The sequence below is a fragment of the Leptinotarsa decemlineata genome, unplaced genomic scaffold, assembly GCF_025532065.1.
Source record: "Leptinotarsa decemlineata unplaced genomic scaffold, Ldec_3_MD MMD2_tig00026340_RagTag_RagTag, whole genome shotgun sequence".
Taxonomy (NCBI): domain Eukaryota; kingdom Metazoa; phylum Arthropoda; class Insecta; order Coleoptera; family Chrysomelidae; genus Leptinotarsa; species Leptinotarsa decemlineata.
In genome coordinates, this window is record NW_027412694.1 from 11,597,921 (window position 1) to 12,174,636 (window position 576,716).

The following is a 576,716-nucleotide window of genomic DNA, read 5'->3' on the forward strand; positions in this document are numbered from 1 at the left end:
TACCTATCATTTCCATTTTCCTTAAAACCTAATATTTTCGAATAATAGTAGACATCTCAGGATAAATGTTGTTGAATTAACGTTATCATTATTATTTCTGCTTTGATAATTATTCATTTCAAATAATGGTGGACGAGCGGGTTTGATGTCGTCGAGTGAAACTACATTTTTATCAAGACTCGTTGCTCCGATCGACTTTCCACACGAGTACTTTTATTCATAAAATTGTCCAAGTAACCTTAATTTGTTGAAAAATATTGAAAAATATCTGTCATTTCAAAGTTTTGGGGTGTGGACCATCGGTGGTAGTCCGTTCCTGACTTTGTAGCAAAACAACTGACTCCTGCATGGAAGCTCATCGAAGGAATTCATTTGTTTAGTCAGTTACCAAAATTTGGATAATTTTGATTATTCACTTGAAAAGTTATCAAAGAAAAACATTTTTCATTTTGTAACTTCGAGGGCCCGTTACTTGGTAACGAAGGATTTTAGGAAAAAAAGTTATATGAAGTACTGGTGATATTTTGACCCCATCTATACATTCCCGAGAGGAAAAGAGGAAGTCCAGGGACACCCTGTATATATATGTGTGTATGTGTGTATTTGTATATTAATACTCAAATGTATTATATATCTTTATACTTACATTTATTATAAGTTATATTTATTGTAAAATAGGTATGTTGACTATTTAATTTTTTGTAAATTAGAATTGTCCAACTTAAATGAATGAATCAAATCAAAATATCAAAATAAGATCCCTCTGAGACAGCGAAGAAGAAATTTAAATGTCTTTTAACAATATTTCTGAATAAAGTTATATTAAACGTAAATATATTTTGAATTTATTTTGTTTAATACCAACCTCATTATGGTGTAAGTAATTTTCTTAAATACAAGGTGGTGTAAGTCTGTATTTTTCTATATTTTTATATAGGATTATATAGATTTTTATATAGTGTTGAACGCAAAACCTTCATTATTAAAAAACTAGTTATTTTGACTTACACCCACTATGTTTCTCAGCCATTGAATTGGTAGTACAGCGGGGTTTCTAGTACACAACTGATTTGCGTGTTTCTCATGCAGTTTTTTTAAATGAATTTAAAATAAGACAATTTCAGCAGGCAGCGGGCAAAATGACTGAAAACAACAAAAAACGGGAACCATTGTTCCGAACCAGCAAACTGTACACACCTCAGCAACTTTTGATGCTTCACAAAGCTCACATCAGACCTTCTTAGGAGAATTGTTCTCATGTATGGAAATCTGCCCTCAAGCATACCCTGAAGTTGCTGGATTCCATCCAGAAAAGAGCCATCCGCCTGATTGGAGACGCGAACATCACTTGCAACCTTGATAGTCTGGAACATCGAAGAAAGGTTGGAGATTTATCTTTCTCCTGTAGATACTTTCACAGAAAGTGTTCAAGTGACTTGGCACATTTGATTCCACCAAGAGCGGTACATTTCAGAAATACGCGACGGACTGTGGCTCCTCATCGTTTTGAGGTTGTTCAACTCAGTACACCTCGAACTTGGCTGTTTAAGAACTCTTTCAATTAGAAAACTGCGTTTATGTGGAATAAATTTCCTGAGAACATTTTTCCAAATGGATTTAATCTCTAGCGATTCAAATCCAATGTGAATCGCTACTTTCGCAAAGGCACCGCTCTGAGAGCGCCTTAAGAATTTACCAGTAGTGTTTGTGTTTTACCCTTGAAAAAAAATGAAGGCAACAATAACATTTTTCTCTAAGTTTTTTAATGAAGTTCAAAGTAAGACAGATATTTCTGAGTTGGATATTATACAGCTCAAGGAAAGATTAGACAGAACGCAACAAGTTATGATTAATCTGTTAAAATCTGTTTTTCCGTTATCTAGCCGTCGCTCCCCTACGAACGACAACCCTCAAAAGTCGAAACTTGTGTGAGCTAAGGACTAACGAGGTCTTACCTTTCAACGTGTGATTCCTAGCACGGGTTGGACGATAGGAAGTGAAAATAGATCGTCTGATAGGAAGTGAAAATCGATCATCTGGCCTTGCGGTTCGATCCACCAGTTCACACAGCGGTCGATTGAGTGAGTGGAGCAAACCACTCACGTCAACCTGTCAGGCTACCGTCGATGATATTCAAAATATCATTGAATGGTCAGCCAATGAAGAAGATACTGAACACGTTGAAAGAGAAACTTTTGAGATTACGTTTTTCTCGACAACTGTAGCTAAGAAAATCATGTCTGATTATGAAAAGAAACAGGAAATGAAGAAAATCACATCTCACGATTTGTCTATTTCAAGCTCTTCCGGTTCAAATGTTGTTTTGTGTCAAAATATCAATAATTAAGCTCTGTTACGCCAGCAACGCAAAGTACGGAAATCGCATTTAGAAAATGCCAAAATTAGGTACTTTTTAGGTACCGAAGTCAAAAATTAGATGCTCTGTAACTTACACCGCAACTCAGTACCTACTCAAAGTTGCGTTGCTAACAGTATGTGATGCTAGCAACGCAATGAAATTAATAATAAAATAATGAATGTTAAGGGAACACTATTAGGTGCTAATCAAGTGCTAAACGGTGAGGATCGTAAAATTTTCTAATTAATAAACAAAAGCTTCCAATTTCGCTAAACAATAGATCTAAGAATCAGGTCCCTCGAAAACGAGGACGAACGCTCTATCAGGTATAAACTAAGCGTGGTAATAAAGTGCTAATTAGGTGCTTGCAAGAAATTAAGATGAAAACGACCGCGAATAAGTGAAAAAAAATTCGAGATACCTGATTTGAGAAAATTAACAATATGCAATAAAGTCTTGAGATGCTCGTAAACTAAAACATAGACAATCAAAATAAAGTGCTAATCAATTGCTCAAGTGCTCATTCATTATTTTATTATTATTTTCATTGCGTTGCTAGCATCACATACTGCTAGCAACGCAACTTTGAGTACTGAGTTGCGGTGTAAGTTACAGAGCACCTAATTTTTGACTTCGGTACCTAGAAAGCACCTAAAAAGTACCTAATTTTGGCATTTTCTAAATGCGATTACCGTAATTTACGTTGCTGGCGTAACAGAGCTCAATAATTAAACTACATACAAGTCACCCAAGTTTAATGGCGAATATCCAAATTGGTTGGTGCTTCGCGATACATATGAATCGCTCATTCACAGTAATAAAGGTATTTATGGTATAATGACAGTAGACTACTTGTTCACGTTGAATTTTCATTCAATATGGAAATATTAATAAAGGAATCAACAGACGGTTTGAGAAAAATTATTGACTCGGTTTCAAAGAATTTACGGGTGTTAGAACAGTTGGACGAGCCCACTGACTAGTAGACACTTTAATTGTTCATTTTATATCCACCGAATTGAACACTTTGTTTCTGAGAGTGGGAAAAATTCAAGGCAGACAATGGCGTGCCGTCATAGGATGATCTTTGCTGAAATCACGAGCTGAATTAGAAAAAATTCGAAATCACTTGCAACGATATAGTGTTCGGAGATTTACTGTTACAGAAAAAATAACGTGTATGACGCAAAATGTAAATTATGTAAACAACAAAACTGTGCCGAATTCCTCAAATTGTGTCTAAATTGTCTTAGATTTAGCCATAATCATAAAGCTTGTCGAAGAGGAACTTGTAGAAAGTGCGATTCCAGGTAATTGTTAATTTGCTTTGTTCTAAAAAGTCGCTCTTTTAAAAACAGTAACTTCGCTTCGTTTGGATACAGGTAGTGCAGATTTTTAGCAAGGCTAGCAAGGCTCACCAAAACATTACGTCTTCGTCTTGACGCCAGAATTTTTTAGTCGCATTCCACAATCGTACTGGGCTGGTTGCAAATACCAAATAAATGCAAGACATTCGTTAGCAATAGGGTTGCTGGGATTGAGGAGATAACAAGTTTCCATTCCGAATCTCCAGCAGACAATCCAGCAAATATACTTTCTCGGGGCTTAAAAACCTCATAAGATTGAAAGTTCCCAGCTATTGTGGCATGGGCCATCCTGGCTGATAAAAGACTCTTCAAACTCGCCAAATAAATTGGAAAAGCAGAAAGTAAATAATCTTCCAGATCTGAAAACGGAAACACATTCATTCATAGTGAAAAATGTTGAATCATTTCCTATATAAAATTTCTCACTTTTGATATTCAAGTGCAACAGTCAAATGAAATAGGAAAAACGAATCCTTATGACTGAAAATACCAATAATGCTTTTAATCTCCTAATAGGTTGAGTGAGAATCACTTATTCGGCAACGAAATAAAAAATATTGTTGATGAAAAATCTCTGTAGTATGATAGTAAAATATGCAGCCTCAGTGCATCCTTGGATGAAAATGGTATCTTAAAGGTTGATGGCCGTCTGTAAAATTCCTCATTTTGTACTGACAAAAACCTCCCATAATTCTCACTGATGATCATTATTTAAGTGAATTGATCTTCCAAAGAGAGCATATTGCTAGGCCACAACAACTGCTAGCATCTTTGAAAGAAAGATTTCGGCCCTTAGGAGGTAGAAATATTGTAGAAAAAGTAGTGCGACATTACATAATTTGCTTCCGAAATAAACCGAAATCCATACAGGCACAAATGGGACAATGGTCTGAACCTCGCCTTTAACCAGATTACCCACATTGTCACAGCTAAAGAAAATTCAGTTACTCAGTTAAGAATTGTTTGTTATTACCTACAATGGTGTATAGATATATAAGGGTTAATATTGTTAATTATTTTAGTTTATTGTAATCGTTTGAAAATGTCCTTATAGGACAAAACTACAGTAACGTTAGTTACAAGTTTATAATATGTCCCATAACTTCAGATAATATAGCCACGCATTCTTTGATTATTCTTGTGATAACTTTAATAGTTTAACGAGGCTTTAATTTTTTGACTGACTCTAAAAACATAGTTGCATCAACATTGTGTTAACAATGTGTTAGTAATCACACGTTAAAAGGTAAGACCTCGTTAGTCCTTAGCTCGCACAAGTTTCTCAACTTCTGAGAGTTGTCGTTCGTATGGGGGCGGCAGCTGAGTAACGGAAAAACAGATTTTTTTAACAGATTTGTCATAGTAGTGCAACTTTATGAATCTTTTCCTGGGAAATGTGTTCTGATTTTCTCGTCAATTATTGTTGAGGAATACTCCCTGAATGTTTCTACGACTTCTTCGCTACTGATTAGTCTTAGTAATACATTTGTTTTCATAATTTTTTGTGGGTTGTTCTATGATAATCCAGAAAGTTTTGGTTTCATTAGTAGAAAGAATACTGAACCATTTTTATGAAATATTTCATTTTCAGCACTCTTGGCTTTTATAAGTGATGTTACTATTTTCACTATTTTTACTTCTATTATTTTTTGTTGCCTCAGGTCAAGTGCTTGACATCATCAATGTATCTCTCTAGCAAAGTGGAAAGGGTGATTTCATTATTTTACTCTTTGGTAAATGGTGTTTTTTTTTTATTTATTGTGGATTCAGCATATGCTGCCTCAAAACACTGATGAAAATATTCCCAAAAAACACTAAAAGCTTCATTGGAATTGGTAAAGGTTGTGGTAGCAAAGTTTTTAAGGAATTCTATGTCTAAATTCAGTTTCTTCATAATTCTTTGTATTTGGATGAATATTTTTCATTTCATTGTTCCAACTAATTATTTGAGAATGGCGATCCGATAAGGCAATATCAATGTAACTTATAGTTAGGCTGTCTCTGTTGGTTAAAACATAATCAATGCTACTGATTATTTCACGATCACCCCAATGTCCAATTCCTGTTAGTCCATATTCCTTGTTAGACCGTCAATGTTGAATTCCCCTCATATAAATACATTTTTGAATGTTTCAAAAACCTTTGCCAGTAGAAAGGGAAGTTGCATAAGGAACAAGTTTACATTGATATTCGGTGATCTGTAACGACAGATCAGGACTGTATATTTTTCAAATGAAATGACAGAACATTCCAATGAAATGGCAAAACATTCAAATTAAATGGCAGAACATTCAAATGATAACTCAATAGATAGTTTACAAATGAATTCCAAAATTCCGAATTAATTGAAAAAACTTTACAAAAATAATTGATGGCCACCAGTTTTGAGGTAGAATCTTTGGCGTCTGCTTTTTGTGGTGTCTTCCTGTAGGTCTAGTGCACAATCGACGATAAAAGATATAGATTTAATGTTTTTTTCTCCAAGTCATCAAAGAATAAAGAAGTGTGTAAAAAAACAAAGGAATAAAATAAATGATTTTAATGTTTTTTGAACAGTTGTTCCCTTCCTTTATAAATATAAATATATTATGATCTACATGTGAGTAAATAAAAAAGTTAATAAACACATATGAAAAATTCCACTGTGTGCATATTTATCTCTAGCCAGTACCAATAATCAAAGCCCTGCCGCTTACCTTATTGTTGCACATCCACATGATTTGTATGTAAAATTTTATAAAAAATTGTTAAATGACATTTTATTCCAAAATACTCATTTACACACAAGATGAAATATGTACTTCTAATGCAATATTTGAAATCATTCAAAATTTCACATCCCCCACATCCAAAAAACAAAATAAAATTTCAATTAGCTAACTTCATTGAAAATAAGTTGTAGCAAAAATTTGAGAATGTTCAATTCTCTAAAACAAGCAATTTCTGGAAAATGGCATATACGATCTCAAGTACCCTGTTTCTTAGCCAGTCTGAGTACATGTAAAATAACCTCATCTACTGTCTGATTATTCAATAGTTCTTTTACGGCCTCATCGTCGATAACAACCGTGAACAACAACTTGGCGTTTTCCCTAATTCGGCCTAGGTAGTCGAAATCATCCTCAGACGCTGGTTTATATCCACACCTGAAATAGAATCTTGTATTAAACACATTTAAAATGGAAGATATAAATGGATAAAACTCTGTTTAGGAACAGGTTGCTTACTTTCTTCAGATAGCAACTGCAAACAACAAATACAATCAAAGATTCAGGAATCCCTTTTGTCCCAAAAATGTTATTCAAACCCCATATTGCAAATGTTACTTCTAGAACACCAAAAATGTTACGTTTCACTCATAGATCTATAGAGAAATTATCTCTCTCTCTCTCTTCCTTAAAAATCATGTACTGCTCAATTGTTTGATCAATAATCGAATACAACTCCACAATTTGGTGCCCTTCATATAATGTGATGTCCTACCTATTTCTAGGTCCTACCTATTTCTACAATATTTGTTTTAGTGACGAATGTACATTTTTTCAAACGGCAATGTTCAGAGACAAAATTGCCGTTATTGGAGTGACACCAACCCTCACGTTTTCCAGGAAGCACATACCCAATATCCAGAAAAAATTAAGGTTTAGGCAGGAATATTGGGAAACCATAGTGTAGGACCTCTATTTATTGATCAAAATTCAACAGGGAAACTGTAGTTGAATATGCTAGAAACAAGTATTGACCCTCTCATCACTGAAATAGTCGAAGTGAATCCTAATGAATTCGATATGGATATTGTATTCCAACAAGATGGAGCACCACCACATTACTTCAGACAAGTAAGAAACTATTTGGATACTAGTTTTCCCGGTCGTTGGATTTGCAGTCGAGGTCCTACAGAATGGCCAATCCGCTCGCCAGATTTGACACCTTTGGACTTTTTTTATGGGGCTATTTGAAACAAAAGGAGTACGAAATTGAACCTGTTTCACTATTGGATATACGGCAGAGAATAATAAATATTTATAGAGATATTGACGTTTCTGTGTTCGAAAATGTTCGGCGTGAAATATCGGAATAGGTTGTTCATATGTCAATGTCAAGAAGTTCAAGGCAACCATTTCAAGCATCTTCTGAACTGACCTCAAGCTTATTACCTCATATTATGTAGTTAAATGTCAATGTATTCAGGCAATGTGTTAGGAATCACACGTTAAAAGACCTCGTTAGTCCTTAGCTCGCATAAGTTTCTCAACTTCTGAGAGTTGTCGTTCGTATGGGGGCGACAGCTGATTAACGGAAAAACAGATTTTAAACAAACAGACAGACAGAATTATTAAAAGTTCCACCAATTTGTAGTAGTTGATATTGACATTATATTGTAGGGTTGTGAAGTATTCGTCAGGAGCTTCAAAATGATGTGTCACAAGACCCCCTTTCCATTTAATTTTTTTTCGCAGATGGCCCCCAGTCGCCATTTTGAAAGTTTCATTAGTCAATTTCACTTCAAAATAAAGTATTCATGCATTAATTTCATTATCCCAAATTTCAATTTTTTGAGTTGACCCGTTAAAAAAATAAAAAAAGGGGGCATTAAAGACATGCACTGTATCTGTGAATTTGTTAATTATTTTGTAATAATAGGCAATGCCGTAAATAAATAAATATATGAATAAAATAATTCTATCATCAAGTATCTAGGTGGTTTCATCTTGATGTGCTTGAATTTATTGATCAAGGTCTTTATAAATTCTAAAAAGTATAATTAGAGAAATATGTGTTTGATGATTTTTCATACGAAACAAAAAAAATTGATTAATATAAAGATTACCTCCTGATAACACAATCCAACACTCTATCTACAGGTGACTCAGGATACCCAAATTCCATCAAACACTCCTCATCAACAAGCAACGTCAGCAGTTCTTTGATAGACTCGGTCAATGTAAGTTCATTCCAGATTATGCTCTCGGTGACATTGCTCAATGATGCAGCATCTGTAGCGGCAGCAAGAAGTTGCTGCTGCAGTCTCTTCTTCTCGGCATTAGCCAATATGTCTTCGAGGACGTCCCTGTGCCTGGCGCGGATATGTCTCATGAGGCAATCCTTGCGAATGAAGGCTCTGCCACAAGTTTCACAAACGCAGGGTGGTTCTTTTTTGTGAGTCAGCTGGTGGATTTTCAGGGATGACTTAACAGAGAATCTTTTCTGGCATACATCACAGGCGAACGCTGGAAAATGATGAAATGAAATGAAAAATTAAAATTCCAATCATAATTATTTGTATATAACAGTTGTAGGAATTTCCAAACTAGCTTTATCACACTGTCTAACTAAAATCACCTTGGAAAAGATGAAATCACTTTGATCGTGGAAAATATAAAATAAACGCAATTGTATATGAAATTCAGGACTCACGTTTATCACCAGTGTGACACAATATGTGCCTAGCTACGTCTTCCTTCCTGAAGAATGTTTTGTCACAATGTGGACAGGGCAAAGGATCTGCGCCCTCGTGCATGAATTTAATGTGTGTGGTAAGCCGAAGCCGGCGATTAAAGGCCCGCCCACAGTATTGGCACGTGTAGGCATTTTCGCCCGTATGGTGAAAGATATGCGCACGCAACTGAGATGGCTGAATGAAAGATTTGCCGCAAAACTGGCACTGGTGTGGTTTCTCTCCGGTATGAGTCCGCCAATGACGATTCAAAGTTTCCTTGGCGGCGAATTTTTTGTCACACTGTAGGGAAAAACAAAATTATGAAGCAGTTTGTTAATCAGCTAATAAGAAGTCAGGGGGAGGAATCTGTGGATTTGATTCCATAATAGAAAACATAAATTTCTTTCTAGCTACTCCATCAAAGTCTTGGGGTCCTATTCTTCAATCACTAATTGTTCTGCGTATACATAATTCTGAAAATTATTCGTAAGCGAAGGATTCCTTCAATATATTATATTCTTGGGTTTATGCTACAAACAGCGCATGCATTGCAAACACCGAGTGATTCAAGAATAGCCGCCCTATTGGCAGTACATATCTACATATACTCCGGCAATTACTTTAAACAGTGTTGCTTCTGCTCTAGTTTGAACCTCAGACATTTGAAAAACCCATCACAATCAGCAGGTAGTTGTTATCAGATATGCCCCCACAATGTAGTCGTTGATACTATTCTAGGACAGTGGGAGTCACGTCTCACGGTGAAGGAGCGATAACGAGCGATGTCACGAAGAATGAGCGATAACAAGTCTTGATAATGCCATCTGAGATGATGGCGAAACGTCGACCTTTGAAGAATGTACAATAGATGAACACACGGAAAAGCAACTTCACAGTTTGGAAGAACAGTTTAGCAGTTATTTGCATAGCTGCAAAAATTGAACTTCGCCTTTTGCTACAACTTTATATATGCAATTAAAACTCAATACTGTAAAAAAGGTGGTGGTAGTAATAAAGACGTTTATTATTATTACACACAAATGAAATGCTCTTTCTCTTCTTTCTGACGTTAGAAATTGAAATATATAACCTATATCACGCCCACGTGTATGTATTATAGTATAATTGTTTCATTGAAAAGTAAAGGAAGAAAAAGGAAACAAGCGGTTATATTGGAAAGCAGATATCACGTCACAAAATGTTAGGTTATGGGTGCAAATTCCAGTGTACAACATGCAAGGCAAAATCAAGTTATAAAAACCTTTTTTCTGTTCGAAATGGCTCAGAATGAGAATTATACTATTGAATTAATTGAAGGAAAAAAGGTACCACCTGTGGATATTTATAATGCAGATAAACTTAGGGAACAATAGTTGTTTCAAAAACATGCAACAAGAAAAAGATGTCAATACTTTTGATGAAAGGAATCAGACTGCTAATATGAAATTAGAAAACAGAGTGAAATCTCTAATAGCACAATGCGTTGAAGAAAGTCAAATATATTGGCTTTGAAACAAAACAACTGCTTATGACATATGGGAAATTCTCGAGGAAAAATGAAAAACGAGAATTTTAGCGGCTATATTTAAAAAGGAATATATTATCATCCTTAAAAATGAAGCATGGGGATTCCTTAGAGAAGCGCATATATCTTATTATTTCCCTTCAAATAAATCTTAATATATATATAAATTATGTGTCACGTTGTTTGTCCGCGATGGACTCCTAAACTACTTAACCAATTTTAATCAAATTTGCACACCGTGTGCAGTTTGATGCAACTTGAAAGATAGGACAGCTTACATCTTAATTTATAGTCGCAATATTATTTTATTACAAATTATGCAACGGTACGCGTTTAGTCATCAAAAAGATCACCGTAAATATTCATGAAGCAACCATTTTAACTGGGAAGTTTGAAGGGAAAGTGATCCTGTTGCCACATATTCCAATGATACCGTCAGATTCTACCATACCCTTCAGAAGGCTACAGTTTCCAATTCGTTTAGATTTTGCCATGTCTATAAATAAGTCTCAAGGCTAAACAATGTCCATTTGTGGTTTAGATTTGGAAAAATCCATATTTTTCTCATTGGCAAATATATGTTGTATGTTCACGTGTAGGGAAACCGTCGAATCTATTTGTCTTAGCTAAAGGCAGATTAACCAAAAATATTGTGCACCGATTAGTGCTAAAATAAATTGAAATTAAAAGTATTTATAATTCAAAATAATAAATATTATTGTTAAATATTTAACACTATCTGCCCTACCTACCTCATTCATAAGTTTAAGTGTCACATGTTATTCACTAACAACTTTGTAATATACTCATTTGTTACAAAATTGAATAAAAATAAATTTTAAAGTTAATTTTCTTGTATTGATTTCTGCTTAATATCAACTGTTCGAAAATTTTAATCAATCGTGTTCAAAGTCCTTCCCCTTGAAATACCAATCCAGTGGATTTTTATACCAGCTTTATCGTTTCTGTCTTCGTTCGTAAATAATAATTTCATTATACTAAGGGGTTACGGTAGTAGAAAATCTGTCATGGAGGTTGCCAAATTTTTTTACAAATAGCATCTATGTAAAAAAGCATGGTGGTCCCCGTGACTGATGTTCTCCTACCGTTCCTCTTAAATACTTTACTACAATATACAAAGGAAAAAACGATCTTTCAGGAGAAATGTGGGACAGTCAGAAGAAGAAGATAAATTTCAAGGAGGAAAGCAGAGAGTATGGATGTACCTTTATAAAATATCGCAAAACGTAAATGAGTCTGATATATTAACATTTCTGGGAAAAAAACCAAGGAACCCGAGGGGGAGTTCATTGTCAAGGATTTGAAAGAAGAAAGAAGACTGAAAACTTTCTTGGTAGCTGGAGACTTTAAGTTCAAAGATCTTTTCTATAAACCAACATTCTGGCCAAAAGGAGTGAATTTTAGAAGGTTTAATTTTAGTAAGTACCACGAAAAGTATCAGACAAGAAATGTTATTGGAACGGAAGATGAAAAAAGACCAAGCTCTTTTTTAGACCAAGTGAAATCATCAACCATCAAGGAATAGAAGTCAAAAAAGGAGAACCTTTCATATCAAACAATAAGAAAGTTTCTCAGAATATTATCACTCTCCTGAACTTCAATATCCAAGGTATATCGGAGAAAAAATATCAGTTGGAGGTTCTTATGGATGCACATAACATAGATATTGCTTGCTTTAGTGAGCACTGGTTAGCATTATCTGAAATGAAGAGTCTTACATTTACTGACTACAATCTTGTAAATTTTTACTGTCGAAAAGATCAAAATCATGGAGGAGTCTGTATTGTAGCCAAAACTAAGTACATTGCAAAACCTTTTAAGTATGAAAAATGTGTTGAAAAACACTTTGAAATAACTATAACTACAATAGAGAACCAAAGTGAAAAAACTAAGTTATACATAGTTGCAGCCTACAGAACACCAGATAGTAATATTGACATTTTTGTTGATGAAATGTATGAACTGATGTGTCATATATATGAAAAAAATTATTATTATATTGTATGTGGTGATATAAATGTTAATTTTTTAACTGACGGTAAGGATGTGAAAAAAATAGTGAATTTATTTCAAGAATTTGACATGAAAAATTGCATTAATAAACCAACACGTATCACAAGAACAACATCAACAAGTATCGATGTCATATTCTCGAATATTACAATAAATTCAGTCGATATTATAGACACACATTTGTCAGATCACACATTTCAAACATGTACATTCTCAATACCAGTGAATAAGGAGAATATAAAAAAACAATATTCTCACGTGATTACTCAGGTGCTAATATGATAACATTTAGAAATCTGTTATTGTCAGAAGAGTGGTACGATACTTATAACTCTAGTACGGTTGATGAAGCTTTCAATAACTTCTATGCCACTTACGAATATAATTTCCAAATGGCTTTTCCTCTAAAACGTAAATTCCTTAAAACCGTAAGAAGCCTTGGTTTACTTCAGAAATAAAAGAGCTCCATCAAACTTTATGTGAAATGGCTAAAGTTGCAAAAATTACTAATATTGATGTTATTCGAGAACGGTACAGAAATTTAAAAGTTATTTATAGACATAAGGTACGGCAAGCTAAATTGGAATATAATGAGGCAAGACTTGTTGAGACCAGTAATATATCTAAAGAAAGCTGGCAAATAATTAATGAAGCAAAAGACAACACAATATCTGTTACACCATTGCAAATAAATATAGAAGATAAACTTGAAAATGATAAATTCAAAATAGGTAATTACTTCAATGAGTTTTTCATGAATGTGGTAAATACAAAACCAGATGAACAACCATAAATTCTCCCCCTTTTCTTATAACACAATGTTTCTGTATCCTACAAGTCCACCTGAAATTGAAGACATTATAAAAAAAACAACTAAGAAACCTTCTGCAGGAATTGATGATATTTCTGGGGTTACTCTTATTTGTCAGTGATATAATATGTAATGCACTATCTTTCATAATTAATAAATCCTATGAAAAAGGAAAATATCCAGAAGTTCTCAAAACCTCAAAGTCTGTGCCAATATTTAAGGGTAAGGGATCTAGAAATGACGTAGGAAGTTATAGAAACGTGTGTATACAATCTCAATTCGCGAAAGTCCTCGAAAGCAGTTACAATACACGGTTAAGCAATTTTATAGAACAAAATAATCTTATTCTAAATTGTCAGCATGGCTTCAGGCATAAAAAATCTACAGAAACTGCTATAAAAGAATTATGTAACCATATTTATTACTGCTTGAATGAAAAACAAAATCCAATAGCCGTTTATTATGACCTTAGTAGGGCTTTTGATACTATAGATCACAGATTATTAATAGAGAAACTTTATAGGATAGGTATTCGAGGAGTGGCCAACACTTGGATAGAATCCTATTTAAAGGATAGGTCACAGATAGTGGTTGTAGACAAAGTGAAATCTAACCGATTAAAAGTAACAACTGGTGTACCTCAAGGCTCTATTTTAGGTCCTTCACTATTTATTGCTTTCATTAATGATATTATATATTCATGTATATCTCATAACAAAATGATTATCTATGCAGATGATACAAACCAGCTGGTGGCTGAAAAATCTCTAGCAGGCACTGTTACAACTAGCAATACATGTGCGCGCGAATTCCAACAATGGTGCGAGAATAATGGATTATCAGTCAACATCAATAAAACTTGTTTTATGGTATTTCAACAACAAAATATCAGCCTTGACCATAGTCTATTAATAAGAATGAATCATAGGTCCATAGAGCAAGTAAAATATTGTAAATTCCTTGGAGTATACATAGATCAGAAGCTCACATGGAATGTTCATACAGATCATATTGTATCCAAACTAAGCAGTGTTTGCTTTGTTATTCGACAACTACAAGGAACAGTATCTCTGGAAACTCTTAAGCTAGCTTATTATGGTCTTGTTCAGTCCACACTGAGTTATGGTCTTATTGTTTGGGGCAATTCTGCTCATATTCAAAAGGTGTTTATAATACAGAAAAGAATTTTAAGATGTATGGTGAGAGCCAACCCTCGAGAGAGCTGTAGAGAAATCTTTGTTCGTTTGAGAATTCTAACTCTTTCATGCTTATATATATATATTTAATAACTCTTGAGGTAAAAAAACGGCACTTCAGCCATGAGAGGGGTTTTATGATCCACAATTATAGTACACGCAACGCTAATTGTATACGTTTGCCATTCTCTCGCTTGTCACTGGGACAGAATTCATATATGTATCAGGGAATTATTTGCTATAATCACACAGTCACACTAATGGGTGAAATTGAGAGCTTTAAATTATTTAAATCAAAATTGTTTGATCTTTTATGTTCAAATGCCTTTTATTCAATGGACGAGTTCTTAGCATTCTGTTCATAGTATATATAAATTGGTATAGGGTAGGTTATGCTTTTATTTTTGTTGTATGTCTGACTAGTCCGATAAGTTTTAGGGAGCAAGTTTATATGCTGTATCTTGTAAAACTTCAGTGATGAATAAACATATCTATCTATCTATCTATCTATCTAATATAACAAAAACCTCAGCCACAGCAACGTGTGGCCGGGTCTGCCAGTTATATATATATAACGCATATTTCAAATATCATTCTTATAGAGCCATGTTGAAAGTTATATGAATTTGTACAATTATTATATAGTGAGATCTTACTGCTGCTGGAGCAGCGTTGATTAATTCATTTGTTACACTATATACATAATTTTTATTAAAAACTATAACTGCTATCGCATCTATATCATTTTTGAAGACTTGTCTGAAGTAACCATTGAATAATTTTCTAGCAAAATCAAGTGGCACCCCATCCAAAAAAAGTTATTCCCAAATTTTGAATGCCTTTAGCAACTTATTACCTTTTTCTGAAGTCTTAGTCTGAAGTAACGATTGAATAATTTTCTAGCAAAATCAAGTGGCACCCCATCCAAAAAAAATTATTCCACAAAATTTAAAACCCACGACCACAGCCCCAAATTTTGAATGCCTTTAGCAACTTATTACCGTTTTCTGAAATGCCCTTTTTCTGAAATCCTCTCCAAGAAGTTGAAGTTGATAAAACACTAGTCCACTCTCTTGGGCGGACCGCCATATCAGATTTAGAGTGACAATAAGACAATATATTATTTTTGGTATTTTTTTCAGCAAACTGTTTCTTTTGATATCCGTATCGTGTGTTTGCTTTGAAAAAACTAGTCCGCCATCTTACGCTGTCCATCATTTTGTATGTAGAATGCTTCATTTGGCTAACCATGCTTCAAAATTCAGACAAAGAATCTGACCCGAACATTTGTAAGTACATACTATACATATCCATACACACTTACCTACAAACATTGCAAATTAAATACAAGGTTGCAAAAATATGTTTAGTATGGAAAACAAATATGAAGTCAATATCAATGATCAGCAATTGAGTATAGTACGAACCTTATCACATTTATAAGGCTTTTCTCCTGTATGCATGCGGCGATGCTTCTTCATTGCCCCACCGGATGGAAATTTTTTAGGACAGAAATCACATGAGTATGGCTTCTCACCTGAAATTTTAGAAATACTTGTTTTTAGTATCTCAATAAACATCTTGAAAAAATTTTCAATTGTTGAAACAAAACAAGTTAACAATGAAAATGTATATTTTAATAGAAAAAGTTCTCTTAGTTATTCTTGGTACAAATTTCAACTTTTAAAGTTTATTATACTACTTTTTCCAAAGAATATATATATATATATATATATATATATATATATATATATATATATATATATATATATATATATATATATATATATATATATATATATATATAGATATTATCATTATTAATGTATTTCACTATTAATGTAAGTTACAAAAAGGATTTAAAGCTCTATAACTTCTGTTTAATTATCTGCGAGCGCTTTCGACAGCTGGTCGTGCTGTCATCCTCTAGGTCCCACTCTATCTGAATGTTGTGTGTCATTTTATACGGTCCGAACGCCTCAATACAGGTACTTCAAGTACTTTAGGTAAACTTGCCTGTATTTGGATTACATCAGGTATTATTCTTTGTGTTGGTATATATCGGATATAACCACAACAAAACACAATTTCAAATGGCAATATACAGGAAACCTACACAAACAAGCTTCACCATACCCCCAAATTCAAACCATCCACAATCACAAAAAATGGCTGCCTATAACGCATTCATATATAGAATGTTAAGGATACCACTCAGCAATGAAGCCCGAAACAAAGAACGGAAAATCATATACCAAATAGCGAACGAAAACGCATACACCCAAAAGACAATAGACAAATTAGAAAACAGAATCAAACAAAAAATATAGAACAAGGATCAAGCCACCCCAACAGACAAAACAACACAATGATGGACAGCATTTACGTACTTAGGACACCAGACCAAAAAACTAACAAACATCTTCAAGCCATTGAACATAGCCAAACACGAAAATAACACAAAAAATAAACAGCTATGAAAAAGAAGAAGACAAAAATCAAAACGGGATATACAGTATACAATGCTCGGACTGCAATAAAATCTATATCGGCCAAACCAAGAAATGACTGATCCAAAGGTACAATGAGCACAAAAAGGCATACATATGTATGCATATATATACATATGTATGCCTTTTTGTGCATGTATGCATATGTATACATATATATGCCTTTTTGTGCTCATTGTGCCATAGTATATAAATCAAACCTCGCAACACACGCCATACAAAACAAACATAATTTTCCCCCACCAGAAAACATAAAACTCATAAAACAAGTCAATAAGAGAAACCTTATGGACATTTGGTAAAACTTAAACATCCATAAATTTAACAGTCAAAAATCACTTATCGAGGAACAAGTACAAATCAAAACACAAAAAGACCTAACTTTCAATATATTAAACAAATCAAAACAGACTCCTAGAAACAATAAACCTAGAGAAGATCCAACACAAAGAATAGTACCTGATGTGATCCAAGTACAGGCAAGTTTGTCTTGGAGGGTGAGGATAGGGAAGTTAGTGGTTTCCAGGTAGTTCGAAGTCTCAGACCCTCATCACGTTTGTTCAGGCCAGGAAGGTTGCTTTTCGATTACGATGGCCTCGCGTGGCAATGGTCTTAGTGTTCACAAAGTCTATGTTGTGTCCCGTCTCTTGATGATGTTTGGGCAGAGCTAAGGATGAGTCTGACTTTCGGACAGCAAGTTGATGTTTGTATACTCTACTTGTCACACGTCTGTTGATCTGGGCTACATATGGCCTACACACGCGCACGCGCATGCAGGCGCGAACACACATACCCACACACTCGCATGCACGCGCGCTCGCACACACACGAGGTTTTTGAAACAAAATTTTTGGAAGGTTTATGAATATATCAGTAACAAAGTTTTAGCTCTTTTTTTTAAAAGCTAAAGCATTTTGAGATAAGTGCTGCAGCTTTTGTAAAAGTTTTGTCCGTTTTTATAAGTCTACTTCAAACTGTGATATCTCGGTGAATACTCATGCAATTTAATTGGAATAAGTGCCATTTGAATCAGTACACCTTTGCCAACATAACATAAGTCGATTAATTTCGTCAGCATAAAAAATATATGCTAGGAATTCGAGGAAGTCGACGAATGCCGTGCCTGGTCCTGATTGGCGAAGGTTCTACCGGCGAGAAATCACTTATCGAAGTGCTTGAAAAGATGCCAACAAGGGAGTCTAGTGAGTATGGTAGGTGAGACAGAACTTCGACGCTCAGTTCGTTCAACTTTCGGACGGTGATTTGCGAAACGTACGGACGGGCGTTGTCATGAAGCAGGATCGGACCTCTTTTGTTGACCAGTGCCATCTGCGGCTGGCGTATGTTTCGGTACAGTTCACAATAGGATTCTGCTGTGATGGTTTGGCCCGGTTGCAGAAAGTTATAATGAATCACACAAGCCGCTGACCATCATACAGTGACAATGGTTTTTTTTGGTGGTTTTTCGTCTTTGGGAAGTGTCTAGGTAGCTCATCAGTGTCGAACTACTGTCCTGATTATCTCTTGTAATGCTAGAGGAATAACTTTTCATCACACGTGATGATCCAATCCAAAAAAGGATAATTTTGGTTGCAAAGAACATACCTCGAAATGTGATCATTCAAATCACGTGGCACCCACTTCTCAAGCTTCATGACCTTTCCAATCCATTTTAAACCATCAAAAACCACATAAGAGCCATCCCATGCACCGTTTGTGATGGGTCCACCAATTTTCGTCTTGGATTACCACTTTGGGGCTCATCTTCGAGACTAAAACGTCAGGAACAAAATTCCGCAAACTAACGTCGAGCAGTGCGTTCATTACACTATATTACAAAATACCGGTTAATTTTTCAGAAAGTTTCTTCCGCGCTTTGGTTAAATTTGAATTTGTATAGAAAAATTGGTTGAAAATCGCATAACAACGCTATATAATATTTCAGTGCCTGCAGTTTCCTCACAGCCCCTTACGACTTGAGAAATGATCCCTCACAGCCCCCTACCGACTGAAAAGAGCCATAAAAGTTTAAATTTGGAAAAATGAACGTCATCAATGTATAGAGTACAAAATTCTCTATCAATCAGTATATACCACAACACAGTAGAATAAATATTTATTGAGATATCTCAAATTATTTCAACAATGGCAAACATACTTGTAATATTTTTTACAAACTTAACCTACCTGTATGGGTACGAATATGAACATTCAACAAAGCAAAACCTTGGAATTCTTTATCACAAAATTCACATTGATACTTCTTTTTCTTCTTAGCTTGACCTGCATGAGCTCTTAAATGTTCCGCTAAATTATCCTTACGAGTGAAGAACCTTTTACATACCTGGAAAAAACAACAAAACAAGGTAAAATACTCTACATAGCTTTTATTGCAATTTTTTATCGAATCAATATATTGGTTTTATAAATTTGACTATCTTAGCTAATTACGTTTATTTGTATTCAAACATGATATATCTTTCGGGATTCTGTTGTGTCACAATCTGGAAAGTTCAATAATTAATTTGTCTAACTACAAAAATAGAAATCTCGCCGTCAAATTACACATTTCTCAGTGAATCGTCACCCGAGGAATAGGCAGATTTAGTATACTAAGCATTATAGCAACTTTTTTTTCTGATTGATTCTGCCGTTACTTTATGAAACCACTTTTTTCTTTTTCTAGGTCTTCAAAATGTTAACAATTACTTTATTTTCTAGTAAACTTATGATGTTGAAGAAGGGTTAATGAAGAATTTATCAATCAATAAAATAAAATGACTTACAATATAAATATAACCTAAATGCTGGCAATGAATGGTATTGTGGAAAAACAATGACTGACTTTTGCATCACGATAATGAACCTGCTCATTGGTCATTGGGACAATTGAGGAGATTAAAACCGAATCGCTGAGAGAGCTCAAGAACATACCAAAAAGTGTATATCAGAACTGTTTCAAGGATTGAAAAAAACGCTGGCACAAAAATGTTGTTGATAGGTACTAACGGAGTTCCAGTGTGATTCACTATACTTTTATTTCGGCTACAGTTATAAATTTGAAATTACCAAAATTGTTATTGTCAACATTCTTTTCCGCCCCGTATCTTCGAAACAAAACGCTTCAAAGGACAAGATATCTTTAGAATAGTCCAAGGAATAGTCCCTTAATTTTCTGCCGCACGTTTAATGAACACCCTGTATAGTTTTTCAGTATTTTAAACATTGTAGAAGTAATCACATTGTTATCTTGCGTACTATAAATAAATAGAATGATTAATTCATTGTATATTACCCTACAATCATATGCTTTTCTTTGATACCCCATACATCCTGTCTGTCCTATGTGCCTGTCAAGATGGTATTTTCTTGTGAATTCCCTATTGCAATCTAGGCACTTTACTGTTTTGATAGGGTGCACTTTCATATGGTCAATCAATCCCTCTTTTGTTTTGAAAACTTTTTTACATTCAACACAAGTAAATTCATCGCCTTCAGGATGTTCAATGCTCAAGTGACGTTGAAGACAACTCATTTGAACAAAAAGTTTTCCGCACTGCTCGCAGTTGATGTCACCAATCTGAAAAAAAACATGTTCAATAATTTTTTTGTCTCGAATGAAAATTACCTGACTAAGTAGCTCATTACTTCCGAATTTCCTACTGAATTTTAACTTATATTCAAACCAGAACCTGAAGTCAGTAATTATGAAATCAGTAATTATAAAAAATATGCGAGAGAAAGGCAGATGTAGCACTAGTGTGTGAGAGAGCATTTACTCCATTGTTACCGTTATTTGAAAATAAAAGAGGTGATCCAATATACATTTTTAAATAATATGAAATGATAATCTAGGGAAAATGTCACAGATATGGTAAACTGAAATGAGTATTTTCATTAGTTCAACAGAATGTGTCACGATATTATCTTTTAGGAGATACTTGAAGGTAATTCTGGTCAAAAAGGCTTACTATACATTAGATGATTTTTTTGAGGATAACCTCAAATTTGATTAAAATTGGTAAAGTAGTTTAGGAGTCCATCGCGGACAAACAACGTGATACATAATTTATATATATATATATATATATATATATATATATATATATATATATATATATATATATAGAAACAGAAGTTAATATCGGACTTAGCACTCATGAAAGTGGCAAACCATAGACACGTGTTTCGGGCTTTTGGCCCATCATCAGTATGGTGCAGCCAAGTGTAAGGATGGGCAACACTTGGTTACCAAAAGATAGAAATACAAATGCACGGAGCCACCAACAGGAGCCAACCGCACATTTGTGGTTTCAGTTGATAGATCTCGTGTTCACAAGAAAACTATCAAAATCACCACGGAGGCAGCTATAGCTACCTGCGTGACATCCGGGTCCAGGAAATTATACAAATATGAAAGTTATTGAGTGTCTTGATATAGAAACAGAAGTTAATATCGGACTTAGCACTCATGAAAGTGGCAAACCATAGACACGTGTTTCGGGCTTTTGGCCCATCATCAGTATGGTGTAGCCAAGTGTAAGGATGGGCAACACTTGGTTACCAAAAGATAGAAATACAAATGCACGGAGCCACCAACAGGAGCCAACCGCACATTTGTGGTTTCAGTTGATAGATCTCGTGTTCACAAGAAAACTATCAAAATCACCACGGAGGCAGCTATAGCTACCTGCGTGATTTTGATAGTTTTCTTGTGAACACGAGATCTATCAACTGAAACCACAAATGTGCGGTTGGCTCCTGTTGGTGGCTCCGTGCATTTGTATTTCTATCTTTTGGTAACCAAGTGTTGCCCATCCTTACACTTGGCTGCACCATACTGATGATGGGCCAAAAGCCCGAAACACGTGTCTATGGTTTGCCACTTTCATGAGTGCTAAGTCCGATATTAACTTCTGTTTCTATATCAAGACACTCAATAACTTTCATATTTGTATATATATATATATATATATATATATATATATATATATATATATATATATATATTGTGGCATATATGAAATCAATAAAATAGACTGTTAGATCTTTATTACCTCATTAATCCTCAATAACTCAATTCTAAAGAATAAAAAACAAATGTTATCAAAAGTGTGAACAAAGCTATAACTATCTTAGATTAATAATTCGGTTATTGTTAATGAAAAAAACTGAAATTCAGTTCAGAGTCTTAATAAGATGTTCAAATAGTTTTGTATATTCTTTGTGGATTTATATTAATGCTTCAAAAAATGAAAAAACTAGTTGAGACAAAATTCGTCTCTCTTTAGACGAGAGAAGGCAATCTTCACTTATTTTGTCTCTACTTCTTTCACAGAGAAAATATTGGTGTTCAGAATAGCAGTGGATACATTTCTTAAGCAGTGATGGCAGTTGTAAATTAATAACTGAATACCTTCAAGACACTACTCAGTGAAAACTTGCTGCTGAAACTGTCAATTATTCATTCAAAACAGGGAGATAAACGAGTTCTGTTGTTTATGAACATACTTGATGCCATATGCGGGGTGCTATTTATATTTTGGGAACACCAAATGATATTTTATAATGAAAAAGGCTTTACTGTTGTTTCGAAATATTCTCCTTGATGATCAATACACATTTGCATTCGTTCACACTATTTGTCAAAGCAGTTCTTCGGCGCTTGTAAATCGTTGACCACGCAGTTTATCTTTGATTAACAAAAAGAAGTCATTTGGTGCCAAATCAGGACTATACGGAGGATGAGTCACCAATTCGATGTTTTGATTGCTCAAAATTTCACCTGTTTGACGAGATGTGTGAGAGCTCGCATTGTCATGACCGTCTTCAGCGGTTAGTTTTACCAATTTCTCCAAAAACTTCCGGAAAACAAATGGTCGTGTACCATTCAGAATTGACTATTCTAGGTTGCTCAAGTGGAAGAGTGGCCACATGACCCATTCGCCCGAAGAAACAGGTGACCATCTGCTTCGCTGTGCTTCTTCAACGAACAACATTTGTTGAATTTAGCTCGCCTTGGAATACCCACACGGTAGATTGCTGTTTTGTTTTCAGCTCATAATCATATATCCATGATTCGTCATCTTGTCACGATTTTATACTTTTTTTTTGAAGCACCACAATCGCGAGTCTTTTTTTCAGCGACTGATAAATTATGGGGTATCCAACAAGAACAAGTTTTTTTACAACTAACTGTTCATGCAAAATCGAATGTATCAAAGTGGAACTAATGTGCAAGAGTGCCTTTATCTCACAATATGTCACATGACGATCTTCCATTATCAGTGCATGCACTGCATCGATGTTTTGTGGCACAACAACCAATTTTGGACGAACTTCACGGAATTTGTCGGCGACCAAAATACGACCACGATTGAATTCAGTATACCAGCGATATACTGCGGCTTTTGATGGTACTTTATCGCCATACAAAGAACTGAGTTCATCGACACATTCTGGTTGAGATAATTAATTAAAATAATAGTTGATAATTTTTTTTGTTCTCTCGTCGCTAAAGGATTATTTCGATTTGTTTTGTCTTGTCCAAAATTACCCAATCTCTTGTCTTGCCGACACAATTTTTCAAGACAAATCTTGAATAAACGTCTTGTTCGAGACAAGAAACGAAAATCTCTTGGTAAAAACACTACAAAATTGTGACTGAAACTCTATTTCATTTGATCTCCTTCAAATAAAATACTTACTGTATGTGCTGAATCTGATGGTTCGCCGCAGCAAGGACATAACTGTAAAGTAAGAGGATCGCTTCCATCCATATCACTTTTGGCACAATGATTGACTGTGATGTGCCTTTTGAGACCCTGATAATAAAATAATAATATTTTGTAACATAATTTTGTTGATTAATTTCTATCTTACTGCTGAAGTCCTAAAAACTTTCTGACAAATATCGCATTCCACATGTTCCTCTTTGATTTGATCCATTTCGATTTTACTTTCCTGTTCTTCTATTTGGGATTCAACTACCTCCGCTGTTTCCTGCTTGTCTGCCTCTGCAAGTTGATAATTGTTCTTTTTAATAACATTTATGCACATTCAATAACTTATTACAAAATGAGCCTTGGACTGAAGTGAAACTCGCTAAAACAGTAAATAAAAAAAAACTGAATCTTTATGAACCTTTTTAACATTGTGTTCCCAATAGTTTTGAAGGATGAAGACTTAAAGTAGACTAGGAAAACCTATCACTTGGACTCTGAAAAAATCAACAAAAATAAAGAAACTCTAAACTTTTTATATGATATATTTAAATTAAATCCTAGTGAATATAATAAATCCCTATATCTCGAGCAAAAAAATAAATTCAAACATATTCTTAAAGAAAGTAAAGAAAACAATATTAGGAACCAAATAAATCATTCTGAAAACAAGGCTAAAACAGTTTGGAAAATAGTTAATTGTGAAATTGGTAGAGATAAAAAATAACAAACAAATGATATTGACATAAATCTATTTAACCATTGTTTTCTTAATTATTCCTCCGATATAGTTAGCAACATCGACACTGGTTTATGCACATCATCAAAAAATCACATATATGGCAATAAAGGATCACATTGCATATTCCTTCAGCCTGTAGATGAATATGAAACAAGTACTATTATTTCCAACATTAAATCTAAAAAAACTCATGATATATATAAAATAAGTTTTTATCTGATAAGCATTCGAAAATAAAGAGCAATGCATACAATCTTTACCGATCTTTCTAAGGCTTTTGACTGTGTAAGTCATACCAAGCTCATAGAAAAACTTCACAGGTATGGAATAAGAGCCCTAGCCAACAAATTAATATGTTTTTACTTAGAAAGCAGATATCAAGCTGTGTACAGGGATAATAAATTCAGTGAGAAACTGACTTCAAAAAGAGGAGTTCCTCAGGGGTCCATATTGGGACCTCTTCTATTTTTTATCTATATAAATGATTTACCTGATTTTATGACCAATATATATGACAAATTAACTACAATACTGAATGCAGATGATACAAACATCACATATTCTAATAACAAAAATGAAAACCTTATTATTCCTACAAATATTATGTCAACGGCAAAAGAATGGTTTGATCTCAACGAATTGTATCTAAATCACAATGAAACTCAAACTTGTATTTTTACAACTGATTATACATCTGTTGAAACTAAATGTGTCAAATTCCTTGGTGTATATTTAGATAATCACATGTCTTGGATACCTCAAATTGACTATTTGTGTAGCAAATTGTCAAAAACAGTATTTGCTATACGCAGCATATCACGTCTCATCAATTAAGATATTGCTATTACAGTTTACTATGCACTTTTTCATTCGGTCATGACATATGGAATATTAAGTTGGGGAAATGCAGCTGATACTCACTTGTAAAGAATATTCATGGTGCAAAAGGCAGCTGTGCGTTCAATTGTAAAAGCCAAATTTGATGACTCTTGCAAACCAATTTTTGAAAAACTAGGTATTATGACTCTCTACTCCAGCATTGTGTACGAAAACCTTATAATTTTAGAACACACATATATAATTTTTCAAATTACAGAATGAATCACACATATAACACTAGGGGGAAAAATCATATTTTACAACCTCGCCATAGAATTTACAAAACCCAAATAGTAGAAATAAGCTATTTCAACCAGCTTCCAGACCATATACAAAACATTGACTAGTTTCAGAAATAAAATTAAAGAAATCTTGAAGGATATGTGTTTATACAGTACATATGATTATTATGACGGGATAAAGCATGTGTTCTCATAATTGGTAACCTTTTATTTATTTCAAGTATATTTAGTAAGTTTTTGTCTGTGTGCATATATGTTATATTAGTTAAACTAACATTTTAAGATATTTATTCTGACTCATGTAACTAACCATTGGTTTATAATCTGATGACATTCATTTATGTAACTGACGACTGTAAGCACTTTTGTGTATCAATTGAGAATAAATCAATCTATCTATCTATCTATCTATCTATCTTTGTGTATACATGTCAGAAACATATGCCATCATAAAATTTCCTAAAAAGAGCCTTGCTATACATGTGATTAAAAAATAAATAAATTATATATATATATATATATATATATATATATATATATATATATATATATATATATATATATATGTAGATAGATCAATTTCAAAATGCATTGACTAAATACACGAAGCTAACGGTAACAGCTAAAGTGGCATTCTTAAGACTTCATAAGTTGAGCAATACTTATTCAATTGAATATAGAAAGAAACTCGAACACAAAAAAGAAGTGATTAGAGTTTTAAATCAATTTATACTAGGTGTTTCATTAGGATTGATTTCTTCAAAAACTTTCCCAGCGAACTACATCACAATTGTTAATAAAACTACATATCACCTTTACAAGGAAATTTTTCCACGATTTTTTCCAAGCATCTCTTGGCAAAATTGAACCGGAAATGAGTCATGCTACATTGTCAAATTTAGTAGTTTGGGTAGTGTTTCATTCAAAATAATTCTGAATTGACAAGTTGTGTTCATTTGCATAAATAAACAAACCATGTTCTTCTGAGTCAATTTTTAAACAGTTTTGACTTTGGAGTAGTTGAAAATCCAAATTTTATACGAGATTTGTGATCAGCAGACAAAAATAAGTCTAATAAAAAAAACTTGATTACCTGCAAGCTCCACATTACCATCAATCTCCTCTACTTGATATGTATATCGCATTGCTTCATCGTTAAATTGTGTCATTTGTCCCTGTATTTCAAATTCACCCCCATCCTCAATAACATACTGTACAGCATTTTCATCATCGCCTATGTCTTCATAAACTATTTCATGTCCTTCAACAGCATTGAATTCTGTATTACTAAAATCATAACAATACTTAATTACCACTTCCAACAAAATGTCAAATGATAATTTAAATTTAGGTAATACAAAAAAATCATTCTTACTCGATAATGTATGTGTGAATAACATTTTGATCCATCGTATCTATATGCAAATTTCCATCAGAATTATTTGAGGGAAACTGATTAAGAATAATGGGAAATTGCTGTCCACCTTGAGCAATTTGAATATTCTGGAGAACAACAGTATGAACTTCTTGCCCTCTAACATTTTCCTCATATTCATCTGATCCTTCATTATCTTCTCTATTTTCTGTTACCTCTTGATATTCAGTTTTGACATCTGTTGATTCATTTTTCACTTGTTCATCTATGGCAAAGTTTTCCATTTCCTGAAAAATTATTATTCCAGTAACCAAGTATTGTCAAGTTTTGCCAGAAAAATATTTGAATATTTCATCTATATTAAATTCTGGCAATCTGATTTCCATGATGACAATGAGTTTACATGAACTCATTTCTAAAATTGATTTGATAGAAATATATTTCAATTTAAATCTGAAAACTATGCAACAACTAAGGAGGTCGACAGGATGAAGGTTACTGTGACAGTGAAATTCAGAAATTGCCATATCACAAAACAAATTAGAAGCAATTTCTAATGATTTCAAATATGCCACTAGCAATGCAAAAATTTGTAAAGATGAGTGCATGGGAAATATTTTACTTTATAGTTCAGTTACCTAAACATGGTCTTACCAGAATTAAATTATTCAACAAAATCGTTGCACAACATAAATGATTATTAACAGTTATTTTTTAAAAAGTTTCCAAAACTTCCGAACTTCCACTAATTAAACTTCTGTTATCTGAACTTTCACCCCTGAAAAGTGGACAACCTTTCAAACATCGTAGCTCGTAGCACATAAAATGGTGGCTACCTATTATCCAGGCGTGGCGTTTATGTTAATGCGCCTGTCTGCCTCTATGTCAAAAATGTCGAAACCGAGTGATAGTTCATGTCAAAATCGAGTGATAGTTCCGTGATCAATGTCATATGACAATGTCACATTTTCAATAATAGTTGGCACTTATATTGAGTTATTCCTTTTGTTACTCTGAGATTATTCCAGATAAGAGTTATCTCTGCCTTATCTATTATGATCGAGCAAAGAGCGCGAATAATTTTTGACGAGAATGGGGGATGGCCATCGACATAAGTCGGTGTGGATGGCTCTTTATGCGCCTCAATGGAAGCAAAAGCCATTAACATAGAGAGAGAGAGAACAGATATGTGATAAAATTAGAGGGAACAAAACACTTATTCAAGCAGCACTTGAGATTTTCACTGTTCAATGAAAATTATTACTTGAATACGTTATGAATTTTCATCAAGATTTTGACCAATTCCTTCACATAAAATCCACCAAATCTGTTCCAGTTTTAGTTACCATGGAAACTCGAAAATAACTTTGTCAACATTTACTATCCTAATTTTCAAATCCAAAATTATCCATTAAAAATAAAAAATGATAGCAAACATATATTGGGGATAAAATATATTAGAAATTGAGAAAGAAATCAGTATGTCTGAAGAAATCACTACTGAAACGATTAAAAAGACACAAAAAAGTTTGGGAAAATATGTGAAGAAACCATCATTAACAGAAAAATTATTAAGAAAACCTCCCTTTAGGTTTTTACACGATATTATTCACACGGTAGTTAAAGAAACGGGTTATTTGGTCGGCCTTTTTACAGAAGAGGAACTTTCATCAGAAAATGTTAAAGATAAAGATTCCAAAATAAACTTTTTGGATAAACTTATCGATGCAGTTAGTAAGAAACATAACATTCAAATGAGGTCACCAAGTGAATATTTTTTTTTAGGAACTACTACACAAACCAAATTAACTGTACGATCTAGTAAAATTGTTGCTGGTCTGGAGCCAACGAATACAAATCTATTATTACAAGCTATCGCTAAAGCAATAGATAATAAAATTGACACCTCTAGTTATGTAAACCAACTGAAATCTGCGAAGGAAAATAAAAAATCAGATGCATTAAAGGAAGGAAAATCTAAAACTGGTTCAAAAGAAAAAAATGTTAAAAATAAGGAAACTGATTCCAAATCTTCAAAACGTGGTAAAAGTGGTGATGAGATTCCAAAACAGAAAAAAACGATTGATGAGACTTTGAAGTCAAAAAAAACTGGAAGTGAGAGCTTAAAAAATAAAAAAGTTTCAAGTTCTCGAGATTCCTCTAGAAATAAAGTATCTTCAAGAACTAAAATAGGGACAGAATCACCACAAAAGGTCGTTGAATCAGAGAATGTTGCAATGAATGAAATTCTTCAAAATGGTCAAAATAACAAAAAAGTCGATAATGAAGAACTAACTGAAAGCAATATTTATGATACGACAAAAGAGGGTGACATTCTTGTACAACCTCAACCTCAGGAAAGTTCGAATGAAAATGCTGGTGAGAGGAGCACAACTGAAATTATTGAAAATGATAAAACTTCCCTCAGAACTGAGGAGAATCTCAAGAATATAAGACCAAAGTCAGCAAGACCAAAAAGTGGCGAGAAAAAATCAATATCTGTCATAAAAACAGATTCGATTGATAAAGATCATAACCAAAATGTTGATACTATAGGTAACTTTATATTATGGTTCGTCACAATGATCTTTCATTCAAACTTTTTGAAAACGGTATAATTTTCAATGTTATCAGTAATGTGGTTTGCGAATGAAATCATATTCAAAGAAAAAATCTGAAAGCATTAACAGTGAATATTGCCTGTATCTGGTTAATAATAGTGTTCTTACAGTCGAACATTTTTTAAGTAATGCTGCTTGAGTAATGAACTGATAGTACCTAGATATACAAGTAGATAAAATTCTCACCAAAATTTTCTAATGAAATCTAAATCGATTTTCAATTTTCGGTTCGACTATAAGATTCGTGCTAGGTTCATCTTGCTTTCAACAAAAAAAAGTATTTTATTTAATATATTTTTACTCTGGGATTGTGTTTATTTGTGAAATTGCTTATGTATCTGAAAAAGAAAGGTTCTGATTGAAGGTTCACAACAAATGATACTCTAAATATACTAAGTAAATATAAATATGAAATTTTGTTAAGGAGGGCTATACATTATTATTGATGCTACAAAATAATACATTTAATGTAAATAGAATATCTATGCAGTATAAAATTTCGGTTCTTCATACCAACTCAATTTCAGTAGTATTCTGCTGGTAGAATGGAAAACATTTTACTCTGCATCATCTCAAACTTAAATCTGAGAAAGTTGTTCAGATTGACATTATTTACTCGAATATGAATTCATGGCCTTAAGTTTTAAATAAACTCATAATAACTTGAAAAGTGAAACTTGTGCCAAGGTAAGTCATAAAAAAGAATACATCTTTATAAATACAATTTCACATATATTCATATATAAAGTATATGAACACATGAGAAGAAAAGAAAATAACGAAATGTGCTTAATAACCATATATGAATTAAATAAAATTATTCAGAAACTTAGTTGATGAAATGTAGGTATATCATGATTTATTGAAATTCATTATATTATGAAAAACAAATTCGTAAAGTCGCTATTAACCATTTTTTAATTTTATTTTTATATGAAAAAAAAGATTGAATTTTTTATACAATGAGGCAGTTTATCAAATATATAAGGAATTATATACATGTAATTTTTTCAAGATATTGTTTTCTTCACTCTATTTTTTGAAGATTAGGTTAATTTATTTTTTGTATCATACTCATGGTTATTATATTAAACGTTTGATTTATTTGTATACATATAAATCAAATTATATTTGATTTATTTGTATACATATAAATCAAATTATATTTGATTTATATGTATACATATACAATTGACCTATACCCATTTTTTTTACTAATTTTCAAAAGATGTTTACTTGAAAAATCATATTTTTTCTTATAGATTATTTTTTGAAAGTATCTTTGAATAATTTCAAGTTTAGTCTACTCAATCCGCCAGCCTAATATTCCATATTGTAGTTGTGATTGAACCAGAGCAAAATATAGTAAATTCAGATGGTGTATACTCAAGATTTTTCTTAATATTTAAATTTTGGCAGGAGTATCCTTAATTTTTTCAGCAAATCATTGATTTATTGATATCCCAAATGTTTGTCAATCTTTATGCCCAAGTACTTGATACAGTCAGTCTCGAAGATTTCGATACTCTCACTAATTTTGAGTGGACCTAATTTTGGTGAAAAATTTTGGCAAGAAGTAAAAGTCAAATATTTGGTTTTTTCAAAATTTATTGTTAATAAATTACTATCAAACCATTTCTTGATAATTTTGAAATCTGCTTCCACACTTGCTTTTAAATTATACCAACTATTAGCGGTATATGAAATCACCGTATTACAAGAACTTTTTTTGTGAATAATTCAATGTTTATACGAAAGTAGTTGTTTAGAGAGGGCTTTTTCCTCCAGTTTGTGTCTGAAAGTTACTTCTTTGCATGATCTACACATCTTTGTAAAGAGTTCATTTTGAAATTAAATATACCTCTTTCAATTCATAACATTTTTCAGCTGGTAATATAATACGTCCCAAAAGCTCTTTGAGACCTCCAAGCGTTCGACCATCAAGCTCTAGACCCGGTGCCCCTCGTCTTAGACCAGAATCAGTTTTACCTCTACAGGAAACAGTTACAATGGGCAACATAAATGTCATTGTAGAGAAAGTAGATTTAATGGATGATGAAGAAACTGTTGTTATAGAAACAACCACAGAGATGCCCAGGGAAACTTTAAGAAATCTTGACATATCAGGGGACAATAAGGGGCAGCTGGTTGAGCAAATATTAGAGCAAATTCAAGAGGAAGAGGGCTCAAAGAAGAAAGTTGACATCGATTGGGATGCAGATGGTATGTACCTCTTATCCTGAAAATTTGATAGGTACTAAAACATGTATAAACTTCAAAATTGAAAAGTAAAATATTGAAAAATTGTTAAAATGAAATTTTGAATTGAGAAATTTTCAGGCACAGATATTGAAATATATTGCAGTTCTATTGAAAACACTTTCCCAACACCAGAACAAAATTATAATATATTTATTTCAAATAGGCATCCTAATATACAAAAACATTTCAAAATTGGATAGACAAAAGTCACAGTCCAACTTCATAATACTAAAATATGTATGCTCGGAATTATCCAAGCATTCAATAAATAGAAAAAAATAACAATGTAAATTACAAATACTAGGTATATATGTTATTATAATATCAATGTTAATGTGAATGTTGTATCTTCAAATGACTAGTAAGTCTTTTTTAGAATGTCATAAAAGATTCACTTTGTTTTATCTCAAGCGGGAGGTTATTGTAGTCCGATAGTCCTTTATGGAATAAGGGGTTCATGGATCGTGTAAAGTTCAAACATGGTATATATAAATTAGAATTCCCCCTAGTGGGGCAATTATGAATTTGGTGATGGAAAACAATAAATTGGTCTAAATATAATGGTGCATTACCGGACAGTATTTTGAAGATGAATACCATGGTGAGATAGAACAGACGGTCTTTCACAGAAAGCAAATCCAGAACTTCCAACATTGTTGTAGTTGGCGTATATCTATTACATCTTAAAATTAGGCGCATGCCTCTATTCTGTAGTTTTACGGTCTCTCGACACGCGTTTCGCCAACCAAGTTAGCGTCCTCAGGAGATTATTATGATCATATTGCAGTTGTATATAACAAAATGAAATAAAATGAAAAGCTGAAAATGAACAATCAAAAGAATTTCAATATACTTCACCCCGTTTAGATTTTGTTTATATCCACAATAGTCATATTCATGAAAGTTTTATTTTTTAGATTCGTATTTTTTTTTAACCCATCAATGTTCTTATACATATTAGTCTTTCTTTCTTTTTTAACATTTTCACTATACCATCTAAATATGTTGATTCAACAATTTATTTCTTCAGATATCAAGTCTTTTATGTTTTTGATAAACGTAAATCCAAACACCCACTTGTCAAAAGTCAACATTTACAACCACATTATATTGTTTTTTTATGATTCTGTTATTACAGCATTGCATAGTGAAGATTCAGCATACAAAGAAGTTAATCAACTTCGGACCTATATTCAAAATCTAACAAAAACTGCCAATCCCTTAGGAAAACTGTTGAATTATCTGCATGAAGATATAGATGCTATGCATGGTGAGTTACAGATGTGGCTGAATTCCAAGAAGCAGTTATCAGAGGAAATACAGAAACAAAAAAAGTAAGTGTGATTGCTCAATACATACCTACTTTACCTTGTCGTCTCGCAGGAATAAAATAGTTAGGTTAGGTCAAAAGTGAGTGGGGAGTAAAATAGTAAAAAACACTTGAAACTTTTGGAAATTAGAAATGGATGCAACAGTTTGCTGCAAAGTAATTCCATGAATCTAATGGCCAAATAAAAAATGATTCTTTGTGTACAGTTGTTTGAGAGGTCTGAACTCAAGAGTAAAACGATGATTCTCTCAGTTTTGTACGCCTTTCTGAGTCATAAGGATATTTTCAAAGATATATTCCACCAGGGAGTCTTGACACATTGAGTTTTATAGATCAGTAGTAATGCTAGGGAACTGTTGTATTGCACTTTGATATTCAATTGAACAATTTTAGAGATGATTGAATTAATAACATTGTAAAGCAACCAACGACATGAAACATCACGATTTTATGAGATCTATACATTTTTATTATGGGGTTAGCGAAACTATATATATATATATATATATATATATATATATATATATATATATATATATATATATATATATATATGTTATAATAATACTCTAATCAAATATAATTCATTACACTTAAATACATACTATTATGTAGCATCATTTTCTTCTACAAGTAAAAATAAATATAGTTTAAAAAAGCTAAAAAACACGCTTTTAATGAACATCGAACTAAAAAGTTAAATAAAAGCTTAAAACAATAACGAACGAAAAATACTAATATTATTGTGAAAAAAGCGACGGGTGCTTGATATACAAAAAATATGGCACAAAGCGCCCACGCTTTTTTAAAGCTTTATTAAAAAAAAGCTTATTTAAAAAAAATATTTTCAACTTTTTAGTTCGATATTCTTTAAAGGCGTGTTAATTAGTTTGTTTCAACTATATTTATTTTATTTAAACTTTGAGATCAATCAGCCGTATATTGTTTAGAAAAATGACCATTGATATTTTCCGATTCCGGAGAGGGAGCCTGAAAATCAGCTACCAAGCTCAAGGCAACAGGCGCTCAAAGGATGGTTACAAATTAGGCAGCAGGCGCGCGTGTTATTAAAAAAAAATAATTTTTTCAAATGAAGCAATACATGTAAAGTGAGTTCGAATTATATCATGGAGGTTACCTACAGCGACATCTTCCCGCAAATAGATCAGGCAATAATGTCGATAATTATGTCAAATACAGATCCCAAGCTTAAGAGTTACAAACAAACAAACATAAGTGAAGCTAATATAAAGCGTGTAAAAAGAAGAAAGTCAAAATAGTCAACTTCTACTATTAATCAGAGAGAGAGCATTTGCCTGAGCTTGCACTTAGTACATCGAAGTGTTGTAGGCAATTTCTTAGATTTTGAGATCAATTGATAATTCACGTACACTATTGTTTTTATAATTTAAATTGTTTATGTTTATTGAAAAGTTTGTATGATTTCAATTCTTTTATGCTCCACAACTAGTTGTTTTCAAAAAATAATAAACCGCAACCATTTCATATTTCACAGTAAGTAAATTTTCTATCACAATTATAAATTTTGTTTGAAATCAAAGATGGCTCTATCTGATTTTCTCCATACTGGAATAATAAAATTGACAGATATAGGAGTTGAAAAATGGTATATGAAATACTTTTTCACAGATTAATTAATGAAGTGCTTACGAATTTTATAAAATTGGCCCATTGGGTTTTCACAATCAGTGAAAGCAACATCGCTTTGTTTACATCAGTTTGTTGTCTCATTTCAGATGCACAAATTGATGGCGCTCTGTATTCTCTTGTCGAATCAACTGTAAATGATCGAGATCATTTTCAAAAAATAGTGATAAGAAAATCATAGAAAATCATAAAGCAACTATAGATTGTAATTATAAAGTTTGGAAAAGTAAAACTCTTGGGTAAAGCCAAGTACAATTTATACTTTGACAAAAACATTAATTTCTTTTATTGAAATGAATAACAAAGATAGATATGTTTAAATTTATTGTAAAAGATAACTCTTAAAGCTAGATTTTTTCACCGTATTTATAGATTTTTGTTTTTAGGATAAATGTGGAGGCTAATAAACCCCTATTGATCCATCTCGACCAGCTTCGACAAGAAATTAATAAAGTTAAGCAAGAAATAATAACGGCACAGAGCAATATTTCAAGGAATGATATAAGAATTCAAGAATTGTTAAGTAAATGATGCACTTGTTAATTCATTTAAGTTAGGCATATTATTGATGTTTTCTTCAGGTTTTTATTAGTAATAGAAGTAGGCCAAAATACATTTTTATATTAGTCTTTGCATTTGGGTACTTTTTTGTTAACACAGAGAAAATATATATTGCAACTATGAAGGCATTTTGATTCCTTGTTTCTTATTGATATATATGCAACGATAGTAAATCATCTACTTCTGGTTGAAATTCAATTCCGAAATTAGAAAAATAATCGTGATATTCGATTTCACGATTGAACAAATTTGTTCAGTAAAAGCAATGCGACTGTGACTGTCATCTATCACTTTTTAAACAACCATATTATGTACAAAGATATTCTGATGTAAGCGAATAATTTACATGATTTGAAAATTGCAAGCCCATAATCTCAAGACAAAAGAAAAATACTCTCAACAAAATTATTTGAAAATATACAATTTTTTGTGCTGTCACAAGCACCAAATTAAATTGTCTTTCAATTATAATGAATAAAGAGATGTTTTTAAATTAGTTCCTTGTTGATTTGCCTCACTGGTGCTTTAGTCTTTTATTATCAATTTCATGTGATATTTTTGCCCCCCTTTCCTAATTTTTATATATTTTTTTCTTTGTGAATGTTAAATGATGTTGGGTGAATGGAGAAAGTACAAATAAGCGGGTTACGATTATTTTCATAATCCAAGTTGTCAGAATTTACTTTCTTTTCAGCAAATGTTATGAGGAAAAAATCTCCTTTGTAAGATAAAACATTTATCAATTCATTAGTTCGGACTTCCATTCTTTAATATGATATAAATTGATTGTGATGGTGGAAAAGGCTTTAGCTAGAAGACAGCAAGAGCTCCACAAGGAAGAGAAGCTGCCACAACCAGTACTTGTACTTCCCTATAATATCAGAGGATTGTCGGAAAGGATTGGGTCCAAGTATAACGTCAGAATCTATTTCAGATCTGGGAACACTATTCGTAGCAGCCTCACAAAAACTAGGCCACCCAACGCGGACATATCAAGAATTGCATTTACCGGATACCCTGCGAGTGAGGAGAATCATACATTGGTGAAACTAAGAAGCCATTGAAAGTTCGCATTGCAGAGCACAAGAAACACACACAGCGAGGAGAAACCAGTAAATCAAGAATAGCAGAGCATGTTTGGGCTCATCAACATAACATCAAGTGGTCTCAAGCTGAAATCATCCACAAGGGGGAACACTGGTTTAAGAGAAAATTCAAAGAAGCCGCATATATGATATCGAACAACGCATTTAGCAAAGTTAGTATAGATATACGCAACATATGGAAACCTAATCAAGCGGAACACGATCAACTCCCGCCAAACAGTCAGCTTCCATTAAATCCGATGAAGTGGAGAAAAGGAAGAGGGGATAGGTGAATGCACTCGAATGACCTATAAATAGTCAGATCTCGGAGGAATAAGTCCAGTTATCACCCGAAGACGATTGTGGATACTAACAATCGAAACGTTCTGTAGTAACTTGGGTTGGAATCTTTTAATTTTTTGTTAATAATTTTCAATTTCATCTCGTGTTAATAGTTCTTTTTTTTTATTTTTTTTTGTTGTTGCTTGTATTTTATTTCATTGTAATTTCAGTTTTTTTGCTTGATATAATTGTTATTTTTCAGCTAAACCTTTTAATTTTTTTAGATTCTTTCAGGGATTTCAAATCAATTTATATCATATTAGACAATGGAAGTCCGAACTAATGAAATGCACCACGTAACATTGTCAACCACCTTCAAAAAAAACATTTATTATGTGAAATATATTTTAATGATAATGTTTAGGCTATTTAAGATAGATTTGGTGTCTCGATTAGACTTATTTTTCCATTAGATATATGATGGATTTGGCCAATACTTGATGAAAATCCATAACGAATTTAAAAAACACTTTATTGTGAAGTAGAAAGCCAGAACCTCTCCCAAAAAGTATTCTGTATATTTTAAGGGTTCGATAAACTACTATTATTCTTCTAAATAAAAAAACCTGTGTGTCTTGGGACGTCCGACAGAAGTGATAACTTAAACTAAGGTGAACTATTTAATATTGAAATTGTTCAACTTGAGAAATGCTTAGGTTATTACTTAAATTTTATGTATATTGATATTATGTAAGGAAAGGTTATTTATTAGTAAAATCTTTCAAGTATTTTGTGTTTGTACATATATTACAGCTACCATAAGCCAATTGTTACTTTTGTAGGATTGAATAATGATAGTAATAATGTACATACACGGAATTAGTATCATTTTAAACCATGTTTCATATAATAATCACTCTTATTGAAAGCATTTTGGAGTATGCTTCCATTATATGGTGTCCTCAATATAAGTATAGCATTGAAAGAGTTCAAAACAAATTCCTGAGATATATTGACTTCAAAGAAACAGGTAACTATGATCTTGATATTTCCAAATTAGTGCTACTTGAAAAGTACAACAGTACAAACTCTCGAGAAAAACAAATATTTGCATACTTAATATACTTGTAAAAGATGATACCTAGTGAAGTACAAATTATTATCAAAATGCTCCATTAGATGCTATGTGCAATGTCTATAATAATGTACAAAATGAGTGTGATATCTTCTTCCAAAATCTTACTAGTTTTAGAAATAGGTTGTATGAAATTGTACAACTCTTGTTGATTATTTTTTTAATAACTTTTTTGTCATTTTGTTGTATATACAAATCTATTTGTTATATTTACCTTTCCTACTCTGTAACTGGGCTATGGTCTGTAGAGTTCGTGAATAAAATAAATAAATAAATGTTAAAAGAATATTATGTGCTTGCTGGTTAGATTTTTATAATACTGTCAACAGTACATGTCTTAACGCACACTAAACACTGATAGTCTGTCCGACGAGAGAGGAGGAGCCTGCCTTCCGCTGACGTATGCATGAGAGAAAGGGAGGCCAGACAAACTAGCGCCGTTACACACGCGTTAGGTAATGAAGCAGTTTACCCTTCCAAAAATTATCACTTCAAAAAATCATTTATTCAATGGTGAGCATGCTTTCTGAATCAGAGCCATTGGCTATAAGTTGAGCTGAGAATTATAACATTCATTATAAAGGGTACTGAAAAAATAATTTATAATTCTATAATATTCCCAGTACACTCATTATCAGTGATTTTAATTTGTAGTCACTTGAATAAAACACATTTTAACAGAATATTTCTTGAAATGATTTTTACTTCATTTATATAATTCAAATAACAAAATATTTACAATGTAGTGCACCATTATACAAGACCACACTATAACATTCGTACATAATTTGATTTATATTACATTTCAACATCTGGGGTAGAGTTCTCGAAACGCGAATCGAATATGTTGTATATGGTAAAATTCTCTATCTTTCAAATTCAAGAGTGACAAAATGACACCCTGATTTTGTCATATGCGACATATTCCAGATGTTTTCAAGAATTCTACCAACAAACATAAAGAAAAATATATTTCTACTTATTGCGAAAAAAAAATCTCAGGATGACTTGTTTTGCAGGCTTGTTTATCTGGGATTAGTACACATACAGTTTACAAAAATCTTGTTTCCCAATTTCAGATTAATCAATTATAGTTAAGTTAGGCACATCTTGTTTACACTGAAAATTTCAATGACAATAACAGACTTTATGAAATAATTATTTTAAATTGAAATATTGAGCTGACAAGTATAAGTACATTCCATCTCAGATGAATATAAATTTTCAAATCCAGAATATATGATTATTCCAGAAATGTCTCAACTAGCACAGAAAAACAAAAGGATATTTCATTTTACATATTTTAACATAACTCCAATGTCATGAAATTTCATTCTACACTCAGTACACAAAGAGAGATTCAGGAGAGAGAGTTTAAAGTGACAGAAGTCTCAATCATTTTTAACAAAAAGGGGTCACTCAGTTGGCAAAGGATTGCCTTTTCAGATTATGAAACTAGTAACTACGTAGAATAGGAGCTACTACCAGTTACTAGATTTCTCACGTTACAATTACCTCCTAAAATGTAAAGTTACTTCTCATTGTGATGCTCAACAATTATTCAAAATTACTTGAACTTTTGAATGAACTAAACAGAACTCCTGTTTCCATGAAGATGAGGTCTCAATTCAGGCACCCTGTAACTATTTTATAACTCAAACGATCCAATTTCTAAAATTTAAAATAAAAATTCATACAACTACAACTGAAACAGCTCGTCTTGTTGCTCTTCATGATGCCTCAAAGAAGTCCGTACTTTTTTTCCTTGCTGAACAACTATTGCGTGGGGCTGGTGAAAATTGTCATCACCTAAATTATTTACTGCCTGCTTCATTCTAGAGACTGCAGGTTGACGTCGTTCACTACTTGACTCCGAATTTATAGAAAATCTATAAAAAATAAAGAATTTTGCGAACAAGTGTTAGATATGAGGCTGAAATGAACTGTTGAATCTTCATTTCAAAGGATCGTGCTAGTTCTTGAACGACTTTTAATTAGACATACATATTTTTGTCCCCTGATCATGAATCTAAGTCAAAACTTGTCATTTTGCTCAACTTTTGAACATACTTTAAAGTTTAAAATGTCTAAAAACTGACAATTTCAGGTAGACACTTCTGATAATACAAACTCATAAATTTACACATCCTTATCATGATTACAAGCTGCAGACCCTTATGCAACTATTGAAAATGTTTTCACAGAATGAAAAACAGATTATTTTTATTATTCAAATGTCTTCTGAAAGGAATTTAAAAATTAATTATACACCAAATTCTAAATGTATTCACTAATTACTTATATGTATCCTTTATATTATACTCGCCACTAATCTTTGTATTTTAAATTGTATAATCTATTGATCTTAGTGCTTTTGCTCATCTTCATGTGCTTGAGTTTACTTCTTTTGTTTAATTTTTAAATTGTACATCGATATTTATGTTTCTTGTACTATTATTAAAGGGGTGATACTATGCAATAAATAAATAAATAAAAATATAATTTAATAGATTCAAACTGAAGCCTGAATTTTTCTTAATTTATGAAAAGTATAATCTTATTTTTGAATGAGAACTTAAAAGTAAACTTCCTTAAGGAAATTCTCACATTTGATCATGCTGGATAATGCCATTCACTGATCAGTTGACAAAAATACATGACTATAATTGAAAATATTACAAAAACTCACACAATCTGTTGAAATGATAATTTACCAAATTTGATCTCTAATATGCATATTGCAGTTATTACTTGCTATTGCGAGTTGTTTTTTTAACTTCTTCTTTGGTGGTTGCAATGGCAGCATCTATTTTGTTTAAAAAGTTATCTATATTATCATCATCATCATCATTATTAACACTTGAGGTGCTAGGGGATACAACATCAGGTTCTGGGTTCGATGGAGCTTTTTCTTCAGAACCTGGCTCTTTGCTGGGAATCAGAAGGAACTCTCGTAGAAATAAACTATCTGAGGCCCATAATTTGTTTGATCGACGTATTTGTTCTATCTACAAAAATTTGATTATTTTCGATATCCTAGAGTATTAAATAATGTTTACTAACTTACTGTTACATTATATTTCAAAGCTATTCCTTGCAGTGTATCTGTATTCTCAACATAATGTTTACGAAAATATTCATTGCGTGATATGTGCCTACTTGTGCTGCCATATTTTTTGAGAGATGCGGCAGATTCTCTGATACTTAATTTTTCATAAGAACTTCTATCCATATTTTTTTATGGTAGAATCACATAAAGTGAAAAGGTTCCTACATCTATTATCCATAGATTTTTAATTATGTAGTTTTTAACGTTTATCACTCATAAATACATATTCATTGCAGCAAATCTTGATATAAAAGATTAATAATCCTTATTACCATTTACATATAACTTGAGATCTAGTCACTGATTGTGATTATTAGCAAACTTCCATGGCTAATCAGTCTCACTTGTCAGTCACTTCACTCCGTCACTGCTCATTTTAGACGTGGTCTTAAATACGTTCGGTAAGTCCACCAATTATCGATTGATCCGATGGGATTCACCATTTGGTTGTGCGTTTCTATTGATTGTCAAGAGGCGAGTTCTTAAATTCAACAGAACATATCCGATGGATTCAATCAATAGAAACGCCCTAACGTTTCGAATGAACCCATAGACGAAATCCATAGGATAGGATTCATCAGTGATTTTGAGAACTCGACTAATATGTCAAGTGTCAAGGCAAGCCAAGAATAAATTGCTTTCGAGTTGACGCCCGAAGAGATTCTGCCAGACGTCCGATTTGACGTCTGGCAGAATCTTCAAGGATTGGCTCAATACAAGGTGTTTATTCACCCTTCGAAGCTTGATACCAAACAGTTGTTGGACTACAGTAGGGATAAACTACGATGTTTAACAGGCCTTCTTACAGGTCACTGTCATTTGAATCATCATATGCAGAGACTCTGACTGTCGGAAGACAGTGTGTGTCGTCTCTGTTTAGAAAATGATGAAACAGCGGAGCACATACTTTGTGCCTACACCGCTGGGGATCGAATTGGGTTTTTAGAGTTCAACAGAGCCGTACTCATACCATCTGACCTGAAAGACTACTCACCATATAAACTAATCGGCTTCGTTAGGAAGCTGGATTTATTTGGTGGAGTGTGGATACCCTTGCGAGTGTCGGTGGAGGGTCGAATATAGACCCACTATTCACTTTGGACCTAACCTAAGCTAACAAAACCCTCACGCGAATACAGGTATATCAAATTTCTTTTGGAAGTTTGAGATGAAGGAATGAAGTTATTATCAAATAAAGTTACATATAAAAGCATTGGACTCAACAGTAATATTCTTCCATATACAGGATCATCAGTAGGAGTGTGATGTATCAAAGTATGATTTTTTTAAATGAATGACATAACATAATGTTTTCCATATTCAAATTCCGCTAGAAACGCAATTTTAGTATCATTCGCCCCATTTTCAATGAAAATTCATTTGAAAAGTCTGTTTTCTTGTGGAATTGTTTTTAAAATGTTTTTTTTTTCGAATAATTTGACCAAAACCTATTTTTGAATATTGAGTGATTTATAACTCAAAAACAATTTTTCCGTTGTTTGTTTTTAACGGAACACCCTATATTTTATTTTATATGTGGTTTCACCGTAAAAAACGTGCTCAAAAATATGGAATTACCTGAATATATACCTAGCGTTTTTATTGACAAAATTATTCTTCTCAGAAGATTCAGAATGATAAATGGTTTTTCATTGTTGAAAAATAATTTGATTGAGACACTGATGAGAGATTCAATATTTGAAAACAATCTCTCATTTCGTATTATGGTATCCGTGGACTGTCCCTTAAATTTTTTGAATCCTATTTACACGATAGATCACAGTGTGTATCATTACCTGGGATTAAATCGAATGTGAAATCTGTGTAACATGGTGTGCCCCAAGGTTCTGTACTGGGACCAATTTTGTTCATTCTATATATAAATGACCTACATTACCATATACTTCCTAAAATATTTTCTATTTGCGGACGATGCCACTTTGGTGGAGTATCACAGTAATGTGAATTATTTGACTGTTTCTGCTAACGCCACCATGAAGTCTGCAAGTAACTGGTTTCTTAAAAAATAGGCTTCTCCTCAACGAGGGTGAAAATCAAAATCTTGAAATTTCCACAAATACAAATTTAACCTCGGCGGGTAAACATGTTGAGCTTCTTGAGATCCATATATATAGACGACAGATTCAACAGGTCAATGTCATTTTAACAAACCGGCCAAGAAATTATCAAGTGTGATATTTATGACTCGTAGACTAAAGGAATTCGCCGGTATCAGAGCGGTCAAATATTCTTACTTCGAACTCTTCCATAATCACATGGTATACGGCATAGTATGAGGGGATTCTTGTCGTTCCAAAAACTGTTAGTATTGCAAAACAGAGTTATACGTCTGATATCTAATGCAAACTTTAAAAATCATTGTCGCTGACTTTTTAATCTTCAAATTATGCCACTTCCTTCAGCTTTTATATATGAAACATTGATTGAAATTCATAAAAATAGATCAAACTACATTTCAAAATCGCAACATGAATATCCAACGAGATGAGGAAACCTGCTAAGAACTGAGAGATTCAGGCTATATAAGCACCTCACAGAAAAAATTCATTGAATTTGAAATTCTTTAATAAATTACCATGGCACATAAAACAACTCAATTTCTGTTTCAAACAAAAACTGAAGTCATTTTTTTAATCACTGTTTTTATTCCACAGATAAATATATGTTGTACAACATAGATAATTCGTGTGACTTCAAGTAATGATTGTTCTCATTTTTAACATTAGTTGTTTGATAGTATTTGTTATTGTGTACATTATCCTGTTATTCAAGCATCTTGATATTTGTATATTATTTGAATGTATAACGATATAGAAGAATATTTTATAATTTTCGGATATGCAGTCAACAAGGGGATGGTAAAATAAGTGAACTCTTTTTTCTGTTCTAGCTTTCGAGTTTTTATTGGCTCTTCATTAGGAACTCTACAATGAATTGATAATTGATTTTAATATTTGTTTTGACTTGCTACAGATATTTATTCAAATGAATCACGTAGTCAATAAGCTATTCTATTCTATTTCGTAACTATTTCTGTCATAAATTACGAATAATTGGGTATATACAACAACCCCATATTTCTGAAAGATGATTTTCAAGGACAAATGATAACATCTTGAAATTCAGCGTTACCTTTGAAAGAATCAAGAAAAAATTGTTCTCGAGTTTCGATTCATACATTTTTGGAAAAATAATTGTAGTCAAATTAATATTCGATAATTAAGAATCTACAATTTTTGAATATTTGCAATAAAAATAGGTACGGTCGAAGAGAAAAACTTTTCAACATTATTTTTGGTATAACTTCTGGTATCCTTTTTTTATTATATATTAATAATGATTTGACAAGATACAGATTAATTTAATCTCCAACGATTGAAATCCAACGTGAATCACTACTATCGCACAGGCACCGGATGTTCCTGTAGTGCTTGTGTTCTGTCTCGTGAAAAAAAAATATTCGTCTCTCCAGAATTTAAATAAAATAGTAAATGAAAATATATCCAAAATTTCAAAATGTTGTGAGTTTTACACTTGAATTTACGCTTGATATCAATCTTGAATGTAAATAATACACTAAATGCTTAGGACTATACATCGATAGTAAGTTAAAATTTGATAAACATATTTCAGCATCAAAGAAAAAAAATCTTCTGGATGTTTTGTTGTTAAATTAGTAGCCAATGAATTAGATTTGTAATCTGCAGAAATGATATACTATTCTTTGATCGACCCCCCCACTTGCTCTACGGCATTGCATTCTGCAACTAGAATATTAATTTCCTCAACAGTATTCTGCTCTTCAGAAATGTTCTATCTATATATGTGCAAAGCTAATAATTATCTCAACTCTTGCAGACCTTTATTCAAAGAATTTAAAATTCTAACAGTAATGGTAACATATATTTTAGAATCTGTCACAATAATAAAAATCATATGGAGGGGGTTTGGGTCACATCAAGTGCCATACCCCACTATACAAAAACAAAATATCAAACTTCCGAGTCCTACTTGTGCTCTATTTGAAGATTCCTTCATACTAATGGATGTAAATATTTAATCATTCACCTGACGAAATCAAAGTATGTGTTGTCAAAATGATTTCTTTCAGAGGTTTTCAGTGTCACTATTTTTCGGGTTAGAAGGCCGTCAATTTTTTGATTCCTTTTCTGACGTTTCGCTAGCACGAAATTTATGAATAATTATATCTCAAAAATCATCATAAATGAAAAGTTTAATCGTTTAGTATCTGTAGTATCATGTTTCATAGGTTTTGAATTCAATTGTTAGCGAACGATGTCAACTGATACAGAATACTTAAAAAATTTGGTGATTTATTCAATGGACGAATTGGATCAGTTCGTTAAAACTTAGTTAGTTAAAACTAAGTTAATTCTGAAAACAGAACAGGTGAGGGTTGAACTGAATGTGTTAGAATCCATCAACACAACAATTAGACCTATTGAATGGAAGCATTTGCATTTGTGGGGATTTTTCAGTAACAATAAATTCATATGTGAAAAAAATGATGAACGCATATCTTTAGTTGCAAGTTCATTCTGAAAATATATCAACAATCCGAGGTTATTATCATTATAAACAACTTCCTTTCTGAGTAAATTTTGCACCATCTTCATTCCAAAAGTGAATGGACCAATTTTTAGCAAAAAATGACGAAATAGTATGCTTTTGGATGATATTCTGATAACTGCAACCAATTTACATATGGTACAACTCAAAAAGATTACAGTTAGCAGGGGTTCGAACACATCAATTGAAGTGTAGATGGCTACAAAGCGGTGCGATACTTTTGGGTCACAAAATTGATGCAGAATGATTACATTCTACATCATAATGCATTGAAGCTATAAGTGCTATGCCAAGTCATACAAATATAAGTGAACTAAGATTTTTTTTGGGATAGATAACTTGTTGTGGAGGTTTTATACTAAATATACATGTTATTTGATTTCCATTGTACAGACATGTGAAAAACAACTCTACATTCAAGTGGACAGTTGATCACACCAATTGCTTATGATTCATGCACTTTGGGTGATGAGGAAACCCGATATTCTACTAAAGATAAGGAATCTTTAGAAACCAAGATTGCAATTACAAAATTCCTCCATTATATATATGGAAGACATTTTACACTGTCAACAGATCACAAGTCTCTACAACGATTATTCGGTAAATACCATGAAACACCTAATATTGCTAGTAATAGAGTTTTCAGATGGTCCATGACATTATATAGCTACCATTTTGACACAGCATACTAGCCAAGTAAAGACAATGCACCTCAAACTACCACTTCCTGATACAAAAGCATCACCTCTGGAAAAAGCTGGACTACCTAAAAGAAAATGTCTACATCTTAGACTACACTACTTTCCTACCACAAAGTTTTGCAGTCAAAAAAATCAAGTGATGCTATTCTCAGAGATATAAGATATTGGCCTGATAAAGGACAACTACCTAACAAAATTCTTTCATACTTAATTCAAGATCATTTTGCAAATGATGACTTACCTGACATATATAATTGAAAAGGAATTTTCATTTAATTTAGGAGGTCTAAAACAAATTAAATAGCTCATAATTCTAGAAGTGTATTTTTGAAAGTTTTATCAATCTATTTACATGCAGCCAATAATAGTCAATTATTCATATTATTTTTTTGAACTTCCTTCTTCATTGACATCTGAAAAAATAGAATATTAATTTATGTAACTAGGGGAAAAGAAAAACTTACTTTTGCCATCACACGCAACAATTTTAACCTTGTCAATTTTTGTAATCTCTTGAACCTCTCGGAACTCCACATCATTGAGCATAAATGTCCATACATTGTCACAAAATCGATAGGTATTCAATTTACCAGCTTTGAATGTCAATCTTGCCTTAACTCGAGTTGCTAGTGTTTGATTTATGGATTTGTCGAACTGCAATAGTACTTTGCAAGCTAACTGTGGAGTTATTTGTCCATACTTGAAAATAATTTCAACATGAAATCAGTATTTAAATCGCTTCCGCAACAACAATGATAATAAATATTCAACAAAAGATTTAAAAAAATGACCAACCTGTATCAATTCGTCCAAACTCTCTTGCAATGTGTGCCCCAAAGTTGTATTTCTATATAGTTGATATGACATGGTTTTAGTTTGTATAATTTTAAATATCACCTTTTTCTCAAGTCTCTATAAATTTTGTTTATTGTATATTATATCTTGAAACATTATAAGTACCTTTCCAGTAATTTACAACAATCTCAACTGGCTGAACTGGCTTGTGGTTTTGTTATCTAAACAACAAGAAAATTCTGTTAATTGTAGCATCGAACGAAAGTCAAAATCAGTGCTACTATTCTGTGTCAGTGCCCAGTTTTGCCAACCAATGTGTTTCCAACCAGTGGCGTTTTTTCACCAAATTATCGGGATAAATTAAATCACTAGTATAGGAATATGTATTATTATGAAATGTGACAACTGATTCTTCATCGAGAAAACCTGCTATAGTAGGTATATAAAATACGAAATGAAATATTCGATTTCTAGTTGGAATTGAATAATCAGAAGTCTTACTTATGTGGATATAGTACTTTTTGCTGCGAAGGCCAAAAGAATCGTCGGAAAACTGGTGATATAGTTCCATTGAATTATTGGAACTGCAAATTTGGAAAAAAATAATTTTAAACAAACTTTCCAGGCTGTCCCTGCGAAATATCTTTGAGGATGAAGAAAAAATATGAACTTCCATATTTCCTAATGAAACTTCATGTAGAAATGGCCTGACCCCATTTAAGATAATTATTGTAACTCAAAATTCGAAAAACAAATATTTTGGTCAAACCTTCTAGACTGTCACTATAAAATATCTTCGAAAATAAATAAAAAAATATAAACTATTGATATTTCTCAATGAAACTTCGTGCAAAATGGTCTAACTCCGTTTAAGAAAATTATTAAAACTAGTTTTATATGTAAGACGGAAGTACCGGTAGTTAAACGGAACAGGGTGCCAACTTTAACTACGTTAAACTACTTGTCCTTACAGCTTACGTAAAAACTCCCTATATAACCGACTTTTCAAATTTCACATTTTAGTTTTATACTTGATAATGGGGTTAAACCCGAAACCGGTCGTATAGAAGCAAATAACTAGTGGTAATTAGACATTATTTTTGTTCATTTTATTAAAGTCATACACAATAAAAAAAATGATAATCGACCCATAATTGCTTGTTAATAGTGATCATAAACTAAAACTGAAATGTTATCCATATTCTTGGAATCATGGTAATATAATTCCTAAGTGTTCTTGCAAAAATGGTCTGACACCGTTTGAGAAAATTATAAAACTAGAAATTCGAAAAAAAAAGTTCTGCAAAAATAGCCCCACAACGTTATTTAAAAAAAATCAGGACTTACCTCTTTGACTTTTTTTGAAAATCCATCACTCAACGATGAAGTAGGAGAAGAAAGTTCTCCTGTCTGTTTTAAAGCTAATATTTGAATTAAATCTAAATGAATAACGAATATCAATTATATTCGAACGTGGATTGTCTATAATTATATTCACAAGTATTGTATTTCTGAAAAACATTATATAATTCACCATGGTCATTACATGTAGCCTATAGCAAAGATAGCTTAATCCTATCTATCTTGAAAAAAAATGAAAAATTAGTTGCAATGAAGTGGGCAACTTGATTATGGAAAGAAAAAAAGCTGTGGCCACATGCTATAGAGATCTCAAGCTTAATACTAGATTGAATACAAGTATAATATCGTTGTGTAAGTCTTATACTCCTTCTTGTATCTTTGCTCAATAGTATAATGCAAATGGCCTGCAAAATACTTTTATAATGTTACTTCGTGAGATACGAACAATTTCAAGAGGTGATCTTTATAATTAGCCGTAATAACTGATACAAAAAGTTATTATTTTGAAATATTAAACTCCGACTATAAAATGTTATCTGTATTTTCATTGCAGTTAATAATACACCACATATTCAAGTAACACTATGTGAGATTTCTACTAAACAATGTACAATAGCTTCTTCAGCTTGTATGATAATATAACAGTTTCAAATTTGGTATTTAGTCATCCTGATTCAGTATTATTATAGACTTATTAAGACCGGTTTTTCAATCACCAGGTAGATTTTGATTTGATGCTGAGATTACATTCGAATACTTGATTAAGACATTCTATTAGCTATTGAAGACTTATCTTAGTTGAAAAGTCTATTGAAAAGCCGTTCCAACAATTCGCTTAACTTACAAAAGAAATTAGGTCACTAGATCTATGAAGGGATTATTTATTTCCCTCTTACATACAAATGTTACAAGCAGTTGAGATGACACATTTCATTTCTGCAGAGTCGGTATTTTTATTATAGTAGGTGTTGATTGATGCTGAAATCACATTCTATTAGTTTTTGAAGACTTAGCTGACAGTTCAACATGTATATTGAAAAACCGTCCTAACAATTCGCCTTACAGAACATTCTTTTCGAATAAAATGTATCTAAAACTGGAGAATATATTTAGTGAAGTTGTTCATGACAATTTTTGGAATTGAAATATGTCAAACAATTTTTTTCTTCATTATTCGAAATGAAACTATGAGTTTCATACATTCAGGCAAGCTTTTCTTGATTTATCTTCCATATTTTTCATCCTTCACAATGGTAGTAATCGAAGTGTTTAAATACTATATAAATTATCAACAATAAAAAAGTAATGATTTTAAACTTTTCACAAATCCACGAAAAAAAATCACAGATCTAATAATAAGAAAGGCAGTCAAAGTAGAATTAATTCATTTTAATGGAGCTAATAGACGTTTGGATTGGATTAAAAAATCTTTAGATTTCTTCAAGTCCAAACATGTTCAACTATAATTACTCAGGTTGTCTATTTCTTTTCAATACTAGGACAGATGGCAAAAATGCAATTGGGTTTTTATAAAAATTTCAAAACGAGAAATTCAGAACACAATGTCATTGCTAAAACTTCGAGATATATAATGAATCGAAGGTTATATTTCGAAGTCTTAGTAACGAAGTTAGCTGTTGCTAGCAGTCAACGCATATATGATACCATTCATAATGTCTGCCGCAGTAGCAGGCAAAACGTTTTGTACTACAAGTTCCATTTGATCTCTAATAGTGACTCCGGCCGTGAAAGCCTATATTCTCTTATTAAACGAATAGACACAAATTTTTTAGAGAATATTGAATAATCAATACTGTCAACTGTCTCATTATGCAGCGTTGGAAGATTCAACGAAAAAAAAAAGCTTTAATTTTATCCAGCGGCTGGAATCAGCAATTATCTAGATCACATTCTGCGATAAAGCGGCTTTAACCGTTGAAAGCTGTTGGACGCAAGCGTCGGTTCAAGTCTGTCGATTGTGTCACAGCATATGCTGTGATCTTAGACAAGAGAAGGCTGTCTAAGGCTGTGATTGTGTTTTGTGGTCAATGTGTCAAGTCTGAATGTCTGATTATTCTGATTCTCAATCTGTCTAATAAAAATAAAATATTGCCCGACGTCAATGTGTGAGGTTTTCATTAGTAATGAAGAAAAAATATTAATTTTCCTTGAAAATTTACCAAATACACGGTATCTTTCAACGAATTATCATCATTCTGAAACGTAAATGATCTAATCCTTACTTCCTTGGTGGTGAGATACGTTTATATTGATTATAATTGGTTATCAGGTGGTTTTATAACGGTACTCTCAAATGTAGAATTGAATTCATGAAATATTTTCAGAATTTTATTTAGATGTAAAATTTGAGAAAAACCCATCAGAAATCTGGTAATCAATGGATGTTGAAATGAATAATGCATTGTCCTCAACAATTCTGTACACTGTAATTATTCTTTTTTTGTAGATTTTTAACAATAACAAATTAGATATGGATGAACAAAGCCCCGAAGTTACATTTTTGTTTCAATTTGGTCTTATGAGAGATGCTGTAACAGTACCACAGTCTTCCCTAAATCTAAGAACTATCAAACATCTTGCATATAACTTCCTGAATTCTAAGGTAAACAAATCAATATTTTCCACTGATGCACCAAGTAGAATCATTGAATGTGAATTTTCAGATACCCGACCATGGAGTTAATAAACTAGAGGACAGGCTATTGTTATTTCGCCACGTTTATAATTCTAATAACATATTGCAATTAATCAATTCTGCTTCAGACATTACTGATGAAACTCTAATCGAGATTGTATTAACTGGAAAAGGTGAGAATTAGTATTAGATGTAGATGATTGTATTTACACAGATTCAGGTTGAAATGCCTAGACGCTAAAAAAACCTTATGGCATTACTTTGTAACAATATTTAAGAAAAGAATTTGTTGAATTGTAATTCACTTTTAATTCAAGATCTCAGAGTAAAGCAAATACTTTAGAGAATGTATCTAATCTAATTCAGGTTGACTTGAGTTTTGATTTGGCAGAGTCTTTCAATAACTTTGCCACATCTTTTGTCGGTCAAGAAGCTTTTCAGAAGATGTACACAGAGTACTAGACTGATGACACAGTAGTTGATGTCATTAACAACAAACTAAATTTCAATAGTATCTTCAGCTGAAATTATTTATTTTCTTAAGTAAAATCAAAGGAACATGAAACATTCAAAGCTGGACTGACTAATGTCAAAAAGCTATAATGATTTCTTCATTGTTGAGTTACTAAATAGTAACCCAACAAAATGTTATCCTATTCAATAACCTTAAATGTGTTGTTTTATCTGTCATTTTATTTTTTTCAGTGTTGACCGATTCTTTGGTTTCTGAAATAACGGTAGTAAGACCTCATGCTCTTTCTGTTCATTCATACAAAACTCCAACATTTTGTGATTTCTGTGGGGAGATGCTCTTTGGGCTAGTTAGACAAGGACTTAAATGTGATGGTAAGTACATCGTTTTCATTATTAATTGTATTTCATTAATTGTATTTCATTTCATTGGTGGCAATTACAATATTGTCTTGTTAACAATATACATAGTTAAAAACTATTTAAGATTTGGGTATTTTAACTATAGCCTCAAGCTACCTTTATTACAATGTGGTAAAACAAACTTGAATCCATTTACAACACTAAATTAGAGTAATTATGATATATATGATTATGACGTAATACCCTTTCACATACTAACAACTTCTGAGTAAAGTACTAAATTAATGGGAATAAGGTGTTCAATAAATTGACAAAAACATTAGAACTGTAACAAAGAACTGTAAAATGACTGAGCCTAATTCACTGTTGATAAATATTTCTCTTCAAGTTTCAACCCAAATAAAATTTGATGTCTTCTGTTATACTTTGTTTTTCCTATTGTCAGTTGTGAATATTTTTTGAAGCCTGATATACTATATTTATTTATTGTATATTATTGTAATACTGTACCCTTATACAGCGCAGACATAAAAAAGTCCTCCCCTCTTTTAACTTTCGAACAGGACAAGACAAATCATAGTTGGAAAAAGTTATGTAAAAACATCATTTTTAGTACTTTTTGATAAGAAATATAATATTGTAGCATCACTTTTCGCCAAGAGGGAGCTAATTACTTTTTTTTCAAATAGAAATGGAGTTTTGTGACACCTTGTTTGATAGATCTATCAAACACTGTTCATCTTTGGAAATCGGATCGGCCATTCTTGAGTAATCCTAGTTTGTCCAAATAATTTTTTTAAATGTTCACCAGTTATGTAACATATACTTTAGATTTATAAAATCACATCAAAAAATTTGAGGGCGTCATATCAGGTGATCTAGCTAGCCATTCTAAGGTACCACGTTGGCCTATCCACCTATCAGACTGCAGTAATGAGGTGTCTCATCTTGCCGAAACATATTGTCTGTTAAAAACTCAAATTGGTTTGGTTCCTCAGAGTAACCCACTAGATTACCTGATTTGATACCTCTAAATAAATGTTTTCAAGGAGGTGTGTGGCATCTGATATGTACTAAACACAAATACAGTTCATTTCAGAATTCGTGGATAGGAAAAAAAAAGGATTTGAAATAAAATTACCCCAGAAACATTTCATAGTGTGAGAAATAAATTATTAAACAGACTTCATTATTGTCAGGAAGTAATAAGAAACATTTCGAACATTTATTGGCATGAAGTGGAATGAGTTCGAATACATTTTTTTTAAACTATGATATCAATTGTTTGGTTGCTAACTACTCATTAACTGTCTATCTAATTTTAAAACATGAACCAGTGTTGGAAGAGAGTCAAAATACCTGTCCAACAATGTATCATAAGATACTTTTTTTTTGCTGAAAACAAGAATTTAAGGTGTCGTCTTGGAAACAAGTGATGCAACACTTGTTCTTACCAAAAAGTAAATAAAAATTATGCTTTTTTTCATAAATTTTATTCAACCTTGTCATCCTATTTCATTCAATAGTTAAAAGGCAGAGACTTTTTACGTCTGCAGTGAATATTTTCTATGCTTGAAGTTTTATATCTTGACTTTTTTATTATATATTACTTTGTATGATCCACATGAGAAACAATAAAAACCACATATTTTTCTTGATATAATAGGAAATATCATTCATTTTGCATAAAGAAAAACTGCTATCAGTGACATTTTATTCATTTTTCAGTTCACGGTTTTTATAAAAATGGTGAGAGAGAAATATTTTTTGTCTGAAGAACAACAGTTAATTCTTATCGATGAAGCTCATCTAATGTTGAATAATGTAAAAAGTAGACATATAACAAAACACGCATTAGTCATAGAAAATAATAAATGAAGGTATAAATTCAGACCAGATTACACAAACACAAAATGCATGTAAAAGACTTAGTATTAGAATCAAACCAGATTTCAAATCTTTTATTGAAAAAGTTGGCAATGTAAAATAGCGTGACCTCTTATTGAGTGATGGTCAGAATTCTCTTTTTAAAAAATGAAGTATCAACTGCTATGTCCTGCTCAAATATATCACTGAAATATATATTGAAAAGGTTAGGTCCTAAGACTGTTCCCTGTGCTACTCCAATTCCTATTGATTCTGGATCACACATACATACACATATAGATAGTCTTGTCAAAATATCAAAAAAGAATACAAATTACAGTAAAATATCAACACGTTAAAATATATAAATTTGCTAATAGGGGTCTGACACTTTTTCAATGTTTTAAAGTCGAATCAATTTTCAAGCTGGATCTTTCAATTTGAAGAGTTTCATCCTTTCACCCTTTTCTGATTAGTTCTAAAATTTGTGAAAGGTATCAAGGAGATTCAGTTACACTTTGAATGGATCTTGAAGGTTTATTAGGTTATGTATTTTTGTTATGTATTTTTGGTAATCCGTATTTTTTTTTTGAGATTTACCAAAATGAGAAACAGTTGAGTGTGTTAGTTAAAAAAAATATGATTAGACAAAGTTCTATAAATTTTCTGTTGGATTTTGTTGGATCATTATTAAGTTTTTTTATAAAAGTTTTTTGCTATATTATGTGTTTGGTATGTTGTATTCGAAATAAACGAAATAAACTGACATAATTTATTTTCATAGCAACAGTAACCATTTCACTGTCACATTATCTTTATCAGCTAGAAATATTTTTAATATCAGTATCTCTACAATAAAAAAATATAATTTCCTTCACAATAAATGACATTTTTTCATCTAATTTATATATCAGAAATTTTTGTGACATTCACTAATAGCTGGTAGCAGTGAAACAATCAAACTCTAGGATTTTTTTTACATTATATGTTATGAAAATAACAGGTTTCAAAAAAATTGATTTTGTTTATTTCGAATTCAGAAAACTCTCACAGAAATTACTTAATAATATCCATTGATAACTGAAACATAGTATCCTGAAATACAACAAACAACTATGAGTATAGAGAATGGTAATTGTAAGAAAAATGAAAGACCAGAATGGAGGCAAGTGGATACGTTAATAAGTGGTGCACTTAACAAAAACAAACAATCAACTTTCAAATATTGAAAAAATCCAACCTAAAACACACTTCAATATCACTTCATAATTGAGGTTGAGACTGGGGAAAAAAATTGCTTTGGACATATCCAATTGGCATAGAAGATACTTAATAATCACTTTGCTTGTTTGTTTACTTTGCTTGCTAGGTTTACCATTGTTCACTATACTAAACTGATTGCTCTTCGTCATAACTACCCCATAATGCAGCAATAGTTGCTTTGCAAATAGTCTTCAACAAGTTCCCAGTCATAAATTCAAACGTTCTGGAAATACGCTACACAAACTCATATAATTGTGAGGCAGGGTAACTGAAGTTACTTTCCTTTGTGACCTCTTTCAATTATTTCATGTTAAAATGAATCCAGTTGATTTATTACTTCTCCTTTCTCAGATAAATCAAAATGGAGGCCTACCTCTTCTTCCCATGAGTAAAATAACATTTGTTTGAAGGTGATTGACAATGTTTCATGATGAATTTCACTAGTTCGGACTTCCATTGTCTACTATATAAAATGATTTGAAATCCCTGAAACAACTAAAAAAGAAGAATTAAAAATGAATAACAATTATATTAAGCAAAATAAACCTGAAATGAAATAATAGTGAAATAAAATACAAGTAAAATAGAACAATTGAACAAAAATAAATAAAAATAAAGAAATGAAAAAAGAAAATATAAATAAAAAGTTGAGAGATTCCAGGTCACGTTAGTTCACGACGTTTCGATTGTTAGTATCTACAATCGTCTTCGGGTGATGACTGGACTGATTCCTCCGAGAGATGACTATTTATAGGTTGTTTCGAGTACTTTCACTTATCCCCGCTTTCCATTTTCCGCTTCACTGGTTCCGTGGGAGATGATCGTTTGGCGGGAGTTGGCCATTTTTCGCTTGATGATGGGTTTCCATATGTTGCGTATTTCTACGCTGGCTTGGCTGAATACGTTGTTGGACAACATGTAAGCGGCTTCCTTGAATTTTCTCCTAAACCAATGTTCCTCTCTGTGCAAGATCTCAGCTTTTTAGTTGTTTCAGGAATTTCAAATCATTTTATATAGTAGACAATGGAAGTCCGAACTAGTGAAATTCAGTAAAATAACAACAAATTTCATTATTCTAGGATCACAAAGCTGTATTTACAACTGGTTTTGTAATGATTGCTTTATGTCATAGAAACTCTATATTACAGGTTGCGATCAAAATTACCACAAGCGTTGTGTCGGAAAAGTTCCCAATAACTGTTCTTATACATTGCCAGAAGAAAAACAGCGACGAAAGTCGGCCAATCTTCAAGTACCTCGTAGTCCGTCAGGTGGTTCAAACACATCCCTCGCTTCAGCCAATTCCACTCAAACTGAGGATAGCGGCTTGGTAAGACTTGCAAATTTTTTCACTGGTGTCACACTTGATTGAGTTGTTGGATTCAGGACTTGGATATAGTACTAATACTCAGTACTTGATATTTTTAAACCAACAGGCTGTATATTTTGAGAGTTGATATTAACAAATTCCGTCCAGTTAGTGTAATGTTACATATACAAATATTTTTGGTGAAGGTCTTTGAATCATATTTTTTAGTTGTTTTTTAATTTTTTACATTGTATTTACTTATAATATGATTAAAGCCAATTTTATTAAAAGATTTATTTGTTTTATTTTCAAAACCTTTTCAAGTAGATTAGTTTTTTTCAATTTCAATTTTTTATTTTATTTTATTTTTTCAATAGTAATTATTATTTTAAAACTTTTTTATTTCATTAATTCAACATAAAGCGTTTGAGTAGTGTAGTTTCAATTAAAACTTTTGTAATTTATAAGTATTGTTCATATAGGACCCTGTTGGTTGTGAAGATATGATTGGTTTCAAATTCAAAATAAAGTCGTTGTCAATAGGTTCACAACTATGATGAGAGTGTCACCAAAATGCTTATATTACTAATATTGTAACAAAAAAATGATGATAAGATGTAATTACTGAAAAGAGGTTCTAGCATTGACGATAATGTGTTATTTCTTTCACGCGTTATATGATTTTGAATTTAAAGGGGTATATTATTTAGGAGAGATTAATTCTCGAAAAAAAGCTTGTTGTTTCTGAAGTACATTTTCTTTTGTGTAATTCAATGTTCATGTGAAAGTAGTTGTTTCGCAAGATCTTTTTCTATCAGATCAAGATCTTTTTCTATATCAGCCAGTAGTGTTCTATTGTGAGAATTAATTACATCTCATTTTAGCTGTATATTCGCGAATAACCATCCATTATTGATGCCTGTATTGTTCACTCATTTCACTCCGAATCAGTAAAAATTCCATATTACAAGAGCAGCAGTCTGATTTTCCCTGACCACCTATGAAAAACCATGAGAAAAAAACCTATTCCTTTACAACTTTAATGTCTGAATATTCACTAGGAAATGTATAGGAATTTAGCTGTATTTTTTCAAATAATATAACACTACTGTCTACTAGGATTACTAAAATCATTACAAAATCAACATAGTACGTGCGATGTATAGATAATTTGTTTACGCCAATGTGTTTAGTAATTTTGAGAAAAAAAAGTGAAATATTTTTTCAATCTGAGAAATACCTATTGAGATGCAATGGATGAAATGTTTCAGAAAACCGCAAAGGTAAGTCAATGAATCTAGGAGTCAAGTGTATGTGGTATAATCATGAAATTTGAGAGAATAAAAGGTATCATTTTAACAAAACTAAAATTATATTAATAAGGGAGTGTCACTTTTAACTCATTGTGATTTCTTGAGTCACACAGTTATTAAAACCATTGGTCACTTTAAAGATCTTCTGATACTAAATGATCTTTAGGATTTTAACATCGCCGCTTAGTATCACAGTGTTGATAAAAGGTTTCGACTAAAAACTCTCTTAGGAAAAACAGTTTTCATTTTAAATTACTTTCTTAATTTTGTAATAAACAATTCATAAAAAAGCATTTCAATTAAAGGGGTTTGACTGAAAACTGTTTTTAATTTAAATAATTTCTTAACTTTGTAGTAAACAATTCATGAAAAAAGCGTTTCAATAAACCTCTGAGATTCCAGAATATTAGGTATGTCATTCGTCGATATGTGTGACTTGTTTACCTGGAGTTGGCAACAAGATATACATAGAGCACAAGACTTCTAAAGAGTACTGGCTAAAATATTCGATGCAATTGATACAAAATGAATAGATTGAGTCGAAGTTTTTTATTATTCCAAAGAAAATACACTTTTCCCGTATCACGAGACCTGTAATAGAACAGAAATGCTTGAAAATTCTCTAGCAGATATAAACACATGAATCTATCTTTGGTCGGTCGGTAGCCAGGCGGTTTGACGTGGGTGCTTTGTTCACTCACTCGAATTGACTGCCGTGTTGGTCAGTGGTTCAAGCCCCAGTCTGAACGATCGATTTTCATTTGCTGTCGTCCAACCCGTGTTAGGAATCACACGTTAAAAGGTAAGACTTCGTTAATCCCTAGCTCGCACAAGTTTCGACTTCTGAGGGTTGTCGTTCGTAGGGGTGCGACAGCTGGTTAACGGAAAAACAGATTTTTAACAATTTTTTTTTGAACAGAATTTAAAATTTATACTAGTTAATCAGTCTGGAACGATATCTATACCGGGATAGGGCATGAAATGAGTTAGTGGATACATTACAGGAATTATTTTTTCCTGTTTTCAAAGAATTAAATATAGAAAATATTCTCAAAATCTAAACATACAGGAAACTGTTAATCTACCAGGCTGGTATGCCGTGGTCGAATGGAACCTGAAGTACGAAACGTTTCGTCTGTATGTGGTATGTGCGTTGACTGCGAGGACAGAAGTTGGATCTCGAAAGTCTCAGCAATCTCTGATTGATAAAGTACAGTTAGACATTTCAAAAATAATTTTGTGAGAAAAAATTATTTTTAAAAATCTTACTGAGATATATTTTTATCTTGATTTGATTAATTTTTTACCTATAGTAATAATTTTGCCTAGAATTGACGGTTTGGTCGTTTAAAAACAGATTGATACAATCATTTTCAATTTATGACATATTAACTATGTAACTCATTTGTACGTGTACGAAATCTGTTAAAAAAATAAGGTTAATTTTCATGTTCCTCAAAAAATATTCATTTATTCATCAATTTCTATTTTGTCCCTTTCAAAGTAGTCATATAAGTTGAGTAAATCGTGATAAGGTCGCATTTAAAGAGCTTATAGAGAAAAAAAATTATTGTACAAAAGATGAAAGGCTAATTAAAGGATTGACTAAGAAAGGATTGAAGTTCCATGGCCCAGAAATATTACAATAGATTTTAAACGTTGAAATAGATGATTAATGTAGTAAATAATTGAAATAAAATAAATTGCAAAATCACAGGACCAAAGAGTTTATAAACAAGGCAACATGAAATGCAAAAAAATAAATGAGTATATTTGATCCATTTGAAAGATATCGACTTTACAAAAGTGACAGAATCGTGGAATAAGGATTATTTTACAAGTGAATAGGTATACCAGTCTATCAAACATGTTGAATATATTGCAGTGGCTGTCTGTTTCCTAAAAACTGTACGAGTTAACAAGGATTTTCATTTTCAAACTAGAACATAACTTGCTTCCAACTTATTTTGAAGAATTCTGTATATATATATATATATATATATATATATATATATATAGATATCAGATCCATAACCACTCAACAAGAGCGAGTAGGTCCCAAAAATTTCACCTCCGACGAACTAATTTGACTAGTGCGACGAAGTCTTTATTTTATAAAGGTATGAATGTGTATAATAAACTCCCAAATTTGTTGAAAGATTCAATAAATCTTTTCCAATTCAAGAAAGAACACAACTAAATAAAATCTCAACCCTGATTTTTTTTCTGTTCTAATATATTTGTAATGTGTATCTACGTTTGAACTAACTAGGAATCATTGTAATTTTTTTTTCTAGTATTATTTCATCTTTTTTGTTGTTACTTTGTCATCAATTACTTGTACAAACTAATGGTTGTGTGAAATGAATATTTCATAATAATGTATGTATATTAGGATTTCCTGAAGAAATTATTAAATATTATTGTCATATATCTATCTTTGCTTAATCTAATAGTCATAATATGAAATTTCAATTATTTTTTCAAGGAAAACGAATCTGGTGGCATAAACGTTAACATTTATGTTCAACGGAAAACATATTTTGACGTTCAAAACAAGAGGCGTCAACTATCATAATAATTTGAATCAAAATTTGAATAAAAGTTTGATTAATAGTTTTCATTATTTTCTTCAAACTACGTAAGCAATTTCTATCGGTGAAATATTTATGTTAGTATATATCTCGAACGATTTTTGGTGGACTACTAGAATTTTATATGATAAAATGCATGTATATATGACTAGTTACTAAGGTAACAATTGTAATAAATTCTTTTTTATGCCTCAATTTGAAGACTTATGTGCATTTTTTTCAATGTTATACTTGTTACTAGTTCAACTGTAAGTTCTTCATTTTCTTTTCAGATTATATTCATTTTATTCCAATAAAAATCTGAATTTCCCGAACTGATAGGAATTGGAAAATAGAACTGGAATCTCTAGCATTGAATAAATACGAAACAAGAACTTCTCCCAAACACAAAAATTAGAAATTAGACAGTTTACTTCATTTCCTGAAGAATGTTCAAGTTCTGGTGTTTGAGAAAAGTACAGAAGAATCTCACTAATATATTGGAAACCAGAGGGTGCCAGTGCCGGATTATTGAAATGTTCGGATTACTGGATTATAGAGAAAAAATCATAATAAATAAAATAGTGTCTTGTGTTTTCGTTCACTTGACATTTTGGTATCTGTAGAGTAGGGAGGGTGAGTGTAGAGTCACAGCACTTAGTCCACATGTTACCCATTGTACATCCTCTCGAGGAATCGTCCTCCTAGGTCATCGTCTATCCTGCCCTTTCCAGGAAGGTGAACAGGTCACTAGGAGGTATCTCCTTTATATTGGCAGGTGTAGGCCAAGACTCGCCGAAGACACATTCTTTTTGGCAACCTTAAGGTGTCTCACAGTGGCCTCCGCGAAAGTTTTGGAAGGTTCAGCGATATTACTGTCGTTGCTCGGCTTCTTCAACCAGCCGGTTCCTTGCCTTTATTCAAGGCGGAGCTCTTGGCGCCCGCCGCAGGAAGTGCCCTTGCTGTTGGAGGTGATCAGCTATGTTCAGCCTCATTCCAAGCGGTAGATTGGGGTGGTTATTTCTGTTCATCCTCAGCCACCGCCTTAGATTGAGGTGAGCACTTCTGTTCAGCCTCCAGATTGGTTTTTGTTTTTGTTGTTTCTGTTGTTTCATTCATGTGTGTTCCCACGAGTAGCAAGGGAGGATTGGTCACTTCTGGCAGAGCCCCGCATTACCAGAGGAAGGCTGATCACAATGAAGTTTCGGCCAGTTCTCCAAGGGGATCGTTCGTGACCGCATATCACCCTGCGGCCATTCAGCTGTCGGCACGATTCCTTACACCTTAGCTTGGGTAGGCTGGTCCACGGTTGCATGTTTTGCAAAGGCTTTTGATGGGTTTTAATTCACGTCACCCTACTTATTTTTGCCACCCCGTCCGCCGGCGACCCCGTCCGTAAGGCCACATTGGCTTCCCGGGCAGGGCCTTCAGTTCCCTGGCCGTTCCCCTATCCGCCACCTGGGGATGCCCCCGATAGGTAGCCAAACCCACGGGTCACTTGACATTTTTAACTACTCACTATTCTTACTTCAAAGCAGCAGGTAAATATATACACAAGAGTACGTAATAAGTTTTGAGGTTAGACTGCTAGAAGGCGACGGGACGAATAGATGTAGAGGAGCGATGGAGGCGCGTGCGGAGGGTGGCGGATTATTAGACGTATCAGTCTATTGAAGTACTGGATTAGTGAGATTCTATTATACTTGTTTTGGATGATATGAATTGCTACAATAAAAGTCGAGTATGGTCTTGTACAGTATGAATGTGAGTAATGCTTTACTAATACAAGGAGCACGCGTCCTAATTGTTTCACAAGATACTGTTATAATAATTACTGTTTGAGATTTTACTTCATCCACATGTTACCTCAAATCAAATTCTAATTAACTGGTTATATAGACACACTCAATTATTATTTACTGAGCAAATGACTTGAGTGTATATCTAATTAATAAAATCCCTAATTAATTATAATAAGTATTTTGCAGGTTTACATTGTATTTTGTCTAAAGTCCAATATATCTACTTGTATATATTCTACAAATGTGGTTTTGAATCATTCGAGCAAGTAGAATTCTATACTTTATCTATGACTTTCTCAAATGGGTTATTCACCTAATATCAAATAATTTTCTCTTTGATTCAACTCATATACATTTTATGCTTTTATTTTGTATCCCTTGTAAAGGTTTCAAATGAGAGAAATTAGCAAAACAGGTATTGAATATTTGAGTCAGTTGAAGAAAAATAATTTTTTTCCAGTATTCAAAATGGAATAATATTTCTTATTTCATAAAATATACCTACAAGAGGGGAAAATTGAAAAAAAAACCTCTTGTAATCTGAATATGTTCTGGGTATAATTGTATAGCAAGATTTATCGAAATTCAAATGTAACTCATGAGATCCCAACCAGAAATATATTAGTTTTAAATCTTCTAAAAGTGATTTTTCAATGATATACCTATGTATTTTAAAAAAGTAAATGAGGTATTCCAAAAACACTTTATTGTGTGATTTTCATATAGTTTCAATATTGAGCGATTAAAAAAGTGAAAAAATCCATTGTAGATGACATTTGAACCCAAGTCCAATGTCCCAAGAACTACTTCAAGAAGAAAATTACAAGTTTATGTGACACAGAGTTATTTAAGGGAAAGAAAGTTTTTGGCCTTCTACTTCCCCATCTTTATAATGTGGGAATCTTCCAAAGAAAGGAAGGAAGCAATCAATTTCAAAAATTAACTCTATACAGATGTGTAGATCATACAAAGAAGTAACTTTCAGACACAAACTGGAAAAAAGCCCTCTCAAAAGTTATTTTCATATAAACATTGAATTACACGAAAGAAAAATACTTGTGGAACAAATACTTTTTTTTGAACGCTGAATTATACGAAAAAACACCTTTCTCTATTCTGTTTGTATTCCAAACATTCGTATGGAATCGAATCAGATATCATTCACAGGATTCCTACACAATATAATTAACGAAGGAAGTAAAATTTCACTTAAATGGAACACTGTCATCCTCACTGCTGAACGTCCCATGTTGCGCCGTAAGACACTTGCCTTCTCGGCTCTTCCTTTGCAAATGCGGATAACATTATAAGAAAAAACACTCAATTTGTTCATAAAATTACGACTTTTTGGTCACGGAATGGGTTGAATCCACCCATGTCATTGATGACAGTACGTAAATAACATTTAGTCACTTATTTTATTAAATCCCAGCCAAAGGAATCTTGTTAAAATTGAAAGGGTGTAATTCAATATAAACATTGAATTAGACATGTAATTCAATGTTTATATGAAAATATCTGTTTCGAGAGGGTTTATTCTTCCAGTTTGTGTCTGAAAGTTTGCATGATCTACACATCTTTGTATAGAGTTAATTTTTGAAATTGATTGCTTACTTCCTTTCTCTGGAAAATTGCCACATTTGTTGTATCAAGATGGAGAAGTAGACGGCCAAAAACTTTATTTCCCAAAAATTAATCTCTCATAAAAATATTCCCTTTCAATTTAAGAGTTAAGTTTCTAATTACTCTCATTGTATTATTGAGTGATTAACTTTCGCAAAATATCAATTTTTTCGTCACCTTATTAATTTCTGGTGGAATATACTGGGTTTCACTTCCCATGTTTTTACTCCAGTTTTTCGTTAGAAACTATATATTTCAATATGTGCCTCAATATTCGATTTTTTGTTATCGAATATCGCGAAAATATCATTTTCATACCTTATCCATATCCTCTTTTCAATAATTACCAATTGTTAAAACCATACACTGAAAAATTGTCCTTTAATCTTCAACTCAACCCATTGTCAAAACTATCCACTGAAAAAATTCTTCTTCAATTTCAGAGTAACAACAGATCACCTACTCTGGGAGGTCGGCCGGTTTGGGTTGAAAAGGAACTGTCGTCCAGAGTGAAAATCCCGCACACATTCGTCCTACACAGTTATACCAGACCGACTATTTGTCAGTACTGTAAAAAATTACTCAAAGGGTTGTTTAAGCAAGGCTTACAATGTAAGGATTGCAATTATAATGCTCACAAAAAATGTGTCCCGAAGATTCCTAAAGACTGCACTGGTGAACTTCCAAGAGATGCCTCAGGTAATTATAGGTCTAACATGCAGATATTCTTCTGGTTGAAAAATAATCCTTTATGCTTGATTATCACGAATGCAAAATATTTTACAAATAAAGTGACATCAGAAGTCTCTGAGTTGATGATGGCGGCCTTTTGCCAAGTTTACACTTTTGATAGGAAGGACTGTCAAAACCTGAAGTGGTTAGATAGTGGTGTAGGTTTTGTTTACAATATTCTTAACATAGATTCCAAAGAATACATGTGTCTCCATCACTGTAAGACTCTGTATTCATGAAACTATAACCAGGTAGCTTTTTGTGACCAAAAAGCCTAGTTTCACATATAATCCAAGAGTGGTAATGTTTTTACACATATTTTCGTACATACGAGGTTTGTTCAAAAAATAAGGTGAACTTCCATTTTTCTCAAAAAAATGTTCATGCAATCATTTCTATTTTGTCCCCTCCAAAGTAGTCCCCTTTAGATGACGTCATTCAACGATTCCTTAGCGATGTTCATGCACGGTTTTTTTGGTAAAAATTCAGCAATATTGGAACAAACTTTGCTGCCACACACTTCATGCCCAAAATTTCCGAAAAATTGCAAGGCATGTGCCAACCAGTATGCTGACATCCTCAGCAACTTCTCTAATAGTAATTCGCCAATTCTCCATAACAATTTTCTTCATTATCTCAACATTTTCATTCGTATTTCATTAGTTCGGACTTCCATTGTCTGATATTATATAAAATGGTTTGAAATCCCTGAAAGAACTAATAAAAAACAAGAATTAAAAAAGGATAGCTGAAAGTAACAATTATATTAAGCAAAAAAACCTGAAATGGAATAACAGTGAAATAAAATACAAGTAGAAATACAATTGAACAAAAATTAAAAGTTAAGTGATTCCAAACCAAGTTACTCACGACGTTTCGATTGTTAGTATCCACAATCGTCTTCGGGTGATGACTGGACTAATTCCTCCGAGAGATGACTTTTTATGGGTCATTTCACCAATTCTTCTATTCTTTCCGATAATCCTCTGATGTAGAGAAGTGCAAGCACTGGTTGTGACAGCTTCTCTTCCTTGCGAGGCCCCTGCTGTCTTTTAGCCAAAGTCTGTTCCGCCATCGCTTTGGAGTAGCTGTTCCGTAGAAGATCATTTTTGATGATGTCTAGTTCCTTATCGAGACCTTCCTTTGTATTACAGAGCCCGAAAGCATGGTCTAATAGATTCTTGATGATTCCTCTTTTAGTCGATTCGTGGTTCAGATACTGTCCCGTGTGAGTGGTTTTTCGGTATAGAGATGTTTCCCACTTAAGTGTCGGTGCTTTTCACCAGTACGTCTAAGAATAGCAACTTTTTGTGAACTTCCTTCTCCATTGTGAAAGTGATGGAAGATCTTACGCTGTATTCCCATGGTTCCATATCATGAAGGTGTCGTCAACGTATCTCAACAACACACGAGGTTTCTTGTGGGCTTCTTCAAGGCCAGAGTTTTCATTCGTTGTTGATGTTCTGGGGCGTCCCGGAGTGAGCCTCGCCATTCACATCTTCTCGACCTTCTGTGAAAAGCTTATACTAGGTACTTGTAAACATTTTTTTGACTCAGGGTACCACCACTGTATGCCACTGTTAGAAAGTTTTTGAGCACTTCATTCCATTTTTCACACAAAATTTGATGCAAATTCTTTGATTCATTTTTTTCGATAGCAGAAAATCGCCGAACACGCAAAATATTTCTAAATTTTATGCCTCTCACCAACAAACTAAACGTGCTACACCACTGAAACTGTAAACATATGCTCGAGACACGTCTACCAACAAAAAAAAATCGCTAATCGAATGTACGTAGCCCGAGAAATTTTAATATTCATCTCATTTTTTAACAGACCTCGTATTACTTGGATTAGTTCTAAATTCTTTCCCCTACGATTCAACTCTAATTAGTTCTCAAAGTTCGTTTTGACTGATGAAAAAGTAATATTTCATCAACGAATATGTAACCTTCCATCATAAAATTTTCACTTGAATCGATTTGAAATGAGTTCTTTAAAATTAAACTATACAATGTAAATTGTCAGTGAGTAGAGTAAACAAAAAAAAACAGAAAAAAAATATCCTCAGTAACAAGGACTGAATCAAAACACTAATTGATCACAAAAAAAATATAAAAGGACATAAAGAAGCTTTTTTATGATTTTATAATGAAAGATACCAATCTTAGTTTATGTTGCATGATTTTTAGGAAATTTCGAATATGTTGACAGTTGTGTTAGCAGTGATAGCCATTATAATTCAACGTTAGAGGAAGATGATCAGGAGACCTTAAAAGATTCATTGTCATCGGAAAATGGTAACAATAAATATATTGAAGTCATTCCTGTGCGTGATGATGATGCTGATTTCACTCCATCAACGTAAGTTTCATGATTATGTAATTGATGAATTTTAGATTTTGAAATGAAGGTGCATTATTGAAGCAAATCATTTATTCAAAAAAAAAAAAACTTTACTCTAACCAAAACAAAAATGATTTCTCTCGACACGCTTTGCTTACCAAGTTACCATCATCAGGTTACCATGTCAGTATTTTTATTTTGTTGAGGGGAAAGTTTTCATGCCAGTTGTTCCAAATTCTCCTTGCTGTTTTGTCAGATATCACCTATACTAAAATAAACATTCTCGAAAGATAGAAAATGGAAATTGAACACCCTGAAGTGTAAGAAATTATAGTTTATTTGAGAGTGTTATAGACCTTCACGAAATTAAAGGAAAGTTATAAGACAATTGAAAAATTGTCACATTTTATAACAAATATAAGAGGGCTGTCCCGTGATATTTGCGACTTGGCATACTGCGAGGCTAGGTATAGTGTAATCTTACCATCAAAAAGAAAGTTCAGGAGATTTTTCACTGATTAGGGGAAATATTCATGACTGTATTATTCTTTACTCAGATTTCTGACTATGTAGTATCATTACTGATTGATCTTAGATTTAAAATGGAAGAGAGAAATATCTACTTAAAAAAAAATATATTCATATTACTCACACACGCACGTGCACACACACATACACATACACACACTTTTAGTGTCCTAGATGCCCTGTAGCACTATTGATTTCTAAGACCTGAAAGATATAAAATTAGTGAGTTGTTCAATTTTCTTGTATGCTATAAATGAATAAGAAAAGAGAAAATGATGTATTAAGAAAATAAATATTTCAAAATGAAGATTCAAAACATTCATATTTGTCAGGGTTCTTAAATATAAAGGTCTTGTTAATGCCTGCCAGAAAACTACTTTTCCGGCTAATAGTATAATGAACATTGAATTATATCTGACAAACATGTATGAAAGTTTGCGAATACTTCCCAGTCATCCAGCAACAGTTTATTTTGTTAATACATATGAATGTTTAATGTTTGACTAATCTAATTAAAACAACATATTTTTCTAGCACAGGCAGTAGCAATAACATTTATTATTAATTCAGACAAATCTAGCTCTGTATAATTTTTGTGTTATTTTGCAGTTCCTCTTCTCCAAGTGCCAACATTCCACTACAACGAATAGTCCAATCTGTAAAACATACTAAACGAAGAGGTTCAAAAGTTATCAAAGAAGGTTGGTTAGTCCACTTCACCAACAAAGATAAAATGGTAAGGTAATTTCCATACTCACACACCAACGATGGTTATGGTATATGTGCCTCCTCAAAAATTTGAACAAAATGACAGATGAAATTCTTCATGAAATAAGTAGTTTTGAAGAATGTGTTGCTGTTGCTCAGCGGATCCTCTTCGCGTACACCAGACTTTTTTCAAAAATAAACAATCGCTTGTCAAGTCACTAGCGGTTCTGAAAGAATAAGGATTTATGATATTTTTTTATTCAGTAACTCTTAGTAGTAATGACCCTTATACACCTTACAGAGAATCTTGACAAACTACACTCAAGTTGTCTCTGGGTTTAACTAAATGTATCACATATTACAATTATAGTTATTGTTTTATATGACTGCATACTGAAAATAAAAGTGAAGTATATATTATTATTATAAATATTTTATTACGAACTTCCATCTTTAGACGTAATTTGAAAGGTAGGCTGAATATATCAAAACAGGTGAAGGCTTTGACTGGTAATCACATTTTTGGAAATAGTAATACCGACAATCTACAAATTGGTTCACTCCGTATCATATATGAAAGAATTGGGGAAAGAGTTTTGACTTCAAGTTAATTAAAATCAGTCGCTTTTACTTTTCCTCTTCTTGCTTTATCAAGTGAAGATTTCACAGATTTTTTAATGGCTCTTCCCATGGTGCTTTGCCAATGCAGTCCATACTATCTTTTTTCTTTTTCTTTCACATGCAAACATATTTCTGCCCAGAAGAAGTAATATTGTTTTCCTGGATAATACAACTTTGAGATTATGTGAAAAGATTTTTTCAGCTTGGATGTCAATCCCTATATCGTTGAGTGAAAATAGTGACTATTTTATTGAAAAAAATTCTGGTATTGTTAATGTGTGCATATAGTGATTGTTCTAAATTCTTGATATGACGTGGCTTAGTAGCTATGTTGATAGTTATTATTGTAGGTACGAAGACATTTTTGGCGACTAGATACAAAATCAATTGTGCTATTTCAAAGTGAACAAAGTTCCAAATACTACAAAGAAATACCACTCTCTGAGATTTTGACAATAGATACAGCAAGACTCAAGCAAGGAGGTAGGTACTGATCTATTAAAATACTTCTTGTCTCTTTCAACACTTCCAAAATGGCATTCTAATGCTCCAATTGTCAAATCGCAGAATATACCACTTTTTTCTTGAATACCAGCATAATTAGTTTATTTACTATCAACTGAGGTCTGTTCGAAGTTGTAGTATTATTGTTACTATTAATTATATCTATTCATTAAATTGATATAAATTCTCAATTTTTAATATTAATTAAAGGCATTTGTGATTTTTTCATAACAGATTCACCCATTTAAATAAATTATTTTTGATAAAAAATCTATGGAGCTGGATTATGTTCCTATGATAAAAAATACTCTCTTGTGTCAAGAGTTTATGGAATTGTTTGTAGTTTTGGATTTTTAGGTCGTCGTCTGTTTTGTAGGCACGAATGGTTGGAATCTTCAGAGGTACACGGTGGGGTGTTAGGCTAGAAGGATTTGTTTAGTTGGATGACTAAAAAAACCACACATGACTAGTCAGAAATGGCCTCCACCTCCTGACCGCCCAAACATTAATATAGCTTGCGTCCACAATCAGTGCTGCCGTTAAGGTACTATTGTACCACATTCGGTACTATTCCATGATTTTGATACGAAGATACTACCCGGGTCAATATGTAGACTATTCGGTACTATTTACTGTAATCCCAATTTTTTACATTTTCACGTTGACTCCCATCGAGTACAGTAAAAAATAACAACAATATGTGTGGCAACAATGCAATTCCGTGTTTCAAGTTCCAGATCAGCAAATACCGTACTTGTGTCAAAATTGCGAGCTATCATCATAAATCTGCATTATTTAAGCCTGTGCTCTGTATTGTGCCTGTGAACTGTGGTTCTGTCATCTGTCAGTCAGTCAGCAGAACAGCAGTTTCAACTTCTAACCTTAAACCTCACCTTGATAAATTGGTTTTATTGTTTTGTCAAAATAAATAGGAATATGGACAGGTAAAAATGAATTCTCGAATCTAGCTACTTGAAAACGTCTTTAGTATTGTTCATTCTATTGTGACAGAAACCTAATTAAAACAAAACACATTTGCAATCATGAAAGAGCAATTCGAAGAAGGAAAAAGACACCTTTTTATCAAATGTTCTGATTATGATCTTTCTCTTAAGGAACATTTCTTAGTTTCCAGCAAATTTTTTACTCCATATATTTTCCGAATTTAAATGGATAACATTATTATACGTTTGGCATTACTGGCATTTGGTCTGAAATGACTTATGCGCATGTGCCATGCCTAGTCTTGCGCAGTACATTTTGGGTACTATTTTCTTGTAAATTTCGGTACTTTTTGAATTGACGTTGCGGCAGCACTGTCCACAATCCCGCCAGTGTACCTCCAAACTTGAAAATGTTAACACAAACCTGTAAACAAGACAGCCACTCGCGACGGAAAAATGTCAGAAAGAAATTTCAACAAAGGCTTAAAAACTCAAAAATACAAACACTTTCAAAAGTAGCTACGAAAGCTTAACTTTCTATAGTTTATCTTGCATTTATATTATTATTAGATAAACCAGAAAATATATTGTCATACTTTCCATCTTAATACAAAAAATATGGGAATCTTCCAAAGAAAGGAAGGAAGCAATTGATTTTAGAATAAATTCTTCGCAAAGATGTGTAAAGGGTATTCTGAAATTAATTGTATAGAGTAAAACATGCCTGAAGAAGCCATTGTAAAGCGAAACACGTGTTTAGTGAAAATCGCATAAAAAATTGTTTTTTGAATGTAATTGCTTTTTTCCTTTCTTTAGAAGATTCCTACATTTGTATAAAGATGTGGAAGTAGAAAGTCAAAACCTTTCCCAAAAATTGATCCCTCCTAATAATATACCCTTTTCAATTTATTATTTAAGGTCTCATTACATTTCAGAATATATGCATTGTTTCGAGATAAGAACTGCCAACATAGACTACTTTGTTGGGCAGGATCCTTTGTACGATCTGCAAGATGGAACTTTAGTTAATCTTCCACCTCCTGATAGTGGTGTTGGGGCTTATCTTGCTAAAAGTTGGGAATCTACCATTCGACAAGCAATAGTACCTGTACAAGCCAATGCAAGTGAGTAAATTCTCAATTAATTCCAGATTGGTCATTGAACCAGATGATGGTGTAAGGTGGCTCAAAGTTAACGTTTGTAGTTATCTTATATACTTTTCCCATTTTCAGAACATGAAGAAACAAGTGCTAGTGAAGAAAATATAACGGATATGAGTCAGATTTATCAGATTTACCCGGATGAAGTTCTTGGATCAGGACAGTTTGGTATTGTATATGGTGGGGTACATAGAAAAACTGTGAGACCTGTTGCAATCAAAGTACTACCAAGAATACCACAAAAAGTTCTTTTTTTTTCACTTTAACTTCGTAGGTCATTGATAAATTAAGGTTTCCAACAAAACAAGAAGCTCAACTCAAAAACGAAGTAGCCATTCTTCAGAACTTGTCCCACCCAGGAGTTGTTAATTTAGAGCGTATGTTTGAAACACCCGAAAGGATATTTGTTGTTATGGAGAAACTCAAAGGTGATATGCTGGAAATGATATTATCACATGATAAAGGCAGGCTGACTGAAAGGGTCACAAAGTTTATAATTACTCAAGTGAGTTTCTTTGTAACTGTTCCTTTTCAGAAATACATCTTTATTGATTCAACTTTAATTGATTATATCAACTGTGCTTTTTACTGATAATCGTTTGGAAAGATTTTCAAAACAATTTGTTGAAGGATAACAAAAAATTTCACAATGTAACCAAAGATGTTGAAGTATTGTGGAGTTTTAATATATTTCAGTTATTTAATGTTTATCAGCATTCGAAGTAATTTGTTTACCATGCTCCAAATAACAGCCTTATGAAGCTGTTGAAACCAAAAAATAAAAGACTGATTTGACTTGAATCTTTTACTCCTATGTTATATTGTATCTTATTGTAGATAAATTAAAGACATACATTTGGAAAACATCGTTAATGTATTTAATTGTGAATTTCATGAAATATTAGTTGAAGATAGTTTAAAATCCAATGACCTGTGAAACCAAGTCTCTATTGGATGTTATGAAATACGTGGCTTATTACAAATACATTGCTTATTACTCATTACTCATTTTGTTTGATTGTACGAGGTCTGTTCAAAAACAAAGGTGTCTGTTTCAATTTATGTTGGTATACTCGTCTCGAACATATGTTCACAGCTATTTAGCATGTTTAGTTTGTTGGTGCGAGGCATAAAAGCGTGTTCGGCGATTTTCTGCTATAAAAAAATTGATCAAACAATTTGCATCAAAAAATGGAATTGAGTGCTCAAAAACACTTGAAATGTTGAGAAAGTGAAGAAATTTGTTATGGAGAATCCTCTAATCATTATTAAAGAAGGATGCTGAGGATGTCAGCATATCGGCTGGCATATCCCAAGCAATTTTTTCGAAAAAGTGCATATCAGAATTGTTTTGAGGGGACTGCTTTGAAGGAGAAAAAATGAATATTGAAGAATAAAAGAATATTTTTTGAGAAAAATAAAAATTTACCTTATTTTTTGAACATGTCTCGTATGCCGTCATTTCAAACAACTAATGATTTAACAGTATGGTGTATACATAAAACAAAGCGTGGGAGCCCTTGGAAACTTTTCTTATCTGTAACAGAATTTCGACAGGGATCGGTTGTTTATATTGAAAAACAAAATGAGAAATTTGACTAATTGTTCTGATCCTGTAACTTATTCGCTAAACAGTATTACAAAAACGCAACACGTGTTCCGCCATACAATGGCTTCTTCGGTCATGTCTTTACTACTAGTAAACTTACTTACTACTAGTAAACTTACTTTACTATTAAAGACACGCCTGAAGAAGCCATTGTATGGCGAAACACGTGTTGCATTTCTGTAGAACTGTTTAGTGAAAATCTCACAAGAAAGTGTTTTTTGAGTACTTTATTTATGGATTTTCATCAAGTATCGGCCAGTTCTATCATACATGTGCTAACCCTGATAAATATCAAATTATGTATTACTGACCTAATGTTTAGATATATTTTATTCAACATAAGGAGCATAAATAACCATAACAATAAAAGAGAGCTGAAATAATTTCTCCATGAGAACTCATAATAGCTTAATAGAGTTCAGTGATGAAAGTTCAACCAAGAAACAGCACTAACTCTAATAGTTGCAGTCTTTATTTTCCAAACTACTCCACAACAGCAGTCTTGGTCTTAGGAAACAACAATAGGCTTTGATATTGTCTTCTTGAAAAGTCGGGGATTCACAACACTTGACATTTCTTAATTTACTTATCAACTATGTTTGAAGAATATCCATCGCTTTCAGCTATGTCCCTGTTAACATTTTTGTCAATATTGCTTTACTTAAGTGGAATGTAACGAGTCTTTAGACAAGAAAGTTTAGTGGATGATGGTGGTCATTTTTCAATGCACATCAAATTGTAGCCTCTTGCAGGCATTTTTTATCACCAGTATATCTTGGAATAGTCCCTCATCTTTGTTATCCGGGGATTTTTTCTAAATGGATAGTATTTAATGAATAATTCACTATTGCTTTTATTACTCAATTTTTTGCACTTCACCTATATAATTTTTTCAGCCTATGGTTTGAAATCATTTGAGCCCCTTATTGAGTAGATAGAAATGGAAGTTGAGAGATTATCAAACTTGCTCATTACTACTCACGTTGTAACTTTTCGTAAACATACACATTGATAAAAGCATAAATGTCACTTGTTCTGACAACCAGATAGGCTACACTATTGTTAGAACTGCAGAACTCATTGCCTTTTTTGTATGTTTTATTTTTCAGAAATTGAGAAACAATTCTGGAGATCAAAACAACATTATTTACCATTTCCATCCTGCTCTGATATCTGACAACACCGCTTTGTTTACATACAAAACTGCAACTGATGTTGGTCTACTTTATACACACACCTTTCTTTTCAACACATTTCATTTTGCAGCACCACACATCCCTGATTTACTCAATTCAACTCCTTTGCCATCATTCATAGTTTGCTCATCTTCAAACACAGATCCATAGAGAATATGCTTTCTAGTCTTGATACATACTCTATAGGTTTACGAGTTCTGTGGTGAATGTGTGAAAGGCAGTCAAATATGGATTTATTTGAAAAAATTTAATCATTTTAATTTAATCAAGCGAGAGTCTTACAATATCATAAATTGTTAGGGCTTATACTGTATTAACAATTATATTTTTTCATAATCATTAATTATCGTCACTGTTATATTCACAGATATTAGTAGCTCTAAAGCATTTACATAGCAAGAATATTGTCCATTGTGATTTGAAACCTGAAAACGTACTACTCAGTTCAGATGCCGAATACCCTCAAGTAAAGCTTTGCGATTTTGGATTTGCCAGAATCATAGGAGAAAAATCATTTCGAAGATCAGTTGTAGGAACACCAGCTTATTTAGGTGAGCGTTTTAGACAAAACCAAAGTCATTATGTGTCTACAGGCACAACTGAAATCTTGTTATTTACAAAATGTTTTCTAACTTCAAGTTATGAATGTTATGGTTATTTTCAGCACCAGAAGTTCTTCGAAACAAAGGCTATAATAGATCTCTTGACATGTGGAGTGTGGGTGTTATAGTTTATGTTAGCCTCAGTGGCACCTTTCCCTTTAATGAAGATGAAGATATCAACGAACAAATTCAGAATGCCGCTTTTATGTATCCGCCAAATCCTTGGAAGGAAATTTCTTCAGATGGTAATAGTCATATTCGTTAGAAATTCTAAGAAACATACAGCATGTATAATTATAGTTCACTTAAACTTTTACAGTTATGTTCATCGATTTCGTATTTATAACTTATTTGTGAATGTATTACAAGTTAGACCTTTTATATAATTTAATTCCTTTTTTTCAGCAATCAATCTCATCAATAATTTACTTCAAGTGAAGCAGAGAAAAAGGTACACAGTTGATAAATCATTGGTGCACATCTGGTTACAGGTAAATCAATTCAGTACATACTTCATAGACAAAAAATCATTGTGCATTATTGAAAGCTATGCTTAGGCAGAGTAGTAGGCATAAATAAAAAGGCATTAAAAATGCTCTGATGAGTTATAATAATGTAACGATTAATATGGCATTAAATAATTTTTTATTTTGATTATTGTTCAACTCCACACTGTACAACAAAATTAACACCAACAAAAATGTTTCTTGGGAGATAGTTACACAATCATTTTAATAATAATGATAATAACAATTTATTTTCCCAAGAAACATACAATGTTTATAGCAGGGAAAAAACAATAATTCAAAAAACTAACTACAATATCAAATGATCAATCAGATTTGAAAACGTCTATCTCAGAAGCTCAAAATATGCTCAAATTCTACTATAAAGATAACAGATTTGTTCTTTTTAAAACTGATGAAACAGTGACAGGCGGTTATTTTGAAACGCATAAGAAAAGCAGTATACGTGGACTTAAAAAAATAAGGCAATATCGAAGTTTTTCACAGAAATTCGAGAAGATGTGAATGAGAACGCTGGTCCTGAATGTCCCAGCACATCAGCAATCGATGAAAATGTTGATAAAATGAACAAAATTGTTATGTAGAATCGTCGAGTCACTATTAGAGAAGTTGCTGAGGATGTCAGCATACCAAGAGCATATTAACAGAAAATTCACAAATTTTTACGAAATATTCAATGGAAACGTTATTCGAAAAAAAAAATCATCTTGTGAAATCAAAATTAGCTGCGCAATGGAATTTACATGATATGTCTCGAAATGAAGCAAATTATGTTTCACAAGTCAAAGAAGTCCTATGAAGAATGTGTTGAATAAAGCTGATAAAATGAAGCAATCAAACTTCAAATCAACATTTATTTTTAAACCTCAAGTCAAAACAATATTTATTTTTAAACTTTGATTAAATCAACATTTATTTTTAAACTTGAATTCAACTTTTTTTTTTAACCTCAATCAAATCCACATTTCTTTTTTAAACTGATATCAACATTTATTTTTAAACCTCAAATCAATATTTAAACCGAATGATTCGGCTGAATATCCGGTTCGGTAAAGGTTAAACCGAATAGTATTTGGTGAAACCACTATTCGGCGCATCTCTACTTTCAATCATATGATATTGTTACAAATCATGGAACATCGAAAAGTTTTGTTGAGAAAAAAAATACTAGACTCTAGCGAATGCTAAAACTTCCAGAGTGTTTAGTATAATATTAGATTTTATATGTATATATTTTTACAGATAAGTGAAGATTTTTTGAGGAGAAGATGTAATGTGTATGTTTAAAATTGTAGCACTTTGTAAAAAGCAGCGTACTTGTATGGATACGAGGTTACGTTTTATATGTCAACGTTTTTTTAGGGTTTTTAGTAGTCAGTAGAAATGAAGGCATGAACTGTTCACTTGGGCTATTATTTTTATATGTTGTGATTTCCTCCAAATTAAGGAAAAATTCCCAACTTCAATTAAGTGATACTATGAATAAATATAGTTAAAAAAAACTAAAAAACACGCTAGATATTGATAATCATTTTTGAGACTCTCGTATATTCATCAATTTTTTAGACTGTCGTATATTCATCATCAATTTTTTTTTCAAGTTTCAGTTTTGATTAATCACTTTTTTATTCTGTTCATACTTAGTTATGGTATTGATTTGAATGCAGTATTTTCAGTGTTTGAGTAGAGCATTTGATGCTACTTCCCAAATGCTGCAGTTTTGAATGAACTAAAAAAAATGATTGAAAAATATTATCGACATTTTTATTGTGATTCCTGAAAACTCAATAAATTGTGGGAAGTACAGTTGGATACATTTTTTACAGATTGATTATCAATCAGTAGAAAATATTAGTATTTCCATAAGGCAAATAAAACAATGAATTAATCAACATAACTCTACATTTATTTCAGTTTTACTATTAGCATGAGACCAGTGATCTTCGTTCGCTTTAACGTCGAATTTGGCTGCGATTCTGGAGATAACACACGGAACGATGAACGGGTACTCGTACTTGATGACGACGCTGTATTTTCGGGTCCTTTTTTGCTTAAATTTTCTTAATTATGCTCAGATTACAATATCTGTGTAATTGTTGGTCACTGTATTGCACTGAACTAGACATTTTTATTTTTTTTATATAGTAGACTGTACCAATAAACTCCACGGAAATATGAAACAGTCAAATCTTGAGTTAGTAAGAATATTTCACGCAGATGAACTATGTTTGTTTTTGTTCTCTTTGAAACTGATAGACAAATGATGTAAACTTTCACGGCCGGAGATAACTGTGTGAAACCTATTTTCCGGGTTTTTTGGCCGTGGTCTGTAGGTTTTTATGACTTTTTTATTGAATTTATCCCTGTTTTTTGACTTTCTATTGCCTTCTATATACTCTTGGATAGTAATTCAAAACCACAGGGATAATTTCTATAGAAAAGAAGAGGCAATGAAAATCGTAACAACGGGAGAACCTTCACCACATCGTCTTTGATAATGTCTACCGCAGGTTGCTATGCCTGACGAAACGTCAGGCATAGCAACCTGCAGACCACGGCCAATAAACCCGGAAAATGGCTTCCACACTGATTCTTGCTTGCTTCACATACCACTCCCCGCTAAGAGCCGCGCAACACCGGGCGATCGTTTGCATGTCTCTTTCCGGTCCCGCTAATCCTACGGATCCCGCAACACGCGGGATTGGAAAATGATACGAGATCCCGCAATACTGAGATGTCGCTATTCCGTGCACTTAATAAATTCCATCGGCCTGTCAAATTTCAATGACAACTTTTTTGTACTCAAACTTCTAAAAATTTTTGCAAGTTGTCTGTCATTCCTCTAAAAAAAAATTAATTGAACTCAACCAAAAGCAGAGTATCATCAATAAGATCAAAAGCTCTACTAAGAGTAGGTAGAATAGACCTTTCTTTTTTGTTGAATATAAGTTGAATTTAAATCTGTATAAATTAAACGTCTACAACATATTTGGATATATGATCCACAAAAAATTATAAATCTTGATCATTAGTTGAGAATAATTTTTTTTTTCAGGACTACGAAACATGGTGTGATCTGAGGACCTTGGAAAACCAAGTGGGTGTGCGATATTTAACACACGAATCGGATGATGCGAGATGGGAGCAACATAGATCTTCCCAATGACCTGAAAAGAGTTGGCTTCACAGTGTCAAAAAGTGCCTTCGTGGTCTTAGGACATGAGAAACCAAAATTCGAATATGAATTACTAGCACAAGGAATTGGACTACCTTAGTGAAGCATTTAGAACTGACGGTTACTGGAAGTATTTCAAAAAGTTTATCTAAGAGTAGCATTTTACAGAAAACCTCATGATTAGTATGCGAAAAACAAGGTAGAGGGTATTTCATTATGAAATGCGAATCCGTTATGGGTAGATAAGGGACACCCGGTTAGTTCTAAATAACCTATATTTAATGGAACACAGATTCTTCATAACCAAGATACAGGATAGTTGATCAATTTTGATCAGTTCATTCGTTGTTCAACTGCTATAACAAATCACAGTTCAACTTTTTTTTTCATATTTGATACATATATTCTTCTTCCAATCTAGTGTCGAGTACTATATAAAAAAGGAACCCATATCTATATCATTAAAATTTTAAAACTTTATTTGAATTTTAAAAAAGAGCAGGAACAATTAAGGTAATTTTAATATATTCAGTATTTCTGCACAAAATTTTAATATTTATTAATTTGACTCAGATGTAAATATTTTGGTAATAGGGTGTACCAAATGATATTTCTTCCTAAGTGACTATATTCAATAAGCATTAGTTGAGGCCAGGTTTTATATTTCATTCTCAGAAATCATTTATGTTTCATTGTTGGTGATCATGATTGTCGTCACAACTGTCTTTCTGTTCTGTCTGTTTAAAATCTGTATTCCGTTAATAAGCTGTCGCCCCCATACAAACGACAACTCTCAGAAGTTGAGAAATTTGTGCGAGCTAAGCACTAACGAGATCTTTTAACGTGTGATTCCTAACTGTCAATGTCATTAGACAAATGAATTAAGATATTTAGCATATTTTAACCATTTTATAGAAAGCAGTGTCTCCAATCAAAAGGTAAAACCCAGCTACCACTTAAATCCTTATTGAATCTCATTCAAGTGACTGCATACAAAAAGTAAAAATCGTCACAGATAATATTGGTGTTGAGTCAGATACGAAGAAAAACAATAAAGGAATTCTAAAGGGAAGCATAACCGAGCTTATTTCATTATTGGTGTTTATGAATGATATTTTGGAAATTTTCAAGGATAAAAATAATGATCCTTATCAGATAACAAAATATGCTGATGATTAGAATCTATTAATATCCGACAACTATTTTCCAGATTTGATAATTCAATCAAACAAGTTGATAAATAACGGACCCTTTTTTTCAACACAACAATGAAAAATCCAAACCGCAAATGAAATAAAATTAAAAAACTATACAATATTCATAGGTTAGGTCCAAAGTGAGTGGGTCTACTCGACCGTCCACCGCAACCCGCAAGGGTTTATTGTGGCTCACATCTATTCACACTCGACCAAATAAACCCAGCTTCTTAACGAAGCCGATTAGTTTGTATGGTGAGTGGTCTTTCAGGTCAGATGGTAAGAGTACGTCTCTGCCGAACTCTAAAAAGCTGATTCGGTCCCCAGCGGGGCAGGTACAAAGTATGTGCTCTGCTGTTTTATCATTTTACAAACAGAGGCGACACACGCTGTCTTCCGACAGTCCGAATCTCTGCATTTGATGATTCAAATGATAGTGACCTGTAAGAAGGTCTGTTAGACATCGTAGTTCATTCCTACTGTAGTCCAACAACTGCACGCTTCGAAGGGTGAATAAACGCCTTGGAGTGAGCCAATTCTGGAAGATTCTGCCAGAAGTCCATAAATATTCTTGCCATTCAGGTGTTCAAAGCGATGCGAATGACAGGCTATGATCCGATGAAGCTGCTTGCAGCATCCTCCTTTGCAAGGGAGTCAACAGCCTCATTGCCTTCCAGGCCAAAATTCATATATTCATGAGCACTTCCATTGGCATACACATCTAAATAACTTGATAAAACATGTAATAGTACTAAAGTTGTAGTTTAGGTCTAAAGACCTAACCTACATTTGTAAGTAAATATTTGAATGAGAAATTATTAAGAATAATTAATTTTGCCATTAGAAGTATTTTTAAATTGAATTCTTGGAACCAGAAAATCTAGTTCACAATGAAGAAAAAAGACGAAGGGAGAATTGCTTTTCTGGATGTATTAGCGAAAAGACGAGAGAGTGGCAGACTGGAGCATGAAGTATACAGAAAGCCAACCCATACGAACCAATATTTGAACAAACACTTCGATCATCATTCGCAACAGAAAAGAGAGATTATCAAGACTCTGGTAGATATGTCTACAAAAAAACAGAAAGCAAAGCAATTCCCTGTAGTTTTTAATGTTTAATGGATTTTTTTTCAAAAAGGGGAATACCACAGACGTTTTTCAATACTTTTGTAAAAACTTCGAGTATAGAGATATTTTTTCAATTGCTTGAAAGATTCCCACATTTTTTTATAAAGATGGAAAAGCAAAAAACCAATACATTTCTTTTCATATCCATATTATGGAGATATTCATTACTGCTTTTATGACTTGGGAACGAACTTGTTGGATTCGCAGTGTTAATAAAAAATTGCCAAGTACTCAAGACGGATGCTTTTATTTTCAGGTCTTTTTCTTAGAAGTGATTGATGTTTCAGGTGATTATTAAAGACATAAGTACAATATCTCCCACCATTATCTGTTCTCAACTTCCTGATATTGAAATGAATCTGATTTTCCACCATTGCTTTTGAATTTATGAAAGAGTTTATTTTTGTTTCTCAGTAAATATCCGAAGCTCTTTCTTGAAAACTTATCAGTAAATGTCAGAAGATATGTGTTCCGTCTCATGTTTTTCAAACATTGGTCCAAAAAAATTCAGGGTGAATGACATCTAAAAAGTTAACTCTGTTTACTACACTTTTGGGAAAATGTTTCATCTTCTGCCTTCCCGCAATGCATGGTACGCATCCTGTAGCCAATCTATTCTTAAGAGCACACATACCACCATAGCTTAAGTGACCAAGAAGCCTGTGCCACGTATTTGATGATACAGCAATGAATCCCGATGATTCTGAAATAGCATCTGCGATTTCTTGATCAGAAACATATTTTTCCACTGTTTGCAATGCAATTTCATTCGAAATCTAATCTAACTTATATAATCCTTCAATGTTTGTAACCGTAACATCCGAATTTATATTATGGAACAATTTTCATAAATTCGGCATATGTCATTGTCAAATGTTTAATCTTTTTTTGGCAATTTTACTGACAGAAAGTAAATTGGTAGCTATATCAGGAACGCACATTACATCAATGATTATTGGGGCAATCATTAATTGTAAAATCAACCTTGACATTTCCTGAACCAACACTGTATAGTTTGGTTATTTGCTAAAGTGACATCGTTTTTACTATTATAAATGTCGCTAAGCCCTAATGTTCACACATATGAGAAATACTTCCTGAATCTATAATCAAGTTCTAATCATTATATGGAGAAGTTTTCAAAGCAAATACAAATAACAATTTCTCAGTAGTTGTATTTTTTTGTTTGCTATCTATCTTTGAGTCACCTTTTCCTTCATTTCTCAATTCATTTCATGATATTTAGGTTTGATGTGTCTTTTCCCACAGTAGTGACAAACCAAATATGATTTTTCCGATTATTTCAAAGTTGAATTCGTGTTTGTGAATGCTACTTCAGTGGACACACTTTAAACTTTATTTGTGTGATATTCTTCTTGAAGTGAACATGCTCAAACCATCTAACTTGAAATCGTAGTTTTCATATTTGTAGTTTTTAAGTTACAAACTAGTATATCATATTCTTAAGGTAAACCAAGCAATAACATTATTATTGAAAAAATTTATTTGAGTCATTTGAAATCTTCTCAAACAAGTTCATCTCGAATATTATCCAAATCAAAACTAATATGCAGAATGTATCACAAACTTTAACCACCCCTACATCCTTTTTTTTATAGAAAACGTGGTCAAAAGCTGTGTTTTCATTATTTATAGTTTTCAAACTTCTACTTGTTTACAAACAACTACATCACTTTTGAACAAATCGCAGCTTACTGAATACTTAAAATCAAAAAGATTGAAAGAGTATGAGTTATTTTTCATCAGAAAATCATATTTGATCGAACAAGCTGTTTCAAATCTTCTCAAATAATCATTCCTTCAAATTTAATCTCAATTCTGTAAATTTCGAGAGTTTTATAAATGGTGTGTATGAAAAATTAACCTAATTCCATAAATGAAGGAAAAGATATACACAAGTCAAAGTCTATTTTTCAAATATAATATACATTCAAACAGAAGACAAAAAAACATTTCAGCAATTATTACAAGCTAATTTTCTTTCTCATAATATCTGTCAGAATAATTTTACTACTGATATTTACCTACATAATTATATTCTATGCAACGACATTTTCTCAGTAATGCTCAGTAACAAATTTCTGAATATAAATGTCAACTTGTAAGTAAGTGTGATTGAAATAGGAATGAAGCAATTTTGAAGCCCTTCATTTGTTTGGCTGCAACCCTGTTATTTTTATAATGATATTTATATTGATATTAATGTTTTTTTTCTAAATCAACCGTCTGAGTGCCCCTCATCTCCCCATAACATATGCGCATTTTCCAATAAAACACATGTATCACATCTTTCAAAAATCATTATAGATATCTCATCAATGAAAATGTCTTGTAGTATTCAACTGAATACTAATGTAACCTCAGATTAGAAAGTTTTTTCAAGAAAGGATTCTGAGAGATTTCAGTAATGTGTCTACTTTTTGGTAAATGACATAAATCCTAATACTCCAAAAAATATAATTTTTATTCAGTTTTCTATCAAGACTACTGGCTGAACAAATTTTATCATTCCTGAATTCTTATTTATTTTTTTATTTATGTTATTTAATATGTGTATTATTTTTGTGTTTTATTTATACAACTTAGTAATTGAATAAAATTTACGAATTTTACATAGTATTTATTTTTCTCTTACCTTATATCAGTACAAAATTTCACTTCAATTCAGAATACAACACTTATATTCATAACAGTATTAATTTTTTTAAAAACTCAAATAGTATAAACGAATCATCACACATCAGCTGTTACAAGTTGGTATCGATTTTGACCTTTATTCAACAAGAAACCTTGAATATTGAGATTCTGTAGAACTGTGAAAAATTTGTTTTTACCGATTCCTACCATTTCGCCCATTTCTTTCAGTTCATTGGTGGAAAATAAAGCTTTTGATTCTGTATCAGACTTTCGCTGAATTAACCTCAGTAACTTCGTAATCTAAAAATTATTGAAATTTTACTAATCATAAAATTTACTAATCATAAAAAATAAAACTCCAATACCTACCTGACTCTTTGTGCTAGTTCCGGTACCGTTTTGCGATCTAGTTTTGTCTAATATTCCAGAACTGTCTGTAAAAATATCTATTAGGCTGAATTTCATTATTTCAATCACGTCTTCGGCGTCTTCCTTGGTAGCTTCTTCTCTTAATTCAGCTTTGGCTCTTGCCTGAAATTATGTAGATATTAGAAGTAATAATTATCAATAAGATAAAGAAGACTTTTTCAGGTCATTCAAATATACAGTCAATAATTCATATTTCTATCTCCAGACTTTTGGATAGTCGTTATATAACGTGATTCCCATATAGAGGGAGTTCTCCAAAACTGAGTGAAGCTGAAGAAAAAATTAAAAAATAGTGATCTTCATGAGATTCCATTCTGTCCTGGATCCAATTGAGACAGTTTATTGAAAATAATTTCTGAACTGATTATACAACTATTCAACTCTTATATCATCACCAAAAGTGTTTAATGTTTGTTATTGTGTTTGTTTCACTAATAATAATCTTCAACAGATTAATTGTAAACTAATCAGTGACGTCATTTGACAGCTTTTGCAATAAATCAGTGTAGTTAATCTGATAAAAAAAAGGAACAGGAATTATATTTATATAAATATAAGCCTGAATAATTCAAAGAGTATATCAGCATTATTTTATCTGATCGTAAACAAAATGTAACCAAATACTTATATTACTGACGTTAAAACAAGAGCAACAAACAGTATAGTGAATGAATCAAGGAAAAATAATTTAAATAGAGTTGAATGTAGCATACGAATTTTAAAGACGTAATTTCCGAATTTGCTGCTACTAAAGCTAGAAATGAGAGGTTTTACATATTTTACAAGAGGAGCTACTGTTTCCATGTTCTATATAAAATTATAATCGACCTCTTTAAAGTGTTTTTTCTTGGCTGGAGTGACGCCATCAATACCACCTATCCTAGTTATGCCATTGTATTCATTAAAAAAAATTACATTCTGGACTTAATGAGAAATGAGTCTTAAACCATTCAAATTTGCTAGATTTACCTGTGTCAATCTGATCAGGGAATTCAGCTGTCTTGTGGTAACTGGTGTGCAGTCCCCAGTCTGGAATTGTTTTCTCAATGTTAAATAAAACGCCTTCAAGAGAGTTTTAGCTTCATCCGATAAGTGAGACTTAACATATTTTTGAGAATACGCTATAAATTTTCTGAACAGATTATGGGGTATTAGATCCAATTTTTCTCCATTTGTTTGAAGGCGTTCTCTGAAATAAGTGCAACATGATTGATGATCAAGCTATGAGAAACATAGCTTAGTTCAATGTACATTCAATTTAATGAAGAATATGTCAATACAATTCGATACATATATAAAATACCATCGCATTTGATATAAGTTGAAAATATTTCAAAAGTATATATAGAATAAAATGATTAGATAAAAGTCAGTAGTAGTAGGATCTGAAACACAAGTAAAAATAACCTGTTTTAACACAAAAATCAATATCAAGATAGGTCAATTAAAAAATTATGCATATCTTCAAAAATGTTGCCAATGGTTTAGAAGGCTTTGGATATCAGAAGCTATTATAGTCTCTACTTTTTCAGTGTGCATTGCTCTGAAATACTCTGGTAGTTTATTATATACACTTATGATAAAACACAGTATATTTTTGAACTTGAAACTCGGACTTCAAAAGATATGTTAGGGTGTTGTAACTGGGCTTTTGAACTTAGCACATTTCTATTATAGTGAAAGAACCGAATCAGAAACGTCCTTCACCCATCATTGAGAAGTATTTTTTATGATATTTAGTATTATAAAAAATAATTCATGATTTACACAGTATGATATACTGTGCTATATTCATAGCATGTTATGCAATATATCGTTTGAATCCAAGAGTGGCATGAGGGTTTGCTGGCCAACTTTGATGCTATGGCTTGTCGGATCATTTTTGTGTATGGCCCCTCCAGCTTCCTGAAAGAACGTTCCCTGCAAGTGGCCGTCGATGGATATCACCATCAATGCTGGTGTTCCCTAGGGAACCATATTGTCTCCAACCCTTCTTTTTATTGTATATCAACGATTTATTTAAAGAAAACAAGAATCCAATATGTAGCTTTGCTGACGACAGGACCCTTGTCTCGTCATTCCATTTGGCTTCAAAAAACCACCAAAATTGATACGAGACTCTATAACAACTTACCATCTCAATTTCGAGATTTACCTCCAAAAATATTTAAATCCAAATTGAAATGTATTTTATCTAGTAACTGTATTTACAACTTCCAAGAATTTACTCAGTTGATCGCTGAAAATCGGCATTTGTTCATGGATAATCACAGTGATTGAATATAACTTCCCATTTTATTGTTACGGTATATATCCATATATTATCTATATTTCATTCATTTGACATTCTATACATTAACATTATATATTTTTTTACATTTTATACATCATATTTCATATATTTTAAACATTTACGTTTTATATATAATTCATACATTTTATATATTCATATTTAGTCATCCCTTAAAATGTATTTTATCTTGTATATAGATCATATATGTTTTTTTATTCTTCAATATCCCATATCACAATCATTGTCAACCTCGATTATATTCCCAGGACTACAAATTATTCTATCATCTATCTTTAGTTATTTGGGTAAGGTTTGGACGTGTCTATAAAATGTAAAATTTTTTTGAGGCAAATAAAAATGAAATGAAATTCCAGGACATTGACTGCGGATGCACATCTTCACCGGCAGCACGAGGTTGCATACCTTAATGAGGATCAGGAGGTGATTTCGAGTTGGAGTGAAATTAACCATGTTCAATTCAATGCCAAAAAAACCCAGGCATCGGTTTTCCTAAAAAAGATAAATGTTTCCGAACCGGATATAATAATATCAGGACAAACAATAATTTTCTGTCCGCTTTGTGCTTCGATAAGTTTGTTGTGGGTTAAATTGGACACAATCATGTCGCTGGAATTGCAGAGGCTGCTACTCAAAAGCTTAGAACACTGTTCCAACCGGAAAATTGTACACTCCTCAGCAACTTTTGATGCTTTATAGAGCTCAGATTAGACCTCCTTTGGAGTATTATTCTCATGTATGGAGCTCCGCCCCTATATATACTCTGAAGCTGCTGGATTCCATCCAGAAAAGAGCCATCCGCCTGATTGGAGACGCGAACATCACTTGCAACCTTGATAGTCTGGAACATCGAAGAAAGGTTGAGGATTTATCTTTCTTCTATAGATACTTTCACAGGAAGTGTTCAAGTGACTTGGCACATTTGATTCCACCAAGAGCGGTACATATCAGAAATACGCGTCGGACTGTGGCTGCTCATCGTTTTGAGGTTGTTCAACTCAGTACACCTCGAACTTTGCTATTTAAGAACTCTTTCATTTGGAGAACGGCGTTTATGTGGAATAAACTTCCTGAGAACGTTTTTCCAAATGGATTTGATCTCCGGCAATTCAATTAAAAATTCTGATAACTCTTCCTGAAAGGGCTTTGAGTGTGTTGGCGGAGACAATAAATTTCTCATTCTCTAAAGGTATGTTCCCATCGTGTCTGAAAATTGCCACAATCATTCCTCTACATAAAGTAGGTGATCTTGACAACCCAGCTAATTTTAGGCCAATTGCTTTGCTACCCGTCTTGTCTAAAATTATAGAAAAACTGGTAAAAAAACGAGTAATATCCTTCCTCGAGAAAAACAAGGTGATAAATTTATTCCAATTTGGCTTTCAGTCTTCAAAAGGTACACAAGACGCCATATTTTCACTCATGGAAAACCTGTACACCAATCTGAATGACAGAGAATCAGCGGCGGCCATGTTTTGTGACCTAACCAAAGCCTTCGATTGTGTAGACCACATGCTGCTTCTTAGCAAACTGGAAGTTTACGAGTTAGAGGATCGGCATTACTTTGGTTTGAGACGTACCTTTCTCATCGGCGGCAGAATGTTCTATTAGATGGAATTTCATCAAAGGAACGCTTCATTGACAGTGGGGTTCCACAAGGTTCCGTTTTGGGACCGGTGTTGTTTCTCATTTATGTCAATGACTTGGTCCATGTTAACATAAGTGGTAAATTCACATGTTTCGCTGACGACACCACTATCCTCTTTCATAGCAGTACATCCTCCAATTTACTTGATCAAATCATCGTCGACATAAGAACGGTTAAAGAGTGGTGTGATTCCAATCTCTTATCATTGAACATCGATAAAACAAAGGTGATCACGTTTAGATGTAACATAGGGGAAGTACACTTGGAAAATGTAAAAATTGAAAATTTGGAGAAAAACAAATTTTTAGGCCTCTTCATTGATGAAAATCTAAAATTTGATTTCCATGTCGACTACTTATGTAAAAAACTAGCAGCAGGATGTCATGCAGTGAGAGTTGTTGCAAGAGAGTTGGACACTACTATCACAAGATCAGTTTATTTTGCACAAATTGAATCCTATTTACGTTATGGAATTTGTTTCTGGGGAAATTGTGCAAAATTTCGTTTCAATTTGGTATTCTCTCTACAAAAAAGAGCCATCAGATATTTATGCAAGGCTAGGTACAGGGATTCATGCCGCCCATTATTTGTGAAGCAAAAAATTCTGACCTTAGTATGTCTTTTTATTTTGGAAACAGTGTGTCATCCACAAAAAATATAAAAATCAATTTTGGAACACCACAACTTATAGTACACGTCAGTCTTACTCCGTTTCCTTTCCCACACCTTCTCTAGCCCTTACACAAAATTCTATTATTTTCAATAGCAAGAAGTTATTTAACCACCTTCCCATTAATTTAAGGCGAATATATAATGTAAAGAAATTCAGAAAGAAAGTGAAAGAATACCTTGTTGGGAGGCCCTATTATAGTGTGGACGAATTCTACCAAGGCTCTATCGAATAATTGACATGTAGCTTTGTGTAAACAAGTTATTGAAACCAACACAAAATGGCTATCAATGTTCAATGTGTAGAATTATATATTTACGTTTACTTAATATTCATAAATTCATGTACTTATATTTGTAGCTGTTCAGCTGGACTTAATATTGTTCTGTCCATATACTCTGCTCCGGTGTTTAAGCATTATTTTATAGTTTATATTTGTTAATTGTCCCTTATACATGTTTTACTTTACTAGACTTTGCCAATAAGATGTTTATATCTTGGGTAATAAAGCATATTTTGATTTGATTTGATTTGAATCACTACTTTCGCACAGGCACCGCTCTTAGAGCGTCTCATGGATTTTCCTATAGTGTTTGTGTTTTATCTTTGAAAAAATATTAATTATTTCTTTGAGTATTTACCTCAAACTCTCTCGTCCAGTTGTAGATAATTCCAATCCAGAAGATGTATCATTAAGTCCATTGCTCGTCTCATTTCCCATATGCATTCCCAATATATGTCTGGAGAGTAAAATATCCAATTGCTGAAATTGTAAAAATGATACTTTTTCTATGTAAAATACATTTTCAATATTCCGTATTTATTGAGCCATTACATAAGACACAAAAATGCTACCAGCATACTGAAGAACAGAGACACCGTTATTCATTGGATATGATTTGTTTCACAACAATTCATTTCCTATAATTCGATTTCGAAATAACCATATGCATGATACTTTTTTCAGCATCTGCTGTATGAAAGAAAACCCACCTCATTGGCTTGGTCAAGCAAAATGAATATCAGGTCGAATCTAGACAACATAGGGGAACCCATCCTTAGATTTTCTGAAATTGTTTTGGATTTGTTGTAATGCCCCCCGGCAGGATTAGCGGCAGCTAGAATAGTTGCCCGCGTAGGCAAAGTACAAACGATGGCAGCTTTTGCTATGCTGATACTCTGTTGCTCCATCGCTTCCAAGAGGCTCTGAAAAACATATAATACTGAACAAACAACTTTCTTACATCATTTTAGTAGAGCTTATATTATGGTGATAGAGTAAGTAATATGCACTGAAAAATGTAAGCCTAGTTGCTAGCTTAAAAAGACCATCCTGTAGTATTCCATAATTATTTTACTGATATCTAGAGATCCACTCTCCACATCCTAACCTCAAATCATGCTAGTGAAAAACAAGATTGTTTTTTAATGTGACAATAACACAAGGTTTTTAATACGAAATGAAACATACGACACCTAAGTGTAATTTACTGTCGACCATTCACACTGAATCATTCTCAATGTTACATTCTAAGGAAAATGTCGTTTATTAATGGCAATTACTCAGAATCAGAATATTGAAATTAGAGCTTCAAAAATAGATTCTCTGTTATCTGTAGAAGTGCTCTGCGTTCAACATATTCAATTATATTGTCAAAATATTAGCTTTGCTAAAAAGAAGTAGGCCTGGCAACTCTGGTATCATGTTGTACAGAAATAATATAAAAAAATTCTTTTATATAGAAAGTTCTCTAACTAAAACACTTCTTCAACCCAACAGAACTATAACTTTTTTATTAACGCGAACTTGATTAAATGATTTGAGTTATATTGTTTTATGGAACGGTGACTGGATGAAATACGTGATGGTAAGAATGTTGATTTTGATGATGAGCGGAAAAAGTTATTGTTGTCATCATCTATAAAGTGTTTGAACTTTGTGGTTTTTCCTTTTTTATTTTGTCTGTTGAAAGATACTATGAAGTTTTCACAAATTGATTCCTATCTAAGAATTAATCCACTCGTGAGTAACTTCACATTTCACAAGTGTCATAATAATAATAATAATATTTTATTATTACCCAACAGCTGAAAACTATTTAAAGGGTTAACTGAGTAAGTTCAAAAAGTAATATACTTGCTTTATAACTACAAAGATGCAATTTGAGAAAATGAAAAATATAATATAATAAAATAAAATAATAAAACTAGACAAGAAAATTAAAAATTCTCCATGAAGAACTGAGATGCAGTTTCAACAATATATTTTGGGGAATCAAAATTGATATCACACAAAGATAGGTGACTTGAGGTAAAAATTAGTTCTGGCCAGTCGGCTGTAAAAAGTTTTTGTACTTATAGTTCTGAAATGAGGCACACATAAATTTATAAGAGATAACACCTCTATAGCATTGCTGTGCAGTAATTGAAATAGAAAAATTATTCCAGCAAGTTTTCTGCGTAATTCAAGACTTTCAATATTGAATGTTATGGTAAGAGATTCATATGGAATACCTCTATCAGGATAGATACCATAAGATATGAAGTAAATAAATTTTAGGAAACGACGTTGAACTTTTTCAATTATTGTATTATAACAATTTTAGAATGGAGGCCATAGAGAGCCATATTCTAATTTTGACCTTACGTAATCTACATGAAGAGTAATTAGAGCAGATGTTTGAAAAATATCTACAATTGCGAACTATAAACCCATAAACTTTCAATGCTTTACTTACTTTCGATCTGATGTGTTTGAAAAAAGACAAATTTTGATCAAAATTTACACCAAGATCTTTAATTGAGGTACTACATGACAGTGAAATGGTATCTACTCATTAATTGTACTCAATGACTGACATTTTCCTACTATAAGACACTACTTTACATTTGGATGCATTGAGATATAGTTTGTTAACTTCACAGCAAGTCTGTATGTTTTCTAACTGTTGTAATATATCACAATCTTCGACAGGATATATTTTTGAATCATCTGCAATTGATATAATTACTGAGATAATTAATAAATAATAACAATAGAAGTGGTCCGTGTTTCTATCCCTGAGGTACTTCAGATAAAAGAATGTAATAAAAAGAATCATAGCTGTTATAAGATATAAACTGTTCGTGTGGAAGTAGGATTTAATGAAAAGTTCTGCTGAATTATGGAAACCGAATTGATGGAGTTTTTGTAGAAGGATTTTGTAGAAAGAAGGATTTTGCTTTAACAAAATTTAAAATTAAGATGACAATGTTGATATAAAGAGATGATACTCGGATATTATCAATTACTTACTGCATGTTGTGTGGGCATTTTATCAAATTCATCAATACAACAGCACCCTTGGTCTGCTAACATCAGTGCTCCTGCCTCAAGCGCATATTCTCCTTCATCTCTGGTCATAGTTACAGTTAAACCTGAACTTGTACTAGTATTTCCACAAACATATACACCTAAAGATAAGAGTTGTGTTGACAATATAAAAGTATACATCCTTCAAAGGAGTTTAATGAGTCATCCCGCTGTCAACAGCATTTCTCAAAAATTGAAACTTTTGCGAGATAAGGTTTGAGAAGGTCTTACATATTAATGTGCGATTCCTTGAATGGCGAAGTTTAGAGCTTAGTATAAAGTGAGGCAGATTTTTTTTCGTGAATGAACCTGAAAGTTTACTGAGCAAGATAATTATATTGTATTTATTGTATTGTTTCGAAAATCCGCTCAAGGATCAGTCGCTCATCCAAATAATTGCGACTGGGTTTCATTTTATTCATTGCTATCTCAAAGACAATAATGTTTGTTTGTGTTTTTTTTTTAATGTATGCAATAATTGTGCTAAATCAGATCATCTGAGGGCAGTTCATTCAGTTAACTATGACTGGCAAATAATGGAACTTTAGGTTTGAACATTCATGGAATATTAATCGATACAAACAACCTTTGATTCATTGAAATAAATTCAGACTCGATATTATAATGAACAGCATATAAAATCAGCAGAGTAATAGAGTAGTATATTATACAAACAGTGATACATTCATGTAATAATAAAAAAACATATACTGTAGAATTTTAATAGAATTGACAGTGTGCAGAGAGTTGAAATAGTATTTCACTTATGGGTTGTAATTAAATTGTAGTTCGACTTGCATAAAAAATAGTTTGTTACGAATTATACACTTGAAGTGTCCAAATGGAACAACAAAAGTATCACATTCTGAATAGAAACTATTATAAATTTTACATATGTTATAAACTGAGGATTTTATTAACACGTTGATCCTAGGCAAAGGCAAATAGACAAATATTTCGTTTCTACTACTTCGTCTCGGTACGTGAAAATCTAGTTGAGATAACAAATCTGGGCAGTCAACCAGATTATGAATCAATTTATATATAAAGATACAGGTATAATATGTTCTTCTGTTTTCTAAGGATAACAGGGGAAATCTATTTAGCAACACTCTTTTATCAATTCCTTGGGATGGGTAAGCTCCATCCAGTTTGTAAGCCATGTATTTCATAAAGATTCTTTGACAAGATTCGAGTTGTTGTATATGCACATTGTATATAGGTGACCAGATTAGGGAGCCATATTCTAAACGAGATCGTTCATATGCATTAAAAAGTGTTATGAAACATTCTTGGTTTTGAAAGTCTCTACACGTCTGAAGATAAGGCCAAGCATTTTTTTTTTCAGAAGATGTGATTTGAATGATTTGTGACTTGAAGCTAAGTTTCTTATCAAATATGATGCCCAGATCTTTAGTTTCTGTGCATTGTTCTAATATGACGTCATTTATTGCATAGGCGAACTATATATTGTTGTGCTTGAGGGTGTATTTCATAAATTTACATTTTTGAATATTCAGTGGAAGCTTGTTTAGTATGCACCATTCACGGGTCTGAAAATATCCAAGTCATCAGCAAAGAGTAATATGTTACTAGAGATATTTGAAACAATAAAAGCAGACATTCAGTTATGAGGCGTACGCCTTATCCTGACAATATTAAGGAACTAAGAACAAGACTGACTTTTGAAGACTGGTTGCCTGTATATCATCTACTTCTTAAGGAAGCTTTCCAATATTTCATTCAGACATTACTATGGTATTATGATATATCATGTCCAAGTAAACATGTACATATAAGAAACAATGGTAATAACACAAAACGTTGGGTAACAAATGAAATAACTGAAGAAAGTAAAGAGTTGAAGGATATGTTTTGGATTTTATCATACTCTCATGAAACCAATTCCATTCTAAAGGACGGATACAAGGCAAAAGTTAAAGAACACAAAGAAAAAGTTAAAAAGGCAAAAAGAGACCATTATTCGTCGAAAATAAATAAATCCGCAAATAAAACTAAAGAAACCTGGAAAATTATTAATAGTGTATTAGGTATAAAAAAGAAAGATGGAAAAGAAAAAATCATTCTTCAGCAGATGGATACCGTTATCTCTGACCCACACAAAGTTGCATTAACTTTTGCTGAGCATTTCGCTAATGCATCAGATTCCGCAATGTTAAATCATTTTGGTCAGAATATGTCTCTTCCCTGTACTAGGGTAGAAAATGTCACCATCAATTATCCATACCCATCTTACCCTATCACAGAATATGAACTAGTTGATTGTCTTAACAGAATGAAAAATAAGACATCTTCAGGATATGATGAATTATCGATTATAATTATAAAAAATATTATTGACTCAATACTAAAACCATTTATATACCTAATAAATCAATCACTTATACAAGGGTTCTTTCCAGATGAATTTAAAAAAGCATTGGTAACTCCTCTGCACAAAAAAGGTGACCTAAAAGTAGTTGACTACAGGCAAATTTCTCTTCTCAGTTCTTTATCGAAATTGTTTGAAAAAATAGCGTCTACTAGAGTGATTTATCACTTAGAAAAAAACAAATTAGTAAGTACTTCTCAGCATGGTTTCAGGCAAAACAGGTCGATTGAAACAGCCACGTGTCACTTGCTTAATTATATATATATATATATATATATATATATATATATATATATATATATATATATATATATATATATATATATATATATATATATATATATATATATATATATATATATATATATAATATATATATATATATATATAAAGAAATTGACAACAACAAATATGTCTTATCATTATTTTTCGACTTGTCAAAAGCCTTTGATACAGTGTGTATTGAAACTTTAATAGATAAGTTGGCGCCTCTAGGACTTCCAGCCAGTATAATAAAGTGGATACAATCATATATGACAGATAGAACCATGATAGTGAGATGCAATAATTCAATTTCACACAGTCAGGCTGTGAAACTTGGGGTACCACAGGGTTCAGTTTTTTTTGCTGTTTCTTCTCTATGTAAATGATCTTCCACAATATTTAGAAAACGTTCATGTTACCATGTTTGCCGACGACACAACGATAACAATATCCTATCAGGATGCAGAACAGCTTGCAGTTAAACTGGAAATGGTTGTAAATCAATTTTCATCCTGGTGTCAGAGAAATAAGTTAATTCTAAACACGTCCAAATCGGTAATAGTCAAATTTTTTCACCAAAAATTGTTACCCAACGAACTTTTTGTAGTTGACGACATCCAACTCTCTATGGAAACTAAATTTTTAGGCACTCATTTAGATGAGAGTATAAATTGGGGTAGACACATTGAAAGTGTATGTTCAAAACTAAGTAAAGCCTATTTCGCTATTAAACAAATGAAATCAACCATGAATACAGCAGGCTTGTTAAGCATTTACTATGCTATGGCATATGCACATATTAATCTGAATATATTGGCATGGGGTCGAGCAAGAGAATTCTCGAGAGTCTTTGTTTCCCAAAAGCGTTTAGTAAGACTGATTTTTAACTTGAATTATTAAGACAGTTGTCGATCTATCTTTAAAGAAAATAAAATTCTTACGGTGCCTGCTGTGTACATTTTTCGATGTATTATCTTTGCCAAACAGAATATAGATAATTATCCGTGTAATTCTGAGAAACATGAATATAACACCAGACACGGCAACTTATTGAAAATTCCTAAACATAGAACATAGACATTCTATGAGAGGTCTCCGGATTACAATGCAATCATATATTACAATAAACTACCAGAATCACTCAAACGGACTGGAAGTAACATCATATTTCAAAAGAAAGTTAAAGACTTGCCATTAGAGAAATGCTACTATAGTTTCCAAGAATTTTTAGACGATAATTTCTGAAAAATAAAATATGAACTAGATCTGTATACGTTTTTATATATTTTAATTGTGTATGTGTTTATATGTATGTATAAATTTATTTATTTTTTTTTCTTTTTAGTGGCGTCTTGTATAAATATTAACATTTTTAAATTTACACCTAGTATTAATTCTGATTATTGATTGACTTACCATATATACACTATGTATAGTGAATGGTGAATAAAATATTATTATTATTATCAATATCATTTATAAACAAAGAAAATAGAAGAGGAGCTAGATTACTTCCTTGAGGAGCACCACTAGTTGAGAGTGAATTCTGTTGATTTGTGTCCTTTGTATTCTACAAATAGCGTATGATTCTGAAGATAAGACTGTAGAAAATTCAACAGTTGACTATCGAAACCAACAGAAAAAAGTTTATTCCGTAGAATTTGATGGTTCAATTTATCAAAGGCCTTTGAGAAGTCTGTATACAGTGTGTAACGACGAAAACTTAACAGAGCCGTTTTTGAATATAAAAAGTAAGATTTCTAAAAAAAGCTCGGACACTCGATTTCTAATTAAACGGGGACACCTTTCAGAATAATCAGATTTTGTGTAGTACACACCCCCTCGGAAGGGTGCGTCTGACGACCCTTATTTGGATAGGGAAAGTAGGTCGAGTGGCACCTTGTTTTAAAGGTCTTTCGAATACCTTCACAACTCTGTTAAAATTAAATTTTTGTAACGATTAGTTTTCGAGATAATTTGAAGTTAAAATTTCCATGTTACTAATACATTAGACAGACCACTCGGTAACTTGTATGCCTAAATAAAATTTTTTTTCGAGCAGTTCTCATCAGTTTTTTGTTAAATAAAATCCCTTTTTTAAAATCAATACCCACTCTTCTTCTTCCAGTTTTCATTAGTACATCTTTCGATTGTTTTGTTTAAACGGGTCGTGTATTGTTATTTGTTTAAAAATGCCTGACACTACTGCTGAAAGGGTTTCAGTTATTGCTTTGGCAACGACCAAAATGCTAATAGAACACCAATTTTATTTAACGAGCAAAACCCTGGTAAACACCTAACCAGAAATCAAGTTCTGGATTTGGTCACAAAATTCAGGGAGACAGGTTCGGTTTTAAATAAGAAAAAAAATGTTCAGAGAAGGGTAGTGAATGACGATAATGCGATTGGAGAGATTGGTCAAGTCATCGCCAATCCCAGGTTAAGTACCAGAGGTTTATCAGCAATGGCCGGAATAAGCCATATGAGCGCATGGAGAATCCTTAAAAACCACAAATTCCATCCTTACAAAATGAAACTTGTTCATGAACTCAACAGCAGCTTTTGAGCTGCTTTATTACATATGTTTTTCGAACGAAAGCTCATTTTATTTAAATGGTTGAGTGAACCGTCACAATTGCCGTTATTGGTCGGATGAAAACCTAAGACAATACGCAGAAATACATACCCGACATCCCCAAAAGTTGAATGTCTGGGCCGGAATATTAGGCAATCATATTATAGGTCCATTTTCCATTGATGGAAATTTAACCGGTGATTCTTATTTACAACTTCTTGAAGAGGCAATACAACCTCGTATAGTTGAAATAATTGAACAGGATCCAAGATGTCAAGATGAATTTATCCATTTTCAACAAGACGGTGCACCACCCCATTATGCCCAGCAGGTTCGAAATTTTTTTAATAATCATTTTGAAGGACAATGGATTGGCAGAAGAGGTCCAATTGAATGGCCAGCACAATCACCAGATTTAACACCACTGGACTACTTTTTGTGGGGATATTTAAAATCTAAAGTTTATGCTACACAGCCAGCCAATTTGGATGAATTACGTCGTAGAATTATTGATGAATGCCGAGCTAAAACTCCTGAGATGTTGAATAATGTGAGAGCAAAATTCGAACAAAATCTTTATTGTTGCATGAAGCAAAATGGCGCACATTTTGAACATTTACTCTAAATTTCCTATGCGAGTTACCCTTATTAGGTGTTACTCTTTTGTGTGTGCTTTAAAAACAATTATTAGGATTTATTAACCCTAAAACAGTTTTTTAAACTTTTCTGTGTCATCAGCATTCAAGGAAATCATCAGGTTGTATTCGTTGTGTAGGTAAGTTTTTAGTATGATTCACTTTTTTATCAAAAGCATAAAATATCCACGTGAAAAGGCAACCTTCATAAGGAGGTGCCACTCAATTTACCTAAAATGTAAGGGTGGTAACCAACCCCATCCCCGAAAAAATCTCCTTGTAATAAACAAATAATTCTTACTTTTTTACGAAATCAAATGGACACGTATCAGCAGGTTGTCATAAAAAGCAAAATTATTTTTTTTATGAAAGTTCTGAACGTAAATTGTACCTTAAAAACAATTTGATTTATTTTAAAAAGAGTTGAAATCAATAAAAATACCTTTAAATCTTCAAATTATCTCGAAAACTAGTCGTTACAAAAATTTTCTTTTAACAGAGATGTAAAGGTATTCGAAAGACCTTTAAAACAAGGTGCCACTCGAACTACTTTCCCTATCTAAATAAAGGGTCGTCGGATGTACCCCTCCGAGGGGGTGCGTACTACAAAAAATCTGATTAGTCTGAAAGGTGTCCCCCTTTAATTAGAAATCGACGTGTCCGAGCTTTTTTTAAAAATCTTACATATTTTAGATACTTTCCATCTATCGGGAAAACACGCAATCTTTAAGGCCATGTTAAAAATTAATTGAAGTGGCTTTGCAAAAATGTATGCACAGCTTTTACTAGAAAGCTCGGAATTTTGTCATCTCCTGCTGTGAATTTTGGTTACAATTTTCTGAGAGTTTGCAAAATCTCTTCTTCGGAGAATGCCTTTATTGTTATTATGGGAAAATTTGTTGGTTTTCTTGAGGGGTTATTATTATTACTATTATTCTCCTAAATTATTATTATTATTACCCTAAATTGAAAAGGGGTATAATTTTTGGAAAAGAAAGGTTTTTGGTTTTCTACTTCTCCATCTTTATACAAAAAAATGTGGTTAACTTCCAACGGAAGAAAAAAATGAACCCTTCACGAAGATGTGTAGATCATGCATGGATGTTACATTCAGACACAAACTGGAAGAAAAAGCCCTCTCGAAACAACTGCTTCCATATAACTATTGAATAACACTTTAGTAGTTTAGAAACAACTACTTTTATATGAACATTTGATTGTAACTAAAAGAATTTTTTCTATTCAGTTTGTACTCCAAACATTCGTTACGGAATTGAATCAGATATCATTTTACTTACACGGAACACTGTCAACCTCAATGGCGGACATCGATGTTTCGTAATAAAACACTTGTCTTATTTCCTCTTCAGCACCAATCTGACAGTGTTCCATGTAAGTGACATTTCATCTCTTTCATATACTATATTGTGTAGAAATCTTATGATATAATACCATAGTGTTATGAATAAATTGAGTGATTTATCCTATAATGTTATTCAGATTGCTGCTAAAGAGGCAATAAGACAAGTGTCTTATTCCGAAACATCGATGTTCCATCATTGAGGATGACAGTGTGTCATGTAAGTGAAATTCTATCTCTTCCATATACTATAATATGTGGATGATATCTAACTGACGGTAAGGATGTGAAAAAAATAGTGAATTTATTTCAAGAATTTGACATGAAAAATTGCATTAATAAACCGACACGTATCACAAGAACAACATCAACAAGTATCGATGTCATATTCTCGAACATTACAATAAATTCAGTCGATATTATAGACACACATTTGTCAGATCACACATTTCAAACATGTACATTCTCAATACCAGTGAATAAGGAGAATATAAAAAAAACAATATTCTCACGTGATTACTCAGGTGCTAATATGATAACATTTAGAAATCTGTTATTGTCAGAAGAGTGGTACGATACTTATAACTCTAGTACGGTTGATGAAGCTTTCAATAACTTCTATGCCACTTACGAATATAATTTCCAAATGGCTTTTCCTCTAAAACGTAAATTCCTTTAAAACCGTAAGAAGCCTTGGTTTACTTCAGAAATAAAAGAGCTCCATCAAATTTTATGTGAAATGGCTAAAGTTGCAAAAATTACTAATATTGATGTTATTCGAGAACGGTACAGAAATTTAAAAGTTATTTATAGACATAAGGTACGGCAAGCTAAATTGGAATATTATGATGCAAGACTTGTTGAGACCAGTAATATATCTAAAGAAAGCTGGCAAATAATTAATGAAGCAAAAGACAACACAATATCTGTTACACCATTGCAAATAAATATAGAAGATAAACTTGAAAATGATAAATTCAAAATAGGTAATTACTTCAATGAGTTTTTCATGAATGTGGTAAATACAAAACCAGATCTGAACAACCATAAATTCTCCCCCTTTTCTTATAACACAATGTTTCTGTATCCGACAAGTCCACCTGAAATCGAAGACATTATAAAAAAAACAACTAAGAAACCTTCTGCAGGAATTGATGATATTTAATAATAATAATAATAATAAATCGGCTTTATTGATAATACAAAAAAAAAACAATACAAAGATATATTTGAAAATGAAAATAGTTTACAGGAGATTCTGGTACTCCTTGGCGAAGTCTAGCTCAAAGCTACTCTAACTCAACCAACAAGCACCACTCCATAATGCACGCAAACATACAAAAATAAAAGCAATTAACAGTGATGGTACCACGAAATGAGAACCGTAAATAAAATAATAATTTGTGATTACCTTCTAAAGATAGTTGATAAATAATTTAATTGAATTGATCTGTTGTCTAAAAAGTAAAAGTTGACATTACTGACTATCATAGATATAATTTTTATATTTGTATTTGAATTTCCTGATATTGAATCTCTTCAATTGCTCAGGCAATGAATTATAGAGTTTTACAGCACCAAAAAGAAATGATCTCTGAAACTGTGCAGTGCGATGTTGTGGCATAGTTAATTTGTTTTTATGTCTGATGTTTCTTGAGTGAATATTTTCACGCAGAGTTAGTTTTTGTATTAAAAGAGAAGAATGGGGAAGGGTGATCAATTTATGGACAAAACAACCCAAATGATGAATCATACGGTTTTTCATATTGAGCCAGCGGGAGTTTTAAAGGCTTCAGAAATTGAATCATACTTACGAAGTCCATGAATTATGCGGCAACAAGAATTTTGCACTTTTTGTATTCTTTTTTTATCTGAATCATATAAGTATGGCCCATATATGAAGTCACAGTAGTTGAAATGGCTTAGCACCAAACTATCACAGAGCATTCTTTTTAGAGGTTGGCTCAAAATAAAACGATTACAGTATAACAGTTTCAATGACATATAAGCTTTTTTCATTAAATTTTTAACATGACAAGTAAATCTAAGATCAGTGTCAAGCATGACCCCTAAGTTTTTAGCTGTATTGACAGGAGTCAACATAGTATAACCTAGTTCTAAACGGAAATTGTTTTCTGCAAATTTACGATTCTTCTGCGATCCAAAGTGCATCATCATTGTTTTATTAGGATTAATTTTCAAATCATGTTCACTTGATAGCCCATTAATCAAATCAAGATCAGTGTTGAAGAGATTTTGTGCCTCAGCACACTCATCTATTTTAAAGTGCATGTATAATTGTATGTCATCAGCATACGCCTGTATTTTACATTTCTTGATGGACGAGATAATGTCAGTAGTATAAATGATGAACAATAAAGGTCCCAAAATGGAACCCTGTGGTACTCCTGATAGAATATCAAGAGGTAAGGACTGATGACCATCAACAACAACTTTTTGAGATCGACCAAGTAAATAAGACCAGATGAGAAATAAGGCAGTACTATCAAAACCATAATATTTGAGTTTCATGCAAATCAGCTCATGATTGATGGTATCGAATGCTTTCGAAAAATCTAGTAGTACCAGAGTGCTAATCATTCCCTTATCAAATCCCTCAACAATCTCTTGTGTAACAGTAGCAAGAGCTGTAGCCGTGCTAAAACCCTGCCTAAAACCACATTGCGATGGTGATGATAGATTATTGTTATCGAAATATTCATTAATTTGTAAATAAATAACTCTTTCAAAAATTTTACTCATGGTTGGAAGTATACTGATAATTCTGAGATCAGAATAACTAGCTGGATCATTATTCTTGGGAATGGGTTTCCCAATGGCCATTTTCCACAAGTCTGGAAAATATGAACGTTCAAAACAACAATTGATGATATGCGTAATATATTTATCTATAAACGGGCTACAAAGTTTCAACATTCTGATTGAAATATTATCAACCCCTGAAGCTTGACTTTTAATATCATTCAGGATTTTATGAATAGCTTCTTCAGTAGCGAATCGAAATGAGAAGTTATCTTGCCTGACTAAATAATTATTGCTATAAAATTCAATATTTTCATCACAATTATTAGAAACGTTTTGTACGAATTGGGCAAAATAGTTGTTTATTTCATCGGGATTCGAGAGGTGATTGGGTAATGAATATTGTTTTTTTGAACGAACATTGAGGTTAGAAAGAGCATTCCAGGTTTTGCGTGCTATTTTTTCAGAGCAGACAGACTTGAGATATGTCCTTTTTTCAGTTCTAACTATTGACAAGGTATAATTTCTCAATTCTTTATACCTCATACGATCATTAACAGATTTAGTTTTTTTGAATTTTTGAAAGGCTTTATCACGTTCTTTCATAAGAAGTCTGAGATTTTGAGTGAGCCAAGGAGCGGGTGGTTTGGTAATTCTAACTTTTTTAAGAGGGGCATGTCTGTCAAAAGTAGATATTAAAAATGAATTGAAATTGTACAATTTATTATCAATATCATTTTCACGGCAACTGGTATAAATCTGATAAAAAAGTATGCAAAGTGAAATTGTCGAAACAGCGGTATGTTACAAGTTTGGGTTCTATTTTGAATTTCTTTGTTAAATATTCAACGTAAACTAGCCTGTGATCTGAAATGCCTTGGGATGATAAAGTACCAGATCTTACAACATGATTATTATTACTAACGAAAATCGGGTCAATGAGCGTGCTAGAAACGTTGGTGATTCTAGTAGGCTCATTAAGAATTTGTTCCAAATTATAACATTCAAAGCAGTTGAGTAGGGAATTGGGTAGTTTGAAAAGGTCAACGTTGAAGTCTCCCATGCATATCACATCATCAGAAACAGGACAAACAGCGGATAAAATATTATCAAGGTCACCAATCATTCTCAAAAAATTAGTATTTGGAGGCCTATAAAATACGCCTAAGGCCAGACTCCTACATCCAAGTTTCACTTCAATAAAGATGAATTCAAGAGATTCTTCAACCACAAAATCAAAAGTTATTTTGTTGTACTTCAAATCATTTCTAAGATAAATTCCGACACCCCCACCTCTCCCTTTTCTATCCTCATGTATGAACTTGTAACCATAAATTTGAATCATGTTAGAATCAAACTGATCGGTCAGCCACGTTTCAGAGACCATTACAATGTCAAATTTGTTCTCATGTATAAGTACAACGAGGTCATTAAAGCCTGTAAAAATTGACCTGAGATTCAGATGAGCAATTTTCATAACGGAAATGTTAAATTTCAGATACAGGAAAAGCAGATTGTTTACTCATTAATTATATCCATGATATAAGTGTTGAAAATAAAGAAATACGGCAAATATTTTTTTTAATACAATTGTTTGAGAGGAAAAACGGATGAAATAGATCGGTAATGTACAAAGATTCTTGAAATGTAAGCGATATTATAATTTATTATTAGTAACAGATCAAACAAAGAATCAATTATCTATCAAAAGTAAATAACAGAAAGAGGAAGAATACCGAAAACACTTTTCAGTTATTTTTCCTTAACCTACAAAAAAACCAATGCGCTCCGAAAAATAAAGTAGATAAGTATAAATCAATGCCATAGAATGTCAGCAGACTAAAAAAAAAGTATGAAAAATTCGAATTGCAGAGGGCTAACAAAAAATAAAAAAAAAAAGATGTTACAAAGTTACCAATAAAAGATTTCATGATTCTATAAGGAGTTTATCAAGATCGGATTCACATTTCAAAAGTTTTTTCTGACCTTTGAAGTTCACATAAACAAGCCCATTAAAAGTCCAGGATGATTTATTGAAATGAGCACGAACTTTCTTGAACAAATTGAAGTTCTCAACGGTAAGCAGCTCTGTAATCATAATAGATGTTCCTTTAAGATTCTTCTTGTTGTTAAATATTAAATTCCTCGTCCAACGGCGGCAAAACTGAATTACTAGTGGCATTGGTTTTTTGGCTTGAGCAGTTTTTTTCCCTAGTCTATATATCTGACTGATATCGTGTTTAGTGATATCGGTTCCCATTTTAGCTGACAAAAAATTCGAGATAATATCAAATTGATTTGAATCTCCTTCATCAAGGCCATGAAAGACAAGATAATTGAAGTTTTTTTGGATTTCAAATCTATTTACTTTTGAAGTCACTTCTAATACGTCTTTACGTAAAGACTCCAGGTCATTTTTTAAATCCGTGAGGGAACTATTCATATTTTTTTCAAAGGAATTTAGCCTTTCAAGAAAAACTTCGATATCAAGATTAGTTGTACTTGCTGTTTGTTTTGTTGGAATATTATTCCTGATCTCTTGAAGTCCTTTCTGGAATTGTTCACTAAGCTTATCAACACGGCAGTTAAGTTCTTTTACAGTAATAGAACCTCCAGGCATTTCGAGAAGTTATAACACAGTTACTAAACGGTTATAAATGACAGTTCTGTATATATGGATGAGGAACAATTCAACCTAGCACTGACAAACAAATTTGTTAAATGTATCGGAGCGAACACAAAACGTCTACTCAGTACGGCGGACCATCACAGAATCTTTCTGGGGTTACTCTTAAATTTGTCAGTGATATAATATGTGATGCACTATCTTTCATAATTAATAAATCCTATGAAAAAGGAAAATATCCAGAAGTTCTCAAAACCTCAAAGTCTGTGCCAATATTTAAGGGTAAGGGATCTAGAAATGACGTCGGAAGTTATAGAAACGTGTGTATACAATCTCAATTCGCGAAAGTCCTCGAAAGCAGTTACAATACACGGTTAAGCAATTTTATAGAACAAAATAATCTTATTCTAAATTGTCAGCATGGCTTCAGGCATAAAAAATCTACAGAAACTGCTATAAAAGAATTATGTAACCATGTTTATTACTGCTTGAATGAAAAACAAAATCCAATAGCCGTTTATTATGACCTTAGTAGGGCTTTTGATACTATAGATCACAGATTATTAATAGAGAAACTTTATAGGATAGGTATTCGAGGAGTGGCCAACACTTGGATAGAATCCTATTTAAAGGATAGGTCACAGATAGTGGTTGTAGACAAAGTGAAATCTAACCGATTAAAAGTAACAACTGGTGTACCTCAAGGCTCTATTTTAGGTCCTTCACTATTTATTGCTTTCATTAATGATATTATATATTCATGTATATCTCATAACAAAATGATTATCTATGCAGATGATACAAACCAGCTGGTGGCTGAAAAATCTCTAACAGGCACTGTTACAACTAGCAATACATGTGCGCGCGAATTCCAACAATGGTGCGAGAATAATGGATTATCAGTCAACATCAATAAAACTTGTTTTATGGTATTTCAACAACAAAATATCAGCCTTGACCATAGTCTATTAATAAGAATGAATCATAGGTCCATAGAGCAAGTAAAATATTGTAAATTCCTTGGAGTATACATAGATCAGAAGCTCACATGGAATGTTCATACAGATCATATTGTATCCAAACTAAGCAGTGTTTGCTTTGTTATTCGACAACTACAAGGAACAGTATCTCTGGAAACTCTTAAGCTAGCTTATTATGGTCTTGTTCAGTCCACACTGAGTTATGGTCTTATTGTTTGGGGCAATTCTGCTCATATTCAAAAGGTGTTTATATACAGAAAAGAATTTTAAGATGTATGGTGAGAGCCAATCCTCGAGAGAGCTGTAGAGAAATATTTGTTCGTTTGAGAATTCTAACTCTTTCATGCTTATATATATATTTAATAACTCTTGAGGTAAAAAAACGGCACTTCAGCCATGAGAGGGGTTTTATGATCCACAATTATAGTACACGCAACACTAATTGTATACGTTTGCCATTCTCTCGCTTATCACTGGGACAGAATTCATATATGTATCAGGGAATTATTTGCTATAATCACACAGTCACACTAATGGGTGAAATTGAGAGCTTTAAATTATTTAAATCAAAATTGTTTGATCTTTTATGTTCAAATGCCTTTTATTCAATGGACGAGTTCTTAGCATTCTGTTCATAGTATATATAAATTGGTATAGGGTAGCTTATGCTTTTATTTTTATACTAATTGTATTTGTTGTATGTCTGACTAGTCCGATAAGTTTTAGGGAGGCAAGTTTATATGCTGTACTTGTAAAACTTCAGTGATGAATAAACATATCTATCTATCTATCTATTGAATTCTTTAACGAATGTCGGCAGAACAAACTGAAAAGGAAAAAATTTTTTCATATAATTCAACATTTATAGAGAAATAGTTCTTTCGAAAGTAACCTTTTTTACGTGTTACTCGATGTTTATATGAAAGTAGTTGTTTCGAGAGAATTTTTATTCCAGTTTGTGTATCAAAATAATTTCCATGCATTATCTGATCTACACATGTATGTAAAGTGTTTATTTTAAAATTCAATTCTTTCTTCCTTCAGAAGTTTCCCACATTTTTCTGTATAAAGATGAAGCAGTAGAAAGCAACAACTTTTCTTTCCCAAAAATTGACCTCTCCTAAAAATATATCCTTTTCAATTTAAATAAGATCCCGTTCTGGGATTGAATCAAATAAGCGAATGAATGTCATTACGTACTGTTGTTGTGACATGTGTAGATTCAACTCATCCGTGACATGAAGTCGTAATGTTATGAAGGAATTGAGTGCTTCCTCTTGTAATGTTATCCACAAGAGGCAATAAGTGTCTTATTCCGAAACATCGATGTCCGCTATTGAGGATGACATATACTATACTGTGTAGCAATTCCACAACGAAAGTTTGGAGAACAAGCTGAATACGAAACAGTATTTTTTGTATAATTCAATGTTCTTATAAAAGTAGTTGTTTCAAAAGTACTGTTCCTTTCATGTCATTAATTCTTTATATGAAAGTAGTTGTTTGGATGGAACTTTTTCTTACAGTTTGTGCCTGAAAGTTACTTCTATGCATGATCTACACATTTATTTTGAAAGTCATTGCTTTTCCTTCCTTCGGAAGTTTTACCCCTTTTTTTGAATAAAGATGGAGAAGTAGGAAGCCAAAAACTTTTCTTCCCAATTCATTTTCATTGTGAAAAAGGGAACGTATAACAATTTCAGCAATAAATCTCATCCGAAAAACATTACCGCTTATTTCTCCCTATATTGGAATGAATCTATATCAGTCCTTCTGCTGCCAAATTCCATTTGGATAGACAATAAATGAAGGTGCAGCTTGAATGTTGATAAATCTGATAACATAGCAAGAGTCAATTTTTAAACAAGTTTCAAAATCTTTGCTGTTTCACTTTTCTCTTTTTTTTTATTTTTGTATGGAATAATTTAGTTACCTCTTGGTGCAACATTAGCACAAGCTTGCAACATTTGACTTTTTCCTAATCCTGGGTCACCAACCATAAGCACATGGGATTCTGCCCTGAAAGTGTCAGATTTAGTTCCACCTATTAGAGCAAGTAAAAGTCCTGCTTTCACAATTTCATGGCCATAAATGTTTGGACATAGTGATTGGACCAGAAGCCTGAATAAATTGGGTTCTGAATGGATTTTCTGAAACAATCCGTGGAAAAATTATATATCTAGAATGCCTAAAGAATTTTAAGTATACTTTTGACACCAACATGGTAACTCGAAGGGCAACTGAAAATCAGTAATAGAGAACTGAAACATAAAGCAACCAAGTTGAAGTTTATTTTGCATTATTTAAAAATTGTTCTTTGTAACTCTCAGTCACACACAATCGAGAGAAAAAACTGAGGAGTCTTGTTACAAGTTTTTAGTAATGTAATGGAGCATCCAACTCCATTCCTAAATAATTGTGTTGACTAGTGTAATGCAGCATTTAGCTACATTCCTAAATAGTGTTAATCAGTATATACACGCTAGCTCCGAAAACGGACCGTCTCAAGTGCTGTCTTGGCGACGGGATAAGATTATACCCGATATCACTCGACGAGTGTCTTCAGCGTGCAGAACTGGACTACCGTTACATGTTATCGAGTGGAGGTACTCTCAGGGACTTAAATCACTCCATTGCGTTCTGCCTTTAGAGGGCTGAGCTGTAAGAAGACGTCTCCTAGTGGCTCTGGCATTGAATTGGCTGTAACCATACCAGCGACCCTCTGGGTAGGCGATTGTTGCCGTTTATAAGCGCCTTTGAAGTTTGTTGAGCTTAAGGCCCTTTAAAGGGAGTGCAGAACCACCCGACTGTCCTGGAAAATCATAGTATGTGAAGCCCACCAAGTCTACGTTGAGACAATCGTCGTTCTGAGAACCAACGAATCCGACTACTCTCCAGTTTCTTCCCGGAACTTGACCTGAGACACTTGTAAATAGAGTTAACAATTTGTGTAAGTTTTATTTTATTCCACCTGAAGTGTCTTTCTACTTGTCAAACCCCAGACATATTTTCTCCAACTGAGCTACCTGAATTAAGAAAAGCAACGTCAAGGGAAACCACATTACAGTAGTAATAAATAGTATTACGTATTACTTTGTTGCCCAAAAGCATTGCATCCATGATTCAATACCAAAGAGTGTGGTTTCGATCTGATAAAGAATCTCACAAACTACACCTAAACGATTTGATCAAGTGATTAATGTGATTAATCACTTGAAAAAGCTAATGTTTAGCGAAACATGTTGTGATATATTTTTTCAATAAAGTTTGTGGAGATCAAACCGTTTAGGTGTAGTTTGTAAAATTACTATGGATCTTCATCAAGTAACGGCCGAATTAATCAGAAAAAAAATGATAAAGAATCATTAGTTGTATTAGACCAGATGAAGGATGCAACATTTGAAATATTCTGTAAGTAGTAGTGATAAACGATTTCCTTCATAAAGACGCTATTCATTTACTTAACAGAAAACTCAAACCACAAATGCCAAAGATAAATGAGGGTTTCAAAGGTTGTTCATTGCAAAGCAATGCTTCGGTATCGGCCGCTTTCTGTCTGTTTGTCTCTCTCTCTCTACACCTCTTTATATAAGAAACTTACCTTAATAAGATAGTAGTCATTAGTATTGAAAGTTATTCCCTCTGTGGACTCGCTTTTGTTATGCCTTTTGTTGTTGTAAACAGAAATTGCTTCTAAGTATAAACTGAAGACAGTGTTTTGTTTATTTTTTCCATGATTACTCAAATGATCTCTCACCTGAAATAAATATACGTCAATTTGATATTTTTCTTTGCTGAAAAAAAATTATCCAATTGAAATATTACTGAAAGAAAGTGTGTTGGATTAAATTTGACTTTTAGAGAATTCTCGTGGTTTTGTCGATAAATAGACTCATTTCATTTTTCAAATCAAATATTTCACGTTATTGAAGATTTCGACTTTTTAATTTACAATCGATTGCCACTAATAACACTCGTTTTATCTATTGGTATCTCTGGTCAAGAAATGTATGGTTCTCCGTTGTTTTTTGTGTTCAACATTTTCCCATGCTTGTTTCTTTAGAAATATTGGATTTATGATGACTTTACTCAATTTATTGTGTTTGAAAAGGAATTTTCTGTTCTAGATAAGATATGTCAGAGAGTAGTAATCGTGAAATGGTGGTTATTTTAGATCATTTGTAAAAATGAAATGATTTGCAGTTACCTTCCAGGCAATCATAAATGTCTATCTTTTTCTTTTTCTAATATCTTGGCAATGAATACAGTACACTTCTGTATTCATTAAAATGATATATTTTCTGAAATCAATTAACATTTGAATATTTAAGCAAGCTATCCAATTTTAGTTTACACCTGCTTAAATTGTGAATAAGTTGAATGAAATAAATTAAATATCTAAACTCGATTCTTTATAGTATGATTTCATTACAGAACTATAAGGTAGGTCAGATTTGAAATTACTGTAGTTTTTTCCCAACACCAAACCGTTATTTTAACACCTCGACACGTGTTTCGATCACCAAGTGATCATCTTCGAGAGGAAGTAACTCTAGTAATATTCATTACTACACCAAAGGTTCCAAACAGTGCATCACAAGGTCAGATTTATTCGTGGATTGCAATGAATTATAAAGCTTTTCAGCCTCTCTTTTGTCTATAATCCCAAAACTATTTGGACTGAGACTAAGTTAATTTATCAAAATATTCTTGATTTTCCAAAGAACATTTTTTATTGACAAAGTATAAAACGATATGCAATAATGTTATTTTTTGAGGATTTCACAATGTTACATGGATTTTTTGATAAAAAATAAATGGAAGGCTTTTTCAAATTCAACATTAAAATATTTTGAATTTTATTTTAAGAAAGTTCAGTAAACTGGGAGATAATGAATATATAATACAGGATATTACAAATAACATAAATTAATTAACTATCTATATTTCATTCTGAAAATCTCTATATTTCTACTTTTCGACTTACTTTAATGACTCCAGTAACAGTAATATCATCTCCCGGTATGCAGGTTTTTACCAAATCTTCCAATAATTCACATTCAAGCATTCGAGGTATTCTAGCATGGTCAAACTAAAAAAAAAAAAATTTGTAAAAACAAACCAGAGCAGGCAGTATAAAGTTACTTGTTCTGAACCAAGTAGTTCTTGAATTTTAATAGATTGCCAACTCATTGTCCTATTGAAGTTAGACATGGGTTCAGCATTGAAATTAGATTGGGCTCTGCAACCTACAGTTTGGCATTTTGTGGGGGGAGTGTAGGTTCCATCCACTTGTTTCACTATCTGAGTTCCAGAACAAATACTGCAAGAGAAAGTCATATACTGGCACATAAGTTTGACATGTCCAGCTTTTATAACTGTTCCTTTTACTGTAACTAATTTTCCTAAAAAAAAAAAAAAGAAAATAAATTAATCACCCTGTTCAGTCATAATATCTGATTCATGAAGGAAGGTTTCCTTTACAATTTTCATTTTTTCACAGTGTTTGAGGTGAGAATTCCCAGAAAAATGCATAGAAAAAAAGACTTTTGTTCAATAACATTGTAGTTTTTCAGATAATATATTTGGCAAATTACCTGACCTGGTTTAGGTAAATTGTCAATAACATTCGTCGACCCTTTCTTACCTGTCATTATGCTATTTGACTGCTCGACAACAGGTAGAAAAGGATTGACGAATGTTATTGATAATTTACTCAATCCAGGTAGAAGAAGAACTTTATTTCCAGAAAGGCAAGCCTATTTTATCAACACATAATACAAACAAATGAAAATAATTATTCTACTTTCAACGAAATATCAGAAAATCACAAAAAAATCAGAAAAAACTATATAGCACATATTCTATGTAGGATACACTTTTACATATTCATTCAGAACAAAGTCTTACAGTTATCATAAAATGAAAATTTTCTTTAGACAAATAAAAATGAAATGAAATTAATATATTTTAAATATAAATAAGCTTTAATTCAAATTGTCCTTGTTAATGTTATCAAGTCTCTCTTGAATAGATGGATAGAAGAAGAATTTATTATATTATTTGGCAGTTTATCAGAACTACCCAGATATTATCACACCAGAGTACCTGAGTAAATATATACAGGGTTTACGCAATTTACCTAGAAGTTCAAAAATAGCAAACAGCACGACGGCAGATAGAAAAGGGTCGACGAAAAAGCCTTAACCATTCTGTCAATGCATAGTTGAGTTAAAATCAAAGTAAATGCAATCAAAAGTATCTTCTCGATATAGAATATGGAATATCATGAATAATGTTCTTTGATCGTTAAAATATATATTTGTCTATAAAATACACACAAGAGCTTGCCATATGCAAAGAACAATTTGCTCCTTTAGTAAATTGCCTGTCTGCTGCAGAAATGTGAACCAAAAGAACCACAATTCATGAACAAAGAACAGAGGTCTCCAAACAAATCACATCAAAACGTCTATGACCTGAAAATGAAGAATGGCTCCAAAATTGCATCTTTCCTAAGTCCTAAGTTGTTAATCAATTAGAAGACATGGACGAGAAAATTTTACATATAGCCAAAATAATAAAGATTATAAACAGTCTTCCTTCCCAGTATAGTAGTAGTAGTAGTAGTAGTTTATTTGACCAGATTATGTAGTTTATACATTTATGGCAAGTCACAGTAAATTCACAGTCATATTAGTCAAATCAAAATTAAAAAATATATAAAAATATAATTAAAAGAACAATTAACGTCTAGTAACAGATTATCAATATATAGTATAAGATTTAAAATTTAGACATGAGCAATATATTTTAAAATACAATAAAAGATCATGGTTAACCATACTTATGATAGCTCATAAGGCTTAAAGTACCTAACTGAGTCCATATACTCATCGGTACTGTAAAAGCAATTTTCTAGTAGGTAATTTTTTAGGACTAATTTAAATTTTTTGAATTCCAATATTTTGATAGAGTGGTGGAGAATGTTATACAGATTCAGATTTAGGGAGTTTCTGCGGCTTACAGATAACCTGTGATAACGAGTATTTAGTAAGTCAGCTGATCTGGTATTGTGGTTATGGATGTCGGAGTTTTTTAGTAAAGTATCTTTATTGCGATGTATTTCTAGCAGAACAGTATAAATATATAAAGTAGGCAGAAGCATAATACCCAGACGAATAAAAAATTGATGGCAGTGGTCTCTGTATCCCAGGTTAGCCAAGATGCGTATGGCTTTTTTCTGGCATCTGAAAGCAGCAATTGCGTTAGTAGAGTTTCCCCAAAGGAGAATACCGTACGAAAGTACAGAATGAAAAAGGGAAAAGTAAGATATTCTCATAATATAAGGGTTCGTTACATGTTTTAACCTTCTCAGAACGAAGAGAGCACAAGATAATTTGCGAACAGCAAGGTCAAGATGATTTTTCCAGCTTAATTTGTCATCAATCGTAATGCCTAAAAACGATACATTTGCCCCCTCACGATAATTAGTGTTTGTGGAGACAATCAAATTTTGGGTTTTTCTTTCATTCAATTTGAGTTTATTCTTCGTGAACCAAAGCTTAGCTGAGTTTTGTACTGTGATGACAGAGTCTTTCAAGTTAGTGTAAGACTTGCTTGAGCAAATAATTGTTGTGTCGTCAGCGAATAGAAAACATTTAGTAGGTGCAATGGCGTGGCATAAGTCATTTATATACACAATAAATAAGAAAGGTCCCAAGATTGAACCTTGAGGGACGCCATGCTCGATTTTTTTCAAATCAGATTTTACATTGTTCAGCTCAACACACTGAAATCTGTTTGTAAGATATGAACGAAGGAGTTCCAGGGTAGTGCCCCTTATGCCATAATAACTTAGTTTTTCAATAAGTAGGGAATGTGAAACGCAATCGAAGGCCTTGGTCAAGTCGCATAATGTCAGAGAAGTATGCCTGCCCTGATCAAGGCCTTCCACTATCTCGGCAACAACCTTGAAAGCAGCGTGGGTAGTATTTTTGTTTTTCCGGAAACCAAACTGTGATTCGCTGAAATAAAGTTTGTTTTCAAAAAAAGAGTAAAGCCTATCTTTTAGGATAATTTCAATTATTTTGCCAATCAATGGAATGATACTAATTGGACGATAATTGTCCATTTGGGATTTATCGCCCTTTTTAAAGAGTGGAATCACCTTAGATATTTTCAAAGTATCAGGAAAGATGCCACTGGAAAAAATTATATTAATTAAGTAAGTCAAAGGATTTAAAATAAATTCAGCAGAGGTCTTAAACAACTTGCTATTTAGGTCATGAACGTCTCGAGAGCTAGAGTTGCTCAATTTATTTATTGCAGTTAGTACTTCTTGAGGACAAACTGGATCTAAAAAGAAAGAATTTACAGGAGAAGGAAAATTTCTAAAATTATAAGAGTTTTCTGGGTCAATACTTGGGAGAGACCTGATAGTATTCTCAGCAACGGTACAGAAAAAGGTGTTAAAATCATTTTCAGAAAAGTCAGTAGTCAGTTTTTTGCGTGATATCTTATTTCTTTCAGAGTTTATTATATTCCAACATGCCCGTGATGTATTCTGAGAGTTTATCATATATGCATCATGGGCATATTTTTTTTGTCGCAATAATTCAGCACTGTATTGTTTCTTCATGAGTTTATAGGCTCTAACATCGACAGGACTTCTAGTTGCCTCGGAGACAATTCTGACAGCTTCTCTCATAGATTTTAAAGTGTCATTGAACCATTTAATTTGGAAGAGATTCTCACTAGGTGAATTTCTCTTCAGGGGAAAAGATTCTCTAATATAAGTTTGAAGAGTCTCTATGAGAAAATCGCAATAGTAGTTTACATCGACACCATTGGGTGAAATCACATCCCAATTTGTCTTAGATAACTTGCTTTTGAAACGGTCCATCCCAGATTTTGTAAAACGAACTGTCTGCATAATATCATTTGCGTGACACACACTCTGATTTAAGACTATGAATTGGCCGTTATGATCAGAAAGACAGGGATCAAGTGTACCTACCTCTAGAATTTGATCGTTCAGGTCAGTGATTATATTATCTATGCAAGATGAGGATAAAGTTGTAATTCTGGTATAATTCAAAATTTTTATAGATAAGCCATATGATTCTATTAAATTATTCAAAAGTTGTAGTGATGGTGTATTGGACAGGAAATTTATGTTAAAGTCACCTAATAAAATAATTTTCATTTTTGGTTTGGAGTATTTAAATAATAAACCTTCGAGATTGCTCAGGAATAAGTTAATGTCCCCTGTACAGGGTCTGTATACGCAAAATAACAGAAGATTCTGAGGTTTTAAAAGTATGCCACAAAACTCCGAATGGCATTCCACGCTGAAGTCGCCCAAGTTCAAAATATTGAAATCCAAATCATTTTTACAATATATTGCAACCCTACCATGTTGGTGAACATTTCTAGTGAAATAGGCAGCAAGTTGATAGTTTTGAATATTGATAGTTTGCAAGTGGTCACTGTGTAGCCAGTGCTCTGACAAACAAATGACGTCGAAAGTGAAGTCATATTGAGAGACATTGTGTGTTTATATGGAAAATACTGAAATTATTGTTGATAATGTTAGTATTATTAACCTTATTAGTGTCATGATATGCATTTAACTTGTCAAGTTCGGACCCGTCCCTCCTTGTGTCTTGGACGTCGTGACGTATGTGAAATATGCTCACTGCGTCATTACCATTAATCAGTTCATTGAAGTTTGTAATGGTTTTGGAATAAGATTCACTTCCATTTATAAAAAATTGTCTGGCCTTTGATTGTTTACCCTTCGCTTTTGAAAGTCTCTATACTTTTGAAAGTCGAATCGTTTAAACCCTACTCCCCTTGGCCACAGTTCAGGCTGGTAAATATTTTCTTTATGTATTAAATTAACTCCAACCATGAAGCATCTCAGTTTATTTGTTTCACTGCTTATGTCCTTCACTGTACAATCCTCGTTTCCTCCAAGTTTTCCTTTTAAATATTTAGTGATATCTTCCTCTGTCACTTTTTGTTGAACCCTGTATACATACATCCAGATTTTTGACTCTTCTCCAACAAAGACATCATCCTTGGCTTTACCTAGTTTTGATCTTTGCTTCCAGTCATTTTGCTTCTGGTGTTTTTTTCGCTGTACTACCGTATATCCTTGATCATTTGTTGCAATCTGGTATTCACCTGGAGTTTTATTCAGATTTAAAATATCGTTCATCACTTCTTGTTGTTTATTTAGTATTGCTTCACCATTAGTCATCTTTTCCTTTAATGGTATGTTTTTGTATGTTCATATGTTCATCACGGCATGGAATTTGGTAGATCTCTCTAAATAAACCTTCAGCAAACTGATACCATGCCTGATGAAAGAGAAAGAGAAACTTTGTAACAGACAGGACAATGAAGATTCATTGGTATTCCAAATACAGTCTATAAGTTCGCACTAACTTAAGCACATAGGAACAAAGGATTTCAAAAATTCAATGTCTCGAATGTTTAGGAATTTTCCATCCTGCTAGTTTATATAGACAAAGCTATTACCTCAATATAGGTAGCACACTGAATATATTACTCTGAACAGTATGAAAAAGAATCTGGAAATAAAGAATATAAAATAGAAGAACTCAATAAAAAAATTCAAGCATTGTGGAGCCTGGTTAATGCCTTCATATAAAATAATTAAAAAAGTCGAAGCAAGATTTTGAATATGATGTGCTAGACTGCAAAAAATTATATGAAATGAAATAAGTAATAGAAATATCCTCAATTAAAAAAAATATAGTGGAAATGAAATCTGAGAACAATGAACTTATGAAAACAATTCAGAAAAAAAATCAACTTTATAGATATGAGAAGGACAGAAGAGATAGAATGAATTAACCAATTTATGCCAACCTCTATCAAAACTCTGACCCCCAAAAAAAATCTGTAATTGAATGAACTTAGAAACTTGAAAGAATATGATGATATAAGTATCAAAACTAGCCATCAAGAAATAGAAAACAAAAACAGCATTGGGATGATAATACTTATGAACTCCAATGTAATCATATGTGGAAAAATAATGATAAAAAATATATTTGTAGTCTCTGGATATCATAGCAGAGATATTACTGACTTGCTGATTAGGCAAACAGAGGAACTCACTGTTTGATCTATTGTGTTGGTAAATCATGTATGCCAATTTGTTAAGAATTTCACCAAAAATGATTTTATAATATTATGGTCAAACAGTTCAACTTCGCTGTCAGTGAATAATTTATTTGGTAAACTCAAACATACATGTGTTACTAATATCTCAGAACCATATATATAAATGCAAAGCAGATCATTTATGAAAAAACTCAAAATCCTCGCAAAATCCATAAAGTAAATAGCAAACAAATTTCCTATATTGACTGCAATATTCTTAGCAGGAAAAATTACTTAAAAGACAACTACAGCCTGAGCAGAACCAGAAAATATTTCATAACAAAGTCTATTTTAGTATTACTGAAAGGGTTCAATAAAGACAAAAGAATGCAAGAGAGTGTGTAAAATGTGTTGAAAACAAATCCAAATACCATTGGAGTTCATGCTGGAAGGCAGGAAATTCCAAAGGAATACTATCTCGCAAAAGGGCTCCAATAATCACTATACTTTTTTAGAAAAGAACTTACCCAAACTATCAATATCTTCAATGCTTTTGAACATACAATCAATAATAAATTAATATATGTTTTTAGAAAATATTATATTTTCTGACAGGTATTAGTAACAGAGCACTGGCTACAAACCAGTGAAATGAGCTATGCGGAAAACTATATTGTAGTATTCAGTGATAACAGAAAAATATCACCTCACGGATGTAACCAAATACTGGTCAAGAACTTCTCTGCGCAAAACTTTTGCTTCAAAAAATTCAGTTACATACTGGAAGAAAAACAATTTGAATTATCTCTTATTCATAGCACAAGTCAGTTTATATTGTATATGTATATATGAATCTCCCTTCAGTGATATAAGTGTATTTTTGAACAAACTAGAAAAACTTCTTAATGAATAACTACAAGATCATTTATTATTCTGACTGGAGACTTCAATAACAACTATGATGAGAAATCAGCTCAAACCAGGTTATTGAGAAATTTACGGCAGTGTTTTGACTTGAATATGCATGTTACACGCCATTCTTTATATTCTACATCCACAATTGACTGTTTGTAGTAATATGCAAGATAATCTTGATTTTTGTTTAGTAATTAGTGCAGGTTTATTGAATCATAATGTAGTGTTAAGTAGTTTCAGTCAACTAGTCAACTATTTAAAAGTTTTTTGAAGTCCAAGTAGTCGTTTCTCCTAAAGTAGAAGGGAGTGCTAAGTTTTAAGTTCAATCTGTAAGTCTAACAAAAAACTTTTTCAAAAACTATTTATTGTGAATATTTATCATAGGATGATGCGTCTTTTACTTAAAAAAAATTCTGAACTCACCGTAACAATTCACTCGGAGGTCTTTTAATTGCAAGATAGGTTCGACATTAGATATTCGGGCTTGAATCATGGGCACTTCCACCAACTTTACTACATTTTCACGATTTTCTTGGGCTTCATTTTCATAACTATCTATGATGAACTGGTGCATTGCCAAACCTATGCATTTGAGAGAATATTCACAGTTGTCAATTAAGTCATCTTTGAAATTAATCCACTTGGACAATATTTCATTGTGATCAACTATGAATTTATAGTCAATCGTAAACGATCTAGCATTGACAATGTCTGCAATGGAGTAAATTGACGAATTTTCTTTGAAAAATGTTTTAAAACATGATACATGTTTCAGTATCTCTGTACAATCCAAATTAGCTAAAAATAAAAATTATTCCATGAAAATCCTTCAAATATCGACTGAAGGTCTAGGTTCATATTGAAACTAACTTTCATCAGGAAAGTATAATCTGAATCCACTGAAACCATGGTTGGGTAAGTTGGTTATAAAACTCGGTTCATTTTTATTGTCATACGTTTTGTTTTTTCTTGGAAATTTTTTATTGAACCAGGGTTTCGACATAGCTAATATTAACTTATATTTACATCACAAATGTATACGAACTTCTTTTGAGTATTGTCATATGTTTTGACTTCTTGTAATTGAACCTCAAAATCACATTTTAAAATTTCAAACAAAACAAATCGTTTTTTTTCACACAGAACAACAGAATACAGTTGCTCATAGAACCAAACAACAGTGCTTATTTTGTCACAGACGTCTAATAAAAGTCGCATTTAAGTTGACACCCGAACGATCTCTGGATATGTACCGGTTTTTTGAGCACAACTGGTAATGAACAGTATGTAAAATATATTTCGGATTTGTGTTGTTTTGTGTAAGAAGCATCTCTTTGTATCAAAATGTGCCCGTTCACAGATATTAAATTAAGGAGGCGCCACTGTAGTAAGAGTGTAAATTTTAAATGAAGCGTTAAAAGTTAAAGAAAAACAAGAGTTAGGTAAAACGGAAGTTGGAACCCCCGCTCGTAGAAGCTTTTTAAATTTCACAATAACTCATTGACTGTCAACGTTATGTCAAAGTAACTTTGTTGGGTATATATCAACCAAATAATATTCGACTACGTGATTAGTTACATTTATATCATTAACAACGTGAGTCATTAAAAATATTAAATATTTGAACTAAGTATACCTCAGGTTGAGTACATATCATACCACTCTTGATATTAGCGCCATTTTGATCGAATTTTTAGTAGTGGACACTTTTTTAGCTAAATCATCACTTGACATGGTTTTCCTTACCTCTACCCACCATAATTCAAATATTTCAACTTATTTGTGGCTACCATTTCATTCGAAAGATGTCTCTATGCATCCAATAAACCTGCCCTAAGTTTACTGTCCTTGACAGTATACCATAAGCACAGAACCCCTAAACTTTGCATAACAACTGAAAACTGCACTTTCCTGTTGGTAATTCGAGTTTCTGTAAATTTTCGGTTATGGGTTGTGTAAGACATTTTTTAGCGAGGCACTCAAATTGGTTGTGGAAAAATTCGTATTAAATATTATATATAATGTAAATTGTAGGGAAACTAGTCATGAATTCCTCTCAAAAGTTTATTAAGCCAAAATTCAAATCAATTTGTACATAATTCTCGAAGTTCAAATCTCTTTTCTCGCTGAAATGAATTTCCAACATATATTATGAACTATAAACATCCCAACATTTCAATTATCTTTATGATACAAAAAATCCGTTTGTATATGGATAAATTATGGACCTATCAGTATGTCTTTTCTATCAATATCAAACAAATAACAAGAGATACAGATACCGCGAGCTATCACAGTGCTGACACAGTGCGCACGTTATAGTCCCTCCCTCTTTTAACTTTTGAATGGGACAAAATTTAGGTGAAAGGGTAAAGGCAGTGGCGGCACAAGACTTAAATTTAATGTGGGCAAGGTACACTTCGCAAGGCCCTATGATGGTGCAAGAAGAAGGGTTTATAAAATAAAAAAAACATTTGAAATTAAAATTTTTTTTTTATTAAGAAACACATACCAACATTTTTCCTTGTACTTTTTTGGAAAATCAAACAGAAAACTAAAAAATTAAAAAACCAACTCGAAAGTAATGAAAAAAATCATGCCCAGTGAAAGTCACTGACACTGCGACTATTCACTCACTTTACTAAAATTAAAGAAACAAACATTTTCTTTTTCTTTGTGCTGAATCGGATTCCCATTTTATCCCTTTAAGTCTATCTTTCTTAGTGCCTAAGCCTGATATGATTTATAAATTGTGAAGAATGCACCAAAATATCCGTAATCCATAAAAAAATAATAACATTAGTATAATTAACTGTAATATATGATAATACCTATTACTTTTTCAAATTTATTTTTGGCTTTGAGGCTGGAGGCCCTTTGCACCGTGAGTCCGTGGCCGGTGGCCCACATCACCTTTCTTTGGGAGATTCTCACATTTTTTGTATAGAGATGGAGAAGTAGAAAGCCAAACCCTTTCTTTCTTGAAAATCAATCTCTCCTAAAAATGTATAGGTATATATAGAAATGTATATATAAAAAAATACTTTTTTTATTTTTGGGAGTCGGATTACTCTTTCCGAGTTATAGGTACGCAGTTTTACATTCTTTTTAAAAACTTGCAAACAAACGATAAATATCATAATTTCAAGAAAAAATATATTCTAAGTTCACTCCAGTTCATTTAAAATAAATATTCAAAATGTTTACCACTCGATCTCTGAGGAAATAATGAAATTCAAATGAATTTTGTACATTTTGAAATTTTTGTGGGGTAATTTCGTTGCAAGCACCTCTTTTTCTAACCACAAGTTCTGAAAATAAAGTGCGGTTTTGAATCGTACACTTCAGATGTCATGTATCCCCTCAAAAATATGTAGAGGCGTCATATTACTCATCAGGTGATCTATAGTGGGCTCTTCTGAAGCATCACGTTTGCATGTCTACCGGTATGGATAATTGACAAATTCAATTGAATTTTCAACTGATGTATTTCAGCAAGAGAAGGCTGGTTTGAAAGTGACTATATGACAGTTCAATTCATTTATTACTATTCAGGAACATAAAGTTTTTTGACAAGTCATAAAACTATTCTAAAAATATGTAGGTATAGTAAAATCAGTCGCATATTGAGACATATCTAGAGGTATGTCAAATAATTGGAAATATCTATAAGAAAATAACATATAGGTACATTATGAAAGAGAGGACAATGGCAGATCAATATCTTCAGATGACGTGGTGCAGCAGATTTTTCCTGGTTTTCCTGCAGCTGAAAAAGCAAATGCCCCACTGGAATCAATGATGTCGCCCCGGAGCGCCAATTAATTTTTGTTGTTTCTTAATTTCATTATTTGTATTACTTTCTTCTTTAGTATATATCAAAATTGTCGTATAAAGTTGAAATATGTAAGTACTTCGCATAATCTAATGTTATCTTCAACTGTAGGTATATATACACACGTATCGATACCAAGGGAAAGTGAAGAAATTCCGTCGTCAAAAGTAGATAAAATACAAATATAGAAATGAAGTTGTATGTATTAGTTTGAAGCAGTTGTGAGAGGGTCATTTCAGACCTACTAAATATAGTAGTAGTCTTAGCTAATCTTTCACCGTGTTTTGGAATGCTATGTCGCTAATAATCTGCTTAATTTCTTGTGACAATTCGTCGTAACGGAGAATTGTATTATATCGTGGAGAATCTCAAAAGTGAATTAATCTATGCTGCAAGAATCGCAATACACTTCGTTTATTGTAATTATGATTTGAGGCATTTGTCGAGAATGATGACAAGTTACGTCTAGCAAACAAAATGCATTTAATGATGAAAATGGAAGATCCAGTCGGATCTTCATTCAAAATTAAATATAAGACGAACTATTCTCTTATGTGCAATAAAAACGCGAATGAAATCTGCCTAAACCCTAATAATGCTAATATTGAGGTTGGAGGTAATCCATCGCATAATATAGGTTCATTAGTCCCGCCTCGACCAAGCTCAACTGTAACTGTTTTAGAACAGTTACAGAACAGAACAGGTATGTCATTTAGATTGGAACAAACACTATCCCAGGTAGTGCCTAGGAATTTATCTAACTATTCAATGTTTGGATATCGTCAATTTCGCATTTTTTCCAAAGTGAAAATTCACAGATGCTGATTCAGAGACATTCAGTATTAGCTTGTTTCTCTGCACCAGGTACTGAATTCATTTAGAACACTATCTAGTTTGATAGTAAGTTGCTCTGCAGTATGGTAAGATATAGTTATGGTGACTTCCGCGAACATTTGTTATATACTCATCTTCCATTTGAAAAAAAATTTCATTACCATGTATGAGGAACAGTAATGGCCTAAGGAGTGAGCCTTAAGGCACACCGAGATTCACACTACTGGCGTTAGAAGTTGATCCATTACACATGCTCATATCATCGAAATAAGATTCAATTTGATCATGTTTCTGGAGAGATCCAAATTTGAAAGTTTAATTAAAGGACATACAGAGCTTTGGTCTGATTAAAACATTAAAAATTACTCACATAATAGATAGAGGATGTCTCGATACATTTATTACTTCCAAAAGAATGTTGATTAAGACAAAAAAGTTATTGATTTATTCAAACAGGTGGATATCCAAATGTTATGAAGGCAAATTCATTTCTACCGAGGATGCTACAGTGCCTAGAAGTTAAAATGTTTCAAATATTGTGTAACTATATTATCATGAAAAATGTTCTCTCATAGAATGACCTGCTAGATTACCTAATATTAAGTTTTTATATTTTTGTGCGGATTCGTGAAATCGAAAGTGTATGTTACACCATCGCAGTTTATTCCGAAGCTTATAATTAGAATAGGAGGTCCTTCTAACGAAAATACTCCAGAAACATTTTGTAATGTAAGAAATGAATTTGTATACAAAATTCTTTATTGTCAGAAAGTGAATGATAACAATTTTTAAAATTCACCTATCAAACGAGGTATTACAAGATCTACAATAAGACACCCTTTCTATTTGAAAAGTGGCGTCCTCTCGGCGACGAATGATGAAATACTATTGTCATTCTTATCAAAAAGTACTAAAATATACTTTGTCCGACCTCGATATCTTGTCCCTTTCAAAAATTGAGGGGGGAAATATTTATTTATGTCCGCACTGTATATAAACATTCACTTAAGACACCATTTAAAAAAATAGCTATACGTATTGAAGAGAGCCAAATGTGTATTAATATTTACGAATTATTGAAGCAAGTAATTGATAGATACATAGAGTTATATAGCTGACTCAGCATAAGTTTATAAACTTTTCATTGGCATCAGATGTCCCAATTAATAATAATAACAATAATAATAACAAGTAACATACAATGTTTATAATAGGGAAAAAAACAATAATTCAAAAAGCTAACTATAACATAATAAAATTTTCTTTTCAAATAACAGAATTGCTGAATGAAACTGGAAGATTCAAACTTATTCTCGATGCATTAGTGTTGAAACATGTCAGAATAAGTTAATAATGTACCTACTTGATACAATTTGAAGTTCATAAAAACTGGTAGATTGTTGGTTGTTTGAGTTTAGAACTTGTATGCGTTTTCCGTTAGTGAAAACTGGTGCATATTCATTGTATCTCTGCCCTCTATTCCATTATAAATTAATGAAGGAAAGAAAAACTTGGAATTTGCACTGGTTTTACCAACAGAAAACACTATTACTCTTCGTTAAACCGCTCGTTCATTTGCGGTTCGGTTGATGATACTCGTTTCTCACATACAACAGGGGTGGTGCATTGTATATTCTATTGGTGAAGATGTGCATATTTTGAATTAATTTTTCACACCTGAATGGAAATTTGAACTTCATACTTTGATATGCTAACAGTTTTCATTCCGGGTTTGTTTTCTAAATTTTGACTTTTTGTCCTTATAACATGTGGAGTAATGATATATTAGGAAAAAAGTAATGATGTTACTGTTTGATTGGCCGGTAGAATAGTATTTATATTTCAATACTTATTTTTAAGCCTATCATGCCCTATTTTTAAATACGATCCATTTAGGAAATTTCAAGGAATTAACAGCAATTAATAAATATTCCCAACACCGTGAAATAAGTGATAATTGGTGTTGTTGCTTCAAATTAATTTTTTTCACTTAGTATGTTAAAATAATTGATCATGGTTTGTCTATAAAAGAAGACGATTCTGACATTGACAATAATTTTGAAAAGTTATAAAATAAAAATATTGACTTGAAAAGTTTGATTCTTGGTTTATTTGGACTTTAAATCAAAGAAATGCACAGACTAGTCCGAACAAAATTAGAATCGAGAAGAAACATATTCCCCGACTGAACCAGGAATAACACAATCTTGTGCATTTTGCATTTATCCAGACAAGTTTTTTAACCTTTATATGTTCGAGAGTGAAAAAAGCTTCATTCCGCCAAGGATAATCCTCAGTAGCAATCATTTTTACCGAATGATATTGGTGGAGTCTGGAATGTTCAGAGTTCAATAAAAGTAGTCCGAAGTCTACAATCTCATACCGAATATCGGGTATATCGTCATGCAGTAGTCAGACGGTGCAAGTCTGGCAATATGATTTTTTTTAACAGATCTGCTAACCACCCATCACAAAACTACGGCAGATTCGATTTAGAATGAAAACGTTTTTTTCGGTTTTCACATTCCAGCTATTCCTGCGTATCTTTTGGCTTCCCGCTTTTTCGCCGGGTAGCAATAAGTAGCATTACCGTGTATGATGTGTTTCTATGTGTATCTTCTGTGCATGCTCTAGACATTTTTGTGAATGATATTGATAGGTATATTTAATTTGTTTCTTCCTCATCAGTGAGCTTTCTTGTAGCAGTTCCCATGACACAGCTATGCCTGTAATCTCTATAATTTTTCCTCAATAATAATTTTCACTGTACAATTTGAAGGCAAATTTTTCGCATACCTATAGGTTTATAAGTCATGACTTAACGAATGAGTATAACTTCAATGAAGGAAATTTACATTAAGCTGAAAATTGACATTTTTTTTGTTGTTTTATTAATTTTTTTTCATAAATAATTGAATTAATAAAATAAGTGATTGTTTCCAAAACCGAAGGAGATGTTTATTCTTCTCAAATATAATGCTTTTTTGGATGTCGGCCTCATCGACTACATTAATAGTTAGCCTCGTGTTTTGGGTAGTTTATTGTATACGTTTGAGAATGTCTATATAGGACGAGACTGCAGTAACGTTAGTTACAAATAAAAGTGGTAAAAAACATAGAAATTTTCATTTCTCTTTTCATAATATGTTACGCTTACTAATTAATAATCGAGTTATGGCTCTTATACATCTGATAAATGGGTCCTTAGTTTGTATCATTATTCCTTGGAGTGCCGTATTGTTTGAACAAACAGTACATCATGGAAAAAATTCAAACCCAAGCTGGCCACAACCACAAAATGGCGGATTAATATTTGTTTCAATTCTTCCAAAATAGGGCTTGAAAAGTACTTTAGAGTAAAAAATCCTAATCTTAGACAATCAATACATTAAAACTGAAATTTAGGTAACAAGCTATTTTGTCAAAGTAGAATATAGTTATTCAATCATCATGAATCAACACATCACTGTACATAATATAATAAAAGGCAAGACGCAATTGTATATTTATAAATGTACAATTTTGAGCTTAATTAGGCTCCTGTTATTCTAATACTATGGCAGTTCACAAAAAAAGCAAAATAACCTCTGAGTAGATACATATCATCAGAAGGTTATTTATTTAAAAATTGATAAACTATTTGAAGGAATGGGGAAATGGCAATGTGGAATAATATTCCACACAGTTTAGTGCATGTGTGCGGAGTTTACAACTTTCTGGTGTGACGGACTAGACTAGAGCAACGGTGGCAACAGGCGGACCGCGGTCCGTTTGCGGACCGTGAAAGGACGAATCTCGGACCGCCGAATATTGTAATGTGTTGTATACCAAGTATAAATCAATACATAGATAAGATATACTTTACCTTCAATTATTGAAATAATATTTTTAAGCCACATAGAACATGACAGAACTTATTTTATTTTAAGTTACCTAAGTAACTTATTTTACAAGAACCTACAATAACTGATATGGTTTGATCAGTTTCCTATCTAGCCTGTGTGCGTGTATTTGCGCGTGTATTTGTGCGAGTTAGTAATAATTTTAAATCTTTATTACGCACACGAAACATCCATAGGTTGAACTACATACCATTTTTATGGAAATATGGAAAAAGGTGTAGTAAAGAGAATCAGGGATAAAAACCCAGGTCTAATATCTCGCATCAGTGCATAATTCACCAGGTAGCCTTTTTTAGTAAACTTAGTGCTACACTGAAAAAAGTGATGAACAGCTTGGTCAAGTTGAATAATTTTATGAGATCTCATTCTGCTCTTCAGTATCGATATTTCAGCGTATTCTGACTCACTGCAACATAACAGACAACGTATAACCTTAGGGCTAGTACTAGAGTGTCACCAAGATTTAGCCAAAGTCTCGGTAGATAATAACATTATCCTGAGGTGAGTTAAAGGGCACAACAGGAGTAAAGGTAATCGCATTGCCGACTCTTTAGCCAAGGAAGCCACTGGACTAAGAATTTTAGGACCCAGTGGCACCTAAGGCCTGATGACTTCGACAATTGTGGAACTAGTCAAATGTTACACCCATGCTCAATCCTTAAAGAGACTAGACGAAACCAAAGGATGTAATCTTGCCTGGTAATGACCAGGAAAAATCTACGCCTAACAGAAGGATTTCTGACTGGCAACTGTCAACTAAGGAAACACCTCCATAATATGGGGCTAGTGAACACACCTCTATGCAGGATGTGTGAACAGGAAGATGAGACTGTCAGGCATGTCCTGTGCGAGTGCCCGGAGTTATCGTCAATAAGAGAGTGTGTGTTCGGCGAGTCTTGGCCTACACCTGCCGATATAAGGGAGATGTCTCCCAGTGACCTGTCCACCTTTCTGGAAAGGACAGGATGGACGATGACCTAGGAAGACAACTCCTCGGGAGGATGTACAATGGGTCACATGTGGCCTAAGTACTGTGGGCTTACACTCACCCTCCCTACTCTACAGATACAGACAGAGAACATAACAATGTTCCTAGGCTAAGTAAAGGTCAAGTTATTGAACGTTTATGGCTAAATTTGGAAATATACCTTGTAATAATAAGGCACTGAATGAGCTAACTAGACTAGCCATGAAAATAAAATAAGTGATAAAATGTTTTTAAGTTGAACGGTTTCAGCTATAGTTTCACTTAATATTTCTACTGATTTGATTTTAATTTTGTCAAATTAAAAGCGCATCTTGATCCCTAGAAATAATTTCCAACGACGCCATTGCGAATGAGAAGCTGTTCCCTTCGATGACGAGATGGTGATCATCGAAAGGATCACACGATACGGGTTTATGAACAAGCCGAAGAGAGACAACGATATAGCTTTTGCAAATGAATATGAATGGTCAATGCGATGATGGGTCAATGTGCGTTGTGCGGTATGCATTGTTGTTCCAAGCTTTCAGTGGAAGTGGAAGTTTGTAGTGCGGTGGTTTTCAATAATACGGACTAGGGGGTTGAGAGTTATATGATGTTTGTTGTTGTTGTTTATTGTTAGCAGTTCCCAAATAGTGTTTGTTAAACTCGTCTTGTATTTTGTAGTTTTCATTATCGTCAACTGTTGTTTACAAACGGAAAATTACTAAATATATCCCCGTTCAATATTTGAGTGATTTTAATAAAAAATGTCTGGACCAAAAATATTCACTTGGTGTACCTAATATTCCATTTGTGCAAAATGCTCGTATATATATTAATATTTTGCATCCTCGCAAAGTTTTCAGACTGCACTGATTCCAATACTGAAACGACAAAGCTGTTTACTAAAGCAGGTATTGTATTAAAAAAATCTGTCACGATTCCTTCAATTAATATTTTATTTTATTCAGACAAAGCTGGCCATGAGACAAAGTCATGATCCCTAACAAAAAAATAAAATAATTTAGTAATAAACAATTGATAATGAATAATTTGAGGGTCAGAATACAAACAATAATCAAGCGTGACAGTGGCGTAGCAATTCATTTTTTCTGTGGGGAGTGTAGAGTACTTCAAGTGAAAAAGTGTTATTGTCATTCTGAAAAAATATAAAGTTATTAAGAAATCCAACAAATTTAGAAAGGTCAGAGAACTGAGGTCATTTGAAAAATATTATTCCTCAAAATAAGGAAAACACGAAAATGATTTATATGTTGATAACTCCAACCTTCTTGGAAATATAATTGACATATTGAAGTTATGAATGGACTGATCTGTTACTAGATGAAAAGTAAAATGATCATAATTAAACAGTTTTCACAATTTTTTTTAATCTAAACACGTTCTAGCATTGTAGCTTCATTGGTGGTAATAGTTCATACTGTGTGGCACTTATGTGTGCCACCAAAAGGTGGCACACATAAGTGTTCAAAACTTTTATGTTTGTAGATTCTCACTTTGAAATTTCTTGAAGTTATTCCTGTATAAAATTTTTGGCATGATTAGCATATTAGTGTGTAGATACCTGACCTCTCATCCTTGTCTATGTGAGACTTGTTGTTTTTATTTCATCTGAGGTTTTTCCCATATATATGTGAATGAAAACTAATTGAGATACGATGAAAAAACTAAAGCTTATTTATCCTCTATTAATTAAAGAACAAATTTAGCCTTAAATTAAAACTCTTACCCAATTATTAATTCCATATATAGCACTTGTTTATGAAAATAATCAGATGCTATGAATAACAATTTGAATGATATAAAGCATGTCAGATTTTAATTTAAAAAATCCTTAAGTGGCCATTGATAATTACTCCTAGACATGTTGCTCAATTACAGACTAATGACGTCTCTAAATGATAATGAAGAATCTATTATCTCAGTTACTTTTTCGAAACACCCTTTGGGTCATCAAAAACTTATTATTGACATAATCTAGACAAATCCAGAAAATTTTAACTACAATGATTGTTACACACAATAATTAATTGTTCAGATAATAATATTGTAAGACTAAAATTGATGAGCTGAAATTACTGATGAATATACGTCAGATATAAATTTATGTAATATAAACATATAAATAAAAAAAAAACTCATTTTTTTTATAAACAGATGCTATGAATGTATTAATTAATTGAGTAAAAGTTTGAATTATGGGCTAAATTTGTTCTTTAATAAAGAATAAATAAATCCTGAGTTATTTCATCGTATCTCAATTAGTTTATAAGTTATAATAAGTTTAAACATAAAAAACCAGATGAGAATGATGGAGTAGAGAACAGAATTTTTAAAATCCTATATAAAATATAAATATATCTTTTTTTCTCAAGAAATAATACATGGTTGTTTTTGTTACATTGTTACAATTTGTTTTTCAATTGTTTATGACAAATTGTTTGGTAAATAAACAAAAAAATAATTAAATAAGAAATTTTTTTTAGTTATCAAAGAGCAAGGAAAATTGTGAATAAAAAAAGGTTCCCAAATATCAATTACAAGTGGTAAAAAAAATTATCAAATTTGTTTTTAAACAATTTTTTTTATGATTTTTTTTCCAATCACAATATGCATCACAATATGTTTCCAAAAAAATGTTTAAATTATCTTATGAAAAACGCATTAGTTTATTACAATTTTTTAGATAATAGCAGATAAAAAAAATTATTTTTATGTATCTGTCTGTTTAAAATCTGTTTTTTCGTTAATCAGCTGTCGCCCCCATACGAACGGCAACTCTCAGAAGTTAAGAAACTTGTGCGAGCTAAGGACTAGCGAGGCCTTACCTTTTAACGTGTGATTCCTAACATGGTTGCAGAATCATCTCAGCTTCAACCAGATAAATTCTCTCGAGAAAAATATCTGGTCGAGGCGGGAATCGAACCCACGGCCTTCCGATCGTGAGCCTCAGATCATAAAAAAAGGGATCGGTAGTAATATTGAAAAAAATATATTTTCAATGATAAATGAAGCTTTTGATTTTTTATTCCAAGTCACACATATACAAGGATAACAGATCAGGTGTCTATAACATGCGGAACATGCCCAAAAGTTTATGTGGGAAGGACTTATTGATTGATAGTATGTTTATTGTTTAAGAATAAAATTCTTGTTACAAACACAATGTCATAAATAAATATTGATATAAACGTGAAGTATAAGATATGAAGTATAAATGTATGAAATGTAAATGATTAAAATAAAATATAAACTATATATATACATACATATGCAAAGGATACATAACAAGAACTAGGACAACGAATAAAAATATGTTTTTCATACACAGTACAATCGCAATTTTCACTCATTCTAAATTACATGGCATCTTCATAATATTCTTGTAGGTCATAGTAAGCCTTATCACTTGATAGTTTTGTACATTTCTTTCTGAATATGATAAAGGGAGTCTCTTTGATTTCATTGGGAAGTTTATTGTATATCCTGATTCTATTATATATCGACGAGTTTTGAACTAAACATGTTTTTGGAATTGATAGATTCAGTTCATTTTACCGCTTTGTGTGGTTTGTGGCTGAGGTAATTATTACTGTAGTATATAAAAATTGTATTCCAGTGTGCACTATTACGAAAGCAAAACATGAAAACTCAAATCTAGACTCAATCTCATCATCAACCATTTCCTTTTTCAATATAGAAATACTCCAAATACCTTTACAAAGGCATCTACAAAATGTATTGATGTCCTCTACAATAGAATTTGTTCTATCGTGGCAACAATATCAAATGGATCATAATTCACAAGAAAATGATGTATTTCCGAACTAGGTTATAGTATCTGGTCATTCTGAAAAATGGTGTTCTGTATCTGTATCTGGAGGGTCAAAGAACCTATTCGGCAACGGTTTCAGTTTCGGCCGAAACTGAAACTTCCTTACAAGAATTATGTTTTGGAGGAAAAATAAAGAAAACGTTATCAGTCAGTATTTATTATTTTATTTTTAAATCACAACTTTATCAGTCTTCGACATTTTTACTTATTGATAATTAATATAACAAACCCTTATTTAAGAAAAAATATTAATTGCATCTTAAAAATACTTAAAATAGGTGAGGTGTTTATTTGAGAAGGTGTAGATCCTTCTTTTGAATATTATTGATGGTTTTTCAAAAATATTAAACATGAAATTACTTATTTAAATTGTTACCTAATATCACAATAGGTACTTAATATTTATGCAATAAACAAAATAAATCACAAAGTAAGTCTCAAGTCACGAACATGATTAGGTAAGTGGACGCGGCAAAATGACTTTGTCGCTTGTATCAAATTCAACGCGCCGAACATGACCGATCACAGGGAGGAAATTTCCGAATGCAGTTTCGGTCGTAGTTTCGGCAGGTTTGCCACCGAAACCCGTTTTTTGCCGAAACTCGACCGAAACCGAAGTTTCGTTCGAACACTAGTTGAAACTAAATGAACAAATGTTGATTCTAGGTTATCTAGGCGTAGATGCCACTTAAAACCTTGTTTTATAAAAGGTTTAGTTATTCCTGTAAATATTTTGTTGGGGAATATTATTAAAGGGAAAGGTGTTATATATAGTGGATTGAAATTGGAAAAAACTGTATGCTTTGTATCGTCCTGATTGTTGAAAACCGATAGTTTTATATTGAGCTGGGAAATAAATTGTTCTTGTGTATCTCAGTACTTCAGTTATTCATATTGAAATTTGATACTTACTGCACTGTAGGTCTCAATACATAACAATCATAACTAAGTGAGTAGATATTACTGGAGTTTTATTCCAACACCAAACCATTATTTCAACACCTCGACATGTGTTTTGATCACCAAGTGATCATCTTCAAGAGGAAGATCAAACTAAATATACTTACAATGTTATCCTTATTTATACTATAGATACCTCTTCTAAGTGTCTGTGTCTTAAATTAATTTTACAATGTGTCTTCCTGTAATAGTCAGGTACATCTAATAAATAAAATATTTTAACAAGCAATATAGTACTATTAGGTATTAGCCCACCATCGTTATTCATAATATAATTATAATAGCTTATTTCTACACTCTCATAGGCATCTAGATGCCTGTTGTTAACTTGTCTAACTAATCTTAATGAACTAAAGTCAATAGTCCATGATATTTTGTCCTTACATTTAATTTCGTAAATTCCAGACTTTTCTGAACACTGCATCACAAGTGAATATGTGCTCATTATAACAATAGATTTTGGAAATCAAATTGACCTGCTTTACAACTGCACAAACAACACACAATTTATCCACATCTTCATTGAAGACACCAGAGTTAATCTCACTTTGTGAGGAGAGATTTTATAACCCCAATCCATAAGGAAAACTTCAATATTCTCATCTCTACAAAGTGTTCAGCAACACCATCATATGTATATTGACAGTTCAAGGAATTGTCAGCTGTATTGGGAATGTAATTTCCAAATAATTTGTTATTATCTTGATAAATTTACCAAGGGTGCTGATGACCGGCTACGGTTGACTTTCAGCACATTTATCATAATTAGTGCATAATTTTTAACATATACCCGTTATATCAGTATACCGTTTTTATTTAATTGTTTTTCGATAATATCACACTTGGTGTTTTTGCAACAAATAATGATTGAGTAGGCGGGGTTGTATCTTGACCACAATCTTGAGGCATGATTTTTTTATTCATTCGTATACTTCTTGCAGTAACTTGTGCCAGCAATCAGTTTCGGTGCTCTAGTGGTCACTGCATTCCAGCAAGCTGGCACTGTGACTCCCATCCTGACTGTGATGATGGAAGTGATGAAACGATGGAATGTCAAAACAAAAACTGCCGTCCAGATCAATTTCAGTGTACTTTGACAAAGAAATGCATTCCCACAGGTATGGTTTAAAATTATTTCAATCACATACAAGTAGATAGCCTTCACATATCTTTTATCTTTGGCAGGATAGCAGAAGAGTTTTGTAATTCATTGTTCAATTTTAGATCATAATTTCAGAGTAGTTTTTGGCTAAACTGAACTGAACTCCAACACTCTTCTCGGCACACTGCACCAACCAAGTTGACATCATCTTGTGATGAACTATATTAATTTCTAACCCTACATCATACATCAGTAAATTTATCAGTAAATTTATCGTGACATTTTTTGCTGGTTTTACCATGGTGATTCTTATAAAAGTAAATAGAGAGCTGTTTGGAATAGGAACTTCATCACTATTCATACGTTTCATGCCACACACATATTTCCAGACTTTTGAAAGCATCCAAAAGTCTAGTGTTATTGGTTTCAAAAGTTTTGCAAAAGTAAATAGAGAGCTGTTTGGAATAGGAACTTCATCACTATTCATAATTTTCATGCCACACTTTGCTATTTCCAGATTTTCGAAAGCATCCAAAAGTCTAGTGTTATTGATTTCAAAAGTTTTGTCCGTTTCTGTGAGTCTACAATAAACTGTAATATTTCGAAGTGTTTGAAAAAATTGGCGAGAGTTGCCATACAAAATATCTAATAATTTCAGATATAAAGATGAAGTCATTTCTTATGACCAAGATATTTCTAATATTTTTGCTGAATATTTTCAATCAGTTTATAGTAATGATTCTCCAGGTGGCACCAATCTCTCTCTAGAGATCAACCTGCGAGAACTATGTATATCATCAATTTCCAAACAAGATATCTGGAAAGCAGTTAGATCCCTGAAACCCAAAACATCAACTGGAGTTGACGGTATTCCATCTTACTTTTACAAACGTTATATGGAAAACCTAATAAGATCTCTGAATATAATCTTCAATAGCGTTGTTGAAAATTGTGTGTTTCCAAAACAACTCAAAATGGGATGTATAATTCCTATCTATAAATCTGCCAATCAAAATCGCATAACAAACTCTATAGTTTATTAACAATACTCTCCTCATTATAAAAAATCTTAGAGAGAGTCTTATATAACAGACTGTATGCCCATGTTGAAGACACTATCTGCAGAGAACAGCATGGTTTTGTTAATGAAAAATCAACTGTAACAAATCTCATGGTGTTCAGCAATAACTTAGCCCTCTTGATAAATACTGGAAAACAAGTTGATGTAATCTACATCCATCTAGCGAAAGCATTCGACAAAGTGAACCATGGAGTTCTCATCGCCAAATTAAGGAAATTCTCAATGAATCAATCAATGATAACATTAGTGAAGTCATATTTATCAGATAGAGAGCAATTTGTTGCTTTCAATAGAAAAAGGTCGACACTATTTAGACCAACCTCTGGCATTCCTCAGGGATCAATTCTAGGCCCACTTTTAACTTTTATTTAGAATAGAATAGTTCATTGGTGCTGTTTAACATAAAGTTTTACACAAGTCAAAATGAATATAAATAAAATAAACTAAAATTACAATGTATAAAACACACTTATATAATTTACACGTTAAAATTTTTTGCGTTTCTAGACTCTGTACATCTCGAAAATTTGATGCATTATTATAGTTATTTCTGAATTTTTTGTTGTACATTTCTTTTTTGAAATCGTATCTATACACAGTAACACTTCTGGGCTAGAATGCGTTTGTATAAGCCATTTCTTTTACACTGTAGTCCATACCGATTTTAAAGCACCTGTTATATTTAATTTTTTTATGGATATCAATTTCTGTAACAGTAACACGATTTTTTTTGTTAGTCTTTACATTCAAATATTCCACTATCATATTTTCGGTAACATGGTCTTTAACCCTGGATACAAACAACCAGTTTTTTTTGTCCTGATCTCTTCCTGCAAATCCTTTACTTTCCCCCTCTTCATTGATTTTTGCCTCTCTGATATAAACTTTATTTTGGTTCTTTTTGTGGAGTTTATAAGTAATATTTTTAAAATCATGGTCTACTTCTGTTTGTGTCTGTGATGATATATTTTGCTGAGGGGAATCATCCTGTAAGTGTATTAGCTGATTCATTACATTTATTTGCTTGTTTTGGATTTCCTCAAAGGTAGTCGTTTGTTTTTTTTTTGTACCTGGGTCGGTTTTTGTTTCATGTGGTTTATCTGCCACTTCAATTGTTTTTGTGGGAATCTTCAATTGTTTACCATTTTTATGCTGAACTCCACGATTTGCATTTTCAAATTTTGTTTCCAGAGCATCTATTTTATCTTCAAGCATTTTAATGACAGTTTCCTTATCATTAATTATTGTATTTTTATCAGCGATAATTTGTTTCAGAAGTTCATTTTCCTCTTTCAGAAATTCGTTGGGCTGAATGGGCTCCAGCTCTATTAGATTAATAATTGACACATCACAGCAAATTTTCACTTTTGCTGCACAGCTATTATGATATACAGACTCACATATATCACATTTGAGACCTGTGTTTGTATTTTTTTTACAATAATTGCACGTTTTTCGGGACCGATCTGAATAGTGTACTTCACTGTCGGCCATATTTGAGAAAAAAATTTATAATGTTCATTAACAATATAGGTAATTATATAAGACATTCCAAATTCCTACTCTATGCAGATGATCTCAAACTATACCAAACCATCAACGATGAAAGGGACAGTGAAAACCTTCAGAAAGACTTAGATTCTATCACTATCTTTTGTGAGACGAACAGCTTGATGCTGAATGAGGATGAATGCAAAGTTATGTCTTTTTCATGGAAAAATGTTATTACTCTAACGGAATATTCAATAAATGGCACCAGACCAAAGATCTAGGAGTCATATTTAATAGTAACTTCAACTTCAGAAATCACATAGAATATATTGTACGTGATGCAAACAGTTTGGTTTCGTGTTAAAAAACGCCAGGGATTTCAAATGGAAACTAGGAACTCTTCTATTCAATGTCTTTGTCAGATCAAAGCCCGAATACGCTTCAACAATCTGGAATCCGCAAACAACATTTCATTCAGAAATGATAGAAAAAATACAGAAGAATTTTCTTAGGTACACCTACTTCAAAAAAATAAATAGTCTCCCTCTATGATCTCCTATAGGACTCATCTAGAACATTTTGACATACCTAACCCTGTCGGATCGTCGAAACTTGAATGATGTACTATTTATATTCAACATATTTAATCAGATAATAAATGTACCTGAACTCCTCAGTGTGATCAATCTTCATGTTCCTAGTGCTAGTCTAAGAAATTGCAATAGGGTTTTCTATGCAGTCACCTGATCAGAGTCTCCACTCAATCGCTGCCTTAGGCAAGTCAATGATCTAGTCGTAAGTCATGAAAGTCTTGATTTTTTTTGCTGTAATGAATTAGAAATAAGACAGTCGTTTATAAAAAATGTGCCATATATACCTGTTTTTAATAATGTTTCTCTTGTATGTAATTTTAGGTGTTTATTTACTCTGTGTATTGTAAAATCATATATTTTATGTACCATGACATTGACTGTATACATATAATCAGGTGTAAACCTGCAGTTTAAATAAAATCCATCTATCTAAATCAGGGTGAATTTAACCGATGGCATGGTTTATGTGGTTTGTGGCTTATTCCCATACACCTGCGACTTAAGAATAACCCACAAGAAAAAGTCTAACGGAGTCAAATTGCACGATCTCGGGGGCCAGTTCACATCAGTTCCACGTGAGATGACTACGCCCTCAAATCGCTCTTGCAGAATATCCAATGTGGCATGAGCTGGGTGGCACGTAGCACCGTCCTGTTGAACCCACATGTCGTTGGTGTCCGAATCATCCATTTCAGGCATAGTGTGCTCGCCGTTCACATTGATGGCCTGGCCAACGTCGTTCTCAAAGAAATATGGATCGATGAGGTCCCCAGCCCAAAATTCACATCAAACATCTTAGAAAGAGTCTTATAATAGACTATATGCCCATGTTGAAGACACTATCTGCAGAGAACAGCACGGTTTTGTTAATAAAAAATCAACTGTAACAAATCTCATGGTTTCAGCAATAACTTAGCACTCTCGATAAATACTGGAAAACAAGTTGATGTAATCTACACAGACCTTCGAGATGCATTAGACGTTCTTGGATCTCATGTGGATTGGTATCATCCCAAATTCGACAACTTTGTTTGTTCATGTACCCATTCATCCAGAAATGGCCCTCATTGATGAAGATGATTTTTCGATGAAAATTAATGTCAGTTGTCAACTACTTCAGAGCCTATTCAGCCAACACATGTCTGTTGTCTATGGTCGTTCACCTTCAGTTCCTGAGTAAGTTGAATTTTGTATGGGTACAAGCCCAAGTCACGACGCAAAATTCTACAAAATCTACTGCCTCGGATTCTCCCGCACACTCTCACAGACAGCGGCGATGTTTTCAGCAGATCTTGCATTTCGTCGATGTATGGGTGTTGTTCGATCGTTTACTGAACCAGTCGACTCAAATTTATCCGTCACAATGCGAATAGTCCTCTCTATAGGACGATTATGGAGACTGTAAAATGGGCGAAGCGTGTGGTACGATTTCCAAACAGAACACCCATTTTGATAATACAATTTTACTAGTTGCACGTATTGTTGAATGATTTGGCAAAACGGACTAATATGACAGATGTAGCTTCAACAAGATGGCCGTTATCGATTGTCAAAGTTCCAATGTTTATATAGGGAAGACCCTATATAAACATTGTTCAATTATTTTTTCAATTGAACATTGCTGTCAGCAATATTCAATATTTATCTCTATCCAGATACTCTACTTGACATAGATCTTGCCATTTAAAGGCATTAAAAACTTATTTCTACTCTCTCCAGGTTTACCTGATATTCAATGTCTTATTAAAAAAGGTAACACTCTTCCAAACACTCAAATTGAATGACGATGTTACTAAGATTCTGGCATCAAAGGAAATAATTGGATCTTCTCATCTATATAATATTCAATCTGTGGTTCCATCAAATCGAATCAATACGTTTCATACTCTTCTAATATTTGAACAACTATAAAATGTATTACCTGAACTATTAAATTGACAAATTATTACTAAAACAACCATTTTGATACAAAAACTGTACTAATTTTAATGTTTTTTCAAGTACTTCAATCCATATTAGAATTAAATATATTTTGTTAGATATACTGGTTATGAATATTGGGAGAAAACGTTTAAAAAACTGTTTTTTCAATCTTACACAACATTAACCGCAAAGGGCTTAACATATATTAAAATAGTTTTTCATCATTTTCTTCTGAAATATTGAAAATATCTTTTTTTTATGTTCGTTAGAAAGTTGACAACCTCACTAGCTCATTACAAACATTTATATTCAGGTTGGGTGTGTGATGAGGAAAAAGACTGTGGAGTATCTCCTGAATTGGGACCAGATTTCTCTGATGAGGACCCACATAACTGCACCAAAGGGTGGCAGTGTAAGTGGAATGAAGCAGCTTGTGGAGTAGGCTTGGAATGCATACCAGTCAAGAAGTTTTGTGATGGCCATCGAGACTGTGAGGGAAATAGTGATGAGTGGGATTTCTGCCGGAATTACTCTGCAGCTTGTGACAGGTTGGTAAAATTCATACAACATATATTATATCTATCAGCAAACATGATAAAAGTATATCTTTCAAATTCAAAAATGCCTCTACCTTCACAAACCATAAGATCTTTTGCTTTTAATTTGGTTTAAAGGTTCAATTAATAATGAAGTGTACACAAGTATTTACACTTGGCAAAACGCCAACCGACGTATTAAGAGTCCTTCTGACAGGTTTTTGACATATGTGGTTGTCTATTTGAATTCATATAATTCCTATCACTTTATGAATTGTCTCATTCGGAAAGAATTTGTATTATGCAGTTATCTAGTACAAAGGGTTATTTTTGGCCCATTGAAAATATCTGCATGTGGCCTATTTTCTTTTTGTATTCGAATTGTTCAATGTTGCCTAATATTTGAGTTGAAATCTAAACTCTGTTTAAATTCGACTGCAAAATCAACCAGACACTCGCATTTTTTCAAAAAATTTGCATTCATTTAATTGAATCAATGAGAATTATTATGAATTCTTGAAAAACATACAATTATTGACAAGTGATATGAATACAAAAGTTTTCAAGAAAAAAGAACGAACATTTTACCTAATATCAATTAATTAACAAGATATTTCTTCTATTTCAAATTGAATTTTGTAAACGATAGATGTATCACTGGTTGTTTTTAAAATATTCACCAAAATCTAGAATTGTTGAATTTTATTTATTGGTTCTACCACCTCTATTTCACATTTTGCACATTCGATGTGCAAAAATTCAATTAGATATGCGAAAAATATATCTATTTACAACGCCTATTGGAGTGTTCAAAAGGGAAATTAGACATATTCTTTCCAAATGATGTATGTGAAAATTTATTCCTCTCTATTCATACATGTTATTCATTTATACATGTTATTATGTTTTCTTGCCATTGATTGTTTTTTTTTTGTTATTATGATTTAACATTTTCTACCAATTATTGAATGATTTAATTTAGTTCTTGTTCACAAATACATGTATAGTTTGTAAAAGCTGTCCTTTAACTGGGTCTTATGCCTGTTTGGGCAATAAATGTTTTTTTTTTTTGTTTTCAAATGATACAAATCTGATACAAACCAATTTGCAATGCGACGTTTTATTCATTATATTTTATCAACAACTTCATGTGTTTCCCAACGTTTTTTTCATCATCACTCTATGGTCATACAATTCTCGGTCAGTGCTACCTCAAAAAAAACAAGGAAACCAATATTTTATGGGTCTAGAACTCAAAGCTGTAGATAAACTTCACATATTGGCCATCCATCGTTCCTTGAACACATATTCATTCTTGCAATAGTATTTTTATGTCAATTTTCCAACATCTGTGGAGATATACAAGACGTCAATATTGGCAAAAGTTGAGCCGAATACCTTGTATTCAATGAAGACCTACAATGAGAAGTCCAGAAGGGTTAGGTCAGTTGAACGTGGTGGCCATTTAATAGGACCATTGTTTCCTATCCATTTTCCTGTCATAGTCGTATCGAGAAAATCTCTGCAAATAGTTCTGCGATGTGGTGGAGCTCCATTATGTTGAAAATACTGATATTTTCTCCAAACATTCAAATCAAATCTTCCAACATCTCAACTAGAGCTTCAGACAAGAATTCCAAATATAATTCCCTTGTCAAAGATGTCTAAAATAAGTATAGCGGACATATAATTTTGCTGTCTAGCACACCAAACCAAACATTAACTCAAAATCTCTTCTGGAAATTTGTAGCTCTATGTAGAAAATAATATTCTTGTCGCAAGTGATAATGATCATTTCTTTTGAACCATCCCTTATTTGTGAATCTATTCTCATTGCATAATAAAATTTTATTACAGACTTCATTATCTTGATGATGTCTGAGTAGTCATCTTCAAAATATTTTTCGCTTATCATAGTCTGTTGAACGCAAATGGTGGATTTTTCTGACTTTGTAAGTTCTAAATTTATTTCTTCTCAAACTTTTCGAACTGACATAGTTGATATAGCCCTATGATGTTCAATCTCTTTCAATGATACTGCTTTGTTCCCCATTTTTCAGTATTTCACAAACTTTGAATCGAATAAATATCACTTCATTATTACTGAGAATGCCCTCTGAACTTAGAACTCACACAAAACGCCAATTTCAGTATCACCAAACTCTTCTACTTACTGTACAACTCTTACTCGAGGTTTTTCAAATTAACCATGATTCCGTAAACTCCTCTCAATGCGTTAAAAATATCTTTTAGAGATATATTCTAGTTCCTCAAAATGAAAAACCAATTTAACCGACCTTATAGGTATTATTACTGTTAGTAACGCAGCTTATGTCATCGCTGTCAAAATATTATTTGTTTATAAAAAAAAATCAAATCGCTGTTGTATTTTTCTCAAAGAATTTTGCATTGTATCAAACTAACTTAAGAATTCTGTGTATAAGAATTCGGTTTAACCTTTTTTTTTTAAATTTATTGACAACATTTGTGTTTAGTTTTTAGCATTTTACTTCTTTGACTAGTTCAATAAGTTTTCTCATGTATTTAATCTTGTAATTGTGTATGTGTGAAAATTATAATGATGAATAAAACTATTTCAATTTTAGCCAAATTTTTGAGCTGGCGATAAATATCTCTCAACTCATTTGATATGTTAATTTGTATTGGGAATTTATCGCTCTCCTTCATATACATATAGAGAATAAAACTGTTTGATGCTGCAAATAATAGTTCCAAAACCGTCTAATTTACATTACTTTACAGCAATTGAATATATAAGTTGCAATTGACGAAGGCTGATATATTACACGCTTGAGTAACAAATAGCATGTGCTAGCGCCGCAAAACTTGTACTGTGCTGTTGAACAAATTCTCTGGGATTAGTGTCATAGAAAGTCTCTGTCGGCTCTTTTTTGTATAATAGATCTACAAGTTTTCCTATCTAATAATCAAATAAGAAATACAAAATATTTGTCCTTTGAACATCATTGTATGATTTCATGTTTATCTTTTATATTTGTGGTAGGTTACAATGTACATTTGGATGTAAACCAACCCCCAAGGGTCCTCAGTGCTATTGCCCAGATGGAAAAAGGCCTGATGGCAATAAATGTGTTAATGTTGATGAATGTGAGTTTGATGATACTTGCGCCCAGCTATGTACAAACACAATAGGATCTTTTGAATGCTCATGCGTATCTGGTTACCAAGTGAACGGAACCGACTGCATTGCTATAAATGGTGAGTACGTAAAGAAAATATATACCTGATACATAATTCAAATTTGTAACAAAAAACCTAAAAATTATGATGTTCAAAAAATAAGGTGAATGTTCAAATTTTGCGGGCTACATACATTTGATTAGCGATTTTTAAAATTTTTTTATGTTGGTACACATCTCTTACATACGTTCACATTTTTAGATGTTTAGCATGTTTAGTTTGTTGGTGAGAGGCATAAAAGTTAGAAGTCATGAAAAATGAGAATTGAAACTTTCTATGTTTTTTACCACTCCTATTTGTAACTAAAGTTACTTTAGTTTCGTCCTATATTCAATCTACATATATCAACGGCTAGCCATGAAAATGCTAGGATTTATCAAATGGCTAACCCAAGAATTCACTGGCACAACTGCTATTAAAGCCCTTTATTGTTCACTGGTCCGTCCACACCTGGAGTATTGTTCTTCTGTCTGGTCCCCTCATTGTGTAACTTATATTAGGAACATCGAAAATGTCCAACACAACTTCCTCAGATACATAGTATATAAATCGGGTGTTCGTTGCAAGTATAAGTTGCTACTGCAATCTCTGAGTATGTCCTCCCTGGAAACTAGGAGGAAATAGAGAGATCTGACACTACTTTTCAATATTATTAACGGCAAATTCAGTTGTCCTGAACTCCTAAAAAAAATGTATCTACATGTTCAAAACCGCTCAACTCGACAGCAACAAACATTTCACGTACCATTTTATTGTTTGAACCACACATTCAATAGCTGCATTCCAAGAATCTTACGATTAGCCAATAGTAATGTTAATGTTGAGATGTTTAACATCTTGCATCATTTTTAAACTCAATTATGGAATACTGTGCTTTAATGTTTTAGTGTATAGTTTATGGTAGTATATGTGGTATGTTTTATTGTCGCTCACTGTTTTTTGTCGTTTAATACTCTAAAATTAACCTCTTTTTAGACTTTAAATTTACCGCTTTCAAGCTATTCTTAGTTGGAATTTGTCATTCAGTACCTTATCTGATTTTATTTTAATTATATTTTAACATTGTAATTTATACTTTAAACGGGCTTTCCCGTAAATAAATAAATAAATGTCTTATAAGACGAAACTGCAATAACTTTAGTCAAAAATAAAAGTGGTAAAAAACATAGTAGTAACCGCTACATCCATCAATTTATTGAAAGTTATGTGTTTTGCGTGTTCGTCCCAGTACATCAACAACCAATGAAAATGTTGAGAAAATGAAGAAAATTGTTAAATAGAATTGTTGAATTACTATTAGAGAAATTGCTGAGGATGTCGGCATATCGGTTAGTTAATGCAATGCTAGTTTTTCGTAAATTTCGGGCACGAAGCGTGTGGCAGCGAAGTTTGTTTCAAAATTGCTGAATTTAGACGTCAAAAAACCGTCCCATGAACATCGCTCTGGAATCGTTGAATGAGGTCAACGGCGATCCAGATTTTCTCAAAAGGGTCATAACTGGTGACGAATCATAGGTATATGTTTATTGCGGCAGTTGTATCGCCAACCTGTTGGATATAATCCAACGCCCTTCGTGGTATTAGCCAGGGGAGTAGTTGTTTTCTGATAGGTGTCAGTCCATTAACCTACTGTGTAGGGAGATGAGACTGGCCTGAATGAATTGTTCTTAGATAATTTGATTTATAGCCAGTCTACAAGTATGCCCACTGACTATATGTGAAAATATTACTTTGAAACCAAAGTCCAATCAATCCAATGGAAGAGCCCAGGAGAGCCAAGACCAAGAAGAGCACGCCAATTTCGATCAAATGTCAAGGTTATGCTCACTGTTTTCTTCAATTACTGTGGCATAGTGCATCAGGAGTTTTTGCCACATGGTTGTATGGTCAATAACGAGTATTATCTTGAAGTTATGCGGCGCTTGTGAGAAGCAATACGAAGAAAACGTCCGGTATTCTGCTTAAAAAGTGCATGGCTTTTGCATCACGATAATGCACTTGCTCACTCGTCATTGCTTGTTCGTAATTTTTTTGTTTGAAAACACCTTAATCGTGCCTTAGCCACCGTATTCACCAGATTGTACCCCTGTGATTTTTCATGTTCTCAAGATTGAAGAGTCCATGAAAGGACAGTGTTTTACGACGATGAAGGAGATAAATAGCAATCGTTGAGAAGATCTTAAGGACCAAAAAGTGCATATCAGAACAGCTTCGAGAATTGGAAAAAACGCTGCCACAAGTGTATTAAATATGAGGGAGATTATTATGGGGCGTACAAAATATTAATTGATGAATGAATGAATAATTTTTTGTGAAAAATAAAAATTCACCTTATTTTTTGAACAGACAGCGTATTCTGAATATGTAATAAACACTTTAGATCTTTGACATTGGGTCTTATTTAGAAGAATATTGTACTATTTTGTTTTTGTTTTTACTGTTTTAATATAATTAGGTGTAATTGATTTTTTTGTTTGAAATATTTCAATGCCAATATTTGAATTCATTTTCAATTATTTCTGTCTCTCTACATTTTTTACTGCAAGCAGGTAGATAGGTCAAACTGCCATAGATCTTAAAATGACAGCTAAACTTAAATGTTACATTCTTGACCACGTTAAACGCCAGCAAACAGCACTGTCTTGTGTTAGATCACAAATACTAGCTATGGTGTCGTCTACTATTGATATTGTTGAAATTAATATACTATTAAATGAAACTAGAAGAAATCCGTCAGTATTTTGATTCTGAATTTTTCATTAGTTGGTTAATGTTAAAATCCACCCATGAAAGAAACAATATGGTTAAGGGGTTTAAATTATTTACAACAAATGATTGCCTTATTGTCTTCACGAACGATAATAACTTGCTCCTTAAAACAATATCTTACAGTTCCAGCTTCAGAACCCCCATCTCTGATCTTCTCAACCCAAACGGAAATAAAAAGGGTTACCTTAGATGGAAAGGCTTTTCCTGGAAACTCTACTCTCCATCTTTTGAACAGCAATGCTTTGGAATTCATTCATCGTAATCACACAGTATGCTATGTCCATCACAATCTCACTAAAGCATCATTAGTTTGTGCCAATATTAACGATCTCAACAACCGCTGGGTCATGAGTTCTGATTCACCTCTATTGGAAATTGAGGCAATTCAACAGATGGTATTCGATTGGATAACAGGGAATTGGTACTTCATGGATGACCAAAGAGAGGTGATTATATATTATGTTTCTGTTGTTGAACAAAAATTTCATTCATTATTACTATTGAAAATTGTTGAAATATTTATTCAATCTTGTTTCTTTCTTTGCCTATAAAAACAATTGATTTTGAAATATACTAAAACCAACTGTTTGAAATTGTTCATAACAGTAATTTCACCAGGCTTTTGAAAATATAATTTTTCATTCCAAAATTGAATTTTTTTGCCTCTTGTTATTATAAATGATGTATTTTTTTAGGTGATTATTGTGTGTACAAATAACTTGCGCTGGTGTAACATGCTCATTGAGTACGATTTGAGTAAGCCACGGTCACTAGCACTTGACCCTACTAGCGGATATCTATTTTTCACTAAGTGGGGAAATTCAGCACCTATGTTAGAGCGTGTTGGTATGGACGGGCTTTCAAGAATGCCTATTGTAGATCACACAATTGTTTATCCATATGGAGTTGCAGTAGACTTTCCAAAGAAACGAGTGTATTGGATAGATACATACTTGGATTATGTGGAAACCGTAGATTATGATGGAAAGAACAGAAAAACAGTTTTGAGAGGTCCAAAGGTACGAAATTTGTATGGGATTTCAATTTTTCAGAATAAACTGTTTGTTTCATCGTGGTTTAATAATAGTATCTTCGAGTTGGATAAATCTGGACATGAGGAAAAGACACTTGTAGCAAATATGAGTAGACCATTTAATGTATATGTGTTCCATAGGCAGCGACAACCTGATGGTGAGTATATAATATATCAGTGAAAACAATAAATCAATTGGTTTACAAAATATCTATCCGTGGTCTTCTTATTTATATAGGAAACGATCTGCCTTCTCTTTAAAAGTAGAAATTTGTTTAACAACTTGGACGAGCCAATGTTTAAAACCAGGCAAAGATTCAGCTTCAATTTACCGCTGCCTTCTTTGTTTTTATTTAAAGATTCTATTATTTACAACGGTTTCTAAATGTTCAATCACCTTCCTCAAACTATAAGAACCATAAATGGCCTTAGTGCTCTTAAGAGAAAGCTGAAAGACTTGCTTTCTGAGAGACCTTATATAGCTTAGCTGAATTCTACAATGATAATTTCAATTGAGTATGACTATCTGTAATAGCTATGATATTTTATTGATTTAATTTAATTTATTTCATTTGATTGACCATGTTCTTATATTCTGAACGTTTTTATCAGGTTATTGTTATTTGCAAGTCTCTTTTCAGTTCATGTAATCACTTACTTTGTGATTATATTTATATTTTTTCACCAGGCTTCGTCAATAAGAATTTATTCTTCAGACAATAAAGTTTATATTGAATTAAAGTGAATAATCTTCCGAATAAAAATAAGATATTGAAAAATAATAGCAGGAAAATGACAATGAAGGTATGACAGCTCTTGCCTTTATTGGCAATGACAATAAAAAGTATATAAGCTAAAAAATCTGAAATTAGATTAAACCCAAAAAAATCTAGATGAAGAACTATACAATAATAATGATAATAACAATGATTTATTTTCCCGAAAAACATAAATGTTTATAGTATGGAAAAAAATAATTCAAAACTGTAACATAGCTAAGTACGAAGAGAATATAAAAAAAGATAGATCAGAACTGAAACTTAAAAAAAAGATGATTGAATACACTTGAGAATCTCAAACATTATTATCAACATACACATAAATACACTTTCTAATGATTTTCTCAGTTTGTGTATCAGTCTTGATATTTGGACTTGTAATGACAGTTATTTATTTTTCAGTGGCTCATCCATGTAAGTCAAATCATGACTGTGAACACCTTTGTATTCCTGTTTGGAATCGTCAAATAGCTATTAAAAAATGTATCTGTGCATCAGGCTATGTCCTTGTGAACAACACTAAATGTGCCATGAAAACGCCTTCAACTTTTTTGTTGCTATCGAAAAGCCGTCCATTTTCCATTAAAGCTGTAGATTTAGAGACTGGAAATGATGCCATGGTGCCACTGACAAGAATAGGACGACCTAAAGGTCTGGATTATGACGTGAAGACCATGTCAATTTTCTATTCTGACATACAATCCATGACCATAGAAATGGTTCCTATTAGCAACACGACCAACCACACGATTTTAGCAAAAAACGTACTTTGTGATGGTTTAGCTTTGGATTGGATCTCTCGGAATATTTACTGGACAAGTTTGGAGAAGAATTCGTTAGGCGTTATACAGTTATCAAATACTTCAGTATCCAAAACTCTCATTCAGAATGCTAATTTCACGCCGACGTCCATAGCAGTGGATCCTATAAGAGGTAAAAGTCAAAATCATTTTTCCAAATTTCATTTTGATGTAGTATGAGACCATAGTAGTGAAAAAGGGAAGAATTTCATTGGCATATAATAACTAAATAAAATGATATCATCCGACTTGAAGGAGGTGAAGAGCTGGTGCAATGCAAATTTACTCTCGCTCAATGCATCTAAAACGAATATAATATCATTCAAATATTCGCTTGATGAAATTCCAATAGACGCTGCCATATTACAAAATTAATTTAACACAAAATTTCCCGGTGTATTCATTGATAATAGGCTGAAACTTAATGAACACCTTAAACAACTCAAGAGTAGGATCTCCCCCGGATGTTATGCAGCTAGAGTGGTTTCAAATGAGTTGGGTTTCCATATCGCAAAGACCGTTTACCATGCACTTATTGAATCTCGACCACGTTATGGAATATCTTTTTGGGGAGCATGCGACTCATCCCTTCTCTCTTCTGTATTAATATTACAGAAGAGGTTACTGAGATGTCTCTGTAAAGTCAAACTCAGAGAATCGTGCAGGAACTTGCTCACTGCTAATAAAATTTTAACAGTCATTGCACTATTTATCCTAGAGACAGTTTGCCTTATTTATAAACATAAATCAAAGTTCAAGTTTGCTTCTACTCCTTATGCTACTCGTAATAGCAATTATATCTTTAGACTTCCTATCCCAACTTTGAATTTGATGGTGAAGAACCTACTTGTTTATAGACCCTATTATAGTTTGGAAGAGTATTTTAACAAATAACATAAACTTTATACATGGTGGTGTTTTATCTATACATTTTTAGAACTTTTTTATATTTACATTTATACATTTTTGAAACTTTTTTATATCTACATTTATGCTTTTTAGAATTTTTTCTATATCTACATTGTATTTCTTGGAATGTATCAATAAGATGCCATTCTTCGGACAATAAAGTATATTTTGATTTGATTTGATGTTATTCTACTAGATAATCATTATGGATGATTATTTGTTAATTTTAATTATTTCGTTGTTTTGATATTCCTTGTCTGTATTATTTAATATCCAATTATAAATTTCAATAAAAACTTATATTGTTGGATATTCAGTGGAATAAAAAATTTTTAAAAAAGCAAGTTTGGTAGTAACAGCACCAAGAAATGCAATTGCCTTTCAGTAAATATGACGAAAGAAGTTTGAATTTCTCAGACATAACTCGATGTACAAAAAACATACATATTCCATGATTCCAAAAATAATTCATTTAAATGTTTTAGAAAAAAACTTATGTATCTATAAGAAGTGCACACAAGCTACTACGATAATTTCAAAAACAAAAAACAAGCTCAGTGTTTTGCAAAGTTTGGCTTTGACTGTAAATTCATTTTCAAGAAAGTATGACTACACTGATGTCTCAATCTGCCTACTTCTCAGGTAGTGACATGCAAGGTTTTTCTGACTTGATGTCAGGGCCTCAATACGCATACTTAGCCTTCGCTAGTGGTACAGCCAAGTTTGATAGAAAGACAATACTTGAATCTATTGACAACACTTTCCCAGCCTTTCCCACCAGAACAAAAATTACTCAACGCGCGTCTCGACATACCAAGTGACCGTTTTTTTTTTCACCCCTTTTCGTAGCCAATTGTTGCCTATCCTTTACACTTGACTTAGCGTATATAGGTTCCTGCGGTTTGCCCACTTTCCTATGACTGCTAGTTCAATAGTTCTCTTCCATTAATTTATACAATATCATTCATTATCCATCATTCATTTACACGTATACTTACTAGATTTTTATCAAGAATTACATATGAATCAATTCATTTGAAGTAATATAAAATATATTCATTAATATTATATTTCAACAGGAGTGATGTTTTGGGCTCATTGGTCGAGTATGTCACCTGAAGATGGGAGGATCGATACTGCTCAAATGGACGGAAAAAACATAAAATCATTTATCACTAATGACATAGATTGGCCCACAGGTCTGGCAATTGATATTTTGGGAAAGAAGTTGTATTGGTCTGATAAACATTTACATTGGATACAGAGCATCAATTTAGATGGAAGTAATAGACAAACCGAAATCAAGATGGGTATAGATTCACCTTCATCTGTTAGCCTTGCTATTGGCGTTGGAATGCAAAAGCATTTATACTTCATTGAAATGACAAAAGGGTCTATCATGGCTTACAGAAATGAGACGGGTTTGAAGAAAATCTTTCAAGGAAATTTGCCTCTTTATGATATTAAATTGGTCGATGCCGACATACAAAAAGGTATGAAATCATTAAATCTGCCATATTGATTCTCAAAAAGATGAAAGTGGAAAGTAATCACAAACAAAATTGAGTTAGATAAAAACTAAAACCAATTTCGTTTCTCTTGATATTGATATTCTATATGGTATAATGATTTGAATAGTTTAAATACAGTTTGGTTACAGTAATTTCGTAAATATCTATAATTCTTACACATCTAAAATAAATACGATCCATCGATTTTCAGTTTTATTTTGTTTGATGGTTTTCTAATAATCTCATTTATAATTTTATTAAATATTACACTTAGATAAAAATATTACAATTAAAGTGGTTACATCTGAAGTTAGTAACAGTTTATATTTTCCTTCCTGTAAAGTTTATATTTCAATTGGGGTTAATTGCGGTTACAAGTAAGATAAATGATATGAAAAATTTTTGACTCATCGCCTTGCTGTGTACCTTTGAAAAATACTTTGAGATATGTATCTATAATAGAATATCTCACAAAGTACAAAATATAATAACTCTTGAACACACAAACAATAAGTCGTGCTTTAGGAAATCAGCTTCAGGTAGACACAATATACACAGACTCGTCAAAGGCCTTCGACAAGTTACACCACACCATACTCATTTCAAAACTCGATGAAATTGGTTTTCATTCAAATCTGCTACAATTCTTTCATTCCTATTTTACAAATCGGTCCCAGTTTGTCCCCACTCACTTTAAGTAAATGTAAATATACCATCTTGTGTAATAAACATACCACTTTTGACAATTATTTGATAAATGATTATTTACTTGTGCAAAGGTGTGGGAGTATTCTTTGACACTAAACTCTCATAGAGAAACATGTGACTGCTGTGAAAAGAATGTTAGGGCTTATATTTAGGAATTGTAAAGATTTCAAAGGCATGGAAAGTTTTATTACTCTTCTCAACTCATTTATCAGATTCCATTTAGAATATGGCTGTCTTATCTGGTCACCTATATATACTACACACATTCAATCGCTTGAATCTGTCCAACAACGGTTTAAGAAATATGTTATCTACAAACTAGATAATGCCTACCCCAGACAGGGAATAGTTAATAATATATTGTTGAAGCAATTTCATTTTCTATATTTTGAAGACAGAAGAACTTATCATTCTTGCATATTTATATACAAACTGGTAAACAATCTTGTCAACTCAACAAAGCGATTGTTTCAACTAGAGCAGGGGTCTCCAAATTACGGCCCGCGGGCCAAATCCGGCCCACCAGTTTCATCAATCCGGCCCGCGACAGCCAATGATTTACTGTCATCAATATGGCCCGCGGCAACCAATGATTACCTAATTGTTGTTACTATTGCTGTGATAAGTTGAAGAAGAAAACACAGAATGGTAATTACTCGGTTTTATTTACTTGCAAGGTAAAACTTAACGACAGAAATGATGACAAACAAAACTTAACTGAAGTATATAAGTTTAAGCATATTAATAACTAACAAATAATTGAATTGAATCACAGTAAAACAAAAACACTAATGAGATTTATGTAATTGTGATTTTCCACCGACAATACTTTGTAGTTGTGGATCAATTTTACTTGTACCAATTATCAAAACAGATTTAAGATGATCATCGGTTAATTGAGATCTGTAAAAGTTCTTTGTGTACTTCATTTTGGAAAACGTTTTCTCACACAAGTATGTAGTACCAAAAACAGAAAACAACCCACGAGCAAATTTATGTAAATTATCAAATTGTACCAATGGAAGACTTATAAAATTCCAACAAAGATGAATTTTGATATTTGTTCTTAAGCATATTACTGCACCGTAAATCAATAATTTCCATTTGGACTTCCGGAGCCAGGGTTTCAATGTTAGAATCAAAAGGATTTTGAAAAAGCTTAATTTCATTTGCAATGACATCAAAATCTGAAAAACGAGTATCAAAATTTATCTTCAAAGCACTCAAAGTTCCGATTGCAAAATTGACGGGAAATGCAGTCTCGTAGTGTGGCTGAATATTTCACATGTTTCAAAATGTGTGAAACATTTTTTACGTAATTGCGATTGAAATAGTATTATTTTTTGCTTGAAGGCAGATATTGATATTGGTGTATAAATCAGGGAGAAGCTGATTTTCTCCTTGCAATCTCAAATTCAGTTTGTTCATATGATTTGTCAAATCGACATAGAAGGCAAACTTCCACATCCATTCACTATTTGCTAAATCAGCAAAAGAGTGCTGCTTCTCATTTAAAAAAAAATCGATCTCTGCTTGAAGTTCAAAAAAGCGCTTAAGGACTTTTCCGCAACTAAGCCAGCATACGGCAGTATGATATGGTAAATCATTTTCTCCAATCTGTTGAATAAACTCGCGGAATTTTCGGTGATAAAGCCCAGTGGATCTGATGAAGTTAACAACTGATATGACTGGTTTTAGAACTTCAGACATATCCAAATATTTTCCGCACAAGGACTGTTGATGAATGATACAATGTAAGACTAATGGTTTTGAACCACCATCATTTTCTACAGCCTTTGACACAAGTGCAACCACTCCTTTATTTTTACCATACATATTTTTGCCTCCATCAGTTGTTATAGATTTCAAATTTCTCCATAGAAGGTTCTTTTTATTAATGGCATTTTCAACTCCCTTCAAAATGTCTTACCTGTTCGGGGCATATTTCTTCGGCTACTGCAATCAAGCATTCTTTTATCATTTCTCCATCGGTGAATGGTTTGCCACGTTTTCCGATTTTAAGAGCCACACGAAAGCTGGCGCGAGTTGCAGACTCTTGTTCAGTATTCGCTTTGGTAAACAAAGATTGCTCCGATTTGAGTCCGCATTTCAAAGCTTCAATTTTTTCCTTCCGCAAACTTCCTGTATACTTGGAGTAACTTTGAAGATGTTTTGATTCATAGTGTCGTTTAATGTTATTAGTATTTGAGAACAGCTATGGTTTCATTACAAATTAAACATAGCGCCTTATTACTGGACTCGAATCACAAAATACTGAAAGTTCCATTTTTCTTGGAACGTTCTGCATTCATAGTCGATTTTTCGCTTCTTTTTCATACTAACAAATCACACATAAAAACAATAAGTCAAATCGAAATACTTTTATTGACGGGTGTTACTTTATTTCACAATAGACAGTTTCGCTTCCTTCGCCTTTCCTACGCAGACTAACTCGCGGTTGCGCCGCTAGCCTTTTTATATGCAATTATTACTGCCATCTCGAGGTGATCGGAATACACTAGCTAGAACTAGAACATTCTCAAACCAACGCGGTAATTTCAAATATTTAATTACGCCTAATGCCACCTAACAGGTAGCTGAAAAAAATAGTACATAGTACCACTACTCGCCACTAGATGTCGTTAAGTGTCACAATACACAATAATAATTGAAATGCAAAAAAACCGTAAGTTTGCTTAGGTCACGCACTTTGCGACTATCCTAGTCTAGAAATATAGTTAAGGGCAGAAATTGACCTTTGGAACAAACTGAAAAAATCATTATGGCCCGAAGGCTTCAAAGTTTGGAGACCCCTGAACTAGAGTTTCATGTGCCAAGAATCAGTGATAGAACTGAACAATGTTTTTACCTACCAACACCGAGAACAAATATGTGATTCAAATCTCCCTTATTTGCAATGTGCTATAAATTAAATCAAGTCTGTCAGAAAGTAGACATTTATTCAAAACCATTGAATATATTCAGAAAAGAGATAAAAATATTATGTTTGGGGAGCAACAAATACTTATTTAAAATTTGTTTTTTATTCCGCAAAGGCTTTATTGTTACGATATATGTATATTTCCTGTATTCAACACATTTATCACAAAACGGTATATTATGTATACAAATCTTCAAAGACTTACTTGAAATTTCTTTTTTTTTCTTTTGAATATTCCATGAATGTATTACTATTACTATATTTATATATTTCCTATATTTAAACTTTCATCCCAAAATAGTGTACTCTGTCCTGTAATCGGGTTTAGGGCGTGTTTGGACAATATAAGTTTATTTTCCTATTACAATTCCATTATCAACATAACAGTATTGATAGATATTGATGCTTGTCAACAGGAGAAAATGGCTGTTCAAATTCCACCTGTCCAGAACTCTGTTTACCAATTCCCAGCAACAAATCAGTGTGTGCTTGTTCAGATGGTTTTGCGTTCTCCAACAACACTTGCGTCAAACTAGAAAACTACACTACACCATCTTTCTGCCCTTCAGATTCTTTCCAGTGTTTCCATAACCAGCACTGTATACCTAACACTTATCTATGTGATGGCGTTGACAACTGTAAGGATGGTTCAGACGAATCGTCGGATCCGGGAGGTCCTTGTGAACACGTGTCTTGCGGAGAAAGCCAGGTGAGGTGTGACAAAACCACTTGCATAGCCAAGCATTGGATTTGTGATGGCGAGAAGGACTGCTTTGATGGATACGATGAAAATCCTTCTTTGTGTTCCGAAATTTGTCTACCAACACAGTTTAAATGTAATAACTCCCGAAGATGTATACCAATGGTTTGGCGGTGTGACAATGTCCACGATTGTGGATTTGATGATCATAGCGATGAAACAGATTGCAGTAAGTATGTAGCAGTTGATGAAATAAAATCATAACTAGATTCAACGGGCTGCAAATAATAGTTGTAGTTAGGTGTGTTATCTCTCATGGTTTAATCCTTCGACCTAACTTTTCTCAACTCATAAGACATAATGATTAATGCAACGTATTAGATAAAAAGAAAACAAATTTTATATTTACTACTAATGAATTGAACTTCAACAATAATAGTAGTAATGATGAAGAACAAACAATGAAATATATTTCTTCAGAAAAGGTGTTCGAAATATCAGCTTCTCCTACACACAGGCGACACTTTTTCTGAATGTTCTTTGCCGAATTAATTAGTTCAGTAAGAGTGAGAGAAGAAAAACTTTGCATCACTGCTGCTTTCAATTAGTATCTAGAATTGGTCGGCAATTTGAAATTAAGATCTTTTAACCTTCCCCAGAGGTGAAAGTCCATAGGCGTTAGGTCCGGTGACCAGGCCGGCCAACGGTTGTGTCTCGGTTATCCAATTATTTCCAAAATTTGCAGCCAAAAATTTATCTTAAAATTACTAAATACCTCCGAGATGTGAGAGTGCCATTATAAATGAAAGGGCCGATAATTCTACCCGTAAAAACACTTGCCCACACACTAAACGTTACTCTTCCTTGACTTCTCTGCTCCAAAATAGAATGAGGATTTTGTTGTGCCCAAGAATAGCAATTGTAGCAGTTGAAAATGCCGACACTGTTCACGTAAGCTTCGTCTGTCCAAATACAATTTAACAAAAAATCATGCAATTGGTTACAACTCTCCAGGAACCACTGGCAAAAAGCCATGCAGCGTTCAAAATCTTCTGGTCTGATTTGATGAACTCTTCTGGTTATGTATGGCTTGAATTTGTGTTTTTTCAAAATTCTTGTAATGTTAGTTCTTAATAGGCCTATTGATATTTTCAAATTTCGCGTTGACGTTTTGGGATTATTTTCAACAGCTCCTAAAACGACTATTTCTTCCAACTCCTTATTCCTATTTGATTCATATTAGATTCATATTATTTTGGACTTTTATTTTCAAATTGACCACCATCAATTAGGTTGTGTCGCAATCTTGTGAGATTGTCTTGAAAAGGTTGTCTTCTCTCTGTATACCTCTCGTGATACAAATTGCTTGCTGCTTCTGCATTTTCCTCGGTCTGTAAAAAGCAGACTTCATACTTCTCCTCATACTTCATTGCAAATGTGTTTGAAAATGGAACAAAAACCTAAAAGCTATGTATTTCAATGATGAGTGTAGCAAAACATCAAGTGTGCTACATTTTTGGAAAGGTAATTTAGAGCTCTATTGAAATTTGCATGAATATACAGGGTGGCTAATTGAAAAAAATAAGTTTTTCATCGATAAATATTGATATCTCATTTGAAAAAGTAAGTTTTTTACACCATTGAATTCTATGTAAAAAAGTGCTTTGGAAATGTCTTCATAGAAACAAGAAATTTTTGACAGGCAAAAAGTTAGAGCAACTTTTGGAAAATGCACATTTCCAAAAAACATGCTGTATCTCAGAAACGATGATAGATATCCATATGCGGTTTTCACCATTAAGTTTTTGATAAAATTTGACCACCAGACACAGCCATCAGTATTCATCAATCTAGTTTGAAAACAGGGGTTTCCCTTTGAAATTGTCCAATTTGGCTCATTCTGCACATCTACCTGCCAAAGTTATATAAGAAATTAAATCAGTTTCAAAGAAGCTGATGTAAATGATATGACTTGGTTCATTATATTATTGTTTCAATTTATTACCTACGTTCTACTCAGGATTTGAAAATTAGAGGGAAATTCATACAAAGCACACATAGCACCAATATTCTTTAGATTTCACTAGTGCAATTTGCCATTACCAACTTGTCATCAATTTCTAGTAAGTTTTGAAACAGAACTCTTGTTGACCATATTCTAATAAACATTTTTCCTAGGCTTTGTTGATTAAAGGTGAAGCATGTGGCGATAAATAAATCTATTGGAAACACTTTTTCCACCCCAGATGATGCTATCTTGGTCAGCAAAACGGGTTATTCTGGTGTGGGAAAACATAGCCATATCATATATCAAGCACCATTTTTATTGTAACTGTAATAATTTTCTTTACACCATCAGTTACAAGAAAGCATTTGAAAATTCAGTTCACTTCGAGGCCTGAATGTGCACAATAAACTGCCTAGGGACATAAAATAACAGAAAGTTTGTTTGAAGGTGGTTGACAATGTTTCGTGGTGCATCTCATCAGTTCGTACTTCCATTGTCTAATACGATATAAATTGATTTGAAATCCCCGAAAGAACCTGTTAAAATTAAAAAAGAGATTAGCTGAAAAATAACAATTATATTAAGCAAAAAAAAAACTGAAATTACAATGAAATAAAATACAAGCAACAACAAAAAAATTGAACTAACACGAGAAAAAAAATTTTAAAAGGATTAACAAGAAATAAAAATTAAAAATCAAAAGATTACAAACCAAGTTACTTCACTACTTGGATTAACAAGAAATAAAAATTAAAAATCAAAAGATTACAAACCAAGTTACTTCACTACTTGGTTTGTAATCTTTTAATTTTTATTTCTTGTTAATAATTTTTTTAAATTTTTCTTCTCGTGTTAATAGTTCAATTTTTTAGTTGTTGCTTGTATTTTATTTCATTGTAATTTCAGTTTTTTTTTGCTTAATATAATTGTTATTTTTCAGGCTAAACCTTTTTTTAATTTTTACAGATTCTTTCAGGGATTTCAAATCAATTTATATCATATTAGACAATGGAAGTCCGAACTAATGACATAACAGAAAGTCTGAATACCTTTGATAACAAATTGAAAAAAAATTTGCTCTGTCATGACTCGAGATCTCTTATAATAACAGAATGTTTGCTGTTAAGTATTAGAACATACAACAGAACTACTCACTGAAAACTATCCATTCAGAGAACACCCATTTAGAGAGCACTGTAAATATTAGGTTTCAATCTTAGATCTGCAGAGAAAATCATATATTACTCAAATCATATATTGCTCACAATTTGGTGTCCTTCATATAATGTGGATATTGATATGCTTGAAAGTGTTCAAAACAAGTTTTTAAGGTTCTCTGCATACAAACTGGGATATCATATTGGCGAATCTAATATTTAAAAATGGATGTTTGTTGGTTGGTTGGTTGGTAAGTGAATCGCTCAACCGATCGTGATGAAACTTGACATGTTAGGTAATTTTTCATAGAGAAGGTTTTTAGGCTATCAATTTTTTTGTAACTCGCCACTAGATGGCGCTGTAGAACATTTTTTTTTGAAAACACTATTCTATAACGCTGCGCACGCCTAAGTTCGTTGATTCTGTTGAAATATTGGAACAGCAACGATACAACAACATAGTACTATTTTGTACGACAACTACCAAATTCTACGCGGGCGAAGTCGCTGGCAACAGCTAGTAAAACTATAAAATTATATTGGATATTCTTAACTTGAATACTCTGGTTCATAGAAGATTAGAATCAGGTATTAAAGTAATTCACAGAATAATCAATGATAGCATTAATTCCTCGGGATTTGTTGAACTTATAACTTTAAAAGTGAATCCAAAGAGAACAAGAAATACAGAAATCTTCAAAGTACTCTTTCATCATACCAACTATGGCCAGAATGAGTCTATAGGTAGAACTTTTACAACACTTACCATGTGGATTTAAAACTTTTTAATTTTTCTTTGGAATCACTCAAATAGACTAAAAAGATTGTAATTGATTGTCTTATTTTTGCCTTTCTTTTTTTATATCTTACATCTAGCTGATAGTTATAGTACGTATGTGTGGATTTGTTAATTATTTTGTAAAAAATTGGCAATGCCGTAAATAAATAAATAATGCCATATAATTCATACATGAAGTTTTATACACCACAGTATTAAAACTTGTCAGTATAATCAATTACAGATATTCTAAACACAAATAGGAAAAAAATACAGGTGTTTTTAAACTTATGACTTGAACGTCATTCTTCTTGGATTAGAAAAATGTACTTATGTTGAATGTTAAAACTCCCAATACACTTGGATATATTTACAGAAGAACTAGCACATTCATCTAAATCAATTCCCTTTTGGTTGGGAAAAAAAATAATCGGATTCACTGCTTTTTTATTTCAGTATATTTACATTTATCATTTTGATCTGTTTCAAGAGAACTCTACCTGCGAAATGAACGAATTCATGTGTAAAAGCGGCCGGTGCATAGCGGCCGATTTCTACTGTGACTCAATAAAGGATTGTGATGACGGTTCTGATGAAGAAGGTTGTCTCACCTGTGATCCCCAATTAGAAATACCTTGTAAACCTTTAGATACATGTCTTGCAAAAAGTGCTCTTTGTGACGGAAAACCAAATTGTCCTGATGGATCAGATGAGAAAGACTGCGGACCCAAAATCGAATGTGAACCTGAGGAGTTCATGTGTGCAAACTTTGAGTGTATTAGAAAGGTGAGCAAAAAAAACATACAAATATCATACATCTGGATAGTTCAACACACCACATCTGAATTTTATTTTTCATTTTTGAAAATATGCTCATTATGGAAAGTAATATTTGATTATGGTAGGTTACAAATGTAGATTAATATCTATATTTCCAATACATTAATAATTATTATCTTCTAGGTGAGAATTTAAGTACTTTCGTACTTGATCAAAAACGGTATGATAGATTCTCATTAAAATATATTCAACACTGATTAGTTTGATTATCCAATGTATTTCTATAAAATCTATTTTTTTTTTCTAAAATATCAATATATCCATACAAAATAAGGAAATGAATCAATATCACAAAGTATGGGCTTTTACTAATCATATTCACTTTAAACTCGATTAATTTAACGGCTCTGATACACTTATAATAATGATAGTAGGAAAAATTAATAATTCAAAACTATAACATATCTAGTACGAGCAGAGAAGCAAAGTATCGGCCTTTTGTAGATGAACATGTTAAGCAACAATGTTGCATTACATCACATGTTCTTCCACCAATGAAATAGATTGTAACATGTTTTTTCATTCAAATATCTTCGATTTTCAAAAATGACCCTTATCAAGTTCATCCACTAATCTCTTCAATATTATCTGGTACTTGAATAAGGTAAAGTAGCTCTGTTTATTTTGAATAAAAAAAAATCTGGGTAATTCTTTTCATAATAAATATCTACGGATTTTTTGAATTGTAGGTTTCAAATGTCTACTCGATGATATTGTGTAGGTATCTTTTTTGATAGTTATTATAGATGCAATAGTGTGTCATCAGGGAAAGTCAGCATAATTTTGCTGAAATTTTAATTGAAAAAAGAATTTATGTCAGATACTACATGGATTCTTTATTTTTCGTCATTGAAATAAGACAAGACTTATCAGACTAGTCAAGATTCATTCTCTCCGCAAATACATACATACAATCAATCATCCTTATTTTTTAATTAGTTTTTATGAGTCTAATTTGAACTCATATTCATTCAATAAAATCGTAATGAACTCCATTTGAATCAGTGCACATTTGCCAAGGTAACACAAGTCGATTAATTTCGTCAGTATTAAAAGTGTATGATCGGGATTCGATGAAGTCGTTTTTTACCTAGGAGATTGGCGAAAGTTTCACTGGTGACAATGGTATTAAAGTTTTTGGAAAGATGGTAGTCGGTTGGCGAGAGGTCTTGGGAGTTTAATTTTCGGACGGTGATTTGTTAAACGTGCGGACGAGCGTTGTCCTGGAGCAGGATCGTACCTCTTGCGTAGACCAGTGCCGGCTGCTGCTGATGCAATTTTTGGTACATTTCGTCGATTTCCCCACATTAGGACTCTGCTGAGAAGGTTTGGCCGGATTGCAGAAAGTTATGGAGAATTACACCAGCCGCTGACCAATCACTGTCCTGAAAGTCTCCTGTTGTCGTAGAGAATCCACTTTTCATAACACGTGGCGATCCGATCCAAAAAAGGATTGTTTTGATTGCGCAAAAGCAGAGAAGAACAGACTTTGAAATGTGACAATTTCTGTTGATTGTTCAAATCATGGTGCACCCACTTTTCGGGCTCATTGACCTTTCCAATACGTTTTAAACCATCAAAAACCCAGTTCTTGCGCCTTTTCACGCACTGTTTGTGATGAAAAAACACATATTATTTAAACCAGTGGTTCTTAACCGTATAGTCATGCGGGACCATTTGACAAAATTTCTGTCAGGCCATGGACCACCAAGTTGGTTAATTAGTTTTTAGTTAATATAAAGTACCTTACGATAACTACAAATGAATACAGTACAGTAAATACATGGAATGGTTGTTCTAATTCATCTATAAATAAAATACGCATAAAATTATTTAATGTCCTTTAATCATTAGGTAAAATCTGTAACTGTAACAAAAATTGCATTATTAATTAATGTGATTTTTGTGATTGCACACTCTTTATTAAATTCTGAATCCTTGGTTCAGTGTCATAAACTTAAACGCATATCAGCAGTGGCATCCAACCGATCTTGGTGCTTGTTTTTAATAATCAAAAGCGCTGAAAACATAGATATGTCGAAGAAAATAAAGTTAGGTAACGAATGCTTGTCTCAAAGTTGTGGTAGAGAAATTGCCTTTTGGTTCCAAAATTTTTCAAGATTAATTCCTGATTCGAATGTATCTTTTTAGTTGCTGTCGTGTAGTATATCAATTACTTCTTGAACTTCATCAGGCACTTCAGAAACGTTTACAATAAATGGATGGTTTTTGAATACTTTTATCTTCGCAGTCGAGAAAATAGCTATTGAATTCAATTTTTAAGTTTTTTAAATGTAATATGTTCTTTTGTATTTCTCCTTTAATTTCAACAGTCTGTCCATCAATAATTTGATTAAGCTTATCAAACACATAAAAGTTATTACTTTCGACGTTGTTGATCCATACCTCGATTTTAGCGATAAACGCACTAATTTTATCTTCATAAGCAAAAATATTGCCCATGCCTTGCAACTTCGAATTTCCCGACTCTTGCAGTAGAAGGTTTAATTTATTTAGTTGCAAAAAATCGACCAAATAAGCAAAATGTATTTGATATTTGAACTCGCTGAACTGATCCAACATCTCTTTGTTTTCCTTGTTAGTTAAAATATTTTTACTTTCTCTCTCAGTTCGTACAACCTCAATAACATGTTTCCTTTGGAAAGCCAAGGCATTTCCATGTGGAAAAGCAAAGTTTCATGTTCAGAGTTCATATCAGAACACAGTTAAGTGTGCTACATTTTTGAAAAGTTAATTTGTACCTCTATTGAAATTTGCATGAATATACAGGGTGAATATAGTTGCTGTCGTGTAGCATATCAATTACTTCTTCTTGAACTTCATCAGGCACCTCAGAAACATTTACAATAAATGGATGGTTTTTGAATACTTTTATCCTCGCCGTCGAGAAAATAGCTATTGAATTCAATTTTCAAGTTTTTTAAATGTAATATGTTCTTTTGTATTTCTCCTTTAATTTCAGCAGTCTGTCCATCAATAATTTGATTAAGCTTATCAAACACATAAAGGTTATTACTTTCGGCCTTGTTGATCCATACCTCGATTTTAGCGAAACACACATTGATTTTATCTTCATAAGCAAAAATATTGCTCCTGCCTTGCAACTTTAAATTTCCGACTCTTGCAGTAAAAGGTTTAATTTATTTAGTTGCGCAAAAAATCGACCAAATAAGCAAAATGTATTTGAAATTTGGACTCGCCGAACAGATCCAACAACTCTTTGTTTTCCTTGTTAGTTAAAATATTTTTACTTTCTCTCTCAGTTCGTACAACCTCAATAACATGTTTCCTTTGGAAAACCAAGGCATTTTCATGTGGGAAAGCAAAGTTTCATGTTCAGAGTTCATATCAGAACACAATTGTTTGAAGAGACGAGTATTGAGTGCATTCTTTTTAGTGAAATTTACTACTTTTATAGCTATTTTCATCGTCAAAGCAAAGCATTCGGGAAGCTTCTTGGCAACTAGTGCTTGACAATGAATAACGCAGTGCGTCGTAATTGCAAACGAATTTTTGTTTTTTATCAGTGCTGCAAGACCAGAGCGAGAACCAAGCATAGCAGGAGCACCGTCCGTACAAAACCCCGGAAGTTGTTCCCACATAAGTCCATGTTTTTCCATATATTGACTTATTGCATCCATAACATATGCACCTTGTGACGTCGTTTCAAATTCTTGAGAATATGGTTACTCTTCTTCAAACATTTCAGCGACGGGTCGCATTGTATCGTGTCGACTCATCTAACATATTTATTAGGATAGCTCCGCAAACCGCTTGGGATGCTTCCAGGGACCACAAGTGGATCGCGGACCACCGGTTAAGAACCACTGATTTAAACGGACAAAACTTATGGAACACCCTAATATAATGTTTCATCACAGATTTCAATAAAAATTTTAGTAAAAAATTTATCGCATGTTAAATTAAACAATGAATAACAGTACAAAAGTTATGTTATTCTGGTGGTTGGAAAGTAGAACTAATGTTTTCGTCAATGGAGCAGTAAGCATTCTCACATAAATGTTTTGAAAGTGTGTTCTAGAAAACTGCAAATTGTCAATCTCTTCAAATATTATAAAATAGGGCCCCATGATATATACATGATATATATATATATATATATATATATATATATATATATATATATATATATATATATATATATATATATATATATATATATATTGTAACGAATTAAAGAATTAACTGTCTTAAACAAATTTATTTTAACAATACTTCACTATCACAACTAATTTATTTACACCACTCAGTAACTAACGCTTAATTTATCTTCACCGTTTGTTAACCGCTCGAATCGCTTTCTTGGTACAGACTGCTCTTCGGGACGATTAGCGACGTTTTAATATCGTCAACGAACGTTCCGGATCCCTCTGCGGATTTCGGGACCCATCCGGAATTTTCGCGGTATGCGTCATACTGGGAACCGGTCATGGCCGGCTTCAGATTCATTACATTGCCCCCTCCTTAAAGACGTTTCGCCCCGAAATGTCATCCTTGGCGTGTGTCGATACCTGCAGAACTCTCCATATTTGCACTGTGAAGTTCGATGGAAGTAACACTCCACAGTCTTTATGCTCGGTCGTGGAAGATGGTTACCACACACCAAAATCTGGATGCCGCTGGATCTGAAGATCGTTTCCAACATGCTTCTCACAATTCTCCAGTCCAGCCTGTCGAGCCCAGAGGCTAATTTCGGGATCGCCAACTCCACGAGATTTTGGTCGAGCATCGTCTCCTTCAGCCTAGTAAGACTCCTCCAGACATCTTCATAGGATGGTTTGTCTCGAGAATGCTTTTTGGTCACCAAGTAGAAGATGTTTCTCTGACCCTTCTTCAACTGCAGCACTCCTCCGACTTCTGGATTCTGTTCTCGTAATGTTTGAAGCTGACCGAATTTCTTGTTGAATACCACAGCGAATCGCTTTCTTGGTACAGACTGCTCTTCGGGACGATTAGCGACGTTTTAATATCGTCAACGAACGTTCCGGATCCCTCTGCGGATTTCGGGACCCATCCGGAATTTTCGCGGTATGCGTCATACTGGGAACCGGTCAGGGCCGGCTTATATTATATTCTCCTGCTGAAATTGCATATAAAATGATTTAGAAGTATTAACATATAAACCATTTTTGGTACATCATTGATAAAAGTTATAAAAATAACCATTCTTTTTTTGGATACTTCTTGCCAATTGAATATTTTTTATTTTCTATTTGAATTTTCATTCGTTGTTTTCAACTGGTATTCTACGTGATATATAGATAGTTTTTCTGATTTTTGTAATTTTTATATGGATTAGGTATGTTAGTAAAAGATAATATGTGTAATATTAGTTTGAAATTTTGTTAAAACTATTCGGATAGATTTCCGCGGTCAATATTTGACATACTGTTGTCCGGGTTGAACCTCGTTTATAATTTTCATCTTTTTGACGTTTCGGCTCCTGCTTTGGAGCCATTTTCAATAATTACTTGGAACTACTTACATGACTCGAGGAAGAGGTCGCAATCTCCCTTGCCCCCCAAGTCTCGTCACTATCTCTGTGCTTGCTGTGTTCAGCTCTAAGTTGGCACTGGTGAATCCCAAGACCAGCATTTTTTCTGATTAGGGAGCATAACAACATATTTTATATTTATAGTCTCTTAACTATGTTGAACTGTACGCTGTTGTTATATTTTTAATAAAAAAAAAAACAAAAAAAATTTGCTGTTCGGGGTCAATATTTATATTGTTGGATAGGTATAGAGAGGTGTATTGTGTCAGACCGGACACAGCTGTCCGGTGGATCTTAAATTGAAATCAATATGGGAATGATCAAAGTAGTATTTACCTATTCATCTCATAATTTTTATGGAATTATTTTCCAGTAGCTTGACTGCAATAATCTTTTTCGAGTTTATATACAGTGTGACCCATTTTTAATGGAAACACCCCCCTAAAATTTGAAGTTGTAAATCGATTTTGATATTTTTTTTTAAATGTCAAATACTAAAAGGTCTACCTTGGGACAAAATTTGAAATGTTTATTAAAGTTTCAGGGCATACTACGATATTTTTTCTTAGTCGAAAATCGGGATTTTTTATTAGCGATTTTTTTATTGAAAAAAATCACTACGCCACTGGATTCAGAGTGCCTCAAAATTTCATGAAAAAATATTCATTAACAAAGTTATGACAACTCAAAAATTCAAAATCTCACACAGCTAACAGTCACAATATATCATTTTTTTTATGATTTCAATAATAAAGTGCCGCCAGATGAAAAAAAAACAAATAGCGTAAATATTTTCAATGAAAATTACACAATTCAACTAACAATGAAGCAAAAAATTTTAATAAACGCAACTAATAACTAATTATTGAAATGTTTCGATTCAGTGCAACAATTAATTCTAACTCATATTCTAGTAGCCTCTACTAATCCACCACGTATTTCGATATATGTGTCGTAGCGCTTACGAATGTTTCTGATTACGTTCCTTGGTTCTTGAGGGCTAATATCTGCACATACCTGTCGAATTCTTGCACAAAGTTCATTTCTATCTCTTGAGCGGTTTTTGTAAACCTTTTGTGTGAAAAAGTCCAAAACTGTGAGGTCTGGAAATCTGGGTGGCCACTCTATAAACGGACTACCACGGCCTATCCTTAGGTTTGGAAAATGTTCGTTAAGCCATTGCCTCACAGCTCTGGCATAATGAACTGAACACCCATCTAACTGGACAATTAAATTTGATCGTTCATCGATTGGCAGCTCGTCAATATCCCACACCAGAAGTTGATTTTTTGGGAATACTGGCTTTTACAGTTTATTACCCAGTTAGGATTATCCGCTACCCAATAGCGACAATTCTGTGATGACACTACTCCATTTGTAGTGAAAGTGGCTTCGTCGGTATATAAAATATTTTTTAGGAAATTTATATATTTTAAATATTCCCCTTGGAATATATATATATATATATATATATATATATATATATATATATATATATATATATATATATATATATATATATATATATATATATAAATCGATTTAATTCGTGAGGTTGCAGTCAATTGCTGGGCTGTTACAAAGAAAACTCTTTGTTATATGTCAAGCTTTCGGTATATTTCACACCTTCGTCAGGACAACTACAATAATAAGATTATATATCTTGTAAAAAATATATAAATATGGAGAACTTACTAACGTGAGAATAAAATATAAAATGGTTCAAGAACAGATAAAAAAACATTAATAAATGACAGTTAATAAAAATTTTGGCTGACAATGTCAAGTGGGAAAATTCTGAATGATACTCAAATTACTAGATTTTTTATTTTCTTTATCATATTTCAGTAGGTACGTGTAAATTTTGCTGAGACTATCAATATCAGTTCGTTTATTCATTGAATGTTCTTCGTTATTAATATGTATCATTTCCAAAAATATTCTCCGAATTAACATGTTCTGTTAATGCACAAGAATTAACATTTCGTCTACAGTCGCTCTTATGGGAAGTGATGCGACTACTTAGAGGTCTAGATGTTTGTCCTATATATGTTTTAGAACAATCCATACAAGAAATTTTGTATACTAAATTGGATTTTTGTTTATTTGAAATTGGAGCTTTTACTTTACTGTATAATTTAGATATAGAAGTGACATTTGTTTTAGATATTTTGAGGTTATTATTTCGGAATACATTAATTAATTTTGGTGTCAATTCTTGAATATATGGACTGCAACCTCACGAATTAAATCGATTTATAGTTAATCCAGTCACTAATTATTCACTATATATATATATATATATATATATATATATATATATATATATATATATATATATATATAATATAAACAATATTCCAGGCGTCTTGCTTCGTCGCCTTCTTGAGGTGTGTATAAAAATTTTTGCTTGAAAGGTTTAATATTCTTCGCCTTGCGACATCTCCGGATAATTTCTCGTGGAATATTCAAATCTAAAGTGGCATTCCTTATACTGGCATTAGGATTATTTCCGAAATAATCTAAAATGATTTGATCATTCCTGTTTCGTCTTTGTACAGGATTACTTTTTAACATCATTTTTGATACTGCACCAGTTTCATTGAATATTTTATTTATTTTATTTACCGTACCGCAGCTAATACGAGGACGATCTGGATGTCTCTCATTAAATACTCTACAAACCTCTCTAGCACTTCTAACGCTATCTCCCAAAAGGCGTACAATTTTTCAATCTTGCAGCCATGACACAAAATAATTCGAAGAACTGTAAGGTGAATATTGTTGACAATAGTACAATCAAATCTTTCACAAGTGTCAAACTGTAATATCATTTCCATGGCAACTAAGATTTAAATTGAAATATTAGGTCTTAGTTTTAGTTAATTTGCGTGAAAACTTGAATGTAATTCCGTTATTTTCATTAAAAATATTTACGCTATTTGTTTTTTTTCATCTGGCGGCACTTTATTGTTGAAATCATAAAAAAATATTCTCATGGCTATATCTGTTGATTTAGGGTGTTTTTTGTAACTGTTAGCTGTGTGAGTTTTCATATTTTTGAGTTGTCATAACTTTGTTAATAATGAATATTTTTTTATGAAATTTTGGTCACACCTGTTTAGAGGCACTCTGAATCCAGTGGCGTAGTGATTTTTTCAATAAAAAAATCGCTAATAAAAAATCCCGATTTTCGACTAAGAAAAAATATCGTAGTATGCCCTGAAACTTTAATAAACATTTCAAATTTTGTCCCAAGGTAGACCTTTTAGTACTTGACATTTCAAAAAAAAATATTAAAATCGGTTTACAACTTCAAATTTTAGGGAGGTGTTTCTATTAAAAATGGGTCACACTGTAGGTATATACCTACAAATATTTCGAAATGAAATCTTGAATAATTCATCTCTCCCAGCTACCTACACTGTAGGTTCTGGTAAATGCCTGCTGGAAAACAACTACTTCCCCGGCTAATATCACGCTGGATATTGAATTATATCCGACATACATTTATACAGGATAATTCACAGGGGTTAGTTTTGCAGATGTTTCTCGTTCATTGAGCTATAGGATCATGCTGAAATTGTTCGAGTAGATCACCTACAGACCAGTTTCGAGGTATTACGTCTCATCAGTTCAGGATCGATCCAATCCGAACAGTAAAGTGTCTGCTCGATAAATTTCAACGCTGCTTAACTACATCTGTTCTGTTTTTTCGTTAATCAGCTGTTGTCCCCATACGAACGGCAACTCTCAGAAGTTGAGAAACTTGTGCGAGCTAAGGACTAACGAGGTCTTACCTTTTAACGTGTGATTCCTAACACGTATGAAACCTTCATCTAAGAGAAAGATTGTTAACTAGTAACAGATCCATCTCGTGAAAAAAGCCCCAAGTGGGGAAGAAACGTCCCATGTCTGTGTCTCAAGACTGTATCAAGGAGAGATACATGCGTACTAGAAAGCTTTCGACTGTGTCAACCATGAGATCCTTCTTAATAAATTGCAACAGTATGGCTTCAGAGGCAACACTCTCCACTGGTTTCATTCGTACTTATCAGGTCGCAAACAGGTAGTTAAAACAACCGAGTGTTCCTCAGCTCAAACTATCAAATGTGGTGTAACACAAGGATCGATCCTTGGCCCAATTTTGTTTCTTATCTACATAAATGACTTAGCTTTTATAGATATAATGGCCACAATTACTCTCTTTGCTGATGACAACACTTTATTATGGCATAACAAGGACATTTCTACCCTTCAAGATGCCATCTTGGCTGACATCAACAAAATCAAAGAATGGTGCGACTACAATAAGTTATCATTTAATATCAATAAAACTAGCATACTTACTTTCCACTGCGACTTACCTGAGATCTGCCTTGGTGACAAAATCTTAGACAGGGTACATAATTTTAAATTTCTAGGGTTGAACATTGATGATAAACTGAAATTTAAAAATCACACAATAAACTTAAGCAAGAAGCTTTTCTCAGGTTGCTATGCACTAAGAGTGATTTCTAGAGAACTAGGCTACTCCCATTCAAGAACAGCTTATTTCGCTCTAATAGATCCCCATATTAAATATGGAATAGCCTTCTGGGGAGTCTGTTCTAGAGATTTATTTCAAATGATTTTTGTGCTCCAAAAAAGGGCTGTCCGATATATGTGCAAAGCAGCTCCCAGGGATCCATGCAAGCCTCTTTTCATAGCTCACGGTATTTTAACAGTAGCTGCTCTGTTTATCTTGGAATCAATTTGCTTGATAAAAAAAAATTATTCTTGTGCATCTCCCCCTTCCTCATATAATACTCGTAGCCACAATAGTAACATAGATCTGCCTATTCCTGCGAGCTCCCTTGTTAGGGATTCAATTATATTCAACGGGATCAAACTGTTTAACCACTTACCAGCCCGAATTGAAGAAATTATAGTGCTTAACAAATTAAAGAAAGCAGTTAAAATGCTACTTGTTGATAGGGCCTATTATTCACTTCAGGAGTATCTTGACGATTCACTTGAATCTTAACTTTTATTTCTATGTCTTGTTATTTCCAGCTGAATATCTCAGTGTATTTCACATTTTTAGCTAATGTTTATTGTATTTTGTTTGAATTGTGTATGCTTTTTTATGTAGATTTTTGTATCTTACATATTATTTATGACTTTGTCTACAAGATGTAGTTCTTCAGACAATAAAGTATATTTGATTGATTGATTGATTGAATAAAGTATATTTGATTGATTGATTGATCAATCATCAAACTGAATTTGTCTTTTAATGTAAAATGCATTGTACTAAGAAAAAAATATTGAAATCTTGACAGGGTCAACCATAACCTCTTTCTCCACAAGCTCAACAGATATGGTGTAGGTGGAGTACTACTGGAATGGATTGGTAGTTATCTTACGAATAGGACTCAAATGGTTAGAGCAAATTATCACTACTCCACGTAATTCGAAGTAACCTCTGGTGTTCCTCAGGCGTCACACCTCGGTCCCTTATTATTCAATTAATGACATTATTCATTGCTTCCGGCACGCCAAAGCACTATTATTTGCAGATAATTTAAAACTGTTCCTGATCATTAAAACCTCTTTGGATGTCCATAGGCTTCAGTCTGACTTTGACAATCTATCAAACTGGTGCCTCTTAAATGGCATGGACTTGAATGCCACAAAGTGCCATGTCATGTGCTTTTATCAATCCCATGTACCTTCTACCACTTTTGATTACACTTTAAATGGTCATGTCTTGGAGTCTGTTAATCAAATAAAAGACCTTAGGATTGTTCTTGATCCCACCTTGAGCTTCAATCTACATATACCCACGGCTATCCATAAAGCCATGAAAATGCTAGGGTTTATCAAACAGCTAACCCACGAATTCACTGACCCAACTGCTATTAAAGCCCTTTATTGTTCACTGGTCCGCCACCCTGGAGTATTGTTCTTCTGTCATGTCCCCTCATTGTTTAACTTATATTAAGAACATCGAAAATGTCCAACACAACTTCCTCAGATACATAATATTTCAATCGGGTGTTCGTTGCATGTATGATTTGCTACTGCAATCTCTGAGCATGTTCTCCCTGGAAACTAGGAGGAAACAGAGAGATCTGACACTACTTTTCAATATTATTAACGGAAAATTCAGTTGTGCTGAACTCCTAGAAAAAATGTATCTACATGTTCAAAACCGCTCAACTCGATAGCAACATTCAATAGCTGCATTCCAAGAATCTTACGATTAGCCAATAGTAACGTTGATCTTGAGATGTTTAACATCTCCTTGCATCATTTTAAAACTCAATTACGGAATACTGTGCTTTAATGTTTTAGTGTATAGTTCATGGTAGTATACGTAGTATATGTTTTATCGTCGTTCATTGTTTTTTGTCGTTTTATACTCTAAAATCAACCCCTTTTTAAACTGCAAATTTACCCCTTTTAATCTATTTTAGTTTTAATTTGTAATTCTGATTTTATTTTAATCATAATTTAACATTGTAATTGATATTTTATTTATAAATAAATTACATTTTCTGGGAATTGCAGCTGATGTGTCAAAATAGCACTAATTCTTTATGTATTATATGCATATAAATTGGTATAATCATAGGAAATTATTCCAAAAATATTTATCAGTCACTTAATCACAACTTTAAAATTATAGGAATTCAAATGTGACTCAGATCTGGACTGCTTAGATGGCTCCGATGAAAGGAATTGTGATCCAGATAAACTCAAGAATGCCACAGAGTTCAAAACGCCAGTTATAAAGTGTGATGCACCATATAAACTCTGCGATAACAACACAAAGTGCATACCCACCTCGAAATTGTGTGATAATCGACAGGATTGCGCTGATGGCACGGACGAAATAGGAGAAACCTGCCAGGATCACAAGCATACTGAATCTAAATTCATATCTAATTGTGAATACCCCTCCAGGTCTTGTGATAATGATACAAAGTGCATTTCTATTGACCAGCTTTGTGATGATAGGTAACTTATTCCAACATAAATATGAACATGTAGTTTTTCTAATATTTTTTCTTGTAGAAATGATTGCAACGATGGTACAGATGAGGGGATGAGATGTTCTGATATGCTATGTGATCATAGCTTCGTATGCTCTCACGACTGTCACAATGCACCGGAAGGCCTAATTTGCACCTGCCCCCCTCATTTACACCTCCAAGCAGACAAAACCCATTGCCTTGAAACACATCCTTGTCAAGCTTGGGGTGTTTGCTCTCAAAATTGCATTCCAAGAGGTTCAAGGTACAAGTGTACTTGCCAGGAGGGATATGTATTGCAAGAAGATGGTTTTACTTGCAAAAGTACCGACAGTGGACGGCCTTATGTTATATTTAGTAATCGCCACGAGCTCAGAGGAATAGATTTGCATACGTTCAGTTTGAAGTCATTCATACCAAGTTTGAAAAATACCATTACGTTGGATTTTTTCCACGCCAATGATACTGATATGGTATGTTTTTTCTTCTGCTATTCTGATAACCTATTTGAGTAGGAAACTAATAGAGATGAAGGGTATAAGTCCTTCTGCTCATCAGAGTTTCCTCAAGAGTTGCCACATTCTCATGTTTTTTTTCACTTCGAAGGAAAAATGTTTTCTTGAAATTTTTGTTATCTTTTTAATCGTGAGGTTGTCCTGACAGAGTTGTCATGAAAACCAATAAAGAATAAATCTAACAAAATATTTTTTGAAAGTCTTTATAACTTGGAACCTAAAAAAAATTGGTGGTAACTAGAAAAGTGTAAAACTACTTGTGATGCACTGGTTGGAACTCCAGTAATATTCTTACTGGAGTTTTATTCCAACACCAAACCGTAATTTTTAACACTTTGACACGTGTTTCGATCACTGAGTGATCATCTTCAAGAGGAAGAAGATTAAACCGTTTAATCTTCCTTTTGAAGATGATCACTTGGTGATCGAAACACGTGTCGAGGTATTAAAAATAACGGTTTGGTTTTAGGATAAAACACTAGTAATATTCATTTTGTAAAAGTAATGATAGCAGTTTCAATATGGTAACTTGTATATATCTCGCTTTTACATTATTCTGTATTCATTTTGAACTATGAGTTAACTTTTTAAATAATCAACAACTGTTTGAAAACGAACTTGAGGACATATTCTCTTCAGTTGAATGTTTCTATCTGATTACTTGAGAAAAACTCTTTCAAAGCTTCTTTTTTATATCAACTTTCATAACATATATTTCCTTTGAGATGAACCAATAGTTTTTCAAAGCTGTAAATTAACACTATCTTCGGATTTACGAGTGTGTTCTCAGAAGTACCTAGCTTGATCTAGAGATGGCGGTAGTTGTTTGAAAAATATCACTGTATTAGAAAGTACACATTCTCGTGGAGCTCTTGAAGAATCTGCATTTTATAAGGATGAAATTTCTGCATTTTCAATGCTTTTCTTACAGTCTCGCGTGACATTCCCATATGTTCTGATACTGATCGTAATGAGCTCGTGGGCTCTGCAGCAAATGTTTCCAAAACTTCAATTTGAGCTGCTTCATTTAGTACTCTGAGGTTATTTCTTTTTTATTTGACACTGAACCGGTTTTGTAAAACTTATTCACCACATCAAGCACATACTGGTGACTCACATTATAATTTGGATGTCTTTCGTTAAAGACATGCCGGCCTTCATGCGCACTTTCCAACTTCTCCGTAAGTTACAATCATTTCAATTCTGTCTTGAAGAATGTAAACCATTTTTACACTTTTTTGCCTGAAGACAGAAACTTTTCAGTCTTCGAAAGTGTCTCCCTTGACAATAAAATTGACCTGTTTTTTCGATTCCTCATTGTTTACTGGAAGGAGATTATTAAGGGTGGGAAGTTTTCAAATTGATACCCTGTATATAGAATCACAACCTTGACAGTAATGTTCGTTTTAATGCAATAATATTTTTGAGAATTTAGTGCCTATTATGGAATTGTACTATAATTTGCACCATTAGTAATAGTTATATTTATTAAAAATATTAACAATTACAAGTGGTAAGTCAAATTGAATTGAAGGGGTTATATTTTTAAGAGTGATTAATTTTTGGGAAAGAAAGTTTTTGGCTTTCTACTACTCCATCTTGATACAAAAAACAATGATGAGGGAATCTTCCAAGGAAAGGAAGGAAGTAATCAATTTTAAAATAAGTAACTCTATACATGGATGTGTAGATCCATGTATAGTTACTTCTTTGCATGATATACACATACATGTATAGAGTTACTTATTTTAAAATTGATTACTTCCTTCCTTTCCTTAGGAGATTCCCTCGTCCTTGTTTTTTGTATCAAGATGGAGTAGTAGAAAGCAAAAATACTCCCAACAGTGTTCAGGACATATGAGTGTTCACTATTTCATATTTAGTTATTCCTTAGGATGAAAGTGTATTCTTATTTTGATGCATTTCCTAACTTCTTTCAAAAAATTCCATATTGATTGTGGTATTTAAATTATCGACAGACTTATGTAACTTCAATTTTTTCAACAGGTATTTTGGACAGATGTGATAGATGATAAAATCTATAGAGGAACAGTAATAGGAGGTTCACTCGGAAACATTGAGGTAGTTGTACAGACAGGTTTGTCCACGGCCGAGGGGTTAGCTGTGGATTGGATCGGCCAAAATCTCTATTGGGTAGAGAGTAACTTAGATCAGATAGAAGTTGCTAAACTGAACGGAAGTTTTCGTCGGACTCTTGTAGCTGGCGATATGGAAAGTCCTAGAGCCATAGCTGTTGATCCAAGAGATGGATATCTATTTTGGACAGATTGGGATAGTCAGCTTCCCCGAATAGAACGGTGTTCATTGGCGGGATTAGATCGACGCATGGTTGTTAGAATTGTGAACAATGGATGGCCTAATGGTTTAACTTTGGATTATACTACTAGAAGAATATATTGGATCGACGCTCAGTCAGACTCGATACATACTTCTGATTATGATGGAAATGATCATCATGAGGTAATGAATAATCATGAAATGCTTTCTCATCCGTTTGCAATTACAGTTTTTGAAAATTACGTTTATTGGACGGATTGGAGAACGAATAGCGTTATTAGAGCCAATAAGTGGAATGGGGGAGATGTGAGGGTTATTCAGAGAACTTTAACGCAACCTTTTGATATCAAAATCATGCATCCCAGTCGGCAGCCTACAGATGGAATAAGTCCTTGTGGAAATAATAATGGCGGATGTTCGCATCTTTGTTTATTGCACTTGAACCACACTTTCAAATGTGATTGTCCACATGTTATGAGACTTGGGGAAGACAATAAAACTTGCGTGGGTAAGTATCATTAAGAATTCTTTGACATTATTGTTACCTTTTTCCCCGTGGGTTAACGAATAATTGACTACATCAAACAATAATCAAACTCAACTTTATTTCACTATTAACATAACAAAACACGCACTCTCCGCGAAACTTGACTATCCATATAAGCGAGTGGATGGCGTTTATATTTGGCAATCGAAGGAGGTAGAAAAATCCTTGGAATTCTATCGAAGCCGGTAGAATTATTCTCGCCATGTCTAGAGCGCCGGCGCACATTGAAGAACCGCTAAACGTCAGTCGGATTGAGCGCACTCTTAGCCACGTCACAATTGGTTTATTACTACCAGTGGCGGCCGGCGTTATTTTCTTCAGGGCAAGATTTACAACACTAATAAAGTAACACTTAGTTGTGAAATGTTCACTGCAATTAGCGAGATGTGGTCATCTCATGCATTCATTATGTTAAGTTGTCAGTACAGGTAAGGATCATTATTGGCAACACTGATCCGTTACGGCAGTCAGGTTTAGAACTTTGGCTTAAGCGGCCAGTAATTTTATTCGTCAATATGCAACTCTATCACATGCTAGAGATATAAAAACAGATGTTTTAAAAGAAAATGTTTTGGGACCTCTTTTGTTAATTTTGTATTTGAATGATATTGTAGTTACATACTGAAGATTTTGAATTTATTAATTTGTTTTCTGACGAAATGATGCTTGCTGTAAGCAATCATCATCTTGAACCGTTAATAAAATGAATCAAGCATTATCAAAAATATAAAATTTTCTCAATATCAATGAACTTGAGTTGAATATTTGCAGGATTGAAGGCATGATCATAACTACAAAATCCCTATCCCTATTTCCCTACTATAATATTATAAATGCGAGTGTAAGTTTGTTTGTTACGATTTCACGCCAAAACTAGTCAATCAATCATCATGAAAATCTCATGATATTCTCGATCTGAAAATTTGAATATAAAACTTTTGTCCAATTTAACCGACCATGTAGATCTTGCCTTGTCTGAGATAGCAGTTGTGGGATCAACTTGAAAAAACCGGCCTGCATTATAACAATTTGGATCATATGACCTACCTAAGTAATGTACCGTATATTTACTCAGTAAGAGGTTTGTCTTCAGATTTTACGAAAAAAAACTATCAATATCATGCTTTTAGGACTGAGTAAACCTGAGTTGCTTATTATGTTTTTGGAAAAAAAATATTAGTTGTCTCACTTTTTGACATTCAAATGACAAAAAATTTGTTATTTAACAGATTTGATTTCACCAAGAGCGGGTACATATCAAAAATACGTGACGAACTGAGGCTGCTCATCGTTTTGAGGTTCAACTCAGTACACCTCGAACTCCACTGTTAAAGAGATCTTTCATTTGGAGATCTGCGATTATGTGGAATAAACTTCCTGAGAACGTTTTTCCAAATGGATTCAATTTCCAGCGATTAAAATCCAATGTAAATAGCTATTTTATCACAGGCACCGCTCTTAGAACGACTTAAGGATTTCCCTGTAGTGCTTATGTTTTGTCCTTAAAAAAAGAAACAGTTTCGGCACATCTTTTTGAAAACTTACATTGAAATCAATAAAAATGTTTTTCAAAATCACATTGAAGGCGAATTGAATCAAAAATGGATGAAATAAGAAATATCTTGAAGAGAAAATTTTGCTAACATAGAAGAGCGGTTTCAGCCGAATTCCGCCAACATATCTCATAATCAGTTTAATATTTGTTTTGACCTAATAGATACATTTTTATTATTATTATCTTGTAAATAAACCCGTCTGAAAAACATAGTTTATTATCATCTTTAGGCCTTTTAATGAACTGATTTTATTTTCAGTAAATGAAAAAGTCTTGCTGATATCGAAGAACACTCAAATTCGAGGAGTTGATATCCTTCAACCATACTACCATACAATCCCAACAATAAGCATTCCACAAGTATTGAGTCCTGTACAGCTGGAATACTTTGCCAAAAACAGTACTTTGTATTGGTCAGATCAACATTACAATGAAATAAAACGAACAAGTCTAACACATGGTCCCACAGAAACTATCATAGACACCGACTTGCAAAATCCCTCAGGATTAGCTGTTGATTGGATATCCCAATTACTATTTGTATCTACGAAGACTGGCATAATGGTTACTAATTTGAAAGGAGAGTTCAGCACTAATCTTATTGATGACGTTGATGTGCTCTCTGTTGCTATTGATCCTATTCAGGGCCGATTATTCTGGATATCAAAAGAAAACGAAACAGAATTCATAGAAACAAGTGCCATGGATGGCAGTGCTAGAACAACTATAGTATCCAAACTTGAGAAAAACTCGAAAGGGTTAGTAGTAGACAAAAAATCACCAAAAATCTATTGGATAAGCAGCTTCGAAATTTACTTCTGTAATTTCGATGGAACTGATGTTAAAAAACTGAATTTGTCAGAACACATGTCTGTATCAGCTATCACACTCTATCACGAAAAGCTTTATTTTGCAGACGACAACGATCTGTCAATTCACTCGATAGATAAAGAGACAGGAAGGAACGATTCCATCGTGAGGAACAGTACTGGAGGAGTACTGGCTTTACAGATATATGATCCGTCAGAGCAAGTTGGAGACCACCCTTGTAGCGTAAATAGAGGTGGTTGTCAGCACTTGTGTCTTCCAATTTCAGCTACCGCATTCAGTTGTAAATGTGCGATTGGCTATCAAAAAGATTCAAAAGATAAATTTAAATGCGTCGGAATCAAGGAATTTCTTTTATATTCTATAAATTGGGAACTTCATGGACTCTCTTTAGATGGTAGAAACGAAACAAAGGTATTAGGACCTATTTCAAAAGTATCAAGTGCAACTGCTATCGACTTTTTGGCAGAGCAAGATTACATTTTTTGGGCAGATAGCGAACATGGATCTGTAAGTCGAATAAAAAGAGATGGTACTGAACGAAGCTACATTTTAGAGCAGACTGAAATATTCGAAAATATTCCTGTTGATTGGTTGACAGGTATCGCAATTGATTGGATATCTGGTAATATATACTGGTGTGATTCAAAGCGGGGTACAATAGAAGTATCACGTTTAGATGGTACAAAAGAGCATGTTTTGCTGTCATATGAAGTAGGGAAACCTAATTCCATCGTGGTTGATCCGGTCAAAGGGTTTTTAGTGTGGGCCAGTGGTTCAAAAATTGAAATAGCTACATTGGACGGTCAGAACAGAAAAATATTGATAGAAGATGGAAAATTGATTTCTGATGTATCGTTAGATTCCCAAAATGAATTTGTTTACTTCTGTGACATACATGGTAACACCATTGAAAGAATAAAGTATGACGGAATGGACAGATTAGTGCTGCTGAATCATTCATTAGAAAACCCAGTCGCTTTAACTATTTTCGATGAAAAAGTTTATTGGTTAGATACGTAAGTATTTTTGATAATATTTTAATATTAACAGAATGCTCTAATTACTTTTAAGTTTTGAAGTGCACATGGATTGATCTAGTTTACAAGAAACTGGAGATAATGGCATCTGAATGAAACAATTGTACAAAAAAGTTTTTAATAGTTCAGTGGAAAAAAGTATTTAGATTCATCTCCAATATATTGGATATGTAGCAGATTTCATGAATTTGAAAGTTCTGACACTACTGATATTAGTAATTTTAACTTGGATCAAAATTAAAAACGTTTTAAATTAATCAAATATTTTCATTACGAAAAAAGAAGGCATTCAGAGAGAAAGAGATTAATTACATACTTTATTACTCAGGAAACAAATATATATATATTTATATATATATATATATATATATATATATATATATATATATATATATATATATATAATATATATATATATATATATATATATATATATATCCAACTATCAATAGAGCTTCCGTACATTTACAATTTTCTATCAATCGGGCGTCCGGTTTCAATGAGGCGTCCATATATGGACGCCGAATTGTTTCACCATGCCAGGCAGTTCAGAGGTTCCCTATCTTCCATCTGACAAAATTTCAGATGGGCGCCTATTTATCAATTTCATTGTCAAAATTATATGTATTGGCGTATATTCTAGTTGAGTCTTTTTTATTTTGGTGGCGCTCGGGAGGTACGCGTATACTTGTGCCGTATATTTTTCATACATGTGAGCGATTATGAGGCGTCCATATAACTGACAACAATGCAATAGTTTTTGCGAGAGGGAAGTCTCAATGATTTGTTAGAAATATCGTTGATTTGGTATGTTTGTAGGTCGGCGCCGGTTTCATACACAGGGTGACAATTTGAAAACTTACAAGGTCTATCTCTGAGCAACCAAATAAAATATAAGAAATCGCTGAAAACAACTTTCATAATACAAAGGGAGAAACAAATGATGTGATGACTAACTTGTTTTTTCTCTCACACCCTTGCCCCCAGCCACCACAACTTCATATTTTTGAAAGGCAACCACCTACTTGTGATACATTATCTGAAAGCTCTTAAGATATGCTCTTCAATGGTACTCTTCAAAGCTACATTCGATGCAGTAAGTTTTGGTTCATCAAATAAAAGAATTCATTCAGAATAAATTTTATTTTCTATTATTAATTTAGTAAATTTTCAAAAACATGATTTTTACCATCGTAGCATTAATATTAAGACTTGAATATTTTACGCCTCTTCTATTTTTTTTTATTCGTCTCGATAATAGATAGGGATAGATAGGGAAGGAGAGTGGCACCTTGTTTTAGAGGTCTTTCGAATACCTTTACTACTCTGTCAACAGAAAATTTTTGTGACGATTAGTTTTCGAGATAATTTGAAGTTTTAAAGGTATTTGCATTGAGTTCAACTCTTTTTAAAATAAATCAAATTGTTTTTAAGGTGCAAGTTACGTTCAGAACTCTCATAAAAAAAATAAATTTTTGCTTTTTATGACAACCTGCTAATACGTGTCCATTTGATGTCGAATTATTTGTTTATTACGAGGAGATTTCTCCGGGGGATGGGGTTGGTTACCACCATTACATTTTAGGTAAATTGAGTGGCACCTACTTATGAAGGTTGAATTGCCTCTTCAAGAAGTTGTTAATAAGAATCACCGGTTGAATTTCCATCAATGAAAAATGAACCTATAATATGATTGCCTAATATTCCGGCCCAGATATTCAACTTTTGGGGATGTTGGGTATGTATTTCTGCGTATTGTCTTGGGTTTTCATCCGACCAATAACGGCAATTGTAACGGTTCACGCAACCATTTGAATAAAATGAGCTTTCGTCCGAATAACAGATGTTATAAAGCAGTTCGGGATTTTGCATTAATATTTCACTCATGCCCTCACAAAACTCCTGTCTTCGGTCAAAATCATCCTCATTGAGTTCACGAACAAGTTTAATTTTGTAAGGATGGTATTTGTGGTTTTTAAGGATTCTCCATGCGATCATATGGCTTATTCCTGCCATTGCGGATAAACCTCTGGTACTTAACCTGGGATTGGCGATGACTTGACCAAACACTACAATCGCATTATCGTCATTCACTACCCTTCTCTGAACATCACTTTTTTCATTTAAAACCGAACCTGTCTCCCTGAATTTTGTGACCAAATCCAGAACGTGATTTCTGCTTAGGTGTTTACCAGGTTTTTGCTCGTTAAATAAAATTGATGTTTTATTAGCATTTTGGTCGTTGCCAAAAAATGAAGCAATAACTGAAACCCTTTCGGCAGTAGTGAAAGAAATGTTTAAACAAATAACAATACACGACCCGTTTCAACAAAACAATCGAACGTTGTTATTTAACAAAAAATTGATAAGAAGAACTGCTTAAAATTTTTTTTATTTAGGCATACAAGTTACCGAGTGGTCTGTCTAATGTATTATCAACATGGCAATTTTAACTTCAAATTATCTCGAAAACTAATCGTTACAAAAATTTTCTTTTAACAGAGTTGTGAAGGTATTCGAAAGACCTTTAAAACAAGGTGCCACTCGACCTACTTTCCCCATCTAAATAAAGGTCGTCGGACGCACCTCTCTGAGGGGGTGCGTACTACAAAAAATCTGATTAGTCTGAAAGGTGTCCCCCTTCAATTAGAAATCGACGTGTCCGAGCTTTTTTGAAAATCTTACTTTTTATATTCAAAAACGGCTCTGTTAGGTTTTCGTTGTTACACACTGTATATAGAAGAAAATGTAAATGGCGAAATGTATGATCACATGCTAGAAAGATCTATCGAACCTCGGATAGTTCATGAATTAGAGAATCACAGAGACATAAACGGCAATTTATCTTTGAAAGAAAATGTATTACATTTTCAACAGAATGGGGAACCTTATTATTTTGTAGTTCCAGTTATTCAATGGTTAGATAATAATTATGCTGATCAATGTATTGGAAGAAGAGATTCTACTGAATGGCCTCTCACATCCCTGGACCTATCTCCTCTAGATTTTTTCCTCTGGGCCACTTACTTAAAATAGGTTGTTTTAAAGACGACGCAATCTGATTCAATAAAGCCACTGAAGGAAATAATAATCCAAGAATGCTGAGCTATTTCCAAAGAAACATTTGCCAATATACGTCAAGAGTTCGAAAATATACTCTTCTATTATCTTGAAAAAGATGGAAATCTAATTCTGTTTCAATCTGTTTTTTCCGTTAAATAGTTATCGTACCCCTACGAACGACAACCCTCAGAAGTCAAAATTTGTGCATGCTAAGGACTAACGAGATATTACCTTATAACGTGTGATTCCTAACACGGAAATCATTTTGAACATTTCGTAAACTAATAATAAAAAATAAAATTGTAATTTAAATAAATAGTGCTTTATTTAATAAACCAAAAATTACTACATCGAATGTAGCTGCGTATAAGTAGGGGTTGCCATTTGAGATTATAAAGTTGGGGTGGCTGGGGGCGAGGGGGTAAGTGAAAACAAGTTAGTTATCACACCATTTTGTTACCCCCTTCCTATGATGGAAGTTGTTTTCTGAGATTTTTTTTATTTCATTCGGTTGCTCAGATAAAGCCATTGAAAATTTTCAAATTGTCATCATGTAGCTCATAAGACAGTTTTTGTTTTGTCATAAGTTGTGAATTTGCAACTGACATTGAAGAAGTTGGGAAATGAGCATTGGAATATTTCCCGCAGATTATGTAAGTGAACTAATTTGTTTGGTTTCTAGGATATAAAATTAACTATCAATACAGAATGTTTTTTTGTATTCTATAATTCATGTAGCTGAATGAATTCACTGTGAAGAATTGGATTTTTACAATCGTTAATTTTCACTGAACATTCGTACTTCGTATTTATGTTGTGTCATATGGAATATAAATTCAAATAATGATATCCCACAGATTTCTTTATATGAAATACCGAGTTGAAAGTCTTGCAGGTACACCAAATCTATTCTTCTCAATCGACAATGAATGAGTTTATTGCTGCATACATCAGAACAGTCTACAACTGATCCTCCTGAAAATGAATTCATTATTGATGGTGGATGTATTTTGCACAAAATCACTTGGTATAAAAATGTCACATTTCAGCAAATTTTCGAAGATTATGCAATTCGAAGATTATCAATGGAGGTAAACACTTTGATGAATTCAATTTTGAAAGATTCAATTTTGAGAAACGAAGTTGAAAATTTTCTATAGATCCCACTCAACAGGGATGTTATAGACGCTGGAGAACGAATAATGTTAAGACTGTTTGGAGCTATTCAACATTTTATAAATCAATGTAGAATAGACCGTTTATCGGTGAGTGTTACTAACACAAAGACGGAAATCTTAGCAACATGACCGCCGACCGCTTTAATTACTCATTCTTCGAAAACTTATTAGTCTACTCAAGAAGTGCTTTTTTTTCGAAATTTTTTCAATATGCTCCGAAAATTATGGTTAAGGTATCATTCGATTCGGAATAGCGTCTAGAAAGTTTTTGAAACCGGATGACTTTTGGAAATGAAAATTGCGAAAGTTATAAACAATTTGGTGAAATATAAAAAATGGATTTATTTTTTTGGAAATATCTCGAAAACTAATTGGAATTTTCGAAATCGAAAAAAAAATCGAAAAGAGTAAGAAATTTTCTATCAAAAAGTCCTGACTCCCGGAACTGTAGGACCAATATTTATAATTTTCCCGGAGCTCTGAAAATGAGCTCGAAATCGGGTGTTTAGCCGCGCGTAGGCCGTGCCTGTTTGGGCTAAGCTTTACAAAAAAGTGTTTACCATATAAAATATATGAACCAAGGAATGAAAAAATTCAGTCATATAGTCAAAAGATAAATGAACAATAATTTGTCGGTAAAAATTTTTTTTTGCAATTATTCGATTCATTATGCTATTGTTAATTAATAATTTTTTATCACTCGATTATCATTATTGCAAATGTAATATTTTCACACTTTAAACTAAAAGTGTGAAATTTTTTCCTTTCGTAGAGTTATGATTATAACGGTTAGGAATAGATTCATTTTCGAAATATTGAAAAATTATTATTTTTCAATTATTTATTAACAATTTACTGCATTTTTTAATGAAAAAGTTTAATAAATAATCGAAAAAATTTTTTTATTCATCATTATTACTGATATGTTTTTTTTAAATCAGAAGCTACATAAAAATATTTTTTTTATTTCATCACTTATTGTTTAAAACTTTGTTATAAATTCGATAAAAAATGGAGTGAATAAAAAAATGCATGGTTTTTTTCATTCATCAATTGCAACTGGAACAAAAATGAAATGAAAACATTCATTTGTTTATAACAAATTGTTTATTCAATACACAATGGAGAATTTTAAAAATTAAATTGTTTTTGTTCCGAATTAAAAACAAGATGAATAATTATTTTAAAAAATTGGTTTCTTAATATTATTAATTGGTGGTAAAAAAATTGTTACTCAACAAATGCGTTTTTTTGCATTGTAAAAATTTCTTCAAGAGACAATTGAAAAAAATCATGATTTTTATCAAAAATTAAGATCCAAAAAAAATTCAATCATGTTATAAACAATGCATTTGTTTATAATAAATTTTTAAACAATGAGTGATAAAAATTTTAAAGAAATATGCTCATCTAACTTCTGATTTGTTGATGATCGAGCGATAGAAAATTGTTAATTAACAATAGCGTAATAAATCGAATAACTGCAATAAACATTTTTTACCGACAGATTATTGTTCATTTATCATTTGAGTATATGCCTGAATTCTTTCATTCCTTAATTTATATATTTTAAATGCTGAAATTTTTTTTAGTAAAAATGGCCCAAACAGGCACGGCTCACGCGCGGCCAGACAGCCGATTTCGAGCTCATTTTCAGGGCTTCGGGAAAATTATATATATTGGTCCTACAGTTCCGGGAGTTGAAACTTTTTTATAGGAAATTTCTTCCTATTTTCGAATTTTCGATTTTGAAAATCTCAATTAGTTTTAGAAATATTTTCAAAAAATTAAATCCATTCTTTATTATTCTCTAAATTGTTTATAACTTTTGCTATTTTCATTTTCGGAAGTCGTCCGTTTTCAAAAACTTTCTAGACGCTATTCCGAATCGAATGACACCTCAACCATAATTTTCGGAGACTGCTGAAGAAAGTTCGGAAAAAAGCACTTCTTGATCAGATTAGTCAAGTTCAAACATAGCTTAACAATCTTTCAACAGCTACAGATTGGGGATGAGAAAAAACAGAGACTCTGTTTTTGCCCATGAAAACACCATAATCATTGGCAGGTTTAGAATTACTGAAACTAGTTCATTGTAGTTGCATAGTAGGTATCTAACTGCAGTAAAACTTAAAGCAGTAGAAAAACAGTGATGAGTGCATCCGATGTTGTTGGGATGATGACAATTTCAACTTCGAGTACGGCATGATTGTTGATCAACAAAATACTAACCATCCAGTATATCGAAAACTGATTCAGGCATTCTACGTATCAAACTCAGATACTAACTCTGACGGTTAAGAATGCGTTAATAATAAATTGTTTTGGTAATAAATGATAAAATTAATTATGAAAAATGTTTCTGTCAATTTGTAGAGAAATGTCAATTATGATTTTCAAAATAGAAAACATTCTCCGAATAATCATTTGAACATTCGAGATATATAAAAAAACGTTCATAAACAATTAAAAATCGTATTTTTTTCTGAATATCATATTATGAAGATAAAAATTTTTTGAATTCCCATACGGTCATACACAATTTATAAACAAATTGCGCTAAAACAGTTTGTTCAACTTACCGAATGTCTTTATTTGATACAGAAACAGGATATAATGATAAATATATAGAAAAATTAAAACAATATGTTATGTTACTAAAAAAAATCATAATGAACAAAATATAATGTTTTTGAACTTTTATAATGTGATCTTGTGGAGCACATTGATAAAAAGAGATTCACGTTCATTACAAGACCAAACACGACTATGATACGATATTTCATCATGGAATCCTAGTGCCTATCTTCCGGCTCCATCATCAGATCAGCTCCAGAGTACCTACCATATTGTCATCAAAATCACATAAAACTGCCAATTTTCATAACGCTACGATCTTTAAAAGATGGTTAAATTAGTTTTCTTAGATTTGACTACATAGTTACATACATACATACAGGTCGACCTAATAAAAGCGTATTAAAAACGAAAAACTCTAGAAAAAATTAAAAAATATTTAGGTCAGTCCTTAAAGAAATATTGAAAAATGCATGACTCGAAAAATCGTATACCATACACGGAAATGAATCTTGACAGGTCTTGATGCCTTCTAGATGGCTATCCTCTGTAGTGTGTATCAGCCAAATGGAATAAATATGACACTGAGTAAATATGACTGTGCTCAACAAAACACTCAGGCACGTCTAATTTTCAACAACCAAATTTTTCAATGCTCAATAACTCAGTTAACGGGAACAACAACTCGACCACGAACTCGGGCTTTGCAACCGTTACCACATCGCCTCTGATAATGTATACCGCAGTAGTAGACGAAACGTCAGGCATAAAAACCTGCAAACCACGCAAACGCTGAAAACAGATTTTACACTGTCATCTACGGCCGTGAATATTTACATTCTTTGGTAATTCATATTATTTATCCTATCGTCTGTCATTTTGGCGTCTTCAACTAGTTTGAATACTTTGAATTCTTGCTGTTTTCTAATGGAAATATACAATGAACTTTTTGTAATTAAAGTTGAACTTTCAATAATCACACCATGCATGTGTCGGTTTCACTTCTCCTATCATTATATTCGGCTCGCTTAAATATCATACAGTGTTAAAATGGAAATATGCCAACCAAGACAAAAATTATCGAATGATATTGAAAATTTCGTTATGGAATAAACTTTTCATGATCAGTCAATATCACTTGGTACCTATGTAAAAATGAAATACATACCGGCTACCTGAAATCCATACGCAATTTGTCGTTGGCACAACGCTTGTTGAAAAACAGATGTGAAGAAATTAAAACCCACTTGCTGCCTACATTTAATGCGGTAAATATTGGCAACGTTGTAAGGATTCCCAATAATCTATTTCATGTATGAAAATATACTTATTGGACTCCCTATTATCAATCAGATGTCTGATGATGGTGTATACTGAGGAGTTCTTATGAATGTTTGACGGACGGACGCTCTACTATCGAATCAATAGTGAACTCAATTTTTTTATGGTGGTAAAAATGTCATGCCAGCCTACAGAAATCAGTTTTCTAGTACTTACCATGAAATATATTCGGTAAATTCTTCAAATTATGATGGACGCCCTATCAGCGCATTCAATGTATGGATGCCATATTGATATCGGGATGTATATATATATATATATATATATATATATATATATATATATATATATATATATATATATAGTTGATGTTTTCTTGAAAACGAAACGAAATAAAATCTAAAAATACCATCGTGTAGTACCTTAAAAGTGCCAATGAAAAAGTGTTATTCGTTTTTTGATATCTTTTCAAATAAAGTCAGAAAAAAATAAAATTGATATTGTCAAATTCTCGTTTTTCCCAAATATCTCAGCAGGCCATGAAAATTCTTCAAGTTTCTAAACGGCATGTAAATAAGCTTTAAAGAACACAATTTTTTCCTAATTCAACCTAAGCTGTATCTCCAACAGGTTCTGAGATTCCTATGCTTAGGATCCTTATCTTGGACACACTGTATATGTGTGTGTGTGTGTGTGTATAGCAAAATGATCGAAACATACCTATTGAAATGACACCGCCTTAGGCTCGAAAGTGATTGAAAAACGTGTCAAAAAGGGTACTAGCCTTTCTAGAGTTACAAAATTTTATGAAAAACCCAATTTGGATTTCAAAGTTCAAAAAGCACCAATGATTCAATCTTTCATTTTCTTGAGTCTGCTTATACAAACCTTAACAACGGGGAAAATATAGTAGCAGTGTTTTGTGACTATTCAGAAGACTTGGCTTGCATAAACCATAGACTCCTTTCAAAGAAGCTCTGCTGCTATGGTTTCAGAGGTGCTTGTTATGACTGGTTTGCGATAGAAGCGATAGAAAACAAATAGTACAATCGAATGGACAATTAACATCCAGTAAAGAGATTTTATCTGGTGTCCCACAAGGATAAGTTCTCGGTCCAATTCTTTTTCTTTTATATTCAAATGATCTGGCTTTCATTCCAATCAGAGGGAATTTTACAAAAATGTCCAGCAATTGAAATATACTATCACTAGTAATCTTGAAATGGTAAAAAATAGTGAGATTCCAATTACCTATGTTTTAATACAAAGAAATGAAATGTAAAAATTGATTGATGTAGCCGTTACTATATGGTAGGAGATCATCATTAAAAATGAGAAATGAAACTTTCTATGTTTTATTCCACTTTTATTTGTAACTATTGTTACTGCAGTTTCATCCTATATATGGACATTTTATTGTATTAGTTTGAAAATGTCCATATAGGACGAAACTACATTAATGATAGTTACAAATAAAAGAGGTATAAAACATAGAAAGTTTCATTTCTCGTTTTTTCATAAAAATCAAACGTACTTACCTTTAGCACCTTCTGTGATAATTTGAGCCTATACGGACAAACTTTAGAAAACACATATAATTCAAAATTCCTAGGAATATTTTTTGATGACAAACTGATATTTGATCTGCATATTAGAGCATTGACATAAAACTAGTGGCCGGGTGTTATTCACTTAGAGTTGTCTCAAATGAACTGAGCATATCTACAGCGAAAATGGTTTACTACTCTATTATTGAGGCTCATTTGAGATATCGAATTGCTTTTTGGGGATTTTGTAGTCAAAAATTACTACAATCAGTGTTTGTCCTAGAAAAAAGGCCAATTAGATACCTATGCAAAACGTGAACCCTATATATCATTTTTTATCAGCAAGGGCATTCAAACCCTCACCTGCATTTTTATTATAGAGTCTGTATGTCTAATATACAAAAACCTTAATACAGTTGATACTCCAAAACCAAGCAATCAAATGAAAATGTTACAAGGCAAATATCGGAAAATAAAATACCTCTTCTTATTCCAAAATCTATTTTGACAAAGGACTCTCTTATTTATGAAAGCAAAAAATATATAATCACATACCCTTCGAAATCAGAAATGAGAAAATTTATTACAAATTTAGGAAAATACTAAAAAAAGCTCTACTCAAAAAAGCATTCTATAATCTCGAGGAATTTTACAGTGAAACTCTGCTATGATTTTATTTTAGATATAACTCTATTGTCAGTATGTATTATTCATATTTTATTTGCTTTTTTAGTTAATTTTTATGTGATATTTTTTATATACCCTGTCATTTTATCTATATTTGACATATGTTTATTTTTTCAACTGATTAGTATAGGATTGTTCTACTTTTGTAAATCATTTATATATGTTAAAAAGCAATCTTTAAAATTTTTTTCGACCATGCTTTGTATATAAGAACTTGATTTATTGGACAATAAAGTATATTTCTCCCTCTATCTCTCTCTCTCTCACTGGAATTTTGTAAAAATGCGTGTTCATATGTACATATATCTAGACCAGTCTCTTTAGTTTATGAATTTTAATGAATTGAATTATTTTTATTTTAGAACCCACGGTGGGGGAAGTATAAAAGTGGCACATATTTCGAATATGTCGGATTTTGAAGTACTCGAGAAATATTTAGGTAATTCTTTGAAGGACATTGAAGTGTTCTCAAAGAGGAAGCAAAATGGTACCAATCCTTGTGCTGATAATAATGGTGGTTGCCAACAGTTATGTTTGTTCAATGGAACACATCCTGTATGTGTTTGTTCTCATGGAAAAATTGCTTCTGATGGAAAAACTTGTGAAGGTAATTTATGAACTTTCAATGAAACTTTTTATGTATTGAATAAAATTAATATTCATTTCAGCTTTCGATAGTTTTATCATGTACTCCCGTGTCCTTAGCATTGACTCCATTCAACTTATAGGCGATAAAAACTTACAAAACTCCCCTCAACCGAGTATCAAAAACAACACAATGTTGAAAAACGCCATTGGCTTATCTTTCAGCTACAAACACCAACGGCTGTTCTACTCTGATATACAGAAGGGATCTATCAACACAGTGTTCTTCAATGGAAGTGACCATAGAATCGTAGTGGAGAGTAAGTTTTCCTTCAGTATAAGACGACAAAATTTTCAGTCTTCTTTTTTTAAGAACAAGGTTCTGTGGAAGGCTTAGCTTATGAACAAATACATAATTCCTTGTATTGGACTTGTAACATTGATGCTACCATCAACAGAGTCAATCTGACCAATCAATTATCAAATGCCAGTTCTGTTGAAACAATTGTTCATATGCGTGTACAAGATAAACCTCGAGGAATAGCTGTAGATAGCTGTGGAAATAGAGTTTATTGGACCAATTGGAATTCCCACCAACCAAGCATTGAAAGAGCCTATTTGACTGGTTTTGGTCGAGAAGCTATAATTAAAACAGATGTACGAATGCCTAATGCTATTACTTTAGATCATAAAGCCCAAAAACTGTATTGGGGTGATGCTAGGCTTGATAAAATTGAGAGATGTGAATATGATGGGACTAAGCGAGTTATCTTGGCTAAGGTACATATTTCTAGTAAAAATACGAGACAATTTTCAATAATCACAAACATATTATCTTCTTTTTCATTTGTAAATTTTTCTTTCACCTTAGTAACTCAATATTCCTTCAGGTTACTCCTCAACATCCATTCGCTCTTGCAGTATATGGTGATTTCATATATTGGACAGACTGGATATTACACGCCATTATCAGAGCAGATAAATTCACAGGTCAATATGTTGTTCTGCTGAGAAGAGATGTAGCACGACCCATGGGCATAGTTGCTATAGCTAATGACACTGAAGATTGCTTTTCAAACCCTTGTCTGATAAATAACGGTTTTTGTGAAGAAATTTGTGGTTTAACGGCTGCTGGACAAGTACGGTGTTCCTGCGAAGAAGGCAGGGTGCTATCTGAAGAAGGTCGTTGCCAGTCAAAAATCGTAACAAACTGTACAGATAGCGGGGATTCATTCCGTTGCTCTGATGGTGGATGTGTACCTTTTCACCTTACCTGCGATGGTATTCCTCATTGCGCAGATCGATCCGATGAAGAACCTGGATATTGTGGGTAATATATACTTGGTTATTTATTTTGACAATTCTTTTATAACATTTTTTAAACAAAGCTCTGTTAATTTTTCAAAAATTCATTTATGGAATTAGGATTCCCTAATATACAGGTTAGCTAACTTAAAATATGATATAATCAACAAAATTTATATAAATAATACAATTTTATATACGTACATAATTTTAACTGAACAAAAAGGAATTTTTCAATTTCCATCATGAATATATTTTAACAGTTCACTCTTGAAAATCTTTAATGAAAGAGTAGATTTAATTGAATCAGGTAAATCATTGAATTGGACAAAACCTTTAAAAAATGAACTGCTCATACTATTTCTTGTATTTGTTCTATTGATATGAATGTGGCTGTTGTGCCTAGTAGAATGGTGATGAATGTCCTTTTTGAAAGTTATTAATGATAGCAAGTATGGTGGGGTCATTTTAATATTTTATAAATGAAAACCATGGAACAATAGAATAATTTTTTGGATACTGAGAGCCATTGTAGAGCAGATAGCATGGTAGAAATTGGTCTATACCTATTATATTTTAAAATTATTCTCATTTCTCGATTTTGTAGTTTTTGTGTTTGTTGCACTTTGTTCAAATTAAAAGAGAATAAAATAGATGCACAGTAGTCAAAATGGGGTTGGATTATTGATTTATATACAATAATTTTTGTATCTGTTGATAAGTTATTGGCGATTCTTGAGAAAAAATATAATTTTTTTGCAATCTATTTTTCAATATATTTGAAGTGGTCGTTGAATGGTAAGCAATTATCAAGTTGAAATCCCAAATACTTCACTGATGTTATTATTTCTATATGTTTATCTTCAATTTTTATATTTATGTTGTTTGTATTTATTTGATTATATTTGAATTTAGTAGTAATTATCATTGCTTTTGTTTTTTTTTAACGTCAAGTTTCATTTTATTGTTTTTCAGATATTTTTCTACTTTCTCTAGAACTTTATTCATTCTGCCAACATTTTCTTCTAAATTTACTCCAGTACAGGCCAATAAGATATCATCTGCAAATAAGTTGATGAACTCACAGTATGTAAATAATTGAATATCATTCAGATATAGGATGAATAATAGGGTACCAAGCACACTACCTTGTGGCACTCCTATGTGATTTGTTATATATGATGAGTAATAATCGTTCACACGTACTCTCTGTTTCCTATTTGATAAATAATTACTTATCCATTCATAAACCATCCCCTCAATCCCATATCTTCTCAGCTTCTGAAGCAAAATACTTCTATCAATCGTTTCAAAGGCCCTTTTGAAATATAAAAAGACAGCTACAACATATTTACCTTTATCTGTTTCATTAGTAAATTTAGTTAATGATAACTCTAGTGCTGTTTCGCAAGAATGTTTTTTGTCAAAAACCAGATTGATTGCTAAACATGATTTGATTTTTGTCAATAAACTCTAATAATTGATTATATACTGCTATTTCTAAAACTTTCTCTATTGGCGGTAAGGTATTAATAGGTCTAAATTCACTTGCTTTTATAGTGTTTGTAACTTTAGGTATGGGTATAATGGTACTTATTTTTAATAATTCGGCCAATTGACCATTCTGGAGCGATGTATTGATTAAATTGAGGATTGCATGACCAGCTGTTTCAAATACTTGCTTTAACATTTTAGAATTCAAAATTTCATGGATACTACATTTGTTATCTAATGACCCAATTATATCATTCAAATCTCTTAAGGTAATCAATCTGAAGGTGCTGAAGGGCAAATATAAATTATTATCCAAATTGAACCATGGTTCGGAATTCTCAATACCTTGGACTATATGTTGGATGCTGTTTGCAAAGTATAGGTTGAAAGTTTCGGCCATGTCAGGTTCACCTTTTTTAGTACTTCAAATTGGATTGGGTTAGGGAATGTATGATCATTACTATTACAAGGGTTTTTAAGGTTTTCCACATCAAGTGAGAATTATTCTTGTATCTGTCTATTTTGTTATGATAATACTGAACTTTCTTTATTTTCAATGAGTTAACCACATCGTTTCTCAATTTTTTTTAATTTTCCCATCTAATTATTTTTAAATTTTCATCTCCCACCATAGTCACAAATGTTTTATAGGCTTTATCCCGTTTCTTAATGGCAGTGATCAATACCAAAGGGTTTCTAGTGCATTAATGAAATCATTTTTACAGATACCGCACCTGTCCTTTAGGATGGTTCCCATGTCTGAATAAAATGTGTATCTCTGCCAATCTGACTTGCAATGGAATTGATGACTGTGGTGACTCTACAGATGAACACAATTGTTCTTGTCCAGAAGAAACCCATTTCCGGTGTAAAAATGGAGAATGTCTTGATATATCCCAAAGGTGTGACAATGAACCAGATTGTCAAGATAAATCTGATGAAATTGGCTGTGGTAAGTTATATATTGAATAAAAAATATATTGATTATAGTTCAATATTAATATATTCATTGATTTGACACTTTGTTACCCTGAGTACATGTGCTAGGTCAAAACTACAAAAAAAGCAAAACATTACAGAAAAAACAAAACACAATAGATGTAATTTACGTCAACAAAACTTTCATAACACAAATTCATAAAATAAATATATTTTGTTCAACAATCCACAGAAAACTTTTGTACAAATACCTATAAAATATTGTATTGTCTTGGAAAGTAGTTGCATGAAATGGAGTCCTTTATATCAGGCAGATATATCTAGGATAGAAAAACTTTGATATAATGAGCATTCAAGCTCTGATATCAGAGGCCCGATTATGAGTACTTTGATATTCTGCTACTTTTGAATTTATCTTCTTTAAAACACCGCCAAGCTGAAATTGATTTAAGACTTCTTCACAAAGTTATAAATGTTGATATGAACATGTAACACACATGTAACACAACTGATTGACTTCAATGTAAACTCAAGAAGAACCAGAGTGTCGTAGTTGAAGTTCCTTACCATTCTACTAACTATGGCATGGCTTATGAAGAAACTGCTGATTATTATTAATAATTAATTGATTTTTTGTATTCTTAATATTCTATTTCTATATTATTGTACAATTGTTTATTTTTCTCTCACTATTTATTGTTTATTGTAAAGTGGCAAGTCCGTAAATAAATAAATAAATGAACGTCTTACAAACCGAGAAGAATGTCTACTACCAAATGCTTTCAAAATGTCATGCAAAAATTTCTCAAGACTGTATGTAGCAACACTTCTATAGGAGTAGTTTATTTGCCTCAATCTTGAAACGTTTTTCTGACTCAATTTTTCTGATAGATGACAAGCAAGTTATTATAACAGTTTATTGCAGTAAATAGTAAAGCATCTAAAATGAGCCGTTTTACGCGGGGGAATTCTTAATAGGTTCCCATAGTGGATATCTCTACCATGAATATCCGAATTTGTGACAAATATATTTCATATTTCTATGGGAAAAAGTGAAACATTTCAAGATAAATATCGAAAGTTCAGTCAAGAAAATTGGTTTACGAGAAGAAAATCCGGGCTAATAGGCTATGACCGAATGGATCCTGAAGTACGAAATGTTTCGTATCAAAGTCTCAGCAACGACTGAGTTGATGAGACTTTCGTCCTCGCAGTTGAAGCACATACTTCATATGGTGACTGTCACAGTAGCAGTCATTTGGTACTTCAGTTTCCATTCACCATAGCCTACCAACCCGGATTTTGTTCTCTTTAATCGTGACTCCTGCCGTGAAAGTCGATGTTTTTATATTATATATTATTTTTCTCAGCTATGCCGAATTGCACAGCAAAGCACGGAAAAGACTTTGTCAACTGTAAGTTCACCACTACTTGTATACACAAAGACTGGTTTTGTGATGGGGATGATGACTGTTGGGATAATTCAGATGAAACTAATTGTACCATTGTGAATCAAGTATGTGAGAACGGACAATTTCGTTGTGCTAATGGAGCTTGTGTAAATATAACAGTCCGTTGTAATGGTGTACCTGATTGCAATGATATGGACAGTAATGAAGGAATTAGTTCAGACGAAATCAATTGTGGAGTAGGTATGAAAATTATTTTCTATTTACCTGAACTTATTCTATTGTAATATGATTGATATAACGAACTGAAATAATTTGTAGATCACATGCAGTGCCGTTATGATCAATTTTTGTGTGAGAGTGGCTCCACATGTATACCCCTATCTTTGTATTGTAATGGTGTTCCAGAATGCCCAGATCAAAGTGACGAGTTGAATTGTAGTGAGTTATCTTACATATTACATAATAATAACATAAGAAGTAGGAACCCAGAGCTTACTAACGTTTTCTGAATATCAAAAATGAGAAAATCTTCAAATCAAAATTTAGTTACTTTGAATAGAGACGCCAGGTTAATGTTAATATTATTTTCATATTTTTTTATAGTTTTATTTATAAAAAAAAAACAATTGTGTCTTATTCTGAACTATTTTTCCACAAAAAAATTAACCCAGGGTTTCAACGGAATTTACTATGATGATCTTACCAAGAAAATTTTCAGTCACATCTAAAGAACTCAATCAGTGAAAAATGCTTTACCCACAAATTCACAATTTCAGAGCAACAGTGCCGATCAGATAACTTTCAATGTGGCAGTAACGAATGCATACCCAGATCCTGGCAATGTGATGGTAATCCAGATTGCGCTGATCAGTCTGACGAAAGCGACCATTGCCAAGAAACTACATGCACCGATTATGAATTTAGGTGTAACAATACTGGAAGGTGTATACCGTTAAAATGGGTTTGCGATGGAGAAGACGATTGCCAAGATAATACTGATGAACATATATTACAAGGTAACCCATATCGTATATGTCATATCAAGTAGATCTCATTATCGAATATTGGTTTTTATAATTAAAATAATGAAGGGTATTCAACCTGTATAAGCTTGCAGGACAAACTCAATGTCAGCAATGAATAGTCTGTTTTTCAGAGGACAAGTGGAATTTAAAAAACCACCTGGTTTTTTGAGAAACAACAAAATTATTCACACATTCAAATAAGCGCTATTGCAGCATAGCAAAAAAGATGATATATTTTTATATATGTGTTTGAGTGCGTCTGTATCTATACTTATTAAAGTACATTACAAGTACATTATGTATTATATTTTTAATGAACGTTTGTACATTAGGGTAACCTAAAGCACCTGAAGTTGAATTCGGTTTAAAAAAATACTTTTCAGGTTGCACATTCAATAATTGCAATGAAAATCAGTTCCGCTGTTCAGATGGACAGTGCATAGGAAAAATATATTATTGCGACGGAGACCGCGAATGTATAGATGGATCCGACGAACCTGACGACTGCTATAAAACCTGCTCCACCGGCGAATACCAATGCGACAATGACAATTGCATTTTGGAGAGTATGAAATGTGATGGAACAGATGACTGTGGAGATGGTAGCGATGAAGGCAAACATTGCGAGAAAACCGAGGACCAATACTGTAAGAAAAAAGGATGGTTTCATTGTGATAATGGCGTATGTATCAATGATACCTTGTTGTGCAATGGGGAGAATAATTGCGGAGATTTTTCCGACGAAAATAAATGCGGTAAGTAAAACAATTATATCTTAACTACTTCTTGAGACATAAGATAGAAAGGTTGATATAGATTTCATTTCAAATTTGTTCCATCTCTTCCAGGAATTGATGAATGTTCTGCCACACCATCTCCTTGCGCTCAAATTTGCGTAGATAAACCCGTCGGATACGAATGTATGTGTAAATTGGGCTTCAGAGTTAGTTCCAAAGATCCTAAACACTGTGACGATGTCGACGAATGTTTGCAAAAACCTTGTAGTCAGATTTGCAGAAATACTCGAGGTTCATACCACTGTAGTTGTCACAAAGATTACATACTACAATACGATAAAAAATCCTGCAAGGCTAATTCCACTATTAAGGTTAATCTGATTTTAGCAAATAGGTATTATATTAGGGAAGTAGATTTGACAGGAACCAGTACACTCTTAGCTCATAATTTGACAAATGGAGTAGCTCTGGATTATGATTGGTTAAGTCAGTGCATATATTGGTCAGACGTGACAAAGTTTGGATCTTCAATAAAACGGCTCTGTGATTATAAGAAAAACTCGACGGAGGTAGAGATACTTCACTCTCCAACACTACAGAATCCAGATGGTTTAGCAGTTGATTGGATTGGGAGAAACTTGTATTGGTGTGATAAGGTTTGTGTGATTTTTTTCAATTGACTTGAGCCTGCTGGTTTTTTTTTTACAATTTTCTCGTATTTTTCAGGGTCTGGACACAATCGAAGTGTCAAGCTTGGATGGAAAATATCGAAGAGTGTTGCACTCAAAGGGCTTGGAGGAACCGAGAGCTATAGCATTAGATCCTACAAAAGGCTATATGTACTGGACTGATTGGGGATTCAGAGTGCATATCGGTAAGGCCGGTATGGACGGTTCAGACCCTAAATTGATAGTTACATCAAATCTTGGATGGCCTAATGCGCTAACTATTTCGTATGAAACAAACGAACTATACTGGGCTGATGCTCGTGAAGACTATATAGCAGTGTCAGACTTGGATGGGAAAAATGTCAAAATAATAACGAGTCGGCAAAAGAATCCTAATGTACAGCTGCACCATGTATTTTCTATAGATGTTTGGGAGGACAATATTTATTGGACTGATTGGGAGACAAAAACTATAGAGAGGTTAGTTACGTTTTTGACATCATTTTTCTATAGAAATATAAAAAATTATTTTCCTTTCCATATTAAAAAGTAATTCTGTTCCAAATGTATGGATTTAAGTTTGAAAGGTCGGTTGAATTTTTTTTCGAGTAAGTAAATAACTCACTCATTATCACAATTGACTAGTGATCTTGAAAACTTTTATATGTAACTCAATATATCTTTCAATAATATTTGAATTCATATTTAAAAACACTTATTTGGTGTCTGTAATCCGTCACAATACCATATTGTTTTATTAACTTGACCTTAATTTACTATTGAATCAATCATCGATTGCGTTTCACATTCCCTACTTATTGAAAAACTAAGTTGTTATGGCATAAAGGGCACTTCTCTGAAACTCCTTCGTTCATATCTTACAAACAGATTTCAGTGTGTTGAGCTAAACAATGTAAAATCTGATTTCAAAAAAATCGAGCATGGCGTCCCTCAAGGTTCAATCTTGGGACCTTTCTTATTTATTGTGTATATAAATGACTTATGCCTCGCCATAGCACCTACTAAATGTTTTCTATTCGTTGACGACACAACAATTATTTGCTCAAGCAAGTCTTACACTAACTTGAAAGACTCCGTCATCACAGTACAAAACTCAGCTAAGCTTTGGTTCACGAAGAATAAACTCAAATTGAATGAAAGAAAAACCCAAAATTTGATTGTCTCCACAAATTCAAATTATCGCGAGGGGCAAATGTATCGTTTCTAGGCATTACAATTGATGACAAATTAAGCTGGAGAAATCATCTTGACCTTGCTGTTCGCAATTTTCTTGTGCTCTCTTCGTTCTGAGAAGGTTAAAACATGTAACGAACCCTTATATTATGAGAATATCTTACTTTTCCCTTTTTCATTCTGTACTTTCGTACGGTATTCTCCTTTGGGGAAACTCTACTAACGCAATTGCTGCTTTCAGATGCCAGAAAAAAGACACGCATCTTGGCTAACCTGGGATACAGAGACCACTGCCATCAATTTTTTATTCGTCTGGGTATTATGCCTCTTCCTACTTTATATATTTATACTGTTCTGCTAGAAATACATCGCAATAAAGATACTTTACTAAAAAACTCCGACATCCATAACCACAATACCAGATCAGCTGACTTACTAAATACTCGTCATCACAGGTTATCTTTAAGCCGCAGAAACTCCCTAAATCTGAATTTATATAACATTCTCCACCACTCTATCAAAATATTGGAATTCAAAAAATTTAAATCAGTCCTAAAAAATACCTACTAGACAATTGTTTTTACAGTATCAATGAGTATATGGACTCAGTTAGGTACTTTAAGCCTTATGAGCTATCATAAGTACGGTTAATCATGATCTTTTATTGTATTTTAATATATATTGCACATGTCTAAATTTTAAATCTTATACTATATGTTGATAATCTGTTACTTGCCATAAATGTATAAACTACATAATCTGGTCAAATAAACTACTACTACTACATCATTGAATCAAAAGTGTTTGAAGGTGGTTGACAATGTTTCGTGGTGCATTTCATTAGTTCGGACTTCCATTGTTTAATATGATATAAATTGATTTGAAATCCCTGAAAGAATCTATAAAAAATAAAAAGAATAAAAAGATTAGCTGAAAAATAACAATTATATCCAGCAAAAAAAAACCATCACACTTCGGGTGGTGACCCGAAGATGATTGTGGATACTAACAATCGAAACGTCGTGAAGTAACTTGGCTTGGAATATTTTAATTTTTCATTTTCAGCTCGTGTTAATAGTTCAATTTTTGATTGTTGTTTGTATTTTATTTCATTGTAATTTCAGTTTTTTTTTGCTCAATATAATTGTTATTTTTCAGTTAAACTTTTTATTCTTTATAGATTCTTTCAGGGATTTCAAATCAATGTATATCATATTAGACAGTGGAAGTTCGACCTAATGAAATGCAAAGTCAAAAGTAGTTCACTTGTCACTGTAAACTCCTGAACAAATCCAATAGTTTGTTAGACTAATCGAAAAAAAATGTTTGAAATACACAAATATAAAATACATGTCACCATTAATAAATATTGTACATGAATAAATACCATAGTCGAAACTATAAAAAAAAATGAAAACAAAGCATTATATCACATTTGAGAATTCCTTTGCGGAATAATATACTCTATTTAACAAATATTCGGATAATAAGTAATTTCACAGATGTACATTTGTCAGTTTTTTCAAATCAAAAATTTAATAGTAATTAAATTGGATTAATTATCCTTGAATTATCAAAAGTGCTTCAATATATCCTAGAAGATAATTTAGTTTCAAGAAAGTATCCCGTATATTCAAAAGCCACAAAGAAGTTCCAACTTGTCATATTAGACATTTTATTTGAAATCAGATGGAGAGATATAAAACGAGAAGTTCCATGGTAGTAGTAGTAGTAGTAGTTTATTTGACCAGATTATGTAGTTTATACATTTATGGCAAGTCACAGCAAATTCACAGTCATATTAGTTAAATTAAAATTAAAAAAAATATATATATAATTAAAAGAACAATTTACGTCTAGTAACAGATTATCAATATATAGTATAAGATTTAAAATTCAGACATGTGCAATAAATATTAAAATACAATAAAAGATCATGATTAACCGTACTTATGATAGCTCATAAGGCTCAAAGTACCTAACTGAGTCCATATACTCATCGGTACTGTAAAAGCAATTGTCTAGTAGGTAGTTTTTTAGGACTAATTTGAATTTTTTGAATTCCAATATTTTGATATAGTGGTGGAGAATGTTATATAGATTCAGATTTAGGGAGTTTCTGCGGCTTAAAGATAAACTGTGATGACGAGTATTTAGTAAGTCAGCTGATCTGGTATTGTGGTTATGGATGTCGGAGTTTTTTTAGTAAAGTATCTTTATTGCGATGTATTTCTAGCAGAACAGTATAAATATATAAAGTAGACAGAGGCATAATACCCAGACGAATAAAAAATTGATGGCAGTGGTCTCTGTATCCCAGGTTAGCCAAGATGCGTATGGCTTTTTTGTGGCATCTGAAAGCAGCATAATCAATGGATGATTCATTAGACATATCTTCGAATGAACTCATACAAATGAACTATATTTATGATTTCATAACTTTTTCAAAGGGAGAAAATGTGTTATTTAAAAACTTCTGGATAAAAAGATTCAGTTATTTTAGAAAAAAAGAAAAATATTACATTATTGACAGAACAAAATAGTTCCCTTCAACAAAATTATGATTTTATTAAATTCCATTTTGTTGATGAGGACAGTATTAGAGACAGTATAGAAAAATTGTTTCAGAATATCGAAATTATAAAGGATGTTTCAGCCAAGAATAATGCTCAAATCACCAAAAAAAATGTGTTACCCCTCCACAACAACAAAATAATAAACAAACCATCTTAATAAAACCGAAGCAGGGGCAACCATCAGCAAAAACAAACGAGATTTGTAAAATTGTATAAACGTAACTAAACTTGACATTGGAATGAGTTCTGTTGAAAATACATACATTTGTGGAATAGAAATTCAGTGTAGAAATGAAGAAGAGAAGAACAGACTTCAAGGAGAGATGTGCAAAAAGATATCATATCAATATAAAACCAATTCTTAACCATAATCAATTCATTAATGAAGATCATTTTAACATTCAGTTTCTGAAATTTTTTGAAAAAAGGCAATCTTATACAATATATGTTGAGGTTGATGGTAAACTCGTCAAGAAAATGTTTGACCATAATAATGTAAAACTTTATATTGGATGACACTGTTTAAAAATTAACACAGTGTAAAAAATGCTACCGATTCCAACATAATCCTACAAATCTAGGAATGATACCATTTATCCATGTTGCAGTGGAACACATGAATTAAAATTCTGTAACAATAATAGTGCGCCAAAATGAAATAACTGCCAATATTATTTCAACAGTCAGTTCAAAACAAATACCGATCCTAATTTGTTAAAACTGCATGATGTTTTTCCACTATATTTCTGTAATGAAGTTGACGTTAAGTTATCAAATTCAAATCGTCATCACTATGGTTATGATTCTACTTTTAGTATTGGCTACAGTGAAAGTTACAGATCTTGGCTTCACCGGAATTTAAAGTAAATCATTACTAATTCCAATTGTTTTATATCAAGAACTCTTTTCAGTGTGTTTGAAGACCCTACTGGTCTATTGTCAAAATCCATGCTTATGACAAAAAACATCCACTTTTTCTTGTGATAAAACAATATTCTTAAAAAAAGAACTGTCGGAAAATATACTGATATATTGGAAATAGAACAACCAACTTCATCTTGCTAGTTGCACTTTGAGCTTCTAGATCTTCTTCTTCTAAATCTTATGAACCCAAATTCGACCATAGCTACGGAATTTCAATCAATAATTAGTAAATAGTAGTCAGTCAGATTGTTAACTTTTGATATAAATACCAAGTTTGTATGTGGCAGTTGCAGGAATACGGTTCAACTGACTTGCTGTGTAATTTTTATAATAGATAGGATAACTTGGTCAATAAAGATTTATTTATCAAGGAGGTAAAAATCAAAATAGGATTCCAAAAGTAAATAACGAAAAAACAGTAATACAAACTGAATATTTACCAATGAAACTATACAACCAAATACCAGTGGAATGGAAGTATTAAACAACTATAAAATTAAAATACTTACTAAAACAATCATTACTATTGAATCCACTATATGATATAAATTAATTTTTTTCTTCATTCATGGGTCTGAATAATTATGTTTTGCTTGTCAAGAATGTGGACTACATATTTTGTGATAAATGTTTCCATGTTTTCCATCTATATGCCTCTAAATTTAAAACTTTTCATATATGTATGTGTGTGACTAGTTTTATATATGTAAATATTTAATTTTTAATACACTAACATATTTTTTTTATTCTTAAATATTTTAATTTATGACGTACCTTAACGAAAAACTGTTGTGTGACTGTTGTAACATACTGTTTTCTGTAAACATTTTTGAAGGTGAATAAATATCTTATCAAGTGATTTTCTGGTGATTATCTGGAAAACGAATCTCTGGATTTATAGTATATATGAAGTCAATTCCAATGGTGTAAAAACTAAATAGTTACCGAACGTCGGCAGTTTCTTTTTATGGCATAGGCGATGTGGTATAATTACCAGGACTAATCATTATTTTTATGTGGAAGGTTTTATATGTTAATAACTAGTAAATTTATCAGACCCGGTACATTAATTAGTCTTTTATTCAGCTGTTCGGATTGACTTTGTATAGACTATATTGGATTTTCCGATGATGCTACCTGAAAATTTAAAAATAGTTTTAGGAGCTCCAGTACCTCCACAGCTCACAATATGCCTTTGGAAAAACCCATGACAAGACAGACAGTTGAAAAATATTTCAATGTAGAAGATTTCATATACGGTTTCAATTTACAGTGTCTTCTTATCAATATTCTTACCCTACAAATACCTAAAGTACTAAAATAAACATGGCATTATCGACTATACTTTTTTTATCTGGAACGCTCTAAATTTTTAAAACTATCTGAATGAGGAACTGAAGTTATTTAATAAATTGAAAGAAAAAACTTTTTGGAAATATTAGTTTCGAAAAACAAATTTTTCAAAATATTTTTTTTATTTTCTTCAATTAATATCCAAATTTCATTTCAGGTGCAACAAACACACAGGCCAAGACTGTAAAACCATTCTTTCATTAGTTCATCGACCGATGGATGTCAAGGTTGTTCATCCATTCAGACAACCAGCAGTTAAAAAAAGTCCCTGTTCAACAGCAAACTGTTCAGTTCTGTGCCTGTTGACTCCTAAAGAACCGTTTTATAAATGTGCTTGCCCAGAAAACTACCTCCTGGGCCAAGATGGTCGCAGTTGTATAGCCAATTGTACTTTGGCCCATTTCGAATGTAAATCGAGTTACAAATGCATTCCTTTCTGGTGGAAGTGTGACACCCAGGACGATTGCGGAGATGGCAGTGATGAGCCAGCGGATTGTCCAAAGTTCAATTGCATGCCTGGTCAGTACCAGTGTAAGAATGGGCACTGTATCCATCCTTCGGATCTGTGCAATGCCAAGGATGACTGCGGCGATAAGTCAGATGAAAGTGATTGTGGCAATTATACTTGTCTCAATACACAATTTAGGTAAGTTAGACCAATATTTTTTATTTATTATGTTCTGTATTTTATCAAATTGGAAAATTCACAGAGCCAAACATATACAATTTATAGTTTGAAAAGAAGGAAATATATTTAATTATGTAGACGGGAAATAATACTTTTTTTTTGAAGAAACAAATACAAATTCAGCTAGCAGCAGGATGTCATGCAGTGAGAGGTGTTGCAAGATATTTTTATACTACTATTACAAGATCAGTTTATTTTGCACAAATTGAGTCCTATTAACGTTATGGAGTTTGTTTCTGGTAAAATTGTGCACAATTATGTTTCAATATGGTATTCTCTCTACAAAAAAATCCATCAGATATTTATGCAAGACTAGCTACAGGGATTCATGCCGCCCATTATTTGTGAAGCAAAAAATTCTGGCCTTAGTATGTCTTTTTATTTTGGAAACAGTGTGTCTTATCCACAAAAATATAAAAATCAATTTAATAGTACCTCAACTTATAGTACACGTCAGTCTTACTTCATTTCCCTTCCAACACCTACTCTAGCCCTTACACAAAATTCTATTATTTTCAATAGCAAGAAGTTATTTAATCACCTTCCCATAAATTTAAGGAGAATATATAATGAAAAAAAATTCAGAAAGAAAGTAAAAGGATTCCTTGTTGGGATGCCCTATTATAGCGTGGATGAATTCTACCAAGGCTCTATCGAGTAATTGGCACGTAGCTTTGTGTAAATAAGTTATTGAAATCAACACGAAATGGCAATCAATGTTCATTATGTAGCATTATATATTTACTCAATATTCATATATTTATGTACTTATATTTATATCTGTTCAGCTGGGCTTAATATTGTTCCGTTCATATACTCTGCTCTTGTCTCATTAGCATTATTTTATAGCTTATATTTGTTAATTTAATGTCCCATATACACGTTTTAATTTACTAGACTTTGCCAATAAGATGTTCAGATCTTCGGTAATAAAGCATATTTTGATTTGATTTAATTTGAACTCGACCTAACTATTCAATATAAGTCAAGTAGATACTAGGTGTGAAAAATTCAGAAAAAATGATTTTTTCAATTGAGCAAAGCTAATTCCTAAATTTCAACCTTGAAAGGATTGATACTGGATTAAAATTACCACAATTAACGGTATGGTTTGGTAATTCAAACAAAACAAGGCTTTGAGTTGCTTTTACCGGAATTCTTAATAACATAGTAAGTAACAGATCCGAATAGTTAAGAACACATGCCAAGATTTTGTCTAGAAATAACAGATCTTTCAAAGTCCTACGTTCCTCTAGAGTGACTAGATTCATCATAGACAAGATTGTATTATATTCGTAAGTATTTCACTCAAATCCCAATGTGTACGAACATATACGTAAAAATCTAAAAATCAGAGACAGTACAGTTGATGCATATTCTAGAATCGATCTGACATAGGCAAGATATATTGTTTTTAATGAGTTTATATTCAAACTTGCATAATTGGCTAGCTGTACCAGTAAAACAGGCCAAAATATGATTTATGTATCTGTACCAGTACAAGAAACTGCTAATTGATTGAATTGAAGGGGTTATATTTTTTTTTATAGAGTTACTTCCTTCCTTTCTTTGGAAGACTTCCTCATCCTTCTTTATGTATCAAGATGGATAGTAGAAAGCCAAAAACTTTCTTTCCCAAAAATGCTAATTGATTATTATAGATTTTATTCTCTAAATTATATCCATGAAAATTTCAGCTAGCAAAGTACTCAACTGGTTTTTCATGAGTACAACTTTTCATGGAATTGAAAATAATTTTCAGATAGACAAATTTAAGTAAATCTGAAATTTTCTGTTTTATTAGAGGTTTTACGTGGTCTTTGTCTAAGAGACGCTCAACCAGCTCGATTGTTTCAATTGGCGGAATACTGGGAAATAAACTTTGGACATCAAATGATAATAATTTAGCGTTATCATGCGTAATCATTAATTGATATCAAATCAAAATATACTTTATTGTCGAAAAAGTCTAGTTTTGTTGACAAAGTAAAAGATACACAGTACAGAAATAAAATATCGGCAGAAGTACACACAGGCATATAAAATGTATATGCCTGAATATGTATTATACTGAATTGCGGTTTGAAATTACCAGAGGTTTGGATCAACTTTTTGAGCATCTCTGAGATTTTTACGGATGGTTCTGTTACAAACGACACCACAGGTCAAATCAGGACATTGGTTTTATGTTATTTAATGAAATGAATACAGTTTGGATTTGGTTGTGGATTCAATATCACTGTCCTGCATTTATCATTTCCATTCACAACCATTCATATTGTCTTGAGGGTTTCCTTTACCTCTTTTAGAGTTTTGCCTATATAGTTGTTTTTTTTGTAACGCAATAACCATTCGACCTTTATCTGCGACATGCTTATTAGAAATAGTACCTCACAGAACCAGCTCCATTTCAATACCTAAATATTCAATGCTTGCAGAATGAATATATGATTTGATGTTATAACTGAGGCCTTTTTCATTTTGTGTGAACTCTTTGTCAGTTAGATTTACAAATTTATTAAAAAACTAATGGTTAGAATAGTTAGTATTGTATTCTATTTCAGTGGGCACAAAAATTACACGAATATATTTCAATGAAACTATTCAGAAAATCTGAAAACCTTCATAACATTAATCTTTGCCTGTCAATTTTTCAAGGTGCGAGGGCAACGCTACAGTACCTATGATGTGCATACCTTCGAAACAGAGATGTAATAATCACACAGACTGTCCCCTTGGCGAAGATGAACAAAACTGTCCCGTAGCGACGTGTCCCATAAACCAATTCAAGTGTGCCAACCACAAGTGTATACCTGACGTTTGGGTTTGCGATAAAGATAATGACTGCACAGATAACTCTGACGAGGAACAAGATTGCGACAGCAGAACTTGCGGACCCCACCATTTTCGATGCAACTCTGGGAGGTATGAGTAATCAGTTAATATTGTATGATGTTTCTTTGAATTTCTTTTATTTGTAAGGTGTATTCCACATTCTTGGTTATGTGATGGGGATCTTGATTGTGCCGAAGGTGAAGATGAACCAAAAACATGCAGTCATCCAGATTATCACACTTGCGCACCAACTTACTTCCAATGCAAGAACAATAAGTGTATTCCAGGAAGATGGAGATGTGATTATGAAGAGGATTGTGGAGATGGATCAGATGAAGAGGGTATGATTTTCTATGATGTATCTCAATATGTATATTATAAAATTAGGTATTCCAAACCAAGATGACGCCTGTTGAGCACAAATCTTCTTCATTCTCTTTGTTTCTACTTCATGTATTTCAAGAGATTATTTATATTTTGAAGTATTTCACGAATCTGTAAAAAAATATATGTTAAGTAATGTAATATTGGAAATATGTAATGGAATTGGCCGATACTTGAATGACCATTATAACGAATTTGAGGAACACTTCAATGTGAGATTTCCACCAAACAGTTTACAATACCACAACATATTTCACTAGACAATAACTTCTCCAGTTGAATTCTGCCTACTTATTGCTTCATACATTAACAAATTGTATTACTTATGTACATGTAATATAATTAAATTACCTGAGTTTACATATAAACTAATTACCAATTTCAACATTAGGAAACAAATTTAATCAAAGGACGTTGCTCAATCATATTTGCTCATTCAGTAAATGTTCTGCATTCTTGAATCTATTGATTAAAAACATTCCAAAACATTTAGTTTCAAATCTATCTCTTCCAAGTGTAACATGTCATAGTCAAGATTGAACTGATGCCCTTCTGCCAGAATTGTAAATATAGAATTGGTCTTCAATTTGAAGAAACCATTCCTACTCTCTCCATTCGGTTAGTATAAAGTTGATCTGTCTGATCTAACCAACACTGAAGTTTTTTCTTTATCGTTTTCAATAAATTTTCTTTCTGTGACATCTACTGTTATTTCTTGAAGTTCCACATACTTGGTTCATAGTTTTTTGGAATGAATAGAGTTGATAAAATACAGCCCTGAAAATAATTTTTCGACAGTGGAATATTCAATAGACTGTGAAGAATACTATTGAATGCTACTACTTTATTTTGAGGAATTATGTATGGCTTATGGAAAATTGTAAGATCTTTTTTATTATCAATTTCAGTTATAGTCAAGTCTAGAAAATGTTTTCAGTTATTCAATTAGGATTTCTGGGAAATGAATTTTGGACATCAATTAATTTTAATTGGTTTTGTTATGTTTTTAGTATTATTAACTAAATCGCGGATTGAAAGCCATGGTTTGAAAAGCTATTCCATTGTTTTTTTAATTTTCATGTGTTTATTTACAAATTCTTCTGCTGAACAATATTTGTACATTGCATTACTTCCTTTTTTTTTAGCAGTCGATTAAAAGGGCTGCAAAATATTGTTGATGTGAGAATAAATGATTTCACTTCTTTAAATTAACTTGATTGACACTGTCATACTCAAATCCTGTGTAATAGGTCAATTTTGTAGTTTTACTATAATACAATCATTTATCAGTCCAGTAAGAGAATTTTCAGACTTGCACTTCAGATCAGACTTCTATTTTTTTTTTTATCTACTCTATTTTTTCAGTCCATGTCATTTTTTATTTTTTGCTAAAGGATTGAGAGACATGACCCATGTTTTGGTATTGATACCAATGGGAGTTATTCTTATATTTTGAAGCGTTTGTTTTTTTTAAGAAAAAAGCAAACACTGCTTTCTTAGAGTGGAATCTTTCAGAAATTCCATTCACATCGCAGATAAACACGTTTCTCGTTGTTTTCTTGACAACTGATTTACGTGAGAAGAAAAGATGCCCTTGCAACTAAAGCGTACTACAATCTTGATGAATATTACAATGGAACTTTGCTGTGGTAAGGTGAATTAGTGATGTTGGGTTAATGATAAAAATTTACTCGGTCACATATTTCATGAACTCCACAACCGATAATAATGCAAGTTATTGGCATTATGTTGAATATACCTTGTTATAAAATTGTTTTTGCTTTGACAAATCACTAACATTCCACTAATTCTGATTCTGGTTAAACATTAAAAATATAACATGTTATGGAATCAGCCTATACCTCATGAAAATCCATAACATATTCAAGAAACACTTTATTGAGATGTTCATCAAACAGTTTTACAAAAACGCCACGCAGATGTGTCTTTACTGACACTCCTGAAGAAGCTATACAATAACGTGTTGCGTTTGTGCAAAACTGTTTGGTGAAAATCTCACAATAAAGTGTTCCTCGAATAAAGAATATAACAAATATTTAAACGTAAATAGTATATGATTACCTACCTTAGGGTTGCCATTTTGGATTTATTCTACATATTATTGGAATGTCTAATATGTATGGTACTAATGTAAACATTCTTCTTTCGTTCAAGTCATCTAATTTGTTTCTCATCTCAAATTATGCATTAACGACAACACTGAATTCATTTACATACTTCCGCATTTCAGGAGTTTAATACTTAATAAAAACAAACAATTATATAAATATATAATGTTTTATTTCAATTCCAATTTTTTTTGGCAGAACTATTCAGTTCCTCAACTTATGGTCAAGAAATATACTGGTGGCGGTGAAATTATAAATATTTGACATTTTTTATGTGAATGAATACTTTCTTCATATTTGAAAGTAACAGAAAATTTATTTCATTATATTATTCAAAAAGTACTTCCTATTTACAGGTTGCGTTCCACGAAATTGTTCCGAGTCCGAGTTCCGATGTACCAATGGAAAGTGCATTCGTGGCAGTATGAAATGTGATGGTGAATATCAGTGTGAAGATCGATCTGATGAAGCTGGCTGTACCACTCAGTGCAAAAACAATGAATTCCAATGTTCTGACCCCAAAATATGCATATTTTTGTAAGTTATTGATTATAATGAAAATTACGGTTCGAAGACTTTATTATCAAATTCAGTTTCATGAATAAAAGTCTAAGGAATAGTCCCTTGAATTTTCGCCGAATGTTAAATAAACACTCTGTATATTAATTTTTTTAATACATTTCAAGTTTGAGTTTCCCTATTATAAATAGGAAGGATGGCAGAGAAAGATGGGTAAAGAATTATTAAAAATCAAATAAAAAGTTCTGCAAACTATTCTACATAATTCATATGAGATTGCTTCCAATTTTAGAGCTTGGAAATGTGATGGTGAGGTAGACTGCCCAGATGGATCTGATGAAACAAATTGCACCGAATCGTGTGTTCATAACGGTTTCAAATGTCATAATGGTTTCTGCATCAATGAACAATGGCGTTGTGATGGTCAAAATGATTGCGAAGACGGTTCTGATGAGCTCAACTGCTTTTCAAATGCTTGTCCAGCTGGAAGATTCAGGTGCAAGAACCATCGTTGTGTACCTATAAATTTCCTTTGTGATGGAAAAAATCAGTGCGGAGATGGAAGTGATGAAGACAAACATATTTGTAAGAGGTGAGTCGGTAAAGATTAATCAGTCTTATAAGTGAAAGATAGAGCTGGAACTTCTGGCGTAGAATAAATCAAAACAAGCACTGCTTCCAAATATAAAAACTACAGTACAACTCAGGAGATGAGGAAGACTACTTCATTTCCTGAATTCATGAAGTTGGTTGGTGAAATGCAACAAGCGTCAAAAAGAGAGTTGTAGTTCTGGTGTTTGGGAGCAGTGCTTGTTTTGAACCTTGTAGGATCTACCCTTTCAGAGATAACAGCAGTACTATCTTCAAAAAACAACATTCATAGAAGACACACTTTTTTTCTGTTGTTGTATTTCAACTTATCTTGGAAAAATTTATTATTTTCATTCGGACCACTCTCCTTTGGATTTTATTGATATAAATCCTATATTCTAAATGTTGAAATTATCACAAGTCTTTGAAATAAAGTAAACTATGGATCAAATACAAAATAAGTTGTATAAGCCTTGATTATGTAATGTTCATAATGTACAACAGAGATTGATTTCATCCACAATTATTTCTGTGCTTTGTCAGTGATAAGGAGATGAGAGATTCTGATAATGAATTGTTTCACAGCAATAAATACTACACTCGATTTTTGAAATTGTTGAATACATAACAGAGATTAAGTTTTGATTATTATTTGCTTTAAAGTTATTTACAATCTGTTGGCTGTTTTTTTCAAAGGAAGGGTTTTACTTTACATTATATTATCTGGAATTTTAATAGTTTCATGGTAAATCAATTGGATTAAATCATTGAAGAGTGCAAATATAATCATTAATGATGCTATTTTATCAACAGGTATGGTCTATGTCCTTCAAATCAATTTGCTTGCAAAAACGGCCGCTGCATTGACAACACCTTGCGATGCGATAGTTTCAATGATTGTGAAGATAATAGTGATGAAATTGACTGTGTGACATCAGCTTGTAAATGGAACAGTTGTTCACAAATATGTGTTGAAGAGAGACAAAATCACACTATGTGTAAGTGCCTAGATGGATATAGGCACACTGAGGCAGGACAGTGTCGAGCTATAGGGGACCTAGCAGAGCTGGTTCTCGCAGCAGAAGCTGAACTGCGAGTTATATCTCCATACAAATCCGGAGATAATGAAAACAAACTGAAAAAAACTCTAGCTACTGCTCCAGGGTATAAAGTTGATGCTGTAGATATCTTGTCTTCTAGCAGGCAAGCGGTAGCATTTTGGACGGACCATCAAAACAAAAGAGTTCAGTCAATGGTCATTCATATCGACAAAGATGGTCGATCTAACAGGTATATTTCATGCTAGAATTTTCATAAAAAAATATTTATCGTTTTCAAATTAAAACAGTATATTGAAAAAATACTAACAATTTATTTTCCCAAGGAATATACATGTTTATAGTAGAATTATTGTTTCGAAAAAAGAAACAACAACTCAAATCTATAACGTACAAAAAGAGCACCAAAAACAAGATAAGTCAGAAAAAAAATAGATGATTGAATGTACTTTGAGAATCTCAAAAAATGATTATAGTCTATATGAAGTCAATCCGAAGAGCTAAATACAAGACTCCCATATAAAAATAATGATTAGACTTCGTGTATATTCCACTATTTAGTTTTTATGCCATGTGAATTGACTTCGTATATACTATATCAACATACACATAAATACACACATCAAAGAATATATCTTTTATCACACATCTATAAATTTTATTTCAAAATATTAATTTTCTTACAGAAATTTAATAGTTGTAACTGATTTAAGCTACTATATTGGGAATATTGAAAATAAAACTGTAAATAATTCCAACAGGGACGCAGATGTGGCCAAAACTATATTATCAAATCTCCAGGATCCCAGAGGAATTAGTATTGATTGGGCTGCAAGAAGAATCTATGTAACTGACGGTAACAGATTGCTTGCATCCTCTATTGACGGAAATTATGTGTACACACTACTAACTGGTAACATACAACAACCAAGAGACATAATTGTTGTACCTGAACATGGAGTGATGTTCTGGGCCGATTGGGGTCCAGCCCCTAGAATAGAGACTGCTTACATGGACGGATATAAAAGGAGAGTTCTTGTTAGTAGTGGAATACTGTGGCCAACTGGTTTGGCTGTTGATCACGGTACTAACAGGTTGTACTGGGCTGATCCGAAGACCATGGCAGTGGAATGTGTACTGTACGATGGAACTGACAGGCATGTGATTAGGCATTTTGATACAGGTACTAGTAAAAAAGACAATAACAATAATAAAAGTATTCTTTTCATTCCCTCTACTGTACGTTTTCAAAGCAAGGCCTTTCAGGGTGACGATGGTAATTATTATTATTTGTGTTGCAGTCCAGGTTCATTACATGATGATGTAGAAATTCTTTCAAGATAATAATGTGTACAATTAAAATACAGATCAATATTTCAGCGGATATTTTGGACAATTTCACAAAAAAGTTCAATAGTTTGGCTATTTGTATATACAGGGTGTAATAAAAAGGTAGGTCATGAATTGAACCACCTGTTCTGGGGTCCAAAATAACTTAACAACCGTTCAAGAATTGCAAGATGGATATTATGTTAGAAGAATGGGATTTTGCGACTGGTTTTTAACGAAAAACAATCGAAATATCAATCATATTTTATTTACCAATGAAGCTACCTTCAATATAAATGGTATTAAGAATTACCATAACGTATACAAATGGGCCGAAGAAAACCTTTACACAAAAAAGACTCATCACTGGAAGGCTTTCAAAGTCTATGTTTGGGCAGGCATTGTGAATGATAATTTGAAAGGACAAATATTTCTTCCAAATAATTTAAATGGTGCAAATTACTTACAGTTCTTACAAAATAATTCGTCAGAATACTTGGAAGGGATAAAATTAGAAATAAGGCAAAGTATGTGGTATTTACAAGATGGAGCTCCAGCACATTTCGATAACGAAATTAGGGAATATCTTTTCGGTCTATATCCTGGGCATTGGATTGGAAGGGGCCTTGATGCACCTATTAAATGGCCAGCCAGAAGTCTAGATGTTAACCTTATTGACTGTTGCTTCTGGCGTTCAATGAAAGAGAACGCATGTTCTGTTGAAATAATCGGCAAACAATAACTGAGGCATCAAATTCATTGAAAGTGCAAATCGATTTTGTCAGAAGTCTATGATCTTCCAAAAAATTTGGTTTCTCTTTTTAAAACGGTGGCGAATGTGTATTCAGGAAAACGGGGGCCATTTTGAACATTTATTTTAGGAAATGCCACACATTTGAACATATTTTTTGTACCTGCAAATAATATGAATACTGTTTGTTATGAATTTATCAGTAGGAACTACAAGTGTTGAATAGTCAATTAAAAATTTTTTAGACGATAATAAAAAAGTGCCTGCATCTCGATAAAAACTGGCTTTTCAAAAAAATGCTACAAGGTGAAAAAATTTAAAAATGCTGTATTAAACCAATAGTGTCACAATATTAATTTAATTCTAACATATAGATAAGTTTGGGGGTTTTAGGAGTTCAATAACCCATTAAACATTTTTTGAGCTGAACAGATTTCGTGATTTTATGTGAAAAAGATGCTCTTACGATAAGAAAGACATGGATCCATTTCAATTACAAAATGTTACAAGTCATAAAATATTGAAAAAAATCCATTTCCATTTTCTACTTTCCAAATGCTGGAAGTGTTTTGTGTGTACATTTGCAATAGAGTTATTTTTGACCCCATAATATGTGGTTTAATTTATGATCTATAAGCAGTATATTTAATATAAATCTATGGGTTATTAACATATTAATCCCGTATACACCAGTAAATATTATTTGTTCGTGTCCTGAGTAGTCACAATAAAATATCTGATTGAATAACCATTCATTTTCCAAGAAACATACAATTTGTTTATAACAAGGAAATTAGCAAGAAAGTAATAACAAACAGTAATAACATCACAGAATGAAATTATTATTATTAGATTATATTGATCATATTTTCACAGAATTCATAACTTCATATAAACTTTTCTTCCAAGAGTGTTTGATCTTCAGTATTGGAAATTGATAATAAAAATAATTCAAAGAGTTTTTTTCTTGGGCATAATTGATAATTATGAATTTCAGGCATTAAACCATTCAAAATAGAAGTCTTTGAAGAAAACTTGTTTGTCTCAACGCATCACAAACATGATATATTCCGTATCAATAAGTTTGGAAAAGGAAATATCACTGTTTTGGCACGAAGCCTGGCTCGAATATCAGATATTTTAATATTGCATCCACACAAACACATTGAGATGAATAATACCTGTTACGACTATTGTAACGACAGTGAGTTTTGTTTGTTGACTCCAAGAGGAGCTACTTGTACCTGTGCCGACGGTTATGTTAAGGATAACTTGGTGAGTTATAGATGATTTTTAATGACTATACATTTTCTCAATCTTTCCCTGTGCTCTATGGGGGCTTTTCCCAAATTTCAATTTATATGGGGTAGGTAGGTTATGAGAGAGTCTATTCTATCCTAAACTGGAACTAGCATAGGTTTATTTTAACTAACACCTATTCAAACTTGACGAAATAATTTTTCAGACCTGTAAAGCAGCATCGCCGACTAACTCAGGTTGTTCTCTGGATTGCCATACGGGGACTTGCCAAATACAGAGTCAAGGCCCTAAGTGTGTGTGCCCACCGCAATATGACGGGGCTCATTGTGAGCATTATCGTTGCTCTCAGTACTGTAAAAACCATGGACTGTGCTATGTAGATATTTATTCTGCGAAATCTGCAGATACCAAACCGCCTTTAAGGTGTAATTGTCCACCTAGATGGACAGGTGCGAGGTGTGAGACACCAGTTGACCTATGTGAAGGTAGATGCTTCAATAATGGTACCTGTACATTATTAAAATCTGGAATACCCCGATGTACTTGCCTATCAGGTTTCACAGGTATAAGGTATGTAGATAGCAAAATTAGATTATTCATAGATTTTGGCTTGCTTTTGGATTCAATCAATGCTAGTTGTATTTTCTCGAGCTATTGTGAATTGAGGAAATTAACCTGAAAGTTTTATCACTTTTTATGAAATCATAAATGTAACGTTTGATAACAGCAGTGGGATAAATGGTAGTGAAGAAATGACACGGTTAAAAAATCAGTTCAGTTACAAATTAGTGAGGTTAGATGTGATAGAAAACCTGAATATTATTTTTCACATTAAACTGTCATTCATCACATACATGGCATCCTCTCATGCACCGAAAATTTTAGGTTTTGTCAGTAAAGTGTCTGCCAACCTCTATGGTGATGCTTTCAAAACTTTATAACTTTGTTTGGTGAGATCAATTCTAGAATTTTATTGAATAATATAGAACCCAAATTACAATATTTACAATGACTTCCTTGAAAACATACAACATAATTTTTTGAGAAATATTCTTTCAGATTCAATCGAGATGAATTTTTGATTTCAATATAAAATTGTAAACAATTGAATCTTGTTGGGTTTGTATGTATTTGAATATGATCAGTTTGATATATTCTTTAATAAGACCATATACGAGCAAAATAATAACCAAATAACTATGCTAGTCATAGAACACAATATTTACCGTCTACTTGATTTGATACACGATACATATGAGAGCCCCTTGACAGACAGTACCCTGTCCATTGATACTCCCAGTACATCAAAACGTAGAAAAAATTAGTTGAATTTCAATTTTTGTCAAAAAATGTTTATACAGATATAATGCAGTTGTGCTAGCATTTCTTCCAATCTTTGAAGTAGTTCAGATGAGCAGCGACTTTTCATGGGACTCTTCATTCTTGGGAACAGTGAAAAAGTCGAGGGGGCCAAATCTGGTGAATACGGTAGCTGAGGCATGATTATGGTGTTGTTTCTGCCCAAAAAATTACAAACAAGCAATGACGAGTGAGCAGGTGCATTTGTTTTTCCACAATTCCCGAATTTTTTCTTCGTATTGCTTCTCGCAAGTGACGCATAACTTCAAGATAATACTCCTTATTAACCGTACGACCATGTGGCAACAACTCCTGATGCACTACGCTTCAGTTATCGAAAGAAACAGTGAGCAAAATCTCGAGAGTTGATTGAACTTAGCGTGCTTTTTTTGGTCTTAGCTCTCCTGGGGTTTTCCATTGGAACAATTGGACTTTGGTTTCGATGTCATAACCATCACTCATGATTCGTTACCAGTTTTAAGCAATTCTGGATCGTCATTCAACAATTCCTGAGCGATGCTCATGCGACGGTTTTTTTGGTCAAAATTCAGCAATTAAATATATTGGGATCATGCTGTAAAAATACCTTCATCAAAATTTCCATTGTTTATAAGAACAAATTAAAAGTACTGTAATGTCTTCCATATGACATTCCAACTAACCAACTGTATTCAATAACACATTTTTTTTAGAAGAACATTTCATAATAGACAGACCCAAAATTGCTTATTTTGTGAGCAATAAAAATATTAAATTAACCTCATGTTGATAAAAAATTCAGAAATGCATGATCATAATACAAGGCAACATAATCTGTTTCATCTCGATACTGCAAGCTCTATAATAGACAAAAAAGATTTTATCATGATTCTCTTTCTGTTTCAATAAATTGCCTGAGATAAAAAACTGAAAATATCGTAAAGATCAAAAAGTTTTTGAAAGAATTTATACTTCAGGAAAGAAACTAGGATAAATAAAATATATTTTTTTTTGTGAAAGACCGATTCCATTTCTTTATTTACTGATTTCTCAGTTTGAATGTCCTAAATTTGTATGATAAGAACTACCATCTATTGGTACATGTGTGTGTGTGTGTGTGTGTGTGTGCTCCATGTGTTTCGAGGTTTCCTGTTGCCTGAAGATTGCCAGAAATTTCGATGTTTGCATAGTTCCTTCTCTCAGTGCTTCCGCATCCATTTATTCTCAGTGGGGACCAATCTTATAAAAGCGCAATTTGTAACCTAAAGTGCATCTGAATAACCTACAAGTCCAACGATAAATTATAAAAAGTCATCAGTTATTTGAAAAGTCGCAGGACTTTTTGCTTCAGATAAACTCATTAGTACAGTGCCTATAGGCAAATTTGAAACATTGACGTGTTCGGTATTAAGAGGAAAAGGACTGGTTCTCAATGACATCAAACTTCGAATGCTGCAAGAACAAAGATAGTCAAAATGTCTGCTGTATCCAGTGCTTCAATATGTTGTGTAAACAAGTTATTGAAATCAATCAATGTTCATTACGTAGCATTATATATTTACATTTACTCAATATTCAATTATTCATGTACCTACATTTGTACATGTTCAGCTGGGCTTAATATTATTCTGTTCATATACGCTGCTCTTGTCTCTAAGCATTAATTTAATGTCCCTAATACACGTTTTACTTTACTAGACTTTGCCAATAGGATGTTTAGATCTTGAGTAATAAAGCATATTTTGATTTGATTTGAATATTTGTGAATAGTCTTATACCAGAATAAGTCTGTCTGACTATTCATGCTATTATATAAAAAAATATTTATATATGTGTATGTACGTAAATGTTTATGTGTATATATATATGTATATGTATTTTACTATTAATGCAAGTTACAAAAATGATTTGAAGCTCTATAACTTCTGTGTAGAAATAAGTAAACACAATAATATTATGAATAACGATGACGGACCTATACCAAAGAGCATACTATATAGCTTGTTAAAATAAAATAAAATAATGTTGTTGGGTTTACTGATTACTTCATAAGGACACATTGCAAAAATAAATTTGGATAGGCAATATTGTGAAATTAATTTTTATATAGCTGAAAATTGTTTTATATAAACATATTATTATATTGTAAATTAATAGATAAGGCAAAATTGTAAAATAGGTTGGTATACCTGTATGGTTGGTACGCCTGGATGGTTTACCTGTATGAGTTACCTTTATAGCATAAATAGGATTAGCTCGCACTAGTTCCTAGTTTTAATCTTCCTCTTTGAAGATGATCACTTGGTGATCGAAACACGTGTCGAGGTGTTAAAAATAACGATTTGGTGTTGGGAAAAAACTCCAGTAATATTCATTACTACACCAAAGGTTCCAAACAGTGCATCATTTTACTATTAATGTAAGTTGGACAGCATTTACGTACGTAGGACACCAAACCAAAAAACTAACAAACATCTTCAAGCCATTGAACATCAACATCACATACAAGCCAAATACGAAAATAACACAAAAAAATAAACAGCTATGAAAAAGAAGAAGACAAAAACCAAAACGGGATATACAGTATACAACGCTCGGACTGCAACAAATTCTATATCGGCCAAACCAAGAAAAAACTGATCCAAAGGTACGATGAGCACAAAAAGGCATACATAAACCCAATAGTATATAAATCAAACCTCGCAACACACGTCATACAAAACAAACATAATTTCCCCCCACCAGAGAATATAAAACTCATAAAACAAGTCAATAAGGGAAACCGCATGGACATTTGGGAAAACTTAAACATCCATAAATTCAACAGTCATAAATCACTTATCGAGGAACAAGTACAAATCAAAACACAACAAGACCTAGCATTCAATATATTAAACAAATCAAGACACACTCCTAGAAACAATAAACCTAGAGAAGATCCAACACAAAGAATAGTACCTGATGTGTAATACAAATTCAGGCAAGTTTACCTAAAGTACCTGTAGTACCTCTATTGAAGCGTTCGGACCGTATAAAAGGACACACAACAGGATGACACGTTCAGATAGAGTAGGGCCTAGAGGATGACAGCACGACCAGCTCGCAGATAATTAAACAGAAGTTATAGAGCTTCAAATCCTTTTTGTAACTTGCATTAATAGTAAATTACATATATATATATATATATATATATATATATATATATATATATATATATATATATCTACACATAAACATATACGTACATACACATATCGACACGTGTCGAAGTGTTAAAAATAACGATTTGGTGTTGGGAAAAAACTCCAGTAATATTCATTCAATAGTAAAATACTGAAAATCAATGGGAAAATTAGTTGCATCATCCAAATATATATATATATATATATATATATATATATATATATATATATATATATATATATATATATATATATATATATGTACGTATGTCTATGTATATGTATGTGTATATGAATAACTTTATTGTTTTTATAGATTTTAGTTGTTATTATTTTAATTCTGTAATAATGTTGATTGATTAAATTAAATATACTTCGCTGCCACACTCTTCATGCCCAAAATTTCCGCCAACCGTTATGCCGACATCCTCAGCAACTTCTCTTATAGTGATTCGACGATTTTCTATAACAATTTTCATCACTTTCTCAACATTTTTATCAGTTGTTGATGTGCTGGAGCGTCCAGCGCGAGCGTGGTCATTCACATCTTCTCGACCTTCTGTGAAAAGCTTCAAATCAAATCAAAATATACTTTATTGTCGTTTTGTTGACAAAGTAAAAGATACACAGGCAGAAGTACACACACAGGCATATAAAATATAGATAAACCATATTTATATACTTGTAAATATTTTTCTGCCTCGGAGTACAATCACTGTATGCCACTTTCAACATCTCAAGTGTTTTGAGCACTTCATTTAAATTTTTTACACAAAACTTGGTGCAAATTCTGTGATCCATTTTTTTCGATAGCAGAAAATCGGCGAACACGCAAAACACTTCTAACATTCATGCCCCTCACCAACAAATTAAACAGCTGAAACTGTGAACATATGTTCGAGACGAGTGTACCAACATACAAAATAAAAAAATCGCTAATCACATTTACGTAGCCTTCGAGATTTTAACATTCACCATACTTTTTTAACCCGCCCCTGTATTATTTGAAATGATATTATTTACAAATATAGCATGTTTATTAGATATAGCGTCCCTAATGCTTAGATTGCCTATGGAAAATAGGATTAACAGCCAATTTCTGACCACTTGAGTTAATGTTGAATAATGTTATACAATTAAAATTACCTTTGCAAATAATCCTTTGAGTAGCAGCTCTAAACCTGTATACTACTTTCTGTAGCTTTTATTTGATGCCCAGTCGGCACCAACAAGACCTAAATTTTAATTCGATTTTGTAAACACAAGATTGTAATTCTTCTTACCTTGTAAATATTTTGAAGTTCTCTCAGCACAGTTCCAAAGAGCTTCTGTATAATTGTTATTGAATTGACTCATGATATGTATTTATGCATGTATATACATATAGATTTTAAACAAACCAAAAAATTCACTAACGAATTCGTTCATTAGGTGTCAGCATTGCGAGAAATTCATTTGCGAAAATGGCGGAGTATGTTCAAAAGCAAACGATCTCATGATGTGCAATTGTTCCACTGGTTTCAAAGGACAACATTGTGAAACTTCTGTATGTGGCAAACATGGTAAACCTTTCTTGCAGAATGGAGTGTTACGTTGCGTATGTATGCTGGGATACACTGGAGATAGATGCGAACAGAACGGTTGTGATAATCTTTGCCAGAATGGCGGCAGATGCAAAATGGGTTCCAAGCAACCTGAGTGTGACTGCCCTGAGAACTTTCGGGGAAGGCGATGCGAGATTAATTTATGCCAAGAAAGATATCCTCCCAAAGGATGTGTGGAAAATATGGATTGCCATAATGGTTTTCCTGTCAAGCCAAATACAATTGTCAATGAAACTGTTTGTCAGTGCCCCAAAGAGTGGGTCGGAAAAAATTGTGAGGTTAGTTACATCTAAATAATATGGTTAAAGAAAGGTATATTCTTCTTTTCATCGTCTTCTGAATTACCTTAGTTTCATTGAATTGTTTTTTTTTCAGAAATATATCATTGGCTCGAATCCTTGCCTGAATCGCTGTCTCAATAGTGGTGTGTGTGTTGTGCATTCATTAGAAGATCAGCCGGTGTGTCACTGTACAAAACGTTGGACAGGTACATATTGTGAAAGACCTGCAGTTTGCGAAGACTTTTGCCAAAATGGAGGTACCTGTTCCGTTAGTGAAGAAGTGGCTTATTGTACTTGCACTGAGGAATATAAAGGTAGGTACTGTACAAATATATGATCTTACTAGTAGGATTTCCTCAATAATTACCTCAGTTTAATCTTCCTCTTGAAGATAAACACTTGGTGATCGAAACACGTGTCGAGGTGTTAAAATAACGGTTTGTGTTGGGATAAAACTGCAGTATCATTCTTTTTAAAAAAATCTGTTTAAAATCTTTCTTTCCGTTAATCATTACTATACCAAAGTTCCAAACAGGGTATCACAAGTCAATAATTCTTGTTATCATGTTTTCATTCAAAGATATTGTATGTGTGCTTGGTTGTGATCGGCAATTAATAAAGAAGGAGAAAAAAGTAATATAAACAAAATCAGTATTGAAGTGAATTGAAAGTAACAGTGTGTAGATTTTGATCTACTGGAAGATTCAAATTTTCAAATACAGTAACTCTTTCTAAACCGGAACTGCACCAGTCCGTATAACTATAGTAATCGGGCGTATTTATTATTTCAGTTTAACAGTACTGTATCAAGCACTGTACAGTACTTTAAAAAAACAAAAGGAAACTTGAGACATAATTTCAAATACTTTTTGATTTCAATTTAGTTTATATACTGGATGATTTTAATTATTACATGTTAGGTGTACTAAAACAGACATTTTTTGCAAGTCTGAAATGGCTAAGACACCCATACATTTCAATGCTTTATATTCTCTATATTCTCAACAAGACTGGGTCAGAATCTGACACTCTTTTTATTTGTTGTATTGGATATTGTTATTATTATACTTGCTAAACCGATCCTAATGGAAATTGACGAAAAATTGAGCTACAGCGAAAAAGCACAAGAGTCCTGGCTGAGATATTTGAATATTGTTACGTTTTTTCTCGTGTGTTGACCAATAATTGACTACACTGAACAAAAATCAAACTTAACTGTATTTCACTTTAAATACAACAAACACTTCAACTAAAACTTCAACTAATATTCGAATGTCTATCGCCTTACTAGATCGCTCCGCGCACCGCACTGTAACTTCCACTTGACTGTCTCGGTGGGCGAGTGGAACGCGCTTATATTTGGCAATCGAAGGAAGCAGAAAATTCTTCGGAATTCTATCGAAGACGGTGGAATATTCGCCGGAAATTCCATAGATTTGGTGAGAACAGCCGCGAAATGTCGGTCGAACTAAGTGCGCTCTTCGCCACGTCACAATTGGTTTATGACTACCAGTGGTTTAAGGTTTAAGACCGGTGATCGAGCAGGCCATAACTGAGGTCCACCTCGACCAATCCAACGATCTCTGTATGTTACTATCAAAAACTCTCGAGCCAATATGCTAAAATGCGCTGGTGTAACCAATGGTACATCCTCCAGAAACTGAGGTAGCGTATGTTCCAAAAAGTTGCGGTATACCTCGCCGGTAAGTCTTCCTGGCAGAAATACCAGTCCAATTAGGAAGTCACCTACAATTTCCACCCAAACTGACGTTAAAAGCGATCTTCAAGCACCTCATGTGGATTTTCTTCAGCCTAAACATGGTTATTGTGGAAATTCCTTATGGCATTTCTTGAGAAACTGGCTTCATCGGTAAAAAGACTTAGCATCAGTAGTTGAGGGATTTGAACCAATGTGCGCAAAAGCCATTGATAGAATGCAATACTTGGAAGAAAATGTGCAGGAAGAACTCGTTGTATGTGGTATGGGTACAACAAATAGTTTCTAAGAATGTTCCAAATCGTCCCGTTATATTTAAAGTATTTGCAGTTTTTCGAGTAGAGGTACCTGGATCTTCTTCTATCATGGTCAGCACATTCTTTTCTACTTCTACCGTTCTTTATATGAAAGAGCATTCATATAAAATTTCCTCTGATGTTTGATTTGTTGCCTCTGTGACATTTAGAAATTTAAATGGGTTCTGAACCTTGTTGCCATTCGATGAATACATTTTGTTCATCTTTTGTCTAACCTTTGTGAGACTACTACTCAATACATGTAATTTTCATAGTTTATGTTCATTCATTTCAGGCGTCAGATGTGAACAAGCTTATTTCACAAATAAAGGAAAGCTGGAAAAAGAATCTCGAAGCATTTTAGTTCCTATGCTGTCTGCCATAACAGTCATAATAATAGTTCTGATAGGCGGATTTTTCGTCTTTGAATATTGCTTCAAGAGCAGAACTCCTTTCTCACATGAAAGGCTGCAGGAGAATGATTTTAGCAATCCAATTTATCAAGAAAGAGATGCGGAGCCTTTCTCATTGGATGCTGATCAGGTTAGTACTCAATTAGTATAGGAGCTGGATAGTATTTGTCTTTGATTATTCATTTAAGGCAAAAAAACATTATTGGCATGACTGTTCATAGCCACTAACAACTTCAATCATTAATCTGTAGTGGAATAGATGTTGCTTCTGTAATTGAAGTCATATTTTTCTGTCGATTTTGTTGATTTATTCTGCATGAAACTTACAGTTTTCAAATGATTTTAATCCTGTACATCTCAAGGTGGATTCATGCACCAGTTTTAAATTTCAAATGCATCTTTAGACAGTTTTAATTTCAATAAAGATTATATGGAAAAGGTGCAAAATAATATACCACTAGTGGTGTAAGCGGCAATTTTTTTTATAGTTACTCGAATAAAATAAATAAATTTCATATTAAGTGCTGTACTTTTGCCTATTTTAATCTTGATATTGTTATATTCTTGCAGTCTGGTAATTTCGCTAATCCTGTATATGAACATGTATTCAACTGTACGGGTAGCGTTAAAGATGAGAAGGCTGTTCTTCTAGAGCACAGTGCAGACGAAACTCCTCCTCCTGCCTCAGAAGAAATGTAGTTCAATTTTTTTACATTTCTTCAACTCGGCTAGGTTAGTTGATAATACATGAAGATGGTAGAATGAGGGAGGAACAATGAAGTTTGTTAATTTGTTAAGTTCAAGAATTTTTGTTGAAATCAGGTATTCATAATTCGGTTTTTATGAGTGACTGTTTCAAGAGAAAGTACAAAGAACCTAATATTTGATTCAAGAAGCACTAACTATACTAACACTATTCACCGCAAAAATAAACAAACATGTCTTAACGCATACTTTTGACTATGTATTAATATTTCAAGACATTCCAATGATTGGAAAAATTAATAGAAATTAGTTTCTAATGAATTAATAAACATTCAATAATATTATTGAAAAAATTATCCAAACTTACTGTAATTCAATCTGTTTTTCAAGACTTTTCAATTAATAAATGTAACTTTTTCGGGGATTTGAAAAAATGGCGCCAAAGAAATTATGAATAGAGTAACAAAATTTTTATCTTAGACTGACTCAAACCAATGTGTTTGAATTTCCTCAATCTACTTTCTTGGTGTGTTACCATGTAAAAAGCTTTATCTAATTTAATATTATAAATTAATTGCTGTGAAATGTGCCATTTCCTTAGGGCAACTTTTGTCAAAATAGGTATCGATTTCTGAGTGTTCTATTGATAGAACACGAATACGTCCTTGTATATATGAAGTAATCGTCGTGACTGATATTAAATAAATTATATTTTTTACTAATCTATGTACCAAGCTTTTAGTTTTTTTAATTCCGATGGTTGTGTATAGGTAACTATAATGTTTATAATGGCAGCTAAGTTGTTTATTTGCAAGTATAATAAACTAACCACAACCAAGCAGTCGTTTATAAGTAAATAAAATGGTTGTACTGGCTGATAAGCAGTTATTACAAGATACTTCTTTATGCTCAAATACTCATGTCTCTCGGTTTCATTTCTCAAACTAACAATTTCATATATACTATTGCGGTTGATGTGCTTTGTTAATGACTCAACATTGATTAATTAACTAATCCCACTTGTTCATTGGGAAATTCGGTTGTGAGCTGATTCAGTTTTTTCAGCTACCGATTTGTCAAATAGTATCACTGGATCTGTTTATGAATTAGGTATAGTTTTTGATTAGTTTGATCATTTGCTTACTATCCTGAACCAGAAATGGTATCAAAATCACAAAATATTTTCCAAACATAAAAGATTTTTTTATTTTTTTTGACATAATGTTAGGTAATGTATAACATGATGTTTTGTAGTTTTAGAATCGAAACTGGGAATATCAAGTGTAATTTTAAGTGAGGTAGTTACTAATTTGTATTTTCTATTGATAATACTTTTATTTTGGTTTATATATGTTGTTGTCTTGAATATACATGTACTGAAAATATATGTCAAGTGATGTAATACAGAGTTTTATTTTTTGAATAATAGTGTTCTAGTTAGGTAATGTGAATAACTCAAACCACCATTATGGCTAAGTGTAGTCCCATTGAGAAAAATATCTGGACAAAGTTGGATCTTTAGATCAAGAATCACGCATACTACCATTTGCGTCAATTCACAACTAGTTATTGTAATTATCAAATGCAAATGAAAATATTCTGTAAATTAATTTACACATAGACGTGTGGTCATTTCAAAAATACTTTTGAACTGTTATGTATAATATTTATTGTTCTGGAAATAAATAACAACAATCCCATAATGTACCATTGTTTATCAATTCTTCAAATTTTGTTATTTATCCGAAAGATGTTTTATGCAACCAGTTGATGTCATTTTCATATACTGTATATAATTCTTCCCTTCGTAATAAAAACATGCAAAGTTATCTTAAGCTCTCTTCGGTCAGAGATTTTGAGAAAATTGTCAAGGCTTTTCAATGATGGAATCTCCCAAATTGTTTAAAAAGGTCATATGGTCAAATATGAAGCTAACATTTTAGTTTATGTTGGTCACCTGCCACGCATAGTAATAGCTAAGTGTTACATTTGGTGAAATTACGAGGTCTGTTCAAAAAAATTAGGTGAATTATAATTTTTCTCAAAAAATATTTATTTATTCACATATTTTCATTTTGTCCCCTTCAAAGTAGTCCCCCTATGAAATAATACACTTGTGCATATGCAGGTGCATTATCGTGATGCAAAAGCCATGAGTTGCTTTCCACGATGCCGGGCGTTTTTCTCGTATTGCTTATCGCAAGCGGCGCATAACTTCAAGATAATTCTCGTTATTGACCGAACTTGGCGCTTTTTTATATCTTGGCTCTCCTGGGATCTTTTATTAGGATAATTGGACTTGGTTTCGATGTAATAATATACCTAGGATTTATCACCAGTTATGACCCTTTTAAGCAAACTGGATCGTCGTTAACGTCATTCAACAATTCCTGAGCAATGCTCATGCGACGGTTTTTTTGGTGAAACTTCAGCAATTTTGAAGCGAATTTCGCTGCTACGCGCTTCATGCCCGAAATTTCCGAAAAAATTGCACGGCATGAGCCAAATAATATGCCGAAATTCTCAGCAACTTCTTTAATAGTGATTCGATGATTCTCCATAGCAATTTTCTTCACTTTCTCAACAGTTTCATAGGTTGTTGATGTGCTGGAGCGTCCAGGGCGAGCGTCTTCATTCACATCTTGACTTTCTATGAATAGGTTGTACCACTATATTTTTCTGACTCGGAGAACAATCACCGTATGCTGCTGTCAAGATTTCAAGCGTTTTGAGCACTTGAGTCAATTTTTTACACAAAATTTGGTGGGAACACCAACAAACTAAACGTGGACATATGTTTGAGACGAGTGTATCAACAAAAATTGAACAGTCGCTAATCGAATGTACGTACCCTCAAAATTTAAATATTCACCTTATTTTTTTATCATCCCTCGTATATACAATTTTTTTTATTTTTGAAGAACTTTATTCAGATAATGCAATCAACAATAAACATTTTAAATAGTAATTGTGATAGCAGCACTATCCAAAAATAGTTATCCAAAGCAGCACCAACAGGCTGGTCTTGGAAAACTAGTTAAAAACAATATATTATTACTTTATGCAGTACAACAAAATAATATTATAGTTCGTTCAGTATTGTCTGAGAGTAAAAGAATTTCAAGAATGGAAACGTGTCGCTATATCAAAGAAAGCAACATAGTCGTTTCAAACAAATAGCACTGCAATTCACCCGCAAAATCATTGAGATATGTCTACCCTCTATATCCCTTGAGGACGCCGCTAACGAGCCATTAAAATAGGAATATGCGAAGATAATATTAATAGGCGTCGGACTGGGGGTATTAATATAAATTTTCCATTGATATATTCTGTATGATGAGAAGATAATTTAAATATGGTGAAAACTGATTTTGTTTAAATATTTCATTTTGGGAAGGATAATTTATATTTGAAATAGTTTTTTATTATTTAGAATTGTTACCTTCTACAGATCTATAAAATAATCAGAATATTAAATTTACAAATAAATACATATGTAGAAAGGGCAAAAAGTTACTGCATTTGATAAATTAGCTTTTTGAAAAAAAAATCAAATTTGTCATTAACTTGAATTTAAAAACTTTTGCATATTAAAAAAAAATATGTATCATCTGGTGACATTTTAAATACTCTATCCATTTTCTTTATCCAATCTATTTAAATCAAAACATTATAATTTGTAGTTATGATTCGTCTTTTGATGTAAATAAATTCGATATTATAATTATCATTGACACTGATGATATCAAATTGATCGTCGGTATGATAATGAAGATGGATAAAGTCTTCGAAACATCACCAAATAAGTATATAAATAGAATAGATTTCCGCAGTTAAAAATTTGAACATCTGGTTTCGAGTTGAACCGCGTTCAAAATTTTGCGTTGTTCGTCGTTTCGGCTTCGATTTTGACATTTTCAGGAAGTAGAAAAATGTGGCTGCACTGAGAGATACACCTTATATATTCTTGTTGGTTTGGAAATGAAGATTCATATTCTTTATTGGATTTTATAGTTGATTCAGAAACAATTTTATAGATTTAATGGGAATACTTACTTCGAATAAGACATTGCGATAATTTTAATTTGAAAAAAGTCTACAGGGATTCGTTGAGTGATTCTTCACTAGATGAATCAGTTTCATTAGGATTGATGACAACTGGAATATATTTTCTGATAATGATTCTATGCGATCATCTAGATCCCACATCTCTGTTTCGATTCTGATTGTTTTGTGGATACATTTTTTCCAAGCTTTTTTGTCGACTGTTTCCAGAGCACTGTAGAGATATTTCTTTATTTCACATAGCTTGAAGGTCTTATTATTCCTTGCGATGAATCCTTTAATTTGAGCCCAAACCAACTCAATTCACACTCAACCAACCCAATTCACAGTGATAAGTGAGCAACCGAAGAACCGACATTCCTTTAGTTTTCGCCATCTCATCGGTGACATACCTGACGAATTTTGACTTATGACGTTTAGCCAAGTTGAAGAGCTCCGCTTTTAACATGGTCGATTCAAAAGGAATATCTTTCATTTGTAACCACTCAGTAATATCTGCTTTCTTCCAACACGACGTCGGCAGCTTCTCTACTCGTCTACTGTGGTAACTTGCGTTATCCATTACTATTACGGATTCTTGCGGAAGTTTTACAAGTATGTTTTTAAACCATTCTTCGAATACTGTGCATACATTTCATGATGATAATCTCCATTTTTCTTCGATTCAAACACCATCAATCCATCTTTCACGAATCCTTCACTGCTGCCTATGTGAGTGATGATAAGACGACGACCTTTTCCAACTGGAATTTTCAAACCAGTGGACCAACCTTCCATAACGGCTTGTCTTCCACTTTTGATGTTCTGATCTTGCCAAACCTTCGAGACGGTATGACCCTCATTTACCCTCATCCAAATAAAAAATTGATTTACCTAGTGCTCTGGCTTTCTTTATTTCTCTTAAATAATTTCTTCTCCATTCTACAATCTCTGATTTTTCTATTAACATGCTCTTTCTATCTTGCTTTCCAAAAGTGAAATTCAGCTCATGTATTATCTTCCATAATCGAGCTCTTCTTATATCAGGAAAAAAACAGTCTTCACGAATAACTGAGAAAACTTTATTTAATGTAGGTATTTCGTTTTTTATGTAAGAAGAGTGTACTGTTCTCCTAATAGAATTCTTGACTTCTTCATCGATAACCAAACACTTTCTACCAGTGGATACTTTCGGCTCGAAAAAGTTGTTGTTTTCCTTGAGAATTCTAAAAATTGTCGATCTATTGACACCTGTCATACTCGTGCATTTTTGCACTACTTCCTCCTTACTTTTTATTTCAGACGGATATTGTATTCTCAAAGAATTATATACATTCATAACAATTGTTTTTTCATTTATATTTAATGGTGACAATTTCGGACGCTTCACGATTCCCGAACAACTAGCTTCCATGTTGTATAGCTATTTATTCAACGCGCTCTCGAAGTAAACTGAAGAATATCACGAATAATCCCACTTATAAGCCAAGTCGGTCTTATTGATGGGTGCGATGTGTCTGTTGACAGTATAATTCAAAGGAATATCTATTTATACCGCCTTCAAAAAAACAATGTGTTTCCAATCCCCTTCAACTAAATACCTATTTGTTGGAGAATGTCTTGGTTACTACTGGATACATTTTAACATTAGTCATAGTAGATTTGTTATTTTGTTTGTTACGAATGATATTTTTCAAGAATAAATATTGTATGAAGTTGGTATTACATTTGACTTGTTGATGTATAACCTTGTATGCAAATTTACCTTGCTCGATTTCTAGAACATCCTGAATAGGCAGTATCTTGGTTACACTGTATAAAGTATCAGCTGAGGTTCTGTAGAAAAGCCTGAATAACATTTTCACGACTTTGTTTTGAAGTATTTTTACTGAATAATGTCTGTCCACATGTACCCCATATAGGAATTGAATAGTTGAAACTTGATAAGAAATATGCACTGTATATTTGATGGAACGAAGATGGACGTAAGAAGGAGAAGAATATAATTGTTATTTGCCTCGGACACTTCAGAGAGCGCAAAAAAATTTTCTGAATGCTTTTATTTTACAGAATATTCAAATTTGAAAACATTCGGCAATTTGATCTCAATTCGATATTGAATTCGAATCTCTTTATCAACACTGGATACTTATATAGAGACAAATTGAAACTGCTGACCCTTTAAGTGAATAATTGAGATTGAGGGAAGTAACAATCCATTTATCCACCAGATCTCGCTAGGGGTAAATTTTTCGGAAAGTCTGAAAATTCGGCATTTCTCATTTTGTATCGTGAAAAAAATTAAGATTTATTTGCAATTCTACTCCATAGTGAACGATATCGAAACACTGACGGAGAAAAAGAATATTCTTGAGATGAAATATATTATGGAACCGGACTCGAAAAGAAGAAACCTATATTGTTTGAGTTTACCTGTTAATGAGTTATTATTGGAAATATCCAGTGTCAAAGAGATATGAGAGTGCCATTATAAATGAACGGGCCGATAATTCTACTCCTGAAAATACCTGCACACACACTAAATCTTCCTTGACTTCTCTGCTTCACAATAGAATGAGGATTTTGTTGTGCCCAAGTACAAGAAATGTAGCGATTGAAAATGCCGGCACTGATCACATAAGCTTCGTCTGTCCAAATACAATTTAACTAAAAATCACGCACCTGGTTACAACTTTCCAGGAACCATTGGCAAAAAGCCTGAGTTGATGAAATCTTCTGGTCTTGTATGGCTTGAATTTGTGTTTTTTTTTCATAATCCTCCAAACATTAGTTTTTGGTAGGCCTGTTAATATTTTCAAATTTCGCGTTGACGTTTTTGGATTATTTTCAACAGTTCCTAGAACGACTATTTATTACAACTCCTTATCTCTATTTGATTCATATAGTTTTTGCCTTTTCTTTTCAAATTGACCACCATCAATAAGGTTATGTCACAATCTTGCGAAAATGTCTCTAAAAATGTCTCTTCTCTCTGGATACCTCTCGTGATACAAATTGCTTGCTGCTTTAACAAAAACCACTAATTGAAGAGCGTCTTTTCTGTTTTATTGCCGCATCGTCCAAAGGCTACTTGATCAAACTGAGCATTTCAGAGTCTACATGAAAAAACCTAAACGCTTTCTATTTCAAAGTCGACTTTAACAAAACATCAAGTGCGCTATATTTTTGCAAAGGTAATTTTGAGCTCTATTGAAATATGCAGGAACATTTTACGTAAAAAGTGCTTTGGAAATTGTTTCATAGATACAAGGAATTTTCGACACGAAAAAAGTTACAGCAACTTTTTGAAAATGCACTTTTTCGAAAACATGTAACTCAGAAACGATGATAGATATCGATATACGGTTTTAATCATTAAATTTGTCATAAAATTTCACCCTCAGACACATCTATCAGTTTTCATCTATCTAGTTTGAAAACAGGAGATTCTCTTTAGAAGTGTCCAATTTGGCCCACTCTGTACAATTATTAGATACAGATAACAGCATTTCCTTTCAAACACTCAACTCTCAAGGGTCCATTTTTTAAAATATTTGATACTGAAGTGTGGTTTCATTATTACTGTAAGTTTTACATCGTAATACATTTTAGCTATTCCATAAATAAAAAACGAAGAAATTTTGACTTAGTCACTTATTTATTTACAAGTCATGTCATATAACATAGTTAATTATGTACACATACTGTAGATTTATCAATTACCTACAAGATTAAAAATTCATTGCAATAAATAATGTGATTCGAAATTCTGTAAAAATATTATACACTTGGATCGTTTAGAAACAAATAACATCTACAAAATAGCGACATGAACTTTCAACAAACTGTACAACATATTACAATAGATACAAATGACCTAATATACATTAAGTCCATTAGAATAGAAGATCAATTCACATGATTTGTCAACTTTAGCAAAAATATTCATTCTCGCTTATTGCCTTCCCATCTATATTCACTGAGTATACATCAAATTTATGAACATTGGAATAAATATAATTGGTCAAATACGCCATTATGTTTTTTACGTATTTATAAGGGATAAGTAACATTTTGGAAGTATTCTCATTGGGGTATTTAAATGTTCTATGGGATTGCTATCTTTTTTGAAGGTAAATTCAATAATCTTTTATGACATACTCTACAGTTGATCCATTGGCAATTGATTGAAATTAAAAACTACATTCCTCTGTGCAAAACAATTTATGGAAATACTTGAAGATTATTTATTTTTGTAAAAAAAATCGGTTTTCACACACATTTCCTAAAAAAGTTAAATTATAACAAGAACAAAACATAAATTTATACATAACATGGTTGTTCAATTCTTTCAATTCTGTTCAATTGATATATGTAACTTGGTCTTATAGGCAATTCAAAAAAGCGATACTCCCCCTGGTGTCGATGTTGTGAACTAGATACAAATACATTGATTATTCTTGTGAATCGGTGAGAGAGAGAGAAAAAATATAATGTTTCTGTTATTTTCATCTAGAGAAAAAGAATCAATGGAATTTGTCGTAAACACATCTTTGTTGCACTGCAGAGTTGAAGACAACGCCACCTTATATAAGGATAGTGAATGCTCTCCATTATCATGAGGCATCAAATCAAACGCCTTACTTTATTGATAGCTGTAATAGACTTCCGAATTTTGTAGTTGAATCCAAATTTTGTCAATTTTAATAAAAAATAGTTTATTTCTAATCGACTTAGCCAAATTGAAACCTGGTAGCTGATAGGTTGGATAAATACTTCATCGCCGAGAATAATAGCTGTTACCCTGAATAAAATTCTTAGCTACGCCAATGGTGTAGGAGTTTAAATATTAATAATAATTTCTGTGGTGGAAAGCAAAAAATATGATCTGGGGGAGTGTTTCTAAATCACACTGATTTTGTTTTGTGTATTTTTGAAATTGTAACTCTCTGGTTTTAGTTAAACAGTCAGTTTATTATTTTTAGTTTTAAATTTTTTCAGAATTCAAAATAGTTCTCCAGAACTTACATAACTCGTAATTATAGGTACAGGCATTATTTCGTTATACCCACACTAATAGTTTACTTTTTGTTTCATCATTTTTGAACCCATTTTGACCCACCTGTCAAAATGTGAACAATTTTGAATAATTCAGTATAATACTTCTTTCAATAATTAGAAAAATAAAATTATTAAAGTAGTTGTTGATTATATAATCTTCCTAAATATTTTTGAAGTTGACACAGTTAGTTTTTTCTATTTTTAGTTAGAGATGAGAAAAGAAGATAACCAAAGGTTTCAGAAATAATCAAGTATAAAGGCAAAGACTAGAGTTGTATTTTTTGATTAGCTAAGTGCTCTCTTTTTATAACATAAACACATAAATATGAGACATTAAAAAAATATTTCAACTTTGCTGCTATTGAATCAAAATATTTTTAGAGGTTCCTGTTACGAGATTAAAATCTCAATCTGCACATGATACGAACACATAGAATATCACAAAATATTCGATTTCAGGAACTTGAAGCAAAAGGAATTATTGAAAATGACGGATTAAATTTTGATTGAAATTATCCTGAAATTAATTCAATGTTACTATTTTACAGTGCTCAGAGAAAAATGTATGCGCAAAAAACAGAAACCTTACGAGAGGTATAATTTCTTAAAAAACATCAGTTTTGATATTAAAAGTGTTTGGTTATGTGTTGGTATATCTTCTGAACCTCGCACAAAATTTGATCATCATCTAAGTAAAAAAAAAAATCCTCTCTCACCGAGAATATAAAGTCAACAGTGGCGTACTCAAGGGAATACTTTTTGTATATCAATTAAATCAAATCAAACGACACAATTTTGTTCTCGAAATTTCATCAAGGTGGCGTCGAGGGCAGGAAACAAGCGAGCTGCTGCATGAGGAGAGCTCCCCAGCACATGAGAAGAGGTGAAGGAAGGTGCTAGTTGACTGGGCCCGCATCAATATGTTAGGGGCTGGCGGGTAGACTTTCGTCGCTCTCAAGGTAGGTCACGTAGCTGTCTGTACTGTCTGGGTGGGTCATGGAATCGGATGATGGTGCTCCTGGCCCCCCCGATCCCAGCAGGCCAGGGTGAGGGGCTCCGGGCGATGGCCCTATCGAAGGTGGAGGAAGGTCATAGCCATGCATCTGAAATTAAAATTACGGGTCACGCACTTCACAATATTATTCGATTTGGTTAAAAATCACAATTATTTTTCAACTTGTCACATAATTTCAACACCGTGTGCATCAAATTATCAATAGATAAACTATCGGCTCTAGGATTGTTTAACCAATGTAAAATTATGGATAGAATGATCAGGCTGTAAAACTGGGTGTACCACAGGGTTCAGTTCTTGCCCCGTCATGATTTCTTTATGTGAATAACCTTTCACCAAATCAAAACGAATACCACCGTTGTATTTGTAGCAATATTTTGAGCAAGAATACCAGGGTCAATTCTGAACTGGATACAAACATTTTAGGCTTATGTTCAAGAACACGGCTCTAATATTTGAAGACTCATGAATTTGGTTCATATATACTTTAATTATATGTGCGTTTCTATACAGGAGTGAGTACATCAATTCTTTTAGCTCACGGCTTCTGGTATGTGATTCATTGGTGACATCCTCATATTATTCTAATAAACTTGATAGTCGTGTTCTGACAGATTCCATCCTTTCAATTGTCTACTATGATGTATTTTAGAGGATCATTTGTTTCTTTTTCGCTCTCTAATCTTATGTTGCTGACTGGTTCAAACTTTTGAAACGTTGAAAGTTTCCATGAGAGATTATTTTAAATGCTCCCACATGAATGGGAGAAAATGAGAAGTAAATCATTTCAGCAACGGTAGTTATATTTCTACAGCACACTTTATTTACTAGACTCTATAATGTTACTTTCTTTAGTTTCTGCGAAATCATATTAATACTAGTTTTCTGTCGAAGTCGCCGATATCTCACTAGTAAACAATTATCCCGGGGGCTTCACCAAAATGTCTGATGCGCCTTCGGTATAATCCAGAACAACCATCGATAGATCGCTGTACATGCATACAGCGGCGTTATGAAAAATCCTTCTCTTCGGCTCTGCCGAACTCTAAAAACCTGATTGCTTCCCCAGCGGGGCAGGCACACATTATGTCCTCTGTTTTTTCATCATTTTCCAAACAGAGGCGACTCACACTGTCTTCCGATAGTCCGAGTCTCTGCATATGATGTTTCAAATGACAGTGACCTGTGAGAAGGCCTGTTAGACATCGTAGTTCAGCCCTACTGTAGTCCAACAACTGTTTGGTATCAAGCTTCTTAGGGTGAATAAACGCCTTGCAGTGAGCCAATCCTGGAAGATTCTGCCAGAAGTCCATCCAGGTGTTCAATCTTTGTTTGGCAAAGCCTAAAGCGATGCCGATGACAGATTCTGGTCCGATGAAGCTGCTTGCAGCACCCTTCTTAGCAAGGGAGTCAGCAGCCTCATTGCCTTTTAAGACAGTATGGCCGGGAATCTTTTTTGGCAATTTGCTACCAATTTAGACGTTGCTTGGAAGGAGCCAAGAGCTTTCAATGCCGCTTGACTGTCCGAGAATATTTTTATTGACTTGTGTATGAGGTTGGATTCTTCCGATCTCTCCGCACACAATTCAATAGCGTAAATTTCCGCTTGAAATACAATCGCATAGGTTCCTAGGCAGGTTGATATCTCTGTCTTGGGTCTGCGACTGAAAACACCTGCACCAGAACCGGAAGGTGTTTTTGTTCCTTCTGTGAACCAACAACTATGTGCTCTTAATTTTTCCTTCTCTTGGAGGATCCAGTCCTCTTTACTCGGGAACAGTACTTTATAAGGCAGTTCGTAGTTGACAGTTGGAGGCATAAAGTAGGAGGTCATTCCCAGTGTCAACCAACAGTCTGTTGCACTCTGCATCAAATTGCTTTGTGCAATTGGCAATGTGCACAAGTCTATATGCAGTCTATCTAGCCTCTCTTTCCAGAAAAATGTGGAGAGGAGGTAGATCTAGAAGGATCTCCATGGTCGCTGTAAGTCAGAGAGCTTTGCTTGGGCCGTTTTCTGTTGAGCCTTCGGCCACCAGGCAATTGCACCATAAGTGATCATTGGTCTGACAATCATAACATGGATTTGTTTGGGACCTAAACCCCAAGTTTTACCACAAATCCAGACTGCCCATAGGGACAGTCTGGCTTTGTGTAAAGCTGTTTCAAGTGAGCGTTCCAGGTGAGTTTTTCATCAAGGACAATGCCAAGATATTTCATCTTCGTTTCAAATGGAATGACCTCACCATTGAAGGAAAGTGGCGTTAGATCGTCCAATTTTCTCCTCCTGGTGAAGGGGATTATCACAGTTTTGCTGGGGTTGACAGACATCTGCTACCTCAGACACCAACTGTGAACGTGCTTTGGAGGATATACCTTCCACCTAGAAAAAATATTTATGTGATGTTATTCGTTGCCAAGAGCAACATTAGCAATTTAGCTATTTATTAGCGATGAATTTATCGTGTCAAAGCTTTTTTCGGGTTTATGGGCGATGGTCTGCGGTTTTTGTCTGACGTTTCGTCTACGACTGCGGTAGACATTGTCGAGGAGGCAACGGACGAAGTGCTCTAGTTATCCCACATTAGATACTACAATAATGATTCGGGATTCCAACTCTATCTCACCTGCAATCAAGTGCCTGTAGCCGGATTTTATTCATGTTAATACTGATGATATTTCGCTTTCCTTATTGGAAGACCTGATGATGCTATCGAGTAGGTACTTAGGTCTCTTTAAACGCGATTCGTGATTCCACTGTACGCCGATCCACAGATACGAAGGAACCGAAAACTCCCATCTTGAATAAAGGTCCTTTTTGGCTGATCTAAAACTCCTCTGAGGGTTTTCATTAGCCAGAATATCCACTTCATGTTGCGTTTCTCAGAATTCTCTCAATTCGGTACGTAACATTCTTCAGACCGGACAGGAAAGATTCTTCATTGACAGGCCTGCCATTGCCTTGGCATTTTCTTTCCAGTCAAATTTTCTACAGAGAGGACTATTCGCAATGCGGTGGATAAATTTGAGTCCACTGGTTCAGTAAACGATCGATCAATACTTCCGAAAACATAGCCGCTATCTGTGAGAGTGTGCAGGAGACTTCGGTGCAGTCGACTTCGGGTCGCTCACAAGAACTTGGTCTTTTACAGACCACAACTTGTCGAATTTTGCGTCGTGACTCAGGCCTGAACCTGTACAAAATTCACCCAAAAACTGAAGGTATAGGATCATTGACAACGACGTGTGTTCGCTGAATGGGCTCTGGAGCAGTTGACAACTGACCCTAATTCTCGTAGAAAAATCGTCTTCGGCGATGAGGCCCATTTCTGGATGAATGAGTACGTAAAGAAAAAAATTGACGAATTTGGGATGATATCAATCCACAAGAGCGTCCAATGTATCCCGAAAAGGTAACTGTTTGGTGTGGATTTTGGGCTGGCGGCGTCATCGCCAAGAACGACGTTGGCCAGGCCATCACTGTCAACGGCGAGCACTATAGGTCTATGATCACCAACCTATTCTGGCCTGAATTGGATAATCTGGACATCAACGACATGTTGTTTCAACAGGACGGCGCTACTTGCCACACCGCTCATGCCATATTGGATATTCTACGCGAGCGATTTGAAAAATGGTCATCTCACGTGAAGGTGACTTGAACTGGCCACCGAGATCGTGAGATTTGACTCCGTTAGACTTTTCCTTCTGGGGTTTTTTCAAGTCGCCAATAAGCCGCAAACCACAGCCGTCCTCAAAGCCAACATAACCCATACCATCGGTCAAATTAAGCCTGTCTTATGCTATACTCCACACATAATGTCACCAATAGGTCGTTCAAACGAATTAAAAATTTAGTTTTATTCAAATTTAAGGATATAAAGCGCTTAATGAAATGCCCTATTTATCTATACTGTGCGCTCTCTCTGATTTATCGAAAAGAAAAACACTGCTGAAAAATATCTGAATATTTTTTATATTGATTATCCAATAAGCGGTATTGATTTGTTTGTTCACAGTTTTTTCTTGGTAATTTTAAATGAAGAAAATCCATTTTGTTTCGTGGTATACTTTCATTCTCTGATTGAATGCATTTGAGTTTCGAAAATATAGCCCTAAATTTGGAAAATATTTTAGTATGTTATGAATTATGATTAGTAACTGATATTTTATAATCAGGAAAGTAGTGATAGTGAAAGTACCAGTTTTGAGCACAGTGGTATATTTCAAGAAAATCATACTTGAATTTCATTAGTTCGGACTTCCATTGTCTGATATTATATAAAATGATTTGAAATCCCTTGTGCCGAGCACAAGAAAAACACAGACAAAAGAGAAACCAGCAAATCAGGAATAGCCGAGCATATTTGGACCCATCAACATAACATCGAGTGGTTCCAAGCTGGGATCATACACAGGGAGGAACATTGGGTTTAGGAGAAAATTCAAAGAAGCGGTATACATGTTGTCCAACAATGTGTTCAGCCAAGCTAGCGTAGAGATACGCAACATATGGAAACCCATAATCTAGCGAAAAATGGCCAACTCCCGCCAAACGGTCATCTCCCACTAAACCGTTGAAGCGGAAAAAGGAAAGCGGAGATGAGTGAAAGTACTCGAATGACCCATAAATAGTCATATCTCGGAGGAATCGAAACGTCGTGAAGTAACTTGACTTGGAATCTCTTAATTTATAATTTTTATTTAAGTGTTCAAGCTTTATACAATAACTATTTTCAGCTTTTCATTTTTAATTTTTTTATTAGTTCTTTCAGGGATTTCAAATCATTTTATATATAATATTAGACAATGGAAGTCCGAAGTAATGAAATTCATCATGAAACATTGTCAATCACGTTTGTTTGAAGGTGATTGACAATGTTTCGTGATGAATTTCACTGGTTCGGACTTCCATTGTCTACTATATAAAATGATTTGAAATCCCTGAAACAAGTAAAAAAGAATAATTAAAAAGAATAGTTGAAAATAACAATTATATTAAGCAACAATAAACCTGAAATGAAATGATAGTGAAATAACCTACAAGTAAAAATATAATAATTGAATAAATAAAAATTGAAAGAATGCAAAAAAAAAAAAAAATAAAAATAAAAATAAAAATAAAAAAGTGTAGAGATTCCAAGTCACGTTAGCTCACGACGTCATCACCCTCAGTCATCACCCGAAGACGATTGTAGATACCAACAATCGAAACGTCGTGAGCTTACGTGACTTGGAATCTCTACACTTTTTTATTTTTATTTTTATTATTATTATTTTTTTTTTTTTGCATTCTTTCAATTTTTATTTATTCAATTATTATATTTTTACTTGTAGGTTATTTCACTATCATTTCATTTCAGGTTTATTGTTGCTTAATATAATTGTTATTTTCAACTATTCTTTTTAATTATTCTTTTTTACTTGTTTCAGGGATTTCAAATCATTTTATATAGTAGACAATGGAAGTCCGAACCAGTGAAATTGTCAATCACATTCAAACAAAAGTCATACTTGATATTCGAAAAAAGTTCAACCGTATCTCTGTGTCTAGATATGTTGTGAAATTATATTATATCTGAAGTGAAAGGGGTATATTTTTAGGACAGATTAATTTTTGGGAAAGAAAGGTTTTCGCTTTCTACGTCTTCATACAAAAAAATGTGAGAATCTTCCTAAGAAAGGAAGGAAGCAATCAATTAAAAAAAATAACTACCTATATACAATGATGTGTTGATTGCTTCCTTACTTTTCATAGGAAGATTCCCACATCTTTTTATTATAGACATAGAGAAGTAGAAAGCTAAAACCTATATCATGTCATATTGCCTATGATTAGATAGATAGAGAGATAGATAAATTTATTCAGGTAATTACATACTACAATGAATGAAAAATGAAGAATTTTGAAGGCTGATCTACCTAAGCAGAGCTTGAGTTATAGTATCAACCTATAAACAACTTAAACGTTGATTATATGTATTCACATATACATGCATATACACATATATATGCATACACATATATACATATACCTGCATACACACATATATACATACATAAACACATACATATAAATGAGGTATCATTGTTGCATAATGAAGCAAACAGTCATACCGACAATGTAAATAAAACTGATACAAATTGTTGGAAGGCAGGAAAACTGGTGGAAAGAGAGAGTAATATTCGAAGAGAAGGTGACTTTGGATTGTTAAACTAATTCAAGATATTACCTACAATAGGATGTAGTTCCATAGCCTAGAGAGAACTTCGATTATGAATCCAGTTCATAGACAGATTTCAATGTCATAGTTTTGATTCACATGTTCTTTCAGTTGTGACTTGAATTTGTATTTATTGGAGATTGGTCTAATCTGTTATAAAATCTGTTTTTCCGTTAATCAGCTGTCGCTAGGTTTATTAGTTTTGGGCCAGAGTATGATATTAATCTCTGAGTGCAAGTTAATCTACAGCGAGGGACATTTGTTTTTTGATGAAGTTTGGCTCGGGTTTTATAATTATGATTTATATTGGGGGTTATTATGCATCCATAATATGCAGTGATAAGTGTATAATTTTCTCACATCAAATAATTCTGATTCTTTGTATAGTGCTACAGTGGAGTATCTTTTTTTACGATTGAAAATGATTTTCAGCATAGTATTTTGCATTACCTCTAGATTATGTAACAGGCTTTTGCTGACGCCACCCCATATTATAATGCAATATCTCAGAACTGATTCTACGAGTGAGTTATATATCATTGTTAGTAGCATTTTATTATTGAGATTTCTGAGTTGGTAGAATTTATAAGATAAGTCTTTTAACGGTCTGCTCTACATGTTCGTCCCATCGTAGATGTTTCTCTACATATACACCAGGATATTTCACGTTGTTTACCTTATCAACTGTAGGACAAGGACATGTGCATATCATTGGTGTTTGGCAAATAAGTTTGTGTATAGTGAGCTTGTTTTTGGAAGGTTGATCTTTATTTGTGGGGATAAATGTTACGTATTTAGTTTTAGCGATGTTTAGGCTCAAAATTATTGTGTTTAACCAAGAGAAAACAGTTGTGAGTCTCCTTTCAGCTCTCTTAAAGACGTTGTCCCACGTATTGCCGAGAAATGACAGAGCTGTATCATCTGCATAAGATATAATGCTACCTTGGATGTTTTCTAATTTGTAAATGTCATTGATGTATATTAAGAACAGAATTGGGCCTAGTACTGTCCCCTGTGGGACGCCCGTGGTTATAGGTGGTGATCACTATAAATATTGTTGATTTTAACAATCTGATTTCTGCCAGATGAGTAATTTTCAAAAAGGTTGAGGGTGATTCCTCTTACTCCAATTAATTCTAAACGATTGATGACATAGATCAGGTAAATCCAACTGAGTTTTCAATTAAATAAAGTGTTAAAAACAAACTACACCTGGTAATAATTTTGGAATGACTAGTACGATTCTCAAAAGTCAGTGTTGCAAAAAATAAAAGGTGCCGCTAAAACCTCTGGCGTAGCATAAATCCAAATCCCAAACATCAGAACTGCCACACTCGTCACGATGCGCGTTTCAATAACTAGTACCGTATAGCGAGACGCATCCTGCAAAAAATCCATCCCGAAAATTGTATAATTATTATTATGAGTGCTATTCATCTTTCAACAAACCCTACGCTAATTTAAATCAATTCCTGACAAGTGACGCCGCTCTGGTCTACTAAAAATATTGAGAAGACGTAATAATATGGTTTTCGCATTGTTTCAAATTTTTTATTCTTACCTGATTGACGAGCTGTTGGAAGGCCGGTTGGTGTGGTTGTTCGAGGTCGGCATGTAGGGCGAAGTCCGAGAGAGCCTTCCAGGGTGGTTGGTAGGCTTGTACTTCCAGTGGATGAACTCCAATGGGAGAATCATGCCGTACCGGTGAAGAAGCCACCATGGGGATTCCTTGCATGGCACCATATCCCATCTTCCGTCCGTCCTGCGTGTAATACTATGTTATGTTAGACTAACTAGGCAACTGTACACACATCTATGTAGTAATATCAGTAAGTTATTCAATTGAGAAAAACGTGTAGGCCCGAAATTGAAAGTTTCATTGAAAGTATATATATAATAAAATTTTTTATTTGCATTCAATTACATGGTTCCATATAAACATAAAAATATTTCAAAAAGGATGACAAAACAAAAAAAAGTATATATACACATACATATACATATATATATATGTATATATATATATATATATATATATATATATATATATATATATATATATATATATATATATATATATATATATATATCTATTAGAAAGTGTAATTTCTTCAATCCTTGTATGTATTTTTGATTAATTTTCTTGGGTTATTGGGCACATGTTGAATTAAAATATACGAAAAGAAAGACTTCAATTGAACGTTTCGCCTCTGGCCAGAGGCATCTTCAGTAAAATTCTTTTTTAATCAGTGAAGGTGGGTAACATTTTTCAGTAATTAACAGCTGGAAGATAAATCAAAAATAATATTAAATTGAGTGTTAAGTATTCAAGAAAAGAGGGTTACATATCTTGGCAAGTACCGCATAATTCATTATTATATTTGGCTTTTTTCCACATTATCATTTTAAAAATTATCAACTATAACATAGTTGATGGAAAAACGGAACAACTATAACATTGATTTTTAAAATGATAATGTGGAAAAAAGCCAAATATAATAATGAATTATGCGGTACTCGCCAAGTTATGTAACACTTAATTTAATATTATTTTTGATTTATCTTCCAGCTGTTAATTACTGAAAAATGTTACCCACTTTCAATGATTAAAAAAGAATTTTACTGAAGATGCCTCTGGTCAGAGGCGAAACGTTTAGTTGAAGTCTTTCTTTTCGTATTATTTAATTTAACATGTATATATATATATATATATATATATATATATATATATATATATATATATATATATACATATTGAAAGGTCAAATTTAGTTGACTGGCTATTATATAACTATAGATTATTTTTGGGTTTGGATATTTATAAAAAAAGGCATATAAATCCAAACATAAAAACGAAAAGTCAAATGCAAAATTTGACGTTGAAAACTTTGTTCCAGCACCAGAGAAAATGTGATTATTATTAGCATGTTATGGATTATCAAAATACTAAAATTTCAACAGTTGAAAATAATAAATTCAAAAGGCTTTTTCTAGAAATGGTTCACATAAGTAAAAATAATAATAATTTAAACAAAAAATCAGAAATACAAAATTAAAGTCAAATTTACAATTATATTTCAACTTTTGATCAATAAAATTGAACAAATAATTTCAACATCATATCACTAATAATTTTTCACTTACACTTACATTTAAATCTCACTGTATATACAAATATCATAATAATCACATTTTCTCTGGTGCTGTAACAACATTTTCAACGTTAAATTTTGCATTTGACTTTTCGTTTTTATGTTTGGATTTATATGCCTTTTTTTATATTTTAAACTATCTTTGGTGAGTTTTTTGTAACATATCTATTACCATATAATATTTGCATGATCTTTATTTTGTAGATATTCTTGATAAAAGAAAAAATATATTTCTGAAAGCTTGAATAGCAAAAAATAGTGTTTTCATAGCCCGCAGAGATTGACTGAAAATCCAACTCAAAAATAATCTATAGTTATATATATATATATATATATATATATATATATATATATATATATATATATATATATATATATATATATATCAGAGAAGTTTTGTTGGGTGGAAGCGAGATATGACCTCTATTACGTAAATTAAAGATGGGCAACACTTGTTTGTCGAAAGCAGGAAAGCACGGAGTCAACAACAGAAGCCAACCGCACATTTGTGGTTCCAGTTAGAAGACCTAGAATTCCCAGGCTACATCTAACATGGCCACCAATTGTTTTCATTTTTGATTTGTATCATGAACACTCGATAAAATCTCTATCTGTATTTATATCCTGGACCGGGATGTCACGCAGGTAGCTATAGCTGCCTACGTGGTGATTCTGATAGTTTTCTTGTAAACACCAATTAACTGAAACTAGAAATGTGCGGTTGGCTCCTGTTATTGACTCCGTTCGTATGTGTTGTTTCCTGCTTTCGGCAAACAAGTGTTGTCCATCTTTACACTTGGCTGCATCGCGCTGATGAGGCCAATAGCCAGAAATACGTGTCCGCGGTTTGCCCCCCTTTTTGGAGTGTTGTGTCCACGAATTGTTTTCATTTTTGATTTGTATCATGCACACTCGATAAAATCTCTCTCTCTATATATGCGAGGTATGTTAAAAAAATAAGGTAAATGTTCAAACTTCGCGGGCTACGTACATTCGATTATTAGCGAGCTTTTATGCTGGTACACTCCTCTCGAACATATGTTCACACTTTGATCTGTTTAGCATGTTCAGTTTGTTGGTGAGAGGCATAAAAGTTAGAAGTGTTTTGCCTGTTCGACGATTTTCTGGCTATCGAAAAAAATTGATCATAGAATTTACATCAAAGTTGTGTAAAAAATGAAATTAAGTGCTCAGAAACACTTGAATGTTGACAGTTGCATACGGTGATTCTATTCTCAGTCGGCAAAATGTTCACAAGTGGTATAAGCTTTTCGCAGAAGGTCGAGTAGATGTGGATGACGACACTCGCCCTGGACGCTGCAGCACATCAACAACCGATGAAAATGTCGAGAAGGTGAAGTAAATTGTAAATTGAAAAGATGACGGTATATCGGTTGGCTCATGTCATATTTTTTCGAAAATTTAGGGCATGAAGCGTGCGATAGCGAAGTTCGTTCCAAAATTGCTGAATTTTTAACAAAAAAAAAAACCGTTGCATGAGCATCGCTTAGAAATTGTTGAATGACGTTTACGTCGATCCAGATTTGCTTTAAAAGGTCATAACTGGTGACGAATTATGGGTATATGATTATGATATGGAAACCAAAGTCCAATCGCATCAATGGAAGAGCCCAGGAGAGCCAAGACCAAAAAAGCACGGTAAGTTCGATAATATGTCTAGGTTTTGCTCACTGTTTTCCTCGATTACTGTGGCGTAGTGTTCCAGGAGTTCTTGTCGCATGGTAGTACGGTCAATAAGGAGTATTACATTGAAGAAAATGTCTTTTATTGTGGAAAAACAATTTATGGTTTCTGCATCACGATGATGCACCTGTCACTCGTCATTGCTTGTTCGTAATTTTTTGGCTAAAAACAACACCGCCACGATTATTCAGCCACCGTATTCACCAGATTTGCACCCTGCGACTTTTTTCTGTTACCAAGAATGAAGAAATGCTTGAAAAGACGGCGTTTCGCGATGAACTGGATCACTGGATCTAGCTGCGAATTAGTCCACGTTGACTGTAGAATTGGTGGTTCGTATTGGATAATTTTTACTAACCGAGTTTTATGATTGGATGAAGAGTCATAAAATTGAATTTGCAGTTATGTTACGGTGACGAGTTGAAGTCTGGGAATGCGGGAATGGTTATCGCCGTCGGGCTATCAATGTTCAGTCCAGGAACTGATCGCGATTTGAGTGTTGAAAGTCGATATTGGTGCAATTATAATTACTTAAAATTTTTGTTATCAGTTTAAAATGTAGCGTCCTTGGACAAGTACCAATAGTACCTAATAACGAGTGTGATATAACAACGCAGACTTTTTCATGGAGAATTGGTTCCAATAGCGATGGTGAACAATGCGAAAAAGAGATACCAGCGAATGAGATTCGGATGCATTTGAATATTGAAACACAGAGAGTATGTTTCAATGTATATAAGAATCTATATCTCAAGTTTAGTTTCGAGGGAAACAAACTACTACAAGCAACATCAGATTTGACCGAAATTTCTTTCTCAACTGTACGTAAAATAGTCAAAAACAAACCTTATGAATGCAAGACGCGATGTGATGCGGGATTACCAAAACCTTTAAATGTTCATCTAATAAAATCATTAAAAAAACAATATACGACTGTTACAAACGCAAAGAGATTTCTACATTTGAAATCATAAGGAAGAAATTGAATACTTCCGGCCATAACGTGAGCTGCTGTGACAAAACTCTTCAGAATTGGATAAAGAAACTAGGATTTAGATTTGAAATAATAAATAAACGTCAGGCAGTTATGGAATTGCGTAACAAATACTTAGAACAAATAACTAAATATAGGCAAGAACAACGGCAAATTTTCTATTTGAACGAAAAGTGGTATGACACTCACGACACATTTACGAAAGGGTGGACTGAAGGTTCGAGAATGTGTACGCCTAACATGCCTGCAAACAAAATTTGATAAGAAGGTAATAGAGCTAAAAAAAAAGAATAAGTATCTAATAACGAAGAAGACACAGAAAAGGATTAAAAAAATAAAAAGACTATATGGATATTTTGGATTTAAATGACGACAGTGATAGTGAAACAGAGAATATGGAAGAGGAATTATCAGAAGCTTTCGAAGAAAGTTAGTGAAGTGTTTTTGGAGCAATTGATTGTATATATATATATATATATATATATATATATATATATATATATATATATATATATATATATATATATATATATATATATATATATATATATATATGTGTGTGTGTGTGTGTGTGTGTGTGTGTGTGTATATGAGTAAGTAGTATTCAGAAGTATTTTCAATTATCACCCTGTTATTTGGAAGGTAGGTTGCACTATATCGTTTACTTGAACTATACTTACCTAGTTTTACTACGTATATATTTAGTTGAAGAAAAATTATCGGTATTATGGTTTAGGCAGAGGCACTAGCATAAATTATCTCTTTATTAATGCATATATTTGTATTGTATTTGTATTTGTATCGTTGTTATTATTATATTATACATAAAAAAAAGAAAAATATCTCTAAAGTAAATGGAACTTCAAACGTTCAAGCCAGTCTCTATATACCTACACAGTAGGTTTAATGGACTGACGCCTATCAGAAAACAACTACTCCCCTGGCTAATACCACGAAGGGCGTTGGATTATATCCGACAGGCGTCAGTGCAGGAATTTTCACAGAAAATGTCCTGCATATGCAATTGGCAATACAACTGAAAGAATCGACCTTCTTGCACTGATGAGTGGCTAATAAGCCCGAAACCGGTCTGCAAGTGTGCCCGTTCCATATAATTGAAGGTCGACTCTTTCAGTTTATTGCCAATTGCATATGCAGGACATTTTCTGTGAAAATTCCTGCACTGACGCCTGTCGGATATAATCCAACCCCCTTCGTGGTATTAGCCATGGAAGTAGTTGTTTTCTGATAGGCGTCAGTCCATTAAACCTACTGTGTAGGTATATAGAGACTGGCTTGAACGTTTGAAGTTCCATTTACTTTAGATTTGTTTACGGCCAGTCTTCAAGCATAGCCCACTGACTAATAAGAAAATAAAAATATCTCTTCATAAAAAAAATAAAGAAATTAGAAAAGTTAAATAGTCGTAATAATGAAGATAGAATTTCGATTTAATTTTTTTTATATTTGGTAAGTTAAATTTACTCTCTTTGATTTTCACATTATATTATGAGAATGCCACGAAAGTGCGTATGTAGGCACGCGCTGTTGAAGCAAAGAAAAAGGACTTGTGAAGAATGTATGAGCGTTCTTTATTCGAACCGACGCGACGGTAAGAACTGAGAACACAATCTTCATAGAAAAGAAACCGCTTCATAACCATTCAGCCAATAAAGTTTCGAGACGAACCGAACAGCGCTTACAAAGTTGCCTAAAAAACGAGGAAATCGATGCGTGAAGCTCGTCGCATCACATGTGGCGCTCAGCGGAGTCCAATTGGTCGGCGTCATGTGGGCGGAAACTATCAGCTGACGACACGCCTCTGGAGATTTACGGGCGACAGCAAGCAGCGCGGCGGATATCGGGTTGGCCATGGAGAGAAATAACCGGACGCTGACGACGGACTGGGAACGTTGAACGCGACGCCTGGGATTGTTGTGCTGTAATGTCGATCGATAGAATAAGAACAGCAGGATTGAAAATCAGTGGAAGGTACGTAGACTAGTTCAGAAGCTTATTAGAAACACAAGAAAGAGAAAAACAATTACAAAAGGTAGGAAATATTGTTTGAAACAAACACAAATTAGAGTTCAGAAGTTTATCAGAAACGCAAGAAAGAGAAAAATGATTACAAAAAGTAGAAAATTTTGTTTATAACAAAACAATGAAATAAAATTGATTTAAGGTTCGTGGAAAGAAATGGGATGAATTTGAGGGGTGGAAAATGGTTTTTCATTATTTCCACTGAAACTAGAATACCATTTCTTTTCCCTACAAAAAATTGTTTTTCACGATTTATGGTGAAAACTTTTTTGTGTTCTGAATACGCTATGATTTTTGTATCCAAATAGTCAGCGAAACATTTTTTATTTTGATGTTAAACCATAAAAAAACCTCATTTTTCAGTCTAAAATACCCATGAGCTGAAAATGTTTTTTAATTACCAGTGGTACATATTTTTTTGTAGAATTATCTATACTTTCAGACGATGTGAAATAAAAAAACATTAGATACTTTGAAAACAGCTGATTTTTTTTTAATTTCCAGATTTCCAAACTAATTTTTCCATGATATTTTCACTTTTATGTATAGGTGCCTACCACCGTTGCTTATAAAAACAACTGTTTCTAGGACACTGATATTTTAATAGGGCGTATATTTTAGATTAAACATAAAATCCCTATTATTATAATTGAAAGAAATCAATTTTTCAGAGTACAAAAAGTTGAATTCTCTTTAAAAATCGTGAGAAGTAAACAACCGGTCGAAAGACAAAAGTGATTCCTTAGAAATGGCCGTTAGATCACCTGACATAGGTAGGTGTACGATATAGGTATGCAAAAATTAAATTTGTGAACACAAACTCCGTTTTGTTTGAGGAAGGGCAGATTCGAGGAAGAACTGAAAAGAAAGATATGGTTGGTGGAACTAGTTCATTTGAATAATAAAAATCATAGATTTAAGAGGCTATTCGATAAGTATCCATTTATAATGAAAATGAAATTACAGTTGGAAAGTGTTTTTTATTCAAAACAAAAAACTAAAACACCGCAAGACATACAATCCAACATAGTGTAAAAATTGAAATGTATGAAAGCTGTCCCAAATGCTATGTTGGTCAAATTAAATGATATCTTGAAACGCGAGTTTCAGAACACATGAAATACTCTAAGAAACTGGATATGAAAAACCCCTAGGTATACTCCTTGTTGAACATGAAACGAGACACACATTTTTGACTTTGAACATTTCACTATTCTAGATGTTCAACCTTATTTATCCAGGAAACTTTTGAGCGGAATGATATATATATATATATATATATATATATATATATATATATATATATATATATATATATATATATATATATATATATATATATATATATATTATGAAGAAACTGGTAGCTACATTACAATTCAGATACTATAAACATAGAAACCTCATATTAACCAGGTTGGTTGTATGAGTTGACATAGTTTTTGTTTTCAGAGTCTGAGCCGAATACAAAGCAAAACAGAAAGAAAGGAAGACAAAATAATTAAGATAATAATTATAGCATTTACCTGTTATGTCAGGTGATCAACAATTTCATTATAGTAAATCAAAACAATTCATTTATCACTTCAGAATCTGTGCTCAATAAAAAGATTTTGAAACGTTTTTTGAGGAGACGGTAAGAATTTATGGAGTGAATGTATATTTTGTACATCTCTGGAAGTAAATTAAAAACCTTGAGTGATATGTGTGTGAAACATCTCTGTCCCATTGATTTTTTGGTTTTGTTTATTTTGACATATTCGTTACACTTTGTTCTTGTGTTATAGTTATGATCGATTTTTGGTAATGTTCGTCTAATTTTATAGAGATATGCAATGATATTATATAAATACAATTTTCTAATGCTCAGTATATTTGCATCACGAAATAATTCTACAGAGGGGTAACTAAAAGGTTTGAAGGCCATTATTTTTAATATTCTTTTATGAAGAATGTCTAATTTTCTCAAGTGTGATGGTAAAATACCACCCCAACTGAGAATAGCATAGTGAATTCGCGATTCAACTAAAGCGTAATATAGGTACTGTTCTGGTACATAGGTACTTCGCTTGCGTTTACGCAGCTCCCTAACTATTTTATTAAAGAGGAACTGCTGGAAGGTAAGATACACTATATCGTATACTTGAACTATAATCATCGACCTTTAGTGCTTGCCGTTGACGGTGATGGCCTAGACAACATTGTTCTTAAAAAATATTGACCGATGACGCCTCCTGTACAAAATCCACCCCAAACTGTGACTTTTGTGATGAAAATTATGGTCAGTTGCCAACTCTGCTTCAGGGCCCATTCAGCGAACACACGTCGTTGTCTATGGTCGTATATACCTTCAGTTCCTGGACCAGTTGAATTTTGTACGGGTGCAGGCCCAAGTGACGACGCAAAATTCGCCAAGTTGTGGTCTACGAAAGACCGAGTTCTTGTGAGCTACGCGAAATCGACTGCTTCGGATCATCCCGCACACTCTCACAGACAGCGGCAATGTTTTCGGCAAATCCTGCGATTTGTTGACGTACGGGTATTAATCGATCGTTTACTGAACCAGCGGACTCACATTTAGCCACCACATTGCTAATAGTTCTCTCGGTAGGACGAGTATGGCGACCGTAAAATGGGCAAATCGCGCGGTAAGTTGCCCGAACAGAACACTCATTTTGATATTTGCACGTGTTGTTGAATGCTATATTCGTTCATGGTTTTTTGGAAAAACAAACTGAATAAATGACAACTAATTTGACACATGTAACTTCAACAAGATGGCCGTTATCAATTGTCAAAGTTCGGGAGTCACCAATGGAAGACCCTATATAAGAGGCTATTCGACAAGTACCTACCCAATGATAATAGTGAAACTGGGGAAAATCGTTGTGCACCAGGGTAGTAATACCGCATATTATCGCGTATTCTTACTCTTAACCATCTGTGACAATCAGTTTGAAGTCTATCCGTGCAGTACGTGGGCGTATATGGCGATTCGCATAACGTGTGTTCAATATTCGTCCGCCATTTAAAGCACGAATAAATAAAGAACGTTATCTAAACGATATGTGATAAAGATATTATGCGAACGACGTGACCTTTTTAAGTTATACAGGGTAAGTCACGAGAAATGAGACTGTTTTTGGAAGGTAGAAGGAACGTATTAATTATCCATGTTTTTTCATGACAAGAATACGCAAATTTATTTTCGAATATACAGGCAGTCCAAAAGATTATTGTATATAAATGTAATTTTGAAAGAAATTGTGTTGGTTTTCTACTTCTCCATCTTTATACAAAAAAAATGTGGCAAACTTCCAAAGGCAGAAAGAATGATATCAATTCCAAAATGAACTGTTCACAAAGATGTGTATAGATCATGCATGGAAGTTATTTTCAGATACGAACCGGCACTAATGAAAATAAGTACTTTCGACAACATTACATTATACCTACAATAATCATTTTTTTCTATTCAGTTTGTATAATCATCATTATGGAATGGTATCCGATATAATTCGTGATAAAGCTTCACAATATAATGAAAGAGTTATGATATAATTTATACATGAATTTCATTTACATGGAACCCTGTCATCCTCAAGGGCGGACTTCGAAGTTTCGGACCAAGACATTTGTCTTATTGCCTCATAATTTGGATAACACTCATAAAACACTCATTTCATTCACAACATTACGACTGTAGGTCACGGACCTACATTCACACGGACATTCATACACTTGTTTGATTTAATCCCGGCCATATGAATCTTGTTTAAATTGGAAGAGGTATAGTTTTTTGGAAAGAAATGTTTTGGCTTTCTACTTTTGCACCTTTTTACAAAAAAATGTGGGAAACTTTCGAAGGAATATAGAAAGCAACAAATTGCATAATAAAATCTCTATCATGCAAAGAAGTAACTTTCAGACACAAACTGGAAGAAATAGCCCTTTAAATACAACTAATTTCATATAAACATCGAACTACCCAAAAGAGCCCTAAGGCTCTTCAGTACCTTAGGGCAACTGTCTTAAGGCGAAACATCGGTGAATACCAGTGAGGATGGCAGTGTTCTATGTAAGTGCAATTTGTTACCATTCATTTAAAGTAGAACTCATGTGAATGATATCTGATTTTTATTCCATAACGAATTTTTGAAATACAAACTGAATAGAGAAAAGTATCTTCTGTATAATTCAGTGTTCATATAGAAGTATTTATTTCGAAAGAATTTTTTCTTTCGTATAATTCAATGTTTATAAGAAAGTAGCTGTTTCACGAGGACTTTCTTTCAGTTTGTGTCTGTAAGTTACTTCTTTGCATGATCTACACATCTATGTATAGAGTTACTTCCTTCCTTTCTTTGGAAGACTCCCTCATCCTTTTTTTTTGTATCAAGATGGAGTAGTAGAAAGCCAAAAACTTTCTTTCCCAAAAATTAATCACTCCTAAAAAATATAACCCCTTCAGTTCACTACATTTTCATATGAACTTTATTTATAGAAAAATGATCATTAATTCAATTAAAACATAGAACTATGAAATCATAATTCACTTGAAAACTTTCGATTTCAGGTAAATTAGTATCATATTTCATTCGAAATATAAGGAAATGAGGCCCCCTTCATCAAGAATTACCAACATATGATGGAATTGGCCGATATTGATGTTCAAAATTGAATAGGGTTTACCCTTCATCTGTGAACACTCTGTGTAAGGAAATCCTGAATCAAATACAGTAAATTATCAAAAAACATCTCGGAATTGACTTCTTTGCGTGAAAGTCCTCTATATTGGAAATTTGGCTCATAATTCTAAACTAAAATGAAAGGGGGTGTTTTGTTTGATAAAAAAGTAAAAAAATATATGTGAAACGGTTTTATTGAAAAAAAATAATAATGATGTAGAAGAATATTACTGGAGTTTTTTACCAACACTAAACCGTTATTTAAACACCTCGACACGTGTTTCGATCACCAAGTAATCATCTTTGAGTAGATCAAACTGATCTTTCTCTTGAAGAGAAATCTCCAGTAATATTCATTACTTCACCAAAGGTTCCAAACAGTGCATGACAAGTGAATGATGTAGATATTGTACTAACCTCAGTTGCGTAACCTGAGTATATTATTTTTTCATCTGATCAATACCGTAGATTGCTGAGGTGAGTGGTGTGACGACTGCTACCTACCGGTTTTTTTCAGTTTTTAGGACATTTTATTTGTTTTCAGTTTCTAATTTTGTTATTTAATTCTTCTCATTCTGTTTAATTCTTTTAGTGCCTCAGTATTACAAGGTAATATGTAATCCTCCATTTTGTAGCTGTGGCCATCTTGAATTTGCATCTTTTTCAAAATGTACTTCTATTCTACTAGTCAGGCCCTGTCATCAGATACCCATATTGAGGTAGTTCTGAAAAAATATGTAATCCGCCATTTTGTAGCTGCGGCCATTTTGAATTTGCATCTTTTTCAAAGTGTACTAAATAATATTCTACTGGTTAAGTCCTATCATTTGATACCCATATTGAGGTAGTTGTTGAAAATATGTAATCCGCCATTTTGTAGCTGCGGCCATCTTGAATTTGCATATTTTCCATAATGTAGTCAAGCCCTGTCGTTTGATACCCATATTGAGGTAGTTGTTGAAAAATATGTAATCCGCCATTTTGTAGCTGCGGTCATTTTGGATTTATAATGATACAGAATTTATTATATTGAATTGTCATAAAAACTGAATGTGTGTACCAAATTTCAGATCAATCTGTCAACAGGAAGCGGGTCAAACTACATTTGACCCAAATAAACAGGGCAAGCTAAATAAAACCGTATAAAAAAAATACTTTGATATACTCCATTTGTCTGGTAGATTTGAAAATAATTTTGGAATATGATCGTAAGTTACTTGCATATTCGTGTCATAAAAATTCACTGAGGAGAAGTGTTTGTTTCATCTAGTTTCCAAAGACCGCCTTGTTACTCGTGACTCAGCACCCTGTATGAAAGGTTTCAGGAGGATTTCAGAGCATCGCCAATGACAGAGTCCCTTTACGTTCTTCACCGAGGTATAGTATACCAAGATTGAATATAGCTGCCATTTTCGTTCAAGAAGAACGATAACTTACTGTCTGAAAGCCCGCCGCATAACGATTATACGTTGTATACACTGTTAATTTTCGAAATCTTGCTTCATCACAACTATGCGCTATTCATTATACAGTCATAAATTCAAGTTGGACAAGCAGGAAGTCATCAAATGGATGTTGGAGAATGATGATCTGGCGATTGTGTTTAAAAATACACAGAAACGTTTTAAGAAAGATTATGAATATTTCAAAAACTGATAAATATTTTTTTCTGAAGAGTGTTTACTTCGGCACTTTTTGAACAACAAGGTTGACAACTTTATCCTTTGCGGTGAATAGAAAAACAACTAAATATAAACATTGTGGACTGATTTTTGAACTTGGAAACGCCGATCCTCCAATATTAAGTTTACATATGAAATTGGAAACAACCTGAGCTACCATTCCTGAATGTAGGTACTACTTATAAAAAAACGCTGATAAGGGTTTAGAAATTGATGTTTAATAGCACCTTCAGATAAATATAAGACAGCTCGCACCATTTTCTTCAACACATCGTGGCGTGACTATATTTTCTTGCCCATACATACGCTTGTTACGTTAAACATAATACGATATCCAAAATGAACGTTATCAGAGACATAGATGAAAACAATGAGTACCCTTTAGACTCAGTTAATTAGGAAATGGATGAACGAGCACAAAAAACGAAATATTCCAAAAATATGGTTGTTGCCTTTGTAACAAAATACACCATTGAGTTAGTCTGGATATTTGAAAAATTATACATACAATACAATACTATGCTCATGTAGGACAACTTGAAAGATAAGATAATGAAGTTCCCCCGATGAAGCTCCTTCTGGAGGAGGATGGACAAATGCACCGTAAGCGAAGGTGGTGTTACGATATTTTTCTTGCATCGATTCAACTTCAATTGAATATATTTCCTGTATCACGAACACCCTATAAAAGTAGTCAGTTCTTCATAATTTTTTTTCTATGGGACAAAAACTCTTGGGCTCGGTACTGATTGGAAACGAGGTAAAATGAGATAGCGATTTCTGGAGAAAATCATGAAGATATCTGCCTAGTAAATGTGTTTTTAACTATCATTGATTGATTTTCGCAAAAGTGCGGATTTACATTTCAAAGGCTGTTAAGGGTTGAAGGTTTGGTGCATTTTTGGGTTATTTGAAAGTGAATTCAACCCTTGTTTCAAACGAGTTTGGATTAAGATAATACATTGATTTCGAAACGTCTCCTGTGGTGCTAGGGATCTCGACACAAGGAGGTAAGCGTTCGACATTTTTTAGAAACATAAACTTTGAAAATACCTTGAACTGTTCATAATTTCAGACGTTTCATTTCTCACGGACCACGTTCCATATTTATGAGTTTCCTACACTCGTTGTGTATTCAGAAGGAAGTTTTAGCTTGTTTTATTTCCCGAAGTATTGCAACTACTTAAATTTTGGTATTGCTACACCTTTTTACCTGGTGATTATATGCTGATTTTGACAAATAAAGCAATTAGTTAGTTAGGTTAGAATCTAGGACAAACAAAGGAACAGGATTCTTGATTGAAAAATTATGGGTTTCTATTGGTTGATAATCTGTATCGTTATGAAAATTCTGTATCATAATGGATATCATTATGAAACGGATTATGGTCATATAAGTGTATTGTTAGAGTACGGGTGTAGAAAAAATCTGTTTATTCATGACGACATCACATTAGAAACCTCTAAAATTAAGTGTTTATCTATTTTTAATTCGGATTGAAACATTATTGTGAATATAGTATCTAGCAATATCATTGAAATTGAAAAAAAATACAGGACGTACAGTTGATGTATCTAGCTGCATCAAGTAAGTCAGGTGATCTGGGTGTCGGCTCTGCGGTCTCATGTCGAAGTACGATATATTTCAACAATGAAATCCAATTCAATCTACGGATATAGTCCATGACTCAAAGTGGAGTATACAGGTTTAAAGAGGAAAGTAAATTTGAAGTCTTCTCCACACAAAAAAGGAGGAATATTTTTAATAATTCAATCGGAGAAACATACATGTTTCGATCACAGCTGTTCGGTTCATTGTTCTTTCACGGAATGACATCTCCATCTTGTATAGTTTTTCACGTTGCCTTCAGCGTTCTTCAATACAAATTGATGTTCACAAACTACTTGTTTTGATGATGTTATTACTCTTTGTATTGTGGGGCATTTCCCCAAAATTTAAAAATGTGCTTACTCATAAATAAGACAGTGTCTTTGATTGCATTTGTCTATGCTAATATATAATTCGATCTTTTAGGTTTATAACTTATATTATGAAATAATCCGTTGCATTGTTTCCCTTATTTTCAGGCTTTTGTTAAACTGAAGATGTTTACAGCTGTGATCGAAACATGTATGTTTTTCCGATGGAATAATTAAATATATTCCTCCTTTTTTGTGTGGAGAAGACTTCGAGTTCACTTTCCTCTTCAAAAGGAATCCAATTATTGAAAGTTTAGTCATTTAGGTACGTACTTTCAAATAAACGTTTTTGTTGAAATTTTTCGTCATTCAGATGATAAAATTGCTTTAATTTGAGAATTAATATTTTGTTCCTATATCGATGCATTCAGATAAGAATATTTCGGGAAATGATTTTTAAAAATACTACTCGACCAAAAAATTTTCTCAGATAAATCGAAAATTTTGAGCAATACCAATCGAGCAACTAGCAATAGATGAAAGGTATAAAAAAAATTAAAATATCTTAATAACATTTGTTTGGAGGTCTTGTGGAATGTCTATCGATAAAACATGATTTTTGTAATTATTATTGAAATTTGAAATACAATATCATTGCTATCCACTTCAAAAATTATTACAAAAATTTAAACCATTTCCAACTGAAAGATGTTTTTTTCAACATCAAATCCACACAATCATTTCCTGGTAAAAATATGGGTCTCCATAAAAAAAAACTATAAGATTTTGTTTGGGAACAGAGGCTTCTGTAGAGTAGGGAGGATGAGTGTAGTCCCACAGCACTTACGCCACATGTGACCCATTGTACATTCCCCTGAGGAGTTGTCCTCCTAGGTCATCGTCCATCCTGTTCTTTCCAGAAAGGTGGACAGGCCACTGGGAGACATCTCTTTTATATCACTGGTTGCCTGCAGCAGAGGTTGCGTAGTAAACGCTTCTCGCCATAGGCTCAATTGACCCATTCCTACTTCGAGGTTTACTCCAGCCGTGCGCAATGGTAACATGGCCATTAACGCAACCTCCTCAACGTACAGGTCCAGAGGGGTCCGACTAGTAATTAATTCCATTGCCGCGGTTGGTGTTTTTCTCATGGCTCCTGTGATGTTTAAATAACCCAGTCGTTGTATTTGATATAATTTTTGGATGGCCGTGAACGGCCATCCCACGTTAACATAGGTCTTATTATTGCAGTGTAGATCCAGGTGACCACACGGGGTGAAAGTGTGTCCCACTGTCCTCCAACATTGCTCATTGCTCTACTCTGTAGGTGAGAGTTCCATGTTAGCTTCCTGTCGAGGATAGTAACACGGTATTTCACCTCTTCAGAGAAGTTTAGTTTGCTATTGAAGATTTCGAGAGGTTTTAAGCCTGATAAACTTCTTATTCCTGGTGAAAAAGATCATTTCAGTATTCTTCGGATTGGGAACAGAGGTTTACCAACAATACGAAGACCTTCTTCTCAATTGGAAAAATTAATAAATTAAACCAACCTTCTCCTGTTGCATTTGCTGCTTCATCAATATCGTCTTCTTCTTGTCTTTGCACCGCTTGTTCTGGAACCAGACCCGGATGACCCTCGGCGAAAGTCCCGTCATCTCCACCAGCTGCTCCTTCATGAGGGCGTCGGGACGCGGGTTCGCCGCGTAGCACGTCCGCAGTGTGTGCAGCTGTTTCTCGTTGAGGACGGTACGCACGCGCGTCGGTTTGCCGTCGCTACCGCCGCCTGCACCACCGCCGTTCTTGCGCAGACCGCCGTCTTTGTGGGAGCCGCTTTCCGAGCCGGAATCTGCAACATAAAAGCGTAAATATGAGAGAACTGGTAAATTTGTTCATAATACGGTGACTTATAGGACTAGTACGTTTTTTATTTGACGAGGCAGATTTGTCCCTAACCAAAAACTTTTTTTCCAAATTTCAAATTCATGAGTATGTTTTTACTGAAAAAGTGTTAACATTCACAGCCAAAGATAACCGAGTGAAAAGTTTTTTCCAAGTGTGTTAGCAGAAGGTTTTTATGCCTGATGTTTTGTCTGCCGCAGTTGTAGACGAAACGGAGGGGCAGTTCAAAATTTGCATCAATCGCGGGTTTAATTAAAATTTCTGGAGTATCCATTTGCTGAGATACCTTCAAAAACAACAAAATTTGGATAGTTCTCATAGTTTCTGAATTTTTCTTGTATACTTTTGAATAAAATAGAAGCCCATTCTTCACTTATAACCGAACATATGTAGGTATAAATGTGTCGATATACGTATATAACCTTCATATTGTTTTCTCTTTGTAGTTTGAATTCAGTGAAGTTTTTAGAATGACCATTTTTCAACAATGTATCTTGTCTACTGGTAAATAAAATACATTTCTATCTAGATCAAATACTTATTATTTCTGAGTGAAATTACAGAAAAAAAATACCGAGATTTTCAATTCGAACTCCGCAGACTCTATACAGATCACTCTGTCAAGACGGTTGTTCTGATTACTGGAGTCCTTGGTGGAATGTTGCCCTCTCTATTCTCGAATCCTAAAATCATACCGGTTTGCCGCACTAAGGCAGAAATCTTAGCCGGACAGATGCAGAAGGCTATCATTCTTGGCTCACTGCGTTTGCTCAGGCCACATGATTCCCGGACCCAATAATCACTCACCCCTTCTGAATGTGTCAAGGCTTCAGGGATAGGTCCCACCCAGCGCAACCTAAGGGATAATAATAATAATAATAATGGTTTTCAATGTCGAGGATGTAACATTGATTGAAAGTAAGAGGCGGAAGTGGGTGAAGTGGGTGAAGAACTTGTACCGTTTGAAAAGAAACAGTTGTTGCCAACTTCCGATACAAGTGGCAGTAAAGGTGAGTTGAAATAATTTTAAATGGATAGATTGTTATGAATTATTTCTTATTCTAAATTTTCAAAAATCAAATCGGTGTAGGTACTTTTTGAAACTAGTCTAACTATTGCCCTCGCCAATTCTCTTTCAGTTCAACTAAAATAAATATAGTTTTAAAAAACTAAAAAATGGGCTTTTAAAGAACATCGAACTGAAAAGTTAAAAATAATTTAAAAAATAGATTCAAATAATAACCAATGAAAAATACTAGTATTATTGTGAAAAAAAGCGACTGGCGCTTGATATACAAAAAATAAGGGACAAAGCACCCACGCTTTTTTCACTAGTATTTTTCGTCCGTTATTGCTTTGAGCTTATTTAAAAAAAATATTTTTAACTTTTCAGTTCGATGTTATTTAAAAGCGTGTTTTTTATTTTTTTTAAACTATATTTTTTTACTTGTGATGTACTGTTTGGAACCTTTGGTGTAGTATTGAATATTACTGGAGTTTTTTACCAACACCAAATCGTTATTTTTACACCTCGACTCGGGTTTCGATCACCAAGTGATCATCTTCAAGAGGAAGATAAAATTTCCTTCCTCTTCCTCTTGAAGATGATCACTTGGTGATCGAAACACGTGTCTAGGTGTAAAAATAACGATTTGGTGTTGGGAAAAAACTCCAGTAATATTATATTTTTTTATTTTTTAGTTGCGTATGCTATAAAAGCGTGTTTTTCAGTCTTCTATAACTATATTTATTTTATCTAGACTTTGGGATCAATCAGCCGTATATTTTTCAGAAAAATAACCATTGATATTTTCCGATTCCGGAGAGGGAGCCTGAAAATCAGCTACCAAGGCAGCAGGCGCGAAAAGGAGGGTTTTATTTTTGGTACCTTGGGAGCTGTCTGACTTGTCCGTTTAATCCAAGTCTCCAGAAAACACTGCAGTCTCTTGGGCTTATTGCGTTTGTTTTCCCATCTTCTCATGACACCCATTCCATCAGTCTCGTTCCCTGTACTAGTTTGTACAGGTTCCGTGTTGGATGTTCGTCATATTCTTCTGGGCGTAATTTTTTACGTCCATATATTGCCTGCCTCTTGTGATACAGTGCCTCACACTCGCATAAGATGTGTAGAGCTGTTTCTATCCCTTTTTTGCATAATCTGCATCAGAGGTATCCTTTGTGCAGCCCCATTTTATTCAGGTGTTCTCTAAGCGGACAATGACCGGTTAGTAACTCTGTAATTATTCTGAGCCGATCCCTACTATATTGAAGTAGTTCTTCGGTTCATTTCTCGGACGGTTCCCTAATGAAGGTTCTACTGTGTTTGTTGCCAGGTACTTTTGTCCAGTACTCTGTGTGCTTCTTATTGGTCCATGTCCTAATCTGGTTTCGTACCAATGATTTTGGTACCCCCAGAGCTGATTCAGGAAGTTAATTTGTTCCTATTTGCAAGTTCATTCCGTTCTTCATGGCATTCCCAGACCAGTTTTGATGTCACCTTCAGGTTTGTCAGAGCCCCTAGTGTGCTCTTGTTGTCTGTAAAAATATTGATCCGCTCAATTCTTTGAGGTCTCAATTCAATAAGCCTTGCACACTGCAAGATAGCATACACTTTCGCCTGAAAGACGAATGTGTATAGTCCTAGCGGATAGCTGTAGTTTAAATTTCTATCCGCTCGGTATATTCCAACTCCCGTTCCATGTTTGGTCTTCGATCCATCTGTATACCAGCTGTTTTTTCCAAACATGTTTTCAGGGTGGCTAATGGTCTTCCATTCTTCACGGCTTATGATTTTGGCCGTGAAGTTAGTGTTAAAGGTGTACTTCGGTGTCATGTGGTCCGTGCACATATTCAATATGTGCTCCTCCACTTGTTCCGAAATTTCTGTTCGGTCCGATCTTTTATAGTTCGGTGAGTTTTCCAGTCTGAATTGGCCCATCCTGGCCTCCCCTGCAAAGGAGGGTTAAAAATAAGGCAGCAGGCGCCTTTGTTAATAAAAAAAAATACATTTTTCAAATGAAGAAATACATGTAAAGTAGTTCGAATTATTTCAAGGAGGTTACGTAAAGCGCCATCTGCCCGCGAATTGATCAAGCAATAATGTCGATAATTTTGTCAAATACAGATCCCAAGCATTCGAACGGGAATAAATATGAAATGAAAAGGAGAGTTACAAACAAACATACATACATACAAGTGAAGCTAATAAAAGCGTGTTAAAAAAAACGTGTGCGGCTCGGGACGCCCGATAGAAGTGATAACTTGAAATAATCTAAGTTTAACTTTCTGATATTGAAACTTGAGGAATGATTGGGTTACTACTTAACTTTTAGATATATTAATATGATAATATGAGGAAAGGTTATTTATCATTAAAAGCTTTCATTGATTATTTTGTGTATGTACATATAGAAATTATAGCCACCATATAAAACAATTGTTACTTTTGTAGAAACAAATAATGATACTAATAATGTACATACACAAAATAAGTATCAGCATTTTCAAACCACGTTTCACATTTTGAAAGAACATACATGCTTGATGCTTAGATTTTTATAATACTGTCAACAGTATATGTCTTTCGCACACTGAGCACTGAGCGTTTGTCCGACGAGAGAGGAGGAGCTTACTTTCCGCTGAGAGAAAGGGAAGTCAGAAAGGTTGTTAGGTAACGAAGCGGTTTACCCTCCCTAAGAAGTTATCACTTCAATAATAAAGCAATAGTATAGTCACACATTTATGAAGTTTCTCTATTAATTTGTTCAATTTCAATCAAAGTTCTTAGCTACAGATTCTGGTAAATAGAGTAATGAAAATGATTTTATGTTGTAATACCTTTAATTTTAATGTTAAATTCCCGTCAATGGATGCTGTCTCTCAGGCAAAAGTTTTCGAAACTGTTAACACCTGGCCCCATTTTATTCATTACCTACTCATACAAGAATACAAAATCAATCAATAGTATTCACATACCAATCACCAACAAAAGAAATTGTAGGAATTCTTCATTTCAGAAAGAATTTAATAAGTTCAATAAACTCCCCAAGAAAATATTTTCAGTTTCCCATAGAATTGGACTGTACCAGTCCAACTGATAGAACTACCGTGTAGCGAAATGCCTCTTAAACAAAATGTATTGTGAAAATTACATATAGTTATCATCACGGTTAGTGTTATCCATTTTCAGTAAGTATGTATAATTCTCTATCCATCATAACATTTTTAATTTTTGGAAATCCTATCAGCGGTTTTTGAGTAATTGGCAGTTTATTTTCGTTTTAATGGTCTGCAAGTCTGTTCCAATGAATGTTTAAAATTTTCACTATTCACTTTCTTACAATAATGACGTTTGTTTACAAATTTGTTTATTTTTATTATGGAACGTTTCTGGGGTAATTTTGTTGAGAGTACCACTAATTGTAACTATGAACTGCGAATGTGTAACGTATACTTAGTTTATACTTCACGAAGAGGCACAAAACAAAAAACCTAAGGGCATTATATCAGGTAATCTAGCGGGTCATTCTCAGAGCCCACTAGATCATCTGATATGACGCCTCTAGGTATTTTTTAAAGAGTACGTAACATGTGAAGTGTATGATATACATCCATCTGCAGCTCATTTCAGAACTCGTGGATAGAATGAGAGGTGCTTGCAATAAAATTACCATAATGTAGGGAATTAATTTGTAAACAGATTTCATTATTGTTGGGACTGAATGATAAACATTTTGAACATTCATTGGAAAGAACTGGAGTGAGTTTTGACCAAATTTTTTTCTTAAGTCCGATATTTATTGTTTGTTGGCAGATTCTTATACAAATTTGAAACTGCTAATCACTCGTGGGACCGTTAATCGGATTTTCAAACATAGTGTTGTATGTAGAGTTTTTATAAGACCCTCTTTTTATCTGTAAAATTTGGTAAAAGTTGGTTGCGCCCTTTCGACGACGAGTGATGCATCACTCATAAAAAAGTAGGTGAATTTTGTCCAACCTTGATATCTTGTCCCGGCAGCTATTTTCATAGTAAAATATTTAAAATAAGTAAAGAAAAATGTTAAACGGTTTTATTGAAAAAAATAAATAAATAATAGTTTGAAATACTAAAAAAACACACTTTAATAGTAACACAAACCAAAAAATAAAGAATAATTCGACTAATTTGAGATTGTTTTCAACATCGATAATTAATCTATTCACAAAAAAAATATTTTTTTTGTAAAAAAGCGTTAGACGCTTCAAATTATATTTTTATTATGGCTTCAATCTGGCAAATACCCCCCAACTAAGTATTCACAACAATGGATACTTAGCACCCTACGATTTTTTATATCAAAACTAATTTTTTTGTAAATAGATTTACTATCGATGTTGAAGACAATCTTAAATTAGTTTCGAATTATTTTTCATTTTTTAGTTTGTGTTGCTATTAAAGAGTGTTTTTATAGTTTTCAAAACTATTATTTATTTCTCACTTTTCATTATGTCTGGCTATTTTAAGCCCATTTGTTTATATATAAAATATATACGCATGTGTAGACAGTGTGGTTGTTCCACTTGCTCTCACACAGTAACTGCATTAGAGCATTTTTTAAATCATGGCGATCCTGATTAGGATAATGAGATAAACTTGAAATTATTGTATCGTCATCGATTCTTAATAAGTGTACACAGTTTAAAATACATCTTTCCGTTTAAAGTTAGTCAAAATCGAGTCCAAATTTGTCTGTTACAAACAAACATAGACGTGAAGCCAGGGCCGTAGCGAAAAGAAAAATCGGGGGGAGGGAATACAAATTTTCCCAACCCCACCAACAAAATTTCCCAACTTTTGAAAAAATAAAAGCCGAGGAATTAGTTACTACTATAATATATTAATTTTCTTACTTAGCTATCCAAAGATTGGCGGAATGCTTATGCCTGTTAGGGTATGCACAAAAAAAATAATGGGAATTATTCTACTTTGGACCAAGGTCCTTGGTCTTCCACGATATCCACGATGTATAGGAATATTCAATACAAATGAAAGGAAACAACACTTATTTAATATTGTGCTTATTGTTTTCTACTATGATTATTTCTCAACTTTTCCAAGTCGAATAAACAGCGAAAAGTTGGGAATTTTGTAAAATTGTCACTCCAAAATTTGTGGACTGTTCAGGACTGTTCTCTTGGGAGAAATTGAACTTTTTTGAAGTTTTCAAACAACTCAGAATTTCAAAGTATGGGATCTCCAAGTTATGCATGTTGGGAAATCCCAACCTTGTCCTGGTTCTTTTCCTTTTCTTATAACCTCTCTCTTTCTTTTCTCTCATTTTTATTTTTTAAATTTTTATTCATTTTTTTCTATCTTCACGGCCCAAAATTTCCCAACTTTTTCCCAAGTCGAAAAAGCAGGGGGTGAGGTCCCCCCTCCCATCCCCACCTCATGGCGACGGCCCTGCGTGAAGCTAATAAAAGCGTGTTAATAAAAGGTTCGTTCCAACCAGCGTCAGAAACAGTTTCTGACAGTCAGGATTCTGCGCAGTAATGTGATTGCGTTCCAACGTGAGTTTCCAACCATTAGTAAACTAACAGTTTTCTGTTCCATCCAAGATTCAAACCTGTTCGAAATCTATCAGAATGGTTTGAGGATTATCTTCTAACCATCAATCTGACGCATGCGTATTCCGTATTACTGTTTCTGTTTTATGTTCATGCAACTTACAAACAACATAACCTGCAAAAATTGTTATAAAATAAATTATGTATTTGCTGGCGCAGGAAAAATTGGGAATTCTTTAAGTGAACCTATAATATGAACATCTTTAATTACACAAATTAATTATTGCGGTGACCTCCCAGTTCCATGTTGATAAGTAAATAGAATAGAGATATAAAATACTGCAACCTTCTTTTACTCTCCAGAAATACACTTGATTAGATTTATTTTTCAAGAATTGAAGGGGTTATATTTTTGGTAGTGACATTCGTTGTGGAATGTTTGAAATACAAACTGAGTAGAGAAAAGTATCTTCTGTATAATTCAGTGTTCATATAGAAGTATTTGTTTCGAAAGAATTTTTTTTTCTTTCGTGATCTACACATTCAAATTGATTACTTCCTTCCTTTCTTTGGAAGATTTCCTCATCCCTTTTTTTGTATTAAGATGGAGTAGTAGAAAGCCAAAAACTTTCTTTCCCAAATTATTTTTGAAGGTTATGTTGAAATTCCATGCCAAACTTCAGTTGAACTATCAGCTGTTCCAATCAGAAATTTCAAATTAATCAGAAACCAATATTTACCAGACATGCACGTTGTCAACGATTTACAAACAGTTGGAAATCTGTTTGTGACTCAAGGTTGGAACGAACCTAAAAAGATAATGTACTAATAATCTTTGATTGCTGAGGTGCTGAGGGTGATGAGTGCTACCTAGAACCTTCAGAATTATTTTTCAACTTTTTAGTACCTACATTTTTCAATGAAATCATTTAACATACATTTTTTTTATTTATTCCATATTTAAGTTTTTAGTTTCTAATTTTTATCCACCCCCATGCCACACAGTACTCGGCACGTTTTAATCTTTTATTTTAACTTGGGTGGTGTATCGTTAACGACATATCATTTTTAGCCATCCTAACGCCACACAGTCCTCGACACGATACAAAATCTTGACGACTTGGGTTGGAGATCCATGCTTGAATCCTGATTCTGAGTTGACACAGTTATTTGTATAGATTGTATTGGATTTGCATCTTTTTCATAGTGTACTACTATAATACTAGTCAAGGCCTGTCATTTGATACCCATATTGAGGTAGTTGTGAAAAAATATGTAATCCGCCATTTTGTAGCTGCGGCCATTTTGGATTTACAATCATACAGAATTTATTGGATTGCATTGTCATTAAAACTAAATGTGTTATCCAAATTTCAGATCAATCTGTCAACAGATTGTCAACAAACAGAATTTAAGTTTACGAGTTTCTTCAGCTCTGAGAGCTCCTCCCTGTCAACAAATGTTTTATGGGAGACACCTTACCACCTCATCTTTCTCCATTCATAGATAAAGACCGTGATCAACAGTACATACCTCCTGAGGCCAGAGCACTCTATGACGAATCCCAACTGGAACAACAGCATAAGCGAGATGAACTAATAGAAGATGGTAAAGTGGTTGAAGATGATGGGGAAGAAAGGGATGACGGTAATCAAGAGAAAAAAAGTCATGTTGATCCAGAAGGGTAAACTTTCAAAATTTGTCTTATTATATTCTCTTTTGTAGCCATATTTCATGTTAAAGTGCAGGAAATAATGAGATTTCATTCTCACTTGTTTTATTCACTTTTCAGGGCAGATTTTTATCTTTAAGAAATAATAGAAACCATAACACTCTTCTTTATCAGATTTCCATAGATAATAGAAATTGGATGGCTTTATGATTTACAAAAAAAAGATGAGTGACGTGACAAATTTTTTTGTAAAAATGAATGAACATATTCTTTCTCACTTCAACTTTGATAATCACTGTATCTTTTTTGTTTGGGAAAATGTTTTCAAGAAATTGTAGAGTCTAAGAACAGTTGATACTCGAAATCAACTATTAATAGTTTTTTAAATATATGGATAATATCGTTTTTAAGATGTGAATAAAAATATTTAATAAATTTTCAGAAATCAAAAATGTCCGTCAGTATTGGCGAAATGTATAAAGAAGTTCCTTGGGAAAAAATAGACAAGAACGGCAGGAATACTGTTTGAGGGAGAAGATGGTAAAGAAGAAACACAAAAAATTATATAACAGCATGATATAGGGCAAAAAGGATAGCTAAAGATACATTCAGAACTAGTGAATAAAAGTTTATTTTTGAAACTGGGGGATACTCATAAATAACTGAATGAATGACCAATGTTTTTTCACTACCTATTCATTCATTGGTTATTATCATGAACATCTTGGTAATGTTTTTAAAGATGATGTGCATATAACAGATATTAGGGGCTCCTAGTTAAAATAAGGATTATTCATTATTATTATGTAAGAAAAACTGTCACTGGTCAGCTCCATTTAAAATGGTTTCCGTTCCCTTTCATTCGTTAATAATTTCGCTAAATTGAATAGTAATTACCAGGATCATTTCGGTAATCCCCACCAATTATCAAAGGGAGTCACTTCAACTTTTGATGATACTCCGGTGGATCGTTCATGTCCGAAACAAGGATTAACGGATCAGCGAGGCGTGAAGTATGGTCAGTTCGTATTAACCGGACTAGAAGACTTTGTGAATATTATATCAAAAGAATAGGGGAGACACTCATTCCGTAATTACTGCGATTACGCGCGAATGCTATATAGTACATGCCAATTGCCAAAGAGTCAACAAACTCCTCTGTAGTTTTAATGGACATGCACAAAAACCACAGAAAATCTTCAAACCGCTCTAAGAGCAGTGCCAGTGCGATCTGTGGAAGTTAATGTATAAGTCAACTCTTTATAATATATGCAGAGCATTCTCAAAATCTCTTTCAAATTCGAACTGAAACTGTATTTCATGATATTTTTTTCATCATTTTCCAATAGTATTGTCAGATGAAATTCAGAACATTTCAATTTGAAGTGTATTCAATTTGGATGTGAAACATCTGTAGCCGCACGTAAAACCGATTGTTGACGTGGCGACGCATGCCGTGGCGACGAGTCGCCATGCGCAAGCGACTGTGCGATTTTCTTCCCACAGGTACAGTATTAACAGGAACATCAAAAAATTAATTGATGAATGAATTTTCTGATGGTGGTAAAATTTATATTGATATTTATAATTTAAGATCTTCAGTAATATATTGCAATAACTAGCTCAGATTCTTGAGTTTACTAGTATATTGAAATCACAATGAAATTTTTTCATGTACATTTTAATTAAATTTTTTTTTATAAATAGTTCAGTACACAACAATCATCACAGGGGTCACGAAATATCATTATTGATGTTTCACATCTGCCAGGCGTGGCCCCTTGATGGATCACAATTTTTATCAGTTGATTAAACAATTTTTGTATCCAAATGACGTTTCATATAATTGTAAATAACATAACTAAAGCAAGAGTATTAATTAGTCAGCTCTCCCTCTAGCATTACCTATTTCAAAGATGAGAGGCATCTCAACAAAGTTCAGTTTTCAATCTTTGTTTGAAAAATCGTATTGATGATAGTTCGAGATGTTGAAGATTTCCAAACATTTAAGAATAAGTTAGATTTGCAGTTCCTTCGCGATCCTTTCTTTCATAGAATTAAATGTAGGGTGTCTCCAGAGGCTTCAATAAATCCAAGACATCGCCAGAACACTTAGTGAAACGACTATCGTCAAACGCCAGAACCACAGTAAACAATGACTGCATGAAGATTATGATAGTGGTCTGCTAGATTGAAGTGTTCATCTATTTCGAACCTTCATAAGAGTTTGGTGCTTCCGTCAGAGGTTGAGTCATGTTTGAAGATCATCAGTGTTAAACTGTTTCAGAATTCTTTTAATTGAGACGCTGTCGAAAAGTGGGCATGTTTATTAGTTTTATTCCTAGAAATCAACAGAGGTTTCGGTTGCAAATTGTTCCTTCGGTATTAAATGAAACTTCATTCATACTCAAACTGGCAAGATGAATAACAATGTAGGAGAAAACTGAGTATCTTGGAATATTTATTCATACTTTATATGTGATAATGAAGTTACCCAATATCGTCTCAATATTCATTAGATTTATATCCAAAGATGGAGATTTGACGAATATTTTTTTAAACGAGGTCAGATGTTACCATATAAGTCGTACAACTGAATTTTCTGAATCTCATTGATTTTCATTTACATTAATTCATAGGCTCATTATCTACAGATGCTAGTGATACATTTAACAACCACCATTGAATAAATTGTACATTTTTGTAAAATGTATTCACATTTGCCACGACGCAGTGTACAACACATTTTCCTCAATATTGGGCCAAAAAATCAATGAGTAAATATCCTCTCCCTTTTTCTTCCCAATAATTGAAATCAATATATAATTTGGTGATGTTACTCCGCTTTAGACCTTCACATAGTATGGATAGAATTATTTTTCATTCTTTTAAGATGTCACATTTCCTATCTAGGTCCACGAGTGTATGGCTAATGTTAACAGAAAAAATTGGTCAGCTGTCTTCATAAAAGTGGTCACATCTTTTCCATGAGTCAGTTCCTGTTTTATGTATGTTGGTGCTGAATTTCATGATATTTTACCGACTAACTATGCTTTATTTAAGGTAAACAATGAATAAACTGATGGATGTAACTGTTACTACGTAGTAGGAGATCATCATGAGAAATGAAACCTTCTAATTTTTTTATCACTTTCATTTGTAACTAATGTTACTGCAGTTTCGTCCTATAAATGACATTTTCATATTAATACAGGACGAAACTGCAGTAACGTTGGTTACAAATACAAGTGGTAAAAACATAGAAAGTTTCATTTCTCATTCTTCATGAAACAATGAACCAGATGAGAAAATCACTCTGAATGTATTTCATTACAGTTCAAACCCTGATTTTGATCATTCACTAGTTTACAGCCAATTTACGACTGTAATGCCAAAGGCAGTTCTTTGTTAATTTTTGGTCTCCAAATGCGAAAATGATAGTTAAAGTTTCCCAACACGTAATATTTTTGAATTATAATTTTTTTTACAAAAATTTAATGAACACAACATTCCAAATTTGCTTTTCCCCTAAATTGAGGAAATTGTTTAAAATCTTGCAACACAGCGGCTCTGCCCAGTATTCGAATCTGCTTCCGCTTTATGTGAGACTTGTCACGCCGCTTCTCGAACTTCCGATACTTGAAGTTTCCAGAAAATACCAGAAATACGGAACAGCTAGCAGGTTGATCTAAAAGTCATAGGACTATTACTAGGTCTTCAGGGCGGATTTACGAAGTTTTACTGTTGCAGTAGGGCAACACAGATCCATTATCAAGTAAAATAATGGCCCCCGAGAAATAAATATATTCCAGGTCAAGCTAATGTGAAGAATATACCTCTTGTTAATCCCAAAAATGTTTTGTTACCTCCATGACACATTAAACTGGGGTTAATGAAAAATTTTGTAAGAGCATTAGACAAAGAAGGTGATGCGTTTGAATATATTAAACACGTTTTTCCAAAATTAAGTGATGCAAAGCTCAAGGAAGGTATATTTGTTGGACCATAAGTTAGAAAACTATTAAGTGATCAACAGTTTGATCAAAAATTAAGTGAGTAATGTTGACTTAGCTCTGCGTGGAGTTGTTTCATCAAAATAATTGTTTCGGGGTTTTTAGGGAACAAGAAAGTAGAAAATTACACTTGAAGAAGAACCACTTGAAAACTACTGCAGAAAACTACTGCATTTCTTGCACTTCCATTTGAATTTTTTCCCAGAAAATTTGGGTGCTGTCAGTGACGAACAGGGAAAGGTTCCATCAAGACATACTGAAAATGGAGCAACGTAACCAAGGTAGATGGGATGCAGCAATGATGGGGGATTATTGTTGGTTCCTTATGAGGGAAAACGATGAAAGATATAAACAAAAGTCAACATTTGCAAAAACGTTATGCACAAAAGACTTCTTTTGAATGTTTTTTCATGTGTATTGTAAATAAAGTCTGTTATCCTCAAAATATATTGTATTTTTCTTGTTTTGATTTTATATTTCCCTATAATATGTGAACATTTTTGTTTAAAATAAAAATAACTATAACTCAAAAACTTTACGTGATGGAAATTTTTTCATATTGAAGTCGCAGTCAGGATGTTTCAAACTCTCATGTATAGATAGCCATTATTTCTAGTTGATCTCCAATAATTTCCGAAACAAAAATAGACTATTTTTGAAGGCAAGTATTTTTCGCTCCCAAACTCATTTGCTGCTGTCAAATTTATTATTCACGAAATCTGCAAGAATTTACGTTTGAATGAACCTATGGTTGAATTTCATTGTTCATAATAATCAAGAATGGATAGTGATGGCGATATTGATATTTTTTCATAAACTACACCTTACGATTTTATCTCCAATTAGTTCATTCTAACAATTAGTAGAATGAACAACAAATATGATTTTTCAATTAATCACAAACCGTCCTACACGGATATTACTATACATTACGATTCTACCTATCCATATCTGACGCCTATCAGAAAACAACTACTCCACTGGTCCAACTTAAGACGAGGAATGAAATACTCTGAAATAATTTCGATTTTCAATTATGGAGTATCACTGATTTTAGGTCACTATCTTGCATTGACGAGTGGCTGACCATGCAATATCTATAAAATGGTTTTTTTCTTCTTCCATGATTATTACGCGATATTTAAACTAAAACACCTTGTTAACTATCAAACTAACACTCAATGTAAACAATAAACTGACAGGACGTGCCCTATGCCGTCACGCCTCAAGCGCGCGAGAAATAGGAGCGTTTGAACTTGTCAAATTACTACTCTCACAGCTATGTTAATTTTTTTTCTATATCAAAATGAAGTGAATATTGAATAAAAAAAATTAAAAAATTGTCTGCATATTCCCTATTGGCCAACGACATTACTCCATTTGTATGCAATTTCGACTGAAAATCATGAAATAATCAGATTTCTTATAACGGGTATTGATTACATTCGATAACCTATTGTGTCATAATAATGAAATGTTAGGCATAAATGTATATGGAAAATGTAGGATATATAGTGAAAAGTAGTAAACTTTTTCATAAACCACTCAAATACCAAAATTGTTCAGATAGATAACGGTAAGGAGGTTTGGGAGTTTGGACTAGTTTAAATTTGGATTCAAATTATATAAGTTTGAACACTTTGAAGACTCCTAATTCATAAATGACTTAAAACCGCCCTCAATCTCTTGAAGATATTTCGTATCACATCAAAAGTAGAAAAAACAAAATTGCAATAAGCAAATTGAAACCAATCGTGTCGAAAGCAATAGTTTTCCGTCGCATAGCGCAAGGAAAAAAGGTCACTTCAAACGAAATCTCCAGGGATTGTATGTGCGTGTGTGTGTTTTCGATTCGAACGACCGACTCGTATCTTTGAAGTTAAGCCCACGGTAAATATTTGCTCGGTAAAAACGGTCAGCCTTCAAGGTTTAAACTAAATAAAGACCAACTAAATAGACACTGGGACTGACTTCTAAACACTTGAATGGACGAAAATGTTTTTCTTTCCGGATCTCGGACCTCACAAGAAAGTGAAAGACGTTTATTTATATTCGTTTGTGCTTTTTCGTCACGAGATTGTTTATTCGTATTTTGCAGATCATCAGTTGTGTCTCAACTGGTGATCCTTCGGGGCGGATTCTGTAAATTTAGGGTTAGAATAACACTTTTTGTATCGGAATGATTTGTATCATCAAAATCACGCAAACATAGGAATAACTAGAAGACAAGCAAGATGTTATTGATTTGAAATTGGTCAATAACCAGTAATTGCATAATTAAAACTGTTCTTTTGGTTCATGAAAAACTCTTATGATATATCTTATCGAGGTAACATGTTATTGAAAGATTCTCGCTAAACACGTAATATACAGGGTGCTAATTTGAAAACATACCACTCTCTATATTTCAGTTATACCTATATGGTTTCGGGAATGATAGGTAAAAATAACATAACAAAAAACTCAGGAATGCTTATATTCAACTTATGAAATGTGGCAAAATAGGTAGAGCGACCGAAATTTGAGGTTTATGTCTTTATAGGTGAATTACATTCTTTATAATAATGAAATAAGTGGTGTTCGCCGAAAAAAGATACAAAGTGTACGAAAACGCGTTTAAAATTTCGCAGTGTATATTACTACTATGTAAACGCCTTCAGTGGGGTGTAAGGTCTTGATATCATTGGTCTGGGTATCTGACGTCATTCCTCCAATCTTTGATGTTTATTCTTGCTATAGTGTGGCAGTGGCTTCAGTTATCGAGTCTGTGATTTGACCACAAAGCAGCTGATTAAAGTAACCTTCTCGTTTCTGGGTGTACTATTTCATAACCACAAATGTTTTCTTTCAGTTTCGTAACTTTCGTTAGAATTCCATCATGAATTATTGATTTTCATATATTCTATTTTATAAAAATGAACGGGACCGACCATTTTGAAAAGAATCAAGAGGTTTTCGGTGAAGAGTTCGAAGCGGTTAATAGGATATACGATATACGATGCAGTATGTAATGAAGATGAATCTTCTGCAAGTTCTGGTTTGAATATTACATCAGAAAATCGTGAAACGGAGTATGTTGAGTTTGAGGAGAATTTGAATGATACACAACTGAATAGTTCTCCCATCAACATCGTAGAACTTGAAGAATCTGTTGTACATGTACCTTTTTCAGCGAATGGTCCTGTGTGAATTTTTTTTTTCACAAGTTTCACGAAGGTCATGTGAAAAAACATGTTTTCAAGTGTCCAAAACCATCGTTAAGTCAAAACTCATTTTTTGACACACTATGTACCTTTTTTTGACAAACACCACATGTTATACTTTTTCATTATCTTGTTTGATATTGGATAGAAATGAAAATACTCTAAACATTTACCGTTATGTAATACGGCTTCAGTTTGTTTCGTTTCATTTCAATAAAATACACATCGCACATCATAAAAGTCTAGGGAACAACAATTAAAATTCCTATAGCTTTTCAGGAATTCCTGATATATTCTTTAAAACTTATACAGATATAGATTATAAGTATTATCTCCATAAGGGGATGATTTTGCTCACATGAGAAATCAGTCAAATTTTTTGTGGTGCCGAATAAAATGTATATTCTTAAATTTCGTTTTGATAATACAAAATAAAAACGTTTAATAACGATATGCCTGGTTAGTTTCATTCAGTCACTGATTGAAAACTTGCAGTGACAACATTTGATACATGAAGAGCAGAAGCTGGCCAAACTCAAAGAGCGGATGCCTTCATTCTCGTAGACCACTTCGCGTGCCCCCAGGAAGGATGAATAAATGCCTTGGAACTCATTGGGATACCTCCATAGTGAGGAAAATACAAAAAAAAACTACAGAGATTGTTTGGCAGTGCCTAAAGCGATGCCACTTACAAAATCTGGTCCGATGAAACTACTTGCAGTACTCTCTTTTGCAGGAAAGTTTTCATCTTCCAGACGATATTAGATAATTTGTTGAAGCTTCTTATTGAGGAAAGTATTTTTTGATAGCAGATAGTTGTTGGTTCACAGATGGATCAAAAACACCTTCCGGTTCTGGTGCAGGTGTTTTCAGTCGCAGACCCAGGACAGAGATTGTGTGCGGAGAGATTGGAAGAATTCAACCTCATACACAAGTCAATTAAAATATTCTCAGACTGTTAAGCGGCGTTGGAAGCTCTTGGCTCCCACTGAGCAACGTCTAAATTGGTAGCAAATTGCCAAAAATGACTCTCCCCGATAGGAAGACTTAACAGATTGTCTCTGGTCTGGATTCCTGGCCATACTGGCCTGGAAGGCAATGAGGCTGCTGATTCCCTTGCAAAGGAGGGTACTGCAAGCAGCTTCATTGGACCAGAACCTGTCATTGGCATAGCTTTAGGCTTTGCCAAACAAAGATTGAATACCTGGATGGCAAGAAGATTTATGGAGTTTTAGCAGAATTTTCCAGGATTGTTTCACTCCAAGGCGTTTATTTACCCTTCGAAGCTTGATACCAAACAGTTGTTGGACTACAGTAGGGATGAACTACGGACCTAACCTAACCTACGTATCTTTTGCAGGAAAGTTTTTAACATCTTCAAGACGATAATTAGACAATTTGTTGAATCTTCTTATTAAGGAGAGTATTTTTTGATAGTTCACTACCAACTGGATCAACCAAGTGCTTTCAAGGATCAGTCTGTCAATCTCTCCATACACAAATCAATAGCCTAGATTTCCGTCAAATATGGACGCATACATAGACAGGGCAGAATGATATCTCTATCCTGGGTCTGCAACTATATACACCTGCACCAGAACTTGGTGATATTTTTGATTCATCTATCTGTTCTTAGTTTCTTGTATCAATAAGTTCTACCGACTAATGTCTATTGTAAATAGAATCTACAATACAAATAAAAAATATATTAACGAGTGTGATTTATGTATCTCATAAGTAGGAGAGCTTCATAAAAGCAAACCTTGGACACATGGATCTGGCTGATTGGACTTAGTGCAGTGTAGTCAAGTACAAATATATAGACTTTTTTTTAAATCAAGCCTGCTATTGCGTTTTTGAATTTTTTGAAGCATAACTCTCTTGTCATGTTAGTTGTCAAGAAATGTTCAACTCACCCGACATACACCCCAACTCTGTCGAATTGCTGTTATGGTTGTTGTTGCTGAGGCTGGTGTTGTTATTGCTCTCGCCAGCAGGATGCGGCGTCGTCGGCGTGGACGTCTTCTCCATCGCGTCGTGGTCTTCTTTGCAGTAGAGAACACCCCCGTCTCGTAACGCGAACTTGTCGCCCGGAACTAACTGTCTCGTGCAGGCGCGACACCTAAAACACTCGATGTGGTAGATTTTGCTTTTGGCTCGCATCACGAAATCGCTCTTGCTAAACGACAACCCGCACTTATCACATTTCGTTCCGAATAACCTGCAACCAAAAGAAAAAGATATTAGTTATGGAACTAATGAGCCGTAAAGAAAAATAACGAGGTTAGTGAGGTTAGGTTTATTGTGGCTTAAACCAATTCAAAGTTCATCAAATGGTGAATGATCTTTCAGGTTTGAAAGCGAGAATAAACGTTCGAAACAACAACTTCCCAGAAGTCTTGAAGTCTTCTTACAGTTCAAGTATTTAGTGTTTGTTAGGCGAAGTCTAAATCGATGCCAATGACAGGTTCTGGCTTGATGAAACTTATTACTACATCCTCTCTTGCAAGGGGATCAGTAGCTTCATTACCACCTTCCAGCAGTCTCGTTACAGCCATTATTGAGAACTCTAGACAAGAGGCAGTTTGTATAAATTTTGAGGAGAGTCTTTTTTTGCAGTTCTCTTCCAACAATGACATTACTCAGTGAGAGACAACTGTTTCCAGAACCAGTTGGCTGTCCGAGAATATTTATATTGATTTATGAGTAAGTTTCGTTTCTGGCAATCTCTTCACATATGAATTAATGGCATAGTTTTCCACCTAAAATGCGATTGTATAGGCAGGTTGATACCTCTGTCGTGGATCTGCACCAGAACCTAAAGGAGTTTTTGATCTATCTCTAAATCGATAGTTATATGCTTTTAGTATGTTTTTCGCCCAGACCTTTTAACAAAAACATTGGTTGTTTAAATTAAATTATTTCGTCTCATTTGGACAAGTTACATTCAAGTGTTGTTAACAAACTGACAATCGATCAATCTTGTTATCTTAACTTTTTCACTACGCCACGGTAATCGAAGAAAGCTTGAGCAAAACCTTGACATTTGTTCGAACTTGGTGTGCTTTTTTTGGTCTTTGCTCTCCTGGATGTTTCCATTGAGACTAATGGACTTTAGATTCGATGACATAACCATATACCCATGATTCGTCAACAGGTATAACCCTTTAAAGCAAAACTGGATTGCCGTTGACGTCATTCAAAATTCATCAATTTTGGAAAAAACTTCGCTGCCACAAAATTTCCGAAAAAATTGCAGACATCCTCAGCAACTTTTCTAATAGTGATTCGAAGACTCTCCGTAACAATTTTATTCACTTTCTCAACGTTTTCAGCAGTTGTTGACATGCTGGACGTCTAGGGCGAGCATGCTCACTCACATCTCGACATTCTGTGAAAAGCTTGTATAGTCGAAGTAAACGATATTGTGCACTCTTAAAGTTGACGACACTCTCAATGGCCAAAAAACCAATATATAGAAATGAACTGGCAGCGAACTAGTCCACGTGGACTGTAGACTTGGCGGTTCGTATTGCATCATTTTTATCAACCGAGTTTTATGATTGGCTGAAGAGTCATAAAATTAAATTTGAAGGCATGTTACGGTGATGAATAGAAATCGGGGATGGTTATCGCCGTCGTGTTCAGTTCAGGAACTAATCGCGATTTGAGTGTTGAAATTCTTTGTAAGTGCAGTTATACATACTTAAAATTTTGTTATCTGTTTAAAATGTGGCGTCGTTGGACATGTACTAATAATAATAATAACGAGTGTGATAATTACGCAGACTTTTTCCAGTGTAGTGATTCCAATAGTGATGGTGAACAATACGAAAAAGAGATACCAGTGAATAATATTCGTATGCATTTGAATATTGAAACGTAGAGAATGTTTCGATGTATATAAGAATCTACATCTCAAGTTTGGTTTCGAGGGAATCAAAATATTACAAGCAACATCAGATTTGACCGAATTTCCTTTCTCAACTGTACGTAAAATAATCAAAAACAAATTTCATGAAGGCAAGACGCGATGTGATACAGGATTACCAAAACCTATGATGTTCACCTAATAAAATCATTGGAAAAAACAAAATACCACTGTTACAAAAGCAATAAGATTCCTACAACTGAAATCATAAGGAAGAAATTGAATACTTCCGGCCATACCGTGAGCTGCCGTGACAAAACTCTTCAGAATTGGATAAGAAACTAGGATTTAGATTTAAAATAATAAACAAACAGCAGTTATGGAAAGCAGAAGAATAGTGGAATTGCGTAACAACTACTTAGAACAAATAACTAAATATAGACAAGAACAATGTAAAATTTTCTATTTGGACGAAACTTGGTATGACATTCACGAGGCAATTACGAAAGGGTAGACTAATGGTTCGAGAATGTGTATGCCTAACATGCCTGCAAACAAAGAATCGCGACTAATCATTGTGCATTACGGAGGAAGTAAAGGAAGTAAAGGGTGGATTCCGAATTCTTTGAAATTATGTGGAAACAATTTGAGGACTGCAATGTGGACTGTCACAAGAACATGGAAGCTAATGGAAGGAATGGTTTGACAACACATTGATCCCAAATTCGAAAGCAAATAGGTTAATAGTTCTTGTCAAAGCTTCCTATCATTCGCAGGGGGTTCATCAAAGTACTGAATAAAAATTTGAGGAAAGATGAAACACAAAGAATTTTAATAACAATTAATAACAATTTGTACTTTGAAGATTACTATACCAAAAATAAACTACTTGAAGTTTTACAGACAAAAACATTTGAAGAAGTGTATGCCCTTGAAAGTATTGTTGAAAAGTATGTAATATTACCGAAGAAGACTGGCAGAAAAGGATTAAAAAAGTAATTTAAGTTGAAAAAGACTATATGGAGATTGGACACTTCCATATTAATGGTGGAAATAAATTCATTATTGATCTAAATGACGACAGTGATAGTGAAACAGAGAATATGGAAGAGGAATTAGCTTTCGAAGAAAGTTTGTGAAGTGTTTTTGAAGCGATCGATTGTATATATGAGTAAGTAGTATTCAGAAGTATTTTCAATTATCACCTTGTTATTTGTATCCCTACTTTCCCACTCTCATATATAAATGAAATATTTATTATATATTTTTTATCGACTTTTTTGGGTAATTGTTACCTTCCACAATCTGAAAAAATATAAAAATTGTAATGGAGAACTTTTTACAAGTGGTATAAGTTACATTGGTGAAACCTCAAGACCATTGAAAGTGCGTGAGAATGAACACCGAGATTATATAAAAAAATAGACAATTGACAGGATCAAAATTATCAGAACACATTTTAAAATCAGATGGTGAACATCGGGTGGAATGGAATAGGACAAGAAAAATTACCAATGAGCCTCATTCTAAGAGACGTAAGCTAAAAGAATCAGCGTATATTCTCATGTCTGGAGAGAATTGTATCTCGAATAGCTCCTTAGAAATAGACCGTACTTGGCTACCCATATTGAAGAAAACTTTGGATAGTGGCGAAATGGCAACAAACTGATATCGGAGAGTATCTTGTATTACATGGAATGTTTCAGTTGTCAATCAACAACACTGACACAATTTCATATTTCAAAACTTCTTTGACATCTGTCGAAGAAGTAAAGAAATAAGCTATCAAAAAAGGAATAACTGCGAATGAAATCGAATTTTTTATCCATTTCTGAAGACGGAGGCAGATTTTGGCCTCCGAAACGTAAAAGATAAGTATTATTTCTTAATAATTTTTTTGATAGGCAAAATTGTTAAATACGACAAGTTACTGATAAATAGAAGATTTTTCTTTGTGAAAAATACTTTGATGGTAAATTTTCGTTATCTGGACACCCGGCGATTTTGAAAAAATTTTTGACTGTACTTACGTATTTTAATGCGTAGATTACGAATCCGAAAGAAAAAAGCGGCGCTCTCCCTTATTTAAAAAGTTACGGCCCTTTAAAGTTCAGAAAAGGGCAACTTTTCAGCCTTCTTTTTCACTAAATAAACTATTTAAAAACACAAGCATTTATTCACTAGGTCACCTTTACACCTTATTCCTCCTTCTTTAACACTTTTCACTTCAATAATCAATATTTTTCTTATAAAAAATTTTAAAAAAATTTAAAAACGAATGCTTCTCCTGGTGACATTATTCTATTTTTAGGTTAGTTACTAGTGACATTTCAGAAAAAAGCGGTTGGTATTTGCCGTCGCCTACTATTTCAAATTCGTAATACACCATCAAAAACCAATTTACGATCTAAAGAATGAAGGTAAAAAACATTTGAATTACTTCAGGAATATGGACTGCATTAGTCGTACCAACCATATCATTAACCTTAAAAACATAAAATACAGTGATATGTAACCAAAAAGCAGCTCCGTACATTTTTTAACATTTTTATAAGAAAAATGTTGATTATTGAAGTGAAAAGTGTTAAAGAAGGAGGAATAAGGTGTAAAGGGGACCTAGTGAATAGATGCTTGTGTTTTTAAATAGTTTATTTAGTGAAAAAGAAGGCTGAAAAGTTGCCCTTTTCTGAACTTTGAAGGGCCGTAACTTTTCATATAAGGGAGAGCGCCGCTTTTTTCTTTCGGATTCGTAATCTACGCATCAAAATACGTAAGTACAGTCAAAAATTTTTTCAAAATCGCCGGGTGTCCAGATAACGAAAATTTACCAAAATGACTTTCGTTGAATTATTATATATATTATTGTGATTTATGTAATCAGAAATGATTATTGAATAACGAAATTAGTTAGCTCCATAACTATATTATTAAAGGGGAGCTGTTGGAAGGTAGGTTGAACTATATCGTTTACTTGAACAGCACTTGTAACCATTTTTCTGACTCAGAGTACAACCATCGTATGTCACTATCAACATTGCAAGTGTTTTTGAGCACTCAAATGCATTTTTTACAGAAAATTTGATGCAAATTCTTTGAACTTTTTTTTGTCGATAGCAGAAAATCGCCGAACACGCAACACACTTTTATGCCTCTCTAAACAGTTGAAACAGTGAACAAATCTTCGAGGCCAGTGTACCAATATAAAAAAAATGAAAAAAATTGCTAATTGAATGAATGTAGCCGTGAAATTTGAATATTCGCCTCATTTTCCGAAGAGACATCGTATTCGAGAAGGAACCAAAGTGGCCAAAGACATTTTAATGACAATCGAAAATCCATCAATTCTGTTTGTTGAATAAATGATAATAGAAGTTATAGAGCTGAATGAATTTTGAAAAAACGACTAAAGAAATTTTATCAGAAAAACTGGCTTCAAAATATTTAAATAACTTTCTAGATTTACATTGTGTTTCAGAACCTTTTTGTAATGTATTTCGTATTCAACTGGATAATGACAGGAACGTAAATGATATTATCTTTATTTCATTAGTTGAATTAAGTTTTCCATGTTTTGATTAAGTGAAGGAAATTTTCGTGTAAGCTGTATGCAAAGAAGTAACACATCAAAATATTTATCCTAGCGAAACGGTTCAAATGTCGAGTTAGTAGGTGGGCCAGGTGTTTCATTTAAAATGCGGACCGAATTTGTAGGGAACCAGAAGTAAGGATTATATTTAAAACCGCCACACACGGGGGGTCACATACTTATCTCGTCTAAATTAGTCAGACATGCCGGTGACAACCATTTGTTGATGTTCACCACACTTTGCGTTTTAATTTAACTTCCTAGAAATGCCAACCGGTAACCTAGCAGAAAAGTTAGAGGATATGTTAGATTTTGATACCTCTTTCATGGTATTTGGGAATCATGATTCAATTTATTCATTCATCCATGAAAATGTTTTTATATCGGTTTCATCTTTTTGAAATTGATTCACATAAAAACACTCCAGGACAATATGTTTCTGTAAGTATATTGAGAGTTTATGTTCAATATCGATTCGTTATTGAACAGTAAATCATTTTAAGTAAGACATTTTTTGCAGTCCAGAACGAATCCATTAGTGAAACTACAATTCAATGTTGTTGAATTAAGACATTTCTCAAGTTACATAATTTATTTGTCCGGTGTTTTTGGTATTTCAAGGCAATCAGGTTTATTAATTTTAATTGTTATTGTCATAGAAAAACTGATAAATTGGATAAGTAGGATTGGAACCCCGCCTTGTTTAAAATAAATATAATGAAATACCACTATTGCTATAAAATCTAACGGACATATAATATATTGTATGATATTTAATTTTATTCTGTCTTTATAATATTTATATATTATATAAATTAATTTGGGAGTTTCGTTCGACACTTTGAAATAATAATACCACAATTTCAGTTGGGCAGAGTATATGAAAAATCATACAAGTAAAAAAGACCTAAATAACATTAATAGGTATCAATAGATATAAGCACCACCGAAATAAAATTTACTAATTTTGGTTAGGTGAAATATATAAAAACGATAAGTACGACTCTATTCCATAGTTTTCAAAAATTAACTGAAGGTGGTAAAAAAAATTTTACAAATAAAAGTGCCTAAATTGTGTATAGATACTAACTGAGCTCTCTCTGAAGAGGTGAAATACCTTGGTACTAGCCTCGACAGAAAGCAAGCATGGAACTCTCACCTACAGAGTAGAGCAGAAAAAGGATATGTGGCTTATGAGCAATGTCGGAGGACAGTGGGACGCGCATGGGGTCTTTCATCCCGTGGGGTCACCTGGATCTAGATTGCAATAATGAGACCTATGTTAACGTACGGAACCATTGCATGGGGACCGAAAGTTCTAGAAGCAACGGCCACCCAAAAATTATATCTAATACAGCCATTGGCTTGTTTAATCATCACAGGAGCCATGAGAACAATACCAACCGCGGCAGTAGAATTAATTACTGGTCTGACCCCTCTGGACCCGTACGATAAGGAGGTTGCGTTAATGGCCATCTTTAGATTGCGCACGCCTGGTGTAAACCTCGAAGTAGGAATGGGTCCATTGAGGCTAAGCCTATGGCGAGAAGCGCTTACTGCGCAACCTCTGCCCAGGTTTGTGTTTAATACACCCTAGAAAGTAGAAATAAAACAGATCGCAGAGTCAGATGTTACAAATGCAATACGCAATAATACACATGGCTCAAAAACTAAAGAAGGTTCAGGATGTGGAGTGTACTCAAGATCACTAAGCCTAAGGATCAAGTGGGGAATGGGAAAAAATACCAGCGTGGTTCAAACAGAACTGGCTGGTATCTCAATCGCCACAAAACAAAACAACCAGGAAAGTAATCTCTGGCAAAAACATAACAATCTGCACTGATAGCAGGCAAGCCTTATTAGCCTTGAACAACGTGTTACCTCAGGGTTAGTACTAGAGTACCTCGAAGATTTAGCCAAAGTTTTGTAAGATAATAAGATAATTATCCTGAGGTGGATTAAATGGCACGACAGGAGTAGAGGTAATCGCATTGTCGCCTCTTCATTTAGGATCTGATATGCCTGATGACTTCAACAATTGCATTACTAGCCAAACGTTATCCCCATGCTTAATCCCTAAAGAGATGGAATGAAATTGAAGGATGAAATCTTGCCAGGATCACCCTGGGCGACCCTGGAAAGCTGGCGCCGAAAAAATATCTGGCGATGACCAGGAAAAATCGCTTTCCAGTGGGATTTAGAACTAGCCACTGTCCACTGAGGAAACACCTCCATAATATGGGGCTAGTGGACACACCTCTATGCAGGATGTGTGAACAGGAAGATGAAACTTTCACTCTCCCTACTTTACAGATACAGATACTAAATGAGCTTAAAAGTTCGTGGGCCAACACTCAGATGCCGCTACTAGTAAATCCATATGTTTTTCAGTTAATCCTTGATAATTTTGGCGAAAAAAAAATGTTGAAAGCCAGGCTTGATAAACTACTTTATGTATTTCACTTTATAAACTGTATGAAACAAAGTATTTTCAAATGTTATCAGACATACCAAGTGATATTTCACATACAAACCTTTTGAATGACGAAAAACACTGAGACTTTAACACATTGTCTACAGTGTGTTGTTCAATTCCGCTACAAACTGTTCTACAAAACAATTAATCGCCATAAAAAACGCGACGAAACTAACAGAACTATAAAAAATATAGCAATAGTAGTTCCTAGAGAAATCATTCTTTAAAAAATTGTTGCTTCCGTCTATTGTACAACATTAGAAAAAGTTTTGGAGCCTTCTAATGGAGCCTACAGCCTACAGTGTGTTGTTCAATTCCGCTACAAACTGTTCTACAAAACAATTAATCGCCATAAAAAACGCGACGAAACTAACAGAACTATAAAAAATATAGCAATAGTAGTTCCTAGAGAAATCATTCTTTAAAAAATTGTTGCTTCCGTCTATTGTACAACATTAGAAAAAGTTTTGGAACCTTCTAATGGAGCCTTTCGGGAAAACTGGTGTAACAATTTCAAATTTGAATTCTGCTTCTAATATTCATCGAACATCATCAAATAAACATAAATTTATGGGTCATAAACAGAATCAAGGAAAATCCTATTATAATTTCCTCGAAGTTAATGTATTCTAGTATTCATTAAGGTGTATTAAATCAATACACTTACACTCACCTGACATAGTCCACTTTACAGTAAGTTTTGCCGTCCCTTACAAAACACGTACACGTTTCGTCCAAAAACCGTTGACATTCATGACATTTCAGGCAAGCCGCATGCCATTCGAGATCCGGTGCGACCCGGAGTATGTATTGGTCGTGGATTTGCCCGCCGCACCCCACACAGTGGCTGGTTCTCCGATTCTTTACTGAAAAGAGGAAGTGAATTAAATAAAACTATCAAGATATTTATAATTTATTCTAAAAGGGTCAAAGACATCTCGGTGATTTTGGACGTTTGGGGTGTACCTATCGTAAAGACGTCAAAATATCACATGTCGAAGAGCATAACCTTTCAGGAAAAACATGAAACTGATATAAATCGTGTCGACATATCACTCTTAGGACTTTATTTCTGTTTGTTGACGAAGAATTTCATCCCTTCTGTTAACATACGATATTATATCGGACAGTGGTCATTGTTTAAAGACAGTCGGTTGGCGCCAAAATTTCGACATATACCTACGACATTCTGCAATGACAGCGGCAATAAGTAGTTTTTCTTTCAGATATTACAGTCATTATTAACTTCATTCTCTTTCTTCTGAGCTTCAGTTTGGATTTTTTGCATATTTCGAAATCCATTTTTTGCTTTTCCCTAATAGTTGATCACAAAACGTTAATCCGCTTTCAAAATCACTTCATGTGACTTTCTCAACATTTGAAACCAAGAGGTAGGGATCGTTAAAAGATAAGAGCTAGTTAATCTTCAGCTTGCACAACTTCTGAGGGTTGTCGTTTGTAAGACGGCGACAGCTCACTGAGGATACACTACAAAAACACACTTTTGTCTATTTTCCACGATATTTCTTTATTATTGACTAGTTTCGGCTATTGCCACCATTTTCAAAATGGTGTAATGATCAAAACTAATCAACAATAAAGATAATATCGTGAAAAATAGACTAAAGTGTGTTTTTGTAGTGTATCCTCAGTGAACATGAATTTCCACAAAATAAACAAGTCGTCAATCAAAGAAGTGACGGTGACAGCTGATTAACTGATTTTTTAAACACTCCTTCCTTTAAAGAGGAAAATTTACAAACATGGCAATTCAGCGCGAGGATTTACTCGGATTCATATTCATCTGCAAAATATTTATTTCTATAGAAGGGTATCTGTAGCTAACAATATTTTAACGTTGATTTTACCTTACTGATTAAATTCACTTTGTTACTAAATGTTTCTTTCAATGTCTTTCACCATCAACGCTGGTGTTCCTCAGGGATCCATATTGTCTCCAACCTTTTTTTATTGTATATCAACGACTTGAATATTACTGGAGTTTTTTCCCAACACCAAATCGTTATTTTCAACACCTCGACATGTGTTTCGACCACCAAGTGATCATCTTCAAAGAGGGAAGATTAAAACTAGGAACTAATGCGAGCTATCCCTATTTATGCTATATAGGTATCTCATACAGGTAAACCATCCAGGCGTACCACCCATACATGTATACCAACCTAAATTAATTTTACAATTTTGCCTTATCTATTATTTTACAATATATGTTTATATAAAACAATTTTCAGCTATATAAAAATTAATTTCATAATATTGCCTATCCAAATTTATTTTTGCAATGTGTCCTTATGTAGTAATCAGTAGACCCAACAACATTATTTTATTTTAACAAGCTATATAGTATGCTCTTTGGTATAGGTCCGTCATCGTTATTTATAATATTATTGTGTTTACTTATTTCTACACTCTCATAGGTATCTAGTTGCCTGTTGTTGTTAACTTGTCTAACTAATCTTAATGAACTGAAATCTATGGAATGGTTTTGTTGCAAAATATGATGGGCGACTGCTGATTTTGCAGGTCTTCCATATTTAAAGTGTGCTACGTGTTTCTTATATCTTACTTTAATAGATCTTTATGTCTGTCCATAATATTTTGCATCGCAGTCCTTACATTCAATTTCGTAAATTCCAGACTTTTCCGAATTCTCGACTTTGTCTTTTGGACTTTCCAAAAGGTTCTGTAGTGTATGACTTGTTTTAAAAACCACCTTCATACCTAGTTCCTTAAAAAGGAACTAGGTATGAAACTTTTGATACTTTATAAAGCTCTGATGAGACCTTCTTTGGAGTGTTGTTGTCATGTATGGAGCTCCGCCCCCAAACATACCCTGAAGCTGCTGGATTCCATCCAGAAAAGAGCCATCCGTCTGATTGGAGACGAGACCATCACTTGCAACCTTGATAGTCTGGAACATCAAAGAAAGGTTGGAGATTTATCTCTCTACTATAGATTCTTCCATAGGAAGTGGTCAAGTGATTTGGCACATTTGATTCTAAATATTAGTTCGGTTTCCTTGACAACCTCACTTCTCACAACATTTTTAGGAACACAACTAGACAGCAAACTTGACTTCAAAAAACACATCGAATTTCTCTGCAGAAAACTCGGTAAAACGTTCTTTGCATTTGCGACTCTAAAAAATAACTTCAATAAAGGGCATTTGTTAGATTTGTATTATTCTCTCGTTTATTCAACTCTCTGTATGGTTTGGGGACAATCAGTGGAAGTAGAAAGAGTTTTTGTTATCCAAAAAAGATTTGTAAGATTAATTTTCGATCTAAAATACAACGAATCATGTAGAGAAGTCTTCTTTAAAAATAAAATTCTGACGGTATTTGGTATCTATCTTTATAAATTATTGTCTTACATCCACTCAAATTTGTCTTCATTCACTAGATCTCGCGAAATACACGATTACTCCACTAGACAAAACCATGAAATTCATCTTAGAAAATGTTATCTTTCGGAATACAAAAAATCGCCAAGATATGCCGGATCAATGGCTTTCAACCACCTTCCAGGAAAAATTAAAGATATTCCCGATCACAAAAAGTTTAAAAAACGATTGAAGACATTTTTATTGGAAAACAATTTTTATTCACTTAGGGAATTTTTAAATCATAAAGAAAAGTGAGTTATGTTTTTTTTTTGTTATATTACTTTTAAAATAAATGTGGCTGTATGTATTTTATATTTTTCTACAATTACCTTCGATTTTCAGCTTTTATGTTTTTGTTTATATTGACCTGTCTTATGTATACCATGTGTACCTAAAAAGATGAAATATATATCTTATCTTATCTTATCTTACCAAGAGCGGTATATATCAGAAATACGCGGTGGACTGTGGCTGCTCATCCTTACGAGGTTCAACTCAGTACACCTCGAACTTTACTGTTTAAACACTATTTAATTTTGACAACTTTTTCCAAATGGATTTAATCTCCAGCGATTCAAATCCAATTTGAATCATTACTTTCGCACAGGCACCGCTTTAAGAGAGCTTCAAGTATTTTTCTGTAGTGCTTGTGTTTTGTCCTTAAAAAAATCTTCCATACTTTCCTTGCAAGACGTATTTCTGAAGACTATCGAAAGTGTGTGCAGTGCTTCTACTCTATAAAATTTACGCAAATTCAGTACAAGAAGGCTAGATACATTTTCCGTACCCAGCACATATAATAATAAATACTTGGTATATGACCAGTTGAATGACGAAATTTATTAATTTCAACTGCTTCTAAACCCAAACTTATCGTCGAATTCTTGAGGTTGTGAGTCATCTCACGTTAAAAGCTTTTAGCTCGTAGACGCGATTATGGATTTATGAAGTGCGTATGGAAACTTTGATATGCTTTCTCACGTAGCTATGAGAATAAATAAATAAATATAATTTCAACCGATTTAAAAGGAATTTCGGTCTGTGTATCTAAACTTCTACGAGATCGAAACACCAGTGAACAATCTTCATAATGGTAGTTTCATTAATGCATTTCATTTGAAAAATCATTTTGTTTTTGAGATAATCTTCAAGAGCATTCAACTGGAGATAGAAATTGGAAATGTTGAGATATTAGGGTTGTTATGCCTTCTATTTCTATTTCTATTGAACAGTTATTGGAACCACAGACACCTCAACTCTTGAATATCAAGGATAAACGAGAATCCCCACAATTGCATGAATTGATCACAGAGATGGCGTCTTCGTAAGGGGCAAGGCAATTGTGGTTCAGCCTTTCATCACTGATGAAACCTATGGCGAGTCGAAACAGCGCTGCTCGGTGTTGATTCGGAATTTCGATTTTAATCCTAAAAATCAAACTTTCGGAATTAAAGTCAGAATTTCCAAGAAACAAATAATAAAAATATCTGGCATTTCTGCACTTCGGTACTATTTTATAGTCTTCCAGTATTTTGGTAGAAAAATGTATCTTACAAGTGCCTAAACTGTGTCAATAGATGTAGGTCTTGTTAAAATAAACATTACTAATTTCAGTTGAGCTCAATAGTACAAAAAAAATCTATTCGGAGTTTATTTTATAATTAATAATTGGTTGAAGAGTAGTTGAGTATAGGTATGTGTCGACGTGGATGTTTTTCCCAATAAATATTAGAGACGCCTATTTTTCTAATTGACTTTGAATAATTACTTTCATAATAATTGTATCTCAACGGATACCTCTATCACTCGGAGTACCTCGGAGTTCAGTCTAGGGACCAATGCTATCTCGAGTACGACTATATATAAATAAAGTTGACAAATCCGTTTCTCATGGAAAGTACGTGAAATTTGCTGGTGACGTAGGCCCGACCAAACTAGTATACAACGGAAATGCGAGCAAACAATAACATCTTTGAACCAGTAACTCACTTGTTTTTAATTCAGATAATTATTCAGTGATTGTTCAATTTTGTTATTATCAAAACATTCTTGACCCACTTTATATTGATGTAGATAACCATCCGCTTTCATTGTCAAAAATTACCAAGTTTTTGGGGCTGATATTGACAAAAACCTGAATTTAAAAGCACACAAGAGAGGGTTGGAGACAATATGGATCCCTGGGGAACACCAGCGTTGATGGTGAAAGTATTCGAGATATCCATCCATCGACAGCCATTTGCAGGAAACGTTCTTTCAGGAAGCTGAAGAGCCATACACAGAAATGATCTGACAAGCCATATCATCGAAGTTTGGCCAGCAAACCCTCGTGCCACACACGTTCGAAAGCCTTAGAAATATCAAGCGCAGCAGCTCTTGATTCTCCATGTTTCTCGATTGCGTTATTCCAAATATGGGTGTCATACGATATAAAGTCGCCTGTTGATCTTTGTTTCCGAAATCCATATTGATGTTAAGATGTTGAAGCCTTCCAAATATTTGAGGATATGGTGGTTTACGACTTTTGATATCACCGATAGCATGATGGAAGTTTGTGTCTGCGTTTTTAGAAATATGAGTCGATTTTCTTTAGTATGTTCTACTCATAAAATTATCTACCACTAGGCAAAAAAAATACACCAAGCTCCGCTAGGTCGATGGCGGATTGCTCTCAAAAGTCCAAGTGTTGCTTAGTTTTTAATGCGTTTTTCAGGGTTAATAATTTTATTTAACGTATGGTGTGTGCATGCATTCCCATATGTTTGTCAGTTTGAGTGTAGTAGTCTGTAATTTATCTTTATTTTTGTAAATTAGGTTTACTGACTATTCTCAATACAATTACTCATGGAATTGTCAAATTGGAAAATAAAGGATTTGATTTTGATGATTGTAATCTTAGTTTACGTCAATATGGTCAAAATAGTGTACATAGCTTGTACATTTAGTGAAATTTCTTATTTTTGTGTGAGAACTGGCCAAAAGTCGAAATTACAATGTAAATACTTTTAAATAAAAAAAATGTTGCTAGGCAGCACATTATGGTTTCAGAAACCGGAAAGTTCGATTGACTGGCCATAAGTTGATTGACTGGACAGAATGAAATGAAATATTTTTAGAGTTGATTGATTTTTCGTTTGTCATTCTGTAAAAGTATCAGCTTCCAGGTCGTGAACACACAGTTTATTTACGTCCGCAATTCACATGATTGATGAGTTTATATTATGCGGCCAAAAAGACTTTTCTCGTCGTCATGTTTATACTCGCGTGTAATGTAATGCATTTAGTCTACTGACAGATCCAGTTACAGAAATATTCGGTCTCGTAAATGGTTGGACTTAATGGACGGGTAAATATTGGTGGCAGCACATGTTCCATCGCTGACGATAAAGCGTCGCGTCGCTCGATTAAACGGCGCTTCTTCGTTAGGAACTGTTAAAATAAACTCGAAATGTCAAATATAGTCTAATTATAAAATGTAAAAAGGTTTGAATTAGTATATAATAGAAAGTGTATTGAAAATGTTTTGTCTATACTAGAATCATCTATTATAGTTAAAGTCAATGCCAACTGAATATATTCACTACCGAGCCATTTTTATAATTTGTAGATAAGTAAACTTCTTAGTTCCGGTAGAAACTTTTCATCTGTTAATTTTACTCACACGTATACTGAAAATGTACAAAATGTAACCCTAAGGCCCAGTATTACAATTAATGTTTAAGTTTCGGCTTAATTGAACTTTCCTTAACTCAAAACTTGCAGTAAATATTTCCATTCGTTATACAATCTAAACTCAGTACACGTTCAGTAGTAATTCCATTCCAGCAGAAACATCATTCCATGTCATTCCCTGTCATTATTTTCCTCTACTTAAGTGTTCATTATTACTGATAATATTTTTTTATCATTATTATGTTTCGAGTGGCGTAGAAATCATATATATCGTGTTTTTATCGATGATGGATTTAAAGAAAAAAGCATGTCCAGCTATAACTATTGCATTGAGTATGCACCGTTCTGTTAAACGTCGTTACTGGATGAAGAAATGGTTATAAATGCAAAAACTTTTCACATTTAGTGTTACTGAAGGAAATAAGTGATACGAATGAAGTGAGTAATTACAAAAATTATTTTCCTATGGACACTTTCAATAAATTATTGCGAATGGTAACACTGCCAATTCTAACACGAAAAAATAATAGTATGCGGAATATTACTGGAAAATTGGCTTTAACTCTGAGATACCTACCCACGGGAAGAAGCTTTGAGGATTTGAAGTTTTCAGTTGCGATATCACCAGCTTCAATATGTAAGTACAGCTGTTCTTGAAATTTTGAACTGAGTAATGACGAAGTGATGACGCCCTCACTTTTCACGCTCATTATTACTGACAGTATCCCTTCCTCATGCTAAGAATGATGCTCGAAAATCAAAATATCCGGATACGCTTCATTCGCTTCATTGCGATCATTCCAAAAATTAAAAATACTTTATTATACATTTCTCCTTAACAAATTTAAGGTCTACTGTGCAGAGTATTTACAATAATTACATCTCTCCCACATACGGGAGTGGTAGGAGGGAGGGAGGGAGAAGGATTGGTAAAGGTAAAGGAGGAATCATCAGGACGTCCGCCAGGTGAAACGCCGCCTCATAGACTCACGACAGGTGTTAACGGGTGCCTCTCTGCCCAACAGAGCCTCATTTCAGCATTTAGACTAAGACTTCACGCTTTCTGGCGAGGCTTACGCGGGTTTTTTCGTGGTGTTGCGGTTTCGGTACCACATATCTGAATATAGTTTGGTTAGGTTAGGTCCAAAGTGAGTGGGTCTATTTGACTCTCCACGGCAACCCGCAAGGGTTTATTGTGGCTCACACCTATTTACACTCGCCCAAATGAACTCAGCTTTTTAATGAAGCTGATTAGTTTGTAAGTTGAGCGGTCTTTCAGGTCAGATTGAACGCTCTGAAAACCTGATTCAATCCCTAATGGGATAGGCACCAAGTGTGTGCTCTGCTGTGTCATTTTCCAAACAGAGGCGACACACACTGTCATCCGACAGTGACCTGTAAGAAGGCCTGTTAGATATCGTAGTTCATCCCTACTGTAGTCTAACAACTGCTTGGTATCAAGCTTCGAAGGGGGAATAAACGCCTTGGAGTGAGCCAATCCTGGAAGATTCTGCCAGAAGTCCATAAATCTTCTTACCATCTAGGTGTTCAATCTTTGGCAATGCCTAAAACGATGCCAATGACAGGTTCTGTTCCGATGAATCTGCTTGTAGCACCCTCCTTTTGAAGAGAGTCAGCAGCTTCATTGCCTTCCAGGCCAGTATGGCCAGGAATCCAGAATATAGAAGTTGAATGTTGAAAGTTTGTCACTACACCCTGGAAAAAGTTCAATAGAAAACCAGGTACGATCATTCCAATTTCTTCCCTTTACACGTTCATTATTAATGTTTCAGTTAATGACATTATTACCGAACGTGTATTGGGCCCTTATTTTGATAATAATATACTGTAGCCAGAATAGTAATTCATGGAGCAAGTCTGAAAATATAGTGTGCGAGGTAAAAAACACTGTTTTCGGACGTGTTACATATACTATTGTTTCGGCAACCGTGTAGAATAACAAACCAATGAGGCACATTTTTTATTATACTTCTTTGTAGAAAAAAATCCAACACTTTAATTCTTATTTGTGTTTAGATATAGAAATTCGAACAGAAGATGGGTACTTTGAGTTCCGTGGTGGCCGTGTTAGGGGACGGACGTGCTGATAACGTCCATCCACAAAGAAGGTACGCGGATGCCATGTGCTATCGTGGGGCTCCGTTTTGTGTTGTGTCGTATTAAAATTGAAATGTGGAGTGTTTAAAAAAGTGATGAATAAGTGGCCCCCTTTATTCACGCTGGTATCCAGGCCGGGGTGGTTCGGATAACCACGTAAAGGGGGCTATACATGTGAAAAATTATCAAAAGGTCTCCCAAGTAGGAGGCGACTTCAAAAAATCAAATTGTTTTTCTTAAAAAAAAACTAGTGTTTTTTATTATAAAAAATAAAAAAAAATAGGTGGCAGCATTGCTTTGTGCAAGACCGCTGCGCCCCCCGACGAAGCTCCTGTTAACCAACCGGAGGAGCATCGGTCATATGCGCCTGACGATAGGAAGCAACGACCATCTAAAATAGAGAGAGAGAGAGAGAAAAGATGGGTACTAACAAAAACATTCTAATTCTTATTTATAATTTACTTATATGAAAATTCGAGCTATTGCTAATATTGAAGGAATTCAGTTTGTTTGAAATGCTTGGTCCAACCAAATATAGCCGATCATTTGGCACAAACCCTGGTGTATAAAGAAAGAAATACTGTATGCAATAAGAAAAACAAAATATCATTTAACGAGAGGCGTAGCCTATGCGATGACAATATGGCCGAACTACAAAATCGGTTAACTCGCGAAGATTGGATTTTTGGGAATTTGAGAGAAGCCACTTCCTTTAATTTTTTGCTTTCATCAAGGATTTCATGAGTTATCTAGCTTTTCTGCTAGGGTTTTCTATAGGACCGCTTTTTTGGACATGATACACCGAAACACCAAAACAGTATGTTGTAGAAGTACTTGAAGTACTTGAAACCGGAACCTCACTTGATTGAACAGTACAAATCAAGATTGCGAGAGCACAAACATAATATAAAGTTGGCAAAAAAACTATTTTAAGTCTAAAATAAACCAGTCAGAAAACAAAGCTAGAGAGACTTGGAAGAGTATAAATAAAGAATTAGGAAGAAGTACAAACAACTCGGAAAAACAATAACTCTAAAACATAATGATGGGTCTATACAATTGACTCAGAGGAAGTAACTGAACTATTTGCTGAATATTTCTCAAATGCAGCTGAAAATTCCGTATCTAATCACTTCGGGCAAAACTTGTCTTTACCCTGTACTGTTATTGAAAATATAATTATTATTATTGAACCTTTCCAATCCTGTGCTGTTATGGAATATGAGATATCGAATGCCCTATCTGAAATGAAAAACAAAAAAACGGCAGGCTTTGATGAACTATCAATTGTAACAATCAAGAAAATAATACCTACTATTATCGTACCTTTAACATACTTAATGAATCAATCTCTTATTCGAAGATACTTTCCAGCACTTCCGAAAAAAGCACTCGTTATACCTGTATATAAAAAAAGGAAATCCCACAGAAAGGGACAACTATAGGCAAATATATTTGCTTTGCTCGCTATCAAAATTATTTGAAAAAGTTGTAGCACTTAGGGTTATGGATCATTTGGAATCAAATAGGCTGCTATGTATGTCTCAGCATGGTTTCAGGAAAAATAAACCTATAGGGACAGCTTCCTATCACCTTCTGAATTATATTCACACAAAGATTGATAAAAAAAATGTAATCTCAATATTTTTCAACTTATCAAAAGCGTTTAATACAGTGTGCGCGGAATTTTTCATAAAAAACTGCCAATGCTCGGGTTTCCAGGAAATATAATAAATTGAATACAATCCTAAATGACAAACAGAGAAATGGTTGTAATCTGCAATGGAGCGACATCTGAGTCATATACTTTAAAACTCGGGGTGCCACAGGGCTCTGTTCTAGGACTTCTACTGTTTCTTCTCTATGTCAATGATCTTCCTCAACATATAACGATAACTATAGCAGGCAATAATGCTGAGCAACTCATCAGCAAATCTGAACACATTATTGATCAGTTCAGTACCTGGTGCCAAAGAAATAAAATTATTCCAAATACTTCTAAATCGATCAGTGTTAACTTCCACATCAGAAGAAATATTCCAATTAGTCGACGCTCTGGCTATGATATTAAAACTTCTGAAGAAATACAATTTTTAGGGTCCTATCTAGACGCCAATCTAAATTGGGATAGGCAGGTGGTATATATGTGCTAAGTTAAATAGAGCATATTATGCCATAAAACAGCTGAAATCCTGCATATAAGTTTGAATATCATGGCTTGGGGCAGAGCAAGGAATTTTCCAGAGTCTTTATAGCACAGAAACGTATAATAAGGCTAATCTTTAATATGGATTTCCGGGATAGCTGCTGGCCCGTTTTTATATACAAAAAAATATTGACAGCCCCCTTCATCTTCATTCTTAAATGTATTTTATTTTTTAGGCAAAACCATAAATTATATGATAAGACTGCTTCAGAACAGTCATAATACAAGAAACGGTGATATTCTGAAAATCCCACAGCATCTCTCGACAAGCTATAAAAAATCCCCTCAGTATAATGCCATTACCTGCTTGAATAAGCTTTTAGACAGATGCTATTACAGTTACCAAGATTTTTTAATTGATGATCTAATAAAAAGAGTATTGTTACTTTTAGCACAATAACTCACAAACTTATCGAGTACAATATCATGAAATTTCAACTTCCTTTTGAAGGTTAATACTAACTGAAAAAGCGGCGAATGCAATAAGAAGATGTGTTAGGCCCGAGACTTAGTCCATTCCACCACTGAAAGAATTAACATTGTCCGAATCTGTGTAACGACGGAAGGTTATTATTTTTCCACGGTTGTAACGTTAAAAAATGAAGCAATTGTTTGAGCTCACTTCCCTATTCAAGCAATTTCATGAATTTTTAGGTACTAATAATGTGATAAAAACTTGGAAAATATCCTAATTAGCACTTCTATTATCCCGACGCCCGGACAATCGAATCTTTGTTATTCGTAATTTACGAAATCCTCTGCCGATAAATGCTCTCCTCACCAGTCACAGTTTCGGGTTATGCGACAAGGACCATAAATACGAGCCGTGTTTATGGTCGTGGTTACTGAGGAGATTTCTTTTCTCGGCAAGAGGACTAGACGGGCGATAAGTGAGGCGCCGGCGGGCACCATAGGAATGTCGATGCCGCCGACTGGATTACCACCTCGACAAGCACCTGATAAATCCGTCACCAATAACTCTCTATGATGCGTCGACCTGGTAGTTTAACCCCTAGACCTTTTGCTGTGAATGGACAGTGAAAACTTCGAAGAGAAATTAAACTTTTTATTGATGTTTAGGGGTCAAGGCTCATGATTATAAACGTTTTTTTTTAATTTACAGTGTCATGTCAACTCTCAAAATAAAAGCTACTTAGATCAAAAATTCAACATTCTAAATTTATTTTGAAAATGAAGGAAACTATTAACTGTTTTTTCATATAAATTTTTTCCATACCAATTATGCTTTGAACAGTCCGATTCCTCGTACTCTGAAGCTGGGAAATCAATATCATGATAACTTAGATCTAATTAATGTATTACTTCAGGTGATTGAAAAGGCTAGGTATAACCGCAGACACGTGTTTCTGTTTCATTGGCCCATCACTACTTTGCAATACAATACTAGTTGCGGAAAACAATATACAAATGTACGGAATTATCTACAGAGGCTATTATACAGAGGCTGTTATACCTGACCATTACAATTGTTCATTTTTATTTTGTCCAAGTTCTTTAAACGAAACTTTTGTGGAGTACTCGATATTTTACACATTTTTTTTGTTTATAACCGTCTACAATCGGAAAAAATGAAAGCTGAATCAATAAAGAATCTGCTGAAGTGAAGTAAAGGGCAAACTGAAAATTTCACCCCGAAAAGTTACTGCGTAGTATAAACTATACAGGGTGTAACTGAATATGTGTAAAACATTTAAGGAGGTGATTCCGCATCGAAAAAAAGATAGGATATTTCATATAAAGAAACTTCATTGGAGCATCCCTTGTTAAGATACAGCCCCTTAAATGGGGTACATAAAATTTGTATAACAATTTTTTCACAAGCACTGAAAAAGTTGCAATATTGAAATTAACCCGACATTTTGTACTACCAAAAAGACACTTAGCCAGTAATTTATTTGGTTTACCACATGGTTGTAAGGGGTGGAAAACGCAACTCCTAAAATTTATTTCCAATGTAACTTTTTGTCTTATTATTTGTTTACCATTTAAAAATTTATTTCCGATAGCCTGTTTCATTCTAAACAAAAAATGTCTCTTGGGTTTTTTTCCCAAAATAAATCAGTTCGCAGCAAAAAATTATTTTACGAACAACTACAGAGATACATCGTCATATTTCGAGATTATTAAAAGAGTTTATTTAGAGAAGTTGTTTGAATTTGGAAACAATATTCAGATTCATGAAATTTTGTACACATGTTCTTGGAGGTATTAGAAGTAACATAGGATACTTAAAAAATAATAATAATTTTTTATGTAAGATAAAAAAATTGTTCGTCAAAAAAATCTCAGCATATTTTAAATTTTCAAAACTTCATGGTATGTAATAATTTTAAAAAATTGATAATCCCAGCCAAGCATTAAAATATATTTCGCATATTGAATCATTTCAATTGTACTGACACTTATTTCTGTATAAAAATCTGTTAACCAGTTGTCGCACCCCTACGAACGACAACCCTCAGAAGTCAAAACTTGTGCGAGCTAATGATTAACGAGGTCTTACCTTTTTAATGTGTGATCATGTTGAGAAGTTAGTACAGAATAAAATATCAATTTTGTACCAAAAACTAGTAAAAATTCAAACCATTTTCAACAAACATCGATATACTAGTTCGAATAATGAATTGGACTAAATTTCGCATTGAAATATTGTTATAGTAATATGAGTGTATGCTATCTTGCAGCGTGCAAGGCTTATTAAATTGAGACCTCAAAGAAATGAGCGGATCAATATTTTTACAGACAGCAAGAGCGCAATAGGGGCTCTGACAAACCCGAAGGTGACATCAAAACTGGTCTGGGAATGCCATGAAGAACTGAATGAACTTGCAAACAGGAACAAATTAACTTTATACTGGGTGCCAGGGCATTCGGGAATCACAGATAATGATAAAGCTGATGAATGTGCTAGATACGGATCATCAACTTCATATACATATAGGTCCTGAACTAGCTCGGGGGGTACCAAATTTATTGGTACGGAACCAGATTAGGACATGGACCAATAAAAAGCACACAGAGTACTGGAAAAAAGTACCTGGCAACAAACACAGTAGAACCTTCATTAGGAAACCGTCCGAGAAAAGAACTGAAGAGCTACTTCAATATAGTAGGGATCGACTCAGAATAATTACAGGGTTACTAACCGGTCATTGTCCGCTTAGAGGACATCTGAATAAAATGGGGCTGTATAACGGATACCTCAGATGCAGATTATGCAACGAAGGGATAGAAACAGCTCTACACATCTTATGCGAGTGTGAGGCACTGTATCACAAGAGGCAGGCAATATATGGACGTACAAAATTACGCCCAGAAGAATATGACGAACATCGAACACGGAACCTGTACAAACTAGTACAGGGAACGAGACTGATGGAATGGGTGTCGTGAGAAGATGGGATAATAAACGCAATAAGCCCAAGAGGCTGCAGTGTTTTCTGGAGACTTGGACTAAATGGACAGACAGCTCCCAAGGAACAAAAAAGAAATATGAGGGAGGCGCCTAAGGTGTACTAGTACTTATTCTTTATGAGACTAGAACCATAAAAATGGATTATTTTTGTTCTGTTAAATCTGAATATCATTTTCAAATTTAAACAACTTTTCTTAATGAACTTCTTTGATTATGTCGAAAATAAGGGTAGTTTACTATTGATCAAAATTTCTATTTTTTGTTTTCCCCTGTTCGGAAATTTAGAATTTTGACAACTCAAATCCAAGTTTTCCGCAATGCACCAATTTTCATCAAGAATAAAATGTTCTGACAAATGGATAATAAAGAAGCTTCCCAGATGGTGCAAACTTTTTGAAACTCACTGTTCATCAATTTTATGGACATATTGGTTTTCAAAATCTGAAATTCACAATAAAAATCTAGCCCCAAACTGTGATAGTTTTAATTTTTTTTGACACAAGTAAAAAGAATGAAATGTCTAGATGTCACATGCGACAGTCTAAATATACATACTGGATGTTTTTTGATTGACTAATTGAACTTACCTGTAGTTCAACTTTACGCAGTAACTTTTCACGGTGAAATTTTCTGTTTGCCCTTTACTGTATTTTAGCAGTTTCTCTATTGATTTAGCTTTCATTTTCCCAGATTGGGGAAGGTTATGAACCATAAAACAGTATAAAATATTGTCAAAGTTATTGTGCTTTTTAATAATAACTTTGTTTTCTAGCTGCGATGAGAGTTTGTTATTTATTAAAAAATGTCTAACGACATTATATTACTGTCAAAATGTATTCTTCATGTGCATGTTTCAATTCTCATAACCTAGTTAGTTTAATCAAAACATCGTTTAACTTGGTTTAACCACCGGGAGAGTCGGTTCATGAATAATTTGTTTTTAAATGTTCCACAGTGTCACATCTACCCCCAATTTTTCAAATTTATTTACGTCTAAAGAACTAAAATTGAATTCAAGTGTTGATAAGTTCAATATCTCCCTCTGATAGATGTTTTTTCCAATTGGTCCACGATATGTTAATAACCGATGAGCCTGTATAAGCAATGTTGCAAAAAGGGCACAACTATTTGTATAAATACGCATGAAGAAGCTATTGTATGTGAAACATATGCTGCAGTTTTTTTTTGTGAAATGTTCAATGGAAATCTTACAGTACAGTTTTACTTGAAAGTTTAAATTCAGATAAAAAACACTAAGTGTGTGTGTCAGATAGTGTCTAAGCCAAACGGGTATACATAATCAGGAACAATGAATATAAATAGGTATTTACCATTCTCTGATATGAGGATAAAAACAATTCGAAAGTGAATTTCAACCAATGTCTTGAGGTATCATCGATTTCTTGACATTTTTTACTGCTTCAAGTATCCATTCAGACTAATGTGTGTCTCCAATACATATAATAAAAGTGAAACTGATCGCTGCCTGTTTTGCCTGTGAGGAAACAGCTGTGCAAAATTTATTGAAATGTTTGGTTATTCATTTATGAATAGTTTATTTTCTTTTTTCAACTGGAGTTTGTTATTCATTTATTATGTCTGTTAACCCCAGCAAAACTGTGTTAATCCCCTTCACCAGAAGGAGAAGATTGGACGATCTAACGCCACTTTCCCTCGAATTTGAGGTCATTCCATTTGGAACGGAAGTGAAATATCTTGGCATTGTTCTTGATAAAAGACTCACCTGGAAAAGCTTTTACCCAAAGCCAGACTGTTTCTATGGACATGTCGAAGGATTTGTAGTAGAACTTGAGGTTTAGGTCCCAAACAAATTCATTGGATTTATGTGGTGCTATTGCCTGGTGGCTGAAGATATTACAGAAAACGACCCACGCGAAGCTCTCACTTACAGAGACAGGCTTGTCTGGTTATCAGTGGTGCCATAAATACCACACCGTGGTACTAGATCTACTTCCTCTCCACATTTTTCTGGAGAGAGAGACTAGATAGACTGCATATAGACTTGTGCACATTGCCAATTGCACAAATCAATTCAATGCAGAGTGCAACAGACTGTTGGTTGACACTGGGAATGACTTCCGGCTTTATGCCTCCAACTGTCAACTACGAACTGCCTTATAAAGTAATGTTCCCGAGTAAAGAGGACTGGATCCTCCGAGGGAAGGAAAAATTAAGAGCAGATAGTTGTTGGTTCACAGATGGATCAAAAACACCTTCCGGTTCTGGTGCAGGTGTTTTCAGTCGCAGACCCAAGACAGAGATATCAACCTGCCTAGGAACCTATGCGATTGTATTTCAAGCAGAAATTTACGTTATTGAATTGTGTGCGGAGAGATTGGAAGAATTCAACCTCAGACACAAGTCAATAAAAATATTGTCGGACGGTCAAGTGGCGTTGAAAGCCCTTGGCTTCTACCGAGCAACGTCTAAATTGGTAGCAAATTGCCAAAAATGACTCTTCTCGATAGGAAGACTTAACAGATTGTCTCTGGTCTGGATTCCCGGCCATACTGTCCTAAAAAGCAATGAATCTGCTGACTCCCTTGCAAAGGAGGGTGCTGCAAGCAGCTTCATCGGACCAGAACCTGTCATTGGCATCGCTTTAGGCTTTGCCAAACAAATATTGAACACCTGGATGGCAAGAATATTTATGGACTTCTGGCAGAATCTTCCAGGATTGGCTCACTCCAAGGCGTTTAATCACCCTTCGAAGCTTGATACCAAAAAGTTTATCTGACCTGAAAGACCTCTCACCGTACAAACTAATCAGCTTCGTTAAGAAGCTGGGTTTATTTGGTCGAGTATGAGTAGGTGTGAGCCACAATAAACCCTTGCGGCTTGCAGTGGAGGATCGAATAGACCCACTCACTTTAGACCTAACCTATTATTATTTCATTTGATCGTTGACAATCCTGCACGCAGTGTAGGTAGTAGGCACTATAACCGGTAGGATAAACTAGAAAATAGTGAAATGTATCCAATATCGAGGAAATAGTGCAATTTACATCTGTCTTAAAAAGCAGAGGGGTATGCTCTTTTTTTTTTTCTTCCAAACCATAACCAATAAACAGTAACAGCGACATTCGGCAATTTTATTAAACCAGCAAGAAATCAAAAATGAAAAAGAGAAACTTGTGTCCAGCTTATAGAAGAAAATAGAGTAAAGTTAAATAAATTAGAAGATAAACAAGACATTAGATAATAAATATTATATTTTGGATGAAATATCACGAAATAATTATATTCTTTTATTTGGGTAGAATGTGCCAGAATCAGAGCCGCTTCTTCGGTTTGTTATAGATATTGTCAAAGAATTAACAGAAAGAGATATAAATAATTTAGTTGAACAGGGTGCCGACCGTTGAATATGATTCCGATTGTCATGTTGGCGGGAAATCGGTCAAAATGTCGAAGAAAACCAATGGCTTAATTGTCGATTTTTTATTGTTTCATCTTCAGAACTCTGAAGTATAAGAACAAGACATACGTATTAAAATTTCATTCTAGAATGTATTTTTGTTAAAAACAAAATAAATCATGTAAAATAACAACCATTAAAAAATAATACAACGCTTCGAACACTTCACAAAAAACAACGTTGATGAGTACCTACAAATAGGGCGGCTTTCCGAGTTCAAAAAGGGCGAAGTAAATGAATTCGACATAAAATATAAATACATATACAGGTTCACGAAAAACGTTGACACAGATACGGAAAAATTAACAAACTGAACTGTCGGTGAATCATTTCTCTATAATGCAAAAAAGGCCCATAAAAGAAATGAGAATTGTTATTGGAAAAATCCGATTGTTATTGATTCAGAATTATTGTTTGATTTTTTTATCAGATTGAAATATGAGGTGTGTAAATTTTCAATATCCGACCTTCCAACACATTTTGTTCCATGCTTTGTTATTTCAATCATTTCATTCAAGACTCTTTTTTTCAATGTAGTCTGTTTTCCTACTCACTGAATTGAAATCAAAAGTATGAATCAATAATACTTACAATGTTCTGCAAGGCTAGTGGGATTTTTCATTGTTTTCAGTGGGTTGTGTGTACTTTTACAATCCGTGATATGTTCAGCAATTCTTCGTTTTAGATACCTACCTCTTTGCCCTATATATACTTTCTCATACTCAGCATATGGTACTCTGTTGATGATATTGTTGCATAGTTGCAGTGTCAGACCTGTTACATGCGGTAATTTGGAATATTCAATGTTCATTGGTGCTTTATTTTTTTATGTATTTGTCGGAACATACTAATTTTTTGGTATATTAGTATTTTGGAACTATGATCTATCCTAGATCATTGACTATTGTAATATATCATCCCAATTGAATCACAACAATGTGTTTGTTTTAATGTAATTATATTTATATTTCTCAGAATTTAGTGCCCACTATTATGGATTTGTACTAAAATACTTTATTAGTTTGACATAATGTGTTTTCTTCAAAAATCATAAGGAATAACCAAAAACAATATGCAGTTTTCGATTTATTTCAGCAGTTAAATTGATGTCTGTCTAATGGATGCGAAAGAAAGCTAATGTATCCTCTATTTCATTGTTCATATATTTGAACAAACAAAAGATCTGATTTCTGGTCGAGAAACGTCTTCATTCACGTATTCTTTTGTGCTTCAACTAATTCAAATTTTTCAATTTTGCTTACAACATATCTACGAGTGGGTGATCAATGTATTTTTAAATTGCTTGTTATGTAACATCTTGATGATCAAGATAGAGAAAGTATAATTTCACTAGGATGATCAGAAAATTATTTTCGAAAGATTTATTCAGTTATCAATTCACTAAGATGGTGAGCAAAATATTGCATTGATTTGAATATTTTCAAGGTATAGGAATAAAAAATCCACGGATGGCTTCTTCTATCCTCAAAATTTTCTGCATTTACTTGATACGTATTTCATGTCAAAATAAATTAGTCAGTTTTTCAACATTTTGTTGAAAACAAATTATACGCAAGAAAAAAATCTGTACATGCGATATTTCAACCAGTTTACCTTTGTTTATCGCTACAAATCTCAGCTACCACAAAAATACCACCATAAATATATTTTTATTTCTATTCGTCGAATTCTTATCGTACACATAAAACTATTTGTTTAAAAAGGAGAAAATTATGTAAATGATATCGATGACAGTACACGATCGAACGTTTAAATTATTTGATGTGCCTTGAGGGATATACGTAACTTCTACAAGAAGTGAAAGGAATCCTCCGACCGGTTTAGTTTTTATGGCATGGTAATGCCCTTTTGAAAGGATGCAATATATTTGGAATATTGTAAACCACTTCAATTACAATAACGTTCACAATACAATGCAATTATACTATTATAGTTTTATGGATGATGGCAAAGAGGGAAATATTTCCTAGAAGCTTCATTAGCGAAATATTTGTGAGCGTTCTCTCTCATTTTGCGCAGCTTTTTTTTAAATTTACTCGTGTTTTCAAACTTATTTGGTGAATTTTGTCTAGTATCTTTCAGAAACCATCCAGAATTCATACTTGAAAAGCCCGAGAAAGCTATTGTATTGGTTATTTCAAAAGTTTTCTCCGTTTTATTGTATCGTGGTATACCGGGTGTCAACGAATCTATTAGACAAGTCATAACTTTTAGACCAGTGTTTCTCAAACTTTTCGAATTCACGGCTCCCTTATGTTTTTTAAGGTTATCGCGGCGCCCCGAACGTAAAGACTATATACACTGTTAGAAAAAATCTGTTTTAAATATGTTTTTCCGTTAATCAGCTGTCGCCCCCATACGAACGACAACTCTCAGAAGTTGAGGGACTTGTGCGAGCTAAGGACTAACGAAGTCTTACCTTTTAACTTCCTAACACTAGATATTTAATTAATCAAAGTAGGTAGGTGGCTGTCTGAACGGATTACATTTTGCAATTACCGATATTATCATATTATCAGAGGATTTTCATTAATAGGTACCGAAGTATTATCTTTACTCTGAGTTATCTATATTGTGAAACATTGTAGCTTGAGACTCACCCGTGGCCCACGGCTCCCCAGCAAAGGTTCCACGGCGCCCCAGGGCGCCGCGGCGCACACTTTGAGAAACACTGTTCTAGACTATTCGGTGTATCAAAATAAGATTTGGTATAGGTAAATGGTATGTGAATAAGACATTTTTCATATGTTTTTCACTTTCCGGGCACTTCCGGTTTCACCGGACATTTTCGAAAGTTTTTACAGCTACTAAATTTTTTCAGTCACTTTTGGAATTCCATCTTGGTGGCTAAGATAAAACGTAAACTAATCTAAGGACCTCAGGTGATATCAGAAAATTACAATCGCGGAGTTTTAGTGACTATTTTGTTAGATATGAATAAGACAAGTTGGCAAAATTACATTTTCGTGTCTCAAGTTTTATTTTTCAACTGGCGACCATTTTTTTAAAAGTACCAAAAAAAATGATTTTTTGACGAATATAACGATACTCATTTATTTGCGACTGGATTAAAAATAAGAACATAAATTAAATATTACTGAGGAAAATACTTGATAATAATTCATTTACTTTTGTCAAGTGTTTGTTTGTTGGAAGACTTTAAAACATATCCCCGTTCATAAACAGTTTGGAAAAATGAATAATTAAAGGTAAGCTATCAACATTTTTCCAAATTTTCCATTTTCTATCTCGGAACACAGCATAAACATATTTTTTAAATTTTTTCATTCCCATTTTATAAACAATGGGCTTGTTTCATGATTTTTGATTTACAGTTCATTTGATAGTAATTTCAAATTGCAAAACGGTGTATTTTGTTTCAGCTCTCGAAATACCATTGTTTTCCCGTAATTAATTATTGAAAATCGAATTTTTTAGGCCCGTGACGTCACGGGCCTAGTCCCGCTTCTTGTTCGATTGACCAAAAAGCACATTACAAATAATCAACATTGCCAAATCGTATAATTCACAGAGCGTAAAACAGTTTCTGATTCATTCAAAGTAAAATCACAGTCACTTTCGACAACTAAATCTAAGAAACAAGTGAAAGAAATGCTTTGGAATGGAGAATTCATTATGCATGAGATCCAAATGGAATAAAAACGTTATTTTTGATAGTATAGCAGTATAGACATTTTTATGTTGATATCACAAAAATGTTGATAATGGAAGTGTATGTGAACCCGTTAACGTTTGAATTAATGAAAAAATTCTCCACATGGAATAAAATGTACACGAAAACCATGGTTGGAAATAACTTCTATATCTAAAATCAGTACACAAAATCGAAAGATCACAAAATATTTACTTGAACTATGATTTTATACATTACTTAATAATATACAGTTATGAAAATAAAAAAATGTAGCAAACTAGATTAAAATTTTTATTACAACAATTTATAGTTAGAATATAAGTTTATACAAAAAAAAGAAGATTCATTTCAAATTTTATTCAATTTATTCTACAATTTTCAGTCTGTTCAACTGCAATTTATTACCAAAAAAAAACTATTTCTTATTGGCCAACACAAATGTTGGCTCCGGTAAAATAACTTGATTGTTTGCCAATATTTGATATAACATTTATTAGGTACTATTATGCACAATGCGCTCGTCTTCATTAACTCACGCACGCACACATGCATGCATCCTACATATATAAGTACCTCTTTCTAATATTGCTACTAAATTCAAGCGTTATGGAAAACCACAGATCTCATAGAATTTTGTTTTTTGGAACACTGAGAAACTTTCATCTGGTATGGATGACCTGTTTCTAGAATTAGGTATAAAACATATTATAACCATTTTGGTGGTAGTAATGATAAAATTCAATGCAAAAATAATCTGAAAATATATTTTTTGGAATGCAAACTAGTGGCACGGAATATACAGCAAAATAGATACCTGTTTTTTAATTAGAAAACTGTAACAAACAAATCAGATTATAACAGTTATATTCACACCGAGTTGACAATAATAACAACAAAAATGGCATCTGTCAAATTGGATCACTATATTTCAGTTCTATGATTAGACATTAAAAACAAATACACTTGGCAACACCGCTGTAGACACGATCAACTTTATTGGTCAACAGACACGCGGCCAATTTAAACTCTTGCTTTTGGAATTGTCCTTTTTTCTGCAAATATAAAGAGATCTTGGGACCGATTAGACTTGATGAGTATAATATACCCCTAACTCGATCAGTCTATAAGCAAACCAGTATCATTTTCAATAGCATGAAACAAGCCCATTGCATATTCATAACTAACGAAGTCTTATTTCACCTCTAAATTTAGTGGTATTTTCACTTCTAAATTAAACTGATAAAAATATTGGTGGTGTAGAGTTTCGGAACTTTATTGTAGGATTTTTTTATATTTGGGATTTTTGCAATACTTCGCAAGATATTTGTAAAAAAATAACACCATTTATATTTTTTTACTTATTTGTTTATATCTTTACAACATTACTTCGGAGACTGCTGAAGTCGTTGTGAGTGATGTTATGTTAAAATGGATTGAATCATATTCCAAAAACAGAACCCAATATATATGTATATGTTCATCTGAACCTTATCCATCTTCTGGAGTACCATAAGGGTCCCATCTAGGGCCCTTATTTTTTATCATCTATATTAATAACATCAAACAATGTTTCAAGAATGCCAAATTTTCAATGTATGCTTCAGATAAAGTCCTTTTCAGATTGGTCGAGAATTCGGAGTGACATAAATAATTTATTTTTGTTATTTTTGACTCCAAACTTATTTTTGATGAACATATAGATTATGTAATTAATAAGAGTAGTGGAACTCTGGGATATGTCATGAGAAAATGCAAATTCTTCAATCAAACAGAATCAAAATCAACACCTCTCTATAATGCATTTGTTTTAAGCAAGTTAATATTTGCATCAACCATTTGGCGTTTACTTTTAATGTTATATTAATTCAATTGTGTGGATACTGTAGTGAATTTTTCTGTTTGTATCCTGAATATATAAATAAAAAAAACATTTATAATTTTTTGGGTGGAATTTCTCGAAAAAGTTTATAGATACCAACACGTATCGACTAACACCACAATTATAATTTTCGGTGAAGGTGACCGGAAAATCGTTGAAAACTTGCGTCATCCAATATCTTTCAAATTGGGATCACGGCTAGATTTTCTTGAGTTGAAAGACTCATTCGTTCTCAATGAAAGATCAGAATCTCTTGGAATATTCCCAATTTTTGACCACCGTGTACATCTTTTCAGATAAGGCAATAAAGTAATGAGTGACATGACATCTCCAAAGTCTCGGATACACCGGCGCCTGGCCTGTTGTCGCCTCAGTGGGGTGACAACGACATCAATACCGAGAGCAACATGAGAAAGTAACCCTCATAAATCACTCGACACTCACCCTGCTACTCATTGAAGGCTCTCTTTCACCCACTATCTGTGAATGAATCCGCAAGGTATGGCCTGTTTACTACGGGTCTGCGGTACGGTGCCAAGTGGCCCGAAGTTGAAGAGGTTACATTTTTTAAATTACTGAAGCTTCCTTGTTTTATTTTATAGACACTTGATATATCACAAAATACTCAGAAAAATCTGTTCAATGTGTATGTAATACGGCGGGTTTTATACAAAAGCATAAAGTCTAATAGCAATTATTTCTTCACAAGTTATGTTTTTCTAGATTTTGCTGAAGAAAATTCTGTGATTCTCTCAGGGCCCAATAGATAAAAAAAATAAATATTTGTCATGTATAATGAACGTGAACTCTGGTGCTTCACTATGATCCGGTGATTAATTGATTTATTTATTCAATTCCTAACAATATTGAAATATATAAGCAATTTAAAAACGAAATGCTAAATGAAACAATTAAAACTAACAAACATATTAGACCTGAATCTACATGGTGAGTCAACAATATTCTCTCGGTCCATCGGTATCAGAGGAAACAATTTTTGGATCTGCTTAATTTTTTTTGCAGTCATATCGATAAATACTATCTTTAAAAATTATTTTCTGGCATACTAGCTGATTCAGCCGAGCGTGGCCAAACAAAGCTATATTTTTTTGAATAGAACACCCAGTATATGAATACATCATTCGATCCCATATTTTTTAGCTCTCTAAGGAATTGTCGTTTTCGAATTTCCATTGCGGTACTGCCAAGTTATTATAGTAAAACCTTTTTTGCAGACAATATTTTTTTAATTTACCACCCGCATGTCTACAACAATTAAGTGGATTTTTGGGAATACTACGGGTCTGCGTAGTATTCTGGAATAACTTGGCAATGCCGCAATAGAAATTCGGAAACAAAAATTTCTTAGAGAGCTAAAAAAATATGGAATCTAATGACATATTCATATACTGGGTGTTCTATTAATAAAAACAGCTTTGGTTGGCCACGCTCCGCTGAATCATCCAGTATGCGAGAAAATGATTTTTGAAGATAGTATTTATCGATATGACTGCGAAAAAAATTGAGCAATTCGAAAAACAATACAGAATTTTCATTGTGTTTTTCTGTGTGACAGAAAACAGGACAAAACTTTATATATTGCAGACCATAAATTCGTCAACTGTGTAGAAACAGTGGTGTTAGCATATTTTCTTGACTTCTGCTTTGTATTGATTATAATTTAGGTTTTAAATTTCGTCGACTACTCTGGGGACTACCGAAACAAGCTTCAACTGTATGTGATATGTAATTTTTAGTTTGCACCCACTTAAGTCTACTTTTGAGGAAGTTGCCAATCCAATCCATGATACTATAAACCAAATGCGAAAGTATTAACCCTGTTAATTCCTGTTCGCCTGTTGCTCAGCAACAAAATAACTTCAATTTCCGACCCCTTACAAACAAGGAATACATTTTTTGGCGATCCCTTATTAACAATAACTCTGCTTACTTATAGAGTATTACAATAGAGCTGAAAATACGAAAAACCCCGAAAGAAAATGAAAACGAAAAACTTATATCAGGGCAGTTATCCCGTCTGTGATAACGTTGTTGAAAAATTGTTGAGTACTTGCGATTGGCAGTGTCAATCAGTAAATTTTAATCTCCACTAGTCTCCGAAAGACACAGCATTTTCACTGACTTGCTAAAGCTCTGAATTTATCGTTCAGTTCTCACAAACCTCATTTTCAATTTAGTCTACTGGTTCTACCGTCTACTGTCGAAAATGTACTAGTTATATATATCCTTGGAACTGAGGAATACCAATATTAGCATATTAACGGATATTTATTCAAAAGAATTATTACCTTTGAGCAGAGTAATCTAAATTAATAAAAAAGAAGACATTCAAACGTAATAGTCAATTAACTAGACTTGTTCTAATAAACATTTTCTTCGTTCTTCATTTAACTGACTATTAGGAATCATCATCGGGTACTAATAAAAGACGGTGACGAGGTAGGAAAGAAATGTATGTCGGCATATCTTTGAATCAATCGAACGTAACCCGTCACGAATTCCCAATAGTTTTACGACATTTCTTTGAGTTGAAAATTCGGTGTTTTGATTTAATTAGCTCCTCGAATAATATTTCATACGATGATTCATTGAATTATGTTGACATCTAAGGTTAAACTGAGATATTGAGTTGATGTTCGTTCGATTAATTTTTCCTTAGAACAAATGCACGTAACATAAATCATAAAAAACAGCTCATAATGTCATTAACATGATGGAAATTACTGAGACCTTGTATATTGCAGAAGATTGTAAATATTATTTGACGTATTAGTGGCCGATTATATATCAGAGTCACTTGTAATGTCACCAGAGTTCAAGGAGACCCATCTGCGACTTATTCTTGGGAAAAGAAAAACCCTAAACTTGAACAATTACTACCCAGCTTGAAACTCTATTGAAAATCTTTGAGTGCATATTTTATTGGATACATTTTGACATATTAAAAAAATTGGAGTATTGAAACTAGTTTGATCCATTTCTTCATGTGTTGTAATGGATACTGGGATGTTTTCATCGGAAAACACAATAAAATTATGTTGTAGTTATCTCTTCAAGCTTTCAGTTAGTATCTTTGTTCTTGGTCGCAATATTTATCGTTTTGATTTGAATCCATGTAGTTCATTAGGAGTGAAATTGAAAACATATTTTCTATTGATATGGACATGTTTAGAAATGCTTTATTCTGAATACAAAAATATTAAATAATTGAGATGTGACAAATATATCACCAAAATAATCACGATGTTAAAACCTGTTTTTTCCTGAAACCTAATACGAATAGCTGAACATAAATTGATCATAATATTTGAGACTCATTGTATGTGGGGCTAGAAAGTTCGTAGGCTAACAAAGAAAAAAAATTTTGATAAATTATATTTTTCCTTTAAAAATACAGTAACTGAAAAAATATATCAACTGCAATAAGTAATGAATAGCTTCTAGAATCGAATTATGAAGTAATTCGCAAAACTAACACAACCGTCACCGACACCTGCCCTCACGCGTCTGCCCACGTTCGGGTCGTGTTCTCGGCGATGGCGCTTCATTGCTTAGACCTCTCCTCTACCCCCGCGCATCGTCCTTCGTCGTCTTAAAAAAAGCGATTTATTTTCAACAGGAGTACCCAGTTACAGAAAATGCTATTATTACAGAGTATATATGAAATATATATTGAAAATAATGGAATATAGAAATGTATAAAAGTAGATGATAAAACAAAGTACATATATATAAAATATTCGTATACGTAGAATTTCAAAAGAGGAATGAAAAATTGAGAATATAACACAAAAAGTTACAAATCATGCAATGTAGCAGTAATGACACAAATGTTATTTATAGTATTATTAAAAGTGATTATGGATATATGATACCAAGCCCTTCAGAGAGTCGAAATGAATATCGCAATGTTCATTTTATTGAAGCTCCTGCACATAAAATTCAATGGTGATCGTAGCATTACATTTGTGCTTGATGATTCGCAATAGAATTTCATATTGTGTCGACTTTCGCTTCTTGGTATTAAGAAATTGATCTCGGGTAATAGAACCGTACTCTCCTATTTTCCAAAGATGTTATATCAAATCGTGTCAACAAAATGTTATGATCGATGCCTCTCGTGGGGATTTTTCATCAACTTTCGGACAAAAGTATTTTAGGAACTTCCTTTGCATGCTCTCAATTGATTTTTTTTGGTAGACGTAAACTGGATTCCATAACACAGAGCCATATTCTAACTTAGATCTGGCATACGCAAAAAAACTTAATTTAAGGTGCCAATACTTTTGAAGTTTTTGTAATTTCTGTAAATGAATCCAAGCATCTCCTATTTGCATCAGCAGTCATATTTCTTATACTATATGTTTTGTAAATATCAATTTACTGTTTGTATGTTATACCAAAATATTTTATCTCATGTACGCGGTTGATTGTAGTATTGTTGATTGAATAACCGTACGTTAAAGTTCGCATTTTTGTTGTAAATGATATTATTTTACATTTGGATACGTTCAGTTGTAGACGATTATTGTTACACCAAAGTTTTATTACATCTAATTCATGTTGTACACGTTGACATTCAGTAATGTCGTCGATTTTATAACATAGTTTCAGGTCCTATGCAAATAGAAGGCTAGGAATATTCAAAGAGGTTGCCAATTCATTAATGAAAATAAAAAATAAATGAGGTCCAAAATTAGAACCTTATGGTACCCCAGATGTAATTATGTACTGAGCCGATTTGAAAGATTCATTTTCGACAAATTGTTTTCTGTTAACTAGATCGTCTGTTTGATCGAAGGCTTTTTGTTTTTGCTTGTCCAGATACGTACAGAGAGATTGATTTAAACATGCAAGATTTGTCATATATGATCTTTTTTTGTACGAAACCATGCTGAGTAGAAGAAATAACTTTTTGAATATGGGAGTACATAACATTTTGCACACATATCTCGAAGAGTTTAGAAAAGTTACATAAAATTGAAATTGCCCTGTGGTTTGTGATATCGCTAGGGTCGCCTTTTTTTTAATATCGGACAAATTCGAGCCGTTTTCCACTGCTCAGAGAAGTCACAAGTTGATAAAATTAAGTTGAATATGCCTATTAGAGGTATAGAGAGAACATCGATATAGTCCTTTATCACAAGACTACGAACATTGTCAAAGCCTGCGGTGAGTTTTATTCTTAATTTTTTGAAGCAGTAACAATATCGATTTTAGAGTAGACGAGATCCGTAATGGCTTACCGCGTTGCGTCAAGTTAATCTTATCGTGATAACTTCTAAACGATTCGTCCAGTGAATAAGACAAAGATTAAATACTTGAAACGAGAGTTGTTTCAATTTTTATAAGGATTTGACAGATATTCTAAAATGTGTATTATAAAAACAGTATCCAATTTAATTATATTTATGGCTCAGTATTTTGCATGTGGTGGCTGCCACATAAGAGGTAGACATATACTATTGCGGACTTTCAATTAGAACTATTCAAGATGAACAATCTTACGGTACATTATCTGCATGTAACTCCAACGGTTAGGCAGCGCACGTCAAGATAGCTCTCAGGGAGCTATAATTTTTCCGACTTACTTAACACTTATCGTTACATTATGACTAAAATCACACAAAATATTTGTAAATTGTTGCCTATATGTTATTCTGATGTATAAGCTGTGTTCATGTAAAGTTTCATCTAAATCCGTTCAATGGTTTAGGCGTGAAAGGGCCAGAAACATACATGAATACATCTATCTTCACAATCTTTCACATTTATATAAGTATCGATAGATGTGTCTTCAGCCTCAAAATAGGCCTCAGTTTCGATGATTAACTCTTCATCGGCCTCAAATTTCTTTCCAGCAAGCCTTCTCTTGAGGTCTGAGAACGGGAAAAAGTCGCTGGGGGCCAGATCTGAAGAATATAGTGGAAGCGGAAGCAATTCGATGACCAATTCATGCAGTTTTGCCATCGTTTTCACTGATTCGTGACAAGGTGCATTGATGAAACACCACTTTCTTTTTCTTCAAATGAGGCCGTTTTTCCGCGATTTCGTCTTTCAAATGCTCCAGTAACGCTATGTAATAGTCGCTATTGATGTGTTTTTTAATACTTTGTGGATTTTTTTGATGTTTTTACCGGTTACATCCTCTTTGGGGCGTCCACTGCGTGCATCGTCTTTGGAGTTCATTTAAACTCAGCAAACCACTTCTCAAAGATTGATTTTCCTGATGCAAAGTCCGAATAATATTTATCAAGCCAAGCTTTGGCTTCAACAAAAAGCAATGCTTCGTTAATACACGTAATTCAGTTTTATCCATTTTTTTCAAACTAACAAACGGTGCTTCACTCAAAATGTCTTATCCCACAAACTAATAGTCCGACAGCTGTGAAATTTGATAACGTGTCTTTTGAAAGTTGGGGTTAACTAAAAATCATATGGATTCAATACTGCTAGCGACATATGTGTATTAGCCCACAAACTGTTTAGCCCATCTAATATAATTTCTCATCCAGAGTTGCTTCCAGATTTGCAAGGAAAACTTTGTCATTCATTTTAACACCCGGTATCCCCGTCAAAGTTACTGTATCTTCCACTACCAGTTATAAAGAAATTTTGCTATCCCAATAAATAACTTCAGCTTTTAGTGCTACTTAGTTGTCACATAAAATGTAGCCATCCATAAGCCATCCATACGAGAATCTGCCGAGCACAGATATGCATGAAGCATACAATTATGTCTGGAAGATGATAGAGGTACCTCGGAGGAGAATGATTCAATTATGTAAGATACGTCCATTTGGCGGCTGGTATTACCTCTGTAAGTTTCGATATTGATTCCACTGAGACAAGTTTCAGAATCTTTGGGGTCCACACATATTTTCTGCTTTCATGTTGGCTGAAGGTGAATTCTGAAGGCATTGATTTTTGCTTCTTCCATCCAACAAACGTGTTATGGTGTAAAATCCAGCATGTCCTTTAAATCAACTGTGAGGGCATTCAGTAAATGCCTGTGAGATTCCTAAAAAGACCAGTCGTTGCATTTCCTGCAATGGTCATTCCGATGTTTACTACTACATCAGTGAGTTCTAGATAATCTAGGGTTTATGACCAGGTTTAATATGACCAGTAGATCATTTTTGGTTTCAAACCTTTTTTAATAGAATGTGATTGTATCCACCTAGATAAATTTTCAACGTAACGATGCTTTCATTATCTCATGTGATCATCAATACGTGATTTTTTTTTATAAATATCTTTGAGTTCGACATACTTAGCTGATGAAAATTTGATACATATTACTTATACTAATTCCTGAGGAATAAATGAAATCACGTTTTGATTAATTTATTTGTATCCTATGACAACAGACCTCATCCAAGGATATTTTAATTATTATATTACTGATCAATTATTGTCGTTTTTGCTAATAATGAGCTCTACTAAAAATTAATTAAGGCGTGTTGTGAATGTAAAGAGATAATAATAATTGGTTCGTACGAAGTGCAATCACGTTTGTATACGGGAAATACAATAAAGCCATTGCGATAAAATTAATAAATAACGAATAGGTTCGATAAGTTGTACTGCTTGTTTTTTCTGCCTACGATTTATATAAAATGACAGTTACGTGCTATTTGTTGCGGTATTTTCATTCCATTGTTGATATAAATGAGCTGAATTGAATTTAGATGCTGGTTACTTATCAATTTTCAACTTACAGACAGTTATTCGTTTTACTAAATGAAAACGAGTCCATGTAATGTGCACCCTCGAAGCTCTTTTCTGTATTGAAAGTACTTTGAAAGGGGGTTCTCATAGTGTCAGCCTGATTCGCTTGTAGCAGTATTAACGTGAGCAGCAGATATATTTTTGATTATTTCCTGGGGTATGTTTAGATGTATGTTTTGTCAACTCGGCATATGCCAAAGGATTGGCACCCATTTGAGACTGCCAAACTATCAAAATGAGGCCAGAGTGCCATGCCTTACCGTAACAGACTGGAACTTTGCCATGCTCATAAACAAAACACCTTCTACGACTCTTCAAGATGACGTCATTGAGTTCAAAGTCACCAAAGGTGAGGTACTTGGTCACTTCTGATGGAAAATTTGCTTGATATCCTGGTTAGAAAACAGGTAGATCAGCAAGCTCCTGTAGATGACCTTCTTATCTTGACATGGACCACATCAGGAGCTTGTGAAACCTCCAAAATAACGTTGAAATATCTTCACAGTTGCTGGTGCAGGTGTATACAGTCACAAATCAGCCTGCCTTGAAACCTATGCGTTCGTATTCCGGACGAATATCTACGCCATTGATTTATGTACGGTAAAAACCTCACTCATAAATCAATGAACATATTTTCGAATAATTGAGTGGCTCTGAAGCAACTGCCAAAAATAATCTAATAGACTAAAATAATCAATTCAACAAATTGTCTCTGGGTTCGATAATCATCGGACCAGAATCTATCATTGCCTGGATGAGCACCTGGATGGCAAGAAGATTTATGGACTTCTGGTAGAATCTTCCAGGGTTGGCTCACTCCAAGGCGTTTATTCACCCTTCGAAGCTTGATACCAAAAAGTTTTTGTGTTGTGTGTCAACTCTATTCTGGCAGTTATGACGAATGATGAATAATAGAGCATCTCGGAAAAAAAAGATGTTGAACTGGGTTTACTATTTTCTGCTGACCCCGTCTCCGTAAATATGACTTGATAACATATTTCTGATCAACATGCTTATCTTCTGTGCTGCGAATCGTACGTTAAAATGAAAGACCTCGTTAATCCACAGCTCGCATAAGTTTCGACTTTTGAGGGTTTTTGTTCGATCTAATTGTGCTGTAATATCACTCTTCTACCGTTTTCATAATAGAGTTCAGTTATGAGCCGAATGATGAGCCAAAATAGTCAGAGTACATATACTGTAAGATATTATTGTAATGTAAATTATTCACCACTTTTACTCTCAACTGAAGATAGCAAAAATTGCGGATATTTTTTTAATAAATACTGAATTAGGAGTACTATAATGAACAAACAAGTAAGGCAACTGTTGATGGAAATCGTCTTAGTCACATAATGAATAAACAAACAAAAAGGCAAACAAATTGGACAAAATAAATAGAACAGTTTAGAAATATGACTTACACGCGAAATAACCGCAACCGTTATATAACATTCCTAATTATAACGTATTTTCTCAATTTATATTGAAAAAACTGGGAAATATTAACGTGTACTATGAGAAATTTGCCTTATTTCGTTTTTATTGACTCACCCTGTATAAATAAAACCGATTTGGAAACCGTAATGGAAAAGAGGAAATAAAAACTTTCTATTTTTCATTCTATAGCACCCAAAGTGAAATTTTGTAATTAAAAAAAAAGAAATCATATATTCTAGTATAAAGATGAAGTGAAAATGAAAACTGAAATTTTTAGTATTTTCCACTTACACTAAAATTTGATTTTTATGAATTTATAGGTTGTACGTACTGGCTGCGAGATATTGCAAGATGATTAAATTAAACAAAATTAAATTAAACAAACAACTTTGTCGAGGGGATTATGATTATGAAATTCGCAGTGCGAATTTCATATAGTTTCAATATAGTGTCAATGATTATACTGAATTTGTTCCATGAGGAATCACATTTACTGAAATACATTTCAACATTCAACAGACCCAATTACCACTACTACTCAAAAGAGAATCCTCATTGGATTAGAAAAATTGATCACCAAAATAAAAGATCAATAAATATTTGGAGACCTGAAAGACCACTCCCCAGACAAACTAATCGGCTTCGTTAAGAAGCTGGGTTTATTTGGCCGAGTGTGAATATGTGTGAGACACAATAAACCCTTGCGGGTTGCGGTGGAGGGTCGAATAGACCCAACCTAACCTGACCTAACCTAAATGTTTGGAGGGTCCTAGTTGGAGGTCAAGTCAATGGAGCACATTTTTTGACATGCCACTGAATGGTAAAGAAATTTCCTACAAAAGGATATACAAAATTTGTTGGAGGAAGTTCCAATCGACACTAGAGGGAGGTTATATTTTCAACTTGATGGTGTTCCTTCCCACAATCATAATCGGTTGAGATGGCAGAAGCATAATTGGGCAGGAAGAAACGAAACCATTTGCTGGCCAGCAAGTCTCCATATCTCATGCCCTTGAATATCTTTCTTTGGGGATATATTGACAGAGAGAGAGAGCTAGGTCTATCGGGACAAACTAACCGCGCCCGAAGACATGAAGAATAATAGAACAACAGAAGTAGTTATTTCACAAGATCAACATATAACTAAATCAACAGTTTATAAAACCTCAGCATGTGTTTCACCGTACATTAGCTTCTTCAAGCGTGTTCAATTTTAATATTGATTTACCTCATACTGATAACGGAGTGATAGTTTAAACTAATCAAATATAGTGCTGGAAAGTTCAAACGTTCGGAAGCTGATGAAATAGTTTTTAGTATTCAAACATGTTTGCATGCATGAAATTCACTTTTCTCATAGAATTTATATAGTCAATATAGTAGTTGAAATATATATTGAATAATATTAAAACATCATTCTCACGTGATGTGAGACAACTATTTGATATTGAGATTCAAAAAACCCGTTCAGGCATACCTGTGAAATCATTAGACACGCTGATGGCTCAAATCCATATAACTATTATGATAAAACCATATACAACAGATAGTCGAGTTTATCGCATGAAAAAAATCAAACACCATTAAGATTTGCTAGCCGAAGAGACTCATTAGCGGACAGGCTTGTGTAAAAGAACAGCGGCGGCCTTAGAGAAGGACACCATTGCCCAGTCTTATAAAACTGGTGAAGTTGTTTCGATTACTACTTGAGAACATTCTGTTGAAAACGGGAAATTACCTTGAAATGTTCAAGAAACACATGATTTTTCTTCTGTGCAGCTACTGAGTGAGTTTACAACAGAATTTCCAAAGACCGAGCTTTCAACAAAATTTCCAAAGACCGAATCCTCAAACAGAAACTATCACCTAACCAACCTAATCCTAATTTCAATCGATCAAAAATGCAGAGCACACCATCTCAACCAAGATAATTATACGGATAATTATCAGGAAAATTTTAATGAAACTTATAAAAATGTCTACCATTATGAAGACTATTCAACTACTCTTCTAACGAATGAAAATATCTACGATCATCAATACACTGGTTTTCTATGACCGTATTACCCACCAAATCAATTTGAGACTCAGCATTTTCAAACTTGTCGAACAACATCCCTGACAAAACTGAAAATTGACCTGAAAGTTAACGATTTGGACACATCCAAACATAAACTTGACACTCATTCCAAAACGTTGGATGATTGAATAAACCAATCACATCAACCAATCACTTTACCACCACGCTCATTATTTCATTGATTGTCAGATCGAAGTAATCGAGCAATTGTTGATGTTAGCCACATATGGTAGAGAGCACAGATGTTAGCCTCCAATAATCTGGATAAGGCTGAATCTTTAGAATTGATGATCGGTCTAAAGCGAAACATTATCCTTTTTAAGAATATTGGAGTACCTCACCGTATTGTTTATTTGTCTTACTATTTTTTGAGGTAGCTTGTGTGTATAATAATAATAATATGTATCTTGTTTTTATATTGGACTTACTGCATGCGTTGTCGGCTAGGTTAAGCTATAGTTTAGATTTTACTTCATAAAAAGTTTTACTACTGAACTACTATTTTCTCAATGAATTTACAATAAATGATGTGTTTCTTCCCTATTGGTTGCAGTACTGTATTGGAATTGTTCACTTTTCTGCCAATAATAGCGAGATAAGATCCCCTAATCCTGTATGAGTTTAGGTAGTCAAATGTTAACGAATATCTTCTACTGTTTATTGAGCTGAACGTTGTAAACACAAAGCTGAAACAAGGTGGGAGCAGTATGTTTCTATTATAGCTTGAACTCTGACAAACGTTGCACTCCAAAACTGTATAACTGTAGATCAAAGTATAGCCCGACGTTTTTTCGTATTTCTTACTAGGCCTTTCCGAAACATGTATTGCTTTCTTCGAATTGTTTTTTACTGGACATTTCTATCTTCTTGTTAGTTTTAGATTTTCTTCTACATTGTTTTGAAGCAAACGCGTTTTTCTCAGAAGTGTCTGTCACTTGAATGTGGCCCATTTGGCTGAAATCACCCCTTTCTCGACTTTTAATATGGTGAAACTAGAGTCATCAACAGTAATGAAGTTGAAGAGTAAAATACACTCACTAGATGGCCTAATGATCACATTCGTAGTATTTAAGCCAAAATTTAGTGTATCGTGGGTCTTTTACTTTTGGCGTCAAATTTGCAATATTGGACACTCCTACCTGGAACGGCCAGGGACTAAAGCAACGGGCTAGGTTCTTTCACCACCGTTTCTTCTGAAGCCTAATGCTCGTATATATTTTCATGAACTACCTACACCTTACGATTTGATCAAATCGTAAGGTGTAGTTTATGAAATTACTATGGATCTTCATCAAGTAACGGGCAAATCAATCAGAAAAAAAGCTCGTTTATATTTTATAGTATGTGGGAGGCGTTCTAGACCTCGCGGCCCAACAGACCCCGCTCTGCCTGGAGTTCTTCCAACAAAAATTATTTGTATAATAAAATATCAAAGCAGCGTAATTGTTTCACTCTCAAATGATTTTCACAGATCTCCAGGCATATCCAAACCTACAAAGTTGAGATATTTTCTCTCCCGATCTTTTCGATTAGCCTGCCACTGGTAGCGAACAGTCCTCTGATTTGCATGTTGGCCCCAAATGATGTGGCCCACTACCTGGTCTGACTCCTTATAAATAACGCCAACACTCTGCTAATTGTTCACTTTATCTTAACGTTCTATCTCCGAATCATTCACATTCCTGTCGTTCTTCGAGAGTATCGGCGCTTTTCCAGCCTGACCCGGTATCAATTTATCGAGATGCGTCGCTAGGTGACAAATGAACGTCCGTTAGTTTGCTTAGATAAACATTGGACAAACCCGCGAAACAAGGTTGTTATTTCAGTCCGATATGGTGTGTCTCTGCTCAACCAAGTCAGTGGTTAAAAGTAATGTTTTGTTGTCTGGTCAAATGTATAACAAAATCGTTAATTTATTTTCATATAATATGTATTACTTTCCTATTCGAACTGGGAATGTCCCAACCTTCCATTCTGAATGTCTTTCTCGAGGTTATGAGAACATATTTTCCAATTTTGGATTGTTTCCTTTCTTCCCAAAATGATTTTACCTTATTGAGATAGTTTACTTCTTGATGTTTCGACACTGTTAAGAACTCCTTTGTTAAATAACTTTTTGGTCAAGACGATTTTGAGTAGAGGTTAAATAACAAGCAATCGGTTTTGATGATGTTTTGCGGTTAATTAGCTGATTATTTGTTTCAGTCGTCATCTGAACTTGAGTTAGTCGATTGTGATGGTTTGGAAGATGATTTTGAAGAGATCATCCGAGTTATAACTATCACGTATTGTTTTAATGTTTTGACTTGCTAACACAGGTTTGCTCACATCGAACTGGATGAGACAATATGGGGGGTGTTTGAGGCATACAACTCTTCAACATCACGAAAGATACAACCAACTCGCACTTTCATTCTTGGTCCGAAGTAGAAGAAGAGGTACGCCAAAAGTGTGAGGTCAGTTTGAATTGATCGTTCGAGAAACTGTTGCATTCTAATAATGCTCTCTCGGAATTGCTCCAGGTCAACCAATAAATCGATTATTACATTTTTCTGAACTTGGAACGATATCTATTTTGATAGGCTTGAGATGAGCATGGTATTCTAGAATTCTATCATTGAAAAACTGATGAACAGTACAGTCGTACTGTAAGTTCATCCGTTTTTCATCATCACATCATGACGTCTCAAATCCATGCAAAATTCCAGAAATTCCAGTGTGAATCTTGAAATAGAAATCAAATTCACATCTCCCATTTGAAAATTTGGTGTGCCAATTTTACGGAAGGGAGACACATCTCGATATTTGAACTATTCAGTATTATAGAAAATGATGTTATAAATCAACAGTATGATAAAAGAAAGTGTATTTGGACTGATATTTCCAATGCACCGGAGTGGAAGGACAGGCAGTATGGAATGGCCTCCTCGGCCATCGGATCTGTTATCCCTTGATTTATTTTTGTGAGGAAACTGGAAAGATGAACTTTATAGAACACGATGTGAGTCTTTATAAGAATTTTGTCAAATAATTGTAGACGAGCGGTCGCATATACTCAGCAGTATGACCATTCAAATTGCTAAGAATTCAGTGAACATCCAAACAGATAATGAAGCAAATTGACAATAAGGACAGATGACAGCCCTGGTAACTGCACTATACATGAAACCTCGCTGCCAATCAGGTCGATTTTCGGTTTTGTCTCATTTATTGTCCAAAAATGTTGTATTCCTAAACCCGTTCTTCCAGTTATACATATCGATTGAGAAATTTCCGCAGTTGTACCAACGTCTCTTCTTGACTTTTCGGGTTTCCGTACGACTCGCTCAACTTAAAAAAGATTTTTATAACGGACAGGATTACTCTCCACAATTGCAATACTCTGAGCCTCATGGCTTGCTGAATCTCGATGTCGTTCAACCCATCGATGAAGGCCAGCTCTACAATCTGCTCTACACAATTATTTCAATCCTGGAAATACGGCAAATTGATTAGCTTTTCGATATCTGACCTCGATTCGAATGCCGAATATTTTACTTTCTACATGTTGGGATTTTTCTGTTATTTCTCTCTGTCAGACCGTTTCTTCTGGCTACGCTCACTCTGCGCCTCTTCATATTTTCTTTTACTTCTAGTTCCGAATGTTTTACCAAAAACTCTTGGTCCTCTTTTACTTTTCAGTCTTGTTCTTCGTTCTCTTCTTTTCTTTTTCTTTCTTTCTGTATATTTTCCTTTTCTTGTTTCCTTCCTCTTCCTTTTCTTTTTTATTTTTGAATTTTTCCTCTTATATTTTTTTTTCTAGTTGAGTAAATTTATGAACTCAATTATCTGTTATCTATTGAATCCACTTCATTATTTTTTTCTTCAATATCACTTTTCATTTTGCCGTAGCCACCATAATTACGAACTATATATATTCAAGTCAAAAGAGGGACACAAAGTAGTTAACTGGTATAAGTAATAAAGGAGCACAAAAGTGTTCAAAATCGGATTTTTGAGGATTTAAAATTCTGCTTAGCGGTGTTTCAGACTCAAAGTAATCCTATACTTTTTTCTGTTATACTGTTTATATTTCGAAGGGTGCCGGTTTCATTGTTATCTTCCTATATACGCTGCTGTTTTTTCTAATTTATTATTATCAAAATGTATTTTGAGAAACAAACGAGTAGAGAGTAGGCGATAGGCGGAAACAAGGTCCTAAAACTATATTAAGTCTGACATTTCAGCGGCAAGACTACATTTCTTCAATAAAGCAGAGTGGTGAACAATATACAGGGTGTATTTGAAATTATGTCATTCATTTCAGGTGGTGATTACTTGTCATATTTCATGAAAAAAAGTTCATGTGAACGTGTGTCCTAACTAGCTTCGTTTCTAAGAAACAAGGTGTCACAGTTTTATTGAAAATATTGTTCTTTCATTGATAATTCACAATTATTTTCACCGATTTTGATTGAACTACGTGTGTTTATCAAGAGTAACAAGAAGCTTTTATTTATGAAATTAGATTCAGAATTTTATTTCCAGAGGCGGCGCAGGGGGTTACTTGATTGATATTTATGTCACTAAGTTTTGTATTATTTGAAATAACTGAACTTCATCGAATCAGAGTCAGTGGCGTAGAAACGGCGATTACGTATCATTTGAGTTCGAAAATGAGTTTTAATATTCGTCCCATTCGAACAAACCTTGAAATGAAAATCTGTTTGGATAGAAGATGGAAAACTTATTCAAACTGCTAGTTAACCATAAAAATTGGCCATTTTTAGACTAGTGCAACTGCATGTTCCTGAATGCTAGTCATGAAATTCTTAAACTATAAAAAACCTAGAACCAATGCGTGTTGTAAAGGTTTTTTTGAAACTTATTAAAAAAAATGTAATACATATTACGTTTTACTAGACCTTCGAATTATCATGTTCTTTACTTTTGATATTGTTTGTTATAAATATTACTGGAGTGTTTACCCAACACCAAACCGTTATTTTAACACCTCGACACGTGTTTCGATCACCAAGTGATCCTCTTGAAGACACGTGTTTCGATCACCAAGCGATCCTCTTGAAGATGATCACTTGGTGATCAAAACACGTGTTGAGGTGTTAAAATAACGGATTGGTGTTGGAAAAAACTCCAATAATATTCATTACTACATCAAAGGTTCCAAACAGTGCATCACAAGTATTGTTTTTTTTAATTCAGTAATTTTTAAATAGTTTAATCTTCTGCAAACATGGTTTGAAATTCCGACATATGGTCCATTGAGATTCAAATTTTTTTTATAATAGTGTTCCAGATCGGTATTCGAGGGCACCGATTTTTCAACTTGTCCTGGAGGAAAGACGAGCAGAAAATCTTGAATAGAAAAAAACCCTCAATATTATAAGAGACAATTTTAAACTGTGTGCTAGCTCAACGGATTTATACCAATAGACACGCGATTATGAAATCTTTCTAAAGGGCAAAATTATCATCTTTCAACCTAACCAGCAGTTGAAATTGATCGTTATTGTCACAAGTGTCATATTATTTTCCGAGACAACCGTCGAGGATACACTTGTATCGTCTTCAGTAGAATTACGGGCAATTAGAATTGGTGTGGTGGGTCGGGATTTTAATAATTTACAATTGTGTATGCAAATGTGCACCGGTGGTCGACGATAAGGAGACCGAACTGTCTCATGGTGGACGGCCGCGGTCGTAATCATTCCGATCGACAAGCTGATAGCCAACAGAGGCGACGTACCGACATACATACACACAGACACGGACACACTCGACCGAGCCGTGATCGGTGATCGAAGCGAAAGTTTTTTTAATTTTTTTCATCTGTGAATTTTATTTTGACCGTGCATAATTAATTAGTTTGATCGTTATTTATGTTTGTTCGCTCGTCAATCTGGTATTCATAATGGCCACCTAGCAGTATCAAAACTCTTTTATTTTAGTAGTCTCGATATGTCTTCAAATAGTTAGTTTTTGGAAAAATATACCGTTTTTTTTAGACGGTTTCCGGGTTTTGCTGTGGTCTTCTTTTGCCATATTCTCCAAAGATATCGACTGTCAATAACGATCGTGATATTACACGATACACGTTAAATACGATACACGTTGAAAGGTATTACCTTTTTCCTAACACGTTAAAAGGTATTACCTTTTAACGTGTTAGGAATCACTCGTTATAAGGTAAGACCTCGTTAATCCTTAGCTCCCACAAGTTTCGACTTCTGAGGGTTGTCGTTTTTAAACATATTAAAATCTGATTTGAACTCAGGCGAGAACCATTCAGAGGTACAATAGGAATGAACATATTTGGTAAACAAAATGATAAAAGACACGGTAAAGGTCAATCACCAATATTACATAAATTGCGATTTTGCAGAAAAAATCAGGAATGTACAGCAATTTTGAATTATTCCTGTTCATTATTAAGTTAATATAATTGATAAAATAAGAAAAAAAATATGTTGAACGGTTTTATTGAAAGAAATAATGATGTAGATGATGAACTAAAAAACTAAACAATAATTCGAAAGGTCCTAGGTAGCAGTCATCACACCTCTCTCCTCAGCAATCTACGGTATTGATGAGATAAAAAAAATCGTTGGGCGTAGTGTAATCTGAGTAAATACGTAAATACTTCGCCCAAAGATTTTATTGTTTTTATATATGATCAATACCGTAGATTGCCGAGGAGAGTAGTGTGATGACGGCTTCCTAGGACCTTCCGATTTTTTCTTTAGTTTTCACTACATCATTTACATAATTATTACCTTTTTTTCTTAAAAAAACCAGTTCAACATAATTTTTTTACGTATTTTATTGTCAAGTTTTCAGTTAATAATTTTGTTATTCAATTATTCTCATTCTGTTTAGCTCATGTAGTGCCACAGTATTACATGGTACTATGTAATCCGCCATTTTGTAGCTGCGGCCATCCTCAATTTGGATCTTTTTCAAATTGTACTAGTATTCTTCCAGTCAAGTGCTGTCATTTGATACCCATATTGAGGTAGTCGTGGAAAAATATTTTTTCCTCCATTTGTAGCCGCGCCCATCTTGAATTTGCATATTTTTCAAAGTGTACTACTATTCTACTAGTCAAGCCCATTTTTTAGCTGTGGCCATCTTGAATTTGCACCATTTTCAAAGTGTACTATACAAGTGTACAAAGTGTATACTATTAGTCAAACCCTGTCATTTGATACCTATACTGAGGTAGTTGTATGTAATCCGCCATTTTGTAGCTGCAGCCATCTTGGATTTACAATGATACAGTATTTATTGAATTGCATTGTCATCAAAACTAAACGTGTGTACCAAATATCAGATCAATCTGTCAAACTTTAATTACCAAATTTGACTCAAACAGACAAACCAGGGCAAGGTAAATTAAATAGTTTTATAACAAGGGACAGAAGCGCTATGTGAACGGCGCGGCTGTTCAAATTCGACGGCCTGACGATAGATTTTAACTGCATTATGAAAAATCCGTGCTAGGAATAGCACGTTAAAAAGCGAGAACTCGTTAATCCTGACCTCGACTGCTTTTGAATTTAGGAGGGCGATAGATGGTTATTGGAAAAACAGATTTTTTCAAAGGGAATCATCAAGTATCGGCTTGAAGGTTTCATTTTGAACTTAATTGCTTCTTTTCTTCCATCGGAAGTTTCTCACATTTTTTTGTATAGAGATGGAGCGATCAGAAGAGGTTTTTCGAAAAATCAGTCTCTCCAAAGAATACACCCTTTTCAATTTTTTGTTAGATTCATTCTACACCAGATTCCAGCGATTTGCTGCCACTCTAAATCCTTTTCTATATCTCATTCCTGGCTTTTCAGGTTTGTGTCTGGTACTCTAAAATCTATTTGTTTTGGTCAGTCTTAGTTCCAACTCTTAAGAATCTCAATATTTTTCTTGCTGCCTTTGGTCTTGGTTGCAAAACAATTGGGTATTTTTTTATTGAATGTTTATTCTTTGGTAGTTAGAGAAGATCATCTGCACATGACTTGTCCTTCAAATAGTTGGAGTTTTGTTTCAAGTTGTTTCTTTTATGGTAAATTTCGAAACACTTCTTTCACTAAGGTCATATACGTTTTTTTCACTCTTTCTATTTACCTTGAAGATTGGCAATCAATATTAAACTTTTATTTTGTCCTTCTGAGATATGACCAAACTTATGAACTTGAAACCTAAATACACATAATTACATTTCTTTTGGCCCATTTTGTTCTGCGTTTCATCTTATTGAAACTATTGAAGTACATTGTAGTAACACTGCCCCTATAGATCTCTCATTTACAATGAACAAAATTTTGTGGAAACCATTATTTGATGGGATCTTTGGGATTGATCTTTGTTTTCAAATCACATTCATCTTTAACGAAGAGGCTGTTTAAAATCATCAATTGAACACGAAAACTTCGAAGATTAGCAAATGTGGCATTTGTACATGAAACTGAAACAAGAACGAAAATCCTCAGAACCAATTATCTTCATCCATTTTCTCCTCAAAACATTAGGGAATATAATCGGTTCCTACCTATGTAAGAAAAGAAGAAAATTGCTATCACACAGGTGAAACTCATTTCTTCAATTCTACCTGATTAATGAAAAATGAGAAATAAAACTTTCCATGTTTTTTTACCACCTGTATTTGTAACAGACGCTACTGCAGTTTCGTCCAATAGGGACATTTTCAAACCGATACATTTTTTATGATGATCTCCTACTACGTAGTTCACAGCTATATCCATCTATTTACCCTCTGATTTTATTGGTAGTTCTTGACAACCTAAGACAAAGTTGCAAGAACAATATTATACCAATAACATAATCATCATTATCAATGGTGTGTTAGGAATCACACGTTAAAAGGTAAGACCTCGTTAATCCTTAGCTCGCACAAGTTTCGACTTCTGAGGGTTGTCGTTCGTAGGGGTGCGATAGCTGGTTAACGGAAAAACAGAAAACAGAAACAGAATGACAAGAATTATTCAAAGCGAAATTATTTTTTCCAAAGAAGTTGCTAAACAATTAATCAAAAACCAAGTAGGACCAGCGATATTCGTTTTCCCTAAAATGCCGGTCTAAACTACCTATGCCACCCATTGTTTGTGAAAATATGGGTTTTTAGCCGTAGTCCGCAGGTTTTATACCTGACGTTTCGTCTACTACTGCAGCAAGCGTCTGCTACTGCGGCAGATGTCTGCTGCTGCGGCAGATGTATGCTGCTGCGGCAGACGAAATGTCAGGTAAAAAACCTTACATACTATGGAAAAATCGGTGAATTTTTTTGGTTATGTATGCTCTTAAAATCCATATTTTCTCAAAGAAGGGGTGGCATAGGTAATTTAGAGATGCATTTTAGAGAAGGATGTTAAGTTCCCACGTTCGATCATTACTTATGAATAAATATATTCTTCTCGAATCACAGAAGAGTGCACTTGATGCCCCAGCACGGAATTACGTAACGGTAATAGTATGAAGTTAACTGTACAGGATATGATGGCGTCGGCACCTTTGATGTTATTAACACCGTATTCACTCTCTGTATATCCCCGTAATATTCTCTAGCACCTCTCTTGATGTGAATTGATGCTTTTAGTAGTCTTCAAACCCACCAAAGGTCTCTGACCTTCTGGTGTAGCATGACATGCAACTTTGAGGTAATTCATGGGTGCTCTCATATGTTTAATTTTTTTGAAATATATTGAAAAATGATCAGGAGTCGTGACAGCTGTTATATGCGGTTTTATAACTCTTTATAGCGAGTCCACCCTGTTTTTGAATCGCAATCTGGTCGCAAACAACTGATTTTATGGGCTTTCGGATCGTTTCATTACCTGCAGTGGCGTACGATTTGGGTATAATCAAAAATACTTGTTGAAACTATAACATAAGTTAAAACATAAGTTTAAAATACTTGTTGAAACTAACAACAACAACAACTAATCATAGTTGTTAGTTTTAACAAGTTTTTCAGTTGTTTGGCCTATATGCATTGAATATAGTATGCATAAAGGAAAATGACTCGTGAAACGTTCTTTAAAATAATTGAAAAAAAATTGTTTCAGAAATATTATAGAAAATTATTTTATATGAGAATCTTGTTCTATTTTGTATATAGGACAAACGGGTAGAACTTCTTTGAAATGTAGTAAAGAATATAACATTAGTTTTATGAATTGAAAAACAATATTTTTGACACATGACTAGTTAGTACATATCGGATGAAGCTGAATCTTCTTCAAAACCAGGAGCTTCTTAACTTTCCTTTCCATGAATTTCTTGCAAAGGTCTATGAGATATCCTAATTTGCATAATGATTATTGAAAAGTAGTGGTGAGGAAGAAATGTTTTCAATAGATTTATTTTACGCCAGAGGTTTCAAATTCTACTCATCATGGTTTTATTTGATACACCTTAATACACTAAAATACATTCAAAACTTATTGCAATATACTCAAAACTTATTTCATGTTGAGGTATTATTAATAAGAAAGTAAGCAAACACCATAACAATGTTCTTTTTAGATGGTATCCTTTAAAAAACTAAATAATTACCGTGGCAAAGCTAGTTTAAAACGCCTTGTCAACTTGTTTTGTATGTTATAACATTAGTTGTCAGTATTTCAATTAAAAGTTTGATGTTTAAGTTTAAAGTTCGTTAACTTCAAGTCTGAAAAATGGTTAGATTAAAGGAAATGCATGAAATAACAGTTTAAAAAATGATTGGTTATGGAACACAACAGGAAATAGCTCGCCTGTTTCATGAGAAATTTCCTAATTTACCGCCCATATCTCAAGGAAGAATAAGCAAAATAGAGAAGCAGTTTCGCGAGCTTGGTCATGTGGGGCAGACAAAAAAGCAGCTGCCAATGCAAAGAGTGATGAACTCAAATTAGATGTGATGCCTGAGTTTGAGGACAACCCACATATATCTAGTAGACAGGCATCCACTACATTCTATGTTAGCCATACATCGATAGTGAACATATTGAAAGAAAATAAAATGTATCCCTATAAAATGGTACCTTCTCAAGAGCTCGTGGAAGACGATTTTGATAGAAGCAACTGATGGACATGTTGGATAACAATGTCAACCAATTAGAATACGTTATGTTTTCCGATGAGCGTACTTTGTCTCTTAACGATCATGCTAATCGGCAAAATTACCGCTACTGGTTAACGGAAAATCCTCACTGGATGAGAGAAGAACACACGCAATAATTATTTGAAACTTCTTCAAAATTATGTCATTCCAAGTTTAGCAAATGTATATCCTGATCCAGGAACCCCTCAAGTTCTACTGAATATGATATGGTTTCAGCAGTATGGAGTACCACCACATTACCAGGTTAATGTTTGGCAATTCCTCGATAGAACATTTCCCAATCGGTGGATAGGGAGGCGAGGAACGATTGAATGACCAGCGCGATCACTTGATTTTTCATCATGAGTTTTTTGGGATATGTAAAGAACATTGTGTACAAAACTAAACATTCAGATTGGAATGATCTAAAACAACGAATAATGCTTGCGATTAGGTGTATTTTATCAAATTTCGGTAATCACGTGATTTTAATTTATTTTATCTTAATTGTTGCAATAAACTTGAAAGCCATAACATTTTTGAATAGAGAATGAAGAGACCTTCAATGATATAACACAAACCTATATTTCCCATTTAAAAAATTGGGGGTTGTACCTGATATTCGAACGGGGCATTTTTACGTTAAAAATGTACAGTAACCCAAATAATGAATTTATTTCATTTGGCTTTTACACACTGTATGTAATACGGGAATCACATTCCCATGAAGGTATCAACCCAGTAAATCAACTCTTTTTCATCTGGTGATTACAAGATAAAAATCTAACTGAACTGGAAATTAAACTAGATTACTGTGAATTACATGTGAATTATCGCCGGCGCAGTTTTTACTAATATCATTAATGTCGTGAAATATTGTTTCGTCATTTCACGAAATTAAAGTAACTTCATTAATTATTATAAGGTGTAATTATCTTGATTGCCCGACGTCCTATTTGAAAGGATGACGGGCAGATTGTTGATTTTTAATTCGATTGTTCATATGCCAAATTAATTGGTTATTTTCGCTTCAAAACGTGCATCGCAAGTTGATGTGGCCTGATTAAAATGACGAGACATATATAAATAAGTAGCCTTCAAACGATTTTGAAGGATGTTTACCGTACACAGATAAGAAAAAATCACAACTGTGGGTATATTGATATACATTGATTATGTCATTAATGATCTGATAATACCTATATCTGTCGTGTGTGTACGTGTATGTGAATAATGTGTCACCTGTTAGAAATTTGTAAATTTTTTATGTATAATTATGTATTTTAATGAATAATTGCATCTTGTTCGAATGAAATAACATGAACGAGCCAAGAAAAAGTGGTTTCATCTTGATATCCCGAATTCAGCCGACCGTAATATAGGTAAAGTTGCAGTAATCTTTATTGTGAATAGTTAAAGCTATCGGCATCTTAAAAGCCAAAAAAACTAATACAGAGAAATAATGCCGCTACGAACTAGTCCACGTGGACTGAAGAATTGGCGGTTCGTATTGGATAATTTTTACTAATTGAGTTTTATAATTGGCCGAAGAGTCATAAAATAATTAAATTAAAGTCATGTTACGGTGATGAATAGAATATGGGGATGTGTATCGCCGTTATGTCGTCAATGTTCAGATCAGGAACTGATCGCGATTTGAGTGTTGAAATTTGATATTGGTGCACTTATAATGATACTCAAACATTTTTGTTATCTGTTTAAAATATGGCGTCCTTGGACACGTGCTGATAGTAATAACTTCTGTGATAACAACGCAGACTTTTTCCTGTGTAGTGATTCCAATAGCGCTGGTGAACAATGCGAAAAAGAGATTCCAGGGAATAAGATTCGGATGCATTTGAATATTTAAACACAGAGAGTATGTTTCAATGTATATAAGAACATACATATTAAGTTTGGTTTCGAGGGAAAAAAACTATTATAAGCAACATCAGATTTGACCGAAATTCCTTTCTCAACTGTACGTAAAATAGGCAAAAACAAACCTTATGAACGCAAGACGCGATGTGATACGGAATTACCAAAACCTTTAGATGTTCATTTAATAAAATCATTAAAAAAAAACAATATACGACTATTACAAAAGCAATGAGATTCCTACAATTGAAATCTTAAAAAAGAAATTGAATACTTCCGGCAATAACGGGAGCTGCTGTGATAAAACTCTTCAGAATTGGATAACGAAACTAGGATTTAGATTTAAGATAATAAACGAACGTCAAGCAGTTATGGAAAGCAGAAGAATGATGGAAATGCGTAACAAATACTTAGAACAAATAACTAAATATTGACAAGAACAACGGCAAATTTTCTATTTGGACGAAACTTGGTATGACACTCACGACACAGTTACGAAAGGGTGGACTGATGGTTCGGAAACGTATACGCATAACATGCCTGCAATTGGCTGCACCGCGCTGATGAGGCCAATAGCCAGAAACACGTGTCTGCGGTTTGCCACCTTTTTTGAGTGTTCTGTCACTATATATATATATATATATATATATATATATATATATATATATATATATATATATATATATATATATGTATATGTCATCCTGTTGTCTGTCTCTTTATACGGTCAGAGCGTCTTAACTCAGGTATTTCAGGTACTTTAGGCAAATTTGTCTGTATTTGTTCTGCATCAGGTAGGTACTCTTCTTCGTGTTAGATCTTCTCTAGGAATGTGTATGGTTTTGTTTAATATATTGAATGTGAGATCTTGTTGTGTTTTGATTTGTACTTGTTCCTCGATAAGTGATTTATGACTGTTGAATTTATGGATGTTCAAGTTTTCCCAAATGTCCATGCGGTTTCCCTTGTTGATTTGTTTTATTAGTTTTATGTTCTCTGGTGGGGGGAAATTATGTTTGTTTTGTATGGCGTGTGTTGCAAGGTTTGATTTATATACTGTTGGATTTATGTATGCCTTTTTGTGCTCATTGTACCTTTGGATCAGTTTTTTCTTGGTTTGGCCTATATAGAATTTGTTGCAGTCCGAGCATTATATACTGTATATCCTGTTTTGGTCTTGGACAGAATTTACGTACGTAGGACACCAAACCAAGAAACTAACAAACATCTTCAAACCACTGAACATCAACATCACATACAAACCGAACACGAAGATAACACAAAAAATGAACAACTATGAAAAAGAAGAAGACAAAGACACTCACGATACAGTTACGAAAGGGTGGACTGATGGTTCGGAAACGTATACGCATAACATGCCTGCAAACAAAGGATTGTCCAACAGGATGACCAGTTCAGTTAATTATTATTGAATAACAAAATTAGTTAGTTCCCTAACTATTTTATTAAAGGGGAACTGCTGGAAGGTAGGGTGCACTATATCGTTGACTTGAACTATACGAAAATATTATGAAAACGCGAAAAATTACAAAACAAATAAATGGTTGCTCCGCGGTTTGCGCTACGACTCACAGTCTGCTTTCCTCGCTCAAACGCTCGGAACCCCGATTTTTATATTCGCTCGCGCTTATTTCAACAAAACAAAATAGTGGCAAGCGCGCACAAACACACATACACACAGGGTAGATAGGAAACTAAAAAAACCAAATCAGTTGTTGGTACTTGTAAAACAAGTTGACTAGGCAACTTGAAATAAAATTGAGTTGAATTCTATGTGGCTTAAAAATATTACTTCAATTAATAAAGGTATAGTATACCTTATCTACGTGTTAATTTTTATACTGGGTATATAAAGGTGCGTATTCACCAAAAAAGCGAGCACGAGCGAGCATTCGTGTATGTTTGCTAGTGTTCGCTCATGTTCGCTCGTATTTGCTCGACATATTGATGTCTCGTCCACACCAGAGCGAACATCTTCAAGTTCCTAGTCGTAGTTGATCCATCTACTTTGTTCTTTTTGATCTTTTCTGAACGCGAACAAGCATACGTTCACTCGCTCGCTAGCCCGTACTCACCAGACGATTATTGATGCAGAATGCTCGTTCACTCTTGTTCGCTCGTGCTCGCTTTTTTGGTGAATACGCACATTAACACATTACAATATTTGGCGGTCCGGTGATCGACTTTTCGTGGTCCGCCTGTTGCCGACCGTTGCTGTATAATATACTCTCCATATACTCTCTGGCATCATGCCTAGATGGGAATTACCAGAAGTCACAGCAATCTGGAATTCGAAGGAACAAGGTTATGTGCAGTTCGGAGAGACTGGTTAAAGTCTTAGAATTTTTTTTTCTTCCAAAAAATTTATGGGTACTCCGAATTGCTGCTAATACTAATATTGCTGATTCGACTCGTGATTCAACGATAGATTAAGGCTAGTTATTTCATCGTCATACGAGAAACTGAGGAAAACAATTCACATCGTTGTTTATTAAATTCACCAGTGGCTTACTTATCAGATTTAAAATCAATATTTCATGTAACTGGCGTGACTTTTTGCGGCAAAAGTTCATTAGAATTGCTATCACGATCCTGATTATTCATTCAACCGCATTTTCGCGTGATGAAAAGACTTTTCTGAAGAAAAGCCTGTTGTTGTTCGTTAAAGACAGTTGCTAAATTTTATTACTAATTCTATGATAATGGTTCAGGGAAGATATCACATTCATGTATTAGTAGTAATGAAAACTATGAAGAAGCCGAATATGTTTCACTGTTCGCGAAAAATATTTCTAAGGCATTCTAAAGCCATGTGTGGCATGAGGGTTTGCTGGCCAAACTTCGATATTATGGCTTGTCAGATCATGTTCGTGTATAGCTTACAGCTTCATGAAAGTGACTGTCGTGGGAGATCCATATTGCTTTGCTGACGGCAGCACAATTGACTCGTCATTCCCATTTGGATTACAGGACATCTGCTGCTAATGCACATCTTCACCGGCGGCGGAAAGTTGCATATCTGAATGATAATCTAGAGGTGATTTTGAATCGGGGTGAAAATAACCAGGTTCAATTCAATGCTACAAAAACCCAGGCATCCGTTTTATTCAAGAAGATAAATGTCTCCGATCCGGATATAATAATGTCAGGTCAGACAATTCCGCTTTCTGCTTCGATAAGTTTGTTAGGGGTTTAAAAGGACACCAATATGTCTTGGCACAATCATGTCGCTGAAATTGCAAAGGCTGCTTCTCAAAAGCTTAGATCGAACCAGTAAACTGTACAAACCTCAGCAATTTTTGATGCTTCATTAAGCTCATATCAGACATTCTTTGGAGTATTTTTCTCATGAATAGAGCTCCGCCCCTAAGCATACCCTGAAGTTGCTGGATTCCATCCAGAAAAGAGCCATCCGCCTGATTGGAGACGCGAACATCACTTGCCACCTTGATAGTCTGGAACATCGAAAAAGGTTGAAGATTTGTCTCTCTCTTATAGATACTTTCACGGGAAATGTTCGAGTTTTGAAGTTCAACTCAGCACACCTCGAACTCCATTGTTAAGGAACTCTTTCATTTGGAGAACTGCGCGTTTATGTGGAATAAACTTCCTGAGAACTTTTTCCAAACTAATTCAATCTCCAGCGATTTAATCCCAACGTGAATCGCTAATTTCACACAGGTACCGCTCTTAGGGGGCCTTAGCGATTTTTCTGTAGTGCTTGTATTATGTCCTTGAAAAAGACAATTGAAATCGAACTGATATAGGTAGTGAATTCTATAATATCTGATAAGAGTTAGGGATATATTATACTTATCAAGCCTAATCGTGGAAAGTCATCTTCGTTTCAAGCAGATTGGAGCCCAGCTCCCTTCTTACCCTTAGGACTGATGCTCGTCAGAAGGACGAGATCAAGCCTAATCGGTCCTAAGATCTCTTTATATTTGCAGAAAAAAGAACAATTCGAGAAGAAAGATTTTGAATTAGCCACGTGTCTGTTGACCAATAGAATTAATCGTGTCTACAGAGGTGTTGCCAAGTGTATTAGTTTTTTATATCCAATTTGACAGACGCCATTTTTGAATACAATTTATATATACAATTTTTATAATCCGATTTCTTTGTTACAATTTTCTAATTAAAAATTTGAAGTGAATCTTCTTTCTTACGTATAAACTTATATACTAACTGGATTCCGTGTTAGGAATCATACGTTAAAAGGTAAGACCTCGTTAGTCCTTAGCTCGCACAAGTTTCTCAACTTCTGAGAGTTGTCGTTCGTATGGGGGCGACAGCTGATTAACGGAAAAACAGATTTTAAACAGATTTTTTTTTAACTATAAATTGTTTTATTAAAAACTTTAATTTTTTGATTTTCAAAACTGTATATTATCAAGTAATGTATAAAATCATAGTTTAGTTAAATATTTTAATGATCTTTCGATTTTGTGTACTGATTTAAGATATATGAGTTATTTCCAACCATGGTTTTCGTGTACATTTCGTTTCACGTGGAGAATTTTTTCATTCATTTGAACGGTAACGGGTTCATATACACTTCCATTATTAAAATTTCAGTGATATCAACATGCAAATGTTTACTTTCAGAGATATTTTGAAAATAACGTTTTAATTGCGTTTTGTATTATTTGGATACCATGTATAATTATTTCTCCCTTTCAATGCATTTTTTGCATAGATTTAGTTCTCGAAAGTGACTGTGATTTTACTTTGAATCACGAATGAATCAGAAACTGTTCATACGCTCCGTGAATTTTACGATTTGGCAACGTTGAATATTTGTATTGTTCCTATTGGGCAATCGAACAAGAAGCAGGAAAATCCGATTTTTGATAATTAACTACGGAAAAACAACGGTAAGTATTTAGAGAGCTGAAACAAAGTGCGATTTCACAAAGTACAATTTGAAATTACTATCAAATGACCTGTTAACCAAAAATCATGAAACACACCCATTTAAGTACTTACAAATTAGTGAAGTTTTCTATATGAATGTGGCTGAAAAATCACACAGACTTTGAATGTGAAGGATTTTCGAAAGTGTTTAACGAGTACAATATGTGAAACTTCCGAAGTAGGGATGAACTGGGAGTATTTTATTGAAAATAAATTAATGTCTAAAAACGCCCGAAATAAAATAACACGTTCACCATTTTGTGATATAGTGAATATTTCTTGAGTTTCATTCCAACACCAAACTGTTAATTTTAACACCTCGACACGTGTTTCGATCATCAAGTGATCATCTTCAGGAGGAAGATTAAACTGAGTGATGATCACTAAATGATCATCTTCTTCTTAAAGATGATCATTTGGTGATCAATAAATCAATTTATTCAATTCACATACATATTCTTGTCTATAATAGATGTTAGCATATCTTTAAAATAATAATTACAGTAGATAAACAAAATAAAAAAAATAACAATAAATAAGTGGTGTTCAGTTCTTGGGAAACGCCTAAGCAAAGCTTGTGTTGCGTATTTTCCCAGATCTGAAACACAACCATAAATGTGAGAAAAAAAAACTATTCATTCTTTTCAGTAAGAAATGAACATTCATAATAAAAAAAATAGAAAGCAATGATCAATCTGAAGAAGTATTGAACCAGACAATAAGGCGAAGAGGAGGCAGGTGTGAGCTAAATAAAAAAAATCAGACATGATACAGTGAGTTGATTCAAATATTTCTTTTAAGAAATCAAAGTTGTGATCAATGAAGGATCTAATTGTTTTCTTGCGTTCATTGATATTTTTTATATTTCTTAGTTCAATGGGAACTTGATTGACAAGTTTCGATCCAAAGTAAGTTGCAAACCTTTGAGTATATACGTTTTTACAAAAAGGAACACTAATTGTTCTCTCGGATTTGGCTCGGGTGTCGTGTATGTGTGTCAGATATGTGAGAGGCGAGTTCAACGTTCATAGTACACAGTAATAGATGTATAATTTTTTTGTATCACTTGAAGATTATGTAAGTGTGTTTTATTCAACCCACCCCAAACAATAATACAGTACCTTATAATTGATTCAGCCAATGCATCGTATGTCATCAGTAATAAATGTTTATTTAGTATGTTTCTGAGTTGGTAGAATTTAAAAATAAGTTTTCTAAGCCTTTTCACGAGAATATGTACATGTTTGGCCCAGCGTACATGTTGGTCAAGTATCACACCCAGATATTTTATTGTATCCGTTTTCCTTATACGTGGACAAGAACGAATTAAAGGAGTTTGGCAGCTGGGAGTATGTATGAAAATGTTTCCCTCTAGTGGTTGGTCTCTTATTGTTGATGAAAAGGTTAAGAATTGTGTTTTATCGACGTTTAGACTCAGGAGACTAAAATTCAGCCACGAGAATATAATGTTCAATCCATTTTGTGCTTTTGCATAAGTAGAGTCACATGTGTTACCATAGAAAATCAATGCCGTATCATCGGCAAATCAAACAATATATATTAGAAATAGATTAGGACCCATGACAGTGCCCTGGGGAACACCCACGGTGACTGGTTGTGTCTGGCTATAAGTGTCGTTTATTTTGACCCTATGGTAAATAATTAGCTAGTAGTTCTAGAGGCTTCCTAACCTCTGTAACAAAATATCATGATTAACAGTGGCGAAGGCTTTGGCAAATCTAAGAACACCGCTAGAACTTTTTTCTCTTCAGTATTTTATTCACGAAGTGAAAAACGGCGTTTTCGGTTGACATATTTTCTCTGAATCCATATTGGCAAGGTGATAGAAACTGATGTTTTTTCAGGAAATTTACAAGTCTATTTTTTATGCATTTTCCAAAAAGTTTCGCAAAGTTATTAATTACCGATATAGGTATATAGTTTGTCTATAGTTTAGTTTGGAATCACGCCATTTACAAAATATATATGACATAGGGGATCAAAAAACATGTGTCGAGGTGTTAAAATAATGGTTTGGTATTGGGAAAAAACTCTACTACACCGAAGGTTGCAAACAGTACATCACAAGTTTGTGAAATGTTTAGCAGATTTTTAGTTCTATATTATTATCAATTCTAAAATTTGTATATTGTAAAATGGCAAATTTCAATTTTCTAGATCGAAAGTTGTTTCGTAATTTTGTACTATCGCTCTCAAATAAACATCTTTGTTCCATTTCTATATTTATTTTATTTTTCCTTTTGGAAGCTTCTCACTTTCTCTATAATGATGGAGAAGTATATGTATAGATGAGAAAGTAAAATTATTTATGAAAAATAAGTTACTGTAAGTAGGTATATATCTGGTTTCGAAACGCAAATACATAAAAAATGAATAACTGTAACTCTACCTTTGATGGATGAGTAATTGCAGACAGTATCTACTCTCCAGTGCCTAGATTTTAACAAAACCAGATAAAACGAAAATTGTAATAGCAATGAGACTTTGTAGCGCAAATAACTTTTTTGTAGACTAACATTGAAGAATTCAGACTCATTCCAAATGTATAATACCAAACATGCTAATTAATATCACCGTATTGGGAAACGGTATAGTTCGGCGTCAAAAAACCATAAAATATTAATTATGATAAACGTAGTAACTTATCCAGGTAGTAAATAAAAATAATTAAGGCAAAACGAACAATTATCTCCGTTTAAAACTGAAATGATATCAGCGATAAACTTACCGCTCGTTAGTTACTTATAGGTGTAATGCTATACGTACGTAATACCATAATGACATGTTACACCAATTTAATACCAATCTGATGATTTTTTTGTGACCTGATAATATGTGACATGATATTACTCAAGAATATTGCAATAACGCCTTTCTACATCTTGTTTATTCCAAAGAACAAAAAATAAGCTCTGACAATTTAGTGATATTGTTTGTTAACCAAGTCACAACTATGATCATCGGTATAATTGAAGAAATTTATGAAAGGTATTAAAATTCCTGGCACAATGCAAACTCGTTTCCATTGATAAAACTTATTTTTTCTATATTTCTCATTTTCATTTCGACTGATCTGGAGACTCACGAATTAAAAAAAAGATTTGAATTTCAGAGGTACGTACGGACTTGTGAAAAAATTACATTTTATTTTCGAACCATCATGAAGTGGTTTTACATCATTCCAGGATATATGTATCATAGTTGTTCTATAAAGAAATTACAGCATTAGAAAATTCAGAGAGTCTCTCTTCCACGAGCTTTCCATATGTAGAACTGAATAATATTTGTGGAATATGGCAACTATAGAGATATGCCTTCACAATTTGCTTCCTATTTTAGTTTTCACGAGTGGATTTGATGTGATCAAAAGCCAAAAGCAGGGGAAATTCATGGATGAAACACTCAAAACATTTTCAAACGTGTTTCTGGCTCATTAGCTGGCATCAGTACGGTATAGCCAAGTGTTGCCTAACATTGCACATTGCACAACTAAAGTGCTGAAGTATATATAGATACAGAAGTTAAGAGTCGGACGTAGCACTCAAGAAAGTGGCAAACCGTAGACACGTGTTTTGGACTTTTGTGTCTATGGTTTGCCACTTTCTCGAGTGCTATGTCTGATTATTAACACCTGTATCTATATCAAGACACTCAATAAGCTTCATATTTGTATTATTTCCTGGACCCGGATGTCAACGCAGGTAGCTATGGCTGCCTCCGTGGTCATTTTGATAGTTTTCTTGTAAACACAAGGTCTATTAACTGAAACCACAAATGTGTAGCTGGCTCCTGCTGGTGGCTCCGTGCATTTGCATTTCTTTCTTTTGGTAACCAAGTGTTGCCCATCCTTACACTTGACTGTACCATTCTGATGATGGGCCAAAAGCCCGAAACACGTGTCCATGGTTTGCCACTTTCTTGAAAGCTATGTCCGATTATTAATTTCTGTATCTATATCAAGACAATCAATAACCTCCATACTTGCATTATTTCCTGACCTAAGTGGTCATTTTGATAGTTTTCTTGTAACATAAGGTTTATTAACTGAAACCACAAATGTGCAGCTGACTCCTGCTGCTCCGTGCATTTGTATTTCTTTCTTTTGGTAACCAAGTGTTGCCCATCCTTACACTTGACTGCAGCATTCTGATGATGGGTCAAAAGCCCGAAACACGTGTCTATGGTTTGCCACTTTCTTGAGTGCTATGTCCATTGTACAAGATTGACACATTGTTGAAACACATTCATAGGTACCGAAATTTCTCAGACTATAGATTTATGAGTAATCACCGTAATCTGAAATCATGTAATATTGATAAATCACCGTTATCGATGGGAGAGTGTATTTCTCATATGATTACACAAATCTAGAACATAAACATTATAAGCAAGGTTCAAGTGCTTTCTTAGTTCTAGTGATATTTTTCTCAGCGAATTCAAACCTATCTTAAACATCGTTACTTTTATATTCATGTAAAGAGTTTTCGATAGCAGTAGCAATAGAACTTTTTCATTTGTATATGTAACATGTGTACATGTTTAGGTATTATATGATAAGAAATTCGAGTTGCATATTTTTTTATTTTTTTAATCGAATCAAAGCAGATTTCTTGTTTGCATATGAAATGAATTTGGGGTATTCAAGTGAAATTTTTGCAAAACCTGTATACTAATGTACAATTAAATGAAAAACTAGTTGTTATTTCAACACAGTATGTTACTGGCTAACCTTGGTGAAATCTATATATAGGTTTGATATTGCGCTGGATCCATCAGACATGACGAAATTCATTTCAAATTGGTACAATTCTTAGAAACTGTTTGCAAGTTTTTCTGTTGAAATTGTTTATCGGTGTCAGACGAACCCAGAAATTTGAATGCTTTTTAAAAATACTATAGTCAAACAGTTTATTGTGAGATTTTCACTGAAATGTAGGTACATATTCAATGGTTATGTAGATTGAATACGTTATAAATTTTCATCAAGTATCAACCGATTCCATCACATATATACAATATAATACAACTTAAAATATAATATAATCAACAAAATTCATATAAATAATATAACTTTATATACATACATAATTTGAACTGAACAAAAAATAATTTTTCAATTTCCATCATGAATAAATTTTAACAGTTCGCTCTTGAAAATCTTTAATGATGGAGTAGATTTAATTGAATCAGGTGAATTATTGAATCGTACAAAAACTTCAAAAAATAAACTGCTCATACTATTTCTTGTATTTTTTCTATTTATATGAATGTGGCTGTTGTGCCTAGTAGAATGGTGATGAATGTCCTTATTGAAAGTTATTAATGATAGCATTAATAACATTCATTTTATTTAATATTTTATAAATGAAAACCATGGAACAATTGAATAATCTTTTGGATACCGAGAGCCATTGTAAAGCAGATAGCATGGTAGCATGGTATATTATATATATATATATATATATACATATATATATATATATATATATATATATATATATATATATATATATATATATATATATACATATATATATATATATATATATATATATATATATATATATAATATACATATATATATATATATATATATATATATATATATATATATATAAATATATATAATATATTTGAAATGGTCGTTGAATGATAAGCAATTATCAAGTTGAAATCCCAAATACTTCACTGATGTTACTATTTCTATACGTTAATCTTCAATTTTTATATTTATGTTGTTTGTATGTTGTTTATTTGATTATATTTGAATTTAGTAGTAATTATCATTGCTTTTGTTTTTTTAACGTTAAGTTTCATTTCATTGGTTTTCAAATATTTTTTTAATTTCTCTAGAACTTTATTCATTCTGCCAACAGTTTCTTCTAAATTTACTCCAGTACAAGCCAATAAGGTATCATCTGCAAATAAGTTGATGAACTCACAGTCTGTAAATAATTCAATATCATTCAAATCTCAATGAATATTGTATGTTATGGTATATACTGATCGATATTTTCATTTTTATCTAAATTTTGATATTTTGTCTCTTTTCAGCTTATGATGTTGAGCGATTTTTGGTCAATTTTCCTCTACGAATTCAAATTGAACCAAAGCACTGCCGAAATAGCCCGCAAAATTAACCAGGCATTTGGCAATGATAGTGTTGATGAACGCAATGTTCGACGTTGGTTTGCGAAATTTCGTTGGGGAGATTTTAGCCTCGAAGATGAACCCTAAAGTGGTCGACCTACAGTAATCCAGGACGAGGATTTGAGAAACCTGGTGGAGATTGACTCATCACAAACGGTGCGTGTGATGCGAAATAACTGGGTGTCGTAGATTCTCTACGACAACAGGAGATGTTCAGGGTATAATGGTTGGATACCGATGAGTCACTCAGGCACATCCCAACAGCGAAAACCCACCAAAAAAGACCTAGGTTACTGTATGGCGGACAGCGGCTGGTGTGATTCACTATAACATTCTGCAACCGGGCCTAACTGTCACAGCAGAGTTCTATTGTGAGTAAATTGACAAAAAGTACCAAAAATTGCATCAACAGCAACCGACACTGGTCACAAAGAGGTCAGATCCTGCTCCACGATAACACCCGTTGAATGTCTGCCTTAGCCACTACCCATACCTCTCGCGAACCGACTACCATCTTTTCAAGCATTTTGATAACTTTTTCACCGGTTGAACCTTCGCCAATAAGGATCACGCAAAAACTGCCTTCGTCAACTTCATCGAATCTCAAGCACACAATTTTTATGCTGACGGAATTAATCGAATTATGTTACGTGACTGTGAGTCTACTTTTAAACGAACAAAACTTTCCAAACAATCAATATACAGTTATTGACGAAAAAAATTATACTCTTTCACAGTCACAGAAAAATTAACCATATAGTATCCTGACACTTTGATGTGTTTAAGTTCAGAAAATACCTATTAAGATTTTCGAAATAAATGAAGAAAGAATGGCATTAAAACCAAATGATAAAACGTACCTACATGAATTGGTGAAAAATTTCAATTCTTGGATTTTTATTTGAAAATTGGGTAAGCTTTGGGTTTTGTTTTTAACTAGATCAAGTTGTTTGACAATATTTTCATAGGTGACGTAATAGTCCTGCAATATTGAATTTGAAGAAAATGGCTCTTACTCCGCCATTATTAAAGGAAACGGTCACTTGTATTATATCGTAAACAAGAGAAATTTCTATCATATCGTACTGTAGAGAAATATATATTCTATCAAATGGCCTGGAAAAATTTATAGGGTTTCATTTGAAATTTTTGACTAGGGGTGCATTTCGTGGTCAAAACGAAGTAGGTTTTCAATTGTTTCTTCATCAGAAACACCGGCTCCAATGACTTATACCTTTGTTCCGGATTCAAAATTCGTCAGCTTAGAAACAACGATTTCGTTATCATCAGCAGGTATAACTGTCAGAACATTTTAAATCACATGATTCTAGAAAGTTCAAATCAACTCTCAAACAAAGGTTACTCAAACACATCTTTGTGTCTAAGTAACCTTCTGAAGAAGATGAGTATTTATTAATAATTGCAAGTGAAATCTCATTAGGTCCTGCCTTATTTCAATATGCATTTCAATGTTTGTTTTAGAGATTCTGCAATATGCAAATTGTACAAGTTCATCTTTCTTTTCTGTTAGCTCAACTCATACCAGGTATACATATTACATATATTTGCATTAACAATGTTTTCGTTGACGTATGTTACGAATTTTATTAAATAAATGAATATCGAATCAAATCTTATCTCCTAGGTTTTTGTTTCAACTTTTTTTTTCTAGTTTCAGAGTAGGGACAAAAGAATCAAGCTTCTTTCATCTCAATTTCAACAAATTCTAATTAATGGTACAAGATATTGTGAATAAAATCGATGAAATATTGGACAGAATAAAACACAAGTGATTAATTTATAGGCAATTTGTGTCGTGGTTTTGTGAATCCAACGAAACATAGTCACTCACGAAGCTTAAGTGTTCTGCCAACCCTATCGAAAGTACTAGAAAAAGTCCCTGAACTGCAACTGATACTATTTGATTACTTCAAGGCATTCGATACCTTGAGACATGCGACTCTTCTCTCTATCTTACACTTTATAGGATTTTCAGCAAATCGAATAAAATCAAAATCAAATCAAAAATCAAAAAATCTTTATTTCCGTAGACCTAGGGAAGGCATGGAAAAAGTCACATAACTCAGTACAATTACAATGAGGTCACAATCTTAAAACAACATAATTATATGACATATTATATAACATTTAGACCATAAATGGGATACAGAAATTAAAATTTAAAATTCCAATTCAGACTGAAAAAATTCATCAAGCGAATAAAATACCTTTTCACATAATAGTTTCCGAACTTTTTGTTTAAAGAGCTTCACACTAGTTATTTTTTAACGGATATTTGGAGCTTGTTGTACAGTTTTATTGACATGATATGAGGTCCATTAGTCACCGTGGCTAACTTATGACTAGGAATAAAAATAGTTTTTTCTCAAGGTGAAGCCCGAAAGAAGACATGTATCATCTCTGTTCTGAAACTTGACAGGAATCGATTGGTTTTTTAAAACAAATTGTTCTAATAATCTTTTTCTGGAAAATTAATAAGTAACTGATTCTATTGCAGTTGCCAAAACAAATAATACAGTATTTGAGGGCATAGTAAACATATGCATAATAGTAACTTTTAAGAATTTCAATAGACACAAAATTACGCAGATTCCATATAACGAAACAATGTGTCGCTAATTTCTTCAGTATGGAATCAACATGATGATTCCAATTGAGTTGGGAATCAATAAAAACTCCTAAAATTTTTTTATAGTTTACCTGTTTAATACTTTTAATCTCAGACCTAACCAATACACCACAATCAGTTTCCTGAATTGTAAAGAGAATGGTGTTGGTTTTAAGATTATTTAGAATCAAGCCATTCTTAGAACAATAATTTTGCATGTTGGATACAGCATCATTTGCTCTTACTGACAATGTTTCACATTCCGAACCACTGACAGTGTCATCAGCAAATTGTATAGAGCACTGTGGATGATTAATTTTTGAAAGGTTATTAACAAATAAAATAAATAATGTAGGTCCCAAAACACTACCTTGGGGCACACCTGTAACAACGTTTCGAGATTCAGAGAAAAATGACCCAGTCTGAAGCCTAACTTTAACTACATGTGTACTACCAGTTAAAATTCAAGTTCAATTATTAAGTCGTATCTATCTGATAGATCACAACAGGAAAATTCAGATGATTGTATTTTGGATTCTGTGTTCATATGTTGGGGTATTCCCAGTGATGGATTACCGCTTATACCCGTGAGGTCCTGGCCTAGAGCGGCACGATTTGGAGGGGCGGCAAAATTTTGAGAACGTTAAAATTCAAGAGCCGAGGAAATATATTAAAAATTTATTTTTAATCTATTAAAAATTTTCTATGGGCTATAACATAATTCATTTCTTCATTGATTTTTCAATTTAAGGGTGCATTATTAGTATTCTGATGAAATCCAATTATAGTCTTTATCGAAGAAGGTTATCAAAAAGAAACAATCTTATTAATAATCATCTATGCGAATTACTAAGTAAGTTTTTACTTTTGTATCTTTGATGAGATTTACTCTTACATATATATACCATTTGAAGTTACTTATTCGTTTTTTATTTTAATTTCGATCTTGAATGGAAATATGTATAAATTAACATTTGGATTTTATTTAGAATTCGGATGATTTTTTTATTTATTCAAAATAAATTATGATTTTTCCATATCAATCTTTTTTAGAAATAAGTCGGAAAAAATGTAATATAGATGACAGACACCTATATCTTTCTTAAAATTTTTGTGATCCAACGGAATCAACGGAGTGCTAAATCTTTTGCACTCCATTTGGCACTGATCAGGAGGTAAGGTAAGTAAAAAATTTTATGACACTTAGGCTAGGAGAAGATAAGATTGAAGTTGCTGATTATTGTGGGAATCATGGACTGATTATGGACAATAAGGTACGATTTAGATATAATGCCATCCAAAAACTCAAAAGTTGGTAATCATCGACCATTAGTGCTCACTGTTGACAGTTATTCTCGAAGAAATATGGACCGATGACGCCGCCAGCCCAAATACAACACCACACAGTGACTTTTTTGGGATGCATTTGACGCTCTTGGACCTCATGTGGATTGGTATCGTTCCAAATTTGCCAATTTTGTTTGTTCACGTACCCATTCATCCAGAAATGGGCCTCATCGTTGAAGATGATTTTTCGATGAAGATTAGGATCAGTCGCCAACTGCTCCAGAGCCCATTCAGCGAACACACGTAGTTGTATATGGTCATTTACCTTCAGTTCCTGGGTCAGTTGAATGTTGTACGGGTGCAGGTCCAAATTACAACGCAAAATTCGCCAAGTTGTAGTCTACAAAAGTCAGAGTTCTTGTGAGCGACACGAAATCGACTGCCTTGAATTCTCCTGCACACTCTCACAGACAGCGGTAATGTTTTCGGCAGATCTTCCGTTTCGTCGACGTACGGGTGTTGATCGATCATTCACTGGACCAGTAGACTCAAATTTATCCACCACATTTGCGAATTGTAAAATGGGTGAAGCGCGCGGTATGTTGCTCGACCCGAACACCCATTTTAATAAAACAATTTTATTATATATACGAGATGTTGGATGATATATCCGTCCATGGTTATTTGACAAAACAGACTGAATAGATGACAACTAATTTGACAGATGTAGCTTCAACAAAATGGCCGTTATCACTTGTCAAAGTTCGGAAATCTCGGTTGGAAGACCGTATATAAGATAATACATGAATATTCATTCGTGATCTTCTGTTAGAAGACGAGTTTAGAACAGCGGTGGTCCTCCGGCGATATTCACCAGCACCGGGGCATTTAGCACCGGGGTGCTAATAGGCATCCGTCGCGCCGACTGCTACCAGTCCTGGTAGTTTATTGTAGAGAGACAATGTTGCCGCCACAGTGTTTGTTTATACCGTTGATTAGCAGTGCCGCCGCCGTTACCGCCGCGCCCCCGGTCATTAAAAATTACCTGCAGAGGTTTCACACCGGGTACCTACGAGGTGAGGTGCCCTTGGCGCTATTATGTTATTTATGATCGTGAATAACGTAAGAAACTGGTGAGTATAATTTCTGGTGTTACAAATCCGGAAACGGCGTTGAATCCTTCTGGTCGAACTATCATATGTACCTGATTCACAGTGTATTGCCAAAAAGGCTACTTGGAGACATATTCATGTCTAAGTAACCATCTATAGACGACTCATTCTAAAGATGAGTACTTTTCGATATTTTATTACAAAACTAAATCAGACAGAACTAGTTTCAGTCATCCCCTGATGATGCTGATCAGACTAGCGAAACGCCCGTCGAGAGACAGTAGGTATGTTTTTATATGGTATGGGAAAAGAGTTTTCAGACAGAAGAATTGAAGATAAATTTATGTAAAGAAGTTGTCAGATTTTTACACCCATATTGTCTAACATGTAATTAAAGGGGATGATCACATTGCAATACTGTAGTGAGTGCTTTCTTCAGAACTGACTCTCAGAACTTTTGATTCCCGATACATAATTGGGACGCTCGCCATGTTGTAAACCGGTTTTTGCTGATTTTACCATGCAACTGACTCACCCTTTTCAATTATTTGTCAGACTATAGTTGAACGATCTCTGCAAATATGTTTCTGAACTTAACTGCATAGGACAATAAGAATTAGTTGGGTCACAAAATTAGTCAGCAGGAATGAACATACATTTATACTGGACGTGAAAAATCATCCCCACCTCTCAACTTTTGAACGGAATATCAAAGTCGGATACAGTTTACCTGAAAAGGTACTTTTCAATACGGGCGAAAGATCATGTAATACGTCATTTGATAGGGCTTAATTTTTTAAATGAGACCAACCGTTCCTGAGCAGTTTTATATTATAATCAAGAATATGCGAACAAACGATAACCATCATACTTCAATAAAAAAATTCACTTAAAATTCACTTCGGTTCATTCCCATTCACTTCTCCACAATAATGAAATTTGTTCACAAATTTATTGCTTACATTATAGATTGTATCTGGGGTAATTTCTTTGCAAGTACATCTTATTCCATCCATGATTTTGGTAGATTTCACAAACAGCCAGAAATAATCTATAGGTGTCATATCAGGTAAGATCGGGGGTCATTCTGAGAGACCACGTGTTTGACTCCTGTTAAATTATCCCAGCAGATAGTTCTATTCATTTCATAAATTAACGGACCTGCAGTATATTGAATTATTCTTAGATAATGATACTTATTCCAAGAATTAAGGGTCAATAAGTTTAACTTACAAAAGGTATGAAATTAATTGTGAATAGACTTTATTAAGGTCAAAAAAGAAGTGAACGGAACTTTTGGTATAAACTTGAGTTCACAGTGAAACTTTTATTGGAATGATAATATGTATTGTTTATATTTATGTAGATTAAAAAAATATATAAAACTGTTAATGAATCATCAAGAACTGGTCCAATTTATAAAAATAAAGGAGTACTTAACGGGTACAAAATTGAAAAACATTGTAATTGAGGTAAAATATTAGCTCTATTATTTTGCCTCCAATCCAAAATTATACCTTTTTATGTACACTGTCTCGACATTAATCTCTCCGTTCAAAAGATAAAAGGAGTAAAAACTTCTTACTGTAGGTATTTATTATCACCCTCAGATGTTAGAACGGTAAAACTATCCATCAGTATATGTTTCTCACCTATATTGGTTCATCATCAATAAAAGAAGAACAACATAAAAATAGTTAATATAATGAAGTACAAAATACTTATATGGAGAAGAAGATATTTTATTTTGTAATGGAAAAAAGAAAATTGTCACATGGTACCAATGAAAGATGATCACAATGACATGTTAATGATAATGAAAAAATGTATTTTTCAAAGGTAGTAAAACGACGGAAGTTTGTCACATTATATCTATAAAAGATTTAACTATGGGAGGCTTAGAGCCTTCCAAGAACATACACAATTCTTTACAAATGCAATTCATCCAAGGCAAATATACAAATGCAACAAGTTTAGAATATCTCTCACATTTCTATTACGTTAGACACAGGAATAAACGTATAGGTACCTACTAAACCAGAAGAAATATATTACAAAATAATCAACTCCCTTCAAACAAGGAATAAATTAAAATTTAGATATCTGCCTGAACCAAGCTGATGCCAGAATATAAAGTCGAGCTGAAATGAATACACTGAGAAGTTGTAATTTTTGATTTGATGTTTAGAGAAATATAAACCCATTTAAATTTTCACAGCACAACAACAGTATTAATGTAATTTCACTGTTTATATACAGAGTGGTCCAACGAAAAGTATGTACCTTGCTTTTCCCCTTTTTTTGTAACTCAACGCAAAAATGCTCGGACAGGTCAATTTTGCTTTTGAGGGGGACACATTTTAGATGTATTTTTCTACCTGTGCCTTCAACCCCCTAGCGAGGGTGAGTAGCAACCCTAAAATTTTAAACGGAAAGTGGGGTCGAGTGATATATTATTTGAAAGAGCACAAAATTATCTTTCCAATGATACCTAATTTGTTGTATTTCACTCAAACATGCAGGTATTATGAAGAAAAACAACTACAACCCAGTACTTTGAAATGTGTAATTGACTTAGTAGAATCCTACTTCAGCAAGTGCTGAAAATGTGACCCATTTGCTTCCATACAATAATACAGATTTTGTTCAAATCTATTCCTAACATTCTGTAGCATATCAGGTGTTATACTTCTGCACTCTGCTGTAATTCGTTGGCGAAGATCTTCTATGGACTCGGGCTGCGTAGCAAAACATTTATTTTTCAAGTGTCCCCGAAGGAAAAAGTCTAAAGGCGATAAATCAGGTGACCTGGCAGGCCATTCGATGGGGCATCTCCTTCCAATCCACCGTCCAGGAAACCGGTCATCTAAACACTCTCTTACCGGAGCAACATAGTGAGGAGGTGCTCCATCTTGCTGGAAATGAAGCCGATCATCATTATGATTTTGGTCATTTTCAATTATTTCTGTTATGAGAGGATCAATTGTATCTTCAAGCATGTTCAGGTAGACCTCACCAGTTAAATTCCCAGGAATAAAAAGTGCCCCTTCGAAATGACTACCTAATATATGCCACACCAGGCATTGATTTTTTGAGGGTACTGGGTATGGACCTCTCGGAATAAGTGTGGGTTACTGTCATCCCAGTAACGGCAATTATGCCTATTCACAGCTCCATTAAAAAAAATGTACTCTCATCGGAAAAGCACGTGTTGAATGATAGGTGCGGATCATCAATTAGTAGCTGGCTCAGTTGTTCACAAAATTGCAGCTATTTATCAGGATCATCTTTATTGAGTTCCTGTACTAATTTAATTTTGTACGGATGAAATTTATAGGCTTTTAATATCCGTATTATGGACGAACGGGAGACACCTGAGACTGCAGCAAGCTGACGGGTACTTTGAGTATGATTCAATTCAACATGTCCCAAAACAGCGACTTCCACTGCTTCATTTCTGATCGGTTTCCGTGGCTGGTGTTTCACATTACAGACAGATCCGGTATCGACAAACTTTTGGACTAACTTGGCAACGTACGAATCATTCACATTTTTCCCGGGATGACTGTTATTAAGGAGGCGAGCAGTAAGTCTAGCACAACTATTATGTTGATAATAAAGTTTAACAATTTCAACTCGTTCAGGAATAGAATAAACCATTCTTACAGTAAAGTTGAAATAATTTCAAAAGCAACCGAACTGAATCAATGAACGTTTGCCTAAATTCTTTTTGTATACTTATTTACTGCTGTTATTTGAACCAAAAAACGCACGAGAGAAATTGAGAAATGTAGTAGAGATAAATATGCCGTTTTTTCCGCATCAACACCAAAAATATCGAGTAAATGTTCTTGCTTTTTTTATAATTATTCATATAAAATGTGTTCCTCTCAAAAGCAAAATTGACCTGTCCGAGCATTTTTACGTTAAGTTACAAAAAAAGGATAATAGAATGGTGCATACTTTTCGTTGGACCACTCGATATGGTTATGGTCAATTAGCAACATTAATTCTATTCTATTACATCATACCCTTTGACGCGTTCGATTACCATTTTCTGATGAAGAAACTGAGGCTATATGAATTTGACTAATCATCAGTAAGCATCACATTCATTATTTAGTTACTTCACTGCTGGTGGTGAAACTAGCTCGCTTGAACTTGGCACACACAAGGGATTCAATACCCTATGGAATGTAAGGAATATAGCAAATGGCAATGCAGCACTCCTTTATCATGCTGACAGAAGCATATAGTCCAAGCTGGCTTCGAAAATGTGCAAGAGTTTTCTGAAGGCTAATATTTTCTGATCAGGTAATATCTTAGTAAATTCATACACTATGCCTTACGATTTTCTGATTGATTTGGCCGTTACTTGATGAAGATCGATAGTAATCTCATAAACTACACCTCACGATTTTATCTCCACAAACTTTATTTGAAAAATATATCACAATATTTTTCGCTAACACAGTAGCTTCTTCAACAGTGATTTGAATACTACAAGTTGCTTCTTACGCTAATATTTATATATACCACAGGTAACTGGAACTGGAACATTCCCAGATATTTGGAAATTAGCTAAAGTATGTCCTGTATATAAAAGTGGTGAAAAATTATATATAGAGAATTACAGACCCATATCTATTTTATGTATGTTTTCTAAAATTTTTGAGATTATTTTTTATAACCGCATATATGCTTCTGTTCAACGGCAACTATCTCAACATCAAAATGGATGTGTTACTAAGCGTTCTACTGTTACAAATATAGTCATTATTACTCAATTTATTTCCGATGCATTAGATAACAAAGGCCAAGTTTATGTTATATACATGGATTTCTCTAAAGCACTTGATATAATTGATGATGGTGTCTTCCTCAATAAACTGATGAGTTTTAGTTTTTCAAATACTGCCTGTCAGCTGATGCAATCCTATCTGACATGTAGAAAACAATTCGTGTCCTATAACGGTTATAAATCTAGAACATATATAGCTTCTTTTGGTGTGCCTCAGGGCTCCAACCTAGGTCTTCTTTTGTTTTTATTGTTCATTAATGACTTATGTGAGAGTTTAGCTTGTGAGCGGTTATGCTTCGTGGATGACTTGAAATTATTTTCTATAATTAAGGAAGTAGGGGATTGTGTAAATCTTCAATCTCAATTACAATTTCTTGTTGCTTGGTGTAGCAATAATAAATTGAAAGTCAATGTGGAGAAATGTAAAGTAGTGAGTTATAGTCGAAAAAAAGAGGTTTATACATTCCCTTATGTAATACAGGATTCAGATCTGCTGAGATGTAATGAGATCAAATACCTAGGGGTAATATTCGATCATAAATTAACATTTGGTAGACATATTTTACAAAAAGTATCAAAATATTTCAGAGCTTATGGTTTCATTGTTAGAAGTTGCAGAAACTTTCATAATATTAAAGCCACGAAGCTGTTGTATTTCACCTACGTACGTTCGAAGAAAGAATATGCAAGTATCGTCTGGAATCCATTCTATGAGATTCATAACATAGCCATTGAAAGATTTCAAAGAAAGTTTTGTAAATTTCTAATTTTCAGAATAGATGATTCTTACCCTGAGAGAGGTATCAGTAATGATGTCATATATGAACGTTTGTAACTTTTTAGTTTAGAGCATCGCAGAAAATGTGCGTCGCTCATATTTTCATTCAAGTTAGTGAATGAGAGAGTTGACTGTCCTAAAATTCTTGAACAAATTGACTTCAATGTACCACGGCCAGCTTCACGATCTCAATCCATTTTTAGACCTCTCAGAGCAAGAACTAACATTATGCTCAATTCACCAATATATGTTATGTGCACAAATTTCAATAGCATTTGTGCCCATGGTGATTTATTATTCACTAACCTTTATAACATTATTAGAATTGCTGACATGTACTTGAAATAGGTAATTAGAATTAGTTTTTCTTTTTTGTTCATTTTATTTTTCGTTTATAGTTAAGTATTGTGAATAAAATTTTATATTATCCTGTTAATGGGTAACTGTTGGTTACCCATTAACAGGATATTGCTATTATTACCTACTACAACTACAATTGGGACTACCTTCATCAAATTACCTAAACCTCTACAATTCTTATATACCTGAGATACCTCTTCAATTATCATTATCTGAAGCATATTACCTCACTTCTACATCAATAATAATACTTCCTCGGTTGGTCATTCACTAGAATGTTTGAATTTTTAAGTTTATTAATTTCCATTGCTTCCAAATGATTCAGTCTCAAATCTTTATTTTCTATGTGTAAAATTCCAAACTCTTCGTTAAATATATGATTCTCTTTTGAAAGATGATTTGAATATATTGAACTTGTTTTCTTATTCACATAGCTCATATGATGTTCCTGGATTTAATTCCTGAATGTTCTGCCAGTTTGACCAATATATACATTGGGACATGTTCCACAGTTTAATTTATATAGGTACTCCTGATTTCTCGAATTTGGATGTTTTGCCTTTATTATTTTTAACTAACTTTCCCAACGTATTACTTATCCTATATGCAATTTTAATATCTCGTTTCCTTAAAAATGAAGTCACTTTTTCCGTTGTTTGTCCAGAATACGAAGTTCTATAATTTTGATTTTGATTATCTAACTTATGAATGAATGAATGACTTTTTTGAATAGTATTTTGTTTATTAATTCGGCTTTGAGACCATTGTTTTCTGCAATATGCTTGAGTTCTTTATTGAAATTATTTATCTATTGAAAGAGGAACATTGACTAATCTGTGAATCATGCTATTATAAACTGCTACTTTGTGTTGATATGAATGGGTAGAATCGTAATGTATAGTAGGTATAGCAGTGAGCTGGCTAATAATTTGTGTTGATGGTCATTTCTTCACAAAAGTTTTCTTCAACTTGGAAATCTTCCTTTTTTTTCAACCTGATCCTTATCCATGAATTCGTTAATGTTTCCTTTTTCCAGGATAAAATCTTCAAGAAATCACCATGGAGGTTCAAGTTCTCTTCCATCTTGAAAGTGGAAGTATAGTCGATGTAAGCGATATTGTGCACTCTTAAAGTTGGTGGCACTCTCAGAGGCAAAAAAAAAACAATGATGAACCGGCATCGAACTAGTCCACGTGGACTGTAGACTTGGCGGTTTGTATTGGATAATTTTTACTAAACGAGTTTTATGATTGGCTGAAGAGTTATATAATTAAATTCGTTACGGTGACGAATACAAATCGGGAATGCGGGTATGGTTATCGCCGTCGTGTTCACTTCAGGAACTGATCGCGATTTGAGTGTTGAAATTCGATATTGGTGCAGTAATAATTACTTAAAATTTGTTATCTGTTTAAAATGTGGCGTCCTTGGACAAATACTAATAGTAATAACGAGTGTGATAACAGTGCAGACTTTTTCCAGTGTAGTGATTCCAATAGTGATGTAGAACAATGCGAAAAAGAATTACCAGTGAATAAGATTCGGATGCATTTCAATATTGAAACACCGAGAGTATGTTTCAATGTATATAAGAATCTAAATCTTAAGTTTGGTTTCGGGGAAAACAAACTATTAGAAGCAACATCAGATTTGACCAAAATTCCTTTCGCAACTGTACGTAAATTAGTCAAAAATAAACCTTATGAACGCAAGACGCGATGTAATACAGGATTACCTACCAAAACCTTTAGATGTTCATCTAATAAAATCATTAAAAAAACAATATACGACTATTACCAAAACAATGCGATTTCTACAACTGAAATCATAAAGAAGAAATTGAATACTTCCGGTTATAACGTGAGCTGTTGTGACAAAACTATTCAGAATTGGATAAAGAAACTAGGATTTATATTTGAAATAATGGACAAACGTCAAGCAGTTATGTAAAGCAAAAGAATAGTGGAATTGCTTATAAATACTTAAAACAAATAACTAAATATATAGACAAGAACAACGGCAAATTTTCTATTTGGACGAAACTTTGTATGACACTCACGACAGGGTCTAGAAAAGGTGGACTGATGGTTCGAGAATGTGTACGCCTAACATGCCTGCCAACAAAAGATCGCGACTAATCATTGTGCATTGCGGAGGACTGCAATATTGACTATAATAAGAACATAAAAGCTAATATTTTCGGGGAATGGTTTGAAACCACATTGATCCCAAATTTCGATGCGAATAGTGTAATAGTTCTTGACAACGCTTCCTATCATTCGCAACAGCTCATCAAAGTACCGAATGAAAATTCGAAGAAAGATGAAATACAAAGTGTTTTAATGAATAACAATTTGTATTTTGAAGATTACTGCACTAAAAATCAACTACTTGAAGTTTTACAGACAAAAGCATTCGAAAAAGTGTATGCAATTGAGAGTATTGCTGAAAATTTGGACACACCATACTTTTTTGTTTTTTCAATTCCATTGAGTTGATTTGGGGAAAATTGAAACAAAGCATTAGGCGTAAAAATAATTTTCCAAAATTTGATAAGAAGGTAATAGAGCTAATTAAAGAAGAAGTATCTAATAATACCGACGAAGACTGCAAGACAAGGATTTGAAAAAAAAGGATCAAAGAATTTGCATAAAATTTTGTATAAAAAATGGAAATAAGTACTCAAAAACACTTGAAATGTTGAAAGTGGCATACGGTGATTGTACTCTGAGTCATTAAAATGTGTACGGAGAATTGTCGAGTCACTATTAGATAAGTTACTGAGGATGCAAATTTCTTCAAAAATTTTGGGCATGAAGCGTGTGACAGCGAAGTTCGTTCCGAAATTACTGAATTTTGACCAAAATAACCGTCCCATGAGCATCGATCAAGAGCATCAAAGTTCAATTGTCCCAATGGAAGAGCCCAGGAGAGCCAAGACCAAAAAAGTACGTCAAGAGTTCTTGCAACATGGTCGTACGGTCATTAAGAAGTATTACCATGGAGTTATGCACCGCTTGCGAGAAGCAATACGAACCAAATCGATTGGTATTGTGGAAAAACAGTTCATGACTTTTGCACCTGCTCACTCGTCATTGCTTGTTCGTAATTTTTTAGCCAAAAACACCATAATCATGCCTTAGCCACCGTATCCACCAGATTTGGCCCCCTGCCACTTTTTCCTGTTTCCAAGATTAAGGATTCGAAAAAAGGCTGGCACAAGTGTATTTTATCAGAGACGGACTACTTTGAAGGGGACGAAATAGAAATTGGTGAATAAATAATGTTTGAGAAAAATTAAATTTAACCTGATTTTTTGAACAGACAGCATATATCTATTGCAGGTTTGTCACCTGTGATATAACAGTATCACAAATTTTGTTATGAGTTTCTTAATAGTTTAGTTTTAAACATAATTTGCATTTCAGGTTTCATAGTTTGATCAGGGATATTAATCATTTTCAAAAACCAATGTGTTTGAGTGGTAATGCTGTAATTTTAGTACTTAACCGAAATCAAAATAAAATACAAAACAATTTCGAAATTGGCTCATATTTTCTTTAGGTAGGTACGTGGGAAGGGAAAAACAAAATTCAGAATGAAAAAACAATAAAGTTATCAATTTTAACGGCATGATCGGTATCAATAAAAGAATTTTCTATGTACCTTGATAATCTTCTTCTTGATATGTGATTGAATTGGCCGACACCTGTCAGATATAACTTCGGATACGATTACGAACAAATTCAGAAATAAAAATAATAATTAATCAATAACTTTTGATGACCAAAGTACCTATATATGTAAATGGTACCTATTCCCACTATATAAAGTGTATGCATTTGATTATGTATGTAGATTTATCCGGTACCTACAAACAGGTTAGGACTGTTCACACATACCTATCAATGTGAATTCTCATATACATAATTATATGAATTGACCGTTTCTAGGTAAGTAGGTTGCATTAAAAACCTGAAGTTAATCTCGTTTTTCAAAAGTATGTATATAATCACTTTTCTGGAGACTCTGGACTCCCCGGTAAGTAAAGAGGTGATGTACGAAAAAAGTGAAAATCAGTTTTATACCGGGGAGGATCTAAAAGTTCGTTCATTAGCGGTTCTAAGTCACTTGTCTTTCAAACAGAGAAATGTTGAACCTCCATCAAGGTAATAGGTAACATTTTCATTGATCAGCTGATAAAACTTACTATTCTGGGATTCGACGGAACAAGAGTCGCTCATCTGATGTGGGTTCATGACGAGGCTTGGCTGGACCAAACCTCTGTGATGCATTGGGATCTGGTGCATTGCCAGTCCGCCTTGCTCTGACATCACCATACGAACCGCACTAGGTGGAACAGTTCACTGTAAATTCACTGAATCCAATCAAAACAACTAAAACAATACGTCACAATCCTTAGATCCGTTAGTTTTTGTTGCGGTGTATGTGTGCGAGTACATGCGACTACCCTATACCGACCAAGGTTGGCGACCGACTGAGGAGCGCTGCTCGATAAATCCTCGGAAGAAATCGGGTAGGGGAGTTGATCGCGTAACTCTCCCTTCTCCCAGACGTAACGCCCGCCGAGAATGCGTGTTCTCTCTCCCGATTGGTCGGAAGTGTTGATGGCACAGCACAAAATGGTCGGCAAATAATCAATAACTGCCTCCTGATTTCGTCCCCTATAACGAACCAGTGTTGAATATGCTCTTCTTCTTTGTTAGTCATGTAAATTTAACCTTGTTGACTACCGAATTGTAAATTTAAATGTAAGGATTGAGAGTTTGGTTCGCAGAGGTGTTCCATCGGTTGGTCCTTATCTTTTAAAATCAGTGATACCTACAGATGATGTACCTACAATATGATGATAGATTATACCTACAGGTTGCTGTTGTTCTGCTTCCCAAACTGAATGTTTTCGTCTATATCTTATATCTAACTATCCATTTCAGTCCTTATTGTGGTAGATACCTATGTATTGATATGAACAATTTGAACTTTTACAATACACCAAATTACTTACTTAAGCGCCATCCATTAAACTGAAGAATTCAAATCAAATTCAAATAAAATCAAACACAAGGAAAGAATTGGGCTTAGAACTTGCCCTATGCGGTACACCTGTTGTTATTTCAATATAATCAACTTATACTCTCTGATATCTGTGTTTCAGATAGTTTTCTGAAATTTTCAATGCTGGACCGCGAATCCCTCCCACATTTAGTCTTTCTAATAATATTTCGTGGGATACTGTATCAATAGCTCTTGCTAAGTTGAGAAATATACTTAAACATTTACCTGACTTGTCTAAGCAGTCAACAATCTCTTTTGTGAGATTAATTATGGCGTGTTCTGTGCTTAGATTATTTCTAGAACCAAATTGTCTGTTAGATATTATTGGATTATTCTCAAAAAAATCAATGATGAAATTTTTCAAAAAATTTCGCTAAATTATTTATGACTGAAGTTGGTCGACAGTTACCAGGATTTTTTCTATTTCTAGATTTAAAGACAGGTGTTGTATTACTTTCCTTTCATTGGTTTGGTATCATCAGTTTTGAAAAAGTTATATAGATTGACGATAGTGAAATGATGTGCATATGTATTGATTTCATTGTTTTCACGTTCAGGCCGTCAGGACCAGCTGAAGCTTTATTTTTTAAGTTGGGTATGCGTTCAAAATTATTTCATTTTCCGAGACAGGTCTCAAATACATTACAGACGAAACATTTTGTTTTTTGATCAATTCATTGGGTTTAAGTTGATTATATACTTATTTATTTTCTCTGTCATTTCTTTGCCAATGTTAGTAAAGAAATCATTCAGTATGTTTACTTTATCTAGAATATTTGGAGTTTCAATGCCTTCCCTATATAGATTGGAATGTTTTTTAGTTCATGTTCATTTGATTTAGTATTAATTGAAGCACAGTTTATAATTTCCCAAATTTGTTTATAGTTCCTTCCTGCGACGTATATTTTGTTTCTATAATATTGATTATTTGTTTCTTTCAGTAATATATACAGGATGGGCCATCGAAATCTTGACATGGAGGTTTTGGGTACTAATCTTGGAAATCCTAAAAACCGCTCAGACAGGTCGATTTTTATTGGAAGAAGGACAGTTTTTTCCCCATTTACAGCATCGTCTCTTCAACCCCGGAGCAGAGGGGTGAACAACCCTTGGAATTTATTTTAATAGGGAATAGGTGGCGAATCGCACATCGTTTGAAAGATCTTGAAATTCTGTAAACAATGGTGTACATATTTTAAAATTTGGACGTATTTAAAAGAGTTCTTTCCGATAATTAACTTTCTCAATATTGTTAAAAGCAACAAATTGTTGTACGCCACTGCTCAGTTGAAATGTATGTGGAACTCTTCCATTTGTTTCTTACGCTACTTTTTTGTTAATTTTTAGTTCTCTGATAACAGGACTTGTACAATTGAAAAAGGGTTAAAAATGCTGTTTCTATTTCTCATTTTTATGTTAAAATTGATATCTACATTATTATATACTAGTATTTGGTGCCATGAAGTGTTGCTAAAGAATCAATGGTTACAACTGCAGAGAGGGTTGAACTGTACTATGGAAATAGACGTTGTGCTGCGAGAGCCGCTGAACTGTTCAATCAACAACATGGGAAGAATGTAGTAGGGACAAACATAAACTATTCACATGTAAAGCAGTGTTATTTACGTAATATTAATTCATTATTCAAAAATATAAATGTGATATAAAAAATTATTTTGTGCTACTATAATGCCAACAAAACATTGCTGTTTTGCGAATTGTATGTCGGATAATCAATATCCGGAAGAAAACGTGTTTTTTATACCATTTATAAAACATATTAATGAAGTTAGATGTAAGAAATGGATACATGCTTCGAGAAGAGTGGATTTAACTGTGCAAAAAATAGATAAATATTCATATGTATGCTCTAAACATGAAATGAAGAGTAAACTTTTCATAGTTGATTACCATCGATTAGAATGAGATATAACCTCGATCGTTTATTAAACTGTATTCATTTATATTTATCTAAATTTATTTCATTACCATCTTTATTTGATTCATATTTTACTCGGACATAAATCTGAAACTCATAATTATTGAAAAAAAATGTTATTACAGTTTTAATCTACCGCTACTCTTTTATTAGAGTCTGTATACTGACCTGTCTATTAATTCACTTTTTTTTCCAGTTACTTTTAAATTACGGTATACAAGCCAACGTTTTAATGTTACAACATTGTTATTCTTTACAGTTGTAAATTTTACTTTTGCTCCAGGAACATCTTCTTGTGTTAAAAACATTCTTTTTTAATTGTACTTTATTACCATATGTTAATATGGGGATTAGGCAGTGTTTGTCCCCACCAAACTACCGGCGCTGCTAGTGAGTGATTTTTCGTACTTCCGGAAAAAGGTTCATTGCTAAATTTCACGTAACTGGATCTGTAGCAAATAAAAAACGGCAAATCGAACCACCAGTAACAAATGAGGCGACACAAGTGGCAATTCTGGGCCATGTTGAGCTTGACCGTACTTTGAGCACAAGAAAGTTAGCATTTGTCTCCGGGGTTTCACGAACTAGCATGCATCCTTTGCAAAATTAAATTAACGTAAGAACTGAATGAAGATGATTTCGATCGACGCTTGCAATTTTGTGAGTTAGTTAGTGAACAAGCGGTTGTCTTCAACATTTGCTTCAGTAATGAATGTTCTTTTTTTCTAAATGACACAGTTAATCGCCATAATTGTCGCTATTGGGCTGATTCAAATCCTCAAATTTTTCATGAAGTGCATACTGGAATTTTTGGTGACCGTATTGTTAGCCAATTGTTTTTAGAAGGCAATTTAACTGGACAAATGTATCTGGAGCTGCTGAAAGATACTATTAATCCCCTTCTCACTGATATTTATGAAAATGACAATTATCGGGAGGATCTGTTAATATTCAACGAAAGTCATTTTCTGTGGAGGAAAAAATCAGTATTTTATCGACCTTTTTTTGGGTAATGGTTACCTTCCACAATCTGAAAAAATATAAAAATTATAATGGAGAACTTTATACAAGTGTAGAAGGGCAAACTTTTTAGTTTACCCCGATAAGTTACTGCGTAAAAATCAAAGTATTTTTCACAAAGAAAAATCTTCTATTTATCAGTAACTTGTCGTATTTCACAATTTTGCCTATCAAAAAAATATTAAGAAATTATACTTATCTTTTACGTTTCGGAGGCCAAAATCTGCCTCCGTCTTCAGAAATGAGAGCTTATTTCTTTACTTCTTCGACAGATGTCAAAGAAGTTTTGAAATATGAAATTATGTCAATGTTGTTGATTGACAACTGAAATATTCGATGTAATACAAGGTACTCTCCGATATCAGTTTGTTGCCATTTCGCCACTATCCACTATATTTCAACAAGATGTGACTCCTCCGTACTATGCTCTGCCTGATCGGCAGTATTTAGGTCAGACTTTTCCGGATCACTGGATTGGGAGGCCGGGCACTATTGAATGGCCACTACGATCACTAGACCTTTCACCTTTAGATTTCTTTCTGAGGGGTCATTTGAAACGCGGAATTTACTGTACTCCTCCAGCATTACTCGAAGATTTACGGCAACGAATCACAAATGAACCTCGCCAAATCACTCCAGAAATGCTCCACAATGTTTGAGAACGTTTCCAGCAGAATCTCTTTAATTGCATGTAAGCTGGAGCTGCACATTTTGAGCATATGCTAACATGAGAATAACGTAAGTAACTTTAACTCTAAATTTAATATGGTTCGTTTAAATTAAAAAAATGAGCACCGTTGTTTAGAGAATTCCAAAATCTTTGAAATGATGTGCGAATCGCCCCCAGTTCCCTATTAAAATTCCAAGGGTTGTTCACCCTTCTGCTCCGGGATTGAAGTGACGACGCTGTAAATGGGGAAAAACTGCCCCCCTCTCAATAAAAATCGACCTGTCTGAGCGTTTTTTAGGATTTGCAAGATTAGTACCCAAAACCTCCATGTCAAGTTTTCGATGGACCACCCTGTATACAATTTTCTGATACAATTTTCTGATAATTGTTGAATTCATAGCGTTTTTTTTATTGGTGAAACAAATGCAAGTTCATTGTATATCTATCCTTTATAAATGAATCAAGGGATAGAAAAAGAGATACACCATGTGCACTAGTTTTACCAATTGAAAACGTTAATAAACTATGACGCCGATTCAAAAAATGTAACTAATGACAAGATACAACCATTTCTAAAGAATTTCTAAAGAAGCCATTTAATCAGTTCGTATAGATGAAAACAAAGTAAAATCGGAAATAGAATATTACTTTCAAGTATAGTTAAACATAAATATATCACTGTATGCAAACGCTGTACAATTATCTTTATTAATCGCAATACAAGTTTCTCCAACGAGTTATTGATAGTTAGTCTATCCACCTGTATAGAAATCCATCCCTGGTCACCCCTAACCTCAAAATTGTAAAAAAAAATGCTTACAAAAAAGTTTTGACGTTATAATTTAAATGTAGATCACTTCTTATAATGAATTATTATTAAAAAAATTAGATCAAAATGAAAAATCGACCTGTTTCGGCTTTTCAATGAATATTTTTGTTTTTGTAAAAGAAACATTGTGGTTTTCTACTCCTCCATCTTTATAGAAGAAATGTGAGAATCTTCCAAAGAAAGAAAGGAAGCAGCAATCAATTTGAAAAAATTGACTCTACACAAAGATGTGTATATCATGCGAAGAACTAATTTTCAGACACAAATTGAAACAGTTACCTACTTTCATATAAACATTGAATAAACGGAAAAAAATACTTTCGAATCAAATAAATTTATATGAACACTGAATTAAACGATAAATGATCATGTGATGTTGTGTCAGTTAAGAATTTGAATCACATTTTTCAAATTTTTCAAGAAATACATCGGAGCTTCTTACAGTTAATTTGACTTGATATCGTAAGTTTACTTTTACTAAAACACAAAAGCCGCAATAAGAACAATGTAAGAAACTACAGACCCATATCTTCGACAAGTCTGGTAAGACTTGTCGAAGATATTTCAACAAATAATATATAATCGAGTATACAATCACGTGGACTCAGTAACAATCGACCAACAGCATGGCTTTATTGGTAATTACCAATATATGCGCATTTAGTAACTTTATTATGGATGTAATGAAAAATGGCTTTCAAATAGACGTTATATAAAGACATTCGACAGAGTTAACCACGAGGTTTTAGTCCTGAAATTGAAAGCATTCGGTTTCACAAACAACACACATGATTTTTTTTGCTATCTATTCAACAGAATACAGTTCCAAATCGTATCTTCGTTCGAATTCACCGCTTCTTCGGGAGTTCCGCAGGGCTCGATTTTGAAACCTTTCCTTTTCGTGTTATTTGTTAATAACGTTTCTCGGTATATCGGGTATTCTTAATTTTTCCTGTATGCCGATGATATTGAGCTTTTTAGAAGAATCGAAAGCGAAAGAGATTCTGATATGCCTCAAGAGGATCTCAATGATCTATCTATCTATTTCTCAATATCTGACCTATCTCTTAACGAAGTTAAATGCAAAATAATGAGTTTCACACGAAGAAAGTCACCCACTATCAAGGATTATTTCGTTAAGCACACCAATTCACAGGGAATCAATGAGATGAAAGATCTCGGGATCACTTTTACCGGTGTGTTCAGTTTCTCTCGGCACATTGAATACTTAGTATTTAAATGATATAGAAAAATGAGGTTTGCCTTAAGATCTAGCCGTGGGTTCAATCACGATACTTGTTTGTTACTCTTCAACTCCATTGTTCGTTCTAACTTGGAATATGGTTATGTTATTTGGAATCCAAAGACCTTTTTATATTCTGATACAGTGGAAAAAGTCCAGAAACTATTATTGATAAACATTCTTTTTCAGCCAATCCTAGCCAATTACAAGAATTTAATATGCAACCATTGAAAGACCGCCGTGAGTCCTCGGAAGTGATTTTTGTTTTTAAAATTCTTGGAAAATTGAAACTACCTGAAACTCTCTATATTCTTGATTTTATTGTACCTGTTATAAGGCTGAGAAGAAGAAACAAACTGTTTTGTGTCTCAAACAATTTGTCTCCTCTTCAACAATGTCTCGAAACCGTAAACAAAATGGTGAGGAACTGTGAACTGAATATATTCAGTATCACAGATGGACTACTCCTTCGAGTGCTCAAATGTGTCTGAATTTGTTTTACGGTCGTTTTATTATTTATTGTTTTATATTGTTATATTTTTTATCGATTTTAACTGTATCAATGGTACTCAATGAATACTATATGTAAGGAACTTTAAACTCATGTAAGTGGAAACCATTCTGTTTGTTGTTAAGTATAAATATAAATTTCTATTCTATTCTATTCTATTTTATTCTATTCTATTCTAGACATCCCATCCCATCCCGTCCCGTCCCGTCCCGTCCCGTCCCGTCCCGTCCCGTCCCGTCCCGTCCCGTCCCGTCCCGTCCCGTCCCGTCCCGTCCCGTCCCGTCCCGTCCCGTCCCGTCCCGTCCCGTCCCGTCCCGTCCCGTCCCGTCCCGTCCCGTCCCGTCCCGTCCCGTCCCGTCCCGTCCCGTCCCGTCCCGTCCCGTCCCGTCCCGTCCCGTCCCGTCCCGTCCCGTCCCGTCCCGTCCCGTCCCGTCCCGTCCCGTCCCGTCCCGCCCCGCCCCGTCCCGTCCCGTCCCGTCCCATCCCATCCCATCCATATATTTTTTTGTATCTAGTTCATAATGAATTTATGGGTCACTTCAGTTTCCGCTCTGCTTATAATTCTTCTTACTGTGTTAGTCTGGTCAATTTAGACATTCGAAGCTACCTGAATTCCCACCCAGTTTGAAATATGATTAAAAATAAAATTTCAAAGTTCCTTATCTTTCCCTTGTATGGAAAACATTTTATTCGAGGTTAAAAGTAAAAAAAAGAGTTTATCGCGATTTTAAGCAAAACGGTAAGTTTTATCATAAAAATACTTCAGACAAAAATTGTAGATCATGAAATTATCCACAGAAAATGTATCAATACTTTTTTCCTATGAGCCACCGTTATTGAGATATAACGATTCAAAAAGTTGTAAAAGTTGTAAAAGTTGTAAAACGTGTGCATGTTATGCACACGTTTTCACGCCACCTAAGAGGTAGTGTACTTAGCGCGCGTTTTTTTAACATGGTTTTCCCAGTAGGCCTATACCACGGGTCGGTTGTGATTCTGTTTAATTTGAAACTATTGCAAAATAATGGAGATTAGCAGAGATTGAAAAGATAAAAAAAGCAATTCAAGTTGAAAAAGTTGTGGAATTTAATCTTCCGAGTCTTCTTCTTGTTCTTGTTCGACTTGTTCCTCTTCTCCTTGTTCGTCTTCTTCTTTATCTTCATCCTGAGTACATGTAAACTGCGTTAATAGCAATGTATCGCATGTCGCCTCGTTGCAATCAACCGGATCCGCCACTGTTGTTGATTCAATATTAGAGCACCACCGGCCTTGACAATGTGTACATGCCAGAGAACAAAACAGTCCGGCTTTTTTGCAACCATATTCAGCCCTGCACCTCTTTTTGCAGTTGTAAAAAATTGTGTTCAGCAGTTTTTCTGGCGCAGGTGGAGGTAAAGTTTGGACTGGTTCTAATGAATTGTTGACCAACTTCAAACCCCAGTCTGTAGAGTCTAGCTGATAACCAAGCCACACTTGAACTTGGTAATATACCCGAAAAGATGTTGATGAGCAGCAACTGAGGTTGGAGGGTGACAAGGTAATTGTACTTATTTTTTTACTTTTGGTATTTTTAAAGAAACATGCATATCTGTAGGTACCTACTTATCTGATCAGGTCGTTTTTTTAGAAGATCCGTGCACGGAAAGAAGAAAGCGAATGCCGTTAGTGATAATTTCTTGTCGAGTTGAATTACTATTTTCGAAAACTTTAGCACATTGAACTAAATTTTGTTTTTCAAACATTTTGAAATCTGTTATTTTACCCCTCCTGTGAAATGCATATATTGTGTCACAGCCAGTTATTGCGTGTAAACATATTTTAACATATATTACAACTATAGAGATGTATATACGTGGCGTACTCATTACCTTTGACCTTGAATATAAAATTTTCCCCAAACAGATGAAAGATGAGGAACTTTCAAATTTTATTTTTGATCATATTTTAAACAATCTTACTGATTTTTAGCTTAGTGGGAATTTAGATAGCTTTACTCTTATTTTCTTGTCTAATGTGACCGGACTATGTAACGTCAACATTTTAGGTCAATTTCACTAAAACAAAAGAAATCGTAACCTGTAGAAATGCCGGAAGATAAGAGAATAAAAAAATCACGAAAATCAAAATCGACAATACTGGTATATCGATAAGATACAAGCAGGAAACACTGCAATCGCATTGTTTGCCACGATAGGCAGTGGCACACGAACATGTTCGCATGTTCTTTAATCTCGATTGATAGTATATCAGTCGAACTGAATAAATACACAGTGCGTAATGCGTTTATACCTAGTGGCAAATCAGGTTGAGAATGAAATTATTTCTCAGATTGTTTCCCATCGCCTGATTTACCATTGTGCTTTAGGAATATTTTTGTTGAATATGTAATACGAAATGAAACGCCCACAAAAACACATGCATTTCCTCTTTCAATATCATTCTCTCTCATTCCAACTATAGCCAAAGTTATCGAAAAACTCGAGAAAATACGTCTGACGGTTTTCCTACAACACCACAATTAAGTAGTTTTCAAAGTAATAAAAACACGCACGATGCCATCTTTTCATTTCTTTATAATATTTATTCAAAGTTTAATTCTGGTAATGTAGCAGCTGCGGTCTTTTGTGATCTTTCTAAGGCGTTTGATTGCGTTGATCATAAGATCTTGCTAAGAAAAATTCACCAATTCACCATTTCTGCAGAGAAATGCCGCTCAAATGGTTTGAATCTCACCTTTCAGGAAGGAATGGTAAGAACACCAGGAAATTTTGTGTGGTGTTCCACAAGGATCAGTTTTAGAACCCATCTTATTCTTATTATATGTCAATGACATTGCAAATTTGAGCATTTCTGGAAATTTCACTCTTTTCGCTGATGACACGACGATATTGTGGAACAACAAAAATATCTACTGATATGAAAAAAATCAAGGAGTGGTGTGATGCTAATTTTCTATCCTTCAATATCACTAAAACAAACATTTTATTATTCAGATGTGCTCTTGATGATGTGCCATTTGGTGATAACTTAGTGATCAAGAACGAGAACCAATCTAAATTTCTAGCTATTCACATTGACAATAAGCTCAAATTTATTGAACATATCAAACAACTTAAAAGCAAAATTTGTTCTGGATGTTATGCAGTTAGAGTAACTTCAATAAATTTGGGAATCAAAACTGCCAGAACGGTGTATTACGCCCTCGTTGAATTCCACCTGCGCTATGAAATACCGTTTTGGGGAGTATGCAATTCATCAGCACTTCTGTCTGTATTAGTACTGCAGAAACGGGCTATCAGGTATATGTGTAAGATTAAACCTCGTGATTCATGCAGACAAATTCGTTGAGCAAAAGATTTCAACAGTGATTGCTTTGTTCATTTTGGAGTCAGTAAACCTCATTTACAAAAATATCTCCCTATTTGAGACTTCATGCCATTCTTATAGCATCCGTTCCACCGCGTTAAAATTGCCAATTCCTCTAACAAATTTAGTCAAGAATTCAATTTATTACAATGGGGTCAAGATGTTTAATAACTTAACTTCAGACATAAGATAGACAAATTTGACCAACAAAATGTTAAGAATAAGAGTAAAAACATTTTTGGCTGATAAACCCTATTATATTTTGCAAGAGTTCTATAATGATAAATTTATATGACAAAATGTGCATATTTGAATTTAGGTTATATAAGATTTTTGTTTATATTTTTGTTTGGATATAAATGTTTGATTGTCTGGTGCAATGGGTGTGTTTATTTACGTAATATTATATACATAAGCATATATGTTTATAATTGTTGATAATATTTTTAAACAAGTCTGTACACAACCATGTTGATACTAAATTTCGGCGTTGAACTATAGTGTATGTTCTAACTTCACTTTTATGCAGGTATTTTTATATTCTCATTTTATATTTCTATATTTACATATGACTATAATGGCAATAAAGTATATTATGTTTTTTTATCGAAGTATGCGCTGGTCAGGCCCTATCCCACGAAGCTCCGATATACTCGGGAGGGCGCGCCAGCATTATCAACCAACGATCACTCCCCACATCGTGGGGTAAGTGATCATTAGGTCCGAGAATCATGTGCCCTGAGCAAGCGCAATGAGCCAAGAATGACGGCCTTCCACATCTGTCCGGCTAAGATTTCTGCTTTAGTGCGGCAAGCCGGTATGATTTTAAGATTCAAGGGTAGAGAGGGCATCATCCCACCAAGGACTCCAATAATCAATAGGACTCTATCTCTGGATAGAGTCTGCGGAGTTCGAAGAGAAAATCTCGATATTTTAATCGTTTTTCTTCTTCTTTTCTGATGATATTCGTCTCGTCAGGAGCTGAAAACTCCACGACAAATATCGTTTTGCTCTGATGGCCGAGAAGGACTACATCAGGCTTATTAGCTTGTATGAGCCTGAGGATGGGGAACGAATAGTTCCAATAAATTCGGCACTTCTCGTTCCCCACAACGGATTCAATATCCCCCGGAGCGTAGAGCAACACCGGTGTTTCGTCAATATCGTAAGAGTGTCATAATATTATTATTCAATAACTGAACCACGTTGTCCGAATAGCCGGTAGAAAATATTAAAAATATACAGAAAAACCTCTGTTTTTAGAAGGTATGTTCAGAAGAAAATGGAACTTTTCATATTTATTTATTTGTCTACAGTAATGTTATTGTTTTTTTAATAGCCCCATTAGATATCAAATACGCTTGTGACAGTGCTTCTTCCAATCCTTGAAACACTTCTCTAACTGTATCTTTGGAATAACCTTCAGTTATTTCAGATATGCTTGTAAAACGACGGCCCTTCAAGGTTCTCTTTGGAGGCCAAGACATCGTCACAGTATTGATTTTGGCCAAAAATTACCAACCAAGCGGTGTCATGTGAGCAGGTGCATTATCGTGGTGCAAAAGCTCTTAATTATTTTTCTACGAATCCGGACGTTTTGTTTGGATTGCTTCACGCTTCACGCAAATCATCAGTGACTTCTTTGATTGGGACTCAGCGAACATTCATAACCATTTCTTCCACTTTTTCTATGTTCTCGTCAGTTAATAATGCCACAGTACTCATATACAGTAGTCCCACTTAGCGTCGGTCCTTTTAATGTTGGTGTCCAGGAGTTTCAGTTTTTACAATGCTGACGTATTTGACACTAATGACATTTCTCCCTACTACAATCTCAACCAAAGCGTCTGAACACTGCTCAACATAACAACTATTCATATAAACTGCTCAAAAAAATACAGTCGATGAAATCCATGTTGGGTACCTGAGAAAATTGTACAAATGATAATTTTGCATTTGTGTAATATTCAAGTAACCCAGATCATTTGAACAATGATGAACTATGTTTCAAGTAGACTTTAAAAAATCATGGGATTGGCAGATGTTCGTATTCGGATGTGACAAAATATATTTTCATTTCACAGTAGGTTGGGTGAAACCCATGAAATTCGACAACTATGGAAGGGTTGCGTGCCTGTCTTGAACTCGTCGTTTGCGCAGACCTGAGTCTGCAACTCCTGGGTCTGCGTGTAGAAAATTCAAACCAAAAATCACCCGAAGTGGGATTACTGTATATAGTATACTGTGATAATGCCCTGGGACGTTCCTAATCTTCAGTGTCTTCACTGCCATGATAGAACCACTTATACTACTCGTGAACTCTTGTTCAACTCGTCTCAGACTCATAGGAGAGTCTGAGACGAGTTACACTCAATTTGTTAGTTTATTAATTTTTTTGCAAAACTTGATGCAAATTACTTGGTCCATTTATTTCATATAACGAAAATCGACAAGCTTTCAATAATAATAACAATACATTTATTTTCAACAGGTATAGGTACACCCAATAACAGAAAAAAATCAAGGTAGAATATAACTACAAGGTAGGTAACATTAAACAAGTCAAATGAAGATAACAATATTGTAGGGTTTTTTCTACCACTACTTAGCTTAGGAACATTTTATTTCGTGTTTGATTTTTATTTTTGTATTATAAATTCTTGTTAGGAAATTAACTTTTCATAACTCTATTATCGAGCAGTCGTCCAAAATATCCATCTGCTTGGGTTAATTCTTTTATTTTCATTTTTAATTATCATTTTCGTTTAAATTATGACGTCAACACTTTTTTGTAAGCATTTTTTTTTCATCACATATCATTGGAATGTTATCTTCTCTCGAAACGAGTGTTTATTGCCGAAAACCAGATGAATATTTAGAACGAAACCACTTGGGATGTTTCGAGTAGGTACTTATTGTTAACACTTTCATGAATTAAGACAAGGGCCCAAGTGGTTGACCTTTCTTGACTGAATTTATGACCCCGAGCATTGTGAGAGATAATTTTTCAAGAGTTACACATTGAATAAATTGGTGACTTGAAGAGTACATTGGTGCGAGGAGCCGAATTTCTTGGCGTGAAACAAATCTTGGCACATGAAACTTGATTCTACTCAACAAATAGGGACAGTCTATTATGTCGTTCAATAATTTATTGAGAGTGGTGATTGCCAAGCAGTCTCGTCTTTCTTTCAAAGATTGAGAGTGAAAAGTATTCAGAAGGTCTTGATAGGCATATCCTCTTTCGGAGTAATAGCCATAACATTTAAAGAATATATGTTTGAGACATTTCCTGTGAACAGATTAAATACTTTCTATTGCGTTTTTATATAAAGGTAACCAAATGACTGTGTCATATTCTAGTTTACTTTTGATAAATGTGAGGTAAAGTATTTTCAGAATGTCTTTATTAATAAAGCTAGACCAATTTTTAACACAGTAACCGAGTAATTTCATTGTATTCATTACAATTTCGTTAATATGTTCACTAAACGTAAGTCTACTTACTGTCTGTATTACACCCAAATCTTTGAAGCTGAAGCATCTTTCAAGAACAATGCTACTTATTTTGTAGCTGTAGGCAATTGGATGTTGTTTACGCGAGAACGTTAGGATTACATTTGTTGATTATTTCTGGTGCAAAAGTGCTCCAATATCGTTTAATTATTTTGTAGTAAGGAACAGTCTTGAGTACAGGTAACTGGACTGTATATTTGCAAATCGTCAGCGAATAGATGGTGTCACTAAGTTCAAGTGATGGATCGTTGATAAATATTAAAAATTGAAGTGGCCTCGCTTCACCATAACATCTGACCACGTTAGAGTACAAACAGGGTGGGTCACTTTCAAATCTCCTACTGAAGGGGTGTATTTCGGGCGATTCCCCAAGTCCCCTTCTTTTCTGAATCTCACTATTGCCATTATCTGGAACCCTCGGAAACCGGAGGCATAAGGTCACCCAATTATTTCGTATTGATGATACTAAACTTTGTGCCTCTGGATAAAAGAATCTCCATCAATCCTTGAATTGAGTATCCGAACACACTACCACAGATCTGGTCATCGAAACTATCGGAGGATAACAAAGTTACTGCAACGAATATGCTTGCCGTTCCAATCTCACTCTACTCGTTTGGAGTATTGAAGTGCTCTCAGGAGGAGTTGTATCAACTCGACGTAAACACCCAAAAAATTATGTACCCCCATAGGAGTTTGCATTTCAAATCGTCCATTCCATGGTTGTACTTTCCCAAACAACAGGGAGGCCGTGCATTCTTGAATTTTAAGTGTCTACACGGCAGAATGGTAGTCAATGGAGTCAATTGAAGCATTTCTCTTCAGGGCAGCTGCCCGAGAAGCTGGTGAACTAGGTTTACTTTTCGACACTGAACGAGGTGATAGAAACCCTGTCACCGAGTTGGCATTCGTCCAGTAAATGGCCCGTATCAAAGCCGCAGAGATCTCCTCACTTCTGCGGAAACACAAGGATGAGCCGATGCATGGGGTCTTCTTCAATAACATTTGAGACCTTGGCTTATCAAAGCGCTTGACTTTTGCTTTTTCCATGTCGAGTGGCCTGAAGTAGGGTACAAAAATGCGTACATCGAAGTAGAATTCGCGCTGGCTAACTTCAGCTAGGCCCGTTAAGGGAAAAGCTTTACTTCACCTATGTTGAAAATGTGAGAAACATAACGTGAAACCAATATTTAGGCCAACGAAAACTTTTAGAGTAAGTCAAGGTCTGCTAAGAACCCCAGAGAGCCTTTAGCAACATCTGGAGTATGCCGGATCTCTTGTAGCTACATTGAAACCCGTATAGGCAAACCGATAAATCAGGTACATTAACTAATTCGAGATACACGAATACACGATAAAACTCAAGATTACTATCCAAGAATATATAGAGAGAAAATAGAAATTCAGAAACACAGGGATAACTTGAATAGAAAGAAAGAGGCAATGGATATTAGTGAAATCTGGCTACCTGCCCTTATCTGCAGACGAACAATCGGGCATAAAACCTGCAAACCACGGCAAAAAAACAGAAAAATAGCTTTGACACTATACTAAGGATATACTATAAAACACACTTTCGTCTATTTTCCACGATAATTTTATATTTGTTGATTACTTTCGATGTTAGAAATCACACGTTAAAAGGTAAGACCTCGATAGTCCTTAGCTCGCACAAGTTTCTCAACTTCTGAGAGTTGTCGTTATTATGGGGGCGACAGCTGATTAACGGAAAAACATATTTTAAACAGATTTTTTTTAAACAGATCATTACACCATTTTTAAGTTTTGAAGTTTCAAACTTTGAAAATGGTGTGATGACCGAAACTAGTCAACAAATACTCGTATGAAACTATCGTGGAAAATAAACAAAAATGGTTTTTATAGTGTATCCTCACTGAACATGAATTTCCAAAAAATAAACAAGTCGTCAATCAAAGAAGTTTGACACGTTAGTTTTTATTTTTTCAATATTCTCTATTTTCCTTATATGCATATTCATTTTTTTTTTCAATATATTTTGCACTCGACATAAAATTCGATACAAAGACAATTTTTCATCTATAGGAAAATACTGAAACTAATCCTAACTTTTTAAGACCCGTGGCATTTTTACCTAAGGGATTTATCTAACGTTCCGAACTGAAATAACTGAAAGTCTCAATGTCAGTTTAATAAACACATGGTCTATTGATGACAGATATTGGTGTATGATTATCGTATTAGAATCAAGATGCAAAGCTGGCAAACTGCGTAAGAGCAGCAGTAGCCGAGTTTTGATGCCATTGGTGGGGTCAAATGTTTTTGAATGGGCTGTTTGATAAATAATTTATTGGGGTAACTGCCTTTATTTTGAAAGTAAATACTCTTTTGATGTTGTTATTTGATTTGATTGATGTTATTTGATAGATACATTCGTAATTGAATTTGAATTGTCTAAAAGAATTGACAGATATGAAGACATGGAGAAATGAATAAAACAATGAATTCTAGGATCGAAATGTTCGAATGGAAAGACAAAGTGAAAGTTATTTTGGGAATTGAGTATGATGGAAAATAAATGAATATCAATCAATCAATCAAATATGCTTCAATGTCAGGAGATACAGTTCTTATTGACAAAGTCATCATATAGGTAAAACAAGTTGAAATTTTAAAAACAATGAAATGGAACCGACACAGACCTAATGATAATGAAGTGTACAATCCCAGTACTTACTTGTAAAATGAATAAGTAGGTACAGCCACATGATGAAAACTTATTAAAATTAATCCTAATAAGGAGAATGGATGAGTGAATAGCAGTTCTTTAACCTTTTTTTAAACAATCTTAATGATTCAACTTTCCTTAAGCTCAGTTGTAAGTAATTATAAATTTTCAGTTCAATATAGATGAGTGATTCCCTAACAAGTTTGTTTTTTGGTAGAGGTAGAGGTAGAGGTAATCTTAATTCTTGCAAAAATCACTTGTTATAGTATGAGGGCACTAATATATTTGTTACAATTCTTGTGTATTAAGCAAGTGGTTTCGTTTCTGAATTATGAAGTACCTAACTGTGAAGATTTTATTATTTTTGAAAAGGTCCCTGCAAGAATCACGCATTTCTACTTCACAGGAGGCCCTCATAGCTCTTTATTGAACAACTTGCACCATAAATTGGTTAAGGCTTTCGCGTTCAAAATTTTCAGTGTTACGATCTTCATTCGGGTTTGAAGGCTGTTGTGGTTTGGAACTGTATCCTAACGTTTCGTCAGCACGAGTGGCTGGCTTCTTCAAAGGTCTATTCATCCTATTGGTTCACCGATGACTGCACCATATGTAAGAGTTTTTTATTGCAGACTCCCCAGAAGGCTATGTCATAGACTAGGCTTCAATAAGAGCACAAAATAAGCTGTTTTAGCAGCTGTAAAAATCAATTCGTGTGATAATTTCGTGACAACGTTAAATTTTAATTCATTATTAATGTGAAATCCTAGAAATCTGGTGGAGGATACATTTTCATTGTTTTTGTGCCTAAGCTCAGGACAAAAATCTCACAGCGGAATGTTAATAGATTAGACTTAGTAGCATTGAAGACAAGCAAGTTATCGTCACAAAAGGTTTTAACCAACCAAAACCACCAAAATATGGTTGTATCATCGGCAAACAATGTAAACTTCCCGGATATATTAAGTTTTTTGAGATCATTTGTATAAAGTAGGAACCGTGTGTGACCAAGCGCTGAACTCTGTGGCACACCGCACATAAAGTAGTTTTCGCACTCGCAGGGTATCCGGTAAATGAAATTCTTGGAATCGCCGTCCGCGTTTGGTGGCCTGGTTTTCGTGAGGCTACTACAGATAGTGTTTTCAGATCTGAAGCAAGTTCTGATGTTGTACTTGTACAGGGAAGTACAAGTACTGGTTGTCTTCATATTGCGTATTTCTACGCTAGCTTGGCTGAATGTGTTGTTGGATAACATATATGCCGCTTCTTTGAATTTCCCTCTAAACCAGTGTTCCTTCCTGTGGATGATTTCAGCTTGGGGCCACTAGATGTTATGCTGATGAGTCCAACTTGATGTTATGCTGATGAGTTCAAACATGCTATGCTATTCCCGCTAAACCGGTGAAGTGGAGAGAGGGAAGAGGGGATAGGTGAAAGCACGCGAATGACCTATCAATAGTAATCTCTCGGAGAAATAGTCCAGTCATCACCCAAAGACGATTGTCACTACTATCAGTCGAAACGTTGTGAAGTAACTTGGTCTAAAATTTTTTAAACACTATTTCTTTTCTATTGCTCTATTTTCAATTGTTGTTTGTATTTTATTTCATTGTATTTCCATTTCAGAGATGTTGTGCCCAATATAACTGTTATTTTCAGCTATTTATTTTAATTTTATTGAATCCTTCAGGGATTTCAAATCATTTTATATCATATTAGACAACGGAAGTCCGAATCAATGAAATTTTCTATGAAACATTGTCAACCACCTTTAAACAAAAGCTGTTTTCGTATTGATGAAACTATAAGAGAATGAGATACATGGTATCAAGATAATGAAAAACTTTTGCTCATCTTTCGTGTGAGTACATAGGGTAAGTCCGGGGTAGTTGGCCATAGTTTTTTCTAAGCTCTATCACAAATCAAATACTAATGTTTTGATAATTATATATTTTTTTATTAAACTTTAAAGAATTAACCATGATATTATGAAAATAAAAGTAACAATTTCTTATTAAATTGAGGTTTTTTTCGAATCACAATTGGCCATACCTCCCGATGTGATGGCTATGGCATTAGAGGTAGGATGACCGTAACTTAATTCTAGGCTAATAATTACTTTTTGGTTTCATTTTTTACTTTTGAGTCTTCTTCTCTCCTTTTTGCCAAATCTGGAGCAGATCCTTTTAAACACAGAGCAGTGTTCGTGAGCCCATTGTACATTGAAGCCAGTCTTTGATGAGAAGTGTTTCGAAGTAGTTTCCACCACACGCATGTCAGTTGACTAATTTTGTTTCTTATCTTTATCTGACAACATTTTTCATGGAATATTGTCACTATTACGAGATTTTCTTCGTATGGCTTTTCTTTTTACACATCAAACAGTTCCTTTTATTATCTCTTCTTTTTCCTTCTTCATTTTGACACATTTTCCTACGTTTTCCAGTATTTTCTCTATTTTTGATGTGTTCTTCCGAAGTCAATACTGTTCTAACTTGCTTTCCCCGTCTAAGCAATTGAATCATATTTTGTGGACTAGGTGATATATCTTGTAAAATTCGAGATGAGGTGTAATCTGGATATTTACTGAACGCAGCCTCTTTTGAAGAGCTCGGGTGTAAAACATTAGCCACCGTGACAGTTTTTACGGAGACTTCTGATTTTGTACAAACAATTTCAGGACTATAGTTTCTATCACTTCTTGATTCATAAGAACAATCTAGTATAGGTTCCTTTTTATTGTCCACAGCAGTTGTTCAGTAGAGAAGCAGTTGAAAACATGGATTAACTTCTGATTCATTCATGGCCTTGACTCTAGCCAGAGAAACTCTGATTTTCTTTGTTGAATCTATGATTAATTCAACTGTTCAGCTAATTCTTAGGCTATTTTTCTCACATTATTCATCGTTAAAGGAAACCCTTCTCCAAATAAAGTAGGTGGTTCCCATAGGTCCTTTCTTGTCATTTTTTTCTTTATTCTTCTTTCTAATGTTTTTCTAGGTATTTGGTACTGAAGACCTGCCGTGCGTACGTATACTCCCTCATTTTTCACAGCACTAATAGCTGCTTTCAGTGATTCTTCAGATCAGTTTCCTCTCATAGCCACTGCCTTTCTCTTGTATTTATTGGGCATCTGAAACAATTACAAAAAGTAATCAATTATTTGCATAAAACACCATTTCTGTACAATGGCACCATGGCCATCATATACCGACTGCAATTGGCCATCACTCCTTTTTTTTCGGGAGTGATGGCTACAACAAAAACTTAAACAAGACATAACACGAAGCAAATAATTTTGAGGGTAAAACCTAGCATTGTTCATATACTCTGCAACAAATACAAATATCAATTGACATATAAAAAATATACACAGTAGTGGAAACAAAAAACACAGGATTTACTTTTTTTGCCAAATGTTTTGCCGTACCGTTGCTCTCACATACGACGCGCAGCCAACTAAACGCTAAATAGTGAAATCTAGTGAACGAGTCCTTGAAATATTTTGATAGGCCATCTTTCCTATATGGCCATCTACTCCAGACTTACCCAATTATGATTACAGAAACGTGGTGAAGCTCTCAGTTTAGTGGTACAAATGTTTTAATTTTTTGATTTTTGACATCAGCTTTAATTTTTTCCAAAATCTGTTAATATAGATCGTCGATCGAATCGAAGGTCAAATCAATATAATTCTATAATTGTAAACGTAGGATCGAATTCATGCTGAACAAAAAGAATATATTGAAAATCAATATAAATTTTATTCTCACCATAATTTTGTATTATTTTATTGTATTTTAGATTTATAAAGCAAATCAGAGGTAACAGTTTAAAAAATCTGTTTAGAATCTGTTTTTCCGTTAATCAGCTGTCGGCCCCATATGAACGACAACTCTCAGAAGTTGAGAAACTTATTACAATTATTATTTCTCTTACCCTATCTTGCCCTAACTTTGATTTGTTTAAAAGCTCGAGGGAAACTCAAAAATAATGAAAATAGAAACGTTAAACTCTTTCTTATTTCTAATAGTGGTGAATAATCTATTTCTAGCAAAATATCCTTGCTCTGGCATGTAATATTTTACTATCTCGTACGCCTATGTAACAAACTAGTAAGTACCATCGACGGTGACAATGGAGCCGACAAAAGCAAAGTGAGAATAGAGCAAGTAGGCGTGAAGAGGTCCAAACAGTAGTGGTTTCTACGGCCACTTTTATGACGCAACATCATCAGGACTGGTAAGGATTTTACGCTACATTACGCTAACACGTAGGCTAAAGCACACCGTATTTTAAGATTTGTGACCGTTCCGCCGAAAATTCAGCTAGTTTCATTTACAGAAATCAAATTTAGTGTATCAAGAATTCAGACAGTATTTTTCGATTTTTCCGTGAATTTTACACTATAGGTACGTTAAAAAAATTAGGTGAATGTTCAAATTTCGCGGCTATGTACATTCGACTTTTTTATTTATTTTTTGTTCGAAAATATGTTCACAGTAAGCATTGGAAAAATACTGTGAGAAACTACTATAGAGGGGACAAAATAGAAATTGACCAATAAATTAATATTTTTTGAGAAAAATGTAAATTCCCCTTATTTTTTGCAGAAACAACGTATTTTTGTATTTCCTTTCCCATGATTGGAATAGTGTTGAAAGATTCAACATCAATGTTACCAACGTTGATTTGCTTCTAATTCAACACTCTTCAGGTGAATCGATTTGATATTCCATCAAAAGTATCCCATTAAATCGAAAAATCGTTTTTAGCAATTCGACTGAAAAACCCCAACTTCACAGCTGTAAATGTTTGAACTGTCATCAATTTAATGGGTTTCAAGCTTTCTTGACTTCAATTTATAATTTCATGTTTCTATTAGTTTGCTTCTCAAATTCATTCTATTCAGTATTCAAAGCGAATGAATTTGTATTCTCAAGATTTATGCGAATAAAGATTATTATAGTTCAAGTAAACGATATGGTGCAACCTGAGTGGAAAAGTAGGGATTCAAATAACAGGGCGGTAATTGAAAATACTTCAGATTCAAATTAATTTTAAACTGTAACGTTTTTCACAAATATTGTATCCAATATTAGACATCCTTTAACCAGTTTTATAAATGTATTGTTATCCATGTTCATCCATCATGTTGTGTCCAATATTTTACATAACCATCGTATGAAACATCCTCAAAAAGTTCATCCCTGATGATGGAAACAATTTATCAAATTTCCGAAAGCTTGGACAAACTTTAAAGAGTACTCTTTCATTTGCTGCTTAGCCCCATTATTTGTTGGTTCCATTCCTAAATAGTCAGCAACGATTACCTTCTCCTCTATATATATATATACACAATTGATCGCTTCAAAAACACTTCACTAACTTCCTTCGAAAGCTTCAGATGATTCTTCTCCCATATTCTCACTATCACTGTCGTCATTTGAATCAATAATGAAATTATTTCCACTACTAATTTGGAAGTGTTCAATCTCCATATAGTTTCAACTTAAATTACTTTTTTAATCCTTTTCTGCCAGTCTTCTTCGGTAATACTGAATACTTCTTCTTTTATTGGCTCTATTACCTTCTTATCAAATTTTGGAAAATTATTTTTACGTCTGATTCTTTGTTTCAATTTTTCCCAAATCAACTCGTTGGGATTGAAAAAACAAAAATAGGGGGAAGTCTCAGTATGGTGTGTCCATACTTTTCAGCAATACTCTCAAGGGCATACACTTTTTCAAATGGTTTTGTCTGTAAAACTTCAAGTAGTTGGTTTAGGTATAGTAATCTGTAAAATACAAATTGGTATTCTTTAAATACTTTCCTAAAATTCCTAGAATTTTTATTTGGTGATTTGATGAGCTGTCGCGAATGATAGGAAGCATTGTCAAGAACTATTACACTATTCGCATCCAAATTTGGGATCAATGTGTTTTCAAACCATTCCTTGAAAATATTAGTTTCCATGTTCTTATGATAGTCAACATTGCAGTTTTCAAGTTTTTTTCCACATAATTTCAAAGAATTCGGAACTCATTCTTTACTTCCTCCGCAATGCACAATGGTTGGTCGCGATCCTTGGTTTGCTGACATGTTAGGCGTACAAATTCTCGGACCATCAGTCCACCCTTTCGTAACTGTGTCGTGTCATACCAAGTTTCGTCCAAATAGAAAATTTGCCGTTGTTCTTGTCTACATTGTTCAATTTCACTATTCTTCTGCTTCCCGTAACTGCTTGACGTTTGTTTATTATTTTAAATCTAAATCCTAGTTTCTTTATCCAATGCTGAAGAGTTTTGCTACAGCAGTTCACGTTATGGCCGCAAGTATTCAATTTCTTCCTTATGATTTCAGTTGTGGGAATCTCATTGCTTTTGTAACAGTCGTTCATTGTTTTTTTCAATGATTTTATTAGATAAGCATCTACAGATTTTGGTAATCGTGTATCACACCGCGTCTTGCGTTCATAAAGTTTGTATTTGACTATTTTACATACAATTGAAAAAGGAATTTCGCTCAAATTTGATGTTACTTATAGTTTGTTTTCCTGGAAACCAAACTTGAGATGTTGATTCTTAAATACATTGAAACATACTCTGTGTGTTTCAATATTCAAATGCATACGAATCTTATTTACTGGTATCTCTTTGTCGCATTTTTCATCATCGCTATTGGAATCGCTACACTGGAAAAATTCTGCGTTGTTTTCACACTCGTTATTACTATTAGTACTTGTTCAAGGACACCACATTTTAAACAGATAACAAAAATTTTAAGTCAGTATAACTGCACCAATATCGAATTTCAACACTCAAATCGCGATCAGTTCCTGAAGTGAACACGACGGCGATAACCATCCCCGCATTCCCCGATTTCTGTTCGTCACTGTAACATGACTTCAAATTTGATTTTATGACTCTTCAGCCAATCATAACACTCGGTTTGTAAAAATTATCCAATGAGAACCGCCAACTCTATAGTCCATGTGGACTAGTTCGCAGCCGGTTCAGTTCTATGTATTGGTTTTTTGGCCTTTGAGAGTGCCGCCAACTTTAAATGTGCACAATTTCGTTTACTTCGACTATACCTGATGTTAATAATGTTTTCAAACTTTAATTTCCATGCCAATACATTCAATCGGTTAACGAACAGTTTTCTTTTTCTGTCTGATAGGTAAATACGTTATACGTTGATTTGATCATGGGATAAATATACATATCGCAATAGCATCCCTTCAATCTTTTAGTATACAGTGTGCTAATTTGAAAACGTACCACCCTCTATATTTTGACCCCTTTAGAATATGAGGGGGTTATCGAAGTGCTTGAAAATATAGTAGTCGGTTGGCCAGAGGTCTGGAGAGTATGGCATTACATCAACAGGCATTTTCATGCCTGTTGATGTAAACTTCAAACTTGAAATCACAAGAATAGTAAATTCATTTTGTTTTAAGAAAGAAATACCGACCCTATAGACAAAATAATGGGAGCCCTGAAAGAAGACCAAAGAATGTTTCTAATTATAGGTAGAAAGAAACTGTATCGAAAAAATCAGAAAATCGCTTTTAATAAAAAATTATTGAATTACTTACTTGAGAAGACATTACTTTAAGCAGATAAGAGAGTTTTGACGAGAGAATAAAAAGCTTCATTATCTTGACGAAGCTGGGCCTAACAAAGGATATACCGTGGAAAGACAACAACATGACAAGTTAAGGTCAAGCATTTTCAGAAGGCTGGTCTACCGAAAAAAAATCGCATTCTGGAAAAGAAAAGCGACTGATATTACCCACATTGGAAGTGTTCATGGTGTTGTTGAGGGCAGGCAAATTTACCTAAAGTACCTGCAGTACCTGCACTAAGGCGTTCGGATCGCATAAAAGGACAAACAAGAGGATGACACGTTCAGTTTGAGTAGAGCCTTGATGATGATTGCACGACCAGCGCACGAAAGCGCTCGCATATAATGAATAGGAGTTATAAAGCTTCAAATCTTTTTTGCAAAGATCAAAATATATGTATATATGAAGATATGAAAATATTGAAAAAAGTAAAGACATGAAATCATTAAACAAAAGTATGAAAAAATATGAACAAGTGAGTTTGTACCCTAATACTATTAGGGTTGAAGTTGAAGTATATAAATATGTAATAATATATATTGGAAATAGGACAATCGTAGATGGAACAGAAACGAAATATTATTATTATGTGTCTGCCTCCTTATCATTGCGAACCTAATTCCATTGAAATTGTTTGGTCTCAGGTAAACGGTTTCGTTGTAAGAAAAAACACGACATTTAAAATAAAAGATGTCAAAATACTTCAAAGAAAATTCTCTAAAAATTGTTGATCACAGGAATTAAACGACCAGTAAGCTCATGAAAACTTTTGTTTGCGACTCGTTTGCCATAAAAAAATAAAATAGGCCCGTTAAAGTACTTTAAACCCGCTTATACCAGCTGTAGCACATCATAACAAAATCACACTAGCGTCTTGGATTTATAATGAGATTCGTTACTTTTCATCATTAGGAAACAAAGTATGAATTAAAATTGTTAATACTCGTAATGGAGCTAGATTTCCGGGAGTAATTTTGTATTGTGAATTTACTTAGTATTTGAAATTTTCAGTTCGAATTTCTCGTTATGAAGAAGAGTGAGCATTAATCAGATAACTATAATACGATTATAGGGGGTCTTCCAACAGGGACTTCCGAACTTTGACAATTGATAACGGCCATCTCGTTGAAGCTACATCTGTCAAATTAATGTCATTTATTCAGTATGTTTTGTCAAATCATCATGGATTGATGTAGCATTCAATAACACAGGCTAATAATGAAATAGTTTTATCAAAATGGGCGTTCTGTTCGGGCAACGTACCGCGCACTTCGCCCATTTTACAGTCTCCATAATCGTCCTACCGAGAGGACTATCCGCAATGTGGTGGATGAATTTGAGTCCACTGGTTCAGTAAACAATCGACCAACACCTGTACGTCGACGAAACGCAAGGTCTGCCGAAAACATCTCCGCTGACTGTGAGAGTGTGCAGGTAAATCCAAAGCAGTCGATTTCGCGTCGCTCACAAGAACTCGGTCTTTTGCAGACCACAACTTGCCGAATTTTGCGTTGTAACTTGGATCCTCACCCGTACAAAATTCAACTGACCCAAGAACTGAAGGTAAACGACCATAGATTAGATTGTCGGGGAGCTGGCCCGTGGCTTTATTCACTGGAACCTTTTCAGATCTATTGTGATGCTCCTTGGTTGTTAGAGCTCATTGTTTAGCTTGATTTCTTTGATGAGACTCCATATCAGGGATCGGCAAGAAGTTTTGGGTGGGGTCCGGATACTGTAGGAAAATTTTAACGAGGTCCAGAAAAACAACGGTTAATAATTAGGTGCTACCTATGTATTATTTTGGTTTCGAATCAAATTCTGAATTATAAAACACAAGACCTGAAATTAATGTGATAAACTACACTAACGGTCTTGAACCAGTTTTTTATAGTTTGGTTCTCGATAGGAACAGCAAATTCAAGTGTATTTTCTAGGTGGGCGTCCGTTATTCTCGAACGATATATGTTTTTAAAAAAATCAATCTTGAGAAAGATATTTAACATACGTATGTTTAGCCAAACATAGTGGTCAAATTTATAGCTAGTTTCTTGCAATTTTCATGTTTGGCCCAAAATTCTTCAGGTGATACCGTTTTATACATTTGCAAAGACACATCTTCTTGCAAATCAATTATCTCTATTTGAAGTGATGGCTTTGACAGATTCAACAACTTGGCAGCCACATCTGTCCGTTCTGCCGCAACATCAACTAATTCGCACAAACACACACACAGGCTAAATAGGAAACTGATCAAACCACATCATTTGTAGGTAGTTGTTTGTGAAGCAGGTTAACAAGGCAACTTATTGAAGTAAAATAAGTACTAAGTTGAATTATGTGACTCAAAAATATTACCCGCGAGGTAATACCGTCGAACTGCAAGGTTTGACCTTTCGCGGTCCGTTTGCTGACTGTTGCTTCATAGCCTTGAAACGACCTCTTCATATAGCTGGTTTCTCTTCCCCGCATCTTGCGTGTCTCAGCCTTGCTATCGCACCATAGAAAACGACTTGTGTTGCTGAATGGGCTCTGGAGCAGTTGGTAACCGACTCTAATTCTCATCGAAAAGTCATCTTCAGCGATGAGGCCCATTTCTGGATAATGAGTGCGTGAACAAACAAATTTGTTCAAATTTGAGACGATACCATTCCACATGAGATCCAAGAACGTCCAATGCATCCCGAAAAAGTCACCGATCGGTGTAGATTTTAGGCTGACGGCGTCATCGGTTCATATTCCTTTGAGAACGACGTTGGACAGGCCATTACTGTCAACGGCGAGCACTATAGGTCGATGATTACCAACTTGTTTTGGCCTGAAATAGATGATCTAGACACCCACGTCTGGTGGTTTCAACAGGACCGCGCTACGTACCACACAACTTATGCTACATTGGATATTTTACATGAGCGAATTGAGGACATCTCACGTGGAGGTGATGTGAACTGGCCACCGAGATTGTGCGATTTGATCCCGTTAGACTTTTCTTGTGGGGTTCTCATAAGTCGCAGGTGTATGCGAATTAACCACAATCCACAGCGATCCTCAAAGCCAACATAACCCATGCCATCGGTAAAATTCAGCCTGACGGAAAATTAGACGTTTCGGATGCGCTCCGCCCAGAAAAATCATGGCAGTTGTGGCGGACATTTGAGCGATGTTATATTTAATAATAATAATAATAATTATAATAACAATAATAACAGTAATAGAGAAGTGCCGAACCTATTGGAACTATTCGTTCCCCACCCTCAGGCTCATACAAGCTAATAAGCCTGATGTAGTCCTTCTCGATCACCAGAGCAAAACGATATTTGTCGTGGAGTTTTCAGCTCCTGGCGAGACGAATATCGTCAGAAATGAGGAGGAAAAACGGATAAAATATCGAGATTTTTCTCTTCGAACTTCGCAGACTCTATCCAGATCACTCTGTCAAGATGGTTGTTCTGATTATTGGAGTCCTTGGTGGAATGATGTCCTCTCTACTCTCGAATCTTAAAATCATACCGGCTTGCCGCACTAAGGCAGAAATCTTAGCCGCACAGATGCAGAAGGCTGTCATTCTTGGCTCCCTGCGCTTGCTCAGGGCACATGATTCTTGGACCCAATGATCACTTACCCTACGGTGTGGGGAGTGGTCATTGGTTAATAATGCTGGCACGCCCTCCCGAATTTATCGGGGCTTCGGGAGATAGGGCCTGACCAGCGCACACTATGGTGAAAAAAATAATAATAATAATAATGGCACATGATTCTCGAACCCAATGATCACTTACCCCACTGTGTTGGGAATGGTCATTGGTTGACAATGCTGGCGCGCCCTCCCGAATGTATCGGGGCTTCGGGGGATAGGGCCTGACCAGCGCACACTACGGTGAAAAAAATTATAATAAATGTTTTTATTGCTACACAAACAGCAGTTATAGAGAACAAAGTTAATTAATAATGAGTAGCAAATGGCATCGTTCGCTCTTCTACCTTATGAGAACGACAGAATAGCACTCTTCCACGCAACCACGTGAAGGGACAAATGACAAGAACTGATCCCTCCAGAAAAAAAAAAGAATTTACCTACTCATAAACATGGTACAAATGGAAAAGAATTTACATATCAATAAAAATAAAAATAATAATTATGTCACAAAGTGCAATGAATTTCACTTAAGTTAATCAGTATAATCAGAAGTCTATTGTTAAAGTAGCATCCACTAAAAGAACTTTGACCTTTTTCTTGAAATTAAAGATTGACAAGTTTTTGAAATCATCAGGGATACAATTATAGATTTTAGCGATGCCATAGGAGAAGTAAGATCGGTAAAGCGAAGTGTTGTGCATGGGTACAGATAATTTCTGTCGAAACCGGACATTTACATTGTACGCTTCGGAATGCCTCTGAATTTTTGAGTAGAATTATGAAGGTTTTTTCGTGAGTAGAATTTTGTGATATAATACACAGCAATGAAAAATACGTCGTTTGTTCATAGGCAACCAGCCCAGTCCAGTAATGTAACTTGAAGTCGGAGTCCGTCTTTTAATACCGCATATCAGTCGGGTGCAAGAGTTTTCTTATCTTTGCAGGCGAATTCTATCGGAATTTTTGATAGCCGGCCCATAAACAACATCGCAGTAATTTAGCTGTGATAAGACGAGTGACTCGCATAGGGTGATTTTGCAAGCTTTATTTATAATCTCTCTGTTGGAATAGCTCAGTTTTAGGTTTACGAAAGCTTTTTTGATTAAATGTGATATATGCGTGGAAAACGTGAGGGATTCATCAAGAAACAGGCCAAATTTTTTTCGCAGTTTGACGATTCGAGTGTTTCATTGCGAATGTGAAGGGAGATCAGGGGTCGGGATCTATTTTTGGTCGATTTTCTATCGAAAAGTATAGCGTTGGATTTGGTTGGATTGATGGACAAACAGAATTTTTCTGATATATCGACAAGTCTCGCGAGATCCTCGTTAACTTCATTGCAGGCAGCAGCAATATCTTTTTCATCAAAACCGAGGTACAGCTGCGTGTTATCCGCATAGAAATGTGATGTCACATGTTTCAAATGTTCACAGAATTGAGACGTGTAAAAAGTGAAGAGTAGCGGTCCCAATATTGATCCCTGAGGTACACCACACAAGGTTTCGATTGAGTCAGATGATGTAGAGTTCAGTATAACAATTTGTGTACTTTTATTGAGATAAACAGCAATAAGTTGCTGCGATGATGGAGACAAGCCTATATAGTGTAGAATAGCTAACAAAAATCATGAATAATTCTGTCGAAAGCTTTTGAGTAATCAAGAAGTACGAGAACACAAAGCTTGTTCGCATCTATATATGAGAATATGTCATTCGTCACTTTGAGGAGAGCAGTGGCGCAGCTATGATTTGGACGGAAACCTGACTGGTGGTGTGGAAGAACATTGTGCATCAAGACGTGCTCACGAATCTGTTTGTCAATTATTTTTTCAAGAGCTTTTGACAGGGTGCAGAGTATGCTTATGGGCCTTAGATCATTCATGCTTGTAACGTCATGTTTTTTCGCCAATGGGATAATATTTGATTGTTTCCAAACAGAAGGAAAAACGAAATTAATTAGGCAGAAGTTGAAAATGTGAACGATGCATGGCAAAATCAGAGGACAGCAATGCAGGATCATCGTAAACGAAATTTTGTCTGGCCCAGAGGCCGTGTATTTGATAGAAAGTAACTTTTCTTGAACCTTCAATTCGTCAATAGGAGAGAACGAGAGCTGTCTAATATTCTCCAAAGTATGATTGGAGAAATATTAGACGGTATGTTTGTCAAGGATATAGGTCTTTCAGACGAGTAAAAAAATTCAATGATATTTTACACACACTTATTTAAATTTAAATATAGGAAACGCTTAATGAAAGACCCTATAGAAACCGATACACTCTCTCTCTCTCTCTCTTTTATAGATACTTTCACGAAAGTGAAAGTGTCCTGGCACATTTGATTCACCAAGAGCGGTACATATGAGAAATACGCGACGGACTGTGGCTGCACATCGTTTTGAGGTTTAACTCAGTACACCTCGAACTTCACTGTTCAAGAACTCTTTCATTTGGAGGACTGCGTTTATGTGGAATAAACTTTCTGAGAACGTTTTTCCAAATGGATTTAATCTCCACCGATTCAAATCCAATGTGAATCGCTACTTTCGCACAGACCCCGCGCCAAGAGCACCTGAAGGATTTTCCTGTAGTGCTTGTGTTTCGCCCTTGAAAAAAATACTTTCAAACTGGAATTCAAACCTTCTTATATTTTGAGGATGACGACATTCGAAAATTCGTACGTTCATCGGTGATTTGTCTCTTTCCAGCTGTTTGTTATCAGTCATTGGCAACGGCGGCACCTCGTAGAAACAAAGCTAGTAACACGCATCAGATACTTTTCGAGTTATCTTATCTCTTGAGTTGGTATGTTCCCGAATATCACATCAAAAGATCCGAGAACGTTAAACGTCAGACACTCGAGTTTGCTACACGAAATCTTGAGAAAATTCCTCCTTCAACTGAAGTGGTCGGATTATTTTCACATCACGTTCGATTTATGGCCTTGACCTTTTTATGTTTCTAGCAATTAAAATTGTTATTATAAAATTCGTTTTTCGTAGCGAGTAAAAATAGTTGAGAAATAAAGCATTGCTTTTCGAATCTTAAAAAAATATTTTTGAAAAGTAAGAAGGTTGAAGGTTTTTTTAATTGAGAAGGGTAGGTATATTTTATTTTTAGGATATATTAATTTTTGGAAAAGAAAGGGTTTGACTTTCTACTTCTCTATACAATTGCATTACCTTGAATGAGCCATTCTTTGCGTTGAGAAATTTAAAGAGCTGATTAAATAAAGAAGGTCTCATGAGCGTTTACTATGCATTGGTATATTCCTTTATTAGTGATAATATGGCCCCGCTTCTGGCAGCAGCAAAGTTTTCATAACACAGAAAAGAATCATACGATTGATATTCCAGTTATTGCAGTTATTTTTTCAAAGAAAAAAGATTATTGACATTCACGAGTATCTATTAGTTTGAATTATTAATATTTGCTTACATTCATGAAAACCATTTTATTCAAAATGCGGATGTCCACCACTACCTAACCCGTCAAAGAAACCAATTCAGATTGGAAATTGTTAACTACTCGACAAAATCCCCAAAATATTCTGCGGCAAACTTTTTTAACATGTTACATGATGACTTGAAGAATCAGCCAAACTTGTTCAGATGCAAAACAAAATTGAAATGTTATCTGTTATCTAGAGCATTTTATAGTATTTAAAAATTCATTTCGGACTGTCAATGTTGCTTTCAGTGTTGCTTGAAAATGTTTTAAAGTGTTTTTATTGTTTTATTATTTTAACATTGGTCTAGTTTTGACTTATCAATCCGATGTAAATTGGTGTATGATCCATAAATGCCTATCTATCTATCTTTTTTTTTTCTTAAGGAGGAGGGGAAATCTTCATAGACGCTGTGCCGGATTCTTACCGACTACAACCCCTCCCCTTATTCTCGGTGCCAAGTACCGGGAACCGCTCTCGCATTACTTCAGTACTTGACCCGTGATATATCCAAATATCGGACAAACAAACAAAAAAAATGGTTACTAGGTACTTCAATTTCTACTCTCCCTCTCTTTTGTCTTGATAATTTTCCTCACTACTTTGTATGCACAGTCCCATGAGGTCTCTTCTCCATTGAGATCTTCCATCATATGTTCGATGTTAAATATTTTCCCCGTTTCTCGGTGATATTCCGTACGCATTTCAGTCCATCTTAAGCATACAAAAAGCGTGTGCTCCGCATCATCATCTACCTGACACTGAATGCAGGATGCGGACTCCGATCTTCCTCTGTCGAACAGATATTTACCGAAGCAGCCGTGTCCAGAAAGTGCTTGAGTAAGGTAGTAGTCTACTTCTCCAAAGGGTCGGTTAACCCAGCTCTCTACGTTTGGAATGAGTCGGTACGTCCATCTCCCATGTAGACCACTGTCCCATTTCAGTTGCCACCTACGCATGAGGTTTTCCTGGCTGCCTTTCTTCCCAGACCACTGTAGCGCTCCATTCTCTCCAGGACTTGAATTTCTATCGGTGAAACTCCTGCTATGACGCGTGCTGCCTCAGCGGATATCATTCTATATAAACTGCACGTCTAAACGTTCATTTTTCTCTCGCCGTTAATTTCTGGACTAGTTTCTTGTTTTGCATTGCGGTGTACCAGGATGGTGCACCGTACAGAATCTGTAAATGACCTACTTTTGACATAATTCGTCTCTTGTCTCTTTGAGGCTCTAGGAGGGTCGAATATTCTCTGTTGCAGGGAATATATATATATATATATATATATATATATATATATATATATATATATATATATATATATATATATATATATAAATATATATATATAGGGTGTCCCTGGACTTCCTCTTTTCCTCTCGGGAATGTATAGATGGGGTCAAAATATCACCAGTACTTCATATAACTTTTTTTCCTAAAATCCTTCGTTACCAAGTAACGGGCCCTCGAAGTTACAAAATGAAAAATGTTTTTCTTTGATAACTTTTCAAGTGAATATTCAAAATCATCCAAATTTTGGTAATTGACTAAACAAATGAATTCCTTCGATGAGCTTTCATGCAGGAGTCAGTTGTTTTGCTACAAAGTCAGGAACGGACTACCCCCGATGGTCCACACCCCAAAACTTTGAAATGACAGATATTTTTCAATATTTTTCAACAAATTAAGGTTACTTGGACAATTTTATGAATAAAAGTACTCGTGTGGAAAGTCGATCGGAGCAACGAGTCTTGATAAAAATGTAGTTTCACTCGACGACATCAAACCCGCTCGTCCACCATTATTTGAAATGAATAATTATCAAAGCAGAAATAATAATGATAACGTTAATTCAACAACATTTATCCTGAGATGTCTACCATTATTCGAAAATATTAGTTGTTAAGGAAAATGGAAATGATAGGTGAAATGTTCATAACGAATTTTTATAATGCAAACACATTTAACTAACGAAACTCAAGAGCCTCAAGAGCAAACAGAAATGAAAAATCCGCTACAGAAACTGCTCGATATGACCACCTTCTCTCTCTATACATTTTCTTAGTCTGCGAAGACACCCTCTCTGTACTTGAAATAACATTCCAGGGTCGTTTCGTATGGCTTCACAATGTAATGTTATTCTATTCAACAATGCATCTCTTGTGTGAATAGGTGTAGCGTAAACAAGGCTTTTTAGATGCCCCCACAGAAAGAAATCCAATGGATTTAAATCCGGAGACCGCGATGGCCATGAATATGGCCCACCTCTACCAATCCATCTATTGTGGAAAATATGGTTCAGATGGTCACGCACAATCAAACTAAAATGAGGAGGAGCGCCATCATGAATAAACCACATATCTCTTCGGGTTTGCAATGGAACATGTTCCAAAAGTCCATTCAAATCGTTCTGAATGAACTTCAGAGGAATAACGTTCTCAATTCAATCGGTCCTGTAGAACGAATGGTCCTATAAGATGGTTTCCTATGATACCAGCCCAAACATTCACGTTGAATTTCCGTTGGTGTTTGGTTTGCAATATCCCATGGGGATTTTCTTCGGCCCATATATGGAGATTATGAGAGTTGATAACTCCATCTCTACTGAAACCTGCTTCATCAGTGAATAAAACTCGATTAATAAAAGTCATATCCTCTCTTTGCCTATCCATGAACCAATTGGCATATTCCAGTCGTGCTGGAAAATCTTGAGGTGTCATGGCATGTACCTTCTGGATGTGAAATGGGTGGAGCAGTTGTTCCCTAATTATTCTATGAATAGTGGACTTGGATGTATGGAACTGTTCTGATAGATTTCTGATGCTCGTTGAAGGATCATCAGCGACGGCTTCCAAAATATTTTCCTCCAATACAACGGTACGTACAGTCCTAGGAGCGCCCTCACCACCTCGTTTTGGCAAAACTGTACCTACAATAATATCGAAATAAAACAACGTGCTCAAATTAATTATCAATTATTACATACCTGTCTCCCTCAAGCTGCGATCGACACGCTCGAATGTTTCTCTTGACGGTACCGTTCGATTGGGAAAATGCTCGGAATACAGACGACGAGCTTCTGCAGCATTACAAAATGCTCGTCCATAAAATACATGCATATTTGCATATTCATTGAATGTAAACTGTTCGGCCATATCAAAATAATTCAAAATATCCTATAGAATATTGACAATACAATGATAGTCATATGACAACGTACCACTCAACAAAACAAAATCGCATTCCAGTTTCTCATTTTTTATCAAAACTTTCTAGTCCAGGGACACCCTGTATATACATATATATATATATATATATATATATATATATATATATATATATATATATATATATATATATATATATATATATATATCCATCCATTCATGGCCTGGGCAATGTCGGTCTCAAAGAAATATGGACGATGACGCCGTCAGCCCAAAATTGACACCAACCAGTGACTTTTTCGGGTTGCATTGGACGCTCTTGGATCTCATGTGGATCGCTGTCGTCCCAAGTTCGGCAATTTCGTTTGTTCACGTTCCCATTCATGCAGAAATGGGCCTCATCGCTGGACATTATTTTTCGTCAGTTGCCAACTACTCCAGAGCTCATTCAGCAAACACACGACGTTGTCTATGGTCGTTTACTTTCAGTCCCTGCGGGTCAATTGAATTTTGTTCGGGTGCAGGCCCAATTCTGCGGTCTGCGAAACGCCGAGATCCTGTGAGCGACGCGAAATCGATTTCCTCGGATTCTCCGGCATACTCTCACAGACAGCGGTGATGTTTTCGGCAGTTCTTGCGTTTTGTCGACGTACGGATGTTGGTCGATCGTGTACTGAACCAGTGGACTCAAATTCATCCACCACATTGCGCATAGTCCTCTCGGTAGGACGATTATGTCGACTGTAATATGGGCGAGGCGCGCGCTACGTTGCCCGAATAGAACACCCATTTTGATGAATCAATGTTATTATTTGCACGTGTTGTTGAATTCTATATCCGTGCATGGTGATTTGTTAAAACAGACTGAATGAATGACAACTAATTCGACAGATGTAGCCTTTATCAATTGTCAAAGTTCGAAAGTTTCTTTTGGGAAACCCTACATGTAAATGTATGAATCTTCCAACGATAGGAAGAAAGCAAATATTTTCAAAATAAACTCTATATAAAGATGTCTAGTTCTTGCTATTACAAGAATATAGTATTTATTCCCTTTCCTTAACTATTTTCGATTTATTTTCACGTTTCAGGTTTTCATATTTTTTTTTTCATTTATTTTCACTTCTTCAATTCCTTTCGAAATCACTTCTCTTTCAAATAAGAGTAGATGAGTTCTCACTTTGACCTTTGTTTATCAAACCCATTTTAATTTAATTTTATGTAACGAAACAGTTTCGTTACAGAACAGTTTTTTTCAATCAAGATTTTGTAGTATAGGATTAGAAGAGATAAAAATTTATGGAAAATCAAATTCAGAAGAATATGACAAATAAAGATTCTGAACAAACTAGGTCAGGAAATAAGATTATTAAAACGAGGGTAATGAAAGGATATAATTTTTAAATAATTTTTATTTTCATTTTAAAAATGTTGAAGTAAAATAAATATTATCTGTGGAAACATTGGGTTATTCATTCTTGGCCAAGAGACTGTCTCTAATTTTGTCTCGAAATAAAGCTTGAAGACATTGTAGGTGAAGCTTCTTCGGAACAGAGAAGTTTTGTAAGATGGAAGCGATGACATAAATTAAGGTTATGAATATCTGTCCTATATTTTATTTTATTGTAAAGATATGGGGGACATTTGTTTATTGATTACTGCACGAGTTAAAATGAGAAAATGAAGTTTTCGACGATCTTGCATTTTTAACCATTTTGCGGATCTCAACTTGTGAGATAATTTGCGAATACTGTAGATCAATCTGAGACATGATTTCTGAATTTTTTCTATATGATTAATATCGTTATGATCTAAGCATGGTCCATACATAACGTCAAAAAAGTTAAAGTGACTCAGGACAAGTGTATCACTTAACGTTTTTTTAAGTGATTGTGAAAGAACATGTCTGAGGGTAAAGCATTTTCAATGAACAATAAGCCTTTTGAAGACAAGAGTTAATGTTTTCTAAATCGAAGTTCTGTATTTAAGTGTAAACGTAAATTCCTTGCATCACTTGTAAATAGTAACTCTTCATTCTGAATTCATAATTGTTTTATAATGGTTTCAATGTGATTTTTTTTCCAAATATCATTACTTCAGACTTAAGTGTGTCGATTTTCAACTTATGCGCATGTGATACTTTTACTAATGGGTTTATATCTTCAGATATAACTTTTTGAGCCTCAAAACCAGTCTCATGGGTCAAATTAGTGATACTGCAGTGTATCATCAACGTAAAAGTGGACTTTACAAGTTGTAATGCTCGAAATGAAATTACTTATGTATATACTAAATAGTACGGGACCAAGTATAGACCCTTATGAAACCCCACAAGTGACCTTTCCTTTTGATGATCGACCCAGAGCTGTCTCCACAGATTGACTCCTGTCCTGTGGATAATTACACATAAGACTAATAGCACTGTCCGAAAAACCTATAAAGTGTAAAATAGAGAGTGAAATTTCGTGGTTGATCGTATCAAATGCTTTTGAATAATCTAAGTAGTTTTTCTTCATCTGTCTCTCTAAAAATATCATCAACAATGTTAAGGATTGAAGTATTGCAATAAAGACATAAAAGACAAGATCATTATTTGTTTTCAACGCCTTCTTCAGATGCCTTGGAGTTCAGATTGGAGATCAGCTAAATGACTTTAGTTGTAAGGAGAAATATAAAATCTCAAGATAATTTTTGTTTATTGAAGAAACAAAGACAACAAATTAATACAGGAAAGACATATAAGAGCTTTAAGCTATATACTGAAGTTTACCAACACCGATCTAAGTTAACTGTACTCTCATTCGAGAGTACCAACATATTTTTTCGTAATTGGTATAGAATATGATCTGTTGTAACCAGTTTAGATAAAATTTGTTGAATAAAATTTAAATATACAAAAGTATACAGATTTTTCCTGATGAAAACAAGTGGCGAGAGTCAATGTAGCTTTGGCCGGGGTAGGAAAGCTCATACCACACAAAAAAATCATAGAATCGAAGACGTGCAAAGTTTAACGCGTCTACGAAAGTAAGTTGTTTTTGGGGGTATTGGTTCATATCAAAAAAATCATACCACTTCATAAAAATTGTTATTGTGTGAAAGCTATTCTCCGAGTATTTTGTCCGTGATCTGCTGGTTTTTGTGCCTGTCGTTTCGTCTACTACTGCGGTAGACATTGTGTCTACAGCACACTCCTTTTCGTGGTTCCAAGTTACCGTCGGAGTTACCGAATTTCTTGTAGACTCGGACAAACCGACAAATCAGCTGTAGCCGAACATGCTTTAAATAAAGAAGGCACTCACATTATCCCATTCGAAGATACAGTAGTACTCGATAAAACTCAAAATTACTATCCAAGACTATATACAGAGAAAATTGAAATTCAAACAAATACCAGCATCATAGTTAATGTGGTCGAAACGTTGGGAACAACTCAAGCACTGCGACCGTAGCCACATCACCTTTGATAATATCTACCGCATTTGTAGATGAAACGTCAGACATGTAAACCTGCAGACCTCGGTCGAAAAACCTGAATAATAGCTTTCGCACAGTTATCTTATGCTGTAAAAATTTACATCATTTTCAGTTCCATACCTAATGAATGTTTATAGTACAAACTGAATGGAAAAAAGTGATTTTGTGTAATTCAATGTTCATATGAAGGTAATTTTGAAAGGAACTAGATATTTAATTTCAATAAAGAAGAAAGTAGTACAAATCATGAAATTACGAAACAACAAAAATTATTTGGCGCTCCGGGGCGACTTCATTGATTCCAGTGGCGCATTTGCTTCTTCAGCTGCAGGAAAACTCCGGAAAACCTGCAGTACTACATCATCTGAACATCTTGATCTGCCAATGCCCTCTCTTTCATAAAATAAAATGTAAGTAGTCTCCAGAGGCTTCAATAAATTCAAGACATCGCCAGAACTTAGTGACACGACTATCGTCAAACTTAAACCAGTCCGTTTCGTGCGTCAGATTCAACACCAGAACCACAGTGAACAATGACTGCATGAAGATTATAAAAGTGGTCTGCTGATTGGAGTGTTCATCTTTTTCGAACCTTCGTAAGAGTTTGGTGCTTCCGTCAGATGTTGAGTCATGTTTAGAGATTATCAGTGTTATTATTAGATTGACTGGTGCGTCAGCTATATTTGTTTTCTTATAATAGTTAGTTTGGTCAGTTGATCATCACCCCTTAAAAGTTTCATTTTCAGATGATTCAACAATAAGCTTTGCACGGACTGGTTATCAGTCATATTAGGAAACGTTAGTTGAAGTTTCAGAAAATCACATACGTTTTTGCTACCTCTTGAACATTTACTGTATTTACAAATACAAGAACAGATAGACTGTATGGAACCAATCAATCCAGAGCGGTCGGAAGTATTTATTTTACTATTTTTTTGCTCACGAAGAGTATTCAACAAGAACTCCAAGAATTCGGACCAATCCTCTTGTTGTCCTAGATGATAAATTCTTTCGAAACTGCAACTGCACGAACAATTGTCTGAGTTTGGTGAATAAGTAGGAAACATTCACGTTCTCTTTCATCGTTAAAACTTCGTTCTTGAAATTTTTCGTCATGAAGTGTTTCCTAAATTATCTAATCTAATTTTTTTCCCAAGATTTTCAGGACAACTCTCTACTGATTCGTAAGGAAGAACATGTTTCACAAAATCTGTATCAGAACCATTTCTCAAGCTGCAATCGATCCTTCCAAGTGATGAAGGGTTTCGTAGAGGGATCGATTCGGATCTTGCTTTATGAAGCTCTTTCACTGAGAGGTAACCAGAACCACGAGGACTGCAACTCATATTTGGGGGGCAAGAATGACCTAAGTCCATTGACCGCACTGAAAAAGGAGAAGGTGGATCAATCACTTGCGAATTAATCTTGATAAGAGACTGATAATAATACACATATCTCGGCTTGTTTCGGATATATTTTAGTTCCGTACTGAAATGAGAGCAATGCATGATCTCATCAAAATTTTGTGAAGGAGGAATAGTTCCGAAGCAGCATTACCACGTTGAATAGCAAAACCAATTCTTTCTATCAAAAAAGAAGTCGAACGGTAATCTTTCATTGCTTGGCTTATTTATTCTCCTTCCGAGTTCATGAACGAATAACAGAGACTCCGGGCCATAGTTTCCTTTTATGTATTTCAATGTTCATGTGGAAGTAGTTGTTTCGGCAAGGCTTTTTCGCCCAGTTTGTGCCTGAGTATGCTTTGTGCATTTTTATAGAAAGCTTTTACTCAAGTCATTTTTTTCTTTCTTTGGAAGTTTCCCACGTATATTGTTTCATGATGGAGAAGTAGAAAGCCAAAAAGCTTTCTCCCAAAAAAACTAATCTCTTCTGAATTATTCCTTTTTCAATTCGAATAAATAAGAATAATTTCACGCTCATTGAACAAACAAGTAAATAACAAGAATTAGTACCTAAGACCGCGGATTTGTTGAAAAATATCGGAAGTCTGAAGCTTTTTCTACATCAAAACTCAGTACTACCTGGAACATTATATTTAAATTAAACTTCCTCAACATACTATTGCATTCGGTCAATTCTAATATTAGAATGGAACTGAGTCACGTCTTAGGAATTACTTGTCTTTGTCCCAGTTGTAGATTTATGGACACAGGAGGTGACACGCTCCTCTTCACTGTCAGAGGGCAAGCAAATTGACTTTGTGTGTTTCGGAAATTGTTAACATTTAGTGGTAAGTCTGCCGTGACAAGACACGACACAGATGATATAACAATAAAATGTTGGACCACTGTCCATTCCGTTATTTCACATTAGTACGCAGGAAGTTCATTGCTTGTCGATTAGATTTTAATTATTTTCGTCAAATTTTATACGAATCAGCAAAAAGGAAAAATAATAAATATAAAAACAGACTGGTGATTGAAAATGTTTCATGATGAATTTCATTAGTTCGGACTTCCATTGTCTGATATTATATAAAATGATATGAAATCCCTGAAAGAACTATATAATAGAAAAGAAGAATTAAAAATGAATAGCTAAAAATAACAGTTATATTGAGCAAAAGAACCTGAAATTAAATGATAGTGAAATAAAATACAAGTAAAAATAGAACAATTGAACAAAAAATGAAAATCAAAAAATAAAAAGATAAGAAATTCCAAGCCAAGTTACAAAGTAAACAATCAAAACGTTGTGAAGTGAAGCATAAATTACCCCTTATTGACCATATGACCATGTGGCAAGAAATCCTGATGCACTACGCCACGGTTATCGAAGAAAACAGTGAGAAAAACGTTAACAAATAGATTTGGAAAAGCTGAACACACTTATTTGAATGAATGAATCCAAGAGGTTTTTTGTATTAAAATGTATAATTTTTAAAATTCTTGCAAAGCGCTTTCGACTTTTGTCATTATCAGTGCTCACCTGAAAGTAAGTGATCTAATTGAAAAAGAAGTTTAGTGAAAATTGAAGTCGCAAATTTTTTTTTTATTTTTTTAATTTTTAAGGTTAAAAAATTTGGAAAAAATTGTTTGACAAGTAAGTGATCTCAAACAATTTTTTCCAAATTTCTTAACCTTGAAAATAATAAAAAAAAAATTGCAACATCAATTTTCACTAAACTTCTTTTTCAATTAGATCACTTACTTTCAGGTGAGCACTGATGATGACGAAAGTCGAAAGCGCTTTGCAAGAATTTTAAAAATTATACACTTTAATACAAACACCTCTTCGATTCATTCAAAACGTTAACAGTTGATCGAACTGGCGTGTTTTTTTTTGGTCTTGGCTCTCCTGGGCTCTTACATTGGGACGATTGGACTTTGGTTTCGATGTCATAAACATATACTTATAATTCGTCACGAGTTATGACCCTTTTTAGCAAATCTGGATCGCCGTTGACGTCATTCAAAACGATTCCTGAGTGATGCTCGTGCGACGTTTTTTTTTTGGTCCAAATTCAGCAATTTTGAAACGAATTTCGTTACCATACGCTTCGAGCTCAAATTTTACAAAAAAATTGCTTCTTTTAAAGGACAAAATACGAGCACTACAGAAAAATCCTTGAGGCGCTCTTAGAGCTGTGCCTGTGCGAAAATAGTGATTCACATTGGTTTTGAATCGCTGAAAGATTAAATCCATTTGGAAGAACGTTCTCAGGAAGTTTATTCCACATAAACGTCGTTCTCCAAATGAGAGAGTTCTTAAACAGTGAAGTCCGTGGTGTTCTGAGTTGAACCTCATAACGATGAGCAGCCTCAGCCCGTCGCGTATTTCTGATATGTACCGCTCTTGGTGGAATCAAATATGCCAAGTCGCTTGAACACTTTCCGTGAAAGTATCTATAAAAGAGAGATGAATCTCCAACCTTTCTTCGATGTTCCAGACTATCAGGGTTGCAAGTAAAGTTCGCGTCTCCAATCAGGCGGATGGCTCTCTTCTAGATGGAATCCAGCAGCTTCAGGGTATATTTGGGGGCGGACCTTTTTGAAAAATCAAACTTACTGATTGGAACAGTGTTCCAAGCTTTTGAGAAGCAGCGATTGCAATTTCAGCGACATGATTGTGCCAAGACATATGGTCTCTATTTTAACTCCCAACAAACTTATCGAAGCGAAAAGCGGAATTGTCTGACCTGACATTATTATATCCGGTTCGGAGATATTTACCTTCATGAAGAACACCAATGCCTGGGTTTTTGTGGCATTGAATTGAACCTGGTTACTTCCAGTCCAATTCGAAATTACTTCTAGGTCCTCACTAAGATATTCAACCTTCTGCTGCCGGTGAAGATGTACTTCCGCAGCCGATATCCTGGGTGCCAAACATAATTACGAGATAAGTGTGCTGTCGTCAGCAAAGCAATATATTGGACCTGTTTTCCAATAAGTTGTTGATATACAATAAAAAGAGGGTTGGAGACCATATGGATCCCTGGGGAACACTAGCGTTGATGGTGAAAGTATTAGAGAGATATCCATCGACAGCCACTTGCAGGAAACGTTCTTTCAGGAAGCTGAAGGGCCATTCACATAAATGACCCGACAAGCCATAGCTTCGAAGTTTGGCCTTTTAACCTTAGAAATATCAAGCGCAACAGCTCTTGACTCTCTATGTCTCACGATTATGTTATTTCAAATATGGATAATATATAGGATATAAGGTCGCCTGTTGATCTTTGTTTCCGTATTGATGATCGCCCAAGATGTTGAAGCTTTCCAAATATTTGAGGATATGGTGGTTTACGGCTTTCTCCATGATTTTTGATATCACTGATACCAAAGCGACTGGTCTATAGTTATTTGGAAGAGTTTTCTTGCCCTTTTTGAGAATAGGCTGAATGAGAGCAATTTTCTAACAAGAAGGAAAAGGTTGAAATGTGTGCAAATTACTGGTGCGAGTTCATGAGGGGCACTCCATCAGGACCAGACGCTTTGTTGATATTGAGCTGTTCCCAAATTTGCCTGACTAGACGCTGTCGAAAAGTAATTTCCGGCATTGTGAATTCTAGTGTGGGAATAGTGGGTGGTGCCTTTCTCAGAAAATCGACTGTGGAGTGGACGCAAATTGATCAGCTTGTAGATTTGCTTTTGCTATGGCTATTGTTGCAATCGAACCATTCGCCTGTGTTAGTGGTGGAAATGTGGATTTTTGTAAACTTCTGATTAACAGCTTCACCTACCGACTAGAAGAATCTAGACCTGTTGGGATTGGCAAACAGTTTATTTCTAATTCACTGATTGTGAAGTTCTTTGCTTTCATTTATCCTAAGTTTGCAGCTGTTGCGAGCATTAATAAACCTGGTTCGGTTTCGGTTTTCGGCACTGGGATTTTTGCGCCACTGCCGGTAGGCGAGATTTTTAGAATCGACAGCTTGCTTGCAATTTTTATTGAACCAAGGTTTGCCGTTAGAAGGTCGTTTCATTGAAAAAGAAATATATGCATCCATGGATGATAGAATACCTTCCGTGACTTCAGAAACACAAGTTGATGGATCTTTAGAGCTAAAACAAACATCTAGCCAGGGGAAATTTCGGAAATGGTTTTGAAGATCCTTCCATTCAGCTGATCTGTAATGCCAAACTATGCGCGGCCTAAATTGTTCCCCAATATTTATCGGTAATTCACTCAACACTGAAATGAGTTTGTAGTCAGAAGATACCAAATGGAGATATTACGGTGACTGTTTGAATTTCTGGATTGGTTGTTAGGTATAGATCCAGAAGACCAGCATATTCTTCATCACGGTCAGGAATCCTGGTTGGCTCATTTATAATTGAGTGTTTACTCCTCGTTCCTTCCTAGTTTAGTTAAATTTCTTCTTCTTTTAGGTTAAGCATTTAATTGTTATATATTATGTTACTTAATTCTCAAAACCCATTACTCGGTCATTTAACAGAAATATTTGAGATTCTGTATCGAATTATTTGTCCCTCATTTTTTGCTCCCGCTGTATCATAATTTCTGGCCAGCCGTCAGATGGTATGTCAGTTCTCACCGAGAAGCTCGTGCTGGCATTAGCGACTCCAAGTCGTATCGCAATCTCGAAAACCCGAGAAACGTGACCCGGAAAAGTGCCTTTTTTTCGATAAGTCCATACCCAGAATACAGTCCATTTTGCATTACATGTGAAAGAGCGGTAGAAACCACCGAAGCCAGAGAAGTCCAGGATTCCAGGTGAGTTGAATTTCCTTTCTTCGGCTGGCAGAACCCTAACTCTCTCAAACATCAACACTGAGTAAGTCCGCTGCTTATTGCAAAAGCCTCAGCTTCGCGACCTTGGTCGTCGTTGATATAGGAAAATTTAAACCATTCGATATTATGGACATTGAAGTCATCGAATATGGAAATTTTGGCACTGTAGAAAGTCAATGGTGTTGGCAAGTGAAGAGAATAGTGCCCTATATTGTGTATCGTTAAGTGGTCGATAAACGCCGCATGTGAATTTGGTGATCTGTGATATGATTTTGAATCACATAACATCAAAGTTTCAGGGTTCTAGCGTTTCCTCTCGTTGACAGGAGAGATCACTTCTGATAAAAAGAGAGATTCCAAAGTTACGTCTGAATCGGAAATGGAAATCATAGCCGAGATATAGAAAATTGACGGGGTCTGTTGAAGCACTGTCTTTGATTTCTGTGAGTGCAAGAATATGAGGACTATTTGATGGTACATTGAGGTTATATTTAAGTTGAGTCCCCTGATGCTGCAGAAATCGATATTGAAGTTGCTAGTGGGCCTCTTAGCAACTGCAGTTACCATGCTATTTCCCTGTGGACTGATATTAGGAAGACCCTGCTGACTGTCAGAAATAGTGGTTTTCGAATAACTTCTGCAGGATGATGCCTTTGAATGAGTTCCCACCCGAAGATGAGATTGGGGAGCTATTCTACTTAAAAAATTTGGTATATAGATGCTCTTCGATCTTGCTTACTGAGAAAGGAATTTAAAATATTCCAACTGGGGCGCCCCCGCCGCGGATAAAAGGGGAGCGTTTACATATGATAATTACCTTTTTATCACCATTTCTCTGTACCGCTATATTTTCGGAGGATGAAATTTTGTATGTACGTTCGTTTTATGTTGTAGATGCACAATAAGAAAGGATTTTTAAATATTCCAACTGGGGGACCAGCCGCATGGAAAAAAGGCGCGTTCAAAAAATAAAGTTACCTATTCATCACTTTTTCTTCGTAATGTTATATTTTCGGAGGCTGAAATTTTGCACTTAGGTTCTTTTTATGTTGTAAATGTGTAATAAGAAAGGATTTTTGAATATTCCAACTGGGGCCTAGCCGCGAGAAAAAGGCCGTTTTTTTTTAAAATAAAGTTACCTTTTCATTCACTTCGATAACTTCGAATAGCTCATATAGGTCTTATGTCGTTCGTGTATTGATTCTATTTCTTCAAATCTGTTTTCTGTTCTATCTAAATCTGTTTTTCCGTTAATCAGTTGTCGCCCCCATACGAACGACAACTCTCAGAAGTTGAGAAACTTGTGCGAGCTAAGGACTAACGAGGTCTTACCTTTTAACGTGTGATTCCTAACACGGAGCAACCGAAGCAAACAATTATCCAATTAAGAAACTTTTTTAAAGCTCAACACTGTGAGCATATTACAAATACTAGCTACCCGGGCTCCGCACGGGTGCAATGCTGATACTAAATATGAATTCACCCACCAAAAGTTTAAGGGCATGGAGAAACAGTAACTGTAACCTTTTAATTGTGTGAATTATTCCCTTTCAAATTACGGCACCTGGAAATTGGTTGACTGAGATGAATAAAAACACAATAGCAACTTTCACGTCTCCCTACGCACCGTAGAGTGTTTCGAGAGTTTTTTTTTATGTTTTTTACAATGAATTTACAATTATAATAAAATAATACCTAAACATCCCGAAACATAAAATTGAATTTAATTTCTCAGTATGAAGTGAACGTCGACGATACAAAAACTTCAACAAAAAATACAGGTCCGTATTTAAAAATTCAAAGATGGGGGTGGCTCAAGTCAGATGACACCCTGTATGAAAGATTCATAGATATATTCTAATAGCCCACATCAAGTGCCAATAGCAAAATGTGGACAGATTCTCAATATGTCTCCGAATAAAGAAGATATAGACAAAAAAATAATTTGAGATTTTTTTTTCCTGTATATCTCCAGAACCAAAAGAGCTTTATTCGATTTTTTCACATCATTGAATAGGTCTCTAAAATACGCAACTTTGCCACAATTTAACCGACACTCTATCTCTTATCGTTTACGAGATCCCCATGTACTTAAACGAATTTGAGTAGCCCTGTATATCAAATGGCGTCAAAAGTAGATTCAAGATTTGCTTGCGTTTCCTGATGTGGTACAATCAAGGGATCTCCTCACGAAAATTTACTACTTTTTGCACCCTTAAATGTGATTTAACAAAAACTAAAATGTTGGGCTGTATTAAAATAGTTCCAACTAATCGTTGACCCTCTTTTCACTTGAAAACTCTACAACTCCAATCACTCGTCGGTTTGTATGGAAACATAAAGTATATTCCACTATAATGAGATAAAGTATGAAAAATTTGTGATCAGCAAATTGGTCCCGACGTGCAATTGGATAAAAACACATCAGGATGATACACCCTCAAACACAAAGCAATCCTCTTTTCGAGAAAGAGCAAACCATCCATTATTTCATTAAAGAAAGGACTCAGGTGTGAAGGCCGACTATTTCCAAAATGGAAGTAGACCATTGTTCAAATTAAAAACCTCTTAGCACGATACGAAAATAGTAATTACGATATTCAGAGTGCATAGAAGTTTTGACCAATCACACCAAACGAACAAAGAAAAATGTCGTTCATAATTGACATGAATTAACTGTAAATTATATATAGTAATGAATTTATAATGCTACTTTTTTAGGTTTGTTAAGATGATGTAGATTAAGTGCTTTCATCTGGTTGGTCTTTCGGAACATTTCTCAGAAAATGATTTGTTTTATCCTTGTAGACAATTATTGAATTGCAAATAAGTATTGTTTCTGAATAATGCGGCTACCAAATGCGATCAACTTTTCTGTCGTACAATGCAACGTGTTTTTCCATGCCTTGTCTTGATTTGTAAAATATTAATAGGAAGAAAAAACTATTAAATACGTTTTGGATGTATTTCTCAACACACCATTTGACCTCATTTGACTCATTTCGACTATCGAAAAATTATGTAATCGATAATTTGAAAAGATTTGTGCACATATAACAGTTTTCATTAAACACTGAGGAAATTTGTAAAATAAATACCCTTCATGAAAGTGAAATGAAATGCTTTATTCAAATAGGATACATCCTATTATATACAACAATGATAGTAATGTTAACATTAATATACATATAAATACAATAATACAAAAAAGATCTACTTATATTTGTTGTTATATCGTTGTTTCAATAAAGAATACATTGAGGAAACAAAAATTGTTAATAAGTAGTCTTACCTACGATAATTGAAAATACAAAAAAAATAATAAAAGATAAAAAATATCACATAATACCTTAATGGTCTCTTAAATGGTCTAATAAATTTCTTTTGAACATAATAAGACTGTTAGAAGACTTTACATTTTCAGGTAGACTATTATACTTAATAAATCCTTTGAACATTATTGTTTTAGTGTTGAATGTTTTTGTTTGATTATTTACATACAAATTATTTTTTATTCTAGTATTATACTGGTGGATTTGATTATTAAAAATTCCAAATTTGTCAAAATATGAGGGTAGAATGTTATGTAACATTTTGTAAATATAAATCATCGTCAAATATGTAAGCCTACTTTCTATAGATAACCATTCTAGATTATTTAACATTAAAGATATATTGGTACTCCTGTCACATCTCAAAATAATCCTCATTGCGCAATTCTGTAGTTTTTGTAGTGTTCTCATTTTATTCAAATCGCTAGTGTATAGAAGAGCCGGACAATATTCAAAATGTGGTTGTATAATTGTCTTATATACAGTTATCAGTGATTGCATAGTTAAGTGCTGGGATACTCTTGTGAAAAAATAGAATTTTTTCAAAAATTTTTTCTGTATGTAGGTGGGATGGTTATTCATTGATAGATGGTTATCTAACATGGATCCTAGATATTTGAATTCAGTAATGAGCTCAATTTTATCATTTTTGATTTTTATTTCAATTTGATTCAACTCTAATTCTTTGTATTTAAATGGTGTGGTAAGTATCATAGCCTTTGTTTTGTTTACATTTACCTTCAATTTATTAGTTTTTAAATATATAGCAATATTATGCAATGCTTCATTCATTGTTTTAATAGCTTCATCTATATCTTTATCACTATCCGATACTAGATCATCATCAGCGAAATAATGTTCATATTCACATTCATTACATTTGCTGATATCATTAATATAAATTAAGAATAGTAATGGCCCCAAAATATTTCCCTGCGGAACCCCGTGGTCTATGCTTATTGCTGTTGATACAAATTCATTGATTTTGGTTACCTGCTTCCTTTCCTGTGAGGTAATCACTGATCCAATCAAGTACGTTTTCTTTAATGTCATATTTTTTAAATTTTTTATTTAATATTTCACGATTAACCGTTTCAAACGCACGTTTAAGATCTAAAAATACTGCTACAGTGTACATGCCTTCACTCATTTTATCTTTCCATTCGGTAACTGTAAGCTGAAGTGCAGATTCGCGTGAATGTCTGGCTCTAAAACCAGATTGGTTTGTGAATAGTACGTTTTTTTTATTGAAATATTCCAACAGTTGTTTATATACTACTGATTCTAACGTTTTTCAGCGCAAGGTAAGGTATTAATTGGCCGATATTCATCACATTTTTTTGTGTTTGCAACTTTTTCGATAGGCGTAACTGTACTTGTTTTCAGATCATCTGGAAAACTACCATTTTGTAACGAGCCATCAAATCTAGAGATTTGTTCATTATTTTTCTCTTGATTTTAATTTTAATATCATGTAGGTGATCTGAAACGATTGAATGAAGATTATTATTAATATATTCCGCAAGAGAGTTGACCTTTTCAAAAAGAAGCTTTCATTATTTTCTATTACCAATGATTTTGCAATGGCGACTTTTAATTTTCTTCAGGGATTTCAAATCAATTTATATTATATTAGACAATGGAAGTACGAACTGTTGAAATACACCACGAAACATTGTCAAACACCTTAAAAAAAAATTGCCCAGATTAGTTGTCGGTTGATTGGTCAAACCATTAACACTGACATAAAAACTTGGCAAGTTGACTTGGGTGTCACACCAATATGTGGTTCCATTTATGTCTTATGTACTTATCTATTTATCTTTAGATTTTAATGGAATTACTTTCCAGCAGCTTGACGCATTATCGTTTTTCGATTTCATATCATTTCTAGAAATATGTGGATTCGATTTCCGATGGCATTTCAGGATAGGTTCCCACAGACAGATTCATTACATTTTATTTGAGATAAAAAGTACAGCATACCGATCATCAACATGGTTTTAGAGAAGCTAGATCAGTTGAGACTGCTATTGCTAGAAAATTCGAGTTGATTTACAATGAAATCAATAAGGGGAAGTAAGTAGTTTCAATATTATTTGACTTGGCTAAGGCGTTAGATTCAGTAAATAGTGACATAATGATTAGTAAGTTATATAACATTGGCATTAGAGGGTTCCTTCTGGAATAGATAAAATCTTTGATGGAAGATAGGAAAATGGCAGTGACTGTGAATAATGCAGTATCTGATATTCAAGATATTATCCTTGGGGAACCACAGGGGTCCATTTTAGGTCCACTGCTTTTCTCTATCTATATAAATGATCTTCCGAAGTATATAAAACAAGGTTTCATTATCCTATTCGCAGATGACACTACCATAACAGTTTCCGGAAATACTGCGGAGGAGTTAGAAAACAACATTAATTCAGTCATGGATGACATGATTTCTTGGTGTGATAAAAATCAACTAAAACTGAACGAAAGTAAAACAGTACATTTAAGCTTCGCGTTAAGGAAAACAGTGAAACTCGACAACATCCAACTCTCGGAAACAGCCAAACTCCTTGGTATGTTTATAGATAAAACCTTGTCTTGGGAGCCCCATATCAATTATGTCTGCAAAAAATTGAATCAAGCGTTATTTGCAATTCGACAGGTCAAAGACGTGCTTAGTTTAGATGGTATCAGGACTGTTTACTACTCATTGGCGTACTCACATATGGCTCAAAATGTTTTAATGTGGGGTTTTTCTGTGGGGGCAAAACGTGTTTTTATTGTTCAAAAAAGAATAATTAGAACTATCTTTAATATTGCACCCAGGGATAGCTGTAGACCTGCTTTCTGCAACAAGATGCTAACGTTACCTTGTATCTATATATATAAAGCTCTGCTCCATGTGGAAAATATGGATGAATCAATAGTTCATAACTATGCAACACGAAATAGACATTTATTAACTATCCCAAAACATAAAACATCGACATTAAAGGAATCACCTGCATATAACGGCATAATTTTATTCATTACGTTGCCTCAAGATATTAAAGATTTGCATATTATACCATTTAAAGAACAAATAAAGGAGCTATTAACTAATAAGGGATATTATAGCGTAGAAGAATTCTTAGAACGGGATACATGATTAATCATGATTATTGCTTTCAATGCATTTCTTTCATCCTAGTTAAAGATAAATTTACTTTATGTGTATTTATGTATGTGTATACATACATATATGTGTATGTGTGTTTGTGTTATTTTTATATATGTATATAGTTAAGTACCCGTTTCAAGTGTCTGATCTATTTATACTGTGGAACGTTATCATTTTTTTTATAATTTTCATATTTTCATTTAAGACATGTCTTATATCATGTAAATGATCGAAAAAACGAATAAAGTTATTATTATTATTATATTATTACGGTATAGATGATATATCTATAATCATGTTGAGATACTGCAGCCCTTTCATTGATCCATTTATAGTTCATCTCATTAATTACAGCATAGAAAAAAATTCGGTTTCCTGATTTATGGAAAATAGCGGTAGGACGCCCTCTGCCTAAAGTGGCGAACCCAACAAATTTAGCAGACCTTCGTGTAATAAGTATTTTACCATGATTGCCAAAAGTGATAGAAAAAGTTATGTCTTCCCAGATTTTAGAATATGCTCGAATCAATTAACTAATTCCTTTATGTCAAACTGGATTCCAGAAAAAAATGAGTACATCTAATTCTCTCATTCAGTTTCTAGATACAGTGATTGCTAATTTGGATAAAAGGAACATTAGTGTGTTAACCCTTCTAGATTTTTCTAAAGCATTTGATACTATCAATCATAGTCTCTTATATACTAACTCTGACTACGTTGAAATTAAAGCGTGAGTACCACAAGAAAGTATTCTTGGTCCACTAATTTTCATTATCTATACCGCTGATATTCTTAAATCCATAACCTTTTGCAATGTTCAGGCATATGCCGAGGATTCGCAGTTATTAATTAGTTTTCCTAAAGAAAACCTGAATGATGCACAGAATTTGCAGAATGATGATCTTGAACTTATATTTAAAAAAAGTGCCTCTCATAACTTCAAATTAAATTTGTCCAAGTTAAAAATATTAAGTTTCTCACCAAAAACTGAATACGATTTTATACATACAAATTTGGCAGTTGCTATCAATGATGTATCATTAATGGCCGTTGAATCGGCGAAAAACTTGGGTTTAATAATAGACAACGATCTCCGTTTCAAATTTCATGAAAATAGCACATCACTTCAATGAAAATTCTTTACAGCAACCGGTTTATTCTCAATGTAAATTTGCGCAAGACTCTGTATGAAACTCTTGTCTTCTCACAGTTTACATATTGTGATTTTTTGTATCAATAATGAATTTAAATATAAGATTCAAAATGTTGAGAATTTTTGCGTACGACTCATTTACGGATTACGTCGGTATGACCACGTATCTTAAAAATTAAGACAGTTAAAATGGCTCAATACGGAAAATCGTAGACGACTTCATCGAAGGAGATTACTTCCTAAAACTCATACACATTCTATTAATGTAAGGGACAAGGGCTTACTCACGATGCCACATCATTTGACAGCTACTTTACAGAGGAGCTTTACCTATACTAACATTAAACATTTCAATTCTATCCCTATTCAGAACAGGGACTCAAATTTGAGAGCATTCAATAAGTTTATAAAAGAGTCCTTACTATCTGCACAGTGAATAATGTAGGTAAATGTTGGTCGAACAAACTGGTTTTTCAGTCAGTATTATTTTTAATTTTGTAATTTATAGTGACATATGGTATTATCAACTCTACATGAGCATCAGGGAGTTAGATGTAAGAGTAGGCGAATGCTAAATTTCGCCTCGTGATGTTCAAGCAAGAAAGAGATTTTCCTATATTATTTCTTCGAATTATGTAATAATTTGTAACCTCTACACAATAAAGACGATATTATTATCATTATAATTATTAACATTGACATGAAAACTTGGCAAGTTGACTTGGGTGTCATACCAATAGGTGATTCCGCTTGCGTTCACGCAGTTATTTTTATTGAGTACTTTTCTTGGTTATTCACATTTTGTCTTCAATCGAGGACCAGAGACAACTTGTTAAGTATAATTTAGTCATCATCAGTAAACAAAATTGCTGTATCATCAGCGTAACAAACAAATCGTCTTGGAAATCTTTAATTTTTGCTATGTAGTTGATATACACAAGGAAAAGAATTGAGCTTGGACTGTTTCCTGCGGACATGACATCATGTCATGTATATGACATAGTATAAACACTTCAATCGTCTACGTTTCAAACCACTATTAAACTAACAATCTGTAACAAGTTTGAAGTCAATATTACTTCACAAGGATCCCTCATAAGCTTCATAAGCTAAGTTGAATGTGTGTAAATCTAGTAGATGATTTTTTTATGTTTCTCGTAGATCTTCGAAGTCTATTAGACATTTATGACATTTTGCACGTTTTCGGTAGACTGTAATTCATGATTTATTCTGGAATTTCGTTTTCTTACTAAATAATAAACACTCCCCTGCTGGACATTGTCCCGTGAGCGGAAGTTCATGTCACAATGAGACATTTACAACTTTCTAGGCGCCGTTCATCAATACATCGATATGGTATCTATTAGTCCAGTCAATATAAGACTATTTTTAAGAATAGAATTCCAGTAGAATATTTTTGTACATAATTTTATTTTACCATCATAATGAACGGTTGAGAGTCTTCCAGATGATACTGTTATACATTTTCTTTGATACCTCAATTTTTATTGGTCATTCAGAAAAAAAATTTATTGCGAAAAATGTAGAACAATACTTTCTCTACAAAAATGCTCCACATAATGATTTTCATATGACGGATAGTTTCGACATATCTGTGCATATTGAATTGAATTAAATTGTGTGAGATCGCTCTACATTTAGAGGCTAGATTTTGATCTTCCTCTTTGAAGATGATCACTTGGTGATCGAAACGTGTGTCGAGTTGTTAAAAATAACAGTTTGGTGTTGGGAAAAAAACTCCAGTATTATGCTAGATTTAATATTGTAAACCAACATTTCGATGTGAAAAAACTTTCGAATGATACAATTGATTAGTTGACAAAGTGTTACGATAATTTAGCTCATAATTTTGCAACGAACAATTTGCAATTTTGAAGGCCTTCAGCAAAATTACTTCACAAAAGCTGAATTTAAAAATTTTGTAAGAAAAGAAACACAAATCGTAAGTTCTCTACTTAGAAGTGATGTCAAACCACTATAGTATAAATTGGAATAGTAATGATAGGATTTCCGCCACACACTACACACCGATTAGAGCCTTCAGATGTGTCTTTTTTTGGGCCTTTGAAAACATATTTTTCTCGAGATTGCGATTCCTTTGTTGTCAGTAACCCTGGTCAAACAATCATTGATAAAAATATTTGTAGAATTTTTAATAACTCATATCTGAACGCTGCAAAGGTTGGAAATGCGGTTTACGGTTTCAGAAAGTGCGGGATTAAACCATTCGATCCCTTCATTTTTGGCGATGAAGAATATGCCGCAGCTAAAACAACAGAGAAGGAGAATTATCTACAAGAAAATAATTTGAGATCTGTTTCAGATGAAAAAGAAAAACGGCAAATCCGACAAGCAGCTAGTGAATCACTAGATGATTCAGATGAAAATGATTTGGAGAGATCTGTTTCAGATAAAAAAAAAACTATAAGATTCGACAATTAGATATGGAATCATTAGATGACTCAGCGGATGAAGAGCTGCCTCTTTCACATTTCGTAAACACAGTTGTTAATTATTCTTCTCCTCCTTCACTATAGCAAAAAGTACTGTCGAGCACTTACAAAACGCCAAATAAAAATGAACCTTCCTGCACAACCGCAACATTGGCCATATCCAAAGTTGAAAAGACAATATTTCAAAATGATTCTAGTTCAAGCGAATCCAGACCGAAACCATAACTTCATCCGAAATGTTTGACGCTACTCTCGGTCCAAGTGGAATCCGGAACCACGCCTCATCTGAAAACTCAACTGAAAGTCACGTCACAGAAACCGATAACGAGAAGGGTAAAACAGTTGTGTCACTCTTGGACATACGACCTTTCCCAAAATATCAACGACCAGATAACAGAAAAGGTAGAAAAATGACTGCCAGTATTATCACTAGCACGCCTATGAAAAGACAGTTGGAGGAGAAGTTAGAAAATTAAAGACAGAAGGAAGATGCAAGACGAGTGAAAAAACAAAAATATTTTAAAAATCAGAAAGAAACGAAAAACAAAAAGAAAAAATCATGCGAAACCAAAAATAAAAACGAAAAAATTATATTATGTCCTGCTTGCGATGAACGCTTCGAAGATCCACTTACAGAAGACTGGATTGAGATGGTGGCATGAATCTTGTACCGATTATTCCGGTGTACAAGAATGTATATGCGACTTATGCTAATATACTTCAACTTACCCGCATATGTGCGTCATCTTAGCTCACCTTCGGGCAGGATGACGAATTTCTCAAGTACATAATTTTTCATTTTTGTAAACAGAACATTTAAGTTTTTTGGATACGATTTCATATGTTCTTGTGTGTTACATGTTTATTATCGTATATAAATAAACAATTTTGAAAATAATTCAAATCTCAAGCTGAAATTATTTTTTTTCTGTTAACGTCGTCAACTTATCCGACCCTCCCCTCCTCTCTGTCTTCCTTCAGAAGTTTCGCGCATTTTTTTGTATAAAGATGGAGAAGGAGAAAGTCAAAACCTTCACACAATCTGAAAAATTAATAAATACAGATCAGCAGAGAATCTGCTCAAGCGTAATAAAGGTACATTGAAAAGTTCATCCTGAAAATTTACTGCGTAGTATAAAATTTTCGGGAGTCCAATTAGTCAGTAACTTATGAATTTTGCTTGTGAATAAACTTAATGCATGAAACAATGAAACTTTTTACACTTAGTCTTTTTAAAAACTGCTGATTGATGTTTCCGTCTTCATTTTCGTTTTCAAAACCAGCAAAATTTCTTTCAATTACTCCTCTTTTGAGTATGGGATAAAAAAATAGATTTTGTCTGATTTCTACTTGGATAAACCATTTTCAAGTAAATTGATGGTGACGAGTTTACTTGAAACTGGTTTAACCAACCGAAACCGGTCGTAACAAATAAAACTCTCAGTAGAAACCAGACCAAAAGCTATTTTCTTTATCTTTTAATATTTACATATAAACGCATGCGATCGCTGCCAATCATAAAGTGATATAAGGCGGAGCGCGGCCTTCAATGCGCTATTTAAAAGCACGCGCCGCCGACTCCTCAGCCGGTATCATCGCAACCGTTATGTCTCTGATTTTAAATCTGAAATAACTTCGAAAATATTAATTTGAATTACATTCTGTATAGGGCCATATTGATCTATATTGAATGCATAATGTATTTAAGGTAGTTAGTTGGATAAGGATTAATGTTGAAGTGCTTAAAATCGCCTCGTAATAAGCCAGTATTTCTTGTGAACAGTGAAGGATAAAAAATGGTTATTGTGGGTTATCCCTGAGAGATAGACATATAGACTTTTTTGTAGACCATTTTAAGGTGTACAATACTGTAGTATATTATTTTGATCTATCTCTTAAGGTTCAGCCAGCGTTTGCAATGTAAGCGCGAAAAAATGTGTTTATTTACGACAAGACATTGGAATCCTCTGAAATTATCAATGTTTCTCTACTATTTATTTATTTATTTATTTAATATCGTTTAATGTCTTAAGAACTAACATCTTGTTGACAAACACTTTGTAACTCTAATGCGTGTTACCATACGATAGATGCAATATATGAAATAGGGAATAAGCTTTTTTCCATTGGCAGGTACTTATTAAACACTAAGTTACAATGTAAATAATACTAAGTTCAGATCATAGATGAGGTAGAGAGTATCTTATAAATATGTATAAATTAAGTTTTTATGTATAAATAAAATTGTCTTAAAAAATTAAAATTGTAAGATAAAATTAAATTAAAATTAAAATAAGATTAAAATTAGAGTTACACTTGTATAGATAAAATTAATATTGTATAAATAAAATTAATGTTGTATAAATAAAGTTGTCAATAGAATTAAAATTATTATAAATAAAATTATTTCGTCATGAGTTTAGTTAATCATCGTAATATTCTGTCAAGTTATAATAAACCTTGTCGATGAGATGATTTTTTAGGTTTTTCCTGAATATTTCATAACTTTCAGATACTCTTATGGACAAAGGTACCTTGTTGAATATTTTTAAACCATTGTAAATAACAGAATTTTTTATTAAAGTCGAGTTTGGTTTTGTAGTTCTAAGCTGATCAACCTGTCGTGTATCATATGCTATGTTACCTTCAGTATATTTGAACTTGTTTTTGTATATTAGGCTTGCTGTTTCTAGAATGAATATCGACGTCAGGGTTAATATTTTAGTCTTTTTGAATAACGGCCTACAAGATTCTGTCCATTGGGCTTTGCAAATGTATCTAACTGCCCTTTTTTGTATTACAAAGATAGAATCGAATAACTGGGATGTGCATGCTCCCCAGAACGCTATTCCGTATCTCAAATGTGCATCTACCAATGCATAGTATGCACATTTGGCCGCCTGGAATCCCAATTCATTTGAAACCACTCTGAGAGCATAACATCCTGAGGCAATTTTTTTTTTAAGGTTTGTTATGTGGTCCTCAAATTTTAGTCTACCATCTATTTGAAGCCCCAAGAATTTCGTAGATGGGTTATCTTCAATCATGGTTTCCCCTAGAAATAGTTCTGCTAGGGTACACTTGAAAGTGACTACTTTGGTTTTTTTTGTGTTGAATGCTAAAAGATTATCATCACACCACTGTTTTACTGTCTTGAGATCACCCTCCACGTTGCTCTGCAGGGTGTTTATATTCTTTTCATGCCACAGAATTGTGGTGTCGTCGGCAAACATTGTGAACCTTCCCTTGATATTTATGTATGCCAGATCATTTATGTAGAGGAGGAAAAGGATAGGGCCCAAGATTGATCCTTGGGGTACTCCACACTTGATATCTAGTATAGAAGAGTGTGTCGATGTCCTGACAAATTGACTTCTTCCTGCTAGATAAGAGCACATCCAATTATATTCCATGCCTTTAAATCCATAATGATGAAGCTTCTGTAGCAGTATTCCATGATTGACGCAGTCAAAAGCTTTCGACAAATCACAGAATACCGCAACCAGAGCTTCCCCATCATTTATGTTTTTATAGGCCATTTCTAAAAAATTAAAAATCGCATCATTTGTGCCCTTTTTTTGTTGAAAACCAAATTGATGATCACTAATTATTTTGTTGGCCTCTAAAAATTCTATTATTCTATACTTGACTAATTTTTCAATTATTTTGGCCAGGGTAGGAATTAAACAAATTGGTCTCAAATTACTTGGGTCTCTTTGATCTCCTCCTTTGGATAGCGGTATGACTACCGCCGTTTTGAGAAAATGAGGGAAATTTCCTGTTGAAAATGAGTGATTTATAAGAGTGGCTAAGACCTCCAAAGCGTTGCCAGGTAAATTTTCAAAAATTTTTATCGATTGACAGTCTATCCCTGACGTTTTTTTATTTTTGAAACTTCTAATTGTTAGTTTGATCTCCTCAGCATTTGTTACATAGAAGTGAAATGATTCTTCAACCTGAATGTTTTGGAGATATGTTGAGGGATCGCGGGATTGCTCAAGTGGTGCTGTTATCTTTTCTGCTATAGTGCAGTAGTAGTGGTTAATTACGTTGGGATCTAGCTTTATTTCTGTATTTTCTTTGTTTTGTTTGCCTCTCAACTGGTTAACAATCTTCCAGGTTTCTTTTGATTTGTTATCAGCGTCATTGATTCTAGAGTGATAATAGTTATTTTTTGCTCTTCTGATAATAGTCCTATATAGTTTTCGGTAGTTGTTATAATAGTCCTCAAAAAAAACGTTGTTCAAATATTTTCTGATGTAATGGAGGGTGCGCATATTTTTAGCAGAAACTCTAATTCCTTTTGTGGTCCAGGGTTTCCTATTTTTAATTTTAATTTTTTGTTTAGGGAAACATGTTTCGAAAAGGCTGGTCATGTTTGAATAAAAACTTTGGAATGGATCTGCTGCTGATAAGGTATTATTCCAGTCAAAATTTGCACAAAAAGTATTGAATTTTTGAAAGTTACCCCTGCTATATATTCGACCAATTTTTTGTTTTGTTTTCTTTCCTTCAATATCAATTTGTACAGTGCAATATATCGTCTCATGGTCAGATAAGTTGTTTGCATTTACATTACATAATATTTTAGTTTCGTCGAAAGTAGTGCAAAAGTAATCTATTAAGGTTGAAGAATACTGTGAAATTCTGGTCGGCGCGTTTACATGCATCACAAGATTAAAATTTATAAGTAGGTTATTAAGCCTCTGAGTGTCAGCACTATTCTGATCCTCGAAGTTAATATTCAAATCTCCCGTCAGTATGATCTGAGACTTAATAGGTACTTTCGTAAGAAGACCTTCTAATTTATGTAGAAAAGCATTTACATCCGAAGCAGGAGCTCTGTATAAGCAAATCAAAAATGTATTTATTGTTATTATGTGAAGCATTGTAAATTCAAAAACTTTTTCTTCAATGAGTTGGTTATATTTATCTATACTTCTGATTGTAAAGTTCTCAAATAGAGAATCGTGAACAAGGATAGCTGTGCCTCCATGTAAATACTCACTTCTACAAAACATAGACATCGCCCTGTAACAAGGTAGAGGTAGCGGTTCTGTCTTTTTTAGCCAGTGTTCGGTTAATGAAAGAAAATTTGGATATTCGAGTTCTTCCAACAATAGTGTGAGTTCATCTATTTTATTACGAACAGATTGAATATTCAAAGTGAAAAAGGTTAAGTACTTTTCGTGACATTTTGCTTTCTGGCTAAAAAAGACGAATGCGTCAAATGTGCCTTTATTTGGAGGTCCGATCTGCTTCTCTCTTCAGAGTAACTTGAAGTTTTGTTTTGTGTTTTTTCCTCATCATAATTATTATTGTTTCGATAGTGCCCGTCTTGTTTCGTGGGGTTGTCAACATTGTCGTGAGCTGGAGAAGGTGTTGATGGTCGTATAGACTCAGCGGTTATCTTGCATGTTGTGGTGTTATCATCCGCGCATTTGCATGTTATATATACATGTAACCCTTCCTCTTGAATGACTCAGTCATCACCCGATGACTGAGTCATCACCCGAAGACGATTGTGGATACTAACAATCGAAACGTCGTGAATTAACTTGGCTTGGAATCACTTGATTTTTTAATTTTATTTTATTTATTTTTTGTTCAACTTGTTCCATTTTTACTTGTATTTTATTTCACTATTATTTAATTTCAGGTTTTTTGCTTAAAATAATTGTTTTTCTCAGCTATTCATTTTTATTCTTCTTCATCAATTCTTTACTTTAGTTTTCAGTTCTTTCAGGGATTTCAAATCATTTTATATAATATCAGACAATGGAAGTCGGAACTAATGAAATGAATCCAATCAGCATAGAAAGTAAACCTCACAAAAGAAAGTTCAGAGTTATATTCATATTCTACTTCTATTTTGACTAAGTCAATCTGTATTATCGAGCCTAATTTAATTCATGTAATCAAAATATATCCAACGAATCGTTTCTTCTTTGTTGGAAATAAGAGAAATAAAATCTAATGAGCTCATTATTATCAATATTTTGGAGGTATTATTCATAGTTCAGATAATTTGGGATAATACTAGATATGTTTCTCACTGTTTCAGATGATTTAGGAAAAAATGAGAAATATGTTTGAAAGGGGATATTTCTCCAATTCAGTTGTGGATTGAAATAATTTAGAATCTATAAATAAACACAGAGGAGAACAATGAATAACCTTTCAGAATTTCATGGAAATAAATTTGTGAAAGTTGTCACAAAAATCGAATGATTTCTCAAAAAGATTCACAACTGGCCCTGGTTTAGGTGTGTTGAATGTGAACATTATACAGCTGTTCATCTTCAGTTTAGTAATCATATATCCTGATCGATTCACGACCTATCTGTCTGATAATGACTCAATTCTCCCTTGGTGCTAATTATAAATAAAATACATCACGGCGATTGTCATCGATGACCCGTTCCTAATAAGAACATCACAACATGAAAAAACCAATAAATCGCGCAGATGGTCCGAGGAAACATCTGCACATCACCTCCACCTTCGATGATTCACGGAGGTGACTAGATGTACAGGTAAAAAACAATTGACCGACGTCTGGTGCGGTCATATACCTCACCACCCTGTCATATGCTGATTGAAACAAATGCGTTCCGCGGAATAACCGGAACATCAATCTTTATGGGGCCGTTTCAATTTTTCACGGGATAATAACGCACGATATGCACGCTATCATCGGTTCATCTGGAACGGAATGGGGTCAGAAGTGGGATGGGAAAAGGGGTAGTTGTTGAAGGGAGATAAAACTTTGTGTATATCCTGAAATCACTTGGAGTAACGTATAGTTGCGCTGCATATTTCAATTTGAAGTAATAAAGTAACAGGGACTGAATAAGATAGCTACGTAGTTACGGTCCAAATTGAGTGGGTCTATTTGACCCTCAACTGCAACTCGCTAGGATTTATTGTGGCTCACACTTATTCAAACTCAACCAAACAAATCCAGCTTCTTAACGAAGTCGATTAGCCATTTGGCGGGTGATCTCAATCACTAATAGTTTCGTTTAGGATAGGTATGTAAGTAATAGCCTCTTTATATACAGGCTGATTCACGGTGGATGGCACATTAGACGTTTCTGGTGAACCAGACAACGGATCACTTTGAAAATTTAATGGAGGGCATATTCGGACATTCTCTAGCCAACTAAAATATTTTCGACAATGCGGTGTTGCCGCTTCTATTAGAAAGCATTAGCAACTTTGATTTTTCAAATGGAACACTCTGTATATAATATTATTTTTGGAATCTCCAACAATTGCCCGACAACTTTTCTTGATATTTCCCTATACCTATCTGTTACCGTTTTCGAAATAAACATTAATTTCAATTTTTTTCTTCGAAAATCATGACTTCTAAAAATGCCGATATATTTTAGTTAACAAGTACTATGATATCGAAATTTGGTTTGGAGTTAGGTGATACTTGGACACTTCCCACACGTCAGCCTAATCTCCGTTACTTCAATACAGGGTGGTAAAAAATACAGTTTTTTCGTTTTCTTGAAAAAGTTGCTGAAATTTGATTATTTTAAATAGAACACCCTGTATATTATTGAAAATTCGAAAGCTGCTGAAATTTGATTTCTTTCTATGTATATCATACCTATACCTAACTAGTCAAGTTTCGGACTTATGAACATTTATTTGTGAAAATGTCCCTTCAGAATGGTATTTCCATTCGGTATTTGGTAAGCAGGCCATGATTACTATTTGACAGTAGCGTTGTGACATTCTCCTAATAATATCGACATTTTCGTCACTTCAGAAGTTGCAAATTCCTTCAAAACGATGGAACAAAACTATTCAAACGAAGTTCTTATGAATTTGTTTATTATTTTTGGACAGTGTGACAAAATTATCAGCAGAACATGTAGAAAGTTCAATGAAATGTATCCGAATCTACCGCCAATGAACCTCAAGAAATTTATACTACACAATAGCTTCTTCAGGCATGTCTTCACTAACTAAAATCTACATATTCAATGCTTTATAAATGTTTTTTCGATTTGAGGTACTTAAATTCCCACTACCTGTATTTAACCTGGCCAATTTATGTTAATTGTGTAACAGTTTCCACATTTGAAAAAATATTCAGTAACGTAGTTATTTAATTCTCAATTACCCGAATTATCACATCTATTCATTTCTAAACATTCTGAGTGATGGTGTGCAAATATGGAATTGGTCTTAAGATTCAAGAAACGAATTCTATGGTCTTTAATTGTTTAGGAGAAAGTTTTTCCCGTTTGGCCAATATAAAGTTTCAGGCAAGAGCCACAAATCAACTTATATACTCTTGATCTATCCTAAACTGAAGTTTTGTCTTTATCATTTTTAATAAATTTACTTAAACTATTATTCGTCCTGTAAGCCAGCATAAAATAGTTGAATTCAATAGCATGCTTCACATACTATTGAATATTCCACTGTCGAAAAGTAATTTAAAGAGTGAGCTAACTTTCATCAAACAAATCGCTATCAACAACGGTTACAAGGTAAATATACTAAGTCACAAAGAAAGCTAAACATCCATTTATATTGAAAATCTTTTAATAATTTTTTACTTACATACTTGACAGATAATAGCAAACAAACGAGTAAGTTTCAGAGAAATTGGATGATCGTGAAACTTGTGAAGTTCAGTAGTGTTTTTTCAAAAACTACTCTTCACGATTTGATCTCCACAAACTTCATTTGAAAAATTTATCACAATATAGCAAAACATGGTCTGATATATTTTCCAAATAAAGTTTGTGGAGATCAAATCGGGAGGTGTAGTTTTTGAAATTACTATGGCTCTTCATCAAGTAACGGCCGAATCAATCAGGAAAAAAAAAAATTCAGTAGTGTGTTGTAGATCCTAGATATCTCATACACTAGTGGATACGTCTTGGCATTGTCCTGATAAGGTGGTCTATATCCTATTGGGGTATCTCATTCCACTCTACTTGTCACTCATGTCTAAGTGCTGCTAATGTCTGTGGGGGCTGTTGTAAATTCAGCAGTCTGCGACCAAGAATATCCAACACATGTTCGATAGGTGAAAGATCGGGCGATCTGGGTGGCCATGGTAAGCGGTTAATGTCATGCTGATCCATGAAGTATAGAGTTACTCTAGCCATATACGGTCTAGCGTTGTTTTGTTGAAATATGGGGTTCTCGATGGTCTCATGATATGGAAGGACATGAGGCTCCACTACTTCGCTAGTTGTAACGAAAAGCTGTCATGTTGTCTCTAATAAAGACTAAAGGTGTCCTGCTACCATATTCAATGGCACCCCATACCATTGAACTGACAGTATGGTGAACATGCCTCTTGACATCAAACTGGGAAACTCGTCTTTCACCACGACGCATATATCCAAACAAAAGCGAGATTCAACGCTTGAGGCTACGCGGTTTCATTGTTGATTCCAATTTATTCTATCTCTGTACCAGTGCAATCGGTTACGTCGATGCTCGAGAGTCAGTGGTAACGCCCAATGGGGATGATAAGAAAAAAGTCCGAAACTTCTTATTCGCCGATATACTGTGCACATTCCAGCAACCCATCCGTGTTCTTCAAACCACTGATTCGCAATTGCCCTAGTAGAAATAAACAGATCCCTAAAGCTAAAAGTCTTAATCGGCGATCCTCACGTGCTGTTGTTCCCCTGGGTCGACCGGTGCCTCTAGCTCTGTGTTCTTGGCCTTCTTGGGTTCATGCCTGATAACATCTTAGAATAGTACGCAAAGATCGACAGGTTCCTTTCGAAATTTCTCTAACCGAAAACCTGCCTCACGTAAGGCAACAATTCATCCTCTCTCAAAATCACTAAGTTGAGAAATACGATGTCTTCGCACGTGTTAGTATTAGCATAGTGTTAACAATACGAAACACTTTACAACAAACTCTTCAACAGTTGAATCACAAATAAGAATGAAAATTGGAGAAATGGTAAATGCTCCCTGGCCTCAACATAAATACACATGCAAAACATTATTGAAATATTTTTAATTTATGCAGGAATTTTATACCAAGGATAACTCTCCTATTTTCCAAAGAAGTCATATCAAATCGTGTCAACAATATGTTATGATCGATGCCTCTCGTGGAGTATTGACCATTTCTTCTGCACCCACTCAATTGATGTCTTTTGGTAGTCGCAGACTGGATTCCATAACACAGTGCCATACTCTAACTTAGATCAGGCTTACGCAAAATATAGCAATTTTAAGGTGGCAATACTTTTGAAATTTTTGCCATTTCTGTAAATGAATCCAAGCATCCTATTTGCATCAGCAGTCATATTCCTTACATATGTTGTAAATGTTAATTTACTGTCGTATGTTATACCAAGATCTTTTATCTCGTGTACGCGGTTGATTGTAGTATTGTTGATTTAATAATCGTACATTCAAGTTCGCTTTTTTATTGTAAATGAAATTATTTTACATTTGGATACGTACAGTTGTAGACGATTATTGTTACACCAAAGTTTGATTACATCTAATGAACCTTTTTCCCGAAGTACGAAAAATCACTCACTAGTACCGCTAGTAGTTCGGTAGGGACAAACACTGCCTAATCCTCATATAAACATATGGTAAAGTACAATTAAAAAATAATGTTTTTAACAGAAGAAAATGTTCCTGGAGCAAAACTAAAATTTGCAACTGTAAAGGATAACAATGTTGTAACATTAAAACGTTGTTGCTTTTCGAGTTTGAAAGCCGTGGATTTTTGGAATTTCTTCCTGACGTTTCGCTGGCGCGAGTGGCTAGCTTCTTCAGAGGTTTAACCATCATGGCTTGCTGTCCGATGACTACCCTATGGGGTTCCATATTTGATTGAGGTTCACCATTTCTTCTTTTCTGTTAAAATTATCCGTGTGTTTGTGGATCTCTATTGCCTCCCGTACCAGTCGGCTATGGTATCCCTGGTTGGGGGCAATTAGTTCTGTGTTCTCAAACAAAATTCTGTGGTCTCCTTCACTCAGTGCGTGTTCTGCCACAGCTGACTTGTCTGTTTGGCCTAGTCTGCAGTTCCTTTTATGCTCTTTTAGTCTTGTTCCCATAGATCGTTTGGTGGTTCCGATATATACCTTTCCACAAGTGCACGGAATGCGATAGACCCCTGCTGCTGATAATGGGTCTCTTTTGTCTTTAGCCGACCTGAGGCTTTGTTGTATCTTCCTCGTGGGTTTGAAGACTGTTTTGATGTCGTGTTTGCCCAATAGTTTTCCAATTCTATCCGTGACCCTAGGGACAAACGGTAGATATGCGCGTGCAACCATCTGATCCTTTTTCGCTTTCTGAACCGTGGTGCCCTTCGGTCTCATGGCTCTTCTGGTCTCGGAGGCACTGTATCCATTCGATCTCAAGGTCACTTCCAGGCAGGTATTTCAGTTCCCTCTCCAGGTGTTCTGGTTCACATATTCTCCGAGCCCGTTCCGTTAGAGTGGATATAACTCCTCTCTTTTGGCTAGGATGGTGGTTCGATAGTGCGTGAAAGTATCTATCCGTGTGTGTGGGTTTTCGATACACTTTGTGGGTTAGTCTGGTACCACATCGTTCAACTAGTACATCTAGGAAAGCTATACGTTGGTCTTGCTCAAACTCCATGGTGAATTCTATGCTCGGGTGTTGGGCGTTCAAGTGGTCTAGGAAACGATTCAGGGTGTCTCTTCCATGTTTCCAGATGACGAAGGTGTCATCCACGTAACGTAGCCATAAGGTCGGCTTCAATTCAAAAGTGTCTATCGCCTTCCCTTCAAACCGTTTCATGAAATAATTAGCTATCACTGGGCTAGGTTCAAGTGCAGGTACGAATACAGGTACAAATACAGGTACAAATTCTGGTACAAATACAACTGATTACCTGACAAGGCATAAATACGCTTTACGAAGCCTAAAATGGTAGTCATCGGTCAGCAAGAAATGATGGTTAAACCTCTGAAGAAGCTAGCCAGTCGCACCAGCGAAACGTCAGGAAGAAATTCCAAAAACCCACGGCTTTCAAACTCGAAAAGCAACGACACTGAAAACCTCAGCCGTGAAAGTCTAAACCATTTTGTCATTAAAACGTTGGCTTGCAGGCCGTAATTTAAAAGTAACTGAAAAAAAAGTGAATTAATAGACAGGTTAGTATACAGACTCTAGTAAACGAGTAGCGGTAGATTCAAACTGTAATAAAAAAAAATTAAAATAATTATGAATTTCAGACTTATTTCCGAGTGAATTATGAATCAAATATAGATGGCAATGAAATAAATTTAATTAAATATACTGAATATAATTTAATAAACGATTGAGGTTATATCCATTCTAATCAATGGTAATTAACTATGAAAAATTTACTATTCATTTCATGTTTAGAGCATACATATGAATATTTATTAATTTTTTGCACTGTTAAATCCACTCTATTCGAAGCATATATCTATCCATTTGTTGCATCTAACCTCATTATTATGATGTCTCATAAATGGTATAAAGAACACATTTTCTTCCGGATATCGATTATCCGACGTACAATTCGCAAAACAGCAATGCTTTGTTGGCATTATACTAGCACAAAATAATTTTTTATATCAGATTAATATTTTTAAATAATAAATTAATATTACGTAAATAACACTGTTTTACATGTGAACAGTTTATTGTTTGTCCCTACTACTAGTGCTGCCTCTCGTGACACGTTTGCTGAACTATTCTCAGGAAAAAGGCTCATTCACGTTGTACACGTTGACCGTCTGTAATGTCGTCGATTTCATAATATAGTTTTAGGTCGTCTGCAAATAGTAGGCTGGGAACATTCAAAAAGGTTACCAAATCATTAATAAAAATAAAAAATAAAAGAGGTCCAAGATTAGAACCTTGTGGTACCACATATGTAACTACATACTGAGCCGATTTGAAAGATTCATATTCGACGAATTGTTTTCTGTTAACTAAATATGATTCAATTAAAGTAAGCAGTTGATTAGAGAGTTCCAATTTTGTCAATTTGCTGAGCAGAACATAAAGGTCTATTTGATCGAAGGCTTCTGAAAGTCTAAATAAACAACATGGACTTTTCTGCTTGTCATGGAGAACAATAAAGAGAAAACTGTTCAGTGAAAATCTCACAATAAAGTGTTTCTTGATTACGTTATGGATTTTCATCAAGTATCGTCCGATTTCATCAGATAAAGTTTTGTTTCCTCTTTACAGATTTTTGTTTAGCAAACCGGATTTTATTGTTTGTTTTGTAATGATATAGTTTGTGTTCGTTCATAAAGTATTATCTACTTTTCATTTGTTGTACACGCAGACGAAGTCGTGTGTAGAAGCTTGTCTTTTATGTTGTATCTCAATATAAGCTGGAAGTATGTATTCATTATGAACCTACTATATAATACATTGATTATTGGAATTTTCTGGGCACGAATTATATCTCCAAATTTGGCATCATCCCTCAAAACTGCACTATCCCTGATTACCGAGCAATCGGACATTTCTTTAATCTTGATAACAGCTGAAGTCAAAAGAAAATTAGTAGTGTAGGGGAGGAGCTCTGAGACTACGGTTTTGATCTGTGACGAGAGACATCACAGAAAGATGTACATCCGATCGCTATCAGAACTACGATTTGTGAGGAGGGATGGCAGAAGTTCGACGATTCAAAGGACCGGTGCATTAAGGGGGGCGGTGTCCGCGTTAAAAGGTGCGGTGACTTGTGAATTTCTAATTTATGTACCTTCATGTTGGAGCCGTTGTCTTTGATATATTTCTCGTGATGGGAATTAGTCGAATCACAAGCTCGATTGTACTTGTCGGGCTTTTGTTTTTCGACTGCCGCTTGTGGCAGTACATTAGCTGAAGAACAGATGTTTAATTGGTGCGTGTGGAGTTGAAAAGTGGAGTTTATTGCCAATGTTAAATTCCTAAATATGTTTGTACTGAGTCATATACAATGAAATCTGGGGATCATAAATATTGGACAACGCAAACAGTTTAAAATATATCATATGATAATTGCAATATTGGCGTGAAGTTATCCACAGATTTCTGGCCACACATGCTGACGTAGAGGAAAATAAGAATCTGTGGTTGGGATACGAAATTATTAGCACCCGTACTAATATCTGTGGCTGGAAATACCTATTCACTATAGGCTGAACGTGGAATTATTAAGACTATTTGGTGTTTAACTTTTTTATAGAATCTTGAGTAGATTGACGTGTTGATAATCGTTTTCTCATCAACAATACAAATTTAGGGAAAAATAAAATTGGAAATATTAGACTTTCTTTCCAATACCCCATATAGAAATGATATCCGATGATGTGCGTCCATCAAAATCACACAACTTCCATAGTTTCTTGAGTAGATTAACTTGGTGATGACAGTTTTCTTATCATCTAAACAGATTTCGAAAAAGAAATTGTTGAAACAATCAGACTCATTTTTTGAGATTCCTTGTATTCATGAAAATCACACAACTCTTATAGAATCTTGGGTAGATCGATATAGTGAAAACTGTTTTTTTGTCATCCATACAGATTTCGAGAATAAAATTGTTGCAACAATCAGACTCACTTTTCAAAACACTTTGTAGAATTGGAACCATATGATGTGCGTTCATGAAAATTACACAACTGTTATAGAATCTTGAGTAGATCGATTAAGTGAAAACAGTTTTCTTGTCACTCATACCGATTTCGAAAGAAAAATTGTTGCAACAATCAGACTCACTTTTCAAAACACTTTGTAGAATTGGAACCATATGATGTGCGTTCATGAAAATTACACAACTGTTATAGAATCTTGGGTAGATCGATATAGTGAAAACCGTTTTCTTGTCACCCATACCGATTTCGAAAGAAAAATTGTTGCAACAATCAGACTCACTTTTTAAAACACTTTGTAGAATAGGAACCATATCATATGCGTTCATGAAAATTACACAACTCTTATAGAATATTCGGTAGATCGATAGTGTAAAAACCGTTTTCTTGTCACCCATACCGATTTCGAAAGAAAAATTGTTGCAACAATCAGACTCACTTTTTAAAACACTTTGTAGAATTGGAACCATATGATGTGCGTTCATGAAAATTACACAACTGTTATAGAATCTTGAGTAGATCGATATAGTGAAAACCGTTTTCTTGTCACCCATACCGATTTCGAAAGAAAAATTGTTGCAACAATCAGACTCACTTTTTAAAACACTTTGTAGAATAGGAACCATATCATATGCGTTCATGAAAATTACACAACTCTTATAGAATATTCGGTAGATCGATAGTGTAAAAACCGTTTTCTTGTCACCCATACAGATTTCGAGAAAAAAACTGTTGCAACAATCAGACTCATTTTTTGAGATTCCTTGTAGAATTGGAACCAGAAGATGTGCGTTCATGAAAATTACACAACTGTTATAGAATCTTGGGTAGATCGATAAAGTGGAAACTATTTTCTTGTCACCCATACAGATATTGAGAGAAAAATTGTTGCAGCAATCAGACTCACTTTTTAAAACACCTTGTAGAATTGGAACCAAATGATGTGCGCTCATGAAAATCACAAAACACTTATAGAATCTTGCAACATGATTGTTGCAACAATTTTTTTATCGAAATCTGTATGGGTGACAAGAAAACGGTTTTCACTGTATCGATATACCCAAAATTCTATAAGAGTTGTGTGATTTTCATGAATACAAGGAATCTCAAAAAATGAGTCTGATTGTTTCAACAATTTCTTTTTCGAAATCTGTTTAGATGATAAGGAAACTGTCATCACTAAGTTAATCTACTCAAGAAACTATGGAAGTTGTGTGATTTTGATGGACGCACATCATCGGATATCATTTCTATATGGGGTATTGGAAAGTAAGTCTAATATTTCCAATTTTATTTTTCCCTAAATTTGTATTGTTGATGAGAAAACGATTATCAACGCGTCAATCTACTCAAGATTCGATAAAAAAGTTTAACACCAAATAGTCTTAATAATTCCACGTTCAGCCTATAGTGAATAGGTATTTCCAGCCACAGATATTAGTACGGGTGCTAATAATTTCGTATCCCAACCACAGAATATTATTTTCCTCTACGTCAGCATGTGTGGCCAGAAATCTGTGGATAACTTCACGCCAATAACTGCAATTACTAACAAAGTATCTAAATTAAATCTTAACTCAGGACACTGAAAATAAAGGAATATCTCTATAACAAAAACTAGGATAACGAATGTCAAATTCAAGTCATGAAAGTATGTTTCAAGTATTCATTGACAGAATAAAACCAGATAGCTTTTAAAACTTAGTTTGGCTCATACCTCTATAGTCTGACGTCAATTATACAGTGCTTTTCATTAATTTTTTCATTTATTTCTTTAATTTCTTTTATTTTTTGACATATAGTCAGTGGGCATACTTGATGACTGGCTATAAATCAAATTATCTAAGAACAATTCGTTCAGGCGAGTCTCAACTCCCTACACAGAAGGTTAATGGACTGACACCTATCAGAAAACAACTACTCCCCTGGCTAATACCACGAAGGGCGTTGGGTTATATCCGACAGGTGTCAGTGCAGGATCCTTCACAGAAGTTATTCCTTCATATGCTGTTGGCGATACAACTGCCGCAATAGATTTTCAATTATCGGAACACACATCATTGACTTTATGTTGATGATATACACTACCTTGCACTGACGAGTGGCCAAACAGCCCGAAATCTATTGCGGCAGTTGTATCGCCAACAGCATATGCAGGAATAACTTCTGTGAAGAATCCTGCACTGACACCTGTCGGATATAACCCAACGCCCTTCGTGGTATTAGCCAGGGGAGTAGTTGTTTTCTGATAGGTGTCAGTCCATTAACCTACTGTGTAGGGAGTTGAGACTGCCCTGAACGAGTTGTTCTTAGATAATTTGTTTTATTTTTTGAGCGAGTCAACTAAAAAAATTGAAATTTGTACTAATGAAATGCATGCATGAATACTTTGAATACTTTATTTTGAAGAGAAATTGACAGATGAAACTTTCAAGATGGCGACTGGGCGTCATCTGGGAAAAAAATTAAATGGAGAAGAGGGGCTTGTGACACATATTTCTGAAGCTCCTGACAAATGCTTCATAAACCTAGAATATAATGTCAATATTTTCAAAACTACTACAAAATGGCCTGAATTCCTATATTGACATTTAACTACATAATATGATTTAATAAGCTTGAGGTCAGTTCAGAAGATGCTCGAAAAGGTTACTTTGAACTTCTTAACATATGAATAGCCTAGCCTATCCGATATTTCACGCCGAACATTTTTGAACACAGTACCTTACGTCAATATCTCTACAAATATTTATTGTTCTCTGCCGTATATCCAATATTGAAACAGGTTCCGTTTCATACACCTTGCTTCAAGTAGCCCCATTAAAAAAGTCCAAAGGTGTCAAATCTGGCGAGCGGACTGGCCATTCTGTAGGACCTCGACGGCCAATCCAACGATCGAGAAAAGTAGTATCCAAATAGTTTCTTAATTTTCTGGAGTAATGTGGTGGTGCTCCATCTTGTTGGAATACAATATCCATATCGAATTCATTAGGATTCGCTTCGACGATTTCAGTGATGAGGGGGTCAACAGTAGTTTCCAGCATATAATCAAATACAGTTCTCCTGTTAAATTTTGATCAATAAATAGAGGTCCTACAATATGGTTTCCCAATATTCCTGCACAAACGTTAATTTTTTCTGGATATTGGGTGTGTGTTTTCCGGGAAACGTGGGCGTTGGTGTTACTCTAATAACGGCAATTTTGTCTGTGAACATTGCCGTTAAAAAAATGTACATTCGTCACTATAACAAATATTGTGGAAATAGGTAGGATACCTTGCATGATTTCGCAGAATTCTATTCTTCGATCAGGGTCATCTTCAGTTAATTGGTGTACCATTTTAATTTTGTATGGATGATACCTATTCCTGTTCAAAAGTCTCCACACAAACATTCGCGACGGAATAAGTAGAATGTTCAGGATTTACTACCATCTCACCAATTATTTGCATTTGCTGTTCTTTCAGAATGGACGGATGACCTGGGGGCTTTTAGTTTTGTATACTACCGGTAGTTGTGAATTTGGATACAAGTTCCCTCAAATATTTTCTACAGATAGGATGACTCGGAAAACGTTCATTGAAAATCCTATCGGTCTCGTGAAAGATGAGAATTGACCATTTCAGAGATTGTTGACGTGGTACCTTTCTACTAGTAAAACCGAAAACTAAATAAGAATATTCTAACTGAACAATGATGTTCATTATTGTACTGACATTTTTTGACGTTTTTATAAACAACAAATATCTTAACAAACCTTATCGGGTTGTTGGAATTGCCATATGGTATATAAAAAGGAATATTTCTAGAAATATCGATATCAATGTGCTCGTCTTCAGGAAATTATTAAATGTGCCGCCATTCTGCAGTAAGTGAAGATATTGACTTCATATTCGTCAGGAGCTTTGAAATGATGTGTCACAAGAAACCCCTCTCCTTTTAATTTTTTCTTCCAGATGGCGCCCAGTCGCCATCTTGAAAGTTTCATCTGACAATTTTACTTCAAAATAAAGAATTCATGAATTAATTCCATTATGCCAAATTTCAATTTTTTGAGTTGACCCGTTCAAAAAAAAGGGAGAGAGGACATTAAAGAAATGCACTGTATAGTTTATGGTCAAACAAATTCGATCTGTTCAGATGATATCAGCATTCCATGTGTTATGGTCTTTTACATCTGACTGTATGGTCAAGGAATGCGACTCTTTGTGAATTTCAAGTAGAACTGAAAATGTCGGTTATGGCATTATTTTAACTGGAAGGTTTTCCTCACAATATTTCAAAGACGCATTTGAATGAGTAGCAAACTATCTGAGAACATCTATTCCCAGATCTGCATTGCCCATATGAAGCTTTCGTTTGAATGTGTTTGGAAGAAACGATCCATAATGCAAACACTTTTTCAACAGGTTTTGTACCATATTGTGATTCGGTTTGAGTTTTTCCGGATAATTTTCGGCAGATAACCTGCACGTCCGGTCGACAATAGGATAACATTCACCATAGAACATAATTAAATTTAAGAAATATTCATTCGTATAACCTAAACGGGACATATTGCTCACGAATTCATAAAATTCATGTATATAAATGACAACAAAAATAGACTAGTATACCTTCGTTCATTTCCTTATCATTTCTGTTGTTTTAAGTAAGTAATTAGTCTTTCTTTTTTTAATCTTTAGTCTTCATTGAATAGGAATAATCCTACTATTCACAATACAAAGTTATAATTCTACAATAAATGATCATTTAGTAAATACTATATGAAAACATAATACAATAAACGAATCCGTGTATAAATTTAGAATAAAATACATTATTAACAATAAACAAAGTAAGATTGAGATAATAGAAATATCAAAACTATACAATAACTGACTCAATTCAGCTGAAAATCTATAATACAATATAACTACATTCATAACAATCACAGATATTTTGAGAGTTTTTTTCTTAAACGATACAAGTGTATCACATTCTTTAATTTCATTTGGAAAGGAATTATATTCAACTAAACCTCGTATGAGCAGTAAGTTCATACCTTTTCTGGTATTAGCTCTATCCACATGAAAATTGTTTCGACTTCTACTACAGTAGGAATACATTAAACTTGATGAACTGTTTGAAATAAGTTGGCATCAAATCTTTAACAATTTTAAAAATGAAGATCATTTCTTTCAACTATATGTGAGCAGCTATTCTTTAGAAAAAAAGATTTTTTCAGACATTTTTTTCTGTAATGATATATGTATATTGTGTTTCTTATTTGTTAAATGTTCATCCAATACAACCCCAAGGTACTTGAATTGTTTTACAATTTCAATTTTTGAATTTTCTATAATTGATAATTGAAATGATGTTATCTTCATCTATATTTTTATCCTATTGTAATTAGAAATGATCATAGCTATATTCATCTGTCTTGTAGTAGAAAAATAGTTATTTATTTTCAAAATCTCTTTTCTATCACTCCGGTAGCTTTCTAACCATTTTAAAGCAGTTGATTTAATTCTATATTTTTTAATTTCTGCACTAGAATACCTCTATCTATTGTTTCAAATGCTCGTTTCAGATCAATGAACACTGCCACGATATACTTTCCTTTATCCATCAATTGGTTCCAACTAGTAATTGTCAGTTGTGAGAATGTTTAATACAAAAACCTGACTGGCTCCCGAAGAAAATATTGTTAATATTTATGTGTTTAATGAGTTGGTTATATGCTGCTTTTTCAATTACTTCCTCAACATCTAGTAAAGTGTTGATTGGTCTGAAATTCATTGCATCATTTGAATTTTTGACTTTTGGAATTGGTATTACAATGGATGTTTTCAGCCTATTTGGAAATATTCCTGTTGAAAAGGATGCGTTAATAAGATTTAATAGGTGAAAACCACAAGTGTCAATGGTATTTTTTATTATTTGACCATTCATAACATCATGTATATTACCTTTATTTTCCAGGGTAGCAATTATATTTTTGAGTTCCTTCAGACTTATTTTACAAGGTTAGTTTTTATTTCTGAGAGATGTTTGGAGGACCATTCCTTATGATAATTTATGGTATCAATAATATCACCTACACTCGATATGAAATATTCATTGAAACAGTAAGCTATTTCTAGTATTTTCAAATGTTTTCATTGGGCAAATTTTATCAACAACTTTTTTGTAATTTCTTGACATTTTATCAAAAATAGTGTTTACATCTAGCAATTTGTTGCACAACTGCAATTAATCAATCTCAAATTTATCATGTGAAAATTATCTACATTAAATTTTCTGTACTTTTTTGAAACTACATTTATTGGTCTGTTGTTAGTTCTAATGTTAATAGAAGTCTGTGTATTTTCTATAATGTTATCCAATTTGGTACTGAAGAGCCTTAGGGCAAGTGTCTTAAGGCGAAACATCGGTGTATACCAGTGAGGGTGACAGTGTTCCATGTGAGTACAATTTATTACCATTCATTCAAAGTAGAACTCATGTGAATGATATCTGATTCTTATTCCACAACAAATGTTTGAAATACAAACTGAGTCGAGAAAAGTATCTTCTGTATAATTCAATGTTCATATAGAAGTATTTGTTTCGAAAGAATTTTTTTTTCTTTCTTTCGTGTAATTCAATGTTTATATGAAAGAAGCTGTTTCAGGAGGACTTTCTTTCAGTTTGTGTCTGAAAGTTACTTCTTCGCATGATCTACACATTCATGTATAGAGTTACTTATTCTCAAATTGATTACTTCCTTCCTTTCATTGGAAGATTCTCTAATTCCTTTTTTTGTATCAGATAGAGTAGTAGAAAGCCAAAAATTTCTTTCCCAAAAATTAATCACTCCTAAAAATATAACCCTTTCAATTCTAATGTTAATAGTTATTGTATCATGATCAGTGATTTCTGGAACTTTGTGAACTTTGTCAAAAATATTTGGGTCATTGGTAATTACATAATCGATCAGGGTTTCACTTGTGGGTATACATCTTGTTGGTTCGTTTATGATTTGTTCCATTATTGTCTCTTGAAACTTACCTCTATGAAAGTTATTTACCAAATGATCAAAATTAAAGTCACCCACAATAACTAAGCGTCGATTTTTTGTGGTAATCTTATCACACATTTCTTCAAAATCATTAATAAATTCTCCATGGTTACCATTTGGAGAATGATATACAACACCTAGGTTAATTTTGTTATTACGTAACTGTACATTTTTAAATACACACCAATAGTTATACTCCTCAATAATTATTTTAGTGTTAGTTACCTTGTCTTGCATAAATTAGCACTCCACGGCTTTTTGAATCACATCTTATTAATTTGTAATTTTTAATATTCAGTTCTACTTCCTCAAAATCTTCCTTTGTCCGGGTTTCATGTAGGAGTAGTATTTTTGGATTATAACAAATACGTTCTTCAATAATTTGATCCTTATGGACAATAAAACTCTGTGCATTTATGTATATAATGTCTCTATGGTACTGAATATTAGGATAACCTACTGAAAATTTCTGGTTTGTTCGACAATTGTTGGTATATGGTTTTGTTGGTGTGTCCTGCTTGTTTCACTTTCTCTAATTTACCTTCAATCTGAATAAAATATTCCCTTTGTTTTTTGTTTGATCGGCATATATGCGGATGCTTGGTATTTTTTGTAAGATTTTTTGCTTCTCCTTCAGAAATTTAATAGCAACCGCTTTATTTTCAAGGCAAATTTTGACTAGGCGAGTTTTTTGTTGACCAAATTTTCCTAACCTCTGGAATTTAAATTCCTCACCACCAGAGTTTTCCCCATAGTTTATAATTTCTTCAAGGGGCTCTTTCTCCCTTTCAAACCTAACTCTGCTGTTGGCTTCATTCACTTCATTTACGTTAAAAAGAATGACATTTGAAGCTCTATTCTGTCGTTCTAACATTTCATTTATTATTGTTTCTGGGTCCATTTCACTCTCCAGCTTTTCACACGTATTTCTCAGCTTAGTGTCTTAATATTATTAATTATTTCTTCACTTACCTTCTTTTGTCTTTCGAGTCCATCCTTCAAAGATTCAACACTTGCTTTGAGTTCACGCATTTCACGTTCCCATTGACGTTTTATGGGATCAAAAACTCTTTCAGCACTGTTTTCAACATATTTTTCATAGTATCTTCCTCGCCGAAAAACATTTCACATGTTTTTGGTGTATTAACCTCACTTTTATCCCGCTGTTTGCAACAAATAATTTCTCCCCTAACGTTCTGGAACTTTGACTGCAGTGCACAACTAGGATGAAATGCTGACTGACAGACAATGCAATTTTCAGAATGTATCACTTTTTTTACAGTATTTACAATGGTTTTCCAGCTGCACAAATTTTGACGTATCACTTCCAGTCGCCATCTTAAATGATAAAGTACTCATAAACGATAAATAGAAAGTTTCATCTGATACCAATGAATGTCTGGAAATGTCTTGGAATATATTTTGAAATAGTTTTTATATTTTGTGTGAAAAGACAATGCAATATTTTTGGGAAAAAAAGTTTTTGGCCTTCTACTAGGTACTCCATCTTCATACACAAAATGTGTGAATCTTACAAAAAGAGAGGAAGGAAGCAATCAATAAAAAAAAACTTTATACAAAGATGTGTAGATCATGCAAAGAAGTAACTTTCAGACACAAACTGAAAGAAAAAGCTCTCTCGAAACAGCTATTTTCATGTAAAATTGTTTCGAAAGTATTTTTTCCTTTCGTGTAATTCAATTCAATATTAAAAAAATCAAATGTACAATAAAAATACAAAGATGAACCTAATCGCTTTTGATGATGCATTATAACATACTTCACATTATTGAATATCGAAGTTTACATAACGGTCATTCATTATTCACCAGAATCAATTTTTTGATTACATGAATATTCTTCAATAAAACTATATAATGCATTTTTCAAAGGACATCTATATTTAGCATCCATCAAGACCACTCCGCATCATTTGTCAGTCGGACTGCGATGAAAGGCGCAACCAATCAATTCTCTACAAATTAGAAAGCATCATTTATCATTTTTCTTTATATGAAGACCTCCCTTTTACCCGCAATCCATTAACCATTATTTGTAATATACATCGGAAATTTTTAGAAGGATGTGATACGTTCTTCTAAAACGCCTGTCTGAATTTGAATAATGATTGTGTGTTTCCAAATATTTTTGTGAGGGCTAGGACTTGAAGATCTTATTTTTAGCCATTTGGAATATCCGATAATTTGAAATGTCGTTTCAACTAATTGTGGGATCTTCAATTCCACGTTACTTATTCGCCGCAAAACTTCATTAGACGTTATACAGCATATCAAAAATTTTCAGGGTCAATTTGAGAATTGACTCATTCAACATACCTAGGCACAATATTTCGAAATTTCAAGGATGTTTTTCTTACATAGCCCCTTCTTATCTTTTCAATCATAATTTTCATCAATTTAAGAAAGAAATAAAATCACAGATGCTTACTGCTCAGAGCTGAATTTAAAAATTTTTAAATTCAATGTATGGTGGTGCAATGAAATTGTTAAATTGACCAAATTACTGTTAAAAATATTAAGAGTTATTAGCAACTATATGATCTATACTTTTTTCTTTCTTCTCTATCATTGTTATGATAGTAAATAAGTATTTTTATATTTTTTTTCTTACACTCACTGTATAATTTCTGGCAGAGGTGGCCTTTGGCTAACCCTTTTCCTTTTATGTATAAATGTATTTTCTATGCATAATAAACGATATTATTATTATTAAGAATATTTAGATATTTAAATTAAAAGGGTATATTTTCAGGGGAAATACATTTTTGAAAAAGAAAGCTTTTGGCTTTCTACTTCTACATTGTGATACAAGAGTTTATTTTTGTTTTTAAATTTCTTTTACCGACTTCAAAAAAAATCTTGTTGATGAGATAGTGTACCCCCAATTTAAATTACAAGTAAATTTTATCATAACTGCAGTTTTTTCAGGTTTCGATTCTTCAATTGTTGTTTCAATAATGAGTACATTCGCATTATATCTGGCCTGTTTGGTAGCAATATTCACAACTTTAGTTCCAAAGGTTCCAAACAGTGCATCAAAAGGTACAACCATTGTTTCGTAGAAAAAACTTATTTTTTGAAATTGTAGCAGTTTTCCTCAGCTGCTTCTTCCATAGTAATAATAATAATATTGATTTTATTCATAGTATACAATTTCAAGTAACCTATTACTAATACATTACTGAGAAAAAATAAAATAAACAAGGCTCCACGGAAGAAACTTTAAAAGAGTTTCTTGTGTGTGGTATAGCCAACCTATTGAAAATGGAACTGAATATACATTGCTTTTATATTCTTACTAACGTGTGAACATTCGTCAAATGTGTAACAATAATAATTGTCGCATTTTTAATTTCAGATATCGCTTATATGTTTATATTGGAAGGGTTATATTTTTAGGAGTGACTAATTTTTGGGAAAGAAAGCTTTTGACCTTCTACTACTCCATCTTGATACAAAAAAATGTGGGAATCTTTCAAAGAAAGGAAGGAGGTTATCAATTTAAAAATAAGTAACTCTATACATGGATGTGCAAATCATGCAAAGAAGTAACTTTCAGACACAAACTGGAAGAAAAAACCCTCCTGAAACCGCTACTTTCATATAAAAATTGAATTACATGGAATCAAAATTCTTTTGATACAAATACTTTTTTATAAACACTGAATTATACAGAAGACACTATCCCCTACTCAGTTTGTATTCCAAACATTCGTTATGAAATAAAATCAGATATCATTCACAGGAGTTCTACACTAAATGAATGGTAAAAAATTGCACTTACATGGAACACTGCCATTCTCACTGGTAAACATCGATGTTTCGATTTTTATGTCACGGAATAAGTGTGATCTACTTATGTCATCGATGACATCGTAATGAAATTCATTCACCCAGAGAGAATCAGTACTTTATTTAACGAGATTTTCATTAATATGCCAATAAAACTTCTCAGTGAACATAGGCCTCAAAGGACAGCTCAACTTCCTCAACCTGAAATAATTGGGTTCAATGAGTCCCTGTTTCTGGCACCCTTTTCAGAACCCGAATTATTACAATTAATGTCGAATGAATTGAAGAATGAAGCCTCGTTGGGGCCAGATGAGATTCCGTCATTTATTTTGAAGATGGTGTTACGTCACATAATTTCACCTCTATCTTATCTAGTTAATCTTTCTTTCACTTGTGGATGTTTTCCATCTTTATTGAAAATCGGCAAAGACACCCCAGTATACAAAAAGCAAAATCCGGCAAATTTTGAAAATTATAGGCCCATTATTGGCACATCCAAATTTTCTAAGGCTTTTGAATATTCATATCTCCAAAGACTTATGATTTTTACATTAAGTCATAGCAACTTCTCAGATAACCAACATGGTTTCCTGCCAGGACGCTCAACTCAGAGTGCGGTGTTGTCATTTTATGAAAAATTAATCAAAGCAATCGAATCAGGTGAGTGAGATCTTCTGTGATCTCAGCAGGGCATTTGACTGTGTTCAGAATATTGCACAAATATGGTATTCGTGGAGTTTCACTTGACTTGATACGGAGATTCTTGACCCACAGAAAACAGTTTGTTAGTATATCTTCCACTAAATCTGCATATCAAAATATCTGTATGGGCGTTCCCCAAGGCTCTGTTTTGGGGCCAATTTTATTTTGTTCTACACAAATGACATGGATGGTATCGAATCTATTGCCAGTTTTATTAGATATGCAGATGACACCAATATATTTGTCTTTGACAAATGTGAAAATACCTTGAAACAAAAGTGTACAACTGCAGTTGGTAATCTCATTTCATGGTGTGATCAGAAGTCTCTCTATTTCAATAGTAATACGACAAATATAATTCGATTCCACAACTACCAAAAACATTGCAAAACTGTAACAAAAAAAAACTGATGATGATATCATGCACAAGTAGCCTCCCGATTACGATATGGCATACCTATGTTTTTAGGGGTGTTTCCTCTCGAGCACCAGACGTATTTATTGCACAAAAATGCATTTTGAAAATTATTTGCGATACCTCTAGCAAAGCATCCTGTAGACCGATTTTTAAAGAATCAAAAATTTTAACAATGACGAGCATTTTAATTTTAGAAATGTGTGTATACGTATATTTTTAAAACTCGCTTGAGAAAATATTTACTTGACAATGCTTTTTATACATTGGATGAATTTTTTATTTTTAGATCTTTAGATTATAAGTGACTATTCCTATATGTTTTATCATCTTTGGGAAAATAAATGTATTATTACCTATTCGATTAAATCCCAGCCAAGAGAAATCTTGTTTATATTGAAAAGGTTATATTTTTAGGAGTGACTGATTTTTGCGAAAGAAAGTTTATGGCTTTCTACTACTCCATCTTGATACAAAAAATGTGGGAATCTTCCAAAGAAAGGAAGGAAGTAATCAATTTTAAAATAAGTACCTCTATATATGGGTGTGTAGATCATGCAAAGAAGTAACTTTCAGACACAAACTGGAAGAAAAACTCCCCCTGGAAAAGCTACTTTTATATAAACATTGAATTACACGAAAGAAAGAAAAAATAGAATAGGTAGATATTTAATTATTGAAGTCTGATAGTTGATGAGAAAAAGAATTAATAATAATTATGTATTCATCAGTAATTAATTATACTTTATATGACGTGTTTTTGACCGGAACTACCAGTTGACCTTAAATGATGATGCTCTAACCGCGCGCTCTCCTTATATTTTGAAAGCGATTCAATGTTTGAAACAAAACTTTTAGAAAATCAATCCTCTACAATATTGATAATAAATATAGATAGCAAAAAACCAATAGGAAACGAGATTTCTGCAAAAAATCGATTTTTGTGACCTTTGACATTTTGATAGTCGCATACACCTTATCATATGTAGGTTTTGATTCAAGTTGTTTTTTTATACAAGTCAAAATACAAGTGAATACGAGTTTATAGCTGTGTGTCTCAAATTCCGAAATACTTACTTACATGATGGTCCAGATGACTGGACCATTAACCATTATGTACATACAATTAATGTAAGAGCGAATAAAATTCAAGATCTTCAGGATGGATATGTTTTCAAGATGTATGATGGAGTCATTTCATGATCATCGTTCGCCCAACAACGAAAGCTATTTGATTAAGACAATTCACTTACGAGTTCTGGTCGAATGATAAAGCAGTCACAGTACTTTGTACATTGGAATTGAAGCAAATTTAGCACAAACTCAAGGATACCATGGATGAACAAAGCATATATATTTCGACATCATATCATTAAAGAAATTATATCTCAGAAGAAATAAAGGCGGAATATATTAGTACCAAAGAAATTGTATCCAAGGAGATCAAGAATTTCGCATCCGGGGTTTTCAGTGTCACTATTTTTTGGACTTGAATGTTGTGGATTTTTGAAATTTCTTCCAGACGTTTCGCTGGCACGAGTGGCTAGCTTCTTCAGAGGTTTATTCATCCTGAGGTAATCTTCGATGACTGGATACTATAGCTGCGTAACGCGTATTTATGTTGACTCAGGTAATTTAGTGTGTTGACTCAGGTATGCAGGTGTGCGAGCTAAGAACTAACGAGGTCTTACCTTTTAACGTGTGATTCCTAACACGGTTGCAGAATCATTCCAGCTTCAACCAGATAAATTATCTCGAGAAAAATATCTCGTCGAGGCGGGAATCGAACACACGACCTTCCGATCGTGAGTTGGACGCACTACCACCGCGGCCAATTCCGCGGTGGTAGTTCTTTTTCTCTAGTATCATCAATATAATGTTAGTAACTGTGGAAAAGTTGTATCTGGTGCAAAAACCGTCCACTCTTCATTCAGTCAATCTCTTTATTAGTGGACCTTCCGTCCAAGGGGGTTTTCTATGTTGCACAGATCTCAAAAGTTTAAGAAAAATTTGAATCTACATCTTTTGTCTCACCAACATTTCGGCTCTTGCGGTGTTCAATGAACATTGAAGGATTTTCTTCTCGCTGAGATCAAGCACTAAGAGAAAACTCTTGAAGACCATTCAGAAACAACAAGAGAAGTGGTCAACCTTCTTATTTTCTTAACTTGGTCAACTATTACTATCTACCGAACCAAACCCACTTTATCGATTATCAATTAAAATAAATTTCCCCCCGTGATGCATTCCCCGGAGATATGAAATAATCATCAGAAACATATTTTAATAGATACACATGCGACGAGTCGATCCGCGTTAGTTAACTTTTGGCGTGTCTACCAGGGGCACGAGACACTGATAGCGAAGTAGCGTGACTCCGCGCCGTGGACATCGCTGGGGCGGTAATTACTGCCTCCGCAGTCAAGTCATTCGAATATCCAACAACACACCACGGTATGTGCTCATCGTTTCACGATCTAGTCACGCGACCGCTACGATGTCCATCTGCTGCCGACGAAAAGGGTTTGTTTTTCATATAAAAACTGAATTTTCGAAAAAAATTAGTAGCACTACAAATTTTAAGGATAACAAATTTTCAGGTAATAATAGTTAAATTCAGTTATACTTTCAGTTATAATTGAATAGAACTGGCCGATACTTGATGAAAATCCATATTAAAAAACTAATAAATATAGTTTATTGTATGATTTTCACTATAAAAGGGTTTTACAAAAACCGCGACACGTGTTTCGCTATATAATAGCTTCCTCAAGCATAAACTGAGAGTTACTTCTAAATTACAACCATTTTATACTCTAACCTAGTACCTACGCGTCTACCTAAATAATGAATTTGTCTCAAAAGGTCAGGCATGAATTTATTAACATTATCAATAAATTTTTCGAAAGTATACCTGTAAATATACAAAACTATTTTTACCTGATCGTTTATGAGATGTTGAGAGTATTTGAATTTGTTTATTTTCTTACTCTCCAACATGTTAAGTTTCAAACCTTTCTTCTGGAAATGGAGGGGTTTGTATTCATGGTTGAACTCATGTCCCTCTGAGATTAAATGACTGGCATATGTGGAATTTATTTTTCCATTCTGAAAACTATATTTGTATTCCTTTACGCGGGCTTTGAACGTTCTTGCAGTTTGACCTATATAAAACATCGGAAATGACTCACACGATAATTTATACACTCCTGATTTTTCTGAAACTGAACTTTTATCTTTGTTATTCTTAATGTGCATGCCTAAGTTGTTGTTGGTTTTGAAAGCAGTATTTACACCTTTGCTGTGCAGAAAATCTGAAATATTTGTAGTGGGTTGGCCTAAGTAGGTTAATGTTCTATAACTTTTATCCTTTTCTCTTCGAATTGGGTAAACTTCTTTCAAAGCTTGCCTGTATAACTTTTTTGATAATAAAGAATGTATCAGACCGCTATCGTAATCATTGTTGACGGCTATTTGCTTTATTATATTCAGTTCTTTATTGAAATTCGCCTTTGACAAGGGCACATTTATCAGTCTGTGGATCATACTGTTGAAAGCTGCTACCTTATGCTGATATGGGTGAGTCGACGAACTATGAATGATAATATCTGTATGTTGTCGGTTTACGATAAATTGAAAAATCATGTTTGTTGTTAACTTTTGTTATTGTCAAGCCCAAACAATGTATAGAGTCGTCCTTTTCCATCTCCATTGTGAATGTGATAGAAGGGTGGAGAGAATTGATAAACTTCAAAAAGTTTGTCAACTGTCTGTTCGTTCCTATGAAACATACCAGGATATCATCCACATATCTATACCAATACACGAAACTTCTTACCAGTCGGTTATTGTGTATTCTTCTCTCCAAATCGTCCATGAAAATCTTTGCCAAAGTAGGACTAAGTGGGTTTCCCATTATGAGACCTTTGTAGAATGTTTTGCAGAAGCAAGCCTAATATTTAATTTTCACTGCCAGATTGATAGAGTTTTCGTCTTGACTAAATGCGCCTATCTGGAAGCAAAGGCCAAGAACTTTGAGTGAGTGAGTTTTCGTCCAATAGATTCTCCACCAGAGTAATCGGTCATTCGGAGGAATACTTATACTGGGAAACAGATTCTTGACATCGAATCCGGGAGTGTTATATGTTGAATTTCATTGATCAAATGATATGAATTCCTCAAACTGAATTTTGATTTGAAATTGGTGTGGTTATAACGTTATAAGGAAGTATTTGACTTGATAGCTGGAATTGGATACTCCGGCGTAAAATGAACATTTGCCCCACACCAGCGAAAGCCATGTCTTTTGATGTACGTTTTGCTAACATTATCAGGAGATCACTACAATTTGGTCAAAAAAATGGAATTAGCCGATACTTGAGGAAAGTTTATAACATATTCAAGTAACAGTTTATCGTGAGATATTCATTGATCAGTTTACAAATCCGCAACACGTGTTTTATTATGCGATAGCTTTCTCGCGCTTTCATTTTTTCAAGAACAGAACACAAGCACTATAGAAAAATCCTCAAGGCGCTCTAAGAGCGGTGCCTGTGCGAAAGTAGCGATTCACGTCGGATTTGAATCGCTGGACATTAAATTCATTTGAAAAAACGTTCACGGGAAATTCATTTCAAATAAACGCAGTTCTCCAAATGAAAGAGTTCTTAAGCAGTGAAGTTCAAGGTATACTGAGTTGAACGATGAGCAGCCACAGTGTGCCAAGTCACCTTCCGTGAAAGAATATTTAGAAGAAAGACAAATCTCCAACCTTTCTTCGATGTTCCACACCAGCAAGTGTCTCCAATCAAGGGGATGGCTCATTTTTGGATTGAATCCAGCAGCTTCAGGGTATGTTTGGGGGCGGAGCTCCATACATGAGAACAATACTCCAAAGAAGGTTTGATCTGAGCTTTATAAAGCATCAAAAGTTGCTAAGGGGTGTACAGTTTTCTAGTTCGGAATAGTGTTCCAAGCTGAAATGGATTGAAAATTATCTAGCCTGCAGAGTACAATTTGTAAAATATGGTAACTCAGTATCTTCCTCAATCACAGTTTCATCGGGTGTACCACAGGGTTCTCATTTAGGGCCATTGCTTTTCAACTTATTTGTCAATGACTTGAAAGATGTTATTCTTTATAGTGAATTTCTTTTGAAAGATGTTCAAGATGTTGAAGATGTTCAAAGTTATTCATGACTCAACTGATACAAAATTATTACAGTACGATTTATCTAACTTTGTTCGCTGGTGTGATAAAAATCTACTGCAATTAAATATAGACAAATGTAAAAAATTTACTTTTTTCCGAAACAAAAATTCCATTAACTGGCCGATGAACCGTAAAAAATGTATTTTCTTGGATCTTTTAATCGTTTGATATCATGATCTTTCAACATTGTGTTTGTGTTTAGGTTTGAAATTCATATTTCTAGTTAAAGTTTGAATATGAACATGTTTGAACATGTAACCATGTCAGACATCCACATAATTCAATTGTGTTTTCCATTGAAACAAACATATATTGAATAAACGTTTGCACATCAAAATGATGGAAATGAAAAATTCAGGTTAAGCATTTTTTCCTTATTTTTTTTGCATTAACACGTTACCCCTCCGTTGAATCATTAATACAAGTACATTAATATATTAATACAAGTACTTCTCAACTAGAAGTTCAAATGTTCTCCTCGTGTGTCTCGCTGAAATGAACCTCAGGTGGTTTTTCGGCTAATTTGACATTAACTGTTGAGATAATTCGCTAAAGAACTCCCAAGACTATACTTTTTTATGACACTGCACGGCTGAATTGTTTAAATAATAAGGAAATATCGCAAAAGCCCTGCTTCTCTTTCGTTTATTATTCATGGGAACAGATGCGGCCACATTAGCAGGGTTTCCAGTGATCCCTTTTTCTCTCTCTGTCCTCCTCGATTACACCCCCTCCAATTATGTAATATTTCTACGTCATTACATCGACTGTTCACACCTCATAAGGACCCAATTGAATTAGCCACTTATTAATGTTTTTTGTACACATCAGGTTTTTTGAATTGTTTATTATTTTAGGCTCCACAATAGTGAATATATGAAAATCTGAGAAAATTCATGAATAATAATTATACAATTTCATTAGTTCGGACTTCTATAGACTAATTATATATAAAATGATTTGAAATCCCTAAAAGAACCAATACAATTTAAAAATTAAAAGGAATTGCTGAAAATAACAATTATATTAAGCAAAAGCATTTCTCGAAGTAATAAGTCCAGTATCACCCTGAGATGATTGTGGATACTAACAATCGAAACGTCGTGAAGTAACTTGGTTTGGAGTCTCTCAATTTTCATGTTTTGTTTAATTGTTCTAGTTTCGGAGATACAGGGTGTTGAAATTTAATTTTTGTGTGTGTTTTTTAAAAATAACTTTAGCAAAAAATGAGTTATTTGCACGAAATTTGGTAACCGGGGTTTTTTTTTGAGGGGTAAATCCAATTTTGTATTAATTTTTATGTAACATAATAATAATAATAATACTATCTTTATTCGTCTTGAGAAACACAAGGTTTATAGACATGTCAAAACAAATGGCGCAATTAAAATCAGGCTATATACATCTTAAGATTCCACAATCAATGGTGGTCATGAATTGAGAAAACAAAAATACGAAGACATACTCATTAAAACAAATCAACATACTCATTAAAACAAATTACATTACATGATTGCATTTGAGAATTAGATGGTAATCATAAGGTTGAAAAAATTATATTGAGATCATCAAGACTATCAAGATCGTTAAGAAGTTCAGTACAAACATTTGATTTAAATCACAATACACATACATATCAGTCAACTGGGAACACACATATTATTTAGGTGTCCACATTGAAGGCATCTCTATTCAATTGGACACTTCCATAAAAATTCATTGATATCATACAGAGGATTTTCAGTTAAGAAAAACTTCAGAAAGTACTTAAATGTATTGAATGACAAATTGCGAAAGTCTAGTGGCAGAGTATTGTATAGCTTAAGGTCAATATTGGTAGTCCTTTTCAGTCTAATTGCTTGCATGACGAGATCTGATTTATTTCTAGTATTATGATGGTGTATGTCTGTACGATAGGTATAATTATTTAAATTTAGTCGAATATGTGGGTTTTCATAAACAATGACTGAATACAGTGTCATTATTTTGAGATTTTTAAATATTGGACGGCAAGTTTCATCCCATTTGGCAGAAGTTATACCTCTTACAGCGAATTTCTGCAGGATAAACACTTTTTCCAGATGACATTTTGATGCACTGCCCCAGGATATTATTCCATATCTTATTAGAACTGAGTGAAAAAGAGAATGATATGTAGTGAGGGCTGCATTCTGGTTCACAGATCTTTTAATTACTCTAATTGCGTATGTTGACCTACTCAGCCTGGTACATATGTTATTTATATGTTCTACCCACGATAAATGTGTGTCAATATAAACCTCTAAAAATGTAACTACAGTTTTATCAGCTTGGTTTGAGTTTCTTGTTTCAAAAGTTAGTACTTCTGTTTTTTGTTTATTTAAAATCAGTTCATTTGATCCAAACCAAGATCGTGCTTTGTCCAGGATATTATTTAGGGTATGTTGAGGAGTTTCAAGTTCGTCCACTGCTCTGCTCAATGTTGCATCATCCGCATACATGGTAGTCTTAGTATCTGATGAATTCAAAAAATGTGTTAAATCATTAATATATATATAAGAAAGAGAAGTGGTCCTAATATGAAGCCCTGAGGAACTCCTCTTATCAATTTCATTTTTTGACTAAGAGATTCTCCGCATTCTATCTATCATCTTTAGGCACACCCCTCTAATACCATACCAGTATAATTTGTCTAAGAGGATTTTATGATTCACACAATCAAACGCCGAAGTGAGATCAGTGAATACACCAATATATTTATCTTTATTGTCAAATGCATCTTTTATGTAATTTGTGAGTTGATTGCATCAGAGGTTGATTTCCCTCTTCTGAAGCCAAATTAATATGGACTCAAAATATCATTGACTTCTAAAAATTCAACAAGTTGTGTGTAGATGGCATATTCAATTATCTTCGAGAAAGATGGTAGAATGGAAATTTGTCGAAAGTTTTTTTGCTTCTGAGCAATCCCCTTTTTTGTAAATGGGAAGTACTTTCCCGATTTTCAACTCTAGTGGAAAATAACCCTCAGTGAAGCATGCATTGACTATGTCCGCCAAGGGATCAGTTATGTATTGAGCACAACTTTTGATAACAAACATATTTACACCTTTTATATCTTCGGTTTTTTTTATTTTTCAATTTGTTCAAAATAATTCTAATATCGTCTGATGTTAAAGGTCGGAAGAACATAGATTTATTTATATTATATGCCTGTCTATTACATTGATTGACTCAGTTTCAGATAAATTTTCCAAAGTTAAATTCATATTATTGATGAAGAACTCATTCATTTGATCTGCAATTAGATTTTCAGGATTGTTTGAGATTTTATTTTTTCTACCAGTTTCAGTATTAATGATCTGCCAAAGTGTTTTACTAAAATTATCTGTAGATGTTAATAGACTTTCATAGTACTCTTTTTCAGACATCTGTAATATATCCTGATACTGTTTTTTATATTCTTTATATATATATGAACGTTTTGCTCAGTTGAGTTTATATTTTGTGACTGAAACAGAAACATTAAGGTTTCTTTAGCTGCCCTAACTTGAGGAGTTATCCATTTTTGTTTTTGTTCTTTAGGTTTCGTAGTTTCTTTTGATAGTGGAAAGCTTATATTATAGTAATACATGAAAGTAATTTCAATAATGATGAATTCATCATTAGCCATGTTATTTACATATATTTCGTTCCAACTTTCATTTCTCAGGTAGTTACTGAATGTTGTAATATTTTTTGTATTGTTCCTTTTCCTAGTATTATTTAGCATTACGATATCAATATCGGAATTAGTCCTACTGGATGGTCAGATAGTCCAATAAGTATAGTATAAGTATTAGCAGAATCACAATTACTGAAAATGTCCAAACAATTAACTTTATTGTGAATTTTTTCATTACTCAGTTGTTGCAAACCAAATGACATGAACAACTGAATCAATCTTCGTGCATTGGAATCATTTTTCTTATTAAAATGGGCATTAAAGTCACCTACCAGAAAAATATGAGTGTCTGTTTCAAAAGTTTCTGTACATTCTAAGATTTGTTCCATCTTCTGTAGGAACTGATCAATATTCTGGCGACGTTCATTAATTTTGCTTCTGAACATTGTTTACTAATAAATTGTGCTAAATCTAAAGTAATGTTATTTGGTTCTATGTATAATCGGGCTAGATTTCAGTTTTCTATTAATATAGAAATTAATAATGAATCGATCCCTGTTGTTGAAGAAGCTAAAAACCTAGTCATTATCATAGAGGCAGACCTAACATTCAAAAAACATGTTAATCAATTGATTCGACGGGCATATGGTTCACTAAAACTGATTTATGGAAACAGGCATTTGATTCCTCGAAAAATCAAAATGAAACTATGCGAAACATTAGTTTTATTACATTTCAATTTCGCTGACTCTGACTATGGTCCGAACTTAACAACTATTTGCAAAAATAAAATTCAAAAAGTGCAGAATATACGGCGCGAGGAAAAATCAGAGGAATCACATAAATTGATTGAGATTGGATGGTTGAATATGGAAAATAGAAGAGTTCATCATGTGGTCACTTTATATTACAAAATTATTTTATCTAAAATTCCTTCTTATTTGTACAACAAAATATCTTTCAGGACAGACATACATAATTTAAATCTACGATTTAAAGGATTATTATCCCCACCTAAATTCAAAACTGAAATGTTCAGACGATCTTTCATCTACCAAATTTATAATTTATATAATTCCGTTCCTGAAAGTTTGAAGAACCTCAGTATTACTTGCTTCAGATCAGAATATAAAAATAATTTATTCAAAACACAAGTCTAGATACCCCTCTGCCCCGCTGCCAAACCAACAAACATAACGATTTTCGTCACTTATCACTCATTTCTCTCATTGTCTATTTGTCAGTTACACGTACAAACGAATATGAATTCTTCGACGCACTGTATTAGGGTTAAGTGGAAGAACATTTTCGTAGTAAAACTATCGTTTGTCTGCAGAAAATGAACTTCGCCCTTTATTTTCAGAAATGTTTTTATTTTTTGCATACAATGTTAAAATCTATATGTATATTATTTGAAAATGATAAAGACCTTTATTATTATTATTATTATTCTTATAGTCAGGAGCTCTATATACATTTATTATTATCAATTTCAGAGATTTCACGTAGCAAGCAGAGACTTCGCAAACCTGTTCACAAGAACGCTGAGTTATAACTGATAGCTCAGTAGCATTGAAATTCTTGTGAACATAAATGCAGGATCCTCCATTTTTTTTGTTTATAGCTTACCGTTCTGAACTTCAGAAAATTATTGAATTCAATTTCACTCGCGTTCATCCAGTGTTCTGTAAAACATGTGAATTTTATTGAAGATTTGCTTGAAAGGAATTGTTCAATAGCCAGTATTTTGTTTTTGAGACACTGAATATTTTGATAGTATAAAGAGATGCCTTTTGAATGAATTTCATAGTTTGAGTGTAATTTAGAATTTGATCTCTTATTTATAAAAAAGAATTGGCTTGATGGCGTCTAGAGGGCGCTGCGTACGCTGTCATTATTTATTTCAAATTGTTTTTTGACAGTAAACTTTTGGTTTTTTTCATGAGAAAATCTAATTTTCACACCTTTTCCAAGTAAAAAAGGTGCACTTCGTTGAAAAACGAAGAATTTCCCGACACAAGTTAATATAGACTTTTTTTCTTAAATTTGTCTCAGGAATACGTCTTTTGAATATTTTAACGTACATATGTTACACCCTGTATTCCAACTTCAAATAAAATCCGTATTTGCTAACGTGGAGGTCTTCATAATTTTATGAAACTTATTAATAGTATTAAAATTGACCAGAATGTTCACACTTTTCCACTTATACTTTTCCTCAGAAAAAAATAGACTTTATTTTCCCGGTAAATTTTTGACTTGCAATGAAAACCCGACAGCGACATTGAACAAATGCACTGACATACATTCTATATTTATAGGTAGAAACCAAGCGACGTGAATGCTGTGAGGGATCTCCCCTTCCAAATAAAAGCCTCACTCGGCTAAAAGCATATCTGTGTATGAAGTAAGTGAATTTGGAGGAGGACGCCGACGCTAGAGACGGAAGCTTTTCGACCGACGTCCTTCTCTGCCGCTTCGTGGGGAGTACGCTTTTCAGATGCTTTCTTTTGTGTCATTCGAAATGCGGTCTCAATAATTCAGAAACGTTCTTTTCGATTTTGTTCTGAAGGATTCTCATATTCCAATAATTTCGCATTGTAAGAAAAGTTCATATTTCGAAGTTGATTTATCATTTTCCAGTTTTTCCCTATGAATCAGGTATAATAAAAAAAACTGTTGGGATTTTTGTATCATTGATGAAATAATAATCGTCTTCCTTTCTACAGCTTCATGAGGAAGCACGCCTTTCAGATACTTTTTTGTCTTTATCTAAATAATTCATAAGCGTTATTTTCGATTTTGTTTTGGATTATTCTCATTTATCAAAGAATTTACATTGTGAGACAAGTCCATACATATTTCAGAGTCACTTTATATTTTTTTATTATATAATGTTAGAATTTCATTTAATCGTCTTCAAGATATTATTTGCATGTCCTAATAATATATTTTTTGTCACATTCTCTTCTGAGGTTTATTGAGAAAGTGCATTATTTATCGATGAAATATAACAAAAACATACAAATTGTAGTAACAGAAAAAGTTGATGTAAGCAATTTAATCTATATAGCAACAATGAGCATAGCGGAGCCATGAAAAGTACATGTCCTGAGGTTTATTGAAAAAGTGCATTATTTATCGATGAAATGTATACAGAAACATACAAATTGTAATAATAGAAAAAGTTGATGAAATTAACCTAATCTATATAGCGACAATAAGCACAGCCGACCCATGTAAAAGTACATTTTCTGATAATATAGTTTTTCTGTCATTAGTGCATTAGTGATAGAAAAAGTTGAAGGAAGCAACTTAATCTATATAGCAACAATGAGCATAGCGGAGCCATGAAAAAGTACATGTCCTGATAATATAGTTTTTATGTCACATTCTCTTCTGAGGTTTATTGAAAAGGTGTATTATTTATTGATGAAATGTATACAGAAACATACAAATTGTAATAATAGAAAAAGTTGATGAAATTAACCTAATCTATATAGCGACAATAAGCACAGCCGACCCATGAAAAAGTACATGTCCTGATAATATAGTTTTTCTGTCTCATTTTAATTGTTCTGTCACATTTTCTTCTGAGGTTTATTGAAAAAGTGCATTATTTGACTATGAAATGTATACAAAAACATACAAATTTTAGTAATAGAAAAAGTTGATGGAAGCAACTTAATCTATATAGCAACAATGAGCATAGCCAACCCATGAAAAAAATACATGTCCTTATAATAGGTACAGTTTTTATCTCACATTCTCTTCTGAGGTTTCTTGAAAAGGTGCATTATTTATCGATGAAATGTATACAGAAACATACAAATTTTAATAATAGAAAAAGTTGATGAAATCAACCTAATATATATAGCAACAATAAGCACAGCCGACCCATGAAAAAGTACATGTCCTGATGATATAGTTTTTCTGTCACATTTTAATTTTTCTGTCACATTTTTTTCTGAGGTTTATTGAAAAAGTGCCTTATTTGACGATGAAATGTATACAAAAACATACAAATTTTAGTAATAGAAGAAGTTGATGGAAGCAACTTAATCTATATAGCAACAATGAGCATAGCCAACCCATGAAAAAAATACATGTCCTTATAATACAGTTTTTATCTCACATTCTCTTCTGAGGTTTATTGTAAAGGTGCATTATTTATCGATGAAATGTATACATAAACATACAAATTGTAATAATAGAAAAAGTTAATGAAATCAACCTAATCTATATAGCAACAATAAGCACAGTCGACCCATAAAAAAGTACATAAATATACAGGGTGTAACGAAAAAGTAGGTCATTAATTGAAACACATATTCTGGGGTCAAAAATAACTCGATTGGATATAGCTTACCTCAATGCAAATGTGTATAGCCCTTTATAAATTGTTCAACATTTAATAACGAAAATGGGTCCATAAAATCTATTCAGCCCATGAAAATTTTAGAGGTGGGTATTGAACCCCTAAAACCCCCAATACAGAGCCATCCAAACCGAATTTCATTCTCTCAGGTTCAACAGATTTTTACCCCAATAAGTTACTTCCAGTCAATCTAGCAAACATCATGCTGCTACGTCATCGACCTGTTCAGTATAATTATAATAAATATGTTGTCGACCGAGTGGGAATCAAAGGAAGTTACACACAGAGCGATCATTGAACAGCGACTGAATTCAATTACGTGTTATGGAGCACTCTCGACTTACCAATTACCGAACAACGGGCCTTATTAGGTTACGTCGGGACACTATTAGGCAGAACGCTCTACGGCAAGGGTTGAAATTAGGTCTGATAGTGTTCGTTTGCTTGCATTATCTTTTGCGCCGTGTTTATGGTGGATACATCTTTTGAAAACTGATCTTTACCATGAGGAACTGTTGACCAAACTTTTTCAAGGACAATGAAACCAGTGTTTCAATGTTTGTTTGCAGATGATGGACACTGTTCCATGAGGAATTCCATTATTTTGGAATTCCATTGTCTAATATTAAATAAAACGATTTGAAATCCCCAAAAGAACCAATACAAAAGAAAAATTAAAAACAATATCTGTAAATAACAATTATATTAGGCAAAAAAACTCTGTAATGAAATTACAGTGAAATAAAATACAAGTTAAAATAGAACAATCAAACAATACATTAAAAATTAAGAGATTCAAAGCTAAGTTCATTGACGTTTCGATTATTAGTATCCACAATCGTCTTCGGGTGATGACTGGAGTAATTCCTCCCAGAGCTGACTATTAAGGGGTCATTTGAGTACTTTTACTTATTTCCTCTTTTCTCTTCCTGCTCTATCGGTTCACCGGGAGATGACCGTTTGGCGGGAGTTGGTCGTTTTCCGCTTGATTATGGGTTTCCATATGTTGCGTATCTCTACGTTAGCTTGGCTGAATACATTGTTGGACAACATGTATGCTACTTCTTTGAATTTCCTCCCTATGTATGATCTCAGCTTGGGACCACTCGATGTTATGTTGAAGGGTCAAAATATGCTTTGCTATTCCTGATTTGCTGGTTTCCCCTCTCTGTGTATGTTTTTGTGCTCGGCAATGCGAATTTTCAATGGCCTCTTAGCTCATAAAAAATTAACAAATAAACAAATAACCAACTACAAATGTAAGATAATTTATAGTTCAACAAAATTTCTTTGGAATTCGATATCCGAATTCGCATTATTTACTGAGTTGCAAGCCTGAAAAGTTGAATAAACCCGAGGAAATAGTTAATTTTTATTAACAAATGCCCAAAACAACAAATTAACAATAACTAAAAAATATATGTAAGATGACATTTGAAAGACAATTTAATAATCTACAATAATGACCAAAATGTTTATTGTCGTATCTCTAACAGTTTAAAAGTTATATAAGCATTGAAGTCAACAAATGGATCAGCTACTGTAACTTTTTCAGCACGTGTATTTTCAGAATTGAATGAATGATGGAAAAATATTTTTTTCGATATTTTTATGCTGGTGGTTGTTTTTGTAATTTTTTTAACTTTCAAGAAAAAAAAATTAAACAGTAGATAAAAACCGATTATATACAATAAAATATTATTATTAAGAATTTTTTTTAAAAAATCATAATTGACAATGATTGACAGTTCTCTATAAAGTTGCAAAATTTTTTTTTTCAAAATATTGAAATAGTCCATTTGTTAATGAAAAAATGTATAAACAAATGGAGATAAAAATTATTTGTTTCAGTTTATAAATGTCTTTCATTGACATAAAACCGATAAAATAATGATGAATGAAGAAACATTTTTTTTTACAACATTATTGTTTATTTTTTTTTGTTTACTTTAAAAAATTATTATAAACAAATTATCAAAATTTTCAGAACTTTTATCATGCAATCTTCTTTTGTATGTATCTATCTCATCGAGCTACAAGGAAACGAACAAATTAGTAATTTCGTAATATGTGGAGGAACGATCTCTTATAAAGGTCAAACTGGAAGATCATTCAAAGCACCTAGCCAAGGATATGGAAACGGCTTCCAGAATTGAGAAATAAGTTCACTGTATGCATACCCAGAATGAATGACTATACAGGGTATTCCATATTCGATGGTCTATTAGACGTATCTAGAAAACAAAAAAAAAAGAGAGTTTTAAATTTCGCTGCCCTATGTAGATGGCTGTGACCTATCGTTTAAAAATATTTTCATCACCGCAGTGTTACCACATCTACATGTACCAAACATCAACTTGGAAATTTCGAGTAGAACACCCTATATATTATATCATTTTTGAATTCTGCATCAAAATCCAAATTACTTTCGTTGAACATGTTCTATACCTATCTCTCACGGTTTTTAAAATATTAATTATTTTGTATTTTTTTTTCGGCAATAATATGGTATTTTTAATATTCAGTATCGCATGAATTAACTGATACACCAAACTCAAATTCTGGCAACATCGAGATAAGATATGGTGGTTGTTATTTTAGAACGAAATTCAAATCTTATTTTATACCGAGTGTCTGAAAAATACCTCTCAATTTGTATCTTTGATAAACGACCATAACTAATTTTTTTCAAATAGAACACCCTGTATATTATTCAATTTTTGAATTCAGCCAACCAATGTGAACAACTTTGATCAACTATGTCCTATACCTATTTCTGACCGTTTATGAAATATGAACTATTTAAAAAAGTTGCTGCTATGCCAGCATAAAATTTCGAATAAAATTAAAAATCAAGTGCATAATACACACATTCTCAAAATTTCAGCTTTGCAAAAATGACGTAGGTCTCGGGCCTTCGAAAATTCACTCTTTCAGATTGAACATCATTGTGACAAATTGAGATTGTTTTCTCAAGAAATACTTTTGAATATTATTAAAACAGTCTGAAAAATTCAATGCATATGGTGAATCTTTTTCTATTTCCAAACATCTACTCGAATATCAAAAAAGTTTAAATCAATAATTTTGAATTTCGCAACTGAATTTCGGCAAGGATAATGGTGTGTCTGATTTAAAAAACAGAAGAATGGATTTGACAATAACTTGTTTAAAACTAACGAATACAGTTTATTGCATAATTTTCACTATAAAGGGCTTTACAAAAACCGCGACATGTGTTTCGCTATACAACAGTTTCCTCAAGCGTAAACTGTCCGACTATCATATTGAAATTGTGAAGATGGATAATAATGATTATTCGAACTCTGAAATCCTAAACTTGTTTATATTCATATCAGGAACCTGTAGAAGATTGAATGAGGCATATCCTTATTTACCGGCAATGAATGAAAGAAAATTCAGAAGACTTGAATGAAATTACCTCAACTATGGAGAAGTTCGTGCCTCAAAAAATCGAGTGAGTCCGGTGACAGGTGATATGGAAAATGAAATAAACATTTTAGGATATTTTTTGATTTATCCTCATGCATTAGTATCTAGTGCTGTGGTTGATTTGAGAATATCTCGAATTTGTATACAGAGAATTTTACAAAAACATAATATGCACGATTATAAATTAATTAGGTTGCCAGCTTTGCATAGAGATGATCCACTAAAACGGATAGAATTTTGCGAAATGGCACTAACATGGACATACGAAGATCCAAACTTTTTGAAAAAAATTATATGGACTGATGAATCACAATTTTCACGTAAGGGAATAATCAATTGTCGAAATAATCACTTCTGAGCTTCAGAAAATCCTCATTTCATTAGATAAAGGGGTTTCCAACAAAAATTCAGTTTTAATGTTTTTTGTATGCTCATGGATGATAAAGTTTCTAATTGCATTTATGAAGAAAAGTTGAATTCCGAAAAATATTTAGATATTCTGAGATCGACTGTGAGTGATTTTCTGGACAATTTACTCCTGAAGGGAACTAACTGATATATTCGAAGATCGGTGGATACGACGTTTGGGTCCTTAGATTGGCCGCTTCGATCACCGGATCTGACTCCCCTAGATTTTCACCTCTGGGGAGAAATCAAAGAAAAGGTATGTAGAACACCTATCAATACCAAACAGAAACTGAAAGATCGGGATAGATGTGTTCTCAAGGAAACAACCCGTAATGTTTGCCACACACCCACTATGAAATTTCATTCAAGTATTCCATTCATCCTAATAAAAAGTTATTATTCATTATTTGATGTGTTCAATAATACATTTTTCACCAAATTTTTTATTTGAAATATTATATTTGTAAGGTATAAAAGCAAAAAAATTATATAAGAATTCATATCTCATAAACTGTCACAGATAGGTATAGGACATATTTAATCAAGATTGTTCACAATGGTTGGCTGAATTCGAAAATTGAATAATATACAGGGTGTTCCATTTGAAAAAAAATCGTTACGGTATTTTATCGAACATACAAATTGAGACATATTTTTCAGACACTCTGTATGAAATAAGGTTTGTGTTCCAGTCTGAAATAACAACCACCATACCTTATCTCAATGTTGCCAATGTTGAGTGAGTTCGATGTATCAGTTAATCAACATTGGTTCCAATTCTACAAGGGGTTTCAAAAAGTTAGTCTGATTGTTGCAAAAATTTTTTATGGAAATCTGTTTGGGTGACAAGAAAACGGTTTTCACTATGTTGATCTACCCGAGATTCTATTAGAGTTGTGTGATTTTCATGAACGCACATCATCTGGTTCCAATTCTACAAGGTGTTTTAAAAAGTGAGTCTGATTTTTACTACATTTTTTTCCTGGACATCTGTATGGGTGACAAGATAACTGTTATCACTAAGTTAATCTACCCAAGATTTCATAAGACTTGTTCGATTTTTATGCACGCACATCATCTGTTTCCAATTCCACAAGGGGTTTAAAAATGTTACTCTGATCGTTTCAACAATTTTATTCTCGAAATCTGTATGGGTGACAAGAAAACAGTTTCCACTATGTTGATCTACCCAAGATTCTATAAGAGTTCCATGAACGCACATCATCTGGTTCCAGTTCTACAAGGAATCTCAATAAATAAAACTGATTGTTTCAATCATTTTCTTTTTTGAAATCTGTTTATATGACAAGAAAACTGTTATCGCCAAGTTAATTTACTCAATAAACTATGGAAGTTGTGTGATTCACACGAACGCACATCGTCGGGTGTCATTTCTACATTGAGTATTGTAAAGAAAGTCTGATATTTCCAATATTATTCTTTCCTAAATCTGTATTGTTGATGAAAAAACAGTTATCAACGCGTCAATCTACTCAAGATTCCATAAAAAGTTATACACCAAATAGTCTTAATAATTTCACGTTCAACCTATAGTGAATAGGTATTTCCAGCCACAGATATTAGTACGGGTGCTTATAATTTCATATCCCAACCACAGATTTTTATTTTCCTCTACGTCAGCATGTGTGGCCAGAAATCTGTGGATAACTTCACGCCAATTATTTTAATAAAGTTTTATTAAAATAATTTTGCATTGAAAAAATATTTAACTAAACAGTTTAATAAAAGTTTTTAACTCAATAAGTATTGTATTTCTACATATTAATATACAGCAATCTTTTATTTTCCTCAATCCAAATATAGGTACTTACATTTACTTATCATAAACAGTCTTTTGTTCTTGCTGTATTTTTTCTTCTTGCAACTCATTTTCATATGGGCTGCTGTTTAAAATTACCGTACGCCCTCTCTTTCTATTTACATGTCTGGTCTTAGACAATGCTTTGGGAATCGGAAATATGTTGCAAGGCGATATTGCGAAGAATATTTTGGGTTGTGGGTCAAATGTTGGTGGAGTAACTGCATCTGGCGTTATCTGGGTACTTATATTAACGTCCTGATTCAATGTTTTTCAGTTCTAAAATATGTTGAGCCAATTCTTTCTCTTATTTTGGACTAAAAATTGGACGAAGAGACCCCAGTATTTTTATATTTTCAACGGCGTCTTTGTTTCTTCCGTGTACACGCCGTTTGAGCGTTGTTTGAGGAATAACGAAGGTTTTGCTTGCTTTCAAGAAACCAATTTCACCTTTTCGTACAGCTTGTAGGTACCTATAGCTTTATCCACTACCTCTGAACTGCATTCCTGCTGCTGTGACGTCCGTGTGTATTTATTTGGCATACCTGAAATAACACAAAACATTATTTGTGTGGGGAAAAAATAAGCACTAAGGAGGTAAAGTGGCCCACCAGGTCACTTTACCTTACCTATTGGTGGGCCATTTTACCCGATTTAGCATACGGTGAAAAAAAAAATACAAAAATTACGAATGAGGTTATATTGATCTATTTTGCAGCGAAATGAATTGCTCTATTAATCCACTAAGTCGATAAAATCGTGCATTGTCTTTCTATGAACCTGATGACATTACTTTTTAACTATGTTCAAATCACCACCTTAGATCAGATACCACCAAACACAATTATTTCACCATAAAATCTGAAGACGAGCACTGACCAGGACGGAGGCAATATGGCGTCAACCAATGAATTATTTCCATATGTCCAAGTGGCCTGAGCAACTATATCCATCTTTCCCCTACTCCTTATTGACCGTACGACCATGTCGCAAAACTAGTGGTGCACTACGCTACGGTAATCAAGGAAAACAGTGAGCAAAACCTTGACATTTGTGATGTACTGTTTGGAACCTTTGGTGTAGTAGTGAATATTACTAGAGAACCGTTATTTCAACACCTCGACACGTGTTTCGATCACCAAGTGATCGAAGAGGAAGATTAATCTTTCTTTTGAAGATGATCCTCATCGATCACTTGGTGATCGAAACACGTGCCAAGGTGTTAAAATAACGGTTTTAATGTTGGGATGAAACTCCGGTAATGGTCCTTAACATTTGATCGAACTTGGCGTGTAATACCAGTAATGACCCTTTCAAGCAAATCTGAGAGATGCTCAGGCGACGTTTTTTTTTGGTCGAAATTCAGCAATTTCGGAACGAACATCGCTGCCACGCGCTTCATGACCAAAATTGTTGATATGCTGGGGCGCCCAGGGCGAGAGTCGTCTCTAACATTTTCTCAACCTTCTGTGGAGAGCTTGTACCTCTTGAAAACATGTTTCTGACTCAGAGTACAATCATCGTAGGTCACTGTCCATTTTATTTTTTTATCAGACCTCGTATCTCAATTATAAGACATTGAGTTCATTATATGCTACCTTTCAATGAATAAAGACACCAACTGCTATTGCACTTATTAATTATTACTCTGTTACAGATACTGATCAATAATGAATAAGATTCGGATGCGAAGCTATAATCACAATTGTGTTCGATAAAGGGAGAATAAGCCCGGAGTGGTCCGAGGTCGTTCCTAATGGAATAATCGAATCAGCATAAGTGAATGGCGAGAAACGTGATTAGAGACTCGAAACGAACTTGCTTCCCCGAAAACACCGATACAGTTTATTGGATGCGACAACAGGATGGGGTGCTTGTAATAAAACAATTACGAAACAAAAACAAAACACCCGTTCATGCTCAGATTTCGTTCAGTAAGAGGGGCTTTATACCTCTTTTTTTTTTTTTTAGTTATTTCATTTGAGAGGGACAGGGGAATGGTAATAATAATAAAATTCAACAATAATAATCGATAAGGCATTTTCCCAGCTAGTAACTACTTTCAGTCTTATTTCTGAAGTAGTCAAAGTATAACAATAATAATCATTTTTATGAGTTACATGGTCCAATATACACATAAAAATATTTCAAAAAGGGTGACAAAAAAGAACATATATGAAATAATGTGAAACATAAATGCAAAATGGAGCTAAAAACAATTTGTAAAAGTTCTAGTTCAGCTGTTAACATAAGTGCAAATATAATTGTTCGCGTGCAAAAAAAAATAATTCAAAAATTTTTGGAAGTATAAATATTAAATGTTGAAATGGTGAGTTATTCATTCTTGGCCAAGAGACTGTCTCTCATTTTGTTTCGAAATGAATATAGTTTCATAGAACGAAGTGATGTGTCGATCTCATTATAAAGCTTAAAAACATTTCGTCTTGAAGGGAGACAGAAGACACAGAAGAAAATGAAGTTTTTGACGATCTTGCATTTTTAACCACTTTGTGGATCTTAGCTTGTGAGATATTGGATAATATTTGCGAATACCGTGCATCAATCTGAGACACGATTTCTAAATTTTTTCTATACGATTTTTATTGTTTATGATCTACTCAGAGCGTTTTTTTTAAGTGATCGTGAAAGAACATATCCTTGAAAGTGAAACATTTTCCATGAACAATAAGCCTTTTGAAGACAAGAGTCGATATGTTTTCTGAGTCAAACTTCTGTAACAAAGTGTAAACCTAAATTCCTTGCATCACTCGTAAACAGTAAGTCTTCATTTTGAAGTATGATTCTCATACTGGTTTCAATATGATGTTTATTTTTCCCAAATATCATCAAATCTAAAGAAATGAACTTTAAACGTTTAAACCAGTCTCGAATATACGTACACAGTAGGCTGAATGGTCTGACGTCTATCAGAAAACAACTACTACCCTGGCTCATACCACGAAGGGCGTTGGATTATATCCGACAGGCATCAATGCAGGAATCTTCACAGAAAATTTCCTGCATATACAATTGGCAATACAAATGAAAGAGTCGACCCTCAATTTTGGAACGGGCACACTTGCAGACCGGTTTCGAGCTCATTAGCCACTCATCAGTGCAAGATAGTGACCATCATCGACCTAAAGTCAATGATATTCCACAATTGAAAATCGGAATTCTTTCAGAGTATTTCATTCTTTTTCCAAAGTTGGAGCGAACATCACAAAATGTCACTCCATCTGATAGACGAGATACTAACCAACTGCATATCCGTAATTTGTCTGATTCCTCTGAATAAGGAAGAAAAACTTTCTTATTAGTCAGTAAGCTATGCTTGAAGACTGGCAGCAAACAAATCTAAATAATACCTTCGTGGTATTAGCCAGGGGAGTAGTTATTTTCTGATAGGCGTCAGTCCATTCAACCTACTGTGTAGGTATATTCTAGACTGTCTTGAACGTTTAAAGTTCATTTCTTTAGATTTGTTTACTGCCAGTCTTCAAGGATAGCCTCTGACTAATAAGCAAATATCATTACTTCAGATATGAGTGCGTTGATTTTCAACTCATGCCTCAAACCAATCTTCTGGAGTAAATACAGCTGTGTATCATCATCATAAAGTGGACTATATGAGTTGTAATGCTTGAAATGAAATTACTTGTATATGTACTAAATGGTGCAGGACCAAGTATAGACCCCTGTGGAACTCTACAAGTCACCTTTTCTCTCGCTGACTGAGTCACAGCTGTCTCTATATATTTAATTTACTCCTGTCTTGTGAACAATCATACCTAAGAGTAATAGCAGCGTCCAAAAAACCTATAAAATGTAAAATAGAGAGTAATATTCCGTAGTTTATCGTATCCAATGGCGTGAGGTTTGTACACGGATACATTGAACAGATTCTAGAACGTGCCTTTGACACTGAATATGTTCATATATGTTTACTGATTTATTTTTGCAGATATCTCATTTTCAATTACTCAGTTATTCAAATGAATGATTATTTTTGCGGAGTTATCATCTATTGAAGACTCAAAACTGTACTTCAATTAGCCAAAATATTCTCCACGACTGTGTCTTTCTCGATTCAAAACCATTCAGTGGAGTGCCCTGAGGTTTACACCTTGAGCACAAGAAACACACAAAGCGAGGAGAAACCAGCAAATCCGGAATAGCAGAGCATGTTTGGACTCATCAACATAACATCAAGCGAGCAAAAGCTGAAATCATTCACAAAGAGGAACACTGGTTTAGGAGAAAATTCAAAGGAGCCGTGTATATGTTGTCCGACAACGCATTTAGTCACGCTAGCGTAGAGATACGTAACATTTGGGAACCTCTAATAAAGCGAAAAACGACCAACTCCCGCCAAACGGTCATCTCCCGCTAAAACCAATGAAGGGGACGGAGGGACGAGGGAACAGGTGAAATCACTCGAATGACCTATAAATTGTCGGATCTCGGAGAAAGTCCAGTTATCACCTGAAGACGATTGTGAATACTAACAATCGAGACGTCATGACGTTTGGAATCTTTTAATTTTTACTTCTCATCTTTTGTTAATAATATTTTTTAATTTTCAGCTTTTATTAATATTTTTTTGGTTGTTGGCTTCTATGTTATTTCTTCGTAATTTCAGTTTTTTTGTTTAATGAATTTGTTATTTTTGGTTAATCTTTTTAATTTTTTTCAGAGATTTCAAATTAATTTATATTATATTAGACAATGGAAGTCCGAACTGATGAAGTACACCACGAAACATTGTCAACCACCGTCAAACAGAAGCCTACTAATTTGTCATCTACCTACCTAAACCAGAACACAATATGTTTATGGGAAAGAGAGTTATTCAAAATGAGATTATTCTCTAAATTATTTAGGAAGATATCCGCTAGTAACGGACTTAGCAATGATCCCATCGGTAGGCTTAATTTTTGTATACAGACAAAAGTGTATTTTTATAGTGTATTCTCAGTGAACATGAATGTCCCTAAAATAAACAAGCAGTCAATCGAAGAAGTGTGCTTTTAGTTCCATCTCACACAGGATAACCAGTACAAATCTGTAACCTGTGATCAAAATGTTATATATTTGCTTATATATTTACATTTTACAATGTATAAATGTATTTCAAAGATTTAGTCGTATCAATTGAATGGTACTTACGAACTATACGAACTTTTTTTTTCAACAAATGTTTGATATGACTCTCTAAATTGATATAACTTCGACATGGGTACCATAATAGATTAGCGAAGAAAACCGCACCTAAATCCGTTGTACCGTTTTTGAGTTTGGCGCGCACAAACGCACGTACAGACAGCGATTTGGCTCATACAATTTGATAGGCTGACAAGAAATATTCAGTTGGGTTATAAATTATCCAATAACATTAAGAAACAAATATAATATCGAACGATACGCTGTGATATGTAAATTATTAATGACCGTTCAACAAATATTACCAGAACCTTAATCATTTATTAAACTTTTGTCCACCCACTTGTCACATCTACAAATTGCGTTCAGTTTGTAGTTGACAAATGATAATTGTGGATCTGGTAATCTGAAATATAACGCATGTTTCATATTACTCGTTATTCTGAATGGAGAAGGTTATTTATTATAGTTTTTTGTTTTCATCGTGCAAAGGCTTCAATTTAAATTTTGTTTATTCTATAAAAAAGTTGTAACGGAAGAAATGACCATCAAAGTATCTTCCGCCCTCAAAAAAAAGTTCGTTCATGAAATCAGTAACTTGCGTTCATGGATAAAAATATTTTTGGTCATCATAAACCGTTTATGAGACTTCATTAATGTATTTTGTGCGTATCAACATTTACGACTTATGATCTAGATGGAGTATTGTTCAGAGTTATCATGAAAAAAAATTATCGAATAAATAAACACTATTGTTTGGAAAATAAATACATTTACGCTCAAAGATTCATTGTATTCATGAAAATATTCATGAATAAAACAACATTCATTGATAATATTCATGAACTATTTTTATGGTATCAGCAAAGTAATTTTTATAGTAATAATACTTTTTTTATGTCGACCATTAATCAAATTAATCACCATACTTACTATACCAAAAACCAATTACTTGAAGTAATTGGTTTTCGGTATAGTAATCTTCAAAATACAGATTGTTATCCATTAAAAAACTTTGTATTTCATCTTTCCTTGAATTTTTATTCGGTACTTTGATGAGCTGTCGCGAATGATAGGAAGCGTTGTTAAGAACTATTACACTATTCGCATCCAAATTTGGGATTAATATGTTTTCAAACCATTCCTCGAAAATATCAGCTTCCATTCTTAGGATAGTCAACATTGCAGTCCTCAACTTTTTTTCCACATAATTTCAAAGAATTCGGAAGCCATGCTTCTCGACCTCCGCAATGCACAATGAATAGTAATGATCCTTTGTTTGCAGGCATGTTAGGCGTACAAGCAATTCCAATATTCTTCTGCTTTCCATGACTGCTTGACGTTCTGAAGAATTTTGCCACAGCAAACTCATGTTATGGCCGGAAGTAATCAATTTCTTCCTTATGATTTTGATTGTAGGAATCTCATTGCTTTTGTAATTCGTATATTGTTTTCTTCAATGATTTTATTAAATGAATATCTAAAGGTTTTGTATCACATCGCGTCTTGCGTTCATAACGTTTGTTTTCGACTATTTTACGTACAGTTGAAAAAAGAATTTCGGCCAAATCTGATGTTGCTTGTAATAGTTTGTTCACCTCGAAACCAAACTTGAGATGAAGATTCTTATATACAGTGAAAGATACTCTCTGTGTTTCAATATTCCAATGCATCCGAATCGTATTCACTGTTATCTCTCTTTCGCATTGTTCACCATCGCTATTGGAATCACTACAATGGAATAAGTCTGCGCTGTTATTACATTCGTTATTACTATTAGTATTTGTCCAAAGACGCCACATTTTCAACAGATAACAAAAATTTCAAGTAAATATAACTGCGCCAATATCGAATTTCAACACCCAAATCACAGTTCCTGTACTGAACACGACGGCTATTACCATCCCCGTATTCCTCGATTTCTATTCGTCACCATATCATCTGTTTCTGACTTCAAATTTAATTTCATGACTTTTCAGCCAATCATAAAACTCGGTAAGTAAAAATTATACAGATCGAACCGCCAATTCTACAGTCCACGTGGACTAGTTCACAGCCGGTTCATTTCCATGTATTGGTTTTTTTTGCCTTTGAGAGTGCCACAAACTTTAAATGTGCACAATATCGTTTACTTCGACCGTACCATTGAACTCTGCATTACTGTACATAATGAAATACATAAATGATTATGATAGAAGCACAAATGAGTTTATAGTATCAATGTAAGCTAAGTTACAGTTTTCATGAACGTATTAATTTGGAATGCTTTTAGTTGAATGCATAATCATAATTCATGTTGCTCATGTATGAGATAGTTCAATTCATAAAGTAGTTTTATGAAATCTTAACAAGCTTTTATCACCTTCACCTGAATGTATGTATGCATGTATTGTATGTATGTATGTATGTTTGTTTGTTTGCTTGTAACTCTCAAGCTCGGGATCTGTATTTGAGAGAATAATCGACATCGCGGGCAGATAGTGCTGTACGTAACCTCCTTGATATAATTCGAACTCACTGTACATGTATTTCTTCATTTGAAAAAAGTATTTTTTTTATCAACACGTGCGCCTGCTTCCTTATTTGTAACCCTTCTTTGCGCGCCTGCTACCTTGGGCTTGGTAGCTGATTTTCAAGCTCCCTCTCCGGAATCGGAAAATATAATTTTTTTCAATCAATATACGACTGATCGATCCCAAAGTTTAGATACAATAAATATAGTTTAAAAAGACTAAAAACTCAATTTTAAAAAACATCGAACTAAAAATTTGAAAATATTTCTTTAAAATAAGCTTATAACAATAACGAAAGAAAAATAATAGTAATATTGTAAAAAAAGCGTGGGCGCTTTGTGCCATATTTTTTGTATATAAGCGCCCGTCGCTCTTTTCACAATAATACTAGTATTTTTCGTTCGTTATTGTTTTAGGCTTATTTCAAAAAATAATATTTTTAACTTTTTAGTTCGATGTTCTTTTAAAGCGTGTTTTTTAGTTTCTTAAACTATATTCATTATAAACGCGCTCATGATATTCATGAACAAGAGTTTATTGTAACCATAAAATTGTCGACTAATATAGGAATGTAGGCTTTCGCAGCTGGCGTCAATGTTTTGATTGGTTTCCGAGTTTTGCCGTGGTCTTCTTTGGTTATAATCTTGAAACGTTTCAACTGGAACTCCGGCAGTCATCTTCAGTGGAGTGGTCGAAGTACTCTTCTTGAGTCAACTGAAACTGTCAACTGATGAGGCCTTTCTTACTTCATACGAAAAGTAAGTTTCCCACTTTTCTCCATATTTGTTTGGAATCACATGTTAAAACGCATGACCACGTTAATCATAACGATATCGTCCACTCCGCGCCTCGTGAATGCCGGGTCCTTCGCATAAAATTCACATTCATATATAAATTGCGTCATTGCGTGACTCCGAATTCGAATGCGGAGCTAAAGACAACCGACCAACGAGCCGGATTATACGCTTTTCGAACCAACGTCGTCCAATAAAGAAGCGAACCGAAAACGTATCCCAGAATTAATATCTCGGACTAACGCAATCGTAGGGATTTATTTTCTGCTACTTCGATTTCAATCCGATCTGATGGATTGATGAATTGTTGAGTGACTTGAGAATTCCACTATAACTTCTGATCAGTGTAGTCTAGTTCACAAGTTAAAATTCGTTATACAGAGATGAAGTTCCGAAAAATATGAGCCATAGCTCATTGGATTCAGAATGACGTGTAGAAACATGTATTTTGATTGAATTGAAAGGGTTATATTTTTAGGAGTGACTAATTTTTTGAAAAAGAAAGTTTTTGACTTTCTACAACTCCATTTTGATACAAAAAATGTGGGAATCTTCCAAGGCGGAGTAGTAGAAAGCCAAACACTTTCTTTCCCAAAAAATTAGTCATTCCTAAAAATATAAACATTTCAATTTAAACAATGTTCCTTTATAATAATGATAATAATATTTTCATTCGTCTTTTCGATCATTTACATGATATAATATGAAAATTATATAAAACAATAATGACGGTCCCCAGTATAACATAGATCGGACACTTGAAACAGGTACTTAAATATATACATATATGAAAAATAACACAAACACACATACACACATATATGTATACACAAACATAAATATACATAAAGTGAATTTATCTTTAACTAGGATGAAAGAAATGCAGTGAAAGCAATAATCATGATAACATTGTATCCAGTTCTAAGAATTGTTCTACGCTGTAATATTCCTTATTAGTTAATACCTCCTTTATTTGTTTTTTAAATGGTATAATATGCAAATCTTTAATATCTTGATGTTATGCCATTATATGCAAGTGATTCCTTGAATGTCGATGTTTTATGTTTTGGGATAGTCAATAAATGTCTATTTCGTGTTGCATAGTTATGAATTATTGATTCATCCCTCAGATTGGTTACATTATTTTTCACATGGAGCAGACCTTTATATATTATATATACATACAAGGTAACGTTAGCATCTTGTTGTTGCAGAAAGCAGGTCTACAGCTATCCCTGGGTGCAATATTAAAGATAGTTCTAATTATTCATTTTTGAACTTTGCCCCCACAGAAGAACCCCACATTAATAGATTTTGAGCCATATGTGAGTACGCCAATGAGTAGTAAACAGTCCTGATACCATCTAAACTAAGCATGTCTTTGATCTGTCGTATTGCAAATAACGCTTGATTCAATTTTTTGCAGACATAATCAATATGTGGCTCCCAAGACAAGGTTTTATCTATAAACATATCAAGGAGTTTGACTGTTTCCGAGAGTTGGATGTTGTTGAGTTTCACTGTTTTCCTTAACGCGAAGCTTAACTGTATTGTTTTACTTTCGTTCAGTTTTAGTTGATTTCTATCACACCAGTCATCCATGACTGAATTAATGTTGTTTTCTAGCTCCTCCGCAGTATTTCCGGAAACTGTTATGGTAGTGTCATCTGCGAATAGGATAACGAAACCTTGTTTTTATACTTCGGAAGATCATTTCGGTTGGGATTTAATCAAATAAGTGAATGAATGTCATTACGATGTCATCGATGAAGTAGATCACACTTATTCCGTGACATAAAAATCATGATTTATGAATGAAATGTGTGTTTTATCTCATGATTTCTCTGAACAACTCAAAATATAATTCAAAAACCATAGAAATCTGTTAAATAATCTAATAAGACGAAAAAAATTCATAAAAACCAACTAATGGAAGTAGGAAATAACTATAAAAAAGTTTGGGAAGTCATCAATTGTGCATCCAATTCAACTTCGTCGAAAAAGGAATTAGGAACGATAAACATACTAGGAACAGATGGAATGGAGATTACAGATAACAGAAAAATCAAATATCTTCAACACATACTACACGAATGTAGTGCATAACTCAGCAGAAAAGATTAGAAAAAAAAATTGAAAAGATCCACATAGAAATTTTATATCTTTTTATAAAACACTGGATGAATCGATATTTCTATACCCAGTGTCAGATAATGAACTAACTGAAACCATCTCAACAATGAAAAATAATTGTGCCGCTGGAGAAGATGAAATATCCACGACATTAACAAAATCAGTACACTCTAGTATTATTGCCCCTTTGAAACATTTAATCACACCCATTTATGAATCTGGTGATTACAAAACTCCTAGCAATTATTGACCCATCTCAGTTATAAACAACTTTGCAAAAATATTCGAAAAGTGTTTGAAACATCGTTTGATGAAATTTTTTACCAAGCATAAGTGTATCAAAGGGAAACAGTATGGATTTCAGAAAAATATGAGTACAGAAGATGCAATTATAGATCTAAATAAAAATATTGTCGGAGGCTTGGATAAGTCAAGTCAATGTCTTGCGGTATTTCTTGACTTAGCCAAAGCTTTCGACACTGTGTCGCACAATATTTTACTTGAACGTCTCAGTAAAGTTGGCATACGTGGCAGAGCACTGAATCTATTGAAAAATTATTTACAAAACAGGACACAGAAAGTAAAAATTGAAGAGAGTCTCAGTGATTCACTGAAAATCACAATCGGTGTTCCACAGGGTTCAGTGCTGGGTACAATATTGTTTCTCGTGTATATTAACGACATTACTGATCTAAATAACTTTCATGGCCATATGCAGATGATACTGTTATTGTTTTCATGAATGATACATGGGAACAGGTATATGAATGTACTAAATCAAACCTCTCTCACATCCACAGTTGGTTGATTTACAGTCTATTAACAGTAGCCAAACGGTTCGGCGTGGGTGCTTTGATCACTCACTCGAATTGACTGCCGTGTTGATCAGTGGTTCAAGCCCTAGCCTGAACGATCGATCATCACTTGCTATCGTCCAACCCGTGTTAGGAATCACACGTCAAAAGGTAAGACCTTGTTAATCCTTAGCTCGCACAATTTTTGACTTCTGAGGGTTGTCGTTCGTAGGAGTGCGACAACTGGTTAAGGAAAAAAACAGACAGACAGACAGTACATTTTCAGAAGAGTAATTTTATGGGATAGTCAATAAATGTCTATTTCGTGTTGCATAACCTAGTTGCATTGCTAACCTAACCTAACCTAACCTAACCTAACCTAACCTAACCTAACCTAACCTAACCTAACCTAACCTAACCTAACCTAACCTAACCTAACCTAACCTAACCTAACCTAACCTAACCTAACCTAACTAGAAAATGCCAACCTACAGAAAGATATATTTCAGTACATAGTTATTCTTGTGATGAAATATGCCTCAGAGGTTATTGTCCACAGATTGAAAAAATTAATAAACTAAAGTATCTTGGTGTGATAGTGGATCAACACCTAAGGTGGGATGAACATGCATTATATGTAACAAAGAAACTACGGCAACTAATACATAAGTTTTATTTGCTACGTGATATTCTCAGCAGGAAAAACCTTTCCATAATTTATAACTCATTAGCTGAGTCAATTTTAAGATATTGCATAGTAATATGGGGAGGTATCTACCACAACGCTAAAAAAAATTGCAAACTTCTCAAAATTGTTTGGCTAAGAGTACTCTTCAAAAAGAACAGATTATATAATACAAAAAGTCTGTAGAAGGAATCCAAGCAACTAAATCTCAAAAACTTGTATATTATTGCCATATATAAAAGGTGATTCAAAAGTACTTTGACAAACTTCAGGAGGTGCTTCCTCACAGTATTCTAATATGAATTGTCCCAATAAATAAATGTCCGGAAATGCTTCGTTTCCAAGATACAGGATGTTGAAGTTTTATTTTTATTTTCGTTTTTTTCAAATAACTTTTGAAATACTGAACTTAATTAAACGAAACTTGGTAATAGGAGGTTTTTGAGGTGTCGAATTCGAACCTGATGTTCTTATTGCTCTTACTCGTAGGGGGTGCAACCTACAAGTCTTTTTCTTTTTTAAAGATTCATAACTTTTTTGGGCGTACTTCTAGCACATTTTTCAGTGAAAAAATCGATTCCTCTATCATATCTACGTAAATAAGCTAGCCTTGTTACTAGTCGCTATAAGCAACCGTTTTCTAAATATTTGGACTTGAAAACTTCAACTCGATTATTTGATAATCGATGCATGTTGAAGTTATTACGAATATTTTGCTTTTTTCACAAGAATGCTTTGGAAATGAATTTGACGTTTTACTCGTTTGAAGAGGTCATTACTGTTGGGTACTTTCCTTTATGACATCCTTAAGCGAAATAGTTATTTTTGTATCAAGGGTGCATAATCAGTATTTGTTTTAATAAAATTTGCAAGATATGTCAACATTTTATATCAGGAAATTTTGAATATGGAGAATAAACTAAAATAAACGAAACTAAATTATATTCAAATAAATTGTTGGACGTGTCCACCTTCAGCGAAGATACAGGCAGTCAGTCGTCTAGTCATTGAATCTCGTACCCGCTCAAAAATTATTGGTGTGTTTCTTATTGTTTCACAGGCGTCTACTATTCGGTTTCTTAGATCTTCCTCGTTCACTACTGTAGTCTTATAAAATCTGTCGGGGACCTTGGTGCTCACACTTACCGATCCATCGATTTGGATAGACTATGTTAAGGAATTTCCTGGATACAACGCTAAAATGGGCCGGAGCCCCATCATGCATAAACCACATGCGGATACGAATTTCTAATGGTACATTCTGAAGTAGTCCCGGCAATTCATTTCCTAAAAAGTGTCTGTAAGTTGCGCCATTCAGTCGGAGCGGAAGAAAGAAAGGACCTATAAAGTAACTATCAATTATTGCCGCCCATACATTTACAGAAAATTGATACTGATAATGCCTGTCACTAACTGCGTGCGGATTTTCGAGAGCCCAAACATGGTTGTTATGAAAGTTTGTAATAGCATTTCTGGAGAAGTTTGCCTCATCCGTGAAGAGTACATATCTCAAATATTGAGCAAATGTTAGAGCTGAAGGCAGTACTCGATTAGGAAATCGCTCCTGGTAAATACGTCTTGCTTCGCGCGCATTGCCATCCGCAAGGCCATAAACGAAATGCGTATCGGCTGAATGAGCATTATTGTTTAAATAATCCATTTTTTCAAAATAAGTGTTTTCTACTTCTACTTACGGAAACTTCAACAAAACGTCTAACTGTCACAAAATATGTAATTACCAAAACTACTCACAAACGTCAAATTTATTTCCAAAGCATTCTTGTGAAAAATGCAAAATATTCGTAATAACTTCAACATGCATCGATTATCAAATAATCGACTTGAAGTTTTCAAGTCCAAATATTTAGAAAACGGTTGCTTACAGCGACTAGTAACAAGGGTAGCTTATTTACGTAGATAAGATAGAGGAATCGATTTTTTACTGAAAAATGTGCTAGAAGTACGCCCAAAAAAGTTATGAATCTTTAAAAAAGAGAAAGACGTGTAGGTGGCGCCCCCTACGAGTAAGAGCAATAAGAACATCAGGTTCGAATTCGACACCTCAAAAACCTCCTATTACCAAGTTTCGTTCAATTAAGTCCAGTATTTCAAAAGTTATTTGAAAAAAAACGAAAATAAAAATGAAACTTCAACATCCTGTATCTTGGAAACGAAGCGTTTCCGGACATCTATTTATTTGGACAATTCATATTAGAATATTGTGAGGAATCACCTCCTGAAGTTTGTCAAAGTACTTTTGAATCACCCTGTATATCTACCGTAAAACAAAGCCCATTGTTATTTCGCTTGAACATTATGTTACCCGATTCATAGAAAGTGACTTGCCGATTTTCAAGAAAAGTCACTTACGAAGATTTGTTTTCTTCATTGGCCCTAAATTATATACTTCACTACCTTTATGTGTGAAAGTATTGAGAAGGGAGAAAGCTTTCAAAACTAAAGTGAAAGAGCTCATAGAGTCAAATGAAATTTATATTGATCTTCATCTATAATTTTAGAATACCATTGAATACATAGTTTACAAATATTAATAATCACTATTCTGAAAATAATGTTGAGCTGATAAAACCTATAATTTTAAATAACTATCAAATACTTACCTTATAAAAATGTTTGTACCTCTTTGCTTTTTCTCTGAAATCAATATTTACTGATCACTCGTCTGACTCATTTGATTCATAAACTGTATAAACTCAAGGCATATTTTCTGGTTGATCATTAAGAAGTGCAAAACACAAGCATCCTATGCTTAGTTTGTATTCGTATTAATCGAAGGAACACAATGATTGTTAGATACTTATATTCGAAAATTAATGATATATGTACTAAATGTAAATAACTCATAACGGACATTTATTGTGTGATATTCTATTCAGATGAATAAACGAATTCGAATTCAAAAAAAAAATTAGTACTGAAGCCCTTGAGGCAAGTGTCTGTCGGCGAAACATCAATGTCTACCAGTGAGGATGACAGTGTTCCATGTAAGTGAATTTTTACCTTTCATGTAGTTTACTGTGTAGAAATCCTGAGAATTATATCTGATTCACTTCCATAACGAATATTTGGAATACAAACTGAGTGGAGGAAAGTGTTTTTGGATAATTCAGTGTTCATATAAAAGTATTGTTTCGAAATGATTTTTCTTTCGTGTAATTCAATGTTTATATGGATGTAGCTGTTTCAGGAAGGCTTCTTCTACCAGTTTGTGTGTGAAAGTTACTTCTTTGAATGATTTACACATCTACGTATAGAGGTACTTCTTTTGAAATTGATTGCTTCTTTCCTTGTTTTGATGTTTTACAACGCACAAAAAAATTGCAATTGTTATTAACAGATTGAGATAAAACAGAATGCATTCCATTTTCCGCTATTAACTCAAAAACCAGTAATACTTAAAAAATGAAAATAAAAGATTCTGACAGGTGACAAAATTTTCATTTATGAAGTTTCAACTCCCGGAACCTCTGTTATTTATACTCAAATGATGAAAATATTTCAAATTATTTTTTTCAATAGTTAATTTTTTTTGTTGAATTCTAGTTCATTATATGACCTTCTTTAAATACATGATAACTGAGAGCACATCTCTCAGGATGTAATCTACTATCACTTTTGTGCGAACTGTAGTCTTAATGTTTGACCAATATATTCACTTTTACAATTCATACATGGAATTAAATTGACTAATTCTGATTGAAAATTTATATTGGTTGTTAAAAAAATCAATAAATTGATAGTTCAAAAATCAATTATTTGTTTTTGAAACATAAAGACAAGCTATAAATTTTCAATGGAAATTAGTCTATTAAATTCCATGTATAAATTGTAGAAGTGAGTATTATATGGGTCAAACATCAAGATTAGTCAAAGATAGGATCAATTCACACAGAGTAACAGTAGATTAAATCTCTTAGAGATGTGCTCTCAGTAATCATGTATTTGAAAAAGATCATATAACGGACTACAATTCAACAAAAAAATCTAAATCTAAAAGATTATTTCTGGAAATATCATTTATATTACAATCAGAAAATTGCCTCAACAGAAGATCAAATATTGATCATTCCAGCGAAATATATGCCCTTTTACTTGTCATTGATGAGAATATACACGAATTTTGAAGTTGAGCTACTTTATAAATTTTATTTATAAAGTAGGGGTTTTTCCCTACTTTTTCCCTACTTTTCCCTTTCTTTCAGATAAATATCATTCATTCATTTATGAGAAGTTTGACCGGGTTCATCTAAATTTGAATGTAATGCACGCCAAGGCTGATAAAACCTACCTCGATGATGGGTGGCCTTGAGTAGTTATTATTCAATGTAAATTTAGCAAACTTGTGTAATTAGGAAACAAATCTTCTTGAAATAGTCAGAGGACCTTCCTTTGACTAACTTTTCCACAATAATTACCGGAGTTTCAAAGAAAAATCCGCAAATAAGCGACACACGTCGCTTCAAACCTTCTAGAACACCGAAAAAAAACGATCATTCTCCTCAACTCTCCTTTTTTTCATATTCAACAAAAAAACCGCTTGTTTTCATTTTTTTTCTTAGTGTCGTTCTTTATATTTTAGGTTGGGAACAAATATGAGCACTGAATTATACAGAAAACACTTTACTACTACTCAGTTTGTATTCCAAACAATCGTATTAAAATAAATCAGATATCATTCACAGGGTTTCTACACTATACAGGGTGTAACATAAGTACGTTAAAATATTCAAGTGACGTATTCCTGAGACAATTTTAAGAAAAAAATTCTATATCAACTTGTGTACGAAAATGCTTCGTTTCGAAAATACGGAGTGATGAAATTGAATTTGTTTGTTCGCTTTTTGAAAATAACTCTTGCAAAAAATAAGTTATTTGCACGAAATTCTACCGGGGTTTTTTTGATGTGGGAAATCATAATTCATTCATCATAACATTTAGAGGGCGCTGCGTACGCTGTCATAATTTATTTTGAATTGCCCTAACTTTTTGACAGTAAACTTTTGGTACTTTTCATGAAAAAACCTAATTCCTACACTTTTTCCAAGTAAAAAAAAGTACACCTCCTCAACAACGCTGGAGGTGATCGTTTTCGGGATATTTACAATTATCTATATCGATGCATATTACTTTATAGCCAAATTTGATTCCAATAATGTTTGTCACTCTCCGCTTGCAAATTAAGTTAATTAAATCGAGTAGGCTATGAAAGTTTGTTTATAAAAATAGAAGTTCGCTGTCACATTTTTAACTATTAATTGAACAAATTCACAGTTCGGAGTTTATAAAGTGATTTTTTGGTACCATGCCCGACTTTACGAATGCTGAAATGGCTGATATGATTTTTGCATACGGCTTGGCTAACGGAAATTCAAGCGAGGTCAGATGCATCTATCAGGAAAGGTATCCCCAACACGTGACTCCTTATGCAGCGACATTTGCGAATCTTTTCCGGCGACTTTCCGAATCTGGAAGCTTTGAAACAAATTCTGCAGTAGGACGACCACGGACTACAAGAACTGTAGAATTGGAGGAGGCGGTTCTCGAAGAAATTAGTGAACATCCAGAGACAAGTACAAGAAAAATCAATCAAAATTTAAATGTGAGTCACATGACAGTTCACAGAATTTTAAAGGAACAGCAATTATATCCTTATCATATTCAGCGTGTCCAGGCACTTACGCTACGTGATTTCCAACCACGTATCGAATTTGCTCAATGGCTTCAAAGAAAAGTCGAACAACATCCGCAAATTTTATCGAAAATCCTCTTCACAGATGAGGCTAATTTTTCAAAAAATGGTATCATGAACTTACATAACAACCACATCTGGGGCGAAGATAACCCACATGCGATAACGGAAACTCATTTTCAAGACACATTCTCGTTTGATGTATGGGTAGGCATAATTGCGGATTTTTCAATTGGGCCCTATTTTCTCCTCTTAGGTTTGAATGGAGATGCTCATCTACATTTTTTCGGAACACGAGCTTCCTCAACTTATGGAAGATGTTCCCATTGGTCTCCGAAATCACTCTTGGTTTATGCACAATGGAGCTCCTGCTTATTTTAGTGTGATAGCAAGACATTTTTTAGACGTAGCATATCCCCAACGATGGATAGGAAGAGGAGGCACTGAGCATTGGCCACCGAGGTCACCGAACCTCAATCGCGTCGATTTTTTCTTTTGGGAACACCTAAAATCACTAGTTCATGCTAGCCCCATTGAAAACGAGGAAATGTTGAGGGATCGCATCATAGCTTGCTGCGAAACGATATGAAACACTCCGGGCATTTTTCAACGGGTGTGGAATTCTTTGATGAGGAGAGCAGAAGCTTGTATTACTGTGTTGGGGGTCGTCACTTTGAACAGTTGTTGTTGTTGTAATAGTGGTTTCGTTCAATTTCTATATGTTTATTTTCCTAATAAATAACATAGTCCTTCTCAGAATTGCTTTTTTTACAAACTCCGAAATGTAGCACTTTCTAATTGAATAATCAAACCTGACAATTTTTTTTAATTTGGATTGAATAAGCAGTTCGATAATGCTCAGTTCAGAAGAAGTCTGTACGGAATGAAAATAACTACAATTGCAAAAAACTTATGACAAAAACCTACCAGGTTTTAAAGTATTTCAACAATCTGTATTTCAAAAACAAATCATTCTTCGTTAAACATTTTATAGAAAAAAGTTGTTTATTTTGACGAAATCCACCACAAACTTAGTTTTAGTAATGTTCTCAGCAACTTCACTTAGCGCCCTAGAGGCTAAGTAATATGCATCGATATAGAAAATTGTAAATATCTCGAAAACGATCACCTCCAGCGTTGTTGAGGAGGTGTACCTTTTTTACTTGGAAAAGGTGTGGAAATTAGGTTTTTTCATGAAAAGTACAAAAAGTTTATTGTCAAAAAAGTTAGGGCACAGCGCCCTCTAGATGTTACATGAAAATTATTACGAAATTATGATTTCCCACGTCAAAAAAAACCCCGGGTACCGAATTTCGTGCAAATAACTCATTTTTGCAAGAGTTATTTTCAAAAAGCGAACAAAAAATTCAATTTCAACACCCCGTAACTCCGAAACGAAGCATTTTCGGACACAAGTTCATATAGACTTTTTTTTCTTAAAATTGTCTCAGACATACGTCACTTGAATATTTTAACGTATTTATGTTACACCCTGTATACTAAATGAAAATAAAAACTTCACTTACATGGAACACTGTCATGTTCACTGGTAGACATCGATGTTTCGCCGTAAGACACTCGATTACTTCCTTCCTTTCTTTGGAAAATTCCCACATTTTTATATATCAAGATGGAGTAGTAGAAATCCAAAAACTTTCTTTCCCAAAAATTTGTCACTCCTAAAAATATAACCCTTTCAAATTATATATGAGTAAATTGCATTGAATTTCAAACTACTATATGTTATTTAAAAGAACACATCGATCAAATATATCATTAGAGTTGTGTGGATTTTACCGTCGATCGACTTCGTGCCTAGAACGTTGCATGTCTGCTGACGGCCATATCCTTCGGGAAATCTTCCTAAGAGCCCTTTTCTGATTTACAGATTTCATTACCGGTTGGAGAAATCCCCGAATTTAACCAGTTCTCTCACTTTGATGAAATGCGTAACAACCTATTCACCAATTGATTTAGTGAGTGGGATAATTTTTTACTTTTTGGGAAAAATACAAAGAAATATGGAAATCTTCCAGAGAAATGAAGTGAGCAATCTTTCTTTGGAAGATTCCTACATTTTTTTATATGAAGATGAAGGAGTAGAAATCCAAAACCTTTCCTTTCCAAAAATTAGTCTCTTCTAAAAATACAGGGTGTAGCTAAATAAGTGCAAAACATTTAAGGAGGTGATTTCTCATCGAAAAAAAGATAGGATCTTTCATACAAAGAAATTTCATAGGAGCATCCCTTGTTAAGATACTGCCACTTAAAGGGGGTACATAAAATTTGTATAACAATTTTTTTCACAAGCCTTAAAAACTTGCAATATTGAAATTACCCGGACGTTACCCGTACTACCAAAAAAACACTTAGCCAGAAATTTATTTGGTTTACCCCATGGTTGTAAGGGGTGGAAAACGCAACCTCTAAAATTTATTTCCAATGTAACTTTTTGTCTTATTATTTGTTTACCATTTGAAAATTTATTTCCGATAGCATGTTTCATTCTAAACATAAAATGTCTCTTGGGTTTTTTGCCCAAAAGGAACCAGTTCGCAGCAAAAAATTATTTTACGAACAATTACAGTCGTCATAAATGCGAAAATACGAAACTAATCCATCTAGTAGGTCACTATTAGCGATAGTGACAATTAAATTGGTATGACGCTGTCAGTTTGTGAATTTTCGAAATTGAATCAATACTAATTGTGTGTTGTTGTTCTGTTCTTAATTTGTTACTTTAATAATTCACTTGTTATTAAAATGGCATACACAAATGAGGAAATGGCTGATATGCATCACGTTTACGGTCTGTCGCAGAGGAATGGGTTAGAAGCTTCTAGAAGATATGCTGAAATGTATCCTCAACAGCAGCATCCTTCACATAGAATATTTGCTCGACTTCATCAACGATTACGAGAATATGGTTCATTCGACAAAAGAACGCAGGATTGTGGTCGCCATCGAGAAGTACGAACACCACAGCTTGAGGAAGCAGTACTGAATTTGATTCAAGAATAACCTACTACCAGTATTAGAAAGATTGCTTTCCAGCTAAATGTTGATCATATGACGGTATTTCGAATTTTAAAGGAACAACTCTTATATCCTTACCATCTGCAACGAGTACAGGCACTGTTACCGCGAGACTTTCCGAACCGTCTTGAATTTTGCAATTGGATGCTGGATTGGATGATTAGACAAAATTGTGACTTTCTGAAGACGATAGAATTCACAAACGAATGTAGTTTTTCTCGGGACAAGATTATTATTTTCATAATTACCACATATGGACTGATGAAAACCCTCACGCTATTGTCGAAACTAACCATCAAGAACAGTTTTCTTTCAACGTGTGGCTCGGAGTTATTGGGGATGATTCAATTGGACCTCATTTCCTACCTCCTCGATTGAATGGTGAGGCATACGTTCAATTTTTAAGAGAAGTACATCCAGTTCTGCTGAAGGAAGTTCCTTTTGGCGTCAGAAGGGATATGTTTTTATGCATGATGGGGCTCCCGTCCATTTTACTCAAGTAGCACGTCAGCATTCAACTGATGGATATGTCGAGGAAGACCACAGAACTGGCCCGCTCGATCCCCGGATCTCAATCCTCTCGATTTCTCTATTTGGGGCCATTTACAGCATTTGGTTTATCGCACTCCTGTTCGCGATGTAGAGGACTTGAGAAAGAGCATCATCGATGCGTGCAGGGTAATCAGAGAGACTCCAATGAGTGAATACGTGGCTCAATGCGCTGACGTCTAGACGCATGCGTTATGTCTGAAGGTAGACATATTGAACATTTACTATAATTTCTACATGTTGTGTGTTTTGTTATTGATAAATTAGTTTTGTTTATCACCTTTTAAACCCAAGATACATTTTTTGTTCAGAATGAAACAGGCTATCGGAAATGAATTTTCATATGGTAAACAAATAATGAGATAAAAAGTTACATTGGAAATAAATTTTAGGGGTTGCGTTTCCCCCCCTTACAATCATGGGGTAAACCAAATAAATTACTGGCTAAGTGTCTTTTTGGTAGTACAAAACGTCAGGTTAATTTCAATATTGTAACTTTTTCAGTGCTTGTGAAAAAAATTGTTATACAAATTTTATGTACCCCCTTTAAGGGGCTGTATCTTAACAAGGGATGCTCCAATGAAGTTTCTTTATATGTAAGATCCTATCTTTTTTTCCGATGAGGAATCACCGCCTTAAATGTTTTACACTTATTCAGTTACACCATGTACACCCTTTTCAATTTAATTATTTTTTACTCATTTCATCATGTTCAACTTTTTTCAAGGACAAAACACAAGCACTACAGGAAAATCCTTAAAGTGCTCTAAGAGCAGTGTCTTTGACGCTCAATTCGTTCAACTTTCAGACGGTGATTTGCGAAATGTGAGGACGGGCGTTGTCGTGGAGCAGGATATTTTTGAGGACAAAACACAATCACCACAGGAAACTCCTTGAGACGCTCTAAGAGAGGTGCCTGTGCGAAAGCAGTGATTCACATTGGATTTGAATCGCTGGAGATTAAATCCGTTTATTAAAACGTTCTCAGGAAGTTGAACTTCAGAACGATGAACAGCCACAGTCCCTCGCATATTTCTGATATGTACCGCTCTTGGTGGAATCAAATGTGCCAAGTCACTTCCCGTGAAAGTATCTAAAGAAGAGAGACAAATCCCCAACCTTTCTTCGATGTTCCAGACTATCAATATTGTCTGATCTGAGCTTTATAAAGCATCAAAAGTTGCTGAGTTGTGTACAGTTTTCTGGTTCGGAACAGTGTTGCAAGCTTTTGAGAAGGAGCCTTTGCAATTCCAGCGACATGATTGTGCCAAGACATATTGGTGTCCATTTTAACCCCCCAACAAACTCTTCAAAGTAGAAACAGGAATTGTCTGTCATATCCGGTTCGGAAACATTTATCTCTTCGGAGAAAACCGATGCCTGGGTTTTTGAGACTTTGAATTGAACCTGGTTACTTCAACCTCAACTGGAAATCACTTCTAGATCCTCATTAAGATATGCAACCTCCTGCTGCCGATGAAGATGTGCATCCGCAACCGATGTCCTGGAATCCTCGATTGTCAACATTTAATTTCAAATAAAATGAATCAATAAGTAGATATTTAATTGAAAACTCTCTGATACATTTCTGAAAGAGTAATTTAATATGGTTTTCAGATTCGATAATAGGGATAGTAGTGCTTCATTTTTCAATTGAAGGTGATTCATTAGCAACGTCGTACCAGTGACCAACGTATAATCCTTTTACCAACTCTGCAGAGGCGTACCAAAATAATATTTTTATTTATTTAAACACATAAGTAATTACGTAGTAGGTAGCGCTACCTGGTGTCAGTGGTAAAACTGATTACATTTTCTTATTATGCCTAATACAGTTCTTCAAAAAAAAACAGAAAAATTTACAAAATGTTCCTTTCATATAGAAAGAGAAATACAAAGCAAAGAAATAATCACCTATGTTATGCTTAAATCTATTATTATTTGGTCGAAAACAGTGTCTACCATCCCGTCCAATCTCCACATTTTCTCTTCTTCTTCTTCTTCTTGTTGCGAGTTCTAATAAACGTTGGACATCAGAAATTTTATATGTCACTTTTTCACGAGCTACGTAACCCTTAATTTGAGCCCAGACTAATTCTATCGGGTTTAACTCGCAATGGTAAGAAGGAAGTCTCAAAATGGTGATGCCTTCAGCACGAGCTATTGTATCCACCACATGCTGGCGATATCTGTCACGATGCTGTTTGATGACACTCATAAGCTCGGCCTTAATCATGTCTTCGGAAAATGGAATTCCTTTTTGTCCTAACTAACTCTGCATGTCTGCTTTTCTGGTGGTCATAGTTGGCAGCTGTTGTACTAATCGGCTGTGATAAGAAGCGTTATCCATTACTATTACCGAATTTGGTACGACTCGTGAAAGAAGGGATTCAAATCATACTTTAAAGCGTTGGGCGTGTCTCCGTGATAATCCCCCGTTTTTTTTTGGAGAAAAAAATTAGTGCACTATCGTCTAAAAAGTCACTCTCGCTACCTTTATGGCGACAATTACTTAGTCGTTGCCCTTTACCCGTTGGTCCGCGTAACCCTGTTGATAAACCGTCAACAAATGCTTAACGATAATTAGTTACAGTAGTATCTTGCCAGATTTTAGATACTGTGTTACCAGCATTCACGCACGTTTCGTCCAGATAATAAATCTTTTTGTGAGCAGAACGCATTTCTCTAATAGAGCGAAGATATCTCCGTCGCCATGAGACCATATCTTCTCTTTCTATTGAGACAGATTTACGGGATCTTTAGGCATATATAAATTTTATTATTCTTTCATTATTTTCCTTAACTCCTCTTTGCTCATTACCTTTGTCCTAATGGACTCGAGGGTTGGCGCTTTATTCTCAAAAAAGAAAGAATTTATGGTATAGCGTACAAATTTTTTCTGTTACTCGTCCAATTAAATTTTTTTCTACCACGATAATGTACTTTTGGAGCTTGCACAATCCCAATAACTTTTTTTTCACGTACAATGCGTTCAATTGTCGACACTTAGATTCCTGTTAAAAATAAACACTGGGCTACAGCTTCTACTGTACAGAGTGTATTTTTTTAAATTTTCGTACACTCTACAGACCACCTGTTTTTCTTCTAATGACATAAACTTCCGCTTTCTTTGTACATTACTTGGACCTGCTACGGCATCCATCTTAATACTATAAAAATAATAAAATGCAATGATATTTTTCAGCTATTTGTCAGTTGTTTACTTACCTCAAAAACTATTTTAAAGTTGATGTATTTTGAAAAACACTCTATTGTGAGATTTTCACTAGAACAGATTAACAAATCTGCAACACGCGTTTCGCTGTACAGTAGCTTTTTCAAGCGTGTTCACTAACAAACTGAATTCTACATACATTGTGATTTATATATACTTTTTGAAATATTACTATCTACCTAGAAACTAGTAATATCCTAGGAACTAATTAATCACAGTTATACCTGAGTTTAATGACTAGGTCAACTAATTATCTCACAACAAAGTGTGAATGTGATGAAAATCTATGGTAATGTATTTTGAAAAAAAAACAAGTATCGGCCAACTCTATCTTATATTTTAAAGTTAATAAATATACAATCTATTTAATAAATATAATAAAATATATTTAATAAATACAAAACAAAGTCACCTTCACAAGAAACATAACACACTACGCTTATGTAGATAAGGACGCTTGATAATGAAGAAACCGAATGACTAGTTATGGCATTTTAAGAACGCAAATATAATAGACCTGCGAAGTGTTGATCAGTTTACCGATGTTTCAAAGTATTTAACGAACTGGTTCACCTATTCGCTCGTACATCCTATCGATATGCAGAAGCTATCTTGTTACGGAGGGCAAATTTTATGGAATCATCTTACTTTTCAATTATTTACAATGGCGATGCATAGACAATAAAAATGACCCCAGTAAGAATTTAGTTCTAAAATTTAGCATTTTTGCCGTTAGCTCTCAGTTCAATTTGTATATGAGTTACCTTCAATTGAAAATTGTTTTACTGTAGTAATAAATTCATCAATAACCTAGAATAAATATTTTCCTCGATTGTAACCTTTCAACGGCAATATTGCTAGCAACGCTTTCCTAAAAATCTGACACTCAATATCAGGAAATCTTACGAAAATAGACATTTGTTCATCATCAACAATGTCACATGACTCATCAAGTGCTATGGCGTAGCAAGGTGCCTTTTACAGAAGTTCAAGTAAAGTGTGTTTAATGTCAGCAGCAAAAATTTCCGTTTTTCGTGTATTACTTCTCGCCGATAATGGAATAATGCAGCGACAACATCTTTTTTTCTTCTAAAAGTGCCGCAACTAATCAATTTTTTCTACACGGCAATGTCAAATTCGGCTTCCCAAAATCACTTAGTTGATTTTCAAAATATTGATACTATCAAACTCCTAGCCCAGAAGCTCTGTAGGATGTCGAGGAATTGGATACCATCAAAAACAAAAATGCCAATATTGCATACTGAACTTAAAACAGAAATGAAAGGAATGTAATAAATTTCCAAGATTAGTTTTCGAAGCAAAATTCCTGAGGTACGATGAATCATTTCGGCTCAAGAACCATACCAAAGATTAAAATGAATAAGTAACAATCAAAACAAAATACTATTGGTCTTTTACATGATCTAAGTTGTGCATTTGACTTAGTAGATCACAAACTACTACTCATAAAAATGGTGGGGATACGAGGTGAACCACATAATTGAGCAGAATCATATCTTTCAAATCGATCTCAAACCATTATTCTTAATAATGAACGGTCCAAGTCAATGAAAACCTCTAGAGGAGTGCCCCAGGGTTCGGTACTCGGGCCTCTGTTTTTTATAATTTTTATCAGTGATATTAACAGAACATGTGGTACTTCTGATATAATCATAGAATATGCAGATGACACAAATTTTATACTAACACATCCTCAGTATGAACAACTCATTGAGAACTTCAACAAAACATCCACTGAATTTAGTTAATACTGTCAAGAAAATGGCCCAACATTGAATGCAGAAAAGACGAGATATGTGCGATTTCTACCCAAAAATATGACATTTGATTCCAATCCTCATTTACATATTGACAACAAATCTATTGAAGTCGCTGATAAAATGAAATTCCCGGGGGTAACATTAGATCCACAGTGAACACAGTAACCACAAAACTAAGTTCTCTGTGTTATGTAATCCGAAATATAAGAGACACAGTATCACCCCATGTATTAAAGCTTGTATATTATGGATTGGTGCAGTCAACTATTCAATATTGCTTAATATTTTGGAGTTCATCAACACATATCAATAGAGTTTTTACAGTCCAGAAACGAATATTACGAGCCATGCACAAAATGACCCCAACATCATCATGTAAAGAGGTTTTTAAAAATGAAAATATTCTAACACTACAAAGTTTATATATTTTGCAACTTATAATGTATGTCAAAGAAAATAATCAAACATTCAAAAAAAACGCTGATTTATACTCTTATAACACACGAAACAAATTAAACATTAACCAACATGCTCCCAAACACATAGGAGTTAAATGCTATAACAAGTTCGGTGACACATTGGATAGAGACAAAACTCTAGAGTCAAAAAACATTTTAAACTTTAAGAAAAAACTTAAACAATTTTCAGCAAGTCATGCTTTTTATGACATGAATGACTTTTTAAATTAGATGTGATGTAGATTGAATGTATTAGTGTAAGTATAGTGTAAGTCTCGAATTATCTTAAAGGGCACCCTTTGTATTTTAAACTGTTTGACTAGTCTGATAAATTTATGTAATTTTGATTATGTGGATTTCAAGATAAATAAAAATTAATGTAATGAAGACAATAATTACAGAGAATGACCTTTCTCTATCAGATGTCAGCAAGTTTTTTAAAAAACTCCACATCATGTATGTTAAGAAGTTTAGAGAACACCGTGCAAAAGTTTAATATGTGGAAGATTTAAAAATACGAAGTAGATTTGGCTTTTTGATGCAAGAAAAAAAATTTTCCTGAAGAAATTATTTTTGAACTGGAGAAAACCTTTTCATTCACGCAAAAATGGCCAAGAAACCTTGAAGTGCCTCTTCATCAAGAACAAACTCAATTTCTGTAATGCATTTGCTTAATTGGCGATCACTAATCTTATCCAAGAAATTCTAATAAACTCGAATGAGTTTGAAAAGGATTTGAAGCTTTATAACTTATATTTATTATATGCGAGCGCTTTCGATAGCTGGCTGTGTCATCATCTTCTTGGCTCTAGTTAAGCAGTTTGAGTAGAGCCAAGAAGATGATAGCTCGGATTTATTGCGACCAAACTGAGCCAACAGAGCGTTGGAAATATTCATCCGAACACGTTTTTGGTCTAACACGGCATTCTAAATGTTGATTTAATATGTGACAATCACGTTCTTTTGACATGTTGATAACTTTTGCCATATCTCTCACTTCAATTTGGCAGTCGTCTAGCACCATTTAGTGAACTTTGGCGATAGTTGCGTCGGTGGTTGCAGTTTTTGGACGTCCCGAACGGTCATCGTCTCTTAAGCTCCTACGGCTATGTTTAAATTCAGCTGCCCAAAATGTCAGTGTGGTAAATGATGGTGCAGAGTCCCCATACACAGATTCCAACGTATCTTTACTTTCCAAAACGAATATTTAATGACAGCTCGATACTCGATTTTGTCCATTTTCATAAAAATATTCACATCAACTCACTTAAACAACTGTTACATAACAACTGTGCGTTCAAGATGGCTGAAACTTTGGTTGGTAACTGTCAACAGATGAAAAACTAAATTCACTATTCAGTTAACTGGTTTAGTGATCCAATAATTTTTCTGAAAAAAGGTTGTGGGTAACAGGATCAATTTAAAAAAAAACAATTGTTTTCTTGCCGAAGTTTCAAATTTAATTGAAATTCTTCTTCAGGACTCTGTAACAATGAATTTTCATAAACATACCTTCCACAAAACTTATATGGTTATTACCGTTTCAATTTCACAAGAAATTATGAGTTGTTAATTGAATTACTCACCGAAAATTAGTTTTTTCGTTTTGAAAATATTACTATTTTAAAAACCATTAGACATATTATTTTTTCATTATTTTAAATATGTATCTAATATATCTGATGGTTTTCAAAATAGTAATATCATCAACACGAAAAAAGTACTTTTCAGTGAGTAATTTAATTAAGAACTCATTATTTCTTGTGAAATTGAAACTACAATCATATACATTTTTTCAAATTCAATTGTAATATTACTATAATGGTTTTTTTTCGCTCAGTTATAACATGCGACTTCTTTTCAAAAAAGTGTTGTCCTTACTAGTCGTTTGTTCTCTTCTACCTGTTTAACTCAATCAAATCAATCCATGCAGTTCGAAAGAAAATGTCGAACTTCTTATTTCGACAATGCCTTTGTATATAATTTGCAAGAAATTATGTAGATACGTCTTCCGATAACTTATTCGAGTCTATACGGCCGAATTTTCTATTCGAAACATTGACGGAATCCGTTGTAGAGATGACAATCTGTAGAAATTAGTGAGGTGGTTGTCGAAAAAAAGGCACCTATCTTTATGTCCATCGCGCTTATCGGACATACCATCGACTAATCCAGCAGGTCTGAGCTGTCACATCTTTTTCTGGTCTCGTGCCTTGATAGCCATAACATTGGTCGGAGCTGCACTGTCTCCGCTTGAAAGATAAAGACGACAGATTTGAAGTTCGATAGGAAAACGAGGAAAACTTTCACCGATGTAGTTGAATTCTTTTGAGAATTATATTTACCTGTTTTGAATGACTCATTATCGGAAGACACTGTCAACTATATTGATTATTGTTGCATTCATGAAAACATAATATTTGAAAAAAGGTTAGATAGAAACTTATATCGAAGATACTTATTGACAGTGGATGATATAATCTGAATAGCAATGGATTACACATTCATGAACTATAAAACACAAAATCAATCAATCAAACATTTATTCAATCAGTTTTCCTTCACAATCACATTAGACAAAAAAACATAATATCATCATAAAATACTGGCACTATATAGTATCTACTATAAAGTTGATGTAGTTGAGAGTTATTTCTGGTGAAATATTCATGGATTTGCTCATTTCTAGGAATAATTGAAATATTGTTTATATATATATATATATATATATATATATATATATATATATATATATATATATATATATATATATATATATACATATATCAGAGTTTGGCAGATATACAAACTAGGCATTGGCCTGCAGTATTCACTTGGAACTTCACCAGCCAGAATTCTGATTACCTTTTTCCGAATAACAAAAACTTCAAGACCATAGGAAATTACTAACTGAACTGTGGTATAAAAGTTCGACAACATCCAGAGAGACTGTTTTAACCAAAAATGTAAATATATATGATTACTGAGCTTCAGTTTGACACTATCAACATGGAACTTCCAGGTAAGTTTGTTATCAATTGACCACCTAAGAATCTAGTACAATTAACTTAATGTAAAGTTTCATTAGTTAATTTAACCAAATAGCTTTTATCAATTGTTGTATTTTCAGTAACAAAGTTGGGCATTTGAGATTTAACAGAATTTAGCAGCAGACCATTTATAGAACACCACTCAAAAATTTGAAAAGTTACTTCATTAGCTTTGACAATTACTTCGGATATAGTTCTCGCAGATACCAAGATATTAGTGTCTTCCGCAAAAATAACAGTAATGGAAGCTTTTGAACAACATTTCGGAAGATCTATTTAAAAAACCAAAAATAGAAGAGGTCCCAAAACATTTTCTTTCAGAATTCATTCCATTCACACAGAAGAGCTGACTACATCAGCCAGGTAAGCCAACCCAAAATTCAATGCAGAGCCACGTATACCATAAAACTGCAATTTGTGTAACAGAATGTCATGGTCAACGGGGTCAAAGGCTTTGCTCAAATCAAAAAATAGTCCCAAACTCTGCTGTTTGTTTTCCAAGATTTCAAGCTCATGTGTAATGAGTTGATCAATTGCACCAACTGTAGATTCATTTCCTCTATAAGTATTCTGACTAGAAGAAAATAATCTGAATGATTCAAAGTAATCATATAATCTTTGATAGAAACAGTATTCAATAATCTTAGAAAACTGACTAAGTAGCGATATAGACCTGTCACCTGCACAGTCAGATCGAGAGCCCTTATTTTTGTATAGTGGCAAAACTTTTGACATTTTCAGTATATCAGGAAACCTCCCCTCAATGTGTCCTATTCTTGCTCTCCATAGATTCTGTTCTTTAAAGTGCCTCACAAAAAAGTATCCAGAACTGTAAGGTCAGGTGACCTTGCCGGCCACCTCACTAGCCCAGAACTTCTTGACCACCTATTAGGAAATCTTTGGTGTGAATATTCGCAAACTACTATTCTATTGTGTGGAGGAGCCCAGTCATGCTGAAACCAGTAGCTGTTATACTTAACAAGGGGAAACGTATCCATATATTCTTCGAATTCGTTTCTTAAGAACCAAAGGTGGGTTCCCCGTTCGAAGTATTAGAGAAGGAATGAGGTCAAGTATTCGGTCGTAATAAATTCCAGCCCATACATTCAACTTGTAGTCTGACTTCTTTGAAGTGTTGTATATCATTTTCATTGGTCCAAATAATGTTTTTCAAGTAGTTTGTGGGATAACTATACCCTATTCGAGAGGCGGGTTGGCTGTCCTTGTTCAGGCAGTGAACCACTCCCGAGTGGTTCACTGCCTGAACCACTCCCGAGTGCATTGGCTTGGGATGTGGGAGTTGAGCAAATCGGCCATCGGATGCCGGCTTCCACGTAGCCCCGCTGGATACAGGAATGACAGAATCATTTGCGGTTCTTATATTCCCTAACTGAATGGCATCCCAACGATGGCTCAATCCTAAGGTGTATGTATCGGTGTCGAGAGGATGAATGACACTGAGTCTATCAGATGTCTCTACGGAACCTTCAAGACACCGGGCGCCCTCTAGTCGCCTTGTCACGGTAATTTGGGGTTCTGCCGTGATTGACCTTCTTTCCCTAGCTACTTGTGGGCCTTTTATGGACAGAGTAAACTTAAAAATTCTTTCTGGCGCTGAGTCTATAGAGAAGATGGATGTCGAGCTTATGACTCCAACTGACCTCCCTGTAAACTTAAATCAGGAGCGAGTCTACAGAGGAGATGTATGTCGAGTTTACGACTCCAACTGACCTTTCTGTAAATTTAATTCAGGAACGTGTCTACAGAGGAGATGGATGTCGAATTTACGACTCCAACGGACCTTCCTGTAAATGTAGTTCAGGAGCGAGTCTACAGAGGAGATGGTGTCGAGTTTACGACCCCAACTGACCTCCCTGTAAATTTAGTTCAAGAGCGAGAGCTTCTCAACTCTCCAACTCCTGATCCAACAACTAAACCTTAAAAAAAGGTTTGATGGTGCAGCCAGGAAACGACTGAGTCGTCTCCTCAAGAGCGGGGTACTTTAAAAAACCGCCTTGCACCAAATTCTTGAGTGGCGTACGCAGTATCTGTCTCAGGTGGGAGAACAAATCCCCTATGAGCAGGTTAGCAAAGGTTTGCTCTCAAGTAATGATTCACCAAAAGCAGAGGTGAAAAAGCCCTGCACGGCTGCATCTAAGGCATCGTCAGGTGTAGCTGACGTGCAAAAACCCTCATATGGGAAGGTTGGCGTGGGTATTAAGGTGGGAATCTTGCAACTTATTATCCGCCTGCCTCATTAAGAAAGCATATACTTTGTGCCTGCCCCGCTTGGGACTGTATCCTGTCTTTAGAGTTCGGCAGAACCTTACGCTTACCATCTGACCTGAAAGACCACTCACCATACAAACTAATCGGCTTTGTTGAAAAACTGGGTTTGTTTGGCCGAGTGTAACTAGGTGTGAGCCACAATAAACCCTTGCGGGTTGCCGTGGAGGGTCGAATAGACCCTCTCACTTTGGATCTAACCTAACCTAACCCTATTCGAGAGCCAGCTACAAAATTCCATCCTTCTCTCATGATCCCATGGATGTGATTTTTGTGAAATATAATATAATATAATATAATATAATATAATATAATATAATATAATATAATATAATATAATATAATATAATATAATATAATATAATATAATATAATATAATATAATATAATATATATAATATAATATAATATAATATAATATAATATAATATAATATAATATAATATAATATAATAATAACTTTATTCACAACGTATACAGATTAGAGTACAATTAAAACAAAATATGTGAACAAAGTGGTTTGGCGATAAGAGCAGAGCTCTTGTTTCGCAAGAAGTTATGAAAAATATGTAAGTACATAAATATTTGTATAAAAATATGAATGGCCTTCATGGAGTAGAAACTACAAAACATTTTATTAAATTTTGTGAATTTGGTGTTATAGATGAGCAAATTATATTTCGGCTTGAGGTAAAATAGGCCGATTAAATACTAGACAAACAAAAAGTAAGAAAAATAGATAAAATCTTAGACAAAATGGATAAAATTATGGTACTTACAATACAGTATGATACAATTTTGGGATAAATTTGACTAAGACTAACTCATTTCACTTTTTAAAAATTGTCTATCTTCTTCGAGAATGTGTTTTCTTATTTGTTTTTTGAATATTGGTTTGGAATAAGAATTTTTTATTTTGTGAGGTACGGTTTTATATAATTTAGTTGCCATGAAAGAATATGCTCTTTGTGAAATTGACTTTTTAACAGTTGGATAGGTTAGTTGGTCGCGATGCCGTGTGTTATAGTCGTGGTTTCGTGATGATGCTTTATTTTTGTACGTTTGTACAATAGTAATATAATTGTCTCATATCCATATCCATATGTATCTTGTAACCTCTCAAATCCCTTTTTTTTTGAATTCCCTCCAAGCGCTCGTTTGGGACACATGCAGTTCTGCAGAGACTTGATTTGCGTTGATTTGGAAGGATCTGCATTTATCTAAAATACACCAAAAATAATTATACCTCTTCCAATATGGAAAGAACTGTTTTCCCTCGGCTATTTCTAGTATTTAGTTCCATTCTGCTTCCACACTTCATTCTTGGTTTTTGAAACACATCATACCCAGCCAAGTGTTTGTCCAAAATTCCGAATAATGTTCTATTCGGCTGTTATCTTTCCGGATATAATTCAAAATAAATGTTTGCTGTTTTCCTACGATTCCTATCAAATTCATAATACAGTTTTAACATATCTCGTTTTTCTTCATTTGGGAATGAGGACATTTGGCTGAAGTATTTGTGCAAAATTATGATGTTTGATGAGTTCTGACTAGTGTTTATTAAACAAAGTTTTTCGATTGAGTCATGACCATCTCAGATGAAGTTGTTTCCTTTCAAAGCCTGTGGTTTCAGAAGAGCAAATCAAAACAAATTATTATACATCAATGAAATCAGAATGAGAAGCACTATTTTTTTTTGTAAAAAAATATGGCGCCCATAATAGAAAAAATAGTTGATGATGAATGCCAGAAGACGAAACGTGGGATAGTAAATCCGAACATGAAAACGTGTAGCTGAAAAAAAGTATCAATGAAAATGTGCATCTGGTTTTGAGCTCTGTTGTCAAATAACGCTAGAAAGAAATGAAAACGAAACTTCAGATTTTCAGTTTTTATCGGATATTTCTGGAAATACTCGTAGTTTCAAACCAGTATTTTGTTAAGCACAAAAAACGCAACTTTGATCCAATTCAATCTTCGAAGTATCTCCTGTAGTTTAGGAGATCCCAATGGTGGGGGTAGAATTTGAGTTACCCTGTAGAGTATAAAATTTTCCATTGATCAGAATATACCACTACAAAATAGAATGAATATTTGAATTTCATTAGTTCGGACTTCCGTTGTCTGATATTATATAAAATGATTTGAAATCCCTGAAAGAACTAATGAAAAAAAAGAATTGAAAATGAATAGTTGAAAATATATTGTGCAAAAAAAAACAGAAATGAAATGGGCAATTGAAGTCACACAAGAAGATCAACTAATCATTTTCGACCTGGAAAGCTTTTACACTAACGTTCCGGCCGAAGAAGCACTCCAAATCATACAGAGGAAGCTATCCGAAGACGGAGACCTGAAAGCTATAACGAATTTACCTATAGAAGTAATTATGGAAACCCACTCACTTCGGACCTAACCTAACCCTATTCGAGAGCCAGCTACAAAATTCCATCCTTCTCTCAGGTTCCCTTGGACGAATTCTTTACACAAAATGAGGGACTGCCAATGGGATCGCTACTTTCACCAGTCATATATATGGAGTGGTTTGAAACTCTGGCCATTGAAAAAGAAACATTGGATAAGAAACCTCGTGTCTGGTTGAGATACGTTGACGACACCTTCATAATATGGAACCATGGAAATACTGAACTAGACGCCTTCCAGAAACACATCAACTGCGTAAGACCTTCCATCACTTTCACAATGTAGGAGGAAGTCCACAACAAATCGCCATTCTTAGACGTATTGGTAAAGAGGACCGACACTAAGTGGTATACCGAAAACTCACTCACACGGGACTGTATATGAACCACGACTCCAACCACCATCAATCGACTAAAAGAGGAATCATCAAGACTCTATTAGACTGTGCTTTCGAGCTTTGAAATACGAAGTAAGGTCTCGAGAAGGAACTAGACATAATCAGAAACGATCTTCAATGGAATGGCTACTTCCAAGCGATGGTGGAATATACTTTGGCTAAAAGAGAGCAGGAGCCTCGCAAGGAAAAGAAGCCGTCACAACCAGTGCTTGCACTTCCCTACATCAGAGGATTATCGGAAAGTATAAGAAGAATTGGATCCAAGTACAACATCAGAACCTGCTCCAGATCCGGAAACACTATCCGTAGCAGCCTCACGAAAACCAGGCCACCAAACGCGGACTGCGATTCCAAAAATTGCATTTACCGGATACGTTGTGATTGCGGAAAATCGTATATCGGTGAAACTAAGAGGCCATTGAATGTTCGCATTGCCAAGCACAAGAAACACACACAGCGAGGGGAAACTAGCAAATCATGAATAGCAGAGCATGTTTGGACCCATCTACATAACATCGAGTGGTCCCAAGCTGAGATCATAAACAAGGAGAAACATTGGTTTAGAAGGAAATTCAAAGAAGCCGCATACGTGTTGTCCAACAATGTAGTCAGAAAAGCTAGCGTAGAAATATGCAACATATAGAAACCCATAATCAAGCGAGAAATGGCCAACTCCCGCCATCTTCAACTAAACCGGTGAAGCGGAAAAAGGAAAGGAATTAGTCCAGTCATCACCCGAAGACGATTGTGGTTACCAACAATCGAAACGTCGGGAAGTAACTTGGCTTGGAATCTCTTAACTTTTTATTTTTTAATCTTTGATTTGTATTTTTTGTTCAATTGTTTCATTTTTACCTGTATTTTATTTCACTATCATTTCATTTCAGGTTTTTTTGCTCAATATAATTGTTATTTTCAGATATTCATTTTTAATTCTTCTTTTTTATTAGTTCTTCCAGGGATATCGAATCATTTTATATAATATCAGATAATGAAAGTCCGTACTGATGAAATTCATCATGAAACATTGCCAGTCACCATCAAACAAACGTAGAATAAATATTTATTGAGATATGGAGCTACAAAAATATGCCACTGAAACGGACAAAAATTTTGAAGCAATTCAATAAGTGTTTCAATAACGTATACTTTTTCACAGATTGCGAAAGATAAAAATTTAAGCAGTCATCACAAAAATGACTTTCAATCAATACAATATAATATATGATTACTTCACTCAGTTCAAAAACCAAAAAATAACAAAACTCCCGATTATCACAATACATTCTCAGAACATTTTCATTTACATTATATCTCCCTACAATTCTTGTACGTTTCATTCGGAATTTTCATGATTTAAAATTTCCTGTATAAGTTTTGTCTTCCGAAAGGAATTGAAGTGTAAGAAGTCTTCTGAACAATAATGTGCAATGAATGACAGTAATCAGTGACGTGCAGTTAACCTTTGTTTGAGAGTTTTAATCTTGATCAGGGTGGGCCACCACCACCCTCCCGCATACCCCTCGACGATGAGTGCTGATTACAGGGGACACAACGACAACGACAAGCGTAATCAGCCTATTCTATTGAAACGCAGAGAACAATCATTCCCGATACGAGAACGGGACGCCTGGACAACAACAGAAGGTCTTCAGGGAAGGACTGGCCCTGACCAATCTAAAAAAATTAGTCTTGAAAATCATTTTGATGAAAGCAGGTGAAAGGTTCGCTAAGAACACCATTTTTTAAAATATATTCAATAATTAACTATTATAGATACTAAGTGGGAAATATACGGAGTGTGCTTCCATTAGAAGTTTAGATGGAACATTTTCGACTTTTACCTTTCTATCTTTATAACAAAATTGTGTGAGACTTCCAAAGGAAAAAAGGAAGAAAATAAGTTTCAGGTATCAATGAAATAGGCTTTTCCGAAATATTTTCCAGCGTGACGTATCAGAATTTTCATTAAACCCACTGGCTTGAATTATTTCTATGTTAATCCAAAAAGAACATTAGAAGGCTCCTACAACATAATTAGTTTCGCGTTTTACAGTTCTACTCATATTCTCTTCGAAGTTTGATTCAACATTATTATTTTTCGAAGGGTAAGCTGGTTGGGCCCTGACACCGAATCCCCGATACATTCGGTAGAGCGCATTAGCATCATCAAAAATTGCCTTTGCCTGTGCCTTTTGCAGACGCATTTGTTCGGCCAAGATTCTTACCTCAGTTTTAGATCATGTTTTTGATCTTTACTTAGACTCCACTTCACTACTCCAAACTTTATTTTACCCTGGTACTTCCAATGAACAAATCTGTTGGATACTTGCCGTGAGGAGGGTTCTCCACTGCTTTTACCTCTTATAAGTAACGTTGTTCCACTACATTATCCCCTTTTAACACGAACCTTCAGACATTCGCCTATTCTGAATTTCATACCGATAAAACGTGTAATAGTGACATGCAGAAAACAAGCGGACAAGGAGACTGAGGGAATCACCCTGATATACACCTCTTCTGAAAGTGGCCCTTTCTAGCTTGACCAGATGTTATGGTGAAACGAGCCCATCAGAGTGGTATCAGTTGTTAAAGGAATCTTACATTTTTCTCGGGTACCGCAAGGCATCTGAGCAAGATGAGCCATGTAAAATTGTATCAAATGCCTTGCGATACAGGCCATAAAGATGTTACGTTTCTACTACATCAAATCCTTCGCTATACATCTATCACTTCACGTCCAGCAACTCCTCTTTTCTACCCTGACTGATATATCTGTTGCGAGTCTACAGAGGAGATGGATGTCGAGTTTACGACTCCAACTGACCTCCCTGTGAATTCAGTTCAGGAGCGAGTCTCCAGAGGAGATGGATGTCGAGTTTACGACTCCAACGGACCTCCCTGTATATTTAGTTCAGGAGCAAGACTACAGATGAGATGGATGTCGAGTTTACGACTCCAACGGACGTCTCTGTAAATTTAGTTCAGGAGTGAGTCTACAGAGGAGATGGATGTCGAGTTTACGACTCCAACGGACCTCCCTGTAAATTTAGTTCAAGAGTGAGTTTACAGAGGAGATGGATGTCCAGTTTACGACTCCAACTGACCACCCTGTAAATTTAGTTCAGGAGCGAGTCTACAAAGGAGATGGTTGTCGAGTTTACGACTCCAACGGACCTCTCTGTAAATTTAGTTCAAGAGCGAGTCTATGACTCCAACTGACCACCCTGTAAATTTAGTTCAGGAGCGAGTCTACAGAGGAGATGTATGTCGAGTTTACGACTCCAACTTACCTCCCTGTAAATTTAGTTCAGGAGCGAGAGCTGCGGCGTACGCAGAATCTGTCTCAGGTGGGGGAACTAACACCCCATGAGCAGTGTAGCAAACGTTTGCGTTCAAGTGAGGTTTCAGCAAAACCAGAGGCGAAAAAGCCCTGCACGGCTGAATCTAAGGCATCGTCAGGTGTATCTAACGTGCAAAAACCCTCATATGGGAAGGTTGTCGTGGGTATCAAGGTGGGAATCTTGCAACTTGACTACCTCATTAACATAGCATATACTTTGTTCCTGCCCCACTGGGGACCGAATCAGGTCTTTAGAGTTCGGCAGAACCGTACTCTTACCATCTGACCTGAAAGACCACTTACCATACAAACTAATCGGCTTCGTTAAGAAGCTGGGTTTGTTTGGCCGAGTGAGAATGGGTGTGAGCCACAATAAACCCTTGCAGGTTGCGGTAGAGGGTCGAATAGACCCACTCACTTTGGACCTAACCTAATCTAACCTGATATATCTGTTCGAATACTCGGTCAACTGTGGTGAGTATGCGTGTATTTAAAATGCTCGTATACAACTTATAACACTTGACAAATACCCATTTTGGGGAGTGAGAACGGTCCGGCTATTATTATTATTATTTGTATTAGTAATATCATTATACAAATCATCAGATAATGTATATGAATGTGCTTTGAATAGGAAAAATGAATTGGAATCGTTCCAAGGTACGGAGGATGGAATGGGGTGAATTTTGGGAATGGAAAATAATTTTTCATGATTTCCACTGAAACTGGACTATCTATTTAAAAAAGTTGAATGCAAAAGTTGTAAGAAATAGAAAGATCTAAAACTTTGGTATTAACTATATTCCTTAATAACTTTTAGTTTTATGAGAATTTTTTCCTTTTAGAAAATATTTTTTTGGTAGGAACTCACTTTTTTGTGTTTTGGAAATGCTGCAAATTTTGTAATCGAGGTATTCAGTACATTTTTTATTTAGATATTCAACTTGAAATATTCCTCAACTGAAGTATATTTCCAATTAAATTAAATGCATTGACATTATCAATAAGACTAAACTGTAAATACTAATTTTTTATATGTTTTTAGATACTAAACAAATGCTGATACCTAACCTCTCAATCAGCTCACTTTTTTTCCTTTTTGCGGACGCCCATGACGTTTAAACCAGCTTTTTAATTGTTCACAATTATGAGCCTCAACTGAATAATAAACAAGTGAAGCACCTTCAATGGTTTTTTCCAATGATTTATTTGTTTCTAGAGATAATATTCCTTGCCCAGCCATTGTTGATTAAAACAGTACGAATGTTTTGAATTACCGCCATTTCAATATGACGGTTACGCTTGCGCTCGTCTTGTGATGAAAAGGCCTATTGAAGACATTTATATAGTCTACAATAACTTAACAGAATGTGTTGCTGTTCATTATATATGCGCCTTCTTTCAACTCCTATTTAAACCAAAGTTCTACCCTATGAATGATTTCTTCTTCGAACAACTCAATGTTGTGAAGATGCGTGATCCACCAACACTAAATATGATGTCCTGATGAATACAAACATCGAAACGTTGTAAAGTTGCTAATTTCTGGAAAACTTTTGATAAATTCAGATAATGAGAATCCTAACTTTCAACACTCTATAAATAAAAGTCATTCACAATCCCTTCAAAACAATGAATGATAAATTAATCATTTTTGACTTAAGTATATTTTTGTTCCGATGTTTTTTGAAACAGTTACGGTTTTAAAAAATAGTGTTGAGGCTGATCCGCTCCTGCAATCGAGTCGAGGGACTTTAAAGAAATTACACTTTCATCGGCAAAACACGCCATGCAGAGGGAAATCACACTGATTGAAAACCCAGTGAATGAAATCCACCACACTGTGGAAACAATGCAGTCTGAGCGATCGATTCATACAGGTTATTATGTCTAAAAGGTTTTCCTAATTATTAAACTGCTGTCTCACGTTCCCCAACATATTTTTCCATGGCAAATGGAAAGGGTAATGTACTGAACGTTTCTTGGCAGTAGTCGAAACGAAATTTAACGATTTAATGAACTTGTTATAAAGGTAATAGGTAGGTGAAGACGATAAATTTCATACAAATAACTATTCTACAGCGCGAAATTTTCCTTTTCTAGGCATACCAGTAGACTTGTAGAATCACCTACCCACAAAACTCAGCAAAGTAATTCGACTATTGACTATGTTCAAATCTGTTCAAAATCTGTTTTTCCGTTAATCAGCTGTCGCCCCCATACGAACGACAACTCTCAGAAGTTGAGAAACTTGTGCGAGCTGAGGACTAACGAGGTTTTACCTTTTAACGTGTGATTCCTAACACGGTTACGTAGGTGTACGAGGGTGTTTTGGAAAGTATCCGACCTAACAAAGATACAAGATACTTTTTTAGATAAAAAAAATTCGACATAGTCTTCTTTTATTCTACACCCTTCTCCCGCTATTGTGATAGCGAAATATATCGTAACCTTTGAAAATAAATTTTATGAAAATCAAATCGTTAGATGAAAATCTGTGTCCTCCGAGCACAATTTTTAGATAAGATAAAAAAAAGAAGTCTCTTGGGGCTAGATCTGGTGGGTGAGGCGGCTAATCAAGCGGTTCAAACCATAATCCGTGGATTTTAGCCATGGCAACCGCTGAGGTATGATCTTGGAATGGTTTTTCATTTTTGAAGATGATCTATTGAACTAATTCCATGACTACCAAAAAAAACAGTTTTTGCTCATTTCGGAACCGGTTCCCACTTTGCAGTCCACTGTTTGGATTGCATTTTTGTTTCGGGCGTATAACGATATATCCAAGTTTCATCTACAGTAATTAATCAGCGCAAAAACTCGACTTTATTGCTCCTGAATCGCTTCAACAAAGCGTTGGAAATGCTCATTCGAACACGTTTTTGGTCTAACGTGAGCAAACGCGGCATCTAACGCGCGGACATCTTTCTCATGCCTAAGTGTTGATTTAATATGTAACAAACACGTTCTTTTGATATCTTCATAACCTTTGCTACCTCTCTCACTTCAATTCGGCTGTCGTCTAGCACCATTTGGTGAACTCTGGCGGAGTTTCCGTGTGTAGTTTCAGTTTTTGTACGTTCCAAAAGTACATCGTCTCCCAAGCTCTTATGGACACGTTTAAATTCACCTGCCCAAAATTTAAATGTGGTGAATGGGGGTGCAGAAGCTCATATACAGAATCCAACTCATCCAATTGCAGACTGTTTTCATTATTCAGAAAATAGCTAATAAGATTAATGTGCTACTTCAAAAGTCATGGTGGGCCAGTGGGTGCAATAAAAATCGATGGTAGAGAACTGTTGATTTTCATTTCGAGGGAATATTTCAAGCATATTTCAGTCCGAGGCCAGTTACTTCCCTTTTCAACACCAACAACAACAAGAGAAATAGCTCCAAACTCACGATGCCAAGAAAAGAAGAATTTTGACAGCCGATTGGTGGCGAGGTCGTGAGTTGGTCGGACAGGCAAGCCACAAAATCAAGCAGTGGTAATGAGGACAGAATAAATTGAAGAAATCAACAAAATGCGATTACCTATCGTATTCTTTGAACATTTTAGAAAACGAGGGTGTGGCCAGGACGAATTGTTCGAAGAGGATTGGCGAACGTTCGTGAGTTGGTGCAGTTCAGATTATGTCCCAAGAACGTTAGCAAGCGATGGTAAACAGGTGAAATAATCGTAATGTGGTAGTGATGAGTGTTTTGAAATGTAATTTGAGTAATCAAATGAAGTTGTTGATTTGTTACCAGTACCAGTTATTGAAAAACCCAGAGTCTTGATAATATTTCACAATCAATTGAAAACAATGAAACTGTATGTGTGTTCATCATCAGTGAATTTGAGAGAAAGATAATTTTAAAACAGCATTTGAGTAGACAAAAAGTTAATTTTGTAAAGTATGATAACGCCAGGTTATATTACTATGTGTTTTCTATCATTCAAAAGACCAATTAACATTATGAATCAACATTATTGACCACGTTTATATGAAATTGAAACGATAATATATTATTTCTCTACTCCGTCTTCTATGCTTATTCGGAATGAAATGCAATTAATTAAAGCATCATTGTTCGATTCGTAAGCTTAGAAATACAAATAGACAAAGGGAACGTTGGGCTAGCTAGAATAGCAACGGAGTTTCCGGAATAAGTCGGAAGTGGAGATCATTTCCTGGGTGATTCGCTATTATTGCCATAACACTTCTATTCTTTTCCTGCACGAAAGTCACTTTTGCTGGTAGGTCCTATGAATATACCAAAATAATTCTTCTTCAGTTTATATACAGCAGTTTTCTTCACCCAGTTTTTCGATTATTTTGTTTTGATTAACAACAGAAAAACAACTGGTTTTTTCACTCTTCAACAATTCTTTATCAGAATCGTCGATTAGGATAGAAATGTTCCAATCATCAACGAGTATTTTTGATTTAATTTCGTTTTTCATATTTTTCAACTACAATCAAAATATTTGTTTCAGTGTATTTCCGTAATCAGAATCGCATGTTAAAAGGTAGGCTCTCATAAACGGACATTACCATTAATCATTTTTTAACTCATTAACCATATCATACCTGTCAATTTCAATTTAATTTCAACTGAGTTATTTACTTTGACTGCATGAAATATTTCATAGAATTTTTGAGCCAATATGGTAGTTATAGAATCAATACAAATGATAAAAAAGGCTCTGTAACTTTTGTTGCGACTATTTTTTCATTATTATCATTTGAGCAAATAAAATTATAAATAAACATGAATTGAAACATGAATTGAAGGATTTATTCTTAACAGAGTCCATTATTTATTGATTATGCACCTTAAAACAATTTCATTTTTTGGAATAATAATTGATTGTTAAGTTCCAACTTAAATTCCCGAAGATATTCCATGTTACTCCTGATCAGAAACGTTAGATATTTCTTGAAGAGCTGATTCCACAATTTTATCAGATATTTTAATTTGCTTGGAAGAAGATAGACGATTCAATATTTTGTTAGAAATCTCAATTTCGTTATTCAAACTATCTGCAATATATACTTCTGCTACGGATTCAGATTTCCAGATAGCGTGACGTTTTATGGAAGAAATGTTGCCCTCTGCATTGGCCAGAAGAGTTACAGATCTTCTCCTGAAACAGTGACCTGTGTAGCTCTTATTCATTTCTTTTCTAAGCCATTTTGCAATCAAGCTAGAAATTTCTTCTATTTTATTTATCCCCACATGTTGGTTAATCTATTTTCCTCTCGAATATATCGAAATTAAGCTGTTACTTTTTGCATGAGGCGGCCGTAGTGCTCTTTACTTGTGTTCTCCATTGCAATTTTCAAATTTTTCAGATTGATAAAGGTGAAAATCCCGAAGAAGATCGATAAAAAATATTGAACCTGTTTTCATGATTATTGACATCGAATTATTATTAATGCTATACGGGATCCAATAACAATATCATTGAACTTCTCATGTTCGTAAAATATTTGTATACGGAACCTCAAATTCAAACACATGAGAAACCCGTTTCCATAGACAATCCATTAAGACACACAATTTCAAATAAATCAGCTCCCAGTTGTCATCAGATCTTAATATTTTCCTCAAATCCACCCGAGGTGATTAATATTAATGACGGTGTCGTAACATTGTGACTTAAAATAATCGGATTTATAGACGCAAAGAGATGTGACACATGGAAGGCGATACGTCAATGGATTAAGAGTGTATGCGTGACTTTGTAATTCCATGAACTACATGAATATGGAGTTCCTACCGTAATCCGTCTTATTTGTTCGCGGTTACCCCCTAACATACAAATGTCCCAATCGATACAGTGTAGCGATACGATAATGGAATGGAATATTTCCATAATGGCTTTTATGTAAAAACAAAAATATTATGAACAATGTGGCTGGGCATCGTATTGTCCTTGGGCGGTATGAATTGAAAAAGGATCAGCACCTCTTTGCAAAATATGAAGAACTTTCTTTAATTTTTATTAGTAGATAATTAAAAGTAGGGGAATGCCTTCTCCTAAGATGAGAAATAAACTAAAAGCAAAATATAAGTTTGTTTCAACCTTCCTGCACGTTAATCATGCAGTAATCTGCAGTCTTCAGACGGTTTATAGTTTGCAAATAGTTTGTTAGAACCTCAGAAAGTACTTATGCAATGAGTTCAAATTGAGAAGTGAAATAGATATTACGAACCTCTTTAATCACCACCAACTAGTATTTCAAAATTTTGTTTCTATTTAAGGATAACAATGTGAAATAGCTATAAAATTAATTGATTGGCAAAAATGAAGTACGTCTTAAAGTAGTTTTATCGATCATCAATCAATGTATGATATATTTGGTAAATTGGGAATTTCAAAAAGATACCTGTATCAGAGGTGCAAAAGTTAGGTGCTAAGCGTCCCGCAGACCAGGTTAAAGCCGACATCGATGCACTTCTGCTCAAGATGACCGCTTCGTCGTCAGTAACGTGTTAAGAAATAGCTTCAGCACCGCTACTGAAGTGCGTACACGTCTTTTTGAGGTGAGAAATGTCCATGGGAATGAGTGTACCGTTAGAAGAAGACTGATAGAAAAAAATTTAAGGGCTTTTTGTTCAGCTCGTGCCCCACAACTGCTCTCACAACACCGTGATTTTGCACGAGAATATGCTAACTGAACAGTGGAGGAATGGAAGGACGTATATATTGTTCTCAGACGAGAGCAGAGAAGCCTTAAGAGTTCCAGATGGACATCAGCGTGTCTACAGGCGCCAAAATGAAAGGTTTGCTCCGTGCGCCATAACAGAAACTGTGGGCTACTAGGGAGGTTCCTCGATGGTTAGGGGAGGTTTCTCTTACCAGGCTTGTACTGATCTCGTCGTGTTTGGTAAAGGCTATGTGAATGCTCAATAATACGTGGAAGAGACTCTTCAAAACCACGTCATACCCGTTCATTGGTGACAACTTTTGATTAATACATGACAATGGACGGTGCTATACCGCAAAATTCATCACCAAGTACCTTAATGAGGTCGAGATTCAAGTTTTGCCATTCATCAACCCGATAGAGCCTACTTGAGACAACGTCAAAAGACGCGTATAACCCTGGGGTAACTCAAGAAGGCTGTACTGGTATTCAAAATATCGTGGGTAGGTTACCAAACCGACTCCAAGAAGTCATAAGGGCTAGAGGCGGCAACATCTATTATTAATTTTTAATTTTTTCAAACGAAACACCACTTTTTTCAAAAATAAGTTTGTCAAATTTTCATCGAAAACATTCATTGATTAAATTTTTGTAAAGAATCCGTTTAGAAACGACTTTCGTTGAACATTTTTGTTTATTTTCACCTTGAGGGTTGTTTACAACATACCCTCTCATGAAATGTGATATTAATTTAACCTTTTCTGAAAATTGATAGAGATACGAGGTGAGCGGTGAATTGTGTCTGTGAGTGTAGTTGGAAAGGCAGAACACTAGAGTTTATCTGAAATTCCCAAATATGAGGTGCTCCGGCAGGGGTTGAGGCTAAATCTGTCAAATCAGTTGTCATTTATTCAGTTTTTTTTCCCAATTGCCATGAACGGATATAGCAATCAACAACACGTGCAAATAATACATTTGTTGATTCAAAATGGTCGTTCTGTTCGGGCAACGTACCGCGCGCTCCGCTCATTTTACGGTCGCCTTAATCGTCCCAGCGAGAGGACTATTCGCAATATGGTGAATGAGTTCACTAGTACAGTAAACGTTTCATCAACACCCGTACGTCAAAAAAATGCAAGATCTGTCAAAAACAACGCCGCTGTCTATGAGAGTGTGCAAGAGAATCCGAAGCAGTCGATTTCGGGTCGCTTACAAGAACTCAGCTTTTCGCAGACCACAACTTGGCGAAATTTACGTTGTGACTTGGGCCTGCACCCATATAAAATTCAACTGAGCCAGAACTGTATGTACACGACCATTGACAACGACGTGTCTTCGCTGAATGAGCTCTGGATCAGTTAGAAACTGACCCTAATTCTTATCGAAAATCATATTTAGCGATGAGGCCCATTTCTGGTAGAATGGGTACTTGAACAAACAAAATTGTCGAATTTGGGACGATACCAATCCAAATGAGATTCAAGAGCCTCCAATGCATTCCAAAAAATTCACTGTTTGTTGTTGATTTTGGGCTGGCGTCGTCATCGATCCTTATTTCAGGCGATCACTGTCAACGGCGAGCACTATACCTAGGGCTATGATTATCAACTTCTATTGGCCTGAATTGGATGATCTGGACAACAAAGACATGTGGTTTCAACAGGAAGACGCTACCTACCACACAGCTCAGGCCTCATTGTATATTCTGCATGAGCGATATGAGTGCATAGTTATCTTGTTACGGGTTTTGTTAGTTCCAGAGGTTATAGAAGTAAAAATAAGAAAAAGGATACAGTTTTTTAATTTTTACTCATTGAACTTCATTATTCAACTTCTACTTTTCATAAAATATGTACATTCAGAACAGGGATAAGCTGCTATTTCCATGCCTAAAACAGAAAGACCTATTAACTACGAATGTTATAACAATTTTCCGTTCAATACTTACCAAAGACGAGTCCAGCGAGGTCGATAGTACGGGTAGGGTTCATCGTCAGGTCTGTTGATCCGCTTTTGAGTAGATAACCAAAATAATGACCGTTTACTAATTGTTTTCATCATTTTGGGAATTCATAACAAAATAATATAACCTCACTTCTGCTTGTCATCAGAAGGTTCTTTAGAACTACCAGGTCACTTCATTATAAATATCAGGGTTCCCAACCTAAAATATAAAGAACGACATTAATGAAAAAATTGAAAATAAGCTGGTTTTTTTTGTTAAATATGAAAAAAAGTAGAGTTGAGGAGAATGATCATTTTTTCGGTGTTCTAGAAAGATTGGAAAGACGTGTGTCGCTTGTTTGCGGATTTTTCTTTGAAACTCTTGTAATTTTGCGGAAAAGTTAGTCTGACTATTTCAAGAAGATTTGTTCCCCAATTACACAAGTTTGCTGAATTCACATTGGATAATTACTACTCAAGGCCACCCATCATCGAGGTAGGTTTTATCAGCCTCTGCATGTATTACATTTAAATTTAGGTGAACCTGGTCAAACTTTTCATGAATATCTTCTTTTTAGGGCCTTTTTTTACTCTTTCTACTTGTTATTTTACGTTACGTGGGCTTATCAACTACCCTACTTTACATCAATTTGCCTTTACGTAACGGTTCCGTTCAGCTTGGTTTTACTCACCATTGAAGATAAGGGTCGAATATCTAGTTGAAGATAGCCCGGGGTAGTATTCATCACCCAAGCCTGGATCATTGGTTGGAAAATGAGTTCACCCAGGAACGCAATCACTTCCCAACTTGGACATTCAGTCGAAGTGATTACTTAGCGAGTATTTTTAATGCTTCGTTCGAACGCTTAGGCCTACCCTGCTACACGGTCACTCTCGACAAGACAACATCCTCCTACGAAGCTGTACCCAGGGTGGAAAACAATAACTATCACAAGTGAGCTGTATTGTTATTCATACTGTTTTTCTGACTAAAAATAAATCAAGTTTTTTTCTACCACATATATCTTGTCCTCCTATTATATACTTACTTTTGTGAACTTTTGGTATCGATACCTAAAGGGGACTCCTTACTTTTTATAAACGATATCGGTTATCCCTGGCTATTTTTTTTGTTTTTTTTTTTCAATTATTTTTCTGACATCGACAACTGAAGTCATTAGCCATTTTGTAGTATACGATAAATGTTTATATTTTGTTGAAAATGTCTGTTGCTTTCAGAAAGTTCAAAACATTTGTTATATCTTTGGTACTGAGGCAAGTTCTCATATTATCCGGTAAGTTATATTGTTGTCGATCGGCTTCATATTGGTGGCATTCTAAGAGAAGGTGTTTAACCGTCATCAGTATATAAGAGGATGTTGAGTTCGTATGTCCTATCCTAAGTCGTGTTATTATGACTTGTTCTCTTCTCGTTAGCCCTTGTGGAAATCTCATGGCTGCAATATCAGGTTTGACATCTTTCAATTTTGAATCGTTGTTTGTCCATTCGTGTTGCCATGTGTTGAGTATTGAGTTTTTTATGAATATTTTTGTGTCATTTGGCTATTTGTTTGAATAACGTTGAAATAGAGAGCTGGAGCTCGATTTATTTTGTGGTCCTGTTTTCACACCGAAACATAACCGAAGTGTAGTTTTTTTTTATCCTTGGAAATTATACAACTCCATACAATCACTCATCATAGTGTTTGAATCTTAATCTACCCACTCCTTGAGAGATTTTTTTCGAGTAGTCATCTACCTTTTCGAGAAATTGAAAGTGTAATGGAAGATCGGGAGGGTAGAAAATAGTACAAATAACAAATAGTAACAATCTCACGTGGAGTTGATCTGAACTGGCTACCAAGATCGTGTGATTTGACCCTGTTACACGTTTTCTTGTGGGGTTTTCTCAAGTCGCAGGTATATGGGAATGAGCCACAAATATCAGCGGTCCCGAAAGCCAACATAACCCAGGTCATCTGTTAAATTCCGCCCTAATGTATGCGCCAGTGTTATGGAAAATTGGATGTTCCGGATGCGCTCCATCCAGTGAAGCCGTGGCGGACATTTGAACGATGTTATTCCACATATAATGACATTAATAGATTTTTCAAACTAGTAAAACATTTTCATGTAAACTCACAAAAACTTTGTTTTATTCGTGATGTGGGGTCAGCTCACATTCAAATAAACCCTGTGAAATTGTGTGAATCAGTCATGTATCTTGTTATGTTCACAGGAAGTGAAACTGTTAAGTGTGAAAATTAAACATACTTATAAAATCAAATCAATGAATCTTTAAGTATAAAAGTACCTCCACTAGTCTATGGATTATAATCACTGGCTCCTAAGACTAGTAGTATAATTCGATAGCCATATTGTGCTTCGCTGACCCAGCACAAAACATATCCGAGAACGGGCACTTATGTTAATGTTTCCGCAAGTCGACCACAAAAATCACTCACTCAAAAAATATTCCCTTTTGCCAAACAAACAATTAAATAAATAAAACATCCGGTGGCATCGATGCTTCTTACCATAAATCACTCGAATCGCACAAAGAGATCATGTCTACGGTTACGTCAGGGTGGCTGGGGATGATTTGTCGGTAGTCATTTGTTATCGGGACACGCGTGCCACAAGAAAAGATTCCGGAAGTCCATGGATTGCTGCCGGACTCGAAATGTAGAAAGGGATCCGATTGTCAGTTGTTCAGAAATGAATGGTTAACAACGATGTGGTTCCATTTTGAGAATACGCTTTATTGATTTCTAGTTGAGTGATATACTTATTCTAAACGGTTCAAGAGAAAAATAATTCTGGATTATCAGAAAAACAGTATTTCATCTTCATATGTAGCGATTCATAAGGATTGTTGACCTTTGTCAATTTGCGTTTTACTCTTTGTTTTTTCAGAAGGTTAGGTTAGGTCCAAAGTGAGTGTGTCTATTCGACCTTCTAGCGCAACCCGCAAGTGTTTATTGTGGCTCACACCAATTCACACTCGACCAAATAAACCCAGTTTCTTAATGAAGCCGATTAGTTTGTATGGTGAATCGTGTTTCAGGTCAGATGGATGGTTCTGACGAACACCATCGAGCGTTGAAGGATATTATAAGCTATCCTTCCCGACATGGACCTTGCCAAGATGACAAGGTCATCTGCATAAGCTTGCAGATCTACTTTTTTTCTGTCGAGGGCATCAAGCAGACTATCCATCAGGAGCGACCACAGAAGGGGAGATATTATCCCACCTTGAGGGCAGCCTCTGGTAACCAGTTATGGTCGATTCTATACATTTCCTAGCCAGAGGCAATCCTGTAGATTCAGGTAGTGAGTGCATTGTCAAATGCTCCTTCAATATCGAGAAATACAGCAATCGCAATCTATTTGTTGTCAAGGGATTGGGAGATTTTCTCTACAAGGTTGTTTAATGCTAAATCTGTCGATTTTTCGATTTGATAAGCATACTGGTGGTTGTTCAGGGGTATGCATATAAAGCCACCCTCCTGATGTGTCCGTCCAGTATCCGTTCAAGTCCTTCCAACAGGAAGGAAGGAAGGAAGGAAATCGTACCGATTTAGGGTGTGGGTCTTTCCAACCCACTTTAGGTATATATACCACCCTTACTGCTAACCAACTGGGTGGTATATAGTTCCACGCCAGACAAGCTCTATTTATATGCATTTTATGAGAATAGGTAAAATTATTTTCAGTCCGTTTTGGAGAAGAGCTGGAAATATACCATCCTCTTCACGAGAAGAAGAGCTGGAAATATACCATCCTCTCCAGGAGATTTGGATATATAATGAAAAGAGGGTTGGAGACGATATGGATACCTGGGGAACACAAGCGTTGATGGTGGAAGTTTTCAAGTAATATCCATCGACTGCCAGTTGCAGGAAAGGGTGGACTGATGGTTCGAGAATGTGTACGCTTAACATGCCTGTAAACAAAGGATCGCGAATAATCATTGTGAATTGCGGAGGAAGTAATGGATGGGTTCCGAATTCTTTGAAATTATGTGAAAAAAAAAACTTGAGGACTGCAATGTTGACTATCATAAGAACATGGAAGCTAATATTTTTGAGGAATAGTTTGAAAACACATTGATCCCAAATTTGGATGCGAATAGTATAATAGTTTTTGACAACGCTTCCTATCATTCGCGACAGCTCATTAAAGTACCGAATAAAAATTTGAGGAAATATGAAATAGGTACAAAGTTTTTTAATGGATAACAATTTGTATTTTGGAGATTACTGTACCAAACACTAATTACTTAAAGTTTAACAGACAAAAACATTTGAAAAAGTGTATACCCTTGAGTGTTGCAGGGAATGTTCAGAAAGCTGGAGTGCCATACACAAAAATAATTCAACAAGCCATAGCATCGAAGTTTGGCCAGCAAACCCTCATGCCACACACGGTCAAATGCCTCAGAAATATCAAGCGCAACAGCTCTGTACTCTCCATGTTTCTCGATTGCGTTATTTCAAATATAGGTTACATACGATAGAAAGTCGCCTGTTGATCTTTGTTTCCGAAAGCCATATTGATGATCGCTCAAGATGTAAAAGCCTTCAAATTATTCAAGGATATGGTGGTTTACGGCTTTCTCTATGATTCTTGATATCACTGATAGCAAAGCGATTGGTCTACGGTTACTTGGAATATTTTTCTTGCCTTTTTTCCTTTTCTTGTAAGACAGGTAAAACATCTGTAAAATACTGGTGCGAGTTCATTGGCGCATATGGCATTTCATCACGACCAAACGCCTTGTTGATATTAGTCTGTTTTTAAATTCGCCTAACTAGACGTCGGAAAGTAATGTTTTTCCTACAACTATTTAGTTTAGAAACATTTGATTTCTTTGTTGATTTAAATTTTTTTTATTATAAATTCTTGTTAGGAAATTAACTTATCATTACTCTATTATCAAGCAGTTGTACAAAATATCCATCTGCTTGGATTTTTGTGTTAATTCTTTTATTTTAACAGTCGTTACTTGGAATGTTTCGAGAAGACTCTTATGTAATTAGACTCAAGTGGTTGACCCTCTGTGAACTAATCAGAATTCTCATTCTCTTCGCCACGAGGTTACACTGTAATTTTTCTGTTTGTTCATTTGTTGGTGTTTTAATGAATTTTATCATTTGTAAACGCTGTGTTCGCCTGATTAATAATTCACCTATATCACCAGTCCAGACAGTAATTTCCAGCATTGTGGATTCTAGTGTGGAAATAGTGGGTAGTACCTTTTCCAGAAAACCGACCCAGCTAGTAGATTTGCTTTTTCTATGGCTGTTGTTGCAATTGAACCATCCGCCTGTGTTAGCGGTAGAATTGAGGATTTTGTAGTTTCGATTGACAGCTTTACCTACATTTGGATTCAAGTCCTGAACTATCTAAGAAAAACATTCTGGTTCATTCCATGTGTGAGAAAAAATTTTGAACAAATAATAGTAGGCATAAAGAGTATATCTCTGATGCTCAAATATAATTTATAACATTGTTAACTTCATTATTAATTGCGAAAGTGATAGATTCATTATTTTTTAAATGAAAATACGAAAACTATGCTATGGAAACAATTATTCATCCCTACGTATACGAACTATATCAATTCATTTTCTGATTTATAATAGTTCGAATGTGCGAACTGGGTAGGAAATGAATAGTTCCAATAAATTCGGCTCTTCTCATTTACCACAACAGATTCAATATCCCCCGAAGTGGGGAGCATAATTAAACAATGATCACTCCCCACACCGTGAGGTAAGAGGTCATTGGATCCGACCTAAGCAGGTGCAATGCCCCAAGAATAATGGTCTTCTGAATTTGTCTGACCAAAATTATCATTATTATTTACCGAAATATGAGCTTGTCAGGCCCTATTCCCCGAAGCCCCAATACATTCGGGAGGGTGCGCCAATGTTATTGAAGAAGACCCCATCCTTGTGTTTCCGAAGAAGTGAAGTGATCTTTGCGGCTTTTATATGAGCTTTTTGCTGAACGGGTTCCAACTTGGTGACAGAGTTGTGGTCACCTCGTTCAGTGTCGAAAACTTAACCAAGTTCATCATCTGCTCGGGCATCTGCCCTAAAGAGAAATGCTCCAATTCCTGCTCTCTCATGGTCACGGGCCATGCAGAGAAGGGGATCCGAACTCCTGACGACTTTACAGGCTGTATCCAGTACCATTCTGTCATGTAGACACTCCAAATTCAAAAGTCCCTGTTATCGGGGGAAGTACAACCGTGGAACGGACGATTTGGGATGCAAACTCCTATAGAGATGCATCATTTTTCGGGTCTTTAAGTCGAGTTGATACACCTCTTACCGAGTCCACTTCACTACTCCAAACGAATAGAGTAAGATTGGAACGGCAAGCATATTTGTTGCAGCAACTTTGTTCTTCCCCGACAGTTCCGATGACCACATCTGTCGAAGTTTGTGCTGATACTTGCCACGGAGAGAGTTTTTCACTGCTGTTACCTCTTGTGAGTGGCGTTGTTCCATCCCGAGGTAAGTATACGTCTCTTCGACATCCAGATGGTGTTGGATGCTTCCATCTACGAGCTGCACATCTTCTCCGTAGTCCCCGCATCGTCCTCTTTTGAGATGTACCATTGCACATTTGTCTATCCCGAATTTGATACCGATAGCATGCATACCGATTATTATTATTTTTTCACCATAGTGTGCGATGGTCAGGCCCTATCCTCCGAAGCCCCAATACATTCGGGATATGCTGGACATGCTGATAGCAAGTGCATTAGGGTCTCGGGGGCCTCGCGGCAGGCCCTGCAACTTGTGTCAGGAACCTCTATACCCATCACACGACTGCGATAGACTAAAGTGTTGAAGACACCATCCTGGCAAGCCATGATGTACCCTTCAGTTTCCGACTTCAGCCCACTCGACTTGAGAAGCGAACGTCAGGCGATTTGATAAGCAAAGGTCTCCAATGTTATTGAAGAAGACCCCATGCATTGGCTTATGCTTGTGTTTCCGCAGAAATAAGGTGATCTCTGCGTCTTATTATTATTATTATTATTATTATTATTATTATTATACGCGGTTCACTATACAATAGCTTCCTCAGGCCTGTTGAGTTTGAAACCATAGTTTCATTGTCAGGTAAAATGACTGAAGATTATTTTAAAGAATTGGACCTCATAATTTAAATATTTAAGAACAGTACATCTATTAAAATCAAACTGTTGAAAAATCTATTGGAGAAGCTAGCACACCAGAACACTTCTTTGAGAACTAGTCTCGGAATGGAATTGATTGCAATTCACTTTTATTTGTAGGTTAGGTTAGGTCGAAAGTGAGTGGGCCTATTCGACCCTTCATCGCAACTCGCAAAAGTTTATTATGGCTTACATCTATTCAAAGTCGACCAAACAAACCCAGCTTCTTGACGAAGCCGATTAGTTCATATCGTGAGTGATCTTTCAGGTCAGATGGTAGAAGTGTGGTTCTAAAAAACTCTGAAAACCTGATTCGGTTCGCAGCGGGGCAGGCACAAAGTATATGCTCTGCTGTTTCATCATTTTCAAAACAGGGGCGAAACACACTGTCTTCCGATAGTCCAAGTCTCTGCATATGATGATTCAGACGACAGTGATAAGGAGACCTGTTAGACATCGTAGATCATCCCTACTGTAGTCCAACAACTGTATGGTTCCAAGCTTCGGAGTGTGAACGAACGCCTTGGAATAAGCTGATAAAGATACTTGCAGCACCCTCCTTTGCAAGGAAGTCAACAGCCTCATTGCCAGTTCCAGGACAGTATAGCAAGGAATCCAGACCATAGACAATCTGTTAAGTCTTCCTATCGAGGAGAGTCATTTTTGATAATTTTCTATCAACTTAGACATTGCTCGGCAGGAGCCAAGAGCTTGCAACGCCGCAGTTTTTCACTGAGGTTGTTCTTACTATAACTGGAAGTTGGGATATATTTATAGAGCCCAGCAATCAAGTATTTTAATTTTTGGGAATTCAATGTGTTTCGACATTATATCGTATACTCGTATGTTGTATTCATGATGGATGATTTCGAAAATGCATATAGTGTCAGTATCATCAGTTATAATACACTGATTGGGATATTGTTCTACAAGGTGTGTGAACTCAGCTATTCGGATACGGTATAATCTGTTCGAAGTTCCCCACACCGTCAATATAATTCAACATAATTGTCCGCGATATTCTATAAACACGACTGCGAACGCCACGCGACCGGATAATGAACTAAAAGAAACTATCAATAACAAAAGCTAGAATGTGACTTAACCACTACCAACGCTCTTACTCGAGCACATTCTAACGTCGTACGAGCAATTTGCGGGCAGAGGGCGTCGCCACGTGTCCGCGGAAGGATAAAGAAGTTACGTAGGTCACGTGACCAGCCGCTCGCCGTTTCGCTTCGCTACCTCAGCCACCTCGTATGCCGTGCGAGCGAAAGGAGGACAAAGATAGGAAAGCTTGGGAGATGGAATGTTCGGCGACATATTGTGGAATAAAAGGAGCCGTTTTTCCATGCCCGATGACTTTGAATATTTGTTGATTGAATGGAGTGTGTGGGGGTGGTATGGAGTCGTGTGAAATTTGTGGCAAATTGATATCAGACGCCTTCGTTGAGGCTTAGTGTTTCTTTTGAGGACCGTAGGACCTAAAATTCATTGTAAAATTTCGTGAATGAATATAATTTGGCACTTGATGTCAGGAAGGTATTTGAAAGGTGTGCTCAAAATAAAATTTAAAGTAAAAGGGGCAAACATTGACATATCTTCATACCTTTTTTTATTAGATCTGATTTTTTTTGAATCTCTAATAATTTCCTGAGACAGGCATACTATATAGTAATACTAGGCAATGATGTAGGAAATATTCTGATTTTTACTTTATCCAGAAGTTTCTTTTTTTTTATTTTGCCTGGTGTCAATATTACTCTATAGATAGTATAACATTGACATCCTATATAAATTGAAGCCTAAGCCAATCTTAAGGAATCGTTAAGCAATATTGACACACGTAAATTTGTTTTATGGACTTTTTAGGTAGAAACGAACAATTTTTCCTTATTTCTTTTCAAAACTAAGGACTTATTGGATAAAACAGCTTAAAAACCTTGTTGTTTTTGGAGAAATCATATTTTTATTATGGATAACACAAGAATAATAAAATTTAGAAACTGTATTATCCAAAACTGGAACTTAAACTAGGAATTTCATCTTACAAACATATATGTTTACTTATTGTTTACTGTATAAGTTTGAAAATGTCGGTATAGAACGAAACTACAGTAATGTTAGTTACAAATAAAAGTGGTAAAAAACATAGAAAGTTTCATTTCTCTTTTCATTATGATTTCCTACCACTTAGTAACGGCGACATCGATCAATTTATTGAAGTTGAAGGAATAAAACTGAAGGGACTCCATCCAATCAGACGGTGAATAATTATAACGGTCCCACGCATTGAGTGGAATACAGGTGAAGTCATTTGTAGTTGATAAACATTGGTTAGAAGTCTCCAACAGCATTGCAACACATAATAACCGTGTACGTAGCTTTTGTGACGCTACCGACTAATTTGTTTGGATTTCGGCTACCCCTTTAGTAGAACACTTTTTGGACACCTGCATCGGTTCTGTGGCTTTTTATTCAAACCGAAACGCGAATAGACATTTCGGAATTTATTATAACAATCTTCCATTACCTTACGTGACCCCGATACAGCTCTATTCTTGGGAAGATTTTGAGCCACTCGTCTACTTATTTCTTTAGACCATCTTTTTTAGAACATCATGCACCACTTGTGGCGTTCCACAAGGGTCTATACTTACCCGTACTATTTAGTATATACACAAGTAATTTCATTTCGAGCATTACAACTTGTAAAGTCCACTTTTATGCTAATGATACACAGCTGTATCACTCCAGTATAGTTTGAGGCTCAAAAAGTTATATCTGAAAATATAAACCGATTTGTAGAGGTATCACTTGTGCATAAGTTAAAAATCAATGCACACAAGTCTAAAGTAATGATATTTGGAAAAAACAAACATCACATTGAAACCATTATGAGAATTAAAATTCAAAATGAAGAGTTACTGTTTACAAGTGATGCAAGGAATTTAGCTTTACATTTAGATACATGACTTCGATTTAGAAAACATATTAGTTCTTGTCTTCAAAAGGCTTATTGTTCATTAAAAACGACTTACCCTCACAGACATGTTCTTTCACAATCACTTAAAAAACGTTAAATGATACGCGTGTCCTGAGTCACTTTAACTTTTGTTCTTTATGGACCATGCTTAGATCATAATGATATCAATCGTATAGAAAAAATACAGAAATCATGTCTAAGATTGATCTACGGTATTCGAAAATATGATCCAATATCTCACAAGCTAAGATCCACAAAGTGGTTAAAAATGCAAGATCGTCGAAAACTTCATTTTCTCATTTTAACCCATGCAGTGATCAATAAACAGTGCCCCCATATCTTAACAATAAAATAAAATATAGGACAGATATTCATAACCTTAATTTACGTCATACGGGTCATATCTCACCTCCACCTTGCAAAACTCCTCTGTTCCGAAGAAACTTTACCTACAATGTCTTCAAGCTTTATAATGAGATCAACCCATCACTTCCTACTATGAAACTATATTTATTTCGAGACAAAATGAGAGACACTCTGTTGGTAAATAATGAATAACTCAATGTTTCCACAGATTTTTATTTATCCTTCAACATTTTTAAAATGAAAATGAAAATTACGATTATACTTATAAATTGGGGCTAAACTAGAACATTTCAAATTGTTTTCAACTCCATTTTGCATTCCTGTTCTTATTATTTTTCATATGTATATATACTTTTTTGTTTTTTCATCCTTTCTGAAATATTTTTATGTTTATATTGAACCATGTAATTGAATTCAAATAAAAATTATTATTATTATTATTGTAGTCGGTGGAATCCATACCCCCTTCGTCAAGTTTAACTAACGTATGCATCAACATTTCCTCTTCTTCATAGGTTAGAACAGTAGGATGTCCAACAGCTTTACACTTTAGGCCTTTATAATGGTTCATTAAAGTTGTCCGGTTTATGCCATAACGTTGAGTGGTTGCCTTGAAACCGTCACCATTTCTAACTGCTTGCAGAGCTTTTTGCATAGCCCCGTGATCATAGGACTGGGTTTCTTTGTGCGTGCCATCTACAAAATAATTTGAGAGTCAAAGTTGGCCTAAGGATTACATTTACTGTGTCAATGTTGGACTAGGGGCTAACATTGACACTGTCAAAACAACCTTAAATTAATTGTCATAAAAAATGTTCAGTTTCACAAAATCACTAACTGGCACAAAAGCTCAAATTCCCTTTTAACACCAAAACTTCGGGCCTGTTAACTCAAAATTCACAAAGTTGTCACATTTTTTATTAGATTTAGAAATTGTGTCAATGTTATACCAATGTCAATGTTGGTCCGCGTACCTCATCCATTTTTTTCCAAATTGAAAAATACTGTCAAAATATCAGCATGGTTTCTGTCAAGGTGAGTCGAGCGAAAGTTCTTCATACAATTTTGTTGAATATATCTACGACTCGCGTCCGAGGAAGCCATTGTATGGCGAAACACGTGTTGCGTTTTTTGTAAAACTGTTTAGTGAAAATTTAACGATAAAGTAGTTTTTGAATGCGAAAGTTACTGGTGTTTGCAAGTAAAGAGAATGGTACCCTACACTGTGTATCGCTTGGTGGTCGATAAAAGCAGCATATGCATTTATTGATCTTCTGTGATATTATTTTAAACCACATTTGGGGTTCCAGCATTTCCTCTCGTTCACAGGAGAGATCGCTTCTGGTGAAAGGAGATATTCGAAAGTTAAGTCAGAAGCCGGGGGTGAAAATCATAGTCTAGATTAAGAAAATTGACGGGGTTTGTTGAAGCACTGACTTTGGTTTATGTGAGTGCAAGAATATGAGACTATTTGTTTGCAGATGTTGGTGCACTGAGTTTATATTTGAGTTGAGTCCTCTGATGTTGCTGAAATCAATTTTGAAGTTTGCTAGTGGGCGTCTTAGCAACTGCAGTTACCATGCTATTTCCCTGTGGACTGATATTAGGAAGACCCTGCGGTCACAAATGGTAGCTTTCGAATCTATTATCGATATAAATATTGAAAATCTTCTAGTATTTCAAATAATAAACGATATTAAAAGCTTCCTTTGAATCAAATATTTTCATTATTACAAGGATTTGAAAATACAGCTCGATCAAGTCTATTTAGAATCATATTTAGATATAACTTGTACTACATCAGTTATCAAGGCAAATATTATTGCGCATTTTTATGCTTAATTCGAGCGATCTTATTATTGTATATTTATTTGTTTGCTGGCTTCATTCTTTAGAAATATCCATGAATAATTACAGAAAATTTTAATTGATCGTTCATTTTCTCAGGAAAATGGAGTTCGCATATAACATTGTATGTCATATCGCATCCATTCTGCTTTTTTTGCAACATTGAGTTTCAACTTTTTCTTAGCTAACAGCTCACGTAGGAACCATTCGTTTTTTAATCAAGTTCAGTTTGTGTATGTTTTGAAAGTGTTTTAGAGATATATTTGAATATTAATATGGTGCATTCTTGTGCTGATTCCAATTGTGCGGAAAGGTACAAGAAAACAGAAAGCGCATTGGTTTACAGATGAGTTATTTCATATAATGAGTTTAGGTTCCCAAAGGATAAAATGATGAGAAAAAAAATGGGTGAAAGTATTGAAAAAAAAAGAACTAGAATCCTTCTACTCTTCCATGACTTTAAAGAAATCATTTAATAAGTGATTATGAATGAAAGGGAGACGAAAATATTTTATTTAATGACACAGTTTTTTATTTCAACTCCAAGTATTCTCCACAGAAAGTATTATGTGGAGTTAATACTGTCGCTGAAAGTATGATACACTTTACTTCATTAAATTTTATCATATGATTAATGGTATTATCTCAGAAGCTTTTGTTGGATCAGTTCGAGTACAATCAATTCTGTCTATACTTGACCTCATTCAACCTTCCTCTCAAGTTTTGGAAGATTTAACAGATTACCCAAGCGAGCCTATAACGCTTGAATTTAGTAGTAATAATGCATAAAATCATAGCTTGAATAAATATTTTGTGATCTTTCGACTTTGTGTACTGATTTTAGATATAGAACTCATTTCTAAACATGATTCCATGTTTGTCCACTTTATTCCATGTGGAGAATTTTTCATCAATTGAAATGTTAATTAATTGAAAAGAAAGAACTACAATCCTTCTACTGTTCCAAGACTTTACAGAAATAATATGAAAAGTGACGACAGTTCGAGTACAATCAATTCTGTATATACTTGACCACATTCAACCTTACTCTCAAGTTTTGGAAAATTCAACAGATTACCCAAGCGAACCTATAACGCTTGAATTTAGTATCTATATTAGAAAGAGGTATGTATGTAGGAAGTTTTTTTGTAAAAACAGATTGAGGATTGTAGAATAAATTGAATATTTGAAATGATTCTTCAATTCAGTTTGCTATATTTTTTGATTTTCATAACTGTATAGATATTATTAAATAATGCATTATATCATAGTTTAGGTAGATATTTTGTGATCTATCGACTTTGTGTACAGATTTTAGATGTAGAACTTATTTCCAAACATGATGTATCGTGTACATTTCATTCCATGTGGAGAATTTTCCAATAATTGAAACGTTAACGGGTTCATATACACTTCCATATTTAAATTGATAATTATAGGCTCCATAAATTTTACGATTTGGCAATGTTGATTTATTTATATTGTTTCTATTGGTCGATCGAACAAGAAGCGGGAATAGGGTCGCGACGTCACCACCCTACCACATTCGATTTTTAATAATTAATTAGGGGAAAACTACGGTATTCAGAGAGATGAAACAAAGTGAACTGTTTTTCAATTTGAAATTTCTATCAAGTGAACTATAAACCAAAAATCATGAAACAAGCCCATTCCAACGGGTCTAGATCCGTCGTGTCGGTAGCTGAAGCTGGTAATCAGAACTTCACAAAATCCACAATTAAACCACCAACACACGCGGATGGTTGAATTGCAACAACAGCCATGAAAAAGGAAATCTACTAGCTGAACAATTTGCGTCCCACTCCAATTACTTTTCGACAGCGTCAGGCGAATTCTGAAACAACTCAATATCAACAAGGCGTCTTGTCCAAAAGGGCAAGAAAACTCTTCCAAATAACTATAGACCAGTCGCTTTGCTATCAGAGACATCAAAAATCATGGAGAAAGCCGTAAACCACCTTATCCATAAAAACATGGAGGGTCAAGAGCTGTCACGCTTGATATTTGCTGTGTGTGGCATGATGGTTTGCTGGCCAAAGTTCGATGCTATGGCTTGTTGGATCATTTCTGTGTAGGCTCTTCAGCTTTCTGAAAGAAAGTTCCCTGCAAGTGTCTCTCGATGGATATCTCTCGAATACTTTCACCATCAACGTTGGTGTTCCCAAGGGATCCATATTGTCTCCAACCCTGTTTTTATTGTATATCAACGAATTATTGGGAACAAACAAGAATTCAATATACTGCTCTGCTGACGACAGCTCACTTACACTTACTTTCATCATTACATTTGGATTCCAGGATATCGGACACCAATATGTCTTGGCACAATCATGTTGCTGGAATTGCAAAGGCTGCTTCTCAAAAGCTTGGAACACTGTTTCGAACCAGAAAACTGTACACACTTCAGCAACTTTTCATGCTTTATAAAGCTCAGATCAGACTTCCTTTGGAGTATTGTTTTCATGTATGGAGCTCCGCCCCCAAACATATCATGAAGCTGTTGGATTACATCCAGAAAAGAGCCATCCGTCTGGTTGTAGACACGAACATCACGTACAACCTTGATAGTCTGGAACATTCAAGAAAGGTTGGATATTTGCCTCTCTTCTATAGATACTTTCCTGGGAAGTGTTCAAGTGACTTGGCACATTTGATTCCACCAAAAGCGGTACATATCAGAAATACGCGACAGAGTGTGGCTGTTTGAAGTTCAGTACTCAGTACACCTCGAACTTCACTGTCCAAGAACTCTTTCATTTGGAAAACGCCGTTTATGTAGAATAAACGTCCTGAGAACATTTTTCCAGATGGATTCAGTTTCCAGCGATTCAAATCTAATGTGAATCACTACTTTCGCACAGTCACCGCTCCAAGAGCACCTTAAGGATTTTCTCCAGTGCTTGTGTTTTGTCCAAGAAAACTGCTTCAAGGATTGGAAAAACCGCTGGCACAAGTGTATTATTATATTTGACGAGGACTACTACGAAAGGGACAAATAGAAATTGAAGAATAAATGTTCAAAATGAAATAAACTAATTTGTGATGCAGTAATCCTTAATACATGGTATGTATTCTATATTCCATATTTCATTTTGAATTGATAGCTGAAACGTCAAAGAAAGCAAATATAATCAATGTTTCAACTCCAGGATTATGAATTGTAAGAATCTGAAAAATACCCGATACACAACCATAATCAAAGGCATTCCAACAATTTTAAAACCGCTCATTATAACTATGAATATCCCAAAACGTTATGTTCATCATGAAAGTCCAGATATGGGTTCGTTTATCGCAACATACCACCCAACCATTTATTCTCTTGATAAAAGTCGAAAATAAAATGCCTTCGAAATATTTTGGGTGGGAGTGACGTGAACGTTGAGGTGGTCTTACGAATACTTTTTACATTTGACTTGATACATTAAAGATGAATCGGTGTTACAATCTTTGTTGTGAGTTGGCCAAGAAAATTAAAACAAATTTCTTTGAAATATTACTGCTTCTTTTACATGATTTGTACTATTTGTATAAGCTTGTTTTGAAAAGCGTTTTGTTAAATGAGTTTATAGTACAGGATCCAGCAAAAAGTGTGCATTATATAGGGTCTTTCAACAGGGATTTCCAAACTTTGATAATTGATTGTTGAAGCTACATATGTCATCACATGCAGAGACTTCGACTGTCGGAAGACAGTGTGTGTCAACTCTGTCTGGAAAATTATGAAACTGCAGAACATATACTTTGTGCCTGCCCCGCTGGGGAATCAGGTTCTTTGAGTTCGGCAGATCCGTACTCTCACCATTTGACCTGAAAGACCACTCACCACACAAACTAATGGGCTTCGTTGAGGAGCTGGGTTTATTTGGCTGAGTGTGAATAGGTGTGAGCCACAATAAACCCTTATGGGTTGCGGTGGAGGGTCGAATAGACCCACTCACTTTAGACCCACCTACCTAGACTTACCTACCTACATCTGTCAAAGTAGTTGTCACTTATTCAGTCTGTTTTGCCAAATCACCATGAACGTGCCGTGCACTTCGCCCATTTTACGGTCTCCATAATTCTCCTACCGAGAGGACCATTCGATAGGTGGTGGATAAATATGAATTCACTAATTCAGTGTACGATTGACCAACCCCCGTACGTTGACGAAACACAAAATCTGCCGAAATCATCGCCGATGACTGTGAGAGTGTGCAGGAGAATCCAAGGCAGTCTATTTCGCGTCGTTCACAAGAACCAGGCCTTCCGCAGACTACAACTTGGCGAATTTCAACTTGGCGAATTTTGCGTCGTGACTTGGACCTGCAAATAGAAACTGGCCCTTCATCCTGGTGTGGATTTTCATCATTCTCCCTGGTTTTTATTTTTGAACTTATTGTAAACATAAACTGATTGAGACATGATGGAAAAATTGAACCCAAAATTCAAACTCTTGCATTTATAGCATTTGTTTATGAAAAGAAATCAGGATTTCTTTAATATCTATATTTGAATATCTTATAAAATGTAATAAATATGACTATATCATTCATATAACTTTTTATTCGACGTATATTCATCAATAATTTCAAATCAAAATATTCAAATTATCTTATAAACAACGCATTTGTGTATAATCATTTTTCTAACGATAGCGGAAAAAATTTTTCATGTAGTTTCTGATCATATATAACGGATGGGTAGTAATATTGAAAAAAAAATCAATGATGAAAGAAGCTTTTAAACTTTCAACTTTCAAATTTTTCAACGGTTATCTCTTCTGAAACCTTTCTAAAATAGCTCTGAAAAAGAGAAAAATCTCACAATTTTCTACGAATTCAAATTGAACCAAAGCTTTGCAGAAACAGCCCGAAAAATTGATCAGACATTTGGCAATAATAATGTAAATGAAGGTTCCGGATATTTTAGCCTGTAAGTGGTCGACCTATAGTGATCTAGGACGTGGATTTGAGGTGAAAGAACTGGACGTTAGTTCCTAAACGATTTTTTATGGTTTAAAACGTACTGGAAAGGTCAAAAAGCTTGAAACGTGGTGTCCCACGATTTGACTATCTACAAAAATTGTCACGTTTCGAGGTCTGTCCTTCTTTTCGTTATGTGATACTATATATAAATAAGACAAATGAGCTTGGAAAGACTGAAAAATATAGATTGTTTTTTTCCTGAATAATTCCCAGAGGTGTTTACAGGTTTTCATAACTTAATATTGAAAGGCCATTATAACACTATGTTGTAAAAACTGACACTGATGTGCTGCTATACATTTGCACATACGATGCCATTCATCCACATCATTCACTAAAAAACAGGATCAATTTCTTTTCCTAGTGCTAATAACGAATGTTATGCACCAAAATAACTATAGACCAGTCGTTTTCTTATCAGTGATATCAAAAATCATGGAGAAAGTCGTAAACCACCATATCCACAAATATTTGAAAGGCTTCAACATCTTGAGCGATCATCAATATGGCTTTCGGGGACAAAGATCAACAGGCGACTTTCTATCGTATGTCACTCATATTTGGAATAACGCAATCGGGAAACGTGGAGAATCAAGAACTGTTGCGCTTGATATTTCTAAGGCCTTTGACAGTGTGTGACATGAGGGTTTGCTGGACAAACTACGATGCTAGGGCTTGTCGGATGATTTTTGTGTACACCATCAACGCTGGTGTTCCCCAGGAATCCATATTGTTTCCAACCCTCTTTTTATTGTATATCAACGACTTATTGGAAACAACCAAAAATAAAAATTTTTGATTTGTTGACGACAGCACACTTGTCTCGTCATGTCCATTTGGATTCCAGGTCATCGGCTACGGAGGCACATCTTCATCCACAGCAGGAGGTTGCATATCCTATTGAGGATCTGGAAGTGATTTCGAATTGAGGTGAAAGTCATCAGGTTCAATTCAATGCCACAAAAACCCAGGCATCGGTTTTCTCCAAGAAGATAAATGTCTCCGAACCGGATATAATAATGTAAAGTCAGACAATTCCGCTTTCTGCTTCGATAAGTTTGTTGGGAGTTAAAATGGACACCAAAATATCTTGGCACAATCATGTCGCTGGAATTGCAAAGGCTGTTTCTCAAAAGCTTGGAACACAGTTCCGAACCAGAAAACTGTACATACCTCAGGAACTTTTGATGCTTTATATAGCTCAGATCAGACCTTTGGAGTATTGTTCTCATGTATGGAGCTCTGCCCCAAGTATACCCTAAAGTTGCTGGATTCCATCCAGAAATGATCCATCCGCCTGATTGGAGACGCGAACATCACGTACAACCTTGATAGCCTGGAATATCGAAGAAAGGTTGGAGATTTGTCTCTCTTCTATAGATACTCCACGGAAAAAATCTCACTATAATTTTTAAAACAATATTGTGTCACGGTAATTTTCTACAAATTGTTGTTTTAAATAAAACAATTGTATTAAAACCTGAGTTTTCGAATTAGGTTATCTCAAATAAAATTGTACTTATTGATTGTAGTAATTCATTAAATTACATATACAGCATATCAAAACAATTCATTTCAGTTTTGCTAATAAACATTTCAGCAATTTACGAAATAAATTGTTTCAATATTTTAATATATTCCATAGTACAATCCACTATAATTCATTGTGTATTTCTCTCCAATTTATGATAAAATTCAACTGTGAACTTAATAATGAAGCCATGAGCATGTTTTTCAAAAAACGACAAAAATTAATATCATATATCACTACAATTGTTGGAATGAATGTTAAAATATTGTGTTAGAAATGAAAAATATTTTGCGAAAATATAAATATTACCTCGTTTGGGAAATTCCAATATGTTAATAGGGGGTGACCATATACAATATTTTACGCGATAGGCATTTAGTGTTGTTTTGGATATTGATGTGAGGGGAGATAATCTTAATATAATGTAGTGGTGATAGTTCTGTGCTGAAAGTTGAAATATATTTGTGGATATCCATTCGTTTTCCGCGATTCATAATTGTTGTCAATACGAATATTACCATCAGTAATAATGAGTCCAGAAACCGATATAGCAAATATGCTGAAGAAATAGGGTTTTAAAAACCTTACCGAAGTTTTCGCAGGTGAGTACCGAAATAGTAGTAGATCTTCAATATTTTGTTTGATTTCTATGAGAACTAGTTCTAAATCTCATTCGTATCGAAAGTTTTCAGTTGTTTTAATTAGATATTTCTTCTGTTTGTGAGAATGATTACGTATGGAGATATTGAAGAAATCAAATTAGAAAAGGAAAATGTTGTTTTTCGAGTAATGTACAAATTCGTTGTTTAGTCAAAGTACTACCGATTATTTTAAATTTCACAATATACATTGTTTCAGAAAGTTATATTTTTTTTATGTAGCCCAACCAATATTTTGTTTTCCTACTTGAAAGGAATGAAATTGACCATGAGGCTCTTTTATACCTACATTTTTAAACTGGTTCCCAAAATTGGGCCACGAACTAAATTGTGGTAAAAACTCAAATCGTATCAGGCTCAGGCAGGTGACGCTACTACTACCACTTTGGAAGAATACAATCCTGAGTATATTGAGGAAACTCTACACGTGAGACCTCACAGCGAAAAAGCTACTGTGGCGTTATTATATATTAGGTATTGGTCCAGCAGGGATAACTCTTAAATTTGTAATGGTTTTTCCTCGATTTTCATTTTCATTCAAGTATATTCCATGCATATTTTTCAGAACAATATCAGATTTATGTACCTTTTGAAATATGTTGTGTATTATGGTTTACATGAATAAATATTTCTTTCTCAAATTTCAGACTGTAAAAAGGCTTTTGGATACCAGTGAGGATGGTAAATTGATAATGGATACTTATAAACCATCAGGACGTGTATTTTCAAGAAATAATATAGCAATCCTTAATGATTAAGAATGAATTGAAAGACGACAAAAATAAAAGGTAAGCCTCAATTTTATTGTAAAAAATAATTTACCATAGGAAACTGTTTTCTATTACAACTAATTTGTAACAAAAATATGAACAAATTATGAAACTATTAATTAAGTTAAGTCAAGTTAATTAAATCATATCTGCATGGCAGAATTCAACGAGTGATTGTTGACGACACTGTGAGTGAACCACGGAAAATAGAGCAAGGTGTCCCTCAAGGATCTATACTTGGACCACTTTTCTTCATCATTTTTGCGAATGACTTGTTTCACTATTTTCAACAACTTTCATCAGTGCACGTGGTAACATATGCGGATGATACAAATTTCCTTTTGACAGACAAAGACTCGGCAACTCTATCAGATATTACTGGAAAGGTATACCAGCAAATTATAACATGGGCAAGTAAAAATCACCTGAAAATCAATATAACTAAAACTGTGCTGATGAAATTTACTATGGTTACAAATGAGTCCGAGATTTTCAGTATATATGAGGATGATGATTTTCATGTAGAATCCTCTAAAGAAACTAAATTATTAGGCATCACAGTTGATTACAGACTCACCTGGACACCACATATGGACTCACTTTGTGAAAAACTACGTAAAAATTGTTATGCGTTAAGATTCTTGTCTAACTACTGTAATGCTGAAATCTTGCTGAATCTGAACTATGCCACTATTCATTGTCATTTGCGATACGGGATTTTGAATTGGGGTATGGGATCGTCCGTGGAAAGGATTTTTATATTACAAAAGTCGGCAGTCCGAATAATTGCTAAACTGGGATGGAGAGAGTCATGCAGGAGCTCTTTCCAAAACCTGAAACTTCTTACGGTTGTTGGGATATATATTTATGAATTATGTATTTTTGTTTATAATAACAAATCAAGTTTTTTATCGAACAAGCAAACTCATGATTATCCAACCCGCTCTGGAAATTTGCTAGTACCTCGATCACATCGAACGTAAATATAAAGGCAGCCCCTAATATAAATATTTTTAAATCTAGATTGAAAACTTTTTTAATTGAAAAAAATTGCTACTCCTTGGATGAATTTTATCGATGATTTTATTCCTGTCTATGTTATTTGTTTCTTTTTCATTTGGCAAATCTTTTGTAAATGTAAATAGTTTTTTCTTTTTTTAAGCTGACGTTTATTGTTATTGTATATTAGAAGATATGTTTTTTCATCTTTTTCCATTGTACCTTTCAACAAGTGAAATATTTGATAATATATAAATAAATAAAAAATTAGTTTAGAATTTTTTTATTTAAAAAGTTTTCTCGCTAATTTCATCAGTATATAATCATAACATTTTATATCACTTCCTTCACCGAGTTTTAATTTATTTTCAGAATATCCTGTGAGAGATTTAGAACATTGGCACAAGAAATTTATCACTCCTAAAAAATATAACCCCTTCAATTCAAATTTATGATATTTTCCCTCAGGAAAACCCAGAAGTTCAATGTACACCTAATGTTAATAATGAAGGAAATCCCAAAGCCGCTAGGGGTGAACTTTGGTCTAGTTATATTTATTCAAGGATTCAAATAATTTATTACAAGAATATTTTGGTAAAATTTCCATTTTGTTAAAACTGGCAATACTAGAAATAATTATTCTTGAAGTTTTTTCTGAATTGATAGGAAAATCTTGAAATGAGAAAAATCGATAGTTTGATCCTATCTTACTTACTTACTTACTTATACCATATAGACATTTTCAACGTAATTATTTTTGTTTGATTTTACATCGTTTGTCATCTTTCCAATTTTTTATTCAAAATAAAAACTAGATCAATGATTTGTATTTTGAATTTTGAAATCCTTTACCATTTTTGAACTTCCTAACTATGCCTGTCAACTTTTTTGACAAATCACTTTATCAAGATATGTTGATGTTACATTTAACTTTTTGAATTCGATTTTTGTTATATTTTATAAATGATTATAGAACAAGAAGTATAGGTATCAGAAACATATTTTGGTTTACTGTGAAATGAAGTTGAATCGATACTTCCTGTCTTATTTTCCTCCACAAATATGTTGTACTTTTTCAAACAATGTTTAGTGATAATTAAAACATTCTGTTTCAGAAAGTGACAGAAAGGTTTCCATTCATTAATCATTGCATAGTAATTACTCATATAATTTGTTTGAGTTTTCGCTACAATATATTGCAATTATTAGCACAATTCCAGTAAATTATTATCATGTGCTGTATGAATTTTTGACTGATGGTTTGGTGTTGATTAGTACAATTTTTAAAAATTCGTGATAAAAGTTATAGAATTATTCAATACAATAATGTTTTGAATATTTCGACAAATTTTTATGTAATTCCGTGAAAAATTGAAGCAAGATCTAGTACAATTTTATTTGAAAAATCCCTACAGATTTTAATGAGAAACTGTTACTATTGAGAGTTACTGGTAACACAAGGTTATGCAAGTTTTCAAAACAAAATATATCGAATGGTAGAATAATTTAGTGAAAAAGTATGTACACAAGTGGTGTAGTACATAATATTACAAATTGGAGTTGTCCCTATATGCGATATAATTTGTAACAAAAATGTTTACAATTGTGGAAATTTTCGCAACATTTTTTTTTCCGTGTCTCACGGGAAGTGTTCAAGTGACTTGCCACATTTGATTCCACCAAGAGCGGCACATATCAGAAATACACGACAGGCTGTGGCTGCTGAGTGTCTTGAGGTTCAACTCAGTACACCTCGAACTTCACTGTTTAATAAGTTTTTCATCTAGAGAACTGCGTTTGTGTGGAATAAACTTCCAGAGAATTTTTTCCAAATGGATTTTGTCTCCAGTGATTCAAATCCAATGCGATTCGCTACGTTCGCACAGGCAGCGCTCTAAGAGCGCCTTAAGGATTTTCCTGTAGTGCGTGTGCTTTGTCCTTAAGAAAACCGATAATCCTTTGACAATATGCATTTTGATAAAAATTTCAATGACATAACAAACGTGATATTTTGTAGAAATACCAGTACACATTTTAGACAAAAGTGTTTTTATTCATTTCATTTAAGTGATCATGAATTATCGTAAAGTAAAGAAGTCATCAATCACACATACCAGTACAGTATGTTACTTTGACATTTTGATTGTTATTTCCAAAAAGTAAAATGTGTGTCTTCCTTTGACATTTCGAATCTTCAGTGCTATGCATATTATGTAGATAGATCTCTTAGATAGAAATAAGAAAAGTCTTGAACCCATTGATTAACAATTTGATTAATATTTACGACGTTTCTCAGACATATAAACAATCAGATTAATTAGTTGTGACGCAGTTCAGACTGTGTTGTAACAAATATGAGATCGAATATATAGATTTTCCCGATAAGTTCTAATGTAATTCCTAAAATTCGTATGTCAATATAAATGAGTGTTTACATTCACTGATAATAGTTCATCAAATATCGTGTACCTTATGGTGTACTTCACTTCATAATCCAAAGTACATATTTATACAAAAAATAGATATGAACAGAAGTGCACAATATGGCTGGAAAACACAGTCGATTATATGCGTAGACTGGGTTCATAAAAATAACTATTTATACAGGGTGTTTCAAGGGTAGAGGATAGGGTTTAATGAGCCAGTGAGGTGGCCAGCAAGGTCTCCAGACTTGAGAGTTATGGATACATTCTTATGGGGTACACTGAAAAATAGAGTTTATGGTCAGAGGGAATATCAAAATATTGAGGACCTTCAACACAGCATTGTTAGAGGATTCGGAAGTTTGTTCGTAGTTTTTCATTGGCTTTTCAACCGAACCAAACTCGGTGAGATTTTGATCAAATAACTTGTACATAGTTCGATGTGGTTGTCGTCTTTCGGGATACAAGTTTAAACATATTTTCGATGTCCTAAGACTGCTTTTATCGTATATTTAATAAATTTGTATCATATCTCTCTTTTCTTCATTCGTGAAAGCCATTTTTCGACAAAAATTCAATAACTTTCACAATAACGAAGTGTCAATCAGTGTAACAAATTGAAAGTCAAATTTAGAAACATCAAAGAATGCTAACTTGTGATATTTGAAATTACAATGAGATAAAATACAAGCAGCAACCAAAATAAAAAACAAAAAAAATTAACTAGTAACATGAGATGTAAATTTAAAAATTATTTACAAGGAATGGAGAATAAAAATTAAAAGTTTCCAAACCAAGTTACTCCACGACGTTTCGATTGTTGGTATCCACAATCGTCTTCGGGTGATAATTGATTATGGTACATCATTGAAAAGGTAAAATATGGTACTATTCAAAATAGAAAGAATCCAATGCAGCGCCCATTAGAAAAATTAAAGTTGATGATAGTGACCGGAAGACGAAACTTCGGATAGTAAATCTGAAAACACCATTGTGTAGCAAAGAAAAAGTGGCAATGTGGAAGTGCAATTTATTTTCGAATCCTTCGAAAATCAAAGCCAGAAAAAAATAAAAACCATTTTCGGAAATTTCTGTTTTTTCCGAATATCCCCGGATACACTCGGAATTTCAGAACTTTCTCAACGGCATATTGTTAGTCAGGTAAATGCGCAACTTTGCCCCAATTTGGCCATCTTCGTATCTCTCATAGTTTCCGAGATCCCAATAGTGAGGATTGAATTTGAAACACCCTGTAGACTAGTAGATTTTCAACCTTATATCACTGTTCAATGGATTTTAACAATTTGTCAAACCATTGTTCCCGGAGTCTCTTTCAAAATCGTTCTTCATCAACTTCTGGAAAATAATGTCAACTATAATATTTTTCACCAATAACTCATGCCTAAAGAATTATTTTTCCACACACCAGGCAATACTTTTCATGATTAACATTTCGTTAATAATTTTTTTTTTAAATTATCATTTAAAATTGATGAAATATCAATAAGGCAATACATCAATCTGTCCTTCATTTTTGAAAACCTCTGATGTAATCCCTTTATAGAAAGTCAGTGATCAAGTAAATCCCTCGAATTATCGACTTATAACACTTATTCTCTCACTCCCTAAACTCATTGAGGAGTTGATTTAAAATCGTTCAAATTACTTTTTGAATATTCCAAAAATCCAAACAATTTGAATTTCAAACAAATAAAGAAAACCAGAATGCCATATTTTCATTTTTATATGAAGAGAGTAGTATCATTTATAGAAGGCGTAGACTATGATGTTCTGTTCATCACTACGTAATTGTCCGTAATAGGTTGGAGTCAACAATGTTATAAGTTTCTCATATTACGAAGGGAGTGCCACACGGCTCGATACTTGACCTGAACTACTTGATCGCTATTATTTTGTTCGCGGACGTTATTACTATATTTTGACATGAAAGTAATACAACTGGCCGTCAAAATACCGTCTGTTCAGATATCGTCAAAATCACATATTGTTTCAATGCAAATCTCTTGTAAGAACATGAATGTTCTTACAATTCAATTAAAAAACACTTTTTTATCTTAATCTTCTCGAAATTCATTGAAAGACCATATTTTCATTCAAACACACTTTATTGTGAGATTTTCACTAAAAAGTTTTACACGAAACACGTTTTGCATTTTTGAAAAACTGTTTAGTGAAAATCTCACAATAAAGTGTTTCTTGAATACGTTAGTTATGGATTTTCATCAAGTATCGTCCAGCAATTCCATCATATACGATTTTTTTTCATTGAAAGGTCCCCACTCTTTGTATTGTTTGGATACGTAAAAAAGTAAAATGTTTTTTTTACATAAACTCATTCAAATATTTATTGTCAAAACCCATATATTTGTCTTAGGATATTTCAAAATATAAAATACTTGAAATATAGGCCGATAATTCTTCCCACTATGCCTGATAACATCTGTTGAAATCTGTTTTTTCCTAAACCAGCTGTTCCTCACCTCAAAAGTCGAAACTTGTGCGAGCTGAGGATTAATGAGATCTTTTTTTTCAATGAATGATATTGAAAATATTTTCAATAATCTATGAGAGAATCCAATTTCACCCGGTGAAGTTTTTGTTTGATCAAATATCATCACAACAAATCAAGGACCACCCCAGTGTATCGAAAATAACGTTTTTAATTTTTTCGTCTCATCGGCTTCGATATAAACACACTTACATATACTTTTCTTCGCCCCATATGTCACCCATACATCAAGTAATCAAAGCAAGTAAAGTATATGTAATGTGCAGAGCCCTTAATCCGAAAATAACGTATAATAAAGAAGCCGTTGACGTGGAAGAATTCGCCACATGTTTAGTGCATCAGAGGGCGCTAATCCCGTCGATACTGTTTTATTACTGCACTTTTCAGCCGCTTTGATTTTGTTTTATTGGCGGCCATATGTTGCATCCCCATGCATTTATCATCACTATTATCGGGTCACGAGCGCGCAAGGTTTTTTATTTACCACTTCAAAACAACAAAAATTACATGAAATTTTTAGTGAAAATGAAAGGTAGAAATGAAATGGTAAAAAACATCGTTGGAAGAAAAATGATGGGAAATATAAAAAACAACTGAATGAGAGTAAAAAATCTTACCTATGATTCGAGGTATGGTGTTCTTTCCCGAGTATCTGTAGCAGCCACACACGTAAACAAATTAGAAATCCTTCAAAAAAGAACATTGAAAACTTGCGTTGAAACGGTTGCGGATTCCCATCTAGCCGAAAGTTCGAAGTCTGCTGGAACTGTAGCATTGTCTGGCAAAAAAATTAGAACGAAAAAATTACCAAAATCTTGGTAACAACTATCTGTTCCATCCAGTAGTAGTGAAAATTTTGGTATTTATGGCCCGGAGTCTCTGTTATTCGTTCATGAGCTCGAAAGGAGAATAGGCCAAGCAACGAAAGATCACCGTTTTACTTCTTTTTGATAGAAATAATTAGTATTACCATTCAACGTGGCAATGCTGGTTCGGTTCTTGGAACTATTCCTCCTTCACATAATTTCGATGAGATCATGCATTGCCCTCATTTCAGTATGAAACTAAAATCTCTTCGAAACAAGCCTAGATATGTGTATATTCATTAGTCTCCTATCAAGGTTAATTCGCAAGTGATTGATGTACCTTCTTCTTTTTCAGTGTGGTCAATGGACTTAGGTCATTCTTGCCCACCAAATATGAGCTGCAGTCCTCGTGGTTCTGGTTACTTTTCAGTGGAAGAGCTTCATGAAGCAAGAGCCGAATCGATCCCTCTACGGAACCCTTCATCACTTTGAAGAATTGATTGCAGCCTAAGAAATGGTTCTGATACAGATTATGTGAAACATGTTCTTCCTAACGAATCAGTAGACAGTTGTCCTGAAAATTTTATGGAGAAAACTGGATTAGATAATTTCGGAAACACTCACTACATAAATAGCTTTTTACAAGTGTTGTTCATGAAGAAGAATTTCAAAAACGATGAACGAGAACGATAATGTTTCCTACTTAGTCACCAAACTCAAACAATTATTCATGCAGTTGCAGTTTCGTACGAATGTATCATCTTTTCCACCAATCGATTTCCTGGAGTTTTTGAAGTCAACTAAATACTTGTTAGGACACCAAGAGGATTGCTCCGAATTCTGGGAGTTCTTGTTGAATAATCTTCGTGAGCAAAAAAATACCAGAAACAATACTCCTAACCGCTCTGAATTGAATGATTCAGTACAGTCTGTCTCGTATTTCATCAGTTCGGACTTACATTGTCTAATATAAAATGATTTGAAATTCCTGAAAAAATATTAAAAAGATTAACCGAAAATAACAAATTTTATTTGAACGAAAAAACTGAAATTACAAAGAAATAACATAAACCAAACAACAAACAAAAAATAGAAATCGAAATATTAATAAAAGCTGGAAATTAAAAAAATTAAAAATTATTATTAACAAAAAATGAAAAAATTAAAAGAAAAATATTTCAAACCAAGTTATGTCACGACGTTTCGATTGTTAGTATCCACAATCGTTATCGGGTGATAACTGGACTTATTCCTCCGAGATCTGACTATTTATAGGCCATTCGAGTGCTTTCACCTATCCCCTCTCCTCTCTCTCCGCTTCATTGGTTTTTAGCGGGAGATGACCGTTTGGCAGGAGTTGGTCGTTTTTCTTTTGATTAGAGGTTTCCATATGTTACGTATCTCTACGCTAGCTTGACTAAATGCGTTCTTGGACAACATATATGCGGCTTCTTTGAATTTTCTCCAAAACCAGTGTTCCTCTTTGTGGATGATTTCAGCATGAGCCCACTTGATATTATGTTGATGAGCCCAAACATGCTCTGCTATTCCGGATTTGCTGGTTTCTCCTCGCTGTGTGTGTTTCTTGTGCTCAGCAATGCGAACTTTCAATGACCTCTTAGTTTCACCGAAGTATCATTCTCCGCAGGGTATCCGATAAATGCAATTCTTGGAATCGCAGTCCGCGTTTGGTGGCCTGGTTTTCGTGAGGCTGCTACGGATAGTGTTAACAGATCTGGAGCAGATCCTAATGTTATACTTGGACCCAATCCTTCGTATCCTTCCCGATAATCCTCTGATGTAGGGAAGTACAAGTACTGGTTGTGGAGGCTTCTCTTCCTTGTGGAGCTCTTGCTGTCTTCTAGCTAAAGCCCGTTCTACCATCACTCTGGAGGAACCATTCCGTTGAAGGTCGTTTTTGATGATGCCTAGTTCCCTTCCGAGATCTTCCTTTGTATTACAGAGCCCAAAGGCACGGTCTAGTAGAGTCTTGATGATTCCTCTCTCAGTCGATTGATGGTGGTTGGATTTCTGATTCAGATACTGTCCTGTGTGAGTAGGTTTTTGATATATAGATGGTTCCCATTTATTGTCGGTCCTCTTCACCAATACGTCTGAAAAAGGCAATTCGTTGACAATGGTCAACGTCAAAGGCCGAACTGATGAAATACACCACGAAATATTGTCAACCACCTTTAAACAAAAGTCTATCTCGTCTTGTATTTGTAGATCTCTTTTTGGAAAAATCCTCACTTGTTTACTTTGTAGTAAATGTTCAAGAGGTAGTAAAAACGTATGTGATTTTCTGGAACTTCAACTAGCGTTTCCTAATATGACTGATAACCAGTCCGTGCGGAGCTTATTAATCATTTGAAAATGGAAATTTTAACGGGTGATGAGCATCTGTATTGCCAAACATGCGCTAAACTAACTGATTATTGTAAGAAAACAAGTATGGCTGAGGCACCTGTTAATCTAATGATAACACTGATGATCTTTAAACACGACTGAACCCCTGACGGAAGTACCAAACTCTTACAAAGGTTCGAAATAGATGAACACTTCAATCTATCAGACCACTATTATAATCTGTGCACTGTGGTTCTGGCGTTTGATCTGGTCATTAATACGCATTGGTCAAAGAGGAAACGGACTGGTTTAAGTTGGACGATAGTCGTGTAACTAAGTGTTGTGGGGATGTCTGGAATTTATTAGAGCCTTTGGAGACACCCTACATTTTGTTTCATGAAAGAGAGGACATTGGCAGATCAAGATCTTCAGATGATGGGGTGCTGCAGGTTTTTTCGGATTTTCCTGCAGCTGAAAAAGCAAATGCGTCACTGGAATCAATGAAGTCGCCTCGGAGCTCCAATTAATTTTTGTTGTTTCATAATTTCATGATTTGTATTACTTTTTCCTTTATTTTCTTATATGTATGATTTTGAATTATGAAATAATTTTGTACCGCGCGCTTCCCCCATTTCATGACCGCCATAATCGTCCTACCGAGAGGACTATTGGCAATGTGGTTGATGAATTTGAGTCCACTGGTTCGGTAAACGATCGACCAAACGTCGACAAAACGCAAGATCTGCCAAAAACATCACCGCTACCTGTGAGGGTGTGCAGACCACAACTTGGCGAATTTTGCGTTGTGACTTGGGCTTGCAGCCAAACAAAATTCAAGTGATCCAGGAACTGAAAGTAAACGACCATAAACAACGACATGTGTTCGTTGAATGGGCTTTGGAGAAGTTGGCAACTGACTCACATTTTCATCGAAAAATTATTGATTCGTCTAAAATTCATGTATGAAATGGACAAAATCGATCCTAAAACTGACCCTTGAGGAACTTCAATGCTGACCTTCTGTATAGAGGAAGTTATGTCATCAAGAGCAACGTATTGGTTTCGTGAACTGAGGAAACTACACATCCACTGGTATGGGATACCTCTTATTCCGTATTCCTGGAGCTCATTCATTAGGGTGGTTTCATCGACACAGTCGAATGCCTTACTGAGATCACAAAAGTTTCCAACAGATCACTCACCGCGATCCATCAAATCCACAATTTTTTCATGATAAGAGTCTACTGCTGTCCATGAGATAATTTTCGAATTCTTTTGCAGAATGATAGTAATCGATGAAGAAATGAGTATTCGAAAACCTTCACTACTGTAAATGGGCCTTTAATTCTTCAGTAGCCTTGAGTCACCTTTTTTAAGGATTGGTGTCACTTTGCCGATTTTGAGCACATCTGGGAAAGATTCTGTTAGAGGTGAAATGAGAAATGAAAGGTTTTTTTCATAATGAACATTACCTCATCATGCCCAGATGATAATCTATTTTTTAATTTCGTGTGTAATATATTATATAACTTTGCATCTGAAAATGGAACAAGAAATACTGATTTCATTGGTGTTACTGTAGTGTTCAAATATTTACTGCAATCGGAGTTACTCGAAGGTATATTAGATATAATATCATTGGGTATAGACTAAAAGTAGATATATGGTGAATTCAATGTCTTAAATGCACATGTCAGTTGAATGGGGAATGTTCCTCCTGACGAAAATCAAGTAGTTTTCATAAAAGAGCTCTAAAACAACGCATTTTGAACTTATCATTTCAACCTTTTTCTTTAAAATATTATTTGAATACTTAAAAAAGAGGAATGGAATAATGCATTCAACATTTAAAGGGATTCGTTTCTATTTCACCAATTGGCAACATCGGTTATAGCTAATAAAGGACAATGAATCTGTTACCTCTATGAGACAAACAAAGATGATATATTTCAGAGGCGTGCTGTTCTGTTCACTTATGTTCCGAGTTCCGAGACATTCTCTGACATATGAAATTTTGTGCACCTAACCTAGCTTCCTCTATATGAATAAATAACAAAACAACTGTTGTTTATGTGGCTCGCGCAGGTGGTATTGAAGTATAATTTATATTTTGCCTCAATTGTTAATAATTTTCATTTTTCAAAGTAGAATATCTAGGTAGGTACGTATAAATTATTCCAACTTGGTATAGGCGCTGTTGCCAATATTTGAATTAGAAACAAATCCTTTTAAAAATTAAAACATCAATTTGAATACTTCTCGAAGTAAATTTGAAAAACTCAAGAATTAAACTCAACTTTATTTTGTTCAAACTTGCATTTGCTGTAATAACCCAAATTGAGGAACATTTCCCATTCCCATTTAATATTGAACATTCTCTTTGTTGGATATGGATTAAACCAAATGAAAAATATTATTGTCATTACTTTAATAATTTATTCTTATTTCTTATTTCGTGACAGTTGGGTTGGATTATCATCTTGACAGTTATTGTAAATAACCATTTTGAATAAAGTTATAACTTTTTGAATAAGTTATAACAGTTATTTTTCAAGTAATGTTCAGAAGTATTATCATCAACGATAACTCTTCACTAGTGAACCATTACCACATCAGATAAAGTTACTGCAGTTTCTCACGAGTTTCCATCCGATTTCTTCCGCGATAAATACCAATTTTTGGCGATTTGGCGAAAACATTTCTTGAGTAGAGAAAAATCCCGGAGTGACAAAAACGACGAAGCGTCCTCTTAGCGTGAAAACATAATTTATAACGGTGTGGCGTTAATGTTATTTTTTTAGAAAGTGCTTTTAGAGTAATGCGAAGGAGCTATTACGGTGTCATGTCGCCGGCGTGTAACAACTTGTCATCTGGTGCTCTTTACAACCATCCCTCCGAATAGATGTGCTCTTAGAAAGCCTTATTTTTAGAATCACACGGCTCCGATGTATATTGGCGCACATAACGTTGGGGAATTATCAGCAGCATACATTAGGCTAGTGCCGGAAAAATAAAAGATTGCTTTTGAAAATATCCTGCATAGTTTGGAAGTATTTCAAGGTCGCAAACAGAGTTACTGGTCAACAGATTCGCAATCTATCTATACTTATAAATGCGAAAGTCACTCACTTAACACTCACTCATTCATCTCTGTTTTTCGGTACTGAAGCGATAAATTAACAATCGAAGGATATGTCACATTTGATATTTTTATAGACTTTCATTTGAAATGACCACCATCGTTAGTGACAACAATCAAACAGAAAAACAATTTATTTTATTATTATTTATTTCACTTTTGGAAAAAGTGAAACGATTAAGGAAAATCAAAGCTACATGGCAATAATCTACATTAAATGCTCGAGTTGACGACCTTTTTGTTGAATGGACATAAGTTGTCGGTTCAGACAATTTCTGTGTCAATTTTATAGCATAATAGGAGTAATACAAATACATGCATCTCTCATTTTTCGTTTGAGATAGTCGATATCTGTACTTGGTATTGAAAAAACTTCATCCTTTATGTATTCCCAGACAAAAAAATTCTAAAGGAGTAAGATCTGGGGATCGAGCTGACCAGTTAATTGTTCCATTGTTTCCAATCCATTTCCTTTGAATATTGCATTTAAATGTTCCCTCACCATTGCTGCATTATGGGGAGCAGCGCCGTATTGATGAAAATATTGTATTTCATGGCGGATATTCAGTGGAAATTCATCTAAATAGCCATCGAATTCATTGAATAGAAAATGAAGATACTATTCAAATAGTCATCGTAAAGGAAAGGGCCATGGATGTATGTTCCCACAATTCCCAACCAAACATTTATTTCGAACTTTTCTTGGAAACTGGTTTCCCTATGTAAATGTTCATTTGTATTATTCCACCTATAATGGATATTTCTGTTAAACCAACCATTTTTGGTGAATTTTGATTCGTCCGTCCATATTATATTTTTTCAAATAACCACTTCGCAAATCGTAGGTACTCTCCTTCCGTAATCCCTTTCATTGAGGTGATGAACTTTACTTATCCTGTAGCATTTATATTTTTTCTTTTTCAAAATAGGATTTTACAGAAATCCCCATTTCGTGGGCAATTTCTCATAAAGAACAATCTTGATTAGCATAACTTTTGTAACTGGCCAATCCTAAATTGAAAAAAATATGTTTTCACTATGTAAATTTTTATGTGGTAATATTTGCTTACCCATAACATTTATTCGTTTCCTCACACTTCCAGTAACCACATTGTCTTGTTTTTTTTCTGTCAAATGACCCATGGTCATTTGGATGTTAGGAATACGACGATTCGGGTATAGCTCAACATACATATTCCTTGCCAAAAAAGGATTTTTATTTGATTTTGCATAACTAAATAGCATATCCATCCTTTCATCATTTGAATACATCTTTGATATGTTCATAAACGTCTGACAGTTCTCAACAAGATATCAACAACGCATTAATTTTTTCTGCCATAGAAACCAAGCAAAGCCTACGCGTTTAAGATGGTAAATGAATTGAGATGCTATTGGATCATACCAAATTAACAACAATTTTGATCAAAAACTGATATTTTTGTTACTTCCAGGATTGAGAATTATAAAAATATTACATATTATAATTGATTAGGGAGAAATAAACCTTGAAAGAAGGATTACGGCAATACTAAAATTTCCAAAACGGAGCCCTTGACGGGTCGCTAGTGGCATCATAGTATAAAGTTTGGTGAACTTCATAACACAAATTCATGTAACTTTCATGGAGGATAATTATTAATTTTTCATTAATCAAAGTTGGCAGCTCTTTGCAGCGGTGTAAGACTTACTGAATGAAAGTCCTGCAAGTAATAATATGAAAATAACAATAATTTGTTATGTTAACAATTGAACACAAATACGCGAATTCAGATATAAAATCAGATTAAAATTCACAGTGTGGAACCAGAAACAATTTATGGACAACCCAAATTATGTCCAGAATGATATGATATGCATTCAGCAAATGATCTATGAAAACAAAATCGATGGGATGGGTGTTATGAAAAGGATGAGGCTCTAGTATTATCCAGAGATTTGGGAGAAATGGACAAGTCAGACGGCTCCCAAGTAGTAGGAAAAAAAAGAGATATCTATATGAGCTCTTTCCTTGACAAATGTTTTTTAAAATTATTGCTTTGATTTAAATTTTTTGCTACATGATTTCGGTTTGAATATATTTCTGTAATAGTGTACTATAATAGTAGTATAATAGTATACTTAACATTGTAAAATATACAGTTTCACTACTCCCAATATTGACATCGTTCAGTACGAATTCAGAAGAATACAACAATTTGTATGGATTCGTGATTGAATAGCGATGAGGCTATTGGATTTTTGAAATTGAAGGTTATGAGTAACTAAAAGGCATGAAGTCAGAGGTCATTTCCAGAATGCTGTGACTTCAAATGCCAACCAACAGTCTGTTGCACTCTGCATTGAATTGATTTGTGTGATTGGCAATGTGCACATGTCTGTATGCAGTCCATCTAGCCTCTCTTTACAGAAAAACGTGGAGAGGAGGTAGATCCAGAAGGATCTCCATGACCGCTGACGGTGTGGTACTGACGGCACCACTGATAGCCAGACAAGCCTGTCTCTGTATGCCAGAGAGCTTCGCTTGGGCCGTTTTCTGTAAAGCCTTCGGCTACCAAGCAATTGCACTATAAATGATCATTGGTCTGACAATCATCACATGAATCCAATGGACTTGTTTGGGACCTAAACCCCACAAATCTACCATAAATCCTTCGACATGTCCATAGAGACAGTCTGGCTTTGTGTAAAACTTTTTCCAAGTGAGCGTTCCAGGTAAGTCTTTTATCAAGGACAATGCCAAGATATTCAACCTCCGTTCCAAATGGAATGACCACACCCTTGAGAGGAAGTGGCGTTAGATCGACGAATTTGCTTCTCTTGGTGAAGGGGATTAACACAGTTTTGCTGGGTTGACGGACATCTGCTCCCTCAGGCACCAACAGTGAACAACGTCCAACGCGCTTGAGAAGCTACCCTTCCCGATGTGGACCTTGCCAGGATAACAAGGTCATCTGCATAAGCTTGCAGATCAACTTTTTTTCTGTCGAGGGCATTAAGCAGACTATCCACCAGGAGCGACCACAGAACAGGAGATAGTACCCCTCCTTAAGGGCAGCTCCTGGTGACCGTGAACCTGATAGCCTCGCCTTGAAGAGGCGACAGAACCTCACGTAATTCTGTCATTCCCGTATCCAGCTACGTGGAATCAGGCATCCGATGGCTGGTTTGCTCAATCCCCACATCCCAAGCCAATGCACTCGCCAAAAACAGCATGCACAGTGGTTCAGGCAGTGAAAGATGAACAAGGACAGCCAACTCGCCATATAGTTCGTTGACTGAATTAATTTTTTTATTTGAGGTTTGAGTGATGGTGGTTAAAAAACTGAATATTTGAGGGTTCTGTTCCCACGTCATGGGAAAAAGTTGGTAGGAAAATTCTCAAATCGCATTCAGCATTTTAATAATGAAATTGCCAATTCAACCATTCGACATGGTCTGTCTATACGAGTATTAACATATCTCGAACAAGTATACGATCAGCAAGTTATACGCAAATATTGGCCATCGTATTAGGCGAAGCGCAGAAATAATCCCCGTTATTACATTTTGCGATCTCCCCCAAATATATTAGACGGACACTCATGAATATACAGATGTAATTTGCCAAAGTGCTAACATCAGGCCAATCTGCGGTGCATTTTCGCTATGATAACATAGAATAGTAATAGTGTTTGCTTGACTATTGTAATCAGTGAGCGGTTCCCAATCAATTTATGGTGGAAAGGAAAATTGAATATCGAACTTGCTGGATTCATTTATGCAGTTAGTGGTTGATTTTGAAAGCAATTGTTATAGATATATGGTTTTTCATTAAGCGCCTTCTATTTTTCAAATTAAATAAAACAAAGCGTATGTGAGATATCATCCAATTTTTTTATTCGTTTGTAACAAAATCAGGCTGAATTTGACCGGGTTTTGTTGACTTTGAAGACCGCTGTGGTTTGTGGCTTATTCGCATATACCTACGACTCAAAAAAACCCACAATAAAAAATCTAACGGGGTCAAATCGTGTTGTGGTCATCACCTCCACGTGTGATAATAATATAATAATAATAATAATAATAATATGTTTATTTGTCAATTGTTCACATGCTAATTTACATCGATTATATTATATATAATATACAAATAAATACAAATAAACACCAACACAGAACATCGCGAAAGCACAGCTTGTATGCGATGAAACTGCCAAAATTTTCGATTAAAAAATATACGTATTTTATGAAATAAACTATAGCAACAAACAAAAAAGAAATACAGAAGAAATAATCTAGACAGTAAATAAAACTTTTGTATGTAGTAGTTAATAAAAATAATAATAAACAAAAAGAACTACAAACCATTGCAAACAACAGGATTTGCCAATACAAAAAAAAGAACAACATACTATGTTACTAGGACGTCAGGCTCTTAGTAACAAATTAATTTGATGTCGTTCGTCCAAAACGAATTTTTTAATTAATTTTTTAAATTTTTTAAAATGTTCTGCCTGTCGGATGGACTCCGAAAGTATATTATAGGCTCGACTAGCTGAATGCAAATGATGACCAATTGTTTTGAGTGTCAGTTCTGTTTTGATCAATTTTTTTACTTTATTTCTAGTGTTATGTACGTGGTCTATATAATCGTGACGTTTATGTTTATATTGAAAATACACTAACTGTATGTAGTACAACTGACTAATATCAAATATTTTAGCCTCTTGATAAAGAAGGTTTGTAGGATACAACATGTCTCTTTTAAATATTATTTTTAGGAATCTTTTTTGTAGAGTCTCAAGTTTGGACAAATGACAGTTTGCGGCTCCACCCCATCCCAATATTCCGCAATTTAGCCTAGATTCAACCAGAGAGTAATATACAATCTTTATCACAGGTAAGTCTAAGTATCGGTTCAGAAATTTTATTTTATATAGCGTAGGCCTTAATGTTTTAATTACATTTTGTATATGTATATTCCATTTCATAGTATCGTCAATTGTTATACCTAAATATTTTATATATCTAACTCTATTTATTTCTATCATTTTATTGTTGACATGTAACTGTACAACATTAAAATCTGGTAAACCATTTTCATAACAACTAAATGGAACAAAGCACGTTTTTGAGTAATTAACAGTTGATAAATTATAATCAAACCAGTCTATAATGTGAATAAAATCTTGATTAATTTTTTGTTGTAGGTCAGCCCATGACTCACTCTGATAAAAAACAGCCGTGTCATCTGCAAAACTAATAATGGAACCTTCAGTATTCAAGGTAAGTAAATGATTAATATAAATGGTGAACAGAGTAGGCCCTAGAACCGTACCTTGCGGCACACCATATGTTATTAAATTTTCTTCACTTAATTTATCATTTATTTTGACTTTTTGCTTTCTTCCAGCTAAATAGCTTACCATCAAATTATAAACACTGCCCCTGAAACCTAAATCCTGTAAAGTTTCCAACATCCTATTATGAGACACTGTGTCAAATGCCTTTGCAACATCCAAGAAAATGCATAACGATTTTTTGTTTGTATCTCGTGATTTATAAATTTTGCTTGTCAGAAAATAGATTGCATCTTGTGTTGACCTATCTTCCCTGAACCCAAATTGATGTTCTGATATTAAATTGTATTTATTTAAGTATTTTGTTATACGAATTTTCAGAATTTTTTCAAATATTTTTGCAAAGTTAGGAATCAGGGAGATAGGTCTATAATTGGAAACTTCAATTTTACTTCCTTTTTTATGTAATGGGACTACAATTGATAATTTAAAACAAGAAGGGTATACACCTTTATAAATAATATTGTTTATTAAATAACACAGTGGTGTTGCAATCTCATTTGCAATTTCCTTCAAACATTCTGCGGTAATTTCGTCGTAACCCGGTGATTTTTTGTTTTTTAAAGATTTTATGGTGTTAATAACTTCTTCATCTGTTGCAGGTTCCAAGAAAATTGAATGGGGTAGTGATTTGTAAGAATGTTTACAATTTGAAGTCCGCGGTATTTTATTAGCAAGTTCTGGTCCTACATTGGAAAAATAGTTATTGAATTCCGTAGCTATTTCAAAAGAATCAGTGATAGAGTTTCCTTGAACATTATGTATTTCTGTTATACTGTTATTTGTTTCTGTTTTGCCATTGAATATGGCCATTGATGGCCATATTCAATGTGACATGAGCAGTGCGACACGTAGCGCTCTCCTGTTGAAACCAAATATCGTTGGTATCATCCAATTCAGGTCAAAATAAATTGGTAATCATCGACCTATAGTGCTGGCCGTTGACAGTGATGGCCTGGCCAACGTCGTTCTCAAACAAATATAGATCGATGACGCCGCCAGACCGAAATCCATACCAAACAGTGACTTTTTAGGAATGCATTGGACGCTCTTTAATAGGGGAGCCCAAGCGGGGATTTCGGGATTTACTAGAGCGCGACAGATTAATATCAGGGGGATACCTTTTACCAAGTTGAGTACCTCCACCAAATATGAGCCCCATATATAAGGCCACCCGTGAAAGATAGAAGATCAGATTAGTAAAAAAAATTGATAATCAGAAATTCTCGAGCGCGTCAGATTAAGGTAGGGTGAGTTGATTACATGCTAAAAAGTGTATATTCCAGTAATCTGACAATTTGAGAGTGACGTAAAGAAATGGGAGAGCAGCAAAATTGTAAAAAAATAATGTCATTTCGACATTCTCGAGAGTAGCTAATTTTTTTTTTTATTTCGAAGGAAATAATTTATGGATAACAAATAATATATAATCTGACGATTTCCGCAAACCGAAGTAACAAAAATTCGTTGATAAAGTTTAATGCGTGCAGCTGTGATACCTATATTTCCCTCTTCCGAGTTTCTATTCCTCTTTCACTTTTTCTCTATCTATTACTCTCTCACTTCGTCCCCACTCTGAATTCTGATGCCATGACGCCATCACAGCTGATCACAGAGACTCGTTCGTGATGAAGATGATGAATAATTAATCAATTGATTATATAAAATTAATTTTTTTGAGCATTTAAAAAATTATTTTCTCATAAATACAAGTATTCTACTTTAAAAACACTTCTTTATCTGCATGCCATTTCCTAAGCAATTCAATTGATTGAGTTCAATGATTTAAAAAAAATAAATTTTGTCAGATTAGGCGAATCCCTCTAGATAATCGTCAGATTATGAGCACGTCTAGAACACAAAAATGAACGATATATAACCTAATCTGACGCGCTTGAAAATTTCAAAATAGCATTTTTTTGTACATTACAATAATGGCCGCGAGTTTGCGTCAGATCGAAATCATCAGATTATTTATTGAATGAGAGCTTTTTTTTGTTGTACTTAACACCCTCTTAGAAAATCTGACGAGCTCGATTAATTTTTTTTCTTTTCACTTTTAACCCTTACGTACAACCACCCGTATCATGCAAACGATCAGATTAACATTCGAACATTATTAAAAATACGTAGGACATTGATGCTATCATTATCTGACGCGCTCGAGTATGTCCATGCAACAGTATTTTTTTACATATTTAAAAATCTATAGCCGCTTCCCCCACCGATGGAAAGGTATATATTATATAACATTTTTTTCTTGTTATCATCTAAGCTTTGCAACCTAATATGTCTCCATGACGCTCAAGTAAATCCCCAATTTGCATTGTGGGCTCCCCTATTACTTGAATCTCATGTGGATTGGTATCGTCCCAAACTCCAAAATTTCATTTTTCTACGTATGCTATATAATGTACCACTTCTGTCATCGCTTTCATACGTTCAAAACGAAAGATTTCTCACGCAATGACAAATATCCGTTATTACAGTGTGAAATAATTTCTCACTGTTATCACGATAACCCAAGTCAGTCATGAATTGTTACATGTCAGATGGATATGACACGTTCTCCATGTTGACAACGCTACGCCGATGATTCGCGTGCAATATCCAAGTAGCCCATTGTCGGCGTTTCCATAACAACAAACCGAAGCACTACATAATTATTGCTGTCAACTTACCCAACGAAAATAGTTTTATTGTTGATTAATATAGTATAAACAGTTCAGATTTATTAAATATTGAATATAATGGTATACGAAGATTTAGAGTTGAAAAATACACATCCAGAAATTGTTCAGAAAGCAATAGATATTTGTAATAATTTGCTACCAAGCAATCAAGAGAAAAATATGAAATCGGTTACAAAAACTTTATGGACTGGAAAATGAAAGCCAAGGTAAATATTCTTGTTCTGAAAATACCTTGTTAGTTTATTTTGAATAGTTGTCAAGACGATTGAAATCATCAACATTATAGTCTCAGTATTCGATGCTAAGGAGTACCTCAATTATTAAAAACTATGTTGATATATCAAAATACGTAAAACTACGTGCATTTTTAAAACGCAAATCTGAAAAATATGATCCAAAACAGTCAAAACCATTAACTTCTGAAGCAATTCAACAGTTTTTAGAAGATGTACCTGATAAAAAGTATTTGCTGATAAAGGTATGAATTGAAAATTTTTAAATTGTTTTGATTTCAGGCTGCTTTAGCTATTGGCCTTACAGGGGCATGCCGTTGTGATGAACTTCGAAAATTAAAAATTGATGATATGGAAGATCTTGATTCGGCCCTTTTAATAAAATTACCCGATACGTAATCCAGGGTTCCTAGAAATTTCACAGGCACAGGAAAATTCTACCAAATTTACAAAAAATATGTGAAGCTTCGACCATGCACTAATGAAACACATTTTTTTTTTAATTACAAAAATAGCAAATGTACGAAACAGCCTGTGGGGATAAATAAATTTGGCACCATGGCGGAAGAAATAGCGAAATTTTTGCAATTACCGACCCTGAATTACATACTGGCCACTGTTTCCGAAGGTCATCTGCGACTATTTTAGTTAATGCAGGGGCAGATCTTTTAAATTTAAAACGCCATGGGGGTTGGAATTCCAGCAATGTTGCTGAATCTCATATCGACAACTCCAAAGCTAACAAAATGAAAATTTCAAAAAGTATAGTAGAATCCATTCAGCCTCCAGCGCCATTAGAATCTGAACACAACAATACTGTAGAAGCTCAGTACGTTTCCCCATCAACTTCAACTTCGACCGCAGCTCGTGCCAACAAACTTCTGCGCACGTGAGGAATATGTCGTTTTTCACACTTGTACAATATACTATTATTCACGTATCCATTCATCCATAAATGGGCCACATCGCTGAAGATGATTTTTCGATGAAAATTAGGGTCAGTTGCCAACTGCTCCAGAGCCCATTCAGCAAACACACGTTGTTGTGAGCGACGCGAAATCGACTGCCTCAGATTATCCTGCACACTCTCACAGACGGCGGCAATGTTTTCGGCAGATCTTGCGTTTAGGCGGTGTTCACCACATTCACCACATTGCAAACTTATAACTAATTTGACAGATGTACCTTCAACATGATGGCTGTTATCTTTCGAAAGCGTTTGACTGTGTATCTCATGATCTCTTGCTAGAGAAGTTAGAGTTTTATGGAATAAGGGGTGTACCTCTGATACTACTGAAATCATATTCAAATAACAGAAAGCAAACAGTATTTATAAATGACGTAAATTAAACGTACGAAATAGTCAGGCATGGAGTTCCTCAGGGCTCTGTATTGGGTCCACTGTTGTTTATAATATATGTGAACGATATATTCTATCAATTTTCTCGTAAACATTGCATTTGTTTTGCTCATGATACGACGATCATCAATCACCATAAAAACATTCAGAAGTCGCACGCATTATCTGAGGAATCTGGCAAAGAGGCTGAGAAGTGGTTTGCATAAAACAATTTGAAACTACATATCGAGAAATCTCAAAGTATTACGTTCAAAACACACGTTGATAAGTCAAAAAAGGTTAGTAGAAAACTTGTAGGTATCATTTTAGATGACACCCTCTCATGGTCAGCTCATATTGAGCAACTCTGCAAAAAACTTTCCAGCCAGTCATTTCTCCTGACACAATTGAAAAAATGTCTGAACGGCCATGTTCTCAAAATGGCATACCATTCCTTGTGCCACTTGAGCTATGGCATACTATTGTGGGGAAAATCTACTCAGTTAGAACGAGTTTTTCGCCTCCAAAAGAGGGCAATGAGAATTTTAGATGGTGCTCCCTTCAGAGAAACGTGCAGATCACTGTTTAAAAAATATAGGATATTGCCCCTACCTTGTTTGTTTATTTATGAATCAGTAATTGAGATTCACAAAACGATATATGAATATATGACACACTCTGATGTGCATAATTATCCAACGCGACATGCAAATCAGTTAAAACCTTCTCGTTACAGACTTACTGTTTCATCTCGCAACTCTCTGTGCTTGAGTCTTTACAACAAACTCCATACTGATATCAAAAATTTCAATCTTCATAATTTCAAACGTGAAGTGAAAAATATCTTATTAGAGCGTAGTTTCTATGAAGTGAGAGAATATTTGGAAGCAACACTTCTCACGTCTTATCAACACAATTAATCTCTTTGTTTGTTAGTAAATTACGTTAGGCTTTTTCGTACTTTTACTACATTAAACTTAATCGAAAATAGTCATATTGTAAATTTTAAATTTTATACATTGAATTATTTATGTATACATATTAGTATATACACTTTTTGTATGACCTGCTACAAATGTAATGTAACGTAGTCAAATAAACTTATTTACTTACTTACTTACTTACTATTTATTGTCATATTTCGGAGGAATTTCAAATCTTCATAAAAATTGATGCCTGCTTTTTGAAGAGTCAACCGATTTGGTCACCTAACTTGAGTTTCATAAGATCTTTAACATATTGTCTTTGGTTTATGTTGCTGACCAATATGACATGACATTTTACAGGATTTCGCTTCAAATTATGTTTGCTCGACAGAGTGTTTATAACTTCAAGGTCATCATTTATTCGATTTTGGGATGCTAAAATATTGTTGGATACTATGATTTAACTGCGTGTCATCTGCAAATGCTTGTATTTGACGAAGTTTTGAACGGGTCAACTCAAAAAATGAAATTTCTGATAATGAAAATAATGCATGAATACTTTTTTCGAAGTGAAATTGACAGATGAAACTTTCAAGATGGCGACTGGGCGTCATCTGAAAAAAAAAATAAATGGCAAAAGAGGTCTTGTGAAACATCTTTTTGAAACTCCTGGTGAAAATTGCATAACCCTAGAATATGAAGTCAATATCTTCACCTACTACAAAATGGCAGAACATTCAATAATTTCTTTGAGACAAACACATTAATATCGATATTTCTAGAAATATTCCTATGTATCTGCCATAAGGCAATTCCAACAACCCGATAAGGTTTGTTGAGTTATTTTTTGTTTACAAAAACGACAAAAAATGTCAGTACGACAATGAACATCATTGTTCAGTTAGAATATTCTCATTAAGTTTTCGGTTTTACTAGTAGATTCACTAATTGAAGCGATTTTTATTTACGATGCGTCGCATAACTTTCACGAGATCGAAATGATTTTCAATGAACGTTTTCCGAATCCTCCTATCTGTAGAAAATATTGAAAATATTTAAGGGAACTTGTATCCAAATTCATAACCACCGGTAGTGTACATAACAAAAAGCCCCCAGGTCATCCGTCCATTCCGGAAGAACAACAAGTGCAAATAATTGGTGAGATGGTAGTAAATCCTGAACAGTCTACTTATTCCGTCGCGAATGTTTGTGAGGTGTCTCCTTCTACTGTGTGGAGACTTTTGAAGAGAAATAGGTATCATCCATACAAAATTAAAATGGTACATCAATCAACTGAAGATAACCCTGAGCGAAGAACAGAATTCTGCGAAATCATGACAGAAATCATTGCAAGGCATCCTACCTATCTTTACAATATTTGTTTTAGTGACGGAAGTACATTTTTTTCAAACGGCAATGTTCACAGACAAAATTGCCGTTATTGGAGTGATACCAACCCTCACGTTTTGCGGGAAACACACACCCAATATTCAGAAAAAATTAACGTTTGGGTAGGAATATTGGGAAACCATATTGTAGGACCTCTATTCATTGATCAAAATTCAACAGGGGAACTTTATTTGAATATGCTGGAAACTACTGTTGACCCTCTCATCACTGAAATCGTCGAAGAATAAATTCGATATGGATATTGTATTTCAACAAGATGGAGCACCACCACATTACTCCAGACAACTAAGAAACTATTTGGATACTACTTTTTCCGGTCGTTGGATTGGCCGTCGAGGTCCTACAGAATGGTCAGCCCGCTCGCCAGATTTGACACCTATACACTTTTTTATGGGGCTATTTGAAGCAAAAGGTATACGAAACTGAACCTGCTTCAATATTGGACATACGGCAGAGAATTATAAATATTTGTGGAGATATTGACGTTACTGTGTTCGAAAATGTTTGGCGTGAAATATCGGATAGGCAGTTCATATGTCAAGAAGTTCAAGGCAACCATTTAGAGCATCTCCTGAACTGACCTCAAGCTTCTTACCTCATATTATGTAGTTAAATGTCAATGTATTCAGTCAATTATTGAAAGTTTCACCATTTTGTAGTAGTTGAAGATATTGACATTAAATTCTTAATGTGAAGCATTCGACAGGTACTTCAAAAAGATGTATCACATGACTCCCCTTTAAATTTAATTTTTTTCCCAGATGACGCCCAGTCGCCATCTTGAAAGTTTCATCTGTCAATTTCACTTCAAAATAAAGTATTCATGCATTAATTTCATTATCCCATATTTCAATTTTTTGAGTTGACCCGTTCAAAAAATAAAAGAGGGGGACATTAGAGAAATGCACTGTATAATACATTTGTAACAGAATAATTATATCGATATCTATTGTTCATAATAAAACTTCCTTGAAAATTGAACCATTATGTTTCGTTTACTGTTATTTGGTCGAAAAAATCGTGTTAAAAATATTTTTAACACGCTATTTTGTTAACATCATCTTTTAATACTCTTGACAGCTATTAAAAATGTCACTTTTAATTATAGTTGTACAAAAACAGATTTTCATTTGAAACAAAACACAAAAAACCATTTAAAGCCTTTGGGAACACGTATCGCTCACAACGCCGATACTTCCCCTTTTATGAATTTCATGTCAAGGAATTAGCTATCTAATCGAATGCGTGTACTCGAATATCATTAATGAAAATTAAATATACTCGAACAAAGTCCACCTGTAGATGCAGGAACTTACAGCAGGTTCAGGTGTGCAGACTTGTGTTTCACATGACCACCTGTGTAAGTGAGACTTTTTCCCATGTACTTCTAAACATAGGTGTGGACGCAGAAATAAAAATTCAATTTCGATTATTTAAAGTGGATACACTTTGTGAAAGAACATTACCATATATCATTATTTTATGGTGATTGAAAACATATAAAAAGTGAATTAGTGTATTTCAATGGACGTGATAACGAATAAAGGGCTTTTGAATGCCTTTTAGAGGAATCATGAACAATCAGAGATGTGGACCGCGAGTTTTTTCGATTCTAAGTAAATATCAAATCCTCTGTTGGTAATTAGGTGACAATCACAGATCATAATAAGAGTGATGAATGTAGCCGTTAGATACTACGTGGTAGAAGATCATAATGAAAAGAAAAATTAAAATTTTTATGTTTTTTACCACTTTTAATTGTAACTAACGTTACTGCAGTTTCGTCCTATATAGACATTCTCAAACTGACACAATAAACTAACACAATAAACTAACAATGATTCCTTACATTCGCCAATATACAGTGTGTCCAAGATAAGGATCCTAAGCATGGGAATCTCAGTACCTGTTGGAGATACAGCTTAGGTAAAATTAGGAAAAAGTTGTGTTCTTTAAAGCTTATTTACATGCCGTTTAGAAACTTGAATAATTTTCATGGCCTGCTGAGATATTTGGGAAAAACGAGAATTTGACAATATCAATTTTATTTTTTTCTGACTTTATTTGAAAAGATATCAAAAAACGAATAACACTTTTTCATTGGCACTTTCAAGGTACTACACGATGGTATTTTTAGTTTTTATATCCGACGTTTCGTTTTCAAAAAACCATCATCAACTTTATTTTTTTAAATAGCCCGAAAAAAAAGTACACCCTGTATCTGATTCCATTTTTTATTACGAATTCAACTGCACTATGCAAGGAAGGGTTGCAAACTCAATTATTTAGAATCCTTGGAAATTTACAAGCATAAACAATGCGGGTGCAACCTGTTAAATGATCAAATCGACTTAATTTACTCTCCGGTTTTTAAATTGGCACATCCGCATTGTGAACTCTAATTTCAAGTACTCAATCAAGTACCTGAATGGTATATATATTGGCAAATGTAAGGAATCATTGTTAGTTTATTGTATTAGTTTGAGAATGTTCATATAGGACGAAACTGCAGTAACGTTAGTTGCAATTAAAAGTGGTAAAAACATATCTCATTGAATATCTACTTATTCAATTCAATCGAAATGAGCACCATTTGAATCATTGCACTTTTGCCAACGTATCACAAGTCGAATAATTCCGTCAGCGTAAAAATTGTATGCTCACTCGGAATTCGATGAAATCGACGAAGGCCTTTTTGTCTGGTAATGATTGGCGACGGTTCTACCGGTGCGAAAGTTAAGAGTTTGAAAAGATGGTAGTCGATTGGCAAAAGGTCTGGGGAGTATCGTGGTTTAGGCAGAACTTCGACGCTGAATTAGTACAATTTTTGGACGGTGATATGTGAAACTTTCGGATAGACATTGTCGTGGAGCAACATCGGACCTCTTCTGTTGACCAGTGCTAACCATTGCTGATGCAAGTTTCGGCACATTTCGTCGTTTCGTCGGTACATTTCGCCCGGTTTCAGAAGTTATTGTGAGTTATACCAGCCGCTGACCACCATACAGTGACCATGGTTTTGATTGGTGGGTTTTTGCCTTTGGAAAATGTCTGAGTGACTTATCGGTGTCAACCACTGTCCTGAACATCTCTCGTTGTTGTAGAGGATCCACTTTTCATCACACGTGATGATCCGATCTAAAAAAAGGATAGTTTTGGCCTGGTTGACGTTTCAGGCTACTTCGGTAGCGCTTTGGTTCAATTTGAATTCATAGAGAAAAATTGGCCGAAAATCGCTTAACGACATCACAAAGTAATGAGCTGAAGAAAGGCAAAAAATACTATATCATAGTAGAATGAATATTTATGGAGATAAGCTATAAAAATACATGACAATAAAACTGACAAAACTTTTGAAATAACTCGATATTAATATTCTAATGATCATTTAGAATATTAGGATTCCTAAATTTTTTTGTATGAAGATGCAGTAGTAGAAAGTCAAAAACTTTCTTTCCTGAATATATCCTTGCATAAATTAAATATTAACAATATTTGAACTATTCATTCTAGAGACTGTCTGCTCACTTCACAAACATAATGAAAAGTTTGAAAGCCATATAGAAAGGTCTACGCATAGCGATAAAAAACTTGTCCTTCCACTGCCCACATCATCTTTGAAGAGGCTCAAATCTATAGAAGTAGACAAAGATGTAATCATCTACTAAAACATATTACATTAATTAATGAACTTGAAAAATTCAGAAAATCAATGAAGAACCTTATTTTGGGAAAGTGATTCTACAGTTTGGAAGAGTATTTTGCATTGAAATTCTAGTCTTTTGGTATACCATGATGTATATTACGATTTATGTCAGGTAAGTTTAAAATTGTGTTGTTTAATTGATAACATATTTGTAATTTTTTTTTAAATTTTGATATTTTTTATTATTTTTTTTGTCTGGTATTTTTAATCTTCACTTTATCTTCACAACATTTTCTATATATATATATATATATATATATATATATATATATATATATATATATATATATATATATAATATTTTACTATTAATGTAAGTTACAAAAAGGATTTGAAGCTCTTTGACTTCTATTTGATTATCTGCGAGCGCTTTCGACAGCTGGTCATGCTGTCATCCTCTAGGCACTATTCTATCTGAACGTGTGATCGTGTTGTGTGTCTTTTTATACGGTCCGAACGCCTCAATATAGGTACGTCTGTTGCTTTAGGTAAATTTGTCTGTATTTGGATTACATCAGGTACCATTCTTTATGTTAAATCTTCTCTGGGTTTATTGTTTCAATATACAATAAACCTAGAGAAGATTTATCACAAAGAATAGTACCTGATGTAATCCAAATACAGGCAAATTTACCTAAAGCAACAGAAGTACCTGTATTGAGGCGTTCGGACCGTATAAAAAGACACACAACAGGATCACACGTTCAGATAGAATAGTGCCTAGAGGATGACAGCACGACCAGCTGTCTGAAAATAAACGAAAAATTAGTTGCATCATCCAAAAAAAATATATAATATGTATATCAGAATTTTAAAAACAAAGCATTTTGATAGACTGAGCTAGTGTATATCGAGAATATTTCCAGAAAAAAAAAACGAGATAATAAACCCAAAAAAACGTAGTTTCATAATTCAAATTTTAGGATTTTTCTGAAATATCTCAAAATCATTAATTTCTGAATATTTCATTTTGATTGGTTGAACATATCAAGTTAAAGTTGTAGTGGAAACTATTTTAGGATCGAAAGAATTTGTAGATGAACGAACGTCCTGAATAGATATATTGGAAATTGGAAAATTTGTTAACTATTTCAGTAATTTTATATGATTGGATAACCCTCAAAAACAGATTTCACTCTATGTGAAAGAAGTATTTTCATGACATGGACACAAATCACTCCTCTGAATACCTAAAATGTTCACACAAAAAATCCAAGAAAAATAGTTGGGCTATTTCCAAACGAAGACTCAAAACATACTGGTTTCCAAATTTAGTTGAACGGTTAACCTATATTCAATGTAGCATTGTATTTCAAATCCGTTGGCATCTAATTTTGAATTCCCATTAGGTTGCGTGAAATTTGCGTTGATGGTGTAAGATTGTCAAATAATTCCGTACACTGGCGTGGTCCGTGTACGTGCACGTGCACTGTTAAAAAATAAGGTGAATTTTCAACTTTCGCAGGCTATGTACGTTCGATTAGCCATTTTTCTTATGTTGGTACACTCGTCACGAACATATGTTCACAGTTCTACATGGTTAGCATTTTTAGTTTGTTGATGAGAGGCATAATAGTTAGAAGTGATTTGCGTGTTCGGCGATTTTCTGCTATCGACAAAAATGTATCGAATAATTTGAATCAGTAGTTGATTTACACCGATTCGAAGTCCTCCCCCACTTGACCTTGAAGCGATCTTGAACCACTTCACATGACCTTGATGAAATAACCTTCAGATGACTTCGGCTTTGACCTTCAACTGCATTATATGACCTTGAACAGTCATGTTGAAGGTCATTTATTCAACCTTGATTATTATTAAGGTCCTTCAGCTGAAAAGCCCAAGTTGGATCTTGTGCCTATAGCTCTGGGTGAACGGTTGTGTAGTTAGTGTGATGAAAGATACCTGTTGATCGGATGAATTTTCACCTCAAGACACTGGAGCATAGAACGAACACATGCACTGAGGTTTCCGATGACCGTTACTATGATTCCAGCAGCAATAATTTCAATATAATTCAATGAGTGAATTTCTGCCTCGATAGAAAGCAAATGCAGTAGCGGGAGTAGTCCAAGCATATAAAATAACAATCAGTCATAGAAATAAGTAAAGGAAGCATCGATAAGTTTGGCTGCAGAAGTAAGGTTGCGTCAACCATTTTTTTTGCGAGAACAGCCTGGAGTTGGTTTCAAATTAACTTTCGTTGGAAATTTTGATATGGAAAACAAACGCTTGCAGAACATGAAGGGATTACGTATTGTGCCCCCGTGAATATGTTGGTTTTCACATATTGAAGATGAGAAAAGAAGTAAATTCTGAAATTAAAAGGGATGATTTGAAATGAGATGAGATTCAAAAATATTCCACATCAAACAGAAGCGACCCTATTGTATTGGAAATGAAATGAGTAGAGTTTGTAAGAAAGTTTGAGAAGTTGAAAAGGATATCACATCCATTCAATCTGATACGGAACACAAACACATCATCAATGACCATTCGAACAGTTCAGTAAAACAATGGTTAGTGACATTGGCCGTCGGAGTGCTGAGGAGATCGGTCAAGTCTGAATATCAGTACTTCGATAAAATCACATATTGACTCACAATGTTTATCTAATCAATTCCAGCGTTGAGAAACTATAATAATGATGGAGCTGATGAAATTGTTACTCAGTAGTTATTACTTCCTGACAGTGATCACAAAAAATGGGATTATGCCTAAATAGATGGCAGCCGCAGCAGTTGAATCAGTGCAAAAAATGAAGGCAACGATCATATGCATATGAAGAAGCGAAAATCCAAAAGTAGACGAAGCAAATTAAAAAAGCTATACTGAATGATCGTCGACTGAAAGTGCAGGAGCTACCAGACTTAGTAGTCATTTCAAAAAGTGGGATACATCGTATGTTATCTGATGATTTGGATATGAGAAAGCTGTGTGCAAGATGAATGCGGCGTTTGCTCACGCTAGAGCAAAAACAGTGTCGTGAAGAAGTTTCAATTGAGTGTTTAGCGAAGTTCCACAAAAACAAAGCAGAATTCTTGCGTCCTTTCATAACCATGGAGGAGACATCGATCCATCACTTTACACCTAAGATAAAAGAGCAATCAGAACAGTGGATTCAAAAGGAAGAACCGGCTCCAAAGAAGACGAAGACCGTTGTATCTGCAAGCAAGGTCATGGCATCGGCTTTTTGGGATACGCGTGGGATAATTTTCATTTACTACCTTGAAAGAGGCAAAACTATCGACGGGTAGGTGTATATGTCCGAAAGGATAGACTTCAAATCTGCTTTAATCATTAGCTCACAAAACTCATTCAAATTTTCGCTTCCATACACATATTCATGACAATGACACACCAGGCTCATACTTCTCGCTGACCTCCTAAAGTTTTTGCACATCTTCAGCATCATAGCGTACACTTAGATCATAATTTGATGAATGTGGAGCATCGAAACTCAGATTGGATTATTTTCAAGACATCCTTTAATAGCAGAATCCAAATCTACGACTTCAGCTGAATACGACATCCACATATTTGTAGGAGAAGGAGCTTTGAAAAAAACACAAATTAAATTCATCAGTTTGGAAATTATTTTTCACAAAATAAGCACTCACTTGAAAATTGAACATGCTCGAAGCGAGCTGATACATATTTTATATTAATTTCCATATTGGGGAAGTTTGATATTACCCTTATACAAGAATCCTTGGTTCACATGAGAAGAATCATGGGATTAGAAAAATCAAAGGGGATTTATAAAGCAGATACACAGAACCCCCTGAATATGCGTAATTATCCACAAAGGATTGAACATACTGGCATTGGGTTATTTTTGTTGCAGTGACTTGACGGTAATTGAACTAAAGAAAGCCAGCCTACCTCGTTCACGATAGTCCAGAACCATCGCCAACCAGGAAAGTAGAATAGTTAGTGAGGCCTTGTAGTGCAAATGGATTACCTCTCATAATTGGCTGTGATGCAAATGCACACCACCTTACCTGGGCAAGCAATAACATCAATGACAGAGGTGTTCACATTGGCAAATAATGTAGATGTTGTAAATGTAGGAAATAAACCTACCTTTGTGAACACGAGACATAAAGAAGTGATTAACGTGACGAAATATACTACATTTATAGGTAACTATATTTGGGAATGGAAGGTGTCTGATGAGGACAGTTGTCCAAGTCACCAAACAATGAACTCAGAACACTGAATTCAGAGGGTATCACAGCTCGTTCATATTTCATCAAAACTTTCAGAAAGCTAACTGAGCAGCCTATAAGGCAGACCCAAAAATTATTCTAGTTTGGATGGTTCTGAAGTGAGGGACTCAACAGAGCTAGAGTTGGCAGGAGACAAACAACAGGTAGCTATCTTCTCTGAGGACAATGAATATTTTCCCATAGTTAACCAGATGTCTAATAAGAATATCATCTGCTGGCAAAGGGGATGTTCTTGTTAGACATCTGGTATGAGAAAACAAACTGAAAAGCACAAGAGTATGGGATTAATTTGAAATACCCATAATTGAATATAACAAAGCCGCGAGAAAATCCAGCCGAAGCACATAAAGAAGACAGTGTCAGGAGATTGATAACAAAAAAACAGGAGGTAAACAAAAATAGGAAGAGGAAACGGTAAGATGTTTCTTCGAGTGCACTTCTCCGGTTCAGAAATTATAAACTTAACACCGAAGTACCCATAATTGAATATAACAAAGCCGCGAGAAAATCCAGTCGAAACACATAAAGAAGACAGTGTCAGGAGATTGACAACAAAAAAACAGGAGGTAAACAAAAATAGGAAGGGGAAACGATAAGAGTGTTTCTTCGAGTGCACTTCTCCGGTTCAGAAATTATAAACTTAACACCGAAGTTCTGGAGAAATTGGGAACTGGAGACCCCAAAAAGACATCCTGGTAGAATTGGCTGGTGGTGAAAGTTAAATGGGGTGCAAACTCATTTCAACATTTCAGTAGCACTTGTGCTAACTGAGTTGAACTTCGCCTTTTGTTACATCAGCAACTAGCTCTGTAATTTATCTAAATATTTGTATGTAACTACAGTTGGGAAATATTAAAGACGATTATTATTATTATATAAGATGCCGGGACCAAATGGCATGTATCCAGTAACGCTGCAGTAAAGCTACTTCAAAAACTTAAGGTAACTCTCAGAGAAAGATTAGTCTCATTGAAGACATTATAAAAAGTACTTAACAGAAAAATTGAGGACATCTCTAGCTAACAGACCACTGCATTATTGAAACCAATGTGCATACAGGTCACGTATGTCAACAGAAACGGCTTTCTGTCGGATCACGGAAAAAGCAGAATATGCTTATAGCTGCTTTGTTGATATTGTAATATAATGTAATATAATATAATGCGTTCCTAAAATCAGTCACTTCGACTTCGAGGAGAAAAAAGACACAAGCTGCAGTTGGAGAGACTGCTTAGAGGAACATTAATTAACACGTCCATTATGGGTGAAATAATAGTGGCACGGATTGCAAGAGATTGTGTACGGGCAAAAGTTTTGTCCCCTCTATTTTGAAACCTTGTGATAGACAGTTATTCCGAGTTATACCAGAAATACCTGGTATACAGACCGATCGAAAACCGTACACGGGATGGGAGCTGGACATACGTCTTATTCTTCTTGACATGATTTGTGTCTTGCGACCCAAACCCTCACATTTTCATAAAATATGACGAACTGTCTCTGTCCCTTTGTTGCATTGTCTTTTTGGGGACTTTATAAGGACTCCCGAGTTGTTTTCTCAGGACTCTTCATGTTTCATAAAATGCGGTTTCGAACAAAAGATTTTGGTACCCCCACAGCTGGTTGAGGACCTATATATGGAGTTGAGGATCCGTGCCTGGAAAACTCGTCAGCTTTTTCGTTGCCTATGATAGTGTCCTGGCAGCTGGATATCGTTAATACATATATTCATGTCCACCAGTTTCAACGATTCCTCACGTCATTTCCAGACCAGTTTCGAAGTCACTTTTGGGTTCGTCAGCACCCTTAGTACAGCCTGGTTTTCTGTGAATATATTGACGCGCTCATTCCGTTGAAGGCTTGGATTAATTTTTCTTGCGCGTTGCAAGATCGCATAAACTTTATTCTGAAAAACTGATGTGTATTGACCGATTGGGTAACTGGAATGAATATTTCTTCCCAGCAGAACCGTAAAGAGTACTGTAAAAACACACTCAGTAACCTTTATAAAGGAACCGTCCGAAAAGATAACCGAAGAACTACTTCAATAAAGCAGGAATCGAATAATTACAGGGCTACCCAGTGAACGCTGTTCATTGAGAAGACACCCTACAAAATAGGGATTCACAATTGAGACCTCATTCGCGGACTATGTAACAAAGGGACAAAGGTAGCTCGTCATATCTTATGATAACGTGAGGTTTTGGATCAGAAGAGACAGACATTGATGGCCCAAATTATGTCCAGAAGAATACATTAGGTTGGGTTCTGTTAGGTCAAAAGTGAGTGGGTCTATTGGACCCTCCACCGTAACCCGCAAGGGTTTACTATGGCTCACACTCATTCACACTCGACCAAATGAAATTAGCTCTTAACGAAGCCGATTAGTTTGTATAGTGAGTGGTCTTTCAGGTCAGATGGTAAGAGTACGGCTCTGCCAAACTCTGAAAACCTGATTCGGTTCCCAGCGGGGCAGGCACAAAGTATATGCTCTGCTGTTTCATCATTTTCCAGACAAAGCCGACACACTCTCTTTCGACAATATTAGTCTTTGCATATGATGATTCAGATGATAGTAAGAAGGTCTGTTAGACATCGTAGTTCATCCCTACTGTAGTCCAACAACTGTTTGGTATCAAGCTTCGAAGGGTGAATCAATGCCTTGAAGTGAGCCAATCCTGGAAGATTCTGCCAGAAGTCCATAAATCTTGTTTAAGTAAGCCTAAAGCGATGCCAATGACAGATTCTGGTCCAATGAAGCTGCTTGCAGCACCCTCCTTTAAGTCAGCAGCCTCACTGCCTTCCAAGCCAGTATGGCCAGCAACCCAGACCAGAGACAATCTATTGAGTCTTCCTATCGAGGAGTCGTTTTTGGCAATTCACTAACAATTTAGATGTTGCTCGGTAGGAGCCAAGAGCTTCCAACGCCGTTTGACTGCCCGATAATGTTTTTATTGACTTTGGTACTAGGTTGAAGTCTTCAAACCTCTCCTCACACGATTCAATAGCGTAAATTTCCGCTTGAAATACAGTCGCATAGGTTTCTAGGCAGATTGATATTTCTGACCTGGGTCTAAGACTGAAACACTTGCAGCCCGACGTCACTAGGTTCTCGGTATTTTCGAAAAGGATCTTGTATTCACCCCTATAGTCCGACGGGGAATACAAGATCCTTTTCTAAAATACCGAGAAGCTAATAACGTCAAATGATTATTCAACAAGAATGTATTTAGAAGCTATAGAAGTACACAAATATCACGAGAACTTCAACAGAAAGGAAGAGAGAACATACCCACCAAAGATCTGGTACACAGCATTGAAAAGCGCAAAAACGAAGCCAAGTCATCCAAATTAAGGTGCAAATTAAAAAAATTGATTAGAAAAGAAGAGAGTATTTATTATAAAAAGATCGAAGATAGTATACATACCGAAGTGAATGAATTTTGGAGTTTTGTAAATAAAAAAAAGTCAAATAATACAAATCTAGGAAGTTTTGTCTATAATAATGAGTTTGTGGATGAAGATAAAACTGCCGACGTATTTGCAAAATTCTTTTCGTCAGTCTTTTGCTCCGAACCTGCAACTTATAACATGTATTTCAAAGATACACATAATGATATAGGAATTTGTAATGAATCATTTAACATAGACTCTATTTGCGAGACTGACTTTAATGCAGCAATGAAAAAACTGAAGCCCAAGAAGGCAGAAGGTACATATGGTATTCCTCCTTATATTTTGAAAGGCTGTAGTGAATGGCTGAAAGTTCCATTGATTTATATTTACAACTTGATCATTAAAACTGGTTCATTTCCAACTGCTTGGAAAACTTTTATAACAATACCAATACACAAGTCGGGAAACAAAATGGATGTGGAAAATTATAGGGCAATTTTCATAATGTGTGCTCCAGCGAAACTATTTTAGCAAATCATTTTTATCAAACTCAGCAATTACACTCATAAATATATAGTACCACAACAAAACGGATTCATGAGACAAAAAACAATCAGCACTAATCTATTGATATTAAGTACTAAGGTTTTTGACACGTTAGAAAATAAATCACAGTTGGATATTGTTTTTACGGACTTCAGAAAGGCATTTGATCAGGTACCTACATCATTACTCCTAGAAAAGCTTAGTGGCTATGGATTGTCCAGAAATTTGCTTGAATTGATGAAGAATTATCTTCAAAAACGATATTTTAGGGTCAAACATAAAATGGAAATACTTCAGGAAAATTTCTGGCTAATTCTGGAGTTCCACAAGGCTCGAACCTAGGACCTCTTCTGTTTTTACTTTTTATTAATGATTTGTCTTCAACTCTTGAATTTTCGGAGTGCTTACTTTTTGCAGATCACTTAAAACTCTTCAAACGTATTCAAACTGTCCGAGACTGTATAGGTCTGCAGAGAGATATTGATAAAACGATGGATTGAAGTCTAAGAAATAAATTATATTTCAATTTGAAAACATGTTCTGTACTCTCAATCACCCGTATTAAAGAGCCAATTCTGTTTGAATATGAAATGAAGGGAGAGATCCTAGAGAGAAAAACTGAAATAAAGGATCTTGGTGTTACCTATAATTCACAATTCAACTTTTCCACTCACATTAATAACATGATTGAGTCCGCTAATCGTATTTTAGGTTTTGTTATCAGACAAACATCGAATTTTGCCAATATTAACACCATTAAATTATTATATTATTCCCTGGTCAGGCCTAAACTAGAATATGCCTCAATTATTTAGTCCGATGAATATCAAACATATCTAAATAATTTGAAAAAAGTACTAAACAAACTGTTGAGATATTTGTATTTTAAAAAGTACCACGTGTGGCCTAATTATAATACCGTCACGACTATCAATTAAGATCGGAATTCAAGATACTATCCTTAGACCAGAGATGAACTTTAACATCAATGATATTCCTGTATAAATTAATAAACAATTTAACAAATTCCCCAGAAATTCTCAATATGCTTCCATTTAATGTACCTCCACGATTTATACGTTCCACACCAATGTTTAATACCTTTGCAATATGTACATCATCGAAAGCACCTCTTTTAGCTATGATTAAATTAGCAAACAATTTCAATCTACTTATGGATTTAGATTGGACCTTACCTCTATCAGTTTTTCGTAAAACAATTTTAGAACAAATATTGAATTCAACTCTGTCAAACTAAACATATATTTGACGAATCCACTCAGTGCAGTTATGGACGACTCCCCACAAGTCTAGTATCAGTAAGTAATAGTTTAGTAATCTAGATCCATATTTAATAGCTATATTGTAGTGTATTTGCCAACAGTTTATCCATGTAATTAGTCTTTAATGGACTGTATGGGTAATAAATACAAATAAATAAATAAATTGCGCGGGAAGTAAGAGCGAACCCGCCATTAGTGAAAGTGCGCGGAAAATCAGCACTATAAATGACACTGCAGAAATTAGAGCAAAAATACAATTATTATTGAGTGTCAGCAAAGTATTCCCTAAGAATTTTTCAAAAGATTTTCCATTCATTTCCTTGTGGTAATCTCCGGTTTTTTTATCCAAAAACCCACATCACCGAGAAACAAATCCGATACCAATTCAATAAACAAAACTATCAGCTTTTTTGCTCTCCCTAAAATGAAAAACATTTTTTTTGCTGTAGTATACACCCAAACAAATAAACCAGCTCAATATAGCAGCCAACTTAATATTGCCGTGCAATGAAAAGGCTAAACATCAAATATTTCAAATGTCGCGTTGAAAGATAAGACCTTGTTAGTCCTTAGCTCGTACAGGTTTCGACTTCTGAGGGTTGTCGTTCGTGGGGGTGCAACATCTGGTTAATGGAAAAACATATTTTCAAACATATAACATATTTAATGTTCTGTTTTGTTCTGTTTTTCCATTAATCAGCTGTCACCCCCATACGAACGAAAATTCTCAGAAGTTGAAAAACTTGTACGAGCTAAGGACTAACGAGGTCCTACTTTTTGACATGTGATTCCTAACACGGTTGCAGAATCATCCCAGCTTCAACCAGATAAATTCTCACGAGAAAAATATCTGGTCGAGGCAGGATTCGAACCCACGGTCTTCCTATCGTGAATCGGGCGCACTACCACCGCCGCCAATTCCACAACTTTCTTTCTTACAATGCGCAGGATCCTTTCTGTTGAAGTTCTCTTGGTGTGTAGGTATTTCGACGGCTTCTGAATACATTTTTGTTGAATAATAAGTTGACGTTGCTAGCCTTTCGGTATTTTCAAACAGATTCTTGTGTTCTCCGCCAGGCAGTGCATGTTCAGCGACTGCAGACTTCTCGGTCTGTTCCAATCCGCAACTCCACTTGTGGTCGACTAGGCGGGTACCAATCCTTCTTTTCGTCTGACCGATATATACCACAGTTACATGGATTTGAGCGGGTCTCTGCTGTCAACAAGCAATCCGATATTTTCTTGATTGGTTTGAAGACAATGTTAATTTTCTCTTTCTTTAGAATTTTCCTGATTCGATTAGTGACACCTTCTATGTATGGCAGATAGATAGTGCCTTGGGGTTGAAGTTCACTGGTGTTTCTCTTCTTCTCCCTTGGACGCAAGCGCGGATTATGTCTTTTCTGTCGTAACCGTTCGTTTGTAACACAGTTGTTAGGTGTTTCATTTCGTCGTCGCCTCACCTTTCTTCACATATTATCAAACCTTTGTTCACTAGGGTATTGAAGACGGTTCCTTTCTGTTTTGGAAGATGGTTGGATCTATTATTCAGGTATCGATCTGTTTGTGTTTTCTTTCTGTACACCTTATGGCCTAGTTGATTACCTCCATAGATGACTAAAATATCAAGGAATGGGATTCCGAGGTTTTCTTCTAATTCCATGGTAAACTGGATGAAAGCTATTTAGATGATTCAGGAAGTTCTGGAGTTTTTCTTTTCCATGGTTCCAAACAACGAACGTGTCATCTACATACCTCAATCAGTGCTTCTGTCGTTTTTCTGAGGTTCGAACGGCACCAAACAACTGTGTAACAATCGAACGGCTACGACAGAAATTACATAATCCATGCTACTGGTCCAAGGAAGAAGAAGAGAAACACCAGTGAAGATCCACTCCAAGGCACTGTCTATCTGCCATGCATAAAAGATGTCACCAACCGAATCGGAAAAATTCTAAAGAAGGGGAAAGTTCACACGGTCTTCAAATCAACAAAGAAAATATCGGAAGATCTGAGATTAGCACAAGATAGCAGATACCCACTCAAATCAGTGGGAGTTTACAGGATTCCATGTAACTGTGGTAAAGTCTATACCGGTCAGGCGAAAAGAAGTATTATCAAGCACAAGCGGAGTTGTCGATTGGCAAAGACCAGTACATCATTTTCCAAACAGAGGCGACACACACTGTCTTCCGATAGTCCGAGTCTGCATATGATGATTCGAATGATAGTGACCTGTAAGAAGGCCTGTTAGACATCGTAGTTCATCCAACAACTGTTTGGTATCAAGCTTCGAAGGTGAATAAACGCCTTGGAGTAAGCCAATCCTGGAAGATTCTGCCAGAAGTCCATCCAGGTGATCAATATTTGTTTAGCAAAGACTAAAGCGATGCCAATGACAGGTTCTGGTTTGATGAAGCTGCTTGCTGTACCCACCTTTGCAAGGGAGTTAGCAGCCCCATTGCTTTCTAAGCCAATATGGCCAGGAATCCAGACCAGAGACAATCTGTTAAGTCTTCCTATCGAGGGGAGTCGTTTTTAGCAATTAGCTACCAATTTAGACCTTGTTCGATAGGAGCCAAAAGCTTCCAACACCGCTTGACTGTCTGAGAATATTTTTTGTCTTGTGTATGAGGTTGGATTCTTTCAATCTCTCCGCACAAAAATGAATACCGTAAAGTTCCGCTTGAAATACAGTCGCATAGGTTCCTAGGCAGGATAATATCTCTGTCCTGGGTCTGCGACTGAAAACACCTGCAGCCCGACATTACTAGCTTCTCGATATTTTCGAAAAGGATATTGTATTCCCCCTATTCCCGACAGAAAATACAAGATCCTTTTCGAAAATATCGAGAAGCTAGCAACGTCAAATGATTATTCAACAAGAATGTATTTGAAAGCCATAGAAATACACATCAAGAGAACTTCAACAGAAAGGAAGAGAGAACATACCCACCAAAGATCTGGCACACAGCATTGAAAAGCGCCAAAACGAAGCCAAGGCATCCAAATCGCGCAAGAAATATGCGCGAACCCGCCATTAGTGAAAGTGCGCGGAAAATGAGCACTATAAATAACACGGCAGAAATGAGAGCTTCGGTTTCAGTAGACACATCAAACAGAGTACTTCACCCACGCCACTGAAGATGACTACCGCAGTCACAGTTGAAACGTTTGGAGAATATAACCGAAGAAGACTATTGAAAAACCCGGAAATCATCTGAAACAATGACGCCAGCGGTGAAAGCCTACATTTCTAAAAACAAATTTCTGTAGACTCATAACCTGCATCCGTTATAGGAATGTTTAAGTGTCCTGGATTTATTACTCGTATTTGAAATACCAAACAAGTATTCAAACAATACACTAGAAGTTCCGGTATTTGACAGTTATTTTGATATATAGTGTGTAAAAGTCAAATGGAATAAATTCATTATTTTGGTTACTGTACATAAAAAACTCTAAACACGTCAAATGTCAATTATAATTTGACATTCTTCAACGTAAAAATGTCACCCCTACCTTCAACTCCCTTCGAATGACAGGTACAACCCCCAATTCTTTGAATGGAAAGTATAGGTTTGTGATATATCGTTCATTCTCTATTCAAAAATGTTGTCGCTTTTGAGGAGATTGCAACAATTAAGATAAAATAAATTAAAATCATGTGGTTACCGAAATTCGATAAAATACACTCAAAAACTAAAATGTAATGCAAAACGTAATGAAATGTAGAATACGAAAAAAACTATGAATGCTAACGAAGTAGATGTTCAAAATATTCACCGAGAACGTCTTGGCAACATCCTAATCGCAAATAAAACTGTCTTCTAACATTATTTAACATATCAGGCGTGACCGACCTAATTGCAAGCGTTATTCGTTATTTTGAGTCATTCAAATCTGAACATCATGTCATCCTCACAAGACTTCGTATAGGACACACAAGGCTTACCCATGGGCATATCATAGACAAAACTGAAGAACTACACTGTGATATTTGCCAGACAAAAATCACTATTGAACACATTCTTCAAGAATGTCCATTGTATTACCAACAAAGAGAGGACAGACAATAACATCCCAGAGAATATCGCGCAAATTTTAGGAGAATACAGTGTAGTCGAAAATGTGATAAGCTTTTTAAAACAAACTAATCTCTTAAACAAAATTTAGTACCGTTACACAGTATCAATGTATTCACTAACAATATGAATGTCTTTAATAAGTGTAAAAGTTGATGAGACAATAAATAAAGCTAATTAAAAAAAATCTGAACGTTTAATTTTGTACACATTGCTCTCAACATATCCTCATAAAAGAATTTCACTAGTTCGGACTTCCATTGTCTAATCGTCATCGGTGATGACTGGTCATCACCCGAAGACGATTGTAGATACTAACAATCGAAACATCGTGAACCAACGTGGCTTGGAATCTCTTAACTTTTTTATTTTTTTATTTATATTTATTTGTATTTCTTTATTTTTTGTTGAATCGTTTTTAATTTTACTTGTATTTTATTTCACTATTATTTCATTTTAGGTTATTTTTGCTCAATATAATTGTTATTTTCAGCTATTTATTTTTAATTCTTCTTTTTCAGTTGTTTCTGGGATTTCAAATCATTTTACATATTAGACAATGGAAGTCCGAACTAGTGAAATTCATTATGAAACATTGTCAATCACCTTCAAACAATCGATCAATCGATCCTCGCCTTCCTATCCACTGATTGAGAAATGTTGTATCGAGGTATTGCCGGACATTAACTTGATAATTTGGTGGTGCTCCATCCTGCTGAAACCATGCCGTATTCAATGGAGCTTGGGGGTTTCCTGGATCAGGATATAAATTTGCTTAACTTGAAATGACATCATTTTGAAGTAGTGCCAAATAATTATCGCCATTCAAGTTGCCCCTAATGAAAAAGGGGCCAATTATATGGTTTCCTACAATCCCTGCCCAAACCTTTGCGTGTGTTCTTCTCTCATCCAGTGAGGATTTTCCGTTAACCAGTTGCGGCAATTTTGCCGATTAGCATGACCGTTATAAGACAAAGTACACTCATCAGAAAACATGTCCATCATTTGCTCACAAAAATAAGTTCTTCTATCAAAATCGTCTTCCATGAGGTCCTGAGTAGGTATCAATTTATAGGGATGCATTTTATTTTCTGTTATTATGTTTACTATCGATGTATGGCTAACATTGAATGTAGTGGATGCATGTCTACTCGATGTATCTGGGTTTTCCTCGAACTCAAGCATTACATCTAATTTGAGTTCATCACTCATTGCATTGGCAGCTGCTTTTTTATCTGCCCCACATGACAAAGCTCGCAAAACTGCTTCTCTATTTTGCTTATTGTTTCTTGAGATATAGGTGGTAAATTAGGAAATTTCTCATGAAATAGGCGAGATACTTCCTGTTGTGTTTGGGTTTTATCTCCGCAACTAATCATTTGTATAACTGTTATTTTATGCATTTCCGTTAATCTAACCATTTTTCAGACTTGAAGTTAACGAACTTAAAATTCAAATTGAAATACTGACAACTAATGTTGTAACATACAAAACAAGTTGACAAGGCGTTTTAAGCTAACGATGCCGCGGAAATTATTTACAGTTTTTTTAAAGGATACCATCTAAAGAGAACATTGCTATAGTTTTTGTCTACTATCTTATTATCAATACCTCAACATAAAATAAGTTTTGAGTATATTGCAGCAAGTTTTGTGTGTATTTTATCGATAACATTTTTGAATAGAGGATGAAGATATCTTTAAACGATGTATCACAAGCCTATACTTCCTATTAAAAAAATTGGGGGTTGTACCTATCATTTGACTGGAGTTGAAGGTAGGGGTAGCATTTTTCCGTTGAAGTATGTCAAATTATAATTAAAACTTGACGTGTTTCGGGATTTTGTTAAAATATGTATCGTAACCGAAATAATGAATTTATTCCATTTGACTTTTACACACTGTATGTACCTACTTCCAATATACTTCGAAAATATTTAAATAAATCTCACAATTGAACTCATTGAGGCATTTTCGCTTTGATCATTATGTATATATGCAATGAATCTCTGATTGAAATATACTTTTTACACCCATACCCGTAGTACAAATTGTATATTTTGTATTGGTAATCTTAATTATGAATTATTAGTTGTTGCCCGCGGCTTCACCCGCGTAGAATTTGGTTTGTCACATCAAGTTTCGTGACAGACATGTCACATATAGTTAAATTTTTTTTTCAACCCAACATTTCACGTTTCCACCGTCATAACTGACGAAATTTAATACAATTTTCAAACCCCTATTTTCCCCCTTGGGGGTGGAAATTTCTGATTTCCTTTCTTGATGCTTCTTTATGCAATACAAAGAACCTACCTGCATATGTCATGATTTAAGTTCAGTAGTTTCGGCTGTACGAAAGAGTCACTGTCAAAGTCACAATCACAATTTGTTATCATTGAGGACAGTAAAAATCATTAATTATTTTTTACTGCCGTCGAAATCAGTTTTATTGTAAGGCCAACGAAAAAACTATGTTGCTGTATCGCTGCTGTTCCAATGTTTTGACAGAATCAGAATCAACGAACTTAGGCGTGCGCAGTGTTATAGAACAGTGCTTTCAAAAAATTGTTCTACAGCGCCATCTAGTGGCGAGTTACAGAAAAATTGATAGCCTTCTCTATGAAAAATTACTCATACATGTCAAGTTCATCACGAACGGTTGAGCGATGTAGAAGTTTATCACTTACCAACCAACCAACATCCATTTTTATATATAAGATTCAACGACTCTCGGGTAACAGTACATCAGTGGATTGTTACTATTTCTGCTGGCAATAACTTCGAAACGTTTGACAGTTGAAGTTTTTAATTAGTACCGTTCTCATTCTTTGCCGTCCGAAGGAAGGAAGTAACAACCCCTATATTCCGTGGGAAATATTACTTTTTCTACGGAATGTAAATGTTGGTTGCTTTGGCACCTGCGATATCATATTCGTTTTTAACCGATACATGACATCCGTACATCTAATTTTTGACCTTGTAAGATAAATATCTTCAATAGAAAAGATATTCATTCCACTTATGATTATTCGGATGGATAATAGGAAGGCTAACGGCTCTTTTTTTATTAAGGAAATGTATTATAATGTTAGTTTTTGTTATGAGCTCCATTAACAAGCTATTAATTTAGAATTAAGTAATTTATGCATGTTATGAACGACATGAATGCATGTGAATTTTGATGAATTATTGAAGGCCACTCTACTGAGAATATAATACTTTCAACTAGTTCGACTAAATGTATTTCAATTAATCGCAGATGCATGTTTCGAAACTACGAATTGCAAAAACAGTATAAGACTTTCTCTGGATTTTACTACACTCTAATTCCTGGAATACATTATATTTTCTATTCGGTTCATTCTTCGAGAAATCTGAACAAATATTGAAACACTCTTCTCATATCACAAAGGATTTCCGGGAGATTTATTCGATTCGATATTGCTCTAACAGATCTAGCCGATTCATATATAGCAAATTTGCTGGCCAGGTGTGGTGTCACCAGTAGAATGAAAGTCCTCCTGGATGATATTCCATTTTGAAGCATGTGTATCCATGCCGAAAGGATGTAGGATTCTGTGCCCACTCGGTGTCTTCAACGGAACCTTCGAGATATGAGGCACCTTCTCGTCGTAGAGGGCCTTGACATAGTAATGGGATGCTCTATCGTGATGGACTTTCTTTCCTCAGCATCATGTGGAATCCGCCAAGACTCCCACCCTTAGTCTACAGAGAAGGGAAAATAATGTATCTGTGCTCTCGGTTCAAGAGTAAAAGGTTATCAGTTCTACAACTCTCAATTATGTTAAGAAACCAATAAAGCTAGATGGTGCAGCTAGGAAACAACTCTTCAAGATCACGATATCTCATGAATATGTCTTGCACTTAGGCTCAAACAATGATTCACTCAAATAAGAGCCCTCACTGATCCAATGTATGCTGACGTACAGTACAGGAAATTTACTACGGTCGACTGAAAGTATTCGAACTTATCATTTATCTCTGGACAACAGATGATTGTCAAAACGATGAAAATCGCAGAAGATTTTGCAGCAAGGGTACGGCCTAGAAAAGGAGGAAGAAAACTACCATGTTGGTGGAATGAAGAGATTGAGGGAAAATAACCTCCTGTAATAATCCTAGGATTACTAAGCAAATCAAAATATTCTATAGCACAGGACTCGAAGAGAGAAAGATAAAGGAAAACAAAAAAACATAACTAGAAGAAAGAAACAGATTGTCCGATACGCAGTTCGGTTTTAGAAAAGGTAGGTTCATACAAGAGTTGGCCAGTTGAGTCTTAGAAGTCTTCAGGAGGTCTAAGAAATGGGCCGCCATCGGACTCCGCAGGTGAAAAATGCGGTTACACCGCCACTTGTAGCAGAAGCATTAAAAGCCTCAAAGAACTAGAAAGAAGTAGATACCTAGTGAACGTTATAGAAAACTACTTCTACGCCACGAAACTAATAGTGGAAAGAAATGAGAGCATGTACAGGAGGTACCACAAAGGTATGTGGTCTGAAGCTTTTAGTCGGATACTTTACGGCAGCTTACGTGTACGACTTAGTTCCTAATGGTGAGAGCAAACCACAAAAATCAAATGATCGATATCGCTAACTTCTCTCTCAGATTGGTAGAGCTTTGGATGACAAGGAACAAACTTACTCTCGCACTAGATAAAACCGCACCCGTAGTAGTTAGAGACAAAAGAGATCGTAGCGGATCTGTTATGAGATAACAGGATGAAAGATATCACCTCAAAGAATCCCATTGTACCTAGGAATATGGCAGGACAATGAACTTATTTATGATAAGTACGTACGTAGAACAATAACTAAAGCGGAAAAAATGACAACTGCTTTAATAAAGCTGCTGGCGAATATGAACGGTCCAAACAGCCAAATAATAGATATTTTAAATGACGTGCTGTAGTCGATTATTTTCTACGGCGCTTTGGCACAGCGTTTTGAGTATCAAGCGCTACCTGTATTTGATCATGAGCTGACAGAGGAGAATTTTATTGATGATAGTTAGTGTCTATCAGAGACAACCAACGAGACTGTTAAGTTAATAGGAAAAATGGTTCTGTTGTGAAGCGATCGCTTCAATCAGGTCAACTATTCATCGATCCTTTTCTGGCACGTTATCTCTTAAGGAGAGTAGCTCTCTTTGAATATATATTTCTTCTTTCTCTTGTTCATTAGGTTTGTAATCAAACTATTTCCCTTCAATAATTAAAAGCCACAGGGTGATGGCGTTACTATCGCGACATGGAGTGCAACGTTGACGAAGTTCACTATTTATCTCTACAAATGCCAATGCCATCATTCAACTGTGTAAAAAAATAAATATTTATAGTTATTGCGTAGAAAGTAAAAACTTAACTCGTAAACATAGTTGAAGTATAACGCTTTGAATTATACGATATATAAAAATTTTGAAAATAAAGGAAATGAAAATAGGAAATTATTATTGTGAACACCTCCATAAAATTCGATATGAAAGACGGCAACAGTGTATGTTCGTGATTTTATTTACCTACCTAACCTGACCTAACCTATAGATCAAAAACGAAACGACCCTGTTTGCTGTGGTTTATTACATTTGCTGTGATATTGTTGTTGTCTTTTCAATCTGGTGTAAGTAGAGATATTTAAAAACAATGTATTGTTTAGTGTGTGGTTGTGATGAAAATGAGGTGCCCAAGATGCATTGCTTTCCAAGGAATGCTGAGAAGTAAGTACATAAAATGTGTTTCATATGTTTGTGTCTGTTATGAAATATACTACATGTCCAGAGCATTGCAAAAAAAACTAGTTGACGAAATGTATTTTCGCATTATTGTATCTTGTTTTGTCATACAACACTGCCTGATACGTTTCATAGCAGATATATTATAGTAGATAACATAGAAAAACTCCAATCAAAAGCAAACTGTCATAAGCCATATCAGTGTAAAATCTGATGTAATCTAACACTTTTGCAAGGTATATAGCTCAAAGATAATGAAAATATTGGTTTGACTCCATCTCAACAATTGGAGTTCTTGTAATCGTTTAATGCTTATTTAAAAGATTAAATTGTGTTCTGATAACTCATATGCCTAAATTGTAGTACATGAGGGTGGGATATTGAAAAAGTTGCCTTTACTTCTTCTGTTTGTAACTATAGTTCAAATTTTTTAGGTGTAAGTTATGGCAGGATAGTCTGGGAATTCAGTATCCAGGAAATATGAGACATTTGAGAATCTGTAGCACTCATTTCAACAAAGCTGACTATATAGAGAAGTCATGGAAGTTAAAATCCAATGCTCTTCCAATTAAATTTATGGGAGAAGAACAAAATGTCAAAATAAATGAGGAGAAAAGGATAAGTAACATGTATTAACATAATTAATTTTTTGTAAATAAAATATTTTGTTGTCTTCTAGTTTGTTGTCTTTTTTATATATTATTTATTATGTTTAACCAAAAAAGTATGTTTTATTCAAATAATAAACATTAATTATAGTCCTAAAAATCAAGATAAATGTATCAAATAGCAGCAACATTTATACTCAATTTCTTAGTAACGGATATAATTCTACACATAACTAAAGATATTTCATTATAATGGGAAACATAAATCAGTAGCTTGTCTGCGAAACACAACAAATCTCAATTATCTGAAATTGAGTTGGGACTCTATTCTAATATTGCAAATAGAATAACATCGAATGGATATAAGTTAAAATACTTATATCCAATCAATGTTATTCTATTATTGATACTAGAACTGAGTTCTCACTCAATTCCTGTTAATTGTGGAATTGTTGAGTTTTGCTAACAAGTAACAACTAACTGAAGTTTAAACGGGGGTCTAGAATACCTGGCATAATATTTGAATTTTCCCGCCACACTTTCAACTTTCCGAAGAGAACACGAATAATGCCGAAGCTATGCAACTTGACTGCGTGTCATAGAACTAAAGTCTGGGGTTGATAGTTCTATACTGCACGCCCTCTACAAATGGCTTTCTTTACAGTTCGCCAGTGCAGTTTTCACCGATCAAAATTTTATCATTAAGTTACTCGTCTCGTTGGTTGTCTCTGTGTCTATCGAACTGTGTCGGCTGAAATACTCTACATCATATCCGGAATAATTTCCATTGACTTATTAGTAATGGAGCGCATGTATGAGGCTAAACGAGATGACACGGGAAATGATGAAGATCTAACTAAGGATTCGAGACAGAAAACATCAATGATGTGGGCAAGCAGTGCACCGAAAAATGTATCCTGCAAATCGAACGGTCGCTGAAATGTTCACACAGGATAACGGACTATTTCCCAACACAATTTCTCGGAGGACACGGATGCTTCAGTAGCTACCTCCATAGAGTAGTAAAGATGAGAGAGGACACCTGCACATATTGTCGTTAACTGAACACACCGGAACACACAGTGCAGGAATGTCGCAGGTGGGCGACAAAGAGAACTTATATTGTATTGAACGTCGTGAAAGAGATGATTGACAATGAAGTGAGATGGGAGGTGATTCATAACTTCATTGCAGAAGTCATGATAATGATTCGAACGCTCTCGAAGTAGAGAAGCTGGAGTTATTCATGCAATGATTGAAAGTATGAGGGATGACGAGCAAGATTCAAGGTCAGAGGTGCAATGTCATAATTATTTTATTTTATCAGTTTGTCAGGTTCCAAAACCGACGACTTGATTCTCAACAGTTTCTAAAACGCTTATGTCATCTATCTCTTGGTTTGCAGATACCAATTTCTCCTGGCATATCGTTTGATAAATATGCCAAGAATGTAAAATCAGAGGTTTTTTGTGGTTCTACCGCGTTCGGTAATAATTTCATCGGTTGAGATGAAAGATGAAGGCCATGTAGGCCTTCTTCACGTATAGGCATAATTAACTTCATTTCTCAGTGTTTTGTTGTAGCCTCAGTATTGCGGATTATTATTTCTGTTATATTCAACAAGGCCTGTGTCCCTTAGATTTATCATTTCGTCAAATGTATCCGTGAGCCAAGGTGCCTTTTGTTTTGTGATTCTGTCTGTTTTCTAAGAAGTGGGTTTATCAAATATTCTGATGATAATGCCATTTAGCATGCCATTTATCAGGTCCGTATGCGCCGTCAACACTAAAATCGAAGATTAATTAACCCATATCGATGAGAATGAACCAGCGTCTTATAATCAATAGAGAAAACTTAGGCCAAGTTAATAATCTCCGGTTACTTGGTTGTACACCACCAAAAGCCTGAGATTGACGATAAACGCGATCAACCGTCAAATAAATTTTGATGCATAAAAGTAAAGTAGGTATATATAACATAATTTTGAGTTACCCTTTTTTCCTTACCCCTTTTTTCTTACGCTAACTTTACGAAATCACTCACATCATCCAAATGAATCTGATTATTGGAAATAAGGATGTTACCTAGATTCCAGAAACTAATATGATATGGTTATCATTGAACACGGTACTTTTGAAAGCATAGCAGTTTCAAGAAATCGACTTTGCATTGATATGTTAAACACTGGTTATAACTGAATAAAAATTCAGTAATAAGAGTCGTTTTGACAAACTTTTCGTTCTACCTATATTAATTGTCCATTTTTTTCTGTTGTATGCTTTTATAAATACATGTAATTTGGTGATAATTGAACTACTTCCACTACTACTAAATGAGGATATAATAAAAATTAATATAAAGTTTCAATAAGTAGCTATTACGATACAATTGTTGTTACAGATCCAAAATTATTTTAAAAATGTGACTTTGAGCAGCTAACTAAGTGGTTATTCCATTGCAGTTCTCTTGTGCGATTCTTCCTCAGGTTTTTTTTTCAGGAATGACTTTTTTGAGGGGGAGATGTTCTTATTTTTCGAATTCGTGACACTTTTGGTCTCTACCCTGTTGAGTTACAGTTACAATATATGGGTTGGATTTCAACTGCTCCATAGTCTTGCCTTCACCCTCTGCAAATACTTTGAATCTACTTTTTTGGTAGTGTAACTGTGAAAATTATTGTGTGTAACTTGAATTTTGGGACGTGAGTCTTGACTAATAAAGATATTCGCGCCTTTCAACTCATCTAAGTGGGGGAAAACTCAATTTTGAGAATATTTTTGATGAATTCATTAGCTCGATTAGTGATTTCGACTTCCAGTTTTTCGCTGGAGATGAGTAGCGTTTCATTCAAGATGCGAGACCAAATACAACGATGTTGATACGTCTCAATTCACTATCAATATCCGATTCCAATTTGGAAGTCTCCTCCTCCAAATGTTTGATGGGATTTTTTCTATTATATTTTCCATCAACTGATGAAACTAGTTTCTATATCATTGGGATCACCCATATTCGGATTGCAAACAAATCGGTACCGTGTAAAGGGACCGTACTAACAAATATCTGATTGACACAATTGATATTGAGACGGCTAAGATACAGATAGGTTATTACTATGAAAGGGAAACTTCTGTTATCATAAGTCAGTTATCTAGTCAGTATTTGCTATTTCAGAATATCATCAGGATTTGTGATGTCTATTTGGAACCTTTGGTTTAGTAATGAATATTTATGGAGCTTTTTTCCAACACCAAACCGTTATTTTAATACCTCGACACGTGTTTCGATCACCAAGTGATCATCTTCAAGAGAATGATTAAACTGAATATACTTACAATGTTATTCTTATTTATACCATAGATACCTCGTTTAGGTACCTGTGTCTTAAGTGTTTCTAATTAATTTCACAATATTACTTTATCTACTAGTCTCAAATACATTTTTCAATGTGTCCTTATGTAATAGTCAGGTAAATCTATTAATTATTTCAACAAGCTATATAGTATTAGGTATTGGTCCACCATCGTTATTCATAATATTTATTATGTTTACTTATTTCTACACTCTCATAGACATCTAGATGCGTGTTGTTGACTTGTCTAACTAATCTTAATGAACTAAAATCTATGGAATGGTCTTGTTGCAAAATATGATGGGCGACTGCTGACTTTTCTGGTCTTCCATATTTTAGGTGTGCTAAGTGTTCCTTATATCAAGTCAAGTAGACAACACAAACGTGCTGAGCTAAGTTTTCCAG

The 576,716-nt window shown here is 34.0% G+C and overlaps 8 protein-coding genes and 3 long non-coding RNA genes across 16 annotated transcripts; 6 read left to right on the plus strand and 5 right to left on the minus strand.

The window, feature by feature from the left end:
* Window positions 1-6,250: 6,250 nt before the first annotated feature.
* LOC111510258 (suppressor of Hairy wing) lies at window positions 6,251-28,058 on the minus strand. Its single transcript, XM_023166168.2, has 11 exons — window positions 27,857-28,058; window positions 27,203-27,489; window positions 26,921-27,114; window positions 24,125-24,258; window positions 23,950-24,066; window positions 20,538-20,822; window positions 19,430-19,586; window positions 16,160-16,269; window positions 9,145-9,466; window positions 8,558-8,957; window positions 6,251-6,872 (listed from the first exon to the last, which is right to left on the minus strand). The coding sequence occupies exons 2-11, from the start codon at window positions 27,484-27,486 to the stop codon at window positions 6,692-6,694; spliced, it is 2,184 nt and encodes a 727-aa protein (XP_023021936.2). The 5' UTR covers window positions 27,487-27,489; window positions 27,857-28,058; the 3' UTR covers window positions 6,251-6,691.
* A 95-nt stretch (window positions 28,059-28,153) lies between these two features.
* Window positions 28,154-35,768, plus strand: IFT54 (Intraflagellar transport 54). The gene is made up of 5 exons (XM_023166170.2): window positions 28,154-28,936; window positions 28,988-29,758; window positions 31,711-32,046; window positions 33,224-33,419; window positions 35,470-35,768. Exons 1-5 carry the CDS (start codon window positions 28,684-28,686, stop codon window positions 35,612-35,614), a joined length of 1,701 nt encoding a protein of 566 aa, XP_023021938.2. The 5' UTR covers window positions 28,154-28,683; the 3' UTR covers window positions 35,615-35,768.
* Window positions 35,769-38,829: 3,061 nt separating this feature from the next.
* On the minus strand, window positions 38,830-41,666 carry red (LysM peptidoglycan-binding domain-containing protein red). The gene is made up of 3 exons (XM_023166164.2): window positions 41,214-41,666; window positions 40,898-41,154; window positions 38,830-40,035 (listed from the first exon to the last, which is right to left on the minus strand). The coding sequence occupies exons 1-3, from the start codon at window positions 41,376-41,378 to the stop codon at window positions 39,846-39,848; spliced, it is 612 nt and encodes a 203-aa protein (XP_023021932.1). The 5' UTR covers window positions 41,379-41,666; the 3' UTR covers window positions 38,830-39,845.
* Window positions 41,667-46,875: 5,209 nt separating this feature from the next.
* TfIIA-S (general transcription factor IIA subunit 2) lies at window positions 46,876-47,647 on the minus strand. Its single transcript, XM_023166166.2, has 3 exons — window positions 47,366-47,647; window positions 47,035-47,269; window positions 46,876-46,983 (listed from the first exon to the last, which is right to left on the minus strand). Exons 1-3 carry the CDS (start codon window positions 47,435-47,437, stop codon window positions 46,952-46,954), a joined length of 339 nt encoding a protein of 112 aa, XP_023021934.1. The 5' UTR covers window positions 47,438-47,647; the 3' UTR covers window positions 46,876-46,951.
* A 3,091-nt stretch (window positions 47,648-50,738) lies between these two features.
* Window positions 50,739-83,578, plus strand: PKD (serine/threonine-protein kinase D3). The gene is made up of 16 exons (XM_023166162.2): window positions 50,739-50,980; window positions 51,195-51,350; window positions 51,412-51,556; window positions 52,089-52,229; window positions 56,495-56,676; window positions 64,410-64,665; window positions 66,892-67,063; window positions 68,183-68,309; window positions 69,253-69,385; window positions 71,286-71,474; window positions 71,583-71,731; window positions 71,785-72,015; window positions 74,683-74,866; window positions 74,980-75,162; window positions 75,323-75,408; window positions 78,500-83,578. Exons 2-16 carry the CDS (start codon window positions 51,219-51,221, stop codon window positions 78,608-78,610), a joined length of 2,421 nt encoding a protein of 806 aa, XP_023021930.2. The 5' UTR covers window positions 50,739-50,980; window positions 51,195-51,218; the 3' UTR covers window positions 78,611-83,578.
* LOC111510256 (DNA helicase MCM8) lies at window positions 83,572-118,820 on the minus strand. Of its 3 annotated transcripts, none has more exons than XM_074183642.1 (12): window positions 118,708-118,820; window positions 118,086-118,460; window positions 110,754-111,013; window positions 110,596-110,700; window positions 109,210-109,365; window positions 107,542-107,758; window positions 91,957-92,114; window positions 89,655-89,867; window positions 89,303-89,424; window positions 85,002-85,221; window positions 83,973-84,134; window positions 83,572-83,903 (listed from the first exon to the last, which is right to left on the minus strand). In XM_074183642.1, the coding sequence occupies exons 1-12, from the start codon at window positions 118,724-118,726 to the stop codon at window positions 83,700-83,702; spliced, it is 2,211 nt and encodes a 736-aa protein (XP_074039743.1). In that variant the 5' UTR covers window positions 118,727-118,820; the 3' UTR covers window positions 83,572-83,699. The 3 variants fall into 3 exon arrangements, with proteins under 3 accessions (XP_074039743.1, XP_074039741.1, XP_074039744.1); XM_074183640.1 differs by having other exon boundaries at window positions 118,533-118,802; XM_074183643.1 differs by lacking the exons at window positions 91,957-92,114; window positions 107,542-107,758 and having other exon boundaries at window positions 118,533-118,805.
* An 8,868-nt stretch (window positions 118,821-127,688) lies between these two features.
* On the plus strand, window positions 127,689-225,262 carry LRP1 (LDL receptor protein 1). Its single transcript, XM_074183572.1, has 38 exons — window positions 127,689-128,114; window positions 132,958-133,134; window positions 138,520-138,754; window positions 141,768-141,982; window positions 144,857-145,179; window positions 145,429-145,924; window positions 146,948-147,478; window positions 149,334-149,747; window positions 153,831-154,343; window positions 158,548-158,843; window positions 171,107-171,438; window positions 171,496-171,925; window positions 173,975-174,773; window positions 176,627-178,214; window positions 188,931-189,175; window positions 189,237-189,473; window positions 189,527-189,933; window positions 190,044-190,483; window positions 192,678-192,904; window positions 194,262-194,543; window positions 194,622-194,741; window positions 195,080-195,319; window positions 195,712-196,083; window positions 196,177-196,721; window positions 196,792-197,213; window positions 202,938-203,426; window positions 206,127-206,393; window positions 206,451-206,644; window positions 209,173-209,353; window positions 209,628-209,927; window positions 210,740-211,216; window positions 211,746-212,167; window positions 214,062-214,339; window positions 214,530-214,894; window positions 220,276-220,726; window positions 220,824-221,043; window positions 223,038-223,285; window positions 223,726-225,262. Exons 1-38 carry the CDS (start codon window positions 128,021-128,023, stop codon window positions 223,852-223,854), a joined length of 14,001 nt encoding a protein of 4,666 aa, XP_074039673.1. The 5' UTR covers window positions 127,689-128,020; the 3' UTR covers window positions 223,855-225,262.
* Window positions 225,263-231,552: 6,290 nt separating this feature from the next.
* Window positions 231,553-358,297, minus strand: tup (LIM1_Isl and LIM2_Isl domain-containing protein tup). 2 transcript variants are annotated; one of them, XM_074183422.1, is made up of 6 exons: window positions 358,020-358,297; window positions 284,330-284,522; window positions 275,640-275,944; window positions 257,938-258,233; window positions 241,766-241,966; window positions 231,553-234,071 (listed from the first exon to the last, which is right to left on the minus strand). In XM_074183422.1, the coding sequence occupies exons 1-6, from the start codon at window positions 358,147-358,149 to the stop codon at window positions 233,892-233,894; spliced, it is 1,305 nt and encodes a 434-aa protein (XP_074039523.1). In that variant the 5' UTR covers window positions 358,150-358,297; the 3' UTR covers window positions 231,553-233,891. The 2 variants fall into 2 exon arrangements, with proteins under 2 accessions (XP_074039523.1, XP_074039522.1); XM_074183421.1 differs by having other exon boundaries at window positions 241,766-241,978.
* Window positions 290,920-365,245, plus strand: LOC141485864 (uncharacterized). Of its 2 annotated transcripts, none has more exons than XR_012467498.1 (2): window positions 290,920-291,371; window positions 364,776-365,245. It is a non-coding gene; the product is annotated as an uncharacterized lncRNA (long non-coding RNA). The 2 variants fall into 2 exon arrangements; XR_012467497.1 differs by lacking the exon at window positions 290,920-291,371 and adding an exon at window positions 358,314-358,775.
* A 158,873-nt stretch (window positions 365,246-524,118) lies between these two features.
* On the plus strand, window positions 524,119-533,542 carry LOC141485959 (uncharacterized). Of its 2 annotated transcripts, none has more exons than XR_012467560.1 (3): window positions 524,119-524,334; window positions 525,039-525,179; window positions 532,275-533,542. It is a non-coding gene; the product is annotated as an uncharacterized lncRNA (long non-coding RNA). The 2 variants fall into 2 exon arrangements; XR_012467559.1 differs by lacking the exon at window positions 532,275-533,542 and adding an exon at window positions 526,533-526,943.
* An 8,411-nt stretch (window positions 533,543-541,953) lies between these two features.
* LOC141485933 (uncharacterized) lies at window positions 541,954-543,541 on the plus strand. Its single transcript, XR_012467540.1, has 3 exons — window positions 541,954-542,289; window positions 542,600-542,675; window positions 543,352-543,541. It is a non-coding gene; the product is annotated as an uncharacterized lncRNA (long non-coding RNA).
* Window positions 543,542-576,716: the final 33,175 nt, after the last annotated feature.

Coding starts and splice junctions, on each gene's coding strand:
- red (XM_023166164.2), bottom strand. CDS start 41,378: ATGGATAGAAGTTCTTATGAAAAATTAAGTATCAGAGAATCTGCCGCA. Junction 41,155..41,213: donor CTTTGAAATATAATGTAACA/GTAAGTTAGTAA, acceptor AAATTTTTGTAG/ATAGAACAAATACGTCGATC. Junction 40,036..40,897: donor AAAACAACTCGCAATAGCAA/GTAATAACTGCA, acceptor TATTTTTTATAG/ATTTTCTATAAATTCGGAGT.
- LOC111510256 (XM_074183640.1), bottom strand. CDS start 118,665: ATGTCGAAACCCTGGTTCAATAAAAAATTTCCAAGAAAAAACAAAACG. Junction 92,115..107,541: donor TGCTAATGTTGCACCAAGAG/GTAACTAAATTA, acceptor TCTTATCTTTAG/GTGTATATGTTTGTGGAAAT. Junction 85,222..89,302: donor ACTGGACGAGAGAGTTTGAG/GTAAATACTCAA, acceptor CACTTATTTCAG/AGAACGCCTTCAAACAAATG.
- LOC111510258 (XM_023166168.2), bottom strand. CDS start 27,486: ATGGAAAACTTTGCCATAGATGAACAAGTGAAAAATGAATCAACAGAT. Junction 24,067..24,124: donor AAGTTTTTAGGACTTCAGCA/GTAAGATAGAAA, acceptor TTTTATTATCAG/GGTCTCAAAAGGCACATCAC. Junction 8,958..9,144: donor GTGTCACACTGGTGATAAAC/GTGAGTCCTGAA, acceptor ATCATTTTCCAG/CGTTCGCCTGTGATGTATGC.
- PKD (XM_023166162.2), top strand. CDS start 51,219: ATGGATGAACAAAGCCCCGAAGTTACATTTTTGTTTCAATTTGGTCTT. Junction 72,016..74,682: donor CAAAGTTTATAATTACTCAA/GTGAGTTTCTTT, acceptor TTATATTCACAG/ATATTAGTAGCTCTAAAGCA. Junction 74,867..74,979: donor AGGAACACCAGCTTATTTAG/GTGAGCGTTTTA, acceptor GGTTATTTTCAG/CACCAGAAGTTCTTCGAAAC.
- tup (XM_074183421.1), bottom strand. CDS start 358,149: ATGGTGATGTCAGAGCAAGGCGGACTGGCAATGCACCAGATCCCAATG. Junction 258,234..275,639: donor AGAGTTGGGGTGTATGTCGG/GTGAGTTGAACA, acceptor TTTATGTTGCAG/ATTCCGGCTCGGAAAGCGGC. Junction 241,979..257,937: donor AGCAAATGCAACAGGAGAAG/GTTGGTTTAATT, acceptor AACATAACATAG/TATTACACGCAGGACGGACG.
- IFT54 (XM_023166170.2), top strand. CDS start 28,684: ATGTCTGAAGAAATCACTACTGAAACGATTAAAAAGACACAAAAAAGT. Junction 29,759..31,710: donor CCAAAATGTTGATACTATAG/GTAACTTTATAT, acceptor AACATTTTTCAG/CTGGTAATATAATACGTCCC. Junction 32,047..33,223: donor CATCGATTGGGATGCAGATG/GTATGTACCTCT, acceptor CTGTTATTACAG/CATTGCATAGTGAAGATTCA.
- TfIIA-S (XM_023166166.2), bottom strand. CDS start 47,437: ATGTCATATCAACTATATAGAAATACAACTTTGGGGCACACATTGCAA. Junction 47,270..47,365: donor GTTTGGACGAATTGATACAG/GTTGGTCATTTT, acceptor ATTATTTTCAAG/TATGGACAAATAACTCCACA. Junction 46,984..47,034: donor TGTTGCGTGTGATGGCAAAA/GTAAGTTTTTCT, acceptor CTATTTTTTCAG/ATGTCAATGAAGAAGGAAGT.
- LRP1 (XM_074183572.1), top strand. CDS start 128,021: ATGCTCGTATATATATTAATATTTTGCATCCTCGCAAAGTTTTCAGAC. Junction 195,320..195,711: donor TGATGAACATATATTACAAG/GTAACCCATATC, acceptor AATACTTTTCAG/GTTGCACATTCAATAATTGC. Junction 212,168..214,061: donor GATTAGGCATTTTGATACAG/GTACTAGTAAAA, acceptor TATGAATTTCAG/GCATTAAACCATTCAAAATA.